Consider the following 522,940-nt stretch of genomic DNA (forward strand, 5'->3'; position numbering starts at 1 on the left):
GAGAGCTCAGTATTGCTCATTCGGTAATTTTACCGATTTGACATGTCATCATCATTGCTCTCTCTTTTTTTTTTTTTTTTTTTATTTTGTATGTGGGTGAGTATGTGTATGTGCGTGCACCTAAACCTATTAAAAAATCCCATACCGTTCACCTAAACCGAACACTTCCAGCCAGAGTCGTGAGGCCGTCAGGAGACCCGAGGAAGGACCAAAGAAAAGAAAACAGAACAATTTTCTGTTTTGGAACACAAAATGCATGTTCCTGTGCCGGAGTTGTTACGTAATCAGTGACAGCAAGCTTATACACAGTCATTTTCACGATGTTGCAATTCCTCTTTATCTATTGACTGAAGATATTGTAAGATTCTGAGGCATCCCCCGTGACATTGTGTCTGACCGAAGCCCGCCATTTGTGTTCGGCAATTCTGGGGTTGAGGACTGTCTGATCCAACCAACAATTGGCATAACACCACTAGGAAAATCCATTCCCTGGTGCTCATTGGTGTGATTTGCACAGGTGACTCAGATTCCTATCACATATAGCGTAATTCATTTTTTTTTTTATCTCTTATCACCCTCATTCTGTTTGGTAACCATTATGAAGTCCTCACCTTCCTCGTCATAATTGCTTCTAAAGACCCATTAGACCTCGGATACCCTTGGCTCAATAAGCATTAGTCACACATGAACTGGACACAAAGCAAAACGATTGCAGACCATCGTTTCTGTCATGCTCTTTCTTTGAAATCTGCTTTGCCACCAGCACGAGCCAGTTGAACGAGACATGTCCAGTTTCCCCCCAGAATACCATGACCTGAAAAAACGGTTTTAGTACGGAAAAAACACTGCCATTACCAACTCACTGTCTGTGTGATTGCGCTATTGAGCTGTTGCTCTGCTATCGTCTTTAAAATCTGTCTCGACCAGAGCAAAAAGCCATGCAAAGATACAAATCAGTTGCTGTGGGCATTATACAACCCCATACTGTCTTATATTACACGTAAGAGTTTTCTTTGTTGCCAATAAAGATTGGATCATCAGACCCATCATTGATTTCCAGGAACTCAACAGTACTACCATTAAAAACAAACAAACAAAGCCTTCAAAATTCTGACAAGTGCAGATTTTTATCTCAGATCAACCTCCGAACTCTTACAGTCTAGTCCGGATTAGAGAATGTGATGGAATGTGACTTCCTGAAAAATTCATTCCATTGATTGAAAAATTGCCTTAGGCCTCTGAAACTGCCAATCTTTCTTTTTTTTCTGGAGAGCTCAGTATTGTTCATTCGGTACTTTTACCGATTTGACATGTCAACATCATTGCTCTCCCTCTTTTTTTTTTTTTTTGTATGTGGGTGAGTATGTGAATGTGCGTGTGTGCGTGCGAGTGTGTGTGTGTATTCATTAGTTCACCTAAAACCTATTAAAAAATCCTATACCGTTCACCTAAACCAAACACTTCCAGCCAGAGTCGTGAGGCCGTCAGGAGACCCGAGGAAGGACCAAAGAAAAGAAAGGAAAGTGAAATCCAGCACCGACCAGGCCACCAACCAGAGTCCTTCACCAACCCCAGAGACATCTAAATTCCAACAAATCAGGGAGACCTCAAGAGACCAAAGGAGAGACTGAGGAAAGGAAGGAAGGACAGACGAAGCAGAGTGAGATCCACAGACACCAGCCTCCAACGATTCAATGAACTCTTAACGTCTAGTCCGGATTAGAGAATGTGATGGAATGTGACTTCCCGAAAAATTCATTCCATTGATTGAAAAACTGCAAATCTTTCAACAAGTCCAGACCTCTATCAGCCATCTTAAATAGTGAAAAAATACAAAACTGAGACTCCAACCTGGATCGTCTGGTCAAAAGACTAACGTCTATCTTACTGAACTAACAGTCCAGTAATGATCTTAGTGTTCATGTATGTCAATTCGCCGTCACGGTCTAATGGTTTGGGTTAGGATGAGGCTTTCAGGGAGGTTGTACAGTACACGTTACGTCTTTATATGGGACGCTAATGGTTGAGATTAGGAAAAGGCACAGTGAGGTTGTAGACCGAAAACATGTAGTCAACACTAAAATAATCACTGGCCAAATAGCTCAGTCAGCTAAACACTTGTCTTCCGACCCGTCTGGTCGGAAGACAGTTTAGTTTAGTTTCAGTTTAGTATTTTTGTGCTATTTAACATGGCCAGTAGAGGTCACTAAGCTAAAATAGGTAAGACTTGGTCGTAAATTGGCACCTTTTCAAAACGACCTTTGTGGACAGTCTCCAATCTTCTGTCTGAATATATTGTGAGATTATGTGGCATCCCCTGTGACACTATATGTCTGACCAAGTCCCCTAATCTCTGTCAATTTTGCAGAGCTTTTTGCAAGACTTTGGGTCCACAGTTCACCTGTCTTCAGGTCTCGACTTTTGACTGGAAAGAGCCAATCAATCTTGGAAACTGCACTTTGCTGCGTGGCCGAGAAGAACCCTACTACCTGGAGTTCCCACTTCCCTTAGGTTGAGTACTTCAGTCTTGCTAGCTCTGGAACAGGGATTTCACCTTTCCTGGTTCCCAACCTCCTCTGTTTGCCTCCTTTGAAGCCTACATTGCAGTTCCATGTGTTAAAGATCAAATAAAACTCAAAAAGATCTGGTCTGAGAGCTCCCAGGCATTGCTTTAAGACTGGAAAGGGGGGCAATGGTACATATTTATACTGCACCATTTTATGAACCAGGTTAGTCAGTTTGGCTGTCTACCAAAACCAACCCTCTCCCTCGAGAATTGTTGACTTGGTTTTTTGGGGGGTCCTTTCCCTATTGAGAAGGTCTTATGTGCCAGCAGGGACACGGTTTTCAGTATCACGTTGACCGGGAGGATAATAGGAAGGAGGACTGCTCTTGCGTGTCTCGTTCCTTTTTTCTTACTCCCTTGTTTATTGAGGTCTTCCAGCTTGACCACCCTGAAGTCCCTGGAAGGTCGCTGGGAAATTTCCTTTGAGACACTGCTGGGATGTTTGCTGTTCTTCCTGTTTGTTTTGGATTTGTTTGTCTTCCCTGTCTGTTGCTGCATCTCCTAGTCCTTGTTCTCCCTGGACGCTTTCCTCGAGTTTCCCCCCTTCATCTCACCCCGGACTTTTTTGTCTATAAAGACTGGTTTGTTTCAATTTGTGCCGTGGTTCCAGTTTTGCTTCCTGAGCTTCAGCCGAACAGACCGAGACGACACCTAAGAAATTATCAACAGTATATCACCATTGCGGGACTCCAAACCGGATGTTCTCAAAGTGAACATAGAGTGTCACCGGCAGGTTATGCAGAGACTGGAAGTGTCACAGAAAGCCAAAAAGTGGACATCCTTTGGAATGTACTACACCTTTTTTTTTCTGGAGAGCTCAGTATTGTTCATTCGGTAATTTTACCAATTTGACATGTCATCATCATTGCTCTCTTTTTTTTTTTTTTTTTTTGTGTATGTGGGTGAGTATGTGTATGCGTGTGTGTGCGAGTGTGTGTGTGTGTATTCATTAGTTCACCTAAAACCTATTAAAAAATCCCATACCGTTCACCTAAACCGAACACTTCCAGCCAGAGTCGTGAGGCCGTCAGGAGACCCGAGGAAGGACCAAAGAAAAGAAAAGAAAGTGAAATCCAGCACCGACCAGACACCACCCACCAGGCCACCATAGATCGAACACCTGTCGCGATTGCCATTTCACAAGTGTTAAAAATCATAACATCTCTAATTTCTTGTGAGTTGTGCATGAACAAATTCTCATTGGCATATCGTGTGGTCCATTTCCAACCATTTATCAGGGATTGGCTCCTGAGTGTGTCATTCACAAAAATCACAGTCTCACACACACAATGTAAACATGGATGCAAAAACGTGTCAAAGATAACAAGATTATGCTAAATCTCGCCCGCTGGTTGTCCCCACTCTGGCTGTAATAACATCGGGCACCGCCTCAGAAAAAGGAGTGGATTTACCTCATTTCTAGTAGCCATTGCCCTCCCTTCTCAGATAAGCTAATATCCACACAATGCTCCCGTGGTTTTATTGAAACCACCCCCAGGGAGCTTATCTCCGCTCTCCAAACCCCTGTCGTGACACCTTTCCACAGACCATAGGCGGGAGCAGGCAGGAATCCGGTGCAGAAACATAAAATTGAGCCCCTTCACAGTTTTCCTCGGACACAAGCTCACCCCTCTCTCTCTCTCTCGTGGAATGTCTGGAGGTTATACCCCACGCCGCTACACCTCAATGGAATGCGCTATCTGTTTTAAAACTTCCATTTGTTGCCAACGCAAGGACGCCAAGGACAATCACAGCGTATCGCGGCGACGCATCGTTGCGGTGCATTGCAGCTCTGATTGCTCAATGACCTTTCCTTTGTTATTGTTGTGGACAAGGCTGCAGACCAAATTAATGAGGACGGCTGAAGCTACGCGCAATTACCAAAAACATACAATAGAAGCTTTCGAGAGACTAGTTTGTGTGTGTGTTTTTTTTATGGCATCAAAACAAACAAAAATCAGCTATTTAATATTTATAGTGAATTATTTTTGCATGACATTCCACCAAAAGCTAAATGAATAGAAATTATAAATAGTGTTGCAGTCAAGACCACACCAACCAAGAGTAAGACAAGATCAAGAGTTTTGGAGGTCGAGACTGAGCCAAGACCAAAACTTTTGTAAGTTGGTACCGAGACAATACTAAGACTTTTGGAGCTCGAGACCGAGACAAACCCAAAACTGTTTGATGTTGAGAGCAAGACAAGCTCAAGCCTTTTGAAGGTCGAGACCAAGACAAGACCAAGACAGAGAGGCAAGAGAGTAAGACAAGATCAAGAGTTTTGGAGGTTGGGACTGAGCCAAGACCAAAACTTTTGGAGGTTGATACCGAGACAATACTAAGGCTTTTGGAGCTCGAGACCGAGACAAACCCAAGACTGTTTGAGGTTGAGAGCAAGACAAGTTCAAGACTTTTGTAGGTCGAGACCAAGACCAAGACTTTTGGAGCTTGAGACCGAGACAAGACCAAGACTTTTGGAGGTGGAGTGAGAGACAAGACCAAGACTAAGAACCCCCAAAGAAACAAAAAACAAAAAAAGGGACCAAAATGACCAGTATCTTTTTTTTTTCCCCCGTTACGTTTACAAATAAACAATTCTGTTTTTTTAAGAAATAGTACAATGAAACAGGCTACACTGGGAAGCTTTCTCACTGATCACAGTAATACAGGCCTGGTCTCTAATGGTCTTGATCAAAAATCCCAAATCCCCCCTGTCCAAACCAACACACGAGTAAAAATGCCTTTGATCCAGAGTTCAAGACCGAAATCCCTAAAAAGACCGATCCCCGAGAACTACAACACTACTTAAAAATTAAAAAAAATAAAAGTATGAATAATTGAAATGGGAGAATTATCATTTTGTTGACCATTTTCCATCCGAAATCAATGATGACTTTGTTGTAACATATTTTCTTTTCCCCTGAATGCATGTTGATGATCCAGACACACTTGAACTATTCATAGCTGATGGCTCATCTGAGATGTCTGCTGCTGTTTCAATTATTAGCCGACTATGATTCTTTATGCCATGATGATGATGATCACTCCCTCCTCGTATAACTCTGTCTTGAGATGTTTCTAATTAAGTAATTTTAATTCCTCAACAGCAGAAAGTGTGGAATCTGTTTCCTATCAGGGGCCATTTTGCTTTTTAGAAAGTCCTCTGAGTGTAATACTACATTTATGAAAAAATATGATGCAACGATTAAACACATCTTTATTATTATTATTATATATCATGAGCATTTGTGGGTTAAATGTTTTCTGCGATTTTCTTTTTAATATAACAGCTCCTCTGAGGGTTGTTTTCTTTTAAACATATTTTATGCGTTACTATACTGCTTGTGTTCAAATATCGGTTGCTTAAAGTGCTATAATGCTGCCACACAGTAAACAAATAAAAAAATACAATAAAATTGGGGGTAATCCAACACACAAACAAATCAAACATATAAATAAATAAAATGATGCACTTGGCTGAAGTAGCATAACTGACAAAATATTGCAAATGCGTGAGTAGGAATACAATTTTGCGAGCGAGCCAATAAGGTCTGACACAAGTCCACGGGGCATCATGACACTGGCTCTGTCTTATTGTGCTTTCTTTTATTTATAGAACCTCTCCTCCTTGGCTGCCCGCCGGGAAACACAACAGGGGGAGCGGCTGAGTGCGCTGGAAATTTTAGATCCTCAAAAAACATGTTATGACATCGATACGCAAGCTGCTCGCCTCACTCCTAAGAAAACACGGAAGTGTGCTCTGACATAATCTATCATGCTTACGTTAATAAATACAGATGCACACCTTGCTTCAATGAGTTGCAGGTACATAATTCAATGTGTCCCTTTTACATTAAAAATAAAAGGGGGGCATGTACCCGAGAGCTAGCGACTACAAGCTAATGTAGCATACAGTATATTCTCCTTCTCATTAAGCATCAGCAGCAGGTTGGTAGATAAAAAACAAATCTTTAAAAAAAAAAAAGGCTACAATCTGTTTAATGTCACTCCCAAGTTGAAGTTTCCTGACAAAATAAACATTAAACAAAGGTAATTAAATGTGAATTTAAAGCAGCCGCACAACTTTGCTTATGGTAGCTTAATGCTAACACACACACCATTGACGGGCTAATGAATAGCATCGATATTTGCGGTGTTTTCTCCTATGTGAAAAATGACCAAAATGACTGCAGACTGATTCACTTAAAGTAGTTGTGAAACTCTTCTTTGTTTGTGTTTTCATGACTGCATTATACTGCCCCCGGTGGCCAAGTTACACACACCAGAAGGAGTCACAAAAAATTAATCATGACGCAAAAAGTGTTTAATTCTTTATGCTCTATTCAATTTCGGTACTACTGTATGTTTTATAAACTTCAAAATTTTAGTGTTTTTTTTTTCTTTATTAAAAACAATGGAGCCGCGAACCCATTAATGACATTTTCCATCCATTTCAGTGGGTACATTAAACTGTAATAAATAAATGATTGAGATGAATTAATTGTCTTTTGTGGTCTTAATATTCCCCAAAAGTGACCAGTTTTGCAAGTGTTTGTATACCCTCCAAAACTCACTCAGTCGCATCTACTAGAGAAATGAAAACAGGGCTGCTCGCAACACTAATGTCCCAAAATCGCTTTCAATTCTTTATAAAAAATAGTTATTGAATAGAATTTCTACTCTTCACAGATGAAACAAGAGCCATCTTTTTTTGTACAGTCATCACTTTCACAGTTATTGAGGCGCTTATTTATTTTCCGAAAGCGAGCTGCTGTCGGAGTAAACCATCGCGCACCCTCGCGTGGCTTATTTGTTCATGAATAGGTAATTTCAATTCCAGCCAGCATTAAAAGATACCGGAAGGAAGGCGGGGAATAAAGGTTTGCCTACCTCATCATAAGTGTAGCGATAGTCGGCCTTCTTTGATTTGAGATCCCACAGGACCACGATCCCGGACTCGAATCCAATTATCAGCTGAGAGAGGAAACAGCAGTCCAGGAGACGGGTGGAGATGACAGACGGGGAGAATGAAGATATTAAAGGGGGGGGAAGGCTGATGCATTTGACATTCATGTGCCACGTAATAGAGGGACGGGTACGAATGCAGCCACAACATCATCTCTATGAGAAGAAAATGACTTGCCAATAAGGAGTTTCCACCTGAGAAACAATTTTGCCATTATTTGCGATTTATTAAATACACTCATTACTACTTACAAAAGGTTTGTGAAATGTCAGGATGAACCTGAAATGTCCAAATATGGCAACATTCACAATTGCTGTGTGATTCATTTTACAAATAAATGAATCTGTGTGACAATCAACAATATCAGATGTATTATACATACATAATATCACATCAACAATCAATTCCACGCAAATGACCAAGTTGTTAACACTCAATAATTATGCCTATCCCGAGTCAGCTGCATCAAGATAAGCGATGCAGAAAAAAAGATGACTTTGAAGACTAAGCCACAATTGGTGTTGAGTTTAAACTGCAGTCTCGGCTGATTCAACGTCCACGAGTGGAATAATGGGATGCGTTTTTATTTAATTGATGCGCATCCAAGTCGTGTTGATGCAATCGGTGAATCAGCCCAGAAGCTCGGCGTCTGGGATACGTTTAAAAGCTTCATCTTTATCCTTCAGAATGATGCAAAACGTTTAACTTCAGTCAACCTTTTAATTGACGCGAGGAATATGCAGTGGAATCTCAAATCCTGAGGCACCGAAGTGAATATCAAAATGCAACATTTGATCTCTAATCATCGCAAATTTTCACATGAACACTTCAATGACATTCTTAGGAAATGACAATATCCCATGAATGGTGAGGCTACTCATGTGGTCCTGCAGGCACCCTATTTGGGGACCTTTGGTCTAGACTAGTGGTTCTCAACCGCGGTCCTCAAGTACCCTTATCCAGCCTGTTTTCCATGTCTCCCACAGCCAATACAGGTGTTTCCTTTTTTTTTTTCCCCCTCCAGAAAAAAAAAACAATACAGGTGTTTCAAACGATCGGCTAATCAGCAAGCTCTGCATGAAGCCTGATAACGATCCTCAGCTGTGTCGGCTGAGGGAGACAAGTAAATCAGGCTGGATGGATGGGCGTACTCGAGGACCGGGTTTGAGAAACAGTGGTCTAGACTAGTGCTTCTTAACCTGGGTTCAATCGAACCACAGGGGTTCAATCGAACCACAGGGGTTCGGCGGCGGTCATGACACACACCTGACTCAAAGGATTCATAATGATACACCCCTGCTTGGCCATCATTGGCTAAAGGTGATCACTCTACATTGCTTGGCCTATTTGTGGGAAATTCGGTGCGCTCAATAGTCGACCTGCAAATGCTGTGATGGTACGTCGTGGGACTTACTAGATATGTCGAGCAAGTAGTCAGACGAATATGTGCCATATGAATGTATAATGGAACATATTGTGTTCCACAGGGTACAGTTCTGGGGCCTCTGCCGTAAAATGGACCCACACAGCAAAAGTTGACATTTTACTCGTGGTTACCTTCTTTTCAAATTTCAATGACCTCTAAAAAGTTGTTAAAATGTTATTTTAAGCAGTGCCTATACAGTTAGATGTATGGCAAAATCTTACATTTCCACTATTTCCCATGGAGGGGAAAATCATTCAAATGTATTATCGCCACCATTTCAATCTCCATTTGGATCTCTGGGGTGCTAAGTGGTATTTAATAGTGTCCTTTACCTTTCCCTCATCCATGGGGTTGTCACTGATGTGGACGACTGGTCCAGGGTGAGCCTTGGAGGACCTTAGGGGAGACACAAGAGGGAAAGAAGAAGTGAGCGACAAACGTCTCCATCTGGGTAATTGACTCGGGTCCCTTAACGTTAGGAGGGTCCAGGTCAACGCAAGCGAATCGGTGTTAGAAACACGCTGGTGAGGACGGAGCTGTCAATCAGCCTCTCAGGCTGTTCAAAGACATGGTAGCTTGTGACGGATAGTTCTGTGAAGAGCTGCAGTCCTCGAGTGTTTGCCGTTACAATTGGAATATCAGGAAAAAAGAAAAGAAAAAAAAGACTCCTTTACTGTTTGTACTTTACCCTCCAGCCCAGAGCCTTTTTGTCCAAGCTTACCAAAGCTTGCCCCCCCCTTCGGAATGCACATTGACGGATGAGGGGCACGAGGAAGGTCAGTGACTACTAAAAGTCTGACAGGACGGGCCTAATGCCGCCCGGCCAGGGCAAGAATATCCTTGAAAATGAACTGTCGGGACACTTTGTACGAGAGGATAAAGAGAGAATATCGTCATTCACAGCCATATAAATCTGACATTCATGAGGTCAATGGATTAACATTGTTTTGAAAAACGGATGCAGAGAAAATACTGAAGTGGAAGTATCTTTTTGTTATGCTATTTTTTCATGTAAGAACCTAAGAGAGTGTAGTTCACAACCTTCAAGTTTGAATAATTTACACAAAAAAACATTGCCAAGTATTTAAAAAGAGGCTTCACAATGCATCATTGGATACACTGAAATAATACTACGCACAAATGAAAAATGGATGCTAGTTTGTCTAACATGTTTCTTAAGCCCAAACATACATTTTCAAACCGAATAAACCCGCTTAAATCCATTTAAACCCTCCAAGGCGGAAATATATCCCACCAGGTAATCGCGGGGCTTTTTAGCATGGCAACAAGGAGGCACTCTTAAGTGACCTACAAAATCCGAGTCCATATGCTGGATCGAGAGACTTTTTAGCCCCTTCAGACCCGCATTTTTTTCTGCTGTGCAATTTTTTAAAAACTCATTTAGACTCTTTTCCCACATAAGAACAACATGGAAACAATTTTTTTTTTTTTTCAGGAGAGCTCAGTATTGTTCATTCGATTTGACATCATCATTGCTCTCCTTTTTTTTTTAAAAACAAATAAATTAAAAAAATTTAATAAATGTTTTTATTTTATTTATTTATTTTTTTAATATATATACATATACACACATATATATATATATATATATATATATATATATATATTTTTTTTTTTTGTATGTGGGTGAGTATGTGTATGTGCGTGTGTGTGTGTGTGCGTGCGTGCGTGCGAGCGTGTGTGTATTCATCAGTTCACCTAAAGCCCATTAAAAAAAAAATCCCATACTAATAATATAATATAATAATAAATTGCCAAATGCAGAAACATCAATGTATGTGTATCACGATGTAGTGGCTCTCGCTAACAGACAGAATTAAGTAACCAGAATTAGGTTAAAAAATTCTATATACGTAGACCATGTTTCTATAAATTTTGATATTTGTTTTTTATTTGAGGCAGATATTTTTCCCATTAAAATGTGATTTATGAGGAGGTTAGACCATTGGTCGATATTCAGAGTTTGTTTATTTTTCCAGTTAACAAGAATTGTTTTTTTAGCGATAGTAAGGGCTACAAGTGTAGATTGAAATTGTTTATGTGGTAAGTCAGTTGTTGTTAGGTCACCTAGCAAACACAAGTTTGGGGATAAAGGTATCCTACAGTCCAAAATAGCGGAAAGTTTTTCTAAGACTTTAGTCCAGAAATACATAACCGGAGTACATAACCATAAAGCATGAACATAAGTGTCTGTAGTGTTTTGTAAGCATTGGAGACAAATGTCGGAGTCTGAGAGTCCCATTTTCTTCATCATATATTGAGTAATGTATGTTCTGTGAATAATTTTATATTGGATAAGTTGTAAATTTGTGTGTTTTGTAATTTTAAATGCGTTTTCACAAACTTGAATCCAAAAGTCAGGTTCCGGTGCTATAGACAAGTCTGTCTCCCATTTCGAGATGGGTAAAGACATTTTATCAGTATATGAAAGTAACTTATATATTTTTGAAAGTTTTTTTGTTGTTGTCGGAGAAAGCTTGTTAATATCTTTAGCTAAAACAGGCGGTTGGAGCATACCCCGAAGTGTTGGATTTTTTTTCTTTATCATATCATGGAAACAATTTTTTAATCTCATGTTTTTATTTGTTATCGTGGATGCCAGGATAGTATGGCTGTAAACTTACCAAGCTTATATGTAACATTTTTAACATGAACATCATGCAAATCAACTTGTAAATGTGATTGGTTAGCTAAGATCCAATCATGAACCAGAATTGTTGACATCATCCAAATTATGCGGTTTTTATTGGTTTAGACTTGCAAACATGTCATGTCCACTGCAAACATCTATGGGTCCGGAAAAACGATATTCCCCCCTCTTAGCGCTTCTAACCATTCTCACCATGACTTCCGCACACTCACATCTGACAACGAGGCGTTCTAAATCGGACACGCGAGTGAAAGATTTATTTTCGGAGTGTAGGCTAGCTAGTTAACTGCATGTCGTATGTCAGGTAACCGCTGATGAACTCATGAGTCATGCTTACTGGACCGGATTAGCCACGGCCACAAAATTTGTTACTACCTAAATTTAAATTGTGTTCTAAATTTAGTACTACCATAGTCTTTTAAAGGGTTTTTAAAGTACATTTATTGCACCAAAAATAACTACTAATAACTCTTTTTTTTTTTTTTACTTTTAGGACACAAGTATTAACATTCAGACGAAGCACATTGGAATCTTTGAAACGAAGACGGTGGAACACATGTACAGTCAAGCATCATTCAGTGGCATCTATATTTAGGCTGATGGTACCGGATGATTGGAGGCTTATTATTACTGAAGCTGTGCTGCTGCAGCTTTTGTTTTTTTCTTTCCTTCAGCTTGTCTCACTTCACCGCCTTCACACATGTGCAGCACACACACACACAGAAACATGCAGCACAGCAATTAAGGCACATCTTAACACCCACTTTGAGAAACATACACCCATAACAATCAATTAGCCTCTCGCTGAATTACAAATGCAACTCGTCCGCCTGTGCCATATGCGTTCTTGTGTTTTAAGACTTTCGACTCGATTTTCTCGGTTTTATACTCATGAGGCTTCAAAGATGAAATATTTGATGGAAAAGGCAATAAAAAATGCAAACATACTGTAAATGAAAACCTTTTGTGTCTGTGTGAAGGGACAGGCAGATATTTGCAAAGTGTTAACATTAATGGATGGACAGATGTTTGTATTACCTGCAAACGTGACTAGACAAGCAGCTGTTTTCATTATACAGTACCTAACCTATTATAAAGGAGTTTTTATTTCATGTGTGTGAATAAAAAGACAGCTGTTTAAACAAAATGTAGGAATGGACAAGAGACTTTGAACTGCGGGGTTCCCCAGGGGTCAATCCTAGAACCCCTATTTTTCATCTAACAATTCAAAAGTATTTTATAAAGTTTGTTAACATTAATTTAAATCATTATTATTCTCATGTATTATGGAATGAATGTATTTACCTTCCTGTAACTGTTCTAAAAGCTCTTTGAATTAACCTGCATACAAATAGTTTGCATGACTAGCCTAGCAGCCAAACACAGCATTAGCCAATCTTTTTACCGAATAACAATAACGAACTAGACTAAGTGCAATTTCTGGAGAAATTGCGCGGGAATGCTGAAAGCTGAATGCTAAAAAAAAAAAAAGAAGAAGAAGAAGCTGAATGCATGTGGTATGCTGGTGAAATCTTATAAAGTAAATCGAAAGATAAATTATGTGAAAGTTACTAATTATGATAAATGTAAAAAAAAAAAAAAAAAAAAAGAGAGAGAAGTTGAACTGCAACCAGCCTAAGGTGGGAATAAAAAGTGCCTAAAATAATAATAATAATAAAGGTTAGAAATGCTGTTTGGCATTCCCACAACTATCTCCAGATATAAGCTTGACATAATATTAGATCCAACACTTTTTCTACAGAGGTGACATAAGGCCACACACTGCACATGTAACGACCATGCCGCATACACGCTGTTGTCGTGGGGGCTTTTGATGTAATCGGCCCGGCAGCAACACCAGATGTTTGCCACGTCACCGTGTCCATGGTGGGCTTTTCTTGTTCTCCTAAAATTGAATAAATGTGCTTTTGAAACATAAGCTCTCATATCTGGAGTCAACAGCCATTGAGGCCGAGAAATACTCATTTGTGGGTACAAAATATGGCCGTACTATGACTGTCTATATGACTCCAAAGGGAAAGATGAGTGCTTTGGGTTACAGGCATGGTCTCTGACAAATTAAACTTGTATCTCAAGGCATCACTGTGCATAGTAGGGCTGCTCAATTGTGGGAAAAATAATAATCATGATTATTTTGGCAATAATTGAAATCACGATAATTGTTTTTTTGGTACAAACAAGAAAATGTTTAAGCATTTAAAAATATTAAGACCAATTAAAAAAATAGAAACATTAAAGTGATGCAACTTTATTTTAGACCAAACAGAATTAACAATAATATATATTTATAATAATATATATTTAGTTATTTATAATGGCAAAAACTTGGGAGTTGAGGAAGTTGGAGTAGTTTTTGGTACAACACAAGAAAATGTTTCAATGTAAAAAACAAAACAAATATTAAACAAATACAATTCTTTGAAACACTATAATTAAGTAAGTTCCTTTCGGAGCAAACAAAATGTATTACATTAATTTAGATATTTTTAAAATTCTAAAATAATTCAAGTATAAATTCAAACAACTCCAAAAAAATATTAATAATCTTTTTTTTTTACAATTATGCAGATTTTGTAATTGTGGAGTATAATAATTGAAACTATAATTGAATATTGATGAATTGCACCACCCTCGTGCATAGTAATGTTAATAGCATTTTTTACATTACATGTATGAATGAACGAAACAGATGTTAGCATTTTGTGTGTAAATTGATAAACATCTCAACATTACATCACCTGTCCATGTGATTGAAAAGCACAACATCGCGCGAGGAATGTCATTAATTTGCACGCGCTTCAGCGTCGAGAGTGAGAGAGCGGTCGAAAAAGAAAGTGGAAAGGAGCAGAGGCCTAAAGCCAACGCGTTCATGTGCAATATGTGTCATGCTACGCTCGGAATGTTTTCGCCACTCCTGCCCCACTTGTGTGCCCGCTGACCATCGACTTGAATCAAGTTCACGAGCACACACAGGCAAACACTTTAAGAGCGCAGCAATGCGAGCGCACACGAGAGTCAAGAGTCAAATTGCCTCAAGCCAAAGCTGAACAATGCTACCATGAGCCCTTCTGGATGGCTTTGTGCTGCTCCAACTAATTAATAATGGAAGTGAATGGAGAACGATGTGACAGTCATCAAAAGAGACAAATAAGAGCGGTCGCTGCTGGCATGCACTGTTTAGGCAAAGAGAGGAAGACCAGCTATCCTTTCAAAACAACTCTTTCCATTTTTATAGAATAGACAAACACATCGTCGTGTATGAAAATAAATGGAAATGTCAATTTGTTCCAGCCTGCCTCACAAAAAAACTAAAAGGAGAAAATAGCACTCTAATTTTGTACTTTAAAAAAAATATCATAAGAACATAATGAAATAGAATGTAAAAAATTAAACAGCTTTTGCATCATGATAAATAAAAATATTATGGCTAATTGTGGTGAGCACAAGTAGGCCACCGGGGTGGCAGTATAAAACGGTTGTGCAAACAAACAATGAAGAGTTTCACTCTAGGATAAAGAATATGTGCATGTGAGTGTTATGTTATGTTGTCTGTCTATATGTGCTGCAGTAACGTTTATGTTCAAATATCCAAGTGTTATAATAGGGATGTTCAATAAAAAAAAAAATAATAATTCCCGCATCAATACCAGCACACATTTTCACTTTGAGCATTCACCGAGTTCTTTTTGAAATTTAAAATTTAATTTTACACAATGCAAAAAAAAAAAAGTGAATCTTTCTGAAGCAGATGATGATTTGCCAATGTGCCAAACTCCCACAGTTTACCGCCAATGACTTACGCAATGTTCGATTTATTTATTTTTTTGCCTGAAGTATCAGTCACTGTTATCGGCAGCCACAATGAGTACCTTAAAGACCTTAAAATTAGTCCGTATCGGCCAATTAAGGATGCCTGGTCTCGGCAACTTAGCATTGTTTCAGTGTTTTGTGGTGTGTCTGTATTTTGTGTCACGAATTTGATGTTTATTTTTTTATATATTTATTTATTCATTAATTCATTTTCTTACTTACTTCTTGTTATTAATGTGTTGATGTAAATTTTATTTACTTACTTACTATGTATACTATACTTACTTACAATGTTTGCTTTGTTCTGCCTGTTTTCCTTATCTTTACTGCATGACTGATTTCTGTTCCATGTACAGCATTTTGTATACAGCAATGCTTGTTTTAAAGTGCTTTATTATTTTTTTTCTTTGAGAGAGCTCAGTATTGTTCATTTAAAGTGCTTTATAAATAAAGTTGAGTTGAGGTACTTGCCTGACAGCCACAAAGATGCTAATTCATTAGCCCGTCTAAGGTGTTTTCTATTTGGTGTTAGCATGAAGCTAGCAGACATTAAGGCAAAAAAGATATGTGGTTGTTTTAAATGCACATGTAATTCTCCTTGACAATATTTTTGTCGGCACCATGCTGGGCTCGTACTGAATCTCCAGACTTTCAAACCCCTGACAAATTTAGATCAGGTCACCCGTAAAAAACTTTTAATCTCTTCTTTTGTCGGTGAACTTCCAACAAGTGTTGGCCCGACAAAAGCCCGGAGTACATTCTAATGTAATCGTAATGGCGTATGCATATTGAACACCATCGCTGCCATTAAAAAGCAATTCGTCAAAGAGAAGTCAAAGTTACCGCGTGTCCTTAAAGCCAGCGGCCCTTATCGCCCCTTTCGATCTCATCATCCGCATCTATCCTCTACCACTCCTCGTGTAACGGGAAAAGCTCTCTTATCACCGCATGCGCTCACCTGCTCTATCACTCCACATGTCCTAACTCTCCCAAAAGCACAAGCCCCCATCCCCACCAACCTGCCCCCCCTCGCCTCGTCTCATCTCCCCCCGCAGCTCAGCGTACAGCGATCTTGGCGGACACCTGTTCCAACCCTCCTCTGCCGGTCCCTCGCGGTGCACACGCACACGCTCTCACACACGCAGACGCGCGCGCAGGAGGGGGGAATGTGTGAAGCAAAACGCTCCGGTGAATAATTTAAGTCTCTACAGCAGGGAAATAAAATGGAGCCTGTCAAGCTGACAGATCCATTGAAAGCGCTATAGGAAACATTTGGCTGCCTACCTGGGGAGAGTCTTTATATGTTTTTTTTTTTTTTGCTTATCTAAAATTCCATTTAAACAATAATAACATCTTGAAAATGTAAAATAGTGATTACGCAGCATCCCTGGCAGCACTTAGTTGAGTCGATAGGCTGCGGGTTGCCACGGTGGCAATATGACTTCGGTTCCTATTGAGTTCAAGTATTGATCCGTACTCACTCTGAATACTTTGCCGGTGTTTTTGCACTGCTAAGTCATGCACCATTTTAGGTCAGCCTAATGTTGACATTCAGTTTATATGTGAGTGGACAGATAGCAGCCCCCATCCATCCATCCATCCATCATCATAATTATCAGGGCTGGGTATCGATTCTAATTTCCTCAATCGATTCGATTTCGATTCAAGAGAGTTCAGTTCGATTTGATTTGGATTTTTTTCTGATTCGATTCACTTCTATTCAATCTGATATTGATTAATTATGGAACATCAAGTCTTCTTAAATATCAAGTCTATGATAAAAACTTCACAAACATTAAATTTCAAATTACACAAACATTGAATTGCTGCTATTTGAAAAAAACTTTTTCTGTTTCCATTTTTTAGATTTTTACATTTTTGGGACGTTTGTATTCAGTTTCATCCCCGAAACATTAAAATGTATTAAAAAAAATTAAACAAAATATAAAGTAAGTAAAGTAAAAATGACAAAAATGGACATAAGTGTCATCAGCAAGGATAAAATAAAAAATATTTTCATAATTCTAATTGAATAATTGTAAATATAAATAAAAAAAAATTCTGAATAGTCTTAAAGTCAGGTCTTTTATAAATGTAAGAGAATACTTTTAAATTTATGTGAACAGTAAATGTGAAGAAAACAGTAAAATAAAAAACCTCAGCCTTTGAAATTCTATTTTCTTATAAATTCATGGGAAAAATATATTGAATCGATATCATTAAATAAAAAAGGAAAATCAATTCGATATCGATTATTCGATTTTTTAAAACCCAGCCCTAATAATTAAATAAAATTTAAAGAATTATACTGTTGATTAATTGATTGGTCATAGCGGTGTGCACAACTTGGCCAACAGGGTGGTAGTATAGCCTGAAGCATTATAACACTGCCCCATAGATGTGATTCGTTAGCCCATTCATGGCGTTCCTAAATATACAGTATGTAAGTGAATGGACAAATGATATCTGTTTACATGAATGAGTATGTTTGTAAATGGGCAAAAACAAGTTATAATAATAACGTAATAAAGTCAGCCAGATGTTTACTGGTTATATGTGTACGTATAGACAAAAGTATGCATTGCATGTGCGTGCGACTGTACAGACAGCTTAGCAGACGCGGCTAACACTCACAGTTCAATGGCTTTGTTCCACATGATGACGTAGCCTGAGAGCATGAAGGACTCCACGTTGACGATGTGGATGTTTCCCCGTTCTGTGCCGATGTACAGCCATTTACTCTGGAAAGGCAGGTGGCAGAAGGTTATCCTGCGAAAGGAAAAACACACGAAAAGAGTTACGGGACAGAAAGCGCGAAGACGGACATCCCTGACAAATCGCGCTGAACACCGAGAAGATTATTGAGCCCTCATTCGGTTTCCAGTCTCCTCCCAGATTGGAGTTTAATGAGAGGCTACAAACCCTTCCGTCCTCCTCAACTGTGGCGATCCGTTCATCTTCTCATCCCTTTTTCATCATTTTGCTCTTTCATCCATCTTCCCGTTCCACCTTCAGACCATCCCAGGAATAATAATGTGCGACCTTGCTCATCTGGCGCCCTTAATATTTCAAGGTTGATGCTTTGATGCTTCTTGTATCTCCGGCTCTATTTTCAGACCATTGTAAAGACAAAACCAGGCATTGGCAACGTTTATTTGTAAATGATTTGAAAAAGGAAGGTACCTGGAAGCTTTTACCCAAGTCCAACGAGCTAATAATTAACAACAACAAAAACACACAACCATTGTATATATTAAACAAGCTTCTAAGCCAATTAGAGATAAGTGGGAGCATGTTATAACTGTTTTTAAACCACATTAATAATATAAATTTAAATAAGTGAATAAAAGCAAAGGCAATCAAATAACACATTTAAGCTACTGGACTCGCCATTCAAATAGCTCACTTTTAGTCAACTGGTTGTTCTAACGGGGGGTTAAATTTTTTTAATTTAACCGCTAAATTAGCCAGATATTAGCATATGTTGACATATTTACTAAAACACTAGTCATCTGGTTGTTCTAATGGGGGTTAAAAGTTGTAAACGTAGCCGCTAAATTAGCCAGATATTAGCATATGTTGACATATTTACTAAAGCACTAGTCATCTGGTTGTTCTAATGGGGGTTAAATGTTGTAAATTTAGCCGCTAAATTAGCCAGATATTAGCACATGACATGTTTACTAAAACACAATTTATGGAATAAGTGACAAAGACACGTTGTGTCAAATCTTTCATATAAGCTATCAGACCACGCTAGGCATACTTGCTTACTTTGGGGTGGTTAAAAAAAAAAATTGATAGAATTAGCAGCTAAACTAATCAGATGCTAGCATATGTTGAAATTCAACGTCTTAAAAGCGGCACAACAGCCCAAGCCGTGTGTTTATTATTGTCCACTTCAACAAAAGATGTATGCTAATGGTCGCTAGCTAGGCTTTTATAGACGAGGCTGATTTGCGTGAGCTCGACTACACGAAATGTGTTATTAAATTAATCAAAGCTACTAATTTCCTCTGTGTTGCACTAATTGTGGGTTTAAAAAAAAACGTGATGTCCTCTGGAGTTCTCCTAGTTGAAAGGCAGTTATAATTACTTTGCCTTGGGTGATCGTAAGTGTCGAATAATTGATGCCTACCGTACGTGAATCCGAAAAATATCACTAATCATTTGACTATAGTTCCTTCCTTCTAAAGGGGAACTTCAGCTGTTAGCTCTTATTTATTACATTCATGGGGATGAGAGCATCTACGATTGTTCTCGTCTCCCGGTTTCACGCGAGTGCTGTCAATCCATCCGATGTTTGGAGTGGCCACGACACACACAGACAACCACACAAACGGCCAGTTGGCAGCTAGCAGGCTCACGGCCAAAATGTGCTCGCTTGGAGCTGGCAGGCGCCTGCCACAAACAGTCACGTGACAACGGCAGGGAGGGAGGGGGCGCCGGCTCATTGCGCGTTAATTGTCATCGTTTCTAACGGCACAAGTTTGTTTGATGGATGATCCACTGAGGACCACTGCAACACATGCCAAGTTAGAGAGTGTGTCAGCAGTTTGGAAGCTTGACCTTAATTGCCGTGAGTTAGAACGGACCTACTGAAAGGCCAACTAGACAATAATGTTTTATAATGAGGACAGATGCAAAGGCCCTTTTGCAATGATTTACTTTCTTCCTATTTGTGGTTGCTCGGCATAAAAGCTTGAAACTCAGCCCCGCAATGTCAGGCAGTTTCACTTAGTAACACATTTGCTCGGCATGTCTATCATGACTCGACCTACAAAAAAAATGGTAGACTTCCTGTTTCTTTGGAGGCATGATACCAGTATCGGCAACATTAAGTGTAAAGTAGCAGCATAGTAGCTCGTGCAGCAAATCTCTAGCCCAGAGGAGTGCCTTAATCCGAGATGCCGCTGAGCCCAAATCTCCTCGCAGGGTTTCAGTTCAGAAGAATCTAATGAGATGGCAGATTGTGTCCTCCCCGTGCAAAACCTCCCAAGAACAAGAGCAAGAGCGGAAATGACATTCTGTACAAATAAATCAAATATCTAACTAAGCACAGCTCGGAAACGTCTTGTTTAAACAGTAAACATGTTGCTTCAAGGGATGACTCCTTCGTTTTGATGATTTCTTATTTTTGCAGTTTTTTTCCCGCAATTTCAAGCATAGTTTTGGGGGGATTCATTTAAATATTTAAATGAGCTACGCATCAGAAATTGTTTCAGGAAATAGTATTGATAATTGGTACCTCTGTACCCCTTCTATTCAGTTTTTTGGTTTGTTTATTTTTTAATTTGGGATGAGGCATTCAAATATTTAAGTGAACAATGTACAGTGATTACTTACATAAATGCAGAAGTAGTAGTTGATTTGTGTTAACAAAAAAAAAGAGAGAGAGAGAGATCTCTATTTGTGGTTTAACTTGACAATGTCAAATATTTTGGCTGCATTAAACTTGTAGATCTGAGACTAGTCAATCAATCTCAGGATACTTTTTTTTTTTTAAAGACCAAACTATACAATTTCAAAACATCTTCCAATAATTAATGTGGAATACTAGAAGATCTCATAATTTGTGGTTAATCAGAAGCTTTTTACATCGTGGCCGGTGTGTGGTAACTGCCAATTAACACTAGTTTGAATGGGATTTGTTCATTCTGAACACAGCCACATTCTCAGGTACAAGAGGGTGTGCGCACTTGTGCAAACATCTCTCAGTGGATTATATTTATTTCCTCTCTCTATAATGTTTGACTGTTTCAATTGAATAGGTTATAGGTTCACATTTATGGTGGAAAAAGGTTTGTAAAAAAACAGTATTTGAACAGGGGTGTGCAGACTTTTTATATCCACTTCACAGCCATTAATACTCTCATTCACTCCTATGGACTATCCAAAGTCTTCATTAACCTATATCATGTAAGTTTTTTGAAGATTCTGAGAGGAAGATAGCAATACCATGTTCTACTGTGAGAGAGATTTTGTGACATGCAAAAATGTCTTTCCAAATGAGAAAGTGCCGGACTTCTTCGTGTGCGCTGGACCCTATAACTTCTCTCCCTTATTATCTCCCATCATATCAGCCCGCGTCCACGCCGACGTCTGCATCTGCAGCGGCTTCCTGCGAGGCCACGAGGTGACTGGAGCGTCCTACGCCACAGTGACTCGGCAGGATTTCTTCCTTCCTCTCGCTCGCATCCCCGACAGTGCGGCCCACAGACTGACTCACCGCTGTCTGGCGGAGGCCCAGTCTGTCTCAGCTCCGCCCCCCCTTCCCCTTCTCGCCTCGTTTCGGTCATCCCAAATGAATGGTTGCCCGCGCTGGAGGGCTTTCTGCAACGATGCGCTCGCCCGTCCGACTCAAATGTGGATCGCTAGGCGGACAAAAGGAAGCTTCTGTCTGCGGTAAGCGGGTATGCGAGTATATGTGATGTCACAGTGTGGTCAAGCGGACTAACTCACGAGAGTGGCTGCGTTCACATTCGATGCTACTAAAACTCCTAAACATTTGACAAATACAAACTGCTCGAATAGTTACCAATTCATCCCCGGAATTACTGCCTACTTAAGTATTTAAACACCTTACCCTCTATAAAGACCTCTTTTTATTTTTTAAAGACAGGGATGGCGGTGAAATCTTCTAATACACCATGTTTCCTTAAACAATTGCTATGCCCCAATCAATTTCTGGAACCCTTGTCCACTTAAATATTTAAATGCCTTAACCCAAGTATAATTTTTTTTTAACCCCTAGCCGTTATTGTGACCATTTTTGGGCTTTTTGTTGGTTCTGACCAAGCCATTTCAAAATAAAATACTGCCCACGGGTTAAACATGACATGAGAACTACCGAAATACCACTTAAATATCTGAACACCTCACCACAAATAAAAAAAATCAAATATGGAAGGAATGGTGACAACTACTGATGTGTTCCTCAAATAGTTACCAGGCCCCAATTAATCACTGGAACCACTGGTCCATTTCAGTATTTAAAATGCCTTACTTAAACATTTTTTTTAAAACAGGATAGGGAAGGAGGTGATGCTCAACTGCCGTATTTACTTTAATAATTGCCATGCCCCAATTCATTTCTGGGTGCAGAAAAAATATTTAAATGCTTCACAACAAATAGATCCCTTTTTTTTTAAAATGTGAAATGAAGTAGCAGAACTCTGGATGGATTGTCCATCTACATATTTAAATGCCTCGCCTCAAATAGATACCTCAGTTGGAGATGGAATCAACTACATCTATATGATATTTCCTGAAATAGATGTCATATCCTCTTAATAAATTGGATATAACCTCCAATTAACATTTTGAAAGCCTTACTCCCAATAGATGCCTTTTTTTTTATCCTTAGAATAAATAGGCATCTGTAAAGCTGTTTTCGGCTTATAATATTTTGTTGCTGTGAGGCGTGCTCGGCCATGTTCTTTAATGCTATCTGCCGCCTCCCTGTCGTCTTCCAAACGTGGATGTCTCAAGCGACTCTGCAGACTCCCTCCAAGCAAGACATCTCTCGCCAAGCGGCAACACGAACGTGTCTCGGGGTGGTGGCGAAGCTTACTAAATGTCAGGGGCAGTCAAGCGCCTCCGTAAGGACGCGAGCCGCCCCGTAAAAGTTGCTGGCGGCCACCTGTCCGTCATGTCGGCGCTGCGTCAGATCACCGCTTCTGACACTTAACCCGTCCCGCGACTTTTCAGAGGAACGGATACTACCGCGTGATCTGATTGGTTCCGATGGGTGACCACGTCGTCAGTGATTGTGGGAGACATTTTGTCGGACTTGCTTGAGGTCTGTACTTGTATTGCCGCGCTGATGATTACAGATATGCGTGGTTTCGTACTTTTATAAATGTTAGGTCATCATATAGAATCAGCACATATTTAGATTGTAGAAATGACAGTTGTATCGTCTGACAGATGAGGTGGAATGGAAAAATAAGAAGCCTGGTCTGCATGCTACAAACCACCTTATCGTATCAGATGAACTCAGTAACCCTAAAGATAAGCCCTGGGCATTAACGCCATCGATTCTGCGCCTGTCACTGCTTAGTGATGAGCCACTGGGGCTGTAGATTACCTAAAACCCTCAATTGCACTGTGGTCCAAATAATACACTTTCAGGATGAAATGACAGTAACATCAATAATGGCTCAGCGGTAGAGTGGCCGTCGTCTCCTATCCGTGAGGTTGTGGGTTCGATCAAGACAAGACACTTAACCCTGATTTGCTCACAGTGGACCAGGCAGCCCCCTGAGTGGCAGCAGCTGACCACTGGTGTGTCAATGTGTGTGTGCAGATTTGAACCCTTTACAAATAAATCTTACTTACTTACTTATTAACTCTTTTATCGCCAAAAAACGTCAATTGAAGTTAAGGACACGCCCACTGTATAACGCCAATAACATCATTTGACGTCAACTATGTTTTTTTTTCTCAATGGGCAGTGCAACGTCTTGTGCAGCGCCGTTTTGAGAATGGGCTGGAAAAATCCAAAGACACCCACTTACTATGGCCAGCAGATGGCAGCAATGGGCTCCCGTGTATCAAATTACATTAAACATGGCGGATCTAAGGAAATAGAACGTTTTCAAGGATGACGTGAATAACCAAAGCGTTTGTCACATTAAATCTAATTCAGTGAGCGTCACTAAACAAAAAAATATTAGTGTCAAAGTGACTGTTGTGCAGAAAATGTATCTTTTTACTTGTTTTCTCCTTTTGTCCATTTTCGCTTGATGTCACTCAAGTTACCTTTTTTTCAAATGGTAATTACTAAAGAACGGATTAAGGTAGAAACATACTTTTTTGCTAATGAAAGAATGCAATCCAATCTTTCGCATGGTATCCACCATGTTTATGTAGTCATAGCACACAATATTCTGTTTCCTTGAAAGATGAGTGAAAATGCTCGAAATCTGCTGGTACTGTAAGTGTTGTTTTTTGTTTGACAGTAAAAGAGTTAATAACTGCTTACGCTTTGCTCACCTCTCTTTACTAAACTTAAGCGAGTGCAGGATAGCCGGTCTCTTCTGCCTCAGGTTCCACAGGTGCACTGTGTCGTCAGCCAGGGCGCTCACCAGCGCCCCCTGTCAAAAAAAAAAAAGGAAAAAAAAAAACGTATTTAGTTTTGTGATTACATGCACGGACGCACACACAAAAAGTCTGAAAACGTCTTCTGCAGAGCCATGAGTCAGCTGGCGCTCTCCCGGTTAGCCGTGATGTATATAAAAGTATGTGTGTAGGAGGCAGTCAAATCTTTTCCATCTCCCGGAGGGATTCGGTTGGGCTGCTGAGTCACAGTCACACAGACACAAACACACACACACACAGTGTGTATGCAGGGGAAAGAAATACAAAAACACTAATGACGGTCACAAGGGCTGCACTGAAATCTTTGTCATGCCTAATTAGTGCACATGGAAAAGAGTATACCATTAATAAATAACAATCATGGTTAATTTCCCAAAGTGCAGGTCAGCATCCTTTAAAACGACATGAAAACAGTGCATGACATTGTGTGAATAAAACTATGAATTCCAATACAAGTGCAGTCCCCGAATGCAACACTCACTTTTGATTGACACTTTCTGACAGGTATTCATTTTTTTTATCATTATGTGATTGATAGTAGGGACGAGCTAAAATTGTGGCTATTACACTACCAATGCGACATAAAAAAAAAGCACCTTTCGTAGTACTTGTAATACGTTTTCAAAGGGAGGAAATGCGATTACCAGGGATGAACATTCATGATGCAGCCCCCGAGTCTTTTTAAATGACACTCAGTATTGGGGACAACTTTTAGCATAAGCTTCATAGCAGGATTTTCAGTGCATAGAAAAAGTATCAACTTGGATGTATTAAAGAATAACAACTAATGAGAATGAGATTAGAGGTAAATGAAATCAATCACAATAAACCTTTGTTGAAATCACATTGCGGATAAAACAGCCTCAAGAAAAATGTGTGCATGCTAATGTTAGCTCTGATGTCTCTATGGACTGCAATATGTTTTGCATTCAGGTAATGGTGAAAAACTTAAAATGCTTTAGTGATAAGCTAAAGTTTGTCGCTTAGAAAAGTTCCGTGTCGCCTGGAGCACCGAAATGGAAAGTGTGATCAAATTAAGTCTCGGCTCGAATTATTACATTCTGGACAAGTCTGCTTAAACATTTTCAAATGTACAGCGCACAGTGATGGCTGCAGAAATACAGATTTATTTTCTGGTGATAAATCTGTCTAATAACACTTAGGATGTGTTGATGAAATACTGCTTCTTGTTTTTATGGCTCTCAAACTGTCATAAATAAAATTAAATACTTTTTCCACTCATGGAAATGTTCCTTTTGTCAACAGGTATACTAGATTATACGATTGAGGCAATGGCAGATTACAGACTTAAACCCTATAGCGAATCTTTACAGTTAGTCAATGTAAGATCTTTGCATTTGTTGCAATGAAGGTCAGTGGAACTTTATTTTTGTTGCCATTAAACTTTCCCCATTGAAAACCTTACCAGCCTCGCACCAAAAAAGTATTTTTTGTTTTTTAATACGGAAAAATAGTACTGTGTAATTTTGTTGAATGCTAACAATTAAATGGAATCTCCTTCCGCTGTGCATATATCATAGCATGTGGCATATATCATATCATATCCCAGAAGTCTTTGCGGCAGAGCTGTTCTAATCAAGTGGGCGGGGCTTACTTTGATTAACGCTCTGCAGAGTTGGTTTAACACTAAATTAATAAATTCTGTCAAATCACTGCAACACTGACCTCCGTTTATATCAGACAGTGTTAAAAATACACTTTGGGGGTTGAAATCAACTCTGACAACATTTAATAGCAAAATGATGACACTCCAACTTTTGTTGTTAATGTACAGAACAGTCATAGATTCACAAAACACAAAATGTAGAACTCTGGATGTTACCGTATCTGTCAAGTTTGACATGATCAGTTTAGAGAGAGAAAAAGACTTACCTAAAAATGAATTTTATTGCAAAATAAGTCAGGATTTTAAAATTATTACATTATTGGGTTTTATTGCATAATTTCAGGCATTATTACTTTGTCATGAAATAACATTAAAGAGTACCACAAACAAAGACTACTTGTCTACTTGTGCTGTTCCACCATTTGTGATTAAATATCCGCTGCTTAAAGGGGTATAACGCCATCCACCAATGCTAATTGTTAGCATGTCAATGGCATTTTCCATTGTATGCTAGCATTGAGCAAATGGATCTTAAATCGGGTCACTCATGCCTCAAGGCATCGCGACATTGTAAATTTACACCGATCCTGGGACCGCTTAAAGCAGGGGTGTCAAACTCATATTAGCTCAGAGGCCGCATGGAAGAAAATATATTAACAAGTGGGCCGGATCGGTAAAATAATGGTATATAATTTAAAAACAATTGCCGTCAATTATACGCAGATTTTTGCTATTTGTGGGCCAGCCCTAAATTACAGAGCTCAACTGTAATCATACATTTATATGTTTGGATAGTGGCCGCTTGATTAATTGGTCCGACATTACAATTCTTTTTTTACTTTACAAAATCGTCTCGCGGGCCGGATCGTATGTTTGACACCCCTGGCTTAAAGCATGTTGCTAGCCAGAGGCTGAGCAGCACTGCATTTGTTTACATCCGGCAAAAGGCAGTTACACTTCCTGTCACTCTATACGTTTCCAAATCCGAATACTTGTACCTTTACAACCCTAAGTACTCACTGGTGAAATAAAGCAGTATGTTTCCTACCTCGTTGATGAGAAACTGCAGCTGGATGACGGCCGCCCCACTCTCGTGTTGACAATAACACTCCACACCGGGACGGCCGAACCTGGAGGATTTACGGTCAAGGAAATTGTGGCAGCACATTAGGGAAAAGGTGTCTTTTATTCTGTGTGTGTGTGTGTGTGTTTAGGCAGCTTAGTATGCACTGCAGCGGTGCACCCCCCCCCCCCCCCCCCGCCAAAAAAAATGGCAGCTGTAGGACAGAAGTCTCAGCATTAGAAGGTCATCTGCAGCGTGTTACTGAAAAGCTGTCACTTGAAAATCGACGTGACTATAAAAAAGAAAAAAAAGAAAAAAGCACATTCGCTACCGGCGCACACACTTTCCTAAAATGCTATAATGAACACGCTTGTTGGACTAAAGACAGAGCTCACGGGGGGGAGCTTTAAGGTAATGAAATAAACACAATCAACCGAGTGGAAGTGAACATTTCAGCTGAGGGAAAAGTCATGGCGGCAAAAAAGAAGAGCGCACGGAGGATAATTAGAAGTTCTTTGTAGGTGCACGGGTGAGCTGGTTGATTATATTCATTCATTCACTCCCTGGACTCGGTAAAGGGAGGCCATTTGTCATATCTGGGGGGGGGGGGGGTATACCCAGTGGATGACAGCGTTGCTCATCATAATGTGTATGCGTAAGTGTAGAGGCATCCGCGTGTGCTTTAACTACACACACAAAATATTGGCTCGCATATGGATTGTAATGCGCTACATTAACTATATAGACCACCACTGCAGCCGCTTATTAATATTTAAAGCATGGCCAACACTGCTGCTCTTTGCTCTCAATGGACATAATATTAGGTACACCTACACCATGGAATGCAAGACATCCATCAGACTTTGGGGTACATCTTGGAACTGGCCACCAAAACTGTAGCCACTACTCAAGTTAAATTTTATTTTTCTATGTTATGTTAAGAGGCTGCATCAAAGCCTTCTGTTTGCTCTAGCATGATTTTTTTTTTTTTTTTTTTTTTTTTTTAAACATGTAAATATGTTTTTTGACACTTAAAACATTTAAAATAGAACATATTCATACGTTTTGGGGAGCAAATGAGTTGACTATAATGAAAAATTCAAACCTATTATAACACTGCTCAAGACACTTGGAAATACATTCTATTCTACATCAGCTGGTGTTAAAGAACACGGAAGATTAATTAACATGAACTTAAAAGGCTCTTTGACAAGAAATTATGCATCTCTCTCGCTCTTTTTAAATCATCAATAAGATTACTAATAGAATTTTACTAATTACAAGAATGTAGGTTTAGCCTAATGTTGGACACACAAAAATGACTTTGTAGATGCAATACATGCTTGTCATTGGACAACATTCAGGGAAAAGGGGACAAGAGCTGCCGCTTTAATTAACATTTTAAAAAGGGCCAAAGGAGCACCCAAAAGTCTAATCAGGTTTTCGTCTCACGTCGAGCCAGACTTTGCTTTCAGGCTACAGACAGACACTCATGTCACTTATTAAGTAGTCTTGTCCATAATGATTCCTGGTGGAGTTGTATTCTAACCAATTCAATTGGAGTGGGGAGTGTGGGGTGGTTGAGAGGAAAGACTACTGTTCAATTCTGTGATAACATATTGACTTTACACACAAACAGAAACCAATAACGGCCAAAATAACAAGTAACAGAAAGTTACTCAGTAACTGGGCGCTATTGTTCACGTAGCCCATTTTGCTAACCAAAAAAGCAGCACCAACGGAAGCATGCAAACAGACTCTCTTTCTAGTGTTAAATCGTGGAAATGGTGTTTCCAGCGACAACTAGAGTTCCAGTGGAGTCTTAACAAAGGGTCGCTCAACAATGTTATTTGTCTTTTCTCAAGTCTTAACATCCATTGTAGTACACCGCTAATAATGTACACAAAAAAAAAGCAGTAAAAAAAAAAATGTTATCAACCCAACCAGTTTTTGTCTCAAGCAATTCATCTCTGAGATTAAGAAATACTTTTTTTGCTGACAAATGACTGACCCCAAAGATGTAATTAGCACTGTAAATCACTTGGCAAATGCCAAACGCTTTAGGTTAATCACTGATACCAGGGACAGAATAGTGAAGACAATTGGTTTGGCTCCACGACTGGATTAAGCCGAGACCTTTTCAAATAGGACAACCAATTTGAGAATACACACTCACTGCCAGCTCCAAATAAGACCACCAAATACTGCAACAACATCTTTTTAAGTATGTAGGATGTAACTACTTTCTCCTGTTAGATAACAGAGCTCAAAACTTACTTCATTATATACAAAAAAACTAAACAATGTTGGGCTAACTGTTAAGCCGACCTAAAATCTCTGCCTGTCATGTTTTGGTTCTGTGGGGGTTGGGTTTTTGTTTTCTTCCATTGTCTCGTTATGTCTAACCACGTTCACCTGTGTGTGTCTTCCCGTCCCCAGGTTTTGTCTCATTAGTGTTGGTGTATTCAGGCCCCGTCCAGACGGAAGCAAACAAATCGTTCCTCAAACAAATCTCGTACACTGAGAAGCATTTCAAGACTTGCGTGTGTCCAAAAGAAGACGCTGAAAACGTTTAATGGCTGTAATGTATTTGCCAAGTCTGGAGTGGTTCTGTAGCGCAACCACAGGGAGTTAACGAAAAGCGTAGAAAAAGAATCAGCGAAGAAGACGAAAACTTTTTTTTCTCTCTAACTTTATTGCAATCTACAGAACAAACATGGCTTTGCATTAATCGAAACAACATGAAAATGTCGAACACAGAAGAAGTGACAATGGCGGGTGATTTAAGTACAACACCGCTTGTTCAACGTGGGAATAAAAAAGCTAAATATTTTGCTGCATAAGCAAGTTAAGGAGGCTGCGCAAAACGACTATGACACGGCTATCCGCCATTGTTGTTGACAGACTGACGGTCCGCGAGCAGTCACGCGAGAATTGGCGCATACGTCATTACTGGAGGAGTATCCTGCATATGGTGTCCAGACGGACGCGTTTTGAAATCTTTCCACTCTCAAGCCCGGTTTCAAAAGTGATCGGGTTCAAGCTTCCAAACCGCTCTATCGTGTGGACGAATGGCTTAAACGGTAAGAAACTTGGGAGGATACATTGAAACTGGCTTTCGTATGGACGGGGCCTCAGTCTGTTGTGTTTGTCCAGTCTGTGTGGGTGCATTACCTATTTTATGTGTGGACGTTCGTGCGTCAAGTCTTCATCACAGCAAAGTCGTCTTCGTCACAGCAAAGTCGTCTTCGTCACAGCAAAGTAGCCATTGTCACTCCAGTCACTCCACAGCAAGTCAAGTTAAGGCAAATCAGGTCCTGTCACGTCACGCTCGTTCCATTAATGGCGACCAGTCTACTCACGTCCTGCCCAGTCATGGCGACCAGTCTACTCACGTAACGTCCAGTCATGACGACCAGTCTACTCACGTTACGTCCAGTCATGACGACCAGTCTACTCACGTTACGTCCAGTCATGACGACCAGTCTACTCACGGTACGTCCAGTCATGGCGACCAGTCTACTCACGTCACGTTTAGGCATGGCGACCAGTCTACTCACGTCACATTTAGGCATGGCGACCATTCTACTCACGTCCCGTCCAGTCATGGCGACCAGTCTACTCACGTCACGTTTAGTCATGGTGACCAGTCTGCTCACATCCCGTCCAGTCATGGCGACCAGTCTACTCACGTTACGTCCAGTCATGATGACCAGTCTACTCATGTTACGTCCAGTCATGACGACCAGTCTACTCACGTCATGTCCAGTCATGGCGACCAGTCTACTCACGTTACGTCCAGTCATGATGACCAGTCTACTCACGTTACGTCCAGTCATGACGACCAGTCTACTCACGTCATGTCCAGTCATGGCGACCAGTCTACTCACGTCACGTTTAGTCATGGCGACCAGTCTACTCACGTCACATCCACTCATGGTTGTCTGCTCACCTTTCTCACTATGATTAATAAAAGTGCCACGCATTGCACTTGATTGTGGCAGCTGGAACCAACTTCTCACCACTTTCATGTTTCTGTGTGCAGTCAAGTAAAAAGTTGGTAGACATGAGACCTCAGTTCATGCTTTTTAAAAAAATCTTTTTTCTCTTTTTTACATTTTCGGCTACTCTAATTGCAAAAGAAGGCGTAATCCCAACAAGGGTTCCCAAAATCCATTCTCCTTTTAGGAATACATTTCACCCCCCAGAGTTTTACAAGCCTTCATGAATGCTCTGTTGTTTTAGGTTCAGGGTTTTGCATTCAATCACAATTTAACGTACACTTACGTCATTCCCAATGATTCATCCTTTGTTTTACACACTTTCTGTCGCAGGTGAAGATGATAACGTTTCACGCTCAAGAGTTTGGCTCTGAATAAAAATAGCAAAAAGGGGATTAAAAATAGAAAGCAGCCCCGGCGTGCCCCGATGGATATCAAAGTGAAACAACGGCAGATAAAGAATGCATGTCAGCTGCGGGCTAAAAATAAAACCTGAGCAAGATTACACGCAAGGCAATTCTTAAAGTGTTAGCAAGTGTCTCTCGTTGCTTCCGCATGGGACGAGGCCGGCTGCATGTGTCACACTTGCTGACAGGAGCATTTTCTCATCTCTCTCTATCCTGTCGCTCCGGGAAGCCTCGTCGCGCCGCTTAACAGTGGACAGGCTGGACCGCGAGTGGACGGAGAAAAAACAAAAGAAAAAAAAAAAGTGGGTCATCTTCACATCTCATCACGTGTCATAAAATCCTCCCAAGCTGTTGCGGGAGGAAGAGTTGCTGTCTTTTTGTCAAAACCATTGAAGGATTTAAATTCATTGCCATTTGTTTAAAAAAAAAAAAGCCTTTATTTGATGCTTGTTCGTGGTCTCGTTTCCCTCTTTTTTTCCTTTACTGGTTGAAAAGCATGCTCTATTGGGTTTAAGACTTTTTCTTTCTTCGTTTTTTTTGCCTTCGGAAAGTCTTCATAATGCTACTTTTATGTGAGTCTGTGATTACATCATGCAACATTGGCTTGCGATCAGGCTACAGATTAATTTGCCTTCAAAAAACCTTCATCTGATGGTTGTTGGTGGTCTCGTTACCTTCACTTTTTTTACTAGCTAAAAAGCATGCTCTGTGGGTTTCATTCCTTTGCCTTCGGAAAGTCTTCATCAACAGCTTTTGAGTGGGTCTTTTTGCCTTCAGAAAGTGACACCATGCAACAATGGCTTGATGTCAGGCTACTGACTTTACCTTTGAAGGATAGTTCAATCATTTGGCTTCAAAAAGTCTTTCTATGATTGTTGTTTGTGCTCTCATGATCGGAACGTTTTAAATCACATAGTGAAATTATGGGTTAGTTGGTTAGGAAATATGCTCCAGTGGGTTTCACTCTGGCCATTAAAGACCATTCACTTACTGTCCCTTCAGAAAGTCTTCAGACAGCTATCACAATAACAATACTAATTACAAGCAAATATTATGATATTACTTTAGTATTTGCTTATCTTTACAACAAATCGATGATTTTTTTGGGCAATTTTTTGGGTGGGGGTATTTGAATGGAATTACATTTGTCTTATGTTGTAATAGGTTAATGTATAGAAACAAACACAATCAGCAAAAGGCAAAAACAAAAAAACACCCAATTGTTGTCCATTTTTAAAGAGTTAATATTGGCCGGTTAAAATGCCCGGGCCCAAATAAGCATCGTTTATGCAATTGGAATTCTTCACAATTCCCATCTCTAGGGAAATATGGCAAAGAAGGTAGCAAGAAGTAGCAAAAGGGAAACGTGTGGAAGAGGTTGGGGGAATGAGAAAGAGAATCCGAGCAATAAGTGAGAGACGGTGGGAGAAAGCGGGAGAAAAAGAGCAAGCCTGGAAGCTGCTATGACGTTGGCACTGAAGTGACGTCAAAGCGAGCCACTCATGCATCAGCCTGCCAGCGTGGGGGTGGGTAAGGGGGGATGCTGAGCCTGGGGGCACAGACTGCTCTGGACTGGACTCAAAGACTGTAGCGAGGCAAAAGAAATGGACAAAAGAAAGACAAAAAGAAAGACAAAAAGGGGCTTTAATGCCGTAATGAGTGTCTTAAGTGCACAAGATCACCACCTTGACCTCAACCCACCGTCACCCTCACCACACATAATGATGGCCTGCAGATGTTTACATCCAATTTGAAGGCTGCTGAGGGAGTCTCATCCACCCCTCCAGGCAGCCTTAAGATCCAACGCAGCACTCTCAAAAGCAAGAAGGTGTTTCGCTCCGTCCCTACAAGTCAGCTTTTCCTCTGTTGCACCCTCACTGGGAAAATGACATCAACTGAGGCGATGTGTTTAAATGCCTTCACGAAGGTTGACGACAGCAGCAGGAATATTATTGACAGGAAATTTGGACAGTCTTGGCACTGCGATCAGTCAATAGGCCCTAAGAGAGAAAAAAGAAAGGAAAAAAAAAAGAAGGAAAAAAAAAAAAGAAAAAAAAATAGGCCCTAAGGGTAACCTTTCACCTACGCTAAAAACCCAACTCATGAGTGTAATAGGAAAAAAAAAAACGATCTTACGGTACACTATAATATACATTCAATAAGGTTTTATTTGGCACTCAAGGAACATTTTCAGGAAAAATATATAAAATATATACACCTAACCATATATATATATAAAATTTCATCCACAAAAAACAACTAATAATATCGCAGATTACTTACATGAATGTATTATACTACCGATCCGCTAGCTTAATGCTAACACTTTACGGGAAGCACCATAGATGGGCTAATTAAAAGCATCAGCAAGGTGGTGTTTTAACAGAAATATAAACACAAATGGTCCCTTGTCACATGTAGACAGACAATAAACCAATACTCACAGGCATATATTCTTTATCCTCCATAAAAAAGGACAAGTAATAGCGCAGATTACTTACATGACTGCATTATACTGCCACCCAGTGGTCAAACCGCACACACCAGAAGGAGCCGCTATTAATTTTCATAACACACAAACTGTTTTTTTTAGATTGTATTTAATTTTGCTTTGCTATTTCGCTGGCATCGGACTGACAGTCACATTTTTGGATTTTTATTTTCTCATTCACTCCCAGCCATTTTCACTGAAGCAACCCCCTTCGTTCCCGGCTGTTTCACTGGATTTGGACTGATTTTTGCAAGGCCCACAGAATATTGTGTTCTAGTGCTAAATCAGTCAGAAGCCAGTAAAACAGCCAGGAGCGTTGAGGGTTGCTTCAGAGAAAATGGCTGGGAGTGAATGAGTTAAACTATTTTGTTTGCACAGAATTTTTTATTTTTTTGCCTCTGTTGACAATTTAGTGCAGGTACATTTGTCACCTGTCACGCTCAGCCACGAATGGATATATTGGCATGCGAGGATCTAGCATTTGGCGCTGATGTCAATGAAAGTTGAAAATGCTGCAAGTTGAGCCAAGCTTGCAGCTGTCGCTTAGCAACAGCGGGAACAATGACTACTAGCCGGCAAGCTAACAATGCTCTGCGGGGACAATCTGACTGCGAGTCGTACAGACTGACATGTTCTTAAAGGGCCACGCCGCTTGTTCGTGTGACTGCGTCCCCCCCCCCCCCCCCCCCCCCCCCGCGAGCCGCTAGATTGCTTTGCAAAGCCATCAATAAATGGCGCAGGAAAGGAGCAGCGACGTCTGCGCCGCCCTCATGAATATCCGCGTCGCACGTGCAGAAGAAGACGCGGGGGTTGTTGTCATGCGACGGTGGCGGGGCGCATGCAAATGAGGCGGAAGGCAGCCACATACAAAATTCTGATTTATTTGTACGGCGCGGGCCTCGTATAAATAATTTCCCTAGACACGTTTGATTCATCATGCAGACAAACAATTTAAGCGGTATGCAGCCGCCGAGCATTTCGTCGGCTTCTGTACTCATTTTGGAAAACACTGGCACACACATTCTTGTTTCTGATTTAATGTGGGGCGGCTGTAAAACACGTCATATCTTAACACATATCAACTTATCATGAGGCTTTGATTATGTCGGTTACACAAGTAGGGGCTTAATTTTATGAGTGCCCTAAGTTTTTCTAATTAAAAGTGTTAGGTCGATTTTTTTTTTTGCATTGCTAATATCAGTGGAATAATTTTCAACTCAAGGCACGGAGAAGAGACGGCAAAACGCCCCAGTTTGCACGTTGCACCATGAACAAGACTTGGCGTTCTGTCCTCGTGACCCAGCGACACTTATACAATGAGTGGTGTCGATAACACTGCTAAGTACAGTGTGAAAAGGCTCTTTAATATGAAAAGTCAACTCACTACTGTAACTCTTCCCTCAACTTAGTGGCCAGTTATGAGCGACAAAAAACTGGCTATTATGACAGGACACAAAAAGGCTCAAGGGCCTATGCTTGAAACTGAACAGGAAGTCGGCCATTTTGATTTCAAGGACAGTGAATTCACAGGCTCGGAATCAGTCACTAATACGAGGGAATGTTACCTGATGAGGTCCAATCGGAAGCAGGTATCATACATTGATGAGCAACGCTAAATCATAGTGCTGCAATTACCAATTATTTAATAATTGCTTAACTCATTTGCGCCCAAAAACGTATAAATATGTTCTATTTTAAAGATTACCAGCAAATTGAATCAAAGCTTTGATGCAGCTTCTGAACTGAATAGAATGCTTGAAGCAATGGTAGTTATTACAAAAAAACGGCCATCAGGTGGCAGCAGAGTATAAGAGATCAACCAGGGCCATGTTGCAAAAAGCTCTTTACCCAGTGTTTTAAACAGATTTGTGAATAATGATGAAACTTAGCTATATTTTAATGCTAATTGCTGCAAAACGGAAACTGATAGAAACAAACTTTTATTTTCCTGATGAAAGAAGAGACTCTAATCTTTGTTTTGGTAAGTTCCATGTTTTTAAAGCAATAGAACACAATATTCTGTGGGCCTTGCAAAATCTGTCAAAATCCAGTAAAACAGCCGGGAGCGAAGGGGGTTGCTTCAGTGAAAATAGCTGGGAGTGATTTAAGTTAATTAACTACAATAGATGAGCAACGCTAAATTATAGTGCTCTAATTACCAATTATTTAATTACTGCTTAATTTGTCAACTATTTTGTCGATTATTCGATGAAACATATATTTTTTAAACAGTTTAATTTCCATTATTTCATTCAAAACAAGGCCATTGTTTCAAATTGACAGTGCAGAACATGCACAATCATAAAGTGATGATGATTCAGTCACTAGTTTGCGCCTACCATCAGAAAATGCCAATTATTGTTTGCAAACGAAAAGCTGATATTTTTTATTGTCTCCTTAGTCCGCTTTCATGGAGGACTACAAAAGTCGGAGAATATTTAGTATTGAGAGAATTCGGACAATTTTAAACTAACATGGTCACAAAATGATAAGTCGATTATCAAAAATATATTTACTAATTAATCCGATAATAGATTAGTTGTTAAATAATTGTTGCACCTCTATTTTTTTTATTTTTTTGCCTGCACCATTTAATGTGGGCTGAGCATAGCTTCAAAATTTGTTGTGTATTTCAAGGATTTGCCAAGAAAAAAAAGGTGAGAGGGCAATTCATCGACGCTTGCGGCTTTAATATATTATTAAACATTGCATATAAATGAGTTTCCCACAGTATACTCACATTTCCCCTTAACGATAATGTGAATCACTGGCTGTTCTTTCTCATGAATAGTAATCAAATGGTACACAAGACTATATTTAAAATCGCTCCCACTGACCTGTAAAGATCAACAGGAAAACATTTAGTTGTACTTGACCTACAGCTTTATAATGAAATACGTTGATGGGCGGGAGCCAGCGATGGCGATGGGGGCCAATGTTAATTCAATTTCAAATACCATTACCGGGCCCCTACCATGCCGTAGGGTGATGTCGATTGTTGCTTCCTGGAGCACTGCCTGCTCCGCCTATAGAAGTAGTAGAACGGCAGAAGAAGAAAACGACGAGGGAAGATGTTGAGTCAGCAAAAAAGAAGAAGCTTGTAGCCGCACCAAAACGATGACGTATGAAAATGTGACAGGAGAGGTGAAACAACGAGACGAGAGGACGGAAGAGCAGGAAAGCATAAATTAAAGCTGTGAGCAGAGATGAATCTTCTTAGGGTAAGATTTTCATAACACGCAAGATGCTCGGTCAAGCTCTGACCTTGGAGAGCTGAGTTTTTAAGAGCCGGTGGTGTTTTATGGCAAGTCGAATTTCACTGCCATTCTCTGCCCACACATAATGGCAAAAACTCAAATTCGTTACATTTCAGCATTCGGCATACGAGGCTCAAATTTGGTAGCAATTAGGGCGGAATTATTCACTGCAATCAAAATAACTTTCGGATTTAGTAGAATGCAATTTTGAAATTGCAAAGGCTGTGATTTAGGAAAGTATAAAGCACAAAAAAAGACCACTAACCTCAAGCACCGAAAAAAATGTACAACAATCATTATAATGTAATGAATACAGTATATATTAAAAAAAAAAAAATCGCCAGAATTTTAAAAAATAAATAAATAAAATAAAAAAATTATAATAAATAAATAAATAAATACAATTGTATATAACTGTCATGACAATCTTATGAGTAAAAAATACAGAACAAAACAAAGCTCATGGGTGAAGTTCTATAATAATAATTTCCCCAAAGCAATGCAAAGATGTATTATTTCAAATACATGAAAAGAGGACCTTAATAAATGAATCGCAATTGCAATATTGAGGAAGAAAATCATCATCTCAAGGCACCATTTTACAGTATATTGTGTCTCTGGAATTTGTACAAATGAAGGACATACAGTATACAGTATTAGGATTACATGTTCTTTCTCTGGATAAATAAGTCCTTTTTTTTCCTTTTTTTTTTTTTTTTTAAAGAATTCATGGACACGTTCTAACCAATTAACAAACCAAGAAAAACAGGTGTATATCTGAATAAGAAAAAAAGAATGGGAGCATAACTTGACTATAAACGAGAGTGAGAGAGAAAGAGAGTGAAGTCGGGAATAAGTTTGCCACTGGATTTCCTTGTGTCGATGAATAATTAAAGTGGGGACAGGGAGCCAACACGTGCATTTAGACGGCTTTATGTATTACCCTCTCAAAATGCCAGGCTGGGAAATATTTTATGGAGAACGGATCATCGTGCCAAATTAACCTTTAACATAGTCGCACAGTGAGAGCATGCATCGCTCCACGGGATATGACAGGAATCTATTGACAAACGCGGCGCTGTGTTCAAAATTACACAGCCGCTTTGACAGTGGAAAACAAAGAACAAAAAGTCACTGGGTTAGCACTAACGCCCACTCGATATCGCTTGTTTTTAAACAATCGTTTTTTTTCCCCTTGCGTTAAAGTTGCAGTTGTTTGAAGGTTTAGGAATACCGCAACATCTATGCTAATTCACATTAGCCTGTCAATGGCATTTAACATTCTATGTTAGCATTAAGCTAGCGTACTTTTGATAGGGAACATTATTTGATTTGGTTGAACATTTTGGTGATTAAATATACAATGTTATGCTCTCTTTAGTTTTACGTCTCAGGTGTAAATTAAAATTTAATTAGAAGTGACAAACAGCTTGAAGCAAGCAAACTTTGAAGAGATACCGCAACATCTATGCTAATTTACATTTAACATTCTATGTTAGCATTAAGCTAGCAGACTTTTGATAGGGAACATTATATGATTTAGTTGGAACATAGTTAGTGAATAAATAAACATATGATGTATTTTATTTTACTTTTCGGTTTTAGAGTAAAAATCCGTTATAAGTGACGAACAGCTTGAAGCTTATTTGGAGGACTATGCCAGCAAAATAATATTTTAAAAGCATGTCTGAATAGCTTTAAGTGTGTTTTAATAAGTTTAAATGTGTTCAAAGCTTGTAGAGAAGTAAAGCCCGAAAAAATATGTTAAACAAGGATTTAGGGGGCTGATGTTTCTGTAAACAAACAAAGCCATAACACATCTATTCCTCATCATATTTAATCAGCACTCAGTATTCAGTGTGTGTGTGTGTGTGTGTGCGTGCGTGCGTGTGTATAGCCTCTGGCGCCGCTATCAAACAAATCTTTGCATCTTAGCCACGCTTGGCCGCCAACAGAAAGATTGTCAGTGAGCCGACCAGTAAAAGTGCTCGTGATACTCTTTCAAGGACATGTACCTGTAAGGTGCCAATCAGCTGTAACACTTGACTGACAGTAGACGCGTGGCTTAAGAACAGGTTCTGCATCGCCTTTGTCACAGACACTGCCGGAAGTGTTGCGGAGGCACTTTGGTTGCAATGGAAGATCATTAAAGTGCCTGTTAAGTGGAAATACATGTCTTTTAAATTTGACACCAGATTTGAATGATTAAAGAAAGAAAAAAAAATCACCAAGCTGTTCTGTATGTTCTTAAGTGTTGTGGGTATGTCTGCTTAGTGCGCCGAAACCACACCCGGATCAAATGTCAATCAAATAAAATAAATGGACTCATGAATAATCTGGCAACATTCTCAATAAAACTTCAGATTTCATTGTATTATCTTGATGATGATATAGCTAACATAGGTTAAATATTCAAATTCAAGTTAACCTCGCCGGTTTAGGATCACAACTCCATCATAAACCGAAGACGCCGTACTTTGATTAGTTGCATTAGCCTGACTTATGGCCTGTGAAACGTTATGTTTTTATGGTCGGGAATGATGGCGCGTAGCCATTTGGGCATTGATGCAGAAGTCAGTCAGGGCTTAGGGTAACGTCAAAATGACAGCGACGCCCATCCATCTGTGCTTGAGCGTGCGTCGGTGAGGATTATAACAGTTTGGTTAAGACTAGAGAAGAGAGAGGATGCGGAAGAGAGACACATAATCGCTGAAACCCAACACGCAGACTGTAATGGGGGAGGGGTCGGCAGTGGTGGTGCTACAAAGGCGGTTACATAAGTCAAGAGGATTGACCCCCTGCTTGTGTCTTTACGGACCATGCGGAGAGCGTACGGGAGATGCCCTGGCCTTAAAATGTTTTATGCTAATCTACTCTGTTTTAGGTTGATACTTTCGTAAGTATTTTCAATCTGCCTGATTCATTGTTGCTCTTGTTTTGTAAGCCCTAAACAACAACGTCATCCCAGTTCGTGGGCTAGTTACCTAGCCAGATAGCTAGCCAGAGAGATAGGTAGCTAGCCAGATAGCCAGCCAGCCAGCTAGCCAGCTAGATAGCCAGCCAGCCAGATAGGTAGATAGCCAGGCATGTCAAATCGGTAAAATTACCGAATGAAGAATACTGAGCTCTCCAGAAAAAAGGAAAAAAAAAGATAGATAGATAGCCAGATAGCTAGAGACAGATAGCCAGATAGCTAGACAGACAGATAGCCAGGCAGAGCGAGAGAGAGAGAGAGATACCTAGCCAGATCAGACAGACAGATATTTTTTTATACATCTTAACAACTTCTTCCCAGTTCCTAAAACAATAGCATCAAAAATTAGCAACACAGGATGAGAATAATTTCCACTAGGCAAATTGATCAATCCAAATCTGAGACCTGGCACCTGAAAAAACATACAGTGTTGGTGACAACCTGAATAAAGGCTAGGAAAATGTAAACAATTTCCACGTGTCAATGATACAGTGAACCAGATTAGTGCCGTTATATAACTTTTGAGTTACGGCTGTATTTTCTATTATCTCTCATCGCTCAGCTTGTTCAATCTCTAGTCTTATTTTACGTGTCCTTCTCCCCAGTGAATGCGCTGCTAGCATTAAACATTAGCGACATGTGGATGACAACGTGATGTGTCGGTGCTCCTCAGCTAACTTCATCAGTCAATACACTTGCGGTATCTCACAAATAAAACACATCCACGCATTAGACAGTGAAAAGGACGATTAAAGTCCTTCGTCGACTTTTAGCTCACAAGCTGAGATGCGCCCGTTTTGCTGAGTTATCAGCAAATAAAATGAGATAGAGATGCAAATGTGAGGCGCTCACTGATGCATTCAATTTATTTGCAATTTTCCGCTATGTTTGACTTCCAATTCTTTTGCCGAGTTCCATCACACAGATAATGTGTCATCAGATAAGAGTTTCAATGATTAACGCTTCTTGCGGGAACGTAACGTCCCCGCACAGAGTCTGGTCATGATGTGAACTGTAATTGGACAATAGCTTATTAGCTAAAAGAACAAAGAATGAGGGGAATTTAAAGTAAAAAGTAAAAAAAATTTAAAAAAAAGTCAAAGTTGAGGGGTAATTCATATATAATGCGAAAAAATGTTCACATCGTCATAATTGATTGATAATTGACAGTTGAGCTGGGTGCGATTTCAACAGTCAGTGGACAGCTTGAATTTTCAGGATTTTGATTCATATTGGGGTTGTTGCTTTCTGTGGTGTATCAAATTTAGCAGACATTTATTTTCATTTCATACACACACGATTAGCTCAACATTCTTCAGCGCCGGTGAACAAGCATCAAATTCATTTTGAAGAAACGCCACGGAAGCATTAACACACAGACCTCTGGGAATGGCAGCCCCACAGGTCTTATTCAAAAATGATTTCGGGGAGTTGCGTCGGAGGCAAAAAAGCTGTCGCGTCGCATCAGCGTCCAATCACGGCGAGCAAACAAAAACGCCACGTCCAAACGCAAATGGAAACAGACACTCGCTCGCGCACAATATGCTGACGCAATGCAAACGGTTCTCTGCATACCGGCAATTGCTCTACCTGAACACTCTCAAAGGCACCTACTGTAAACGCACACACACTCAACAACACAGCTTGCTACAATGGCTTTAGCCATTAAAAATTCATGCCACTGCAGCAACAGTTTCTAAGAATGAGCATTGGGACCAGCTGCTGATGAGCGTGCCGAGCGCTGGGGACACGGCGTGATACGGAGGCTGCAAGTGTCTTCGCCATGTCAATTTATGAGTGAGACCGCAGAAAATCATTTTGCCGCGCCGTGTAAGAGCATCGCATTACAGCACGTCTCAGCCAGTTGAGAGGCCGGCTAACACAAAGGGGCAGCCTTCTGGATGCTAACGGTGTCGCCAAGCTAGGGTTTAATGTGCTCGCCGTTGTCCGCGCGCATTGTTTTATCGTCAATCAACGCAACCCGCAATTTAAAGTGAAAGCGAGCGCATCGCCAGGCGGCGGACGGCAAGAGAAATCAGGCCAATGGAAGCCAATCAAGGCTTAATGGGGGGCCCCCGGTGGCGCGGCTAGCCGAGACCTCTCGCGTGGCCGTGCTCATCATTCACATCCACTGGTGTCTGCGAGATAGTGAGGGCTTGTGGCTTATCAAACAAATTAGCTGCTTCACAGGCGAAATCAAAGTGGCCGCGAGCAAAGCTGCAAGGTTAGCCCTTGTTATGAATCACACCAGAAAGAGGACCGTTTGGTTCCAGTTGGGTCAGGAGCAAATGGCCTCACTTCCAAATTCTGCAAACCCCGCCCCCACACAACACTGAGTCACACGGCGGAATGGACGCGATCACTGTTGGCTGCTCTCCATATGCAGACGCTTTTTCTTTGCCGTGTAATTTATTTTCCTCCTCTTCATTTTTCTCAACTTACAGCCCTCCTGTTGCTCGCCGTCAGACCAAGAATGCACCAAAAGGTAACTAACACTACTTCCTATGCTAACCTGCGCTAAATATTCTTATCAAGAAACATCGTGAGGTGGTTTGAACTACAAACAACATGGCGCGATTTTCAAGAATGAAGAGGGTTGCCCTAGCCACTTTAGCTATAGATAGTGTACAGTAACATCTGTTTGTATCTGGAAATGTATTTTTTGTGAGAATTGGTGAGCAGATTGGAGGCAGAGACTCCACAGGTACATATGAAATTTACTCCATATACTGTTCTAATGATTGTGTTTTGGTTTTGGTTCTTATCACTTTGGGGTATAATGCGTATGCAGTTATTATGCTTATGCAGCTCAGGGGTTGTGTTATGTTATGGATGTATTATGCTTATGCATGTCCCTTATGAGTTATTACGATTATGCAGGTTAGGGGGTAACCGTGTTATGAATGTACCATTATGGGTACTGTAATATAATTATGCAGTTACTATGTTCCTAATTATGATAATATGGGCAGTTGCTATGTGCTTATATTAGTCACTCTTATTTTGTAGTTACAATGCAGTTGCCAGGGTCAATAAATAACAAACAAAGGACACATACCTGGTAATTAGCATTTTGGAAACGACATAACCCTAACTGCTAACCAGAAATCAAACGTAACTAACCCAATCAGTTCCTGGTAACATGAACTCTGAGGTCACTAAACCTGCATGTTGCCTCTGAATGACAAACCAAGGGCACATCTTTGGTAACAGAGTAACTAATGTCTATTATATTTGTGTCCGCACAAACCTGCATATCAGTCGGTGTTATTCAAAAGGTGCAGACGACTGCAGAACTCACCCCCCCCCTCCCCTCCAAAAAAACCCACACACACACCGCTGAGCAAGGCAAAGCCAACATTAACACAAAAAAAAGCGTCAATTTACTGCAACACTTTGTCTGGGAACAAACATAAATATAAACTCCTTTGTCACAAACACTCCTACCCCCATATGTCTCTCCGACTCAGGAATTGTCTGCCTCGAACCTTTAGCCCCTCGTCCCCGCGGCCCCTCCCGACCTCCTTCATATCACAGCCACGCTGTGCTTGGATCGGACAGAAAGGCACAACCCCCCCCCCCGGCCGGTCTTGTGCTGGACATAAACGCACTCATATGCATATATCACACAAACACACATAAATACCAACAGGCTGCGGTGGGGGAGGGGCTGTGTGTATGTCAGCCATGTGGCAAGGCATTAAAGGCTGAGTCATGCCGTCATGGGACACATGAGTGTCTTGCCTACGGGGGTCTTGGCATGATGGCATATTTGAGGGCAGCCAGCAGCGCAGCAATGCGTTTGTGTGTGTGTGTGTGAAGGGGTTTAACCAGCAGGGACGAGGCCGAGCATCAAGACTAGCGTCGCTCTATTTGACAGGCGGCGCTAAGTGCCAAATCAGGTGTAGAATCACAGACTCGACCACAGCCAAGCCAGCAAAAGGCCACTTGGACGCACTCAAGTAAAGTTCATAACAAAATGCCATCAATGCAAGCTGGCAGCCGCCGGGCTTAAGGGCAGGCCAGGGGTATTATTTATGCCCCCACTCCACCATCACCCCTCTTTTGCACTGGAGGAAGAAGAAAAAAAAAAGTCGAGTTTGTAACGCTGTGCTCGGCAAGTGGAATGACTGTCGGGCTCTCCGGTTAAGAAGGTAAACTGAATTGGAAAAGATGTCAGATGTCAGAGAACGCTTGAACAAAAACGGAGATTGGATTGAGAATTTTCAAGAAACAGAGGTCTCGGAAGTCATGCAAAAGTTTTTCAGGGAGTCTACAGTAGCATCATACACATTATTGGTAGGAATGATTAACTTTTTTTTTTTTTTTTTAACAATGCCAACGTTCAAGCCATTATTTATATATTTTATTAGAATTATAATATATTCCCAGGTATTTTACAGGGCATGTGCGGTTTACTCATCTTAGCTACTAACCATAACCATAAACCCGAGCTAGCTAGCACAAGCCTATTTGCTAACCCGAGCACAACCCTAACTAAAACATCCGATTTGGGCTCTGGCTTTCTCACACTGAATGACAAACCAGGTCCAGGTTTGGTCACATGACCTAATCGTACCTACTAACCTTATCCTTACATAAAAACCTCGAACCTTGAGGTAATCCCAACCGTATTTGGGTTCGGTCATTTATCCGGTGTTTTGCTCAAGAATCAAAGAACACGGGGCCGTCCATACAAAATAACACATTTTAAATGTGCTGTAGCTTAATGTTATCAACAGCTATGTGCTTAATATTGAATTGTTACAAGCACAGTAGAGTGTATGTGTATAAATGTTTACTTTAGGTTAGAACCCCTAACAAAATCAATAGCATAAAAAAAAACATTAAGCAGGTTTTAAGCTAGTAACAAATTTGATTGCTAATTTTAACTAGCTAGCATAACATTCTTCAACACTAGCTAGCATAACATTGGTGTTGCACTCTAATCTTTTTGATATGGGAAATATTAGATTATTTTGGGCAAAATGTAAGTATCAATAAGGTTTACATGCTTCTACGCTGTCTACAGATGAAATTTTTTAATAATTTGTTGAGGTAGCGCACACACATGATGATACGAGTAGAATCCTTGTTGGCACTAGAGGCTATTTGGTGAAGTTAAAAGAGTAAAAAAAAAAAAGAGGGGGGAAAAAGTAAAATATCAAGCGATAGTGTGTGCTCCATGGAATGCCTGAGAGCAACATTATCCACATGGCCAGGCCGGCTGTCCAGACTTGTTAGCGACTGCAGACGCAGACGCTAATATTCTCCAGCTGGAGTTGTTTGGGGAAGCACGAGGAAAAGTAATAGCTAGCCCTGAGCAAAAGAAGGTAAGTGCATGGCGTCGCGAGGTTGGAGCGAATATTCCGGAAGAAATTAAAGCACGGATGCGGAACAGTCCAGTCGAAAGCAAACCTTTGTCCAAGGCCGAGTTTTTCCACCACGTCCACCAAGTGTGACAAACAGCATAACAACACCACAAATGTAAAGAATACTTTGGTTTAAAAAACAAACAAAAAAAAAAAACACTGATGAGCAAAGAATGGCTCATTTCTATCTTAATGACGCAGGCTAACGAGGCCTGTCGCTAATTAGCTGTGTCGTTTTAATGAATGCCGAAACAATTAGTGGATGGATTGACAAGTCAATTGCAGAATGAGAAGACGTTTGATTAATTGTGAAAGATGACTCCTGTGTCGTGCGTTATGTTTCAGTTTAATTGGCGACGAGACTTTTTCTTGTGTTTTTGTACAGCCAGAAGTGGTCGTCGGATGGGTTGAGTTTACCCTTGTAACACATAATGAGGGTTTTCATCACATTCTTATGTGAAACCATGGCACGCTGGTCGGCTAATTGAATATTTTGCATGCATTTTTTTCCAATTAAAGTTAACTTTGAATCAGGCGACACTTCCAAGGAATTGGCACTGAAACAACTAATTTGCTCCCAAAAGCGTATAAATACGTTCTATTTTTGATGTTTTAAGTGTCCCAAAGACGTATTTATGTGTTTTTTATCCTCTTTTTTTTTTTTTCATACTAGAGCAGAGGTGGTCATCCTGCAGGTTTTGCATGTTGCCCTTCTCCAACACAGCTAATATATGATCAGCTCATCAGCAAGCTCTGCATAAGCCTGATAACGTTCCTGTTGATTGGAATCAGCTTGTGTTGGAAGTGAGAAACCTCCAAAACCTGCAGGACTCCGGCCCTCGAGGACCGAGATTGCCCACCTCTGTGCTAGAGCATGCAGAAGGCTTTGATGCAGCCTCTCAACTGCAAAGAACAGTTGAAGAAATGGTAGTTATGACACAAACGGTGGCAGTAGAGCAAAGAGGTGAACCAGGGCCATTTTGAAAAAAAGCTCATTTACTAACAATTCTAAATAGATTTGTGAATAATGATGAAATGGATAGAAATATATTTTTTTCCTGATGAAAGAAGAGACTCGAAACTTTCTTTTGGTAGGTTCCATGGTTTTATAGCAATAGAACAGAATATTCTGTGGGCCTTGCAAAATCAGTCAAAATCCAGTAAAACAGCCGGGAGCGAAGGGGGTTGCTTCAGTGAAAATGGTTGGGAGTGAATGAGTTAATTTGTCAATAGACAAGTCTGGAAACATAAAGATCAGACAACTCATTGTTATTTCTCTTAAAATGTAGTATCATAGAAACAGGAGCAATAACTGAAACAAGGAAAAATTGTCATGTTTTTATGAAAAAAAGCAAAATGGTCCAAGAAACCTGACATTTGGATTCAGGTCAGGTAACCATTTTATTATATTCCACTTCTATACCTTATTATTATTATTATTTTTTTAACTTTTCAGTTGCAATTGAACTATGCTTGGTGTCATTGTCCATCTGCGCTGTGAAGCGCTATCTAATAAATTCTGAAGCATTTGGCTGATTATGAGCTCACAATTCATCCTCTGCTGTGTCTGTCAGCAGTCATATCAATAAATCCACAATCTCTTACATTTACTCAACCTCACCCCCCCCCCCCTCCCATGTCATATTTGGTAAGCACACCCATAGTCTCCGTGGGAATGATCTTTCCAAACGTGAGGCTCAGATGTCACCACTGTCTGTGTGCATAGCCGAGGTAATTAAAGGTTGCATTTTTATCGATTCAGTGCACTGAAGTTCTGTGTCGCTGTCGTGTATGATTAGCCTGACGCTGAATTAAAGAGCTGGCGTAATGGGAAGCCTTTATCACTGGCGAGACAAGAAGGCTATCGATGTACTCCTCAGTGGCCGGTGAGGCTTTCTCTGCAAGGCCTATAAACTTATCAGAAGCATTGATCTACAGTCCAATTATAATATTTGCCACATTACATCGTATTACTAAGTCACAATTTGTTGTGTATGTAATTTTTTTGGGGGGCGTCCAATCAGATTCCAGACTTTACATATGTGTTGCCAAGTCAATATTTATAATCTGCTTTCACAAATAGTAGTGCCGGTGGATGTAGCTAAAAGAGGTTTGCACTTTTCACAATAAGGAAAAAATATTTTTGTCATATTAGTAAAACTGTCAGTGTTATAGGGAAAATGGAAAAACGGAGATATTAGTTTTTATTTGAATTCAAATCAGATTGTCTTGTGGTTTTGTTTTGTTTTCCATATTGGAACTCTCAGTATGGGACAACAGTAAATGGTAAAATGAGCTGATTAAAAAAAAAAGAAAAAAAAAAACTTCTCCAACAAACCACCACACCTGAAGAAAAACAAACAGCGACAGAAGGAGTGACCGACAAGGACAAATACACACCTGTAGTGTCACTCTCACCTCCAGAAAATAAATTCACATTCCTAGTTTGCCAACAACTAAGCACATAGTAGCACAACAAATACACAGCCCGCAAACAAAAGTGTGGATCCAACAACAGTGGAAAAGAAAGGACCAGAGTTCTCAGTTGTTCCTACCCCACGGGGGATTTCAAATCTCGCTGATTTTAAATCAATATATAAGGCTTTGAGTTACCACATACTGCCATACGTGGCGCCAAAGACGCACGGAGGCTGTCGACAAACTGAAAGCAACCTTTTTGTCCTTTAGTTTCAACATGGAGGAGGACGGACAAAGCCGATGAAGGACGATGGTCGCCATGGTCGGTATCCTCAACTTGGCCACCAGGGTGCAGTATAACAGTCAGTAGTCAGGTTTCCATTCAATTGTTTCAAATTTTTTAAGCGAATTTACTGAAAACGGGCATGTCCATCTTTTTTTTTTTTTTTTTTTGCGAATATTGAAAGGGGACTCCGCCGCTGTAGGTGGCGGTATACACCATAGAGATGTGATCTACCAGTAATTAAAAAAAAAAAGAAAAACAGGAAGTTGTATGAGTTTTCTTTTGTAATTCTTGATAAACCGTATTTACATCCAAAATTGCATTAAATTTCGCTTATTTAATTAATTCCAAAAACATTTCAGTTTCGTCGTCCCCCCAAACATACCTTACTTTATCATCCGCCATTGCTTTGTGACGACGTACGTGTGACCCGGTCAAAACGTGCAACGTGTATCCGGTCTTGCCAGCGTTTATTCTGCAAAACCTGTTTTCATAGCCAAAACTTGCATTTTCCTTTTTTCGATACGCGTCAAAATCCACCCCCTCCAAGCGTAAAAACTTTTTTTGCGAATTTTGGGCCCTTTTTTTGATTTTCTAGCGTTTCCATTCAGTTTTATTTTCGCATTTCTTGAAAATTCTAATAAAAATAGGTGGATGGAAACCCCACTATTAAGACGAAGAAGATTTTCTTAGTAAAGTGCATTATTAGTTGTTTTTGGCAGAGAACAAGGAATCGATTGTTTACATGCATTGATGCACTTTATATTCAAGTATCTGTTGCTTAAATGGTTATATTCATTAGCTTGTATATGGTGTTTCGCATTGTGTGTTAGCATTAAGCTAGCAGAAAACAAAGTTTTGGGTTTGACCCACGTGTAAATCTTTTTCTTATTTTCAATTTGACAACTGGATTAGGAAAAGTGCAAATGTGTGTGTGTGCGCACATGAAGGCGTGTATTTACAAGGAGCCACTCGAGCGTTAGCTGCCGTCTGTTGGGAACAATTAGCGCGCAGGTTGCTGACCTCACAGGCATTGCCTCTGTCATCGCACAAAAAAACATGCCTCAAAAAGTCAAAAATTCATAATACTGCTGATTTAACAAAATTACAATTGAAACATTAATTGTCAAATAAAGTCTTTAAAAAAATGTAAAAAATCCAGAACAATCCTTGTTAAGTATTCTCCCAAAGCGACAACCTTGCATGGGGTCATCAAGATTTGTATCCTCGGAAGAACTTTCATTCGTGAGCAGAGGTGACGCGTGGCATCCCGAATTACGATGACTCGCGTGAAGACCTACGGCCGAGCGAGCGCGTGCGCAACGTTCCCTCAGATTAAGGCTAATACTCTCTCCTCAATCTTTCCATTAAGTACCTGGTAAGTACATTTCAAAAGTCATACGTCTGGCTTAAGCGTGCGCACGGCCCCTCGTGGACGTGAAGCAAGGAGGCAAGTACAGCCGTCCCGCCGAGCGCCATCCTATTTGGCTCGCTTGTCCGAGTTAAAGGACTTTAGCGGACGAGCCTGTCAGCAGACGGCGCCGCTGCGAAAGGAGCGGCGGCTAAATTGTTGCAGCACTGATGCAGCACAATTTGTTTTCCTCTTCTGAGAAGCGGCGGAACAGAGGTTGCGCTTGGCAAAAGCATGAAAGATGCTTTGATGAAGTCGCTGCTAAAACACACGCACACACATCCTGCTCAGTAGTGAGCGTTTATGGCCAGCAAGGCTTTCTCTGCTTGTTTTTCAGTCCACTCGATTAATGCAAAGTAGCATCTATGCTGCTGTGCTAGAACCGCTGCAGCACATGACGTTCTTTATCCTCCGCGAAGAACAACTAATATCAGTGCCGTACTGACAAACTGGAAGGAGCTGAGACGACTGAATGAATAGTATATCCGTCTCCTTGTCTTAGAGTGCCCCGCCAGGTGGTCAAAGTGGGCATACCAGAAAGAGAAGCACACCTTTTGTTTTTATAAAGTTTCATGGAGTCCTACATTTCCTAATTTATAGGGATGGTCATGCCATGGTCCCAAAAACAGATTTATACGTTTGTTTGTTTTTAATGCCAGAGCATACATAAGGCTTTGATGCAGTCTCTGACCCAAAGAGGTGGCTTAAAGCAATGGTAGTTATTACAAAAATATGGCCAGCAGGTGGCAGCAGAGTATAAGAGATCAACCAGGGCCATGTTGCAACAAGCTCTTTTTCCCAGTATTTTCAACAGGTTCGTGAATAATGATTAAACTTAGCTATATTTTAATACTAATTGCTGCAAAACGGAAACAGATAGAAAAATACTCTAATCTTTCTTTTGGTAGGTTCCATATTTTTATAGCAATAGAACAGAAAATTCTTTGGGCCTTGGAAAATCTGTCAAAATCCAGTAAAACAGCCGGGAGCGAAGGGGGTTGCTTCAGTTAAGTGAGTTAAAGATCGATACCAGTATGAGTACTCAAATCTTGAGTACTCACCGATTCCACGAGTACTTTTGTTACAGAAAACCCCACCGCAAAAAACAATGACAATTTTAAATACATTTTACATTTATTCTTTAAACTGCATGAAATTAATGGCAATTTTTTACTCTTCTAATTTCTAATTCCTGATTGTAAAATGGCCATAAGAGGGCGGCCAATAGTATCGTTACCCTGAAATAAGGCCAGGTATCAGCACAATCGCAATATCAGTAGTCGCACTTTTGTTTTTCTTTCAGCGAAAGTCAAACCTATAAAAACTAATTATTTATTGATAATAATCTGCAATACAGATTAATTTATTGCTTGTGTTTGTTCAAAAATCCATTGGAAGATGACCTTGAAAAAATACTAAATTGCAATCGCAATACTGAGGGAGGAAAAAAATGGCAGATTGTTTTTGTTTTTTTTCAAAGTGTCTGTCCATTTACATTCACACATAAAATGCGTTCGTCCATTTTCATACATACAACAAACAATGTATAAAAAAAGTTCAATCATTTTTTTGCACTGAACACAAACCTCAATTTATTTAAAAAATAAAATAAAATCTGTCTATCCAGTCACATACACGAAACGTAAACATCTGTCTTTCCGTTCGTAAGGTTTGAGTAACCCCCCCCATTAAGTTTCAATCTTCACTTTACCGGATGGATAGATGCGCAATGTAGCACAAACTTTATAGCCGTTATAGAAAAGCAATCTTTCAAGGGCATCAGTGACAAATTGAACGAGTCAATCCCAATATAAATATTTCAGCCGCACGACAGCACTTCCGAATGAAAACTCAACACGTTATGAAAACAATTGTGAATCGCTCGCAGCCGGTTGCCGCACGCAGATCAATAGCAATTCTATTCGTCAAGCCGGGGAGGGATCGCCGACCTCTCCCTCCTTCACACGACACCTACGGGACAATGTCCCCTCTTTCAGGAGCACCGGCCATCACACGCGGGACGCTTCTGGGACGGGATCACACGAGAAGTGACGGGCTTTACGGCTCCGGAGGGGATCAGCCCCGTCTCCTCCGAGAATACGCCGACGCTGACACACGTACACACCTCCCGTTCCTGCTGTAATTCTCGGTGCTGTACCGCGGTGCCAGCCCGAGGCCCTTGATCTGCCACTTCCTGTAATTCTCTGAAGGGGGGGGGTGGAGAGGGGTGCCGCCAAATATCCTGGCAGTCCGTACAACTACACACGGGCGCATACACAATTATAGCACAACACAAAATAGCACCCCTTGGAGAAATGTGTGCACCAGCCAGTTTGTCATCGGCTAAACTGTGCCAAACTTCAAGTAGAACATCCAAATGAGATGAGGTCCAACCCAGTGCAATTGGTACCTGGACCTTCATGTGGGGATGTAATCCGATTAGTCCGCCTCTTATTATCACCAAATCATCTATGTGAAAAATAAATAGAAAACGCAATACAAGAGAATTCCACATTGGGCATTTAAAGCAACATTAAAAAAACTTTTAATGTTATGTCTGAAGGAAGACCACATTTCCCATGAGGACAATCGCATAGCGTTGTTTTTTAGCTCACGCCAAACGAGTGACATCCGGGCCAATATTGATCCTTGACTGTCCTTTTATTCGAGTAGGTTACTTTTTTTTTTTTTTTGTGTCTCCTCATACAAAACTTTTCAGTTGTTATGCAGCTTCTGCCAGGAAAGCAGTAATAGTGCGTCGACATTCAAATTGATTTCAAATTGACTTCCGTCTTTGCAACGAATGGGGAAAAGGGGAAGTGACGTATGCCATAAAGCAGTCAGCACATTTGTAGTTTTTTTGTGTGGCAGTGTTCCTACCACCCTCCTCAAAGTTGTCAGTAAAAATGATACAGACCACTTCAGGCCATGGCAAAAGGTAACATTCAATTAGTTTTAAGCCGATGTTTCATCAAAAGAAATATGAAAATATTTTATTAAAAGGTTGAAAAGTTCCTTAGTGCTACTTTAAAACAACCACGTGTGATGAACAGCCCCAGTGCTCATATAATAGACACTGTAGGCGGTGGGCAGATTACAGTGGGATGGCAACACACAGAGGCTAAAATCTGATTGCCCCCCCCAAAAAAAATGCTCCAACCACATCATGAAGTCTCCATTACGGCTTCATTTGTGCGCACTGCGCTGCTATCGCTGCCATCGAATGAGCAGACAAAGAAGAGACGCACGACTCCCAATTGACCTTGACTCCGATAAGACTTTTGTCTGAGACAGCGATCAGTCAAACTCCAGATACGTCCCATGGTTCCATTTCAAAGCGACCACTTTTCAGCCAGGCGGGAAGAGACTGAGGAGCATCCCGCTCACTTCTTGTTTAGTTTTTCCCGGTCAGCCTGTCGCGCAGTAATCCCCATTAAGCTTCGTTAAGATGATCTAAACCTAAAGTAATCATGATGTACACTTTGGTGTTTACATTCACGTGCACACAAAGCATCTATCCTGTCACTTAGAGGATATAAAAAGTCTACACACCCTTGTTGCTACATCAGGTTTTTGTGACCAAGATGAATCATTTCAAAACCTTTTTCACTATTAATGTGACCTATAACCAACTCAATTGCACAAGTGTGCACACCCTTATAACTGGGGATGTGGCTGAACACAATGAACTGATCACATTACTAAAAAAATATTAAATGCCAACGAAGCATCCTCACCATAAGGGAAATTCATTCCGCCAATGTTTAAATAAGAGAAGCTACTCCGATAGACTTTAAAGCAACACTAAGGAACTTTCAGTTTGCGTTGATTATGGCGGCGCCATATGGACAAAAGCGGTATTGTTATGCCTGAAGGAAGACCAGATTTCCCATAAGGACAAACGCATTGCGTCGTTTTTTAGCTCATGCCAGCGGGTGGAAGCTGGGTAGCACCCTTTTTCGTTTTTCTTTTTTGTCTCCTCAGACAAAACTCTTCAGTTGTTTTGCTGCTTCTGCCAGGAAAGCAGTAGTTGTGTGTCGACATTCTAATTGACTTCGTAACGAATGGTGAAAGGGGGAAATGACGTATGCCATAAAGCAGTCAGCACATTTGTAGTTTTTGTGTGGCAGTGTTCCTACCATCCTCCTCAAAGTTGCTTAGTGCCAGTAAAAATGATACAAACCCCCTCACGCCATGGCAAAGGTACAATTCAACTAGATTTAAGTCTTTGTGTCATCAGAAAAATTATGAAAATATTTGATAAAGGTTAAAAAGGTCCTTGTTATTGAAGAGGAATAAAAAATATTTGTCCTCTTTGCGTGTTCCAAAACTTGAAGACAGATTTAATGTAAGAAAAAACACCTTTGTAAAAATGATTTTAATCTAACAGAGATCTCTGGACATTGTGACAATCTCCAATTCATCACTTAACAGGTGGAATTCAGAGCGCCGAATGTGCCTCTTCCGCGTGTAAAATGGCTTCTTATAGTTAAAACCGACCGCCTCTCTTTCATTTGTAGACAAAACATACTCTCTGGGTACTTTTCCATGAGCGATGGCGAAAACAGAGTCAGGGGTGCGTGTTCGAAACAGATTCTGTTCTCAAGGACCAAATGTGTTTTCCCACAGAGAAGGAACTTCTAGACCAAATAATATGTCCCAGCTTAAGGTCAAATTATACTGAGTTCAACACTACTTGTTTTACACGTCTATAAAACCTTTCAACATGGTTAATATAAAGAATTAAGATGTTAATAATGTATAACAATGGTTAATATATGAAAATAAAGAATTTAAATGTTAATAATATCTAACACTATGCAATTAGATACGAGCTGGATTTTTGCCTGTTTTACTGCCCCTTCTCTTTTTTTCTGAACCACTGAAGCCCTTTGAGATACTTTTGTGATTAAGGGCACCGTAAATAAACTTAACTTGACCGAACTGTCTTTTCAGCAGTTCGAGCATCGCTCTTATTCCTGCCCGTGGCTTTTTTTCCCTAACCTTCGCATCGCAGGTGAGCGAAACCAGAGTCGAGTCGAAGCGGCGGCTGCCAGCGAGCGGCTGCGAGGGAACGGCCAAGCCTTCAGCTCTCGGTCACGCTAATGAGCTGGCGCGGGTTGTTGGACAGGCAAGGGAACACACGGAGGACCTGTAAAAGCAGCCTGACAGCGGCGAGCTCGCCGGCGTCCTCTGAAGCCGTACGACTCCCCGCGGTGGCGTTTGTTTGCAAGCTGTCGTCGCCGTTTGCCACTGCGTTCTGCTCACACGTGACTTTCGATAACTTGCGCGTACTCGAGTATAAACACAGATACTTTTCAACACAAAAGGCCCGAACCAGCCAATCATCTCTTTCGCACCCCATGTTTCGACATACGTATCAATCAGCAAAAACTGCACTGCGGATGTTCACTTACCCGTCGCCAGTTTCCAGGAGGATGCCGGAAACGCAGATATTAAGCTTCGACAACCGCCCCTTAGAAAGGATACAATCTGAGCGCTCCGCTCTGAGTGCCGATGGCCAGGATCTTCTGCACGGGGTCGAACGCCATGGATGACGGCTGGTACGGGAAGCCATGACGGACGGTCTGCATGGAGACGGGAGAGTTTCAATTAGCATTCGACAGCTGCGGTGTTACTTTGGGAAATGATTTTGCGCACCTGGTCGGGGTAAACAAACACAGCAGATGGATGTGGAAGTGGAAAAGTCAAAGGCTGTGTTCGGAATCATTCCCTTTCCACTATATAGTGCCCGATCTTGTGAGTTCGAGTTTTGTTGGGGTGTTCAAGCGTGTAGTGAAAATAGGGATGAAAGAATATATGCCTGTGAGTACTGTTGTTGTTGCTGAAATGTTTATAATTACCATAAAATCTATGCTAATTCCCATGTATGAAGGTTCGCATAACGTGTTAGCATTAAGCTAGTGGACTTTCTTGAGATGAAACAATTGGTTTGGTTGAATATTTTGAAGTTGAAATAAATAATATTCCATTCTCTTTTTGTTTTGTGTGTTAGTTTTAACCCTGGAGAACCCAAGAACCCTTTTCTTCTTTGGAAAATTATAAGTATACATTAAATGACTGCTATAAGTTCACTGAACACCAAAATATGTTTTTTCAATTTTAACCCTTTTTTTTTAACTAGCTCAGAGTTGCTAATTTATCCCCCCAAAAATATATATAACATACTCCTAGGCATTCTGCAACATGATTTGAAATAGATTAACAAAAAAAAATAATAATAATTTTACCATCTGATGGTTTGCTGAGAAGATGGTTTTGTTTAGATTTATTTCCAGCTCAATAAAACAGCATGTTGCCAGCCATCTTGTCACAACCACTCTGGCTCATGTAAGTGCAATATTCATCCACTAGATGGCCCCATGCAGGGGTCAGAAGTGGCACTCTGGACTTTTGAAGTTAGATTTGTAAAAAAAAAAAAAAAAGGTCTTTGTTATTTGAGTAGCAGAATTTATAGGGGCCAAATTTGACTCCGTGGGTTCTCCAGGGTTAAACTTCACCTGGCAGTTACAAAGAAATATCTTGAAACAAGCATGCTTGTCCTCTTATTTAAATAACTATGTGAGCCAGAGTCTTATTTTCATCAAAGTGATTCTATTTCATAGCCTCCCAGAGAGTGAATGCAGGCGCTGAGGAATACTTTCTAAGAGTGTTTTAATAAATTTAAAAATGGGCCTTCAAATCCTTAATTAGTGATTAGGGAGTACGGAATGAGTGAATGATTCCAAAGACAGCCAATGTACTTTTTTTGTCACACTGATATTTGGCTTCGCTATTTAGGATGCTTTCATAATCACGGTCCTATTTTGAGAATCCTCCACTATCGCTCCTCTCATTTTTTTTTTTTATCTTGTTTTTCTCTCAGTCACCGCCTCCCACATGAAGTCGTGATTAAGACTGAAGATACAGGAAATCTGCAACAAATGCAGAGATTTTACCGGTTTGTTTTGTTTTACCCAACTCGGTTCCTCCGTAGGTGTGCAACTGGGGCTTTATGACATCAGTCATCTGGCAGAGGGCTGTGTTTGTTTGCTCAGTGGCAGACGGTAAAGGACGTTATGTAAGAGAAGCCCAGTGCAGCACAGACACCTGCCGTCCTCGCAAACGAGGCATGGTGTGAATTGTGCACCCCGGCCAGCACATTAGGTACACCTACCTGCACAAGTGAATGAAAAGCGTTGCGATTCAACACTGGTGGAGAAGAATTCATTGAACAATATTTGTAGTGTTGTGGCATGAATATACAGAGCCAGAAAAACTGAATCCGTCCATTCACATACATATAATGTAAGGAACCAGCTATCCATTCATGTGTGCACATTGTAAACATCCATTTGCCCATTCACATACATGTGAACATCTGTCTGCTTCATTCATAAACACACAATGTAATGTCCGGCCTTCCATTTACTGTATATACGCGCATAATGCAGCCTGATGGCAAAAAAGTGCCTACCATATCAAAATAGTAGTGCAGGAAACTGCAATTACAACGTATCTGTCGGTCCGAGGCACACTAGCAAACAAGGATGGGGGGAAATGAGGATCGCGTCACGTTTATTTTATGGGCGTGTGGATGAACTTTGCTGAAAAGGAGAATCAGGGCCGTGAGAAAACGGGCCCGTGTCACACAGTGACCAACTAACACAACAATGGAGGAAAACGAGGGTCTCTTGCATTTACCTATAGAAATATCCAAGAGAAAATGATCTCGTTCACTGTCAGGCATTTTTAAAGCCGAGTTGCTAACCATTATAGAGCATTTTGGCTGATCTTTCAAGACCCACAGAATATCATGTTCTGTGACAGTGTAAGCACCAAACCTACCAAAAGAATGAGCAGACTCTTAATTTGCCAGAGGAAAAAAAAAACAGCTTGGTTCTGTTTTTTTCTGTTCTTTAGTAAGGAACTGTGGAACATGGGTTAGTTTCACCAAAAACATCCATTTCGGACCAAAAAGATGAAGAACTCATGCTATTTCTGGAAAGAAGCATGTTATGCAGAAGAGGGACTTTGACACTATTATGTGTTGCTTTTATGACACCTAAAACTATAAAAAAAAAAAAAAAAAAACAACACTAACTAAGGGCTTTTGATGGCAAAATATAATTTTTTTACATTAATTATAAAATGCTCCGTGAGCAAAGCTGAATCAGAGCTTGGCCCGAGTTAAACATCAGTGGCTTTTTTTTTTTTACATGCTGTCCGTCATTGACCCGTGTCATCATTTTCTCAAGATTGAAACATTTTGCACCATACATATTTGTACTATGTTCAAAAGTAACGCTCGCTATACAGTAACTAGTAACTACCAGAAGACATATGTACTGCATATTCTCAGCGGAACTATTTAAAAGATGCCAAAAATATTGACTACATGGGTGTGGACTGTGGAGCCATTGTTGTCAGATGCGGAAGAAGGTCTAATCTATCCAAAATGGGTGAAAAACATAACGTGACCGCTATGTGCGTCGGTGGTTAGTTAACGGTTAAAATCCAGTTGATGAATGTAAACGTCCACACGGCAATGAATGAGTTAAAGGGGCAGAAAAGAAAGAGGCCTCTGCAGCGAAGTGGAGACTGTGGAGTCTAACACTGACTCCACGTTAGTCCGTCACCACTTAAGACACATAAAGCATAGTGTAAACATTAAACAAGCGCACCTCCTGACTTCGCACCACATGACACAGAGACGAAGCAACCACAGAGCGTGCGGGGCGCATGCTGCATTATTAACCCCATCCACATGCTGTTATTGTGGTTGCTGGAGCTGGGGGGGGGGCAAACCTTTCATTCTGCTAATTCCGCTAACACAACTCACTTCAGGGCACCATCAGTCCCCCCTCCCAGCCCCAAAACAGATCAATGACGTTGGGGTAAAGTGCGGAGGGGAGAGAATGGAGAAAGACGGGACAACGTGCACATGTACACACTCTGTTCCAGTGATATCCCATTCCCGACCATTCTTGCTAATCCAAAGCAAGCTGATTATGCAAGAGGGGATCAGCGGGGCCCATCCCCTCTGATATGACAGTTCACGCCGAGAACGTGTGCACGCCGGACGTAAAAAAAACAACATAGGAGAGCCCTGGTGTAGTGTTTTTATGTAAATGAGCAGCAGCCAAGGGGGGCGGAACCTCAGCGGGAACTTAAATCGCATTTAATTTCCTGTGACATGGGTGGGAAACCTAAGGCACATAGGCCAAGAGGTTTTGATGGCCAAACCCCCCTTTCCCTTGTGAAATCCTTTTTTTTTAACACAAAACCTCAAAGCAACTGTTGTTAAAAACATAATTCTTATAAACTGAGATGGACGGCAACAACCCCCCCCCCCCCCCCAAAAAAAAAGGAATACCTCCAGCAGGTAATCATTGCATGGTGTTGACATTCAAACTATCAATTCTCCGTTTACCTTACAGAGCTGGAAATGCTCGGACTGGAGGTGCTCCTGGACCAGATGGTTCTCCTGCGGACCCACTTGGACCACCGGGTTGGATGAGGAGGGGGCGGAGGAGGACGAGGACACCTCTTTCAAGCCGTCCAACACCTTCCTGATGTTGAACTTCTTCATTTTTTGTCACTGCGGAAGGAAGGGATCACACGTTGGGCATGAGTGGAAGTGGAAGGAGGTGGGAGGGGGTGGGAGGGGGCGTGTGGATGGAGAATGGCCACTTACATGCACACGTAGTCGCTCTCTCTCTCCACCCGGTAAATCTCACGTTTTAGTGTGTGTTTTCCTGCGAGCTCTCCATGCTGCAAGGCTCGAGCCACACAGTCTTCTTCTCAGCCGATTCAGTGAGGGGGGTGAGGGGGGAAGAGGAATTAAAGAGAGAAAAGGACGGGGAGGAGGGAAAAGGGAAGAAGCTGCAGAGATGCTGATGCGTCGGTCGCTCGGTGCGGCGATGTGCTCGGACCGTGGCCCCACTGCGTCTCTCCGTGGCTCGGCGCGTCCTCCTCCGCTTGCCCCCTCCCCTTCTCTCTCTCTCTCTCTCTCTCTATCTCTCCCGCTCACTCGTCACTGCGCATGCGCGTCACTTGGACGCAGAATCCCGCCACCTTGCCTCTGCCCCCATCCCACCCCACCCACTCTCCCTCTCTCGTTTTCTTCCAACGACCCTCCCTCTGTCAATCCATACACACATCCACTCTCACACTCTGCACCCAGGTTGTGCTCTATTGCACCTGCTGGTTCTTGCTATGGTGCGGTGAAGTGGACCGGGACCACACGCCACAGCCCTTAACCCAACACCACACGTGTGTCAGTGGTAACACTAGTAGTACAAAGACTTTATTTACTGTACTTAAAAACACTCAAATAAATTCAGAGATGTTTGAAGATAATTGCTTGAAACACATGCAAAAACTAAGAACTACAATATGTAAGCACAGGAACAAATAAATAAATAAATAAATAATAGTAATTCTGAGCTTGAAATCTGATTGGACACAAAAAACGACCAGATTATTTCTGATGGTTGGTCAGGCCTTGTTGGTACTGACCACTCACAACGGCCCATAATGCATTTCAGCTTTGTTGATGACATCACTCATTTCCAATGCAACTAGTTTGTGTGTAGCTCTTGTTTTTTTGGTGGGCACTTGTATTTGGTCAGAATCAGGACTACATAAACTGAGACCAAGTCAAGATTAACATTTAGGAGACCGAGGCAGGCTGAAATTTTGATTGGTTAAGACCAGTACTTTTTCAAATCAGAGAATTCTGAAGAGTTGAGACTAACTCAAGACTAAGGTCATGGCAGGTTGAAACCATGTCAAGACCAAGACAAAGACAAAGTAAAGACAAAGCTCAAGGGATTATGACTTTGAGAGTTTCAGACCAACCCAAGAGCAGACCGAGTAAAAAAACAACAACTTAATTGTCTAAAAAGTCATGGTTGCGCTGAGGAGAAGTTGAGTACAGCTGTGTACAGTTTGTTATAAAGGTCAGAGATTAACGCACCTGAGGCGTCTCACACCTGAGTGCCACCGCCACCGGTCAGGTCACCCACAATGGGCAGGTGTCCCCCTTGCACCTGGGACAAAGGGGGTGGGGAGTGCACCCTGGTGGAAGTAATAGGATTGTGCTCTTTCTAACAACACCTGATCTCATGCATCAACGCCATATATAGCATATATGCTGCATGTTATTTTTTGTGAAGCCCTTCACATGAATGGAAATATAAAAAGAAACAAAGCTATTTATTTATTCAGTTATGTCATGGACAGCGCTCATTTGCATAATGAACTGACATTCGTATTGCCTCGATTTCCGACGTGCTATGGAGAATTATATTGCGCACGGCAGAACAAAAAGGTCCTTGCGTGTGCGAGAGGACGATGTGAGAAAGGGGAGGACCGTTGGCGGGTGAGTGTTACATCAGTGATTTAATTTAGCGCCATTGTGTTGCGGCCGGGCCATTCATCTTGCCGCATGATGTGCACGGGTCGGACTGCCGTGTTTGGATGCTTTGATAAGAGTCCCTGCGGAGGAGGCTTTTCGTTGCTGCCGCTTTGGTAAAGAGCCAAAGTAAAAAGCTTATGTCACTGGTTCGGGTTATCATGTTTGTTTGATTTATGACTGGTTCTGACCGGTCGCTCATTTCTTCTGCATCAAACAATGGCGGCACAACCCTGTGTTCTTTAAGCATTGGCTTATAGTCAGGTCGCCCTTCAAAAATCCTTCTCATGACTTTGAATCACCTAACAATCAGGAATAAATCTACCCGCCGAATTAGAACACTCCCCCAATGATGACATGTCAAATTGAATGAACAATACTGAGCTCTCCCAAAAAAAAAAAAAAAAGAGAACACTCCCCCATCCAAAATCAACAAACAGTGATTATCTTTCGATGTGGGGTGTGTTAAGAGTGTTTATTCCTTCCTGATCGGCTCTGAAAATGGTTGGGCCAACAATCATAAACCTCAACCCAAAACCACTCCACAAGTCGAGACTTTTAAGCCCAAAGCAGGTTAAAACCATGTCTACCAAAACTATCAAGCATTGTGATGCAGTTAAAATGAAAACCAAGGCAAGTAGAGACCGAGTCAAGACTGATACCAAAGAAGACAAAGATTTGGAAGAGTTTAGATCAAGTCAAGACAAAATCAAGTGCAAGATTTTTAAGAAGCAAGACTAAGTCTAAGACTAAGACAGTATGTTTGACCTGATATGCCAGGCTGATTTACAAGCCCAACTACATTTATAAGGTGATCTGACTAGCCTGTCCGTCACATATATTATGGTCCCATTAAAAAAAAAAAATAGTAATAAAATTAATTACACATTAGGCCCGCCACACATCGACTGTACCAACGTGCTGCAACTGAAGAACTGTAATCCTGTATCAGGTTTTGAGGCCCCCCACAGAGGATACTGTGCTGCATTATTTTTGAATTGAACCACAAAAACATGGTGCGGTTGTCAAGGGTTCAGTTTCATCGCTCAGACAAATGTTTTCTCCTGTCTTCATGTAAATCAGTTGTTTTTTTTTGTAATTAGTTGACAACGTTTCAATCCATTTCAAGGTGTCGGTGTGAATGACCTCTAAAGACGACTTCATTTATGACTAAACTGGAGCTGCAGAATTTCCTGAATCTAGTCATTTATTCATGCGAATGCAGCTGCCGCCGCCTCCTCCTCCTCACGGAACTCACTCCCACTTCCCACCTACATAATGCGTGATTGATATGATGCTTGTAGCTGCCAGCATGCTGCGAATTTCACTGTCCACTCGCTGTCAGTGTCGTCAATGTCACCGCCGGGTTTGATGTAACCGTGTTTTCCGAGCGCACGTTATGCCTATAAACATTCAATCTGGCAGGTTGAATTCTATCTTAACAGCCCGGTAATCATTCGGGGGCATCTGCATGCGTTATCAGTGGCGAGCATCCTTCCCCTCGGTGGATTACAATTCCGCACAATAACTCTGGGAAAATATGCAAATAGGGAACATGCAGTTCCATTATGCACATGAGCAGCGGGCTAATCCAGTGCTAATTCCGGGGGCAGAGGTTAGGCATGATGAATGCGGACATGACAACGCTCGCTTTGCTAAAAAACACTTGAGACGCGAGCGGTGACGAAAGCCGGGTTTAGGTGGTCACAAGCTACCCAATTAACACAGAATCCAAACATACTGATTTAAAGTGGACCTTAAGCATTTCTTGACAATATTAATCTGTCATATGTGACCTGACATTCTGATTATTATTTACATTTTTGGAATATGAGTTATGAAGCAAAATCCAGCCATTTTTGTCCATCCATCTATTTTGCCACCTGCTGTCGACTGAAGATGACATCACAGTTGCTCAGGGCTCAGGCAACGACCAATCACAGCTCACCTGTTTTTTGAAGCGGAGCTGTGATTGGTTGTTACCTGAGACCTGAGCAGCATTGATGTCATCTTCAGTCGACAGCAGGTGGCAAAATGGCCACCCCTTGAGATGGATTAAACCGGCTGGATTTTGTTGCTTGACTCATGTTCCACAAATGCAATATTAATCAGAATATCATGTAGTGTTAATTTCATCAACGAAAACTAGACAAAAATAATTTCGTCAACATACATTTTTCACCGAAACAGACTAAAACCCTCATTAATAAACAAAAAGTGTGACTAAATCAGTATGCATTTTTGTCGACTTCTGAAGACGAGACGAAAATGTACTTCACACAAAAAAAACTGGATTAAAATTGATGGATATTTTAGTTCATGAACAAAAACGAGACTAAAATGATATGATTTTGTATACACAGTGACGCACCCCCTTTTCAAATCTGCAGCTAGCTAGTGCAACATGCACAAACACATGGGACAGACAGGAGGTTAAAAAGGTTAACCAAAAAAGTAAATTACAGTTATGACGTAACATCAATGCAACGGCTATGACGTTCCAACAATAATGCTAATCCGACCGCTAACCAACGTCGGCTCATTTACTTGCTCATAGCATTAAGCCACCACTTGTTGATGTACTGTAATTGTGAGTCAAGTTGTTTTTCATCAAAAAGATGAAAGTTTTATGTGAAATTGTTTTAGATCTGAAATTTTCCACGTAATCAGTTGGGGGAGGGGGGGGTGGGGTAATACAGGGGTCAAATGTCCTGACTAAAACGTTGACAGTTTTTGTTGGACTAAAATAAAAACTAAAGTGCTAGATTTATAGTCAACTAAAAATGGACTAAAAAACGGGATGAGGTTCACTAAATATGGTAAAAACTAACAAGTGTGATTGAAACTGGACTAAAACTGAGACAAAATTTAAAAATGGTGAATACAATCAACACTAATGTCATGCTTAGACTAGTGAGGTCACATACATATTGTCAAGACAAGAATATTTTCAGGGGTTGACTTCCCCTTTCAATTTTATGGTTGACGTGGAGAAGTGAAAAAAATTCACACAATGGAACCGTTTCTATTTACTACTTCTAGCCTTTGCCTCACGCACCACTGCCACGTCGTGTCCTTATTCAGCCACTGAAAACTATCATCAAATGAAGCTGAACACTCCTGACTTGACGCGTCCCCAGCACCACCGCGTCCAGTCCTCAAAGCTCCACATCATAGTCGCAAACACGTTTGACCCCCTTAGCAACAGAGTGCTGTCTGGGAGAAAGTGGGAAAGAAACACCAGGAGGTCACAGCGGGTGAGGTCACACGGAGTTGAACAGAAGGCCCGGCGGTTTTCTATCGTCACTGACAGCTGTAGTTAAATCAAGCCAATTGCAGCGCACCTGAGTCTGCGGCACCTACTGTACACGCCCGCGAGGTTGTGGCAAGCGACCAAGTGGTTGATTTGAAGCACTAACAAGCGAGAGAGGACCAGCGCGCCGGCCATAAACAAGACGCTTGCGGACAGACCGCCAGGAGATGACGGTCGTGCGAGAGCCGCAGCGATAACACGAGCGTTAAAAACATAAAAGACAAGACACACAACTCAACAACGGTCCCTGCGGGATTGCGAGTTAATGAGCCATTGCTGAGGAGACGGCGCTCGACGTGCGCTTGTCGTCATGTCAAACATGCGAGCAAAATGAGTCCGATGCAGAATCTCGGTGACATGTCTGTTCACGTCCCGGGCCCACCTATTGCCAATAACCCAACGAGCTTTCATGAATATTGATGGCAGGGATAAAAGGGATGATAACTTGTTGCTGGAGAAATAAAAAACTAAGATAAATCCTTCTTCAGACTCTTAATGCAACAATCATTATTCAGGAATCGACGTGTTCTACAGTGCAATGAAAACAGCCTAACCACAGGAGACCTACAAAGGATATAGAAAGTCTACACCCCCCTAGAAAATGCTTGACTTTTGTGATATTAAAAAAATTAGACCAAGATAAATCATTTCAAAACTTTGTCCACCGTTAAAAAGGTGGAGTTGAAAATAATAGTCACCGTTACCACAAAACCTTCACACACACAACAGTCAGGAAAAGCCTACTCGAACATTTGAACTTTCTTTGGGGTTAACAACATGATCTCAGTTATTTTACGTCGCGTTTGCAAAGATGTCATTTCTCATTTTTAATTGAGTTGCACAGGTTAGAAGAGTTCATGGTGGAAACTGTTTTGAAATGATTTTACTTTTTTTCTATCACAAACACATTTTGTACCACTTTTTAAATTCACTGTCGCCTAACAGGACCACCAAAACTCGGCTGCATGGTCATCACATCTGGTGTGTCAAATGCAGGAATTGATGACTTGGTGGTCCAGGCAGCCAGTTTCAGGTCAAATAAGAAGAAACCTTGGCAGATGATGGTAATACAATCATGGCACAATTCATCCACCCGTCTATTTTGTACCACTTTTTTCCGAACCTGTACAGTTTGGCTGTGTAGTTATGCAAAAATGGGGGAGCTATGAGTCTTAACACGTCGAACAGTTTTTGCAACTAGACGTCCAGTCAGAAAAGAAAGAACAGAGCACAAATATATAAATAGAGCAGAAGCAGTGAGGCAGGCAGCGCTACCGGTGTGAGGTGGGAGCAGCTAAGCAGTGCCAGTCACCCCGTGAAGAATTTGAGTGCAAATGAGGACAGTCCAGGAAGACGGATTGTTCACAAGGGCTTTGGAAAACAATTGAAGATTGGCCCTACACCAAGCAACTAAATGCGTCAAGGGAGTCGTGCTAATGAATTCACATTGCCTCCAACGCATGAGTTATCACCGTTTTCGAGAGTTTTCATGCAGGTACAATGAGGACGGAGAGAGTCCAAAAGCGATATGCATGCTCACGGCGCCTATCCAGGTGTTTTTCTACATCGTAAATTCTGTAGAATACATTTTTATCTATTTAGCGTAGGACCAATTAGACTCAGTTTTAAAGTAATATTTACACTCAAAAGAGAGTAAAAAAAATATTTTGGGGGGAAAAATAAAAGTCACTCAAGGGTGAAGGAACAAACTTGTTTCTGAAGTTTTCATGCAGGTACAATGAGGACGGAGAGAGTTCAAAAGCGATATGCAGGCTCACGGCGCCTATCCAGGTATTTTTCTACATCGTAAATTCTGTAGAATAAATTTTTATCTATATAGCATGGGACAAATTAGACTCAGTTTTAAAGTAATATTTACACTCAAAAGAGAGTAAAAAAAAGAATTTGGGAAAAAAAATAAAAGTCACTCAAGGGTGAAGGAACAAACTTTTTTCTGAAGTTTTCATGCAGGTACAATGAGGACGGAGAGAGTCCAAAAGCGATATGCAGGCTCACGGCGCCTATCCAGGTGTTTTTCTACATCGTAAATTCTTTAGAATATATTTTTATCTATTTAGCGTGGGACCAATTAGACTCAGTTTTAAAGTAATATTTACACTCAAAAGAGAGTAAAAAAAATATTTTGGGGGGGAAAATAAAAGTCACTCAAGGGTGAAGGAACAAACTTGTTTCTGAAGTTTTCATGCAGGTACAATGAGGACGGAGAGAGTTCAAAAGCGATATGCAGGCTCACGGCGCCTATCCAGGTATTTTTCTACATCGTAAATTCTGTAGAATAAATTTTTATCTATATAGCGTGGGACAAATTAGACTCAGTTTTAAAGTAATATTTACACTCAAAAGAGAGTAAAAAAAAGAATTTGGGAAAAAAAATAAAAGTCACTCAAGGGTGAAGGAACAAACTTTTTTCTGAAGTTTTCATGCAGGTACAATGAGGACGGAGAGAGTCCAAAAGCGATATGCAGGCTCACGGCGCCTATCCAGGTGTTTTTCTACATCGTAAATTCTTTAGAATATATTTTTATCTATTTAGCGTGGGACCAATTAGACTCAGTTTTAAAGTAATATTTACACTCAAAAGAGAGTAAAAAAAATATTTTGGGGGGGAAAATAAAAGTCACTCAAGGGTGAAGGAACAAACTTGTTTCTGAAGTTTTCATGCAGGTACAATGAGGACGGAGAGAGTTCAAAAGCGATATGCAGGCTCACGGCGCCTATCCAGGTATTTTTCTACATCGTAAATTCTGTAGAATAAATTTTTATCTATATAGCGTGGGACAAATTAGACTCAGTTTTAAAGTAATATTTACACTCAAAAGAGAGTAAAAAAAAGAATTTGGGAAAAAAAATAAAAGTCACTCAAGGGTGAAGGAACAAACTTTTTTCTGAAGTTTTCATGCAGGTACAATGAGGACGGAGAGAGTCCAAAAGCGATATGCAGGCTCACGGCGCCTATCCAGGTGTTTTTCTACATCGTAAATTCTTTAGAATATATTTTTATCTATTTAGCGTGGGACCAATTAGACTCAGTTTTAAAGTAATATTTACACTCAAAAGAGAGTAAAAAAAAAAAATAATTGGGAAAAAAAAAAGTCACTCAAGGGTGAAGGATCAAAATCCCAACCATCCGTTTGAGAGACAGCTGATCTACTCCCTGAACCACGCAGCTCCTGCTGTGTTAGTATATCACTCATGATAGGTGGAATCGTCCTAACTCCAAGGGACCAAAAACGATGTCTTTGATCTCTTGGAGATAAGCAAAGAGTAGGAGGGGCATAGCTCAGGTGGTAGTGTGGCAAGTATGGTCTCCCAAGCTGAAGGTTGTGAGAGTTTGTTCCTCAACCCTTGAATGACCCCCCCACCCCGAGCGTAATTTTTCTATCTTACTCTCTTCCTAGTGTAAATCTTAGCCTACGCTAAAACCGAGTCTATTTGGTCCCTATATAAATAGAGTCAAATTTACGCGACATCATTTACTGTGTACTGCATATCCTGTTCGGGGTCACGGAGAAGCTGCAGTCGACTTTTGAGTCGCCACTTGCCAATCAATCAAGAACCCACAGATCATCATACAAGTGAGACCTGGGTGACAGAAGCAGGTGGGGAAGAAGAAAAAAAAAAAAACTATATTTGAAAGTAACCTGAGCCAAAAATTTCACTGATACGACCTCAAAAGGCTGAAAATATCCAGATGGGCCATGCTGTAAAAATGCCAGATTTCACAGCTTGTCCTTGATTTCAGGGTCTAAAATCTCAAGGCCGTAATTTCTAATGGTATGCCAGTGACTGTCATAATCATGTATCTGTAGACAGATTATGTTGTAATGAGGGAAGAAACTCAATAAACAAGATCCCGTGGGCAGCCTGGTAAAATTCTAAGATAAATACTTACACGAGACTAAATGCCACGCATACACTTGGGAATGTGGCATTTGAATCGTATGTGTGCGAGAATACAGGCAGGAAATCAGTCAAGCACACAAATACTTTCAAAGTAAAACAGGAAATAACAGCACAAAGTCCGGGGGGAACATCTAGTGGTGACACGTAGAACAACAGCGAGCAGAAAGCAAGGCACGAGAACGACCATAAGCTCCAAAGACCCCAATTCCAAACGAGGTAGAAATGACTTGCAGCGCGTGTGGATTCATTTCTGCAAATAGCTCAGGGCAAGACTGCGACGTGTCTGCTCGACTGCACTCGGGGCGCCGCAGCTGGTGCCCGTTCCGATAAGGCGATAATCTGACCCACTCGTATCGCGCGGCAGATGGACGCCGCTGTTCAAGGAAAGGCCAGTGCCAGTGTTGCCATGGCTATGACTCAGAGGCTTCTGGATGGACCGAGTCTTTAAGGCGAGGTTGTGTCGGGTTGGTTTTCTTCAGGGGCGAGTCGCAAGGATTAAGTCATAAAAATCCAACAAAAGGTGATGATGCTCTTACTGCCATCTGTTGTTCATGGCATCGTATAAACACAAGCGGAATGATGCAAAGCAGATGTGGAGGAAGAGCTTGGCTGTCCTGTTATCCAAGATGGCAATAATCAATAGTGAGCACAGGAAAGGTTATCAATGAGTGGGCAGTTACGGCTTCTATCCCCCTTCTGCCCTTCTTTGAGGTTTCAACTCGCATCGATTCAGAGTTGATCGAATCAGCACTTCCCCATGACCGTGCCTCTGAGTCTATGACCTGTGCTTTGACAATTCCCTGTCTTTTGTCGTCATTGTAAAGGTCATGGCCCCTTGAAGGCTAGCTTTATATTTACTCTTTATGTTTTTATGGTGGTGGAAACCACCAATGGGAAACACGGAGTCTGTTATGAAGAGAAGAAAAAAAAACGTGATAAACAGAAGCTTGTCATCTGAGGAAACACGGGGTACCAAAACGCAATGCCGTGAAATTCAGTACACAAATCCAAAAGTCATGAAGGAAAGCTCAAATTCCTTTCTCTACCTCCACAAAGGTGTGCAGAAAAAGCACAAACTATTTCAGCCCCCCCCCAGGCCTCGGATGGCAAATTAAGCGGCGTAATAATCCTCCCAGAGTTGCTATTGCGCAAACCAATCCAGCGGGAGGCACCGGCGAGCTGACATTCCCTGGGCTCTGGTGTGTAAACCACAATCGCTGAATTAATTTAGTCGTCTCCCAACGCAAAAGCAATTAAAGCGTGATTTGAACAAACGCAACGGTAGGAAGTTGCTTCATCACATCCACCCTTTATCTCTGCACGACCACATGTGAAGAAACCAAAACTGGAATGTAAATCAGCTGCAGCAAAGTCACTCCTCTGTTATTGCCACGGACGATTTGTGGCCGCTGTGACATCATGCACTGGGCTGATTTGGATTGCTGCCATCTTGCTTGATTTAAACGAGACGGACAGGTCTTCGTGCACAGAGGACACTTGTCATTTAAGACAAAATCACTTAAGCCTCCCCCCCTTACATCTTGAAAGTACATGAAGGACAGCTGTCAACATTTGACACTGTCAAATGCCGAGTGTACACAAAGCCAGACTCGCGTTTAACCACATTCCCCACATACATAGAAAAGCTCTGCGCCAATATTGACACCGTTTGACCTTCACTTAAGAGTAGGCTTATCTTTACAATTAATAGGTAGTCGGGGGGTGCACTTGGGAGACATTGATAAGTGAAGAAGACCCTGGGGAAATAAGCAAGATTTTATACAGGGAAGCTAATCTGTAAGCGACAGGGAAAAAAAATAAGAACCCACAAGATTTGGGATGTTGTACTTGATTAGAGCTACTAATGGCAATCCTGTCCTTGCTGGTCTACTTCCCAATACGAATTCTTTCAGATCATCTCTCAGAAATTCTGTGTCTACGCCGTCTGACCATGGCGCCGCTGGAGGTCGGCCGACCAACAGCGTAGAGACAGTGAAGTCAATGAGAGGCGATTAAAGGGAGAGGAATAGCCCAGTTTACAAGAATCAAGTTAGGGACGTCTGCCATTGTGTCCAGCCTCCATTGCTGGCCGGAGCTTGTGAAATGTGTGCGCCGCAGAGGGTGATACACAGGGTAATGGGGGGTTGGGATTAGAAGAGTAAAAGGCTTGCTTGTCAGTCTGTTAGCCTCAGCTTTTCCTCTCGAGTGATTGTCTTCTATCACCATGAAGGTTAGGTCTTTCGCTACCTATCACAGTCTTAAGCACAGATAGCGCGGGTTTTTCTCTTTGAAAGGTCTTGCTCCTCTATCTTCTATCAGCAGAGCCGGCCTCTGAGGCCTGACCTCTCGGTATGTTCACTCGCAGCAGGGTGTTCGACCTTGAGTATTTTGCCCAGGGAGATGGAGAACCCATTTGCCAGAATATCCTCAACAGTTGGGCAGGCTCAAATAGTAAACTGCTGAAATAAGCCCGGGGACAAGTTCAGCACAAGCTTGCAGACTTGGAAGAAAAGTTTGGTGATCCACCATCCATTTCTTTCTACTTATCTAGGGTCGGATCACGGGTGTAGCAACTTTAATCGGAAAAGCCCAGGCTTCCCTATCCCTAGCCACTTCATCCATCTGCTCCGGGGACATCCTGACACATTCCCAGGCTAGCCCAGACACTCTCACCGGGGTCTCTCTTCTCAATGTGGATATTGAGTCTAATTACTATCCCTAGCCACTTCATCTCCTCTGGGGGGGTATCCTGAGACATTCCCAAGCTAGCCAAGACTAGCGTGTCCTGGGTCTTTCTCCTCTCGGTGGGTCATGCCCAGAACACCCTTGCCTGGCAGGCATCAAAGAGGGCATCCTAATCAGATGCCCGAGCCACCTCACCTAGCTCCTCTCGATGTGGCGCAGTGGGTGTAATCCGTATCCCTAGACACTTCAACTCCATCGGGGGATCCTGAGACATTCCCAGGCTAGCCCAGACAGTTTCACAGGCGTGTCCTGGGTCTTTCTCCTCTCGGTGGGTCGTGCCCAGAACACCTCACCATACAGGCGTCCTGGAGGCATCCTAAACAGATGCCCGAGCCACCTCCCCTAGCTACTCTCGATGTGACGCAGTGGGTCTAATCCGTATCCCAAGACACTTCAACTCCATCGGGGGATCCTGAGACCTTCCCAGACAGTTTCACAAGCGTGTTCTGGGTCTTTCTCCTCTCGGTGGGTCGTGTCAAGAACACCTCACCATACAGGCGTCCTGGAGGCATCCTAAACAGATGCCCGAGCCACCTCCCCTAGCTACTCTCAATGCGGAGGAGCAGTGGGTCTAATCTGAACCCCTCCAAATGGCTGAGCTTTTCCTCCTAAAAAGGTGAGTTTGTGCTAAATTAAACAAATCTGGAAAAAGCTTCAGTCCATATAAAAGTGAACTATTGCAGACATTAAGGCATGATTAAAGATTGCCTGAAGATAATGGCAGGCTCCATAGAAAGCCAGCAAATTCTTGAAAGGTAGACCGTCCTTTGCCGTGCATGTGGAAATGAATCGATTAAACCAGTCTTGAATTATTATCTCGCAAATGAAAAGTGAATTAAAAAGCCACCACCGTCCCCGCACCATTCAGGGAATGTGTATCCAGTTCCCCTTAATTGCATCATCCTACATTGCGGCTCCATTGAAGAATCCAATATTTTCTTATTACTTGTGGGGAGTCAACTCACATGTAGCTTTCCTTTCAAGGTCGCATGATCCTTTTGTCTCTCATCTTTGCGTCGAGCCAACAGCCGCCAATTACGAAACAGCCTCTCCATTAATACAGCCAATTACAGCGCAAGGGTAATCTCTCGGCCAACAACGCGAGACACACGGTCCAGTCGATGGTCCTCGTGTACCCTGCGGGAAGGAAACGCACACGTTTAGATGAAAAAATCAAATATTTTAGAGTAAAATATGGCTGGGGAACGAAGCATCAGTGCAGAGACAAGGTAATGCTCAGTGGCAGGATGGGGAAGAAACGGCAGCAGAATCAATGAGGCCTGGCGGAGTGGAGTGGAATACACATCAAGCAGGAAAGGGGCAGAAAAAGGCCCGGCGAACACATTTGGCCATTTTTGTACAGTATATCACAGCAGCAGATTAACATCTTTGTATTGTACTTGAATGTGAACGACCCGCTTATATTGCCTAAATGTTTTTTTTTTTCAACGAGTGCAATTACTGAGGACGACTACACTGAGCACACACACATTTCACATAGACAATTTCATTATACCCTCCCTACAGATGCTCCGAATGGAAACATCTGTTCTATGGAAGGAAGCACAGTACCAGGCATCAGGGTGAGATTATTATTATTTTTTTTTAATATTCACAACCACTAGATGGCAGCATTATCTCATTCATTCTCAACCAGCACTTTTTCCCAACATTTGAATTGTGCAACTAACTAAAGATTACATCAACTAATCAACACTTAAAATCAATATTAAAACCTTAAACTAGCAATATAAGATATAGTTTCATAAGGCTTACTTTCTTTCTTTAGTCTTGTGTAAGGACGGCGCACAAATATATGAATCGAGCAATCAATCACCCAGCAGCTGGGGAGATGTTGTGTGTATCCGGCATGCCGTTAGTCAATACAGTGTCCTTCAAGAAAGCAAATAATTTGCAGAATATTACCATGCATATTGTGTAGATATATATTTTTTTTGGGGGGGGTGCAAGGCTGAGTATATCCCTACGTGGATGCAGCTTGCATTTAACCTGAGGTTTGATTGGGGACAAGTTATGTGTCAATATGATAATATGATAATTATTGGAAAAGGTCGATATTGACAAGAACAACCTTTGAGCCCAATGACCTCGGGAATCATCAGTAGTGCTCTAGAGTAGACTAAGTTGGAGATTGGCTGACTATTGCCTGATACAGATGATCTTCTGAACTGACTTCATTTGGGCTTTTTTGAAATCATTTGGGTTGTTATTAGTAAGGTCCTGATCGGATTTACGGTATCGGCTCCCGGTCGCACTATTTTATGAGTATCAGAGATCGCGTGATCGGACCGATCCAGTTTCACGGGTTTTTACGGCATCGACGTACTTTACGTGAATACTTTTCACTACAATGTATATGAATCCTTTCACTTATCAGTATCAGATTGGTATCGGAAAGAGCTTGCCTTAAAAAAATCGTATCAAATCAGAAGCCAACAAATCTTGATTGTGACATCTCTAGTTATGTACTCTTGAGGGGCTACATTTCACTTGAACTAGCGGTGGTAGGCTATATCAAAAATAGTTAGCAATGGTTAGGGTGACCAAACGTCCTATGTTAGGAGGACCTTTTCTTCATTTTCTTACGTCCTGTTCGGGGGTTTATAAATTCATGAAAATGACCGGTTGGCATCGCGTGACTAATAGGAGATGAAGTACACTGCGACTCGTACCACCATTTCAAGGCAGGGGCAAGTGTCCTCTTATTTTTTGGAAATGGGAATATGGTCACCCTAAGCAATGTGCACTTTACTATAGATTGTGTAAGGAACACATTGCACTTTTCTTATTTATTTTTTTTTAAGAGTGAAACAATCGTAGCGAAAAATTCACAATATAAAATTAGAAACGATTTAAAAATCTAGAATACGGCAAGAGCCCAAAAAGTGAACCGTGATATGACGAGAGACAACTGTACACTACAATAAATTTATTTTAGTTCAACTTGTTTTGTATTTGTGCAAGCGAAAACACTGGTTCGAACTGTCACTTCACAGTCAAAATGATTCAGTGCTCCCTGCGCAACCCGTTTCCACTAACCGTCTAAAATGCATCGACTCTACTCTGTGGCTCATTTCCTCTGTCAAGTTATTCATGAAGATGCAACTTTTGCTGAGGTCCATAAGTCGTATCACTTTGGCGCAGTGAGGCTGCGCCTCGCTTGAATATTGCTCCAGTCACTTATGTTCTTTTCCTGCGTCCTTGAATTGTCAATAGATATGAGGCTGTCAATAGCCAAGTGATGGATTTGCATATTAGCAACTGAGCGCGGCTAACATCAAGCCCTGAGCTGTGCTGTCCGGGGTCAAACAGACTCGCGTTAGGCCAAGTGAGATTTTGTTGAGCGTGGATGGAGCGTCCTTGCTAGGCTTCATCCGCCGTGTGTTTATCCTCTCTCCTTTTTATGCGGTTATTAAGCCATTTGCGAGTGTCGTTGGATTTCTGATTCTGCTGCGTGCACATGTCGTGGAATTTCTGTTGCTCCTGCACCATCGCCGTCTGGAAAGGATGCAGACACACAGGAGGGAGGGAGAGAAGTTTTGAGACGAGCCGAAAGGACAGATATTTTCGGCGGATTCAAACGATGGCTGCCAGTTTATCCATCAGATGGCGACGGTGAGGTGACCTGCTGGTCCTCGTACTGTGTGAGAAGGCCTTGCATTCGTTCCCTCCTGGTGGTGGCTTTGCGTTCGCGCTCCTCCACCAGCAGGTCCCGCTCCAACTGGTAGGCCTGGATCCTTTCTAAGCGCTCTTTCCGCTGGCTCTCCTCCATCTCGGGGTCCAGCAGGATTGGGCTGTCATTTTGACTTCTGCGTCAATTACACATGGACCTTATTAACATGTCGGCTAGTTGGATGCAGACATTTTGCAGACTCAAACTTTTTTTTTTTTATATATAGTACTGTTTATAATTTTAACACTCACTAACATCATAAAGCTTGTGCTTGCATGTAATGTACTTCTTGCTTTCCACACTAGATGGTGCTATTCTTCATTTTTTATTTTTATTTTGTTTAAATCAAAGGATTCCACATTGTTCGCTTACTGAATTTGACTCCATACATAAATAACAGCGTTAGTACATTCAGCCCACATCATTTAAGAGTGGAGGAAATAGCTTGACTTTCATCATTTTAAGTTGAGTTTTTTTTAATAATTCAAATTTGGCAACTCAAACAACTCTCTTCTGCGGTGTGTCAAGACATGGATTTTCACTTTCACATATGTAAAACTAAAATAGTAACAAAATCCAGATTCAAACAGTGCAAAATGTGTTCACTCAGATTCTTTAGACATAGAAAAACTAATTAATCCATCCATTTTCTCTAGCGCTTGCCCTCTTTAAAGCAACACTAAGGAACTTTTCAGTTTACATTGATTATTGCAGCGCCATATGGACAAAAGCGGTATTGTTATGTCTGAAGGAAGACCACATTTCCCATGAGGACTAGCGCATTGCGTTGTTTTTTAGCTCACGCCAGCAAGTGAAATGTTGATCCTTGACTGTCTATTTATCCGGGTAGCTTCCCTTTTCTTTTTTTGTCTTCTCAGTCAAAACTTTTCAGTTGTTTTGCACCCAATGTCAGGAAAGTAGTAATCATGTGTCGACAATCAAATTGACTTCCATCTTTGTAACGAATGGGGAAGGGTGGAAGTGGCGTATGCCATAAAGCAGTCAGCACATTTGTAGTTTTTTTTGTTTTTTTTTTCCTCCTCAAAGTTGCTTAGTGCCAGTAAAATGATACAGACCCCTCAGGCCACGGCAAAAGTATCATTCAACTAGTTTGAAGTCAATGTTTTATCAGAAGAGTTATGAAAACATTTTATTAAGGTTGAAAAGTTCCTTAGTGCTACTTTAAAGTCTTCATTTAACCTCACATGAACATTTTTGGAATGCGGGAAATCGCTAGAGTAACTGATAAAACCCACGCAGGCACCGGGTAAACGGTCAAACTCCACACAGGAAGGCCAGAGCCGAGATTCAAACCCTTTGCCTAGTTTAATGTATTTCATAAGGATATTGTAGTTGCCAGTGGCCACCACATCCTTTTATTGACCTCATCTTTGGTGATAACATTTTGGACAGTGTGGTCCTATCACAAAGTGCTGCAGATAGTCGGTATTTTAAAACTTCTATTCTAAACCATACAATGTTCTACAGTTGCCGGATAAACAGGCAGCAATGTGTATCCCGTGTGAATGGAAATGTGGCAGGCAGATGCAGAAATGCGCAGAGGAAATTGTGGACTCACAATCCAGGCTTTATCTCACACGCCTGGCCATAAATCCGAAATGGCATCGGTGTGAGTATTTCTGCTTTAAAAGGCTTCGTTGTAATGTCACTGTGAAATGGCACAAAAGTGTGTTGTCTGTCTGTGTGTGATAAGAAGACGAGAACAAGAGGAAGGCAGAGCCAAAAATGGAGGCAGTTAGCAAAAGTTTTTAGTTGGAGGAAGAGAAAAGTACAAGTGGCCATCTGAGGTGCAAACATAGATGGAGAAAAAAAACAAAAAAAAGTGTTTGCCTTTTTCTGGAGTTAATGATGAGGGGAAGCCAGTAGCTACAGAAGTAAGAGTTAATGAGCATTGGCCAGTACAACCTTTTTCAGCAGAGTGTGTGCACGTGTGTGTGTGCGTGGTTATGCCTTTAGACTTTGCAGGCCACATCGTCTGCAGCCATTAACAGCTGCACACACACACATGGCGAGGGCGAGTGACAGGAGAGGGCACATCTCACTGAGGCGTTGCGCTCAGCGGGGGGTCCTGAAATAGCTTTTTGATTAAGAGACCCAAATACCGGCTCATTTGTCACGGCCGGGGGATGGCCTGTGCCAGCGAAGGCGAGGTGGCGAAAAGGCAGAGCTGATGACATGGGAGACAAAAGCGCATGCCCGATGGGGATGGAGACACTTCCTCTGTGCTGCGGCCGACTTGACACTTTGTGAAACTGACGAGCAGAAAGCGCAGCAGTAAAGATGAACAACTTTATACAAGCGTGTTTAGGAATTCTAGGTGTGCATTACAGATGGACGTTTTTTTTTCTCAGAGCCAACACCGATACCGATTATTAGGAGTCAAGGAGCCCGATAAGCGATATTTGGAGCAGATAGATATTCACTTTCACTAAAAAGGAAAAATATTGGTATCAAAATGTAGTAAATAAATAAATAAATACAAAGTCAAATGTTTTACTGTCTTTAAGCGTATTTATATTGACAAACTTTTCAGATTTGCAAAATGTTTACTTTTTTTTTTATTTTAAATCTTAGACAAGAGACTCTGAAACTGTAAATAAATAGTTCCCTTAAGTCAACAGTACATAGTTTTCAATTGATTGATGATTGACTGATTATCAGCCGCCAGATTTTTCATTTACGCCGATATTCATCAAAATGTTGGATATCGGCACCAGCTGTCTATTAACATACTAAGGGGGAAAAAATGAATTGCTTGTATCTTTCGCCTTTTTCTGCATGACGTCTGCGCACTCACTGCTGACAACGAAGCACTCTAAACTGGCAGTAAAGCTAAGTCGAAGTGTGTCACACTGTGCTGTTTTTGTCCATGCCCAGCAAAGAAAAAATAAAATAAAATGAAAAACAAACAAAAATGTGATAGCTCCACAGTAGTTCACAATCTTTGCACGTGCAACTATCTTCAAATATGTATAATTAAGCACATCTTTTTTGTTTTTCCTCCAGAAAAAAATTAATACAAATAAATAATAATAATAATAATTAAGCACATCTTTTTTGTTTTTCCTCCAGAAAAAAATTTATACAAATAAATAATAATAATAATAATTAAGCACATCTAAATTCACTTGATAGGGTTTTTAACGTTAAATCCATTTCAGTCCCAAGAAAAAGAAGGTCTCAATCATGTTCCATCAAGCCTTGCGGCTAAAGCTAATTTCCAGGTATCAATGAGAGACATGTTTAGCATAGAGACCCACCTGATGAACGGTCTGTAATCCAAAGCTGGAACAACGATGCCTAACATTTGATCAATTGGTATACTGGGAGCGTTGGGAGGAATGGGGCTGCATCCGTCATCTTGTGGAGTACAAACATCAAATTTTCAAGTAGTTCAAGTATGCGGACGGCATGTTTTTGTTCGACCTACCCGAGTCGGTGTAGGCTGGCTCTGGAACTGGAATGTTGCCATCTTTGTTGGGGTAAAATTGACTGAGCCAGTTGAGACGTAGCTGCCACGCCTTTAAAAAGGCAAGATGAAAAATCATGACCACAAAACAAGACAGTAACACAAGCTCAAGGACAAAAGTATTGTGCTAGAGAGCCATAGCATATGCGTATATTTCTTAACTCCTAAGGATGTATTGTAGCCTTATTTGACGGTATCAGTTACTCATGAAGGCAGCCGATACCAGCCACTGAAACTTGATAAGGTCTGAAATTTTTCGATCAGCCGTTGTTCCAGATATGCTCCACCCCTTTGACACCCCTAACCACTATCCTACTGTACTGCTCAAATTTTCCAAAAAATGTCTGCAAAAACAAAAACGGAGGCGGGGGTGAATTAAGGCAGAGTGTCCCAATACTTTTGTCTGCCTTCCAGACACGCAGCCACTCGGTTACCTTGGCAGCACGGCCCGGTTCAGCCGCCTCCCAGGCTCTTTTAATAGCTTTGATTTGCTCAGTTCGCTCAACATCCTTCTTCACTACGATGCTCTCAGCTTGGCTCGTATCGACAGCCACACGCAGCGTGTAGTTGGCCTTAGTCAGGTCAAGGCCCTGCACACAAAAACAAACAAAAAAAACACCAGCATAAACACATATCTGAAGGTCACGGCACTGCAAGCGCATGAAGAGTCTGTCTCTTTCAATGAGAAAATCAGAGTGGATTTAGATTTTTTTTTCTTGATGCAGAGCTCGCTGAATATAATATGTCATTGTTCAGTTAATTTATTCGCAGATCATGACATCGGCGGCTTCCAACAACGCTGTACTGCTAATGAACAAAAACATATTCAAATGGAAATGCGCTGCAGACAGCTGGAGAAAAAAAAAATCTGCCTTTCAAATTTGATTGCATTTAGGATTAGATGTTTAGCAAACAAGAATCACGTCTTAACATTCTGGGTTTATCATGAGGGAAATGTTCTGTTCCGCTGTTTTTGGAACGATATGAATACAGTTGAGGTCCGTAATTTAGGGCTGGCCCACAAAATAGCAGAAATCTGCGTATAATTGACGGCAATTGTTTTTAAGTTATATACCATTATTTCACCGATCCGGCTTAGTAATATATTTTCCTCCATGCGGCCCCTGAGCTAATATGAGTTTGGCACCCCTGCTCTACCCACTGAGTGCAGACACTTGTGATTCATAACCGGTCAGGGTTTTAAAGGAAAGTTTGTCTTCAATGCAAGGTCATGATTTTTTTTACAGTTGTTACAAAATTGAGTTGAAAATTTAAGATGTCAAAATGGGTTTTAAAGGAATCAGGGTTTCAAAATAAGATTTCAAAGGAGGGTTTGCCTTCCATGCACCGTCCTCTTTTTATTTTATTTACAGTTATCACAAAATCGGGGTTGAAAAATTCAGCTGTCAGAATGTGTGATTTTGGTTTTGAAAGGAATCAGGGTTTCAAAATAGGGTTTCAAAGGAGGGTTGGGCTTCCATGCACATTCACCATTTTTTACAGTCGTCATAAAAATGGATAGAAATGCAGCTGTCAGAATGTGTAATTTGGGGTTTTAAAGGAGTCAGGGTTTCAAAATAAGGTTTCAAAGGAGGGTTGGGCTTTCACGCACGTCACTTTTTATTTTTATTTTTTACAGCTGTCACAAAATTGGGTTGAAAAATTCAGCTGTCGGAATGTGTGACTTTGGGTTTTAAAAGAATCTGGATTTCGAAATAAGGTTTCAAAGGAGGGTTATGCTTCCATGCACACTCACCATTTTTTACAGTTGTCATAAAAATGGGTAGAAAATGCAGCTGTCAGAATGTGTAATTTGGGGTTTTAAAGGAGTCCAGGGTATCAAAATAATGTTTCAAAGGAGGGTTGGGCTTCCATGCACGTCACAATTTTTTTTTTTTACAGGTGTCATAAAATTAGGTTGAAAAATTCAGCTGTAAGAATGTGTGACTTTGGGTGCTATTATGTAATTGTTAAACATTTGCTGTATAATGTAAGATGGTGACAGCTTTGTAAATAATTGTTTGTAAATTAGAACTTGTAAGTCAACCACTGTCATCTTGTTGTGAATGTTCTACTGTATATAGCCATGCATCATTTCATTTCAAGTAAATATCGTTTCAATAATACGCTATTGCTCAAGCGCATGTAAAATGATGTAAGCTTATAATATCATGGCTGCTGTGACATTACCATTTCTTCCGGGGAACTCCCAGTCCTCCCTTTGTCTTCTTCAATTGGCTTGTCTTGACCTTTTCGGTTGACTTTGGCCGTGTCAGTGATCTGTTCATCGCTGACCGACGTGACAGAAACGGATTCCATCAATTCCTCCGGAAAGAACACTGCATGTTTGCAAAGATGGAGGTTCAGGATGAGGTTTTAGACTGTCATAAATGCAAGTGTGAATTGTTGTTTGTCGATATGTGCCCTGTGGTTGGCAGGGGGAAAAGTTAGTCCAGTCAGTAGCTGGCAACTAATCCTAGCCACCAGCTCACAGGCAACCCTAATAAGGACACACACTACAAAAAAATGGATGGATGAACAAATGAATTCAGTGTTTTTCAATTAGAACAACCAGCATGCTGCAACAAAATGAATTCAACTTTGAAGTGAGTGTTAAAATGTAAAATATTTCCTCTTAAAAAAATAATCCCTTATTTGGGTGCGTTAAGGATGTTGGACTGACAAGTACCGTCGTGTAGACCAGAGTAATACTGAATGTTTCAACGTGAGCAGCAGCATGTGTTGTGTAGGCCCTCGTGTGCTAGGTGGCACTGTTGCACTTCCCAACTCAAACGGACCAAAACAGAAAAAAAGGCTCCTTCCGCCTTCCCCACCACAATCCATCATTTAGCCTGGCCACCAACTTACTCTCATTGAAGCCATTTGGAAATTCAGCACAATGCCATTCTGTGATAATAAAAGCTGAATACAATAAAGGCTGATATACTGTACAGGTGCACAAGCCCTTGAATGAAAACAAAGCGGTGTTGTTTATGTGCTGAGGGCTTCAGCGGTATATACTGAGGGTTTGCAGGCAGCTGCGCATTAAACATGCACGCGCCACTATTTGGCTTGTTAAATAGCTTGTTAAAGGGGGGGGGGGGTTCAAAGTGCGGCGTGGCACGAGCTATCCATGTAGCATATAGGGAGCATGATCAAGGGCACAGCCTCGCCGTTGAGACGAGGCTTAACTGGGCGAAATTAATTCACTTTCCTGCTGAGATATTTCCCAGGGCACCGGGAAAGGGTGTGGGGGGGGGGGGGGGCAAGAAGAGCAAACTTCATTTGACTTCCCATTGACCCACTTCCTCAAGCCTGTTGGAGAACCATAGGAGGCTTGTGTGGTCACTGGACTACAAGATTCACGTATACACAGCAGATAACACATAAAGACAAGGAAACCAGCAGAGGAAAAAGATCAGCAAAGCAGCAGATTATTACGGTCACGCACACTTTATGCAAATTGTGAAGGATGCAAGCACGCCGGTGCATCGATGTTCACCTGGCCTGCTTGAATTAATTCACCATTTAAGAATTTTTATAGTTTTGTTATGTAAAACTTTAATTATGTCAACCAATGCAGGGGTGGTTTAAAGTAGAGATGCAGACTTTGGTAGGGAGCGGGCAGGATTTTTTTTTACTTCAAAAAGGATTAAAGCAAAAGTGTGGCGCTGGTTAAATGAATTAATGCTATTGCTCATATCGTACTGAATGCGCAACATAGTGTGCTCAGTTCCTCCGTGGCTCTGACTGCACTGCACAAAATGGATGGACGCGCCGACTAATATCGTATTCACCAGCCAGATTACATTTTTGATTCTATGGATATGATCACACGTGGCGTTACCATGACAAAATAAAGACAACCAGACCAAAAATAAAGAAAAAATAATCACGTTTCAGTTAATCATTTTCTCACTGAGCTGACGTGGGCATAATTTACGTTTGAACTACAAGTCTGTAAAATATATGATACACATGAATAAATATTAGCAATGGGCGACTACCGATACCAGGTATCGGTATCGGGCCGGCAGATACCAGGCCTTATTTCAAGGTCTCGTCTTCATGACAGCCGTTTAACGATCAGGAACTAGAACTTAGAAGAATAGAAACTTGCTATTAATTTTATGCAATTCTAAGTAAAAATGCTACATTTGGATATATAGGTCTTGCTTTAAAATAATATCCTTTTTTTTGTGTGGAAATGTTATGTATTAAAAGTAATAGTCGGTACTTGGTATTGGTATCGGTGACTACTTAAGAGCTGAGTACTTGTACTGGAGTCAGTCTGGAAAAAAAGTAGTATCAAACATCCCTAGCAAATAGGAAAAGCTTTGTTAAATCAGATAGTCATGTTGTGGTGCATGTGTAAAACAGTATTTTCCACGTGTGATAAAGGCTATAGAATGGGGCTCGGGTACCTTGGGTTTCTTTGAAATTGAGCAGATGGGCGAAAGCCAACTGGGACTCATCCAAATCCCAGCTCTGATACAACACCTCTGCCCTCAGCAAATACCTGTGATCCTGTCATACATACAAAAAGATGGGCACAGTGTAAAACACTGAGAAAAAAAAATGCATATCACACAAAGGATATTTTATAATGTTAAATTACTGAAAACCACAGTAAAGAAATGGTACTTAAATGAGCATCAGCTGTAAATAAACTTTTTTTTTTTGGGGCCAATACCAAGCATCAAAATGCCTCCCGTAACATCGCCTTAATCACAGACGTCTGCTCTAATTGATCAGTGGTCTTAAGGACTAATCAATATGCGTTTACTCCCGCCTGCTGATGCATTACTGGATTCGACATGATCCGTCTCATTACCGTCCAGGCTGCCGCTCATTCTTCATTAATGCCTCTGCGTGATTGGTCGGTGGTGTTTAATAAAAAAGAAATTGAAAAAAATCACCTCCCGTGTATGATAGTTAATCGACAAGTGAAGCGATTACTGCTCCTTGGCGAGTGCTGCCAAGTCAGACAGGAGCAACAAAAGTGTCCCTCTGCTTTCTGCTGCTCTCCTCTTGTATGAGAATGTGAGTGGGTGGGTAAGTTCATGTGTGTGTGTCTGTAAGTAAGGTGCTATGAGTATCTGGCAGTGAAAAATGGATATGAATACAAGCAGGAGGAGGAACGTGTCGGGAGCAACCACCGAATCCACGCGGTCTGCGTTACCGGCGGCTTGATGGGCGGCGGCAAGTGGACAACTTCGCAGTCTGATTTCCCCGACGAACTGCTCTCCTCGTCTTCGTCCGTGCTGTCGTCTAATAACGCCTTCATCTCATCCTCCAGGGCTGGGGGCGTGTGCTGGTTCTCCTCTACTGCGCCGCTGGGAGCTGTAACGAAGCAGAGCAAAGGCCTGAGTCGGAGGAAAATAAAAAGACAAACGGCGCGTCCTGTTATCGCAGCAGGAAGTGGAAAGCAAATTAAAGGAGTTGCAAAAGTTTGTCTCTGACAGGGAGGGGAGAAAAAAAAAGCTATCTAAGTGTAGTTCATTCTGAGGACAATATAGCAGAACCTCCAAAATGAAACTAAGTCCTATCCAGGATGCTGTTTGAGTTACAAGTTACTGTCTCAGAATTTTTTTAAATAGGGGGAGATCAAAATGAGTGCGTTCATTTTGAGTAGCCTGTACTGGGGAAATTGAAGTCGCAACGCAGCAGACACATCCACGTAAAAAATTTGCAGTAATACATTTAATAATAATGCATATATTTATGGAAACTGGGGTCAAGTTGTATTTTACCATTTTAAAGTGCAGAATTTCACAAGTTACTTAATATTAAAGATTAGCATGAAAAGAAAAATGCACTGAGCTGTCACCAACGTCTTGCAAATGCAATTATGCCATCTAGTGGCAGAAAAATTTACCTCAACACAAATTAATATCACACTCTACAGTGCATCTTTTTTATTTTAGCTCAATTTTATTAATTATTATGAAATTACTGTATCGATGACTAAAAGATGCAGCCATATTTCTATTTCACATATTTTCCCCCCACTTTAATGTTAACAAGAGTATGAAATGCGATTAATCGTGAGTTAACTATCGAAGTCATGAGATTAATTAAGATTAAATATTTTAATTACCTGACACCCCTAGTCAAGACATTTGTCAGTGGCGTGGCTTTTATTGTACATTTTATTTTATTTTATACATTAAGAAGAGATACCAAATTTGCGTTTAATCGTGAGTTAACTAATGAAGTCATGAGATTAATTACGATTAAATATTTTAATTGCCTGACACCCCTTGTTAAGACATTTGTCAGTAGCGTGGCTTTTATTGTACATTTTATTTTATACATTAAGAAGAGATACAAAATTTGCATTTAATCGTGAGTTAACTAATGAAGTCATGAGATTAATTTACGATTAAAAATTGTAATCGCCTGACACCTCTAGTTTTAAATAACATTTGAATAATGTAATAACCAGTTCAGAGTGTACCCCGCCTACTGCCCGAAGCCAGCTGGGATAGGATCCTGCACCCTCGCGACCCTTGTGAGGAATAAGCGGTTAAGAAAATGGATGGATGGATAATGTAATAATCATTCTGACTAAAACTCGAGTTCAGTAATCATAGATGAACAAAAACCAAAAAATTAAAACACACTTGGAGTCCCAAATAGTCCCAAACCCCCCAAAAAACCTGTTCCAAACCTAATGGCTCCTCCTCTTCCTCCTCCTCCTCTTCTTCCTCCTTCTCTTCATTGGGCAGGAAGTTGGCGACGGGAATGACGACGTGGCCTTGGCCGATGGCGCTGGCCACTACCGTCTCTTGTTCCAGGATTGATAGACGTATCTTGACATAACGGCTGGATGCCTGAAACTGAACAGTGCCGAGGAGAGGCACGGTCACCTTCACGGTATAGCTGCAGGGGGGGGAAAAAAAACTGATAAAAAATAATTCACAATTGCCATTTATGTATAAGGAGTAACACATTGGTCACACCTCGTTTCTGTTTAATGTCAATCGTCTAGTAAAGAGGATAGCAGTCAAATTTATCACAATGCATGACTTGCAAGGAGGAAAACTGTCGGTGTTTCTTGGTCTTACCCACATATAATATTGTTACTGTTGGGAATGTAATAATCCTGGAATTCCTGCACGGCAAACGTGTTGAGCGGAGGCTCGTGAGACAATTTGGGGAGAGGCTCTCGGGTGGCAATCAAGCGCAACGTCCACTTGGCGTTAGCGGGTGGAGCTTCAGGCGTGAGAACCTCGGCCACAAACGTGTAACCCAGCTGCAGTAGGAGAAACAGTCAGAAAAGATTTGTACGTTTTATTTGTGATTCGAGGAAAAGGAGAATTTATTTTAGCGTTCAGTTCCCATGACTGCGACATCACTCCAATTTGGAAGTCAGAATGAATGGTATGAACCTACGTTAGTGCCGTAGTAAAGGTGACATTATTATTCCTGAAAATAAAATGTTAAGGATATTTGGCTGAAATTTCAGGATGAACCAAAAATGCACTATAACCTTTAACCCCTTCAAATGCCAGGTATTTTCAGAAAAGACAACCCCCTTGACTGCCAGCCAGTTTACAGCATTTTCACTTTTTTTTTTTTTTTAAACCTACAGAATCTTGTATTCCTCAATTATTTAGACATCAAATACATACACCAAATGAAAGACTACACTTTCCTCTTTCACCAGGAAAAAAAAAAGTTTGATTCTACCTTTTTCCGTTCTTTATTTATCAGCAGTAGTGCAAATCCTCACTTTTAATAATAATAATAATAATAATAATAATAATCAATAAATAGATACATAAATAAATAATACCAAAATGTGTGGATTGACAAGGTAAATGTTATGAAATTCAGTTGCAGGTATCAAAGCTGAGTTAAAAAAAAAAGGGGAAAAGTCTTATAGTCCGCTAAACACTTTTACGGTGCACCCCATAAATCTAAAACAACGAAATGAAAAACTGTCATGACATAATCTGATGTCAATGCACAAATGACAGTACTTCATTGCATGTCATCATATATATGTCAGTACCGCCGTAAACTGAGAGCCCTCTGTTCGAGATATACAGTAGGTAGTGATGAGCAAACCTCATTGGGTTGATAAACAAGGGGCGGGACTCTTGTGATGAGCTTGCTCAGCTCTTCTCCCGTGTCGTTATTAATGACGTGCAGCCGAGAATATGGGACAGGACTGTAGACATTTGGCAACAGCAGCGTCTCCTTTGTGAAAAAGAACACCTCTCTTCACATGCATACAAAATGGAGAAAATAAGCAATTACATTCAAAAGATGTAGACTCAGAGATGGAAAATGAACTGTCAAGATGACAAATTGGTCCAACCTAAAGATCAAGATCCAGGAGTTGGCTTTGTCCGGGAGGTTGACGAAATAGTCCGTGAAGACGACTTTGGTCCATTCATCCAGCTGACATGGGTAGATTGTGGTTTCCCTGTCGCTGAGCTCAAACATGTACCTGTACAGCAGGGAAACACATTTTCTGCAAGAGCTTGGAGCCTATCCCGACTGACTTTGGAAGTGAGGTGCGGTACACCATGGACGGAAATGGAATTTATAAAAAGCCGGCCTGGCAATTCAATCCCTTTTACACTTGGTATGAGGCACACATACATCGTATCTAAATTACGCATTACACCTTTAACATTTAAAGTTAAGGCAGGGTTTACAGTAATGTTGTTCCGATACCGTTTTTTGGCCCCCAATACTACCGATTCCAGTTTTTCAGTATCGGCTAATGCCAATACCATACCGATACCTAGTTTTTTACTTTTTCTAACATGAAAAAGCTGTCCTGCCATTGGTTCAGAGCATTCAAGGGCCAATAGGATGTCTTGGCTCGGCATGCAGTGAACACGTCGCACATCAGTGAATGTCGCGCACAAGCAAGACACAAGATGCTGCATCCTATATTAGCGTAGGAAATAATGGTATCAACATGTTAATTGTTTATACCGATGCCATTGTTTTAATGCAGTATCGGAGCCTTTCACGATATGGAACATCACTAGCTTACAGTAATAATTTAAGTGATCATAACTTATTAATATATCACCACTGTGAAGTGGACACCTCCAAATATGGTCAATGTCATATTACTACTGGTCAGTCTATATTTGGCTGTGTTATTTGCACAAAATATTTATGTGTTGAAAATAGCTTGTTCCCTATGACGATGCAATGTTAATAGCGCTACAAAAAATGAAAAGTAGCTCAATACCATTTGTAGTCACCGATACCAAAAACTGATACCACTAGCATTAATAAAATTTATTTAAAAAAATATATATATCCCAATACAGCATTTTTCCTTAAAATTGCATGAAATAAATAGGCAATTTTCTATTTTTCTTTCTAATTCCTGATCTTAAAACAGCCTCAAAATAAGACTAGTATCGACACTGATACCGCCCATCCCTACTCAAAAGTGAAAGTTTGTCGATGCGTCAATTCCGTTCGACTCCAGCAATGTTATTGTTAAAATATGATATTACTGAGACAGGAGGGTAGGCTAGTAAATGGCAAGTCTGCCTTACAATCTACATTGAAAATGTGTGAATGTGATAGGAAATATTTGTTAAACGGGCGACCTGTCCATGTCGAGTCCCGCCTCAGCTGAGTCAGCTCCACCTTAAAATACCACCAAAATGAATGAATGATTATTGCCCGTCTAAGTTGATGGGAGACAGCATGACTCAGAAAAACATTAATACAATTTCTAGTCCCTATGGGTGGGAAAAATGAACAAATCAACAGAATGGATTATGTTCCGTCTTGGAGATTCCACTAAAATCCTAAAAGTTGAAACGCACAATGTCCACATCCACCCGCCCAAGGATGAAGCAGGCCCTTAACTCTCATGCACAAACATACTTCCCCAGGCGGTGGGTCATACGGCAGACGCTGCGAGCTCGTTGGAACGACGCAAGGATAAACAGCAGATGGTACCGCTGGGAAAAAAGATGGAACACAATGTGGAAAATGCTCCCCGCCTGGCCGCCGCAACCAGGAGAGGGAGCCAATTCCGGGCGCGTGGCAGAGCAGAGAAGCTCAAAAGGATATCAAATATATAGCACATATTGGACAGAGCAGGGCTGCGCCATTCTAAACGTCTCACTGCTGGTGTGATGGCATAAAGTCTGTGACTTAAGATGTAAAAGGGTGGGAAGGAGGGGGAAAAAAAAAAGGTGTAAGCTTCATTTACCGGAGCAGGGAGGCAGCGTGTTTGTCAAAGTCACATTCCACCTTTGACCACATGTCCGAAAGCACTGCAGACGTACGGATGCTCTCCTTGGTGCCTGCATGACATGAGTAGCGCGTCAACACAGGCAAAGTACGATTAAAGATGAAAGACAATGCACATTGCCAATACATGAAACATTTATTGGGGGTGACCTACTTTCAAGCGGAAAGCCTATTTTGCCTCGCCGAGAGAGGGGAATAGCAGCGTATATTCCTACTGTACCTCCATGTAACGCGGTTGGAATTGTGTCGACGAGTGTTGCACATGCACAGGTGTCATATTGTTTTGCCTCACTAATTAACACGCGGTCGGTCTGCCTTTTTCAAATGGCCTCCTCTCTGAAAGTGATACATTGGGGCCAAAGCAGGCCACTGAGAGATGAAGACCTACTATATTTATCACCTGAGGGAGGCAAGAGAAGGACGGGAAGAGCGAGTGCAGTGAAAAAAATAACATGTGGGGGGGGGGGGGGGGGGGGTTCAATGGATGTCAACAGAGAAAGAGTTGTTTTGCTGAAAAGGCTGATTGCTTCTCTTAATACATTTTCAATTTAAGCTACAGTCTTACAGCTGCATGTTTTACTAATTAATACACTGTAAAAAAAAAAATAATAATAATGGAAAGAAGCACATTGCACCCTGAAAAATACACCAAAAATTCTGCTCAGTGAGCATCTAAAGCAGGTGTGAGCAAAAGCATGGCATGCGGGCTGCATATGGGCCGCTCCATTTCGTAATCCGGCCCAACAAGTTTTTCACTGAAATTGATGAATTAAAATGTAATGTAAAGGTAATCGAATTAAATGATGTGTTAATAAAATGATTGCATTTTCAGTCACTCAAATTTTTTCCCCACCAAATATTAAAAACTAAAACCAATTAACTAAAAAAAAAATACTTGTCTCTTGAAGTATGTACCACCATCATGACTCAGTAGCATAGTAGGCCCAAGTCTTAATCAAAAAACTAAAAATATATATTTTTTACTATTATAACATTATGAACAGTGCTTAAATATTTATTTTATGAAAAATGCATTGCACATAGAATAATAATAAGAATTGTAGCAGATGCTTAAGACAAACATTTTTAAATAAATACGACTGACTCAGCCAACAATAAAATTCTTTACAATTGTTCTGTGTCTAAACACAGTATTCTGTTTGATATTGCATATCGTCGCTGCTATGTGAAAAACACTTGTCCATTTTTTTCTTAATGTTTACGTTTTTGGGATGCCTGCTTTCAGTTTCATCCCTAAAACAGAAAAATGTTTAAAAAAAAAGACAAAAATGTACATAAGTAATATGAAAGTAAATATGTAAAAATATATATTTTTATGTTTTTTGGGATGTCTGCATTCAGTTTCATCCTAAAAACATATAAAATGTAAAAAAAAAAAAAAAAGACAAAAATGGACATGTGTTTTTTCACATAGCAGCGACGATATGTGGAATATGACTTAAGCAGCAAAATCCACCAGTTTTTATCCATCTCAGGCCACAGCCATTTTGTCATCATAGTTGCTCAGGCATCAGGTAACGACCAATCACGGCTCACCCGTTTTTTTTTGAAGCTAAGTCATGATTGGTTATCTTAGCTCTAAGCATCTGTGATGTCATTTTCAGTCGAAATCAAGTGGCAAAGTGGCCTCCATATGAGATGGGTAACATTATCGTCAACAAAATTTAGGGGTTGACTTCTGTGTACTTAACTGGATTCGAATAAGTTAAGAAATTACAGTTAAGAATGTTAAAATGTTATTTAAAAATGATGCTATTTAAACTTGAACCAAAAAAGGATTCACTTAACATTTTTAATTTGTTCTGTTGGGATAGGCTGGGAAAAATCCAACGGAACCTCAATAGTATGATCCTGATTCATGCATACAATCCTTGAATGTGGTTTAGTGTCCAACTCTGATGTGCATTTTTTTCCAGCGAGTGACATTACCATGTGTTGTGCCTTTAAAAGACACAGTTTAAGATCTTGGGCTATAAACAAGAAAAGTGACACCTTCAGCATTTCCTCTGATTCCTGCACACCTTGACAGTAATATGGTACACTATATGGGAATATCAAAAGAAAATAATGCCACATCCTTCAGCCCAGCCAGAACGACTGCAGGGATGTGTGGTGTGCGTGTCTATGTCTTCTTATGCGTATGTATTAACACAGTGGCGACTCGTGGTCTGTCAGAATGTATTATAAAGAGTGGCGGTCTCGGCCTCTGCTCAGAGGCTCGATACGTGCCACCAGGCTAAATCAAACTGTGACCAGAGGAAGCAGACGGTGGCTAGTGCATGCTTTTATGTGTTTGGACAGTGCATTGGACTGTCTTCATGAAGACAGATGTGCTGCTGCCTGTTCAGCATTCCCAATGAGAAACTGCACAGCTTAAAACACATCAGTGTAACTGCGAATTTGTGTGAATTTACCAGCTTTGGAGCATTTGCGGACCACTCGCACCAAGAGTCCCTTGAACGCAGCCTGCAGGACAGTCGCTGCCTTGACCTCGTCCTCTGTTGGCTGCCTGTCAATCCATGTTTCTGGAAGCTTTGACTCCTGACGCACTTTTAGGGAAGAGCAATGCAAGGATAAAGAGGACAAATTTGAGTACACTGAAACAGTATTTTCCGAATCATATTGAATAATATATATTATCACAAATATTTACTATAATACTGTGATATAAATTATATTAATCATTAATCATTAATGCTGTCAGATTTGTTTCCATCTGAAATTCGAAGTGAAAAAAGATCAAATAAAACTCACAAGATTTTGAGTATTTTTTTCTAAACAGTGATGATAAAATATTGTATGACAGTGCATTTTTTTTTAACCATTTTCCTCAACAACAAAAAATACACTATTTGTAGTTACATCTTTTTCATTTGGCAGTGATGATATAGCATTAAATATTAATGAATTCCAGCAGTAAAATTAAAAGTCTAACCTCTAATAAATGACTGGATGATGGTTTTGGTCTTAACCCTGGCGAACCCAAGAACCCTTTTCTTCTTTGGAAAATTACGAATTATACATTAAATGACTGTTATAAATTCACTGAACACCAAAATACATGGTTTTTCAATTTTAACCCTTTTTTTGAACTAGCTCAGAGTTGCTAATTTATCAAAAAATATATATAAAACATACTCCTAGGCATTCTGCAACATGATATGAAATAGATTAACAAAAAAACCCACAATTTTACCATCTGATGGTTTGCTGAGAAGATGGTTTTGTTTGGATTGATTTCCAGCTCAACAAAACAGCATGTTGCCAGCCATCTTGTCACAACCACTCTGGCTCATGTAAATGCAATATTCATCGACTAGATGGCCCCATGCAGGGGTCAGAAGTGGCACTCTGGACTTTTAAAGTTAAATTTGTAAAAAAAAAGAAAAAGAAAAAAAAAAGGTCTTTGTTATTTAAGTAGCAGAATTTATAGGGGCCAAATTTGACCCTGTGGGCTCTCCAGGGTTAAAAAGCAAAGAAAAAAAAACTGACAAAAATTGGCCTTACATGCTTTTCATTTGATTATATTGTTAATAAACAAAATGGATGGCAGTCAAGACCTCCCCTCTAATAAATCCGTACTTGAATAGATAAATGTTTGACCCATAAATTGAGGAAATTGTGCTTTTGTAGCATCACTTGTTTTGTTGTTTCGCAATTGAAAATGCACCATATAGCAGCACACTGTATTATTATACAACGACGTAACGCAATTGTTTTGTTCTGATTACATAATTTTGTAAAATGAACACACAACCACACAGAAATGACATGTTACATGCAGGGTAGTGCGGTCTGCGTGCCCTAGCCAGCAGTGAAGGGTCAGCAGTGAGGGCCAGTACAGCAAAGCGCTCCTGCGGGGTCATTTCCCTGCCCAGGGCATCGCACAGCATATGATAGACGGCCAAGCTGAACACCTGAGGGCCCAAGCACACACACATTCACATATGACCGGAGAGTATTTATATTAGCAGTAGTATAAAATTTAAAGAAAAAGTAGACGCATGCTCACCTTTCGGACGTGCCAATTTTCAAGCGGGGTTTGTTTGGGACTGCAAGCTTCCTCTAGGTTGTGTCTTATTTGAGGCTTTTGGCCATGCCGGTCATGAAAGGAAGCTACCACTTTGGACAGAGCGCGCATGATAGTCTTTGCTTTCTCACTGAAACGAAGACTTTCCTACGAAAAGAAAAACAGAGTCTTTATTCTGTACACACAAAGTGCAACATATAATCCCATAGAGCGAGACTGTGGACAAAACTCATTCAATGAACACATATCATGGAAATGTGACTTTTTAATAGCTTGTATACAAACAGTTGGGTCTCTGGGATGCCTACTCTCTCAAAAAGTGTGAAATTAACTCATTCACTTGCAGCCATTTTCACTGAAGCAACCCCCTTCACTCCACTTATTTTTAGTATAGGCTTTGGGCCACTTAAAAATGGATGGTGGCCACAATGGCCACAAATGGCCCCCCAAGCCATAGTTTGGGCACCCCTGCTTAAATTAACTCATTCACTCCCAGCCATTTTCACCGAAGCAACCCGCTTCGCTACCGGCTGTTTTACTGGATTTGGCTGATTTTGCAAGGTTCACTGTATATTGTGTTCTATTGCTATAAAAACATGGAACCTACCCAAAAAAAAGATTAGTCTCTTCATTCATCAGGGGAAAAAAAGTAAATTTGTTTGTGTATCTTTTATAACAATTAGCATTAGAATATAGCTACGTTTCATCATTACTCACAAATCTGTTTAAAACACTGGGGAAAATAGCTTTTTTGCTACATGGCCCTGGTTGATCTCTTATACTCTGCTGCCACCTTCTGGCCGTTTTTTTTACCAATGCATTAAGCGGCCTCTTCCGGTCAGAGGCTGCATCAAAGCCTTCTGTATGCTATTGCATTAAAAAAAAAACGTAAAAATACGTCTTCTGGATGCATGGTAATATTTAAAATAGAACGTATTTATATGTTTATGGGAGCAAATGAGTATATCTTATCTATTTCTTAAATGTGTCTTTAGCTGGGTGATGATCCAGAGCCACTTTCAAGCAGCAAACAGTCTCAAATAGGGTAAGACAAAAATAAAAAATTTTTTTTTTTTTAATTTATTCTCTAAATTCCTCACATTAAATAAATGAATTGGTTGAGGTTATGTATTCAACATCATTTCAATCTGACGTCAAAAGTATTCATAGTCTGAGTGTATTTCATTTAACTGTGGGTTGTTTTTATCATGCAGTTTTGTGAATGGTTCAAGGGCAAATCATTGAGTAAGAAGAGATAAAGATAAGACAGCAAACAAATATACATAATGCTTATTCAATTTGTGATGTAATGGAATATAAATACTGTAAATTGTTACGCGAGTAGATTTCACATACTTTTATTCGTTATTCATTTTTGCAATGTTTACTTTAACCCTGATACATTTACCCTAAACTTCTTTGCTACTACAAAATATCCAAAGAAATTGTTCATTGATATAATGCCTGAACTTCCCAGCACAAAATGACGGAGTAGTCCTGCCCGTTGTTTTAGTGATGCAAGTAGAGGGAAGGGAAAGAAAATGAGCTTGCGTGATTCACCTTGGTACAGAGCGACATAATGGCATCCTCCTCCCCGAAGGAGAACGGTGTTTTGCTGCACAGGTGCACATGGTAGCCCAGCTCTGCGTATGTGTGGAAGGACAAAACATGGCGCCTAAAGGTGGGAAAGGAAACATGCAATCGTGATTCGTTAAAAAAAAAGAAAAAAAATTGTGTGAACCCCGCGGCAGCTTTCGCTGTCTTTCCAAACACTGACACTAACTAATGAAGCAGAACATTATGCACCACGTCGAAAGACTGTGGCTGATGAGTACAATGCTAATTGCATTCACAAATGTAGCTTACCAAGGGGATCCTAATGTACACAGCATGAAGCTGAAATTAGAAATTTCCATGCTAGTCATTAGCCATTACCAGAGAAGCTTGCCTACAAACTTGTTCTTAATTCTCGCTGAACAAATGTTTTATCATTGTGATTATTTTCTCTTGGGGGGGAAATCATGTGGAAATTAAAACTTGGAAGCTTCACAAAACGAACCATGTTCCACTTTGAAGGTTGCACTGTGATTTGAAACATGCTTGTAGTGACACGGAGCGTGTTCCAGTAAAAGAAGCAGCAGCCTGACATGTTCTCCGAAGCACTAAGCCGAGTTCACAGTCTGGTCAGACCTGAGGAAAAGTGGAACTCCATTTCCACGGCTCCATTAGCTTTACATAATTCAGCGATCGCATACTAACTCGGCGGATGAGCACCAGCAGGCGCAGTATAGAGCAGACGGCGCACAAAATTGAGATTATGACAGATAAAGGGAAAGACTACGGATGGTTGAGAAGATAGGAAAAAGGCTAAATTGAAAGAGACGGGGTGGTGACAAAGGAGAGCATTGTTTTCCCCCGTAAATGATCAAGGCAGGACAGCATGTCTGAATGACAAATGACAAACTAATTGGAACATAGTGAGGCACATACAAATGAGCTGGTTTGAACGGACAAAATAAGCACGCAGTGTGATATGGGCAGATGGACCCAATAAAAGAGAGCCTTATACTATATGTAAATGTAAACTAACTTAAACACACACGACTAATGCCTTTTTCTACTGCTTACATCATTGACAGTAGGCAGCCATTCATCTATGTTTGAACGAATAAAGGCTCCAAAATTTTCTCTTTTTTTTTCCTATGAAAAGCCCTCCATCGTAATCTGTCAAGAAATGGCATACATTCAAGTAACACCATTTGAAATGAAAGACCTAAATTTAGCAGCCTAGTGTCATAATGCTAAGCTAATTTGTGATTTTTAACGCGCAAGCGTGAAGCTTAGAGGAGGATTGTGGTTTGTGTGGATACTCTGCATGCATGTTAGGTTCATTGAAGACTGTATTGTCCACAAGTATGAATGGTTATTTGTTTGTGATTGACTGACTCCAGTTAACCCTGATGAAAACACAAGTATGAAAATGCTTGAGTTTTGAGGTTGTAAGAGTGCTCTTGACCTCATTACTTGAGTTTTTTTTTTTTTGGGGGGGGGGGGGGGGGTCACAAGGTGGTCCCAGGTGGAGAGTGAGAACACAGAATATGTCCTTACCCTGCGGGTAGGTTAAGCACTGTGGCTTTGGAGCAGTTGGTCTCGATGGTTACGATGGGCGGCTGACACTGTCTGCTCTTCCAGTGGAACGGGGCGGCCTGGAGAAGGGCGGGGCAGCGAGTTGCTGAAATTTTATTGGCTGAGGGGGGGCGGAAAAGAATGAAATCGACACACACAAAGATGCAGTGATCACTTAAATCCACATATTGACAGATACAGTGGTGCTTTGAGATATGACTATTATCTCATACTAATCTTTTTTTATTGAAATGAATGAAAATGTCATTACTGTAATCAATTACAGCCCAGAGGCAAACAGATGTCTAAACTCCTCCTGCTCATCAGTACGGCACTAATGTTAATGGTTCTTCGCAGAGGATAAAGAATGCTTGACTGTGAGTACTCTTATTTTGTCTATCTACATGTGTTTTGACAGTTTGTGTTGTTATATGCAAGTGATATAGCGCCGCAGCATAGATGCTAATTAGCTAGCAAATTGAAAATTCTAAGCTATATGTAGTGGTTTTAAATACACAAGGCATTATGCTCTTTGTTTTTAGCTCGACAGTAAAATTCAGCTGAGAGTGTCAGTAAACAGTAAGTTTAATTTACTGTCACCATACAGCGCTTATCAAAAGTTCCAAATAACTGGAGTCGTGTTACTCTTATCTCAAGGCATCACTGCATATACAAATGAAGGTTATGGCCTTTAAAGCACAATTATATGTGGGTTAAATGCACATGTGACTTCTTACTACTGTCGAGTTCTCCCCAGCGAAGCAGGCCAGAGAAACTGATGAGGATCTGGGAAGGGTGCAGGCTGTCCACGCACAAGTAGTAAGTCCCTCGCGCATATGAGCACTGAGAGATACACGCACACACATACGGGGAACTTATCAGTAGGGAGGCAGACGAAGAGGAGAAAAGAAGCACCGTAAGCCACAAGGAGGGGATGATAGATCAACTGATAGAGGCTTGGCTTAGTGGAGGAGAGGCTTGAAGAAGGGTAGGAGTGTGGAGCAAGTCAGGCGAGATAGACAAGACAAAGCAAAAACACAAGGAGAGGGCCAGCAACAACGGTGATAAAGGAGACGACAAGGGAGGGGGGAGGGGTTGATGCGGACGTGTTTGGAATGACAAGCAGAATCGTCCCTATCCAAGCAGATATGCAAACACTCCACAGACAAACACCTTGAGAGTCTATTTAGGACACCAAAAGATTTGGCCTTGCTCAGGGGTAGGCAATCAGGGACTGGTGCTGTTTACTTGCATGGCAGCAGGAATCGGAACGTTTGGAAGGCAGTTTGCCATGAAGTCTTAATCAAAGTATATTCCAAATTGTCCATAGATGTGAATGTTAATGGGATGTCCCCCCAACTTATTTACTGAGACCCAAATGGGGACAAGCACTATACAAAATGGCTGAATGCAAATCTTTTGGAGAAACTCATCTTCCTGAATAGGAAGAGGTGCCCTAGAGCAAGGCACTGCATTCCCCCTACGCTCCACTCGTACGCAATCATCCCAGCCATCATCATCATCATTCATCCATTCATAACTCAAAATGGCGTGTACCTTAAGAAGAGACTTCTGGGCATGGTGTTGGTAAGTTTCGGGGTTATGAAACACCAACAAGCGACTAGGGAGAAAACAAAAAAAATTTCAAAGGTGCCATTAACATGTTTGTTTATTTATGGATTTGCATGTGTGTGTTACCAAAAACATTTAGGAAAGTCCTCCAATTCCACCCAAGCCTCTGGTAGTACAGGTTTGACTATGGGTTCCTTTTTTACACTCCTAGGCGCATCTGAAAGGATGGACAGAATTCAAGCGATTAAATTCATTTTGATTTATATAGCATTATTTATTATTGGCAGCATTTATGAAGCAAACCAAATAACCCTTTACATATGGCTTACAGATACAATAGAAACCTCACAGCAGTCGCTGCTTAGGCCCTAAGTAGAGTATGGCTGACCAAAACTGCCAAAATCAAAACATAAATAAATGACTAAAAGTGAAAATAAAAACTGATGTAAAAAATATAATTCAAAAATTAAATAAAAAAAATTATATATAAATGGAAATGAAAAAAAAAAAAAAAAAAACGAGATTTTTTTTTTAAATAAATATATAAATATAATTAAATATCAATCAATAAATAAAAACCCTCTGCTCTCACATGTATTTATTTATTGTCGTAGACGCTCTTCCAGGACAAAATGTTATTCAAATGAGGGGGCGGTCCTAAACGCGTCTTGGGTTGGAAACAGCCTTTCATTGGTCAAGTGAGCGGCTCGGCGAAGAAGGAAGTCTAGCATTGGAGAGCTCCAACCAATGGACGAACTGCGAGCAGCTCTGAAGGACCCTTCAGTTGAATGTGATTTAAATGTCACAACAAAATGCCTTCCCCTTTAGAGACTCAAAGTGAATTATCGTCAAATCATTATCTAAAACAGTGACCGGAATTGGCCCAACTCCTACCTAATGGCTTACTTACTCCCACTCACCAACTCCCACTTTAACTCAAGGCATCTGGAGTCCGAGTCATAGAGACATATGCATACAAGACACACACCCGATCCAATGAGACACACGCGCACACACCACACGGGCAACAGAGTCTCTGATGCTGAGGAATGGTTGTCCGTTCACTAAAGCTGCAGGTGTTACTAAGCAACTGAACGAGGGCAGAGAAAACTGGCCGGCTGTCTAAGCATCATTTCAGCGCAGTCTCGTTGCAAGTGTCTTGGCCAACTAAAGGAGGCGTGCAGAGGAAGATGGACGCAGTGAAAAGTGGGCGATTGTAGTCGTAGGGGGGAAAAAATGTGGAACCCAAAAATTCAAAATGCATATTTGTTGGACAGGAAGAATTGCTTACAGTACAATAGGGTGAGAGGAGTGTTGGCTGTTGACATGATTTAATCGACCTAGTACGGCGTCCATTTTGACTCCTAAAGAGAGGACAGTTTATGAGTGCGTACTGCTGGGAAGACAAACACACAATTGGGGATAGACTGGGGGGGGGGGGGCGATTAGCCGCGCCACTATTTAGCATTTCGACAAATATAAGCATCAGCCTTTTTAAAAAAAACAAAAACTGAAGGCCGATAAGAGATCAATTTAAAACTGTATTAACTTCAGGTAAGAGATGCTACTGACCATAGGAACTTTTTGTTATCTTTTGAAATTAAATACAAATCAAAGTTAGGTTATTTACTGTGGAAAACTATAGAGAGCTATTTAGTTATTATCTAACTTTTTTACTTAGACATGCTGAAGAAGAAATACCTGAACATTTTTTTTTGTATATCAAAACAAATATGTCTATTGTCGAACATTTATATATTAAAAAACATTTTGCAAATCACAGCCGTTCAAAGTTATTCAATTAACATATGCTTAAACTTTAACGACATTGAAACAAAGAGTTGGAGGTTTTTTGGGTTTTTTTACACCACCATTTGTTTCCCCTTTTACTGAAAATTAATTTAAGTTCCAAATATCAGTTATCAGCCTCCTTTTACTACTAAGAATCGGTATCAATATCGGCCCTGAAAAAACAACAACATATCATTCTACCTCTAGTCAGCTTTGAGCAAGTGTAAAATGCTGGGCTGGGATTAAAAAGGAGTAGAACCTGAAGTTTTAGAATCGTTTAACTCATGACATCAATGGCCCACTGCTGTAATTGTAAGGTGAGAGTCATTAAATGAATCTTTTAAAAAAAAAATTCATGGTGAGTTTATGCAAGTAGAGTTCAAACAAAGTCAATTGGAAGTTCGTGAGAAATTAAATTGGTGATTTTGTAACTAATTAATTATGTAATCGTGAAAATGTAGTAGTTTGTGTTTGAACATCAAATATATTGTTACAACTCTGATACGACCTCGGAAAATTTCCAGGTTGACTTTGTACCCGCATTATAAATGTAAAAAGATGCTCTTGAATTCTAGGCAATGAGTTGACAAATGTCGTCACTTACTATCAAAAGTGTTGTTCTTTTACTTCTTACTTCCTAGAGTGAAGAATGCTACAATGGTTTGTAAAACTTTGCCTGTACAGGTAATAAATGAGTTCTGATGGCCAGAGTCTGACTTTGGGAAAAAAAAAATAATAATTTGTATCCAAAAACAAATGGTGTTGAATGTGAGAGGCTCTACCAGTCCATAAAAAGTAAAGTTTCCTTCCAATAATTGCCAAATTTGACATCAGGAAAGGAATTCTTATATTTACATCGTGTCAATCATTCACTTTTAATTGCAAAGCGGCAACGTTTACCAATGGAGACGGCGTCATCGTCCTTCTTCTTGTCCTCTGCGGGAACCTGAAGGGACAGAAAGAGAGAGAGAGAGAGAGAGAGAGAGAGAGAGAGAAAAGGATTGAGCAGTTGAGTTGTAAAAGCATCCAGAAGCGCACCCCAGAGAGCCGCCTCAGACTCCTCTGGTGACTCGGTGACAGCTGTGGTGGTACGCCGTCCCCACTGATCACCACAGGACAGCAGACAGGGTTTAATGTGACAAGGGCTGCTCCTCCCCTGCTGCTGCTGCTCGACAACACCACCCGGGAATAGTGCTGCTAATTTACTCTGACTGTCACTAACAAATGAGGAGTTATTATGTTGTTGTTTGGCATGTTAATTCTGTTCGTTACTCAACTGCTCCGATTTCATGTTCATTTGCCCGACAAATAATTCCATTTTCCTAATTAGTCATTAGGAAATTCCATCATATTGTGTCTGAGCAAGCTGAGAAATTGTCGAGTAATTGGTGCCGAGGGATACAAGGGAACCGAACATAAGAGTTTATGAAGATACAAGTTGTCATTCATTTTGTTTTGGCTTGTTTCGAATTGAACCTGTGCGCTGTATGTTGGCAGTGAACTCAACTCTACTCACTCCACAATGAGCAGCAGTTTGTAAAATAATAAACAATTCATCCATCAAAAAGTATCTTCCAAGTTGTTTAATGGCGCTCCCAGTTTGTTTACTGTCAAACCAAACATAAAAACTAAGAGAATTACAAGTTAAAAACAAGCTAACAATGCCGCCTTTAAAATGGCACACTAGCTTAAGGGTAACATATAATGGAAAACGCCATGGACATGCTAGTTGCGGTTTTAGAACTCTTTGAACCACGCTTCCCCAATCCTGGTCTTTATATATATATATATAAATATATATATATATAAATTCACAATTAAATCAAATTACAAAAGACTATATTCAATACAGATCTTATATATTTTCCTTTTAGGAAAGTGTCTTCTTTTTTGGAAAATGGGATCTTGATCCCGGGGAAGAAAAGGAAAAGATTAAAATTTAATATAAAATTTAAAGGAATTTATATAAATTATTTATTTTAATATTTAGGTATTCATTTATTCAATAAAAAAAGTTTAATTAATTAAAAATATTGAAATATATTTTTTTTATATTTAACATCTTAAATATATATATATATATAAAACCTGCATCACTCCGGCCCTCAAAGACCAGGATTGGGGAGAAATATATATATATATATGATTTTTATAATCAGCTCATCAGCGAGCTCTGCAGAAGCTTGCTAACGATCTTGATCTTTAGAATCGTGTGTGTTTTTTATAAAGCACAAAATAGGGTGATATATAACCTAATTAAAAACAATTTTCTTCTCGTTGGGGGAGGCTGGAACGGATTAATGGCATTTCAATTCATTCCAATGAGGAAAGATGATTTGAGATCCAAGTGTTTGGAGTTTCCGGCATGTCACGGAATGAAATAAAATCTAATCTCAAAGCACTTCAGCACGGGAAAGAGCAACACGGTGATGTTGTGTCAAAAAAGCCACATTCAAGTGCAGGAGGTGGTGTGCATCCACAACACTTCATCTGACATGTTCCTCTTCAAAAGTACTGAGTGGCAATCCTAGTGGAAGTCAAACAGTTTATTCAGCTCTCGACGACAACTCCAGCTTCCTGGGCAAGACTGATGACTCATAACGTGTGTGTGTGCTTGTGTGTTTGTGTGAATCACTCATTTGAATAAGCAGGGGGAGACTTAGACAGAAACGAAGCCTCATGATTAGGAGGCACACTTAACTTCCTCTCCAGCACATGCTTCTATGTAAAATTCAGTATCACAAGTATGAAATGAAAGCAGCCGCTAATGTAATATAAATCATAACGCACAAAGCAAGCATATGACTAGCATAGCAGTCTATATCTTTACCCAGCGTTCCTTTCTAAAATACAAAATAGATGCAAAAAGGATCCAAATCAAATTCACAAAATGTCGTCAATACCAGGTCTGGTTCAGGTCATGCCAAAGTGACAAAAACAATCGGGAACAACCCACTAAATCGGATCCTAACGGCGTTACTGGACATGACAAGTGGCCATCGTCTTCAACACAAACATGAGGGCTACTTAAAGTTTTTCGGGTTTAAAATGACTGCCAACTTCCAGGGCATATATTATTCTCTCCTCACGTTCTTTTTCTAAAGCCTTATGAGGTATGCTGATGTCAGTCGTAGTGTTTATTTCATCAATGAAAACTAAACAAAAATAATTTGGTCAACGCACATTTTTCACAGGACTAAAACACTCATTAAAAAACAATAACTGGGACTAAATCAGTACGCATTTTCGTCGACTAATGAAGACAAGACGAAAATGTACTTCACTTAATAAAAACTGGACTCAAATCTATGGACATTTTAGTTCATAAACAAAAACAAGACGAAAATTGTATGATTTTGTAAAATCTCGTCTCTGCTAATTTGTCACTGTGATACCGTCATGTGACACACCACCTTTCAAATCTACAGCTAGCAAGTGTAACATGCACAAACATGGGCCAGACAGGAGGTGGATTCATGGTGAAAGGTTAAAAAAAAAAAAAGAGTCAATTATAGTTATAACACAGGGGTTAAGGTTCCAACAATAATGGAAATCTGACCGCTAACTAATACTGGCTCATTTACTAGCTCATAGCATGGAGCCAGCCACTTGTTGATATACTGTAATTGTGTGTCAAGTTGGGTTTTTTTTATCAAAAAGATGAGAGAAAATTTTATGTGAAATAGTTTTAGATCCGAAATGCTCAACATGATTTGCTGGGGGGGGGGGGGGGGGATACAGGGGTTAAATGATTGTCCTGACTAAAACTAGACTAAAACATTGACAGTTTTTGTTGACTACAACTAGACAAATACAATCATGTTTTACTTGGACTAAAATAAAGACTAAAATGCTAGATTTATAATAGGCTATAAATGGGCTAAATGAAAACAGGACGAGGTTGACTAACTACGATAAAAACTAACAAGCGTGAGTGAAACTGGACTAAAATAGACAAAATTTTAAAATGACACTATGTCAGACAAAATAAAAATTTAGATGACATTTGAGACATTTTACGGAACATTTCAGTCAAACTCCAAATGCTAAAGGAGTTTTTATCGCTTGTATACAGACAGGCGTGTCTGTGGAAAGCCTGCCCACTTATCACGTGTGACAATACACAACCAAGTCACTTTCCTCTAGCGATTTTGCCTCCAAATCGAGTTGCTCCACTCATGACTCGATCACCTAAGCTGGTTGAACTTGAGGAGACACTTTCAAGCATTTGGTGATGTGTCCATGCACTACATACTCACATTGTGCTGTATGCATTGCTGTCTCCATGACAATTTTTTTTTATTTTATTTTTTTTTGTCACTGCGGTCGTAGCAAGGGTTAGGCAATGCCACGGTAATTAAAGCAGGTGCAGCTATTGTGCTAGCGCTCACTCGCATGTTCCCTAAACTCTGAATCATTTCAGCAAGACAATAGATAGGGTCTAAAAGTGCTAGATATGTTGAACTTTAGAGTATGTTGACAGGGACATGATATTCAAACTTAAAATAAACCGTTTGAAATGGTGGCATTAGACCTTCCAGGTACCACCGCATCAATGAAAACAAATAGTTTGTCCTGTCTGGTCTTCCGTGACAGATCTCCCATGCAAGACTCCTGCGTTTTTATTCTGCTGCCTCCTGATTAGAAAGCTCTTTTTTTTTTTTTTTTTTTTTTACCAAATCACAGTCCTGGACTGAAAACTGGAAGAGAGACTATTTCTTTAATCCCAGACTTCCTGGAGCTTTATATGACAAAGCCAGCAGAGTTAAGTCTCTTCTCCCTGAGTGACTTTCTCTCTATGTTATACTTTCTTCCACTCCACTGATGTTTTCCATTTCTTGAATGAAAGAAATCAAGCAAAATCAAATCTTTGCCAATTTGGATTGGACCTCGAAGGCCCGTCTAGTAAATGGAACAACACAGAAGACCTTCGGTGATTAACCACATTCCAAGAATAGTCGAGGTTAAGGCGACGTGCTTGCATAAGGGGCCTAATTCTTTAAAGCACATTAAACAGGGAGGAAAAGAACCATTGGGGGTATTAGGAGCGTCATGTGACACCACCATCTTTTCTTTTTTAATCCTGGCGGGGGGTGGGGTGGGGGGGGACTCAGCGCAGATGTTGATTCTTTTGGCAAGAGTTGACAGAAACAGAGGGAGGGGTCAACGCAGCAAAAACGCCTTCTCACATCAACGACAGTGGATTCACGATCTGCCATGCGCATTGGTGGCACACACTAAACGACAGCTTGTGCCCGTGCTGCCCTGGTGTAACCTCGCTAGAACTGGTCCCAGTTACACAAGAGGGCGATTCATCTCATCTATTCTCTGTATGCTGAGAGTGATGTGTAATAATAGCCCCCCCCTCCACACCCTCAGGAGAAGTAGACACTGATGGCTCACCCTCTAATTGCACTGTTTCTTTTTTTCCTCTCCATCTGCACGATACGCCACCTCTCACCAAGCACGAATGGCCGCGACCGCCGCATGCCAGAGATTCTATTTCCACATCTCAGTTTCTAGCTCGGCTGCTTCTCCCTATTTTTTATTCGCTCTCTTTTTCATTAGCCAAAAGCGCTGCCCTCCTTATTTCGCGCTATCTTCGTCTGTTTCGCTCCGCTGCCGCCACCGCTGCTGTTGTTGTTGTTGTTGTGAACCCACCGCTCTCATCTGCCATCTATTGCTGGCTCTCTCTTTGGTGCGGATATGCCCCTGGTCACTAGTGGCCTGGCTGGGGGACAGCAGAAGTGACTTTGAGACTGGGTGATGGCTGCCTTGTTGTCACTGACATAGAAAGCCTACGTGATGAGCTGTGCATGGATGCGAGGGGAAGAGCTGAGTTCTGAGGCCTCAAAACTTAATAGGGCCAGACTGTTACGGATTTTTTAGGCCAAGGCCGGTAGTTATTTTGGGCAGAAAAAAAACACTGATCTATCTCCCCCAAAAAAGAAAATAAATGCTGATTGCCGATTAATTGTTCGATAATAAAAAAAAAAACTACAAAATAAAATTAGACATGGATTTTCACTTTTCGCGGGCCGGCCTGATTCCTATTCACTGCCAATAGCGGGGATCAACTGTAAATATATATAAATATATATATATAAATTCGGTTCTGAGAAACGTATAAATACATTTTATTTTAAATGCTTTAAGTGACCCAAAGAGGTAGTTATACTTTTTGTGTGTGTTTTTATGCTAGAGCTAGTAGAGCATGCAGAAGGCTTTGATGCAACCTCTCAACTACAGAAGAAATCGTATTTATTACACAAACGGCCAGCAGGTGGCAGCAGAGCAAAAGAGATCAACCAGGGCCATGTTGAAAAAAAGCTAATTTACCTAGAGTTATAAATAGATTTGTGAATAATGATGAAACTTAGCAATATTCTAATGCTAATAGCTAACGGAAACAAAAACAAAAATTGAATTTGCTTTGTTTTGAATCAACAAATGTAATTATTGATTCAGTATAAGGACACAACGTTGTGGTATAGATTTATGCGTAATAACAACACATATTGAGGCCAGTGTCACTTGTGTATAAATGTCGCAAATGGATAGTGTATATAAAAGGTATGGCTGATGATTTTGGTCGACATTTGAAAGGCCATAATCGGCTGAAAAATTTCTCCGCCCCTATAGAAAAAAAAAAGTATGACATCACTTGTGGCTGGTCTGAAAAAAAAGTGGTATCAATCACCCCTAATAAAAACGGTTTAAAATGCGCATGTCAGATGACATAAATGATGCCACCCGTGCCCTTGCAGAGAGTATGTTAATTAGAAGTACCTCGACCTCCTCAACAATGGCTTCAGAGTTAGCTTCGCTTTCAGCAGCATCCGGATCGATGGGCTCGCGGCCTTCGTTCTCCGCTCCCTCGGGGATGGACTCCAGCGGGGGCGTGTAGCTCTGCTTCTTCGGAACGCTCCACTTGTCAACGCTGACATAAAAATGCATATCATGTGTGTATACATCATGCGGCATCATGACACAAGCACATCATATGCCGAGACGTTAGCAGCAATCGACTGTGTCGTCTCGAGATGAGTCATGAGTCACATTTGTGTCTACAACGCAGCTAAATGAATAAGATGGCAGATATGATTCATCCTTAGAAAATATTTCAGAGCGCGCACACACACCGCTCTGTCGAGGGGCTCGGCGGGCTTTTGACACGCTGGTCGATGAAGGGGCTGGCGATGGCGATGAACTCCTCAGGTTCCGGCAAAGGAATAACTGTGGTAAGGGGAAACGGAAAACACACATCACACCCACTCTTGATCTCATTTCTTGCATGAATGATGTCAGACATAAGCTCGTCACTACAGAATTCTCACTATCTTCCAATGCTGTATAACCTCTCATGCACAGCTCCTCCCGATTTAGAATTTGCTACGCGCTCTACTCATATTTATCCATGACATTCACCTACACCGTATCACAGAATTTCACAAAATGGTTTGATATACGCCTCTGTAGCAACCGACCGTCCCCCCCCCCACCCCCCTGCTTACTCTGTGGTTCAGAACTGATCACAGCCTTCTTGCGTTTCTTGCGGATCAGTTTCCATGGCGGCTCAGGCGGGGGCTGGTATGGTAACTCCAAGGGGCACTTTCGGGTCTGGGTCAACAGGACGACATGGCTGTGGCGCAGACAGAGGTTGTAGCGACGTAGAGCCTCCGAGGAATCAGCCTGCAAAAAATTGTCATTAAACGTTACAACAAGATAAAAACATTTTATAAGATTTACAGGGAAAACTAACACTAACATTTTCTTTATGTTTTATGCGCACCCACTAGTCTAAACACAGCATTCTGATTACGGTTGTGTTCGTAGAATATGAATTGAACTGTTTTTAGCCATCTCAGCGGCTTTGCCACTTGCTCGACTCAAAATGGCATCACAGTTGCTTAAGGCAACTGTTTTCTGAGTTTGGACATGTGAAATTCACAAACTGAGCAATGATTGGTCGTTACTTGAGCAATTGTGATTATCAGACGACAATTGGCAAAATGGCCGGGTGGATTTTATTATGCTTAATAATAAAAATAATAATCAGAATACCATGTTAAGACTAGTGGGTCTGCATACAACATTTTATCGTAAATACATTTTTGGGGTTTACTTTCTCTTTAAGGTGGAAAAAAATGACAAAACATTCAAATAAGGTTCAAGAATAAGGTGGTAATACTATAAAAATAAAGTCAGGAAAATTATGAAAACATTGCATTCGATGAGTTTAAATTCAAGAGAAAGTGAAAGTCTAAATATTGAGAAAAAAAAATCAACCTTAAGTCATGATATCAGAAAAAAAAATTATGAGAGGAAAGTTGAAATTTACAGTACTTGAAAATTTAATTTTATGTCAACGAAGTAGCACTACAAGAAAAGTTTTAAATTTACAAGAATAAAAGATAGAAAGCTTAAAATTTGTCAATGAAATAATACTGAAAAAAAAGAAGGGAAATTCCTGTGTACTTACAAGAAAATAGGTGACCCTTTGTTTTATCATCTAATAGGAGGTGGGGGTTACAAATATATTGTAAAGTACTTCATTTTCCTACTCCTATAAAACTTAATAGATTTACTATTTATGTTTCATGTTAACCCAAAAATAAAAATAAAACACCAGTTGTGAATGTACCTTTCACTGACGATTGCAGTAAAATCGGCTCGAGTCGACACAACAGCACTCATTCAAAGAGATTATCCAAATACGGCAAAATACATACCAGTTTTGTGTATACAAAAGGATCATCACGTAGCTGATTGGGATAGAAGCTGGCGCACACCACTAATTTTTTGTTACCTGGGAATTCAACATGCATAAACAATAATGAATAAAGATGTCATTTATCAAAACATAAGAATTTCAGAAGATAAGAAATGTCATCTTTCATTAGTTAAATCAAGAGAGTCTTGTGAGTCCATTCGTCTCTGTGCCGAGGTCAAACACGCGGTGTGTAGGTTATCTACAATTGGACCTAATGCATCTCAAACTGTTTTATGAGATAAAAACCAGCTCAGGGACATTGGAAGTCAATTTAACAGGGCCATGATGGGAGTGCTGCTGAATTAATATGCTTTAGGAAAAGGCAGTGCTTTAAGAATGTAACACAGAAGCTGCTCACTGTGTTGCACTTTATGGCAATTTAACGTGGGTTCAATAGAATATGAAAAGAGCAGCCGCCCTTTAACAACCTAACAGGTAGTCGGGATGGAATAACGCCAAACTGGCAGATTTGCATCCCACATGCTTTCAAGTAATTACGAGACAATTATCTTGTTATCATAATGTTGCCGTCATGAGACCAGCACACTTAACTGGGGCGGCTCTTCTGCCCTGCACGGGATTCAACCTGCCGCTGCTCCCTCTGCTGGTTTATTTATAGTCCGCCGTACAAGGATGGACCCACCCCTGCGCTCAATAATACATGAGTTGAGGAAAACAGGAAGTGGCGCTTCAAACGACTTAAAAAAAATAATCATTTTAAAATGGAGTTCCGGAGTCCCGTAGCTAATGAGCAAAGTGACACCGGGAAAGCAATCAGGGTGAGCCCTTAAAAAATTCAAGTCCCAGATTCTGCCGTAAAATGAAATATTCATTGTCATGCTCCATACTTGTTTAATTATGGATGCAGAAGGATGAAAATAGAGGTATAGACAACACTCGGCATAGACAAATTATACTTATATCTGTAAAAGACAGAGATGGTGTTGCACTGTGTTTGTGACCTAACCTTTGTCCATGTCGCGATGGCTCCTGTGTTCACTGAGGGAAGAACTCCTCCTCGAGTGATGCTTCTTCTGCTGCATTTTCAAGGTTTTGTGCTTAAATTGCGGGATGTTGCCTTGTAAGAAATCCCACGTTTTTCTCCGGCATACGTAGCTGGGAGGAGTTTAAAGAAGCAATAGGGTGGTTTTTTGGGATGTTTTTTCTGTGATATATTACGTAAGTATATTGCCGAAACAGTGGAACCTCGGAGTTTGAACGTCTCGGAACTCGTACAAATCGGACTTCAACCAAAAAATCGGAGTAAAAAGTGCCTCGGGGTTTGAACTCATTCTCGCATTTCGAACACCCAAGCAAAGCAAGCTAAGCCGAACGCACCTTGAAAACGGGTAGCCGAGCGAAGCCGAGCGAAGCTGAATGCTCACGTCGCGGTAGTTGAGACGGTGCACTGCTCATTTCCAGTCAGATCGTGAATACTCCCGGAGGTGCTCCATACATTTGCAACTCTATTTTGATTTTTCCACAACAATTTTCTTCGCCATGGGCTCAAAGAACAGTGCCAGTGGCAGCAAAGAAAAACGTACAGTGCTACGAACCACAGTGGAATTAGGAAAGAGATAATCGCGCCGTTGTAACTACCGTGACGACTTCCGTAAATAGTGGTACGAGCTGTTCAACAACACACGCAAGGACTCCTTAGTAGTCCAAAAATATGCCCAATGTAAAATACACAAACTCAGCACTGAACAAAAGCAAGCATTAACTTAGCATTTTTCATCCACTGATGCCATCACACCACAACAAAAAAGTTGAGGCATGTTTTATTGTTTAAATACTGCATAGTAAATGTAAATGTAAAAAAACAAATAGAAATTAAAATAGGATTTTTCTGTTTTTGAGCTTGGGAACGGATCAATTGCATTTACATTATTTCCTATGGGAAAACATGTTTTGGATGTTGAACAATTCAGACTTTGAACACTTCGCAGGAACGAATTATGTTCAAACTCCGAGGTATCAATAGGGAGAAACTCTAAAAATCAGGCTTTTCCTCTCTAGATGTTTTCCCCTTCATCACCTCCAAAGTAGGCAAATGATCATGGCAATTTAGTGCCGCCTTTATTTGTTTAAAATTGCTCTATGCTGTAATTTTTTTTTTTAAATAAATAAACAAAAACAGTATCCCGTAAGTAAGTAGAAGCAGACAAACAACAATACACAATTTGAAAGGTCACAAAATAAATAAACAAATACAATAGAAATTGCAGATGCATGCATTAATACCTGCAGAATACCTGCTGCGGAATGGGGCTCATTTGGGCAAATTCCCTAGGACTGTAGGTGTTTGGCAAAGTACGAGCTCTGGAATTCACCCACAATGGCTGCTCCAAACCAAAATAGCTAACTTCCTGTTCGATTTCTTACATTGGCCCTTGAGACTTTTTTTTTTTTTTTTTTTGCATCCACTTATGATAGAAATGGCCACCCAATTTCTATCAAACTACACACGCTAATTTACATGTAATTAATCAGATTGCTCACACTGTACTGTGTAACCAGATCCTTGTAAGAAAGGTAAGATTTCTTGGATCACTAAACGATTATTCAAATGAGGGACAGAATCTTACAATACCTGTATACACAATGCTGAGAAAGACTTACATAATAGTTATGTGGAGCAGTACACCGGATATGTGAGGCTCTTACTTTATGGGGCTGATTTCTGGGATCCATCCGGTAAGGTGGTGGATGAAGTTGAACTCTCCTATTTCGTCGGACAGCTGTGACATTTTACTGAAAGGGGAAAACGTACAGGTGAAAAAATACGAAATGAATACAAATAATAATATATGAATAAATATGATGCTTACCATTCAGGAACAATATCATTTAAAAAAAAATGTGTTTGTGCTAACGAGAAGTTAGGAATATTGAAAAGAGTAGAGTGGTGCCCTGAGATACAAGTTTAATTTGTTTCTAGATCATGCTCAAATCATCTGTCCCCATTAAAATGAATGGAGATGTCATTAATCTGTTCCACACACCCCAAAAATGTCATGTGTTTTTAATGAGAAAAAAGGCACGCTTTAATATTACACTTTATAAACACAAAGTGATGACATTTAAATACAATTTATTGAAAATAATTAAAAAGTTTTTGTTGCACTTTCTCCGCCAATAGTGCTGATCATTCTGGTGTGTGCGTCTTGGCCACCTGGGGGCAGTATAAGACAGACTTACAGATATACCATACTGTCCTGCCGTGGCTTCTTAGTACAGCAGTAATGCTCGTCATTCTTTGCAGAAGACAAAGAATATGTGCCTGTTACATGGTCTACCTACATTTGCTGTAGCACCGTTTGTGTAAAGATATTCATTCGCTGTTTAAACAGCAACGACCGCATAGATGCTAATTGTTAGCCCATGAATAGATAGCATTTGCTGTTGTATGTTAGCATTAAGGTAGCGGAGGCTAAATGGTTGTATTGATACACTGCGTGTAATGCCCTTTGTTGTATGCTTAGTTTGACAAAAACTTTTAGTTGAGAAAAGTTTAGTTGGCAAAAACAGTGTGAAGACTTTTTATTTAAAATAAATAAAAATAAACATTTACTGATTATATCTGCCAAACTGACGCTTGCTGTGAAGCGAGTTGAGTCAGCTGCCACCATGCAATGTTTGTATCTCAAGTTTGTGCTCAAGTCAAAATAAAACAATTGTGCCAATCGGCGGCTTGTATCTTGAAAACAATACCAAGTTGGCCACCTTGTGTTCTGTAAATGATAATTGCTTGAGGTCTGACAATGTGTGGCTCAGCACAAAAGTATTGGACACACCTTTTGCTGCATCAAGGACAAAACAGAAGACAGAGAATATATTTATCTCAGCAAAGAGTAAAATATTAGCACATGAGTGACATAAAATAAGTAGTCTAACAATAAATTACTTAAGCCACACACACACCAAAAAATAAAAATCACTATTCATTACTCACTTTATGTATCTTGTTAAATACAGAAATGTGTTTTAGCAAACCTGGAAGAAGCAACATGAACATCCTAGCCTTTTGAGAGCTTTCAAGCACTCGTGTGGACGTCAGTGTATGACAGTGAATATGTTTCAGTAGAAACAGATGGCTCCAATGAGCTCTAATTGGCCCTCTTGGGAATTGTTGTGTCTGGTCCACAGTCATAGCACTCAAGGAAATGAATCCACTACAGAAGTTCACCAACTCAGCTCAAAAATAAAACTTTGCCCAGGAGACCAAAAAATAAAAAATAAAATAAATAACACAATGACTTATGAATGCTTCAACGGGAGAGAAAAAAAAAGTGTCCTTTGTTTCCTGCCTCAGATGAAAGATTAATTTGTCGGTCAACCTTCAGTGGACAGCGGAACACGCTCCTTCTACACACGCCACCGTGCTCCATCACTGACATGCCACCAAGTTTGACTCAAGCCAGGACAGGAATGAGGTCAGACCAAGATCTTGTCGAGTCAGCAAAACACGGTTGTTACATAAGTTTACAACACTTTTAGAAGTGCATTTAAATGACTACTAAGGAATATTCACTTTTCAAGTGAGTGGTCCTGCCCACCCATCAAGCTTGAAATTAAACAACCAAGTAAATTGAAATCTACACACTGTCAACGCCAAAAGCCGAGCTGTGCTTTGGATGTGCTCACCGCGTGCTCCACGAATAACTAAATGACAAAGTCTAATACAGCAAATTGCTAATGAAGTCCTCCATCTGAGAAGGACGCCATGTTAACTTTGTGGGTGATGCCATACGATTCAGAGCTTAACGATTTAAATGCAATGGTAAGTAACAGGAGCCGTACCCGCGTTTGAAACAGGACCGCCCCCTTCAATCCTCTAGTCTCTACGGAGGGGTAAAGTGACATGGGAGAAACATTTTTTAAATATGTTTCTTGTCCAGGCAAGAAACATATTTAAAAAAATAAATAAATAAATCTCCCATGTCATTTTAGGGGCTCCGTAGGTTTTTTAGCATCCATCTTACTCTTTTTATAATTATTTTTTTTAATTAAATTTTATTTTTTAGCTACTGTATGTTAACAAGAGTATGAAAACTTATTGTACATTTAGGACAGATCTAAAATGTGTGATTAATTGTGAGTTAACTCTTGAAGTCACGTGATTAATTGCGATAAAAAAAAATTTAATCACCTGACACCCAGAGTTAATACTCATTTTAACCAAATTGTATGGTTCAGTCCAGTAAATTGCAAGAAAGAAAAATCTGGGGGTGGTCAAAAGTGGCCACAATGGAGCCGAAAGGTACAATTTGATGCAAACAGTATTTTATTGATTCTTAAAGAGTTGGATTAGGAAATTCAAAATATCCTCTATAAGATTAATTACATTTGCTTTAACATAAAAGTGGAAAATGATAAATAGAAATATGACTTTAGTCAGTGATACAGTAACTCCATTATAAACCATAAAATTGAGTTAATATTAAAACGATGTATCGTACTGTAAAAAAAAACGAGTGTGATATTGATTTGCTTTGAGGTCATTTTTCTGCCACTAGATGGCATAATTGCACTTGTAAGACGTTGGTGACAGCTCAGTGCATTTTGCTTTTCATATCAAGCGCTAATCTTTAACATGAAGCAACTTGTGAAATTTTGCACATTTTTAAAATTGTAAAATACAACTTGAGCCCAGTCTCCACAAATATATGCATTATTAAATGTAAATTAGTAGTAAACACATGACTTCAAATGCTTATGCAAAATTCTGAAACAATGACACTCACTTTCTATTGACATCTTCACTGAGAGGCCTTGTATTATTAACTTTGAGGAGCGCCTTGGCCAACAGCATGGGCCACAACTCTGCCCGGCAGCTGGTGGCGGGCAGCAGCAGATTGTGGTCTTTGTCGAACGGCATGGAATCATCCACTATTATCTTCCTCCAGCATCCCTGAATGCACAGAGGAAAGACAGTTTTTTTCCCCCCCACACTCATCTGTTGGAAACAAACAAACAGTGAGTTTGTGTTTTAGCACACTGTGTGGTGTCAGGACCTGTCTGGGGCGGTGTTCTCTGCGAACAACAACACTGCATAGAGGAGAGCGCTGCACAGACGGCCGTTAATAACCTGTTCACAGCTGCGCCTGTCTCCGACCCGAGCGGTACGTGATGTAAGTTTTCGTTTTTTGTCAAGCTACTGCCCCATGGAGGTTGGTAGAATCCAGCGCCCAAAAGGGCAGAACATTAAATATAGCCAGTCTGAACCAGGCCGCGGCTATCCGGAGGAGGGTTAAATGGAGGGCAACTGGATTTGGAGTAGTGTATACTTGACTTCCAAATAGCTTCTCCTTACTCCAGTTGCCTTTAATCCAAAGCTCCCTTAATGTGAAGAACAGTGTGAGAAAAAGAGAATGATAGTGATAGTGTGGATTAAAAAAAAAAAAAAAAAAAAAAAGACCATGAAAGAATGAGATGCTTGAGGCAGCGAAAGGAGCGGTTGACGAGCAAATAATCAAGCCAGGGAGGAGCTGGGAACTTGCCATCACAACAACCATGTTTGCGACCACTGTTTCATGTTTTATTAGGCCAATGGAGATGATGATGTAACACCATATTTTAACGACCATTCTTTTGCTGACAATCAGGAAGAATTCTGCATCATAGTGACGCATTCTGGGTCCATTTTCCGCATGACAGATACTCACCATCCAGAAGAGTCGGACAAAGTATTTCCCGTAGATATTGAAGAGTGGCACGTGGCCTTTTCCCGTCTTGCACAGAGAGTAGATGTGCTCCCAAGGTTTCCAGCCATGTTGGTCTGAAGCTTCCGGGTGGTGAAAGACTTTCCAAACGATGTAGATCTCACTGATTATCCACCTCATTAGCTTGGACAAAGAAAGCGAGAACAATATGCAAAATGTTTCATTGATCACTGGATTCGGAGAATAAAGATACTACCTGCTTCAAATTTGCTCCAAAAACGTACAAATATGTTGTTTTTTTGTAAATATTTCAAGTGTCCCAAACACGTATTTATAAGATTTTATGTTGTTGTTTTTAATGCTAGAGCACACAGAAGGCTTTGATGCAGCCTCTCAACTACAGAAAACGGTTGAAGAAATGGTAGTTATTACAAAAACGGCCAGCAGGTGGCAGCAGAGCAAACAAGATCAACCAGGGCCATGTTGGAAAAAAGGTAATTTACCCACAGTTCTAAACAGATTTGTGAACAATGATTAAACTTAGTTATATTCCAATGCTAATTGCTGTAAAACGGAAACAAATACAAATATAATTTTTTCCTGATGAAAGAACTCTAATCTTTCTTTTGGTAGGTTCCATGTTTTTATAGCAATAGTACACAATATTCTGTGGGCCTTGCAAAATCAGTCAAAATCCAGTCAGACAGCCGGGAGCGAAGGGGGTTGCTTCAGTGAAAATGGCTGGGAGCCTGTTATTGAAATCAAAAATGTTTTTAAATTAACTCATTCACTCCCAGTCTCTTCTTCCATCAGAAAAAAAGGTATATTTCTATCTGTTTCCGTTTAGCAGCAATTAGAATTAGAATATAGCTAAGTTTCATCATTATTCAGATATCTGTTTAAAACAATGGGCAAAAAGCTTTTTGGCCCTGGTTGATCTCTTATACTTGGCTGCCACCTGCTGGCTGTTTTTTGTAGTAAATACCATTCTCTTCAGTTCAGAGGCTGCATCAAAACCTTCAGTATGCTCTAGCATAAAAAAACATAGAAATACGTCTTTGGGACATCGGTAAGAATTAAAATAGAACATATTTATACGTTTTTGGGAGCAAATGAGTTAAATGAATTATTGCTTTGACACACACTGTCACTATAAAAAAAAGGTCAGTTAGGATAGATGGCTCTGGGATTTTTCTGCCGTTAAGTGCAGGGGCTGTACCGATTTTGGCTTGAAAAATTCAAGGGGGGAAAAAGGCGCATCCTTCGATTTTTCTGCCACTCGGAGGAAAAACTCTGGAGGCCTCTGATCTACCATCTAAATTTCCCTGGAATTAAAAAATAGTGTATACTTACCTCGCTGCTAAGCAGATGTTGGTTGGCGGACACCAGGTCGAAGCTCTGTGTATTCTCAACAACTGTTGGCACCTAAAATAACACATGGGTGGAAATGAGTGCACTCCTACAACACAGTGCCATGCAGCAACTCACAGGTAACCTTTTTAAAGTCGACACCAATGTGTGTCCTACTTAAAACTTCCCCGGGGGGCCTTTGCTGGTCTTAGCCTCACCGTGATACTCCCCTGACTGCCATGTCCGCCATGAACATTCTACAAGCGCCTTAATAGACTCCAAAGAACGACTAATTAAATATTAACAATTGTGTTCGCTGATGGTGACAAGAGATCAACAGAGGGGGCAAGGGAGGCCGTGTTTTGCGCGTAGGAGATGACCTCAATGAGTCGGCGCTTCAGTCGATAAAAAAGGCTTTAGAAATGAGAGATGAAGAGAGACGACATCTCACGCAAACTGGAGACGGCGGGAAGCGATTGCGATTGGCCTTGGCTCCCCGTCGCAGGGATTTAATTAAACTCTATTGACGGCAGGAGTGAAAAGGCAGATTGCAATCTGCCAATGGCTCATTCAAAGAAAAAGAAAAAAGGAAGGCCTTCAAGAATCGCACAAACTGAGGGATGTGGAAGTGAAAAGTGCTGCAATTAAAACATCATTGAGGGACCATAAAGACCATGTTTCCTCATGTGGAGGCTGAGGGTGTTTGTTTTCCCAAGTAAAGAGAGTGCCAGGCCTATTTGGGGAATGGGGAGTAATTTCCATTCATCCATTTTGTAAAGCACTTTCCGAGGCTAGCCACACACCGAGCGGCATGACCAAACACAACTGGAGAATCGCAACAAAAATACAGTCGGAAACACAACCACACAAGCAATTAACTGTTAATTAACCTTCGTGCTATGGAAAATCTGGGACCCCTGGCGTTTTTAATGAAGAAACAATGTCTTGACACATATACCGCTATATTTAAAGGGGAAGTCAACCTTAAACATTTCTTGACAATAAGATCTTATATGTGACCTCACGAGTCTAAACATGACATTCTGATCAATATTACATTTGTGGAATGCGAGTTATGCAGCGAAATCCAGTCGTTTTTATCCATCTCAGGGGGCTTCCATTTTGCCACTTGCTGTCGACTGAAGATGACATCACACTTGCTCAGGCACCTGTTTACTGAAGCTGAGCTGTGATTGGTTGTTACCTGAGCCCTGAACAACTGTGATGTCATTTTCACTCGACAGCAAATGGAAAAATGGCCGCCTTCTGATAATGACAAAAACTGCTGGATTTTGCTGCTTAACTCATATTCCACGGTAGAATACCGTATTGGGGTTGTACAGAACGTATTATTGGCAATACATTTTTGGGGGTTGACTTACACTTTAAAAGGTGGCGTTTAGAGTGATGAAAAAACAGTAAAGGAGCAAATGAGACTCGTAAAATTCTTGACCAGGTAGTTAACAAAAGTTAAAATAACGGCATCGACGTTAACATTTCCATCGGGTCATCAGGAAACTTGATCGGCTTTCTTATTCTGCATTTAATTGATTATATACTCCATAAAAATACAACATCAAACCGGTAACATTTCGTTTTTGGCGATACTTTATCATGAATGTGCTGCTGGCAATGTAGCAACCTTGGCGTCCTGCCAACCAGTCCGGTGTGTAACAAAGTCTACTGGGATAGGCTCCAACTCTGTGACGCGACTGTGGACAAGTGCTATATATAGACAGTAATGGATGATGGTAAAAGGATCATAATGAACTTTATCTTTACAGGTGCCAGGGTTGTAAGAATGGCTTCTGCATTTGTTTTTAAATCAGGTCTGGAATACATCCTAGCAATAAATGGAGAGAAAATAAATGGGCTGTATTTTAGTTGTAAGGTTTACCATGTTGACAAGAAACTCCATAGGGCGCCTCCAGTACTGCACATTCAAGGAAGCCGGAAGGCATATTTTCCCCTCTGGATCCTCAAAGAACATCTGGAGCTGTAACAGAAAAATATCAAATGCAGCTAAGGTCATTATTTGATTTGTCTTCCGTTTAAGTTTCAAAAGGGTTTCCTTTACATTAGGAGGAGGAGGCTTCTTTGGATCTTCTGCTTTGCCCGAGTCCCATTTCTCCCTGTAGACGTCGCCATCATTCCACTCGGGCCACACGTCGTCCAGGCTATCAGTGGAAGTGACTGGTACTGAACATACTCTGAAATTGGAACAGGAAGTTAAACGACTCCCTGCTACAGAGTCTGTCAGCTGTTTTAGTTTGGTCTGAAGCTATACTCGTTGGGTTAACAAACTTGGCGGGGGAGTGAAATATTTCACACACAGTTGCTACTTAAACAGCTCAGGAACCCCATCCGTCCATTTTCTGTTGTGCTAGTGTTCATCAGAGTCTCGGGTAAGCAGGAGCCCAACTTGACTTTGGGCGAAAGGTACACACTGGACTGGTCGCTACCCAAATCGCAGAGCACATCTAACAGCCATTCACAATCACAGCTATGAACAATTTAGAATCTTCAATGAGCTTAATGTGCCTGTTTTTGCCATGTGTGAGGAAGCTGTAGTATGTGCACATTCCACACGAGTCAAACTCAGAACCTCAGAACTGGCCACTATTTCCAATGAATTTAGAGTATTCAAGTATTCAAACATAACACACATGTTTGTAAAAGAGCTCAGGGAAACTCATTTGTGATCTATACAAAACACATTTTACAGCCATCCATATTGCAACTCCAAACTTTTTAGTCCTTTTCCCAACAAAGTACACCTCCGTTTGACAGTTTCAAACGCAGTTCTACCCAGACTGTAATGAATTATAATAAATGTATGAATTTACACATATATAACCCTACAACCAAACAAAAGAGTTTAGGTACCAATGTGGAACTGCTACATTAAAAAAAAAAATGTTGCAGGAAGCTTATGAATAAATTGGGTTTGTGCTAAATCTACATAATAAGACGAAAACACAAACTCACTCTGTCGGCACGTCAGATATTTTGCTGGAAGTGGACTCCTTCTTCTTGACCTGGCCTTTTGACATTGTGTGTCAAGCAAATCCCCCGTCGTGATACGTCCTTCAATATCACCCTTCCACCCTGCAAAGTGGGTCAGACTAAAAACAAATTAGCCAACGCCATTTTCTCACTAAGCAATTAATGGCGAATTGGCCGTACGGGAAAGAAAGTGAACCGAATGGAATTTTGAGACGTAACTTGTGACAGGTAGTTAACTAAACGCAACGTGAAAACAAACTCACTTAGTGCGCTGGTCGGATAAAGACACTTTACTGGATATGGACGGGTTATTTTGTATTTGTGTCGCTGACATGAAGTAGTATTCGTAGTGTTAATTTTCTAAAAAGCTAGCACCCCACAGGTGCGTAGTGTACCCTTTTCCGGTCTAGCACTGAAATGTTTTGTGCGTTTCCAAGGTAACGTAGGCGGAGTCTTGAGTTGTACGTCTTTTGTTGCTATGAGGAAGTCTGTCTGCTTTTTCCTCGTTATAAGGACAACAAAAACAAAATATCGAGTAAATAAATTTAAATAAATAACTTGTTACAGAGAGCTGGGTTTTAAGAAGGTTTTTCCTTAATAACCCATGAACAAATAAATACAACATTAGTACTACTACTTTATCTGTGTGTATTCTTGTATTATTATTATTATATTTTATTTGGCTATGTTTATTATAATTTGAAATACTTTCACGATTAATATTATTGTTCATTTATTTTTATTTTCCAGTTTGTTTTAAAAACATTTAAATATTATTGCTATACAACAAATTCCATAAAACAAATCTTTTTCACAATGAATACATATAATAAAATATATATATATATATATTTGTAATAATAATAGCCTAATAATAATAGTAGTGATTACAGTACATGCAATAAATGCTCTTAATTTAAAAAAATCTTTCAAACCAAACTTTTAAGTCTGAGCAAAAGATCACAATTTATGTGTTTGAACTGTTCATAATTAACCAAGTTTCATAAAAGCAATCACTATAATGCTAATGGCACGAAAACATCAGCAATGCTGTTGTATTGTAAATGAATCCACACCAAGGCAAAACACACAATTTAAATACAATTTAATCTAGACAGCATGAGAGCATTTTCCAAAACCAGCAATCAATATACATTAGTAAAAATGTTTATTCTTCTCATCATATTTTCCACACATAAACCTAACAATTCTTCATGCACAATGTACAAGAGAACATTTTCATCTTCATCTCAGATATTAAATAATGGATGACCACCAAGGCACCAAGACAGAGTGTTTGTCTTTAAGTGTTCAAAACAATGTGTATTATTGCAGTATGAAAAAAAAACAAAGCTGCATTTCCTCAAATAGCAGTTTATGTATTTAATTGCAGAGGCATTCGAGGAAATACAGCAACATGTCAGAACTGCTGTACAAATCACTTTTACAGCTGTACAAACAGGACAATAACACTGTTCATGCTTAACTGTGGCGCAGTAGTCAAATCGAATGCAAAGCGACATAAACAAGCGTGCAATTTAAAAGACTTAAAAAAAAAAAGGCTTTATAGCCCTTCTGTGTACACAGTGGCAAACACTCCAAAGTTAAGTGTCTTACACAAGTAAAAAGCAGCAAGGGACTGCAGGTTCTCTAACGTAATCATAATAATAATTCATCAAAAAATATTCCCAGCCCTTGCCGTCAGGTAAAGTCCAGGTCCAACAAACCAACTTGAAGTATTTAGGGGCTGGGATTAATTGTTAGTGGTGGAATAAACTGTCAACTAAACAAACACATAGTGGTTTGAAGGTGGATGATACAGCAGTTATTTTGGAGGACATCAAGATAACATTTTACTGTAGGGAAAGCTACTATTCAAAAACAAAAACCAAGCCTCAGTCTTCCTGGAGTTGTCCCAAAACATTCCCGCCCTGGGTGTGTTTTTGGACCTGTGTTTGCTTGTTAGTGTGGATGTATTGAGTGTTAGCAGCAGCCCGGCTTGCTCTCTGCCGCCACAGTTTCTTGGTCCAGTTTGATGCGGTCTCCGTTGCTCTCCTCGTACGGCAAGCCCTTGTCATTGGCCAAGATGTTCTCCACCAGGAATTTGGCTGCCTCGTCCACGTTGATATTGTCCTGTGAGAGGAGCAGAGTGGGACTGATCATTCGATGTTTTGATTGTAAATAGGGCAGCTAATATATATATATATATATATATATATATATATATATATATATAGAACAGACTAGCCACGACACTAACGTGTATTTGAGAGATCATTTGAAAATAGTAATATTTGCAAAGATTTATAGAAATAAAGTGTTGCGTATTGTTACTCGGGTTAGGGTAAACGTTTCCATTGTTGATAATTATTGTGAGAAATCATGAACATGATCAATGTCTTAACTAGGGGTGTCATGCAAAAACAAAAAAAAAGTAATCTGTAATCGTAGTTAATCTCATGAATTCATTAGTTAATTAGATTCATCACAAACTTTACATCTATTCTAAATGTGCAATAAAATAAATATACAATAAAATATTGTTATAAGTTTTCATACTCTTGTTAACATAGAAGTGGAAAAATATATTAAATAGAAATAGGGCTGCATCTTTTAGTCATTGATACAGTAATTTCATAATAATTTGTAAAATTGAGTTGTACTGTAAAAAATGAGTGTGATATTGATTTGTGTTGGTCATTTTTCTGCCACTAGATGGATAATTGCATTTGTTAGACAGTGACAGCTCAGTGCATTTTTCTTTTCATATTAAGAGCTAACTAATCTTTAAAATGAAGTATTTTCTAAAATTGTAAAATACAACTTGACCCCAATCTCCACAAATATATGCATTATTATTAAATTTATTATTAAATTGTCATGTGGACATGTCTGCTGCGTTGCAACTGGAATTCCCACGGTACAGGCTTTCCAGGTAAGGGGTGGTCATTAATCACAAGTTAAAAAAAATTGTAGCATAACATAAAGGAACTTTAAATTAACTCAAAATTAATGCAATAATTTTAATAATAATAATAATAGTAATAATACATTTTATTTGTAATGCACTTTATATTTCAATCAAGTGCTACAGAGTAAAAAAAAAAAAAGTCTAGCAAAAAGCTTTTGCAAAAAGAAAGGTTTTAAAAGCCTGTTTAAAAATGTCAATAGGCTGTGGAGCCCTCAGCCGGTCACCCCTAGTCTTAACATACATAATTAACATTAATTATCATCAATCATTAATAACGTAATCCAAGGTAATTTTCGCATATTTGTTATTTCAGAGGTCTGTAAGAAATGAATGAATATGAGCTGTCATTCACCGGATTAAAAAATATATTATTAGTATGGTTCAGCCATGAATGACGCCTCAAATCTTGACACGTTGTCCAGCCCTAGTCCCAGTTTTAGATAATTCCTTTTTACACTCAGAAAATGAATGGGTCATCTTCAGTGGTTCATCTTCATCCCCCAGTATTAGGATCCTTTACACAGAACAGTGACAGAAAAAAATGTGGGAAAATGCCACCTTTTCCAGACAGTGTGACATTCGTCTGAATCGCAGCAAGATTGTGCAATTGTGCCCTGTCGGGTTACTAACTCATTTGGTCCCAAAAACGTACAAATATGTTCTATTTTAAATGTTTAGTGTCCCAAAGACGTATTTATACGTTTTTTTTTTAAAAAAAATGTTGTTTGTTTGTTTAATGCTAGGGCATACAGAAGGCTTTGATGCAGCCTCTCAACTGCAAAAAAAATAGTTGAAGAAATGGTAGTTATTACACAAACGGCCAGCAGGTGGCAGCAGAGCTTAGTAAATGAACCAGAACCATGTTGAAAAAACCCTCAATTACTCACAATTCTAAATACATTTGTGAATAATGATTAAACTGAGCTATATTCTAATTGCTGCAAAACGGAAACAGATAAAAATATACTTTTTTTTCCTGATGAAAGAAGAGACTTTAATCTTAGAACAAAATATTCTGTGGGCCTTGCAAAACCAGTCAAAATTCAGTAAAACGAAGGGGGTTGCTTCAGTGAAAATGGCTGGAAGTGAATGAGTTAATGACCATATCCCATTGACAAATGTGAACAATTTATTATGTGTAAAGGAAGCCCCCCCCAATCCATGGGCTAGACAAGCAGTGTTGCTCTGTTCGTCCAGTGCACACATCTTTCTATGAAGTGTTGTGTTTGGGCAACAGCTGGCAAATGATTTTCGCAGGCAGCCTGATGTCAACTGAGACAAAGTGAAAACATTCTTCTTTTTTTTTCGTCCTTCACACTGCAGCCAGAAGCTGTCACTGTAGGTTGAAGAGGTAATGAATATTAACGGCCTTTTCCCTGCCCCTTTACAGCACCGTGCATCTTTTCCAAAACTAAAGCTATAGTTCACAAAGACAAGTCAATCATTGTTTATGAATGAAAACTTGTGACTCGAGTCCAATCTGCTGTTCAAAGCTCACAGTCGTGATCAATGCGAGGCATGTGACTCCAGTCATATGATCGACAATTTTTTATTTTTTTTTCGTATGGGAGAAGCAGAACAACCTCCTGACTTAAGTGGTTCGCTCACTTCCCCCCATGACAAGCAGCGGATGAACGTAGCGTCATTCCAATTGGTCGCCGCGTCACACAAAAATCTAACGGGCGCGCCACGCTCACGTCTCCCGTATTCACATGACGCCGAGTTAAGGCTGCTTGTGTGGGTTTATATACAAGATGAGGAAGTGGCGGGATATTGTGCCAAGCAATAAGACATTGACTGTCAAACTTTGGAAAAGCTACAGTGCTACTGTGGCTTTTATTAACATATATATACACACACACATACATACATACATATATATATATATATATGCATACATATATGCATACATATACATATATATATACACATATATATACACATATACATACATATACATACACATATACATACATATACACACATATATATACACATATACATATATATATATACATACACATATATATACATACACACATATATACATACACACATATATATATATATATATATATATATATACACATATATACATATATACATACACATATATACATATATACACATATATATACATATATACACATATATATACATATACACACATATATACATATACACACATATATACATATACACACACATATATACATATACACACACATATATATATATATATATATATATATATATATATATATATATATACATATACATATATATATACATATACATATACTGTATATATATATATACATATACATATATATATACATATACATATACTGTATATATATATATATATATATAAGATGCGTGCTGCTATATTACATTTTTGTATAGTATTGAATTGCAACATGATGATGGCGCTATTAAAACACTCATTCAATGCCATTGACGGCTATAAACGTCAAAAATTAATTTGAACTATTTCTATTAGTTAAATTTTTTCCCTACTTTTGTTAACAAGAGTATAATAAATAAATAAGTAACTAACTAATAAATAAGTAAAATTTGTGATTTATCGGGAGTTAACTAGTGAAGTCATGCGATTAATTTCAATTTAAAAAAATAATCGCCTGACGAGATGATTATTAAAAATTAGGGGCGTCAGGTGATTATTGTTATTAGTATTTTTACTTCAATAGTTAACTCAGGATTAATCACACATTTGACATCTGTTCTAAATGTACAATAAAAAAAAATCTAGGTTTTCATACTCTTGTTAACAAAAGTAGAAAACAAATGTTAAACTAATAGAAATAGTTAAAATAATTTTTGGACGTTTATAACCGTCAATGGCAGTGAATGAGTTAACAGGTGGACTAATTTGCAAATGCACTGCCTGCCATTCATTTTTAAAATACTGTAGTTAACTAGTATTGTACATCTCTCTGCATGCAATACAGCTGCCATCACAACAACAATGCCATCTGTGCGAAAGACCTCCATTAGTTGTGTGGGTTTAGCAATGCTATAAAGAATATCTGCAGTATAATGGGACACTCAATTGAGAGCAGACCACCACTGAGGCAAAAAAAGTGAAGAAAAAAAACATTACGTAGCATCATAGTTGTGAAAAAAAGAAACAATGTGAAAAAGGCTTCCAAAAACTAATTCTGTCCACATGTGAGAAGAAAAACATTCAAAGAGACAATACAAGCCCAAGCCTTTTTTTATGCGGAAAAAAAAAAAAAAAGAGCACAGCAACAAAAACTTGGTAACCTGTGACATCACTAACGAAACACAGCAATACAATTATCTCTCAGATGACCTATAACCCTGTTAGCTATCTGGACTGCAGCATCCCTCAATCACTGTCATGTGATATCTCCACAGCCACGGCAGGCTCAAGACATCTTGAACTAGTTTGCAAACGCCTTCGTTGAACAAAAGGCAGAGAGGCTTTCGTAACTGGCATGATGATTGCACCACACGGAAAGAAGAAGCGCGCTCGGCTTCCCCTGCGGGACGACTTGTGTTTCCCATGAGGGGAAGTGCGCTCGCCATTTTAACGACCACATAGCGTTGGCTGAAAACATTTCTACCGCACCACAAGATACACTGATGAGACAAAAGTATTGGGACACATACTTGTGGCATCTGTAGGTAGTGTTAGTGGGGAAAACTCATCCAAGCATACCTTTTGAAAGTGTAAAGCTGTCCAAAATGGTGTGTGCGTACAATAAATTAAAAAATTATAATAAAAGGAGAAGGTAAAGAAATAAACAGATTTTATATTTGAAATAACTGTACAAACGTGTAAAGAATTTAACCACAAATGTAATGTTAACATGAAAACAAAACACACTACCTTTGATAACAAGTGACAGTGTGTTTAAGTGTTGCACTTTGCTAGCTAGCACTAACCGCTTTTGGCTAAGCTAAGGCTCAGATTTGAATCCTTTTCACAGAGGCTGTTTCCTACGCACAACGGCCAAAGGGCTCTACTTCCTCAACCAGCATAGAAAAAAAAAATCCGGTTTGGGAGTGCACAACGCTAGCAGAGTTCTGGGACACAGCTCAGCACAAAATTTGAACTTCTATGACGTCAACAACGGTGGTGAAATGCAGACGAATGAACGGGCTGTCATCTTGCTTGCATTATTGTATATTATATTCATATTCTAACCAGTGTTTCCCACACCATGTTAATACTTGGGTGGGCCACCCCAGTAAATTGGCCACCACCCAAGAAGTTTTCAAGAAATTTATAAAAAATATATTTAAAAAGAAAAAAAAAGTATCGCGACAGAATATACCGCATGTAACGTTAGTTCGCCGTCACTCACTTCGTGAGGCTAGAGGAGACGTAGTAACAGGACTGAGACCCACCTCCCGTCCAACACGCCGGAGTCCACCCACCCAAGTAGATTTCAAATCTGTAGGAAACACTGCTATCCCATTTCATCAACATTTGTCACACAAGGCGTCAGACAGCATTATGCTAATTGGGCCCATGAAAAACAATTAAACCCGGACATTTTCATGAATTTATAAACAACCCCCCCCCCCCCCCCCAACCTAGATGAGGCATCTAAGTTAGCGGACATGTCTATGCAAAAGAGGACATTTTGTCACCCACATTATGCTATTTGCTATTTAGGGAAGTCTCCAATTCAATTAGCATTCGGATTTGGATTTGTTCCAAATTTGATTTTCAGGTTCCACTGTATGTTATCTAGGCTCAGACTTAATGAATAACAAAAACTTTATACTAGGGTACGGAAGAGGATTAGCGCCAGCGAAGAGTGAAAAAAAAGTTTGGCAGGATTCACACTTTATTTAGGAATTCTGACTTTAAAGTCAGAATTCTGACTTTAATCTCAGAATTCTGACTTTAAAGTCAGAATTCTGACTTTATCCTCAGAATTCTCACTTTAATCACAGAATTCTGACTCTAAAGTGAGAATTCTGTCTTTATTCTCCTCAGAAAGTCAGAATTCTGACTTTATTCTTAGAATTCTGACTTTAAACTGAGAATAATAGTAGCACTAATAAAATCAGAATTCTGACATTAAACTGAGAATTCTGACTTTATTCTCAGAATTCTCACTTTATTCACATAATTCTCACTTTATTCTAAGAATTTTGACTTTGAAGTCAGCATTCTCACTTTAATGTCAGAAGATTTTGGCAAGATTTTGACTTTATTCTCAGAATTCTGACTTTAATCTCAGAATTCAGATTTTAAAGTGAGAATTCTGAGAATAAAGAACAGAAATTCTGACTTTATTCACATAATTCTGACTTTATTCTCAGATGTCAGCATTCTCACTTTAATGTCAGAATTCTGAGATTAAAGTCAGAATTATGATTTAAAAGTCAGAATTCTGAGAATAAAGTCAAAATCTTGCCAACCTTTTTTTTCTCTTCACTGGCCCCAATCCTCTTCCATACTAGGGTGACCAGTTTGTCCATATTAAAAATTTCGCAGAAAATCAAATACACAATAAATTATCACCAATAGCTATTTATACCAAATTTAATCGCTAGTCAATCTGGTGACCAGTGGTTGTATTATTGTTTAAGCCTAATGATAAATGCTATCTTGGTTGACAGTTCAACAGTGCCAATCTTTCTTGCTCGCTCCCGGCAGCTATTGGAAGCTGGCTGTACCGTTTACTTCGCGCCGGTCCCGCACTGTAACATTGGAAATATGCCGCCAGGAAAGCTCACCTTGGCAGACGTCTCGAACCAGCCCAAGAAGCCCGTCTCCTTGCAGAAATTTTCCATGAGCGTGGAGTTGTTGTAGCCCTCCTTCTTCTGGTCACACTTGTTGGCTAGCAGTACCGAGGGGATGGGGCTGCCGTTGGCCAGCTTCACCTTGCTGTCCAGGTCCTGCTTCCACTTGGACACGGCCTCGAACGTGGAGCCTCTGGTCACGTCGAAAACCACAAAGGCCCCCACCGCCTCCTTGTAGTACACCCGCGTCATGTTCCCGAACCGCTCCTGACCTGCGTGAAAATCAGAGGGATGTTGTTGAGGAACTCCAGTAATAGTCTTCAAACGCGCTACAATTTCACTCCCTCAGCCAAAAAAACCATGACCCACTTTCCTTCACATGCCAGGGGCCTAATCCACGCAGAGAAGTAATCTGCCGTCATAATAACCCTTTTCTCTACATATAGGCTGTCTGTGAGAACATCTGAGGCGATGCATCACAATAGAATTAGCACAAGCATATGAGGTGGCTCAAAGGGCCGAAAAGAAAAACTTTGTAATGGAAATACATGATCGTGGACAACCTTTCAAGGTCCAACTCATTTTGCCCATTCTTGAAAAGCAGTTTACTGTACAACGTATCAACTTCCACTTGGGTGCAGCAGGTACTTAGCGGCCATGCCGGCGAGTGGATGAAGTGGTGTGACGCCGAGCGGGGTGTTAGGGAGTGAATCCACTGTGGGGCCTAAAGGCCCGATGCTAATTGCTCATAATTGGCAGTCTAATTTTAGCTCATGTAACCCCAGGTGAATGCACAAGAGACACGAACGACACAGTGGCATAAAGAGCTGATAGATTCCATTTACAGATTCCAGACAGTTAAAATAACATCTTACACCATTATATTGATGGTTGTGAAAGTGATAGTAGAATTTCTATTGTTGCCATTTTGACCTCAAAGCACCAACTAGCCAAGACATTTTGTTTGTTGTGATAGCACTAGCATCAGTGTATTAGCATCCAGAGCTATGTACATCTATATAAACATTTGTAAATCATTTCAAAAACTTCACTAAATAAATCAAATTTGATCAGACATTTTCAGAAGGTTATTTTTACTGATTACATTATAAAATTGCCATTGGAAATGTTATTATTTTTTACCAATCAGTCTATTTTCTAGTATAGTCAGTGTTTCTCTTGGCCGGGCAGCTTTCAGTAGTACTAGTTTATGTCAATCCTTTTCGTCCAATCAGATGACAGCCTCTGTGTTGCCAAATTAATCTAAACCATCCAGGGACCTTCAGAGTCAGTGGTCCTGGCCGATTTTAGCAGTGGGACTGTTTTTTATATTTTTAAATCAATCAGATTTCAAATTTGACCTGGTTGATTTGACCATTTGGTCTTGGTCAGGGCAACATATTTTGCATCCAACACATCTGCACAAATTAACGTGTTTAATTGATCCTGAACTATTAATTTATGTAGCAGTTACATGTTGTCATATTGTGTTTTTGCATAGAATTGATTGTTTTTAAAATAAAAACATGATAGTGGTGTAATCAAGCGGCAGCTTTAGTCAGGTTAAGTCCTGACTGTGTAACCAGGTACTAAACAATGAGAAAAATACTTAAATTAATGCATCAAATCAGTAAGTTTTGTTGAAGAAAGCATTACAAAACCAGCAGTAACTAAATTCGCGTGGATGGAATGGATTCCCGCTTTGATTTTGTGACACATTCAGTCGTTAACGCTCGGTCAATATGAGAGCGAGGCTGTCAGCCAGTCCGAGTGTCCTCCTCCAGGGAACATCTCCGAAGACTCGCATCGAGCGATTATATCGACACGGTGGCGTGCACGCACGAGTGCCAGCCGTACGGGCTAATGACTTACGTGAGGTATTGACACAGCACAAGTCACAAATGTTTCATCACAGCAAAGTACATGAAGCATGACCTCTTGTAACGTGCTCGCATGATGGATTTATATAAATAAAAGAAAATGTGTGGATGACATGTACAGTACCTTGACTTTTAAGTTGTATTTACACCATAATCAAGTTCTCAACTCAATTTGAAATGTCGTTCCATTCCCCCCAAGACGTTGTTAGTTAGATGTTTATTTAGTTACACAACAATCTAGCTAGCTATCGACAGTATTTTGTAAGCTACACATAGACATTGTCACATAGCTCTCTCAAAAGCTATCTACTTATTTCGTTACCTTGCTTGTTATTTAGTTATTTAGTGAGTGAATGAGTTAGCTAGTTCCAAAGCTATCCACCTAGCTAAAGCCAAACCACTGTATCGTAAGCTATCACGTCAGTCAGTTAGCTATCTATCTATCTATCTATTGAGCTAGTTAGCTAGCAAGCAAACACGCAGGCTATCTATCTATCTATCTATCTGGCTAGCTAGCTGGCTAGCTATCCATCCATCCATCCATCCATCCATCCATCCATCCATCCATCCATCCATCCATCGAGCTAGTTAGCTAGCAAGCAAACAAGCAGGCTATCTATCTATCTATCTATCTATCTATCTATCTATCTATCTATCTATCTATCTATCTATCCTAATTAGTTTATCAGTTGGTCAGTCAGTTCGTTAGTTCGATAGTCAATAAGGAAGTAGCCTGTTTGCCACCATTTGGACAGTCACACACACATTTCATTTGAAAAAAAAAAAAAAAGTTTTGTTAACAGTTGAACCACCCGGAGGTCAGCGCTGTGCCAAAAGCCATTCTATTTTTTAAACAGCCGGTGAATTGTTCTACTCAATAAATAAAGTTACATCAGCTAAAAGCGCTAACGAGTGTCATATGCCACTAACCTAATTAGCATAGGAATGGACAGTGTGGGCATGTAAGCACTGCCCACACACGCTACATTAGATGACAAATGACACATATACAGCTGGTCACATGTCGCCAACATCATTAATACTAACGGGAGTGTGGTGTTATTTTTTGTGCGTGGGCGAAAGCGAGACGATGTCATCATTATCCATAGTTGCTCTACGCTGGTACGCGTTGCCATTGCGTGGGTGTGCACGTTGCCATGGAAACTGTCCAAGCCAGACGCGGCTGTATAGCAAAAGCAGCGGCGGCGGCACTAGTAGCAGTGGTGTACATCCCTCGGATCCCTCCAAACAAAAGTCCAGTCATGAGTGTTGCATTTGGTAGCTGGACCTTCAGTTAGGACTTGCCTAACTTAATTCACTTCTTAATATCATAATTATAGATAACATCAATACTGTGCAAAAAACACAATACAAACACAGCTATGCCACACATAGTACATCATCTGGGGCAGCTAATTAAACAAAATAAAAGTCAACATTTCTTTGGAAAAAGGTGCAAGATCTGTTTTGTTGGCGGTACATTACAGACATGAAGGAAAGTGATATTAGAGTTTCCCTCCTAGTGTGGAATTAAAAAGATGCATGGCATTTTTACAGATGTTAAAAGACTAATTGCCCCCCAAAAAGCATAAAATTATTTTTCCAAAACATTTCAAACTCATCTGACAACATAAGCTTTAAAAATAAAAGGCTTGCCGGTGGTTTCATTTAGAAAAGAATGTAGCCGTGAGCACCTACTGCAATTGTCACGTAATAAAAGTTGCGGTCATGGAGGCAGTTGTGAGCACATGACCACGATGTGATCTTACTGCAGATTAGCAGAGCCTCGAGCAGCGGCCCACTGACGTGCTCTTGTTTTACGTTTACCTTCAGCTGACCTGACGTAATGTGAGGAATTCCAGTGATAACGCTCAGTGTTGCACGTCGCACTTGAGACCAGATGAAGGGCAAACTGGCGACTAGGGATGGGATTTGATGCTACAATAAGTACGGATTTAGTCTTAAAATAACACAGCTTCTAAATAATTGATGCTTGTCATCTGTCATTTCCATGGCAACCCTGGATCGACTACTTCAGCGCTCAGTCTAGGATCCGGGCGGACCAGCTAGGATGCTTCTCAAGTTGTGTTAGCCCTAGCGTCTGTGCTAACGTTACAACTCAGAGATGGGTTAGCGCCATCGTCCATACTAGCATCAGTGTTCATATATTTGCTAGCCTACGGTCCATACTAACATTGTGATATAAAGTTGTATTGGCACATGTGTCAATACTTATGTTATTCTTCAAAGTGGCATTAGCACAAGTGTCAATGCTAACGTTATTAGAGTTGCGTCATGAAATATCACAATGCTAACATTATTGTTCAGAGTTGTGTTAGTGCCAGTATATGAGCTGTGTTAGTGCTAATGTCTTTACTAACGTGATTTTTAATCAAAGTTGCAGTTATGCAAGTGTCTACTGTAATGTTATTATTGAGAGGCACACCATTTCTAGTGTCATGCATTAGGCTACAGTATTTTTCAGTTAGATTATTGCAAAAGTCCTTGGTTACATTATGGTTTAGCGTTGTATTGTGCGTTAGTATATATTATCTGTTGTTTGTTATTGTTCAGAATTGTTACGGTGCCCATGCTAATGTTATTACAAAGAGTTATGTAATTCCGACTAGCTTTATTTACTTTATGGTTTAGAGTTCTGTTAAAGCTAATATCCATGCTAACATGGTTGATGATGAAAAAACAACAACTTTTGGCTAATTCTGTTTTGTGAAATTGTACTGTCCCCTTTCAAATAAACAAATCAAATTAAATCGAATCTAATTAACAATATTGTTTATAGGGTTATGTTAGCGCTAGTGTCCATGCTAATTTTCTTATTCGCGGTCGTTATAGCGCTAGTTTCTAAGATAAGATTAACTCTCAGAGTTGAGCGAGCTGTAGCATCAGTGCTAAGTTAGCATCAGTGCTAACAACACTTTTCAGATATGTCAAGCGTGTGCTCTCGACACGCTTTGTCACAACTGCATTACAAGGAGAGCACGAACATAAACATTTCCCTGTTGTATTTTGTGATGGAGACAATAAGGTATGACATTTCTTTGAAAAGGCTCAAACAGGTGGCACCATTTTGTTTCCTTTGACCTCGCAAATAGCAATTCTATCCAAGCGAGAGTATCAATTTGAGGGTGAAAGCGGGCTTGACATTTCGAGGCTTCAGGCTGATTCCTATCATTCCTTCTAATGTGATGAGCATTAACACTGATGATGAACGTGGATGTTTAAACCTCCTCTCCTTTAATAGCCTGATGGGCGGTTCTTAATGACTTGGTGAGTAAACCGACGTTCTATACTCTTTTACACCACCTTCTTACTTATTTTAGCAGCAAGTCCAGAAACAGAACGACAAAAGCAACATAACCAATTTTAGAACAAAAATTCGAAGAAAACAACAGTTCTTGAGTGCTTGTCTATCTGTTTGTTAACAGGCTACTTCCTGGTTCACAGACCATAACGTATGGACTTGACCGTACAATTTGGCATTCTGAAGAGTTGGGAGAATGAAGAAAAATACTTCCTGGCTCGCAAATTGATAGCATAAGACATAATAATGGTCATAAGGTTATAGTTATGATTGATTGCCTCACTCATTTTCTGGTTAGGAGGCTACTTCCTGGTTCATGCCGAACGAAGAATGACATAAGATTTTAAGATTCTACTGAATGACCGCTACAATTCCAGACTATTTTTTCTTTTAATCAAATGGTTTCTACACTCATGTATGTAGCACCTCTTATACACTTAGAAGTTTTGTAGAAATGAGTTGCACAATTTTGGTGTGATCTTGCTAGCTAAACATCAAAACAACATTTTACACTCTCCACTCGCCACCCTTCTGCTATGCATTCCTACAAATCAGTTGTCTTTATTATGGTCTGTCCCACTCAATTCAATCAAGACATTGAAAACTTCAAAGGCGTTACAGAACATCCAACTGATAACCCCTGTAATGCTAGTGTATTAATTTGTGTTAGTGCATCAATTTAGCATTCTCACAGAATAATCAACTTGTCTCATACCTTTTAAACTGGCATTGAAGAATGTTACCATATTAGTTGCCATGGTGATGGAGTCCAGTGCAGATCAAATAAAAATAGCAGAATAGCTTACAAAATCAATCCCGCGCTGTATTTAAAATGATTTTGTTAGGTATTTAGCGGGTCACAAACAGAAACGCATGACTCATAATCATGTCAATTAAATCAAATTGATTGGTTAGCTAGTTAATTCAAGCAAGGCCTATCAACATGGAGCACCTCCTGAAAGGGCAGCCATTTTTAGGAACAGAAGCGGGGGCTCATATGCTTGACTATGTAATAATAGAATCAGATGATTTCAGATGCTAACCACGATGGCAGAAATAGTAGAAAATGTTTGAAAAAATGTATAAGAGCATTATTATGATCAGTCACATAATCCGTGTGCTTATTAATATGTATCCTAAATTGACACTTACATTACAGCTACCAGCTTGTGTGCTTCCTGAGTGTCACCATCCTGTGTTTACATTGTGTGCGTGTGTGTGTGTGTGTGTGTGTGACAAACAGACGCTATTTGGGCAGGGTGTTTTTGTGTGTGTGTGTCTGTTTCCGACTAGTGAGCGTGAAGATTGATAGAATAACTGGAGTCATGCAACTTGTAATTTGGTAGTAAAGGTCTTTGCAAAAGACACATAATGGTGAAAATAGCTAAATTTCTGACAAGCAGACATCATGGCTTGCCAAATTATTTATTATTATTATTATTTACTAGCATGGTATCCACATTTTTGTTAGATTGTACGCCATGTGATTTATATCTAATCTAGAATATGTGCCTTAGCTCAATAAAGGTTAGCAAATATTGCTTCCGGTAGTGTTTGTGGATGTTGGATTTTTTTTTTGTCCAATCACATTTCGGTCCCATTGTGTTGCCATGTCAATCTAATCTAACGAGGGCCTTCATAACCACTGCTGGCCGACGTAACTTGAATGACTCAAAAAAATCCCCAATTTTTTTGTGCTCTTTCTAAAATGCCCCATGATGCCAAAAAAGAAAGCAGTCTAAATGGGAAAGTAGTACATTGGTTATCGGTGTCAAGGAAATAAGATCTTACTATGGGACTGTGTTGTTACCCAATTCGATTTCAAATTCATCCTCACGGAGCCAGCCTGATGACATCAGCTTTTGCCTGTTCTCTGATTGGTCGCAAATTTATGTATTTATTTCAGGCAACTTTGACTGACAAAACATGTCACTATCAATCGACACATATTCATTACTATTTAGCGTTTTTTTTTGGGGTATGATTTTGTTATTTTCATCATGTTCTTAGATAAATATTGATCTTTTACTGTAGTACATTGCATTGTTTTACAGAATTGGTGGTTTCTATGTGATAGTTATGGTATTATTCGTTTTATTCATCACCTTACACTCCAGTGACTCCACTGTATATTAAATCAGGTAAGAACGATGTATGAATGACAAATAATCAACATTTTTGGCAGAAATAGAGGGTAATAAAATGATCAGAAATGTGCTTCGGGCCCCATGAAGGTGGGCCGGCTCTTATGGTTGAGTGGATAATAATAACGTGACCTACATTCCACTGACAATTATGAACTACAACGAACATAGAGTGGCAAATGTCTACATTTTTAGATGATTAATTTATTTTTTGCTTTTTTTTTTTTTTTAGGGTGGATGTCCATGCGTGTTTACCTGCGATGTCCCAGAGCTGCAGTCGGACCAGCGTCTTGCTGTCCCAATTGAGGACCTTGAGGGCGAAGTCGACGCCGATGGTGGCTCGGTAGTGCTGGGAGAAGAGCTGGTGCACATACCGCTTGATGATGCTCGTCTTCCCCACGCCCAGCTCCCCGATTACCAACACCTTGAACAAGTACTCCTTGCACTCCGACACCGAACCGCCGGCCATGCTCGCCACGAAACTACAGTACTAAAACTTCGACTCGACTTTTATTTAAGTGGGTGCGCGCGCGTGGGTTTGCGTGGGAGTGTGTCATGAGTTGTTCCTCGCGCACGCAGAGGGGGAAAAGAAAAGAGGGCTGTAACGGACCGGGCTGGTCCACAAAGCAGAAGTTACATTTGTTTCTCCTCCTCTTTCTCCTCCCGCGAAAGTGTCACATGACCCGGAAGCGTCGGGAAACCTTTTTTTCTTTTTTTCCTAGCACAAACGTTTTCTTTACACAACCATATGAAAGACACAGTTCATTAGGTACACACAATACAACAAAAATGCCTCACTTTTGAAGTTTTCAAGGCAAGTAGTAAATACTGAGAGCTGTTTCAAATATTGCATGAAGTCACCAAAATAGAGTGGCGCCTTGAGATGCTGTAGTGTTGTTTTCCAAGTTTCATATTTTGTTACAGCTCTCAATGCACAAATGCAGCAAATATTAAATAAAATGCCCACTGACTTTTCCATAGAAACCATTTTTATTGTACAGCCTTATTCAACGTGTCCAAAACATAAAGGCCTATAGCTCATCCTAGAGTTGTTCAACAAGGTGCTCTACCCTGTTTATACTTTTTAGACATAAAAACCATCACTATCATAGACTGGAAAACATTTGGAAATACAATAAACCGGCACCATGTACTGTATAGTCTTATACTTAATGCGCATTCTTATTGATAAAAGTAGAAGAAACTTAAGGTGGAATTAAATAAGTCATTACAAGAAGCAACTAGTCATTGCAAGTACTTTTACTGAAAGGATACAAGTTAGCTTAAAAGTTCAAAAGCACTCGTATAAATTCAGGTCTTTCTCTCTCTCTCTCTTTTTGAAAAGACTGTGGACATTCTAAATATAGAAACATGTATCTGTATTACAAACATACCACCTGTGTGAAAAAACAAGAGATGGCATAACAGTATTACAAATACGAGTACTGTGTTTTTTGTTTTTTTTTTGTATATATATTTTTTGCCTTCTTAGGACGACAGCAGAAAAGAGAAACAAAAAAGCCACGTGTCGAAAGCAAAATTACGTCCCGTAACTGCTATAACAACCCTTGTTGGCACATTTTATGTCCACCTACAGCGCACAGAAAGAGGCTAGTAGTTGTGTTGATGCCAATCACACTTTGAAAGATGCAGAAAAACAAGCAGCTTTCTGTACTTCTTTATGGGGAAAAAAACTGTTCTTTGTATATTTAAATGAGGTTCGATGTGATAGCTAAGGTGAATTAAAAAGGCAAAAAAAAAAAAGTGCACATTTAGACTGTCTTGTGCTGTTTAAGCTTTTTTGTAGTGTTTTTTATTTTTTTTTGCAATGATTTGCTTTATTTACAGTACGGTGCAAAAGCCTGAGGCCACCACTAGATTGGGATAATGTTTCAGCAATGTTAGCATCATCATACAATATATACCCCATTTCAACAATGAGTGATCCCCACTCTGGTAGACGCCATGCTTGATTGCAAAGAAGAATAAACAAATGGCACACTTCAAATAAATGCTACCATAGGACTGAGGGATAGACTCCAACAAATATGTATACAATATTTCCTCAAATAGTGACCTCTGCTTCAATAGATGGGAGCCTCGGTTAATCCTGTACATTTCAAATAAATTCCTCCACTCTCGAAGACACAGTGCCTCAGTTAATTGTTGTCCATTTGAATGAACACCACACCTCAAATATGCCATTTGTGAATTTAAAAAAATAAATAAAAATAGAACAGGGGATGTCACAAGGATGACTTAATAACATGCACTGCCTCTACGACATATGTGGGTGGCATCTGTAAAGCTGAAATTTAGGAATTAGGAGGTGGCCCAATACTTTTGCACAGTACCTTATGGGAATTTGGCATGACAAGCTAAAGAGTTTTGGCACTGTTGTTGTTGTTTGCTGACAGCCCTTCAGACATGGGCTGTGTTTGGAATCATGCAGCCATTCGTTACGCCCTAATCACTTCGGTATACAGAGCAGTCATTCTCAAAGTGGGATGTGGGCGCCCTCTTGTGGTACACCAAAGAATACCCCCCTAAGTTCAGTTCAGTTGTATTTAACTTTTAATCACAATACATATGCATTTAATCATTAAGAAATGTGTGATTCCGAACACAGCCATGTTCTTCTGCGTGTGTCTTTAATGTACGCCTAACGACAACACAAGCAAGCAAAATGGCGGCATCAATAAACAAAGAAGTATAATCAAAGCTTGTCAAATGTTGTGCACCATTTAGGTTTTTTGTTTTGTTTTGTTGCTCTCACAGTGTCGAGGAGCTGTGTGCAAAGTCTCGGAGGGCTTGGGCGGTGTAGTGTGGACCCCCCAGAATGGACTCCATGGAGGGGGACCCTGGGACGGAATCCTCCGAACACACCGAGTCTCTGAAGGGGGACGGCGGGGACAGAGCCAGGGTGTCGTCCAGGGCGAGCTTGTGCCCCTCCGTCCCCTCCTCCTTGGCATCATACATGTAATCGTGCAAAAGATCCAGCTGCGCATCTGGGGACACCCCCTCCTCGAGGGGTCCCGCCAAAGGGAGCTCGGTGAAAATCAACGGCTCGTCGGCAGGGGGGGGCGGGATGTGCGAGCGGTGCGTTTCCACTAAGGGGCCCGCGTGCGGAGCGGGACCGGGCGGGGCGGACGGCGGCTCTTGCGGGGGCGGGCGGGGGTCTGTGCCAAGGTCGCGGGCGGCGGTGGCGGCGGCGGAGGGGTGGCAACTGTGGGGGTCGGGGGTGTTAGTTAGGGGCCTGATGACCGCCGTCTGATTCAGGCCGGCTTCCTGTTTCCTCACATGCACAGACAGTCTGTGCCACACATTGCCCCCGCTCGGAGGGTGTCTTGCACCTGATTCAGACCATGACACAGACTTGCCGTTAGAACTACGAACGAGACAAAGACTCAAGTTACCATCTCGGGGGAGGGAAACAAGGCGGCCGCTACAGAAAGCAACAAGACAACATGGCTGACATTTAGGAGCTTCGATGATTCATAATGTGCCGCGCACAGCATTATGATCTCCCCACTGCTTCTGTAAACGTCTGCGCTAATGATATCAGTTTATTTTTTTTGTTCTTTCCGTTTTTAATTGGCAAAATCAAAATTACTTTTTGTTGTTGTTTGTGTTTACATCTGATGTTTTTTTTTCTGGATGAGTTCATTATGCACCATAACCTTTTCAGCTAAATTAATTTGACCTTCTCTAAACTTTTTAACATTCACTTTTTAATAAATATCCAACTGCTCAATGTTTCAGTGCTTTTAGCACAGCTTGCTGTTCTCTAACAAGGAGCTGAAGGGCAGAATTCACAACAGGTGTTGGATCCATGAATGGACATTTGCTAGTTCAACAACAGGTTAGCTTAGCTAGCACTACCTAGCTAGTACGAAACAATACAAATGGATTTACTGGACCACGGGGTGTCAAAATGAGTGTGTTCATTTTGAGTTAATTTAAAGTTCCTTTAACGTCATACATTTTTTTAAATGCACGATTAATGACCCTGACTTGGAAAGCCAGTACTGAAGGAATTCCAGTCGCAAAACAGCAGACACGTCCATGTCAAAATTTTGCAATAATAAATTTAATAATAACGTATATATTTGTGGAGACTGGAGTCAAGTTGTATTTTACAGTTTTAAAAATGTACAGAATTTCACAAGTTACTTAATATCATTTAAAGATTCAGGCTCAGTGCATTTTCTTTTCATGATTCATGTCACCAATAATTAACGCAATTATGCCATCAAGTGGCAGAAAAATGACCTTAACACAAATCAATATCATACTCGTTTTTTACAGTACAGTACATCTTTTTAATTGTAACTCAATTTTATGAATTATTATGAAGTTACTGTATCAATGACAAACAGATGCAGCCATATTTCTATTAGTTTAATTTCCCCCCCACTTTTATGTTAACAAGAGTATGAAAACTTAGAAGAAAACATTTTTTTGTACATTTTTTGTACATTTAGATATACTGTAAAATTTGCGATTAATCATGAGTTAACCATTGAAGTCACGCAATTAATTGTGATAAAGAATTTTTTAATTGCCTGACACCCCTAACTGGACCAAAGCAAAACGCTGTGAATTCTATTTCTAACGATGAGAAGAGATCCTGGAAGCTAAAGTAAGCTACTGTATTTTAAACTAAAAAGGCACCTGTTTCTTCAAATAAGTGAATGTAAAGTGCTTTGGACACCGTATGGTGTAGAAAAAGCACTACATAAGGGCACTCCATTTACGAGTTTGAGCAAATTGGACTATGAAGCATTTTTTCCGGATACAATAGTATTTGCTCGTTCACCAATTGAAAATGGAAAGAACAATGATACAAAGACTTAATGAGTGGGCTAAAATGAATGCACTTGGTTGGCTAGCGTTGCCGAGGAGGGGGTTAGTGCACAAATGTTGGGGGTCTGGTGCGCTCAGTGTGATTAGTCAGAGGCGTTCATGCTGCGGTATGTCAAATATGAGGTTCATTGTGGTCAGTCGGAGGCAGTAGGGGGCGCTGCCTCCTTCTTGTAGGACTGCATCACAATATACGGCAACATCTCGCCTGACGTGAAAGTGCCGCTAGCAACTAGCTAACTGTTTTTTGTTTGGCTTTTAGTAGCCTTTTCGCAACATGGGTGGTCGTTTTTTTTTTTTAATTATTGTGAAAAAGGCCACCAAAACCCAACAAAAAAAGCAAAATGTGTAGCGTTAATTCTTTGTCGGACGTCGAACTGGGTTTTCGCGAGGCGCGCGTCGATGCCTTCCGCTAGCTAACATAGCTGATAGCCATTAGCGATGAGTCAGTCGCCAGCGCAGCCGTCAGAGAGGTGAGACACATGGACGTTTGCCAACAGGCTTATTTAAGGGGGTTAGAAGGAGGCCGACATACTGTAGCAGGGGTGAGAGACAACATGGAAACATTAACTCCGCCCATCGCCTTACTTCGCAACAGTATCCTCGTGTCACTGCTGTGAATCTCAAAAGTGAGGGTGAGTTTTAAGACTTCTAGATCTTAAAACTAGCTGACGTGTGCAATTTGTGTTACTGTAAATCCTGTAAGCACGTCAGACAGGGAGTTCAAATCCAACTTAACTGACGCAGCATCAATGTGTTATTGATTAGCTTGTTTTTCTAAAGCTTGTAAGGATTTCGATTAGCATAGAACACAGTACAAGTGCACAATTGAAATCATGCATGAACACTCAAATGATGCATTTTGGGACATAAAAATGCAACTTATACAGTATTTCCTCACCCCAAAAAATCTTCTGCTTTAAAACACACCGCGCCTCAAATAATTAGCCACCTAGTACAACACGTCTTCACTTATGACTAATTGGTCATCAAAAATCTATATTGTATTTTTTAAATTGTGGCCGCTGCTCTAATAGACGCCAGACCACAATTAAACAAAAAGTGCATAATAATGCTAATAAAAAATATACAAGTAGCGGCCTCCACTCTTAAAAATGCCATGCCTCCAAATAAACGTTGCAGCTCATTTCAGTTACGTTTTTTTATTTTTTATTAATCTAAATCAAAAGTAGGCTATAATAACCTTTTTGATTTGAAGGTTGTTAATAAGGAAAATATATGATCACTTTGGAAAATGTGCCTTTGGGGAGCCTCCTGTAGCATTTGAGTGTTCATCGTTACAGCGGCACCTTGAGATATGAGTTTAATTAATTCTATGATCACGCTCCTAACTTAAAACACGAGTATCCCAAATCATATTTTCCCAGTGAAATGATTGCTATTAATCTGTTCCAGGCTCCTCTTGAAAAACTAACTTTACGTTGTTTTTTTAAAAAAAATAACACTCGTCTAACACACACGTCAGGATTTAATGATGCATATCAAATCATTGTGCTGCTCCTTCTGGTGTGCCCTGCTTAGCCACCAGGGGGAAGTATAATACAGCAAGGCAGACACAAATGAAGAAGAACAGTTTCACAGCTAATGTCAATGATTTATTAAGATCTTTTTTGTAGATAATAAATAATATATGCCTGTGAGTATTAGTTTATCTGTGTCTACATCTACATTATATCCTCCGTTTGTGTTCAAACATCCCTTGCTTAAAGGGTTCTAAAACCAGGATAACAATGCTAATAGTTAGCATGTCAATAGCGTTTTCCATTCTATGCTATGGTTACACGAGTAGGCCCTTTTTAGGCAGTTCTTTGGATGTTTTAAATACACAACATTAGTTTGACAGTAAACTTCGCCGGGGAGTGGCATTAAACATCTTCAGGCCTCTTTTTTGATGAATTGTATCACTGTAGCGCTTGTATCTCAAGGTACCACTGTACTTGGAATAACAGTACGATTAGCAACACAAGAGTGGACTCACTTGGCGTTGCCAGAAGTGGGCTTCTTCTTGCGGAACATGTTGAAGAAGCTGTTGGTCCCGCACGCCGCTGCCGACTTGCCGTCCCCGACGTGCATTCGCACCACGTCGGACGTGGTGAAGGCGCTTCGGACGTTCCTCTCGGGCTTGGCGATGATAATGTACATCTTGGGCGTGAACATGCAGCCCAGCGCCACGGTGACGCTCAGGCTGACGGAGAAGGAAGTGGTGATGATTTTGTAGTTGGAACCGAAGTAGATGGGCACGAAAGCCAGCCAGATGATGCAAGTGGTGTACATGGTGAAGGCGATGTATTTCGCCTCGTTGAAATTGGCCGGCACGTTGCGCGTCTTGAAGGCGTAGTAGGTGCAGCTCATGATGAGCAGGCCGTTGTAGCCCAGCGGCGCCACCATGCCAAGGTTGCTGGTGTTGCAGATGAGGTAGACCTCGCGGATGCTGGGGTACGACTTAACCGGTTCGGGCGGCTCCAGGATGATGAGGGTGACCTCCAGAGTGAGCTGGACGCTGATCAGCATAAAGGCGATGATGACCTGCGCCCAGGCACTCATGAAGCGCGGCTTACGGGTGCAGATCTTCTTCTTGCTGCCCGCCAGGATGCGAGCGATGCGGTTGGTCTTGGTCACCAGCGCCGAGTAGCACATGGCCGACGACAGGCCCACCAGGAGGCGCTGCAGGTAACAGGAGGGCACGGTGGGCCGGGCGATCAGGGTGAACGGGCAGATGTAGCCCAGGAAGATGCCCGCCAGGATGATGTAGCACAACTCTCGACTGGAGGATTTGACGACGGGGGTGTCGCGGTACTGGATGAAGATGAAGGTGACGAAGGAGGTGATGAGGATGCCCACGCAGGAGAACGCCACCGCCACCATGGACTCCACGTCTGCCCAGTCCAGATACTTCAGGGGCAGCGGCTGGCAGTCTGGAAAGCAAAAGGGATAATATGATGAGATGCCGGACAGGATAAAAAAAACTCTCTCTCACACCCATCAATAAGCGCTCACTTACTCCCAAAAATTGCTGTCACATCCACACACAAAAAAACATGGAAAAAGATCTCAATCGCCCCAAAAAAACTGTCATGAAAACAAAAAAAACCTCTCACACTCACCCAAAAAAATCAAATACTCATTGAAATACCACCCACCCACATGTAAAACTCACTTGCACCAAAAAAGAAAAAAATCATCTCACAAAAAGAACCTCCAACTCTCTCAGGTGTTAAAAAAACACTTTCCACACTTACCAAAAAACTCTCACACATAAAAAAATTTATGTTATTTTCAATTTTTTTTTAAAACACCCAAAAATCAGTCAAACCAAAAAAAAAAATCATTGACCCAAAAAACTCTCACATAAAAAACTCTCACTTTCCAGTCTCAAGCACATAGGAAAAACTCACTAGCACCATAAAAACCTCTCACATTCATCCAAAAAAAACCTCCTCTCACATTCATCCAAAAAAAACCTCCTCTCACACTCACTAAAAACAAACAGAAAATCTTCACCCTCACCAAAAGAACTCTCATTAGCATTGAAAAAAATCTTACACTCTCACTAAAAAAACTCTCACACTCAATAAAGAAAAAAAAACTCTCACACTCAAGAAAGAAAAAAAAACTCTCTAAAAAAAATCCTATTTGCCCAAAAAACTCTCCTGAAAAAAAAACCCTCTCATTTAGAAGACAAAACCTTTTACGTTTACCCCAAAAAATCCTGGTCATACGAACAAAAAACTCTCATGGCACAAAAAAAATCTCCCTGAACATTTCTAACAAGCATCAAAAAACCTTCACCGTCACCCAAAACAACTCTCATGCTAACCAAAAAACTCTCACTCACGTGAAAACACTGACTTTAAAAAAGTGACAAAAAAAAAGTCACATGAAGCAAAAAACTTCCACATACACCTCACACCGCTCAATCTCACCAAAAACCTCTGACACGCAAAAAATAATCTCACACACACCCAAAAAATGGTAGAAACTAAAAAACTATCTCACATTAAAAAATGTGACATCTCAAAATTATTAGAATTGTCTTAATGAAAATGCAAAAAAAACATTTTTGATGTTTTTTCCTTTTCAGTATATTTAACTACTTAGCACATGTTGACCTCCAGTATACTGATTGATTGATTTGAGCAATACACATGAGACGCTTTGGCCCTCCTCTTCCTTCCATTTTCTTGTATTTGGCCCTCACTGGAAAAGTCTGAAATGCCTGATTTAGACATTTACTGCAAAACGTTGTAAAATGGATGCCACAACTGGTAACAGCAAAAATGTCATGTGAGTAATAGACGGTAAACAAAAAAAAAAAAGATTTCACACCTGGGAATAGAGAGCTCAACTCAATAGCTTGCTGTCAAAACAAGTGATTGTCACATTTGGCAAAAGGCACAGTGGAGGGAATCGAATGACCAACACACGACTGACAGGATCTCATGGTTTAGTGTCTCTCACCTGCCAAGTCGTCGGCGGGCCACCATCCCAAATCGCAAGCCTTGCAGGTGAACTCATCCAGGACAATCTCATTTTCCTTACACGTGGTGCAGATCCAGCAGCAGCTCACTTCGCCCTTCCTGATCACCTGCGAACACAAACGGGCCACTCACGTCACGCCGTCCTAATTCATCAAGTTGACGATTGTTGCTACGCTGTTTATAGGACAAGGACGTCGGCTTTTCTGAATTCTGCGCCCGCGCCAGCTGTTAGCGGCGCTGTGATATGTAAAGCAGGGTGATAAGTGGGTCAGGATACAAAGTGAGGAGAGGATGCATCCTCCCTCAGGGCAACTTAGTGTAAAGCTTGACTCAAAACAATCAGCTCCGGATGAGGAAAATCAGGACATGTCCCAAAACAGGGGAGAACGCAAGTGTTTAAATAAATATGATTCTTACCATATTACAGATAAATCTGATGCTGCTTGCATAGCTGTCTATTGGAGGTGTGGCGTTTATTAATTCAAGTGGATGGCACACCTTGTGTATATCGGGGAAAATATATAATTGTACAAATGCATTTTTAACACATTCACTGCCATTGACGACTACAGACGTCAAAGATCCATCAGAACAGCTGGCAGTGAATTTGTTTTTACAATAATATATTTATACTGTTACCATTACATTTGTATTTATTTTCAAACAACTATATATTTATAAAAAAAATTCTCTAAAAAGACATATTTCACATACTTTATATATTCATTCAGGTCCAGAAAGTAAAAACCCTGCAGTCTGGCTTTAGCCATTGATGCTAGCTAGCTAGCTAACTGCCTAACAGTCTCCCATGGTGCTCGTTTTCCTTATAGTGAGCTAGCTAGGTAGCGTCAGGGGCTAAAGCCAAACTGTAGCAGGGTTTTTACTTTCTGGACCTGGATTTGCCACCTCTGTATTCATTGTAGGACTAACACCACTGTCTTGTTTTTTTGATGAACAGGCCAACTATGCTACTGTATTTTAACATTGGTGGCATTATGGTGGCACTTGAAAAGTTAGGTATTTATTTAAGAGTTACTTTAAAAAAAAGAGTTTGAGTTGAGAACCACAGGCATAGATCATTACAATGTAGAAACACCTGTTAGTCCCCCCCCCCCCCCCCCCCCCCGATATTGAGGAAACAGAAAGCAGACTAGCGAGAAACCAAATACCCAACAAATGTGCATGCTTGTACACGATGTGTCCTTGGACAAAGAGTAACAAGCAGAGTCCCTTTAGCAGCCAAGGATGCTTTGGATGATTACCAAAGAGAACAAAAGCGGTGACTCACTGCCAAAAAAAAAAGGCCCATCACGTTCAAGCAGTGACAAAGGTGCCAATGGAAACACAGGCGTAGGATTATGTATGCGGGAAACTATGGAAGGGGAGCCACTTCAACCATGTCTTTGAACTTAAGAACATCTTGAGTGGATTCACTGTTACACTTTGATTAATATTGAATCGGCGATGGTGGTCCTAAGCAGTGCACTCTCAACAGTAAGTTATCACCAATGGATGACACTTTCATATCCTCAAGCTCAGTTCAAAACGCTTTGATGATGCCCACATCCTCCTTCAAATGAGGATTTGCATCAAGTCAACCTGGCAATTTTCCTTCTTTGTTCCGTACAGTTCACGGTGGCTCATCTCATCTTAATGATAAATGATAGACTGTATCTTTCTGGTATATTCTGTCTTTAAAATGTTTAGTATGAATGTTTATGGATTTTTTTTTAACCTACCAACATGACTAAGTGTGTGTTATAACGATTGAAAATGGGAGGAAATAATACTACAAATTAAGCCTGTGAACTAAACAGCTCTACCTTAAGCCAACACACACTCACTTAGCGGGCTAGCCAGCTTGCTGCTAACTCTTTTTTTCTTTCTTTCATTTTTATTTTGTATTTATTTATTTATTTATTTTTCACTCACGCACACATACAAACATGGTCTCCCAGGCGGGGAAGCGAACCCCCACCAACAACCGCCACCTGGAGAGCTAGCTGCTAACTACCCTGTAGCAGTCAGGACGACTTGGCTCTCACTTTGCAAAGATATTTAAAACGAATAATGTAAAGTAAATGAAGAGTCACATCCCCGAAAAGCAACTTTATATCGTTGTTCTGTTCTCATCAACATAACGGCCCAAATGGCAGAAATATCACCTGTTTATCATGCTGGCTAGCCAGCTAGCTTGCGTGCTTTCTGCTAGCTTGCCTGTAGCAGACTTGGCTCACACTTTTCTTTTGTACACAACATTGTAAAAGGAATAAATCCTGTAGTGAAAAGAGTTCCACCCCAAAGAGCAACTTTATCTCATTTGTCTTTTCTCATCAGCATAACTGTAAAGCTAATGCGAATTTCACATGGCAGCCACAACAATTGGTGATGCAACACTTTCAGATGGAATGGTGGTCATTTTCCACCTTTGGCAGGACCATTTTCTGCATTAAAAGGTCGCATCAGGGTCAAAATAGCGGTGGGATGACCCCTGAGTATAAGAAATAAATTGAAATATACCTGCCACTCACATCAAACCAGGTAATATATCACGTTTCATTGGTTTCTGTGTAAAGGTCAAAATGTCTCTGATGCAGCCATTTTTCAGAATCAGTGTGAAAGAAACTCTATGCACCTGCTTGATCACAAGTCACAGCAGAATGAGTAACTAACCCCTGGCATGTTGGTGCAATAACACTCTCATATAGTTAAAGACAATTTACTAGCACTAATGGCTATTGATTTCCCCCCCCTAGACATTTTGGTTTATTCAAGCTAGTGGCAAAGTTAATCGAGAACAAACGAGGCTGCATACCTTGATCTGTCCTTTAGAGCAGGGGTCACTGCAGACGGAGCGCACCATGTCGCTGCTGTTCATCCACAACTTGTTGTCGTCAATGCTCAGGATGCCCTCGTGCCAGGAGCCCACGTTGATGTAGTCGTAGTGGCCGTCCTCCACGTTTTGCAGATTCATAATGTCGTACCTGAAATGTGGACAACACCACGTTGGCTGGAGTGTCTTGACAGCTCATTTATTGATAACAATTCCATCCCGCTTTTCTCATCTGAATTCACTTAAAATGCGGGCGGCCGAGTGTCACGGCAACAAGTCATGCCAGCGCATGACTTGCTCTCATTTTGACGGTAACGCTTAACCTCAAGATGACAAAAGAATGATACGCCGGAGCTTTTTGACTGTCAAACGCTGCCTGTTCAACTGAAGTCAGATGAAAGCGGCCCTTTTTCTGAATTTGTTCCGGTCTAAATGAATTACATCCTAGGGCTTCATTTGCTAAGATCCCTAGCGACGGGTGCTAAATTGCATGTTTATGCCCAAAGATTTGCAGTAGCTGTTGAAGACCGCCTGATTTAAAATACACTTTACAGTCTTATCACATGTAGCCGTGTGCTCTGACTCGTTACCGTCCAGGGGTGTCTCCATTTTGGTCAAAGTAGATGTCCTCCCCGGAGACCCCCCTGAAGGACGTCTTGAGCAGGTAGTCGAGAAGCTTGCTGCCGTCGATGGGGTCCATGGCCTCGCACAGCCCCGTCTGTCCCGGGCACAGCTCCCGGTGCATGTCGTGGAGGCCGTGCGCCATGGCGTAGATGGCGTTTATGACGAAGCCCATTTTGCTGTCCTGGACGTAGTTTTCCTGCAGGCTCTCGTTTCCTGTTCGGGGACAAAAGACAAGTTGATGCAGTCTGTTGGTTTTGTTCAGTAACATCACAAATTGTGGGATTGGAGGCAAACTAGTACGGAAGCATATTACATTCACTTGGGAGGGAAAAAACTCTGGTTTTTCTGACAATTTTTTTTTGTGGAGCTTAGTTTTTCTGAATATTTTTGTTCTGTTATAAAAAAAAAATGAAAATAAACATAAGCTCGTGCTCTGTTTTTCGTTTTTTTCTGTTTAATTAAAAAAAAAATTATTTGCGTTTTCTAAATACTTTTTTCTGTTTTACTGCATTTTTTTCTGGCATAAAAAAAATCTGAAAAACGGGGAAAAATATTCACAAAAACAGGAATATTTTTTATTTTTTTATTTTTATTTTTTAAAGCACCAGCTTCTGTTTTTTCGGAATATTTTTTTTTAAATATATATATATATTTTTACCTCTGAACTCAATGTGACTTGTTGCAGACTCGCTAATGGCTGACACTTTCCCGCATGCAATACGCTTCCGTAGAAACGTAACTGTTAGCAGTTACTAAAATCATGCCGATCAATTGATATGTCCGTATACGGAGCCAGTAAGTGATATTGTTAGGTTTGTTGGAGGTATGCGTGAATGTGTCCGCCATTAGCGAGTCTGCAACAAATCACTTGGAGTTCAGAGGAAAAAAAAATAATAATAATAATAATAGAAAATTACTCCGAAACAGAGCACCGAGTTTCTGTTTTTCTGAGTAAGTATTTTTCAGTTTTTTTTGAATAATTCCCCTCCACCAATTTTTCTGAATATTTTTTCTGTTTTTCTGAGTACTTTTTCCTCCTGTTTTTCTGAATATCCCCCCACCCTCGTTTTTCAGAATATTTTTTATGACAGAAAAAAAATTCAGTAAAACAGAAAAAAAAAATCTGAAAAACTGAAAATTAAAGAACAATACACACAAAAAATAAAGCTCCCTGAAAAAAATTGTAAGAAAAACAGGAGGGTTTTTTTTTTCCAATTGAATGCAATATGCTTCCGTACATACAGTGGCACATGCCTCGGAAGTGGTTCAAATTTGGTATTTATGAAAAATATGCCTAAAAAAATATACAAAAAAAATATAATTTTTTTTGGGCAACATGCATATTCAGTAGAAAACAAAAGGTGTGATCTCAGTGGTTAGTGCGATCAAACAGTGTCTTAAGGTGTCCGCTTTCAAGTTTAACTGATTACTGACTACGTTACAGGTTTTTATCAACGCATCAGTCAAACTTGAGGTATTAAGTGCTCACGGAGTGCATGGTGTGATTCTGATGACCACAGATGTATAGAATAACGTACTTACCACCTTGAAGGTCTAAAAAAAAATTAACAAGAGAAAGTAGAGTAGCATGTATGAAGGTATTGCTCCATAAATAGGTGTGGTTTGATTATTTGTGACTATGTGAATAATAAAATTTACCGTGGTCACCTTTTGAGAGCAAACAGAAAGAATAATAAGGGAGGAAAGAAAAAAGAAGAGAAAACATAATTGATCTATTTTTGCTCTTCAACTACTTCCACATTCATCAACAAAGTCAAATCATTCTAATGGCAAAATGTGAAATTCAATTAGGACATCTCAGCTTGTTACGTCCACACTCCAAGAAAGAAAAATAAGCTTCCCCTCACCGGAGCAGACTTTCTTGTAGTTCTTGTTCTCCTGTGAATGGCCGGGCAGACGGCACTGGAAGCGGTACTGCCAGAACTCGGCGAACCAGGGGTTCCTGGTGTTGGTGTCCAGTTGCAGTTTCAGGTAGTAGTCGTCAAAGGTCTTGACCATGGCGGACTGCAGCTTCATGGTGATGCCTCCCTTGGCTTCCTGCTCGAATCCCTCCACCACTTCGTCGCGGTCGGCCCACCCGTCACTGTACGGAGACAGAGAATGACACTGAGCTCGTCTTTTGTTAACGTGCTTACATTACGTTAAGTAGTCCCATAAAAAATTATTACTTTGTGAAATAGTGTGGCCGCAATCAATGAACCCTGACATAGCGGAGGAACTGTACCTCACTTGTGGCCCAATGTCCACTAGGATGGACACCAGCTGCAGCTTGTGGGACGGACATATGGATGGATGGATGATGGATGGATGATCTTAAATCAAAGACACTTTGTTAAGTAAAAAGCAACATAGTGCAATCCCTTAAAGTCCCTGGGCTTTTCCAGACTGCGACAACGAGGCGCTCTAAAACGCCAGTGAAAAGCCGCTTTACACGCACTGGCTGTCGAGTTTTTAAAACAAATTTCACTCCTTCCCTGGTCTTCCGTCTTTGTCTCTGTGACGTGTGTGCACTCATGGCCAACAACGAGGCGCTCTAAAGCAGCCACGCCAGCAAACTATCTGAAAAGAAGATGTTTTTTTTCCGGGTATAAGAATGAACTGATTAATTATATATTTGCACAAATGAGTACTACATACTTCTCAGTCTTTACACATACAGTATGTTCAGCAATTACCTTCAAACATGTATAAATTAGGGGTGTCAGGCAATTACATTTTTTAATCGTAATTAATCACATGACTTTAATAGTTAACTCACAATTAATCGCAAATGTTATATCTGTTCTAAATGTACAAAAAAATAGTTTTTCCTATGTTTTGATACTCTTATCATTAAGTGGGGAAAACTACTAGAAATATTTTTGTCATTGATACAGTAATTTCATAATTCATAAAATTAAGTTGAAATTAAAAAGATGTACTGTACGTAAAAAAAGAGTGTGATATTGATTTCTATTGAGGTCATTTTTCTGCCACTAGATGGCATAGTTGCATTTGTAAGACAATAGTGACAGCTCAGTGCATTTTTCTTTTCATATTAAGAGCTATCTAATCTTTAACATGAAGTAACTTTCTGCACATTTTTTAAATTGTAAAATACAACTCAACCCCAGTCTCCACAAATATATGCAATATTACTAAATTTTGACGTGGAGGCGTCTGCTGTGTTTTGACTGGCATTCCCCAAGTAAGGGCCGGTCATTAATCGTGCATTTAAAAAATTAAGTGGCATTAAAGGAACTTAAAATGAAAACACAAATGTTGACACCCCTAGTATAATTGTATTGAGAAACAAACCTCTGAAGTTTCTGTGACTTTGGAATGAACACGTTACATGATATTAAATTATCCTCTCGGTGGCTTATCTCGAGTGGAAGTGTGGCAACTGTCAATTTTAATAAACCACCACCGTGACTGTTGGCTTTCCAGTCCTCCGCCAGCTTGTACCTGACCTAACAAGCTCATTTGGACATGCAGTCTGCCGGCGGGCATAAAAAAATATTTAAAAAAAACACACCAGCCAACAGGACACGGGCGAATAAAAGACAAACAAGCGCTCTGCTCGTTCTCCCTGAGCCGTGGTGGGACGCAGCCTTAATACCTGCGCCGCTGACATCTACACGCCAATTAGGTACGACTCACTGTGGAAGCAATTATATCAAACGCACGCGCCGGATGCTCAGGGTGACATATAAGGACACGTCTGTGTGTGTGCGTTTATGGAGGTTAGACCTTTCCAGCCATAATTAGTGTCCATCAAAGGAGAGGAGACGCAATCAAATGTGAGACAATATAAGCCGAGTGATGGAGTGTGATTAGGCCTGGAATGGAGCCCATATCTGGTGACAGAAGGCACTTACAGGTGCTTCTGGCTGATCGTCTTCATGTCTTGTTATCTCCTTAAAAGGCAGTGGAGGATGGTCAGTGCCAACAAGGTCTTCTCTAATTTATTCCCAAGTGTCCATTCTATTCATTTCATAGTGTTTCTCTTGGCTGCACTGCTTCCAATACATGTATGTCAGATTTTTTTATATATTTTTTTTTATTGTCCAATCAGATTTCAGCTGCATGGGTCGCAATGTCAAGCTCATCTAAACGGCGCCTTCAGAATCCAGAGTTCTGGCCCATGTAATGCAGTGATGCCTTGAGATACAAGTAAAAAAAATTCTGTCATTTAAAACACTCACAAAAAGTATTTTCCTATATAATTGACTGGAAATGCCATTCATTTGTAAAAGTCGCTCCACAAAACAACCTAATTGTTTTAACGTGTTTGCTGATTAGGAAAAATAGCACTATAGTATTAATCTATAATTAAAATAATCATTAATGAGCAGCTCTACAATTGAGAAATGTGCAGCTAATCCATCTGATCGTATCGGAATTGGTATCAGCCAATCTCACTTGTGAATCATCAGTATCACATAGCACCAGAAATATTTGTCGTTTTTTTTTTTTTTACAGAAGATAAAGAATATACATGCCAGTGAGTATTGTTGTGTTGCTGCATTTGAATATCCTACACTCTAAAAACAGTTGGGTCAAAAATAACCCAACTATGGGTCAAAAATGGACCGATCCTCTACCTGGGTCAATTTGACCAAACTTTGAGTCAGGAAATGTTTTTTTTAGTGTAAAACAACTTATAAATATTGGTCTGATCCTTTACATGGGTCAAAAAGTGGAGTCAAATTGACTACTTGGGTAAAAAAATTGGGTCATTTTGTTTAAAACAACCCAGAAAGTTGGGTCAAATTGACCCATAAAGTGGTTCGGTCCATTTGTGATCTATAATTGGGTTACTTTTGACCCAACTGTTTTTAGAGTGTAGCAAAAACGATGACGTCAGCATCATCAATTTTGAAACAATCCCAACAATACTGTATTATACTGTAGTATTGGTCATTTTGTTTGATGTCACACAAATTTAGTAGGTTTTTGTAAAGATTTTATAATTCATTTTAATCAAAAAGACACTGAAAAATATGTTGAAATATATAAAAGATATACCAGCTAATAATTTTTTTTTTGGGTGATTTTTAAATATTTTAATAAAATATATTGATGTGCATTTTGTACGGTAAAAGGTAAAAAAAAAAAAATGTTAGAATTTTTACAAAATGTGTCCTAGCCCCATATAATCAACATTGCTTGTAGAATCAAAGGTAATGCCGTTATTAAGCTAGTTTCCCAAATTTCTTATTGGGCCGATTCAGTCCAAAATGGAGACAGATCTTTTTTTTTTAGGCTGCATAGGAAAAACAGTGGCGAAAAAAAAGCTACTCGGCACTGCACAAATAATTCACGAGGCACTGGAGACATGAATGTGTTCCCAGGCAAAAATGACATCTTCTCACTTTGCTCTCTCAGGATGATGCTGAACTCAACATGGCGGGGGCCGAAACTCATCACTTCTTTTCGGACCACCGGGGGGACATCTATTGTGGGACAAAATCTAATTTCACCACACTTCGGCGTCACACCGCATTATCGAGGGGCCCATTACTGTACAAAATGCGTGGAAAAATACCCGAGGAGCACCTTTATAACTCGATTGCAGCAAAACTAATTGCTTTTGAGACTTGCATCAACCAAAGACGTGAACGCCGCAGTCCTAAAGAGTCACTTTGGAATCTTTTTTTTGCCCACGTGAAGGTCAGGTTGGACTTTGAGGACATAAAACAAACTTTCCATGAAAACAAAGCCGTGGTGAAAAACACAATCGAGTTCTATAGTTCAAACATCTACTGTTACCAAAATCTGTACTTGTGACTACTTTTTGTCAACCCCAAGCATGATCCAGTACGTTTACCGTCCTCACTTATCAGTCCGATCGATGGGCTGGACTACCGTGATAAATAAGCGTGGTCTCCGCCGAGGCATGGCGAGCACATATTGTGAAGCGATTAAGTGCGCTTGGAGACATTTACAATGACACCGTAATGGCCTCTATCACTCTTTGCAAAGAGGCGCTGGAGTAGGCAGAGCTCAGTGGGCTGCGGCGAAACGTTCCGTGTGCGGCGCAATTGGCGTTAGCTCAGCTTCAACGCCCCCTTGGATTTGGGGGTTACGCCAAACTGGACACAACATGACAGCATCGTTGTTGACATTGGAACCCTTCAAACCCAATGGCGGAGGCACGTGGTTTACCTGTTTTTGTTATTTATTTATTTGTATGTTTAATGTAAAAAATATATATAAATAAATGTGTGTAAAATCAACATAGTTATATTTTTTTAATACTTAGTCATGAATTTCGGTTTCCTTTTCTACCTATTGTGTAACAGGTCAGTAACTGACATTTGCCTTATTGCCGCCAAGTGGCAGAAAGCTCTATTCTATTCTATTGTAGTCTATTTATGTGTCACAAGTACTAGTGGTATCAAAATGATTACTGCTGCTGAGCCACCAAAAGATGTAATGCCAGTATTAACCATGGGAGGGCAGGCATCGCTCACCAGCGCATCCACCCCGAGGCTGTAATTGTGAAGAAGAGCGTGTCATAGTATGTGGGTGTTTATTTGTAGTTGAACAGTGGGTCTTTTCATTAGAAAATCTAAATATATGAACTCTTCTAGACAAAATAAAAACTTTTTTTTTAAACATATGCAAATATTTTGGCATTTTTGTTATATATATTCTAGCGCTGATAAAAAAATAAAATAAATTGTGGGCCCCTCCATGATTTCAGTTACCCGTGCCTGTTAGAGATGGCTTTGAATTAATATAAATTGTCCACTGGTGTTGTCTATCTCTACCCAAGGCACTAATTAGGAAACTGAATGAAGGTTCTAATCTACTTCCTCACTTTTACTTCACTTAGCAATGCAGCAAAAAGTGTTTGGTTCACAGTAGGATGAGATAAATAACAAGCCCAAGGCTCGGACGAATCTTGGCAGTAGGATCTGAATCCAGGTTATTTATCTCTTTCCAAAGACTTTATGTAAATTATTAAAGTCAGGTTTATCTCTGTAAGTAAATTTGCTACTGAAGGCAATAGCATCCTTCAAATTCAAATTGACCCGTGATTATTAGCATTTAAAGAGGAGCGTCTGATAATTCCATTCGTGACACAACTTCCCAGCTCTCCCCCAATGGTCTACTTTCAGTTGGCTTGCACATTTGTATATTTATGAAGCCATGAATTAATTGGCAGGGCAGAGATTTAATCACATGCACTCTTTCCCCCTGGAGGAGCAACAGGAAGAGTTAGTTTAAAAAGAGGAAAGGGAAAGGATTTGGTGAAGGGTGGAGGGGGGGGGCATTGAGGGTGGCTCTCCTAATTGCTGTACGTGAGAGTTAAGATAAAAGTTCAGGTAGTTAATGGAAAAACTTTTTCTTTTTTTTTTTAAAATGTCAACTGAGGATAGCATTACCATGGGAAGAAAACTTTTTGCCTTGCAAAAGGAACTGCTGTAACTCTGCTGGAGGCAATAATTTATTAGGGGCAAGGCCTTTAATTTTATAAATGCTAATGCTATGCAAGCTGCGTATAGTCAGCACTCGCCAGACTTGAATTGATCTGAAAGACTGTTTATAGGCCTCTAAAGGTGCTGCAGTTTTTATTAGCAAAGGAGTGGAAAATTATATTTGAGTGAGGCATTTATTTTTGGATGCGGGAGGTTTGACAGAATAGCGCAGTTGCTCTGCACTGCATTGTTTTAAAAACGAGGGTGCTGGTAATATCCTTACTATTGTTGTCAATTACCATCAGAAGCGTGCCATAAATATTCAGATATTGTATTTGTAGTGGGGGATCATGTAAATACCGTACTTCCGAGCAGCTGCCATTGTGTCCCCATATTTAATTACAGTCTCTGTTGTTTTTGTTTCCCACACATCAGCCATATTCTTGCAGCGCTGCTGACAGACTGAGTGACAGATCCGCCGCCAGACAAACCCACCAACCCTCTGTCATGAGCCTAAACAACATCTCCATGGCGATGGCAGCGCAAACACAGCCCATGAAGCAGATTTTATTCCAGTGTACACGAAACACAGAAATTGGGACATGCAGAAAAAAATGATGTTTATGGAACGGGCAACAGGGTACAAACATACATAAGATTTCCCTGATTTTGATTTTAGTCTTGACTTTTTACTCAAATTTGTATTGACTTTTTTTTTTTACTGTGTGCTTTTATTGTTTTTTTAAATTATTATTTATTATTATTATTATTAGTATACCACCACCGAGAATGTTTTAAGGATGCCTGTCAATGACCGCTTTGATTTTATTGGGAATAAGGGGAGCCGCTTGAATTGGCCAGAATCGGCTGCGTTCCATCCATCCCACAATATTAATATTGTGTATATATTAGGTGTGTCAAAATGAGTGCGGTAATTTTGAGTTAAAGTTCCTTTAACGCCACAAAAAAATCTAACGCGCGATTAATGACTGCCCCTTATTTGGAAGGACTGTGCTGGGGGAATTCCAGTCGCAACGCAGCAGACATGTCCAAGTCAAAATTTTGCAGTAATACATTTAATAACAATGCATATATTTGTGGAGACTGGGGTCAAGTTGTATTTTACCATTTTAAAGTGCAGAATTTCACAAGTTACTTAATATTAAAGGTTAGTATGAAAAGAAAAATGCACTGAGCTGTCACCAATGTCTTACAAATACAATTATGCCATCTAGTGGCAGAAAAATAACCTCAATATCATACTAGTTTTTTACATTACAGTACACCTTTTAAATTTTGATTCAATGTTATGAATTATTATGAAATTACTGTAACAATGACTAAAAGATGAAGTCATATTTCTGCTAGTTTAACATTTTTTCCACTTTTATGTTTACAAGTGTATATAAAAACGGTATTGTATTAGTCGTGAGTTAATCGGATTAGCAGTAGAAGATGGATGGATCGAGAGTTAACTATTGAAGTCATGGGATTAATTACGATTACAAATTTTAATGGCCTGACACCCCACCACTATACATACTGTTAGACTGCGCTTTGCGCTAGACTTGGGCTACGCATGAAAACAGGGCTTATCGTGTCATGGTAGGTAGCTGAAAATATGCGTCACGATCATAGGAAAAAATTGAGTGAATGCATATCTTTAAGTTATTATTTTGCCATCAAAAGTCCTTTCGCAGTCTTGTTTATGCCGTTTTTTAGTCTAGCTTAGTCTTAGCAAATGAGGACCATTTTGCACTTGTAAAAGCCAAGACTCCAATTGATTTTATGTTATCTAAACAGGTAGGTTTGTCCTATTTTGGCATGATTGCAGGACATAAGAGTCTCCATCCGCCAAAACCGCTCGGCACAATTCCACATCCTCCGCTTGCTTCTCCCCGAGATGGTGAGGAGATGAAAGCTTGGGAGATGGCAGGGAACGAGGCAGCTAAATGTGTCATGCTACCACTCCCGCGCTCTCTCACTTTGGAATATTTCATGTATTCAAGCTCAGAGCGAAAACCCGGCTGTGTCCTGACAAACACACAATACGTGTCGGCAGCTTTCATTGCACCAACGAAACGACACTTAAGTTACGCCATTTCCAATGTTGTGTGGTAGTGTCAGTGTCCACAAAGAGGTACAACAAGAACATGCCTTTGTCGGTGCCAGAAGAAGAATGTCGGCAAGGAGATCCCGCGTGTGCTGAAATTAGTGTTACATGTGGAAAAGCAGCTTATGCAAATGATGTTGAGTAATAAGAGCCTCCGAGCGGGCGTGAGAAGGGAGGCCGGCGGCGGGGTTTGACACCACGCCGCCACTCATGGGGGATGATAACAAAAAGACGGCAGATGCTGATCGACTTATTCGGAGGTGCGTCGACCGAGGCCGAGCGGGGAGAGAAGAAGCTCTGGTATCGCTTGCCAACGTGCTGAGATAATTGAGTAGGTGGCAAATGAATATTTAAGAATAGTACACGGGGAGGAAGGACTCATCGCGCATTAGCGAGCGGCACACTACGTGGGATAGTTGGTGTTAATCGTGCGGTTGGGAAAAAAAGGAACATAAAAAAGGACCAAAATGATACAAGATAAAATAGAAATAAAGGGAAGAAAAGAAAAAAAGAGGGAAATTAAAGTAAAATTCATCAGGATTCGTTACAGGTGATTACTATATGTATGTATAAATAGAGTAAAACAATGAAAAAAAGAAAATGAAGCTAAAAATATATATATTTTTTAAATGCTACAGTACAGTACAAACTCTAATTTCTGCAACAGCGTATTAGGGAGACGTATAAATATGTTGTTGTTTTTTTGAGGGTGGAGACATTATCCCGAGAAAAAACTCGCAACTTCGCAACTTTATAAAGTCGCAAATTTGCGACTCTATAAAGAGAAAAAACTCAAATTAGTTTTAAGTGGCACATTTTTGAGAGAAAAAAGTCGGATGTTTGTGTCAATACTTTTCGGTCAGGTTTTCAAATAAGGAGATAGTAATTTGCCACTTTAAAGTGGCAAATATGCGAGTTTTTGTCAGAATATTAGCCCCCCCCCCACACCACTGAAAAAAATATATACATGGCCCTAATACGCTGTCATAAATGTCTAATCTCAAAAACAAGGAAATAAACAGGGAGTTAGGTTGTGTGAGGGTGTGTACTTAGTTAATTTGGTATAAGTAAATAGAGTGCAAATGCAAAAAATTCAGGCAATAAAAGGAAAAAAAAGACATTAAAAAAAGGCAGAAAATGAAACAAAAATTTACCAGGGTTCGCTATAGATGACTTTCTATGTAATAAATAGTTAAAAACTCTGGAAAATAAACAAGATAAAACTGAAAGAAGGCAAACAAAGCAAAAAGAACACAAAAAGCCCAAGCTGGATGCGTGTGGTATTGCAAAAGGTTCTTTTTTTTGTCAGTCTGGTGTTGTTGTTCGGTTATGTAATAGGGTCGATGGTCATGTGTGCTCTGCCAATTAGAGTGTCGGGATATGGAAAGCATGTTATCACCAATGGCCCAAAAGATTTTAATAAGCTGTGGGGAAAAAAACTACTATTATAACTATAATGAGCCAACCAGGTGTTCATTCGCTATCATGTGTCACATCTGCTACAAGCGCGTCTTTTACAATAGCACAGGTGTCATGTTATTGTTGTGAACCTAAATGAACCCTCGCTATACAGTAGAACCTCGTTTTCGCGATTAATCCGTCCCAGAAAACCGAATTGTACAAAAAAAGGAAATGTTTCCCATGAATCCAATCCAATTAATCTGTTCCTGATATTGCCCAACAAAATCACTTTAACTAAAACAATAAAAAAAAAGAAAGGTTTTATTCAAATTCATCTGTATTTTTTTTTTACAATATCAAAGGAAGCCAGAGAAACATTCTAACACCACACAGTAAAGCAGCAGATGAGATTCTAACCTTGAACCGCAGAAGTGCTTTATGTTTGATGGATTGAAATTAAATCATTTGCTCCCAAAAACGACTAAATACGTTCTATTTTAAATATTGCCATGGTCCCAAAAACGTAAAAATGGGATTTTACATTGACTTAAGCATTAGCACTGGCGATGTTTTAAAAACGAAGCATATCTTGTATTTAAATATACAATGCGTGTATATGTTTTTGTAATTGGGTTTAGTTTTACAGTAAACTCCAACAAGGGTGTCATTAAACAATTAAAATCATGCACAGGGAGGGCAGAATCTCAAGTAACATGGTGCGCAAGTAACATTCAGGGTACTTTTACAACGCTGGGAACTTCAACATTATTCGGTTTTCTTTGATTATAATGTTTTTAAGATAAAGAGAAGCCAAAATCGAAAACACGATTACAAACAGAAGATACTCTATCACAAAGCCAAAATGTTTGAGTGACATCCCACAGAGGGATGACAAGAGACACTCCGGAGCAGAGTGGATGCCAAGTGCTGTGCTGAGAGCAGTCTGCGGATCGGCCGGTGAATGCGTGTGGGTCGAGCACCTGGCACACCTGGCTCTCGTCTGAAGAGCAGCCTGCCGCCCGCCGGCCAAAACAAAAGCTCTCCAAAAACGCTTTTCACGCAGCTTATTCGGGCAGCCTGCTTCTTTTTTTTTTTTCGGACACCAAGCCAAAATTTGAATGTCTCCCACCAGCAATACAAGAGTGCATTTTTTTCTCTCTCATCTACTAAGGTCGTTACTACATTTGCCACCACAAGCTCCTGAGATATGATCACGGCTGCCAACTAGGCAGATACAGCTTCCATTTTGTTTATGAGCAGAAGGGAAATTGTAAAACCAGAAAAGCGCTCATTAGAGCAAAAAAACTCTGCCAAGGCTACCACCACGGACGACCACCCTGTACTGTATGTGCCTTCAACTTTGTTCACACTGTGTGTGTAAAAACAATACATTGTCCGTCTTCTTCTTTTTAAATACCTGACCAGTTGCTTTTCTTGCGGAAACAATTTAGCAAATGAAGATTACAGTACACTGGGGTGCCTTGAGAAAACAGCCACTTCTTCCTTCTTAATCCATACAGCTTTCATCTTAACTTGGAGCGATGGAATCAGTGACGTTCAAAACAGATAGTACTGCTCCACTCGTTTGTTCATGAAATACACACACAGCTTATCATGCGAATTGGCTCAGACCTCCTCTGTTATTCTCTCTTTTTCTGTGACCCAGAAGTGAGCATGTCGCCCATCCGTGGAGACCGTCCGCAAAAAGCTAAACTATAGACCTACTTCCCATCCACTCCCAAGCCCATCTCCGATGGACGCGGGAGAAAAAAAAGATGAATCCAGGAAAAGGAACTCATAACCCGAGAGTGTCGTCTCGTCACTATGGATAATTTAAAAGCCGCATTGGAAAAGAATGAGTGCCTTCCCCATGCCGGCAACTTAAACATGCGGGAATGAATTAAATATAAGTCGTACTACATAAACGGAGAGACAGAATAGCAGCACTCATCTTCCGCTTTTTTTAATCCTCCTCCTTGTGGATATGTTCTAGAAAAGAGGTAGGCAGATAATAGGCCATTTACAATATTTACCCCAAATATACAGTATCTAAAAGTTCATATACAGATGATGGAAGCATATATTGGGGCTGGAATGTTTTAATTATTTAATTTTGAAATCTATCTTTCCTAAAGAAAAGCCAAGCTATTCTAACATTTCTGTAGAGTGGGCCTAGTATCGCGACCTGTAGAACACCACTATGCCAGGCAATTGTGACAATTATGAAGTGGATATTATAAATATCAGCGGACAAAGCCTGCAAGTATCCCTCTACAGGTGTGCCTCGGTTTTACGATGGCGTTCTGTTCATTAGTCATAGTTGCAGTAAATCTTCATAGAAAAACACTTCTAGGTCGTGAATACAGACCAACGAAATGAAAACAGTAAACTTTCTTAATATTAAATCAATATGTTCTTGCTTTTTGAACATTCCACATTTTTTGTTTTATCCATGTAAGTTGATAAATTATTGAACACGATGTACAGGAAATGTTAAATATTCATATAGATTTTAAACTGCCAAAAACAAGTATTTACAAAAAACTAATATTTTCTTAGTGACTTAAATAGTTCAGTATGAAGATGCAAATATAAAATAATCATTCAAACGTATCGTATTATCTAATAAATTTACAGGACAAGCCTTCGTTCTGGCAGGGCCACCACAAGCCACATAATTATGTAAAATGGACCAAGCATCGAGCCTTGTGGAACACCAAAAATTGTCTATGGTGACGTAACGTTAGACAATTTTGACATGTAGCGTAAAAATCTGTGCAAGCTTTATAGGACAACTCTCGTTCTCTAAATCCGAGGACCTAGTACAGAGCCTTGAGGAACGCGGTTAATATCCATCTACAGGGATTTCCCGGCTTATGACAAAGTTCACCAACCTGGGCTAACGCAGTGGGAAATTTTAAACTAAAACACTTCTAGGCCATAAATACAAAATAATCCAACAAAAAAATGGTATGAATCATTTCATCATGGTAATATTAAGAGAGATGGCAGGAACAAGGCAAAAATGGACTCCTGGTATCGTTTCCCTTTAGATGCACCAATATCTTTCCAGTGCTATTTCTGTTGCCGTGGCAACGCAAGCATCAGCGTCACGCCGTTATCCCTTCGTCATCCGCAGCGAATAGCATCGACTTACCTGCCGATCAGGAGGAACTCGTCGTAGACGCCCAAGCGCCGCATGGCCATGAGGAGGCCGCGTACGGTCATGCCCTCGCAGAAGCACACCACCACGCGCGCTTTGGGCAGCCGCTCGCGCAGCTTCCTCAGGAGGCGGTCGAACTGCTTCTCGCCAGCGTTGCTGTAGATTTTGTCCGAGTGGGCGATGCACAAGCCCTCCTGGGAGGCCAGCTCCTTGAAGGCCTCCATGCCGCTCTCACCGTAGTTCCCTGTGGAAACCAAGAACACATTAGGCGTGTATTGACTTTGAGAAACATTGGGGGTAACGTGAACACTTATTTATTGCGGGATACATTCAAGAAAGTGACAATTTGGGATATAGGGAGATCATATAAATTTCTTTGATAGTTTTCACACATGCTTTAAACATATTTAAACTTATTAAAACATGCATAAACTTATTTAAAAAAAAAGCCATTGACATGTTTCAACAAAAATGAAGTGTTAAAAAAAATGTGTATAAAATACACATATTATGTTGTACTTTTACGAGAATAAAGCCATCAGAATTTAACAACAAATTTTACAAGCATTTACAAGCAACAAACATTTTAAAAGTAAAGTTGTTTAATGCTAAAAATAAATAAATAAATAAAAATAAACCAGAAAACAGTTGTAGTTTTAAAAGTGGTCATAAAAAAATTGATAAATCATCATTTTGTGGGCCGATGTTATGATAACATTAAAGATTTTAACAACAAAAATCATTGTACAAAAATAAAATCATAATTTTACAAGTGAAGAGCATTTATAAATGAATAATTCATTATTTTTGCATTATTTTGCATTTTGTAGAAATAAAGTATTAGCATCATCAAAAAAATTAGGGGGATTAGGGCCAGTGAAGAGAAAAAAAAAGGTTGGCAGGATTCTGACTTTATTCTCAGAATTCTCACTTTAAAGTCAGAATTCTGACTTCAATCTCAGAATTCTGAGATTAAAGTCAGAATTCTGATATTAAAGTCAGAATAGAATAAAGTGAGAATCATGAGAATAAAGTCAGAATTTCCACTTCAATGTTAGAATTCTGAATTTAAGTGAGAATTCTGAGAATAAAGTCAGAATTCTCACTTGAAAGTCCGAATTGTGAGAATACAGTCAGAATCCTGTCAAACATTTTTTTCCCTCTTCACTGGCCCTAATCCTCTTCCGTAGAAGATAGTATTAATTCTAGCAGTTATTTTATGTGAACAAGTCATTTTGAGTGAGTTAAATTGTCTCAAGAAAAAAAAAGATCTTTATAGGAGAACATTTTCTAATGAAATACTACAAGAAATGTCATGCTGTTAAATTTTCTCCCCACCTCAATTCCATTAATTATTAATCTTTCTGATAGTTCATGAAGGAAATTTAATGAAATGCCCATCTCTAATTATCAGGTATGAATACATGCCCGCCCCCATATAAAAAGGCCTCTGGCTCAGTTTTGTTAGCCGCGACTTGATCCTGTGATAATGAGTGTCGGGGATTTTAGCCACTGCAATCAAAGGCAAGGCGGGCCTTGCCTGCTCCGTGGCACAGCATCCCAATCAAGAAATCCAGCAAAGCTGTTTTTTTTTTTCTCCCCTCGCTTAAATCTTCTACATCCACGTGGAGCGCCGTGTCACGGTCTGGATTGACCACAAAGCCAGCGCGCTGGATTATGAGCACACACGTATCCAATCAACCGCGCATGTCGTCGCATGAAGAAATGCTGCTGATGAAAAACAATGGAGTAACGTTAAGATTTTGCTTTTCTAATGTTTTTAATGGCTTCGTGTTACTCTCCAACTGCTACATGCAAATATTTACATGCAATTATTTGAGTCAGATGGTGGCTGGCGGGCACATTAGTGGACAGCTCAGTCCAGTACATCAGCATCCGCACAGGTACTTCACTTGCATTTTTCACAGCCAGCCCCCGACTGTTGCCACGGCAACCAAACTGCATTTATAATTTCCCAGAGCAAGCCTTCATTATTGTCGACAGTCATAAAACTGAACTGTGATTATTTCTCATAAACGCATTAAATAAAGATCAGTTTTTACGATTATGTGGCTCGTATCTGTAAATGATGTTTAATCTGCTAGTTGTGCTGTGCCACTTACAATTAAATCGGGGCAAAAGTCACGTTTCGTGAATTGGTATTAGACTTCTACAATTTCCGACTGTTCACGAAGGAATGAAGCTGTCTGAACGTGATTGGATGAGGGAGTCTGGTGGGTGTGGCAACGTGTCTCCAACTGAGTGCGCTTATGTTAGGAGGCCGAAAGCAAACAGTTGCGGCACATCAAATTGACGATAAAAATATAAATGATGTCATCGACTGGATTAACACCAAGTCAGCGTTAAATATAAAACATTGGAAGTTGTTCAAACCCGACTGTGTGTATGTCTGATGCCGTGTGGACACAATTCACCTCCTCACAGTAATTACGTTGTGGAATGTTAGGCTGAGCAAATGAGCAGTTTGCCAAAGGAGAGTGAGCCAGCGCAGCGTGGTATGACGTGCAAAAGGATTACTAGGTGGTAGTATTTAGGGCCACACTGGGGGAAAAAAAAAAACGAGATGTGATTTAAACGTCACCAGAAAAGTAATCATGAGAAAATTGTCAAAAATACTGAAAAAGTTGAAATGTTATTAGGAAAAATATCACGATTTCATGAGAAAATTTTAATTACCTACATCTATCTTTAAAAAGTCACAATTTATATTATTATTATTTATATAAAGTACTAAATATAACTACTTTAGAAGAACATTACATAAAAGTAGAAATTGTATGAGAGAAATAAATAAAATGCTACCATTTTAAGAGCAATTTACGTCAATTTTACCACAAAAATCAGCAATTTATGAGCATGAAGTTGTCATTTTATGAGAACAATTAAATAACATTCTGCAGATTTAATGTCCATGTAGAAATTTTACAAGAATAATGTCATCCATTTTTATCATTACGATTTCTTCATGCTGTGATAAAATAAAATAAAATAGTACCAGTACTACAGTGAAGACTGTGCAGTTGTGTGATTTTCCACTTTTGTTAACAAGAGTATGAAAATGTACATTTAGAACAGATATAAAATTTGTGATTAATCATGAGTTAACTAGTGAAGTCATGCGATTAATTACAATAAAAAAATGTTATCGCTTGACGACATGATTATTAAAAATTAGGAGCGTCAGGCGATTACATTTTTTACTTGTAATTAATCGCATGACTTCAATTGTTAACTCACGATTAAATCACAAATTTTATATCTGTTCTAAATGTACAATAAAAAAGTAGAAAAAAATGTTAAACTAATAGAAATAGTTCAAATCATTTTTTGACGTCCATAACCGTCAATGGCAGTGAATGAGTTAACAAATTCACTCTAGACAAAATATTAACTTTCTACTCCGGAAAATTGCTAAATGAGTCAAGTATTCTTTTGTTATGTACTAGTGGATGAATTTTGAATGACTGTAGTAAAAATGGCAAAAATGTTTGGCAACTTTGTATTCATATAATTTCTCATTTCTAGTCCCTAATTGTAAAATGGCTGCAGGAGGGCGGCTAATAATAATAATAATATAATAATAATAAGAATAAATAATAAGTATAAGAAATAAGAAAGAAATATAATATGTTGCATATTTCATCACATAAAATATATATATATTATAAGAAATTTAAGAAATAATAAGAATAATCGATAATGGTATAGGTCACCACCAGCTTAAAATTAGACTGGTATTGGCACCGATACTGATACCTGGTATCAGTAGCCACCCATCATAGTCAGGATGATACCACCTTAGCCTTCTCAACCCTGAATTCACACCTCTTTCCCAAGAACCCATTTTGACCACCTTGATGACAGAACCTACTGACACACCTCGTACGTGCTCCGAGAAGCCTTCTAGAAGCCGGATGGACGTTCTTACCTTCAGTGTGCACGGCAGACACGTAGGTCCAATTGTAGCGCTGGACAATGTCCAGCATGGCTCGGGCCTGGAGGGTGTCGGACGGCACCACCCTCAGGAAGTACTTGAACAGCGTCTTGTCGCTTAGGTCGATGCTGGTGGCCGAGTAGGCGATCTGCGGGATGTTGAAGAGCTGCAGCAGGTTCTGCACCTGGATGGCCACCGAGCTGGAACCCGGGCCGATCACGCCGGCGATGGGTTTCTTGGTGGGCGGCGGCTGGCTGGAGTGCGACTGGCCGTCCACGCACCACTTGGACCCGTCCTTGTCGTCCCGGATGGAGATGAGCGAGTCTCGGATGAACTCGATGCTCTGCTCCAGAGCCACGGAGGAGTGCCAGCACGAGTCGCGGATCTCGCAGCCCAGGCTGATGTTGGGCAGCAGGTGACGGTCGGCGTTGATGCGGTCCAGGGTGTGGAACATGGCCTCCACGCGTTGGATGCCGTACTGCTCGCGGACGTCGCCGCACTTGCGCTCCGCCACCTTCTCCGCCGACGGCTGGTGGTGCACGGAGAAGAGGGCGCCGATGATGACGTCGCCGTCCATGCGAGCCACCGAGCGGGCGGCGGCGCGGGGCACAGCGGCCCGCTCGTGGATGCCGGCGGCGTGGCAGGAGAGCAAGGCGGGGAGCAGGAGCAGCGCGAGGGAAGCCATCTTTAGCGGGGGTGCGTCCAGGATGCGTGCATAGCAGCTGCGGTCACGTCGGCGTTTATCCCAGCCACCTGTGGACGCCGCACTTGCGCCACGTGTACGCGCAGCTACACAGGAAGTACAATCACAGCAAACATGTCAAACCTTGAACAAGGATTTTAAGTGTAGTCAACACAAAGATGACATCACAAAAAACAAGGATCCTTCTTTCCACTTAATTAGAGAGAAAAAATACATTTTGGAAAAAGTTTTACCGTTTCCACATTATATTTCAACTTTCTTTGCATCATGACTTATTTCTCAGTATTAGAACTTTATGCGCATTTTTCCTCGCAACTTACGTAATTTTTTGTCTTCTTTAATCGGATCACTAGGACTCTTTTCAGCACAATATTACTTTATTTGCATAACAATATGACAACTTTTTGCGTAGTATTATGACTTTATTCACCTGGCATGAGTTTTTCTGCATTATATTGTAGGGATAGACTGATTATCGGCCTGGACGATTATCGGCGCATTTTGATGAATGTCGGTAAAAAACAGGCAAAGAAATAAAAATACAGAAAATAATATTACAATAATACAGAAAATACAGAAATATGTAAAAAAAAAATCCTACATTTTGTAAGTCTGAAAAAATGTTCAATAAGCATAAATGCTTTACGATATTGTACAACAAAGTCAAGATTGAAATTTGTATTTAAAAATGTTTTTGACGCCAATACTAAGCACCCCCGCCCCCACCCCTTTTTTATTGAAAATGAATATCACCTTCAAATATCGGTTATCGGCCTCCTTGACTACTAATAATAGCCATCTGTATCAACCCTGAAAATCCCATATCGGTGTATCTCAATTATATTGCAACTTTACTAGCTAGTAGCTAGCATTATGACTTTTCCCACTTAATTAAAGTAGCACTAAGGAACTTTTCAACCTTAATAAAATATTGTCATAACTCTTCTGATAAAACATCGACTTAAAACGTGTTGAATGTTACCTTTGCCATGGCCTGAGGGGGTCTGTATCATTTTTACTGGCACTAAGCAACTTTGAGGAGGATGGTAGGAGCACTGTCACACAAATAAAAAAATACAAATGTGCTGCTGACTGCTTTATGGCAGACGTCGCTTCCCCCTTAACCCATTCGTTACAAAGACGGAAGTCAATTTAAATGTCGCGAAAAATGACACAATGCGCTTGTCCTCATGAGAAACGTGGTCTTCCTTCAGGCATAACGTTACCGACTTTGTCCATATGGCGGCACCCTAATCAATGTAAACTGAAAGTTCCTTAGTGTTGGTTTAAATATCACGAGATTTTCACATCACATTACACCTGACTCACTAAACACTAACATTCACTGCCAATGACGAGTATATGCGTCAATGAAATTTTTTCAGCGGGAGTGGGTGGGGGAGGATCTGATTCTGTGCCACTATAAATTTCAAACTTGGAAACAACTTCACTGATGCACAACCACCAGTAGATGACAACATTGCCCCACTACTGTTGATTATAAAAGAACAGAAAGGGCAGAAAGGAGAAGTCTATCTGTCATATGGTATATTCAGTATATATATAATTATTTAAAAAAAAAAGTGTGGGTATTGAAGAAAATTTGCAAATGAGTTAATTATGAAATATTGTATGACCCTTCACACAGTATAACTATAAATGTATACAACATTTCGACTTTATTCTAAAGTATTAGTATTTTCTCACGTCATATCACTTAATACATGTAACGCTACAACTTTTCTCATTTCTTGCAATACCACCCCCCCCCCCCCCACACACACACACAAAATTATGACAAATTGATTTTTGTAATCACGAGACACAAATTTTTCTTCTATTTTTTTGGGTCAACCTAATAGCACACTGCAGGACGTAAGGCGTCTCAACACGGACAAAGAAACTGAATACAGGGAATGGTTTGATTAACTACTGTAATGAAAATAATGCAAGATTACTATAACCCTTCAATTAAAGTTGCACTGGTTGAATAATTCTACCTTTAAAAACAAAGGCGATAATAGGTCCAGATTCGAACCCGATTCCTGTTTTCACCTATATCAGTCCTCTGGTTGTTTTGAATGAAGCCTTAAACAAGTCGCACTCGGAGCTGTAGATTCGCAAAGGAAGGCGCGGACTGTTCCATTGAGACTCAAGCCGGATTCCAGCACCGTGGACAGCGCGAGCAGGAAAAGAACGTCCGTGGAATTGACACGCCGCATCCCGCATCTTTTTCCCGCCTGTCATGAGTCGGCCCTCAAACACGAGAAAGCCGCTACGGCGGTGCCGTGCGCCTTTCCACGCGCGTGCACGCGCGCTGAATGTAGCTGGTGTTGAAATGTGACGAAAGGGCGTTTGAAGCGTCAAAACTTACCTGAATCCTCGAGACATGCCGCGTGCCTCCTTCGCTCGTCTTCTTGAGCGCGTGTTGCTCTCTCGCTCGTCTTCTCACTCTCCCCCCTCCCTCCTGTTCTCTCCCTCTCTCATCATTATAGAGCGTTCTCTGCCGGTCTCTCCCTCTCCTCTCTCTCTCTCTCTCCTGGGGCTAAAGGGGGGCGTGACCGATACATAGGGGGGCTGACAAAATAATGTAAATATATTTTACAGTATCAAATAAAATGCTGGAGGGGATTAACTGGAGCTACACAGCTGTCTGACGTGGCTATAGCCCCCCTAAGCCCCAGAGTAGCGCTACCCCTGCATATCTCTTTCTCAACCCATCTTTCTTTCTTACACCATAGCTTTCTTTCCTGTCTTTCTCTCCCAATCCCTCTTCCTGTCTCCCGCTCTCTCACAATCTGTCTCTCTCCATCCCTGTCTTCTTTCACACATCTCATTCTTCACAGTGGTCTCTCATCCAACTCATTAGCATATCTGAAAAAAAAAATACATTTTTGATGAAGATCCTGACAGTTTCATCAATATCATTACACACACGCGCAAGTGCGCGATGTGAATGACGTCAGCAACAAACCGCATGGTTGACGTAGAGCGTCCCAAGTTTGACTTGAGGGGTGTGAATGGTGACAGCTTTGGGTGTATGTGTGGCGTGAACTGAGTTTCAGCACCAAGGTCAGCAGATCGCAGTCCTATTGCGCCACCCAGCTTTCATTCATAGGAGCAACAGCTTTCCTAAATCCATCCAGGTGGCTTCTCTTTGTGTTCAGGAATTCAACCCTGCGCATATGGCATAACACTGACCTCGTGTGTGTACTGCAGAGCATTGCAGTTTTATAATACCAGCACCTCGCAAGAATATTAGTTTAATTTTTTTTTTTTAATCACAGCGATTCTATGTTTTTGTAGTAGTGTCTTATCTTTTTTGTTATGGTATACAATTTCTAACAAAATGACATCGTCCTTATAATACTCAATCTTTTCCCATTTCATGTGACAAGTTTATCCCTTAAACTAGCTATATCTATTGCTGGACTGTAAAATTATTACAAGTCAAGTAGACCATCCTCTTATCTTTTCTAATGCCACACGCGCACACTCAAAATAAGCCACTAGATGAACGTCATTATGTTCAAATTGCATAGCTCTTTCAAAGACATGGCCTTTTTGCCCTGACAAATATGGCGCCTCGGTTGACGTGTAAGTACAGCGGACCGAAGCAATCAATGTGGCGACTACATCAACCGTACAACGCAAGTATACTGTAATGGGGGTCTGTCACGGTTGTGGGCTATCACGAACGCGCGGACTTGCGTTTGTAGTCGAACAGGTGTCAAGAAAACGCAATAGTATCGAGTGTACTTGCGATTTTGCTGGCTATCAGCTGCTAGGCTGAAAGATATAAATGGGTCACGTGAGCCGCCTCGACAGAGAGGAGGAAGTGAAAGTCGGTACGGAAGGATGAAGGTGAGAAAGAGAAAGGAGAAGCTCCCTAGCCCCACTTTGTTGGTACGTGTTGTGTTGCTTGTACTTTTTTTTTTTTTTTTTTAAATCGCTAAGTTAGCATGTAGGAGGGGACAGGAACATTTCCGACAATGCTACTGTTTTTAGCCTAGGTTAGCTAGAGCAGTCATGTTCAAAGGAGCCCGGGCTAAAGTACAGTACTTTAATCTTAACGAGTTCGTTGTTGAGACAGGGAGACTGCACTAAACAAACGGTACGCTTCATACACGCAGGTAGCAAACGTTGGATGCTATCGCTGATGTAAACTTAACATAATGTATCTATTAATGTGGCTGAATTCAAGTGATGAAAGTTTGTTTTTATTAATTCATTTCCCCCCAAAGTATTGGTATCCTGATGCTGCACCCTAGACAGCCTTGGCAAAAGTAATCACGCTCTTTTTACTGATGTTAAGAATTATGAAAAATAATAATTACAATAAAAGTTAAATAGACATAAAGATACGACTCACTTAAGTATAATGTAAACAAAGCAACAAAAAAAGTATAGAATATATAAGACATTTATTATGCAATACTTATTTTGACAGTTTGGCACAATGAAATAACATTTGTGCACATTAATATGTGCAAATTATAATGTCGAAGGTTGGGGAATCCAGGTCCAGAAAGTAAAAACACCTGCCACAGATTGGCTTTAGCCACAGGTGCTTCTACTCAACTGGCAGGTTTAGCGAACTCGTCTTTACCTGGTTGAGTCGAAGCACCTGTGGTTAAAGCTAAACTATTTCAGTGGTTTTACTTTGGATTTGGATTCTAGTGACGGTAGATGAAACTTTTTGAACACTCGTATTGCCGTATTAGTTGTTTAACATGCTGAAGTTGATTAACTTAACAATTGTTAAAAAATAAATAAAAAAAGAGTAACACTTATTAGCAGCCTCCATGACAAAAGTGTGTTGGGGGTAAATTTGCAACTTTTGCGGAGAAGCATTGCCTTTATATGCTGTGCGAAACTGCAAAAGTCGAAGTACTCCCTAAACCCGTGAAGTGTCACACGTCATTCGTCGTGATTGAGTCACGACTCGATAAGCGATTCAGAAATTTCTTCCTGGCTTACTCTGCACATTACGTCCCATCACTACTGGATTCCCCAACCTTGCTAATAATGACTGACAGAGACTAAGTCAAACAACAATAAAGGGTTCGGCAGCGCATAGTTTTTGTTACGGATCTATGATCTTTGAAAAAGTGTGTGAAGATGATGATTTTGAGTTTGATTTTGTGGAGCATAAAGTGTTTTTGCAGTGCGGGGTTTGGCATGAGTGCAACCTTTGAATGTGGACAGCTGGTGCTGATGACATACTGATAGTAAGGCTGGGTGATATGGCCCAAAAAATAAAATCTCGATTTTTGCAGTCATTCAGGACGATTACGATTTTAATCTAATAAACCCAACAACCATTTATTAAAGTTTTCATTTATTCAAAAATGAATCCTGTGCAAAATGTTCAGAGAACAATAATGTATCCTGATTCTACATCAAACATTTTTACTTTTAACATAAACTTAACATTAATAGTTTGTGCTTAAATGCCAGAATTAAGTAGTTGTAGCTATTGTAAACATGAGTTGTACCACCCCCCCATCCAGCATTCTGCCACTTGTGCAAAATTAAAACTTGCAAAAACATTTGGATGCAACATAAGAACAACGGCTTTTAATAAGCCAGAAGATAAAACTCAATTTCACGATTTAGCACATTTTCAATGATGCGATTTTTAAAATGACGATGTATCAAATTCATTCAATTTATTGCCCAGCCCTAACTGATAACATTTTAATCAATGAAAGGTCTAATACCAACTTGAACTAGTGGTGCTTGGGACATCAAAGCAAGGTGGCGTCTTTTTTGTTTGTTTTTAATTTCCTGAAAAGTAGTCATTTTAGAAGTGTGAAGATTGCGCCGAACGGCGATGATTTGAACTTTTATTACTCCTCTTATCCTGAGTGATGAAAATTTCTGCTCATGAACGTCTGCTCTCGTTTTCCCGGAGCTTGCCTTAGAAAATGGATAAACGATTGGTGTAACGTTTGCTTTGTGCCCTTATTCGTCAGGTCTTCCAAATGGCTGAGGAGCATGCTCACTGTATGTCCTGTGTCAACCGAAGATGCATGATCAGACCTCAGCCAGGCGTTTCCTGCCAACTTACCGGCTGCCCTCTATTGTGCGGCGCAGTGTTCCACTCATGCAAAGCCGAGGAGCACCACCACCTGTGTCCGCTGCTGAGGGTGCCGTGCCTGAACAGCACCTATGGCTGCCCTGTTGCCATGGCGCGCAACCAGATGTCAGCACACTTGGAGGTATGTCCGGCCGGGGTGGTCTTCTGCAGCATGGAGTGGAACCACCCGGCAGACATAGACAGAGACTACTCCTCGTACGAGCCATTGAGTCGTGTGGAGGAGGTGGAGCACCTAAAAATAGCCGTCGCCCTCCAGGACCAGCGCACCCTGCTGGAGTCGCTCAGGATGATTGCCGTCGCACCAACCATCAAGAGGGTCTTGCCCAATCTTACGATTCAAATTGGCAGGGCGTCGGAGCCGGGATCGTCTGCCTCGTCGGAGACACGAGCGGAAACGGCAAGAGAGCGAATCGCAAGCGGTATTAACGGACTGAACGAGCAGCACGACGCAAAACTAAACAAGGTCACTCTGGAGACACTGAGGAACTTAGTCATTGCTTTGGAGCTAGTTGGCGGCGCAAGCTCATCTGATTGTCGCGCTGAGGGCGTGAGAGCAGAAGCCGCGATGCAGGCAAGCAGACTGGACAAACTGTTGCAGCTTCAAAACGGGCGAACCGCTGACGAGGCGATGGAAGAAAGTTCATTAACAATTGGCTGCCTGGAGATGCTTGTACAAGAGGACTTGGTTGCTTCTCAGGATGTGGCGATGTCTTCGTTACACGACGCTGAGGCAGCGGCGCAGACGAAAATATTGGACAGTGTATTGGACCTGGTTAGCGGTGCTAATTTAGCCAGTAGCCCCGCTGACGGCGTGAGATTAGAAGCCACTCAGCATGCTAGGCGAATGGACGGACTCGTGCAGTTTCAGATCGGACGAACCGCAGACGAGTCTATGGAGGAAACGAGATTAATGAATGGCTGCCTGGAGATAGCTGCTCCTCGGGATGTGATTATGTCCCCTATGAGGGCTCATGCAGTGCTGGAAGATGGGGAGCCAGAAGAGTGGATGCTCCCCACAGGCCACAGTCCTTCCACCAGTCAGAGTCAATCGGAAACCAAGGCAGTGGACACCTCAGATCTGGAGGGGTCTTCTAAAGAGTGCACAGTGTGCAGAAGGATCTGGGATACGATCCGTGTGGTCGGCGGCTGCATCCACTCTGGCACGGCCTTGCTGGTCACAGACATGAGGGCTCATGCAGTGCTGGAAGATCGGGAGCCAGAAAAGCGGATGCTCCCAACGGGCCAGAGTCCTTCCACCAGTCAGAGTCAATCGGAAACTAAGACTGAGGACAAGGCAGTGGACACTTCAGATCTGGAACAGGATGACGACGACACTGTGATGTTCTGCCTGGATGAGTCTTCTAGCGAGTGCACAGTGCACATAAGGAGCCCTGTGGATGGCGGCCGCATCCACTCGGGCGCGGAGACATTCTCGTTCCAGCTGGCCTTGGTGGTCACGGACATGAGGGTTGGCGACGCGGCCTCTGCGTCTGCCTGCGACCACGCCTCCCCACAGAATGCCTGCCCCTTCGCCATCCATACCGTCCGCCACAAGCTTGGTCCAGATCCCCTGCTGGAAAACGGTTACAGCATCCCCTTCATGTGCGCTCAGTCCTTCCGCCGGGACGAGTTCCCCTCGCATTACACCAACGTCCACAGGGACATTTACGACGGGCTCAACGGCTGGATTGAGCACCGCTGCCCGCTCGCTTTTTACGGCTGCACCTTCTCCCAGCGAAGGTTTTACCCCACATCCTCTGGGGCCAAGGTGGTCCACGACAGGCTCCTGAGGTCCTTCGGGGTGCAGCCTCAACCCGGGGCCAAACTCTCTGGTGATTCCCACTCGGACCAGTTCAGTGGGCTACCCACTGAGATACTGTGTCACATAGCTGGCTTCCTGGACGGCTTCAGCCTGTGCCAATTGTCGTTGGTGTCGCATACCATGAGGGGGGTATGCTCCAGTCTCGTCCAGGCCAGAGGTATCGTGGAGCTGCAGTGGGAGAAGAGGCGATGCTCCAGTGGTCACAGGAGGGTCTCGTGGCAGGTTAAACAGAAAGTGAGTTGAACTGGACGCAAACATTGCCGATGGAAAGCGCTTGTGGAACTCATTTTGAGCCCAGCAGTGATGTCATCGGGTGTTAGTGCTGTTCCAAAAGTGGGATTTTGTAGTCCTGGTTGTGGGCTTTGGTCTACCTTACCTACCTACTCTCCAACTAGAGCTGTCAAAATTAATCGACGAGTAATCAATTATCAAATTAATCGAGTAATCGTTTGGAGCTATTTTTAACTTCAAAATCGTCCAAATCCTCTGATTTCAGTAGATCAACAGTAATTGTTCACTGATTTCTGTAGTCCTTCGTGAAAGAGGATTAGTTATCTTGTGTGTTAAATCAAATTAAGACATTTGCAAATATTTTTTTTTACTTTGGAAAACAATGACCCAAATCGGTTACATAGTACATCAGCCCCCCCCCCCACCCCACCCTTTTTTTTTCAATCACTGGTTAATCAGGGGGAAATGTTTTTTTAATACCCTTTAAAGCAAAATTAAAATTAATCAGATCAGTCGATTGAATAGGTCAATTGATTCTAAAAATATCCGATAGTGACAGCACTACCTCCAACCCTTACCCACAACATGGCAAAGTCAAGTATAGACAATTTTCTTTAACGAGTCTAACAAGCGCATGAAATGAAAACTAATCACGTTTTTGTTTGTCTGCAGGTGTGGCGGTTCAGCACCGTGTTCAGCCCGGTGTTGAGGTGGGGCTCCACAGACGTCCCCAGCATGTCAAACCACCTGAAGGTGTGTCGGTACAACACGGCGGTGCATCGGACCGAGCCGGTGCCCCTCACCGCTATGGGACTGGGGCAGGAGCACTTGACCAAGCTCCCAAAATTTCAACGTCCAATAGATTTACAATAGGGTTATAATATATATAAGCACTGTACCCTAAATGCACTCCAAATGCAATGGTAATGCACTAAATGTATGAAACAATGATTGTAGTGTACTACGCCTCCTGACTGCACTACTCTCAGAATATTCGAGGTTCAGGTTAAATTACTCTAAATAACCTGAAAAGGTTTTAGTGCAATTTATTGTGGAATTTCTCCCAAAAGCACGATATCCCTAATCTTGGGAGGGATAAGTGTTGGTACATTTGCCTTAATGTAATAACGCCTCACTGCCAACATGAGTGACTATTGATTTGCAAATGTGACATTTCACCAAATTGTATAACTGTGCTGCTAAAGGTACACAATAATCGATGTTTTTGTGATGCACAAGTATATATCATAGATCTTGACAGTACAATGTGCGACTATGAATGTTGGTCTGAGTATCGTCGATTGAATGTTAACCCATAGGCCATGTTGTGATTTGGTTTTAATAATTACTGTAGGGACTGCGTTTGTTTACATTCATAGTAAGTTGAATAAAGGAAATAATCTTTTTGTTAAAAAAACATCCACGTGTTTGTCCTCTTATGAGTCTTTCTCAGTCTACCCATCATGACATAAAGTATCTATCTATACATGACATGTACAGGCGGTCTTTTGAGAAATATTTTCATCTGCCATAAAATATATATACCGCATCTTATGTTCAAAATCAGTCATTTGTTTGCATGCTGTTTTAAACTTTTGATTACGGGAATGGCAGCTGACTCCCACCATGCTAATCACTAGCCTAATACTATCCTGGGTCATTAAGTGAATCAGTCTTGGATTTATCTACAAATAAAAATGGCTAAATTAACCGATTATGGATGAAAAAAGAAGGACTGAAGTTGGCCTAATTCAGCTTCTCATAATTCATCATCTCGATCTCGCCCTCCAACATGGCAGACTAAAATACTGGCTTCGAGGAGTAGAGTTTTTTTTTTTTTTTTTTCTGACCCTGGGAATACCAGGAGTTGTAAGCTTCTTGCACTATAGACTTGCTACACTGACATTGCTGTTACTGTACCTGCAATGTGGAAAATGTAACAAATAAATGTTACATTAAGATACTTTAACTCATTGAGCCATTTTCAGCAGTAAAAAGGTAACATTTTGTCCAGAATGAATTCGATAACTTCATTATTTTTCGTGTCCAATGAATAACTTTAAAATTTTTCCACTTGCTGTCGACTGAAGATGACATCACCTGTGCTGAGGAAGTCAGTAACGACCAATCATGACTCACCTGTTTTCTGTGTTTGGTCAGCAAACTGAGCCATGATTGGCTGTTACCTACTTCCTCAGCACAGGTAATGTCATCTTCAGTCGACAAGTTGAAAAGTTTGTATTTAAAGTTATTAATCGTACAAGAAAAATATTGAAGTTATTAAATTCATTCTGGACAAAATATTACATTTTTACTGCTGAAAATTGCTCAATGAGTCAAGTTTCCCTATTATGTTGTGTAAACCGAGGTGGCAAATCCAGGTCGAGAAAGTAAAAAACCTGCCACAGTTTGGCTTTAGCCCCTGGTGCTAGCTAGCTGCCTAGCAGGTAAACAAGCACCATATGAGCTAGCTAGCTAGGAACTAGCTAGCTAGGAACTAGCTAGCTAGCACCTGAAGCTAAAGCTAAACTGTGGCAACGTTTTTACTTTCTGGACCTGGATTTGCCACCTCTAAGTATAAATGCATTTTTAATGAAGTTAACGATTCTCTAAATTGTGAAAAAGGGCAAAAGTAAAAGTGCTGAAAAAGCGTACAGCACCTAGTACTCCCGGGTGGTCTCCCGTTCAGGTACTAACTAGGCCCAACCCTGCTTATTTTCCAAAATTGGGCATTAATTATCAGGGTAAAATGGCCAAAAGACTGATCAAAACTTAATTCTTTATCAATGCAACAGCACATTTTACTATAGTACTTTTTAAGGTTTGAGGTTGACATGTCACAACCAAACTACCTTTTTGTTAAGCCAATCAAAAGTCCATAACCAAGAAGTCCCGCCCACCGCCAACCCGCTGTTTCCATGACGTCAGATGAAAAACAAGTAGAATCAAATTATTAGTTCTCCATATTTTTGCAGTAGTGGTGTTAAAAAAATAAAAAAAATAAAACGTTTCTGAGTGACCTTCAAAGCATCCCCCCCACACACACACAAATTCATACAACTTTGGAGTTTCCACTCCATCAATAAACTACATAAACAACATCAGGTCACTTTTAACTTGTGTAGACTTCACTCACTAAGTCGTCAATGACACACACCTGTGTCTGCTCAATGGGGATTGGACCAGGCATTTCACTTAAAAGACAAGCTTCTATCCTCTTCTGTTTACTTGTGCAGATCTGATGGCAGTCGTGTGAAGGGCAGAGCTTTGCGGTGGACGAATAAATCGGCGATTTGAAGTACTCGCAGAGTGTACTAACTATTGCAAAATGGCGGAGTACACGCTGACTGTAACAACGGGAAACATGCTGCATGCCGGCACCTTTGATAATGTCTTTGTCACTCTACTGGGTGAAGAAGGCCGATCCAACCGCACGCAGCTGACCAATGGTGTGAGTCTGGTTAATGAGAAGGTATGTTGAGTAATACTAATCTCAAAAAGTTTGTGATTTTTGGCTTTAGGGTGAAATTTCAGGATGACCCTAAAATGCCCTTTACAGGTGAACCTATTTTAACTTTCTTAGCTTTGAAGACGGAAGTTGCTAAACTATCAGTTGTTCAGAAAGTAATGAAGCATTAAACATTGTCATATTAATTCAATTAAAGTGACAATACTTCTCACGGGTAGGTTCACTATAAAATGTGGCCTAAAAGTTTATACTGTACTTTCAGTGCCAAATTTAGCCACAAGATGGTAGCAAAGGACACATTTTGTCTAAATGAAGCTCAAGCCTCAACTCATTTAAACAGTCAAGCTGCCACCAGATTCTGCCAAATTTGTGAATTATTGCATGAGCATTAAAAAAGCCAAACTGAGGATGGTTTCCAGAAAATCTGCAAATATGCAGTCACTCATGCCATTTAAAACGTTTTCTCACCTGCAGGTGGGAATCTTCTCTGTGACGTCTGCGTTCACGTTAGGATTCCTCCTGCTCCTCCAAGTGGAGAAAGATCCTTTCCATGAATTTGATGATAAGGCGTGGTTTTGCTCCACTATCTCGGTGAGGACGCCGGAGGATGATGACGTTTTCTTCCCCTGCTACAAGTGGCTGTCCAGGGGTGATCTTGTGCTTTTGAGAGGAGGCAGAGGTTAGTGCTCTGCACCAATTGTCATCCTTTCATTTTCTGCATCCATTCATTTTCTATGCTGTAGAAAATGAAAGGATATTTGAGCAAAAGGAGGAACTGCCACAGTATACCACCAAACAAATGCCACAAAAAGGTGACTTGCGAGTTATTGGCATAAAATGTCCAGCTCATTTTTAATCCTCCAATTTTTAGGTTGGCACAGGTTGTAAACTAAAAAGAAATAAATCACCTGTTTTATTTTTTTCCAGACCCATTTTCCCCAATGTATTACTAATGGTAGTCTTCCTACTGCCAGCAGATGGAGCTACCGGACCTTAAACTAAAATGATGTTGGTTTTTTTTTTCTCTATTTTTAGCAAAGCATACCTCCACTTCAAATAATGAAAATGGGGTAGATGCCACGGACTTCCGGGTTTCACATATCAGCGCCGTTTCCGGCCACTGCTGGCCGCGTTCCAACACTGGTACCCCAACCCCTGCGCCCCCAAAAGCGCGCTCCCGCCAAGCGTCTCGGCTCGCTGAAACGCTTCAGAAATCTGAGACAGACACACTCTCACCAGTCGACGGGGACGCGCAACCGAGGGGCAGAAGCGCAAGCACTGGGACACGGCCTACACGTCGCAAACGGCAACTGGAAACTGCGCTAATGTGTGAAAGTCGGAAGTCCTGCTTCCTCCGTGGCATATACCCCATTGCACCTTTATTGGAAAATAAGGCCATTAGATAAAATTGCTCCTTTGTCCAAGATGTAATCTAGTATGAACTAATTTTTGAGTGTTGAGTCACAAGGAATCACTCATTTTAGTTTTCATGATTTTAGTTGGCCAGAAAGTCTCCAAAAGTAACAGTATGTGTTTACGAGTTAGGGTGGGGGAAAAAAAAGAAAAGGTGAGGGCTGCAAAATAGCGCTAGCATTAGCACTACGACCAAGACTAGGGTTAGCCACGGCTGCTCAGTTTGTACAGTATCTTATTTGTAATGGAGTGATACTATAACACTAAATTTGATCAGTTTTATCTTCTTTTTTTTTTGTAGCGTCAAAAAGAGGTTATGTACAAACCTGCCAAGCAGAAATGTTTCTTCTGAATCCCCTCGGGCCTGAGGTCCTCATTCTGTTTGCAAGTGTTGTGCCCAATTTTTATGTCCCAACTGAGCCTCAAGTTATTGTACTAGGCAAAGCTCATTTTACCAATGTAAAAGTTGACACTGGACTCATTTTTAACTACCGGTAAGTAACAGTCTTTAGTTGTGGAGACCTGCCTTACTGCATTTCTTGATATAGTTTAAACTCAATCTATAGAATATATAAATAGCTGTGGCATTTAAAATTTCAGGAAAAAATGCCTCACCAATACAATATATTTTTTTTCCCCCTCTCTCAAAATGTCTCCTCATATCAGCCACAAAAGCATTTGAAGACTTCTATCCACGACTTGAAGACCAACGCAAAAAGGAATTGGTCCAACAGAAGTTAACATACAAGTTAGTAAGCCACAGTTTAATCCAATTTACTGCTCATTAAACAGTGTTGTGACTTTTTCTGTCTTCATCAGATGGGACGAGTACGCTGAAGGACTGGCTTATGTCTTAAGCATCAAAGATGTAAATTCCCTCCCACCGGAAGCACACTTCTCATTCTTAAAAGCCAGGGAGCTTGAATACAGGATACAGTTTGCGTGAGTATCAATAACCTTTTAATGTCTCAAATTCTTGAAAACGACATGCTAATAGTTTTCACATACTTTACCCAGAACGGATGAACTTGCAGAGACGGGCATACTGTATACTACAGCACGATGGGAGAACTTTGAGGACATGAAGAATGTTTCCTGGTTCGCAAAATCAACCCTTGCAGGTATTGTCTTTTAAAAAAAAAAAAAAAAAAGAGAGAGACTGGGGGGGAAAAATACACCAAAAACATGAACTCTGTCCAGAAACTGTGTCGCAGCTGTGGAAGAACGATGACTTTTTTGCATACCAGTTCCTCAACGGCGTCAACTCGTACGTGATCCGACGCTGCTCCAAGCTGCCGTCCAAATTCCCCGTCACAGATGAAATGGTGAAGCCATTTATGGCCAAATGGACCAATCTGGCTGAAGAGATGGAGGTAGCAAACAGCCATTCAAGCCCAATCAGCCCTTGCCAAATGAAAAAATTTCTGATTAGCAACGATGCATCCCATGCAGCTTAACATTCAGTACTCATTCCAAGATGAACCTAAAATGCACTCGCACCTTCAGTTGTTGAACCTAATTTGGCCTTCTCTAAACTTTTGAATGCCTCGCTAACTGTTAAATGTTTGAGTACTTTTTTTTGCGCATTTTGTTCAAACGAGGAGTTTGAATGTAAAATTCACAAGTGTACCCAATTACATATGCAGTGTTTATCTTTCTGGCTTTTACAGAATGGCAACATATTCATAGTTGATTACAAAATCATGGAGGACCTGCCACCAACTGTTACGGATGGCATGCAGGTTCCTCTGTCGGCTCCCATCTGCCTACTTTACATGACTCCTGAGAAGAAATTACTCCCACTTGCCATTCAGGTCTCTTATTTTTCCTCTATTGCCTGCATAAATGATCAGCTTTGCTTTTAAAATAATCCTCTCCCTTCCGCAGCTTGGCCAGCAGCCCTCGAAGGACAATCCAATTTTTCTGCCCAGTGATTCCGAGGTGGACTGGTTGCTGGCTAAACTGCACGTGAGGCACGTTGACACCTTGTATAGCATGTTAGTCACCCATTTGCAAACTACTCACTTGGTAGCAGAGGTTTTTGCAATGGTGACACTTCGCAACCTGCCGACGATTCATCCACTGTACAAGGTATAAAGTCGGCAGGATATTTCTCGAGAGGGGTGACGGTACCGCTGTTAATGCCTCGTTGTTTTGCAGCTCCTTACCCCGCACCATCAAAGTACTCTCTTCATCAACACAGTAGCTCGTGCTGTTCTCTATGGCCCAGGGAGATTTCTTGATAATGTATGAACATGTTTTTGATCACATCTCCTTTTTCATCTCCAATCCGTCCTCTCATCACTGTCGATTTTGTTGAAGTCTTCGATTTCTGCAGAAGGACAACTGCCGCTCCTGAGAAGGGCACTCGCCCAGTTGACCTACGTGTCGCTCTGTCCTCCAGATGACATTGTTGCCAGAGGTCTGGAGTCCATCCCTAACTTTTATTACAGAGATGATGCTTTGAGGTTGTGGAATGTCATTAACAGGTGAGTTCCTGGCAAAAAGAGGACAACTAAGTTTTTTGTTGTTGCCACTTTTGGTTGAAGTTTAAACAAAGAATTACACATTGTATTTAATCCCACTACAAATGATTAGCCTGCTATCTTAATGCTATCACATTTGACAACAAATAATTACACATTGTATTTAATCCCACTACAAATGATTAGCCTGCTATCTTAATGCTATCACATTTGACAACAAAGAATTACACATTGTATTTAATCCCACTACAAATGATTAGCCTGCTATCTTAATGCTATCACATTTGACAACAAAGAATTACACATTGTATTTAATCCCACTACAAATGATTAGCCTGCTAGCTTAATGCTATCACATTTGACAACAAAGAATTACACATTGTATTTAATCCCACTACAAATGATTAGCCTGCTATCTTAATGCTATCACATTTGACAACAAAGAATTACACATTGTATTTAATCCTACAAATATTTTTAAATATTGCATTTGTTGGTACTTTAGTCTCATCTGTACATTCTAATTTATCACTCAGCTTTGTCGAAGCAGTGGTGGCTTACTATTATCCATTGGACATTGAAGTGTCTGCAGATTCTGAGCTTCAGCAATGGGTCAATGAGATTTTCAACTATGGGTTTCTGGGTAATCCTGCTTCAGGTATTGACAATCTCACTTGTTGGTTTTTGATGATGTGAAAGGCAGTATAGAGGTGAAAAGTGGCCTACTTCTGTATTATTGCAGGGTTTCCTTCGAGCATTCAAAATGTGGAAGAGCTTATCAAGTTTGTCACGATGTTGATCTTCACTACGTCAGCACGACATAGTTCAGTGAACAGGGCACAGGTGAATACTTTTGAAGACCATATATGGAGTTCAGATCGTCTCAAATTTGACAGTTGCTTGCTCCCTTATAGTTGGATTTTCTAAGTTGGATCCCAAATGGTCCTATGTTGCTTCATCTGGCTCCACCAACTGTAAAGGGAACTGCTACCATGGATGACCTGCTCATGACTCTGCCCAACAAATCATTCGCATCAATCACCTTGGCTCTTAATTGGTTCCTTAGCGAGAAATATGAAGACTTTGTAAGTTAAATGTTTTTGAAGTAAGACTGCTACATTGTGTTTTTTTGTCAATCCTTAAAGGTGTTTTTGTTCGTCTTGATCAGGTCCCTCTGGGTCAATATCCTCAACGTTTTAGTGAGCCTGCAGTCTTGAGGATGATTGAGGATTTCCAAGCAGAGTTGTCCACAATCAGCCGTGCCATTGAAAAGAGGAACGAGGAGCTTCAACTCCCCTATCTGTACTTGAACCCCAAAGAAATTGAAAACAGTGCAACTATTTAACTGTTAAAGGACTCGACCATTCAAGTGTACAATGCCTTTGCTGGTCAATAAAAGTCTCCATGTTTGTTGATCTTGAATGCTGGCCTCTATTTTTGTATTCACAAACTCTGGGAAGGAGGATGTTCCCCACCTTGGAGATTTCAAGCTCCAGCATCAGAATTCCTGGGAAGAAAAAAAAACAAACAAGTTGTTGACATTAATTAGCAATGTTCCTTCTACTTTTCCATGTCTAAGCATTCCTTGGACCAGGGTGAGCAACTTTAGGCATGGCCACCTTGTAAGAATTGGTGTTCCCGTCCACCTAACATCAATTGTGCTTCAGCACACATTGCGGCTCGTTTGGAATTTGAATCCTGGAATAATGATTTTATACCACTTTGTTGAAAATTGGCCCAAATTCACTTGTCCAGAAATCAAAGTAAATGGAGAATTTTGTAAAAATATTTTATAATAAAAATGCATGCAGTAAAAAGTGATGTGACACTATATCACTGTGGGTATAATGGATGGAAAAATAAAAATATTAAATATGTTATTGGTTAGTGTAAAAGTTTTGAGTGTTTCACTTATCAAGGATTTTAAGAACTACAGTACACCTAAATTATTAAAACGAATTTTCTCAAATGTACACTTTTATATGATGCTGAACTGTTCAGGCTTTGGTAAATATAAGGCTAGAGATTTCAAAAGCATGACAAAGTAGCCTAGATTACGCAATTCATATTTTGTCAAACTTGAGCAAAAGTTCAGGTGTCAAGGGGGGCTTGACTGTTTGCCTTCAGCCCCCAAATAACTAGCATTGCCTATGGACCAAACCGGTTTAAGTGCGTACGCTTGTACAGCGATGACGCCAGGCAGCTTGGAGCTGCGGGAACTCATGCAAATTGCATCATCGACACTTGAATATCAACATCGCGGTAACAATGTGCTTCAGTGTGCAGAGATATTTTCACTCAGCATGGTTGCAAGTTTCCCCGGTTGGTTATGAGGGGGATTGATGAGGTGAACCGCACGAATGATGCATCTCCAATTGACGTGTGAAACGGAACGCAAATCAACTGTTTTTCTTCGTTTATACCTTTAGCCAACAAACTGCAAATGTAGTACAAATGTTGTGGACCAATGACTATTAATGCAATGTCAAATACCATCTGGCTTTTGTCATTGGGATACAAATATACTATCAAGTGAGTATGAGAGTCTAATCTAGTGTTCAGTCTGCACCTTACCTAAAATCAACCCACAGATGGATGGATCCACCGTGTTTAACAAGTTTTTCATGTACGAACGCAACTATGCCCCTGAGGGTTGATTGCATGTTTTGGTGGTGGGCCCGTTTTGGTGTGTGGCAACTTGAAATTGCTGACATGCAAACACATTTTATTACATGTTTGTCTTGGCTTGTTGAGGGCACATACTCACATAATCCTCACATAAGTATTAAGTTTACTACCTCTTGTCACTCTAGTCTTTGCAGCTGAAGGAGGCAGACACTAAAAGACACACACAAAAAAAGCCGCAAGGTTTAGAAGAAAACTGGAAACTCTGGAAAGATCACTTGAACAAATTTTAGAAGTCAGGTTTGAAGACACCCTGCAACTGTCATTACTGAGAAACCATGGCGGAGTACAAGCTGGAAGTAACGACTGGCGGAAGGGACTATGCGGGTACATTTGACCACATACTTGTCACCTTGTTTGGAAGTGAAGGGCAGAGCGAGAAAACAGACTTGGACAACTGGGGCATCGACTTTAAGACCGGGACGGTGAGTCAGACAATGTGAAATTTTCTGCATGTACTGTACACTTGTAGACAAAAATTGCGAGTTCCCGGGTGGCCACTAAAATAACTTCAGACTGGGATTTGCTGAAATGCGTCGAGCCGCAAAACTTCTGGGAGAATATCCTTTTGGACAGATGAGACAAAACTGGAGCTTTTTGGAAAGTCTTATCAGATAGATGTTGCATTTCCAAGAATGAAGCACACGCTGACTGTGGAAAATCGCAAAAGGTTCAGTTATACGTACAGTACATCAGGGTGTCTCGAATATATCAATGACAATGAACAATGACATTTGAAGACTACAGTACAGCATATGGAATCCTGGAGCAAAATGTGCTACGCTTTGTCAGGAATTCATGGCCCCACCCTACCCTATGGTTTACCATGGATGGTGAAACTTTCCCCTCCTGGCCCGTCACGTTCTGATGGGTTCCCTCATGTTCTATTGTGGCTTTCTACAGATGAAACACTATGAGCATGTTTGTGGGCCCTTCAGACTTGAATGAAAGTAAGCTCCACCAGAGTCCGTGTCGGCGTGGCGGGCTACATGTAGACTGCTTCAATAAATATTCGTTTTCTGTCAACTGATTCACTAATCATTGTCATGTAGAGAACACGCTAGTACATTTTGTCAGGTGGAGTTGCGTGCATGGCTTTACTAGTACAACCAATACGGTTTTTCATCCGGTTAGGCATCACCGGTGTATATATATATATAATTGTTGCTCTCATGTCTTCAATTCTAGAGTGACACGTACAAAATCAAAACCGGTGCATCTCTGGGGAAACTTCTGCTGCTGAAGGTAGAGAAAAACCCACGTTTTTTCCTCAATGACGACGAGTGGTTCTGCTCTAAAATAGCAGTGACCACCCCAGAGGGAGAGACACTTCTTTTCCCGTGCTACCAATGGCTGTCCAATAACGAGGTAGTGGAGCTGCGAGGAGGAAAAGGTCTGGGTTCTTATTCGCATTAAAAATATATGATCGGCTTCCTTAAGTTTTTGTTATACATTAAACATGTTTTGTTTTGCGTCTTTAGCCACGAAGGCTGTTGAAGACGACCACCCATTGTTGATTGAGCACCGCAAAAAAGAGTTGGCCTCTAAAAAGAGCAACTTTCCGTAAGTTCTTCCAAAAGATGCAAGCATGAAGTCATTTCAGTGCGGTCTAAAACCTGTTGCTATCCTTGCTAGATGGGCCTCGATCAATGAAAGACTTCCTAACCACAGCAAATTTACGACATCAAGTGTCCCTGCTGAAATCCGCATGTCGAAGTCCAGACTTAAAGAAGCTCAGTCGGCCTTCTCTTCGGGGTAAGCTTGTGAAGAGTTAACATCGTGCCCCGACTTTGTGACATTAAGTTGTGACTTCTCCGTGAAAGCATTTCAATCATGTTGCACTTTAGGGGTTGGGAACTCAAGTTGAAGGGGATGCTCGGATCTGAAGAAAGCTGGAAAAGCATTGAAGACATGAAAACAATCTTCAGCAAAAGAAAGACAGAAATATCAGGTAGGTTAGTTCTTTCTTTCTTAACCCTTCAAAGAACCCCCAAAACTTTGGAGCTCTTAATAAATTTCGGACTTCAAATGGGTTTGTTAAATTCACTTCCTTTACCATTCTTTCAGAGTACCTCGGTGAGCATTGGAAAGAAGATGACTTTTATGGGTCCCAGTTCTTGAATGGCATTAACCCCTGTATGATAAGACGTTGTTCCAAACTTCCTCCAAATTTCCCAGTCACCGAGGAGATGGTGAAGCCATACCTAGAGATAGGTATGCCTCTGCACAACGAATTCAAGGTATCTACCGTATAAAGCGTCGCTTATTTTGATTTATGCCCAGCAGATATTTCATTCCAAAACATTCAATAGGATTTAACAACTTACTTTCACACAGAGAGGGAATATGTTCCTCTATGACCAGAAGATTTTGAGTGGAATACCAGGAAAGCTATATCATGGTGAACATCTGACATTGCCTGCTCCTCTCTGTCTATTATACCTGAATCCTGAGAAAAAACTGATACCGATTGCAATACAGGTATTAGACAGCGTAATAGCACCACTGGTCAATTGACAAGAAAGTAAGTTTTTCACCATGTTCTCTAATGTTTTGGCAGGTGCACCAACAACCCTCAAAGGAGAACCCCATTTTCCTCCCTAGTGACTCGGAGACGGATTGGCTGCTCGCCAAGATCATCGTCAAAAATGCGGATACGATGTTTCACCAGGCAATCTCCCACCTTAAGAACACTCACTTTCACGCTGAGACCTGGGCGATGAGCCTTCTTCGCAACTTCCCTCTAATTCATCCCATTTACAAGGTAGGGTTTGCATACACGGAACATGAGCAGACTCCAGCTCTTGCCAGGGAAGTCTCCAGTAGCTACTGTTGACATTGTTAACATTTTTACTGTTTTATTTTACATTTTACCTGTTTTGCATTTCATTTTAGATGTGTTGATGTAGGTGTAATTATGTTAACCTAATATAACCTGATGAGTAATGTTTTTGACATTTTTACTTTCTTTTCTACTGTTTTCCCAGACATGAGAAAGTTAATATGTTTTGTTTTTTTATCTAAGAAGTCTAGTTCCTGTTCGTCAGAAATCCGGTTTTCAAAAGTTCAAGGACGATCTAGTATACTAGGAAAATGCAATCTCATTCTGTACCTCACGGGAGGACAGAGGCGTTTCCTGTTGTTTTGAATAAAAAGGTTGTGTGGGCAAAAGAGCACACACACATGTTGGATGACACTGCTTGGGTGATATGCAATTGTGTGACCAGAGAGCTCTGTAATAAATCAACCTGGCAAGGACCCTCTTCACAAGAATCTCATCTTTGATTTATTTGAACATGCACAAGATTACAAAGATAAAGGAAATCTTTAACTACCTTAGGTGGCTCCTCTCAATGGGTAGGATCAGCAACTCTATTTAGTCTCTCCGAGGGGTCGAATCAGGAACTCAAGGGTCTCTGTGACGAACGAGTTTTTCATTCTAAGAATGAGACCAGGCATCCTATAAAGGAAACTCATTTAATCCATCCCGTCTGTCCATCCATCCATTTGGTCTTACATCCACATCGCCTGCACTGAAGTCAGGCGGATATACCACGACATCATCAATGACAGCAACTCGTTTCCGTTATGTAAAAATGTGAGCCTGTCCGTTGTAACCCTACCCAAACCTTGTGACCGTAAGGGAGTGTCTGGGCCTAAAATGCGACTTTTATGTGTTCAAATGAACATGCGTTTTAAACATTAACTGGGTCATTCTTCCCTTTCTGTTTAGTTGCTGATCCCTCACTTCCGGTGGATTCTCCATGTCAATGCTCAGGCCCGTGAAATTCTTTTGGGACCTTCTGGGTCGTTTTCAATGGTACGACTGCTGACTAATCGTTGTACCCCAGTTATTTTCTCTCAACTGACTCCAGCCATCTGTCTTATACCGTGCGTGACTAGAGCTCACTTGGAATTGATGGCACTCACGAGCTAATGATGCAGGAACATGCTGAGCTCACATACAGCTCACTCTGTTTACCGGACAACATTCGCGCCCGAGGACTCGAGTCCATCCCCAACTTCTACTACAGAGATGATGGCCTTAAACTTTGGGATGTCATCCACAGGTTTTTGTTTAATACCATAATAAGTAATTGACAGAAGTGGATTGAAGCCATCCAAGAGAAATATTGTGAATTGTTTATACTTGCCAGATTTGTGAAGGCTGTAGTTGAATACTACTATCGTTCAAACAACGATGTCATCAAAGACTCTGAGCTACAAGGATGGATCAATGAGATATTCACTCACTGCTTTTCAGGGAGTAAATCTTCAGGTATGAAACCATATTTAATTTGTCAACACAAAGTCTGCATCGCGACTACACTATTTTTTCTCTCTCTAAAATGTTTGTCACAGGATGTCCAGAGGCCTTCCAAAGTGTTGAGCAGGTGGTCAAGTTTATCACCATGGTGATCTTCACTGTTTCAGCTCAGCATGCTGCTGTCAATAACGGACAGGTGAAACAACATTAGACTCAAAAAGTCTTTTTGTATATACATAGTAACCTCTTCCATGTACGAGACCTAGAGTCGGCACACAATGAAAATTCTGAAGCAAAATTCTTTTGATGCTTTAGTTTGACTACCAGATGTTCATCCCCAACGGCTCCTTAATGTTGCGCAAGCCCTCCCCAACCGCTAAAGGGCAGTCCAGCACGGAGACCATTTTGGAGACGCTCCCAAACATTGGCGAGACAGTCGTGACGGCGAGCATTCTGTATGTGCTCACGCTGGACTACTCTGATTCCGTAAGTTGAGCATTGGTGACGTCTAGGATCTCATCTTGAGGTTTTTGAAAACAAGTTGATGCGATTTTTCTGATTTGTGACACTTGCAGGTGCCCCTCGGTTCATATCCTTACGAACGATTCCAAGAGCCGGAAGTCAAGCAGATGATGAAGGAGTTTCAAGCGCAGTTATGCAGACTTAGCGAAGACATCAAGGCCAGAAACGGAAAGCTTGTCGTTCCGTACACATATTTGGACCCAAGTCAAATGGACAGCAGTATTATTAAGTAAATAAGAGCTTTCTAATGGATGACAAACACCTGCTTTGCATGGTTGTGGGTGTTTTTAATTTTCAAGGCAACAGATTGTAAGTTGCTGTTGGTGTTGGTATGGTTATCAGTAAATATTAAATAATGACTTCGCCAGTAACTTGGCAATGTTGACATTCATACAGCAGAATAAGTAAATGTAGATTGAGTAAGGGCTATATAAATAAACTTGACTTGACACGTGCGAGTCAAGATCATTATTTTACTATATACTGTAAACTTTTGGTGACATTTTTGTTGGTTGGTGTGCCGTGAGTTTTTTCTATTGTAAAATATGTGTCTTGGTTCAATAAAAGTTGGGGAAACAATAATCTACTGTTTGATATGAACACAGTTGTAAAACCAGATGCTAGGACGGTTCACCTAAAAGTGTCCGCTCCAATACTGTTCCCGCGTATATGAAATAGACGAGCATACCAGTGATTACTTCACCACAGCCTTCATTGATAGTTTGTCTTGGGGGTTATTCTCATACCAGCCCACTCTTTAGTAGGTGAAATGCATGCTCTATTGGATTTAAGTCTGGAGATTGACCTGGTGATCTTATTTGTGGTTTGGGGTATTTTGAGTTACATGATTAAAGCTGTCCCAGACACTTGGGTTATAATGTGTTTTAATTTGTCAGACAACAGGTTTGTAAAAGTGACGTGACGTTCACGAAAAATCGAGTCTTTTGAACGGCTTTTCAATGTGAACGATGGGAACCTTGTCTTTATAGAGAGCCGTTCAATTAACTCCAATACACTTAAAGTATACAGTTCACTAACTATGACATGAATTGCGGTTGTATCATTAACCTCAGTAATGATTTTATGAGTAAAAACATTGATGATTCAAAATAATGCTAAAACGTATAAAAGACCCAGTCTTTTGAACAGCTATTTTAAGTGAACGGCTCCCATCAAAGGAGTCATAAAGATTTCTTCTCTAAAGACGTGTCACATTGTCATTGAAGGTTATTGAACCTGTTCCAGAAGAAGACATACAAGTTACAAGTTTGAGTTTGTCCACGGTTTCAAAACTTTTTAACGGGAATGGAAGTCCTCGGCTTACGATTGCTGCCCGTTGGGGGCTTTGCTAAATTGCGACCTGACTCTGTTTTTCATACATACCATCTGCATGCTTTTTGACTATTGATAATGGCGGTTTCTTTGTCTATCTCGCCTATATTTGGTATTAAAATTTTAATATGCAGTAGACTTTACACTGCATCTCATCACTCAAGGCGAGGGCGGTAAAAATTAAAAAGAGAACATTGCCATCAGATTTAAGCAGACAACTGGAACCACGGCTCAAACTACCTAGAGACTTTAAGTCGGGTTTTTAGAATTACATTATTCCGACTACTGAGTGACGATGGCAGAGTACACGCTGAAAGTAACGACAGGAGGAAGGACCTTTGCCGCAACCTTTGACCGCATTTTCATCACTTTGCTTTTATGGATAACAGTTCCTGAACGGGGTCAACCCCTGTTTAATTGAGCGTTGTTCAGAACTTCCACCAAATTTCCTAGTCACGAAGGAAATGGTGAAGCCATTCCTAGAGAATGGAAGCACTTTGGACAATGAAATCAAGGTATCGGCGAATTAAATTCATGATGCCTGGCAATCATTCGATTCCATCCCAAAATATTGACTGAGATGTATTGAAACACCTCTGTGGAAATATATTCTTCTATGACCAGAAGACTTTGAGTGGAATACCCGGGAAGGTTTTTTACATGGGGAAAAACTGCAAGTGCCTGCTCCTCTCTGTTTGTTGTACCTTAACCGTGAGAAAAAACTGCTGCCGGTTGCGATACAGTTATTTCACAGTGTAATAGTGCCACTAGTCAATGGTTGCTGAATCAGTGTTTCAACATTTTTCACTAATGTTGTGGCAGGTGCATCAACATCCTTCGAACGAGAACCCAATTTTCCTCCCTAGTGACTCGGAGACGGATTGGCTGCTCGCCAAGATATTCGTCAAAAATGCGAATATGATGACTCACCAGGCAATTTCCCACCTTAAGAACACTCACTTTCTCTCTAAGGCCTGGGCGATGAGCCTTCTCCGCAACTTCTCTGTGATTCATCCAATTAACAAGGTATAGCTGACATTGAGTTGAATGTTTTATATGTATTACTTCCTCCAAGCACGAGCAGACAAAGTGGTTTCCTTTACAGTTGATTTATTTAAGGCTTGACTTTTCCTTAAACGCCATCACCACTAGGGTTGGGTATCGATTCTAATTTCCTCAATCGATTCAATTTCGATTCACAAAAGTTCAGTTTGATTTGATTTTGATTTCCCCCCGATTCAATTCACTTCACTTTAATCCTATATTGATAGATATAAAAATTCCAAAGTATATTTTGCGGAGGCAGTTAACTGGGTAAATTATTTATTTATCAATAAAATTAACAAGTGTTATAATCACTTAGGTGTTACACAAACATTAACATCAGCAAGGATGAGAAGAAAATATTTGCATAAATCTAATTCAATAATTTTAAATATAAATTTTAAAAAAAATTCTGATTTTTTTTATTTTAATTGGCCTCTAAAAGTCTATTTTCTTATGAATTTATGGGGAAAAGATATATTAAAATAATTGATTCATGGTTTTATGAATCAATATCAGGCTCGAAAAGGAAAATCGATTCGATATTGATTATTCGATTTTTTAAACCCAGCCCTAATCACCACCGTGAAAACTAAACAATATACACACAGAATTTAGCTACTTTAACATTAAGTATAAAGTCATGCGCAGCATGAATTTCAAGAAAAGAAATACAGTAAGTACACAAGTAAACAAATAATAATTACCCCATTGGCTGCGTGCTATATAATAGGGAATAAATGATCTTCTTCAATCTTGTTGCTTTACAAAAGGTAGTGACAAAATAGCGGGCATCGTACGTGCGTTACTTAAAAAAAAGAAAAGATAATTGTATTAACAAAATTCAACAGAACATAAAACATAAAAACATGGACTCGAATCCATCCCCAACTTCTATTACAGAGATGCCGGCCTTAAAATATGGGACTTCATCCACAGTTTGTTTTTTTTGTTTTTCACCATCATTATGTAGTTGACAATAGGTGATTAAAGTACACAGACTGAATTGTTTTTACTTGCCAGATTGGTGAAGGCGGTAGCGGGACACTTTTCTCCTTCCGACAGCGAGATGGTCAAAGAATAAGTTACAAGGATGGATCCAGGAGATATTCACTCACTGCTTTTTAGGTCCTCAGGTATTAAGCCACATTAAATTTGTGAAGACATTGTGAGTTTTTTTTCTCCAAAATGTTAAGGAAGTGGTCAAGTTTATCACCAAGGTGATTTCACTGTTTCGGATCAACATGCTGCCATCAATAATGGACAGGTGAAAGAAACAACAGTTAGCATTACGGTATATTCAAAGTTTGTATATACATTTGTAGAGTTAAAGATCTTCCGGCTTGGCATAGCTGAGCTCTCCTAAAATCAACAGTCTGGGCTCCAAAATCAGTTCTTAAGAGGGGTTGTTCTGCCTATTAACTAAACCGCAACAATGTTCTTTTTTTTTCTAGTTTGACTACAAGATTTCATCCCCAACGGTTCCTTACTATTGCGCAAGGCATCTCCAACCGCCAAAGGGCAGTCGAACATGAAAACCGCCGTTTTAGAGCCGCTCCGGTCACGAAGGCAAGCCTTCTTTCTATATGTGCTCACACTGAACTACTCTCATTCCGTAGGTTGAGCGTTGTTAAAGACCCTGTCTGGTGAATTCAGAGATCCTTTGTCCTAAGTCTATTATACATGTTTGCACTTAAATAAAATGTTAAGTGTTACTTGGCGTAAAAAGTTTTGAGAAGCACTGCACGTTGAAAATAAATAAATAATGTATTGCGGACTGGTGTGTTTCCAAATGACACCAGTAGAGAGCGCTACTGTTTGGTGCCTCTTGCTCTATTTAGCTCCTTTTTACTTCCGTCAACACGCTCCGTGTTCTAAATATATGTTGTTTATTTTACGAGGTGCAGGCGTAACCACGACTACGTTTTAAATGAGAGCATTACCATGTCGAGCATGTTGTTCCGATTCGGCGTCATTGTCACTGCGGACTCGCCGCACGTCGAGCTGTTTATTTTGGGCTCGCGCGAGGAAATGGGCCAGTGGGATCCGAGCAAAGCGGTTGGGATGACAGCGTGTCGGAGCTCGGTGTCGACCCAGGAACCGTGTCTGTGGCTCGGCGACGTGCGGCTGCGGGAGCCCTTTAAGGACACCCTGTGGTTCAAGTTCATCCGGAGAACGGATGGCGATGATGTTTGGGAAGGTACACGACATGCAAATAAACTTAAGTGCACACCGCAGTTGTATAATATGCACAACGTTTTAAATATTATTTTTTAAACAACAACAAAACGGCCCTATAAACTCTTTTTATTTTTTTTGCACTTGACATGTAAACCCACTTTCGACCACACGATGGCAGCATAGTTTTGAGACTGAATTGACTCTTGCTGTCATTGTGTTCCCTACTTTTATGTCAATGAATGGAACAGCCTAGTGCAGTGTTTCCCAAACGGATTGAGCATTGTGATGAAGAGGAATGTTAAAATACAATTCTGATGGAACCTGGAGATGTAGTGAAACATTGAACAGTTGGAAAATGTTTTTTAAAAAATGAACAAGGTCAAAGTTCACCTGTGACATGTATTGGTATTTTGATTATTTTTTTTTTAGTGGCTAGCAATATGTTTAGGCCAGTACACATAGAAAAATATAATATTCTAGGTTATTTTTAGGCAAAAATAAATCCATATGATTCTTAACGTCTATAGAAGTGTCACAGACTTTATAAAAAAAAAATTTAAAAATTAAAAAAAAAGTCCTACAATAATATTTCATTGTCCGTAGGCAACGGGCCCCACCACGACAGAACATGCACCTATGACGAGCAGAACCTGGTGGACGGCATCTACTGCCACCCGATTGGCCACTGGATCGAAGAGACGGGCCACACAGACGAGATGAAACACACCACCAACTTCTACTTTAGTGTGGCTGCTCAGAATGCCATGCACTTCTCCAGGTAATACAATAAATGCCACCGTAGCATCCATCAAGCAAATTCAACTTGACAGCTTTTTGCTGTGACACTACGGCAAGATAGACACAGCAGGTCCAAGTGCTAAATCCTGATTTCATGTCTATAGTGAATCTCAGCTCCCCTCAATTCACAGTAGTTGCTCGGCGCCAAGTGAAAACTCGGTTATTGTTTGGAGACTTCCAACACATTAACAAACAAACCAGAGCAAGTTCTACAGTTTTACTCCTCTTAGCCGCTCACTGGAGAAATCCTCACGAGTCTATTAAAACCGTTTTGACATTTCGGCAAAAGCTTTTGGTTACTAGGCAACCTGAGCACCCGTCTAATAATTTATCCGGTGAATATCCCCAGTAAAGCCACGAAATGTTGTCCTGTATTGATGAATATATAACATAAATGGGTAGGGTTTCATGGCCCTTGAATGATGTCAGGCAAGAAAGTAACTCCATGATTTTTATGTTTTTAATGTTAAGCTAATTGCTTCTGGCTTTATCTGCAGCATACTAATGTGAGACCAGTTGCAATCAAGTCAACCAGCTGCACTGAGGAAAGTCATCTTGGACATTTAATCTTTTTTTCTTTTTTTTTTTAAACAGCTGGTTGAACAGGACAATTTTCTCGTAGTACAAATCTGTCATCGCAAACACTTCATCTGTAGTACTTTTATGGCAGCGAGGAAGTTTTTTTTTTAAACTCCTAACAAAAAGCCTCAGTTGCACTCTTTAGCCTCTTATGACCTTTCAATTTGAACCTTGATCTTTTCAATTTTCTTGTAATAGTTTGCTGTCAGAAATGTAACGCAAGATTGTCCACTGGTGATTCTAACCTCTTCGTCCTCAAACGACCCAAAATGTGTCACAACAAACCTCGCTCTTGTCTCTATGGGTCACAAATAAAGTCAACCGAAATAAAGTTTGGTGTATGGCTGTAACAAGTTTTGCGGTAAAAATGCTGATGTCGTCTCGGGTCAGCTCAGCGCTGTGGCCCCTGTGAAGATGAATTTGAAATCTGATTGGTTAAAGAATAGTCCCATTTGCTAATTAAGTTACAAGGGCCAGCTTTGTTGATTCTAAAGGCCCAATGGCAGATTAAACTCACATGGCAACAGAGGCTGAAATCTGATTGGACACAAAAATCCATAGAGAAATTGGATGCAATCCACCCAACAGAAAAACTAAATTAATACAATTTAATCGGACAAATATGAACATTTAAGTTGACCACTACAGGAAATGTTCAGTGCTGGTCACAACGAACGTAATGAAATTGTTGTTGCTGGTTCAGCCCGCAGGCCGCGTGCATCTTAGCACATTAACTTGGAAGAAAACGCATACCAGGCTGATGCTAGTCGCTGTTAATTTGCACCCGAGGGCCTTGCAAGGCTTATGTCAAGGACCTGTGTGTTCTGGGTCAAGAGGGAAGCTTCGCACCCTTGTAGCTCGACCAATAATAGCTTTTTAAATGACTTGCTCGGACCTCGCGTTCGGCTAAGCCCCATGGATCATACACACTCACCCCTGCAGTAGCTCAACAGTTCGCGTTCCAGCTGGAATTTCATTCTTTATGATAATATTCACGGAACAGGTGGCAGCGGGGTTGTGCAGTCATTATTAATTTTAAATTAGGATTTATTACAGTTTAAATGAATGAAAGGGATTCTGACTTTCTGTCATGTCTACTCTATCTTCAATTACTGTTGATTACCCAATCAAATTTACATACTAGACATTTGCAATTTCTGGGGAAATTGCGTGTGAATGCAGAATGAAGAAATATGGAGGCATGTTGAATGATATTAAATGATGTGGAATGTTTGTTTTTTTGGGTGGGTGTTAGAAATTTGGGGTTACCAAGGTGAATTAAATGTACTGAATATTTTTAATTTCAAATTGGAACGGTGATGCGAGTCTGTTCTGTCGAATGTGTTATTGTGAATGAAAAGCTCCCCAGGGGGGCATTTTAGTGGTGAAAATGTAAAATTTTGGGTCAATTGGGAGTTGAAAATTGTTGTCAAGGTAAATTAAATGCTGAATGTTTTGAATTTAAAATGACATGAATCGATGATGCTAACTGTCCCATTGGGAATGAATGGGGAATTTTTGAAAATGTTGAATGTTGGGAAAACTGGGAATTTTTGAAATGAGAAAAATAATAGCCTGCAAGGCTTTTATTTTTGGAATGTGTTGAAACTGGAATGATCTAAATTGGATGAATTATGTGGAAGTAGATGCATGTCAAAATAATAGGCAGAAGAAAAAAAGGAATGCCTGCAGCATTCACACAATTATTTTCCACAATACACTGTATACTTCGGGAATGCCTTCCAGACCCACACGTGGTGAAAACATGTAATATACAGAGAACATACAAAAACACGTTTTATATAGTTTAACCCCTCCCACACACTGTAAATACATTTAAACTTGTCATACTTTTTAGGGTATTATACAGGTTGTATACAATGCAGCCTTCAGAATCACTAAAGCTGGTGGTTCACTTTGGTCACATTGCTAGGTGTGTGGCAGGACTAGGTCATCAGTTCTTCGCTTCTTCTTCTTGTTAATTACAGTGGACCTCTTCCAGTGGACCTCTTCCCGTAGCCTTCTGTGCTTCCTGGCTTGTTACAGCTGGACAGTAACGTAGTACGGCACTGAAAATGCTGAAATCTAAATTTGGACTTGCCTGTATAGTGTATACTGGAAAACCGCATAAAAAAATGATCACTTCAAAATCTGCAATATATAATGTGGCATGAACGATAAATCTCGATATAGCGGGAGTTCTCTGTATTCTTGGAGAGTCAAGTTTCAAACTCATTCACTGCATCCCTGCTTGTCGCTCCCAGGGTGCTTCCAAGGCTTTGGCTGGGCAGCTGTCCTCGACTGCTGGAACATGTGACTATCAAGATGAAGCACGACCTTGGCATCAGCGCAGTAATGAACTTCCAGACAGAGGGGGATGTGATGAACAACTCCCACGGCTGCAGACAGAACCTTGGCGAAGCGATGACGCCAGACACCATGATGCATTTGTACAACCGCTGTGGCCTCGTGTACGTGTGGATCCCCACGCCCGATATGAGCACTGAGGGTAAGCGGAGCGCTTGAGGCACATTAATCTGCCCTCCATGGCGGGGGCGGTCTGGAACATAACCATCAGGATATGTAGAAATACCCTATTTAAATGCGTTCTAGCAGGACTGCTCCCCCTCCCTATTTTCAATATGGTCCCATCAATAAGCATGCTGAAAGATAAACATTATGAAATGAACATAACATAACGAAATTAACAGCTGTCTCTTTCTGTAGGCGTAAAAAGCAGAATTATAGCAGATCCATCTATTTTCCGAAACCGCTTATTGCTCACAAGGGTCGTGGGGGTGCTGGAGCCCATCCCAGCTGGCTTCGGACAGTTCAACAAAAACTGTGCTGAAATTCTGAACTTCCTGTTTTGTTCTTTCAAATTTACAGTTTCAAATAAAATGTGGGACCTCCAACCTGGAGCCAGTGATTGAGGGGGTGGGTACTATACTCGCAGATATGGACACAAGTTGGAACCTTGTGAGAACTGTTTGTGGAAGACCTTTGGGATGATTTGGTCAATTTGCCCTAACTTTATAGGTATAAAACAATCACCCCAAATTGGGTTGTTTTGTACAAAACAGCCCAAAATAACCCAATTTTATGGGTTTTAGTGCAAAACAACACAGACAGTTGGGTCAAATTGACCCAAATAGTGGATCGGTCAATTTTTTACCCAAATTGGGTTATTTAACAACTCAGAAGATGGGTCAAATTAAACTGAGCAGTGGATTGCCCCCCCCAAAATGGTTATTTTTAACCTAACTCTGAAAACAGTTGGGTCAAAAATTATGGTCAATAAATGAACCAAATCCGTTACTTGGGTCAATTTCTCCAAAGTTTTGTTTGTTTGATTTTTCTTTTTCTACAAAATGGCCCAATTCTATTTATTAGTTGTTTTTTGTTTGAACAAAACAACCCAATTTTTGGGGTTAATACAAAATATGTCATTTTGTATTAACCCAAAACCCATTATATGACTATTTTTGTGAGGTTGTCTTGTGCAAACCAACTTGGAAAATAGATCAAATTGACCCAAGTAGTGCATCGGTCCATTTTTGACCCCAATTGGGCTATTTTTAGAGTGCAGGATAAAAAAAAACTATCGCCCTTTCGACCCACCGCATAACAAACTGCACCTTGACTTAGAAACCAATTCAAAAGTATGTCACAATTTAGAAGAGCAATAATGTCATTACTTTACAAGGACTTAAAGAATCTTCCTGTTCTCTGGTGTAGGTCGCATCCGGATGCTTCCCCAGGCTGTGTTCCTGCTTCACGGTCTCCTGGAGAACGGTCACACCGTGTACGTCCACTGTAACGCCGGCGTTGGCCGTTCGACGGCTGCCGTGTGCGGTCTGCTCATGTACGTTCTGGGCTGGAGCCTGAGGAAGGTGCAGTACGTGGTGACTGCCAGGAGGCCTGTTGTGTACATCGACGAAGAGGCTTTAGTGCGGGCCCAGGGAGACTTCATTCGCAAGTTTGGCCGACTGCGATCATCCATATCTGAAACATGAAGATGGAAATCTTCAATTACATGTTCGAACATCACATCATACGCCATCCCTACATTGTTAGAGTGCCTCATTGTCAGCCGCGAGTGCGCGCACGTCATATAGAGAAGGCGGAAGAGCAAGGAGAAAAAAAAGGCACGTGACAGTGTGTACACGTGGGCTTCGTGCTAGCATGGCCAATTTAGAGTGCCTCATTGTTGCGGTGTGGAAAAGCCCTGTCAACCAGGGGAGATATATAATAAATCATATATTTTCATGAGTTACGTGTCAGCATCAGAAATCTTCTGGATTCAGGAACTCCCTGGAGGACCCATTTGACTTGACATTTTGAGAAAGCCAGTCCTCCGTTGACAGCTATGGTAAGAAAAGCTCCACTGTTGCAAATGCACCATTTTCAATTATCCCTGTTTTCTGTTTATCTCCACCCCGTCCCAAAAAAAAATCACCCTTTGCCAAGCACAACAAAGTATCCAAGAAGTACTTCCCTAAGAGATTGAGAAAAGAGTTTTGGCCCAGATTGCTCACTGAGCTTGATAACATTTCATTGTTACGCTATTCGGTCCCGTCTCCTCCAAAAGCAACATCCCTGCCAAAGAATTTGAATGCACACAGCCCTTACTGGAATATTCTTTGTGTTACATTCTGAACTTCTTCTCGTCGCTCATATTGAGGCTTCCTTTAAGATGCTTCTCATGACTTTTTCATGCGTGCATACAGAAGGCGGCAAATGGGTGAGCGGTTTGAGTCATGCATGTGAGCAGGATGGAACAGGCTAAAAATACTGACATACATGAACTGCATGTAAATAAATGAGTAACTGCTATTGTGTGCCGATGAGTCACCGCGTGTGTGGCTGCTTCAAGGGAGATTGTGTTTAAATGTAACAGCACGTTTCCAAGTTATGGATCGGAGCTTTTTGTCTTCCTGTTTTATTTTTTAACTAATTAGATAGATTAATGGCAGCGTAGATTTACTATAACAAGAGATAGATAGAAATTTAAGAAATGTAAAGAATAGAGTGACCTAGTTCGGGCATTTAAAGACATACCAAATGATGAATTTGATTCAACAAGTCTTCCAAAGTCATAATGCAATTATTTAATTGAGGTATTCATCAAAACGATGGGTCCGATCCTTGCAAGGCTGTAGGGCACCAACCGCGGATATATTAAAAAATAATTGAAGACATTAGAAGACACATTTCACTTTAACCAGGGTTCTGAGACAATACCTGTGAGCCCCCCCACACACTACCATACTCCTCTCAAATTGAAATCAGGTAAAAGGGTAATTTCATAGTTATGATTAAGCTGGTTCATCATTTAAAGAAAATTAAAAAATCAAATGCGGCTCTGCCTCGAGCGGCAACATTTGTACAACAAAGGGTGTACTAGAACAAGGACCTTAAACTGGATAGCCAGGATAGCTAATAAACCATCGCTACTGCTAATGCTAATACCTTTACATTGTGCACTCTGAACAGTATTTATTTAAGGATCATTAAAGGTTTCTCTGACACTGTGCCGTGAACTTTAGAAGCCATACATCTTTCATGCGTTTAAGTCTTAAGTCTTGGCGCACTCATTCATCACCGAGGAGAACTTTTTTTTTCTTTACCAGCTCAGTTGTTCGTCAAGTCACACAATATGCACGTGCACGCATGATTTATATTCATCACAGCTGCTTGAAGCGGCCCCGCTTTCTTTCGTCTCTCAGTGCAAGTCATATCATTTGCTGGGTTCAGGCAAGTCTGTCAAGCGTGCTTAAGAAAGAATCCTGCATTGAGATAGTGAACAATTTCTCCCAAAAACAGGCTTCAATCTGTTTAATGCCACCCCCACAGGAGGTTTACTGTCAAACTTAGCACAAAACAAAGTTACATGTTGTGTTTCTAAAACAACCAAACAGCTTTGCCTTAAGAATGTCCCTATTAGCTTAATGCTAACATATAATGGTAGTCGCTGTATTATAACTCTTAACTTTTTTTTTTTCTGGTGAAAGGAGAGTCTATTCTTATATTTTAGTAGATCTGGTGTACTGTATAATCATTGTTGAACACAATATTCCGTGAGTCCTGAAAATGTCAAAATGCTCCAAAATGGCTGTCAGTGAATAGTAACTCTTAAAAATGAAAAAAATAATAATTTAAAAAAAATGTAAAAAAAATAGGCCAAAGAGAGTAAGTACATTGTCCGTCAGCAGACATCTGTTAACCGACTTCGCCGACCAGTTGCACCTGAATGCATCATTTTGCGTTTGCAGTCATTGTAAAGGCAATTTGCGGCAGTGCCTGGATGTCATTCAATTACATGCAGCCTTTGTCTCAGGGCACTGTAATAATGACCACACTAATCTATGCAGCCGCTCTGTGTCTTCTGCAGACTGTGCAGAATATGAAAAGTGTTTACTGCTGCGCATTAACGCATCCTAATCATTCCCTTATCATTGGCTTTTGACTTTACTCTGAGTGGTCCTTTTTATGTGTGTTATTTATTTTTTTTTTATCATGAACACACGCTTGCCTTTCCTTTATGCATTTCATTTTCACGGATGCATTATGCCAGTGCCACAAACTTAACTTTAATATATATTATTTTGAAATTCAAACCGCAGTCTTACGAGGCAATTTATTACACAGTAAAAAGGAAGAAAAAAATTCTGGGTTGTTTTCCTAACTCACTCACTTGGGAACTGTTATTTAGCAGACTGGGTCACTTCCACTTTGGCAGATTGAAGAGCTGAAATTAGTATTATTTTTAACCACAGCTATACTGATACCCTGGTAGCTCAGTTCTTAGTAGCTTTTACTCATCAGAATGAGTAGTTTTCACCCCTTGTTGGATCAAAATCTTGATCCTCAACCCATGCACTGGGTATAAATAATAATGGGTTTAACTTTTAACCCAACAGTTTTAAGAGTGTATGGTGTATTTTAGATTTAGTGGGGGAAAAAAGTCATGCAAATGCCATATATTTGTGAACGCTTTTAAATTGAAGCTCAGACTCAACATTGTCATCACATCTTCATCATTTCAAAACTATTGTGCTCCCTGTTGCAATACTGTACTTCAGCACCTTACTACTTTTTGACACGTTCTCACTGGTTTCACTCATCTCAGATCACATAGATAAAACATTTTACAGATTGAGCTAATGGCCAAAAATAGACCTAAAAAACTCTTGCCGGATGACAAGAACATTTGTACTTAAAATTCACGTTTGAGGGATTGGGTGGTGGGTTGCGTGGCTGGTTGGAAGGACAAAAAAAAAAAACTTTGTCTGGTGACTGCCGCTGAAGGGCGGTGCCTTTGAATGTTATGAATGTGACAAAGATTGTCACATAAAGAGTGTGAGTTGTTTTAGTTGTGTGTGAGAGGTACTGTATGAGATGTTTTTTTGTTTTTTTTTATGTGTGATGGATATTTTGAGTTTTTTTGTGATTGTGAGGTATATGCTACTTTGGCCTGCAGCATCTATGTGGCGACGTAAGCAACAAATATTTGAACACAAACAGCAGAGCAACACATGGAAACAGAATATATAACAATACTCACAAGCATATATTATTTATCCTCTGCGGAGAAAAAAACTCCCCTTAATATTCAATATAACTTTTTCTCCAGCAGCGCCTTCCTTTTTTTAAATTTTTTTTTATAAGAGCCCCCTGAACACTTCCACTTTTTCACCGGCATCCCGGTGGCCGTGCTAAATACTTTAGCTAATGCTAGCACTATTGCTATCAACAGTTTTAAACAATATGTAGTTTATAATAATATTATAATTTTAATTATTATAATAAACGCAATGATAGTAAAAATTGGCATACATTTTTTTCCCGCTGTTTCGGTTTTCGGCCAAGCATTTTTTATTTTCGGTTTTTGGTTTCGGCCAAACATTTTAATTTCGGTGCATCCCTCCCGTGTATATATATTATATATATAGATTTTTTTTCATAAAATACATGATCATTATAGTGCAATATTATTTCTTTAAAAAACACAAGATAAACTTTTTTTTTTGGGTGACTGGAATGGAATATGGCATTTGAATGGGATAAAATTTCAATAAATAAATAATAAATAAATTTTATAATAATACGCTATCTAAAAAAATGAATTAATTTATAAATCCAGGTTTGATATATGCACGGATGTCAGATTTCTGAGACGATACCTCACAATCATTAAGTTTTGAAGACTTACACTGCAGCTATGGACCAGACTTTGTGAACCACTGCCGTAGAGAGCTAAACAAGACTGGACAGTTGAATTTGACTGAAAAGAGCTCATTTGTGTATTTGTTTTAGTGTATAATCAAGTTGACGAGGCACCAGAGAATAGAGAAAGATGTCCATGCATGAAAAGTAGCTACCCAGTCCCCCCACTTGCGTAACTCATCAATCATGCCAGATGCCAACACAGACAGCGCACTTAACGTGATAATGATCGGATCAATGGATGCTAAATGATCCAAAGAGACGCCGGTCCAGTACCGGAAGACAAGTCTGACAAAACAAAACAAGTGTAAATATAGATTTGGGCAATTATTTAAAAATCTTTAAAAATTCTTAAAAAGTACTTATTGCTGTCCTTTTAATGTATTATTATTTTACTTGTTATTCATTTATGTTCACTTTATTATTTCAATTTACTGCACATTTAAAGTTGAGTTTTGGCAGTTGAATAAATACAGTTTGAAATCAATCTAGTCTAGTCTCAGTCTAGATAAGTTCAGTGCTTAAGAAGTGCAGTCCACGTGTTTACATATTGTTTCATGGAAGATGAAAAATTCTAAATATAAAATGAAGTAAGCTATTGAATAATAATTCATGGTTAATTTCCCTTTATTTTAGCATAAACCTAACCTATAAGACCAACACATTTATGTATAATACAAACTATATTGCTTGTGTTTGTTTAAAAAATACAAGAGGAGGACCTTATTTTTCAAAGTTATTCAGCCCTACTTTTTTATACAGTATAATTTTGTTGAGCGTAATTAAAAAATAATTTAAAAAAAAAAAGAACGATTTTAGTGTTGTTTAGGGTTTTGACATACACGCATAAACACAGAATCAAACTCGCATCTCAAGGCACCACTGCAATATTTTGGGGGTGTCAAATAACAAACGTGTGACAGAATTACAACAACTTGGTTTGTCCTCCAATCCGAGCCAGCAATAACACTTTAAAATCGCTTTTTTTTTTTTTGGCAGGGGGAACCACACACGCTTAATTGGAACACAGGCCCTTTCAGCAGTTTGTTTTCTTTCCCAATGTAAAGTCGCCTGCTCACTGGAGTGTCAAGGCGTGAAGGGTTCTGGCCTGTCGATATCATTAAGAAGCTTGCTTTCTTTCATTCTTTCTTTGCGTCTCCTAATGCCGAATCCATTGATAGGGTGGCTGTGTTTTCGCAGGGACGAGCAGACGTGCGGCTGCCATTAGCCCGAACGAGGCGGCACATTCATAAATCTTTAGTTTACGACATGTAAATGAATCACAGAGGACTTGCTCGCCACGTTTTTTTAACAGCTCTGCCACAGAATTTACATTTACAATAAAATGTTTGGACAAGAGTGGCTAATGGCAATGTGTGTGATTAAATTAGGATTAGGAGAAAAATTATCTAACTCCATAGACGGGCCTAGCAATTACAATGACTCAGATTTTCAATATTCACGCGCTCCCATTTTAAGATGCAGTATCTTTCAGGTTTCCAAAATGCTAAATTGACATTTTGCCTTTACGACCGTTGCCTTACTGGGTTGGTCCTGCAGGGAGCCAGACGGAGAGCAGATGAGGTCGCTCGTCAAGTGTGGGTACACAGTTTGTCACGTAGGTAGCATGCGGGCTTAGGGGCAGGTGGGCAGAAAACATACGGTGATAGATAATAGACAACACTGGTCAACACACATTCAGGTGCCAAGAAAGTTTAAATGGTTTTTAGGGTCTTTTAACGTTGCTGAATCCAAAAAATAACATTGATTTTTCAGAATTGGCTCTAGTTTTTGAGATATTCCATATTTTTGTTTTGAGCAACAACAACAATAGAAGTGGTAATCATACACAAATGATGATTTTGGCATTGTCTTTATGCTACAACTTTGATGAGGCTAGATCGGCCCCTTCAAGCATGTCCATACTTTATTCTTTCATTTTTGATGACGGCAATCATTACTGCAGGACAGCCTTTTTTGATGAAAGTACATTTTGTAAACTGTCAAAAAAATTGCTCAAGGGATACTTGACTCATTGAGCCATTTTTAGCAATATTTTGTACAGAATTAATTCGATAACTTCATTATTTTTCATGTACAATTAATACCTTTAAAAACAAATGTTTCTACTTCACAAAATGGGACACGATTCTAACAACCCTTATCTTTAAGTTGTTTTATTTATTAGGATTTCTACATGTTATGAATGAATGAATGAATCAATCAATCAATGAAATGTCTCGATCTTATTAAAGGGATACAAATTCATTGAGCCATTTTCAGCAATGAAAAATTAATATTTTGTCCAGAATTTAATTGATAACTTAATTATTGTTAATGTATAAATAATACCTTTAAAAACTATTTTATCCACTTGCTGTCGACTGATGATGACATCACCTGTGCTGAGGAAGTAGGTAACGACCAATCATGGCTCACCTGTTTTCTGGGTTTGGTCAGCAAACTAAGCCATGATTGGTTGTTACTTACTTCCTCAGCACAGGTGATGTCATCATCAGTCTACAGCAAGTGGAGAATTTTTTTTTTTTTTAAAAGAACTAAGAGTTGACAGACATTCATTTATTCATTCATAAAATGTAGAAATCCTAATAAATAAAGCAACTATAAGATAAGGGCGTTTGAAACCCTGTACCATTCCCAACATTAGCAGCTAGCAACTACAAGCTATAGCTAGCTCTCGCTTGCTAACACAAACAATTGATCTGACTCAGCACTTCTTTCTTGGTTTCACTCCTATATCATCTATGGCAGAAAAAGAGTTGACAGGCATATCAGTCGCTATAACGCAGAAACAGTAAAAAAATAAAAAATAAAAAAAATAAAAGATTTCTTATGTGTGTGATAGTGTTCCGAAATAGCACATTTTGTGCATTATGACGAGATCAAGCAACACACTTTTTTTTTTTTAGAACTTAGGTTGTTAATGTTAATGTACGTCAGTGCTTCTGATAGCATTTAAGCTATCAGAGAAAGGCTGTCTGACCTGATTAATACACTTTAGTTGGCTCTTCGTGTGATAAGAGAACCTTGAGGCAACAATCACAAGCAAATCTGTCCTACTAAGATGTGAAACGTAACTGTCATATTCAGTTAAGTAATCCGCCATATTAAGTGGGGCGGGGGTGTTGGTGACACCTAAATATTTCATCGACGCTGTCAAAAGCGCTCAATCCAAGACTTGTTTGTCCATAGTTCCATTTATCTTCAGAACGAACGTTCCATTCCCTTTAATGTCAATCTTTTCCACCTGAGAAGATGACTTATCTCTTTTCGAATGCACGCGCACATGCGCTACTTCTGTGGTTGAGTTGATGAGAGGGCAGAAGGGAATTGCGAGTCATTTCATGTCACACTTTGAGTGGCACAATGCGGCAAATAACAGCCTGGAGCACGTAATGACGATGGGGGCAAGTCGGAAAATCGGAGCATCAGTTCAGAAAAGGTCATCTTGAACTATGTCATCCAAGATGCAATTTCTTGCAAAAAAAAGAGTAGTGGAGGTTATTTGCGGAATACAGTAAATGACTGCATATTTGGTCATACATTATTTTGGGAAATGTATCCTGTATTTGCTGTTTTGGTTATATAAATAATATCATATAAAAATTAGTGGTGTCAAAATGAGTGTGTTAATTTTGAGTTAAAGTTCAAAGTTCACTTTTTTTTTTTTAACGTTCCTTACTTGGAAAGCCTGTACTGGCGGAATTCCGGTTGCAACGCGGCATACATGTCCACATCAAAATTTAGCGGTAATAAATTTAATAACAACATATATTTGTGATGACTGGGCTCAAGTTGTATTTTACAATTTAAAAAATGTGCAAAATAAAGATTAGATAGCTCTTAATATGAAAAGAAAAATGCACTGAGCTGTCACCATCGTATTACAAATGCAATTATGCCATCTAGTGGCAGAAAAAATACCTCAACACAAATCAATATCACACTCGTTTTTTACAGTACATCTTTTTAACTTTAACTCAATTTTATGTATTATTATGAAATAATTGTATCAATAACTAAAAGATGCTGCCATATTTCTATTGAACATTTTTTTCCACTTTTATGTTAACAAGAGTATGCAAATACATAAATATATATAAAATTTGCGATTAATCGCGAGTTAACTATTGAAGTCATGCGATTAATTACGATAAAAAAATAACCGCCTGACACCACTAATGAAAATAGTTCTTTGGTGCCACAGTGGGACCTCAACCTTTGAGAATTTGTATTCATATTTTATTTTGTACAAAAAAAAAAAAACTGACTCGGCCATTCACAGATTCAATTGATGCATATCACCCGAAGTGTTTTGTAAATTGTGTATAAAATGTTCAACAGCCGGCAATGCGTATTCCACAATGCAAGCTATTATTAACGACCGACTCAACACAATAACCATCCTGGTCTGTTCGTCAGAAGTCAGGCAACGTAAGCGCAACCTATCCTGTTAAAAATGAGACCTTCAAAATAAAAGCAAGCCCTATAATAACATTAACAAAACTTTCTTTGGCCCCATGGTGGATTATTTTGCAGTCACAGTCAATAAAGAAGCACAAAATATGTTGCCCGAGTGTAGGCGAGCAGACAGGGATGGTTTATTGCTTCGAGTTGCTAATAAAAACATGAATTGTGGAATACGGCTTGCTGACAGAAAGTTCAAATCTGTTTTTCATCTTGACATGCTGCACGGATACAGTATTTTAGTATTTTATCAAAGAAGCACGACAAACAGTGTAACATGTAAAAATCCCAATTTCGAGGTTCTACTTTCCACTGTTGTTGCGTCGTTGGCTTTGCATCAGCTTTAATTACACAGTTACTCTTATTGTCATGCTTCTTTCCAAATTGTGCAGCTCATTTTGGTCCTTGGCTGCCTGACAATGGGCCCGATTCTGCCATCCCGTCTCAGTTTGCTTCCAACTTCCTCTCTCACCTATGCATGAGCACGTTATCTTCTCCCGTTGGTTGGATAGCGCCCGATAGACAGCTCGGCGCTTCATTGACCGAACGGCCTCGCACGCCTCATTATTTCGTGTCTGCTGTGGATTCAATTTGCCGTCTTTGCGGGGAGAGGATTGGAAAATGTGCGGCGTTCTGCGCTTCGCCGGTCACGGTAAATTGTGTATTTTCCACGTAAGCAGTCGCAGTGAGCGTCGCTTCATTCAAATCTTGTGCGCACTTGCATGACTATGCATTCCTTTGTCCCACGTTCAACCTAAACGACTTCTGATATTTGGCAGAGTAACTTATCAACTTACCAATTAATCGACCAATTACTTACATAACGAATCATATAACTTCTTTGTTGGTCCCTTTGCACTCACAACACTAAAGCTATGAAAAGAGGCACAACATTTGACTGTTTTAGAATACTTTGTGGGATGATCTGTGTTTCTGGGTCTGTGTTTTGATCGGATTTACTTTAGAGCTGTCAAATGATTAAATATTTTAATCAGATCATAGAATTTTTGATTAATCATGATTAATCGCTTAATTGAAAAGGCGTTTTTAATCAAATTTTTTCCCACCAAATTTGAAACATTTTAGAATATCGATTAATCACGATAAATCGCTTAATTAAAAAGGCATTTTTTAATCAACCTTTTTTCCCGCCAAATTTGATGAGCACCTGTTATGCGTTAATTCTTTCAACATTTAATGTTATGAGGAGGTCTTCCACATTTTTGACCCACTGCTCATCCTCCTCTTTTTCTAATCTAATCCAACATTTATTAAATGTTTTACTTAAATGCATGTAGTTATATGTTTATTGCTCAAACACAACCTGTGCTACCTTTAACGCAGCCATCCGCTGTCAAGCTAAAGGATCATCTGCGGTCAAAAATTAATAACTACGTTAATACATGATTAATGTGCTAATTTTTTGTGGTTAGTTAATTAGTTCACTTTGACAGCACTAATTTACTTTTTGTGCCTTTTTGCATATTTTGTCTTACTCGTTCTCGTCAGTCTGGTCCCTTGCGTCTACCAATCCGCTCCCTCAACCACTTCTTGTACAGGTGTTCCTCGTTGTCTAGCTAACACAGTCGAAATCATGTTGGGTTACGTAAAGTTACTTTTTTTGAGTAATTAAATGAATGGTCTAATAAATGAATAGATGAATATGTATATTATGTTTTGCCATTCACAGTCTTTGTCTCTACGGGATTCGCCATTGTAAGAACACATATATATATATATATATATTATTTTTTTTTTATTACAACAGAGAGAAAAATCAGACACTTCTTTGCTGATTTTGTGGGTTGATGGTTAATCATCTTTGCCTTATAGAAATCTTTTAATATGTAAAAGAAAAAAAATTGCCTTCTTTTTTTTTGCCTATTTTCGTACCCATTTTGGATTATCGTGCTCATTTGGAAAGAATAATCGACTTTAACTCAAACTTGACTCCAGCCTGTCCACAATCACCATCAAGAATGATGATGGTTAGCCATGCTCATGTTCCATGAAAACAGTCACTTAATGTTGATCTTAACGTTCTCAACGGCAACTTTTGTCCTATCACTTTTGAGAATTGCTTGTCGAGAGAAAGCATATCCTTGAAAACTAGCACACCAAAGCATAGGACTTTAAAGACGCATAAAACGAAAACAAGTCCAACAATCGACCCTCACTGCTCAGCCTTGACTTTACACAATAAAAACATGAAAGTTTATTTTCACCATAAATCTCTCTTTGGCAAAGACGGTAAGGTGTAATGTTTACCCTCTGGATGCACTCATACGGAGAGTGAACACGCACGTCAGACAAATTTGGTGTGGACGCAGAAAAGCTTTTTTTGTGGTATCCATTTTGTGCCATGTTTTCATAAACAATTGACACATTATTACATCTGTCCCATCATTCATTAGTGAATCCATCATTCCCTGGATGCTGCTATGTAACGCCAAATCGTTCCTCTCATATTTAGGATTGTGCAACACACCCCGCCTCCTCTCCTAATCTCTACCTTTTCGAGATGATCCTCTGCCATTTTCCACCTACGGACTCAATAGGAATTTCACCCACCTCTTTCAGGATTTTAGCTCAACCAAAAAAAACTAAACAATGTCAGTGGCTTAAACCATGGGAATGTAAAGTCACCTAAAAAAAACACTGTGGAATGTTGTTGTCTTTCTCGTAATTACCATTTGAACAACAACAGGAGCATCAGCGTTAAAAGTTGTAATGCATAATAATAACGAGACCCCGTGCTTCTTTTAATAAAGAATCTTATGAAAATACCCCGCGGGCAACGTCGTGAGTTGAATGTAAATCCCAATGTATTTAAAAACGCTTATACCAAAGAATAATAGGGAGCCGCTTTAGGTAGTGGCTCTGCTTATTAATTAGAAGATAAGAGTTTGGATTAAAAACAAGTTTGAATAGTACACACTTAAAGAATGGATTTGAGTAGAAAAGAAACAATATTGTTTGGTGCGTGCCGTTACAATGCAACATAACTACAAAGTGAGTTTTGCTTTTTTAGAGTTTTTTTTTTCCATACCGCCAAAAGCGGTTTGCTTCATTTAAAACTTGTAAAGAGATCATTTCTACCCAAAATATTGTAGCTGTAGGATCACATGGATTTTATTCCTATTTAAAGAACAATGATCATTTCATGGCAATTTTCGGAGTCCCCTGTGCTCTAATGTTACATTCAATCTGTAGATTAACAAATAGGACCTCATTTAAATTGTGCTGCAATTAATGACTTTAATCAAAATTCATCATTCTAGATGATCGGATAACAAGATTGAATGGAAGGAGCCCGCGGAGGAAATGAGAAAAACGTGGACCTGATTGACTCTGAAACAATGAATCGTTATTACATTACAGCTTTGGATATTGCTGATATTAGATACTGCAATTATCCGCCGCAGCAGGTAGATTTCATCCTCATTCCCGCGATGTGAAAAGCAAATGATTACTCAGTTGCCAAAACGACGTGTCATGTTGATGCATGTCTGATTAGTTTGATCAATTTGCCATGCTTGTGACGAGAGATCAACCAGCGTGGTCAAAAAGTGCCTCTTGATTGAATTTTATTTTGGGGGCAGAGACAATGTGGCTTTCTGATTGCAGGGAGGAAATGGAAAGGAGGGAGGTTTGATTTTTTTTTTGTACTGCTGATTGTGGTCATTTTCAGTGAATAGTCACGCTACTGATGAGCAAGATGGAAATAAATGCGAGATGTGATTACTTGGTGTGTCTGTTTTCCTAATCATAAAAAGATAAAAATAAAACACACACACAACTAAACTGTAATGTTTTTTAAATAAGGAAATAGCTAATCTACAATAACAACAACAATAATAAAAAATAATAATCTACTAAACATATAATAAAAGAATGAATAGTTTAACATTACTCAAAATAAACATTAAAATATTCAACCAAACAATGTAATTTGGTCTAAGTAAAGTTCGCTAGCTTAACGTTAGCATAGCTCATGAATTTAGCATCCATACACACACACAAAATGCTGGGTTGTTTTCCTAACCGACTCATTGGGTAGCTGTGGATTTTGAACAGGATTACTTTTACCCAAGCTTGTTTAATTTGAAGATTGGATTTAGGCAGGTGAAGAGCTCAACCTGGTCACTATTTTGGAGGTGTGGTCATTTGTATCATTTTTCAAAAGTCTCAGTGGTTCGATGGTTGGTTCACTGTAGCCTATATTCAGTTTTTAATTCAACCTTGTCTGGGTAGTTTTGCTGTTTGTTTGTTTTTTGGCCCACACAACATAACAAAAACATCACATTTGTCGGGACTTACATCGTTTCAGTTCACAGAACTGGCAAATTGACAGAGAGGAGAAGGCTGCTGACTATTTTTTGCTCCCTTTGTAGCATTGGGATTTAAGACCCTTGAGGGTGTGATGGCCGGACTGTCTCGCACATTTTATGAGATTTTATTATTTGTCTGGCTCGTGCTGACACGATGAGGAGAGTGAAGGTTGGGGTTCACATTCAATATCACAAATGCAAGACCTTGTAAAATCAATTTATGTCTTTAACTGATTCATTGCCATTGACGGGTATAGACGTCAAAAATTTATTTTAACTTTCACCTTTTTCCCACTTCTGTTAACAATAGTATAAAAACGTAGAATTTTTTTTTTTATTGTACATTTAGAACAGATAAAAATATTTGTGATTAATTGTGAGTTAACTATTGAAGTCAATTTTCAATTGTAATTAATCGCATGACTTCAATAGTTAACTCACAATTAATCACAAATTTTATATCTGTTCTAAATGCACAATAAAAAAAAATTCTAGGTTTTCATACTCTTGTTAACAAAAGTGGAAAAAAATGTTAAACTAATAGAAATAGTTCAAATGAATTTTTGACGTCTATAGCCGTCAATGGCAGTGAATGAGTTAATAAGCTTAACCAAAATGATGCTAACCAACCAGTGAAAATACATTTTATCTATGGAGGACAAAAACTGCCAAAAATAAAAATAAATAAATGACTGAATAATTAAATAAATGACAAATGACGTTTTAGCTAAAGATATTAACAAGCTTTCTCCGACAACAACAAAAAAACTTTCAAAAATATATAAGTTACTTTTATATACTGATAAAATGTCTTTACCCATCTCGAAATGGGAGACAGACTTGTCTATAGCACCGGAATCTGACTTTTGGATTCAAGTTTGTGAAAACGGATTTAAAATCACAAAACACACAAATTTACAACTTATCCAATATAAAATTATTCATAGAACATACATTACTCAACATATGATGAAGAAAATGGGACTCTCAGACTCCGACATTTGTCTCCAATGTTTACAAAACACTACAGACACTTATGTTCATGCTTTATGGTTATGTACTCCGGTTATGTATTTCTGGACTAAAGTCTTAGAAAAACTTTCCGCTATTTTGGACTGTAGGATACCTTTATCTCCAAACTTGTGTTTGCTAGGTGACCTAACAACAACTGACTTACCACATAAACAATTTCAATCTACACTTGTAGCCCTTACTATCGCTAAAAAAAACAATTCTTGTTAACTGGAAAAATAAACAAACTCTGAATATCGACCAATGGTCTAACTTCCTCATAAATCACATTTTAATGGAAAAAATATCTGCCTCAAATAAAAACCAAATATCAAAATTTATAGAAACATGGTCTACGTATATAGAATTTTTTAACCTAATTCTGGTTACTTAATTCTGTCTGTTAGCGAGAGCCACTACATCGTGATAACTTACGTACATTGATGTTTCTGCATTTGGCAATTTATTATTATATTATATTATTAGTATGGGATTTTTTTTTAATGGGCTTTAGGTGAACTGATGAATACACACACGCACACACGCACGCACGCACATGCTCACCCACATACAAAAAATATATATATATGTGTGTGTATATGTATATATATGTATATATATTTAAAAAAAAAAAAACATTTTTTATTTTTTTTATTATTATTTTTTTTTAAATAGGAGAGCAATGATGATGTCAAATCGAATGAACAATACTGAGCTCTCCTTAGAAAAAAAATAAAAATAAAATAAATGACAAATCCATATTTATCAACTACTAAGATCGACCTTTCAATCATATTCTTCCAACAACACCTGATTTGGAGCCCAAATTAATGATAAGTGATAAGAGTGTTTCAGTTATTGGCAGTTGTCATCATTCAAAAGGTGATAATTGTGGCTAAGGAAAAAATTATATAGCGTAATATTTTCCAACCTTTTACAGTCAAAATGTCTTTACCATTATTTGTCCCGAATGAAGTTTCATGATTTAGTTTTCTGAAGATGCTAATTCCATTTTTGCAAAAGCATCTTAGTGTCTTCAAAATTCCTATTTTTTTTTTTTTGTTCCTGAACGTGTTGGAAGTTCTGAACCGTTATTCAGATTGTGTGAGGACAAAAGTGTAAGATGTTTGCAGGGCAACACTTTGAAATTGTGCAACTCACAAAATTCACATTATATAAAGCTGTTTTTGTCTTCACTGCTAAGTTGTCTACCGTTATTGACCAAATGATATGAAAATACATCTTATACGTCCAATAACAGACATTGATGGTGTTTTTCTTGATTATTTGCCAATATCATGACATACACCGTGACATTGGGGATTGAATGAAACGTGTTGGCGAGAGTGGGCGCAGAGGGGATATTTTCGGGGATTTATTTTAAAGCCGATCAGCAGCAGGTCTAATGTGATACATGTGGAAAATGTTGTAGCGTATTACAGCATATTGGTAGGATTACTATACTATCAGCAGGTTGATTTTTTTTTTTATAGAATGCTCTCAATGCTGTATGATGTGTTGGAAATACCATTATGATTGCCTGCCTAGTGTGAAAACCATTGAATTCAAAATGTCAAATATTTCTCCTTTTCACCAAGATAACTAAGCTCATTATTCGGTTACAACTGGCATCGGCTTTCATTAACACAGGAATATTTCATACGTGTAATTGCTAGCTTGCCTAATAACCTTTCATTTACTACCCAAAAATGTTGGCCAAAACAAAAGCGGAATATTGTGAATTCCATCATCACAGCTATGGCAACATGTTGTTTCTGGCATATGTCAGTAACAGCCAATCATGTTCACATAGCCATGGGTAGACGTTGATAAGGGAAATCACATTATATGCCTTCGGGCAAGCAAATTATTCCCAACTGTGATTATTTTCCAAGAACTGATGTGGTGTGCTGGTGTTGAATATTAAGAATAAGCCTCACTGGCACAAACTCCTCAAGACAGAAAATGAGGCCACAAGCTTGTGCATTATGGACTGATAAATTATTATTGCAGTAGGAATGTTGTGACAGGGAATCATTGACTGGTCACCTCTTAAAAGTGCAGATGATAATTTAAGAAGTGCGGAAAAGTAAGGCTTTTTGAAAAGTGTGTATATACCGTATATCATATTGATTTAAAATATATGGGATAAACAGTAGGGGTGTCCCCCCCCCCCCCAAAAAAAAATTCTCATAGGCATCGCGATTTTCATTTAGTACGATTCAGAATCGATTTTAAATGTCCCAAAATTGATTTTATTTAAATTATTTTATAATGTCTTGCCTTTGTTTATCCCTTTATTGGGAGCACTGTTCATGTTGTGCACGATTTGGCCACTTAGGGGCAGTGTGGTTCCGCACGTTCTGATAAACTTAAATTGTAGCCACATTAGAGAGTAGAAGGAAAAAGTCACGATCAAGTTATGCCAATAAAAGTTGTTTTTTGGCAGCGTAGGTAGAGCATACGCTGGTGAGTAATGTTAAGATGCTTCTCAGTAAACATTCCTGAAGCGTTTTGTATGAATAGCCGTTCTTTTGAGTGATAAAAGTGTCGTGAGTAGCACGCTAATTAGCATTAGCGAGTCAGACTGTAGTAGCTCATGACGATTCTTTGTACATCTAGAAATTGAAGCAGAAATTATTGTCAATCAAATCATTTTGAATCGAAAATCGATTCTGAATTGAATCGCAGACCCAAAAATTGGAATCTAATCGAATTGTGAGACGGCCAAAGATTCCCACCCCTAATATACAGTATCCCATTAAATCAAACATAATGGAACGGTTCCACTTTGAAATGAACCGTCCTTGAATCGTATTCCACACCATGTATCACCATATACATATTGCATCGTCTTATTTGTTTGTTTGTTTCGTTAACATATATGTGTATATACGATAATAAATATATCAATACAATCCAAATCCAAGCGTTTACGATTTGAAAACTGTGTTCTCCTACATATCGACATCAAATTGTATTCGATTAATTGTTCAGCGACGGAACTGCCTTAAAAGACGTAAGATTTTCTTGACTGGTAAAAAAGTAATGTGATCATTCGCTTCATTCGCCGTCATCCTGCTCCATTTTGAGGGCCAGCTGTTGTAGAGAAAGACATTTTACACTCAATTTCCCTTCGAATAGCACCATTTGGAAAGAAGCTGTTCAAAACCAGTGAGTCGTTACGGTGAAGTCCATCCAGCTCCGCTTCTGCAACTCCTGAACCCTTTTGAAGATGTCCTTCACCGTATGCACCTCCACTATTTAGGGAAAAAGAGTCTATGGGGGCTTTTGTCGATGGTTTCCACTCTCAGCTTTTCCTTATCTTTGAGTTCGTTTGAAAGGAGCTGGCTCATGTCCGCTGGGCTGTGCGCTTCAGGAAACTGCTCCTTCAGGCAGATATCGAACCCCCACCCTCACCCCACTTTAATGAACTGCGCTCATTCACAGTGCCAAGAGTCACTGCACCTCAGTGGCGAGAGCTGTTGAGCCTTTTGTACGGTTTCTATACTGCTGCCCTGAGCAGATTTAAGATACAGATGGCAGCCAACCTGGATGAAGTGGTACCTTGAAATCGGGGGTTTTCACGAGAGTTAGTTTCTATTTTGTTTTAGCTTGGGATTTTCAAAATTCAGTTTGGTTGAATTACTATTTTAGAGCAGGTTTGTTGGTTTTTACTAGTTTCTATTTTTTGTTTTTATTAGTTTTAATAGACAGATCCATGTACTGTATAGCTAATAAGGCATGTAGCACCCTATCATGGAATAATTTCCTGAAAATGTAATAAATATTGGCACTTACACAATCTTGTCACGACCAAAAATTTAATAAAACACAATAATATAAAAAAATATATATTAAAAAATAAATAAATAAAATCCTGACTGATATTATAATAAAATGTTTATATATTTATTTTATTATATCATATCAAGGAAAGCAGTTCTAATGAAGTGGGCGGAGCTTACTTTGATAAACTCTCTGCAGAGTTGGTTTAACACTATATAATTCAACTCTGTCAAATAATTACTACAACACTGACCTCCATTTAGTGTTAGAAATACACTTTGGGGGTTGAAATAAACTCTGAAATATTTAACACCAAAATTTTAACACTCCAATTTTTGCTGTGAATGTGTATAACGGTCTTAGATTCTTACAACACAAAATGTAGAACTTTGGACTGAAAACAAACATATCTGTCAAGTTTGACATGATCAGTTTTGAGGGAAAAAAAGACAATGTAATACATATATATATATATATATATATATATATATATATATATAACTTTTTTTTATCTTATTTTATTTTATTTTTTTAAAAAAGGAGAGCAATGAAGATGTCAAATCGAATGAACAATACTGAGCTCTCCTGGAGAAAAAAAAAAAAAAAGGTACTATTTGCATGTATGTCTTTATCCTCTGCCAAAAACCTGCACCCAACCCCCTAAACCACAGACATCTTGCTTTGTCTCCCAGCAGCGTGATAACACAATTTCAGAAGAGAAAGCCACAGTCTGCTTTTCTTTTTCTATCCTCACACTAAAACAAAATACTATATGAGGTTATAAAAAGCAGTTATGAGGGAATAAAGGAAGAAGGTCAGGAAGGGGAAAAAAATTTGCAATAAAATGAAGAAGAAGAAAAAAAGAGAACCACTGCACTGAATTCACTAAGAGACAAAAAGTACAAAAATATCAAACTGGAGCTGAATTTACGTCAGCAACTAATTGATACATCAAGCTGGGTTGTATTTAAAGGTCCTAAAAAATGCTATCAAATGGTCTACAAATGGCATTTATAAGCCACTTTCGTTTGGCTAATAGCTAGAACGGTTTGAGAAATGCTCTTGCATTGTCACAGTCATTATTTCTTCTCAGGTCAGACGTTGGTTCGAGTAAAGCGACCTATCGTGTCATATTATCTGCTGACCTGCCATGGCCTCTGTGGCACTGACAGAAAAAGACACATAATTGATCATTAAAAAGTAGCACCGACTGTGTGTGCTGGTCTGAATTTAATTTTGCAAAGTCCAATTACCACTTTATTGATATTTACTTTGAAGTCGTTGCTGTTCATTTTAGACTACCGATACTTTAAAATTCTTGTTTGAGTTTTTTTTTTTTTTTACTCCAAACTTAATTTCCAGTTTTAGGAGATAAAAACCTTTAGACTGGAATTAAATGTGCACAGTCAAATTGAGCCGTGCCCTTGAATACAATTTTGTTCATTTATTCCATTTTCAGCATTATTCAGCAAATCTCTAGATAAACTTTTCACAAGAAGCCAACATATTAATTATACCAAGTAATTAAAAAGTATTGCAGTGACTTTGAGGACATTGGAGTCAAATTCTCAGAGCAAATGACGTATGCTTCTGTGCTTGGTTAAAACTAATTCTTTGACATTCTCTAAACTTGTAGATCCGAAGCAATTCCACTGTCCCACATCTGCGGCGGCATGATAGCATTGTTAAAAATCCTCAAACATTTTTTGTGAATACTTGAGAAGAATTCTCCAAAAGCCACCATATTGTTCACTGGGCAGACCAGCCAATGGGAGTTTCAACTAAGATGCACGCAGGCAGTAAGTAATGATGGATTTTGGCTCTCTTCCATGCAAGTAAGTTGGACTGGGAAGGCGACCAGCGCTTGAGGCTTTTGAGGCGGGATCTCAAATCGGCACTTGCTCTGAAAACTCACTTCCGGCTTCCCTCTTATTACCCGTAATATCCTTCCTTTACGAGGAACTTTGCAATTGCTCTCTCAGGGAAAAGGTGTACATTGACATTGTCGGGTCGTCGGCCGATCTCAACTGCCGTGCGACGGTATCAGCTTCTGACTTATGGAGGGATGTACTCGTGGCGTGTAAGCAAAAGTTCAGACGTCTCACGTCTGCGGATGTGGACCGTCTGAAGAGCTCGCTCACATTCAACTGATCAAAAGGATTCATCCTCACTAGCCAAGAATGACAAGCCAGACAGGTAATCTTGGGAGAGTCAAAGAAAAGGGCATTCAATATGTCTCGGTGGAGGACTTGTGAGAATATGTACTAAAATGAGAAAGAGAAAGAACCAAAGACTCCTATTGAACTGAAGTTCACAACAAAAAGCATGGAAAAGAGATAGATATGTGACAGAAAGGAATAGTAATACATTTGATTTACACCACACAAAAAGTTAAGGTTACTGGCTAAAATTGAAGGATTAAAAATTAAAAGTCGGCAAGTATATAATGCCAGGCTTCAAACTCGAAAAAAAATCAAGCCAATCTCTCCTTGCCCACATTGCCTGTTAAGTCAGACTTAACTTAAAAAATAAAAAATGTTTTTTATCCTGGCACGTCCTGCCTTTATTTACATAACATTAGCATGTTCAACAGCCAACAACGAGTCGCTCTAAAGCAGCCACGCCAGTGGTTTTTACGAAGGGATGATGCATTTATTGGGTGTGCATGCAGTGTTGTGCCCTTTACTAAAAAATAGTAACTAGTTACAGTTATCATTCGTATATAAATATCGTTCATTTTAAAAGCAACTCAATTACTCTGATGATTACTTACACAAAAAAGTAATATGTTACTATTAAAAGTAACTCTTTAGTTGCTTATTTATTTTTAAAAGAACATACACTGTTCCTTTATGCTCAACTAAAGTAAAGTAATGAGTGTATTTCCACGTCGGAAAACTCGTCTTGCACTCGCCTTGATTTTCCATGACTGCCGAATCCGATACCCGCCCACAATGCGTCTTCTTCGTTAACACGGCAGTGGCAATCCATTGTAAACAGGAAGTAGTACAGTACACAGCAGCCATCCATTCATTATTTGATTCAGAATCGCTTATCCTCACCAGTCTCGCACAATTACATTATTAAATTAAATAATTTATCAAGTAATTGACTAACACACCATATTGTAACTGTAACTGAGTTAATGTATAAAAATGTATTAGTTATTGTAAAAAGTAACTAAGTTACATTAATGTGTTACTAGTAACTAATTACTGCCCAACACTGGGTGTAGGCATGCATAGCTAGCTTGCTAACTGAATATCGCTATTGTGCCAGCTAACTACTGATGCTAACAAATGCACTGATGCTCTTAAAAGTTCGGACTGATCCAATACAATCCACTTTATTTCTACAGCACATTTCATAAACAAGCTGCACATTGAGATCCGCACACTATCATACACATAAAACCAACTCTAAAAATAAAACAGTCTATAAAATAGTAAAATACAATAGGTAAAATAAAAAAATAATTTCAAAAATAAAACATAAAAAGACCCCAAGGACCACACAATTCACGCTAAACTAAAAGCCAAGGAATAAAGTGGGTCTTAAGACGAGACCCATTAGTGACCCTCAATTAAGTACTAGTTATCTAACATGTAAAATGTATTGTGAAAAGAAGAAAAAAAGAATTCCCCTTACAGGCTCTTCATAAATCCAAAAGGCTGATGTCAGTTTTCTCCTGATTTAAGCACATGAAATCTAAAAAGGAGCTTGACGGCATTTTCATTTCGCAGTCCCTACAAACGCGCACGCACAAAGAAGCGCACAAACACCTGGATACAGACAGCGCACTTCCCTGAGAGACCAACAGACCAGAATAACAACAACAATGTGTAATGCCGCTGATGCCAGGCGAGAGATAAATTGGCGAGCTCCTACATAGATTGAAAATGTGTACTTTGTGTCACCTTTGTGTGTTTTACTTATCAGTCACAGTGGGGGCCCGGCCGGCTGAGGAAGGCGCCGTGATATTTGGCATACTTATTTGTTTAGGGGTGCCCGGTGGATTTATTCTTATTGACTTTAAGAAGATATTGAGTTGATACTGTAAGCCTGCATCGATTCCTGCACCTGCTTCCTGTGTCCTTTTCTGTTATTTGTTCTGTATTCCTTTTGAATAAAGCCGTCGCTTTCAACTCAGGATGCAAGGGGGGATCGTGGCAAGCTGGTCTGAGATTGTCATTGTCCCAATTAGTACGGATCAATGTGAACCTGCCGACATGTTTCAATTCACATAAGCTGGCACATTTTTGTTGTCTTTGGTAAACAGTGGCTTGTGCGGTGTCAGACAGATAATCCCTCACATACGGGAGGAATTAGCCCAAATCAATGAGGACATCTCACTGTGAGCATGCTAGGCTATACCTTCTCGCTCACAAGCTGCGTGGTTGCGTTTATGTGGGATTTTTCAAAGTCAGGGGAATGATGATGGACAAAGCGGCTTAAACGATCCTTGTGGTAGAAAAAACAAGCAGTTAAGTAGAACCGGTGTTTGAAAGGAATTAAGTGGCAGCTTTACGCTAGCTAGCGTTATGCTAGCTATTTTATTTTCCTCAGTAAACTTTACGCTAGATAGCAGTAGGCTAGCTAGCTTTATGCTAGCTTGTTGTCCTCAGTACCTAGCACTATAGATACGTTTTATTTAGTTTTTTTTCTATTGTGACAAGAGTATTTTATTTTTTTACATTTGTACATAAGTACATTTCAGAGTCTTTTTTTTGTACCCAATTATCTGTTCTTCTACTTAAGTAAGACGTGTGAGTAGTCCTATAAGGAAAATACAACTTGAATGAAAATCTCAGCACTGCGCAATACACTATATCTTAATTTACTGGTCCGTGTTTATAAAACACTAATCGATAACACCCCACCCTTCCGTCTTCCATCCCTACTCACCATGCATACCACTACCCGCACTCTGTTCCAACAGTTTGATCAACCTTTACAGTCCCAAGTCGGTACTACTTTTGGTTGATCTTTTTGATTCTCATCTGCCTTACATGGATTAATTAAGTTTAAATAAATTGAAATGCTTTGTCAAGTTTTGCGAGACGACTTCTTAGTGTATATTTTTTTGGTGTGTTTTCCCCTGCACTGCCCTCACAGTGATGGCAAAGATGAATATGTGAATTGAATCCGAAATAGAACCTACGGCAATGCAGTAATAGGTAGCAAGAAAAGTAGCACCTTTCTTACAAGACAATAAACTGGCATCAAAGCGAAAGGAGTTTGACCCCCAAAAACAACTGCATTCACATTTATATGCGAGTGAAAGGAGGAAGACGATAGGCTTAAAGCGTGCAAAGTAAAAGGATAAATACAGCTTTGAAAGAAGGTTCAGCCAAGAGAAAAGCAAGTCTTGAACTCTAAACTGGAGGTCGCATGCCGGCCTCTCTCTGCCTCGAGCTGCAGTAACGAGCAATTAACCTCCAATCAACGACGCCGATGTCCATTCGTTTGTGTCATTCGAAAAATACACAAAGGCTGACCTTCCAACTAGTGAACGGATGACTAACCTTTATCGTCACTGATTGAATTACGTTGAAAAACTTTTTCCCAAAAGCTCTCCTTGTAATTTCTATTAAAAGTTTCTGTTGAAGACTAGCACTGGATTTTAAATTATGCGTTCGACCCCCTCACTTGTGCATCGAAGCAATGTATTAAATTGAAATAATAACACAGTAGAGGTCTTCAGTAGAGTGCTGACCTCCATAAGGCCAAACACATCTGAGCATTGAATTATCCACCTCACACTTCTGAAAGTTGTTTTGTGTATGCTGCATCTGGCTGAAATGATGCAATGCTCACCTTGCGATTGTAAACCCGAAGAACAACATTCGCTAAAGAAACACAAAGGCATTAAGTATAAACGGAGAAAACAGAGATGTCTTCCGCCGTACAATATTGATCTGTTAAGGTCATTGACGGCTGCGATGTTCATCTGAATAAAATCTGTTTGTGTAAAAGGAGCCTGAACTACGCTACTAAGCAACACTCTGCCTATGCTCGGTAATGGATTTGACGTGATGGGCAGACAATGGGGTAGGTAGTGTGCTAGTATACATTGATTAGATGGAAAATATACGACTCCAATGAGGTTCTTGAATATTTGGGCAGAAACAGAAATCTGTTTTTATGTCTTGATGCTGATTGTGTGTTGAAGTAGCAATCGTTGCCATAACTTCAATGCTAATTCCCATTAGCCCATCTATTGTGTTTGCATTTTATGTTAGCATTAAGCTAGCATATTTTCATTTGAAAAAATGATATGGTTTAGGCAAACATTTTGGTCGTTAATATATTTTTTTAAAAGTGTATGATTTTTTGAGATATGGCCTCTCTATAAGTGTTTTTTAAACTTTGTACACCAAATACCACCTAAATATTTATTTAGCTCTTCAAGTAACGCCATAACTGAACATTATAAATCATAAATAAAGAAATAAAATACAAATGGGGTACATACATACATATATATATATATATATATATATATATATATATATATATATATATATATATATATATATATATATATACACACACAATGTGTGTGTATATATATATATACATACATACACACACACACACACATACATACACACATATATATATATATATATATATATATATATATATATATATATTTAAGCATTTTGACAGATCTTTCAAGGTCCACAGAAAATTATGTGTTTGGACTATGGAAACACACATACTACCAAATGAAAGATTGGACTCTCATCTTTCATCAGACAAAAAAAAGTTTGTTTCTACCTTATTCCCTTTTTCAGTAATCAACAATAGAAAATGGTTAGTTTCACCTCTGTTTTGAAACAAACGTCTTTTAACGTCTTTTAACGTCTTTGGCACTCCTCCATAGGATTTTACTAAACGTTATTTAACGTTTTTGGCAGTCAAAGAGATAAACAGTAATCAGGTAAAAAAGGAAAAAAAGCTTTTGTAATACACTTTAATGCAAAATTTAAAATCAATCCGATTAGTCGATTGTAAAAAATATTCCATAATGACAGCACTACTTGCATTTGATGTACATTAATGATCAGTAAGTAGCTTCACACAGAGTCCTTTGAGAAATCACGGAACTTTGTGCAAAAGCGTGTTCCCCTAACCAAAGACGTCTGTGTGTGTGCGTGTGTATGATCTTGCAAAGCCAAGGGTGTGCTATGACATGAACAATAGGCAGCCACAAAGCACCGGCTTGGCTCTGTGACGCGTTGCTCTTTTGGGATATTTCCCGCAGCGTTTGTCTGTGCCGAGGCCTTGGAATCGTCGCTTTTAGTGTCAATAAATGTCACAATATATCTCGGCTATGCCTTTATAAGTCCACTTGAATGTGTTGACATTGTGGCATTCCAAGGCTCGTTTCTTCTGTCGTGAGCGTTTGTCACTGAGGACAAAAAAAGACGGCGTCATTGAGAATTGAAGCCAATTTAAAAACAGTACATTATCTGCATACCAGTTCACTAGTTTAAATTGACAATTAATTACAATTGGATAATTGCTGTCCCTGCTGAAAGATTTTAATTTTTTTTTATTCCGTTTTCTCATTTATGCTTCACGAACTTCATCTGAAACACAATAAACGTCAGGGAAGTAATTAAAACAAATAATGGCATTGTGAGGTTTGTCAGTTATTGGTGTGAGCCTCATGCTGCTTCACCACGTGGAAAGAGAAAAAAGACATTCCCTGATCACGTGTAGCAAGCAAGGTTATTTTAGTTAACTAAAACTAACGAAAAAACAAAAACTAAAATTCCCAAAACAATTTCGTTGACAAAATAAAATAAAAACGAAAATGCTTTATAAACAATGAAAACTAACTGAAACTAACTATTAGGGGCGTGAATTGCCAAGTACCTAGCGTATCACGATTCATAAATCATGATTCGATTCAATACCGATTAATCCCGATACGAATCTATAAATTGATTATTAAGATTTTTTTTTTATATATATAAAAATTTGGAAAATACTAATCAGTAAACTTGTACATGTACACTGTAAGATTTGTATGAAAATGTATCTATCTGAAAATTCAGTGAGGGGCCAGGAGAAATAAAATGTAAAAAACTTTATTGAACATTGAAAATGACTAACACTTGTAGAAGATAATATAAATATATAAACTGAAATAGATATATAGATATGTAAAATAAACAAAAAGGGGATTCATACATAAAAATTTGGCATTTGCATTCAAATGGAGTTTAAATGAAAACAATAACTATGTTAACACTTATTTTGGTTTGTTGTTTTTTTTAACTTTTCGTAAGCTAGCGTTAGCGTGTTTGTTGTCTTGGCGTAGTTACGGTCAACAATATTATTTCTGCAACACTAAAGTATAGATACCAAAACTTTCTACTTAACTCATTTGCTATTTATTTTAAATATTACTATGGTCCCAAAAACGTCATTATATGTTTTTTTTTATGCTCTGCATAAGGCTTTGATGCAGCCTCTGAACTGAAGAGAATGCATGGAGCAATGGTAGTTATTACAAAAACGGCCAGCAGGTGGCAGCAGAGTATAAGAGATTAGCCAGGGCCATGTTGCAAAAAGCTCTTTTTCATAGTGTTTTCAACAGGAATGTGAATAATGATGAAACTTTAGCTATATTCTAATGCTAATTGCTGCAAATCGGTGAAAGAGAGAAATGTACTTTTTTTCCCTGATGAAAGAAGAGACTCATCTTTCTTTTGGTAGGTTCTATGATTTTAACAGCAATAGAAAACAATATTGTGTGGGCGTTGCGAAATCAGTCAAAATCCAGTAAAACAGCCGGCAGCGAAGGGGGTTGCATCAGTGAAACTGGCTGGGAGTGAATGAGTTAAGTAAGGTAAGAAAGTATTTTTCCTTAGTTACTTGACACCTCTGGGAGGCATGAATGATGAATGGCAATATAGCAGGGGAACATTATGTAGAAAATGAATAGATGGATGAATGGATTGTTTTGGTGTATCAACGAGCACGATCGGGACGTAAGAGCAACATTGTTGTGCCTCTGGCTGAGGGTTTCTCATGAATAGCAAATATCTATTGTTATGGAGTAACACATGCAGGCGAAGGGCTTGCATACATCAGCAAGTAAATAGAATCCAATCACTCTCAGCTCGGCATTGCGCGGTCAATATCAATTTCATCCGGGCCGCAGCTCAACAAAGGTGTGCTTCATATTTCCCCACAAATATTTCTGCGAGCCCCCCTCAGGTCAACGTGAAATTGACGTGTTTAATTAAAGCCCGCTCTTTTGTGTTTACAAGCGCTTTGGATGGTGATATTCGGCGCGCCGGGGCCGGCCGGGCACGATTCCGATAAGCTGCTCCGAGCGAAAGGTCCGCGCAGTAATGAAAGTGCTGGATGCCGAATGATTCCCCGAACACTTGCAGTCGCTCCCAGCTCACACACAACAATTTGACTTTGTCTGCTTTCATTAGCAGTTGGCTCTAACCCGGCATCATTCGCCAAGAGGAATAATACACTATCCATGTTTTTTAACAATAAAAATGATACATGCGGTTTATGAAGGCCTTTTATGGTGCCGCAGGCTATGATAAAAAACGGACAATAGTGAGCTTGTGAAAATGGGAGTGCAAAAGTGCAGTGGAACCTTCTGACATCCAACACAATGCGGGTTTTATATGGCAACAATTTGAGCCCGGTACAAATGAATCCCTTTTCGGACCGAGGAGGTGTCAGCGGCTTGAAATGAATGGCCGGCAAGAGACTAGCGCTAGCTTGACGCGGGCACTCAGCACATTGCGGGCTGCGATGAGGGAGCACTTAAGATGAGATAGAAACTGTGTCACTGTGATGAGAAGTAATCAAGTACAAATACTTTGTTACTGTAACTAAAAACAGGTCTTTTTTTTTTTTTACTGACATCTTATGGCAGTGAATGAGCTAACTCTTTGAGCGCCATTGACATGAATTATCGTTGATGGGAAACCTACAGGGAGTGAGGCGGAGAAAAGTTGATCATGTTAGGAAAGTTAAAAAAAAAATAATAATAAAAAGACTACGGCCAGCAGATGACTTTACAGAGTACTTTTGCCACCTCATGGCTAACATGTTAGCATTAACTGCACTGTTCTTTGTGACCTCCCTCCCTCCTCAACATCCGCTCCCGTCCTTCACCTTGTGCCAGGTTAACTTTTACACCACCAACAGGCCCACCGTGCCAAAAACCTTGGGCTCCAAAGAGGACAGCTGTCAGACGGATGGTGCGAGCCAACCCTGCCGCATGAATGGCAGCAAATAAATGACGCCACCCCCAACGTTTCCAGCCAAGACCTTCAGGTTGGACCTGACAAATGGCCAGCCATGGCCCTTTTGGGGACCAACAGAAGCCATACAAGCCAAAACCTGCATCCATTCTTGCCAATGACAAAAGACATAACAGACACTTCTTCTCACAGTGGAGTGCAACGGGCCAAAACAATTAAATTAATTAAATTAAAAACAGTGGTTATTGTATTCAAATGTATCTACAGTAATCAAAGGAAGAACAATTAATTAAATGGTCATCCACTAAATTGTACAAGTCACAACTAACCCGTTTATGTTGTTAATTATACTGTACTGTATATAGCAGTCCAGTATATGTATTTTTTGTTTTTGTCACGTGGTACAGTAAAGGAGGGTCTGAACGTGGCTGACGTCACAAAAAGTACACCGTATTTTCAAGACCAAAAGGCGTCGTCACAGTTACATATGCTATTTGTGTATTTAACACACACATAAGTATTATGGGCGCAGGCATGGTTAAACATTCGCTAGCTTAAAACATACAGTAGCATGCTCTCATGCTAACACATACGCTAGCATGCTTTTTAAAAAGACAGCGGGAGCAAAACTGAGTTCGGTTGCACTTTTAAGTATTTAACAATGTAGTCACGTTACTTTGGAGCAATCCTCATCCACAAATCCCTCAGAGTTCTCATCTTTTTTTTTTATCCGAAATGAACAGCTGGGCAAGTTCTCCATCACACACGCAATAAACCCATGAAGAACACACGTGTTTTTATTTATCGCGTAGAAAAAAGAAAAAAAAAACATGCACTTGCTCGCGTTCTGCAGTGGACTCAAGGTGCGTTCAATGACGCCGCACGCAGTAGGAAATATCAGATATATGTAGAAAGACCTGTTTATGACGGGGAGAGATTTGTCTCAATTATTCACACAAATAAATTTGGGATCATCTCCACGTGTTTTTCGGATCCACAAATTCATCTACGATTTTCATGTATTTTTTTTCTTTTTCTTTGTGTGTGCATTTTCCATGACTTATGCTTGCAATTTTTGAGACGAACATCAACATCACGCTGTTTAGAAATATTCACAGAATTTCACACACACACGCACGCACACTCACGTGTCTTTTTCACGTGTTCTATTCACAAACTATTTCCGAAAAATGTCATCTTCTTTGTAATAGTCTTTTATCTATTTATTTTATTTTCTGAAAATATTTTTATCCTCTTTGCTTTTGCTACCTGGAATTTTAATATGATTATATCTTATTTCTAATTAAATTTCTCTCAAACTATTCCTTAAGACTTTTTGGGTTGAATTTTAAAATTACATTTTTAATCAGAAACAATGCCAATATGGGAACTAAAAGATTCTTGTCACTTCAAAAAGCACAGGCAGGTTGTTATAAAATTTTTATTTGGAAATAATAAAACAATGTCGCCATTTTACACATAATGTGGTCCATCTATTTTACATTACCAGGAAATGGGGTGGGGAGGGGAACCACGGTTCTGCCATTGTAACGTGTTCAGTAAAATAATCACCCATATGAATCTACAGTCTGCAAAGGCGAGGGAGGAGATTATAGTAGTGTTGTTAAGTCTCACAAGTTGTACATGATACACCATAGCATTAATAGCCTGACAAAACAAAAGGAAGAACTCACTCGCACGCTTCAGCAGGACCAAATTGTAACAGTGACTCGAACGTCTCCGGACAAACAAAAACAAGAACTTGATAGCTCCTCCATGCAGTGTACGTGGATACACTGAGTTGAAACAAGTGTGTCCAAATGAGGCTGAGGTAGCAAGGCAATCATGGCTTTTCTCTTGATTAATCATTTCTAACACAAAAGACACCCCCCCCCCCAAAAAAAAACAACAACATTGTCTTACGAGTGTAACTGTCCAAAACGTGTCTTTCTACACACTCACCTGCCATCCACATGTGGAATGGCAAACTGTATATAGGCACAAACACAGTTGCAATGACGTCTCAGTGTAGTGATGCTAGAGTGTTAGGGACACACTGAAAAAAGAAGGAAAAAAAAACTTTAAAAAAAAAATTATATTCGCGAAAACACCGTCATAAAAGCCAGAACGTTACCTTAACAAAAGTTTTGGTTGATTTGGTGGGAGGCTGGAACGGATTAACATCAATGCCATTCATTTCAATGGGGAAAGATAATTGTGAGTGTTTGAGTTACGGGAGTGGTCACGGAATAAATTAAACTCATATCTCAAGGCACCGCTGTATTAGTATTTTTGGACACACAAAAAAAAGACACCAGAATAAGGTAGTCATATTGTAAGAAAATGTGTCTTAGAATCAAAACAAAACAGTTGGAATATTAGGGGCAGTGCTGGACTGGCCGTCTGGCATTGGGGCACATGCCCGGTGGGCCGGCCGATCCAGTGGTTCTTAATGATTATTTTCCTACTTTTTAGGAAAATAGATTGGTCCACATTGGTTTTAAGTTTGAATATAGATAGTGAATCGGAAAATCATCAATAAACATCAGTGGCGAAACTACATGTTAGGCAGGAGTCAAGCCGGGCCGGGCTGGTGGGCCCAAGTCAAAATGCAAGGGCAGATTTTGTTGTGCCAGTCCAGCCCTGATTAGGGGAAAAAAATAAGATTATTTCTGTATTTCTTTATAAAACGTTACGTGCAAATATGTCAATGTTACATGAATACATTTGAAATGAGATTTGAAAATGATGTCATGTTACCATTCTAAAAAAACCCGTTTTTCTTCATCAAATTCTGCTTTTTTTTTTTTGGTAGCGCTGTAGACTTTCTTCAGATTTTTTCTTATATTCAATTAATTTGGTATTTTTCATTAAAAAAAATATTTTACTTGTTACATTAGGACTTTTACTTTTTATGATATTTCAACTTAGTTTAGTTTTCTTTTTTTTTCTGTTTCAGTATGGCCCTAATACTCATTTGAACTTGAAAGGTAACTCTGCAAAACAAAACAAAATAATTGTGAAGGTCCCCACACTCATAAGGGAGTTGAAGAAGATGGAAGCGGTGGAATGACAAAGGAAAAGTAATAGATTGTTTCCCAGTGAACCTCTTCAATTCAAGCACTTCTGGAGAACAAAACCCAAAACAAAAAACAAAAAACACCAAAAAAAAAAGGCATGGGGGATGATGGTGGGGAGGGTATCTCATACAAAGTTTTGGGGGTTCCATATTGAGGGCGAAAAGCGGATATGATGTCCAGTTAGTGAAATTGTACACTTTGCATAGTAGACGAGGACGACAAGATTGGATGAAGTGGTTGAGTTGTCGGATTGGGGGGGGGGGGGGGCTTCTTTGGGGTCGTTGGTCATGTCATGGGGTCACATCACCTGCAACACAACGATGGCGTCAAGTATTAGGACGCTGCGATTTGAAAATACTTTATAATAATAATAATAAAGGGATTTGTATTTAATTACTGTTAGTGGCGAGCAATTTGACTGACAAGTGAGAGGGCGAAAAAAGCAGGATGGCTGAATGTTTATGACATACGTAAACAAACGCGCATTTAAATGACGAATTTATTGAATCAGTAAAAAAAATGTATTGTGTCCATTTGATTGATTGAATAGTAAGTCGTTATAGTAATTATGGTGGTAGGCCCATGTAGTGAAAAAGCTCGTACCTGTGGCCTGGACGAGAGGCTTGAGGCTGTGGGAAACAAAACAGAAACAATCAAGTCCAGTTTCTTTAACACCATTTATAGAAAACAAAAAATAAAACTTCAGAAATTCTGCGAAATGCCATTTTAGTGGCTATAACTCAAACTATATTTTTAACTCAGCTTTTTTATGCGAGCGATGTGTTTTTAGTGGTTGCAATCATCCATTAAGAGAGTTTAGAGGCTGATCATAAAGTTGCAGCGGCTTTTCCGACAGTTTAATTTAACTGAAGACGTATTATACGCTTAAACAGTGCAGCAAACGCATTTTCTTTTTTTGGCTAGCTACGCTCAAACCTTCTTTAACTTACGAGTTTAGAACTGCATTTATCTCAAAATATGTGACGCATTAGGGGTGAGCAAAATGTCACTCTAAATCTGTGTTGTCATAGATCAGGATTTATTATTATAGTTGCTTTTTCTTTCATTTGGACTTTTGTTATTTCAATTCAGTGAGTTTTTATTAGTTTTTGGAGCTGGTCTGTTATTTTGTCGAAAATGCTTAGTTTTAGTTTCCTTTTTTATTATTAGTTTTTGTTTTAATATATGAAGTGCAAGATATTTTTCAATTTGTTGAAAATGCTTTGCTTTACTTGCCTTAAAAAATAAAAAAAATTAAAAAAAGTATTAATTTTAATTTTAAATTAATATATGGAGTGCAAAATATTTTTCACTTTGTTGAAAATGCTTCGTTTTAGTTGCCTTTTTGTTAGTTTTAGTTTTGTAAATTAACATTTAGAGTGCAAGATATTTTTATTTTGTCGAAAATGCTTCGTTTTAGTTCCCTTTTTATTAGTTTTAGTATTAGTTTTAATATATGGAGTGCAATGTATTTTTTTATTTCGTTGAAAATGCTTCGTTTTAGTTGCCTTTTTATTAGTTTTAGTATTAGTTTTAATATATGGAGTACAATGTATTTTTTATTTAGTTGAAAATGCTTCGTTTTAGTTGCCTTTTTATTAGATTTAGTATTAGTTTTAATATATGGAGTGCAATGTATTTTTTATTTCGTTGAAAATGCTTCGTTTTCGTTTCATTTTTATTTGTTTTATTATTAGTTTTCGTTTTAATATATGGAGTGCAAGATATTTTTAATTTTGTCGAAAATGCTTTGTTTTAGTTGCCTTTTTATTAGTTTTGGTTTTAATATATGGAATGCAAGACATTTGTAATTTTGTCTAAAATGCTTCGTTTTAGTTGTCCTTATTACTAATTTTAGTATTAGTTTTAGTTTTAATATATGAGCGAGCACGATTTCTAAAAAGTGTAACAAAATGTAATTTTTCTGCCGTTTAAAAGCGAAAACGTGACTTCCACTTGCCAACTTTGGACAAGCCCGCCTAGTCGTTTGTCTCCTGCCCGTGAATCTCCAGTGTGAACTGTTAAACACGGACGGCAGGTGCTGACCAGCAGTCTTGCCGAGGATGATGGATCGACGCTACCACACATTAAGGGGAGGAAGAAGAGGAGGAGGAAAAGGAAGATTTTGGAGGAAACTTACGACTGCATGCAGGGAAGGAGTTGTTAATCTGCTCCATGACATCAGCCAGATCGGAGCTGCTGTTGTGAGGGTCCAGCAGCTCATCTAAACACACGCATTGAGTTAAGGTTCCATTTCAACTGGAGAGAAGAAAAGCGCTGCCTTTAGTGCTCTTAAATGTGTTGCTGCTGAGTGTTTCACCTGAGTTCTCTGTAAGTGGTTCTCCATCTTGCGCGGCAGGAGAAGAGAGTCCATTTACCCTCAAGTCCACCGCTGGCTGCGAGTGGAACACAACACAAAATGAAGACAAATTTAACTCTTGAGAGGCAATCAAACGGACCCTTGCGCCAGATCGCTAGGCCAAGTTCACTTTTGAAGGACCACTGAAAAGGGTCAAATTTGATCCTTAAATGGCAGACATCCATTGTTTTTGTGTGTGGGGGATTTGGAAACTTTGTTTGGTGGTTCTGCTAATGACAAACATGCTAACGAATATCAGGGTGGAAGGAAAAGTGGCTTTGGGTCATGTCTCAACTATTATTTATTTATTTTTTTTACAAAACATATGGAGTATTGTGAAGTGCAACTTAAAAGAAAATGGTCACTAAATACAAATGACTGACCTTCCTTCTTCTGTATGGATGCACAGAAATACCAAATTTAAACATAAAAACAAATAATAAAAAACATACAAAGACAAAAACTAAGGACATATTTGCTGCAATTATTTCTACTTTAAGTTGGATTTATAAGCCTATGATGTAGTTTCACTAAGTTTCTTCTTTTTTTTTTTGCATTTGTATGTTATTTTGTTAGCGAAAATGTTTCTTTCATTTTTAGTTTTAGTTATTTTGCTAGTTTTCGTTAACTATAATAACCCTGTTGTGGCACTAATATTTGTTTTTCCACGTAGAGGATAAACAGTATATGACAGAATACTGTCACAGTTGTCAACATGTTGCTAAACCATTTGCGTTGGAGAGATGCTAGTTAGCATTAGCATTAAGCTAGCAGGGGGTTCCGTGAGTCAGCAGTTTGTTTTGGATACATAGTGTCTTTCTTTTTGTCTTATGTTCAGTTTGACAGTAAACTTGAAGGAGTGACATTCACGCTTAGCCTTAACACTTTTTTTCTTTTTCTTTTTTACAAGTCACATCACACTGTCATTTAAATTTGTTAGCAATCAGACAAAATCTTTAGAACTAGTAGAAATGGTCAAAATGACCCTAAATTGGCTTCCTGATACCAAAATGGCAGATCTCCAGCTTTTAGCGGCTCCACTCATGAAAGATAGGACCTCTGAATTTTGTTTCCTGCGGGAAGCTATCCTTCGAATAAAAATGGTGCCATTTGAACACATACAGTACATAAGCAACGGTAATATTCACTTTTTATGTGTCGCACTGTGCAAGTGTGTCTTCGGAATGACTGTGGACAGTTTTCTAGATAGCGCAATTTATAGCCGGTGACATTTAGAGAAGCATCCCAGACTCCCTTTAGCACTCAAAGCCAAATCAATGTTGCCAATATCCTCCCTTCTTCTTTTTTTTTTCATCCGCCGTTGCCCGCGGCGCTAACATGCTGAAAAAGTCCAACAACTGCTTGCTCGTCTCACATTAGCAACGGTCAAAGCTCACTCGGATTAGACCGCAGGATCGTAAAGCTAATAAATTACTCGCTGGAGAGGGTACTTTTGTATGAGCACAGGATAAAATTGGCCACATCATTAGGGATACTTTTGATTGACACTCACTCTGTTCCAGGAGGCTGTTCAGCCTTGAAATTGTTAGGATACAGTATTTAAATTAATTTTCCCCATAGGAAATCAAGGGACATACCAATAAACCCCTCAAGTAAATAAACATATTGTTCAATTAATACACTGACAGTGTCAATCGTGTGGGAGGGGAAAAACTAAGCCCCCCCCCCCCCAATGTGTTTCTCCCCCTCACCGATTACAGATCTGGATCTGTGGAACATTTCCCCCACCATAAACGTACCGTTTAATGATTATAATTATTCTCATAAAAATCTGACTTTATGGTAATAAAATTATGAATTTTATATATTGAAAATTATCACAAATTATGTAAGATTGTGAGTATTTTATTCTTGTAAAATTGTGACTAAAAGTCAGTCAACGGTTTTATTGTATTACGACAATTTTTGTGAAATTGGGATTTTCTTGGAGTAGAAATATGATTTTTCCATCATAAAATACAGAATGCCTTTGATATTTTATTAAAATTACAACCACCACTCAGAAAATGCCGACTTTATTGTCGCACGATTGCGATTTTTCTATTGAAGAAATACGACATTATGAAAGATAACAATTTGCCTCAAAAACTGGGATTTTTTTCTTGTAAATTTTCAATTCTCGTAAAATTACAACCTTTCTTGAAAATAATATGACACTATACTCGGAAAAATTTGACTTCTTGTTCCTGAAGACAAAACTTTGCTCAAAAAATTCAACTTATCTTGGTTCGCTGACTACTGGTATTGTAAAATGTGAACTTTCTTCTAGTAGGATTAGTTTTGAATTTATTTATTTTTTGACATTTTCATATTTCATATTCATATTATTTTCGTAAAATTCGACATTTTCGTACAATTTTGACTTTTCTAAACAACAACAAAAAAACTTTATTCTCTGAAAATTGTGATTTATGACGTTTTTGAAATACATACAAAAAATATATAAAAATGTTTTTCCAATATGTCAGATTTTTACCTATGGCGGGCAGCTCTGACACGTGGCTCCCGTGATAAACAGAGCCCCCCGTTTATATTTATTATATTCTTGTAAAATTATTTTCCATAAAAAAAATATGACATACATTTTCTTCTTGAAAATTATGACTTTGTTCCCGTAAATTGAAAAAAAATAAAAATATTCTCTTAAAAGTGACACTTTTCTTACATATGGTGTCTAAATATTGCAGAATTTCCCCATTTGCGGACAGATGCTTCTGGAATCTGTCCCCCACGATAAATGGGGGTTCGCTGTACAGAGAATTGTGCGCGCTGACCTGGTGCAGAAGTTGCCTGAGGCGATGGAGCTGCGACTCCAGCTGCTTGTTGTGGTCCTCCAGGATGTGCATGCGGGCTTCCAGGCGGCCCTTGTGCTGCCGCAGCAGCTTCGCCTCGGCCAAGAGGTCGGCCTCGTCGGGGTGAGCTGCCGACGACGGGCCCTCCGTCTCCCACGGGCTTCCGGCGGGGGCCCCTCGCTGCCGCTGCTCCTTCAGCTGTTCGTACTCCCTCTGGAGGCTCCTGGAATTCACGTCTTCCCGTGTCACGGCTGCGAGCGGAGCCTCGAAAAGGCGGAGGATGGCGATCGTTACCTTTGCTCTTCCTCCAGGCGATTGATGACCCGCTCTAGCTCGCCTCGCTCCTCCCTCTCCACGGCCTGGAGGATCTGCGCGGGGCTTTGAGGCTGACTGCGGGGCGAGCCCTCGCCTCCCAGCGTCTGGCAGTACTGAAGGATCAGCGTGTGTTCGTCATCCCTGAGCAAAAACACACGCGGAAATTCAATTTTGTATCACCTGTCGGCTCAGGTAAGTTTTATAGCAATTCTAACAAAGTTTGCTGTTGAATGACCCCTGGAAAAGGTCACATTGACCCGAAAATGGCCACTTCAAAACAAAATGGATACTATTTTTTTTTTCTACATTGGGTTCTTGAAATCTTTTGGGGCTCTACTAATGCATAACTACATTTTTAATGGATGAAGGAAACTGAATTTTCCAAATATTCCACAAAGGGCTACCTGTGCACTCTAAAAAGAGAATTGTTGAACCAATTAAAATTACAAATTGAATTGTTGACCACTTTAAAAACAAACAAAAAAACGCTTTATTGGTAACACACAAGGAATTCAGTTAATCTAAAGTCAATAATTAGATCATTAAACTTAATATATTCCCTTGAATTAAATTAATCCAAAATTAATCCAAAGTGAACATATTAAGTTTATTGAACTCATAATTAATTAAACTTAATATATTCACTTTGAATTAACTTCAATTAATTCAATCGTGTTTTACCAATTGAAGCAACTTTTTTTTTAAAAGTTAGTCAACAATTCAATTTGTATTCTTAAAATGGTTCAACAATTCTCTTTTTAGAGTGTGGAAAAACATGGAATTTCATATTTTGGGAAAAATCATGAAACACATGGCTATGCCAAAAGCTAAAATCCTAAAATGGCCGCTTCAGATTCTAGTCATGATAAAAGAGCCTACATAATTTCATCTCATAAAAAAAAAAAATCCCAAAATTCTTAGGGATGCTACTTTGTGGAAGAGAAACTTTAGAATCAGGTTTTTTTTTTACATCTTTACTGAGTTTCCAAATGTAGCCGGTGATAACATAAATGGACTTTTTGGGGGTTGAGGAAATTCCATCCAAGTGTGTAACCCTACAAATGTATTAATAAAATAAATAGCACTTTCACCATGTTACATGAAGCTATTTTGGCACAGCTTTGCTTTAAGCTCCGCAAACCCTGCATAAACAGCAGCACATTTATCTAGTTGATAAAGTGGAATGAAGGGGATTTAGAGCAGGTGCAACAGGGCAGATGTGAGGATTAAAATGGAGCTGGAAAGAAATACATGCCGTTTTTTTTGTGTATATGTGATTTGGGGCCATATCTGATCTGACTGGAGTGTTGCCATGTTTTTTTCTTCTTCCCAGATTGACAATCAAACCATGAGCATTAAAATATATCAGGTTTTAACGGCACATCACACAAAAGGTTAATACCAATGTATTCAAAGCATTGAAGTTCATCCTGCCACAAGCCTGGCTAGGATCGTGTATTAGGATAGATAATCCAATTGACCAAACTTCTCTTCTCACTACAGAGTCAAACTGCATTTGCATTGCATTAAGTGTGCAATAGAGAAGAGAGATAGTATATCTCTGCCGGGGGGGGGGGTAATGCTGCTGTTGCACCATCTTCATCGATGATCTCCGGCGGGTAGTTAAGTGTTGACTTGTGCAGTAAATGTAGCGCATATGCTTATCAGGACCGTGCAGGATTCAAAACCATCGTATAAAATAATCTCATGTACTAAAGAGCAATAAAAGACAAAATGCAGTCGAGATCACTGTTTGTTGTTTGTGCACTTTTGGTGTGTCATCCGCCCACATATAGCTCATTCTCGTCATCGTTGCAGTTAAACTATGCAAGGGTTGAGGCTATTGCCTCCTCTTTTGCTGGCTGATGCGTCTGTTCAGACTCCACAGGGATGTAACAACATAAAAAGAATAAGCTTCTTTTGTTTTGTTTTGTTTTGTTTTAATCGCTCTTTGCATTAAGAGACCAATTTAAAGCACCGTTTCCTTTTAGGGAGGAGATTTGTGGTAACCTTTTCATGCCTTTTCCAAAGTAAAAGCAAACTTCAACTAGTTTGCTGTGTGAAATAGACCAGAATTACATCAGCTCAAGTCAATAACAGGAATGGTGCTAATGCAAAGCTAAGTTAGCTAACAACAATACAATGAACCTCCGCTATCATGCGGTTCATCATTCAGTGTCGTACTGTACCATGTTTAGCTGTTTTATATATATTACTTACAGAGCAGAGAGAATATATGTGCCTGTGAATATTATTGTGTGCGTTGCTGTTGTTGCTCTTTGTGTGTTAAAGTAGCTACCGTAGCATCTGCGCTAATTTTGGCTAGCAAAATTTGGCTTGTTCCTGATGACAACACTTGGCTCATAAAAATTTAATTTTTCTTGAAAATGCCAGTAATAAACGAGGTTCGCTATATGACTATTGGAACTTACTAGAAGAAACTTACTAGAAGAAACTTTCTTCTAGTAAGATTACAATTGTACTATTGAAAAAAAAATCTTTGATATTTTCATATTTAACAAATATGATTATTTTTGGTAAAATATGACATTCTGGTATGATTTTCACTTAAAAAAAACTCTCTAAAAATTGTGACGTATGACCTTTTTGAAATGTACAAAAATGTCAGATTTTTACCTTTTGCCGTTAGGTCTGGTACGTGGCTTCCATGATAAACAGAGCCCCCTGTTTTTTTTTTTTTTATAACATTCTTGTATTCTTGTAAAATACCACATTTTGCTGTTTTATATACATTACTTACAGAGCAGAGAGAATATATGTGCCTGTGAATATTATTGTATACTCTGTGTGCGTGTGTTGGTGCTCTTTGTGTGTTAAAGTAGCTACCTTAGCATCTATGCTAATTTTGGCTAGCAGACCTTTGTTGGACAAAATATAACGGTTTGGTTGAACATTTTGATGTTTAAATGTACAATGTGTAATTTTCTTTTTGCTTCATGTCAGTTTTACAGTAAACCTCAACCTGGAGTGATAAATAAACATCTTAAAACAAGCACTTTTCATATTTACAGTAAACGCAACTCGGAAAAATAAATACTTTAAAGCAAGCACTGTTTAGAGAAAACTGCATGCGCGAGAGCAGGAGAACATTTGTATTTAAAAGTGTGTTTTAATAACGTTGAAAGTGGGTGAAAAGTTTACAATTATTTTATAAAATGCTTATGCATTTTTATATTTTGCAGACCTATCACGGGTGAATCTGGAACATACCCATCACTGAAGACAGACATCCCCATTTTGGTTTTTGACTGTTCCATTTTACCCAACAAACCCAAAGACCTTTACACACAAAAACAGAAGAAAAAAATTCAGCACGGCATGAAGGTTGAACTCTCATTTCGTGGGGGGGAACACTGTAGATGTCTTTCATCTAACTTTCCCCACAATGCATTGGGTGAAAGAAAATGTGGGGGTGGGTGAGCATAGGATATGGGCACGGGGACTTTTTATGCAGTATTCTAGGCATGAAGGCGGGTTTAAATGACGACAAAGCGAGCAGCTGAGAAAGAAATAATGAGACGTGAAGAGGGAGGATACAAGAAAAGCAGAAAAAAAGGAAAATATTTGAGCTCTAGCTGAGAAAGAAATAATGAGACGTGAAGAGGGAGGATACAAGAAAAGCAGAAAAAAAGGAAAATATTTGAGCTCTAGCATAAAAAGAACAATTCAACAAAATAACAAAATAGGTCTTTTGAAGGCTACGATTTCAAAGTCGCCTTGCGATCAATGTTGCTGTCACTGTGTTTGTGCTGTCAGATCTACTCAGGGGTATTAAGTGGGACACCTTCAGTCCTTCAGGCTACTACAGACACGGAATACTCATTTAAAAGAGAATTACATGTCATAATAAAAGCAAATTACTGTCGAGCATTTGGACAAGTATTGAAGAATTGCTGAAATACAATATAAATAAATTTAGTATACAGTGGACTCAGATGTGCTCAGATTTAGACTATATTCTTATAAAAAAAAATCTTTGCTACCATAAAACATGTTTTTTTCATGTTTAATAATTTATAATAAGTATCTCTAAATGTGCCAACTAAATTAATATTGAATACTAATATAATTTTATTTTTTTTAAAAAGCAAACTTCACACACAACTGCTCGAGCCAAATGAAAAATGAACATTCATATTACTGGACTTTCAATGGGGATGAGTGAAGGCGGTATTCTCTGCATTGACAGGTATTGCTTCCCTTTTGCACGACAAGCATGGAAGGGAATTCAAAGTGGGATGATATTAAAAAAGCAATAAAAAAACAACAACACAGTGATGGATATTAAAAAGCAGGGGTAAAAAAATAAAATTTAAATAAAAATAAAAATAAAAACAGCGGCGGGGACTCATGGCCGACTTCCTAAGTAAGGATTCTCTTTTGGACATCTGTAACGCGCATACACATTATTAGGGTGCGTGGCTGGCAGCCAGTTCGGATCAGCGGGTTGCGAGCGAGCCACAAGCCACAACCCAACATGCACGTAATTAAGGCCTGCACTGTGTTCATTCATGTTATCCCGATTATTGTGATTTTTTTTGCGGGGAAAACAATCAAGAGTGACGGACTTTGGAGTTCATTCAGCATGAGTCGCCAAACTCCACTATAAGAACTTATGGACTTTTGTTAACATTTGGCAAAATTTTGACATTTATTTAGCTACATACGCCTACTTTTCAAAAATAAAGCTTCCTTTGGGATAGTCTGCTGGCATGGCCGTTTTAGAGTGCCTCATTGTTGGCTGTGAGTGTGCGCAAGGCACAAATAAGACAGAAAAGGCAGGAGTGGGAATTTAAAATTAAAAAAGACAGTCTGCTGGCATGGCCGTTTTAGAGTGCCTCATTGTTGGCTGTGAGTGTGCGCAAGGCACAAATAAGACAGAAAAGGCAGGAGTGGGAATTTAAAATTAAAAAAGACAGTCTGCTGGCATGGCCGTTTTAGAGTGCCTCATTGTTGGCTGTGAGTGTGCGCAAGGCACAAATAAGACAGAAAAGGCAGGAGTGGGAATTAAAAACAAAAAAAGACAGTCTGATGGCATGGCCGTTTTAGAGTGCCTCATTGTTGGCTGTGAGTGTGCGCAAGGCACAAATAAGACAGAAAAGCCAGGAGTGGGAATAAAAAAAAAAAAAAAGGACAACAGTCTGCATATGGAAAGGGACGTGTGGCTGGCTTGGCTGCTTTAGAGCGCCTCGTTGTCTACCATGAGTGCATGCATGTCACAGAGAGAAGGAGGAAGAGTAACGTGGGAAAAACTAACGTCCAATGTGACAGCCAGAGCGTGGACAGGGGCTTTTGCACTACTTTAGAGCGCCTCGTTGTCATGGCGTGGAAAAGCCAACAGCTTGATTTTTTTACAATTTTGAAGCCTTATTAGAAGACATTTATTTCAACTTTACAGGGACTTTAAGCACACACACAAACACCAAAGGTCAAAATCCAATTCTTCTACGGAGCAACTTTGCACTTGAACTTTTTAAATGAACAATTAACAGAAACATCGTTAAGCAACACAATAAAGTGTGCTGATGTACACACACAAACACGCACTCACAGACATAAAAGCCAATTATCCTCACATAAAACCACTCGCACAAAGCCAGCAAAATCAGAGAGGAAGGGCGAATTAGAAGGCGTTAATTAGTTGTACTTTCCAGATGCAACGCACAAAATATGATGCACGCTGCCGTTTTGTTCACTACTTTTCAAAATGCGATATGGGATACATTAATTGAGGGCTCTACTGTATATAGGGGAGAACATATGCTCACTACAGCACTACAAAATGGCCCAGTGACTATATAGGGCCCCATATAGTGAATAGGGAGTGATTCCGTTCAAATTGCAGTCCAGTGGGTGTTTTTTGTTCAGCCTTCGTCGTCATCATCTTCCTCACCTCCTTCCCGCGCATTTGTGTATGGGCGTCAGGTTTGTATGAAGAAGACACAAAGACAAAAAGGAGCTGAGTGGGAGTGGGCATAATGTGTTTGTCACACATTTTAATCCATCTTCCTCGGCAACTCTTTTGTTTTTATCCCACTCTATTATTTCATTTTTCAGCTGTGGGGGACTTTGACGCTCGCGCTGATCAAAGCGTTTAAGGTCACGCGAAGTGGCATCAAGGGTGCGCTCGCCACAGCATGGAAGCCATGCAACATGGATGGTGATGATGATGATGATGAAGATGACGTCCTACTTAGCTCCTCGAAGGGCTTGGCTGGCTGACTTCACGCTGTGCAACTCTTCTACTGCTTCAACATTTTTTTATTATTTCTATCCTAATGCAATTCCCTTAACCATTTGCACAAGCATTTTTTGTTCTTTGAATCATATTTTAAAAATATTAATAAAATACAACATATTTGAAACTATAAAAAAAGTCAAATAAAATGGAAATTTAGGAATAGAAGAAAGGAAAAAGATAAATAGGCAACAAAAATAAAGTAAAATAAACAATTAAAATAAGATAAATACAAAATCTAAATCGAACTAAAAAAATGGATGATTGTAAAAAATGAAATGAAATACAAAATATCCAAAACAAAATGTTTGCAAATAAAAAACTTATTAAAAAGTGATAAAAATTTAAATAAACTAAAAATGACCCCCAAAAAATGATTCGACAAAATAAAATAAAATGACTAAAAAAAATCCATAAAATATATTCAAAAGTTAAAAATGATCATGTAAAAAATGATTAGAAAAAATAAAACAGACTACAAATGAAATAAACTATAAACAATAAAATATAATACTAAATGTATACAATTAAACACCACCTTTTTTTTTTACTAAAAATAATAAATTACCAACTACTAAAAATCAAAGAATCTCAAAAATATGCAGTCAAATGAAATAAAATAAATTATAAAATGAACAAAAATGACGAAAAACAAGGAGATAAAATTAATCAAAATTCTGCAAAATACATTTACTCAAAATCATATAAAAAGACACAATAAAAAATAAAAATCAATTTACATATATTTTTAAAAAATGACAAAGTAAAAAAAAAAAAAAATACTAAAAACTAATCACGTTTAACAATCATAAAACCTAAAATGAAAAATGAAACATGAGAGGTTTAATTAGCTAAAAAAATACCCCGCAGACCCTCAAATTCTAAAATCTGATGTCAGACAAAAATTCACAAGAATCTTTAACAATCACTCTCAAGTACACTTCTACAATAGCAACATCACATTTCATGAGATCAAATACATGAACTGTATGTAAATCGTTCCATTATTAAGATATGTTGCCTTGATTGACACTCGAATCGGGTTTCATGTCTTCATTATAAAATGAATGAATATACAGCTGTAAGGGCAGCCGCATGGCTCAGACGGGAACGCCGCTGACTTTTCACCCAACACTGAGAGGTGTTAATCATTGTAATCACGTGCACGTTCACTCGTGTCCCTGGGTTCAAGCGTCTTTAATTTCCTCCAGTTTGGTGATAGGACTAATACACACTGGGCTGGCTGACGGGCGCACATATACGCACACAAAATGGAGTTCAGCACTTTTCAGCACAGTTTTACATCTCTCTCCCGCTCTCTCTCACTACGTCTGATCAAGATAAAGCGCTGTTATCAGCGACGCTGAAACCAATCACTTGCTCGGCACCCCAATCTCTCCCAGCTGTCGCAAAGTCTCCAACAATTCCTGGAGAAACACTTTGATGGCTTTTCAGCTACAGTGCTACCTTGACTTACAAGTTTAATTTCTTCTGTGACTATGATCGTAACTTAAATTAATCACATTATCAAATCTTCTGTGTAGGGCTGGATTGGTTAATTGGCCGGCCAATTCAACTATAAATGTTTTTTTTTTTTTTTTTTTTGGGGGGGGAAATATGTTTTTTAATACTTTGTCCTTCAGTCCCAAAAACATATTTATACGTTTAAAAATATATATATATATATTTTATGCTAGAGCATACAGAAGGTTCTGATGCAGCTTCTGACCTGAAGCAATGGCAGTTATTACAAAAGATGATGAAAGAAGAGGCTCTTGTCTTTTGGTCTAAAACGGCCAGCAGGTGGCAGCAGAGTATAAGAGATCGACCAGGGCCATGTTGCAATAAGCCATTGTTTTCACCAGGAATGTGAAAAATGATGAAACTTGGCTATATTATAATGCTAATTGCTGCAAAACGGAAAAAGATAGAAATATACTTTTTATTCCTAATGAAAGAAGAGACTCTAATCTTTTTTTTGGTAGGTTGCATATTTTTATAGCAATATAACAATATTCTGTGGGCCTTGCAAAATCAATCAAAATCCAGTAATACCACCAGGAGTGAAGGGGGTTGCTTCAGTGAAAATGGCTGGGAGTGAATTAAATAAGCCGATATTATCTATTTTAAAATCAGCAAAAATCTGCCAATTTTAACAGATTTCAGATGGGCCAAATGTGAAAACATTAATATTCATAAAAAATGGGACTTACATGCTTCCCGTGGCCGAGCTGCTGTCTGTCGGCAACGATCCGTTGGACCTCTCCATCTGAGCCAACCTGAGACACAAACATCATCACTCAACATTTGCGCTGGGAAATGTCACACATTCATCAGAAGAAATAATGGAACCAGAACAGTGTGGTACTGAAGTAGATTTTTCCCGTATCCTCTACATTAGTCGACCATTTATTTTTCTGTATTTTCTATTCTTAGTCAAAATAGGCTGACTACTTTTTTCAACCTCCATGGATGACGGGACTCCATAAAAAAAAACAGAAAGGTAAAATAATGGGGAAAATCCTCCAGTGGCTAAAATATATCCAATCGGGTGGTCTTTTTGACACTGTGACAACGAGGCGCTCTAATGCAGCCACACTAGCTCAAACATTGATCAACATGGTTGCTGTCAAGTTAGACATTTAAGGGGGGGGAAAAAAACGAGTCTCACCACTCTACACTTCTGCATTTCTCCTTGTGATGTGCGCACACTCACAGCCAACAATGAGGCGCTCTAAAGTGGCCAGTACTACATAGTTCTGTCTTTGCACATTTTTAGCAAACATGTCTTTAGAAACAAATCTCTGAATGGACATTAAAGGTTATTAAAGTACAAAGAGTGAGAGTTTTTCCCCACCAATGATAGACGACCACATCCTTCAGCTGTTTATGATTCAGAAATTCCAACTTTTGGCATGAATTCCGAAGTTGTTTGATGCAGAACTCTTCCGATTCTGAGGGTTGTTTCCTTACAAATATCTACTAGCGCAATCTAATAGGAGCATGTGGCTCCGGAGGCGAGGCACTAATGAGCCTGTTTTTCCCGATCTAAGCGTGTAATTACTGAAACTCGGTCACAGACACAAACTCTTCATGATGAAATGTAACATTTGGCAGAAAATGAGGAGAACGAGAGTGTTGCGGTTTTATTTCCTTTATTATCGTCATAACACTGGTAAACACCAAAAGTTGCCTATTTTATTCTAGAGACAGCTTGTGTCCCACTTGTGAAGCAAAAACATTTTCATTTGCTATGTGGCAAAAACTGTTATGGTAAATGTCGCCTCTGTAGTTAAGTAAATCGACACCCTCAGATCACTATTTGGAGGCTCAAGGTGTAATTTGTCCCACGTGTGATGGCTCCAAATACCAACGTGGAAGAACATGTGCTAGCTGATGATGAAGCGAAAGCCATCACCCGCTGCGTAGTTGGCCCATGGTTCGATACGGCACACAGCGGTGGCATTACATTATTAGTCCAAAGCCAGCAATGGAGGTCATGTGATCTGAGCATTCCATGTCAGGCAAAGACTTCAGATTCCTCCGAATGCACTTGAAATGGTCTAAAGTGAGTCTTGTCTCACCGAATGGTGAAAATGACACTAGTTATGTTATCATGTGTCATTTCACTCGCTGTACTCAGTATTGTGTAAAAAAAAGTTTATTTGATCACATTTAGTGAATCTCTATGGTGCATTTGTAAGAACATCTCCCCGGCAATGATTTATACTGATGATGATGTTCATATCAGTGTAGCGAGTTTGTCTCCGTCATTCTCCAAATCCATAATTTTCTGAATAATGATTTATTTTACATTTTAGGCAAGTCAATCTATAATTTCCTGACTCTTTAGCTCTAAAAATCTCTTTATACCCACAGGAACGAGTGTTCTGTTTTGTGTAACAGCCTGCACAACAAACTGTCCTGTTACATTTGTTTGTTTGGTACATCAAAAATGGTCAGAAGTCAGTGTGATGCAGTTTCTAATCATAAATAATGTAATAACTCAAAACGATGAGAAGAACGGAAATATTGGCATAAAAAGAAGATTTTGTCAATTTGACCTGTGACACAACAGGAAGGTTCATAAACTGAGGACCTCCTGCAGAGAGTTACTCGTGGCGTTCCACAAGGCTCACTACTAAATCCTGCAAATATTTACTGCATTTATGAGCTTACTAGCGGGTTAGCACATTTTCATGTAAGTTAACAGTGTGCTCTGACTTGTGTACAAATATGGCACCACTTGAGGTGCAACAGGCCACAAAAGTCACGGTTCGGATCGGATCACTGATTTGAGTCACGGATCGGATTAGAAAGAAAAAAAAAAAAAAGGATAAATAGTACTTTGTCTTTATTTTGTAAAGCGCTTTTTCCATTAAATAAAAAAAATAATCTATTCAAAATGTCTGATATAGTCGTGTAGGATTTAGTGTCTTCATTTATTTTGTAAAACGGGTTTTCCCATTAAATAATAATAATATATATATATATATATATATATATATATATATATATATATATACAAAATGTCTAATATAGCCATTTAGGATTTAGGAACACAACTTTTAAGTGCAATATGAGGCAGAAACATTCTTATTTGTACATGGTTCATGTGTAAAATAACAAGATATTAATAATGGCTTAAAGCTGTGTTCCTATAATCAAAACAGCTAAGTTTGAGTTGAAAGTTTTTCTTTTTTAATGGGCAAAACTTTTTTATAATATAAATGAAGACAAAGCTCTATTTATCTTTTTTTTTATATATATATAATGAAAAGACCCCAACGTGCAATTTAAGGCACTTCTCTTCCTTTAAAAATGGAGAGTGAATTAAAAAGTAGCCTAGGTCCAGAATATTGAAAAATTTAAGTAAGCTGTCAAACTTACCAGCCAGCAGCCACACACTCGTTGGTCATGCTAACAGCTAGCCGCTAGCCACTTACGTCGGAGACTTCTGCCATATCATACAATGACGGCATAATTAATTAGCGGTTTCTTAGTGTCCTAAATTAACGATTGAACATGTGCTCGGGATAGCGTTGTGTTGATGTTGGTCGCAACTACAATGTCAATCAACTACGATAAAGTAACGTCTTTTGCTTTGCTGACAATGTATTACTGTATATCAGAGGTGGGCATCGAGGGCCGCAGTCCTGCAGGTTTTGCGTGTTGCCCTTCTCCAACACAGCTGATATATGATCAGCTCATCAGCAAGCTCTGCATAAGCCTGATAACGATCCTGTTGATTGGAATCAGCTTGTGTTGGAAGTGAGAAACCTACAAAACCTGCAGGGCTCCGGCCCTCGAGGACTGAGATTGCCCACCTCTGCTGTATATGGTAAACTTTCTTGTGAAGTTAGGCTCAGCCTGTTACGTTGAGTATGTTTCAGCTTCCTTGACATGTCAGAATGGCATCGACTGTGAACGCGCACTTTGTTTTTGCCCCCCCGTCCCCCCAACCAACCCCCACCAACCAATCCGCGGATCGGACGTGATCCAAACCGTGGGGCCTGATCCGGACCGACCATGGATCAATGATGATCAGTTGCACCACTAGTGACCACCATCGCAATGGAACTCCTGCGTAAACTGGAGACCACCTGTGGATAGATACTGCCGGTGTTCCACAGGGCTCTTTACTAGGTCCACCGATTTTTGCATTCTACTCTACATGGTATACTACAAACTCTACATAGGAACGGAACTCTATTATAAACCAAGGACCCATTGATGAAATAAGAGCTCATATAATAATGCTCAAACATTGGTTGGGATACCTGCTGGCGTACTGCTCTATCCTGGAATGGGTGTCATCATGGGACAAGTGAGGTGACTGGGACAGCCTGGAAACGAATGGTGTAATGGAGATGAATGAGTTTGGGCGAGCGACCAAAACCTCATTAAAAGGATTCACAGGCACACACACATACACGCGCACGCATACACAACCAAGCGGAGCATCCACAACGTCATCCTGCAAAGAGGAATGAGGGAACCGGATGATGTACGAGCAGACCGGAGGGCTTTCGACAGCCGCTGCTTTGGAATGCTTTAAGGAAAGGAAGTGAGCACGTGCGCAGCCGGTGTGGATGAGTCAGGCAGGCAAGCGACATGCAATGCAGGCGTGGCTTTAGTTGAGGTGAGGCGGGGTGGGGGAAAGGCCGGACGACGTGTGGTTTGTTATCAAATGAATAAGTATTCAAAATAAATAAAAGGGCATTCCGGTGCTCGGTCGTGGATACTCACTCGTACTGCTCCGGACACATGCTGATGAGGGTGACGGGACTGTAAGAGGAGAGGGGGGGTTGGGTTGGGTTGAGGGGGTACCAAAAAACAAGTCCGGGTCAAATCCACTCAGTGTGGGTCACAAAAACACAGCAGGTGAGGGAAAGGAGAGAGGAAGGAAGATAACTGGCCGAAAAAGTAACATTGAAGGAAGTCATCCAGCCGATTCTTTAACGAACCTATTTAACTTCAGTTATGTTGATTTTTCTTGTTTGAAATGTTCTTTTCTTTTCTAATGAGTTACTGCTGTTGTAGGATTTTTACTTTGTGTAATTTGTTTGTTTATTGTCTCCATTTAATAATTCATTTAGTAACTTACTAAAACATATTTTTTTAATTAGCATAAAAATAAAATGTATACAAGAGACAATGATCAATAAAGTTCTAAAAATGTGTACAAAGAAAAAAACGAAATGCACAAAATATAACAGACAATAATCCCTGACAATTGTACTTACTCAGTAGTGAATATATACAGTATTCGATATAATCAATTGATTTTATGCTAAATAATATGTTGTATTGAAAGCTTTGAAACGGAATAAGTTTCTTGGGTGTATGCAACTCAATAATCCAATTTTACCCAAAATAACAATAATAGATTAATTAAAATAATATGCATTATTATAATACAGCGTATTAGGGCCATGTATAATTAATTAATTTATTTTTAATGGGGGAGGGGGGGTAATATTCTGAGGAAAAAACTCGCAAAAAATGTTTTTTTTTTCTCTCTGAATTTTACCCCCCCCCCCCCCCCTCCAAAAAATAAAAAATATTTATACGTAGCCCCAACACGCCGTAGTAAGAATACAACAAATATACTACTAAATAAGTAAATAAATAAATAAATACATTCATACATACAGTTAAACCATAACAATAATTGAAAGGGTCATCTCGTACCAGCTATCTCCTTTTTAAAAAAAATATTATTTTTGTAAACAATGCCTCTTTTTGCCTTGCGGGAGGCATGTATTGGCCGGGCAGCCCTGCAGGAGTCATTCTTCAGAATGTGAGCAGAGGATGAGGAGGAGGGAGAGTGAGGGTGAGAGAGACTCAACCTCCATCCATCTGCAAGGCGCAAGTGGATGGTAGAAATTGAAAATTGAACTTGAAGACAAAGGAGATTTTGGATAAAGGCACAGAAAATGAAAACTTAAAAAAAGTAATTTAAAAAAAAAACGGTTAAAATTGCTACTGTGAGACAATTTAGTCTCAAAAAGGCACAATAATTATTATGTATGTTAATTATTAATTACATGAGAAAAATGACCTTAGAGAAATCTTTTATTATTATTATTTAGGGGTGTCAAAATTAGTGTGTTAATTTTGAGTTAATTCAAAGTTCCTTTAATGCCACTATTTTTTTTTTACGCACAATTAATGACCGCCCCTGACTTGGAAAGCCTGTACTGGGGGAATTCCAGTCGCAACGCAGCAGACACGTCCAAATCAAGGTTTAGCAGTAATGAATTTAATAATAATGCATATATTTGTAGAGACTGGGGTCAAAAAGTATTTTACAATTTTAAAACTGTTCAGAATTTTACAAGCTACTTAATGTTAAAGGTTAAATAGCTCTTCATATGAAAAGGAAAATGCACTTAGCTGTCACCAATGTCTTACAAATGCAATATTGCCATCTAGTGGCAGAAAAATGATCTCAACACAAATCAATATGACACTTTTTTTTATCGTAGAGTACATCTTTTTAATTTTAACTCAATTTTATGAATTATTATTAAATGACTGGATCAATGACTAAAAGATGCAACCATATTTCTATTAGTTTTATGTTAACAAGGGTATGAAAACGTAGGAAAAAAATTATTGTACATTTTATTGTACATTTAGAACTATGAAACTTGCGATTAATAGTGAGTTAACTATTGAAGTGCGAATAATTACGATTATAAATTAAATCGCCTGACATCCCAATTATTATTATTATCCAACAATTTTATTTTTAACATTAAAAATAATAATTTAATCAACTATTATATTCAAATGCAAAAAATTACTGTCATTATTTTCTCATTTTTAAAAATAATTTCTCTTACTGCCATGTGAAGCAAGAAAAAAAAAACAGGCATTGGGGTGATAGAGTGATGATAATATGGGGGGTCGGTATCACGCGGTTTTAAAGTTAAAGGGCTCTCTGTGGGATTTCTTATTTTTTCCACACATTGCTGCGCGAGGATGTTAATCAGCCTTGGCGCCGCTTCTACATTAAGGAGATCTACGGTGCAGCTGCAACAAATACTGTGCCAAAGCATAATTAAGCAAAAACACAGGAGAGGAAAGAGGGGGGTAAAGAACACTCCTCATCCGCTTGTGCGCAGGTGTGTGAGATTTGTTATGAAAATGCCAGATGTTCATTTTTTTAAAACAGTTTCATCAACCATAGGTCACAGTGGGAGCTAAAGAGTGGAAAGCTGGTTGGTTTCCAAATTCAAATTTCAGTCGGACTTTTCTCACGTTAAATGAATTGAGCTGTAAATTTCCACTTTGTCGTTTCCACTGTATCGGTTGTGTTTTTTGGTTGGATTGGTAGAAGAACTCTTTAGTGACACTTACGTTTCCATGTTGTCGCCCTCGAGGACCGTTTGGACCGGTAAATATCCCAGTCGAGGGTGCTTGGCGAAGTACTTCTTGGAGCGGAATTTGTTCTTCAGCACTTTGGTAAAATCTCGCATGTCCTCACCTGACGTCGTCTAGTGGAGAGAAAATGACATTGAACGTGTATTCTTAATATTATTGTAAGTATGTCAACTATTCCTGTTATCAGAGGTGACAAATCCAGGTCCAGAAAGTAAAAACCCTGCCACAGTTTGGCTTTAGCGTCTGGTGCTAGCTAGCTAGCTAGCTCCGTAGCAGGTAAACCAGCACTATGGGAGCTAGCTAGGGAGCCAAATGAAGGAACAAATGCAAACCATTGCAAGGTAAGAGGTGGCAAAATCCAGGTCAAGAAAATAAAAACCCTGCCACAGTTTGGCTTTAGCCCCGGGTCCTAGCTAGCTAGCTCCCTAGCAGGTGAGCGAGCACCCTAGGAGCTAGCTAGCTAGCTCCCTAGCAGGTGAGCGAGCACCCTAGGAGCTAGCTAGCTAGCACCAGGGGCTAAACCCTGTGGCAGGAATTTTACTTTCTGGACCTGGATTTGCGGCCACTGCCTGTTAAGTTTCCCTCAAAGTTGACAGAATGGAAGTTTTGAGCTGTCTTGTGTGGGAGAACAACATCCCTAACCCTACCTCAAGTAGCGTGTGTCAAAAATCATCCTAAACCAATAGCGTCCTCGTTTCGACATCCCTGAAAGCATTTCTGACGTTCTACATCTGCTATCTATTGCCTTGACTTATGAGCGCTGTATGTGAGCTCAATTTGCATCCGGTAGTTCGGCAGATAAACAGAAAGCGCTTCAAGCTGTTAATTGCCACTCTCAGTTGAAATTTACTGCCAAACTAAACCAAAGCCAAAAACAAAGATAATTACATGTAGTGTATTTAAAACAACCACATTTTAGCCATGAGTCTGCTAGCTTAAAGGCAACGCTAACGCATACGTGCAAACACCACAGGCACAATTAGCATCAATGTGATATTTGAATACAAACAGTGCAGCAACACCTGCAGACAGAAAATATAATTTTAACAGTCATATTCATTACCCTTAGCAAAAAAAAAAAAGAAATAAACTGCTTAAAAACTGTTTAACTATTTAATTATGTCATTACTGTATGTTGTAATAAAGTCTAATATTACAGACAGCACTTTTTCCTCATTAAAAAAACACATTATATTACATTTTTTGTTGTTGCCAATGCACCACTGTTTTCGAATTTATGCTGCGAGCATCCCATCACTGGCTTTGACTTGTACAGGGGCACAAGCAAATTGTTTTCAAAAGAATTTCTTCTCAGGGGTGGGCGAGTACTGATACCATTGGGCCGATATTAGGTCTCATTTCAATGTATCAGTACTCGTGACTTGTGGGAAGTAGAAATTAGTAAAATAGAATATTAATTTCAAGCCATTTTAAATAAAAATGCTAAATCGGGATATACGTCTTTCTTTAAAATGATGTCATTGCTTTTTTGGGGAAATTTTATGAATTAAAAGTAATAGCGGTATCCGTACTTGGTATCGGTGACTACTCAAGACTGGGATCGGTCACAAAAAAAAAGAAAAGTATATCGATCTTCGCTGTACTTGAGGTCAACGCGGCGCCGGCCCACTCTGTAAAACAAGTCTTCCTCCTCCATTAATCTCATCGCACACTTTTCCCTCCGTGACGGTGACGAGTTGCGACCGCTCAGGGGCCCTCGCGGAGCTCCACGCCTCCGCAGATAAGGTCGCCCCCCCCCCCCCCCTTCCATCAGCGGAAAGCGTCTTTTGTCTCACGCTCCTTCGTCAGGCTTGCCAGACTGATGTCACCAGCCGAATATTCTCCAAACGTCGTCGCACTGATTGCTAGCCTTCATGTGCCGAGAAGCTCATCAGCGCAGCAAGAGTGAAGACGAAGCAAATGTGCTTTAAAGTCACTCGGTGCAGATTGACAGACGCGCGTCAATATTCATCCCATTTGCAAAATTGGAAAAGCAGCAAAAAAAAAGTAGTTTGATATTGGAATGGGTTTGCCTAATTCGGAGCTAAATTACAAAGAGGCCACTGCTTTTTTTCACAGATGTACCTTTGATTACATTCTTCTCGCTGCATAGAAATTGCTTTCCCGAGAAATGTAGTAGTATTACTTCATCATTTCTAAATGGAAACATGAATTTGACTAGATGCTGTCACAAGTGTTAATGGAGCGGTAAGCAAAATATTACTGAAAGCTTCATGACAGCTCTATTATGAATTTTAGTACAACTACGGTAAATAATCACAATATTTTACCAATATATTATATAATATATAATATTTCACCACAATAATGACAACTTCTTCAAATTTCAGCCCTTCATGTTAAAATATTTCCCCCCAAAAATCATGAAAATGGTGTTCAATGAAATGTTGTTATGTGTCTCACCGGAAAGATTATTTTAGTTAATGAAAACTAACGAAAAAACTAAAACAAAAATTCAAAAAACATTTTCATTAACAAAATTTTTAAAAAAAAATGAAAATGCTTTTAAAAAAACGAAAACTAACTTAAACTACATTTTATGTTTACAAAACTAACTCAAACTAACTATAATTATAGCGAAAATGTCCTTCATTTTAGTCTTTGGTAATTCATTTAATACATGAGCCTTTGGGGATGATTTTAAATGTGATTTTAAGTATATTCATTTCAATATTAACTGGAATAAAGACGTTTGAAAGTGTGTCACGCAGAAGTGATGTCATCAAGCAGCAGCCAATAGAAAACCTAGGCGACAATTTTGCGTGCTTGACTTTTGGCTCCAATGGCTCCGCCCGCCTGCTTTTTAATTCAACCGAAATGCAACACGGGGTAAAAAATGTGTTACTTTTTTCATTTTACCATGTGTTTATTAACTCATTCACTGCCATTGACGGCTATAGATGTCAAAAATTCATTTGAACAATTTTTATTAGTTTAGCATTTTTTTCCCCACTTTTGTTAACAATAGTATGAAAACCTAGAAAAAAATATTCTACATTTAGAACAAAAATATAAAATTTGTGATTAATTGTGGGTTAATAGTGAACTCATGCGATTAATTACGGAAAAAAAATTATGCCCCTGATTTTTAATATTTTCTTTAAAAAAAAGAAAAGAAAAACATAACCAAATTTTTTATAATCTTTTCTTTAAAAAATAAAATAAAATAAAGCAAAACAGAAAAGATTATTAAAAATTAGGGGCGTCAGGCAATTAATTTTTTAAATCATAATTAATCGCTTGATTTCACTAATTAACTCATGATTAATCACAAATTTTATATCTGTTCTAAATGTACAATAATTTTTTTCCCCTAGGGTTTCATACTCTTGTTAACAAAAGTGGGAAAAAATGTTAAACTAATAGAAATAGTTCAAATGAATTTTTGACGTCTATAGCCGTCAATGGCAGTGAATGAGTTAAATATCGCACACAAGTAATACACATAAAAAAAGAAGGAAAACTAATACTGAAACAAACTAAAACAAAGCATTTTTTTAAACAAAAACTAATAAAAACTAACAACCACCCTGAAAATTAATTAAAACTAAATTTAAAAAAACAAAAACGAAATAAAAAACAACGAAAATGAAAACTCCAAAACTATAATAACCCTGCTCACCGGCGTGCAATACTCCACCATGGGATAGTTGAGCTTGTGGCCCTTGGCAGTGCGCCCGGAGAAGAAGCAGCTCTGACACACGTCGTAGTTGAAATGCTTCAGGCTGCGATACCTGCGCATAAATAAGGAGAGCGTGAGGACAAACGTCAGGTCATTTGCATAATAGTTGCAGATGCTTTCAGTTTGTCACATGCATGTCGTGTACGTTTTGACAGATGACCTTTTAAGTGTACAGACAAAAATGATAACACGATTGTTTTTAAAAACATCTGTTCAGAGCATGTATCGTGCACGTACTCGCACGCGCACCATGAACGAGCCTGACACAGATGTTGCACTTACGCTTTGGGCCAGAGGTGGCAGTCATGAGTAAAAAAGTGACAAACTGCACACAGATCCTTTAAGTCATACAATTGTTAAATGTAAAAAATAATAACCTTTTGCACACAAAAAAAGGAGAGAAAAGTAAAAGAAAAAAGAGAATTACTTATTACTTTCAAGGAAAACAAGTCAATATCTCCCAAAAGTTTCAAAAGTAAGGTTGAAATTTTATGAAAATAAAATCACATATTTTCAAGTTTAAAGTTTAATAAAAGTCGTATATATATATTTTTTTTTAGAAAGATGTAATCTTAAAGAATTAAGTCATAATTTACAACAATCTCGTTTGAAATTTACCACAATTTTTTTTACCTTTTTCAATTCATATATTTTCAAGTGGTCGTATTTTTCAAAAAGCTATAATTTGAACATAGTCATTTTTTGTTGTTTTAAAGTAGGCATTAAAAAAAAAAAGTCATAAAAATATTGGACGACATTATTTAGTAGTATTTATATTTGACGATTTTTATGACAAAGTCATACTTTTGAAAAGGTCATCATTTTCTGAGAAAAAAAGAGAAATTGAAACTTAATAAGAATAGTCACTTTTTCCCCCAAGAAATAAAACATCTTGCGTGAATTAAGTCATAACTTAAGGGAAAAAAGTCAGCGGTGGGCTTTCTAGAGAAAAATCGTAATCTTATGAAACAGAGTCAGAAATTTTCTGAGAATAGCGTTTTTTTATTATTTATTTTAAAAGTTCCGAATAATTAAACTAGTTGGGGACTTTTAAGAATGTTGCCAAAAGTTTTTTTTTTTTTTTTAAGAAGTTGAAAATCACTTCTCAAAAAAGTTTAGCTTTACACGGGAATTTTGACTAATCTCTCCTAACATCACTTTATTCCCTTAAGTGCTCAAAAGAATTTGACATTTTGATTCATTTTCAATTCGCTCCCATGTTGCGTTAACGTCCTCTTAAAAAGTCAAGGCTCATGCAGCAGCTCCCCTGGTGGTCGAATGCCTGCCGGCCAGCCAACCTCTACACGCCCACACACTATAACAGCCTCCTCTGAGTGCTGACAGAGTGACAGACAATTGCATTTCCGCTCAAAACACTTCTCAATAGGACAACACCTCCATCCTGGTCAGGCGCAGCCAGAAAGCCATTTAGCGGCTTAGGGAGGAAAAAAAAAAGTGAAAAGACAGACATAATAGCTGGAGTCCTTTATCTCTTTCCTCGATGGGAGCTTGGCTGATGGATGAGCCCTCACAAGTCGTATATCACGGCGCTCAACTGCTCGCATGAGTCAAAGACACCATTATGCGCCGCGTATAGTCATGAGGGGGAGGCGTTCAGTCACCTTCAGAGCGGGATGGGCCCACATGCCCCCTCAAAAGTCTTCAGCTCACAGACAATAAAATAGCGAATCCCCGCTGTGGTCCATCGTTTTCAGTTACTCAGCACGCAGATTGGCTGAAGGGTTTGCCATTTAACAGCTCAACAGCTCAGAATTTTTTAACCTAATTCTGGTTACTTAATTCTGTCTGTTAGCGAGAGCCACTACATCGTGATAACTTACATTGATGTTTCTGCATTTGGCAATTTATTATTATATTATATTATTAGTATGGGATTTTTTTTTTAATGGGCTTTAGGTGAACTGATGAATACACACACGCACGCACGCACACGCACGCACGCACATGCACATGCTCACCCACATACAAAATATATATATATATATATATATATATATATATATATATATATGTGTGTATATGTATATATATGTATATATATGTATATATATTTAAAAAAAAAAAGAGAAAGAAAAAAAAAACTTTTTTTTTTTAATTTATTTTTTATTTTTTTAAAAAGGAGAGCAATGATGATGTCAAATCGAATGAACAATACTGAGCTCTCCTGGGAAAGAAAAAGAAGAAAAAAAATAAATAAAAAAATAACAGCTCAACCCTAGGCTCGTGTTCGCCGACACCCACGTCACTCACCTTCCATGTCACATGCTCATATTCCAAGACAAAATGTTTACTCAGCACTTTCCTTCCTCCTCCTGACATCAATCAGTGACAACCGCCAAGACACTTGACTCATCAAACTATTTGTCTTGTTTCGCTTGAAAGACGACTACAAGACTTGGCGCGAAGTTACATTCGTTACTAGAAAATGAAAAAAAAAAAAAGAATCAGGACAAAAGGTGTGTGTGTGTAATGTGTTGTTTGCCAACATCTTTTGTGAAGGTTTGAAGCTGTGGAGGCTTAAATGCTATTTAGTCAGTGGTCTGGCCTCTGCTGACATTTCGATAAATGCCCAGCAGAGCAGAGCTGCCCTTTATGATTAACAGCAAACACCAGCGTGTGTGCTTGTCTGCCTTTCAACTGCGCACGCACACACACACACACACACACACACACACACACACACACACTTACCCGCAAGCGCCATTTAACACAAAGCGCTGGGTCAGTCGGTGCGAAGACGCGTACCTGAAGCCCACAATGGGACACTCCTTGCAGATGTTGCACTTGGCCTGGTGCTTGGCCGTCTCGGCAGCGGCCACTCGGTGCAGGACGGGGAGCCAAACCATGGACTGAGGTTCCAGACGCATCCAGTCCACAAACTGCCTGGGCTCCAGCTCCACCTTGCTGGTCGCCTACGAGACAAAAGAGGACAAGAAAATCGTATTTTGTGACTCAAGCGAACATTTGATAAAAAAATTTTAATCTTTAAATTGCTTGACTAAATACCTATGGCATGCCTTGAAGAGTTTAATTGTTCTGCAATCATGATGTCAACTTATTTCAAATCAAATCATTTTTTTTCCCCATTAAAATAAATTTAAATGACATTTTTATTCCTAATAAATATCACTCTTTAAAAAAAAAATTTTAACAAAAAAGTTGATAAAATTAATTTAATAAAAAAAATTATATAACAAAATTTATAATTAATTTAATTAATTCATTTGAATAAAAGACAAAAAAAGTTATTTAAAAAAAGTATTTGGCTTAGCTCATTCACTGTCATAAATTCATTAAAAAAAAATTATTAAAAATTAGAGGCAAGAGGCGATTACATTTTTTAATTGTAATTGATCGCATGACTTACCTAGTCAACTCGATCAATCACAAATTTTATATCGGTTCTAAATGTACAATAACAAAATCTAGGTTTTCATACTCTTGTTAACAATAGTGGGGGGGGAAATGTTAAACTAATAGAAATATTTCAAATGATTTTTTTACGTTTATAGCCGTCAATGTCAGTGACTGAATTAGCTGAGTGCTAACTTGCTAACTCATAATGGGGTGTGGTAAACTTTGAAGAATTGCGATTGACCACCTGTCCAGTATTTGAAGATGAACATGAGCCAATCTGAGAAGGCCGTCATAATAACGTCCAAAATCAACAACAAAAAATCAAACATAACCTTTCCGACATTGTTAAACAACAAAAGGCCAACAAAAGGTTGCGGTACTTCTCAATTGACTGAACAGTGAATCGTCTATTTACTCTCAATACTGCTTAATAGCTTGGCATACAATAATAGTAAAATTTGCAAACTTTCAGCATAGTTTTGATCACCAACGTATATATTTTGCCATTGCAAAGTGAATTCGGTAGGATTTATAAGACAACTAAGATTGAACACTTTTATAAAAATAAAAAAAAGAGAAAAAAATATAGCATTGTATCATCCGTAGGGTAAAAAATAATAATAATAAAAATAATAATACAATTAGTTTTTGGGGGTTTGCTACATTCAAACTCATCTATTTATAAAATTTTCACTATTTGCACCCCCCCAAAAAAAACAAAAAACAAAAAAACAAACAGGGTTCAATCGTAACTGTTTCAAAGGCCAATGAAAAAATGGCAGTCACTCCCACTTGTTGCCAGGCAGAATTCAATTATAAAGAGATGAATAAATGTTTTTATCCAGACCAGTAACTCACTTGTTGCTAGGCAGAATTCACAGGGCATGATTTGTATTTTGGTTTAAGCATCACCGCTCTACCAAGTTTGGTGTTTTAAACCTTTTTTAATCAAATATTTACTTCAAATGAGTGCTGTGGAAAAAAAAATAACAAAAAAATAGCTAGACTTTTGTAAAGTACTATCAAAATCTTTTGAACGGCCTTGATGTCTTTCCTTGCCAAAGTCAGAATGGTAGAATTACGGTGTTTACAGATGAGCTACCGCAGCGTGAAGGGGGTGACCCCGATAAGACAGATGGACGGTTAAATGGAAGCCAGTGACAAAAGTACAGTCAAGGAGGCCAAAATTTATAGCGGCGCCATTCATTCATCATGAGCTCGTTAAAGCAAATGGACTGGACGTCATTGAAGGGACGGACACAGGTGTCACATAGGATTACGCGCGCGCGTGTGCGTGTGTGTGTAAAACCAAGTTTCAAGCAGCCAACTTGGTTTGATGATTAAATGATTTATGCAACCGCTGCAGCACATCTGGCGCGCCAATTCGGGATGGAGCCAGCGTGCGATTTATTTGTGCGTGTGAATCCACAGGAAAAAGATTGAATTTATAGCCTCACCCCAATTTAAATGCTCACTTCCCGGAAATGAAGCAGCGAGAGAGAGAGGGAGAAATGAAAGCGCCATCCCCGAGGGGATAAAGACATCGTTAAATGCCGGGAACATCCAGCGATAAAGCTACAAAATTGATTCGCTGGCCGCCGTAAAGCAGCGGGGAGGACAGGCGGCAGCTGACCGCGGGACACGGGAGGCGTTGTGGTTGGTCAGCACAGTTTAAATATTCAAGTCCTTCTTTGGCTTTGAGGTGGTTACGCATAGAAATGAGCTGTGATGAAGATGTTAGATTAGACTACTGTATGCCACTTCCGTTTGATTTGAATTGGATGAAGTTAAATGAGTCACGATCTATCATCCCAATACGGAAGAAGATTAGGGCCAGTGGAGAGAGAAAAAAAAAAGGTTGGCAGGATTCTGACTTTATTCTCAGAATTCTGACTTCCCCTGAAAATTCATAGCTCTACGTCACAAAGTCAGAATTCCCACAAATCCTGAGAATAAAGTCAGAATTCTCACTTTACAGTCACAGTTCTGTGAATAAAGTGAGAATTCGGACTTTAATCTCAGAATTCTGAGAATATATTGAGGATTCTCAATTTAGAGTCAGAATTCTGACTTTCTGACCACCCACCCCCCAACCCCCACAAAATTCATAGCTCTATATAACAAAGTCAGAATTCCCACAAAATCTGAGAATAAAGTCAGAATTTTCACTTTATAGTCATAATTCTGTGACTGACTTTAAAGTGAGAATTCTGATTTTAATCTCAGAATTCTGAGAATAAATTTACTTTCTGACTTCCCCCCACAATTCATAGCTCTACGTAACAAAGTCAGAATTCTGACAAATTGTGAGAATGAAGTCAGAATTATCAATTTAAAGTCAGAATTCTGAGATTAAAGTGAGAATTCTGAGACTTTAATCACAAAATTCGGTAATATGTGTGTTTCCATAGTCCAAACACATAATTTTCTGTGGACATTGAAAGATTAGTCAAAATGCTTAAATCGGCTGGCACCCACGGCATCCCTTTTCTGAAAACGTCTGGCAGTCAAAGCGTTAAAGGGTTAGTGAGAATTTTGACTTTAATCTCAGAATTCTGAGAATAAATTGAGAATTCTCAATTTAAAGTCAGAATTCAGACTTTCTGACTCCCCTTTAAAGTCATAATTCTGCGAATAAAGTGAGAATTCTGACTTTAAAGTCAGAATTCAGACTTTCTGACTCCCCCTTTAGAGTCAGAATTCTGAGAATAAAGTGCGGATTCTGAGATTAAAGTCAGAATTTTCACTTTAAAGTCAGAAAGTGAGAATTCTGTCTTTAATCACAGGATTCTCACTTTAAATTGTTTTATTCTGAGAATAAAGTGAGAATCCTGCCCCTAATCCTCTTCCGTACACCAGGCTTCCTCCAGTTGTGTGTGAAACTGTCTATGCAGTATCGTATACGTTACTCAAAATAAGAATCTAGGTCCTTGAAAACTGCCACCAGTATAATGTGTACTTACGTGCTGGAAGCAACTACGCACGCTGGGCTCAATGTTGGAGCCTCCGAATGCGGCCACCTCTCCGAGCTGCTTGGGGATCTGGATGGCTTCGTGAAGCAAGAGCCCGAGCTGCCGCTGGTCACATGTGTCTCCCGCCGACGCCGCCTGACTGAAGAGGTCTGCGGAGGGATGGACGGAGGAATCATTGAACAAGAGGATCTACTTCATCCAGCCATTTCTTTTGTTGCGCTGGTTCTCGTTAGTCTTTTTGATTAACAAATGAAAATGGAAAAGAAAAGCCAGGCCTATAAAGCACTGGGGGAAACTCTGGATTCCCAACCATGGTATATAAACCATGCATGGTTGTGCCTAGGCAGGATCAATGAACCCTAAAAATATAGGCCCATAGGTCATTATATACTAGCCACGCCCACTTGTTGCTAGGTAGAATTCACAAGGTCCAACCATAAATTCCCCAAAGGACAATAAAAAATTGTCACGTGTTATTTTTTTTTACCAGCCATGTTTACTTGCCTGGCAGATTTCACAGAGTTAATTATACCAGCTCCATCCATCTGCTCTGTATTAAATATAAATTTGCGTTTTAAATTTTACGATACAAACTACAGTACATGTACTAAATCTAAATCTTTCTTCTTGAAGAGAATCCCTGTGATGTATTTTAGTGGAGTGGATTTCTACATCACACACACACACACACACACACACACACACACACACACACACACACACACACACACACACACACACACACACACACAAAGAGCAGAAACAAAGGGCATGCCAGCTCTTTGTGCTTTGATTAAACCTGACTTCAACCCCGATTCCTCGTTCCCGTTTGGCGTGTGTGTGACCTCCTTTCCCCACACACCTCTTTATGACATCTAACCTATCAATGCCCACCGCTCGCAGATATCGTTTTTGACATGGCTGTGTGTGCGCGCGCGCGCGCGTGTGTGCGTGTAGTAGCTATTTGTGAGCCAATGAGAATGTGGGAGCAAAGGAGGAAGGACGCGATCAGGCGTGGATGATACCCTTCGCGGTCTAATAGAATGAGCCGAGGGAATGTATAAGCTCGCTGAGGGGACATTTTATGGAAAGGCGTGAGAAAAAGGGGACAAAAAGGACGCAAGGGAGACTAAGCAAGCAGTGACAGAGTGCGTAAGACTTTCTCTGTCCGTGTGTTTTGTGCACGTGCGAGAACACAACTTACATTTATATTTCTCCTCCAGGTGCCCCTTGCAGAGAGACAGCAAGCCGATCTTCATTGACATGACGCGAATCTTCCCACTGCGACCACTTGAAATTGAACACAACAAAAAAATATTTTTTTTACTCTGAGTCTATGTGGTCACACGCTAAATTTACACTTGGAAGAGTAAAATATATATATTAAAAAAAAACATCACTCACATACTTTTTTTTAATAAACTAGTAAAATTCAGTTTGTGTGTGTGTGTGTATGTATTTATTAGTGCTGTCAAAGTTAAAGCGTTAATCGATTAATTAATCACAAAAAATGATCACATTAATCATGGATTAACGCAGACTTATCGCACTATTAATTTTGACCATACATTATCCTTTAGCGTGATAGCGGATGGCTACGTTTAAGGTAGCACAGGTTGTGTTTGAGCAATAAACATAATTTCATGTAATAAAGTAAAGCATTGAATAAATGTTTGCGTATCACGTCAAAATATCGGGGTCATTTTTTTTTCCCATTTTAAATGATGCAAGTCATTAACTGATTAGAAAAAAAAGGAGGATGAGCGTTGTGCAGTGGATCAAAAAATGTGGAAGACTACCTCATAACATTAAATGTCAAAAGAATTAACACATAACCGGTGCTCTTCAAATTTGGTGGGAACATTTTTTTGATAAAAAAAAGCCTCTTTTTTTTTTATTAAGCGATTAATCAAAATTTTAAAATGTGATTAATCTGATTACAAAATGTAATCGTTTGACAGCTCTAGTATATATATATATATATATATATATATATATATATATATAGATAGATAGATAGATAGATATTCATATAGAGAATATATATATATATATTTATTAATTTTTTCATGGGATAGGCAAATTCTCTTGTACACACAAAAAATACTTTGAGTAAAATTTATTCTGAATATTTTCCTCTCTTCCAATCCAAACAAATTTACTCAGATTTTACATTTACATTTTGACCATCACTATCCATTTTTTTTTTACCATGTTGTCTGCGGTTTTTATAACCGTTCTTTTAGGCTACGTTCACACTGTGGGCAATTTGTGCCGATTTTTTTGCCCAAATGCAACTTGTATCCGCCTTTTTTATGTCAGCCCGAACAGCTCAAAATCCAATTTTTTTTCATATCCAACCTGCTGGGTCACTACTCTGGAGACTACGTGAATCGGCAAAGTAACAGTTGTGACTCTATTTTTGACTTAAATTTCACCCCACAGACTGAGGTCGCAATTAATATGTAGTGTGAACGCTTCAACGCTTACTCAAGAAAATCGGATTCCACAACAAAAAAAAAATTGGAATTGAGCATTAGCTCTGATTGCGAATGCAAACATACGTGTCGTAGACATTAAGCAGCCAGTTGAGACACATGTCGACGCAGAGCGGCACGTTGACCAGGTCTTTGTGTTCCTGCTCCAGGCCGTCGTAGATGGTCGTCAGGCAGTTGATGACGTCCGGGACGGACATCAGCTGGTTGTTGTTGGTCAGCTTGTGTTGCGCAAAAGTGTTCTGGGCCACGCTCAGGTCCAGGAGGTCCACTGCGGAGGGAGGACATGAAATGACAGTCGGATGAATCCGTCATCAACTTTCTAGCGCTGGTGTTGAATGTCTTTTGAGAAACAGGACAAGCGGCTCAAAATTGGCACACCATGTTCAGAGAACAGATGGATCATTGTGATTAATTATTGATATGATGGAAATAAGCCAGTCAGTTTCCACAAATCTAATTTGCTGGTGACATCTTCATCTTTTATGCACATTTTTATACAGCATTGTAAAAAGAAAAAAAAGTTGATGAAAAGGCAGAGTTGGAAAGATTTTTTTTTTTTGGGCATCTCATTAAAGTTTATATGCTCATTTTTAGGCTTCACCTCTGCTCATCAACTGTGATGCGGTCTGGCTTTCTGTTTTAGTGACCCGAACTTGAGAATCAATCAAAGAGAAGTTGAGTTAGAAAGAGAACAAAATGAAAATTCCATTACACTGGATTTGGATTTTTAAAGGTAGTATTTGTGGAAAAAAAGTGTCTTCTAATTTCACTGCATCACATTTTGCACAAAAAACTGTAGCTGGGACCACAACAAATGTCTGCCTAGATACATCGCGGACTTGACTGCAACAGGTGCTTAATGAATACGTTTTAGTCTAAAGCATTAGCAGTGAAATGAAAACAAACCAAAAAAAAAAAAACTAATTATATTAAGCCGTCAGTCAACATTCGTTATCGCCGCCATCAACGTGGAGCTCCCTGCCTTATGTTACCTCTCGTTCACCAGGCCGCACTAATTACGGGACACACTTCACATTTCAGGCAACATGCACACACACACACACGTGGGCACGTTAGCCGGCTGCCACGCGAGCTCCTTTGTGCCACTTCGAGGCCCCCCTGGCACAGACTTAACCCAATTAGACATTTTATAGTACGCCTGTCATGCGCGTTTGTGAGAAAATGTGTCACTCACACGCATTACATGAGCCGACATTGGCAGAAAAGAAGAAACACAAAAGAAAACCGGAGGTGCGCATGACATCACTGTTGGAATTGGATCGGCTACATTTGGAAACAATCAGGCTAATGAATGCGCAATCCCCGCAACAAATAGCTCCGCGAATTGAAAAACAATACAGCAAAAATGATGGGCTTGAATTAATGCAGCTCATTAGCGGTCCAGCGCAAACACTCAGGCAAGCTTGAAAGCGCACCTGCACTCAGGAGTTGTTTTATCTTTTTTTAGGGAGACAACTGGGTGGGCAGCTACTATAACATTGTCTCTCGGGTGCGTGATTGTTTCGTCATTGTGCTTTTGTACTCTACCACCTACATTGTTACAAGGAGGGATGTTCGATACAACTTTTTGTCAGACCGACACCAGTACGAGTACTCAACTCTTGAGTACTCACTGATAGGGCTGCTCGATTATGAAGAAAATATTCATCACGATTATATTGGTATTTTTTTTTATAGGTTTTAGGTGAACTAATGAATGCACGCACGCACGCACACATATTCACCCACATACAAAAAAATTAATAAAAATACAAAAAAAAATACAATATATATATATATATATATATATATATATATATAGAAAAAAAAAGGAGCGCAATGATGATGACATGTCAAATCGGTAAAATTACCGAATGAACAATACTGAGCTCTCCAGAAAAAAAAAAAAAATATATATATATATATACAGTATATTGGTAATAATTGGCATCACGATAAGGACGATCATTTTTTGGGGGGGCGAAACAAGAAAATGTTTTAAGTAACTTAAAAAAAATTAAGACAAATAAAATTTGTAACAATAATTATGCAAGTTCCTTTTGAATGAAACAAAATGCATTCAATGTGTTATTTTAAAATAAAATGAAAAGTTTGCAAATGTATAAATTTAACTCATTCACTCCCAGACATTTTCACTGAAGAAACCCCCTTTGCTCTCGGCTGTTTTACTGGATTTTGACTGATTTTGCAAAACCCACAGAATATTGTGTTCTAATGCTATAAAAACATGGAAAACAAAAGAAAGATTAGTCTGTTTCCATTTTGCAGCAATTAGCATTAGAATATAGCTACATTTCATCATTATTCACAAATCTATTTAGAATTACTAAAGATTCTTATTACTAAGAATAACTTAGGGTTTTTTTTTTCAACATGGCCTAATCCATTTCTTATGCACTGCTGCCACCTGCTGGACGTTTGTGTAATAACTACAATTTCTTCAATCGTTCTTTGCAGTTGAGAGGCTGCATCAAAGCCGTCTGTATGCGCTAGCATAAATTTTTATTTTTTTTTTTTTAAACGTATAAATACGTCTTTGGGACATAAAAACATATTTATACGTTTTGGGGAGCAAATTAGTTAAACAACTCAGCTCAAAATTAGTATTAATAATCTTTTTTTTTTTTGACGATTATGCTGATTTTGAAATTGTAATTGAATTTCAATTAATTCCACAGCCCTACTCACTGATACCGATCCCAAGTACCAATACCACTAGTACTTTTGATACGAAAAAATAAAATAAAATAAATAACAGTTCTGGTCTCGGATAGTTTTGAAGCTTTAACTCTGCATTAACTCAAGAGTTTTTGTCTTTCAAGCACAATTACTTCCCTATGTATACTTGCACAAATCTGTCTTTAGTCCATCCATAATGTGCTGTTCACAAGAGTTAAAAAAACAAAACAAATCAACATCGTATCTCTTTGTTGCACTCACTTAGTAGCATTTTTGTGTGTGTGTTTGGATGACTTACAGCACAGAGCCTTTTGCAGCCGTCGGATCTTCATGGCGGTGCGGTACGCAGAGAATCTCACGTTGTTTAAGTCTGCTACAAACAAATTGCCAAAAGAAAAAAAATTCAACTAACACTTATTGACAAAAGCTGAATTTTATTGTGTGAATCATTGTGAAATAAGGTGGACAGTATAATTACTGTCTCAGTGGAGGCCGCTACTATTTGTTGAGGCCACGTGAAAAGTGGGTGCTAATTAACAGTGTGAATGGTAATAGCATGGATTAGCATGTTAGCACGAAGAACTATAATGCCCTTGGATGTGGGCAAGAGGAGCCACAGACGCTCACGTGACGGAGCTTGCAATCTGATTATCAATCTGAAGAAAGAGGCATCAAATGAGCATTTGTGTTTCCTACCTAGCGACTGGTACAACTCCGTCATCTTGGGATGATCCCAGCAGGTCGTTTGTGTCTGATGGCTGAAAACAACAGAAAGAGGAAGACGCCATCATGAAACGGAACATGAATCCCGGTCCCCACGTCAGACAAAATTCCGTCATCCTTCACTGCCTGATGTTGCGTGCACTCATGGCCAACAACGAGGCACGCTAAAGCAGCCGCGCTTAGTCGGATTATCTGAAGGTAAGATGTGTTTTCGTAGCGTGGGCATAGCTAGCAAGAATTCACTTTGCAAAGTCACAGCTGACATAGCAAAAAAAAAAAGAAATGCAAACATCATATCCGAAGTAAGCAAGAAAAAGTGCAGGTGTGGAAATAAGTTAACACCAACAGAAATCGGCCGCAGTGCTCCATTTCCTACTTATTTATGACCCTATTACGAATAAAATAGAGCCTAATAAATAAGCATACCGCAGCGTGCAAGCTGCTTCTATTGCCGCTCATAATGACGGAGGCGCGCGGTCGCCCCGCGCTACACAACAGAGCAGGGCGGCGTTTCGATCAACGATGAGGGTAGCGGCGCTTTTGGGTAAATCAGCAGCTCATGAATGCCGTAATGAGAATGGCGGCGGCGCCGTCGGTGCGCGCTCACAAACGTTGACGCATATGCTACTAAGATGGTCGAGTTAAGATAAAAAAAAAAAACAGGAAGTGTGCGAGCCCGGGAACGGGACAAATAGCTTTGAAGGTTATCAGTTCAGTTGGGAGGCAATTTTTTTTCATATGAACAACTAGAGAGTTGACTATAAAGTAAAAGTTTTTAGTGTGTTTAAAGTGTGCGGAAGCCACCTACCGCATATCCTCTGTAATAAATAGGGGTTCAGTATGCAATTTTATAAATTAGACAAAGTGCAATTTCTGGAGAAACTGCTACTGAAAATGCTGAACTGCGCAATGATGATGCGTTGTATGCATGCATGAAAGTGGGCGGGGTCTGTCCCATTGAAAATGAATGGGGAAAAATTTATATTTAACTTTTGAAGCAAGTTGAAATTTGAACAATGTAAATAGGAAGTATTATGTGGGAGTTGTTACACGGGCAAAAAAAGCGTGGAGAATAAAAAGTGCCTGACATACTAATAGACTAAGTGCAATTTCTGGAGAAATTGCGTGGGAATGCTGAAAGCTGAATGCTATGCCTAATTCTTATGAAGGAAATTGGAAGATAAATATTCAATATTGCATATGTGTTAACGATTGGTTGAAGCTGGATTCGAACCCAAGAACACTGATCACCAGCCTTTCTCTTAACCACTAAGCCACTTTAGCCATGTGACATTGTATGTAATTGCAGTGAATGTCAGTATATACTGAAAGCTTGCATTCAGTTTAAATTTTGAATATGAAAGAGATGATATAGAAACAAAACTTAATAATGACGAAGGACATCAAAAGAAATGGATGTGAAGTCATTTGACAATGATTAGCATTCAATATTGCGTTTCTACAAAACAGTTGTTTCAAGTAGCCGTATTTCAGCATTCCCACTAATAATAATAGTAAAGGTTAGAAACAACATGAACACAAAGAAACGATGAGTGTTTCTTTTTTTATCTCCACCAAGTTAAAATCAAAACGTCTTGCCAGCGAGTGGTCCCGAAAGGGTCCCTTTTGTTGCTGCATCAGGACTCGTGAGTCCACGCCACGGGACAGAGAGCGCCACTCGGGATGTTGACATTTTTGTCTCCAGAGCCATTATTAAATGCCATCTCTCGGTAAGCATCAACAAATCAAATGAGGTCACTGGAGGGGAATGCACAGAGAGCAGCAGGTAGATAAAAATGTACGTGTCATGGGATTTTCTTTTTATTTAAGCACCAGGAATATGATAAAAACTTACTTTTTTCCCTTTTGACATTTTAGATAGATAAAGGGTCAACTTTGCACTTTAATTACTTTGTATGCCGATTTGCAGACTGCAATGACAGAATCTGCCTCCACACCAATTACTACTTTCCTATTACAGCAGTTGTGGCACGTTGGGGTGACATACGAGTCACAAAAACAGATTTTTTTCAGCTAAGAGCGAAAGATAGGTTCCTTAGAAATAAAAAATAATATATGTGACATGTTTTCACTGATAAACTAGTTTTGATTGGCTAAAATATATTTTAATATTCTGCAACTGGTCTATAAATCACTGACTGGTTTGGGTCCTGAATACATGAAATAAATGCTAATTGAATATAAACCCAGTCCGGCTCTGAGGTCAATTAGTGGAGCCCAGGATTCAAACCAAACCTGGTGAAGCGCCATTAAGCTGTTATGCTGCACGCAAATGGAATAAATTGTCAATGAAAGTGAAGTCAACGATAGTGGAAAAACGTTGCTAGTAAGACAGTAATTCTACTAGTTTAAAGAGTGTACTAGTACATTGACTTTGTGCTGGAGATGAAGGATAAAAAATTAATTATCAGCTTTTAGAAATTCAGCGGTATTGAATTGAAACTGCTAAGGTCCATGAATTTGATGGCGGCTCAAATGGGATGCCCACTGACACAACATCCTCTGTCTCTCTGTGGCCAAACTGGTTTAAATGGGGACACTGCGCGAGGCTGCCAGCCCCCGACAGCAGGCGCCAAATGATTTCGTATGGACGACTTTAATCCCCCTCCTCCTTCAATATGGTGCTTAGATCAACCTCGCGGCAGGAGGTGGGCAAGTCGCCGTTTTTAATCAGCCGCCCTTTTGTCAGCGCAGAGAAGAAAGTGGCAAAATATGAAAGCAGAAGGGGGAAAAGGGACAGCAAGTGTCCCAAAAGATGTCACCGCCATTCAGAACGTGTGCGAGGAGATTCTCAATCAGCCTTTTATACGCTACTATTCGATCGCCGTGAATGCAATAATGGAGTTCTTTGGTGAAATAGAGGATGTGGATTAAAAAAAAAAATGCTGTTATAAAGAAGATCTGGGTGATAATTTCGGCTACTAAAAAGAAATCATTTGGAGTTAGCTAGAGCAGTACTACTCAAACTTTTTATTCCAAGTACCACCATTATGACCAACTTATAACAATAACAATAATACAGTAGCATAGTAGTGCTACTAGAAGGAGTAAGTTTTGAGAAATTTTATTTATAGAGAGCATATTGAATATGATTGGAAAAGTATACACAGTTTGAACTTTAAAATTGTGTCACAAGAAGGAGTCATGCCATCAGAGGCGGTAAATCCAGGTCCACAAAGTAAAAACCCTGCCACAGTTTGGCTTTAGCTGGCTAGCTAGCTACCCGGGTGCTTGTTTACCTGCTAGGGAGCTAGCTAGCTAGCACGATTGGTTAAAGCCAAAGTGTGGCAGGGTTTTTAACTCATTCACTGCCATTGACTGCTATAGACGTCCAAAATTCATTTGAACTATTTCTATTAGTTTAACTTTTTTTTCCCACTTTTGTTATCAAGAGTATGAAAACCTAGAAAAAAAATTAATGTACATTTAGAGCAGATATAAAATGTGTGATTAATCATGAGTTAACTATTGAAGTCATGTGATTAATTACAATTAAACATTTTAATCGCCTGACGCGACTTAAAGATTATTAAAAATTGGAGGCGTCAGGCGGTAACATTTTTTTATCGTAATTAATCACAAATGTTATATCTGTTCTAAATGTACAATAAAAAAATCTAGGTTTTCATACCCTTGTTAACAAAAGTAGAAAAAAAAGTTCAACTAATAGAAAGAGTTCAAATGAATTTTTGACGTCTATAGCCGTCAATGGCAGTGAATGAGTTGAGGACCTGGATTTGTCATCTCTGCATATCACCCATGACAAAACTCCTGGGCCATTTCAGTACACTGGGCTAATTTTTGACAGTTTTGCGATGCGATGTCTCAACCTTCACACACAATTTTACGCAGGATGGGCACGCACGTATGTCCGACTGTGTCACACACCCAGGACGAATTCACTCAAACAAACGGATAAATGCGTGGGGGCACCCCTCATAATAAAAATATGTTTGCATGCTGCTCAAGTTGAATTTACATCCCACTTGAGTTCATGTGCATTCCTATTCGTGTGATGTATATATGTGCGCTTTGTACCCGTGTTCCATTGATTTGTTTACAAGAGTGGGCGGCTGCAGGTTCAGTGATCGGCCACATCTGTGATCACATGCTGTTGGCTTTTATCTCCAAACACATTCCAATAATAACAAACCCACCAGGCCATCAACCCTCGCGGGTCCAAACATAGTGCAGGTGTCTCGGGTTCAAACGGTTATTATTGATCTTTCCGTTTTGAACCTCATAAAACTAAAGATATAAAAGTCTGTGACGCATCGAATTTAAAATACCCTTTTGTAACACTTTAAGCAATTTGGGTACAAATTTTAAATCAACACCAAACTGTCAATGTAGTCAATTTAGGCTAATTTGTACGAAAATCATCAATTTACAAATTTATGGTGAGAGGCAGAAAAATGAAATGCCCTTCACTTGATTAAGATGAGATTTACTATTCACTCAGGCTGACTATAAAAATCACACACGTCATATTAAAGCTCTTGATGAGGTATTTGCAAATCACTGGCTATAAACACTCGAATGATAAACATTAGCAAAAGACAATTTCACATGGGAGCAAATTCTGGAATGAAACAAATAAATCAGTCTGACTTGGGCAGTAAGCATCTTACGCAAACAACGCCGCGTTGGATGATTTATGGCTAATGAGGCCACCTGAAAAAAAAAGCTGCTCATGTTTCACCTGATTTGGCAAAAAAAAAAAAGAAAAAAAGATTGTGAAGCAAGCTAAAATTGTCACCAACCAGGTGTTATCTATTCACCAGGTAGACACGTTGGCATTTTAATGCGCGCGCGGCGTCAAATCAGCAGAAAGACAATTGTTTTGTGGGACCGAACTGATGACGGTAGCGGAATATGACAGGTCGCTGGAGGTCTTTGTTATAATGAGAAAAAATTTCAATGATAATGAGCTATTTTTGGAGTCACTTTTGTTTTCTAGCCGCTTTGCAATGCAAATGATGCACACCAAAGTACAAATCTGCAGCTTGAAAACAGCAAGCTGAAATAAACACCAGGATTAAATGAAGATGCAGGAATGTGAAAAAAAATACTTGACATACAGTATAATGGATAATGACAATATGTACGTGATGGAAATGAAAATAAAATCTGAAAAGAGAATTGTCTAATCCAAATGGCTCAACTTGCCCCAGTCTGCCCTACTGTAAATTAATAAAATTTCTCGAAACAAAAAAAATTGGATATAGGTTGTAAATGTAGGTCAGTGGCGCCTTGATGGGCTTTGCTGGATCTGACCACCAACCACTAAGCAGAGCAACTATTTTAGGAACGACGTCACACATTTTTCTGGACACTTACTTGATGTAATATGGAACTTTATTTTGAGAAACCGCCCGTTGCCAGGGGAGCTGCACAGAAGCTACGGACAGAAAAGAAAGATCACATTGAGAGACCGGAATCCAAAATACAGGATAATAAGTATAAGTTTGACCTGAAAAACTTGTGTGAGGAACAACGCTGCCATGCATGAAATAGAGAGGAAGCAGGGAGGAAATGAAAAAAGGAGTGTATGAAATACGGGTGGCCGCGACTAATGCACGCAGAAACGTCTCAAATATCCGAAGCTGCATTAGGACCATTAGCAGTGAAACGTGCGCTTGGTTGATTCCCACGATCCCTCCTCTGTCAAAAGCGTCGGCGAGCGCACGGAAGGATGGAAAGACATAAAAAAAAAGAGATTGGAGATAAGAGCGGGGCTTTATTGATCCCGGAGGGAAAATCATGCTATTAGTGTAATGAGTGCCAGTGTGAGATGATAAGACGCGATAGTGTCATCTCGCCGAGGAGATGCCGGACAAAAACGCTAGGAAATAAAAATATGCATTGGAGAATGGTTTGTTGTTGGATTTCTCTTTTTGGCCTGTCCTTGAAATAGTGTCGCAAATGTGGGCCAATACCGCATAAAAAAAACATATGCAATCTAATTTTGTGACATTCTGTTCATTTTTTTTCTTTTTCTCTACTTAAATATTAAAACATGCACCTTTACTTTGATAGATTTGTGTGTTTTTCTAGAGGAAATAAATAAATAATTCGGTTATCTTTGTTTTTGAGAGGAAAAATTCACTAATTTAAAATGTTATGTTCACTTTTTCCTCCATCCTTGCTATTGTTGGATAAAAAAATAATAATAATAAAAGATCAAACAAATACAGGATATGCTTTTTCTTGGACAATTGTGTTTTTTATTTTTTTTAATCCCTAAAAGATTTTAATTTGCTTTGTTTGGAGATAAGGAGACAAATGATTTTCCTTGGACAGATTTGTTAGTTTTACCTGGAAACCAACAAAATGTTCTTCAGTTCTCTCTCTCCCAAAAAAAAAAAAGGTTTCTAAAAGTAAAAAAAAAAATTAAATAATTCATCCCGAAATTAAAAACTTTTCTATGTATTTTATACTTCTTTTTTTATATATAAATGGTGCTTTACCTCTGATTATCGAGATTTTTTGGGGTAATTTTAAAATGAAAATCAACGAAGGGAGAATGTATACAATACTATATTGTACTGTGTATCCAAAATGTATAATTTATTTATTATTTATCCAAAGTTTCCCCCCAAAAACAAACACTTTTGTGGGTTTCCAGAAAAAATACTTTTTTGTCATTCATGCTTTGGATGACAGTTTTTTTATTTTATTATCCAATATAAAAAGTAGAGATGCATGCTGTTTTCTTGACACAAAAAGGACATTTAAGATGTGTCGCAAAACGTTAGCCAATGGCTAAAATGGCGTTACATTACCAACCTGAGTGTACTTATAGACTACACTATTAGTGTTTAAATTAACTTTTACATGATGGCGGTGTTAACGGGACATGCTCCCAAAAGGGTAAGAGTTAGTGGAAATAAAAATGCAAAACATGATAGGTGAACTCAAAGTTAGCAATCGTGCTCTAATTTAAACACAAAGCAAACGTTTGCTACTCACTGGATAAGAAATGTTGAGAGGAGGGGCCGAAGTCTCGGTGGGCTTCCTGGAGGAGCTTCAATCTGTCCTCAACTGCCACCTGCAACAAGAGTTTTGCTGTTGAAGCAATATTTTTCACAGAAATGGGAATTTCACTTTGTTGAGTCGTGTACAGTCGACCCCCCACCACTATTCATAGGCCAAAGGGACCGGAGCTCCCCGCAAATAGTTTAGATCTGTGGTTAATTGACGACTATTCAAAGGAAATGGGGAGTGGGGCGGAAAAAAAGTCAAACCCCCCCAAAAAATTCTACAAAAAACACTCATAAAACTTAATTTAATGGGAAAAAAACCCTATATATATTAATATATTTAAAAAAAATCCCTTGCTAACATAATGGAATACGCCATAGACGTGCTAATAATTAGCATAGCTGCTGGGTTATGACAGATATTTGACCACAAACGGTGAAGCAACACATGTAGACAGACACTTTAATGATTTTTAATCATACTGATGCAAAATGGCCACAGTAGCCAAGGTCAAATAGGTACATGCTCAAATGTGCCCTTGTTATCGTATGATTCGGTTTTCAGCTATTTTTTTCTCGATGTGTGTGATTGGTATGTGTGACAAGCAGACCCTGTGCTTGGAATAAAGGTGAGTAAAAATTTTTTTTTTTTTAAGAAGACTAGACAAGTATAAATAAAACGCTGCAGAAGGAACAAAAAGCGTCCATATGACTCGTCCACAGAGTCTGCGCTGTACCTGCAGTAGCTTCCACCTCATGTTGAGCTGATCCAGCTGCCTGGAGGCGGTGGAAGACAGCTGGATGTCCAGTGGAGTCAGCTCTGCAGAAAGCTCATTTACTATCTGGACATCCTGACGCAGCGGGCTTATGTCTTCTCGGAACCCCTAAAAAATTAAAAATAAAGATTGGACATCTGGATGGATACTTACGCTTAGCAAGCATGTGTGCTAAAAGAATGGCGCATCTCGAGGCCACGCTTACCACGGTCTTGTCGATGTGGTCCTGCAAAGAGTCGATCAGCAGGTCGCCGACAGGCTGCCAGCCGGATTTGGTGTCCTCGGCCCGAGTCAGCCGCAGGTCCAGCTGGTCCATGGAGCTCTGGAGCTCCTGCAATCGCTCGAGGGCTTGCTCAACCTGATTCTGCCAGCCTCCCACGTGGTCCCTCAGACGCTCCCATCGCTCCCTCACATCGCCCGTCTGCTTGCGGATGGCCCGAGCCAGGCCGCGGGCCTTCTGCTCCGGGCTGAGCTCTGGAAGAAATCAGAGAAACGTAAGAAAAGGTTGGGTTTTTTTGCTCCTATACCTTTGAAATGACATGCAGCAATTCTGGTAAACATGAGCTTGGGGTAAAAGTTGGACAAAAGTTTTCCATAATTTCTTCCGTTCTCATCACAAGAGTGCAGTAGAACATCTGACAGCTCCAAAAATCAATCATCCCAACACTAATCATCCAAAAACCCACTGACAAAATCAACCACCAGCCAACCACTGATTTGTTTGTCCATTGATCCATTTTTCTTTCCGATCATACATTCATAGGTCCAACCCAAAACCGATCGACCCAATGGCAACCCACCTCAGGGTATCCATCAATCATTCCATCTATCCATCCAAGGATCCATTCATCTGTCGATCCAAAATAAAAATAAAAAACAAAGACCCAGTCGCCAACCGATCCTGTTTAAAGTTGAATATTCATTGAATATTCATTGAAACTCTGAGGGTATGGATAGTTTGACTCCTTATTGTTGCTAAACAAAAAATTAACTCATTCACTGCCATAAGTTCATAAAAAAAAAGATTATTAAAAAATTAGGGGTGACAGGCAATTAAAAAATTTTAATCATAATTAATCGCATGACTTCACTAGTTAACTCACGATTAATCACAAATTTTTATATTTGTTCTAAATGTACAATAAAAAAAATCTAGGTTTTCATACTCTTGTTAACAAAAGTGGGAAAAAAATGTTAAACTAATACAAATAGTTCAAATGAATTTTTGATGTTTATAGCCGTCAATGGCGGTGAATGAGTTAAAACACATCTCTGAAGCTTTTGTTTGAAAGAACATGTAAGACAAATTACATTAAATGAAAAATCTTGTTAAGTCCATATGATCCACAAGATCAATTTCAAGGTTAACAAAAACAAAAGAATGACTAAAATATGCACCAATCTTCTAAATGATTGTTGAATTCCCTTTCCAACAATGTCTATTTCGTGAAGATTGACCAAGTAGTTCATGAGATTAAGGGTTGAAAGGAAGTCGGTCACGCCCCTTTTTGCCCAAAATGTCCAAATTCGGAGGGCCGTATCTCCCAAACCAACCCCTGCTCCGATTGACCTCAAATTTGAGATTTTATGTTGTGCCATCACTATCAACGAGTACACCAAGTTTCATTAAAATCAAAATCTGCTTGGTTAAAATTTTGAGGTATTTGGTTTAGGCTGTTTGGTGTCATTTCTTTGCAGTAAAGTTCCAGGAAAGTTGAAAAAAAATGAAAATACTAATTTTTTTTTTTTTTTTTCTGGAGAACATACTAATTCCTTCATATGATGTGGTTACATAGATCAGACATTATCTATTATTGAGGTTGTGGTACTGAATAAAAATGTCATTTTTGCGGGCTGGGACGCGAAATTAGAATATGCGAGAGCTAGACATGGCAAAAGGATGAAAAAGGTGACAGAGCCGTTCTCAAGTGGAACCCGTTGAACTACAGTAATTGTATTCAAATATGGAAATAGAAGATATTTGTCATTATCTGAACACAGGTGTCATTTAGATCAAATTATGTACAGCACTTGTCAACATGGGCCAAAAGTTGCATCTCTTAACTGTCTTAGGGTGAAGATATGCCTATTTATTTTCTCATAAATCCAATGTTATGATTTTATTTTGATTTTATTCTCTTATACACATCAACACAAACAATTAGAGGATGCTTAATGGCTGAACAATGTGATCGTCTCCAACCGTTTTCCCGAGCTTGAATCCGCTCTCCAGGGTGCTGATTGAATTAACATCTTTTGTACGCGCGTCTTTAGTCATGCAGACAACAATCAAAAGTTAATCAATGTCACAGACAAAGCCTAATAAGAGTTGAGGGAACGTACACAATTTACCACGGTGTCACTCTGCCACATCCCAAATACTTTTATTAAACACTATGCATACTTTAATCTTAACGTATCTTTTTATCTATTTATAAAACCAGCCTAACTTTGATAGCGGTGTCAGAGATCACAGCGATGTCTGCCGACGCTCTGAAGTCGTGCCACACCCCCATCGCGCACTCTTGGCACTTTAATTATTAACGCAAAATGCAAATGTGATGACTCGACAAAAACTGGGTAATTTAAGAGTGGTATCTTAACGAGTTGATGCATTTTTAATTTAAGCGGTGGGGGCGGGGGTGTCAGGATCAGTGGATCGTGTTTCCCAGGAAACCTTAACTACAACATGGCCAGCAACTAAAGTGGATTTTTCCACCGGTGCCCTACACTGCAAAAAACGAAATCTTAAGTGAGATATAATTTCTTAAATTTAACCTAAATTTGCTTTATTATAAGTTATCTTTACTTAAAATAAAATTGTCAGACAAGATCATTCTGCTTATTTTAAGATACTTATTACTTAACTCATTTGCTCCCAAAAATGTATAAATATGTTCTATTTTAAATGTCCCAAAGACGTATTTATATGTTTTTGTTTTTTGTTTTGTTTTTATGCTAGAGCACACAGAAGGCAGTTCTTAACCAAATGGCCAGAAGGTGGCAGCAGAGCAAAAGAGATCAACCAGGGGCCAGGTTGAAAAAATGCTAATTACTCACAATTCTAAATAGATTTGTGAATAATGATTAAACTTAGCTATATTCTAATGCTAATTGCTGCAAAACGGAAACCGATAGAAATATACTTTTTTTTCCTGATTAAAGAAGAGACTTTAATCTTTCTCTTGGTAGGTTCCATGTTTTTATAGCAATAGAACACAATATTCTGTGGGCCTTGCAAAATCGGTCAAAGTCCAGTAAAACAGCCGGGAGTGAAGAGGATTGCTTCTGTGAAAATGACTGGAAGTGAATGGATTAATTATCTTTTTGGATTTTTTTTCTTGATCAAGCAGTCTTGGCATTGAGTGTTAACAGCCAGTTTTAGGTACTGTGAGGCTTAAAACAAACATTTTCCACATTCTAAGATGACTGATCTACATCAAAGGCCCTGAACTGGGGTTTCATTAGTTGAATTTTCTTGTTTTAAAATTTTGCAGAATCTATTAATAAGATCAAAAGTGTAATGTAGCTCTTTATTGGAAGCATTTTTTCTTGTAAAAATCAGTTTGTGGTTAATTTCGTTATAGTTACTAAGCTCATTTTCCCCCTTGCCAGTCAATGCACTACCTGCTCAGTGGTCCAGTGGTAGAGTGTCTGCCCACAGACTGGGAGGTTGTAGGTTCAATGCCTTGCTGGGTCATATCAAAGACAACTAAAAATGGGACCTCTTATCTCCCTGCTTGACACTCAGGCTAAGATGGCCAACTGTAAATTAATATGCATGTATTTTAAGAACATATTTCTCTATATTACAGCTTGAAAAAAGTCAATATTACTTGTTTTTAGTCTAAAAATACTATTTTCAAGACTGCTGTGGTTGATATGGGCCTAATATTATTTTCTTATTTTTAAAAATCTTACAGGTAAATTTAAGTAAAATTTTCTTGTTTTGTTGGCAGATAATTTTGCTTATTTGGAGTAATAATTTTCTTATTTTACTCCGTATATTTTTTTTCTTAAATTTTCTACTGTATAAATGGTATACCAACCTGTCTTAGGCTTCAGGTTCTTGCGTGGTTCTCCCGGACCTTCAATGGGCTGCTCAGCCAGAAACATGCGAGCTTGTTCCAAGGTGCTGACCACCAGCTGCTCGCGTTCTTTCAGTTCCGACTGCAGCATCTACAAGAGAGGAACACATTTAAAGGTGTTAAAGGATTTCCATCAAAAACAACTAATCACTGTTGTTTTTATGAGTCTAATGAAAGAAGGTGAGTGGAGGAGTTTAATGAGGAGTTATAAAAGACGATGTTCTCCTGCTATATTGTGGTTAATTATTCACGCCACTGCTTTATCACAGATTTTTAAGCAATCATAGTTTTATGGGCTTTTACAGTATAAACACGCAACTCCGAATCTTTAGTAGCTTGCCTTTGGTGTAGTACCACGCTGTGCCACTACATGCCAGGCAGCCCTGTGGTCTACTGAGAAAAATTTGCAACAGCAAGAAAATGCGAAAAAGATCCCCAAAAGACAAACTAAACAGCCAACTCTACACCAGGCTAAGCCTTTTAAAGCCACACACATGCAAAGTCACAGATCATGCTGTGTAGAGAGTGAGGATGGCGACCACAAGTCGACAAAAATAACATCAAGACCTGCTAATTTGATCAGATTATGCAAATAATCAATGGGATAATCACTATTATAATCCCTTCTAAAAAAAAAAAAACAATTGATAGCCCCAGACCTAGTGCTGACATTATGAGCGCCGACCGCTAACTCATATTAGCCAATCTTAGCTGATCCGAATTCAGGCAATCAAAATGTTATGTTTGTGTGTGTGTATGTATATATATATATATATTTTTATTATTATTATTATTATTTATTTATTGTTATTATTATTATTTTTTAATAATTATTATTATTTTTCGGTTTTGCAATGGTAAGCAGTAAAAAACTGTCCTAGTACCCTGACAAAACAAAGCCATCCAACTCCCACAGTTTCGTCACCAGTTGTAAAGTTTTGTTGGGAACTTTGACCAGTTCTTTTATCTTTAATACTCGCTATAATAATTATAACAACCAGGAGACTGCATATTCCCAGTTGAACCATTTCCTGGATGCCAGAAAGGTCGAGTACACAGCTGTGGAACCTTTTCTGCTGAATGCGCAAGAAGGTCTGATCTATTCAAAATGGTCTCTACTGTTATACTGTCCCGAGTGGGTGGGCGGCTCAGCCTAGCTCATGTGAAAATGTGTGACCTGATGGTATTGAGGCCTTTATTTCAAAAGATAGTCACTAGCGGGGGTCAGAAAAGTTGCTAAAATTAGCGACAGTGTTGCAAAGTCAGCAAAACTGACGACAAGCTCTTGCTAGCTTGTACCGCCCGTAAGTGCACAATATAAATACTGACTTAAAAAATAAGAGTGCTACAAATGTAAGTTTATTTTATTTAGATTTCATAAGGAAACTGAGTGTAAGCAATGCAGATTTCTCAATATCGCAGATTGCCACCTGTTGCAGAATCGGTCTAAAACACAGAGGAGAAAGTTTGCCAAGGCAAGTTGAAACTCGCAAACTTTTCTTTAGCAATGAGAAAGAGGCTGAATTTGTGAGCAGGACGGCTGATTAATGAGCTCCTTAATGCCTTCCCCCTGCATATGTGACTGCTGTCTGCCGATCTGGCCGCCGCGCACGAACTCGGCGTGAACCGCGGCCAGATTTCATCACATCACGGAAGAGGTGCTCGCAATGAACTCGCGGTGGCTCGGCCAAGCGCGGCAGATGTTTACTTTACTTGCGCTTTATAGTGATGACCAACAAACGCTTTCGACGGCTAATTAAGCTCCTGCCGCGCTGCAATAGCTTTGCCTGCGCCTAGCCTTTGCTTGTTAAAAGGTACTGAGGGTCGAAGCGGATATTTCCACGGGGGGTGGTGGTGTTAAATTAGCCAAGTGATCTAGAGAAGAAAGTGAGTCGTTTTCTGGCCGGGCAGTAGAAGCCCAACAGGAGCGATCATTAGCGAGTCGGCCAACACATCACATATCAAACTCTTCCCTTAGACCGGGAAAAGTACAGACAGCCTGCTCCGGCCTTTAATTTAGCTTTTACACGATCAAGAGTCCTGTAATTTTTGTCGTAGACAATTATCAATTTTTCCCCAAAATTGGTTAATTAATAGGGGCGTCAAAATTAGTGCGTTAATTTTTTTATTGCGCGATTAATGACCGCCCCCCTTACTTGGAAAGCATGTACTGGGGGGGATTCACGTCAAAACTTAGCAGTAATTAATTTAATTATAATGCATATATTTGTGGAGACTGGGGTCAAGTTGTATTTTACAATCTTAAAAATGTGCAGAATTTCACAAGTTACTTCATGGTAAAGATTAAATAGCGCTCAAAATCAAAAGAAAAATGCACTGAGCTGTCACCAGCATCTTACAAATGCAATTATGCCATCTAGTGGCAGAATAATGACCTCAAACAAAACAATATCACACACATTTTTTACAGTACATTACATCATTTTAACTCTGACTAAAAGATGCAGCCATATTTTTGTTCCACTTTTATGTTAAGAGTATGGAAAAAAAATTGTACATTTAGAACAGATAACATTTGTGATTTATCGTGAGTTAAATATTGAAGTCATGCGATTAATTCTGATTAAAAAATTTAACCACCCCTATTAATTAATATGTATTTATTTTTCTACTCATTCATCTCATTAAATATTTGGTTTAGTCATTACAAGTGACCTGATCTGTCTACTGACAGGCTACTTTTCAGGAAATGTAAAAAATAATAATAATAATTAAAGTGCGAGAGCAAGAGCGCTTAGAGCGTTAAAGAGTTAAATTAGTTTTCAAGTTCATTTAAACAATTTAACTTGGTTGATCATGATTCAAAATAACAGCTCACATGGGACAGACCATTAGAATCCATTATGAAAAATAGGAAGTTATTTTGACCATATTAGGACATATTTCCACCCGACAGGCCAGCCCCACATTAATCACAAACCCCTGCTTTATACACACAAGCATATGGCCTTCACGAGAACAATGCTTGGACCAAATGAGGGTCACTCGCTTAACCTTTGCCGACTTGTGATGGTCACAGCCGGAGTGGAGCAGGGGGGAAAGAAAGTGGAAATGGGGGAGGAGGGGGTGTATTACAGTGTAATTATTTTCGTTTTAATACACGCACGGCCCTGGGGGACTTCATTGCCTATCGGAGTGTGTGATTGCTTTACGAGGAGGCCGTGTAAGTGCGAGACGCTGCCAGGCAGCTTGATTAAATGGGACGAACTTTATTTGGTTACACCACTTTCAGAGTTTTAAAAAACAAGCACACAAAAAATAGTGGATTCTTTTTAACTGTAAAATTCTAATTAGAGTTCAGGACAATAATAAATCACACTCAAAAACATTTGTGACAAATACTGGATTATTTTTTAGGTGAATCAGGCTACACGACTGCAGATTTTCTGTGTACATGTCTTTATGCTAAATATCTTCTTCTGTGAAAATACGATGTGAAGACAAAAGGAAAGAATAGCTCAGCAGGAGTGCGGGAATTTAAATCTCCTCCACCGGTGTTGAAACGTGTCCTCTTTTGTTGTCTATTTCCTGCGCAACGTGTTCACTAAAGGCAGCCCAAGTTCACGGAGACTGCGAGCAAAGTGAACAAATGTGGGCCTCGTGCTGAAACGAACAAACGAAATGGCCTAGGCCTGCTAATAAATGATTTTTGCTCAGTGGCCCTGATCCTCTGGCTCCTGGGCAGGATGCGAAGTGGGCAGATAGCAAGGTAGATAAATAGAGGGCAACTTCCTAGACAGGCAGGAAAAGTGTGAAGAGGCCAAAGAGGTTTTGGGGGAGGATAGGAAAAGAAATGAGGAGGAGATAAGGTGTTAAGGATGGCTCACTCAAAGATTCATTGGATTATTCGCTCCATTTCAGAGCGGCCACATTGGCTGCACCGATTTCAGTGGTGTTATGTGGATATTCGATTGTTTTGTCCAATAAGATTTCAGCCTCTAAGTGTTGCCATGTCATTCCAATCTGCACCGGACCTTCATAATTAGTAGTGCTGGCCCATGTAATTTAAGAAGTATTAGCAATGAGACTGTCAATCAGATTTCAAATTCATCCTCGGAGCCAGAACGCTTGCCCTGGATGACATCAGCATTGGTACATCCTCTGATTGGTTGGTCACAGCAAACCGGTTCAACTATGTGTGGCAGTAATGCACCACATGTATTTGCTGACTGGCAAAAGAAAATAGAAGAATAAATGGAAGAACTATCATGTCATGGCAACTAATGTGTGACTTGTGTCTCCATAGCTAGATCACTAGCTTAGCATGCGGCATCTGCCATAAGAATTTTAAAGTTTTATGTTGACATTTTCTCGTGTGTTCAGATGTGTTTGGAGTATGTTTGAGTTCATTTTAATAGATTTAAGTCAATGGTGGCAAATCCAGGTCCAGGAAGTAAAAACCCTGCCACAGTTTGGCTTTAGCCCCTGATGCTAGCTAGCTAGCTAGCTCCCTAGCAGGTAAACGAGCACCATGGGAGCTAGCTAGGGAGCTAGCTGGGCTAAAGCTAAACTGTGGTAGGGTTTTTACTTTCTGGACCTGGATTTGTGTGTGGAAGTGTGTTTAAAGCTTGCGTAGAGTGGTTACTGTTTTTATATGGTCTCTCTGGATTTATTTTCAATAACACAAATGTAAATTTCACTAATGTTAAAAAAAAAAAAGTTAAATACATTTGAAGCCAACATGCTTTTCATTTCGCTGACAAATCCCATCTGGCCAGGAAAAGATAAGGCACGGCTGGCTATGTTTAAGATAAAAGGCTGCTCTCCTTTTGAGCACTTATCACAATTGGACTCAGCATGTGTGCTTTAAGTTAAAAAATAAATGAATGTCTGACTGACTTTTAGTGGTGATGACCTTGGTCGACATTGTGCATTGTGGCCACTGAGTGATTGAGGCTGGGTGATGTTTGCTTGTGTGGCTAAAAGGTGCACAGCAAAGCCTTATCACCAAACGCCGACGGCCATTTCTATCTCGTCCCTGCTATGACAATAAGCACAGCTGAACCCCTCATTTCCCTTCAGGAGGCTGAGAGGGCGCATCAAAATCGGAGGGAAAAATAGCTGACATGCATCGAGCCAAATATGTATGTTACAGAAGTGTGGTACTAGTGCCACTGGTGGTACGAGGGCTCCTTCTAGTGGTATGGGAAAGTATCACTGACTAGGTTCAGTTGTATTGAGCTTTTTTGTAGGGGTGCACCGACCACAATTTTCTGGCCGATTTTCATAACAAGCAACATACTTTCAGTGTTCCAGTCTTGTTTTTATTTTTGTCGTAATATTAGAACTATTTGTGTGTGTGTTTTGTGTGTAATATTGTGACTTTGTTCTCGTAAATGGTCTTTTGTGTTATAATGCAACTTTAGGTTTTTAATTATTTTTTTTTTTTTTTTTAAGAAAAAAGAGTTACGGACCCAAATAAAAATCCGTAGTAGCGAGGGACCACCGTATAGGGAAGTCATACACGTAAAATAAATAATTTAATTAATTAATTAATTAATTGAATACTTTTACAGTTGGAGTGGTCTGGCTGTGTTGAGTTAATTTGTGTGTGTGTCTGTTCACTTCTTGATTTTCCATCTATTAAGGATGCAAATGGCGGTAATTAATCAGTGTGGCATCATGATTATAATATATTCTAGTTGCTAATTATCAAACTTTCGAAAGTCGCACTCACGGAGCAACTTTCAACCAACGTAATTATGATTTTTGGTGATGCTTGGGCGTGAAAGCAGCGGTCAAGAGGTTTTCAAATGACCGGCGAAAAGCCAACTGTTAGCGAGCGATAAGAGGCATTAAAAAAAATTGGGACCGCACAAAGCGCCGTTTTTGATTAGCCTGGTAATGACGACAGCCTTTTAAGCGGCTAATTGAAAGGATGATGATGAATAATTGGTGTTATGGACGATTTGAAAAGGAGAAACACTTGAAAAGTTTTTCACTTTTGCTCAACTCTCACATGTTTAATAAGACCAACTTTTTTTTCTTTGTCTTTGCTGCCTGCTCTTTGTCATTCTCGCACCAGTGACTTCCTGTTCTTTTAATGACTGCCACAGCCATTGCTCGCCACCGGGTTAAGTGGCGTAGCGCTTTTATCACAAAAGATCCCAGGAAAATAGAGGGAAAAAAATGAAGATTTTTTTTTCATTGTTTTTTTTTTTTTTACTCATGTTCCCATCTAGAACTACATAATATGGGTTTTTACAGTATACGGGCAAATGAAAAATTCAACATAGTAAGAAGTGATGGCGCAAAATGCTGACTGAAGTCTATTGGAAGACATCCATCATTATTAAGTCATTCACTACCATTGACGGCTATAGACGTGAAAATTTCATTTTAACCTTTTTTTCCCCACTTTTGTTTTGAACACCTATAATTTTTTTCATTGTATATTTAGAACGTATACAAAATTTGTGATCAATCGTGAGTTAAGTAGTAAGGTCATGCGATTAATTACGGAAAAAAATTTAATCGCTTGACTGATCGCCTGATTTTTAAGAAATTTTTTTATCATGTCAGGTGATACAAAATTTAGAGTTTTTTTTTTTGAGAATTTCATATTCTTGTTAACAAAAGTGGGAAAAATGTTAAACTAATAAAAATTGTTTAAATACATTTTTCAAGTCTATAGGCGTCAATGGCAGTGAATGAGTTAAGAGTAAGAAAGTTAAGTTAGAGAAGATCCCCAACTTGATTCCAGTAATGTTGCTAATGATACTGCAGCTTACCGAAACTCTTCTTTGTTTATTATGAATGACTGCATTTTGCTGCCCCCCGGTGGCCAAGGTACACACAACAGAAGCAACATCATGTCCGCGGGAATTGAAGCATAAAAATCATCATAATGCACAAACTGTTTAATTATTTACATTATATTTAATTGTGGTATTTATTTATTGTATGTTTTTATGGCCCCAAAAGGCAATTCTTTCATCAGAAAAAAACAGAAACAGCAATTTCATGAGGGTCCTCACACCGCCTTCACCACATTAAGAATGCAGCTATATAAAACAGAGTCAATATTGATAGTGAAAAGCGTGAAAAAGGACATTAAAGAGAGGGAAGATTGTGTTTTCTTGTCAGTGCAGTGATCCGATTCAAGTGCTGAATGAAAAGACGGCCTTTAGAAAATAATCATGCTTCGTTCTGATTGACACTTGTTGCGTTTGTTATTGGGGGTTGTCAGTGGTGTACAATTGTAAGTGCATCAAACTGAGAGCTGTGGGGGGGGAAATAATCAATGAAACTCCCAAAGTCTGTATTTTTGCCTATTACAAACCCTTTCCTGACATGTACTAAATAATAGTTTAATTGCATATTGTTGAATAAGTTTAAGTTAAGTTTGTTCTGTGAGGTTTTTTGCACAAGGATGGAAATCAAATTAAACTTTGAAGGCACACGTTTTTAGAACTTTAAAGTGTAAAAATCAATATGGCACTTAACATTTAACACCAGGCGACATCACATGTAGCCAGTGGTGGCTAACGCTAATGGCTAACATTGTAAAGCGGTCAAATCCCCATTTTACATCATAATTTTAGACCATTATATAAACATAAACAATACTAACAACATAATTTTTTGGGGGCACAAGCCAGCAATATTTCTGAAAGGGGTCACCTATTGTGTCTCATAATGTGCTCTTGAAAGTGACTGATGATTCTCTCATGAAGTTAAGGTTAAGCAGGTACAAGAGCCAAGACATTTATTGTTCTCTTCTGGAAGGTGACCTGCACTATACGACTTACATTGTACGCCTTACAGTAGCTGACAAAATTAAGTACACCCCACACATCTTTGTAAATGTTTTGTTAAATGTAGTGCGTGTAAAGCTTGTAGAATCTTGTAGCTTTCCCCTCAAACCAAAATAATAATAATAATAATTTCAATATACTGGTCTATGCTGCTGGCAACAAAAGTGAGTCCCACATTCCTCACAGTGGAAATTATGTGTACATTTCCTTGTTTTATTTTACACCATTATTATTTACTCATTTCTAATTTAATTATTTCAGGCAGAGTGCTTTATCTACAGAATTTGATAGGAAGCAGTGTGTTAAAGGTGAGGTCATGTAATCCTTCTCAATCAACACCTCTGGGCTTCTGTCAATGTGTGGTGGTGATTTTGTCATCATCCACCACCACCCCAGACTGTATTTTGCTATTTTGTTGTGTTTTGCCATGAGAGGGACGATTGTGGGCGGAAAGTCTATATTTACCCCTCCAGCCAATCACAGAGCGGTGGGGGCGTGTCGCTGAAGGCAGGCGCAATGTTGAGAAGAGAGGGGGTTGAGCCGTGGGAGGAGTCAGTTTTGAATTGGTTGTTTACAAACACAAACGGACAAAATTAAATACCCCACATTTAACTAAATGATCTTTAAATTTTGACTTTCTGTTCCAGCCAACATCGAACTGCGGAGTCAGGAAAAATGTTAATTGTGGATTTGTTCGTCCCCAACCCCACATTTATTAACTCTAGCAAAAAAACAAAAAACAAAAGATTTTTATATTAAATAAACACATATTATTCTCTGTCTTGATCTTTATTTATTAGAAAAAAAAATTATATTTTTTATCAAAAGACTTGTTTGGAAAATTGAACATACTAAAAATGTCTTCTTTTTTTTTTACTCATTTGCACCCCAAATCATATAAATATGTTCTATTTTAAAGATTACCATGCTCCCAAAGACGTATTTATACGTAAAAAAAAAGAAAAAAAAATGCTATAGCATACAGAAAGCTTTGATGCAGCCTCTGAACTGAATGAAGCAATGGTAGTTATTACAAAAACGGCCAGCAGGTGGCAGCAGAGTATAAGAGCTCAACCAGGGCCATGTTGCAACAAGCTGTTTCCCCCACTGTTTGAAACAGAATTGTGAATAATAATTAAACCTAAAGCTATAATCTAATGCTAATTGCTGCAAAATGGAAATATAAATCTTTTCTTTTTTTTTGATGATGAAAGAAGAGACTAATCGTTCTTTTGGTAGGTTCCATGTCTTTATAGCAACAACACAATCTGCTGGGGGCCTTGCAAAATCAGTCAAAATCCAGTAAAACATCCGGGAGTGAAGGGGGTTGCTTCAGTGAAAGCGGCTGCGAGTGAATGAGTTAATGTCATCATCTTCATCTATTCTTAAATATGTATTATTTGTGAGTGGCATACTAGTCAAAGAGCATGAAGCATCACACCTGGACACTAATTGAACATACATACAATCCGTGTGCATGAGATGTGACGTGTGTTCTCGTTGGCGAGCGTATAACAACGTCAAGACGAGCGCGAGCTCAGCGAGAGTAGCGGCCAGTGTAGTAAAAAGTCTCCCCAGGCTGCCTCATCCATCTTAATGCAATTACACGTCAACAATATCCAGCGCTTGTAATAAATAATTGCAACGGCTGACAGACACCAATGAAGACAAACTTACAAACAGGTCAATATTGATTACTAAAGACACAAGAAATGATACCGTGTGGGACGAGGGGTTGAACTGAACAATGATTCGGAAGATAAACTGGCCTAGTTGATTATCTAACTGCACTGAAATAAGTTTTATATGCCCGCCGGCGTCTGATTGCCTGCAATAAAACTGCCGATTAATAACCAAGGACGCACAAAACATTTGTATTTATTTTCGTAGGGACTTCCGCAAACCGCAATTCATCTTAACGGGACGTGCCTGACGACTGGCCTGATGATGAATAATAACACTGGCGATTACCGGCAGACAGTGATTTACAAGCATGGGACGTTCTTGCGGTTTCAGCAAACCGCTAAGCTACCTGCTTTTTATTGATGAAAACGACAGTGGCGTATTCATACAGTGAGCCTAAACTATAGCACCGATTTTTCAGAAATCGTTTAATTTTTTTATTATACCGCTTTTTCTACCAGATTTAAAAAAAATAATAATTATATCAGATTTGTTGCTATCTTATGTAGCAATAAGCCATGTCCAATGTCCAAAAATTTAAGGTCATTTCACTTTTTAAAAAAGTGGTGTCTACTTCAAAGAACAACTGTTTTGCAGAACTACACATCTACGCTGAAGTAAACATTGCTAGCTAATTTAACAATTTAGCTAATCTAATATAGCCCACCACTGCTATTTGAAAGGAATCGTAACTCCTCCACAGGTGGTCAAGGAGACACTCCAGACAACTCTTCACTCTCATTCACTGACTCCCACGTCACTCACCACTCAAAGTCATAGACACTTCAGTGTAGAATGTGAGGATGGTAACCCCAAGCGGACAAAAATAATACCTTAACCTCACATAAATATTCAGTTTTGTTATTATGCATAAAGCTTTAACATATATTTAAGATAGTAATACATGGTAACTACTTAACAGATTCTCCTCTAAACACTTAAATTGGCGCCAGCTTGTGGGATTTTGTTGCTAAGGAACTACATTGAAGTGATTTGAAGAGCTCTAAGCAATTGCGTCAATTAAGTGCACATTTTCGCTATTGGGAGCATGGATCTGTGCACGTCACATGATCCACTTTGACTTTGACATTCAGCCATGTAAAACGCCATCATGCCAACAATGTGTTTGTTACATGAGTTGATAAACAAAAGGAAGGAACGGAAAAGTGCAAAATATCTGTTAACGGCTTAAGATACAGAAGGAAATGATTTTCGACGGGAACATACCGTGCAGTGGTTCTGCTGCTGCAGCAGGGTGGGCACGTCTCCGCCGACAGGCATCTGCTTGGCCAGCTCCTCGTCCTGCATGCAGATCCACCTCCACAGCTCCTCCAGGAGGCCCAGCAGACGGGACCAGCGCTCGGCGCTGGCTTCCAGATGGGCTCTGCCAAGGGGAAGCATCCGTTTAGAAATATTAGTGTCAAGTTTGCAGCACGTTTTACAACATCCATTGTTGTAGTCAGTTTGAGTCAAATTTCGCCTGAATTACTACACAATGCAAGAGAATGTGACTTTTTAGTGGTGCAGTCGGTGTACATACAGTACATCTTTTTTTATGTATTTTGTTTATGGGATGGAATGGAATTTACTGTCATCAAGTACAGAGCAAAAAAACTCATTTTGCAAGGCCCACAGAATAATGTGTACATTAACTCATTCACTCCCAGCCATATTCACTGAAGCAACCCAACCCTCTTGGCTCCTGGCAGTTTTACTGGACTTTGACAGATTTGGCAAGGCCCACAGAATATTGTGTTTTATTGCTATAAAAACATGGAACCTACCAAAAGAAAAATTAAGTCTCTTTTTCAGGAAAAAAAAGAAGTATATTTCTATCTGTTTCCGTTTTGCAGCAATTAGCATTAGAATATAGCTAAGTTTCATCAATATTCAAATTCCTGGTAAAAACAATGGCAAAAAGAGCTTGTTGCAACACGGCCCTGGCTGATCTCTTATACTCTGCTGCCACCTGCTGTCCGTTTTTTTTGCAATAACTACCATTGCTTTAAGCCACCTCTTCAAGTCAGAAGCTGCATCAAAGCCTTCAGTATGCTTTTGCATTAAAAAAAAAACATGTAAATACGTTTTTGGGAGTGAAAGACACATTATTAAAAAAAACGTGTTTACACGTTTTTTGGGTTTGAATGAGTTAACAGTTACAACAGAGCTGGAAGCCTGACGGGTCACCAAGCAGCGCCCCATTTGTTCTGTCTTGTGTAAATTTTAAATAATGTAGTCTCTGCATTAATTCTCAATGAACTAATCAGGAATACATCTAAATAAGGAGAGGGAATGTTAACATTAACTGGGTGTGGGAAATAAACATTTTCAACCAAAAGTGACAGGTGCTAAGGAATTACTTTCAAGTGTGTTTTAATTCATTTAAAATGCATTTAAATTGTGTGTATGGGGTATAACTTGAAAAAAATCAAATAAAAAAATTATAGGGTTTTCGAGTATTTTCACTTATCACAGGTCGGACTGCTAAGCTGTGAGGACATTCATTTCTAGTAACAATGTCAAAGACCCAGCCAGTCAGCCAGTGTACAGGGTTTGCGATTGAGGGTATGCCTCCTTAGAGTTCCATAGTAAATGGTAGCAGAAATGTGACATTTAGCCTTGGGGCTGTAAACGCCCAGCTGGAAGTTAAAAATGGCAAACACACAACAAGGCTTTTGTGCTTTGGTCAGTGTACACCTTTTTCAATGCAGCACATCACACTTCCTCCAATTTGAGTGATAAAAGGTGTCAGAAGTAGGATGATTGCCTTTATAGTTTGACTTGAACCTTGTGCCAGTCAGTCTTCCTTCCTGTCTTTGTTCCGCTGCTTCTCCCTACACTCCACCCTGGTCTCGGAAGCATCTCCATCTGTTTCTTGTCAACTCTAATTCCACCTACACTTTCTTCACAGCCCCTCACCAAGAAATATAGTGCGTCTTTTTCCCGGCGAGGTCGCGGCTGACCGGGACCTATCAGAGTCATCAGAAGTTTATGTGCCTCTAGGCTGCCTCTGGAGGTAATATATATTTCACCCCCGGTGTCGCGAGGCAGACATGCTGAAACACAGGGTGTGCGCTATCTGATGGACAACGCCCCCCCCAGACCGCATAAATATTTCACGGCCATGCGAGTCACGCTCGATAAAGAAAAAGGCCATCTGTGTCATCTTTTATGGACTGAGCTCAGTGTGATGTCTTTGGGGTCATATATTATGAATAACATGTTAAGTGTTGGGGTAATGGAGGATAGTGGTCTTTGACTGGGACTAACGTCGGGGTTCAAATTTCTTAAATAACATAGAGGAGACCTGGACAGGGTTTCCCCCAGTGCTTTATAGGCTTGGCGGGGCGCCAGGGTTTAAGAGTCAGGCAATCTATACCCCGTCCCGCAACCCTAGTGAGCTAATAATACTATTCAAGATGGACGAATGTTAGTTTTGACCGACCGAATGTTGGCCGATTTGGTCTTAAGGTCGCTCCAACGTTGGTTCATGTCATCCAGCCTGTGTTGGAGGAACACGGCCTCCTCGGAGCTTCCCAGAGCCTTGACCATTTTGGACTTGTTGCCGTCCACGGTCTTGTAAATGTCATTGTGGGCGTCGATCTCAGCTTGGATGTCCTGCACGGGCACAGACAGACAAGAATTGAATGTAACACGATAGTAAAGTGACAAACTTAATGGTGGATTCACGTTGAGAGTGTTGTGTTGTTGCACAGCAGGGGGGGGGGGGGGATTTTATTTTTATTATAGAATGCCCTGGAGACCCTCTTTGACTGTAAAGACCTTAACGTCTCTCCTTTGACATCGAATGTCAACCCAGGAGCAATTCCCTGAGCAACATCAGCCTCCACACTGCTTTTGCTCTTATCACTGCTGCAGAAAATATTCCATTGCGCGGTGTGTGTGTGCTGAAAACAGCTTGACAACTTGTCTAACTATAACACATCCACAGTGGGCCATCATTTATTGTGGGGGATGTATTCTAGAACCATCCTCTATCGGTGAAAATTAGGGATAGAGTGACGAGACATTTTTTTATTTGATAGTTTTACCCCTCCCACGTTATAAACACATTTAAACTTATTAAAACACACTGAAATGTGCTAAAGGACGCTTATTCGAGGAGAGTGAGGTTGACTGTAAGACTGACATGAAAACAAGACAAATAAACAAACACCAAAATGCTAAACCAAACAATTTTGTTTGCTAGGTTAATGCTAACATTTACGAGCTAAGGGAAATTAGCATAGATGTTCAAACTCATAATCACGTCTCAGTTTTTTAAGAAAAACACAAATTAAAACCACAAAATGTGATAATGTTTGACACTGACTCTTCTTCTTGCTGTTAACTATGTGTCAACTCAATCATCATTTCTAGAGCTCAGTGCTGCCCGGCATATTGTGACAGAACGTGGTACTACACTGGAGACGTATAACTATAAATTTTAGGCTTGCCTATTTACTGTACAGTATATAAAAAAATATACAAAAAACATAAAAAATGATCACTGAAGAATCTGCAATATACTCGGGGCCGTGAAGTGACTTGTGTAATAGCTGGGGTTTACTGTCTTACATAAGCGCACCACCGGGGTTTTCACGTGTGCGTCTGTGCATTAGCGTGTAGCCGCGGCGCTACTCAGGCTCCTGTCAAACGTTTTATTTTGGGATGTGTAAAAATCGCTCCACTTTTCCTGCCGCCCGCTCTCTGGTGGGACTCTCCCTTCCGTTCGAGCCATTTGAATACTAAATAAAGAAGCCCCAGTAGCATATGGATGGGCTGTGTGAGTATTACTGCCTGCAGCGGCGAGCGCGGAGATGCAACTGACAGACTTGATGAGATGAGAGGAAAAATAGGAGCTACAGCATATAGAGTTATATATTGAGAGACAAGTTCTCGGCACACAAAAAAATCCAACAAAAATGTTTGTTTTATATATTTAAATCTAGCGCATTTTTTAAATTCCCTTTGATTACCTACAACATCAAACCACTTAGGAGATAACTAAAAGCTTGACGTTAAAAGCAGATAAACAGTGTGTTTATGACACACGCTAAATATTTGGCATGTCCACACAATGACGGGTTTGCCGCTGAGCCAGCTGGATGTAACAAGTCATTACCCGAGTGCTTCCCCTTCCCTTTTTTAACTTCGACTACTTACATACACTTACTATAAAGAATACACGTACACACTCTGGGAGAGAAAAACAGACTGTGTGGACATTGGTTGAGCATACATACATTCATTGACAAAAGCTCCTTTTAGAATTCAATTTTGCAGTTGAAAGACAGTCAGTGTGCGTACGCCAAACAAAATATTAGTGCGGTCCAAGGCCCATAACTCAGTATGCAACAAAAGCCTGTCTGTGTGCTCGTATTTCACGTTCTATTCGTGGGTGATGGATGCTAATTAATTATATTTGGTGGTTTGGGAGGCCCAGAGGCACCATTATTAATTATGGAAAAATACTGGTGTCATCCAATGCATGCTTGGAATGACAAACAAAAAGTGCATCACTAGACTATCTAAAACGCACGAGTGTGTAGGTGGGGAAAAAGCTAGAGTAGAAAGGTTAATGGTTTTGTTCATCGCATAGAGACAATAATGAGCCATGTTTGGCTGCGGGCTACTTGCAGTGAACAGTTTTGAGCTCACATTTATCTTAGCATGTGACTAATGTAATCCTTACGTTATTTCACTGGTTTGCGGTACAGAATCTTTATTTTTCAATTCAAGCGTGCAGCAAGAATATTCATATTTTTGTTTGAGTGTCAGGTGCTTAAACTAGTCAGACTTAGCCAATATTCGCTCCTTAACTTTTATCTTCTAGTCCATAACATACGTATACAATATACCTATATACAGTATAATGTATATATTATGTTATAGATTATAACGTATATATTCGTCACGTCCGTTTTTCAACGGGTAGGCGTGGAAGAGGGTCCCGCCCAGCTTCTCTGCGATAAACCACTTTAAAATCCGCCAGAGTATAATAAATATTCAAAGTAGTTTACCAATGGAGGATATTTAAAGGACTTATTTTTCAAATGGGAACAAACATTTGTCTTTAGTCTTTAATTATGCGCCAACTATGCAGTAAATGGTGTCTAAGTATGGTTAATTCCATGCAAAGGTCTCTCGGCACGCAAGCACTTTCTTCCTTTTTTAATGGCCGCAATTACGATTGGAAGTGCACCCACGGTGAACAGGCAAAGTGAAAAACATTTTTCACAGGTGGTGGCTTTAGGCTGAGGAAGTCGGTTATATAAATACCTGTTCAAACTTTCTGAGTAGCTCGTGCAAACTGAAGTTTAAACCAATCATTGTGGCGCGTACACATTGGCTCCTCCCACTCCTTTCAAGCCCGTCTACATCCTCTCTTCCTTGTAAGGGGTTAGGTCAAAGGTCAGATCCCTCATGGATCTGTGCCCGGGAGCCAAGATGGTGAGTCTACCAGTGCAAACATGCTTCCGAGGGTATCCGGAATTGGGATTAACGGGACGACCGGTGCTGTCGGAGCCGGGAACGAACGGGACGCTGTGAGCGGCGTGGGGGAGAATCCAACAAATCTTGAATTGGAAGTCTGCAAATTGGAGATAAGACGTTGGGTGTCTTGAGGGTTGAATAAACTTCGCCTCCTTGCCTCCACACTTGTTTTTTTTTTTTTGTTTTTTTTGCATGAAGCCTTCGAGGGACGTCCGGCCTTGTTCTGGATTACAACTCCAACTCCAAAGGCACATGGAAGTTATCAAGCGCCAAGAGTCACCTCTGTGTCTGCCTCCTAATCACGGCCCCCACTTAGTCAAAGAATGCTTTCTACTGGTCTTGCAGCCAAAGGCCACGTGTCTATCCGACGGCCCGGCGTCTCCATCTTTCGAGTCCGAGCCTCGCCAGATATTATCTCCTCGGAGAAAACGCCTTGCTCATCGTTGTCCCGATTTTCGCCAAAAGCTTCCTCGTTCGGATGGTCGCCCCTCGAGGGGTTCTTGGGGGGGGGTCTTGCCGCGCCGCTGGCTGCCTCGACGGCTCTCCGGCCCACTAGGAGCCCCCTCTCCCGTTTTCACAGCTGTTTATTATTGTAATTTCCCCTTCTCCTCCTCTTCCTCACTCGCTCGCTCTCTCTCTCCCGCCCTGTCTGTTCCCTAAACTAACTTGGACACGCCACACACACACACACACACACACACTTCCTGAGGCCGACCCCTGCTGCCCGCCCGTGCTTTCGAGACCTAAAGTTTGAGGGGCCAAATAAATAAAGTGATGAGTGGGCCACTAGGAATGAAGGGTCTACTCACAGTGTTGAACCTTGCCAGACTTTTTGGATTATTTTCTAGTTATTGTGTTTATTTCTAATGTACAAGGTGCAGCAGCAGGGCATGCATTTGGTGTTTTGGCCTCCGGTTGGGACTAACCTGACTCAACGTGACTGTTAAAAACACTTTTTAAACAATAACTATAATAACTAGATGAAGTGCAATTTCTGGAGAAATTGCGTGGGAATGCTGAAAGCTAATAGCTGAATGCTTATGAAGGAAATTGAACGATAATTCATTCCCATAACTATTAAAGTAACTTGTAATCTTACTTAGTTACCTTTTAAAGTAGGTAATCAGTAAAGTAACTAAGTAACTTTTTAAAGCAAAGTAATCAGTAAAGTAACTAAGTAACTTTTTAAAGCAAAGTAATCAGTAAAGTAACTAAGTAACTTTTTAAAGCAAAGTAATCAGTAAAGTAACTAAGTAACTTTTTAAAGCAAAGTAATCAGTTACTTTTTGAATGTAACTGTGGAAAAATTGAGTGGCATTGCCATTTATTTCAGTGACTGACTTAAACAGGTTTCATCCTTGTCCAATTGTGCCAGAAAAGGTTAAGCGTACCAAACTGAAGTCTGACAGCTGAATGTTACGAGTTGTATGAACGGAAGGTTATTGTATGCTTGCTGGCCCTCGGGCCGTCGTCTTTGGGGCTGCCACGAAGCATACATTAAAGATGCGCTCGCGACAATGTATGTTGGCACTGGGAACTGAAGAAGTGGAGACATGTGGCGCACATCAAAGACAAGCAGACAGATGGCTGTCAGGCCAAGGGAGTCGGAGTGAGAAAGGGGAAAAAGACAAATACAAGGTTGAATATTCATAAGGAGAAGACTTTGAAGTGCGCTTAGCTCATTAAAAAGATCTACATACTTCGGGCCTTTTAAACAGCATTTTTGATTCATGATTCCCTATATTGCCCGAGGAATTTCTACTTAAGAATGTAATGTTTTTTTTGTGTGCAGAGGGTTTAAATTAATAGAAAAATACTTGATGACTTGTTTTACATGACAAATTATAGGGTGCATTTTGAAATGGTCCCCTCTTGAGTCAATAAGATTTTAGCCATTATTTATTGCCATATCACTCATCAGTAGTGCTGACCCATGCAACTTAAGCTATATCAGCAATGGGACCTTCTTTAACCAATCAGATTTCAAATCAATGATGTCAGAAATTTCCGCTTTCTGATTGGTTGGTCAGATAAAAGATTGTTAAAGCCAAATTCAAGAAGCAAAATAGTGATTTGCTTTTAATAACCAGCATCTCTTGTGACTGATGTATTTTCTTCCTTTTTTTTTTTTTTTTTTGTTATATCGTATATTATTGATTCTGAATGTACCGTACTGCTGGTTTCTATAATTGCAACGTGATAGCGGTGCTAAATCCAGAAATAGGAGTGACAAAAGAGCAGTTTGCCATGCGAAATGATGTCGAGAGGGAGCAGAAGTGATGCCTCCCACGCGGAGTTAAACAAGCATGTAACAGGATCACAAACGAGGCACCGGCACACAAACACACCCGGGGCTCACCTCCACTAAACGGGCGACCTGGCGTGATGGTATACAAGTCAAAAAGCTTCCGACCTCACATGATCCTGCCTTTAAAATGGATAGCTTGTTTAATTCATCCCTTAGGATGCTTCAGAGGTTGTCTCTGGTGCAAGTAAATGAGTGCGGCATAAAAAGAACAGTAGATCGTAGAAAACCTCAGTTTAACCATAAATTTACCCATGATGTGACACGGCTCCCATTAGAGAAGACAAGTGAGGGTCGAAGGTATCTTCTAACTGGGATCCAATAACGGAGGCGCAGGTCATACCCGTGGAATGGCACTCAAGATGCTACAATTCATAGCAAAACCCCTTGGAAGCGAGAATGAAATTGATCCAACGTGCTGCTGTTGCTGCTGATAATCAGCTATCGATTCACGTGGCGCTTTTGTGCGTGCACTAACAAGGGACTTGAGAGATAAAGATCGAGGTTGAAAAAGAAAACATGATCTTTATTCTGTGTTGGGTAACAATGAAGCACAATGATGTCAATAATGCCATTAATGTTTTCTAGCCCTTCCAAAAGAAACAACAAAAAGTTTTTACAACCCTTATTTTAATGAGGGAAAATAGCATTCTATTGGACTGTACTGTATAAAAACATACAGCAATGACATAATGACATAGAATGTAAAGAATTCAACTGTTTTTGCCCAACTTTTTGCTTCATTTCAGTAGACATTAAGCTGCTCCTTTCGGTGTATGCAAATTAGCAGTCGCTAATATTAGTCATCTGTGAGTATTAATCCATTTACATTTTGCTCAGTCATTTGTGTTAAAAAAAAAATCCGTCGCTTAAGCGTTATAACAATGTCGCCTAAATGCTAATTGTTAGCCTATCTATGGTAAACTGCTATGCTAAACTAAAGTTGTTTTAAGTACATAACGTGTAATTCTCTTTCTTTTATCTTCAGATTGACAGTGGGGTACCTCATAGCTCAAGGCACCACTTTGTGTTAGCATATAGCTAGCGGACTTTCTTAAATGCTAATTGTTAGCCTATCTATGGTAAACTGCTTTGCTAAACTAAAATTGTTTTAAGTACATAACGTGTAATTCTCTTTCTTTTATCTTCAGATTGACAGTGGGGTAACTCATACCTCAAGGCACCCCTTTTGTGTTAGCATATAGCTAGCGGACTTTCTCAAATGCTAATTGTTAGCCTATCTATGGTAAACTGCTATGCTAAACTAAAATTGTTTTAAGTACATAACGTGTAATTCTCTTTCTTTTATCTTCAGATTGACAGTGGGGTAACTCGTACCTCAAGGCACCACTTTGTGTTAGCATTTAGCTAGCGGACTTTCTTGTAGGGTTGAATACTTCAGCAATGTTAAACATTTTAAAGCCATGGTAAAAGTATTCAAAAATATTTACACGGTCTCTTTATAGCACAGATTTCCATTATCTCGGGTACGTCGGGAGCCCTCAAGATAAACGGGGATTCACTGCCCCCGTAAAGTGAACAACTTATACAACATAATTATGTCACCCAAATTCTCCAGGCAACAGTGGGATTATGAATACAGCCGCACACAGGGACCTGGTATGATATAATAATCCAGGAGCTGGAAAAGAAGTTAATGCGAGTCAAATAAGAATCAAAATGGCTTTGGCGATCTTGTTGGTGTGACGTTTAAAGATACCCAAGCGTCTTTAATGTGAATGAAAGGAGACCTTTAAAGAAGGAGGCTTTAAGATGAGCAGGGCCGACAGATGGCGGGAGATGAATCCCTGGCAAAAGGCTGAAGAGAAAGAAATGGAATCAAAGCTCCAAGTAGCAATGAAAGGCTCCGTCGAACTTTTCTCTGTCCGCAGAAGGACGAAACTGAAAAGCTTCACATTGCCCATTTGTCGAGCGTAGGTAGTTAAAATTTGGTGACAGACTGACAAGTCTCTAGGAAAAGGGTCATCTGAAAATGACCAGAAAATTGCCATTGGGTTCTTAAGACTTTTTTTGTGGATCTACTCGTAGACATACCTGCCAAATTTGCTAACGGATACTGCCAACGTAGGCCGAAGATCAGGGGGGGGCGAGGGTTAAAAATGGCTAAGATGATCTAAAAATGGCTGATTTTCAGTGTCTTTTTGTGCATACGTTAATTGAACGTTTTTATGGGTCGACTTATGATGGCAATGACTACCAAAATTCATGTGTCTATGGGATACTCTTTTCACGGGATGGGATTTAAAAAAAATTAAAAACATCTACGGGGCCCTGAAAACAGTTAATATAAAGCTAAAATGGCTGCTTTTAACCACAATGGCAGGCTTCCCTTGCAGGCTCCTGAGACTTTTTTGCGGGTCTGCTTATGACTACCAAATTTTTATTGTATTTTTGGGGGTATGGGAAAGTTCTGTAATAGCTATTTAAAAATCTCAAGAATAAAAATGAAAAACAAAGTGAGTAAATTCTAAGACCAACACAAACAGCCAGCTTAGCACTATGACGTATATTTTTCCAATATTTATGTTATTTGCAATGATTTGTTTGGGGCGAGAGAATGATGGAGGCCAGATAAGACGGTAGCTTTAGTGGCAGGTAGCGTGAGAAAGGTCCCAATTCCAAAACTTTCGCCTCCACCAAAGCAAAACATTCCATTGGGCTGTATGATAACAAGCCCGCCTTTAAAGCATATATTTTCCAATTCACACATCTATAAACATCGCTTCATGTCATCGCCTCCATACAGGTATCCCTCTCATATATTATATTTTTGCTTCATAAATATTCATTATATTCAGCGTTTCCAACATCCTTGCCTTCAGCATAGAAAAGAAGAGATGCTAACAGGCCTTAGAAGGGCACTAGTGATAAAAAAAAATCCATAGATCTTGGAAAGAGCCTTGCTGGGAATGGGGAGCTGACACATGAAGGAGATCTAGAGCTTAAATTTAGATACAAATCAATAGATAATGTGCTCCGTGTTGACCGGACATCACGCAGATCAATGTCCAAAAAACGCTGCGCGAAGTAAAGAGAACAAGCGGCAGAGACTGTGAAGTAAAAAAGTTCCGATCAGGGTGTGTCGCGCAAACAACACTTCCTGCGCGGACCCCGCGAGGGGTCGGCCTCTGGGCGGGACCTGCAATTTTGGTGAAGGTCCGCGGGGAGGATGATAAGATCCACGCCCTCCCATCCACTTTTATCAGCCATTTTGTTTGTAGTGCACCATGAGGACACTTCCTTTGAGCTCAACAAGCTACTTTTACTATTGAGTTGGGCTGAAAGGTTTGGAAAAATATATATATATTTTTTTTAATAATGCGATTGTGATTTAATATGTAATCATTTTTTTCAAAGTCTTCTAATTTTTTATTTTATTTTATTTTTTATATTTTTTACTAAACACTGATTCGCAGTCTTTTATGCATTGTCTGTGACAACAAAGTGGAACGTAAACATAACTCAGATTACAACAATAGCGCAAACAATTATGTGGCTTTATCGCTTCAGATTTTCATGTTGGATGAAACAATATGTTACTAAACTTATCGACACAGATAAATAAATGAATAAATAAATAAATACATTTAATTAAATAAATAAATAAATATTTTTTATTGTAGACTTTGCGATTTAAAAACTGCATTACACTACATTGTGATGTCAACAACAAGATCACAGGTTGGAGTTTACCGTCGCCGTTGTTTATTCATGCGTCTTCGACGTCCATAAATCTAAGATGCGTGTCCCAACATCAAAATGCAAATTGCGACATACATCACGTCAAGATTAATTGCTGGAACACCAGAAGAGACACCCTTTGCTAATGATGCAACGAGCAGAGAAGGAGGAGGAAGAAAGAAAAAACAAGTGACAGAACCATAAAACTTTGTTGCTAAATCAAGCATGTCCTCGACTGTAGATCAAGTCAAACGGCAGGTACAGTCAAACGCACTATAAATCTGCCAGGCGCACAATGCAATCTTTCCAAAACTTTGCACCGCCTGTAAAATACTGAAATCCTTGGCGCCCCCCCCCCCCAGCACACGGCCTAAAAGACAACAAATAAAATCAAAACAAACACTGCAGACTGGCACGACACCCATGTCACTCACCAGGCTAAAGTCACAGATACTACAGTGTGGAAAATAAGGATAGAGAGCTCAAGTGGACAAAATGAATAACTGTTTACATGAATGTTTTGCATTGGAATTGTTTTGTTTAATGATGCAAAATCTATTTTTATCCTATTATTCAAATATTCTATAAGCCTACACAGCCTAGTGCAAAATGGGATTCAACATTCCGACAGAGAGTCAGTGCACCCCTCTTCGCCCACAATAAACACCCCCAGGAGTGCATGCATCACAGTTCAGGCATCTCTGTATAGTATCCACACTGAGGGTGGCTGGCGATACTAATAATAAGACCGGCACAGGCAATAGAGATGATGCTGACATTGTGGGTGCGCAGCATATTTGTGTTGTAGAGCATAATGTACATTGCTTACTCATATACATTCTCCACTGTTCTGGCAACCTCCTCATCTCTTGCAACACCAGCTCTGGAAGGAAGGTGAGATGTTATATCACTATCCTATATGTATTCTGTCACATTTCCATTGTCTATTATACTTAGTTACAACAGTGGAACTAGGTTATATACGTATACTGGTTATAGCTAACAACCTAAGTTCAAATTTTTGTGTTATATTTTTGTCATGTTATTAGTAGGGGTGTCAGGTGATAATTTTTTTTTTTGCGTAATTAATTGCATGACGTCAATAGTTAACTCACGATTAATCGCAAATTTTATCTCTATTCGAAATGTACAATAAAATATTTTTATCTAAATTTTCATACTCTTGTTGATATAAATATATGAAATAGAAATATGGCTGCATCTTTTAGTCATTGATGCAGTAATTTCATAATAATTCATAAAATTGAGTTAAAATTAAAAAGTTGTAAGGTACTGTAAAAAAAACGAGTGATATTTATTTGTGTTGAGGCTATTTTTCTGCCACTAGATGGCATAATTGCATTTGTAAGATGTTGGTGACAGCTCAGTGCATTTTGAGCGACAGTATCTAGTCTTTAACATGAAGTAATGTGTGTAATTCTGCACATTTTTTAAATGGTAAAATACAACTTGAACCCAGTCTCCACAAATATATGCTTTATTATTAAATTTATTACTGCTAAATTTAGCTGTGAGCCATTCAAGGTTTTATCCCTGTTACAACTTTAAGAATGTTTAGCACTCCATTTTCTTCCCTTTGACACACTTTTTTCTTTCGAAACCAAGAGGGCACCTGCTTTGCGGCATCGAAAACAATATTCTCCGCGTGTTCAATTCGACGATCACACAGATTGAACACAGGATGAGCTCACAGATGTCGGACCTTGACCAGTTTCTCACCCCCGGGTCAGACCCACATTTCTCTTCGTGGTCGTCAGACACGTCAACACCTGTGCTAAAAGATAAATCCTCCCATTTTTTAAATCTATTGTAGTTTTTTTTTTTTTTATGTTTTAGTTCATCTTTTCTCAAACATTTGTAATTCTCAACTTGTGAAAAAAATAAAAATAATAATAATTGATGTCCATTTTACTACAAAATCTTCTCAAGAGTGCAACCAGCAATTAACATAATTTCCTGCAAATGCCAAATCAAGCTTTTTAGGAAGTCGACAGGAAGTTGGCGTCTCTCGAAAATCAACTTGACAAACTTAGTGACAAAAAAAAAAAACTCAAGTTGCGTAATAGGATAAATGTGGTTAAACATTAAGGAAAATGAGATAAAAAAACACAACATTTGGGGTTGGTAGTAATGTTCTCTCTGATGTTTTTGTGATGACTAATCATAGCTGCGCACACGCATATATTCCCGTGTCGGTTTAATCAGCGTCTCCTTTGATCGCCTTGCCGAGGAAAGCCATATTGAAAAGTAGCATGCGTTAATAGATGAAAGGACTGTCCACGAATATGAAAGCTGGAATACGTATTCGTTCATAAATACTCGTACACATTAGCTGAACAAAAAAAAAAAAACTCCTTACGCCGACGCATTTTCTTTAAAAAAGAGGTTGGATATAATTTCAAAAAAATAATATCTGTTCGGGTTTCATTATGCGAGGTTTGCTGACACTTTAAAACAGAATACAAAGAAATGGAGCTGGGGGGAAAAATCTGCTAATTCAAATGTCAATATAAAGACGTCGAGCACTTGAGTGGTTGAAATATATATATATATAATACATATATATACATACATCAATCTCATGAGATCGCAGATCGCTACGTGTTTTGCTAGTCAAAGATGGCTGCTTTAACAAAACTCATGGTTATTTATTGTTGATGTGACTGCTGACAAAACAGCAGGATCGTTTACGATGTGTTATCTGCTCATATGTGTCAGATCTGAGTGAGCGTTGCTTCACAGTGCAGATAGACAATGACCCAAAACATACTGCAAAAAAAAAAAAAGAGTCCATTTTGCATAATATATCTCTTTAGTAGATTTATTTATCCAATTTCAGTGCGCCAAGTGCATAAAAACATTTTCTCGCCATGTCAAGTGGCAAAAAGCTGCTTGTTTTACACAAAATAAAGCCGTCTGTCTCCTCTGCCAAAGAGAGAAACCATCAACGAAATAACTTTTTTTTTTTTATGGCTCGCCATCATCATCATCATCATCGGCTTTCATATCGTTCATCAACTCCAGAGAGGCACTTGGGCGTAGCGCGCTTAGCAAGAGATGCATCAGAATGTTTCATTGCTTTAAATCCTTTTAAGTGGCCCCTCGCAACCCTCCTGGATAAGTGGGAGATGATGGGAGAGATCCATTTCCTTGGCTGTGATTTGCATCTATTTAGTGCTCAGGGGCATCAAAGGTGTCAGAAGTTGGGAGCCAATTAACCCGCCTTTAACCTGCCGACGCCTTACAAAGCCAGACTAAGACGGCGGATTAAAATCAGACTGCAGAGTGCTTGGAAACCAACCAGCCGACTCGGTTTGTGATAAGAAATAAAATGTGATTAATATGGAACCAGACACATTGTCCCGTTAAAACAAATATTTCATATGCTGCATTTATTTAGGATGAGGTCCATTTGTGGTGATTAGTGATTGCTGTGTTTTTTTTAATTGATGCATTTTCACCAAAAGACACTCAGTAGCGCCCCCCCTGGTATTGTAACCATGAACGCAACTCAAGTTTACTCTCAGTTTACTAAACATAAAACTAAGAATTACACATGGTGTACTTATCAACCACGTAGCTAAGTGTGCTGGCTTAAAGCTAATGCTAAGACATGAGAAATGTCAGTCTAGCTAACAAATGGTATCTATGTGGTGGTGATAACCATTTAAGCAACAGATAATGAACACAAACGTGGAGCAACTTAGCTTAGCTTTTACATTTTCTGGCTAACGAATAGCATGTGGTGTGATAACCATTTAAGCAAGAGATAATGAACACAAACATTAACAAACAGTATCTATGTGGTGATATGACCATTTAAGCAACAGATAATGAACACAAACGCGAGGCAACATAGCTTATCTTTTAAGTGTGCTAGCTTAAAATTATTGCTAACATATGAGAAACGTCAGTCTGACTAACGAATAGCATCTGCGTGGTGGTGTTAAACCCCTTGATGCAACAGATAATGAACACAAAAGGACAACACACCTTAGCCTTTAAATGCGCTAGCTTAAAGCTAATACTAACCTGTGAAAAACATCAGTCTGGCTAACGAATAACAGCTTTTATGCGGTGGTGATAATCTTTAAGCAACAGATAAACACAAATGTGGTGCAACATAGCTTAGCCTTTAAGTGTGCTAGCTTATAACTAATGCTAACCTATATGAGAAACGTCTGGCTAACGAATAGCATCTATGTGGTGGTGTATTTATAAAATATGAATAATATAAAAAATACATAATATACTTGATATAATAAAATGATATAATACAAAGCCATCTATCTAATGCTGGTGAGCCATGGCGTCAAAGTTTAATGATCATATTGAAGATTCGCTGTGAAAAAGTGAGTGCGATGGCCCTAAGTGCTTTTATTCTTTGACACGATGACTGATAAAACTTCTATCACATTGTGACGGATTTAATTCATTACGACTGTAGATTGCTACAATACCTCTGCACACAGTGACGATCAATCCGCCGCGTCGTTGCTGGAAAGTGTGCACTTCTTATTAATAGCACGTCGCCGTGTATCATATTTTTGCTCTTTAATGAAGCCTGATCGACCGAGCCGTCCTCCCTGGTGGCAATAGCAGCCTCTGTAACTCAACCCGGAATGAGGCTACAAAAATAATGAAATATAATAACCTGCTTTGAAGAATTTAGGACATGCTGCAGGTTGGAGATGTTTACCTTCCCCAACCTTCCTAATTTCTGTGTGAGAGTGCAGTAGCTGAGTAAGATAAGTCAACATGTCAATATTATAGACTCCTAAAGTAGGTGATGCGGCTTTTGCCATAACAATGACGGATGCTATTCTCCTTTTTTATAACGTGTCGTGGCAGTTATGTCTGTATTAGTATAATAAACACTGAGGAACACCGAGGGCTAGATTTACTAAGATCCGGAAAAGCAGGCGATAAATTGCGTAGTCATGCGAACGGATTCACTAGGCATACAACACAAATACTACAGGAATAACACTTTTATAAAAATAATGATTATATTTACCTAAATTATGTACACCCATGTTCAATAGTGTGTATTGTTTTAAGTTTTTTTTTCATTTTAACAACAGTATCCTAATTAATATAAAAATATTGTTTTTAACCCTGGAGAACCCAAGAACCCTTTTCTTATTTGGAAAATTATGAATTATACATTAAATGACTGCTATAAGTTCACTGAACACCAAAATATATGTTTTTTCAATGTATTCCCTAATTTAGGATTAGGGCGAAATTTGACCCTTTGGGATTTAGGGGTATCATTTCGAAAAATCAGAATAACAAAAACTGTCAGTAAACTATTTAGAATTTAAGAAAATAATCAATCAAATACACAGCTACATTGAACAATATCATTTTTTTGTTTCATTTGTGTCATTTTAGCCATCTTGTCATCACCACTCCGGCTCATGTAAGTGCAATATTCATCCACTAGATGACCCCATGCAGGGGTCAGAAGTGGCACTCTGGACTTTTGAAGTTAAATTTGTTAAAAAAAAGAAAAAAAAAAAAGGTCTTTGTTATTTGAGTAGCAGAATTTATAGGGGCTAAATTTGACCCCGTGGGTTCTCCAGGGTTAATTAATACAAAATTTCAAAAAAAAAAATGTGCGGGTAAAGTATCAAAAGTCACAATTGGCAATACTACTCCTACATATCAATTACCGGTATGCAGATGCACTTAATGTTGCGGTAAAAGGAAAAAATATATATTTTATGGATGTTGCAGGAAGCTTTAAAGTCCGAAGAATCAAATGCATACCTTTGCCAAACATCCATCACGGTGGGTAATGAAACCCCTTAAAAAGCAGCTATTGGCCTCCATTTAAAACGGCGTGCGTTTTCAGTCTAAGAAGAGAACGTTGAGACTTTACAGTTAAACTGAAACAAAGTCATTCTAGTGATTAACGTCCGCCGTGTGGTGGCCATAATCGTTAGGAAAGAAGCGTCCGTTGATAAATGTCCCTCGCGCCGAAAGGACTTAAAGCAAAGAGAGTGTGATGTCTTAACTGGGCGGCCCATCAGGTGTTGAACTTCTTGAGACCAGTCAGCATCTCCGCACATCAAGCAGTTCATCACATTTGGCAAGCAAGGCTGAAATCAAGGCCAAATGGGCCGCACGGTGGCCGAAAAACAATGGAGCAAAGACCTCCGCCAAGGAAAATTTGATCCAGTACAAAATTGGACACAAATTAGGATTCATGCCAAAGGAGACCATGGAAAATCCTGATTTATCCAATATTCAGTATGCTCATGCCGCCACCTTTCCAAATACTCCAGAGATGTTCTGATTCCTGCTATACTTAAAATTTAGCTGCCTTAGGGGTGGAGGAAATAATAATAGTGTCCAAGATTGCTATGTATTGGCCGTGCAAAAGCAAAATGAGTCAACGCCTAAATAACCCTCAAGCAAGTGAGCTATAGCGCGGCCCGTCTTCCATCACAGCCGCTATTTGTCGCTTCCGATTCGCGTCCTCTAAAGAGCCGCTTCCCAAGATGTAATTTTACCACACAAGAGGGCCAAAAACACCACTTTAGGATTTCTCTCCAACGGAGAAAAAGGGAAGTGTGGCAGGAACGAAGGCGACCGAGAGGCAGGAGGTGACTTATATGGAGCGCATACGTTTTTTTCCATATCGTCAGCAGTTCTGTGTCATTTATTCCAATCAGAAAGGTGACTGTGGGCAAATTCTGGGCACCAATCTGGGATTTTGGTCTAAGGAGACCAAGTCCTTAAGTCCTAAAGGCAGATATAATTACGCTAATGCAACGGCCGTTGCACCTGAGCCAGCTTCGTCATAACTGAAGCCGTTCGCATATCATCAAATGACTGAGCAGTCGTTTCAAAAGATGCAGCGGATAAAGTGGCAGGAAGAACCTTCGGGTCCACTCCACTTTTGGCAGCCACCTCTGATTTAAAGGTTGACTGACATTTGCCATAAAGAAGGACACATTTCTGATAATTTCCACTTAACTCATTCACTCCCAGCCATTTTCACTGAAGCAACCCCCTTCGCTCCCAGCGGTTTTACTGGGTTTTGACTGATTTTGCAAGGCCCACAGAATAGTGTGTAGAAAACAAAGATTACGGTCTCTTCTTTCATCAGAAAAAAAGTATATTTGTATCTATTTACATTTCGCAGCAATTAGCATGAGAATATAGCTAAGTTTCATCATTAGTCACAAACCGGTTGAAAACAATGGCAAAAAGAGCTTGTTGCAACATGGCCCTGGCTGATCTCTTATACTCTGCTGCCACCTGCTGGCCGTTTTTTTTTTTGTTGCAATAACTAACATTGGTTCAAGCCACCAAAGAAGCAACAAATAGAGACTAAGGGCAGCAAGGTGGAGACTATGGAGTATACTACTGTTTCTTGTACGTTTATAACATTGTCATTTGGACTTTATTCCTGAAAAATGTCAATGTTATTCTCGCTACCTTATATAGACTATATTCTTGTAACATAGGAGATGATAAATCCAAGAGGAGACTAAGGGCAGCAAAGAAAAGTAGCTGTGGCAGCTCTTTATCTGTGACCAAATTACCAGAATATATCTGTGTGTGTGTGTGTGTGTGTGTGTGTGTGTGTGTGTGTGTGTGTGTTGTGTGTTGTGTGTTGTGTGTTGTGTGTTGTGTGTGTGCAAGTGTTTCTCATTCCATCGTCATTCTTTTCATTTTCATTTCCTCTTGCCAGCGGGCTGGCAGTGACACCGTCATGGCAACCGGCATCAGCGACGCGTGTTTGTAAGCCAGATAACAGTAATACACGCACACGCACACTCATTCACACACACGCACTTGCACGCATAAACACAGGACCTCTGCTTGGCACACAGTGTTCCACATATGACATGACAAAATCTTTAATACATAGGCAGCATAAGCAACAAAAACGTGTGTGTGTGTGTGTGTGTGTGTGTGTGCGTACGTCTCACTGTAACTAAGTAGTCAGACAGAGGTGATGCCAGAGGAAGAAGGTTAACAGGAAGAAGGGCGGCCGCTTGCATTGACCTGTCAATCATTTAGTCGATGTGCTACTGTCTGAAGGGGGCGGGGCCCGACACAAGCTATAAATAGAGCAAGACAGAATGGAAAAAGAGGACACATGATATGTCAGCCAAGAGTGTGCGTGTTCATCTGGATTTCTGCTAGACGTCGCAACATACGGTGATCTTTAATATGAGATTGTTGTTGGTGCTGCTGTTTTGGTTTGCAACAGAGTTTATTATGACAAGGAAATACGGTATATAGTATGTGCGTGTTGGCCAAGCGTGCCTCCGTGTTACCCTGAGTGATTAGCAGTAATTAATGGCTTCTCTCCGGGAACGGGAAAACATCAATCCAAAATTAGAGCTTGATGAACTACCGCAAAAATCGACCAACCTCAGGGCAAACACAGAAAACATGACCACACACACACACACACACACACAAACTCATCCAGAGTCCAATTTGACATCGATGATGTCAACACCCATAATAACCTCTAATGTGTCAACGTGACTTACAAGTCTCCATTTAGACATTTTGACCCGCCAAATGCAATTCTCGGCGAGTCGGGGAGACAGCTCGCGTTTAATTAGCGCCATTAGCGACATCAAATTAGAGCATTCAAATGAACACAAGTTGCCTTAGCGATGCTAACCTATTTTAGGCATTCAAGCATAAAAAAATAAAAACAGGACCAAAAAGTAGAGCAATTTAAGGGAGGAGGATGAAAGTGTCCATCTAAGTATATTATATTTAAAACACAACAATGATTAACTCATTCACTGCTGTTTTCGAACCACAGTTAGCCATATTGCGTTTTAGAGCAGTCTGAAAGAAATGAATAAGGTGACACACAGTAACTAAAAATGAATTAAATCAAATACTCAAGTTAAGTACACATACAGTAAACCCCATTCCCTAACAGGTTAAGAAAGAAGAGTGAAACAGGAAGTGTTTCAATCTCAGCCCAGTTTTTGCTGATGATTTCTGAATGCAAAATTCTCTTTACTCCTGCTTTTTACGCCTACACATGACTGCTGTAGGCTTATTTTATAATATACATCTTTGCTCTCTCAATAAAATTGTGTTTCTTAAATGTATTATTTTAAAAATGTGTTTAAAGATCTTGAAGTGCTAACGATTATTTTTGATAAGCGATTGTTCTGCTAATTATTATTATTTTTTCAATTAATTAATGAATCAGATTTTTTTTTAAATCCATTCATGCGAAACCCACACATTTCTAATTGACAGAGAAGAAAATTCTCTAACAAATTGAATATGATTTGCTTACTGGTTTGGTCTGCAACGTCAATATCACAAATATAGGTAATAATCCTTGTTTTCCAAAGTACATTTTTTGCAAAGGTTTTATTTTGATTAAACACACATGCCTTCATGGAGGACTACAAAAATCTGTTTTACAGTAGTTGATTAATTTGATTTTTGATTAGATGTTGATCAACCTTTGCTGTCAAACTGAAAATAAAACAAAAATGAATGACATTGCTTTAAAATAAATTAGTTTAGCTTATTGCTAACAAACAAAGCAAAACGCCATCAAAGCTAACAAATAGCCTCCGTGTTGCGCTGTATTAATCCAAAGCCATGTTTATTATAACATAAACAATACAGCATATCATGTAGACGATACTCACATGCTTGTATTCTTTATCTTCTGTGCAGAATGACTAATTGTACAGGTGCTAACTTAAGAGCTGAGATAGGCTCAATGTACAGTATATCAGTATGGCTGCATTGTACTGCTGCCCCAGGTGGCTAAGAGGCACACACAAGAAAGAGCAGCCCAATGTTAAAAAGATAAAAAATAAATAAGAAAAAAATGTAAAAATTATAATTTGAAATTTAATTTCATTATGTAATTGCAGTAAGTTTTTTTTATAAAGTCTAATGTCTTAAAGTGCTTTTTCTTTTAATAGAAATATTCATTTTGTTGGCCGGAACTGATTAATGGCATTTCCATTCATTTTACTGAGGAAAGATGATTTGAGATTTGAGCGGGCGCTACAGTATTAGTATTCCCACCGCAGTCAGCAACTCTTACGTGCGGCGTGTATGTGTGAGGTGATATTACATCATCATCCATCTCGCCACTCTTCCCTCCGGTCACATGACGCAACCCTACGCGATGGCATCAAGCGGCCGGCCGCACTTTGAACGCGTGCACTCCAACGCACCTTTTCATCTTTACTTATGGCTCGTCTTCATGTCTCACTTCTAATCTTTAAACATGTTTTGCAAATTTCACTTCTCCAATCCGTCCTGTCCCTCCCGCTGCTGCTGCTGCTGCTACAGTGAAACCCAACTGGCCAGCTGTTCCCCGCCGGGGATTACAGACTATATTTAACCCGCTTTATCTTTAATCTGCTGTCATTGAGCGGCAGAAAACATTTGCACAATCTCCAGCAGACTTTCCTCTAAAAGGCACGTGGACGCTAGTACAATGATGACTTGTGTATGTTGAATTTATTCCACCCTCGTAACTGCGCGTATTTTTTTAAAATGGACATGTTTTAAATAAGAAACTAGCCTAAGTGCAATTTCTGGAGAAATTGCGTGGGAATGCTGAAAGCTGAATGCTAAGATTTGAAAGCATGTGGAATGCTTATGAAGTAAATTGAGGGGTAAATTATGACCTCCTGGTTACTGGACAATGCACTTTCTGTGCCACCGAGCAGTATCAGACACCTGGTAATGATGAAAAGTTATATGTGGGCGTAGAAAGTGAGACTTCGAAAAAGTTAAATGTCGGTCCCATTGACAATGAATGGGGAAAAGTTGATATTTAACAATAAATTCTGCGAATACTGTAAGTAATGTGCAATCAGACGATATATACCCCGGCAGGCGTAAACTTTTGAAGCAAGTTGAAATTTGAACAGTTGTAAATTATGTAAAGTATTATGTGGGAGTTGTTACACGGCAAAAAAAGTGTGGAGAATAAAAATCACAGTAATATGTGTTGAAGCATTCCCACAATGATAGCTTTGCATTGATGGCAAAATAATCAAATTTTCATTGGTGAATGCACATTTTTTCTGTCTTTTTTCTTTTCTTCTCCTTTTTATTTTTTTCCCCTCTTTTTTTCTGAACACACATTTTTATGACAAGAAAGTAACAATTTTTTTGATATTTTGATGTTGCTGAATCTGAAAATGACCCCCCCCAAAAAAAAAAAAAAAATAAATAAAATCAAAAAAATAAAAATAAAAATAGCTCTAGTTTTTGAGATATTCAACACGTAGTCTTTTCAAGTGTGAGGTTCCTAAACTTCGATTTTCGGCATTTCTCTCCCTTATGACGGACATGAAAATCCAAGATTCAACAATTGTTATCTTCTACTCAAAAGCTGCGCTGATTTCAAATAAACTAAATGAACTCAAGGTACTGCTGTATTTACACTGCATCCATCCTTCCCCCAACACGCCACAATGACTTCTTTCATGAGGTGCTTTAAGCCAATTTGTCTTCATTTGTGCTACGTCAAGGAGACGCACATCACTCCAGGTGAGCTTGGAACTGCCATGGAAGGGTTTTAACAAGCAACGGGTGATGTTCCCTCATTTAAGCGTTTCATGAGAATGCTGTTGTCCCTATTAGATGGAGAAAAATATCATATCCAATATATTTTTTTTTAGTCACTGATTTATGCATGATTGCCAACACTGAGTTAGGTGTGGTAATTTGTATTATTTTTTTTATGTTGGTCTCTAAAGCTCTACCTTAATTAAGTATGTCAATAATAATATTATAATAATATAATAATGTAAAAATGAGAATTACATAATTTAATTTAATAGTTCTTATACTTACATCATACTTTATTTGTTGTAATTATTATTTTATTTCCTATACATTTTTTTACTCTTTATTTTAACTCATTAACTGCCATTGACGGCTATAAACGTCAAAAATGAATTTTACTATTTGTATTAGTTTAACTTTTTTTTCCACTTTTGTTAAATATCTAAATTTTTTTTATTGTACATAAAATTTGTGATTAATTGCGAGTTAACTAGTGAAGTCATGCGACTTTAATCGCCTGACGCCCCAAATTTTTTATAATATTTTCTTTCAATTTTTTTTAAAAAAAATTTTATTCATTCAATGCCGTTGACGGCTATAAACGTCAAAAATTAATTTGAACTATTTCTATTAGTTTAACTCTTTTCTCCACCTTTGTTAACAAGAGTAAGAAAACCTAGATTTTTTTTATTGTACATTTAGAACATTTAGAATTTGTGATTAATCGTGAGTTAACGAGTGAAGTCATGTGATTAATTACAATTAAAAACATTTAATCGCCTATTGCACCTAATTTTTAATAAATCTTTTTGTTAATGCATTTATGGCAGCGAATGAGTTAAGTATTGTATGTAAATTCACTTGACCGTTTACTCTATTTGATATTATTTTGCACATATGTGATTATTCTTTTTAAATGCCATATAAATCTAACGGCAGAATCATGACGCTAATGTGGGTTTACAATCTCAAAGTGGAGTCAGACTGCTCTGTGTATTCAAAGAGCTATACACTACTTTGAAAGTCTTAAAAGCGCCTCATCCAAAATGCAAGCACTTTTTAAACATTCAGAGGAAAGGATTTCGCAAGCTGTTTTTCCACACACACACACACACACACACACAAGCAGCAATATGATTGTGACTCAGCATTATGTACGTGTGCAGTCATTGGCAGGGTGTCTTGATCAATAGATATTGTTCTATGTGGCGTACTCATGTCCATCGCGACATGACATCTTTTGGCAAACGAGCAAGGTGACCACAGAGAAGGGGAGGGCGCGCAGGAACAGACTGAAGGTCAAAAAGGCTTCACGCTGACAAGGTAAATTAGACACTGGAGCGCTTCACTCCAGGTCAGTGTGACTTTCTCGCTGTGCCCAGAGTGTGACTTGCTAGAAATCTTTAGATGGCAAATTGCTGTGATTTGGTGTTTGGCAGCATACAGCCTATAAAAAATAAACTGGTGAAAGTAGGAATTACTATTATTTTACTTAATGGCAATGTTTTCTATATTAGTGAAACGAAGACTATGGTATCATATATTTTGAGTTTAGGAGAAAGCGCACACAGATTGCACTGACTAACATCACATTTTTAAGTGGTTATTTTTGTGCAGTATAAAGTTGTGTCACATTATGATTGGCAGCACTGAGCTCTACAATTGCATAATTTACAAAAAAAAGAAAAAAGAAGAAGAGGCAGAGCAGATCTAACTAGTTGCTTCTAAAATGCAAAAAAAAAGAAGTTTGAATTACTTTTTACATTTATAAATAGCCCCTATATATATATATATATATATATATATATATATATATATATATATATATATATATATATATATATATATATATATATATATAAATTTACACAGTCACTTTTTATTTAAAATCTAGTCTAATTTTGACTCATTTTTTTAAAGTTAAAAAACCGTTTTTTTTCATTAGATACTAAAAATTGCATTTCTTTAGGTACATCTACTATACAAATATTGCAATATTCAATACCCATATCTTTTCAATATTGTGAAGCCCTAATATATCCCTATATATATATATATATATATATATATATATATATATATATATATATATATATATATATATATATATATATATATTTATTTATTTATTTTATTTTTTTTACACAGTCACTTTTTATTAAAAAAAAACTTTTACTTACTACTATACTAAATATAACAAGTAATGTCTTATGTCGCGGAGACAATCAATGTCATCATTGATCGATCGGGCAAATTAAGACGTTACAACCGATCACTGAATTTGCATAAAATGCAAAGAATCGTCCAAACCCGATCAAGCTGATCAGATCGATGTAAAGTCTCATTTTGATGCATTCATTTTTTTTTTTAAGTTAAAAAAAAGTAGTTTTTTTTCATTAGATACTAAAAATTGCATTTCTTTAGGTACATCTTAAATATCACAACTATGCCAATATTGCAATATTCAATACCCATATTGCATATCTTTTCAATATTGTGAAGCCCTAATATATCCCTCTATATATATATACACACACATATACAACTACATACATTAACATAATTATAGATTTATTCAGAGAATTCTTATTAGTATGTTTAATTACAATGACCCTCCCACCCCACATTTTCGTTTGCAATACTTGACTAAAAACCTTTGAAAAAACCCTCCATTGTCAAAATGGAAGTTGCCGTCAAGTTGTTTTACAGTGGGCCTCCGTGAGTTATGTACCCTGTCAAAATTGTTGTTCCGAGCAACAAAGTGCTGCCTCATTCTGGCCAGAGCCTTGTCTGTGTGCTTGCTTGCTTTGCGGCATCATAAAGTGCATGGGGCGATAAAGCACATGGGCATTAGCAGCTCTGGCTCGCCGTTGCATCCGGCCTGAGAGCGCCTAATGGAACGCGGAGTGCGCAACACAAATCCATGGCAGAACGCACATTAGTGGCTCAATAAGTGTGGGAGGAGAAAAATACACACAGACACACCGAGCTTTATGGACTTGCTACTTCTTGCGTCTAATGACATTAAGCTTAATGCATGACTTATTGGTTTATCTGATCACAGCAGTTGTAGTCATGGGTGGAAAGACCAATCACAACATTGAGTGGAAGTTAAGCAACAGCAGAGACGAATTCTGGGAAGCATTGTTGATCATTTTAAGTGTTTAACTCTAAGAAGGAGTAAGGGAAAGGCTGTGGAATGTGAAGCTAGTCCCAAGTTACTTCGGTAACGAATTGTCCGATCAAATGTTATGAAATGTTTTTTATGGCATCCTGTTTAGGCAGCAAACTAGTGACTTACGTGAGCGGATTCAAATAAATAAATAAAAAAGTCGAGTGACCGGTTTTGATTCATACAACAGCCCGTTTAGGTTTTGAACTAGTCGGGTATGACCTACTGGACTCCTCTATTGATTAATTAAGTAGCTTGGAAAGTCAACCAATAAGACACCACCGACACTTTGCATTACAAGCTGGAAATGCTCTTATGATTTGTACTACAGCCCGTTTAGGCAGAAAACGAGTCAGGTCTGCGGGTTTGAAATTTTTATTTTTTTTTAAAGAGAAAGAAATTAATAACCAGGACGCCAAACAATAAGAAGGCATTGATATACCTTAGTGAAAACATCCTGTTTTGATTTATACTGCAGCCTGTTTAGGTTGTGAACTAGTCGGGTATGACCTACTGGCCTCATCTACTGATTAATTAAGTAGCTTAGGAAAGTCAACCAATAAGAAACCACCGACACTTTGCATTACAAGCTGAAAATGCTCTAATGATTTGCACTACAGCCCGTTTAGGCAGCAAACGAGTCATGTCTGCGGGTTTAAATAATAATAATAAAAAAAAAGAAAATAAATGAATAACCAGGAAGCCAAACAATAAGAAGGCAGCCATTGATATTCAGCGGTGAAAACATCCTGTTTAGATTTATACTGCAGCCCGTTTAGGTTGTGAACTAGTCGGGTCTGACCTACTGGCCTCCTCTACTGATTAATTAGGTAGCTTGGAAAGTCAACCAATAAGATTCAAATAAAATAAATAACCAAAAAAGGCAAAGAAACCACAAGTTCGCCACAATTGGAGACGTATGACGTCGATTAATGCAGTAGCAGGCGGAAACTGATGACATGTTTTAGGACAGTTACAAAACATAGTTCTAGTGTTGAGTTTTAAGGCAGTATTGATGCTAACAGCCTGGGGAACATTGCTCACTCCATTTATTTTCCACTTATATATATACAACAATAACTAAAAAATACTTTTTTTAAATAGTCGGGCCTGAATTATTTCCAAGTTGTGAAACCCACAAATGCCTCCTTTGCTACAAGGCTGCACAACCAAACTGCACTGATGTGAATGCTGGATCCATCACTTTTCAAAGATTGAAAATAAACAAACATGGATTTATTGGTCCTGCCCATCCCACCTAATCTTAAATGTGAGGCTAACTTCATCACGCAGAGACTTTGTTGTTTTTCACTTGCTGCCAGTGGCCTTGTCTCCGTGTTTATGTCAGCAGGAGTTTATTGGTAAAGACTTGAAGAGCGGCACGCTCATGGCGAGGCCCTGGTGGCTGGTTTTATCTCCGTGTGTGTTTGATCAGCGCCATGTTGCTGAAAATTGGCTGCAGGGTCCACCTCCGTCACCCCCACCCCCACCCCCACCCCCCACCATCATCCCATGAGGTGTGCCCTGCTACTCTCATTACTCTGCCAGCTCCGACTGCGGATACTCTCATTCCCCTGTCGAAGCACAACTTTAGAAGGGCGACCTCGAGCCACTTTTGCCTATTGGACTGTTTGTGCCACGAATGCGTCAGCCTTTAGGTATCACGCGCCATTTTGGTTTGACCCTTTCTACAAGTTTTGAACAATTTTTTTTTTTTAATATTCCTTCGCACCTGCTATTACTTTTTTTGCACAATCTTCAAATTAAAAATCCAACCATGTCACTGCCACTTGAATTTAACTGTAAAACTGACACAGAAAACAAAAGACAATTCATCGTATAATTAAACACCGAGTCTGCTAGTCTGCTAACACATGATGTAAGCCTGATGAAGCATAAATTTGAGATACAAGTGCTGTATGGTTGCAGGTAACTCGCTTCACAACGACCAGATGTTTGGCAGTTAGTGAACAAATCTTAATTCCTCGAGTTGAAATTTACTTGGCAAATTAAACATAAAACAGAGAATTACTCAGCTTTTGCTTGAGTTAAGCCTAATTAGCTTAATGCTAGCAAACAATGCAAAACGCCATAGAAAAGCTAAAAATTAACATCAGTACCGAAAGTGTTGTAACCTTTTAAGCAATGGATATTTGAACAACGGAGAAGATAATATACACTACAGAAAGGTAATATAACTATACTCACAGGCATATATTCTTTATCCTCTGCAAAGAAGGACAAATACTACTTTGGCTTACATATGCATATCGTGTCTGGATTATACTGCCCCCTGGTGGCCAAGGCAGGCACAGCATAAGGAGCGACACAACGTCCATTGAACTGAAGCAAAAAATGTGTCAAAAACTTTGACATTTTCTATATTTACATACATTATATGTTTTTAGAAAATGCATGATTATAAAATAAAATATGTCTGCGCATTCAAAAAAATATATATTATTTGGGGGGAGGCTGGAAACAGGTAACATACATTTCAATGGGGAATGATGATTTGCAATATGAACGTTTTAAGATATGAATGTGGTTGAAGAACAAATTCAACTCATCTCAAGGTACCATTGCATACTGTTAAACCCCACACTTTTTTTTTTTTTTTTACATAGCGTTGGCACAAACGATGAACCGCAATATAGCGGAGGAACTCCATATGTAGTTTCACCAATATAACGGGCCCCCAGAGGGAAACCATAACGACAACACGGCCCACGACGAAATCAACTTTGGCACCCCACATCGAGCTCTATCTAGTTCCATGCCACGGATGCCGCAAGGCAGGTGAGTCAGGAACCGTCTGACCTTGAGCTCCAAAAGAGGTCCTCTGGGTTATTAGCGTCTAATAGAGCTCAGGTGCAGCCAGACAGGCTCCCTTGTAACATGGCTCCTGCTCAAATGAGACAAATCCGCCTCTCGTCCCGCTACCCACAATGCATTTCTGTCCTCACTTGAACGCCAAAACACTCACGCCCGGATGCGCAAATGGACCACCGCGCTGTTAATAATACAAGCTGAGAGATGGCTAGGAATTATTTGCTTGGAGGTTCATGAATGCACTTCATTTAAAAGCGTCAAGGTGGTATTGGGAGGCAATAAACGGTAATGAGGACGTGTTTCTGCTCACAATCTACATCTAGTGTAAATCACAAAGGATGTGAGGTTCCTGCATGCACTAGCGGTCATGAGTATGCTGCCTAAACGGGCTGAGGTAATGACACCAAAAATGGGATATTTCCAATGAAGTGTCAGTTTTTTGTTTCTCTGTGACCTGCTTTGTTTGTTTGTTTTTAAAGCAGGAGAGGGCACAAATAAGTCAGCCCCCTGCCTAAACGGTCTGCTGTATAAATTAACACAAGATGTTTCCAACGTGCAATGCAAAGTAGCAGTGGTTTGTTATTCTTTTGACTTTCCATAATTCTGTATTCAAATCAGCAGAGGATGCAAATATGCAGACCCGACTAGGTTTCTGCCTAAACAGTCTGCAGTAGAAATAAAAACTGGATGTTTCTCATGTGCAAATAAGTCTGACCCGACTGCTTTGCTGCTGAAACGGGTTGCTGAACAAATCAAAACAGTACATTCCTAATATGTAATGCAAAGGATTCTTCTTTGGTTTTACTGGTTATCTGATATTTTTGTTCAAATCAGGTCACAAGTGAGTCACACCCAACTAGTCTGATGCCTAAACGGGCTCTCATTTCAATACAAACCAGATGCTCCCATGTTGGAATGCAAATAATCAGTGTTTCTTATACTTTGACTGACCTGGTTGCTTGATTTTTTTTTATTGACAATGGGTGCTGTAAATCATGCTCAACTAGTTTACTGCATTAACGAGCTGCTGTAGAAATCAAAACAAGGTTTCCAAAGTTAAGTGTAACTACTTTTCGAATTTTCACTTGTTCGATTACTTTTGTTATAGTTGGAAGTGCGAGTGAGTCAGGCCCATTTAGTCTACCACCTAGACAGGATGACTTACAAGTCGAAAAGCAGAACATTTCCAACTTGAGTAAAGTGGCTATTTCCTTCCTATTCTTTGACTTTCGACAGAGGGTACAAACAAGTCAGGCCCGACTCGTTTGCACCTCATTCCCTAATTCACTCCCAGCCATTTTCACTGAAGCAACCCCCTTCGCTCCCGGCTGTTTTACTGGATTTTGACTGATTTTGCAATGCCGACAGAATATTGTGTTTTATTGTTATAAAAACATGGAACATACCAAAAGAAAGATTAGTCTCATCTTTCATCAGGAAAAAAAAGTATATTTGTATCTTTTCCCATTTTGCAGCAATTAGCATTAGAATATAGCTAGGTTTCATCATTATTCACACCCGTTTAAAATATCTTCTTGCAATATGGCCCTGGTTGATCTCTTATACTCTGCTGCCACCTGCTGGCCAGTTTTTGTAATAATTACCATTGCTTCAACCGTTCTCTTCAGTTCAGATACTGCATCAAAGCCTTCTGTATGCTCTAGCATTAAAAAAAAAACTTTGAAAATAAACGTATAAATACATTTTTGGGACCATGGTAATATTTAAAATAGAACGTTTTTGGGAGCAAATGAGTTAAACACAGTACAATTTATAAACCTTCAAAAGATCTGCTACTTTAACAGCAACATATACAACAATACTCACACTCTCTTATATCTGTTCTACACTGCGATACACAACTCTTTAGCTAAGCAATTGGAACAGCTAAATTACAAACTGTTACAGAAAAAGTACAGACACTGATGAAACAGTTTTGCTTAAACTGAGACATCAGCGCAAACATTCACACGGCCCAGGAGGCTCAGCCTCGATCAAATCCATCAAGCAGAAGGCAGCGGTCCAACCCTGAGGCTAGCGAGCTAGCGCCCCCCTGGGAAGACAGCGACATGTCCGGCATGACTGACTCAGTCCGTCCAAGGGAGGCCGGAGCAACTGATGCAACTCACGGGCTGCTAATTGAGCGCCGCATGACCGATGTCTCTCCATGGTCGGCAAACAGTCACTTCAGGTGTCTGGCTCAAAAATAATGCGGTGTACACACTGGTACATAATAATACGACAAAATGGTAAACACACAACAGGCACCAAAAAGGTCAACGTGAAAGCAAACTGTCCATGTTGGAGTGCTGAGGAATGATGGATTTATGGATTAAGACTGGCTTAGGCTGGACTGTCACATGTTGCTTTGATTGAAGTTGGCAAGCCATCACAAACCGTTGTGATGCATTTGTCTCCCCCATCCGTATTGGCCAAATCCCTCCGTGATGAAAAGTACCCAGCTGACAACCAGCTGTGGCCCGTTACGTCACCGTACACTCGCCTTTTGCTCACAAGAAAGCTCCTGATGTGCCATTTTCACTCACTCGCCTTACAGCAGAGCTGGTAAAAGTACTCACACCCTGTACTTAAGTAGTACAGTAAAGATACCGGTTCTGGTGGAAAAAAACGGTTCTGCTCAAAGTAGAAGTACTGATTGACGCACTGCAAAGCACCTAAGTAAACAAAAAAAAAATGTTTTGTTTTTTTACTGTCAATTATATACAATATCCATTTTGAATACTTAAGCAAAAAATATTTAAAAAAAAAAATTCAAATAAAATTAATGATAAAAAAATACACTTGATAAAACACTCATAATATAAAAAATGTGTAATGGAATTAGAATAATCTCCTAAAATACAAAAAAAAATAAAAATATTCCGAATAAAAATGTATAATATTCTCCAAAAATATGTAATAACAGAATAAAGTAATAAATTTGAAAAAAAAAGTCACAATTAAAGCATGTGATCAGCCTCATATATACAAAGAAAACGTGCAATATGATAAGAATAAAGGTGTATAGTAAGTCATTTGAATTTTCATATAAATTTACATTTTATATATTACAAAAAATGTGCGATATACGAATCAAGTTACAAGGAAAATTTGAAATATTATGGGAATACCATCATACATTACCAAGAAAATCTGATAATATTCTGAATATTAATTGGGAATATTATGAACATGTCATAAATTACAATAAAAAGTTGCAATATTATGAGAATTTCACTATCATATATCATGTGGAAAAGCTTGAAAAACATGGGGAATATTGTAATAATAAAGTTGTCATTACAAGAAAAAAGTCACAATATTAACAAATGTGGACTACAAGGAGTCCTCAAGTTATGGTTGAGTTCCGTTCCTACGCTGGCGTTGTAACCCGAATTTCGATTTGTCGGATTTCCCCGTTAAAGTCGATATTTACATCAAAATACTTTGTACGGGCGCCGGAACATCGAAGCTCGAGGACTCCCTGTATTATGAAAATCCAGTCATCTGTGTGCCTGTTTGCTGAGTTTTTTTTTTTCCCAAATCCATACTGTGCTCCCCTTACTGAACTTATTCCGGTTTGAGGGCACTCCCCCTTTCCCGTATGTTTTTTACTTTTCATCTGCAGAAACAGGGCGACCCAGCGATCTCTGTTTTGTATCCTCTGTTGGTCACTGCTTTTCTGTATCATTAGTATGAGAATTCATCATACATTAAACGCGTAAAATCTTATTTCAAAGAAATATGAAATTTTCCAATAATAATATTGTGAATTACAAGAAAGAAAAGCCCAGCATTAAAAAAAATGTGGACTATTATTAAAATCCAATCATAAATGTGCCCTGTTTGCTGAGGTTTTTTTTAATCAAATCCATAATGTGCTCCCTTTACAGGAGGAGCTTACTCTGTTTTCAGTTTTGTTTTTTTTGGTGCTATTTTTCCCTCCCGTTCCCTTACAATTTTCTTTTCATCTGCGGAAATGGGGTCCTGTAAAAGGCATCCCCCTGTTGGTCAATGTTTTTCTAGGTCTACTGGACGGGGTTGTGTCTGTTCCACTTTGTTACACCTTGTGGTAAAATGAGAATAAAGCTATTCTTTTTTTTCCCTCTCTCTCTCTCTCTCTCTCTCTTACACACACACTCACACAAAATAAAAATAAAAATAAAAAAAATTAAAAATAAAAAATAAATAAAAGAGAGAGAGAGAGAGCAATGATGTCAAATTGGTAAAATTACCGATTGAACAATACTGAGCTCTCCAGGAAAAAAGAAGAAAAAAAAAGAAAAACAATAAAGCTATTCTGATTCTAAGAGGAATAATAAGAGAATAAAGTTGTAAATTACAAGAAAAACTCACTCAAGCTTATTCAGAGAATATGTGGCATAAACTACTGTTAAAAAAAAAAAAGTAGCAATATTACAAGAAAATAACTTGTAGTTCAAGTCAAGAGGATGAAGTTAAAACATTATGATGAGAGAAGACCTCGACTGGGTTTACACACAAAAACACAATATGCGATCATCCTAAATGGATTCAAATCAACAGATTCAGACAAAACAGCACGCCGGCTGAAGAAAACGCAGATGAAGGATGAATAATGAAGCAGAAAGCAAAACTGTCCAAGTGGTCGACTTGCTGATCTCCAAACCAGGTCGCGAATCCCACACATCAAAACGCCGGAAAGTTCAAATGACTTGACCCACAATCGACTCTCCGTCTCTCCCGCCGCTCAGCTCGGGCGCACGTACCTTGCAGAGTTTCTGGTAGCGCGGCGAGGAGATCGCCATCCTCTGGAGCCTGTGCAGGAAGACCACCACTTTCTGGAGGGAGGTCCGGACCATGGCCATCATTTTAGGACTGCTACAAGTCTGCAGCAGCCTGGCGCCGGTCCGCATGCTATCACTGCCCTAGCCCGCTCATGGCGCTGCGTCCGCCGTCTCCCTGCTGGACCTGAGCCGAGCCGACGTGATGCGCACGCACGCACGCGCTCGCTCGCTCGTTTACTCGCTCACGCGCACGCCGAGCTCAGCATGGCTCTTACTTTCCCATCCGCGCCGACGATCGCGCAAACTGACCGCGGGAAAGAAATGCTGAAAAAAGTGCAGAGCAGGACAAGAAGACGAGAGACGAGGACAGCTGTGAGGAGAGCGCAGATGGAGCGAGGAGGGGCGGCAGGTAACGCCTCCTTTGTGCACTCGCTACATCAATGGGAGAGAGCGGCGGAGTAATAACGCGCATTATTGTCAACACGCGCGCAAAGAAGGAGGAGGAGGAGGAGTTAGAGGGAGCTTCTTGGAAGCCAAAGTCCTCGTTGGATTTCTGCCTCGCGCTGTCAGAGCGCTCCGACGTGAAACGCAAAACTCCCCCATGGAACAATGGCCAACGCTGTCCTAGATTACAAGGGAACTAAATTAGGAGAATTAAGTCACAAATTGCTAGCAAATGTCATAATACTACCCCAAAAAAGTCATTTATATTCTGAAAAATAAGCTGAAATGTTACATTGTAAATTCGAAAAAACCTTGGGGGATAAAAAGTCAAATTATGATCATAAAAATCACAATTTTGAAGACGTAATTTACAAGAAAAAGTATAATATGAGAATGCTGTCAAATATTGAGGAAATAGTCGGAATATTCAAAGAGAAAATGCGGACTAATGAGAATAAAGTCAAGTCACGATACACAGCGATATATGTTCTTTTTTACACATTAACACATTACAACATACAAGATTTTGAAGACGTAATTTACAAGAAAAAGTATAATATGAGAATGCTGTCAAATATTGAGGAAATAGTCGGAATATTCAAAGAGAAAATGCGGAATAATGAGAATAAAGTTAAGTCACGATACACAGCGATATATGTTCTTCATTAAGGACCAAACTTCTTTTCTTTTCTTTTTTTACACATTAACACATTACAACATACAAGATTTTGAAGACGTAATTTACAAGAAAAATTATAATATGAGAATACTGTCAGCGATATGTTCCTCATTAGGGACCAAACAATTAATTGGCCGTCTGATTTATTATTACAGCCAATATTAGCTCATCTAAAATTAGCCCCAAAAAACAAAAACACAGATTTTTGCCTTCTTCTTCTTTTCTTTTTTTCCGGCTATTTTTTCTCTTTCCCCCTCCCCTCTTTTTAATTGATTAACTAATTGGAATTTTATTCAGCCAGATATGTGAATGGGCACCAAATAAAACCATCGTTCAGGCACCTACTCCCCATATCGGAGAAATCAGAAAATAATGCAACCATGAAGTTACAAGACTAAAATGGAATGCTTACAAAGAGTGAAGTTACAATAAAGTCAAAATGTGATGATAATCGAGTTATTTTTACAAGATTGATGTCGTTAAGTGACAAAAATGATCAAAGTTATGTTTAAAAGTTTGTGAAAAGATTAAAATTACAAGAGACATCATAATTTATCAACAAAAATCGATACAAAAATTAAAAGTCTCAATGTTACGAGAATGACAGTGTAGTTTTACCACCAAAAGTGGCACTGTTACAAGAATGAGGTCGTAAATTTTGGGGAAAAAAATGTTTGAAATGCTCAAGAATAACATTGTAATATTATTTACAAATGTTGTAGATTACAAGAAAAATGTCACATGAGTGAATCTGGAGTAGAGGTGGGAATCTTTGAATGTCTCACGATTCAATTCAATTCCGATTTTTGGCTGTGCGATTCCATTTGGAATCGTTTTTCGATTAAGAATGATTTTTTATACAAAATGATTTGGTTGACAATGATTTTTGCTTTAATCTTTAGATGTGCAAGGAATTGTAATGATCTACTCCAGTATGACTCGCTAATGCTAATTAGCGCGCTACTCGCGGCACTTTTATCACTCAAAAGAATGGCTCTACGCTGAAAAAAAAAAACAACTTTTATTGGAATAACTTGATCGTGACTTTTTCCTTCTACTCTCTAACTGGCTACAACTTAACAGTGTATTAGACCGCGTGGAACCACACTGCCCCTCAGTGGCCAAACCGGTACAACATGAACAGCGCTCCAAATAAAGGCACACACAGACAAAGGCAAGACCGTATAAAATAATTTAAATCAAATCGATTTTAGGGCATTTGAAATTGATTCTGAATTGAACTAAATGAGAATCGTGATTCTTATGAGAATCTATTTTTTGGCACACTCCTAGTTGTAATGTTGTGAAAACTAAGCCAGACATTCCGAAAAAAAATTTGCAATGTTGCAAAAATATGGGGGAAAAAGTCATGAACTTGAATATTCAAAAGTCGTAAATTACCAAGTCGAAATACTACCAGAAAAAAAAGATGAATAATACTATGAAAAAAAGTCGCAAATTACACAAAAAGAAGTAATATTTCAAGACAATAGAAAAGTAAATGAGAATAAAGCCACAATGTTATAAGACAAATAAAGTTGAAATACTGATCAAAAGCATCATCGGTCCATCAGCGACACTGAGACGTTCCACGTGATCTCAAATTGAGGCCATTTCCACACATCTTATTAACAGGGGCTCGTAAAAGAACAGCAAAGGGGCTGAGCGAGCTGCTCCTGCTGTCCTATTTCATCAGCGCGCGCGTCAATGCCACCTCCACGGCGGGATAATTGCCGTAACATTCCGTTCTACGAGCGGCTCAGGCGGCGCCGTGACGCTCCTGACCCCGAGAGAGGTTGCGTAAGAGTGGCTCAGCGCTTTGAAGTGCAGCTGAAAATTGTGACGGTGAGAGAAAACTGAAAAATAAATAAATACTGTAACTAAAAAGTATTTGAAATGAGGCTGAATATAAGAAAAACATAGAAAACAGCAAAGCAGTGATTCAGTTTGCAGATTACCGATGAATTTAGTATGCTTCTGATTTACAGGTGAAACTATTAATTGATCAAAGTAATCTGTAATTATTTTTTGATAAGCGATTATTCCTTTAGAAACCATGTTAAAGATAAAATTGTCCAAATCTTCGAAATTTCAACCTCCCAGATCTCTGTAGTCCTCCATGAAATAATTTTTCAAAATAAGACATTTGCAACCCTTTACAAACATCTGCTTTTACTTTGGAAAACATTTTTTTTTTCTGACTAATCTTATTCTTAGGGACCAAACCTGTAACTTCATCATAATTAATTTACAGTAATTTCTGGACTATAAAGCGCACCTGACTGTAAGCCGCGCTAGGTAAATTTATCATAATTAATTTACAGTCATTTCTGGACTACAAAGCGCACCTGACTATAAGCCGCGCTAGGTAAATTTGGAGAATAATCTGGTTTGCTACACATATAAGATGCAGGTGTTTGAATGTTCCCGCTACTTTCTTTTCCATAATGAAATTGTCGCGCTCTCGTTCTGTCGATCCAACTGTATTTGGGCTCACTAGGTTTGTTTAGCTCTGCCTGACGCTCTTGCGCTTCCTGTATAGTGCGCCCCCTTGTGATCTGATGGATAAGCCGCACCTTTGTATTAGCCGCAGGGTCGAATGCAAGAGAAAAAATGAGCGGCTTATAGTCCAGAAATTATTGTAAATATGTACATTTTCTGCTCTCTACACCTGTTTTTGTTTGAAATTCAAACTCTGCTTGAGTAAAAAAAAAAAGTACATATTTTGACATTTTGGAAAACTTTATTTACAGTACAAAACAATAAGGAACTGTTTATTCAAGTTGTTATTGAACTTTTTAATTTATGCTTATGACCCTGGGTTCCTAAACTATTTGTTTGAATTTTAAAACAGACATCAATTGACTAAGATGAACTCATTTGCTCCCAAAAACGTATAAATACGTTCTATTTAAAATATTACCAGTGTCCCAAAAACATGTTTATATATTTTTATGTTTTTTTATGCTAGAGCATACAGAAGGCTTAGATGCAGCCTCTGAACTGAAGAGAACGGTAGTTATTACAAACATGGCCAGCAGGTGGCAGTAGAGTATAAGAGATCAACCAGGGCCATGTTGCAAAAAGGCTGATTTTACCACAGTTTTAATCAGATTTGTGAATAATAATGAAACTTAGCTATGCTCTGATGCTAATTGTTGCAAAACGGAAACAGAAAAAATATACATTTTTTTCCTGATGAAAGAAGACACTCTAATCTATCAGTCATGTTTTTATAGCAATAAAACACAATATTCTGTGGGCCTTGCAAAATCTGTCAAAATGCAGTAAAACAGTCGGCGGCGAAGGGGGTTGCTTCAGAAAATGGCTGGGAGTGAATGAGTAAAAAAAAAAGAAAAAAAGACATATGTTGAAAAAAATAATCCACAAAGTTAAGAGACTTTGTAGTTAATTTTAACGCTAATATTTTTTCCCTTTTAGTGAAAATGAATATAGCTCCAAATTTCGGTTAATTAATCGACAAAATAACTGATTATTAAATTAATTGTCAGTACAGGTCTAAAAAAAAAAAAAAGCATTTTAAATCGCAATCGCAATATCGGATAACTGCAAACTGAATATCAAAGCTTCCAAATTAAATATACACATTTCCATTGTAACCATCCATATTCAGTGAGGGCAAGGCAAATATTTGACACCAACAACAAAGGCTGCTTTTGTAATTATTACACACACATACACATGTATGGACAGCGGCAGAGGGATTATGTTAAGCTTTGCGGAAGAAGAGTGTTTAGAGAAGGTTTAATGTGCCACACAAGCCATTTCAGTCAAAGCACAGTATTGACTTGCAGGGAATTACAACAGACTGTTTTGTTGTCACTTATTGTTAATACCATTGATGGTATCAGGTGAGTAAAAGCTGTGGTCAAAAATGAAAAAAGGTGGGTCGTAAATGTGCTCACAAAAAAAAACAAAAAAACATTTTCCTCAGCTCAGAGTACTTTCCGATTTCCCCAAATGACTTTTAACACTTGAACGCCATCCATCAATCTCAAGTGCGGCAGAGATAGAAACAGAGACGGCGTGGCTTTAATTAAGGCAATATGTCAGAGGGGGGCCTCAGGGGGGGGCGGAGCAAGTCCTGCTTTTGCTCGAGACGATCGTGTCGAGACGTCGACACACACACACCCGTGATAGGCATGGATGTCATACTAATTTGGGAGCTTTGAATGATTTAGTAGAACTCTTCTTTTTCCGGGGAGGAATGATTGAGAAGAATTTGACTTTCCTAGCTCATCAGTTCAGCACTAGTGTTAATCGTTCTTTGCAGAGAATAAAGAACATATGACTGACGTATTGTTATTTGTCTGTGTCCATATGCTTTGCACTGCTAATGGAGGACGACTGAGATCATCGCTCCCACCTGTGCAACCCCCCCCCCCCCTTCCACACACACACAGCTCCTACCTCCAGCTGTCGTCTGAGCTCCTTGACGCGGACAGAGTCCTGTGACAAGTCCTCCCTGTGGGAGGCATCGGCCAGCACGTTGACGGTGGTCTCGGCCTCCTGGAGCCACTTGAGGAAGGCTTCCAGCTCCCTGAGGGACACCTGCAGGCCCTTGAGCTCGCCGTCCAGCTGCCCGTGGCGGTCGTTCGCCCTGCGCGGACCAAAAGGATTCAAATGTCTTTGTCCATTCTTAATACAGTGGTGCTTTGAGATACAAGTTTTATTTGTTCCCAAAATACTATACCATTTCAAATTTCAAACAGGGGTGGACCAGCCAAAAGGAATTTTGAGTTTGCCTCCTGGGCCGATTTCCACCCCCCCCCCAGTCCGTTCATGATATCAAATCATCTTTTCCCATTGAAATGGATGGAAATTTCGTTAATCTGTTCTACTACTCTCCCAAATAAACACAGCAAAAAAAAAAAATACATGTTTTTAATAGGAAAAAGAGCACTTTATAATGTATAACCACCCCCCCCCCCCCACACCAATCTGTTCATTAATTCAAATCATCTTTTCCCATTGAAATTAATGGAAATAACGTCAATCTGTTCTACTACTCTCCCATATAAACACAGCAAAAAAATTTATTTGCTTTTAACACGGAAAAAAAGCACTCTCCAATATTCCACTCTATAAAAATCACACACACTAATGAAATAATTAAATTAATGTAAATAATTGAACAGTATGTTGTCACTTTTTTAACTTCGATGGGCTTTGTACTTTGTACTGTATTTACACTTAAAATCACATTTAAAATCAACTCCAAAGGCTGAGGTATTAAATTCATTACCAAAACAAAAGGACATTTTCATCTGGACCACTGAGTCTGTAATAAAGTTTATTATAATAATTATAGTTTGTTTCAGTTCGTTTTGTAAGTGTAAAATGTCATCTCAGTATTTTTTTTTTAAGTATTTCATTTTTTTTTTAAAATAAACGGAAAAAAATAATTCTTCAGCTTTAGCTTATTTCGTTAGTTTTCGTATATAAAAATAACCTTGTTCTGTCCACGTGCTGCTGGCTAACAACACCACAACAACGATGCTATTCGTTAGCCGGTCGTAGTGTGCTGCTTTGTTAGCAGTAAGCTAAAAACAAAGTTATCTAAAGCAAAGGTATCTAATTCTCTTTGTTTAATGTTTAGTTTGACATTAAACTTTAACTGCGAGTGAAAAAAAAAGAAAAAAGCTAGAAGCCTCTTTTTTTGAGAAAAAAAATGCTCACAATCTAGCGCTGTCACTTTCAGATATTTTTAAAATCGATTAATCTATCCATTATTCAATTGATTATTCGACTAATCAGATTCATTTTAATTTTGGTTTAAAGTCATTACAAAAGCATTTTTGATTACTGTTTATTAACCAGTGATTGGTTTTTATTTTGTAAAAAAACGGGCAATGTTGTACTATGTTACAGGTTTGGTCATTGTTTTGAAAAGTAAAAATAGATGTTTGAAAATGTCTTATTTTGACTAAACACGGTCTTCTTTCTTGAGGGACTACAAAAATCAGTGAACAATCACTGATGATATGTTGGCGGATTTGGACAATTTTAAATAAAAAAAATGGCTCCAAACGATTACTCGATTTAAAAGAGCTGTCGATTAATTTGATCATAGATTACTTGATTAATTTTGGCAGCTCTATTCAAATGCTGTTTGTTAAGAAGAGAGTTGAGAGTTCCCTGCCAGCATTTTTTTTTGCTTGCCAAAAATTTGCACTGCATATTTCAAGGAACCTCAATATTCTTTTTATTACATTCTAATGAATAGATTTACAGTTGATTAATACATCGCAGTCACAGTATGGATTGTAGTTAAAAACAAACAGTGATGCATGATGCCCAATTTAGTCGTGATTAATCACAATCCGCCCATCACAAAATCAATTCTTGGAAATGTCAACAATTAAATAACGCCTTAGTTGTTGCTTGATGTCTCCATCTATATTCTTTGGCCAATCATAAATAATGTAGTTCGAAACCGATTGAATTCACTTTACAGGATCTTCAATTAATTAGTAGCTGTCCGCTACAGTGACTAGCGTGTGGCCTCGGATGAGATGACACATTTGTGTCCACTGTAGATGATATCATTCACGGAAACTAAAAAAAAAAGAAAAAAAAAAGGATTTGAATTGAGGCCCACTAGAGATGTCCTGCAATGCATTTAACAGCCTATTAAAATATGTGATGCTTGAAAAGTAATACAACCGCGTGGTTGTCATTATTCATGCCTGAAAGGATTTTATTAATTTTTTTAAACATGCGAGGCACCTGTTGTTGAGGTTGTTCCAGGCGGCGTTATGCGCATCGGTGACTTCCTTCACCCGCCGGGTGTCGTCGGTGGCGTACTCGCGCAGAAGATGACCGGACAGCTCGTTGAAGGCCGCCACCGCAGCTTGGCCTCGACTCAGCTCTTGCAAAAAAGCCTGCGTGGACGTAAACATCAGGAAAAATGACACCGCGCTGAAGGAGGTGGCGCACTTGTGCATTCTTTGCTAAAAATAATCATAGTCTAGTGGTTTAAATAACATTCGCCTCGTCTTAACTGTGATTAGTCACCATTATGACCAAACACAAAGCGACACATTGACTTCGCTGCTCTCAGATGCCCCCTAGTGTTCGTCCCACGCAGTGCGTCAGAGCCTCTCGCGAGGCACGATTTGTCATCATCCTGCATGAAGATGATGGTTGATGTGGGTTCACTGATGCTAGTAAGCCTCAGAATGATACTGCACGGAGGTGATTCATTCCCCCATCTTGCACTTTTAATCACGCTTTGAAATGCACTGGTAATTAAAGCTGCGAGCGGCAAATGAGCGGGCCCTTGCACCCCCCACGGCTGTCTGGAAACTCAAATGTTTCAAAACGTTGGCGTCATCTATCAGTCTAGTAGGGGTGTGAATTGCCTAGTACCTGGTGATTCGATTCGTATCACGATTCGATTCGATTCCGATTAATCCCGATACAAATCTATAAATTGATTATTGCGATTTTTTTAAACTGAAATTTAGAAAATACTAGTTAGTAAACTTGTACATGCACACTGTAAGATTTGGATGAAAATGTATTTATCTGAAAATTCAGGCTTATAACTGAGCTACTGCATTTAACAAACAAAATATTAAGGCTTAATGTTCCATTAATATAACATTCTTCTATGCTTAATGTGTAAATCCTAACCCTAAGTAAGACGTTTTGTTGAATATTCCCATAAAAAATGTATGTTTAAAAATCGATCCGGCCGCATATTGAATCGATTCGAGAATTGCGCGCTGTAATATCGCGATATATTGCCGAATCGATTATTTTATTTTTTTTAAACACCCCTACTGTCTAGTATGCGAGGTTCAAATTTGGGAGCAGTTTGAGATTAAAGTAAACATGACAATCGACAAAATTACCCTAACATGGCAGCTTTGTATGGAGGACCAAAATTGCCAAAATTAAATAATAATATTTATTTTTGCATGTATTTTTATATTTATATTTTTTTCATATATATATATTTTTATTTTTTTATTATTTTTTTTAATTCTATTTATTTATTTTCACATTTTGTCATGTATTTATTTTTTTGTTTTGGTCCTCCATAGCTTTGAGCCAATGTGGTAAATTAAATGTGTTTTTTTTGGGCATGGGTTCTTGAGACGTTGGTTGGTAAGGAAAACTGGCTCCGGGAGATCCATTTTCAAAGAAATTCTACTGTTGGTCTGTTACCTTGCTGTCAGCTAGCTGAATAGTCAGAGGGTCTCTGGACTCTCTTGACTGCTGCAGCATGTTGTGGAACCATCCTTCCTTATGTCCAATCAGGGCCTGCACCTCCCGCCGCTGACCCTCCCACTGGTCGCTGTGGCCGATCATGTTGTCCAGCTGCTGGAGTCGCGCCGCCACGCCGTGCTGCGTGTTGTCCCACTGGTTTCGCACCCTCTCCACTGGCGACATGATGGGAAGGAAAATGTTTTGGAAAATGTAGACTAAATAGCACGGGTGATGCTAGTCGAACCGCACGCACGTTTCTCCGTGATGGACGTGCGCACATCCAGGTTGGACGTCTTGTTTTTGATGTTTTGCGCAAGGGTGAAAATGTCCTCCAGCTGAGGATGACGTTGCTCCAGGTCGCTTTTGGTCACCTGGGAGGATGAAACAAACATACGCAGGTTGAATGAATAAACTTGTTGCTCCGAAAATTAAATAAGAATAAAGATAAAGTAAAAAGTAAAAACTGAAAAATAAATTATAATTAAACGAATAAAAATATACTAAATTTAAAAAATTAACAAACTAAGGAATAAAATAAAATAAAGAAAAAAAATATATAAATATTTTTTTAATTGCATTTAAAAAAAAAAAAACCATCAATAACAAATGAAATAATAAAAACATGTACATAAAATATTAAAAGAAAAATAATTGTAAAAATGCAATTAAAAAATAAATACTTTACCAAAGCTGACATGAGAGCAATTATAAAGAAAAAAATTACTAACCCCCAACCACCAAAAAAAAAAACTCAAAATAGAAAAAAATGTAACAGGTAAACGATGTCAAAAACTGGAGAAAAAAATGAAAATAAGCAAACAATTTATCAAAGTTTGAATAAAAAATTATATAAGTAAAAACTTAAAAGAAAATGGTTAAAAAACAATAAATAAATAAGTTACCAAAGCAGACATGAGAGCATTTATAAAGAAAAAAATTACTAACCCCTCACCACCACCCCAAAAAAAATCTAAATGGGAAAAAAAAGGTATTATGAAAACAATGTCAAAAACTGGAGAGAAAAAAAATAAAATCTCAAAACAGAATTAATAAAAAACAAATGGGTAAAATTAGATAAATAAACACCCAATGATTAAAAAATAAAAGGAACAAAAATTAAAATAGTAAACATGCATTTTAAAAAATATTCCAAAAGTCAGTAAAAATATGACTATATGACAAAATCATGAAGAAAATATAAACAAGCAAACAAGATTAAAGAAGATGAAACAAGCGCTTCTGTCACCTGAAGGCGCGCCATGACGGTCCTGATCTCCTCTATATCGCCCACCGTCACGATGTTGGACTTGAGCATCTGCGTGATGAGGACCAGCCAGTCGGCCAGCTCGGTGGCCGTCTCGTTGAGGTCGGTGGGCGCCACCGAGTCGGGCGTGTGCGGGGTCTGGTGACGGGGGTCCTCGCTCGCCAGGCTGGCCATCTGGACAGCTGAGGGCACTGAAGACATTGCGACTGAAACGGAGGACACGATCAACAATAACGTTAGAAGGTTGATGATTACTGCGAGCGCTATGCTAATTTACGTTAGCCCACGAATGGAGTTTCGCTTAATGTTAGCATGAAAAGTTTTAATTGTGTTTTAATAAGTTTAACCCTGGAGAGCCCACGGGGTCAAATTTGGCCCCTATAAATTCTGCTACTCAAATAACAAAGACCTGTTTTTTTTTTTTTTCAGCAGTGATTTTGTCCATGTGTTCTTGTTTCCATTGGCCAAAGTGTGTTTGTACATTCGAAATCCAGTTCTAAAATGCAACAAATAAAACAAAAAATATATATTGTTCAATGTAGCTGTGTGTTTGATTGATTATTTTCTTAAATTCTAAATAGTTTACTGACAGTTTTTGTTATTCTGATTTTTCGAAATGATACCCCTAAATCCCAAAAGAGTCAAATTTCGCCCTAATCCTAAATTAGGGAATAAAGGGTTAAAATTGAAAAAACATATATTTTGGTGTTCAGTGAATTTATAGCAGTCATTTAATGTATAATTCATAATTATAAAAAATAATAAAAATATTTATAAAAATATTTTTTTAAAAAAAAGAAGAAAAGGGTTCTTGGGTTCTCCAGGGTTAAATGTGCTGTCCCAGTGCGTGGGAGCAAAACAAATAATTTTTTATATTTTCACCTAAAACGGGGATAGGACTGGAATATTTCCCCCCAAGATAAACAAGGGTTCACTGTAAAGTGTACACGTGTTTAAGGAAAAATGATAGCACGAATATTAAAGTTGTTCTTGAACGTAAGCGCCAAATGGTGATGAATGATGCTCTGCGACGACAGCATCTGATTTGTAATTTCAGCACGTGCTTTTCATGCTGGGAAATTAAAGCGCGCCTTCTCCCCATTACTTGTTACCACTAAATGGTTGTGTTTCTCATATGCTGCTGATGATTCATGGGAAAGGGGACGCAAATGCGTTGAATAATGCAGCGTGTAATAATGAAACCGTGGAATCTCTAAAGCGGATGGCTTGAAATCGAACAAATTATTATAAATAGAAATAAAACCAAAATTTAAGTATACTTGGTTGAATGCAAAAAATTAATAAATAAATAATGTAAACATTAAAAATAGTCTTTATTTACGACAAACAGCACTGTATTGTCTAAAACCTTAATAAAACTAATAAAAGAAAATGTAATGAAACAAACTTGTTGCACAAAGTGTAATTATTGTATGTACTGTAGTATTAGTGTGCTATCAAGGGGTGTGGCTTAGGAACTGGAGTCTGATTGGCCGTTTCCTCTGCGTGCGAGTGTGAGCTGTGGCCTACAGCAGCTCCTTGTGAATGTTCTCATTTTGCATTTTTGGCTCACAAAAAAAAGAGAAAAAAAATGGATTAAGCGACGTCTGGAAAAAAAAAATCATTAAAGCACTCGTGACCATTAATAATGTTAAAAAATTCTAATTTCACACATTATTTCCCACTGCAAGTTGTGTAAAAACAAGAGTGCCGTTCACCAAGTTGCTGATGCTCCACAACACGAGTGTGGTGCAGCGTCCACGGGGAGACGTGCGCCTGCAGAGACTCCCTCAGTCGACCATCCAGAACTTTCCAATCGGCCGCCAGCTGCTCCACCTTGCTCTGCGTGTGCGCGCCATGAAACATTCAAAGGGTGAGATGAGGAACAGCGCTTTAATAAAACAGCCAATTAAGTCGCATTCAGTTCCAGGAGGGAAAATGACCTGCTGCAATACGATGTAATTACACAGTATTGTGGATTTAGGAGGGATTCTTGAATAAATCACAGTACTAGGCGGCGGGAACCTTTTCATGAGGGGACAGCTGCTGGCGTCTCTGCAGCTCAATGGAGTGGGCCAGAAGGTCCTCTAGGTCCTTCTTCCGGTCTTTCATGGAGACGTCCAAAGCCTGAGATCAATCAAAGAGGGTTCAAGGGATGGCTCATCGTTTACTAATATCAAACAATAATGCCAGTGAGTATTGTTATATGTTGTGTTTATATGTGTTGCTGCTGCAGAAGTTTGAATGTGTACATTTACCATAACATCTAAACTAATACTGTTCTGTTCGCCTTGTCTATAACATTTCACATTATATGCTAGCATTAAGCTAGCACGGTTTGGTGGACCATATTGGGTGTCAGTTTTTAAAGTTTCTTTTTTCCGTTTACTCAAAGTGATGTTATATGGCAGTCTTTCATTTCTTGCTTTTGATTGACTGCCAGAGTCTTAAAAAAACCTGACTTTTTAAAAATGTTACTTAAAAAAAAAAAGGTTAAATTAAAAAAAAATAATGAATAGATATAACATATATATATATATATATATATATATATATATATATATATATATATATATATATATATATAGTACCTGGCAATTTGATTCATATCACTATTCATAGTTCACGATTCAATTCGATAACTATTAATCCCGATACGAATCTATTAATTGATTAATGCGATTTTTTATTTATTTTTACAAAAATTTAGAAAATACCAATCAGTAAACTTGTACATGTACATTGTAAGATTTGTATGAAAATGTATTTATTTATCTGAAAATTCTGGCTTATAAGTGAGCCACTGCATTTAACAAACAGGTTGCAGTCTGTTTCATGTTTGAACAGCACTGAAATTAAAATATTAAGGCTTAATATAACATTCTTTCATGGCTAATGTGTAAATCCTAACCCTAAGTAAGACGTTTTGTTGAATATTCACGTAAAAAATTGATGTTTAAAAATCGATTCGACATGCGGCCGAGAATTGCACGCTGTAATATCGCGATATATTGCCAAATCGATTTTTTCTAACACCCCTAATATATATACATACATACATATACACACATACACATATACATATACATATATACACCTACACACGCAGACCACCGTATATGGTACCTGCGCTTGGCCTGGACTCAAGCCTCGGTTTGTGATGGTCTGGTGCGTGATGACAACCCAGTCGGTGAGCCGGTTCATTTTGTCGCGGAAGTGGGCGTGACTCTGCAGGTTGGCTTCCACCTGACCCACCTTGTCCAACAACTCGTGGGTTACCTGCAGTTTGAGATTGAAAAGAGGAATAATTGATGACTTGAGAGAAGAAGAATATAGATTAACATTTCATCATTGTGGTTACATCATATTCCTAAAGTGTTTCTCCAAAGTCTTCGAGCCGTGAGTGATTTAATAAAAGCGGAAATGCATCGGCATGCACTTAACTTAGTGGCTGACCAGTTCCTTCTGCATTGAAGCATTACAATTTTGAAAGGCGTATTTAGAATGTATCAAACCTAACTGTTTTACTTGTATTGTCTAAAAAAAAATTTTTTTTTAAAGCCAGACAAAGTCTTGAGATCATATGATAATGCACGGATCCCGTAGAGTGAGTTATGAGGTGGAGTTTTACAACAGACAATTGAGTGTTCAAGAGAGTTAATAGATTTGCTTTCAAGCTATTTTCATCACTTTAAATTGATTAATAATGCACAAAAAGAACAAGTAACGTTGGGAGTGACCACTAATTTTGTGGAAAAAATATTAAAATAGTCATATTTGGGCATACAAGGTTTCCATCCGACAGAGAGTTCAAAATAGCTATTTGGCACAAAGATACCGCAAGATGGCGTCAAAGCACTATTTTTATTTTAGACAAAGCTTTGGGCGCCATCTTCTGGCATCTTCGGGTGCCTCTGAAAGAACAAAAAAAAAAAAAAGAATAGGCAAGATTTTCAGCAGATAACGGAGAATATTAGGTTTTGGCCTTAAAATAAAATTTAAAAAGAATTTTCCCATTTGCTCATAGAAAAAAACTGCTAATTAGTTGCACTAATATATTTGACGTGCTGCACCTAATGCATCGTAACATTACAGTTCATCCCACCTTGCTCCAGTTGAGGTTGATGGCCCGCAGTTTGCCCACGTGGTGGTCTCTGCTCTGCGGACTCACGGCGGGACTGGCCAGGATCTGCGGGGCGTGTTTGTTGAGCCAGCCGAGGTGTTCATTCTGCGCGTCCATCTCCATTGCCAAGGCCTGTGAGGGAACACACTCGGGTCGTTTATCTCATCAAGCGCTATTGATCTCAAGGAAGGTAATCACGTTGGCCTCAGTAGAACAAATGGTGAAGAAAAAAACCTAGGCTGAAACGCTTGTCAGTTAGAGAAAAAAAAAAAGGATAGTGGCTTTTGCTCCAATAGACACCCTGCTTCAATTAGTCGACCATCTCCGGAATTGAAAAACATATATAGCAGTTATATATATAAATAATCGTGTGCCTACTTTGAGTTCTCTAAGGTTCTGGTCAGTGGAGGAGACAGGAAGCGTGACAAAGGCATTTTCCGCCTGCTGCAGCCATGAAGCCAAATCCTCGCTTCGCCTCATCAGGTCCGCCAGGGCTGGATCCCCTGCAGCTGGCAGCCTGCACGTGCACAAGCATAGACACATTATTTACCCAGATTAGGATCTCTATTTCCCCCCAGGTTGCCGACTTAATCCTGAAATTTACATTTAAATTACCATTGGCAACTAATTGACCGCACCGATAAGGAAACAAAGAGGATGGGCAGGAAGTGCTGACCTCGATTGCTGTACTACACTGGAAATTTGAAACTTTGAATCGTAATCCAGTTACGGAAATGACGGCGTTACAAGTATATAATCGCCATCGTGTCTCTTCATCTACATCAAATCCACGACGACTCCATGAATACCTGCGCTGTCGGTCCGCGGCCTGGCGGTTCACAGCCTTCCAGCGCTGACTCAGGGCATGGAGCTTCTCTTCCAGCAGAGGGCCGTCTGGAGACGACAACTGGCTGGTGATGCGCTCTCCTGTGCGGGTAAGATCGGCCAGGATGGCCTTGTGGCTTGCAAGGCCTTCCTCTAAATCCTGAGGGAAGAAAAAGATACATTCTAAACCGATTCCTACAAATAGATGTCCCTGTAAAGTGAAAATTAAAGCCTGAAGCGCGTGCACTCACAGCTGACAATGAGGCGCTCTAAAGCATTTCATATTAATAAAAAAAAAAAAACACAAAAAAAAAACCTTTTCTTTCAAACTACATTTCAGTTCAAGTCTAACCAACATTTCATAAATACCAAGTCAAAGTCAAGTCGTTTATAAACGTTGGCCAAGATCAAAAATCCCGTGCCTCTGCTAATTGGTGTCACTTAATCCCCTCGCTCCATCTTAAAACCTGTGAAAATGCGTGTAAACAACTTGTGTAGCTCAAGCTTTACAAACCACACAAAGACGCCGTCTCATCTTCTCGTGTGCATAATGAATTTGAATCGATTGTAGTTGTTTGTTTAATAGACGCAGTATAGAAACAACACGGCTCCGCAGGGAATGGAGTTGAATTATCAAAGAGCGGCAAATAATTCAAACAGTAATGCCATATCTTGGGGATAACGATCATGCTTTGAACTCCTATTAATTGAGAATTCATCACACCGGATGTACCGTATGTAATTTAGGATTTGTCTAGGTCATCCAAAAATAGGCAAACAAATGATATAATTAAAAGAAAATAACAGAACAACAGACAACCGGCAGGGGATTTTCCCACAAAATTTAATTGTTTCTTAAACTCTCAGGAAGACTCCAAGTAGTCTATTTGTTCAATTTTTACACCAATTTAAAGATGACTGTTTGTGAAATGTACTGTAACACTGAGCCGAAATACACAATAATTCCGCCTATTCAAAAATGTGGAACACATTTAGGGAGAATTTTTTATTTTTTTTTTAATTTAACTTCATGAATGATGCTGTCTTCATGTTACTGTGTTCACAAGAATGGAAAACAAGCATCAACGCCTTCCACTGACCTCCTGGTGGCGCCGTGCTGAGTCCAAGTCCAACTGTCCCTCAGGACCAACGCCGTCCGACAGCAGCCTCTCGGTGTCGGTCAGCCGCTGGCTCATGTCATTCATGTCGCAGTGGAACTGCCTCCACTCCTCAACGGCGCAGTCAAAGTTCCTGCACAACCAAATACTTGACTTTACTTGGCGTGACGGTTTAACAGAGAGCCAGACAAGTATGAGTGAATTTAAGGGGAAGCCAACCCCCCAAAAAATTCTTGACAAAAATATGGTCGAAATACGATATTTTGTTTTTTGTGTTAGTGGAAAATAAGTTAAGCAGCAAAATCCGGTGCCATTTTGTCACTTGCTGTCGAGTGAAAATGACATCATAGTTGCTAAGGTCTCAGGTAACAACCAATCACAGCTTAGCTTCGGAAAACAGGTGCACTGTGATTGGTCGTTGCCTGAGCCCTGAGCAATAGTGATATCATCTTAAGTCGACAGCAAGTGGCAAAATGGCCGCCACCTGAGACGGATAAAAATGGCTGGATTTTGCTGCATAATTCATATTCCACAAATGCAATATTCATCAAAATGTCATGTTTAGACTAGTGAGGTCACATATATTATTGTAAAGAAATGTTTAAGGTTGACTGCCCCTTTAAAGGTCAAACAGCTTTACTCATCATTAACTATACTATTTATGTAGCTAAATTTAAATAAATATGAATATACTTCAAAATATTTGTACTTTATTATAAATCATATATGTCTGGAGAACATTTTAAATCCACTTACAAATAAGGAAATGTCACTAAACTCTCGCTAAATTCCTGTTGAAGAGCCGAAGAAAAATTTGCATGTTGAATAAATCAACAGGAGGCTTGAACTGCCCCCGACAGAAAAAACATTTTTCTAAGGTGCTGATGGACCATATGAGTTTTATTTCCTGTAGTGCAGCAAATGTAATCTGTTAAAGGGAGCACTGAGGAAATGAGTTTTGGATGAGTAACCTGATACAATGAACTCCATTTGTTTGGCTTTTAATGATGCCCCCAAGTTGGTGTGATTACTGTGAGATCACCTTCTTGGTTTATCTAATAGTATTCCAGAAAATAGTTTGCATTGCAATAGATTTCTTATGTTAGCGAGGTGGCAAATGCAAAAAAAAAAAACCTAGTAACATTTTACAACATTTACTCTATCTACCTACCTTGCTACCTAGCTAGCTAGCAAGCTACCTTGCTACCTAGCTAGCTAGCAAGCTACCTTGCTACCTATCTAGCTAGCAAGCTACCTTGTTATCTATCTAGCTAGCCGCTAGCAAGCGAGCGATCTATCTACGTGTCTGCCTGTCTGCCCACCCGTCCGTCCAATTCCAATTTATTTATTTAGCACAATTTAAAAACAGTGCAAGGAGGGAAGTAAGCTGAAATGGCTTATACAAGATTCTACTCCATACTCAGAGGGTCATATTAAATTTAAACAAAAAAAAAAATCGAGACCTATCGATCTATCCATCCTTTCATCTAAAATTGAATATTTCAATGTTGCTCACCCTTTACGCTGGTTGTACATGCGGTTGAGGCGGTCCCACTCGGCGTTGAGTTGCGTGAGAGCGTCTTCAGTCTGGGAGACCTCAGCGGGCGACGCGTGCTGGATGACGTCCGGCTGGCGCTCGTGGATTTCGGCCACCCGCTCGCCCAGCCGCTCCAGGTTTTCGCTGATGGTCTGAAGGAAAGGAAATGAATGACAAGCGCACTGGGGGTTAAAGTGATGTTATAGAATCAACACATAACAAATTAAATTGAAATTCATAGTTAGTGTGACGGACCCTGAGCGTGTCCTCCTGGCTGGAGAAGTCTTCGTAGAGCCCCCCGCTGAGCTCGGAGGAGTTGAGCAGCAGCTCGTTGTCGGCCATGGCCAGCAGCAGTTTGTTGACATCCAGGAGGTAGCCCGACGGGCTGTGTGAAGAAATGCGGCCGCGGTCCACCACGGACTGCACATCCTGCATCACACGCACATAAACAAATCAAACAATTACAGTGGCATATAGCCAGCATCAAAAATGTCATTTTCTTTTGCTGTAAAAACTATAAAGAAAAAAACACAGCAAGCTATCATGAAATAAGTGGAATGATTTAAAGCAAAATATGACTGAGGATGTGTTTGAATCAATCCTTAAGAGCAGTTAAGACATCTCAAACTCTCAGTGAACAGTATAGCCATATGTCCGTCTTATACTGCCCCAAGTGGCCAAGGAAGATATAACAGAAAGAGCAGCACAATGACTATTCAATAGATGAAGTGTGACAAAACCTGTTTTAATTCTTTTTCATTCGATTTAATTATGTCATTACTCATTTCAAGGCGCTACTTTTTTTTTTCTTGGGGTAGTTAATATTTTATTAAAAGAAACACCGTAACAGCAAGTGGGTCACGCTGAACTGAAACAAAAGCGATCAAACTGAGCTCACCTGAGGCGGAATGTCTCTTATCTGCTGCGTGATCATATGGGAAGATGATTCTACGTCGAGCTGCCTGCTTCTCAGCACCCTCAACTCCTAAAAAACCCAAACACACCAATTAACAGCAGTACAAAGGGTGAGATCTAAAAAATAAAATAAAATTAAAAATTAAAAAAAAAACAGTGTGTGTCTAACCCTGTGTGAAGAGTACTGGTTCTGGAGCCGGACCAGCAGGATCTTCAGTTCCTCCCTCTGGACCTCGTCAGACGTTTGCTGGAGCAGATCTTCTCCTCGTCTCAGCAGGTTTTCTACGCTGGCTTTCTCCTCATCCATCTGGACACCAGGCAAGCCAGGAGAAGGAAAAAAAAATTGCATAAGCAGCCGAGAGAACAAAGAGAAGAGACTTATCATTCCAAGCCACTAACAGGCTTCCTGACTGGGACATTGACCTCGCTTCCGATTGGCCGGCTTTGCGCCACTAACGTGATTGGCGCCATAAACCTTGATAAGGAACAATTTGTTTCCGCGTCGGCTTTCTCGAAAAGAAAAACATCAAAGTTCTCGAACCCAATGCAACGCTACCTTGTCGTCGTCGGGGATGGTTGCAGGTTCCTGCTGCAGAGTCCTGAGCGTGTCCTGGAGCTCGGCCTGGAATTCCTGCACCTCGTCGGGGAGCGCAGCTTCAGTCTGAGTCTCCACTGACGTCTCCAGGTTATGAAGAACAGGCTAAAGAAAAAGAAAAATCTGTTATTATTAAATTATGTTTATTACATGTAGCACAGACACTGTCAAAAATTCCCCAAATTAGGGACATCTACCGGCAAGGATCCGGGGTGTACCTAATGTTTTGGCCAACAAGGCCAGGCCATTTGGGAAGCCGACAGACAAGAATCCAGAATGTACCTAATGTTTTGGCCAATATGACCGTCTCATTTGACAAGAACCGGGGGTGTGCCTAATGTTTTGGCCAATAAGGCCGTCTCATTTGATAAGCCTACAGACAAGAATCCAGAATGTACCTAAGGTTTTTGCCCAAAATAAAAACGGTACTTATGTAGTACATTCCATATATGTGGTTGGTGAATTTTCTGTCCAATCAGATTGAGGCCTTCATGCGTTGCCATGTTACACTAATATGCCAAAAGGCCTTTCGATTCAGTTGTGTTGTGTTACCCAATTTGAGGAATATCGCTTGTCATTTAGTTTATTTCTACTATGCAAGGTGGTGGTTAGCAAGAAGATAATGTAGTGCGTGTGGTCACTGCACCTGCTGAGGTACTTGCTGGTTCACGTCCACACCTACTGACTCCAAGCTGGTCATCATCTGCATGAAAACAGTTAACAATTAATTTCCTGAAAGCTTCCAGTAAAAGGCTAACTGTAAAACTACTACTGTAATGATAATACTTGTTCTTATTTTGTACCTGTGCAGTTTTGATGTGCTGCGAGACTTTGTCGAAGTTGCAGTTGAGCTCGGCCAGTTTGGGCTCCACCACGTCTCGGCAGGCGGGCCCCCGGCTCGTCATCAGGATGACGGCCTGGTCCCTCACATTGTCCACGCGCATCCCGACGTCCTCCAACTCCTCCAGCATGTTCTGATGACAAAGCGCCACGTGGTTATACACAACTGTCGTGTGATTCATTGTTTTGCGCACCGTCATTTTGAAGATTTTTTATTTATATATATTTTTTTTTATTACCCGCAGTAAATTCACTGTATTGTTATCATCATAATATTTGTCTACACGGTTAGTTTATCTCCTTACAGCTCGTGACTCAAAACCTGTCAGCCACGTTGTCAGCTAAAGCCAGCAGCTAATTGGCATACTGTCTTCTTGTCTCAAATTAACCAAAGCTCCTACATTGTTACTAACAACATTTATTTTCATTGGCTGTTTAACAACAGTTTGGCAATGACACAATGTACTCTAGGGAGCGGTAGTGTTCTTGTAGTAATTAACAGCTGTTCATTTGTGATTAAAAAAAAATATCAAGAAAAAAAACATGCACGCCTCAGGAGAACATAGAAAGGCTACACAGAAACGTCAAAGCAGAGATTCGAACCCAGGGCCCATGCATTTTCTTACCTTGACCACCTTTTCCCGCTCGGCCGGCTCCAGGCGCTCCGCCTCGTCCAGATGGATCTGAGTCTGGTAGAGCCATGTGCTGATATGGGCCAAGTTCTCATCAAAGATTTCCACCTCGTTCTGGTGGCTCTGCATCAGCATATTAGATTGGTGAAGCAGCATTGGGCTCACCATCTATTAGTTGATTTATTTAATATTGTTGCACTTACCAGCACAGCACTGAGCCAGTCCTCAATCCACGTGCGGACTTGGCCCCAGGACTCATTGAGGCCGCAGAGTTTGTCCTCCAGTTGCGTCTCGCTGCCCTCCACCAGGGCCTGTAGCCCACCGCTGGTCTCCGTCAGACTGGAAAGCTCCGGCTGACGGCGCTCAGACTCCTTTAGAAGGCCCTGGTGTCGCCACAAAACAGCGGATTAGTGTTTTATTATGATTATAAAAGCTGTATCCGTATTTGCATAGATAATAATGATAGTAAAGGGTGTAGAACATTCTCCTGAGCGTCCAACTGGTTTATGGGGCACCCTACTGGCCAAAAGTAGAAAGAACAGGTTGCAGGGAGCCATTAAATTAAATTAAATTAATTGACCTTGTTTTACTTGACTTTATATTGTCTATAATGTCTCTTAAAAGCTTCACAATGCAATAAAAACGAATGGCAAATAATAACAATAATTATTTATCAACAATATGTTGTAATTTAATATAATTTCTAAACACATGGAAGATTTCTAGATATATGACAAGTGTAAATAATAATTTCTGAATAAAAATCGATTGCTAATACATAAGTGAGGTTTTAATGAATATTTTAATAAGTGATGATGAACAACATTTAACTGTATATCTATATTTCTAAAGGTATTACAATAGTAATTTCTAAATGTATAATGATGATAATGGCGATAGTAATAATTATCATTATTATTATGATAATAATGTCAAACCGCACTATAACAAAATAAACTGAATAATAATGATCACTAAAATAAAATAAATTATGATTAGATAAAGTGACTTTTGATCCACTACAATTAATGTTCTTTAAAATAAAAAAAATACACCTGTATTCTTATAAGTTAATGTCCTCTGAAAAATATTGTTAGTTTTTTATAGTAGAGCTGTTAGCCCAGGAAAGAAATTCCCTTGAAAAAGTATGACCATTTTTCTTGAAAATATTAAATGTTAATCTTGTAATATTATAATTTTTCTCTCCAAAAAATAACAAGTTTTTTTTTTTTTTTTTTTTACTATTATTAGTATTATCTAAGGCTGTAGTTGAGGGCCAAAACTGCCAAAATAAAAATCAATCAATCACTAATGTGAAAATAAAAGCAGATACCTCAATTGAATAACATTTCCTTGTGTATTTTATGCCGACATGTCTGCAGCGCATATACCTGTATATATATTTAATTTTCGAATTATATTTTTCATATTCAATTTGATTGTAACTTTATTTTTTTATTTGAGGAGTTGTTGTCCTCCATAGCAAAAACAGCATCCGATACAACGACGACAACATTAATGAAAATAAATAATAATAATGATCTGTATAAGTATGTGCTCACATTAGCCCAGCCAATCTCAGCATCGATGTCTGCCGGCATGTCTCCGCTGTTGTTTTTCTGCTGGAGCGCAGCCTCACTGGTTGTCAGCCACTCCTGCAGGGCGGCGCTTTCATTGTGGAACTTCTGCGACAGAGACAAGGCTTTTTCCAAGTCCTGCTTTCCTTCCGTTACCTAAAGAAGAAATAAAACAACACACATTAGAGCATTCCTACCTTCGATGTAGTGGCAGTTTGAAGGTTTACAGTAATATCTATGGTAATTTATGTTACACTATTACATGTTAGCATTAATCAATTTCTTTTTTTTCAATTTCATGTAAATGGTCAGCTATTAAGGTTTGGCTTCACTGTACCTGTGCCCCCAGGTCATTGTAAAGTAGTTTGAGAGCAGTCAGCTGCTCATCCATGGCCTTGGGGTTCTCCGTCTGCTGTTTCTGTACAATCTGTCGACCCGTTTTGATCACCGTCTCCACCTCCAGTTTCACCTCACTCAGCAACTTGTACAGTTTCTGCACAATCACGAAAAAGGGAAATGAGCACGGGGAGACAATCAGCGCAATACGCAGTGATACCTTGACTTCCCAAATGTACTGTACAAATCATAAGAAATCTTGTCTCACCATGCAGCCATTCAGGTGGGACTGGATCTTCTCTGGCTCCAAATCCCTGACATCCAGAATGTGCAGCTCGGCCTTGGCGCCGTCTAGAACCCTCTTGCAGTCCAACATGCGCTGCTCAAAGTTAGCGGGCTTTTGGAACAGCTGGTACTTTGTGGAAATCTCTCGCAGTTTCCTCTACAAGAAAATAATAAAAGAAGAAGAAAAAATGTAAGACATTCTTTAACTCATTCACTGCCATTGACGGCTATAGACGTCAAAAAATTAATTTAAACTATTTCTATTAGTTTAACATTTTTTCCACTTTTGCTAACAAGAGTATGAAAACCTAGAAAAAAATGTATTGTAAATTTAGAACATATATAACATTTGTGATTAATCGTTAGTTAACTAGTGAAGTCATGTGATTAATTACAATTAAAAAAAATATATAAAAAAAAATCGCCTGACCGGCCTAATTTAAAAACAAATATTAAAAATAAGGGGCGTTTAATAGTAATTAAACGCATGATAATTTTATATCGGTTATAAATGTACCCCCAAAAATTCTATGTTTTCATAAAAAATGAAATGAAATGAAAAAAATGTTAAACTAATAGAAATAGTTCACATGAATTTTTGACGTCTATAGTCGTCAATGGCAGTGAATGAGTTAATTGCTAAGTGCATTAAAAACTACAGACATGAGTTTTACACAGGTGATGAATTAGAGCCTGATTTAAAAGAATAAAATGAAGTGTGCTGTGACAGAAGACGTGCAGTGCCGAGTAAATACCAGGAGGGGGCAGCGTTACCTGAAGCTGATCCAGCATGGTGCCACCTTTGGCAGCTTTGCCATCAGCAACCGGCGGTGGCAAGTTGGCCACGTTCCTCCTCCGCATCTCCTCCACCGTCACTTCGTGTGTTGCAATCTCTGCCCCGATATTCTGGGGAGGGAAAAAAATGTCAGATTCAAATTCAGACCATTTTCAACTTCAAGTCTTCATTACATTACAACAATCAATTCAGTTCAGGTTCAGCATTCACACGCAGTTAATTCAAATATTGCAAGTCGTCTCCCACTTGTGCGGCGGCGTACCTGCGCCTCCTGCGGAAGCTGGAAGGCGTCGATGCGGTCGGTCAGATAGGAAGTGAGCGTGTGGTCCAGCTGAGAAAGAGACTCCTGGAGGGCCTGCAGTGCCTCTTCGTTCTCCTTCAGTGCCACCAGCTGCTGCTCCAGACCCGACTGCCTGTTGGTAGCCTGGAAACAGGAGGTCAACATTTCATTGAAATGTGGTTCATTAGGGTCAAAACAACATATATCCATCCACTTTCTATTCCGCTTGTCCCAATTATGTTCCATATTAGCATTAGGGTAGCATTGAGATATTATACGTTGATTTTATGGTTTGGTTGAACATTTGGGTGTTTAAATATATAATTTTGGATTCTCCCTTCGTTTATGAAGCAATTTCACAGTCACCTTCAACTAAAATACTCAAAACACCCACACTTTACCTCTTATTTGGAGAACTGCGGGAGCTACTTGGGGCAGTATAATAAGACATATACAGATAGAAATTCGTGAATGAGACGAGACTAGGAATTAGAAGAATAAAAAATTGCCATTAATTTCAACTAAATTTAAGGGGAAATTATATATTGGGAGATATAGGACTTTCTTTAAAGTTATCCGTCACTTTTATGTATCAAAATACTAGTGATATAGGTACTTGGTATCGGTGACTACTCAAGAGTTGAGTACTCGTACTGGTAACGCTCTGGAAAAAAAAGTGGTGGCAAACATCACTATTCCTTGCCGTGTGTTTGTTAATGTTGACTTTTTACTTTGCGTTATGAGCCAAACAATCGGCCAATTATTTTCCCCTTAAATCGTTAACGAAGAAAACTGAGTTTGAAAAGTTTCAGACGCTGTGAAAGTACCCTGAATGCACCATTTTGCTTACGTAGCATTAGCAACTAGCAAGTGTGAAGCGTATGTTATTCTGGTGTCCCATAGTCCTTTAAGCTGTTTAATGACACCGCAATTGGAGTTAACTGTAAAACTAAACACATGACGTTAAGAATTACACCCACTGTATATTTAAATACAAAACATGCTTTGTTTTTAAAACACTGCTAGCCTAGCGCTAACACTAAAAGTGAAGGGAGGATCCCATTCAAATGCTAACAGGAAGTTAGCATTGACTTCGGGAGTGTTTTTCCTTCACATAACAAATATCCACAAACAAATCTTGTGGGAACACATACCCACAGATTAGATAACAATACGTAAAGGCACAAATTCTTCCCAATGTGTGAAAAATTTGTTATTTTAATAGAATAGTGAAAATAACACAAGATAAAAATATATAAATGAAAAGGTTAATGTTTTACAGTAGTTGTAAACAAGTAAGAATGGTTTTATTATTGACACATAAATCTATACAATAACCTTGTATATTTCATGACATTTTTTGTTAGGGTCATACTATGAACTTGTCATTCAAAGCAGATCATTTTAATAGCGAGTTTGTGCGTAAGTGACACACATTGAAAGGGAATTGGGCATAGGGGTAATTTTATGCATTATATATATTTTTAAATAATTGGCAGATTAATCGGTAATCAGTAAAAAAAAATTCTCCCAAAAACCTGTATCGGCCTCAAAAAATGCATATCGGTTGGGCCCTAATATTTCATTGTTAGTAAGAGCTCACCTGGTTGTTGAGTTGCGCATAGCGAGAATTGAAGGCCTCGAGTTTCTCGCCGATGAGCTCATCCAAGATGCCGCCGTCGATCAGCGTCTGACCAAGCTCTCGGATTTGTGTGCGGTTGTCCGCCGGATGACGGAGCACGCTCTCCAAGCTCTGGCATGTGATTGGACGAGAAAGTCGAGAGTGAGAACGCGAACAAATACATCAAGCAACATTGAGGAAAATGGTGAAAGCTGAACAAGGGGTTGGGAAAGAAGTGAGAGAGAATGGACGCTCATCGTTTAGTGGACTTTTTCTTGAGGGGTGATTTGTCTTGAAGGGTCTTCATTATTTTTTTGAACAATGGGGCAGCATAGGGTGAAGCACAGTGTGAAGCTAAGTGACTTTGACAGTGATGCTGCGGGCAGGCTACAGATATAGCAACCAGCCAGACATCGGCTCCGAGCTAGACTTTCTGCAAGAGTGTACACCATGAAGACAAAAGTCTTGGGACACACTTACCAGGACATTTGAAACAATTGTCTGCTATTCTAATCATTAAGGCATGTTTGCATGGTGCACTGGGGAAGAACTCGATCAAGCAATGGATATTTAAACACAAAATTGTAGCAACAAATGTTGACATATACTCACAAAAACATATTGCTGGCATCGGGCAAAACCTCATAAATGTCAATTTTGTGAATTGATTGTGTTATACTGCCCCCTTAGGTGGTCAAGAAGTTCACACCAAAAGGAGTGACAATGAATTAATCATGATCTAAGCCAGCTGGGATAGGCTCCAGCTCCATAAAAAAATTTAATCGCCTGACGGGCCTAATTAAAAAAATATATTAAAAATAAGGGGCGTTTAATAGTAAAAAAAAAATTTTTATTGTAATTAATCGCATTATTTCAATAGCTAACTAATCACAAATTGTATATCTGTTCTAAATGTACAATAAAAAAAATCTAGGTTTTCATACTCTTGTTAATAAAAATGGGGAAAAAATGGGAAACTAATAGAAAAAGTTCAAATTAATATTTGACGTCTATAGCCGTGATTGGCAGTGAATGAGTTGATTCTTTATAAACTGGTATTTAGGTTGTTTAAACTACATCAACTGTACTCCAAACTAGTGATATGACCACTGGATCTCCAGCTGAGTCACAAGTAGGTGCCAATGCAAGTGTGTCCATGGGATGTTTGTACCTCGAGTGCTTCATGGACCACTTCGGTGCTTTCTGGTAGACTTTCCGTGGCTTGGACCTTCTCCTCCAAGGCGTTGAGCCAGCCTTGCTCAATGTCCAAGTACTGCAGCAGCTCCATCCAACATGACCACACCTCCTGCATTACATGCAAAGTTATATGCACGATTTGAGTGATTCCCAACCAGAGTTGCAGGTTGGCGTACCTCCAGGGTGTGGCACTTGCTCTTGAGACGATCGCAGAGCTTGTGGTAGTTGCCCAGAACGTCCTCTAGTTGTGCCGTCAGTCCCTGCCCGCCGCTTCCTCCTCCACCACCACCAGGGGGTGCCGTCCTGGACACCAACAGGTTGATGCTGTCCTTCAGGATCTTCACTTTCACTTCTTTCTGTAGCACGTCCTCTTTAGCCCTCTATTAACACATACATTGAGAGTCAAAGCTTGTTTATTATTATTATTTTATTTTATATTGTATTTTTTGTTGTTCCGTGTATGCAATAGTTGTTTAAGGGTTTACCTACACTAACATGCTAAGTTTGTCAGCCTGTCTATGGCATTTCACATTATATGTTAGCATTAGGCTATGTGACTTTCATAAAACAAAATGATATAGTTTAGTGGAACATTTGAGTGTTTTGATTTTCCCTGGAGTGTCTGGAATGTATCTCCCCGTGATAAACGGGGGTTCATTGTGTTTATGAAAAAAATGCATTCACGCTTCTGTGTCACCACCCTCTCACCTTCATTTCATCCAGCGCCGTCTCAAGCTCCTCCGGACTCTTATACTCAAAGTCTCTCATTAGGAACTCCTCGTCCACTTGAGCTATCCACTCCTGCATCTCTGCCAAGTCTTTCTTCAGATTCACCTGCTTCTCTTGACTCTCTAATAAACGAACCTGCTGGCTCAGCAACTGCAAAACAGGTGTAAATTGTTATTGGAAAAAAAAATAGATCAAAAGCTCACAAATTATGGCCCACGAACGAGTAAAAAGTTTCTACCTGTTTCGAAAGCGATTCCAATCGACTTCGGAATGCTTCCGCCGTATCCTGCCCCCACTTGGCCAGCCCCGGTATCGCAGCCGCCTGCACGGCATTCACATTCTCGTCCATCTGCTTCAACGCACCCTGCACGGACTCCATCTCGTTCACATACTCCTGCATCAAAGTTGACTTTTTATTGACACTGTCTAAATGATGCACTACATATTCTTAAATTGCCTTAACTTGTAAATTGGATACAACTGTTCCTAATATTGTGTCCGGTGAGAGTAAGAGTAATTTTTCTGACCTTGCAGTGACTCAATTCTTCCTGCATGCTGTGCGCGTCGCTCGACCTCGACGCATCTCGGGACAAAAGCTCCTGAACGGCCTCCAACCAGCGTTCCACCTTCGCCATCCGCACCTGAACGCAACGTCACTATATGATTGTACATTACCACCACTACAGTAAACACCTATATTATGAAGTGATCCGTTGTTTTTTTTGTTTTTTATAGCCTCTTCCAGTCAGGGCCGTTTCTAGCTTCATGGGGGCCCTAGGCAAGATGCTGTTTGGGGGCCCCTAGTTCGCCAAACTACAATGAAGACATTCCTAACCCTTTAGATGGTCTCCTAAGAAACCACATTCTATTAGACTTTATGAATAAAACAGACTACAGTTAAATTTAAACATCTTAAGTTAACAGTCATTTTTACATCAATAAATAAAACAGCTTTTGAGTTTTTAGACAAATGTTTAATTTAAATAAAATGCAGCAAAACAAATCTATTTTAAAGTGCAATAAGAAAAACAAACAAACTTAAAAAAGCTCCGTAGGTTATCAAGCAAATAGACCATGAGTGAATATTCCTATTTTTTTAATTACAGTAATATTGCAGTAATACAGAATATTAAAAGTAATCTGTTTTTATATTTAAAAAAAAAAAAAAGTGATGTACAGTCTTTTTCAAGCTTGTACCCAATTACAAATTTGTCACTTTTAAGCATTTTCTACAACAATTTACATATTTTACTAGTTAAACTAGGTGCTGGCCAAAGGAAGGTTAACGTCTATAAATAAATGCCAGAGGCTAGCGAGCTGGCTAGCAAAACAAATAAACTTGCTAAAAATAAAATAAAATGGAGTTTCGCCTCCAACTATCCATCACCATCAAGTGCCAACCTTTCTCCTTTGACCGTTTTTTCTTCAGTTTTCTTTTTGTTCCGTTTTTTCGCGTCCCTGAGATAAATTATTTTTAATGCCATTACGGTTTTGTTTAGTACTCTCGCTAACGGGAAAGGAAGATCAGATGTCAATCATTCTCACACAGTTAGAGACGTAGAGGCTCTATGTCACTAATTGTGTGACACAAAAAAACACCAGCCACTGCTTATCATCACAGTTTATTTTATTTATAACCTATGTTTATTTTTTTAAGTATAAAATGCATGTAATAAACAAATATTAGAGACAGATAAAGACAGGACATTTTTATCGTCCTCAGATAAGACTACACATAGAGCTTGGGGGGCCCCTGGTGGCTTGGGGGCCCTAGGCAGCCGGCTACTTAGCCTATAGCAAGAAACGGCTATGCTTACAGAACAGAAGCAAGTTTGAATTTTGAGTAACATGCCTGCATTGAAGTATCACTAAGCTCTAACGCAATCAAGAGCAAGAAGAAGGGGCAAAGAAGGACCCCAACTAAGTTCCAGTAATAGTTATGTTTGAAGGTTTAGAAACACTGAAATATCAATGCCAATTTCCGCTTCGCTTTATAGGTTAGCATGGAGCTATCTGACTTTTGTAGAACAAAATTTCATGGTGTGGTTAAACATGTTGATGTTTGGATATACAATGTTTAATTTTCTCCGTTTTACACTAAGCTTCAACAAAACAGCTTGAAGCATGCACGCTTAGCCTCTTATTTGGAGAAGTATGAGCGAGACAATGAAACAGGCGCTTTGAGATACAAGTTAAATTCATTCCGTGACCACCCTCATAACCTAAAACAATTGTATCTCAAATTATCTTTCCCCATTTAAACGAATAGAAAAGCAATCAATCCATTCCAACTAACCCCCCCCTAAAAAAAAAAGAATTTGTGCAGCATTCGCTCATCAATAATACTCAGCAATACTTTAATAAAACCTACAGTAATGACAATTAAATAGAAAGTAAAAAACTGAAATTTCTTTTTTGATTTTTTTTCCCTCCAGGGGTTCAAAAGATGAGCTCTTTTACCTGATTGTCCTTCATGCTTCCCAGGATGCACTTGAGCGTTCCCAACTCCTCACGGGCCTTGGTGGACAGCTGAGTCCACCTTTGCTGTTCCGCGGGATGCGACGCTTGTTGCGTTTGTTCAATGTCCAGACACAAACCCTGGAAAGGAAAAAAAGTCGTTTAAATTATTACTATAAGAGCAAATTGTCTTGCTGCAATTATTAGAGAGATACTGAAGAGAAGATATCAATTTTACATTGTTCTTGAATTTCAGGTACACCCAGCGACAAAATTAAAAGGTCTTTTTTTTTTCATGATGAGTCCCTTTTAATCATTTAATCTGGCATTGTAAACCTCTGAAACTTATCATTCGGCCTTGAGCCACAATGTGTTGTGTCATGTGACTTTATATTGTCATGTTTCCTTGACACTGAAATGTGTGTTGCATGTCAGGGCACGGTGCCCAGAATGTGCCAACTACCCACCGGCCCCCACCTCGCCGGCAATGCCGCCATAACAAGAGCTCAGACTGAGCCGCATTCCAATGCAGGATAAAAAAGAAAAAGAAAAAAAAAGAGGGAGACATGAGTAGTAAGCAAAAATGGAAAAAGTACTTCTGTACTTAAGTAGATGTACAGGTAAAAGTATATAAAGACTGCTAATATAAGTATAAGAAAAAAGTACAGATAGAAATTTGTGTACAAATACAATATCTGTTTTCATAACTTCAAACGGAAACAAAAATCTGTTTTCAAATGTAGAGAGTAAAAGCAAAAAGGAGACCAACAGATAAATGCAGAATGATACCTGTAACTTAAATACAGTAAAAGCATTTGTACTTGGTTATTTTCCCCACCACTGACAATGACACACACACACACAGAATACAATGCACTTGTACAAACGTGTCTCTTTTGATCCAGGGGTCCGATACAGTGCAGAAAGAAGCGAGGGGCTGACAAAAGGCAGCTGATGGCTGTTGGAAATGATGATGTCATGGATGGATAAACATACTGTACACACAGGAAGACCACTGAACAAAAAAAAAACTAAACATCTGCTGAACGAGACTTTTGTTTTCTCAGCTGCGGATAAAACCTAAGAATCAAATATACAATGGAAGAACTACTGATATTTCTACCATAAATATGGAGAAGGGTCAGTTAGTCATTAGTAAGCGCAAATATTACTTATAACAGTGTATGTTTTGTTAGCAAGCTAGTTAGCTAACGACTTAGCTAGTTAATTAGCTAGCTAACGTATGGTGACTGTTGTATTTATAGCTATACTGGTTATTGCCAAAATGTGTATAAGTCAGTCAGCCGGTCAGTAAGTGAAAATACTATTTCGAAAAGTGTATGTTTTTGTTTGTTAGTTAGTCAGAGAGTAGATACTTGCTTAGTTTACAGTATAATTGTTATATATTGTTATATAATTATAGCTATTTGATTTAATAATGCTCAAAATTATATGTCAGTCTTTCAGTCAAGTGTAAAAACTATTCACCAGTTAGTTAGTTAGTATGAAGCACCAATAAGAACAAAAAGATGTTTTGATTCTATTTAGTTAGCCAGTTGGGTGGTCAGTTTTTGTTAAAAAAAAAAAAAAACTACAAAACCCTTGTTTTCATCATAATTTAAAATAATTAACAAAGTTAGTCAGTCTGTCAGTATGTTTTTTTGTAAGTGCAAATCAAATCATTTATTTCAAATTTTTGGCCCGAGAGGCCATTCAAATTTGGACCAATTTAAGGAAGTAACCCTCCATATTCAGCAAATGGTGGGACTGAAAAAAACAGCAGTGCATATACAATATATACAATATGAAGTGGTATTTTTGTTTGTGAAAAAAGAGCATATGTTAATCTGCTCAATGATTTAAAGAAACTCACCTGTGCTCGCTGCACCGCCGCCTCAGTGGTGGCAACGTCGCTGATTCCTCGTCTCAGTGCGGCCAGCCTGGCCTCCAGCCCCTCCACCAGAAGAGATCGAGTCTTGATGGCCTCCAGAGCTAGAAATTGGATGACGGCACGGAGATGACATTGTCACGCATGCTTTTCCACCACACGGGGGCAGCGAGATGTTTTGAGTAGTGCGCATGTGTGGGGTTTCCCATCCCGTTTTAGGTTTGACAGCTTGTATAGTTAACACAGCCAATCATTACGCTGCTAAGGGGACAACAAAAAAAAATAAATACATGAGATGATGACATCTTGTTCGTCTTCATAACTTGTCTTTCTTCCTACCTAGTCATTAGTTGGTGATTTCATGGATGTTTACATAAAGCGTATCCAGAAAGTATTCATGCTGGAATTGAGGCGGCTTAACGGCTGATGCGAACAAAGGTGCTTAAATTCTTATACAGTGGGGAATTGAATCTATTTTGAATTATGGCTGTAACATTGCAAACGTTTAAAACATTTTCCAGATGCACGCTATACAGAGTTGTGATGGAGCCAAGGAGGGACATAAAGACGAGAGAAAAGCCAGAGCAGAAACAGAATAGATTTTCCGTGGCTCTTATCCAACTTTCTTTGCTGGAGTCCAGAAAGCAAAAGAATGCAAAGCAAGCACACACCTGGGCCTGAGGTCTGGAGGTATCACCTTACAAAAGTCATTGTAGCGGAGCCCATCATTTACTAGAAGTTTTCTCTTTTTTTTCTGTCAAATGAGAGGAATAAAATCCCTGCCAAGATGTTTGAAAAGACAAAGGACGTCCCTCTTAATCAATGAGGGATTAGCCTAAAGTCCTTGGTTCGCTCCTGAATCTTAATTAATTTTTTGCTGCTTTTATTTTGGTAACTTTCGATTTGAGCTGTCAGGCAAATGCTGATGTTGGTCTGACACGTTTGTCCACATGTAGACTGCTCCTCTGGTGAGCTTTTGTTACACTTTCATGTTTATGAGTCCATGTTGTACACGTGTGACTTATGAAGAAGGGTTACCTTGACTGGCCTTTTGCTGTTTGTTCTGTAGTCGCTGCGAGGTGGAGGCGTGATGTGACGACACGAGCACAGTGCTGTCTTTCAAAGAAGGCAGCGACTCCACATCTGCGCAAATCTGTTTCAATTGTGTACTCAGCGCACTGAGAGGGACGAGTCGGGACTAAAGGGACAAACACACATACCAGGGGATCATGAAACTTTTTTTTGTTTAGTTGTTTTTTTTCCCCACTTATGATAAATAGATGTTTATCGTACCTGACATTCTTCACTCAGGCTCCTGAGTTGCCCGCTGTCGCACTTTTCTACAGCACAAGTGGAGTCCAGCCATCCATCCAGTTCATCCAAGACCCGATCCAGTCCTGCGAGTTCGGCCGACAGGGCCTTAAACCGAGTCTGGGCGTCTACTCGGTCGCGGGCCGCCTGCAACTCCCTTGCGCATGCATCCATTTCGGTCTGGATCAGATCCACGTCCGCCCGCACGGAGTCCATATGCACGCCCTCTGAAGGCGCACAAGAAAAACAATCAAATGAGATGCTTAACACATTCAAACCCAAAAACGTATAAATATGTTTTTAATACTTTGTCCTTCACTCCCAAAAACGTATTTATACGTTTTTGTGTGTTTTAAATGCTATAGCATACAGGCTTTGGTACAGCTTTTGACATGAAAAGTCGCTTAAAGCAATGGTAGTTATTACAAAAAACAGCCAACAGGTGGCAACAGAGTATAAAAGATCAACCAGGGCCAAGTTGCAACAAACTCTGTTTCCCATTGTTTTCAACAGGTTTGTGAATAACGATTAAACGTAGCTATATTCTAATGCTAATTGCGGCAAAACAGAAACAGACACAAACGTGCTTTTTTTTTCCTGATGAAAGAAGAGACTCTAATCTTTCTTTTGAGAGGTTCCATGTTTTTACAGAAATAGAACAGAATATTCTGTGGACCTTGCAAAATCCAGTAAAATAGCAGCGAAGCAGCGAAGGGGGTTGCTTCAGTAAAAATGGCTGGGAGTGAAAGAGTTAAGGATCTTTTTATTTTTTTCATCCAAATGTAGGATTTTTTTTTAAAGTTCACCCATACATGGTCTTAGCCAATCAGAAGCAGTAAGAAAGCAATCTACGGAAAAGGCACAGTTGGTAAATTGTGCAAACTAGTGATAATTAAATTAAATATGATTGAAAATAGTGTAAAAACATATGTACAGTATTGACAAATTAAATAAAACAAGTCTGCTCATTATGAAGTATGGTGTAAAACCCTAAAAATATACATCAACAATTGAAAATGTGTACATTTAAATACAAACCCAATTCCAAAAAAGTTGAGACACTATACAAATTGTGAATAAAAACTGAATGCAATTATTATTGTCACCATGAAATTTACAAACAACATATTTTTCCCTTAAAATTATAAATGTTCTCAGTTTAAACTTTTGACCTGTCACCTACCTATGTTCTATTCTGAACAAAATATTGAAATTTGGCACTTCCACATAATTGCATTCAGTTTTTATTCACAATTTGTATATTGTCCCAACTTTTTTGGAATTGGGTTTGTAAATAAAATAATAATAATAATAATAAAATTGTCATAAATTTGGAGCTCAAATACCAGCAGAATGACATTAAAGAGAAACGTCACAGGCATGAGCACAAAAGACCAGCAGCAGCACGGAGACACGTTGCAGAGGGCAAATCAGTTCAATTGATTTTTGAATAGATTCCACTCTGGACCCTGTGCACGCTCTAAAGATGTCAGCCAAACATGTTGACGGGTACAAACTCCACACTGATATGTTGAACATGACAGCTTCATCACGTACCTCTCTCCAATTGCTCCATCAAGCCTCGACCTTCCTGGATCACTTGACCGACGGCGGGCTCCTTTGCTTTGAGTTCCACCTCGTGAGCCTAAAAGCCCAAAGCGCATGTTGAACTGCCACGTTCCAACTTGTCATTTTCTAATCTTGCGCCATCTCCCTCCTCCAACCTTGAGCTTTTTCTGCGGCTCCTGACTATCAGTTGTGGGGTCCGGTTGTGTGGAGGCTATAGTCTGAGTGGACGCCTTCCATTTTTTGATCCAACTCAGATGGTCGGAAAGTTTATTTTCAAACCTGCGGTGTTTGTCCCGTTAAATAAACAGTTGAAAGTGCATTGATGATTGTGGATGTATTGATTCACTATTTCAACAGCAGGCTTTTCGAGCACTACTTACACCCTCCTGACTTCTATATCTGTCTCCACCAGTCGTTTCTTGGGAGGGGCGGGAGGGGCCAGCTCCTGGTCGGCGGCCGAATGACCGGCAGCCACGGCGACTGTTGTCATGACGACTTGTTCATCCACCTGAGTCATCCCGGCATCGGTGACAGCTTCCACCACCTCGGTAGAGAGCGAGTCCAACGTGTTAATTTTTTGGAGAGTTGCCATTTTTGCTCGCAAGTCAAAGCAAACAAATTGGCCAAATGGCAGCTCTTATCTCAAAGAACTTGTAGGTTTGATCACTGGTATCTCAAGGCACCACTGTACTCTTATGCTGCTTTTATTCTCAAATGTGTTTTTTGTCCGAACCATTGTAATTCAAGAGCACCCCTGAAGTCATGAAAACAGGGTCAAAAAAATAAATTGTAATATTTTTCCCTCTCATTATTGAGATTGCTATTTAACTCATTCACTGCTATAAATTCATTTTAAAAAAAGATTATTAAAAATTAGGGGCAAGAGGTCGATTCCATTTTTTTTTATTGTAATTAATCGCATGACTTTACTAGTTAACTCACGATTAATCACAAATTTTATATCTGTTCTAAATTTACAAGACAAAAATTCTAGGTTTTCATACTCTTGTTAACAAAAGTGGAAAAAATGTTAAACTAATAGAAATAGTTTAAATGAATTTTTGACGTTTATAGCCGTCAACGGCAGTGAATGAATAAAAAAGAAAGAAAATATCAAAAATTCGGGGCGTCAGGCGATTAAAGTTTTTAATTGTAATTAATCGCATGACTTCACTAGTTAACTCACCATTGATCACAAATTTCATATCTGTTCTAAATGTACAATAAAAAATTAAAGGTTTTCATACTCTTATTAACAAAAATGGGAAAAAATGTTAAACTAATGGAAATAGTTCAAATGAATTTTTGACGTTTATAGCCGTCAATGGCAGTGAATGAATAAAAAAAAGAAAATATCAAAAATTCGGGGCGTCAGGCGATTAAAGGTTTTAATTGTAATTAATCGCATGACTTCACTAGTTAACTCACCATTGATCACAAATTTAATATCTGTTCTAAATGTACAATAAAAAATTAAAGGTTTTCATACTCTTATTAACAAAAATGGGAAAAATGTTAAACTAATGGAAATAGTTCAAATGAATTTTTGACGTTTATAGCCGTCAATGGCAGTGAATGAGTTAATATGTGATTATGTCTTCAAGGTCCTTTTCTAATGTATTTTTCAACACAAACACAAGCAATTAAATATTTTTTTTTACTACAACACACAATATCAGATCCATTATACATTAAAGTGCCCCGGAGTAAGGTAAAGAAAAATGACAACAAAAGTGCCATACACTAAGCCCACCTGGAAGGAGCAGTCCTCCAGCCTCTGCACAAGGTTGTCCCACCGATGGGCCAAATCTTCGGTGTCAGCCTCAATGATGGCTCCAGCCTCGCCGCTCCGTATCAACGACATCACATCCCGGCCCGCGTCGGAAAGTTGGTCTAGGGTCCTCCTCTTCTTTTCCATATCCTCCTTGAGAATCTACACATTTTCATAACATGGCAATCAGAAGGGAATGCTGGGTAATCCGCAGGTGGCCTCCAACAAGAGCTCCCTCTTTACTTACAGCTAATTGCCGCACTTTTGCGTTGATTTCACTTGGATCCTTAAAACTGCTGGTCTGCGCTTGACTCAAGGCCTCTTCTCTTTCGTCTAACCATGCTCTGAATAAACTCTGCAAGCGGGAAAGCGGAAATGACGCTCGAGTCTTAAAGTGTGTCATGCAAAAGATTGTTTTTCTCATATAAATACTGTATGTCATTTGGCTCAATAAATATTGAGAAACAATTAAAGAGATAGTAATAAGGATGTTCTACCTGATCCGACACGAGCTGCTGCCACATCAGGAAGACTTCCTGTAGTTTCTGCCACCTCTCCTCTGTCCAGCGACAAACGGCCGCCCAGCGTTCACCCAAAGACTGAATGAAAGAGTTTGTCAATCACCCCGTTAGGTATCTTAAATGTCTACACATCACCTTATGTCAGTGGTGGGAAGTAGCAATGTACAAATATTCTAATAAGGGTAGTTTCCAAATGTCACCTCCCAAAATAGTTTTTCCGGAGTTAAAAACAGTACATTAGTAAAATTATCTGAAAAAAGGGCCACATGATGCCCAGATTAAATTTTTAAGAAAAATAACCAATCAAAAGGAAGGTGTGACTGACAAGGTATCAATCATTCTCTTGCACTTCATTGTAAGTGTCCTATGCGCGCCCCAATAGTGTAAACACGGCCTTCTGATTAATATTGCGTTTGTTTATTTTTTTTCCCATCTCAGGGGGCGGCCATTTTGCCACCTGCTGTCGAGTGTCGACTGAAAATGACATCAGAGTTGCTCAGGGCTCAGGTAACAACTAATCACGGCTCAGTTTGAAAACCTCACATGGCCAAACTCAGAAAACAGGTGAGACTTGATTGGTCGTCAACTGAGCTCTGAGCAACTGTGATGTCGTTTTCAGTCGACGACAAGTGTGAAAATGGCCGCCAAAACCAGGTGTTTTTTGTTGCTTAATTCATATTCCACAAATGCAATATTAAACAGAATGCTGTGTTTAAACAAACGAGGGCGCATATAACATTTTTTTGTCGACAAAATGTTTTGGTTGACTTCCACTTTAAGTAACTCCTACTTTTACCCCAAAAAATAAACAAATGTACTTGACATCAAAAAAATCTTCCTTTGATAACTGATAGCAGAGATCACAGGTTCACTTACTTGGAGCTGCTCCTCCAGGGCGACAGTAGCGCTCTCGCCGCTGTTCTCGTCCACCACAACTACCATGTGCGTTAGAGAGTTTACCTTCACCTGCTCTGCCTCCAGGTCAATCTGAAGCTCCTGAAAGGGACAAAAAAAAAACATGTGATATTAGCGTGACTTCAACCAAGTTTACTTATGGAAAGTAGTCGGTGTTGTTGATTTCATTTTACAGGGTTTTTAACTCTTTGACTGCCAAAAACGTTAAATGATGTTTAGTAAAATCCTATGGAGGAGTGCCAAAGACGTTAAAAGACGTTTTTTTTTTCAAAACAGAGGTGAAACTAACCATTTTGTATTGTTGATTACTGAAAAACGGAATAAGGTAGAAACAAACTTTTTTTTCTGATGAAAGATGAGAGTCCAATCTTTCATTTGGTAGTATGTGTGTTTCCATAGTCCAAACACATAATTTTCTGTGGACCTTGAAAGATCAGTCAAAAATGCTTAAATCGGCTGGCACCCACGGCATTCCTTTTCTGAAAACGTCTGGCAGTCAAAGAGTTAACTCTCATAAAGTAGAACAATCAAGCTAATTGGTATAGAAAGTGTCTTTACCTTATGCTGTTCGACACGTTCCTTATAGCCCTCTAGATCTTTTGCCGGCGACTCAGTCTCGATCTTTCTGATGCGGTCTTCTGTTCGAGTCAGCCAATCAGAAAGCTGTTGGAGCTGCTGCTGCTGGAGCTCCATTAGAACTTCGTGAAGCCTAAAGATAAAGAAAAAGGTGTATGTTTGTCTTTGAAACATTTGACACGATGATAACAGACCGACTGCCGCAAAGCCTTGAGGGAAAAGCTCAGCGCTTATCAGTTGTCACCTTCACATTGCTCGCAGCCTTGCACATTCCTCAAAGTTGAAAGCCATAAACATCAGAGGTCAGCGCTAAGACCGATGACCTCTATCCCGCGGCGTATGTACGCTAATCGTTAAAACAGCTTCAAATGGTAAATTCTTTTACCTGGCTTGGCGGTCCATGCTGGCCACGCGTAGGCTCTCCCAGCGGGAATTTAGCAGGCTCATCTGCTCCCGTATTTCATCCTCCACCTCTCCTGACAGGCTGCCCTGGGCGATCAGTTGATTGCCGGCTTGCAGAACGTTGCCCACACTACTCTGGTGAGCCGTCAGCTCCATCATGAAGTCCTTCCAAAGTCGACAAGAGGCACGCGGTCACAATTTGCGAGGGAAATGGACCCGCTCATGACAGGCCCGAGAGCTACGACTTAACGAGTTTAATGACAAGTTTGAATACTCAAATAACCATGAAAATGACAACCTTTTCACAGTTCGAGTTTGGTTCAGAACAAGATGTAATTTGGTTAGGGGTGCTAAAATTACAGACACGTGGCGCTGCATTATTTGATACTTTTCTGTTGAGAAATAAAATCCTATGCCTAGCCCAAGCAGACTACACCCTAGACTGGTGACAGCCAATCTCAAGGCACAGATAGAGACAGAAATGTTTTCCCTTCCCCTCCATTGTCATTCGCACACTTAGGGACAACAATGAAGCGCTCTAAAGCAGCTACACCAGCGCAAAATCCAGCTCTTTTTTTTATATTTAAATCTCATTCTTCCACCATCTCTCCATGACATATGCGCACTAATTTTTAGCTAGCAAAGCTAGCTAAGTTAGTTAGCTAGCTAGCTAACTGTACGACAAAGTACAGCTTTTTTATTAGATCTCATTCTACTGCCGTCTTTCCATGACATATGTGCATTAATTTTTAGCTAGTTAAGCTAGCTAAATTAGTTAGCTAGCTAGCTAACTGTACGACAGCGCAAAGTCCAGCTATTTTTTAAAATCTCATTCTACTGCCATCTTTCCATGACATGTGCACAAATTTTTGGCTAGCTAAGTTAGTTAGCTAGATAACTGTACGACAGCGCAAAGTCCAGCTTTTTTTTAATGATCTCATGCTACTGACATATTTCAGATAGATAAGCTAGTTAAGTCAGTTAGCTCCCTAACTGTGCATAAAAATTGCGGTGGATAATCACTGATGCAAACAAAGGCACTCAAGTTCTTATGTAGTGAGGGAGGGGCAACTCTTGTTTAAGCCACACCCCAAAATAGGAAGAAAAAATGTTACAAACTAATTTAAATTAAAACTAACTAAACCTTTGAGCTTTCTACTTATCTCGGTCATGTTTTTGTTTCAATATTCAGATTCATGCTTTGTCATGGATTCCACTAATTAGTCACAGATATCGGCAGCTGTTTAATAAATAAAATAATGCAATGTGAATGCAAAACAGAACTAACTGAGCCCAGTTTCGGTTGACATAACAACAACCGCAACTAGCTGATGGCCCTTTCACCTCTCCTCTCACCTCGTGTGTGTGAAACTGCTCTTTGACACCCTCCACGTCCTCCGACACCTCATCCTGGACCTGCAGGGCGTCCTCAGCCGACAGCAGCCAGGTCAGTACCTCCTCCAGGGTGGTCTGGTAGGTGTCCAAGTCGGCTTCCAGTATGCTGCCCTCCATCTCCCCTTCTAGCTCCATCAGGGCGTCGGGGGTCTCTGGTCGGGGACTGTTGCTCAGCTGCGTTTTCTGAGAAAAGGGGCCCGTTCATAAGAATCACCTTTGAACTGATTGTTGTTTCTTCATGGAGCGGACACTGTATTCTGTTCAATTGCAGAGAGGTGGCTAGTGGAAGTGAGGAGGTGATTTATTTTTAAGCGATGATTTTTTGAAACACCGGATTTGTTCAAATCACCATTTAATTTCAGTTTCACCATTGAATAAAACAAGGGAATGAAAACTGCTGGCAGGGTTTTGTCCCGTCTCCCAATATTGTCCAACAAAAGCTCAAATGTAGTTTGACTTGTGTTTCTCATATGGCAATGATGTCTAATCAGCTGCTGCTGAGTTTTAAAATAGAAGCATCGGTTAAAGGAGGGAGAGGCTGGACGTGACTGCTCTGAGGCATGTGGAGCGACCTGCCCTGCAGTTAGGAATAAGAAGTATGCGGGCTTATTATGGGATGCTGGGAGGTGGCTTCTGACTTGCAGGGCAGGTCAAGCCGCAATCAGTACTTATGAATCGCAATGGCACAAAACTCGAGATGCAACAGTGTTGGTCACTCAACAACAAAATGGCAGAAATTATTATGGTTGTTGAAGTGTGAATTTGACATTTTGGACATGAAGAGGGAAACGCTTGTTCACACTGTATGACTGCGTTTCCAAAATGTCACAAATCTGGAAAACTCTTTTTGCTTGAAGTCACAAGGCAATACTCTGCATCAAATACTGAAGAGGGGGAGGGCACCAATCCAAACAAAGAACCTTTATTCTGTCCCCCCGCATGGTCACAAAAGCAGCGGCATTACGCATCACTTCCTGTGGCGGGAGAAAGCGTGCCAGGAAAGAACCCCCCCACCCCCCTGCCCCCCTCCCCATCCACAACACCGGACCAATCAGATGCAATCAAGTTTTCCAGCGCTCCTTCCAGGATGTGAAGTGTGAGGGTGTGAGGCCAGGAGCAATAAATAAAACTTAAAAGGTGCTTTTGGTGGTTTCTGACAACACCACAGATGTGACGATGTGATTGAAAGCGCAGTACAGCGAACCGCAGTTTATGGTGAGAATACGCTTCAGACTCACTCAAAACTGTTATTTATAGTTTTAACTCTGCGCCACGATGTAACATGCTTTGCTCAAAAGAGTCACCTGTGCACCAAGGCCTGGCCCCGAATCCTCTGCCTCCACTTTGAATCTACGCGGCAGCGTCTCCACTTCTCGGATGGACTCCATGCTGACGTCTTTGGGCAAAACCGCGAACAGCGATGTCACATATAAAAGTATGGACTTCTTATCTGGTAACTGCACTGCCACATCTGGGAAACAAAGGAAGACACAATGTGAAGATGGTGAAGACCTCAGGAGGGAATTATTGAGTTAACACTTCTTAAATATGGCTAAACAAAAGAATACAAGGTGGAAGTACACCACTAGAAAAAAAGATAAGAGAACAAAATACGTGGAGGTATTGTGACAATGTCTTCATGTTCTTCAAATAATGTAAATTATGTAAATGGCAAAATTAAAATTTGGAATTTGGGGGTTAAGTAAGTCTTGTAAATTTGCAGGCTTGTACAGTGCTTAACACGTTTACCCTCATAAGGAAAGTGTCCAATTTTTGGCTTTTGGCTTTTTATTAATATCAAATATAAAGCATATGAAAAAAATGAGTGAGCTGAAATTGCACCCAATTGTCCAAACCATGTTGAAGTTCAAAATGGCACCGTCTAAAATTTCAAAATTATTATTGTCATTATTATATGTGGGAAACAAATGTTTATCGTAAACATGAGTAAAAATGTCCAGATTTTGGCCCATTGACTCCCATTATAAATTTTAATTTTTCATGCTCTATACACATGACGTGTTATAGTGCATTTCCCGCGATTACCCAATTTATCCCTCCACTGGGGCATCAACCAAACTTAGAAAAAAAAAAGTTTGACAATAGAGTCAGAAAAGCCATAATATACCAGATGATGAATTGGTAGTAAGATTAGTTAGTATAGGTTAGGGTACTAGCTAAACATGTTGCTCTTCATTGATTGGTCGAAACAGACTTGCTTGTTTGTCAACATGGAAGTGTTTAAAACTAGTCAGCGGGGTGCCTCACCTTCAGGGTCCAGTAGCCTCTCGATAGCCAGCTGGTCTTTGGCTTCAGTGAAGGCATGCTCCAGACGCTCAACAGGCCTCATTTGGACCACATCGTCCCAACTGAATGCATTTGGCCTACAAATGAAAGGAAAACATCACATTTAGGATAAAAGTCGTCCTTTATAGATACACAATATAAGAATATGAATGGGATGTACAGTATGTAAATGCTGCACTAAGAGAAAAGACTGTATTGGGGCGAGTTGGATTGTGGAATGTAAGGGATCAGTGATCCATCTAAGCCCTGGGCCGAGTCTAAACCAACACTGGCCTTTCTCACAACTCAAAATCCCAAGAGTGAGTGTACAACAGCTAAGGACGGTTACAGAAGAGGGGGGGAAAGGGGTGCGGGGTCCTCGGCTCACTGGCTTTTTCTTCCACACACAACGCAGCAAGCATGTGCAAATACCAAAAGGGCAGGTGTAAACAGGGTAAGTCAACACACACATACACAGGAGACCCAACCCCCACCTACTGTAAATACACACACACATGCTTTGCATTCTGCCTAAAAGCAGGCATTTTTGCATCTGATGGAAATAATATCCAATCATAGATTTCTATACATAACCATAAGTCTCAAGTAATGCGACTTGCTTAATGCTGACTAATGACTGATTCGACTTGTGAGTACACTTGTGGTTCCGGTTTGATGAAATCAAAGGATGACGAAGTCAGACGAGACCTTCTTGGGATAAGAAAATACAATGGTAGTCAGATAAAACACAGCCAAGGCTTTTTGAAGATAGTTGGGAGTGACTTACGCAAGTATAAAAGAGAAGTTTAGATGAAAGTACTGTATTCTTTAAACAACCCCAGCGTGCGCTGATTTTCCTGCAGAATATTAAATAATCTTAAATTATATCGAGGACACCTGGATAAGCAAGCAGCAGTTAAGCATAGTGAGAGAAAAAAAAAATAGGGATGGATATGTGAACAAGCAAACAACTTTATCAGATTAACAGTACTGCAAATTATTGAGTCACTTAAATAGTTGAGTAAAAACTCTTCTTTGTTTGTCTGTATGACTATTACACCGCCGCTCAGTGGACAAGGAAAGCACAGCAGAAAGATAAACAACAAATTAATAATGATGCACTTTTTTTTTTATTCTTTACATTTTGTTTAATTATTTTCTTAATGTATGTTTTTATTTGGTGCAATATTGTATAATTTTCCTCATGAAATTTCGTTTGTTTATTTGTTTTTTTGCGGAGAGACTGGAACAAATTAATGGCATTTCCATTCATTTAAATGGGGAAAGTTGATTTGAGAGTGTTTTGAGTTTTCCCAATTGTGAATGTTTATTAGGGCCCAACTCAATCGGCCGCTATTAGCCATTTTAAGAAAAAAAATCAAAAATCAAAAGCAAAAATCTGCAGGTTGTATTTTTTAACAAATTAAGACCTTACAATATAAGACAAAGATAAATGACATTTAAATCTCCCTCCCCCGCAAAAATAAATCCAAATCTGCCAAGTTTTAATGATATTTAATTCTGTTGTAATGTTAAATATTAAAGGACAAAATATTGTAAAATGTTATTTTATTCATTATATATATATATTTTATTAACCGGTTATGAGAATTTTATTTGGCTGAATATCAGCCCAAAAATTCCATATCGGTCAGGCCCTAATGTTTACATCTTTACTTTTTCTTTTCTCTTTTCTGTATGGACAGCACTGTTGCCATGACGGTACTTAGGGCATGCTCCTCACCTGAAGTGGTGCAGGATAGCGCTGAAAGCCAGGCCGTCGGCCCAGCTGGTGGTGAAGTTCAGCACGTTGACCTCCGGGTAAGCGCGCGTGGACTGACGCACCCAGCTGAGCAAGATCTTCTCACTGTTGGTCTGCTGCAGGCTGGACATGACGTCCTTCATGATGTCTTTCACCTGTAGAAAAGATGACGCACGAGAAAGGAGCATGTCAGAATTGTATATTTGTCACTGGAACCATTTAGCTATAATATATAGTATTAGGGCGGTGGTGGGGGGTACGAATGCGCTCACCTGCCAGTGAAGAATAATGCTCCAGATGAGTCCCAAAGTAAGCTTGTGGTTACCATCAACAATGTCAGTCCCACCAATGTTTACTAGATCCACCTGACGATTTTAGTAAAAGAAAAGAAACAACCCAAGATTAGTAATGTAAAAAAAAAAAAAAGTTTAAAATAACATTAAAAAGAAAATCCTTCATCCTATGACAGCAGAATATAATTTCTTCATTCCTTCTATCATTTCAAGATTTTTACTGCCACTCCCAGTTGGAGTTTACCAGAAATGTCTTAACACAAAACTACAAACTGTAATTTTATCTGCATCTGTTAGCTTAATACTAACACACAATGCAAAACGCCACTGACAAGCTAACAAAACTAGCATTGCCGTTGCGGTAGCACTTATAACCATTTAGGCAACAGATACGAGACCTAGTATACATTTCTTCGAAAAAAGAGGCCATGTTGCTTTCTTTACGATTTTTATTTCTATTCCCAATTGGAGTTTCTCAGAAATTACTTAACATAAAACCAAACCCTACATACTGTAACTTTATCTGAGTCTGCTATCTTAATGCTAACACACAATGCAAAACGCCACTGACAAGCTAACAAAACTAGCATTGTCGTTGCAGTAGTACTTATAACCATTTAGGCAACAGATACGAGACCTATTATACTTCGAAAAAAGAGGCCATGTTGCTTTCTTTACGATTTTCATTTCTACTCTTAATTGGAGTTTCTCAGAAACGACTTACATAAAACCAAACACTACATACTGTAACTTTATCTGGGGCTGCTATCTTAATGCTAACACACAATGCAAAACGCCACTGACAAGCTAACAAAACTAGCATTGTCGTTGCAGTAGTACTTCTAACCATTTCGGCAACAGATATTATAACACAAACTGTGCCGCAGCACATGTAGAGAGGCAACATAATAGTCACAGGTGTATATTCTTTATCCTCTGCAAAAAACAACTAATGTAACTTTATCTGAGTCTACTACCTTAATGCTAACACACAATGCAAAACGCCACTGACAAGCTAACAAAACTAGCATTGCCGTTGCGGTAGTACTTCTAACCATTTCGGCAACAGATATTATAACACAAACTGTGCCGCAGCACATGTAGAGAGGCAACATAATAGTCACAGGTGTATATTCTTTATCCGCTGCAAAAAAAACAACTAATGTAACTTTATCTGAGTCTACTACCTTAATGCTAACACACAATGCAAAACGCCACTGACAAGCTAAAAAAAACTAGCATTGCCATTGCAGTAGTACTTATAACCATTTCGGCAACAGATATTATAACACAAACTGTGCCGCAGCACATGTAGAGAGGCAAAATAATAGTCACAGGGTGTACATTCTTTATCCGCTACAAAAAAACAACTAATGTAACTTTATCTGAGTCTACTACCTTAATGCTAACACACAATGCAAAACGCCACTGACAAGCTAAAAAAAACTAGCATTGCCATTGCAGTAGTACTTATAACCATTTCGGCAACAGATATTATAACACAAACTGTGCCGCAGCACATGTAGAGAGGCAAAATAATAGTCACAGGGTGTACATTCTTTATCCGCTACAAAAAAACAACTAATGTAACTTTATCTGAGTCTACTACCTTAATGCTAACACACAATGCAAAACGCCACTGACAAGCTAAAAAAAACTAGCATTGCCGTTGCAGTAGTACTTATAACCATTTCGGCAACAGATATTATAACACAAACTGTGCCGCAGCACATGTAGAGAGGCAAAATAATAGTCACAGGTGTACATTCTTTATCCTCCGCAAAAAAACAACTAATATTACCGCATCTTTCTGAGCAGTTGTGTCTTCTTTGTGTGTATCTATATGCCTGTATTATTCTGCTCCCACAAGGAACGGATTCATGACATTTACATTTATTGGGTAAAGATGATTTACGATGCGGAAGTGTGAACATGGTCCCGGAAAAATCCAACTCAAGGCACCACCACAGAAGCTATAGCAAGACCATGTTTGACTTATTTGGACAGGATCAAGCCAAAGCACGGGCCGCGTGAGGTCATGTGTTTAGCTTGGTGACACCTCGCTCTACCGCAGAGTCCACCTTTCACCCCATTTCTGCTTCCAATTAGCCTCATTCTTCCGCTTGGCTTGCATCTCTCGCTCCGTGTCCTTATATGTCTCAAACAAACTGCAACGGGGAAACTTGCAAGGTCACACACAGACAGGAAAGGAAGACATTTCATATCAATTTGGGTCTTTTCCTGCTTTGAATGAGACCAGCGTGTCCTGTCTAATGTCATGTTTACCAAAACAGAGGCGATCCGTGCGATTAAAACCCCGCAAACACTTTCCGACCTTCACCCACCTGGTGACAAAAACAAAAAAGCAGCACACTCACTCACATTGTTCTGATGCAGAACTTGAAGCACTTTGTTGACGTTGTTGAGCGCGTGTACTCTGGTGGAGCCTCGCTCTTTGGTCTGAAGAATAAGAATCACAGCACAATTAAGGATTATTGATTTGAGCACAATAGCGCAAGAATCTTGGAAGAATCGCGTATAAATTCAGAGGAAATGACGGCAAATGGGATATTCAGTTAATAGGCATTGTGAAGTGCAACCACTCACGGCAAAGTAGTTGAATGTACAATGTGAGCGACTTACTTGATAGGAGAATCAATGCTTTCCTTTGAGAATTTATGGAAAGAATGCCAGGCTAAATTGCAAGCAGCTGTAAATCTTTTATAAGGCGCTACACTGACTGACAGAATTGCAGATTTATTGTTATTCTAGCACGAAGGGATTAAGCATATTAAGCGCGGATTGAATGGCAATTTCTGCAGCTGTAGGGACCAAAGCAGGATATATAATGGAAGGATAAAAAGCGGAAAATAATAGACAATGCGTATATCATAATGCTACATGAAAAAAAAAAAATTGATCGAGTTTGTTAAACACTCGTGTAATGTAACTGACCAGGACGTGGCCAGTGAGGCCCTCCAGCAGGTCCAGCAGCTTCCTCCCATCCCTCAAGTCAGCGAACATGTCCTTGATGGCCGTTTTAGCCTCCTGTTTGGATGACACGCAGCAAAACATCCACTTCTTTACTCTGATTGATTGATTGATAGAAAACACATTACAAGTCTAAAATATAAATTGAAGTAAAAAAGGAAACAAGAATAGGAAGAAAGAAAAGATCTAAATAAATACAATTTAAAATTTAAATGAAATCGATTTGGGGGCATTTAAAATCGATTCTGAATCGTACTAAATGAGAATCGATTTTTTGGCACACCCCTAGCGTTTATTATTTTTGTTTTATAGACACTGGTAAAAACTGAATACACACATGCAACAGCCCCTGTTAAAACACTTTGTAGCACTCATACAAAATAATGCTATTTATAATATTTTCATTTTTTGTAGATTTGAGGGTCATTTTAGGAAAAGCCATCAAATTTCCATGTCAAACAATGACATTTAGGTTATTTTAATGGCTTTCTAATGTCAAAATTAACGCAGTACTTATTTCAATGTATTTAAACTAGGGCGATTACATTTTTGAATCGTAATTAATTGCATGACTTCAAGAGTTGACTCACGATTAATCTCAAATTTTCTATCTGTTCTAAATGCACAATAAATAAAAAATTCTAAGTTTTCATACTCTTGTTAACATAAAAGTGGAAAAAAATGTTAAACTAATAGAAATATGGCTGCATATTTTAAGTCATTGATGCAGTAATTTCATAATAATTAAAAACTAAAATTTAGTTGAAATTAAAAAGATGTAGTGCCCTGTAAAAAACAAATGTGTGGTATTGATTTGTGTTGGTTATTTTTCTGCCACTAGATGGCATTATTGCATTTCTAAGACATTGACGACTGCTCAGTGCATTTTCCTTTTTATATTAAGAGCTATCTAATCTTTAACATGAAGTGATTTGTGAAATTCTGCACATTTTTATAATAGTAAAATACAATTTAACCCCAGCGTCCACAAATATTTGCATTATTATTAAATGTATTACTGCTAAATTTTGACATGGTCGTGTCTGCGACTGGAATTCCCACAGTAGGCTTTTCAAGTACGGGGCTGTCATTAATCGTGTTAAAAAAATTTGTGCCGTTAAAGGAACTTTAAATTAACTCACACTTAACACACTTATTTTGACACCCCTGATTTAAACTTATTATTAAAGTATTGTTATTCATTGAGTTTGTGTTTTGTATACTTACACAATGTAACATGTCCAATAGGCAAAGATTATTGTAAACAGCTCTCTATGTGAAACATAATTATACAGTTGATGCTGGGTAGAGACTAATGAGCATGAAAATGAAATCACATTGTATATAAAATAACCCAAATTACAGCAGCTAACTTGTTTTTTTGTTGAGTAAACAAGAAATAAAATAAAAGTATCACGGTCAAATTGTTACCTTTGAGAACTGTGCATTTATCCACTTGGTGAACGTTTTCTTCTGCACCAAGTCATGTTCATCTGTGGGCAAGAAAAGAAAAAAAAACTGGCTTTTTTAGTTCACTTCACATTAGTCTTAATTATGATGATAACCACATCTGCTGGTTGCTAATTAATTTCAAGCCATAAAAGCTCCAGCCTGGAATTAAAGGGCACATTAAGCTGTCCAAGAAGTCCAAATTGCTATTAGTGGCTAATAACTACTAAATTCTCCATTGGAAAATCATCGAAAGTACCTTTTTTATGCTTTTACTTCAGTTTAAGTGAATCCTTCCCATGCACAATTCATGTCGTGTTTCCAGAATTTAAAAAAAGTTAATTAAGTTGTATATGTGAAAAAAAAGCCTTTCAAAGAGGAGGCGGAGACGAAGCAACAAAAAAGTCTGTGTTATGTGTGTGGTTAAGTGCCACTGTAAGGACACAGGCCGCTGCGTAAAAACACCCTGAACCGAACAAAAGGTCAGAGGTTATGATCACCGGACCCCGCAGTTGTCTGCTTCTTTGTGTCCATGTGGCCGCTTGCTGGCTGGCTATAAAAATAATAACATACCATGTAGAGGCTGGATGGATATCAGGGAAATGTATGTTGGCTTCAACTTAACATCCTAACTTTTACTTTTACTTTAATATGAGTGCTTTTTTTTTTCTTTTACTATCAAAGACAACATAATTAGAGAGGAGTATTAGGGGCACACTGATAAAGAAAAAAAAACAAAAGTCATAATGTTACGGAAATGTTCATTCTTGTACCATATCAAGTTTATTCTCATACAATTTTGATTTTATTCTCATCGAACTGTGGTTATATTATTATAACATTACAATTATTTTTGTATTGTAGTTTATTCACGTGCAATTATGACTTAATTCTCTTAACGTTACGACTTAAGTCTAATAACTGATTTATTCACATATTACAGCATTACAAAAATCATCTTAAAGGTTACCATTAACTCATTCAAACCCAAAAACGTATAACTACGTTTTTTAATACCCTGTCCTGCACTCCCCAAAACGTATGTAAACGTTTTTTTTTAATGCTAGAGAATACAGAAGGCTTTGATACAGCTGACATGAAGAAGTCACTTAAAGCAATGATGGTTATTACAAAAAAACGGCCAGGAGATGGCAACAGAGTATAAGAGATCAGCCAAGGCCATGTTGTAACAACCTCTTTTCTCCAGTGTTTTGAACAGGTCTTTGAATAATTATGAAACTTAGCTATATTCTAATGCTAATTGCTGCAAAACGTAAACAGATACAAATATACTTTTTTTTCCTGATGAAATAGAGACTCTAATCTCTCTTTTGGTAGGATCAATGTGTTTATAGCAATAGAACAGAATATTATGTGGACCTTGCAAAATCAGCCAAAATCCAGTAAAACAGCCGGGGGGGAAGGGGGTTGCTTCAGTGAAAATGGCTGCGTGAATGAGTTAATTGCCTTTTAGTGTTTTTTTTTGTTGTTGTTGAATCAGTGCTTTTCTATCTTCTAATTCCTACTTAAGTACAGCTACTTTTGCCATCTCTGGAAATAAAACAGGAAACGAGCAGCGTGACAACAATGGAGTCTGACTCACAGGCTGCCTAATTAACTGATAGATGCCATCAATAATGTCAATGCAGGTATCGCAGTCCGGTGCAGCTGTGCTCTCAACACATTATCGGCATTTCCCTTGACTTGAAAGCCTTATCAGCTCCCTGTGGCAGGCCTCTGAGGCCCCTGGGGGGGGGGGGGGGGATGGGTTGGCACAAGTCTCCTGGGGCCTTTACCTTGCCGCCCTCACAGCACAATAACACCAATTCATATGTGCCCGAGTCTAGACCGCCGTAGCACAGGAATGTCAAACAGCTGGAAAGATCAAGGTAGTGGAAACCTTCCCATGGGCAATGTATATAAACAACATTCAAGTGTGTCCTCTTAAGTCACTTTACTTATGACTGCTTACATACTGTGTGTATGGTCAAACAAGTGCTTAAGACAACCCTGTAAATAACATACAACACCACTTAGCCAGACACTTATACAACTCAGAAAATATAAACAGGCAGAGCTAAAATAGCCGAGGGGCAATTCTCTTCAGTGGGCAGTGGTAGGTGTTCACTGCTCAACATGATTTAGTACAAAAAGGTCAAAAAATTAAATAAAATAATTATGTTGCTTGATTTTTCTATGTGACGTCAGCAGATTGACCTTGTCGAAGTGTTTTCATTTTGTATTTGATTGTTTGTCCAATTCAATAAAAGGTGGAAAGTGGAAATGTGACTGTGGCGACCTTAAATGCTCTATTTTTTTCCCCCATTCACTTAAGTAATAGCCTATCCAAAAAGGTTAAAATTTCGGATCCTAAAACACAGCGACAAATAGCAGGGAAAAAAATAAACGACCAAGTGACATCTTGTAATACCAAATCCTCATAAAACTATATTAAATATGCACATTCCCAGAAAAATTAAAACAAAATACGCCTCATAAGTCACAGAACATTAGAGAGTTTGAACCATCAAGACTCGCCAGTTAACTCACAATTCCACAAATTACCCAGACCCCTAACTAAATAGCCACTTTGAATATTTAGCTACCTTAACTCATTAACTCCCAGGCATTTTCACTGAAGCAACCCCCTTCGCTCCCAGCTGTTTTATTGGATTCTGACTGCTTTTGCAAGGCCAACAGAATATTGTGTTCTATTGCTATAAAAACATGGAACCTACCAAAAGACAGATTAGAGTCTCTAATTTCATCAGAAAAAAAGTATATTTCTATCCATAGAATAAAGCTAAGTCATCATTATTCACAAACCTGTTGAAAACACTGACAAAAAGAGCTTGTTGCAACATGGCCCTGGCTGATCTCTTATACTCTCCTGCCACCTGCTGGCCATTTTTGTAATTACTACCATTGCTTCACCCATTCTCTGTACTCCAGAGGCTGCACCAAAGCCTTCTGTATGAGGATACAGGATCGAGATAATGAATGGACATGAATGAGATGCACAAGAAAACACAGGACAGCAAACTCCTGCTATTTTGTGGTTCATCGTTCCCGCTGTGATCATTTTTTTCAAGGATTTTTACAGCAGACAGGCAAGTAGCACAACCACGTTTTGGCATGTTGTCTGTATGTGTTGCTGCACGTGTGCAGTTATCAAGGTTTATAATGACCGCAAAATGCTAATTCCCATCTACTGTATAGCATTTCACATTTACATGTTAGCATTAAGATTTTTCTTGTGTTTTACTTAGTTTAAAAGTGCATGTGGAAGGGTAAAACTATTTTAAAAATGTGTTTCATATGGTGGCAGGTGGGTCTGTAACGTATTTTCCCACGATAAATGTGGGTTCAACAAAAGGTGTGAACGTGATCTAATACGACTTAAGAAAGATATAGGCATATGTTAATTTGTTGAAAAAAGCCCAGTTGTGATTGACATGATCATCACTACGTGCTGCCAATGCACATTTTCGAGTCTCTGCGATCCTCTGAAGGCTAAACAGGAAGTAGAGATTGCATCGAGGCGGTGTAATCCCACGGCTCACTGGGCACACACGTGTCCTCGGTTTACTGTATGTACACACAGAATGCTGCGTTTACGCTTAGAAGTGAACTTTTTAGTTGTGCATGTGACACGAGCAGAAAGTTTTTACGTCAATAACACCATCAGGATTTATGGCGGTTTTGTGATAGCATAAGTGCCACTGGGAAAATAAGCAGCCAATAAGATTCAGCCTTTATTTATTTATTTATTATTATTATTTATTTATTATATTATTTATTTATATTTATTTATTATTATGGTCTTTATTTAAATAAATAAAAAATAATGGGTCTGTCAATAAATCAGGAAGGTGGTCAGTTGGTTTAAACCAATAACATGGCTTGATTTAAAAAACAAGTAACCACAATGACAATAAAGATAAATTAGTTATGACTTTACTGCTGTGCTAGTGTAGGTTCCGATCTAGGGACGAATTTTCGCAATGTCACCAACGTAGGAACAGAACTCAGTAATAATAGCTATTATATTGGTCCCACTGCTGCTAGTCAGTTCTCATTTTGTTTCCAAGCTAGGACGTTACATAATCCATCCCGGAGAGGATTGCGAGTGTGGGGGACTCAACCTTGAGCAAAACTGACCAAGAAACATCATACAGGAACCCTAAAACAGTCAACTAGAAACACACACACGATTAACTATTTCACAGGTGGACAAATCTCATGAGCTCAGGGCAGGGAGAGCTGAGGTGGAAATTAAACAAACCCCGCTGGTTTCCATGGCAACATTACATTGTAAACATGGGCGAACAAACACAGCAATTTAACAAGGCAGGCCACGCTTCCTAGGTTCACATGGTTCCACCCCAGTGATTGTCCTAATCGAGGGTTTAACAAAATCCTGCCGTCCAATGATCTCAGTTAACCCATTAACCATAATATCTGATCACGGGCCAACAAGCTGCGATGATCTCCAAGACATGCAGATTTTAGTAGGTATCATTGTTTTTAAGGTAGGATTTGAGTCTGATTATGATCCAGCAACTTACTAGGATGAACTTCACCTTCACAGTCAACAGTCAACACAACGGCAGGCTTTCAAGTCATCTGCTCATTGTGCGTCACTAAACTAACTCCTCCTGGAAACAAAAGCGCTCTCACAAAACAACCACGGCAGAGATGAACTCTCCCTTTGCCTGTGTGTAGGATGGGAAGAATGCACAGAATTCTCATCATTCCCAAAAGCATTCCTCCCTCCTCCCCACCAGTGATGACTTGCCTCAGCTTGTCCCAGCCGAAGCCGAGCCTTGTTGACACGGCTTTTGCTCTCCAAGAGTTGAGAATTTCTAGGGTCGGAACAATTCTTCGTCATCATCTATGACGGACTGTGAAAAACAGTTGAATGTTTCCAGTACTGTTTCTGTCATCGAACTGCGTTTGAAAAAAGCATAAAAATCTAATCAGGAGATTGAAAAATTACAAACTCAGCAACATAAAATTCATAAATCCGAACGCACCGTGGTCTATCACTAAACTACACTAACACAGGACGTAAGTCATAATTACAGAAAACATTTGTATAAAAAAAAATTTAAAAAATCTGTGGGCAGAGTACCGAACCTTGTGATACACCACATAATCCAAATTTGCAGTTGGAACGTGCTATGCTAACGCAATAGTTAGGTCATAAGTCGCCTCCACTGACAAACCATTTAACAAAATGGAACTCTCGTGTGCTCGTGCACAAAATGTGAAAAGCATGTCGCTAAAAACCAACAATAACATATTTCAAAATATTACGTCATCTCCATTGGCCAACAAAATCATCATTCAAATAAGCCTAATACTGTACGTCCTCTTGATAGCTTACTTCCTCATTCACTTTTGTTTGAAGAATCAGACATGCAACACGAGACATTGTCAAGACAGTCAATGAAGCAATTGTTTACAACCTTAGATATGAATGGAATGTTTTGAGCAGATGATTGACTTAAACTTGTAGATTAAAAAAAAAAAATGCTGCCTGGGGTACACCTTGGACAGTTCAACCTTGTGGACAAATGTGAGTCTCCAATGAACCTAGCGTAAATTTTGGGAATGTGGGAGGAAGCCAGCCCATTCAACACATTGAAACACAGCGAGAGCATGCAAATGTGTCACACTGATGTTCCAAAGGCGATTCGAACCCAGATGGTTCGATAGTTCAAAATCAAGTGGATAAAGATTTTCCAAACAAAAATGACGGCCTGTGAAAGACAGTTGAAAGTTTCCAGTACTGTTTCTGTCACCGAACTGCGTTTGAAAAAGCATAAAAATCTAATTTGAGTATAGAATTGCTACTCAAAGAAATGTCAACATTCCGGTGCTCCTCCTCTGCCTGCTGCTCTTTCTTAACCAGGCAGTGAGTGAAGGACTAGAAGAATGCAGCAGCAACAGTGAGAGAGAGCGGAGGCACGACAGGACAGAGCAGACAGGGAGTGGGGGAATCATAATGCATGGTGGAACGGCGGGTTGAGGTTTGGGGGGGGGGGGGTTGAAGACAGATAAAGTCAGTGTTCAGAGCCACCCCGGCATGCAATGACAGATTTAAACATTCAGAGAGACAACACAGGCGCTAACCTTGAAAAATGCTACCTTGGCTGTGGAGTGGCCAAACTTCACAAGTCACAAGCTGTCCAAATCATATGATTTTTTTTTTTTTTTACATCGCATGCAAAAAATAAGCCATTATGGTACAGTCAGTTAGCCCTAGTTTATCAAAGGGGTACGTTCCTGTCCACCCTGGTGATGAACAAAATCAGCAAAGTAGCATTTTAGCATTTTAAAACGTCATGCATATAATAAATATCAAACTATTTGCATGTGATGTCATTTTTCTCACTTGAGGTCGCCACCCTCACATTTGATAGTACTGTAGTATCTGTGACTACAAAAAGGCAGGGCTTGGCTTGTTGAGGGATGTCTGACTAAAGGAAATGAGAAGTGGGCTTGGTTGGCTATTACCTGGCTAAATCATTATCTACTCCGAGTTGAGTGACTCAGCAACGGTTGCAGCAGGCTGCAGGACGCGTGTGAATATGTGACAATAAAGCGATTGAAAGAGGCCTGGCGGCGTCGGTGGAGGTGTTAACAATTTGTTTGAACTAGCATTGATATGCTATATTAGTTAGCAATGTCAACTTTACTATAGACTTGCAGTTGTGCAACTTAACCCGTTATAAATATGCACATTTCACTTTTGATTTGTTTATTACGTGCGAAATAATCCCGAACTTTGGACAATCTGTCTATTTCACGCGCTTTCCTTATTGCTACACCAGTCTAATGTAACAATCCATGTGGAAAAATAATCACTGCAAAATTCAACGATTTAGCGAATAAGATGTTTATTATTCAAGCTTGTAGCATAAAATGCTATTTTTTTTTTTGTGTTCTTCGCCATCTGTTTAAGCACAGCAGACTGTTTTGTAATGTTTTTTTGCATGTGCATTGGGTGGGGGAGCATCCAATTTTTTTATTTGTGTCTTGAGTTAAAGCATTTTGGAAAACTTGATTAAGTTAGCCGTGTCAAGCAGACTAATTTTTACTTCAAACGCTCATCAGTACATCAGATTAAAGTGGGTAAAGAGCTCCCTTTTAGCCTTGCACTTACCAACAACAAGCGTTATTTCAGACTTTCGTTTCCTCTTGAAAAAGTTGCGCTTTCTCCATGACGTCCACTTACTTAAATTCATCTCGGGACGGTGAAGAAAGAAACAAACAAATGCACAAAATGAAGACAACGGGGCAAGAGACGGAACGACAATACAAAGCAAAAGAGGAAGTAGGAGGTGTGTGAGGTTTTTTGTTTTTTTTTCACTAAAAGGTCCTTTGAGTTCAGGTGCTAGGTCGCCTCAGCTGCTGTGACATCGCACACATCCGCCGGCCCACACACCCGGGGTGGGTGAGAAAAGTAAGTCGTGTAAAGATCGGTAAAGAAACCATGACCCCCCAAGAGACCTGGTCCCAACATGCTCTGCGCATCCGGGACACCACATCAATCATAAACACTATATTAACAGGAACAATGCAAAATGAAGACGTTTCTGAAGTTGAGAACCCTTGTGGTGCAAAATCATTTGTCCAGAGAGGCAACTGAACAAACAATCCCCACAGTGAGAGTGAAAAAGAAGGCAAGGGAAGTTAATTTTTCCTATGTTTTGTTTTCTCTCTTCCTTTCCTCGAGAGGGAGGAAGTAGATGAGGAAAACCAGTGCGCTGAAGTGAGTCGACATCTTTCTAAAGAAAGAAACAAGTATGCGCTGTGATCCCAGCTAAGGAGGACTGAAAGTGGGGAAGGACAGTGGACGAAGAAGCCTAGAGACAAAAGAGGGAATTTCCTCTGGACTGAATTAGTCATGCTGGCAGGAAGAGGCTTCCAAAATCTCCATCATTCTATCCTACTATGATCACTTAACTCATTCACTGCCATTGACGGCTATAGATGTCAAACATTCACTTTATTTCTACAAGTTTAACATTTTTTTTCCACTTTTGTTAACATAAGTATGAAAACCTAGAGAATTTTTTTTTTATTGTACATTTAGAACAGATATAAAATTTGTGATTAATCGTGAGTTAACTAGAGAAGTCATCCACGATGATGTCATGATTAAAAAAATGTTATAGCCGGACACCCCTAATTTAAATATTTTTTAAAGAAAAGATTATTAAAAATTAAAAAATAATAATTAATATATTTTTTTAAATAGAAAAGATTATTAAAAAATTTAAAAATAATTACTTTTTTATAGAAAAGATTATTAAGAATTAGGGGCGTCAGGCAATTAAAATTTGTAATCGTAATTAATTGCATGATTTCACTAGTTAACTCACAATTAATCATATTTTTTTATCTGTTCTAAATGTACAATAAAAAAAATCAAGGTTTTCATCCTGTTGTTAACAAAAGTGTGTGTGTGTGGGGGGGGGGGGGTTAAACTAATGGAAATAGTTCAAATGAATTTTGATGTCTATAACCGTCAATGGCAGTGAATGAGTTAAAGGGGAAGTCAAACCCCCCCCCATAAAATGGTTACAATATGTTCTATGCAGCCCCACTAGTCTAAATATGGTATTCTGGTTGATATTGCGTTAGTGGAATATGAGTTAAGCAACAAAATCCAGCCGTTTATATCCATCTTAGGCGGCGGCCATTTTGCCACTTGCTGTCGAACTGAAGATGACATCAATGTTGCTCAGGTTTCAAGTAACAACCAATCACAGCTCATCTTCAGAAAACAGGTGAACTGTGATTGGTCATCGCCTGAGACGTGAGCAACGTTGATGTCATCTTCAGTCGACAGCAAGTGGCAAAATGGCCGCCCCCTGCGATGCATAAAAACGGCTGGATTTTGCTGCTTAACTCATATTCCACAAAAGGAATATTAATCAGAATGTCATGTTTAGACTAGTGAGGTCACATATATTGACTTCCACTTTAAACAGAGTGGGGTTACACACATACTGATAAAAATGCAGACTTTAACAGCTGTTAATTAAATACCAATGATACAATCTGGATGCTATTTCGTCTAGAATCTTTCCAGTGCCTTCACACAACCACATCATATGAGCTTCAAAAATACAATATATCCGCTTAAAAACTCTGAATGGCTGGAATATCCCACCAAGTTATCACTAGTTTTTTTCACACCGTGACTATGAGGCACTCTAAAGCATTCATGCTAAAGTGACGCCCCTGACCACACGCTGGACACATTCTGTGTTCAATGGGAAGCAAACCATGACCTTAAAACCAAGGTACATACCAAATTTTGACTTTTGGCCTAGGGTTACATTTCTAGCAATTATATAATTATGTGGTTTTACAGTTATTAGCCCCCTCGGGCCAACGGTGATGTGGCCCATAATAAAAATAAATACGAATCAATTAAGTAAATTGTGCGAGACAGCCTATCTCATAATATCCATACATTATTTCTGTCAAGTAATTCTTGACACTCAAATGATTAAAGTGTCAACACACTGAAAATGAAAACTTACAAGCCGTAACAAAAACAAGTCTGTGGCTGCCATGAACACAATGTTGTTTTGTTCGCTCGCACGCACCCATCAACAACTGTACAACCCTGACGATCAGGTGGCAAGTGTCACTGCAGAAGGTTTCAATATTTCATCCAGTTATTAACAAACAAGCAAGTCAAACTGTCGCGGCGAAAGGGCATACCACACACACACACACACACACACACACACACACATCAGAAAACTTGACGCCACACCCTCCATTTGGCGACAATCCCGTTTTTCAGCGTCCTCGTTGTTTCACGTCACACCCAAAAGTGCAAGCAGATGGCCAAAGACGTACGTTCGCAAGAGATCATCATGAACAGAGGCCAAGCTGTGCGGGAACAACACACAAGTCACCAGCAACGACAGGAGAGAGAAAGTCCAATTCTGAGTGCGAGGGCGATATTTGACCTCTCACATTTGTCTTCCCTCTGGAATGAGCCGAGTGGGTCAATCAGACAGGGGCGGGGTTCAAATGCTGTGCCATGTGGCAAACTGTATGTACCCTGTTCAAGCCCAAAGAGTCAGTTCAGGGCAGGAATGTGTCTGTCAAATACTTTTCGCAGACATTTTTGTCAGCTTTTTATTCTTCCAAAACAAATCCATGCGTCTTTAGATAGACAAAAAGAAAATACTTCAATAATGTCCAAGGGTTTGAGAACCAATAAAACAATTGGTAATAATGTGGTTTCCATTCCCTGAACATTTGACAAAGACCACACCTGAACTGTAAAATGTAGAGTTCAGACAATCATCCACAATGGACAGAATTAACTTGTCTGAACTGATTCAACCATTTCGGTTTCTGACTTGCTGCACTGCCAGTTGCTGTGCAATATTTCAATGTATGGGTATATCGTATTGGGATATAAAAATAGCTGTGGTAAGGTTTGATACAAAAACGTTGACCGTATGGTGCATTATTTTAATTAATGTCATATGTGGACTGTGGAGTATTGGGAATTGGTGAGCTCTGTTGCTACACTAATGTAGCATCTGACACGCCTTTCAATTATGTCATCCTTCAGCCTGACTCGCCAAGAATTATTCATCCATAAATGCTCAATCCAACCATTGCGTAATTATTTAGCACCGCACCAGCCATCAATCGTCGAAATATTCAAGGTAGAGTTGACATAACTGTCTTGAATATTTCCAACGAGTTATGAGAGTTAGCATGTCTTGCTAACGAGCTACTAGCATGGCTAACATCAGTTAAGTTCCACACTGATGTTATTTAAAAAAGTGGGAAATAAGCTCGTCAGTTTAGTGCTATACTATAGCCTACTATAATTAGATTTGTTTGAATTCAATTGTATTATAGACTTGCTACCGAGCTAACTAGCATGACTAACATCAGTTAATTTCCACACTGATGCTATTTAAAAAAGTGGGAAAGAAGCTAGTCAGTTTAGTGCTATACTGTAGCCTTCTACAATTAGATTTGTTTTAATTCAATTAGACTTGCTACCAAGCTAACTAGCATGGCTGACATCAGCTCATTTCCACACTGGCGTTATTTCAAAAAGTGGGAAAGAAGCCAGTCAGTTTATTGTTTTACTGTACTACAATTAGATTATTTTTCTATTCTATTGTTTATTTTCTTTTGACTTTTAATAATGTGAGCATCCCCCGCAATAGTGTATAGTTAGCTGGATGACAATCAACCTCCACGTGGAAGTAGTGGAACAGGGCCAAAAGCTCTGAAGGGGACCCACCCTCCTCCTTCGTCTGCGCCAACCCAACATTTAGCTCTCAACGCCTGATGCATTGTGGGACTGAATAACAAGTTGACATGCTGGAAATATATAGAGTCCCCCCACCACCACACCCCTCTTCCGTGACACCCGACAGACATTTGTTTACATAAGTATGTATAGCCGGAATGTAGCCTGCTGACCTCCACTATACACACACGGCATGTTAAAAACTGTCCATCAAAATTAAAGAAAGGGCTGGTCTGAAGAAGAGCACGACCAAAGACGACATTCTGTCAATCAGTAATGGTGGTGTGACTCTCGAAGCGTGTGATTACATATAGTGGGGCTACACGGTGAGCGGCAGTAACAAGTGGGTTAATGTTTTCTTAAAGGGGCTCGTCTCAGCTGCGAAAACATCCGTCCCACCTGCCCTCCACACACGCGCCTTTCTCAGCATCAACCTCAAAGTTTGTGTGAGTAAGTTTAAAAAGCTTTTACATGGTACACGAGGCCCGCATGCACTGTGCTTTAAAGCCGTTTCCTATGACTGACTTCATGTAATCCCCTCTCACACTCACACACACACACACACACACACACACACATTATGAGACCTGCAGGATAGTAAAACCTTTCCTGTATTTGCTCCATGTGTTTTTGGGTCAGTAACTAAGCTACATGCCAAATTCCCCCCCACTATGCCATTAAAGAAAACATTACTTTGGGAGGGGGGCGGTGTTGCTAGGAAACCTGAGTCTTTGCGAGCGAGGAGCCATTGTGGTCTGGACACAAACGTAAATTACAAACTGCGACGGCACAGCGGAATTCCTGGCGTGGAATCAGCGAGGCAGGGTGATCGGATAGGAAAGTAAAACTAGCACAGAGCTAGCTGGGGCGAGAAAGTTGCGAAAATATACTTCTTTTTTGTTGAAATGGTGACTTTACAAAGAACAGTAAAACTACATACTGCCGCTGTATCTCCAAATATGGTCAATTTCATATTAATGCTCCCAAAAACGTACAAATATGTCCTTTTTTTTTTAAAGTGTCTCAAAGACATATTTATAAGTGTTTGTTTTTAAGCTAGAGCATACAGAAGGCTTTGATGCAGCCTCTCAGCTGCAAAGAACGGTAGTGATTACAAAAACGGCCAGCAGGTGGCAGAAGAGCAAAAGAGATGAACCAGGGCCATGTTGAAAAAAAAGCTAATTTACTTACAGCTCTAAATAGATTTGTGAATAATGATGACACTCAGCTATATTCTAATGCTAATTGCTGCAAAACGGAAAAAGATAGAAATGTTTTTTCCTTTTTTGGCATGTTTTTATAGCAATAGATCACAATATTATGTGGGTCAAAATCCAGTAAACCAGCCGGGAATGAAGGGGATAGCTTCAGTGAAAATGGCTGTGAATGAATGAGTCCATCAATACTATTGGTCTGTCCCACGTCCCATTTAGAAATTAGCCTACTCTGCAGAAGCCGTGCATAATTATGTTGCCTCAAGATTGAAATTCTGGATATTTTTTTTACAGACAATAACTATTGAAAACAGGTTTGATACATTGGCATAAGCCTGTTTTGTCACTGCATAAAGAAGTGATTCGCCGTGGAAGTAAGTTTGTGTGTTGATTTATTCTGCCTATGCTTAGTCAGCTCATTATTTCATTCACTGCATGGCTCAAAGATATTTGAAAAAGATTTGGGCGGAGGATGCAATCACATTGCAATCACTGATTTTTGGGCAGTATTTTGTTGACGTTAGTGATTATAATACCAACTTGAATTTAAGCAAATTGACGGGTTTTTTTTTAGATTTACTAAAAAGTTGTGATTTTGCAGATGGCAGAATTCCGCCATACATGACAGATGAGTCGCAGCGTTGGAACCATCGACATTCATGGCAATGCTGAGATCATGCAAGATTTCTCAGCCCACTCTTTTTACTTGAAACTTTTTCTCCCATTACAGTCATCCAAAAAAGGGATATTAGAGGAAAAATAACATTAAAAGAGAAGTGTGTCGTAAACATATGCACATTCAAAAAAGCGTTACATTTGACTAATAAGAGTGATTACGTTTTTTGAAATTGTGCGGCATGACGGCGACATTTGATGAATTCCTTCACTCTAGTTTGAAATAACCCAAGAAGGAAGTGATCAAATGGAAGTGCCTTTTTTAATGGAATCTCACCAATCTCGTTTGATCACATTTAGGTGACTTTTCCAACAAGTATCTCCAGTTATGCCTCCAAAACCGAACTTTACTAACTCTTTAAAGACCCCGAAAAGGGAATGTTTCAAAATACATTACACGTGTTAGAAGATAATTACTGAAAACCTGCCAACACTGAGAATTGTGTATTACTCATTTGCAAAACTGATTTTCCCCAAAAATGAACCTACCCGATCGCGACTTGATGATGTCACTGAACTCCTCGTTGGCTCCGCCCTCTGCAACGTCGCCGAGCGACGCCATGGTTGCAATTAAACCCCAGCGAGCGAGGCTTTGATTGCTCAAGGCGACGCTGCACCTGCAAGAGTCAGTCAATAGTCAACGTTTGCACAAATGCACACGCTCAAATCACATACATCAGTTGAGGAAATCTTTTTGATAGACGTGTATAAAATGCAACAAAATGCGCGCCTGCTTGAGGGTCAGTACTGTACAGCATTTATCACTTGCAACCCCCCCCGTCCCACTCAAAAACGGGAAACACCAGTGTGACTTCCTGTTCTGTCATCGTCGCTGATAAGGAGACAAATAATCGGCACTCTGCGGCGTCTGGCCGACACCCTCGGAATGCTCATGAAGGGAAACAATTGACGTTGCAACAACCATCTCAAAGTTCCCATTGTTTGGAAACTACTGCTTGATTACATCATGAATCCAATTAGAAAAAGTTATGTTTTTGAGACCTTTTAAGGAAACCAAGGGGGTTCTAATATGGAATAATAATTTAAAATAGCTGGTTTACCATGAAAGGAGCTTTTTGTCACTCAGCTGGGTGATGCAAAAACCCAAAATAGCAGCAAAGGCAGGCCCATCCATGATAAAGTGAATACATGTGTGGAGAAACCCAAACACGGAGGTGCATATGGCATGTACAAAAAACGCGGGTTGAACGACGATTCTGAAAAAAATTAATACTCGTAATCCCCTCAATATTGCAACTGCGACTTCATATGCAAGTGTTTTTTTTTAAGGTACTCTTTTGATGTCTTTTTTTTTTTTTACAAACACAAGAAATAACTTAATCTGTATTACAATAAACATCAGATTTATTAGAAATTGATTAGTCCGGACCGGGGTCCCGGTGGGAGGTTGGTGGGCGGGTTCACCTCCTGCCCCCGCCCGGTTGGGAAGGGCGCCGCTGATCGCTCCTCTTAACTCACTGCACTAGTTTTGCACAATAATACATTGTTAATAGACACATAGGGCACATAACACACCTCGGGGGGGGGGGGGGGTAGACACCGTCTTCGCCCTACAACTCCCTTCCAATTTTAATGCACCCCACAACTTGGGTGCCATCGGTTGCAGTGCTGCGGTCCCCCATCCGTATCCCCGCCGCGCCACCACGCCCCCCACCCCACTATTTTTTTTTATGCAAAAAAAATACAAAAATGTAGAAAAAATAATACATAAATAAATTGATTAGTCTTCTGTTAAAAAATAAAAATAAAATAAAGTTGTTCAGCCCTACTAAATATGTCCCACTACGCATTTAATGTATGGTAGTTGCAAATGCAAACATTGGTGCCTTGAGATAGAAGTTTAACTTGTGCCGTGACCATGCTCTTAACTCGAATCACTTATCTCAAATGATATTTCCCTCTTGAAAGGAATGAAAACATTATTCAATTGGGAGAGGCAATAAATTGCTTGGATTGATTTAAGCGTGTGTAATATAGTGAGAGAATTTCACCATGTCCAAAAGTGTCATTAAACGGAAGAAGGGTGTTGTACGTTGAGCAGTCATACCAGCGTGTCTATCTCCCATGATTTTAAAAGGGCATGTCTTCCGTAGAAGCCAAGAGGGTGTTACCTGTTACCCGTGAACACCTTCACTTCAAGGCTTTTTTTTTTTTTTTTTTTTACGTGTACTGTCTCTTTAAATTAGTCACGATTCCAGTTCCTCTTCCATCAGGTTTGGCCAAAAGAAATGACAACATAAAGTCGAGAGACGTTTGAAATTTACATTCTAAAAGTTTGATTGCCTTTTTCTGATTCATGTTTAAGCATACAGAGCCAAAATGAGACAACTCACCTCCGCTGTCACCGGGAGGGATTAAGGAGACGTGCGCCGCCTCAAAACACTTCCAAACCGTCCGAATGGGGCCACAAAGTGACAAGCCGAGTCATGGAAAGCTTAAAAGTAAATCACGCTTGAGACATTTTCGAGGTGCAAACCACTCTCTCCTGAAGAAATTCATGAGAAAACTTCCAAAGTACATCCACTGCGAGTATCCACAGAATGCAGGGAAAAGCCGAAGTTGGACGGCTTTGTATTATGTGTGTGTGTGTGTCGAGGTAAAATCCAGATCTTCGGAGTCTTGAACGCTCGCGACGAGTTGTCCTGTTTGAAAATGTAAACGATTGTTGAAATGGGTGAAAAACGGGAATGTGTGGGGAGAGAGACAGCCGCGACTCTCAAGTTTGTTCCTGTTAGTCTGTTTTTTAACCCCTTCTGCCGACACTTTTTGTCATTTTCCGAAGATGAATGGGAGAAAAGCGGAAATGCTAATGTCTTATTTTCAAATTAAAAGCAACTAGAGTGGTGGTGAGCGGGGTAAATATACTATTTACGCTACCGTTTCTTATTTTTATTTCAGTTAAAAAAAACTATTGCCTTGTTTTGCAATCCATATTTTCACTCCGAAATCATCTTTACTTACAATGTGGAGTCGAGTGCAGTTGAAATCACAGCGGTGCTTTAATGTTGAAATAAAACCAGGAAGTATAATGCTCAAAAAGTGGTATTTTGATGCTGGAACTGCAGCTTTCCCCCACTTGGCTCAAGAAGTTTCCCTACGCCACGATGGAAACATGGCGCGGTGGGCATCACGTGACCTAACGCCACCCAACCTGCGATACCATTAATTCTTCCTCTTTTTTAAACACATTCATTAATGTTAAGTACAATGCATATAATACGGAACACACATTCAATTTGGAATAAACTTTATTACTATAGCACTTGGGTAATCAAAGCAATTCAAACATTACCGGTAATTTATCCTGCATATGAAACAGTAAGAATTACAAAACGTCATGACCCAGTTACAAATTATTAGTAGTAGTAGTCGTATTAATTTGCTCTCCACTTAGCGCGCTTTATCAATTAGAATGAGAATGAATTATAAATCCATGGAGAAAGTAACTGCAGGTCTGTAAGGCTTCCACCTTCTCGGTTGTCAAGGCATCTTTGTGGATGCTTCCTCAACGCAGCTCAGTTACACAAACCACACGTATCAAATAGCTCGCCTTTGGAATGCTGTTTGAGCTTTTATTCGATATCCTTGATACCCAGGTTGAGGTCCGTGTACTAGTGTGCTGTTTTGTTAGTTTTCCACAATTGTCAAAAGTTGCCTGAAATGAAGGCAGCGTGGCCTATGAATGATATTTCACTCGTCTCACTAACAGAAGCATATTACAATCTATACATGTATATGTGGGAGCCTCCCCTATAATAAGTGCACCATATGCATGTCATTGGGAACTGTTATCGTAATGATTTCCTGAGTTTGTTCCATGTATTAATGTCAATATTTCCTTTAAATAATTTCAAACTTCCTTCCCTATACAACACACGTGTTTAGTGTGCTTTCTTATTGCAAATGGTGAGGCGTGATTGTTAGTTGTGTGTCTTCGTTTGTATATATTGAGGTTGGAAAAACACGGAATGGGAAATGTTTCTACAGAACACTGAAACTCATTTCATGAACTACACTAATTCTGCCTCTCAAATGTATTTACGTCATTGCTGACATCTAGTGGTGACTATTGCGCACAACAAACTAAAACAGCGCCCAACCATCCGCCCGTCAGTCCGTCGAGCATCAGCTAACCTTTATTTGTAGACAACCATCATGAAAACAACAATGGTCTCTTCTGTAAGGAGTGTATCTAAAAAAACAACAAAGTATATAAAAGATGACATATTTTTTCACGTCAGCTTAAAATATTTCTGTTGTAGGAAAATGTCAAACAATTCAAGAAACAAAATGTCTCCTGCGCACTCGGTGTAAGTGGTTTTATTTTTTAGACGGCTTTATGAAGAATACATTTTCTAGTTACCAGACAAAATGGCACCAATTGGAAATGTTCTGCGTGTGAAATCTAAAGAATGAAGTTAACATTCACTGAACAAAAGTTAGCCAGCTAAGGTATAACGTTAGCCACTTTACTACAGTTAGCCAGCTACGTATCGTTAGCTACTTAACTGCAGCTAGCCGCTAACATTAAGAGAAGCCCAATGTCGGTTTTAAGTGAGTTTAATTGTGTGTGTCGCGATGTTAGAGCTAGGAATTCCTCTAAAGTGCCACCCTGTCATCAAACTCGCACATGTAGTTTATGGCCCTGTCGCAGTAGTGGTCCCACCAGTCGCCGTCATCTGACGACATGGCCACGCAGTTCTCGCGCTTGCCACCGTCCGGCTGGCTGGACAGGAAGTGCCTGCGCCACTGGAAGTAGGAGACGGGTGTGCCGTCGTCAAAGATGTACACGCCCTCAGCCGCCAGGTCGTTGACGCCAAGCCACACGGGCCAGTTGCTTGGCCGGAAGAAAGTTTTCACGTAGTCGGCCAGCGCCTCCTGCTCGCGGCGGTCTCGCGGCATGGCCATGCGGCCCCCGCGCTCCATGCACTTCCTGGAAGCGCCCGCGTAGTCCTCGTGGGTGTTGTACGCAAGGTAGCATTTGTAGCCCAGCCGCAGGCCCTTCTGGCAACCTGGTTGGCCAAGAAAAAACATGTCATGTTGGTATAATTATCATTGACGTGTCAACCATTTTGTTTTTGTTTGTCTCATTAGCAATAGTTAGCAGGCCAGGTCATTAGTTCCTGGAGCTAAAAGGTTCTTGGACCTCTTAAAAGTACTACCACACCTCACTAGGAGGATCTTCTTTCTGCCCTGATAACTAAATTAGGAAAGTACGGTCCTCAAAATGTTCATACAGCCAAAATAAAAGCAACTGAAATGGTGTAAAAACAAGCTCACCTTCTAGTCTTCCTGTCTCTTTGCGATTGTCTTTGCTGTGTTGGTACACTTCTCGAATTTTGTCCTCAAGCTCTGCCACCTTAGCTGCCATGTTGGGGATGAAGAAGGAATATTAGCGGAACCAGGAAGTGACGTCGGTCAGGGGTTAGCATTAGCATGAATTGGTACCGTCCATCCTGGACAGACGCTCAATTAGCTGATCCATGCTAACATCCAGAGTGTAGTGGCCCACATTGAGTTTGTGGATGGCCTGGTCCATCCCGGCCAGTCTGGACACTGTGGAAGTAGAAAATGCAATGTTCTCGGTTTAGAAATGAAAATGTAGCACTATGGGGTTAATTGCTATATACTGTACAATTTTAAACAATAAAAAAAAAAATGGTGTGAGGACGCACAAACATAGTTGTAGGAGGTTTCAAAGTCCGACGCTTGGTTGGTGGGCTCCAGTTCAGATGTTGGAAGAATGTCGGGAACATCTCCTCGTGACTTTTTCAAATCTGTAAGAGACAACTAACAAAACAAAAACAACAACCAAAAACAATATTGATATTACATTGCGTTAAAACAAGTATTATGGCAGTTAGCTTCAGTTATCCATTTGTTAGCTAGCATGAGTTTCTGCGCTAATCTCTTCCCGACAATTTGTTAAATTAGCTGGTTAGCTTTAACAAAATAGTTACACTGTTGTATAACCAGTTAGGTCAAGTTCAAGTGAGTAACCATTAGCATCATTAGGACAGTTAGCTTTGAGTTTACCTGCCAGGTACAATTAATTAACCAGTTAACTCCAACAAGACACCTAGCACTAGTTTTACAGTTGCTTTCATTGGCAAGCAGTTGTCTTCTGCTAACTGTAATTTAGCAGATGGTTTCGATTAGCCAGATCAGCTAAACAGCTAGCTTTAGTTTTCTAGCGAGGAAGTTAGGTAGCCTCAACTCGCTAGCGTGCTTTTTGGTGAAATTAGCCACTTAGCTTAGCTATTTTATCCTGAGTGCTGTAATGTTTATTGCAAACTGTTTTTTCCCCCTGAAATTGCTTGATAAAAATGTTTATTTAGTTAATTATTTATTTTTTATTTTTACAAATTAGACAGAATTAGTCTTCTATTATTAAATTTAAAAATTCTGCATATTTCACATACAAAATGTACTTATTTTTTGTGCAACTCTTTATTAATGAATCGTGTCCATCTGCTTTTGTTTAAAAAAAAAAAAAAGTGAAACTTCCATCCATCTCTGGTTTAAAAACCAAAATTATCCATCAATGATGACATCGCTCCTGGGAATGGGTAGATCATTTTGCAAATAATCTTCTCATGACGTCCTCCTTGAGTGCAGTGATTTATTTATTTATTTTTTACTTTTCAACACAATTTTAACAACAAATAATGCTCCAAACATAATTACATTTCGTTTACAGGATACATTCAAAAGCTCAATACAATCCTGACCTGTGTTGGTTGCGGCTTGCCGGCGGGAACGTAGCAGCCCAGAGAACACAAACACAGCAGAGCGAGCGACCTGGCGACCGATCCCATTTTCGACCTCCAAACTTCTGGAAGAAACCAAATGAAAACCCCTCTCTCTAATCTCCCTCTCTCTCTCTTTCCGTCTTCACGCCTCCCACGGAGACATGACTCAGTAGGGATACTGGAAAACATGATCTTAAAAAATAAATGATGTCAATTTAAAAAAAAATATTGTGCATGTGAGTTCATTGTCACTGGCTGTCCGTATAGTCGGTTTGCTTCTGTTTTGTTTTAAGGGCGTCACTTGCCGGTTTTCAAACAGGAAAGCCTTTTGTGTTTTCCTGTTCATATCCCATTTCCATTCTTTGTGTACAAGATGAAGTTATTGTAACAAAACAAAACAAAAATCACTTTGAATTTGCGTCTTTGTATCTTACTTTATCTTAGCTTATTTCGTACCTATTTCAAATCTTTGCATGTGCACCTTTCCAAAGGAAAGTGCGAAATAAAACAGTACAAAGACAAGGACTTGGATTTTTAGGGTTCTGCGATCCACTGTTCTATATAAATGTGTATTCTTAGCTTAAACTTTTCCTAATTCACACTGTGTTGCATTCACTTGCAGCGGACAATTGTGACTTGAAAACTCACAGAAGTGATTATGTTTGTATGTGCTAATTAAAAATGCCGCGACACTCTTGTCAGTGTTCCAGAAGGGAATTTTGGTCTTTGTTCTGCACTTCGACTTAATAACAAATCGCGTAAATGAGGGATTATTTATCAACAACAACAAGCTCTTTTTATTGCACATAAAAAAATAAACGTATTAGTTTTTACATTTTATTGTTAAGTATGGTTACTTTAACACTGTGCCCTCTAAAATGTGAATTTGCTCATTTGCTGTTGACGTTAAAAAGAATATTTGCACACTGTCAACTCAGAATGATGCTTTAAAAAAAACAAAAAAAAAAACATGTTGCAATTTGCGAATTAACGTCTGGTGGAAGAAGGTAACCATTCAGCTTCTGGAGGTGTTGACCGCAGGCAGCTCTTTCGGACAGAGGCGCCTCAGTTCTGCGCGCGCACGCGCACAGCACCACAAAAACTTAAACTATCTGAATGAGTGATTTACAAGATGCCACAAGATGGCGGTAAAGCGCCACTTTTATAACACCAAGCGACCACCTTCGGAGCTAACCAGTAACCATATTCCAAAATGTAGCCAAGAGTAGTTTGCTTTTAGTTATTCGAGCATCCAACGTCACATTTAACCTCTTTTTGAGTCTGATACTATATTTAAAACACATAATTGATGCTTACCTCCTGCATATGCTAAACTAAAAGTAGTGTGTGTATCTTAGCTTAATAAAGGTCTATTTTTGTGCGTATTAGCTGCCTTCAACTTCTGACGTCATTCAATAGGCCACGCCCACCCCAACCAACATACATTACAGTACATACAGTAGTCACACTTTATAAAAAAGTTTATTTCTTTACAATTCGTTTTGTTTTTATACTATGTATATTATTTGTCCTTATTAAAAACGTTCTTTTTTTTAAGCGCTATGTCTATGTGTGCTGCTCCATTTGTGAATGTCCGTTGTTTAGCTGGTGCACAAGATGCTGATCATTAGCATTAAGCTAGCAGGGGCTACTGTAATTTGAATGGGGGGAAAGGATTTGATATATTGTGTCATTTTCATGAATGAAAACAAAAAACAACAACACACATTTTATTTCCCCCAACCCTCTCAACTTTATTGAATGAAATATAGACAAGTTTGTGTATCCATACTATTAACAGCTTGTAAAATATAAAAGACAGTTAAAACCATGCTTATGTGAATATTACGGAGAATGAAGCATATTAGTTGTTATAACGAGAGGCTTTATCAGTACATACAAGCGTATACACATCATCTGTACAAATGTTAGCAGGCTCACAGTGAAGTCAAAGCTGACTGAGAAGGCTAAAGGAGATTTGGGGGAATATTTATGTACAAAAAAAGAGAGAAAGGCTTTATAAATGTTTTTTTTTTCTCATTTGGTGCTGGTGTCAGCCTCTGATTCATCTTAAGCAAATGTATTAAATTAGAATTAATGTGTTAAGCAACCTCAACTATGATTGGTAGCTAGCATAAATTAATGCACTACCTTAAACCTCCAAATGATTATTTTTTCTACCACATGATGAAGCGAGGCTGATATAATAGTATTTTATTGTGTTATGACAAAAAAAGATAAGTGAAAAGGTTATTTCACAGTAATTTAGGCAGCATATGTTTTATGTATGTACATGAAACATGAGGGGGATTTGACCTTTTACCTTTTTATCTTACTGACAATATAAATCACAGTTTGTACCATGGCTGCTACAAAATATATGAATACTACTAATAAAACGCCCCCTATGCCTTATGCAACAATTAGCTTTGGTAATGTTTTGTTGCTTGTGGAATTTTAAAAAATAATCTTTACTTATGACAAAGTAAACAAAAAAAAAAAAAATAGGGCTCAACATGAAAAAATAAAGGGTGATTGGAAGAATACTCGTTATAAATACAATATACAATCTGTTTACCTTCTGATATTCTCTCACGCCTATACACCATTAGACACACACGCACACACGTAGGTAAACATTCGACGGACTGGGCACGGGGTGAGGGGTGGGGGGGGGTTCATGGCTGGATGCAGGGGGGTGGGGGGTGGGGTTATGGTGAACAGGAAGCTCGGTGACTCAGTCTCTCTACTGGGCAGGAAGTGGGCAGAGAACTCGTTTCCGGCGTGTCAGTAGGTAGTCATAACCAGGCATCCTCAGCTTCTTCCTCGTCATCACCCACGTCCCGGTCTCCCATGCAACAATGCTGAATCTTCATCTGCGGGGAAGCAAGCAGAGATGTTAGGAACATGCAACGATTAACATTAAAACAGTATACAAGCAAGTTGTTGTAACAAAGACCGGCCTCCACATCCGTGATTTCTATGTAACACCCTCGTGCAGCTATCTACTTTCTGTCTCTCCCTAAATAAACAACAAATAACTCCAGCCCCACAGCTCTTTATGTTGAAAGGAATTATCGCCGACGTCGTAATAATGACAAATTAACGCCTGTGACTCTTTGAAGCACTTACGCGGTTTATACTGTACTGTAATCGCCCGTGATATGCCAGAAGATGGCGGCAAAGCATAACGTTAAATGACGTTTCTCAACATAGTTCCTTGCCACAAGATGGCGCCAAAGTGAAGTTTTTATTGCTTTAGTCTGAGCACAAAAACAAAAACTGGATCTGCGTTCCAGATAATAGACATAATTACACACGATATGCGGACCAACTGGCCGGATAATGTGTCAAGGTGTCCGCCATTTTGCTGCAGGCTTTACTAATGACGCTACATCACTGTCCTTATCAAACTCAAACAGTTGATAATGAATTGAATTGCCATTGAATTACCTTTCACTGGTAAAAGAAAGTTATTTTTTTAAAAATGTGTTTAGCCCATGTAACATTGGTATAACATCGTGCTACTTCCTTGCTCAAGCTAGCCCCAAACATTAGCACAAATAAAAAGTCTATTTGTTCTTGTCATTGAGTTTAAGTGTGGTGATTTATGAAGGTTATTCATCCTCAGGACAGGACTAAAGGAGGGCTGATTGTCTTTTGACAAAACATGAGCATGTCCTCTCTCTATTGGTTTGTCGACGCAGACATTGGATGAAAGGGCCTTTTTTCCCCCGTCAGGGGCCGCATCAAGGACACACAGTATGGCATTATACGAACCCCCATTTTTGGGGTTAGTAGTAGTGTCAGTTTTCCACACACAAATTGGTAATTCACTGAAGATTATTTTTGGTTATTTATTAGCTATATTTAATTATATGTTTATAAAAAATAGCTTTTTGAACCATATATGTTACTGTTGCACTATACTGCACGCATTAGTGTCTCTTTGAAAATAATTTTTCATAATTTTGTCATGGACATAATCATCTACCTGCCCCAAAGTGAGACGGACCGCTGTGGTGTCACCGTTCATTTTGCACATTTTTCCATACGCTCTACATGATTGTTACTATGAATACGCTACGTCGATAACGAAGTATTGTTGAATACAAACATTCATGACAGCCAATTAATAACTATTGGTGAAAGGGTGATTTTGCAAATGCTTATAGGTTGACTACCTCTGATGCACCAATTTTCCATAAAGACAGAATGAACAGAGCTTTAGACTCCATGTTTAACTAACATTTTCACTTTGTTTGGTCATCTTTGCCTCCACCATCCCTGATTTCTGCACTTCTCCACCTCTTTTTAAACAAACTGCAGTGCATTCAATAAAACAAGACATCGAAAACCATTAAAAAAAAAATGCTGCTCATAAAAGGACGTCCCAGTGTTTGGTACATCAAAGCTAGACAAGACGTTGACTTTAATGGGAGAAAGTGCAGATTCAGTGTGTCTGAGATAGATTGGAAGGAAAACTGATGGAAGAGGGGTGGTGGGAGGGAGGGATCATAATCAGTCTTTCAGCACAAGTTCATCTCCCCCTCACACACCACTTCCTTTTAAGACCCCGACCGACAAAGATGGGGTCAACAACAGCATTCCTACTTTGATATCAAAGGTTCCCTGGTAACGCAGCGCCTGAACAAAAGCTTCTTCATCTGGCCACAGGGCACCCCCCCAACCCCGCTAATAAAAGTAGAGCCCATTGATGTTTATATAAAAAAAAAAACACACACACATGAGAAACCCGTTTGATCGGTTAATGAAGGAATTCTGTAGTCCGCCTCACCTGCTCACGAGGCCGGTGTGATCTCTGTGGACGCGGGCTGGATCTCCTTCACCGCCTCTTCGATGACCTCCATCACCTGCGCCATGACCTCGGCGCACTTTGACGGTGTCCTCTCCTCCTCCGCCGGGAGACTTTCCGACTGGTCGCCCGCCGGCCGGTCTCCTTTGCCGTCCACGGGGCCGTTGCTGCCGAACTCCTCCGCCGCCTCCTCTTTGATTGAGTCCTCCTCGAGCACCTGTGCGGTCTGCAGGACCACCTGGACGGGCATGTGGATCTCCTTCTCCGATTGTGGTTTCTCTTCTTCCATTTCCTCCTTCACGGCCTCCAGTTTGTTATTCATCTGACTCTCGCCAACGATCTCCACGACTTCTTCTTCTATGGCAAATTCTTCGCTTGCGTTTACCTCCACGGCCTTCTTTAAACCCTCTTCGGAGGTCTCGTCTTCCAGTGCAGACCCGTTGAGGATCTCTGCCACCTCAATCGGAACGGTTTCGCATTCCATGGCAACGAAAAGTGTTTTTTCTCTGGTGACAGGGGTGGGAGTGTCGGTGACCACAAGGGTCTCCGCTGAGATCTCAATCTCCTTTTCTGTGGTCATCACTGCCTGGACCGGTTTTGCGGAAGCCTCTGGTGTTTTTGGCAGTTCTGAAACTTTATCCACAGCACCCTGAATGACGGACTCGGCAATGACCACGCTCTGGGCCTCAATTTGACCGGACTCACCACTGGTTTCTATGGCCTCCTTTGCCTCAGATATGTTGGAGCTTCCCAACTGGTCCACACAGGGTGAGCTGACGAGGACGACGGATTCTGTGACGACGCAAACCTGCTCACCTGGTTCTGTGGTTTCGCAGGCAAGTTCTTCTTCCCTGTTGGTTTTCACACTTGGCTCAGTGACTTCTCCGTTCTGTAAAAGCACGGGTATTTCCACCGTTGGCGTAATGGGATCGATCGGCGTATTGTTTGCCACATAGGTGTCGGTCTCGACAAGTTGCGACCCCAGGGAAGTGTTGACGATTCCGACGACTGGGTGCTCGGGTTCAACGCTCACGTCAGCGGTTTGGATGTCCAACACTTGGCACTGGGAGCTTTGGGCGGGTTCTATCTCAACGTTTCTAACTTGTTGAACTTGGGCGCTCAATAGTGCGTCTTCTGTAATGACAGCCTCCTCCAGTTTTAGCGACTCTTCTTCTACTATGACCTCCGTGCTGAGAGCGTCAGTGATCACAGAAACGCACTCTGTGATCTGAGTTGCAGGTTTCTCTAGAGCCAGTTTAGCAATCTCTTTGGTTCCCAGGCCGGTGCAGATGGCCATGGCCTCGTCGTGGGCGTGTGGCTCCAGCAGGTGGGGAGACTTGGAATCGGCGTGCTCCAAAGGTGGTTCCGTTTCTTCTGAGGCAATCTCAACTGGTGCGTCTTCGCAGATCACAGATGTCGCAGGTGGAACTACACTTATTTCGGCCTGAATGGCAGCCACGAGCTCCTGTGCATTTTCATCCTTGGGTCCCTTGGGCTCGTTGGTGGTGGTTTCCGAGGGAGGAGTTTGAGCAACTTCAGCTACAGATAATCTCCGTCCGACGGGTTTTGGGGACACGCCGCCGTGCTCGTCGGTGTCGGTGTCGACAGACTTGGGCGTGGCGATGTTCTCTGCTTCTTCTGTGATGTCGCTCAGCTGATCGTGCTTGTCGTCGCCTTGCTCCACCATGGCTGCGATCCATGAAGGGGATCTCTCATCGGAGGACACTTGGGCTGTGATCGCAGCTTCCTGGACAATCTCGTGCTGTGCATCATACTCTGAAAGGGGGACAACAGCCGGGGTATCAGAGTCCTCCTCGCTCTCGGTGGAGGCTTGTTTTTCAGCCTTTTTCTTCCTGAGACCAGGGAAGAACTTCCTCAGAGAGAATGACGACTCATCTTTTGGTGCTTCGCTTTCTGGCTGGACCTGTTCGGCACTTTCCTCGGTCTTCTCTTCAGATTTGGCCTTACTCTTTGGCATGACCATGCGTTTCAGAGTGTCCCAGGCAGACTCCCTTTCTGGTGGGCTACTCAGAGGTTCTGGGGAGGAGGCAGCTTCTTCTTCGCCTTCAACACTTTGAGGGTCAGCCGCAGCTGCCTCCGTCTTGTCCTCCTGCTCGCCCTCTTCTGCAGCTGGCGCAGGACTCTCCTCTTCGATCTTGGTTTCCTCATCGTCGGAATCTGAAGTCTTCCTGGTCCTCTTTTTGGGTCCTCCCATACACATCAGAGCTTCCCAGGAGACAGAAGTGTCCATTTTCTTTTTGGGTTCCTCTGTGCTGCTGACCAGTTTCTCTTCAGTATTTTCAGTCTTATCCTCATCCTCGCAGGGTTTGTCGTCCTTCGCTTCCTCCTTTACACTCTTATCTGCGAATGGAGCACTTTCAGAAGAAGACAAGGTTGCCGACTTTGCTGCTTTCTCATTTGTGACCTCCTCATCGCTCTCAGAAGGCCTTTTCACACGCTTCTTGGGTGTCACTAGTTTCTTGAAAGAAGACCAGGCGACGATGCCTTCCTTTTTCTTCTCTCCATCAGAGACAACTTCACCTTCGGCATCCTGTGTGGAGTCCGACTGAGCCATCCCTGCTTCAGCGGCATGCTCTCCTGATTGCTCTGGGGATGAGGGTCCACTGTCAGCTTTTGCCGCTTCTGTGGACTCCGTGGAGGACTGAAGTTCTGCTGCTGCTTGCTCGCCAGACTCTGTCACTTTCACCTCAGCATCTTTCTTGCTCTTTTTGTTCTTAGTTGAGAGTTTCTTCAAGCCGGCGCCAGTGAAAAGCTTTTTTAGTGGGCTTCCTTGGGGCTTTGTCTTCTCTTGTGAAGTTGTGAGTTCAGAGTCAGAGGTGACCTCTGCTGGAACCGTCTCTTCTTCTGCTTTTTCTTCTTCTGGCTTTGTTTCATCAGAAATGACCTCGGACTCTGAGCTTGGCTCGGGTTTAGCTTCCTCAGGTGATGCTGGGACCTCCTCTTCGGCTTTTTCTTTCTCCTGAGTTGTCAGTTTTTCTTCCTTTGGTTCTTGCTCCGCATCTGGCTTATCTTCCCCCTCCCCAGTTTTAACAGCTTCGTCCTCGCCAGCTGCCTCCTTTTCTTCCTCCTCTTTTGTCCTCTTAATGCTGGATTTCTTTCGCAGATTAGAGAAGAGGCCTGTACTAAACAGCTTCTTGAAGGGGGACAACGCAACTTCCTGGGCTGGTGGACTGGCCTCGCCCTCTTTCTCAGCTACTTCCTCTTTGACAGCTTCATCTGAGATTTCAGCAGCATCAGCAGGACCATCCGGGGTTTCAGATTTGTCGGTATCTTTTGTGACTTCAGCCTCAGTGTGGGGCGCTTCTACTTTGCCCTCTTTCTCTTCGGCAGTGCCATTCTCGTCCGCAGCAGCGGCCTCGTCTTTTGCATGTTCGTCAATTCCATTGACCAGGTCTCCATCCTTATCTTTCACCGTCAACAGCTTCACGGGCTCTTTCTCCTCACTCTTGTCCTTCTTCAGGGTGAACTTAAAGCCCACAAAGCGGAAGATCTTCTTGAAGCCCACTTCGCCCGTCTCGTCGGGCTTTTCCTCCGCCGCCTTCTCCTCAACGGGAGCGATGTCGTTGCCGTCGGGAGACTCCTTCTCCACTTTCTCGCCGTTCACGTGAGGAGCCTGCTCGTCCGTGTTGGTGTCCATGGTCTCTGAGGTGTCCTCCTTCTGAGCCACAGACACACCATCTGGCTGGCCAACTGAAATGATGAGGAAAGTTAAACAAATCAATATCATGTTTCAGCCAAATCAGTCGTTTATTTAGTAAAATGGTACAGTCCATTTTCTACTTTCTCACACCAGTCACCTGATACTCTGGGACTCACAAATGTCTAATTTGTAGATATCACGTTACCCGATTACACGTATTCACACCTCCTTTAAAGGAAAACTGTGGGAACTACCGTGTTCTTTTCCTTCCCCTGTCTTTAACAAGCAAAGCAGCCATAATTTGAACTCAAATTGCAATTCCAAACAAACCAAACGTGGGAAAGCATGGTAATTCCAAGCTACTGTTCTGTAGCGGTTTTGTCTCACACAAAAAAAATGTTGAAATGTTCCCACAATCCAAATCATAGCCGCACTGCATTCTTTGTATATTTTAGTGTTAGACGAGACAATACATTTTAAGGTTTTGAGGAAATTATGTAAAAACTGCAACATATTGTTAAAAAAAACGTGTTTTATTTTTAGGGAGGACGCGGCTAAATGGATGTACGGATTTGACCCAGCAAGGAATGTGTGCTATGTTATTCCAGGTCTCACTTAGCTCAGATAAACTGTGTTTTACATTTCTAAAAACCAAACAATGTGAGGCCTACAACCACCCTCTTTGAATTAAGTCCCCTTGACCCACATTCCAACACAGATGGGGAACCGCCTTCTTCAAGGCACAATACAATAGCCCTCTAACCCTTGCTGTGGCCTGTGAAAACAAGGGGAAAGGAGCGGTGGGGGCAGCAGTGGCGATGGTCACAAACTTGACAAGATTCAGCATATTTACAAAATAAAGTCGCGCCCGGGCGGCGGCGTGCCTTCGACGTGGACACGGGGTCCCTCGCGAGCGGGCGTCGTTTCAAAATGTGTTCATCAGCAAACAGACAAACTCAACTTGCCGCCTCCCCTTAACTCAAGTTGTAAAGTTCGGGTCAGACTTGCCGGATGAGGCCATGTGTATCTACACGGATCATAAAACTGGGAACCATGTGGATTTAACACACTGCTGGCATCTCTCCTGTCTTTTTGATCTCACTTTTTTGTTTTGTTTTACAGGCACACACAACACCCTTGGATTGGTTTGATTTAGGGTGAGGGTGGGAGTGGGGGGTGTCTGTGTATGCTTTAAATAACGACTTTACCACAAAGAATGTTTCTGGGATGAGACTGCAGGGGTTTGAGAAGGTGGATGGACGGGTTCTTTTTCTTTTGGAGGAGGCAGGTGGGGGTGGGGGGATGCTAAAAAACCTAACTTCCAACTTATTTCACATTTTGGGATAAAACAATTGGAATATTGTGTACAAATTGGGTAAAAACAGTATTATTGGATCACATGTCCCAAATAAAGCAATTTTAACTACTCCACTACTGCTGAGATATCAACGGAAAACTGACACTTGTTTACCAACTTTGTCTAAATGTATGCAAATCCCTATTAGGCTGACTTGTCTGGAGCAGCAGCAGCTATGCAAACAAAAGAAGTCAGTTAAGCAGAAAAAAAGAGGCCAACTCGGCTCTCTCACATCCCCCAGAACCGACAAAGACCCCCCCCACCTTCCACCCCCAATCTAAGGTGTGGTCAGAGTGTCTCCGAGGCGCCACTTTGGGAGGAGGGGTACTCATCTCATCCACAGTAATAAATCAGAAACTGCATTTGTGACATCCAAGGACAGCATCTGTCACTAACAATTGAGACAGACCCTAATTAATTTCAGGTGACCCTCTCTCACACCAGCCCCCACCTGCTCTTTGTGGTTTAAGACAAACAACCCCGCTGGGAATTATGATCCCGCTCATCTAATGATATGCTTCACATGACAAGAAAATAGGAGTTGAGAAATGGAAGCTTGGAGCGGAAAACCTCTGCTCATCTCGGCATATGATGAAAAGCAACTGTTGCTCTTCATTAATGCTATAAAGAGCCAAAATAATCCTTTGGGACCGCAGCCCACTGGGTCACTTAGAGTAACAAGTCTACACTGGGATGGATGCTGTTGTATAAGGAGAAACACCAACAATTAACAAAAAAATTACATGCATAGCAATGTCATTTGTTTTTTTTTTTAGATTATAATGACAGGTCTCTACAGTATAGTACTAAAACTAGAAGAAAGAGAGATGCACCGCTATGCAACCACACCCTCAGGACAACAATACGCTCAGCCATACTAATTCATGTAAGCAAAATCCATCACAATTTAGCACAAATTGAACTTACCTAAAAACAACAAAATACAAATCTTTATAAAGACACATTTTACAATATAAAACCAATGGAGCTTACCTGTTAAAATAATTGTTCCAAGCATTTGTGAAAGTACCCCCTAAAAATCCTGTTTTTTTTAAAATTAAGTGAAAAAAAAAAGACCCACAAAACTCAACAGAAATTGAAAAAAGTCTCGAGAGAAATCAATTCTCTGTGTCCCTTCACTTTTTCCGCGCTCAGCGCTTGAAGTTGCCGTTCTGCTGCTCCGTAGCCCGTGTGTGTCGAGAGGGCCGCCTCACACACATTTCAACAGACTGACACACATGTCACGTTGGGACCACCCCCGCCTCCCTCTCCCCACCACCCCCTCCTTTCTTCAGCTGTTCTGAATGAACCCCCCCTTCCACCTTTACTAGCACACACCCTCCCTCTAGTGCACTTCCGCCCCGGCCTGACTGCAGCTCATCATCATGCACTCTTTCAAGGAAGTGACCCCTTTTTATGGTAAGAACAAAACTATTGTATGTGATCAAACCGCATGGAAAACACCCCACCCCCAAAACCAAATCCTTCTGACACGCAACGTCTCCTTTTCTGACCTTAATACCCATGGCTGTCTCCCCAAAAGACATACTGGCACAGACTGGCTGAAAAAGTGGCCGACCGTAACGTTTCTCTTTCACGACATAACCTTCCTGCTTTTGTCTGAATGGTGACATTTTCAATGGTTTTAATGAATACACACAATAAAGTTTTCAGTTGAAGTGTTTCAAATTTTAGCCGATTTAAAATTGGCCGAAAAAAACAAAACAAAATGACAGATCTCAAAGCTATTGAGTTCAAGTCGAGCCTTTTATAAGTTTTAGCCAGGGAAGTCACAAGTCTAAAATTGCAGACTTAAATCAGACTCCAGTTGGCCAACATCGAGTCGGGCTAGTAGTTAGCATAGTGTACATACATGAGTCTTCAAAATTTTACAACGCTCATCTTACAATGTTCCACAGGCCAAAACCAAGGTACGAATGGTGTTGGTGGGTTTTTTTTTCAAGATGGCAGCCGCCCCATGTAAATGCTAACGAGCCCCGCTCAATGACTTCAATGCAAACACATTAAATTCGGCATTTGTGTGAGGTGGGGACAGACGGGACGGAATGCAGATAAACGCTGATGGTAAACAGCGTCGTAGTCGTGATCTGTAATCTTCCGCATTGTCCCCAAAGGAATGTGCGAATTTGCGAGTGCGGGTGACAACAGTAATTTGAATCAAGTGCCGTCTTGCGAGCCCAAGTCATCCGGATACGCGTCGACCTTATCTCGCATTTTTCAACACCTTTCCAATATCGACTTAATTTCGCTGACGCAATTTCCTGTGAGTGAAACTGGTTGGAACGCTGTAGTTTGCAAGGCTTATTATCAACAGAGCGTGAGTCATGTGACTTGACTCAAGTAAAGTTGGCAATTTTAGAAACTGAAACTTCTAAAGATTCAACTTCACAGTTGAGATAACTAATATCTGATCAAACAAACTACATCCCATTTTGGTTATGCTTTTGAGTATTGTTATGTTGTTTGTCTATTTAAGTGTTCAAATATCCATCCCTTAAAAGTTAACAAAAGCACCACATGCTAGATGCTAATTGTTAGCACTGCAGTCTATGGTGTCTCCCATTGTGTTAGCATTAACCTAGCCGATTATAATTGAAAGTTATGTGGTTGTTATAAATACACAACATGCAATTTTCTTTGTTTTAGGTTTGGATTGAAAGTAAAATTTAAATTAGCGTGGCATTATAAAGCTTAAAACCTCTTTTTGTAAGAATTGTTCTCCAATATATACTGTTTGTAATGACTAAAAGTGGAAGTCAACCCCAAACATTATTATTTATTTATTTTTTTACAATAATATGTTCTTTCCAGTCCAATTGGTCTAAATATGGTATTCAGGTTAATATTGTGCTAGCGGAATATGAGTTAAGCAGCAAAATCCATCCGTTTTTATCCATATCAGGGAGGCGGCCATTTTGCCACTTGCTGTCAACTGAAGATGACATCAATGTTGCACAGGTCTCAGGCAACAACCAATCACAACGCGGATTCAGTAAACAGGTGCACTGTGATTGGTCGTTGCCTGAGTCCTGAGCAAGTGTGATGTCATCTTCAGCCGACAGCAAGTGGCAAAATGGCCGCCCCCCTGGGATGGATAAAAACAGCTGGATTTTGCTTTATAACTCATATTACAAAAATGTAATATTAATCAGAATGTCATGTTTAGACGAGCGAGGTCACATATAACATATTATTGTCAAGAAATGTTTGAGGTTGACATCCAGTTAAAGAACAAGATTGAATGACTTAACTCAACTTAGTTGGGATTCAACTTGATTTTTGCCAAAATAACATGGGAGTGTCAATATGTTACATTCTATTAAATTCAAACGGCAATAGACTGACAGCATTTTACCACGTGTTGAATCCCATTGAAGCGACTTATTCAACATGACACACCACTGAGGCTTCCAATCCATGCGGTGACACATGAAGTAAATATGCCACTCTGCACAAGCACTGTACAGTTTGTAAGTGAGTCACACAGCAAAGAATGTATCAAAGTTGATGGTGGGAGTACATGGCTTGAACCCCGCAACCTATCCGCTCAATCTTCCTTTCACGCCCCAACTTCCTCCATTTGACTCATGCGTGCCTACACTTCTATACATGCTCTGTCCATTTCATTCACACACACGCATGCATGCACACACACACCACAGCGTCAGCTACATTTTTCTGTCTTTGTTTGAGTGTAGCAATATATAAAAAAAGGGATGGGCGAGTACCGATACCAGTTATCATGTTGGTCCAATATTTGTCTCTATTTTGATAAATCTAATCCAATGTTTACAAAACACTACAGACACTTATGTTCATGCTTTATGGTTATGTACTCCGGTTATGTATTTCTGGACTAAAGTCTTAGAAAAACTTTCCGCTATTTTGGACTGTAGGATACCTTTATCTCCAAACTTGTGTTTGCTAGGTGACCTAACAACAATTGACTTACCACATAAACAATTTCAATCTACACTTGTAGCCCTTACTATCGCTAAAAAAACAATTCTTGTTAACTGGAAAAATAAACAAACTCTGAATATCGACCAATGGTCTAACCTCCTCATAAATCACATTTTAATGGAAAAAATATCTGCCTCAAATAAAAACCAAATATCAAAATTTATAGAAACATGGTCTACGTATATAGAATTTTTTTAACCTAATTCTGGTTACTTAATTCTGTCTGTTAGCGAGAGACACCACATCGTGTTAACTTACATTGATGTTTCTGCATTTGGCAATTTATTATTATATTATATTATTAGTATGGGATTTTTTTTAATAGGTTTTAGGTGAACTGATGAATACACACGCACATACACATACTCACCCACATACAAAAAAAAAAATATATATATATATTTTAAAAAAATTATAAAAAAAAAAATATATATATTTTTTTTTTTAAAAAGGAGAGCAATGATGATGTCAATACTGAGCTCTCCTTAAAAAAGAAAAGAAAAAGAAATCTAATCCGCGTAATCCTTCCAAAGTTTAGGGGGTGAATTATTTAGACAAGTGGGCTATTTTTTCCTTGAAGCTGCAGTAAAGTAATATAAAAACAAAATATTGGGTCCAGTGGAGGAATGTTTGAGGAGGGATCTTGAATGGTTGCGTGGGTGGGGGTGCAAGGAGGAATCGCGAGAGTGGGGTCGGGGTGAGGGGACATTCAGGGCAGTTTGGGTGGAGGCGCTTTTTGTTGCCTGCAAAGACGGGCCATGACATCATCTCAGACTCGGGACACACACACACAAAAACGGGCTCCCACTCCTGCTCTTTTCCAAGAAGTGTCTCGACGACATAAACGGCGGAAAAGGGAAATGAAGTCGACGAGTGTGCGAAAGCGCTCAAGATCACAGAGAGTTTTCGTCTCTCGTCCTTTCACACGCTCCTGAAGCCACTGTCCGGCACTCTCTTAAGCATTCTATCACTCCACTAAACAAGCCCCCCCCCCCCCCTCTGCAGAATTTTAAATGGTTTTTTTTTACGGGTTTTTACAGTATACAGGTCAAGGTTATCCCATTCAAGCCTTCACTCAGACCGCTCCTCTCATTTGTGTGTGTCCAACAATGTCAGGCAGGAAGTACAATCATCTTTTGACATCACAGATTCCTCTTCCTGTCGCATGCTTCCTTGGTTGTACTTAATTCTGGACACATCCATGCACGTTTCCTCAACAGTACGTGACATTGTTTAGTCAGATAAAAATCTATACTTAAATTCTTACGTCACAATTTGTCCTCTGTCGACGAACGCTGTGAACTAAAGTGAACCTCCGTTTATCGCATAGGATACATCCAGAAAGCATGTTTGCTTCAAGATCTCCCAGTTGAAGTTTAATGTAAAACTTGCGTATAAAATAACATTGTACATTTAAGCACACTCAAACAGATTTAACTCACTCACTCCCAGCCATTTTCACTGAAGCAACCCCCTTCGCTCCCGGCTGTTTGACTGGATTTTGACTGATTTCGCAAGGCCCACAAAATATTGTGTTCTAATGTTATAAAAACATGGAACCTACCAAAACAAACATTAGAGTCCCTTTTATTCATCAGATTTTTTAAAAATCCATTTCCATTTTGCGGCAATTAGCATTAGAATATAGCTAAGTTTCATCATTATTCATAAATCTGTTTAAAACCCTGGGGGGAAAGAGTTTTTTGCAACATGACCCTGGTTGATCTCTTATACTCTGCTGCCATCTGCTGGCCGTTTTTGTAATAAAAATGGCTGCATCAAAACCTTCTCTATGCTCTAGCATAAAAAAAACATAAAATTGTTTTGGGACTATGGTAGTAATATTTAAAATAGTACATATTTATACGTTTTTGGGAGCAAATTAGTTAAAACCCCCTTCTTTTTTTTCTTTTTTTACCGAATGAGAATGCAGAATGGTGATTCTGGCAATTATGCCTAATGCTGTGGTAATAAGAGTTGAGTTCCAGAAAGGAGTATATATTTAGCCACAGGGTTGCCATCTGTCGTCAGTTGCCTCAACTTTTTTTTTTTTTACCACATTCCAGAAATGTTTGCCTCTGCAATTTGGACAGTTGTTACTTAGCAGGAAAAATTCTGATCATATTTCCGGGCAAAATTGTCAACAATTTAGACTTGAGACTTTGTAGTTGACCTCATTGACATTCAAACAGGGTTGACCCTATTTTGTGCTATCAGACTATCCCCCCCCCCCCCTTTATAAAACAAGCCGTTTAACCCCAAGCATATGCTGGGGAACGGGTTAATATGGCTTAATGTGAGCTGCTACACCAGCTCTATTTCATGACTTAAATTAATTCTACTACTTCGACGTGCCTGATCCTAACGAGTTATTCAATGTCTCACGAGGGTATCAAATATGAATAGGAATGCCAACAAATTTCCCCGATTCAAGATTCATAGAGAAGCCCCCTAAATGTGATGAGATGACGGTATTGTTGAGGGTGGGAGAGTGGGGGTCTACTATAGAAGGAGAAGGAGGGGTGGGCCACATTCCTCTTCCATTCTCTCGAGCCTCCTTGTGCCTGGGGGAGGTTAGGGGTTGAAGCGGAGGAGATTAGGTTCCCTGATGCCGGGAAAGATGAGAGAGCAGCGCCCGCAGATACGAGAGCGCCCTGGGGAGGTTCCAGACTTTTGACGACTTTTAATACCCAAATTTTAATATTTGTTCCATAAAATGGTATTCATTTTTCCCTGCATTCTATTTTTTTCATTTGGTTGCCATTCTTTTCCAGTGCGTGAATGTTTGTTTTTGCCCAATCAGATTTCTGCCTCTATTTGTTGCCATGTAAATCTAAGCTTGGTTGATTTTTTTTTGCTGCTAGGAAAAATTTGAAGTACAACTCGACTGATTTAGACGTCAGAGGTTGATGAGCTAATATAAACGTTGCTACTGTAAAAACTGGCAAGAAGACAAAAAGGCCAATCAGTTGGGACAGCCGATGATAAATGCCGGCTTCCTAATAGAGGTTCCACTATCTCGTCTTCTCCTGATGGGCATCCCTCGAGCACCCTCTTCATAACGAACAACTAAATAAAACATGTTGCTGAGACGGACGGACACGACGATGATGGATCTCGTGGGGGGCTGGCTTGGTGGGTGGGACCGAGTACTCCGCTGAAATGAACTCGCCAACACTCTCCTCAGTGATGTATCCTGGCTCAAGAGGGAAGTAAAAGCACTCTTGATGTCTGATCATCATAAAAGCGTTCAGACCGAGCGTTGCTTGAGCAAAAGACGTGATGCGGGGGGTGAAATGAGCGCCGTCAGCTGGAATGTGAAAGCAATACGGGCAGAACCGCGACTGCTTTGCGTTACGGTGACGTTTTCAGCATTGGCGGACGCCGCACATGGCTTCATTGAAGGGAGAGGCCGCATATTTTAGGACGATGAACATAACACTCTTGTGCTCCTCAGCCAAGTCTGAAGAAGTCCATCTTGGAAGAGATCCACGGCCGTACAGTTTGAATGATGTCTTTACCCTATTTTCAACAAGACAAAGTGCAATTTCTGCAGGAATTGCGTGGGAATGCTGAAAAGCTGAATGCATGTGCTCAAATCATTTCAGTGAAATTAAAATCCATTTCCTGATATGATAGTCAGTTAGCATAATGGCAATGGATATATTTGCAGGAGGGATTCGAACTTGCGACCTCCTGGTTACTGGACAATGCATTTAATCAACTGTGCCACTGAGCAGTATCAGACAGCTGGTAATGATCATAAGTTGTATGCATAGAAGTGGGCGTGGAAAGTGTCAGTCCCATTAAAAATAAAAGGGCAAAAGTTGATTTTTAATTTGAAATTGTGCAATTATGGAATCAGGCGATACAATCCCAGAAAGGCATGAATTTATGAAGCAAATTTGAACGGTGTAAATCGTATGTATTCGGTGGGAGTTATTGCACGGCAAAAAAGTGTGGAGAATAAAAAAATCACAATAACATTTAAGCATTCCCACAATAATGTGATAAAAAGATCTGGAGGGGTACTAGGGTTAGGGGTTACAGATTAGGGTACATTTATGCTTTGGAGTTTGTTGTAGGGTCTTCGGGTTGGGAGCTAGGAGTTTAAGGTACAATTATGGTTGACTTTTTAGGATTTCAGGTTTTGAGTTAATGGTAGGGTCAGGATTCGGGGACTGGGGTAAGGGTTTAGGGTTGAAAGTTAGGGTTTAGTTTACAGTTACTGTTTTGAATTGAGTTTTTGTGAGTTTGGGTTAGGAATCATATTGACACCTTGAAAAAGACGAGCCTGTTATGTATGCAAACTTCTCTATCAAGTAGGATTATTTTTTATTTTTTTGCCTCAAACTAAGCATGGAACACATGTGGGCGATGGCTCACATTTAAACATTTACAGACCATTTTAATGATAAATGATGTCCAGCAGACCTGCGAATGGACTCAACTGTCGGCACATCTTCCCAAAAATCACAGAGTCAGCACTCGCTTTGCCTCCCCCCACCCAATAATCAACATCTGTCCACTTGTGCAGCCTGCAAGTCATCAGGGAGGGACGCGCAAGACTGGAGCCAATACATTACATCGACGACGTCATTCTTTGGACTCGCTCGGCACACATGAACTCATCAGGCTGCAGTCGCTCTCCTCGCCGCCAAGAAGCATCCCCGTCGTAGCCCTCCGTCAAAAATGTGTCCTCTTTTATTATTCATGATGTTTCCTTTTGTCTATAAACTTGTAAAACTATAAAACCATCAGCTACGTATTTAATGTTGCATTCCACAAAACCGGGAAGTTGGATATTTCAGACCCTCGACTCGGTAAAAGCACATTAGAATGCAAATCATGAGTTGGTGTTCGTGGAGTTCGAAATCGGGGTAAATGCTGGAATTGACTGAAATACATGACGAGTCTAAAAATATTGGATCCAATGAGAACATTTCTCATTCAAACAAGAAAAAATTCTAGTTAGAACAAAAAAGGTTTTTTTTCTTTAGGGGCTCCGTAGATGTATAATAAAATAGCAAGAAAAACAAAAAAGTTTCAATATAAGTTAAACGTCACACAACTATGATTTTACGCTACATACGTAGCTGAAAAAGATATCAACCATGACCAAAAGCAGCTGCATACAATTTTCACATTTATCCATAAAAATGTAAACAAAGGCTCCTATTTGCTTTGTTTTGATCGTCTACATAGCAGAGCAGAGGCATCGTGACCTAGTTTAGGTCGACGACACACATACTTTGATAACATTTGACATAACTTTTTAATTAAATTCCACCTATAATGACTAATAAGTTTCCCATTACATACGTTAATCTGCTGTTTGCTTTCGGACGAAGGATTTGATACGAGTAGAGAGCGTTTGAAGAAAATCTGAGTTTTTAAGACATTTGGTCAAGCTTTGACCTTGTAGAGCAGCGTTGACAAGGTATCGAGTTATACATGCTCTGCCGATACTCATAACCAAAGGTAAAATATTTTCACAATTTAGCAACACTCATATGGCTAGTAAATGAAATTTTGTTTGGGTTTGAAAGACTCCTAGAATTGGTTAAATTAGCCCTAAATTGGAATTGGCCCTACTGGTGTCTTTTCAAGTTCATTCTAAGCACCCATGGAAAAGACCAAATTGGCCCTAAAATAACCGCTTTTAACAAAATGGCGTACTTCCTGTATCTTTTCAGCCATGTTTTTTTTTTTTACCAAAGTTTTGAGTACTGGGGAGTCTTCAAAAGGCGGGTTTTGTTAGCCTAAGAATAATAATGACGAGGAAAAGTGATCAGCGTGTACCGATGTGTGTTGTTTTCTTTTGCCCTTTTGATGTGAAGCCTTGCCTTTTTGTTGTTTTTGGCTGTTATCAGGTAGATTGTACTTCCTGTCTCCCACAGTGACAGTTTATCAGCTTCTACACTGGAAGTACTGGGATACCTTTCACTCTATCTCTCTTTGTGTCAATCACTCCCTTCCCTTTCATTGCCCTTGATCCTTCTTGCAGCCTTGAGGTTTCTTTTTTTAACAAGCTCATTGGTTTTGTATGTATGGAGAACTTTTTTTTTTAGCTTTTAGTGAGGCAAAACTGTGCACTAGTTGACAACTGTGCGATACTAGAATTACTAGTGAAGCGCTACATGCTAACTAGTAGAACTTCATAACAATACTAGGATAGGTTGAACATCTGCACATTTTTTGTAGTGGACGCTAAGGGGATTAAAGTCGAATCTATATGATGTAGATTTTTTCCCCAATTCATTATTGTTGCAGCGCTAGCAGTAGTTTATGTATTACTCCTGAATGGTGTTTCAATGAGAAATCATGCCACCATTGTGTGTGTGTGTAACATTGTACAATTCTTCTATTCCAATCGGAACTGCCTGTTTTGTGCTAAATTAGCATGGTATGCTATGTTTGATGCTACGTTAGCTTAGCGAATGTTAGCCTACAATTTATGTTTGTGAGTAGGGCTTGTACTGTTTTCTTGTGTCCGCCTTTGTGTCCGAATGCATTGTGAATGTATTTATCTTGGTTAATGTGCCTGATTAGTTTTCCGAAATACATTTCAGTCTGTTTTTGTTTTGTTTTAATTATTTAATATTTTTCACACAAGTGTCGACCATACTTATCTATTTAACTACAGACCGCAAGTATTTGTGCTCCCTCTATTCTTTACTGTCATGATGACATTTCATGCGTGGATTACAGCCGGCCACGCGTTAGGGTCCTGCCAAAAGTGTCGCATTATGTCTGGGCCCGAGCACTCGGATTGATTAAAGTTATGATTATGAACACGTGTCAGGAAATGAAAGGGAGTAACAGAAGGTCTCTGGTGTAATATTGACATTTCTAACTGTCGTCTTAACGTTTCATAAGATTGAACATGTTGGACTTGGAAAAATGTAATTCCCACTTGAGACAGTTCTCGGGGTAAATAACAACAGAGCAACATGGGAGGTGTCCATACTACAGTATGTGATCTGAAGTTACTTAAAGCTCTTCCATTTGAAGTCTATACTAAAACTTACACATACACTGTACATATAAACAACAAAAAAATGTTTCACCAAAATATATAATTTCATCTCGCGAAAGTCTGCTAGCATCATGCTAGCATCATGCTAACATATATAACGAACCCCACCGTAGACGGGGAAAAATAGAAATTAGCATATGCTATGGAAATTAGCATATTGTAAATGTAACGTAATTAAAAACTTTTAAACAAACAGTTCAATAACTCGCTTCCATTGACAAGCGGCGTCATCACCTCATCCAATGTGAAGCTGCGCATGAAAAAGAGGGTGTCGTGTTACTCTAACAACGGACAGCGCCGCTTAATGAAATAGCTTATTAAAGTGCTTATTTGAAAGAGCGGTATGAGACATTTCTCTGCGTTTTAAGTCGTGTTGGGTTACCGCTTTCCCTTGGGCCACGGCGTATTATGAAGCACGCAGGCTTGCTTTGCGCCGGGGCCCGGGTCACGGCCTGCTAAATATTTAGGGAGGGTGTATACACGCCCCTGCGGCCCTCCCAGACAGAGCTTGACACAATAGCAACGGCAAAAGATAATAAACATGTGCAGCTGCGGGGACGGAGCACCGCAGGTTGAGGATGGCGCCTCGCAATCATAATATATTGGACGCATTAATCACCGGCTCACATGTCTCATATCCAATCTTTGTTTTTATCTTTGTACAACCTTTATTTGAAGCCATTTTTTGTGCAGTGACATGTTGGCTGTTTCATACAAGGAAAATGCAGGTTGAGCTCAGTTCACTCTGTTAGATCTATCTTTCAATAATTTTGCAAAGAAACACCCCATTCATTGTCCCCGCAAATTTTGCGCACCCACCCCCAATGATATTATAGTGATATGATTTTTTTTTCAATACTTTTTTTATGAGGTGAGCTAAAGCTTTTTTGGTTTGTTTAAAAAATGTTGTTGGTGCGGAAAATGTTGAACCTTGAGCACTACCGAGTAATTTTTTTAGGCAGATATCGATTCTGATATTGAGCAGAAAAAAATTACAAAAACGGATTAATCGACCGATTAACTAAAAAAAAAAATCATAGGCCGATATTCTACTGTGTAGATGTTTTCCAAAAATTCAACATAATTTCTTTATTTTAACAAAATTGTTCATTTTGAAAGATAAAAAGTGTAGAGCGTCCCCAGTATCAGCACAATCATTTATAGAATAAAGTGGAAATTTAAATAATTTGGGGGTTTTGTCAGGGTTCGTAGAAGGTTTCAAAAAATCTTCGCAGAGAGTGAAAAATTGTCTGAACATGTTCAAAATTTCTTTGCAACAAGTAAAAACTGCTTTCGGTAGCCTTTTACTTGCTTAGTTTTTAATTTAGTTTAACACATGGTGATGACCTGGGGAGCTCCCTTCAATTTTTTTAATATAAATTTTAAACAAAGCTATCTATTCCTTATCTATTTAAAATTAAAAAGAAAAAAACCCTGAAGATTTGAAAAGTTGTTTTAAAAAACATGCTTGACTGTAATATTTTTCTCTTTTAAACTGCAAATGAATGTCGGTTTGAAATATCGGTTATCGGCCTCCTTGACTCCTAATACTTGGTATCGGTATTGATCCTGAAAAAAACAAGTCTATCACTAATATACAATGAATAAGACATGAATTAGAGGCAGTATATTTTGCTGTTTCACATTTGTCCTTTAGCATTTAATTTTACAACACAGACAAAAATCCGCAAAATTTTGACTTTTTTATTTTTATTTTTGCTGATTTATTTTTGGGTGGGGAGGGGGTCTTTGAATTTCATTATCTTCATCTTATGTTGTAATGTGTTTTTGAAAAAACAAGTGGCGACAATCTGCAATTACGGAAAAATACGAGTGATTATCAGCCGATTAAACCGGCTGGCCGATTAATCAGCGTTCGGGTCATAGTTGAACCTTTCACGGGGAAAAGTGTGCATGTTGAAACTTTTCACTATTTTGTCTGGTTCATGCGAGGGGGAAAAAAATGCTCCTTTCACTCTTTTACAGTAGAATGATGTGTATACATTTTATGAATAAATGCTTGAAAAGTGTGAAGGAAGATTAGCGAGCACATCTTGCACTACATTTGCACAAGACTGGGAACACGCACACAAAGACACGCACACACCTTTTGCCAGTGTGTTGTCTTCAGAGTGTCCACTCAGACTGGTCAGGCTGGAGATTTGTCCATTCTTCTGCAGGGGCTGAAAGAACAGGAAGAGATATTTCACTATAAAGGCTGCACCATTTCCATTTCTAAGCTGTCCTGGAGCTTGTCAGTTTAGCTTGGCATGAGACTAAAGGGTACAAACCCGAAAGATAAATGACTTCCTTGGTAAAAGTGCATTTTTTTGGTAACGTGTGTAAAAGATCGCTACGGAATGCAATGGTTTCATCCCAACCGCTTTTGGGAAGCTCCAAAACAAACAGTGATATATACGTATGCGCATATGTTCAGCTGCTCAGTCCAAAACCAGAATCGTTAAAACTGTTGTTTTTTTTTGACAGGTGCAAATATTCTGGAAGTACATTCCATCAGTTGTGACTCCACCTCTAATAGTTCATTCCAGATGCCTGGGAATTTGGAATATTTACGACATCCGACTGTAGATTAAAAAAAAAAATCTTTGGAATGCTGCTCGATGTTGAGGACAAGTACACGTTCCACAACCTCAGTGAGAAATCGCAGGAATTTAATGTGACGAAAACATGTGTAAAATGTTCCTGATAAAGACAAAGCTATAGCCACGTAGGAACCCGAGCACCGTGTAGATAGATGCAGGTGGCACCACGAGTATTTATGCTCGCTCCACATACAGTACTTTGACATTCGACTTTATATAAAATGTCAAACTAGCTAGGTTCCACAAGTCCAATGACTTTGCGGACAAATACTAATTCCAGTTACTTCCACTGATCTTTACATTTTACTCTATGTGGAATACTATTGGTGTTCCACAAGGCTCAATACAAGGTCCACTATAATAAATAAATTTATTAAATACAATCAATAAATAAATACAATAAATAAATAAATAATAATAATAATAATAATAAATAAAAAGTTCCTGTCGGAAAGCTAGACACAAGGTTAATAAAGGTCAATGAACTAATTTGCAGAGCGTAGCAAGAACATGTCATTAAAAAGTACACACTTACTGTTTAACCATTTGACTTTTATATTTATGAACTCCCTACCTGTACTTTATTCACGTAGGTTGCGACTCACAAATTCAGTTTACATTTTTACTGTAAGGAACAGAATCGTGCCATTGGAAACCGAGGACCTCCTGTTGCTATATGACAAGCGGAGGCTGGAATAAACACATCAGTGCATTCCACAAGCATAAAGTATTTTGGCTCCTGTGGCAAAAAGACAAAAAAACTAAAAACAAGGCTGAAAAAGGAATCTCTGTTGGATTGCGCTGAGAGATGCAGCAACAGGCTCTTTTCATTATGAACACATACGCACAAGTACAGTATGTTAACAAGTTAACAAGACACAGCCCCAACTCCGAACAGCCTTATCAAGTGAGTCAGAGAGTGTTTCCTCCTGGCAGCGAGCATCTGCAAAGTGACGGTTGCACAATAGTCATCCAGGAGGGGAGAGGCAACCGGAGCCTCCCCGCAGGGCCGCGAATCCAGCTAATGGAGCACTCGGGCACAAAGTCTGCCAGGAAACACGTGGAAAATGACACCTTGCAGGAGACACCCTGCTTGGGAAAAATGGTAAGGGGGGATGCTAAATGATGGGACAATGGGGGAGAAGCCTACATTTGACATTTGTGTAATATTGCGGCTATGGGTAGTCAGTGATGGGAAATAAAGTTAAAATAATCGTTACTATAACCTGGTGCCATTTTTTTTTCATTGTACAAGAGTAAAGTTACAATTTTAGAAGTTATAAAGAAAAAAATGTGCTCTATGTGAATAAAGTTTTTAAAAATTTTCAAGAATAAAATTGCAATTTTAGAAGTTATAAAGAAAAAAAAGTGCTCTATGTGAATAAAGTTTTTAAAAATTTTCAAGAATAAAATTACAATTTTAGAAGTTATAAAGAAAAAAAAGTGCTCTATGTGAATAAAGTTTTTAAAAATTTTCAAGAATAAAATTATTTTGCTAGTGAAAAGTAAAATTTGCCTCGCAACACAAAACAAAGCAAAGGAAAAATATACAAAATAAAAATAACAACATTTACAAAAATGAAAATCAGCCAAGTGACAGTGTGCAACTCCAAAATATTAATATGTTAGGGCAAATTCTTGGTTTATCCTCATAAGTTTCCATCTTCGAAAATTCACGGAATTTTGCAACCCCCCCCCCAAAATTTTGGTCCTTTTCCAGCCATCAGCATGTTGGATCAGATCTACTACGCAATCTATCTGGTGGACCTCTGACCTTGCAGCGACCCCATCCTTATAGTCCATCCCATGACTTTCATTCCCAGGATTCCTCACCTCCCCCACCCCCATTCTTTGACATTCCAAAGATTCCCCCCCCAACACCTGACTCAGCTCACTTTGTCAGCACATATCATCCAAATGGTCCCTCCTTGGACACCAACTGCCCCAAAGGCGTGTCTTTAAGGGAACGATATGGCCAACAATGTGACATGAAAAATATCTACAACTAAAAAATTTTACAATTTGTAAAAAAAAAAAAAGTGATCTTACAAGAATAAAAGTCATATATCTTCAGGAAAAAAATATTACGATGAATGTTGTCGTTTAATTTAAAAAACAATAATATGATAGAAACCAATCGCAATATTATGACTTTTTTTGTGTTAAGTTTATTTATTTATTTTTCTTTGTTTTGGTGTGTTACAAATGTGATGTGTCGTCTGCATCAGACAGCTAAATCTTGACAATTGTTTAAATTGTTTTGACTTAATCTTCAAGAAAATCCTGCTTGCTTTGATCACGTTTCTGAACCGTGCGAAAACCTGACGTTGAATTATTTTGTCAGGCAGAAAATGTGGAGGTTTGGCGGTCAGCTGAGCATTTTTTTCTCCTGTCTCCGTGGCCAATGTGGTGCACCACAAAGACCAAAAGACAGACTTAGACCGTTAACATCTGCTCTGGGAAAACTTCCACAAAGAAACCAGGATGGGTCTATTCTTCTTTTTGCGCACTCATCTTCTTGATTTTGAAAAACATACTTTTGTCTTGTAATAATACAAATATTTTTGTAAAACTATGACTTTCCCCCCCCACTCAAATATACAACTAGAAGTGCACCATGTAAGAAAATAGCCACGGCACACTCCCATTGTTTCCGCTGGACTGAGCACCACGAGACAATGATCTCCTCTCTCATCGCACTCTTCTCTCACTGCTTCCATTTGTTTGTCTTTGATTGTGCCGGGCCTCATTTACTTCTTGGCTACAGCAACGCTGACGACCGTCTGTCTCCGAAATCAATCCGCAACGGCCGGCAGAGGAGATTTATGTCCCCGAAAGCAAACAAAGAAGTGGGGAACGCTAATGGAAACCAAGAGGGCAGCTGTTAAATGCTCCTGTCTATCAATCGGAGACGAGCTGGGTTGTCTACTGCGAATGGGTGGCGACCAGTCCAGGTAAAGTCAGGTGATAAGTAGGAGTAAACAGGTTCTGTGTGGAGTCAGATGTTGTACACAGTGGCTGGCAATTTGGACTACAAAACAAATTGAAAAGTGCTACTATCATTAGCATGGTTGTTAGCATGGTGATCGGCTAAAAACGCATAACAGCTAACACCATGCTAATCTTTCAAGAGTCTTATCAAAAGTTTATAAATCACTTTTGCTTTCTTGTTTAAAACAGTAGACCATGGAGAAACATTTTAAAGAAGAAAATTGTTTTATTTAGTAATAACTTGGCACAAAAGTATGAGCTATTGTTGCTAAGCTATACACTAGCTTTCTTGGTATTTTTATTTTCACTGCGTATAAGAAAGTTGTCAAATACACACAAGTACCAGTACTGGTATTAGAGTACTAAATAAATAAGAATGGTTTTTTCTCACCTTTAGCATGGTTGTTTTTATGGCTGAGAACCTTTCAATACTTGAACCTGTTAAGGTATGTGCTCTCAAATACAATGCGTAGCTAACTGTATGCATGTTTGTTACATAACAGTGTTCCTTTGATTCTTTGTTGCTTTATAATAAATGTCTTACTTCTTCCACACTGTCAGAGAGGCAGCTTTGTTAGTAGTTATTCATCCATCTAATAGCAAAATTATCGGTTTGTTAATCCTGGAAATAGTCGTACGTGATACAACAGCTGCATAGTACCACTCAACCAAAACAGCCACAACGTTTTTTTTATATTGAGGAGATAACCCCACACCTGTAGCTTAAGTGGAAAATGGAAGTTGAACCTCACTCCCCCGCGTCCTCCCTATCAGCCACCAATCTATTATCTCTGACCCGTGTACATCGTGAAGATGAAAGCCTGACAAGATCCCTTCAGGGCACGCTCACTCTTTCCACAAGCCATTAACTCACAAATGTTGTACAAAAAGTTCGGAAAGAAACTCGCACTTATGGACATTTTAGAGAATGTCAAAATAAGTTCATCTGTAAAAGTGATTGCACATTGGCCAATACGAAAATGTCCCCTGAAAGCTGAATATCACGAACCTTTTATTAGTGGCTGAGTTTCAAAAGGTTTTGTTTAAATTAGTAGTATTAATTTGCTTGATCGTGATTACATTTCACGAGTGTGAAATTGGGCTTTGAAAAAGGCTTTCAAACAAAAAAAAAAATTAATCGAGTTAGCATGATTTGCTATGTGGATTTGCGCAAATATTTTCAGATAAAACAACAAAAAGTCTCTTTGTCATTTGGGGTCTATCACGAGGGCACTTGCATGGCACAATGAGAAAAACAACAACTGACCCTCAATTGGTCACTCAGTTCACAAACTATCATGTTAACGTTTGATTTTGACGTTGGACGCAGCGGTTTTCAAGCTAGCATCCGATTCAAATGTACAGGAGAGGTTTCAGAAAAACTTTCCCATCCTAACTTGGTCATTTTCATGTACTGTAATCATATTATTCATTTAGCAACATGCTAACGATAATGGTGAACATAGCATCCCATTTGGTTAACTATTCCTATTTCACACTTTATAAGATTACATTAACTATATCGTTTGATTGGGTTTGGGAGGGTTAGAGCGGAAAGAGTGTGTTTAGTGTGGTCATCGTGCGTGAGTTGAGAACGAGGAAACTCAATGGAATAAAACAAAAGGAATGGCTAGCTGCTGCTAGCCTAGGCCTGCATTTACGATCTCAATTCACACGAAAGATTTGTTCCATGAAATTGTCTATATTTATTTCCAAGAGCTTCCAGTATGAGTATGTGCATGTTAGATTCTTCTGTCCAACCAGATATCAGCATCTATATGTTGCCATGTTAAACTAATCTGCCCAGGGCCTTCAGAGTCTCTAGTGCTGGTACATATGACGTAAATTTCTTTAACCAATCAGATTTAAAAGTCATGTGCCACTCCTTATGATGTCACAATTTTTCCATCCTCTGATTGGTCAGAGCAAAAGTCTGAAATCTGCGCACATGAATACATTTAACAATCAAAATCTCTGGTGAAATTTATTTGATTTGTTTTTGTCATGTTCCTAGATAACTACTGATTGTCAACTGCTAATGATAAACGTGGCACAGCTGCGTGCTGTTATATTGTGTTTTGGAGAGAAGCAAACGGGGCAAACACCTGCCATAGTCGTGCTCTACCTACATCAGTGCTGCTAACCCTTGAACCCAAAGCCGCCATACCACCCACTGCTTGCTTGTCTGCTTTTCATCACCGGCTTGCCTTCATGTGGGCCGCACTTGAACGGTAAACAACAACAGCCGGGTCGAAGGAAAGACCCCCTCTCAGGACACGGTGCTAATCGGGACCGCTGGCCAGTGTTTGACCCCAGGGGGGCTGCTTCTCTAACTGGGCTGAAATAACAAATACGCACCCATTTGTTGACCTCCAAAAATCTATGAACACATGATAGGCATCACATGACTGCGGAAAGGAATAGACGCTGATTTAAAGCATGCTTTTAATTAGCCAGACAACCTTGTTTTGGATGCCTTGAGGCCACAAAGGACTCCCTGATTATTGTTCTACTAAAACTAAAGTTTTACAAGAGAAATGTTGATGTGAAAATATGTCACCAATTGGTTTCATTTAAAGAATGGAAATTGTTACAGTTTAAATGCATTAAAATGCATTCGGATTATAAATTTTATATTAGATTATTACTATCATTGTTATTACTGGCATTAGGAAAAAAAGTGCTATCAAACATTTAGTTTTTAGTTAGCATTTAATTTGATTAATTAAATTAGTTTGAATAAAGACAATAATTTAAATAGATGTGATAATAAAATAAAGCAATATAAAAGTAGTAGGATAGACCGATTATCAGCATTTTATGAATATCGGAAAAAAAAAAAAAATGTTTTGATGGCCGATATATTAATAACAGTTATTTTTGCTCCGACGGGCACTTCTCCGCCGTCTGCTCTGAGTCAGCGGCTGTTGACTCCCTGCAGCATTGGCTTGCCCACAGCACCATCTGATTGGTTGCTCGTGCAGTGCTAACAGCTAATAAGCAGCAATTAGCGGTTATTAGCCTAACTGTTAGCTCACGGGCTAACCTAATAGCCATTTTTTAGCGGCTATTTGGGAGTTATCCCGGGGTTAGCGTGTGGGTGAACGGTTAGCCCGCGAGCTAACAGCTCGCAAATTAGCAACTATTTGGGAGTTAGTGTGAGGGTGAATGGTTAGCCTGCGAGCTAACTGTTAGCTCGCGAATTAGCAGCTATAAGCCCACGAGCTAACCGGCTAGCTCGCAAATTAACGGCTATTAGGTTAGCTCGCGGGCTAACCTAAAAGCCATTTTTAGCGGCTATTTGGGAGTTATCACAGGGTTAGCGTGTGGGTGAATGGATAGCCCGCGAGCTAACAGTTAGCCCATGAATTAGCAACTATTTGGGAGTTAGTGTGCAGAAACCACATTATAGTTGGCGCAAAAGCTGATGGCAAAAAAAAAAAACTTTAACATGTTGTAAATCACAAAAGTTGTTTAATAAACATGTCCTTGAAGGCATTCAAGCAGACAAGTGCTGGAGTTTTTATTATTATTAAAAATTTTGACACCAACTTTTTTTTTCTGCAAATGTATATCGGCTTCAAACATTGGTTATCGGCCTCCCTGACTACTGATAATCGGTATCGGCCCTGAAAAAAAGCATATCAGTCTATTTATAAAAAGGAGTATGCTGTCTATATCTCAAGAAAACAACAGAATCCCCATTCAAGAAAAAATGTTTTGAGCTGAATAAATATGTAATACAGTTTATACAACCCTACGATTTAGAGGATGAAAAAATTACTGTACATATTGAATCAATACTGTATGTACATTTTCTGACCATCTGGACAGTCATTCAATGCATTCCTGGTGGACATTTCATGCTTTTTCCATCAACTAGCGCTAAGTTATGAGTGGAATAGCGTCATAAGAATATACAGATGGACATATTTGGACATGATTTGTGAACAGACATCTGGCGACTTAGTGTATTTGATTAACTTTTCGCTTGATCGAAAACCTTCTGCGCTGGCTGATGTTCAAAATGCACGAACCCGGTTTGAGTCTTTCCCACATGCTGCAAGGTTCTAGTGTAGTCGGAGCAGTCGTAACACGGTTCAAGGCGTGTGAAAGAAAAAAATACACCTCTGCAGCGGTGCGACTTTTTAGGATGACGGGTTAGAGAGGCCACGCCCACCTGAATATTGTCCGCTCAGCTACGAAGCAGCTGCACCAAAGCAATGACTCACCCTCTTGTCCTTGAAATGGCTCGACTCCCGTTGGCACGCACACACACACACACACACACACACACACACACACACAGATGAAGACACACCCCACGCATCACCATCCACCGTGCTCAGTGGAGCTCTTAACTGCTGCATCAGGACCGTAAGTGATGAAATATAGATGTGCATAAAAAGAGAAGCAGGCTGAAGAGGAATGAAGTGCATTGTGTAAGTCTTTCGGTGGCCTACCAGATTTATTTATTTAAAAAAAAAACACCTCGGTTGAATTGCCTCTGCCTAAATGTACAACCTAAATTTGAATATTTGTTCACGACATTTTATTCATTTATTGTCAAAAGTCTACTCTGTTCATTTCATTGTGTTTCTCTTGGTTGTCCAATCAGATTTCAGCCTCTCTGTTACCATGCAAATTTCATCTGCCCATGGCCTTAAGAATCAGTCGTGCTGCCCCATGAGCTTCATTTAGAAATAGTGCTATGCCGACCTTCTTGTTGCACTTTGGTGCCAAGAACTATGTTGACATTAGTTGAGGAGCTTCATTCAGACAAAGCCAATGTAGAGCTTTGCCACCATTTTGTGGCATATTGTTTCCAAAAAACTGTGTTTAAGTGTGTTGAGGAGTTTTATTTAAACAAAGGTAAAGATTTGCCACCATTTTGTGGCATCTTGTTGCCAAAGAAATATGTAGAAATGAGTCAACATTGGTTCTCAACCGCGGTCCTCGAGTACGCCTATTCAGCCTGTTTTCCATGTCTCCCACAGCCAACACAGGTGCTCTGCATGAAGCCTGATAACGATCCTCAGCGGTGTTGGCTAAGGGAGACATGGAAAACAAGGTGGATAACGGGGTTGAGAACCAGTGAATTAGACAAAGGTAGTGGTTTGCCACCATATTGTGGCATCTTGGTGGCAAGGAAGTATGTTGAAGTGAGTCGAGGAGCTTCTTTTAAACAAAGCTAAAGCATCTTTGGCATCTTTTTTTCAAGAAATGTAGAAATGAATTGATGAGATTCGATTAGACCAAGAGTGTCCAACCTTTTTCATTTGAGGGCCACATAGAGAAAAACAGAAGGATGCCACGTAATGTTCTGAAGAGAAATTGCTTTTAGTCCCCAAAAAATGTACAAATAATTTACTTGTGTTTTTGCATATCAAGAAAAATGCTACAGTATATAAACCAATTTATTTGTAATAATGGCACCTACTTTTTTCGACACTAACCTTCTCATTTGACCCATCTCCAAACATTGTTTTTAAACTGTCAAATGCTATTTTTAGTATATGTCGCAGGCCACTGAAAAAAGGATGGCGGGCCCCAAATGGCCCCTGCGCCATAGTTTGGACACCACTGTATTAGACAAAGGTAGTGATTTTCCACCATTTTGTGGCATGTGTTTTTTCAAAAAACTGTAGAAATGAGTTGAGGAGCTTCATTCAGACAAAGCTAGTGCTTTGCCGCCATCTTGAGCTTGAGGCGCTTCAATTAAACAACGGTAGTGCTTTGCCGCCATTTTGTGGCATTGTGGTGCCAAATAAACTTCTTGCTGCTTTATCAAGGAAGCCGTCATGTAAAGCAGCCGCTCCAAGCTCCAGGCCGTGGAAACCGACCGAAATGCTGACGTATACATGACAGCCAGCATCAAATCAAACTGCCGACGCGACAAAATCTCGCCGCCACAGTGATTGAACGTTTCTCTCAACATCACTGATGCTGCCTTGTCTGCAATTTATTTATTTTTTTTAAAGGAACAAGGGTAAAGAAAGCCATCAAATAATCATTTTTGGGCCAATGATGTGAAATTGGATAATTTTCAATGACAATTTCCAAAGGAATGTCCACTAGTTGAATAATTAAAACCCTTCTTGGGTTTATTAGCAACAGTGTGGTAAGAATCCAAGTGTAGGCGATCATCAGTTTTGTATTTATTGTAACACACGCACACATCACATGAGTTATATCCACTTTGCGACTCCTTGTAACAATTTGCGCACACGTGTTTATTGCATCTAGGTGACAACTTTAATGCCAGGCAAGCGCAGGGAGTAGCGCTTCTTTTGGCTGCACTGCCTCCAGTGTTGTGTGTGGATGTTTTATCGTCCAATCAGATTTCAGCTTGTGTGTTACCGTGTCAATCTAATAGGTTGAGCTGGGCTATGTCATTTAAGTAGCAATGCGGATGCTTCTTGAACCAATCAGATTTCAAAATCATCCACATAAGGCCAGAGTACTGGCCATTGATGACATCAGCATTTTCCTATCCTCTGATTGGCTGGTCAGAGAAAAACCTGTGACAGCCAGTTTTGACTAACAAAGCACACCTAATTTTGATACTTAATTAGAGACTTAATTGGATTGCCAGTTCAATGTAGTGACTAATGATCTGGGAAACGAGTTCAGTCCAGACAGCTTAATGGAAGGAAATCAAACCACGGCCTATTTTTTGATGATGCCGTTTTCATGCCAATTTGGTGGACATGCCTGCTCATTAAAGTGGAACGCTTGGATACAAGATGAACTCTAGTTTGTCAGGGGATCAAGGGGTGGTAGAGGACAATAATGGAGATGCAGATATTTTCTGTACAGCAACTCCACAGAGAGTATGCTCATTGTTTTACTGTGAAAAGTAAATTGGGCTTTCCTTTCCCATATACGAGGGCATTAGTTAGAAAACATAGTGTAAGAAGCATGATTCAGCGCTTTAATTCATCAACTGTTTACGTGCTGCTGTTTTGGCTACCAACAGTCTGTCATCTAAACCAAACCATTTTCGTCAATTCTGCTTCCGGCGATGGGCAAGGCTGTTTCCTGTTCCACACGGCACAAAAGAAAGCACCTTAAAGGCATGCTTGGGTGAGTTTGATTGGCCACCCTCCATCCAGAAAACTTTGTGAGCCAGAAACCTTTCCGGGAGAGTGAAAGCCACTCCATGTTTTCTTCCTGCAGGTGTGATGGCCATATGTCTAAATACTTTTGCTCATATGTTTGACTTTTTATGGGGGGGTCCGATTTTGCTTCCCACGCATTAAATGGGAGACACCACCATGTGCTGCTTATATGAAGCCGTAGTCATTTCAGTACAGATACTTGAGTACAAAACATGATTAAAAAAAAAAACTACAGGATGTGGATTGTAAATGTTATAGTACATAATAAAACCTTACTAGAAAAATACTGTGGTGGCAAGTGTAACATACTAGTAGTTTCCTTGCCCTACTAGTGGCACAAAAATGCCCACTAGTAGTTTTGCCTCACTAGTAACATTTAATGTGGGTGTACTATTACAAGTAGTAGGCTAAAGTTGTCCTACTAGTGGGCACAAAAGTCAGGGAAGACAGTGGTGAAAAAAATGGTACTAGTAGTATGACACAGTCATTCTACTAGTGTATTGAATGATCAAGGATATTGAATAATTGATAGTCTCTTCAGCATTTCCATAAAGCTCTTTGAGTATGTATTTGATATCATTAACTCATTTGCTCCCAAAAACGTATAAATACGTTTGATTTAAAATATTACAATGCCCCCAAAGACGTATTTATACGTTTTTTATTTTATGCTAGAGCATAAAGCTTTGATGCCTCAGAAGTGAAGAAAATGTTTGAAGCAATGGCAGTTATTACAAAAATGGCCAGCAAATAGCAGCGGAGTATAAGAGATCAACGAGGGCCATGTTGCAACAAGCTTTTTCCCCCACAGCGTTTTCAACAGGAATGTAAATAATGATAAAACTTTAGCTATATTCTAATGCTAATTGCTCTAAAACGGAAAAAGATTGAAAGAAAGGGGGGGGGGCTGATACTTAACTAACCCGCTCTAAAAAAAAAATCTATTAAAACGTACTGATTTTGAAATTCAAAAGTCAAAACCAAAACTACATTGAAAAATCCAAAATTAGTACAACCCTTGTTACTAGTGCAGCAAAACTGTTTAGTAGTTGACAACTACGTTGTACTAGTTCTTCTAGTGATATTATAAAGTTCGACGAGTTCTCGCACTTCATTCAGATGTCAACTAGACCACTGACTTGCCTCGCTAATAACATGCGGTTGCCCTTCTAGTATGTCAAAGTTGTCCTACTAGTGAACAAAAATGTTTCTAGTAAGACAAGTGAGAAGCTTTGCTGTGTTCCTTCACTTTCACCCCCCCCCTTTTTTTTCATTGGCACAGGAGAACAACGGTGTGATTCATGTCCCTGTCCTACGTGACGCCCTCTTTATTCTATCTCTGCCCCCTCACCCACCCAAAACACACCCCCCCCCCCACCCCCAATCCTCCTCCTCACGCTGGTTCCTTCCTCTTGTTTTGGGCCGGTGCACACAGGGGGGCCCCGGGTGGGCTTGTCCCCTGTCCCAGCCCATCCTCAATGGTTCCTCTGTTTGAACCCCCCTCCACTACCCCATTCCCTGCTAAAGAGGATAATAAGAGCCACGGTAGTGTCTGATCAGCCGCCGCTCATTATACAGGAACGTAGCGGGGCTTTATCGCCGTACATTACGTTACATAAGCACCTGACATTCCGCTCGTATGGCCGATTTCTGCTGCACGGGGCGGCCAGAGCAGCAGCGTAATGTGGTTTCGGGATGTTACCGTGTAATTAGAAGAAGGCAGGAAGTGATAAGGAAGAGAAGATAACGCGATGAAATTAAGTCTGTTGACGTCTTAAGCTGCACTTGTCTTGTTAAACTTAAGGATTGTGAATCAGACTCTAAGAGAATTAAATTACATCTACATTAAAAAAACTTTTTTTTTTTTCCATTTTGTTTTTACATTGGAGGTGTAAAACTTTTTTGGGGCGGTTTATCACCAGCAAATAATGGAGGTCTGCTGTAATTTCATTTAATAAAAAAAATCAAAAAAATCACATAGCTTAATGCTAAAGTATAATGTGAAATGCCATAGACTTGCTAACAAAAATTAGCATGGACGTTATGGTATTAAGAAACCTTCAAACAACTGCTCCCTTAGCACACCTGGAGCATCAACACGGACAAGCAACGCATAGGAAAATACTCGCAGGCATAACAATAGCAACGGAAATATTTCGCCAACCAGTCAAATACGCACGGGGCCAAAGAACTTCCGATGATGTCATCATTTGTATGTCACAACTTCGACTAGCAAAACACGTGTATACGTTGCGATATGTACACGCAAGAACACCCAACGTCATTTTCAAAATTGTTGCGATTGTGTGCAGATGTGCGCCTCTTTCGCAGCAAACACCTACGCCCGAGATGAAGTGACAAGTAAATGTCTTCACGTTGATGTAATCAGCCAACGTTGATCGTTGCCAAAAAAGATTTGCGTTCGCTCAGCACTTTTGTTAACAGGCTACTTTCTCAGGAGGACCAAGAAGTAAATTAAATAAGATAACACTTACAATTAGTGTTTTTTTTTATTTTTTAAACTAACTACTGTACATATATCATAAGATGTTGACTTTTATTTGCCCCTTGCTTGGTTGTGGTTATATTTTGCGTTCCCCACCCTCAGCAGCTGATTTCCTCTAAATGACAACTTCCTGTAACACAAGTAAGTGTACAGCTGCATGCTATCTTGTCATATATCGTACACTAACACGCAAACTGCAACACAACATAGCAATGTATGAATGTGCCTTTATCCCTTAAAACATCATATATACAGTATCTGATGATGTTATATTTTTTGGTACAGTACTACCAAAATTCTCCATGCAGGACCCTGGGCCGGTTAATCTAAGGTCATCTGAGGTGGTAAATTGTGAGAAGGCCGAGCATTGCTTAGATTCCTCCATGCAAGTGCGGAGGATATTTATTAACTGGATGTCAGATGCATATTTATCTTTCTCAAACTTTGGCCATGTGATGCAACCTTCATCCAGTCACCATAAATCAATTGGATTATTATTTGTTTTTAAATCATTTTTGGGTGGTTTCATTTGAACTGAGCTGAGTTTGCAGCATTCAGTCCATCTGTAAGCACTTTCATCACAGTTAAAAGTCCGGCCTTGGCACAGGTCTGTATGCGCTCTATTGACTAAATATGAAGTATTGTTTGGCTTTAAACTTGTACAGCAAGGAGGCATGTGACATTGTTCTCTATTAAGCCAATTAAACTAGTATGAGTCTAGAATTGAGTTAAAAAAATAAAAAAATAAAAAAGAACAATGACAACCTCATGATGGCCATGATGATTCAAATCAACGACTTTAACATGTGCGCCAGGGGGGAATTTAATTTTAATTTAACAACAAAAACATGGCGGCGACCATTCAAGACAATGTCGAGAACACACAAGTAGAAATGTGGCTCCAAGCTCCACATCCATCATTGTGTCGTCGTATCATTTGACCTTTTAAGAAGACAGACGCAAGTGTGACTTTTTGACCCGCCGCCCATAAAAAAGTCAATAGAAGACAATATGAGGTGTGAAAAGAGCAGGTGGCAGTGGTGGGAAGTAACAATGCACAAATACACTCTTGACTGTACTTAGACACCCCTGTAAAGTGAATTTGGATATTTGATTTTGAAAGCATGCAATGACTGAGAACAATGCAGTTTGTAATTGTGCGGTAAGAGTGCCTCGTTGTCAGCTGTGAAGGTGCGCGCGTCACACAGCGAAAGCAAATGAAAGAGATGGGGGCGATTTTTTCAGACTACATGCTGGCATGGTCGCTTTAGAGTGCCTCGTTGTCACGTGGTGGAAAAGCCAAGCCACACAACGACCCCGTGCCGACATAATTTCATTTGTCAAACATATAGTATTGTGTAGACATAAGAACAATCTATAGTTGTTCTTAAGTACAGCTTATGAGTACTTTTTGCCACCTCCAGAGACAAAAGTATGACTTTTTGACCCGGCACCCATAAAAAAATGTCAATATAGATTAAAAAAATGAGGCGTGACAAGAGCAGGTGTCAAAAACAAGTCAATACGTCGAGGAGAATACGTAGAGTATAGGAGACGAGGAGCAAACAGAGCAGGTGGTACAAACACAGGGTTATTAGCATCCACTTCCCAAATATTCCTTCGCATAACGCTGAGCAATTTACACTCGGGTTAGAGTGCTGAGTCAGACACTAGATCACATGCACTGGAATACATCTTGGAACGGTGAGGGTTATAGGTCATAACAGAGGCAAATGAGAAACGCGTGAGCTAAAAACAAATATTCACATGGTGCTTTTGAGCAGAGAGGCTGAAGGTTAATTATTCATGAGGTTTAAAAAAATAAATAATCAAATTTTAAAGTCATAAGGTAAAAAAAACCCTGCTTGATTACACTTGAAAGCTTCACACAACACTTAAGGCTGAAGATAAAAAGTATTTGTTTACATGGATATACAATATCTGCTAATTTAGGTTTGATTTTCTGTGCACTGTACAAAAGCAGAATAAATAAAATATTTGACATTTTTTAATTGTGTACTCTTACTCTATCTTAAATCTACATTGGCTGCAGATATGAATCAATTTCTATACTAACACTATTTTAATATAAAACATTTGACAGTGTTATCTTGTATAGCCCATCTTTTGTATATCATATTTTAATTTGAGGTTCTTACGAATATATATTTTTTTAATAACACAAGACAAGGACAAAAAAACAATAAGCAAAAAAATAACTATATATATAAATATATGAATATAAATTAATAAAAAATTATTTTTATTTTTTCAAATTTCAGTTTAGGCTTTTCACTAGTGCAAAAGGTTTTCTTTACACAAGCAAAAATAATAATAATTACAACTTTAAACTATGAATAAGAAAACTAGCTTTTAATAATTACTAGGTTTTATTTTAGGTTTCAGTTGGGGCAGTACACATGCACCATTTTCTATACACAAAAGCACAGACAATGAAATACAAATCTGATCAAAATAAATAGTTATTTTAGTTTTAGCTTGGTTAGTCAGTCACGATGCATTTTTGTAAACTATTTAAGACTTTTGTTCATATTTCATGAACTACTGACCATTCAGAAGCTCACATTAATGACAATTAGACGTTAACATTATTGCATTACAATCAAGCTCCAGAACGTTTTTTTTTTCTTCTTTTTTGAAAGCATATTTATTTCACAAACTGCACCCAATGTGAAGATTGGTGCTGCGTCACAGACTTCTGTTCTAAATCAGTTTTATGACTGCGGGACGTGGTCACTTGCAAGCATGACTCAGCAAAAAAATAATAATAATAAAAATTAAAACTGCGTCAAAAATTCGAGCACACATGTGCCAAACGATGGGTATGCGAAAAAAAAAGTGTTAGAAGATTTACAATATTATTAAAATATATATATATATAAAGAAAAGAAAGGAAAATATCCAGGGGAATGGCGTACCTTGCTGTCGAGGACGCCGCCTCCCTGCACCCCCACCTCTGCGGCCGAGGCTGAAGCATCTTTCTCCTCCCCGCTCCGGGCGACGTCCCGCTGCGCTGAGCTCTCTGCTCCCATGGCCAAGCGACGGTGCTTGTGTTCCGCTTCCCTGGGGTATCGAGTCGGTATCCTACCCCGGCGTCCAGAAAAACAACAACAACAACAACAACTGATTGCAAAAGTGCGAGCTGTGTGCTGAGCAACCGCACCAGAGAGTGACCTGGGGGGGATGAAGTGGGAGAGATAGAGCGAGAGACAACTCTTTTACAGCACCCTCCTCCTCTTTCCTCCTGCCAGAATCACATGAGGCTACACTCCTTGCAGCATCACTGAGGTGCTGATGGGAGGATACACACATGGACGCTCTGGCATATTGTAAACATGCAATACTTGTGAAACATTTCCTCTACACAGAGGACAAAAACATTTGGGTTGTCATTCAAAATTAATAGATGGCTTGCTTAAACCACAACAAGAATATGTGCATGGGTCCGTTACCTTTTAAAAAGTCACTGTTGCAGAAAAAAAAAAAACGTGTTCTTATCGAGAATAACTTGAAACCAATACGAATGTGAAGGTGTCACTTCCTGTGTATTCAAATTAAACCAACTGTTGTGATTCACTATTAAAAGGTATAAAAACACACTAAAACCAGTTAATCAATGTCAAACACGAAATATGAAAATACTTTCTTTCACGCTACCGTTTCAAAACCACAAAAATTTACATCTATGGAATATGGAATATGGAATAGGGAACCCCCCCCCCCCCCATTCATATGCATTAACAAGTTAACGCTAATATATTAGCATTACTAAAATAAATGTTTCCAAGCAGTTGCGAGAGCCGGCACGTCGAGCAGAAAACTAGCTAGTTAGCATGGCAACTAGCTAGCCAGCATGGCTAACATCCATTCCATTTCCACTCTGTTACGTCAAAAATTCAAATTGTTTACATTCTTTTTGTGTTTACTTATGGAGCGTGTTCAATGGGGGTGTGGGGGGGAAGCTACTAACCCAAACATTTCAAAATAATACATTTTAAAGTTGCTGTACTATGAAACAACAATGTTTTCTGCTCATGGTTATCATAGTCATAACCAGATTTTTATTGGCTGCTGCCTTCATCATATCTTGTCTGGATTACTGTAACACACTTTGGAGTGAACCAGCCCTACCTCAAACGACTCCAGTTGGTTCATGCTGCTGCTTTCTTCTTAATTGGAACACAATTGGAAGCAAATAACTCCAATTATGACCTCCCTGCACAGTTCACAGATAAAAGGGGACCAAACACATGCCACAATCTGAAATTTGACGGCCGTTACCTCCCACCCATTTAGGTTGGGTTGTCATTATAAATGAATAGGACTCTTGCTTTGACGAAAAATGCTTAGGTTTTTTCCTCTTCTAAAAACAACAGGTGGATTGTCATCCTATTAAAAAAATTGCACACAAAGCGAAAAAAAAGAAGTAATTGTAGATATAAATATACGGACAGCAGCAGAGCTTATAACACTAGTGACTAGCTAATCAAATATTTGGTGGTTCATAATTAGCAATTGAGTAGTGTCAAAAAGGGTTCCCACACGCTTAGAAATTTATCTCTTAAATTATTTTTATCAAAACGAATTAGCGCCAGCCTCACATATTGTGTCATTTCATTTAGCCATCTGGAATAATATGATCCTGCACAAAATGCCTCATTTGGAGGTCGAGGGAAAAAATGTGAATGGGGAAGATGGTATCTTTCTTGAAGTTCTTGAAGAAAAAAAAAAACATTTATTGTTGCAATAGACATCACTTATACTATTAAGTCCTCTCGCTCTCTCCAATCCTCAAAAACATGCTTGGAAAAATGTAAGCATGGAAAAATGTTTACAGTTGATTGGTTTAAAAATTAAATAAATTCCCAGCAGTCTGGTCTTCATTTCTCAACATCCGCTGCACTGCTTACAGGATGTCGATGTTAGAATTTTGGTCCAATCAGATGTCAACCTTTGTGTGTTGCCATGTCAACCTAATCTGCCGAAAGCCTTCAGAAACAGCAGTGTTTACCAATGTGTGAAGGCTGTACAATATGTTAGTCCTATACCATAAACTAAATATTCCGCCCATCTTTTGGCATCTATTTACTTGCACATAATTCATCCGATTCTTGTCATTTAAATTTTAACATATTCATGCTAAATTCCATTTTTTGTATTCCAAGTATTCTTGCCTTACCCACAATTCCTGATTTTGTACCTTAACTCTTTTACTGCCAAAGACGTTAAATGACATTCTGCAAAAACCTACGGAGGAGCACCAAAGACGTTAAAAGACGTCCACCCATTTTTTTTTTGAAACTGGTGGAGTAAAGCCTTGCCCAGCAGCGGTGAAAGTTTCAAGCAGGTCTAGTGAGCCTAATGACTATTTTTGGCCCCTAGAGGGCAGCGATGACTCTCTTTTGACAAGATTGGGTAGGCGTCAGTAGAAGACGTGAGGCGGAGCTAGAGGGGACAATGGCTGGGGAAGGGAAGAACATGGCGACCGGTTTGCAAGCAGCTCACGCTCGAGCATTTTTTTTCAAAGACGAAAAGCATTAACCAACGCTAAAGAGCACAATGATGACGACGATGATCTTCATCGATGATGATGATGGTGACTCCGAGGTTGGAAGCATTGACGCGGCAGTAGAAGACGTGAGGCGGGGCTAGATGGCTGAAGAAGCGAACAATGGCGACCGGTTGCAAGGAGCTCACACTTGGGAATTTTTTTCAAAGACGAAAGGCATCGACCAACGCTAAAGAGCACATTGATGACGCCGATAATCATCATCGATGATGATGATGGTGACTCCGAGGTTGACGCCGAAGTTGGAAGCGCTGACGCGGCGGCTATGACGACGTCATAAAGGTTCACGGGCGAGCGATGCTAACACCGGAAAACGCGGAGCACAACCGCACGCTCAGGCGGACGTTCAATCGGACGACGAAGAGTGCCCCGAGTCCAATGCATATTCATCGGAGGAGTGGGTACAGTCTGCTACTTGCTATTCCCCGGAAAAAAAGGCCGTCAAGAAAGTGTAACGTCTGCACGCGAAAGGGACAATCGAAAGTGAAAGTAATCTGTTGTGCAAATCCTGGTCCCTCTCCTTGCACGCAGGAGAGCGTTACAAAAAAAAAAACTGTATTTGAAACATCCACATAATTGTAAATAGTACCACAGTTGCACACATTTGTAAATAGTTTGCGAAATTGTTTTGTCAAATTGTTACACTGTTGAATGGAAATAAACGTATTTTGCAATCTAAAAACACTTTTTCATTGTTGGTGGTAAGTGTTTTACAGAAGTAAAGCACTGTTTAGGTGTTTGTGGCATCATTCATGGACAAAAAGAAGTGTATAATTCACTAGAGTGCATGAAATAACATCGTTTCACAAAAAGCTCTTTTTCTCCGCTTTTTGTTTCAAAACAGAGCATTTCGGTGAAACTAACCATTTTCTATTGTTGATTACTGAAGAACGGAATAAGGTAGAAACAAACTTTTTTCTGATGAAAGATGAGAGTTCAATCTTTCATTTGGTAGTATGTGTGTTTCCATAGTCCAAACACAACATTTTCTGTGGACCTTGAAAGATCAGTCAAAATGCTTAAATCGGCTGGCACTGGCGACATCCCGTTTCTGAAAACGTCTGGCATTCAAAGAGTTAATTTCCCCCATTCATTCCTAATGGCAGATTCAACCTTTCACATTTATATTATTTCAAAGTGCCATTCAAAACACTCAACTGTTTCATGTCACTTCTTTAGGGATGATTATTAGTCTATTCCCTACTTGATTCTTCACACCCTTGTTTTTCTGCTATAATTTCTTCATTTATTCACCGATTTAAACCATTCTAACTTTCAACTCTTTCCAGGTCATTCTGCAGCATTCCATGCCATTTAATAACATTCCAAATCATTCCGCAGTTTTCATCCAGCCTCACGGGCTTCACACGCAATTTCTACAGAAATGGCATTTTCTAGTTTAAAAAAAATTAGCAATGGGCCTGTTTCTTTAACAAATCAGATTTCAACTTTATCCTCACAGGGACTTTGAAAATCTAACAATCTGCACAGATGACTATATTAAATAATCAACACTTCGGATTAATGTGATTTTTTTACTTTTTTACTACTGATTGCGAACTGTTCCAAATAATATTAGCATAACACTTGCATGCTGTTATACTTCTTTCTTTTTTTTAATAAAGTATTTCTTTGTATGATTATGTGACAGTAGTGTTAAGAGGTGGAATAGATTGTGTAAACACACTTGACATACAGTAAGTCCATTTTGTTATAAGCAAGTAGCATTATGCACCAAGTAATGAATCCGCATATGTTTCTATTTGTGTCGAGCACTGAACAGTATTTAAAAGACAAATGTGTAAACAAGTCAGGAACTTTTGGCCTGTTGAGTAATTTAAAGCCGATATTTCCCATCGCATTGCAAAGCCATGATGGCCGCTCCTCATCAACATGTCTGTCATCCACTCAAGAGGGTTCAACACATACAGAGAAAAAAAAAAAAAGCATTGTCTCACTACTGTATCCACGAGCACATTCCTCGAAGTCAGTCACGACTGTATTCGAAGTGTCAGATCCTGCCCGGTGCGCACAAACCCACAATAACAGGGTGTACAGATGTGGAATGCTGCCCCGTGACAGACACGCGTGTGCGCACACGACTTCCACGTTGCGCACCCAAAACACCGCATCATGACTGACGCCGCTGGGGAGGCCCCCATGCTTACAACACAAGAACCTCATCCTGGAGGACAAAGAAAAGGATGTTATTGACAAGTGTAAACTCAATTCAGTGAACCTCCATTTATCAGACTCAGAAAATCTGTACAATTTCATCTGATTAAAAAAAAAAAAAAAAACGACATCCTAATGCAAAACAATTAATGTGAGTTAATGAACTGATAAACTGCTGCTGCTCTGTGGGAACAACAAATACAGTATTAGTGGAGATTAGTTGGGGACCTTTTCTGTCTCTTCTTCTTGCTCTTGATTACAGAGAATAGTTTTCTGGTAGACCTCAGGACTGCCTGATATGTTGCGGCAGAATGAAGGCACACAACTAAATTCGGATTTGCTTCTATACTGAAAAAATACACACAAAAACAATTATTGAATCAGCAACATAGCTGAGTTTCACTTCATGTTTACAAAGAACATTGTCAAGTAAAAACACAAAAACACAGTTTAGGGAGTAAATAATTATATTTGAGAAAACTAGTAAATAACCTCAGGCACAATTGATGTCGTCACTGAATGATTGAAAATGAAATGAAACAATGAAACGGTGATTTTAACATGCAGCCGCTCCAGCAGGAGACAAAAGGTCGCTTGTGCGTCAAACAGCTATTTGGCCGTGTGCCCGAGTCGTGTAAAAAGTTCACAGCCAGGATAAAAAGCAGCGTTACAATAGGAACCTGCAGTTTAAACATGATTAAAATAAAAGATTAAAACACCTGAAAGGAGAGTTTTGCGAAGACAGGTGAAAAGCATCTGCAACGCGTCATCTTTGGCAAATAACACACATGTGCAAATACAGCATATGGAACACAATGGCGATATGAGCTGCTGGGAATAAATGCAGAGTGTTTCCCATCAGTGATGAGTCTTGATGGTACACGCAGTGCGCATCCTGAGGCCTGGGAATAGAAACGAGATGACGCATTTAAAAGCAGCTTGCGTGTGTGTGTGTGATGTTGCATCTCTAAAAGTGTATTGTCTCATCTTTTGGGTGTGTGTGTGTGGTTGATTCAAGCGATTGGAACTGGTCCAGAATGGAGCAGAGAATGATGTAGCGTAAGTGAAACATTCTGGAAAAGATCAATAATGTTCTCAGGGTCCAAAACCAAACCCTTCAAGCTGATGCGTTTTGACAAGGACAAACGCCTCAGTTGACTCGCTTACAGCATTCTTGGTCATCGTGGACAATTCCAGTAAGAAAAATGAATACATTTAAGACCTGCTTCCACCAAGTAAACAAAAAGTCAGAGATAATAGAGTATTGCAGCAGTACTTAGACAGTTTTAGCACATTTCTTTGTTTAATGAAGTTATTGCCAACTCAGGTTTTCTTACCTAATGGTGAAAACACTAGCTCGGGGTGGACACGCATGCTTTTAAGGGCGATATTTGAGATGAAACATGGATGAGGTTAATAAAAATAAAAAAAAAATTTTTTTTTAAAAAGTTAAATGTGCAAAAAAACCACTGTTTATGCAAAATGTTTTTTCTAATATTAAAATAATTACCATAATATCTACAAAATAAATAAATTCTATGTATCAATTACTTAGAAAATACTTTATTTTACTAATATGTATTTTATTTACATAAAATAAATTAAGAAATTATTTTATTTAAAAAACCTGAATGTATAAATTGCTGGTGCACGAAACAAATTTGGACAGAGGTTTGAGGTTTATTTGTTGATTTCATGGTAAACAAAAATTAAAATAAATAGATTACTTTTTACAATGCATTCTTTCCAACTTAATTATTTATTATTACTATTTTATTTACAGGTAGTCCTCAACTTACGAACAATTTAGTTTAAATTTAAAGTTAAATTTTATGAAATTATTATTATTATTATTACTAAAAATAAAATACCTTGAAACAATATATATATATATATATATATAGTGCATAAATTAAATAAAAAAAAAATACATTTGATTATATTTTAATAATCTTATTTTATCATTATTATTATTTTATTTATAATATTTGGTGTATGAAGAGCGTGTCCGTCATGGCTCCCGTGCCGTGCATCACAGGACAGTGAGGTAGATGAATTTGCGCAAACTACAGACTACATTTTTAACCAACCAATTTTTTTTTTGGGGGGGGGGGCATCTAAAAATGTAGCAAATATTCCAGGACTGTTGATAACCTAAATGCTCAGTGGGCTGAATTAAAGAACGTCAAGGTTTACCATTCTTAACCGCACTGTAGCAACCGAACAATACCGCTTGGTAGAACCTGTACCATTTGGTGGCAAATGACAAAAAAAAGAAAAGGATTTCAAAGTACCAAACATTTTCCTGTGAGGATCGAGATTTGCTCAAAAGAGTCCGGTGATCTCCTCAGTGAAAGGGTCCAGGTCAATGTCGTAGAAACAGGGTCGGGTTGGCAGGCCAGGCATGGTGCTCATCTGAACGGAAGACAAGAAACATAAAGACGTGTCAAAACAGTAAGGGCTTACTAGGACTGACCTGCCAGCAGTCCAGACCCGTCCGTCTCCAATTGAAAATGTGTGACACATTATGAAACGCAAAATAAGACAACATTAGTGCCATCAGTCGTCAAACTTTTGTTGAGTGTTGTTAAAAGTTAAGTGTGATGTAACACAATAGTAAACTGTGCCATCTTTTTTTGGAACGTGACGCAGGATTTATGAATCAGAACAAGATCAACGCTTCATAAAAGATCAGAAAAGCACAACTGAATTCAGGATCCAATAAAAAAAAAGTCGGATTACAATTTAGATAATGGCCGTCGCTTTAAATTAACGCTGTCGCCATAACATGCTGTATGAGCAGCTGAGCAGCTCCCAAGACTTTCTATCAAAACTGTCAGGTTCAATGACTATAATTTCGAGTTGACTCAAGACAGACTATAGAGTGGCGTGGGGACCACATTCACTTAAAGCATGATGAACTCAAGCCAGTCAATGGTGTCTTTGTCCATCTGCTAAAAACATATTTAAAAAAAATAAAAAGACTCATCATTACTGCTGCATTTGCATGGGAATGTCAAGAGATTGTATCAACAATAAAGCCATTTATTGTGAACATGTGAGTACATTATATGTTGTAACTCACCATGAGGAGCTGGACATACCAAGGTCACGTTGATTTATTTAATAAGAGGGAAACACATCATTAAATTAAGGACATGAGAGGAGACACATTTGGACTTTTATTAACAGCATTACATTTAGTGTAATGCCTTCTGATGAAGCCTGTGTGAAAGGTTAATAACCAAGACATGACACACTTGGCAGACAAGTTGCCAACGTAGCAGTGAAACTATTTTAATTTTGTGAAATCATTTTTAATTTTCAATTGGCAGAATGTCTCAACCAACCCTTTTTATTTGAATTCCAAAAAGGTGGACAAAACAAACAAACAAACAAAAAAAAAAACGACAGTTTTACACAGAGGTCTGTCTCCTAAAATTCCTGCCCTAAAAACTATCCGACCAAGGGGACAAGAAAATAATCTGGCAGCATTCTTTGCATGCCTCCTCGCTTGTGACCCAGGGCCAGCTTTACGAGGCCATTAGTGGAATTGAGGCGGGAGGAAGTGACTGGGCAATTTCCTGCTCGGGGAGAGGAAAGGCGGCACTTCAAGTAAACAAAACTGGGTGGGGGGGGGGGTGGGGGTGGTACTTGCGGCATACTCCGACTGCTGATGACTGGTACTGAGGTCATCGTGACTCTTCAGACCACACGTGACTCAACGCGTGAGCAGGCTTGAAATAATTCAATAGTGTCGCATTACACTTTTATCTCATGGACGGCATTAAGTCATGCAACAATGGGGAAACCAATTAATCCTTAGGGCCTCTTTTGACGTCATAGAGGTAGCTGAGTAGACATGATGTCGGAAGAAAGTACAGTCGACCCCCACTATTCACGGGTGGGGGGGGACCGGGTCGGCCAGCGGATAGCGAAAATCTGCGAATATTTGACAGCCATTAAAGTGTATTGAGATTAAGGGTGCCAGGCGATAGTTAATCACGACTTCAATAGTTAACTAGTTAAATTTTATATCTGCTCTGTTCTAAATGCACAGAATTTTTTTCATTCTCTTGTTAACATAAAAGAGGGGAAAAAAATGTTAAGCTAATAGAAATATGGCTGCATATTTTAGTCATTGATAGAGTCATTTCGATTGTACCTGCTGTCCAGAGTTTGGCTGAATTTATACTGCTTGGTACACAGTTTAGACAAGGGCAGGCCATATGTTTGGTACCTGGGCCTTCAGTGGGGACTTACACTATTTAATCCACCTCTTTATCCCGCCAATATCATGTATTACAGAAACCATCAACAACACTATACAAAAACCTAAGTGACAAAATTAGCTAAATCCAATGGTGATTGAATTAACCTGGTAACGTGAGGCTGAAACTAATTGGACCAACAACAACAAAAATCCACCTCTCGTACTATAGGCAATGCAGCCAAAAGAAACGCTAGGAAATGAAGGGAATCGACTGTTGATAATAAATTAATACGATTACGTGGAAACTTTTAATATGAAAAATGACAACAAGATGGTAATTGGAGACAAGTGTAGCACTCTCTTGTCTGAGAAACGTTTTGCAAAAAAAAAAAAAAAAAACAGCACAAAGCCGAAGTTGGAAGCTCCACTTGAGCACATAAGCCCCGCTATTATGCTAAGAAACATAGCATGTCTTTGTCTGGGAATACCCCCAAGGTTTTCGGACTCACGCTAATTGTGAAGAGGAGTCTCGTTCTACAAATAACAGTAACTCGCTATAGGAGCGAGGGATCTGGGGATTATAGAGTTTAATTCCAAAGCAAACAATTTAGAAAATCATCAGACAATTACTGTTAGCATCAGACCAATTTAAAGAAAAAAAAAATGTGTCCTTGGATTTGAGATTGGCGAGCCAGTTGCGTTGAAGGAACGGTGGGAAATCTCTTTAAACAGACATATTTGGCCGGATATCGGGAATTGCTCGGGTTTGACCCACATATGGATTGTACAGCATCCAGGTAAGAAATACCGGCTGGCAGTAAAATGTGCACTTAAAATCCAGGTCAGCGTTAAAATGTATCTCCTGCTCGTGGAGAAGGTTTCCGATAAATCTGAGCTCTTTCGGGTTGAATGGGTGCAGTGGAGGCCACGGGATATGAACTCTTCAGGGTTCCATTGTTCTTCTTTTCACCCCTCCCTCACATTTCAGAGGAATGACATCAGTCCCCTTCCTGATTCTTAACCCTGAAAAGACCCCTTACCCCCTTTTCCCAGGACCAAATGTCCCCCTGGTCTCACACTCACACACCCACAACCAGACCCCGTATTGGTCGGATATTCCCCTGTCCTGGAATCAGTGGGGACTTAACGGTTGCGTTCCCACCACTCCAGCAACAAAACAGTCTGCGGCCATATTTGTGGGCACGGAGACACTGCAGCATAAAACAAGGGTATTTCACTTATTGAGTTATCTTCAAGATTGACACATATATGGGTGAATATACAAATGTTAACTTATGCTAACAAATACTATTGGTGAGTCTCATGTGAGGTTGGTTTGTTTTCAATGAATAATTAAACTAATGAATAAAGTTAGTAAGATGGGTTTGTGATAGTGTACATGCTAGATGCACGGCCTCGATGATTTATGACTCGCTGCGTTGTAAGTGATTTGCCACCATTAAGTGGCATCCATATTGAATTACAAACTTGGGTCACAATTATAGACTTTCTCTATTCGTAACAGGGCTCAGAACCCATTCACAATAAATGATGGCAGTGCTGCAAGAATGTCATCACGCGGCACAAGAAGGCTCGCCTGTTGACCACCGTGGCGTCCAGTGAACCCAGAGTTTCTACAGGGGTTATGTTCCAGACCCCCTGCAATATGTGAAAATCCATTAGTGACAGAATGAGAGAAAAATATATATAATTCCACTCATTTTCTAAACCAAGGTTATTTATCATAGTTAACGAAAACTAGCAAAATAACTCAAATCAAAAATGAAAAGAACATTTCCGTTGACGACAAAATAATGAAAAGCTTTAAAAAAACAAAAAACAATTGAAACTACATCTCATATTAAGAAAGCTAACTACTGTATAAAAATTACCTTACAGTGAAAATATCCTTCGTTTTCATCTTTGTCAATATTAGGGATGTTCAATACCGCTTTTTTCAGACCGATGCCAGTACGAGTGCTAAACTCTTATCCATGAGCTTTCTGGGTTGATATTAAAATTTATTTAAGTATTACTCTACATCTGTACAGGAGAGGGAAGTTAAAAAAATCAAGACTAAACAAAAATGACACATTTTTCGGACCTCCCCGCCAACAAAAAAACCCCAACAACAAATAACAAGCCAGCTTTAAAAACTATGTAAAACTAACTGAAATTAAACAACAAAAGTAAAAAAACAAAACAAAAAAAACTATAATGCAAATCCAAAATTATTATTACCGCTTGATTAAATTTGAAAACTGCGGCTCTCCTTTCCCACATGCAAGGACACTAGAATTTCCATTAAAAATATATAAACACTCTAGGGTACAAACGAAGAGAGGCCTACAAGAAATATTTACTTTAATTATGAGCGGGTACTACTATTTTGCCGGACCTCTGCGATAAAGAGACTTATTGATCAAATAAATAGTTCAAAGCATTACTATTACTATGAGACTGTTTTGGTTAGGAGTCACAGTTCAGGGGTCGTCAATGTACCAGTGACTCCACGGGCCGCAGCAGATCAAAGGCAGAGTTGATAGACCGGGGCAGACGCCACATCGAGACACCTCCACCCCTTCCCAGCATGCCCGGTGTCTGACACCTCTTCATCGGCCAATCAAAGCTCCGCCCTCGGGGGCATCGCGGTGAAACAGCAGGACATGCAATGTTTAAGGAACCTACTGCCTTCATGCTTGAGCCCATTACCAACCAAGAAGCTCCATCTTGGTCCAACCAGCTGGCGAGAAACGCAAATGGCACAAATACCAGGAACTTAAAGATGTCAAGTAACAAAAGTCATGGTGATTAAGTTTGTGCTATGTCAAGCACCACAAGACTTGCTCAATTTAGACATAAACCACATGACATGAGCCGCATCATGTTGTGGCTTTAAAGATTGGGCTGTTTGGGGGAAGCGCAATATCTTAAGCGAAGTGATAATACAGCCTGTCTTTGTCAATCACTGCACTACAAAGTTTCAGGAAATTCTGGAATTTGGGGATTATTCTGAATTGATAGAAACGTTTTTGGATAAAAGGGAAAGAATTTGAAATGGATCTGAATGTTAATTTTTGAAAGGTTTGAACTGAGGCACAATGCAAAGCATCTTACACTGGCTACAGTTTCCAAAGCTCTCAATTTCAATATAAACTTGATCATTTGCAATGATCTAAATTGGATTAAATTCAATCTGCGCTATGAGAGATTACGCCAAATCTCCTACATACCGTTCCCACGAGGGGATAGATGAAGCCAGCTCCAATGCTGGCGCGAACATCTCGGATCGGCAAAATGAAGCCAGTGGGCGTGCCTTTCTTTGCCGGCATGTGGGACAAGGACAGGTGGGTCTTGGCCATGCAGATTGGTAAAGATCCATAGCCCTGTTTTAAACAGAAAAATAGACAACAATGGTTCAATTCGGTTTCAGGCCAACAAGCGTTTCATTACGCAACGGTAACAATCTCACCTGTTGATCATAGTATTTTATTTTGTCCATAGCCTCAGAGGACAGCTCGATGTCATCAGCTCCATACACTTTTTGGGCTATGGTTCTAATCTTCTCCACTATTGGCAACTATGACACCCAGGAAAAACAGGAGAGGACACAGGGGGGGAGCAATTCGATTTAGTGAATATGCATTCATGTGACAAGAACGTTGGAAAACAATGTACAGAATAGAGACAATTCAATTTGCAGATGTTTACAGTACTGCACTTTCCTTCCAAGTTCTTGGTAAGGATTTACCAACAGGAAGGCTATGCTTCACTTCAAATTGCTAAAATCCTTGCAATTTCAGACAGTAAATATTCACAGACTTCTGCAGTCTCCATGAAAGCGGATGGATTATCTTTGCATTTAATTAAAATGAGACACTTGCAAAAAACAATCAATATTTTTTTTTACCGCTTTCTGACACTAGCGTTACAGACCAAACCGGTTATTGAATCATAATCAATTTAGGTGTGTATTTTCTGCACTGTCAATTTGTAATAATGTCCTGTTTTTGAATAAAATGATGGAAATTAAGATTTGTTGTTTTGAATCTCATTTGTTTAGTTAAAAAAAACCTGACAGATGTATCGAACATTAATATTTTCGTTAGTTGCAGCCCTATTCTGTTATTAGATTATGGGAGTTTTTTTTTTTTTTTTTTTAAATCAATTCAATCAGTCTTGAATGACAGTACAGTATTGTACTTCCCTTGTGTTTTTGGCGAGCATAAAGATGCATACTGTAGAATAGGAGGACAGGGGGTAATAACAGGATAATTAAATGGAGTCACAATTTCCCAGGCACACTAACTCAAAACAGCTGATGTTTTTTGTTGTTGTCTTTTTTTCCACATCAGCATTCTCCAACTCGGACACCCCTCCTCAAAATAAAAATTCACAATCCAATCCAAATATGCAGAAATGATAAGTAATGTTAAGGCATCTACTGAATGCCAAGTGGAAGCTGCGCTCACCTAGGCTTCCTAACTTCCAGGAACTTTTAAAGTTGAAACTTTCCATGGGAATTAACGGAAATTTATGAGAATAAAGCCACCCCTTTAACTCATTTGCTCCCAAAAACGTATAAATACGTTCTAATTTAAATGTTTTAAGTGTCCCAAAAATGTATTTATATGTTTTTTTATGCTAGAGCATACAGAAAGCTTTGATGCAGCCTCTGAACTAAGAGAATGGTAATAGCGATGGTAGTTATTTAAAAAACGGCCAGCAGGTGGCAGCAGAGTAGAAGAGATCAACCAGGGCCATGTTGAAAACAAGCTGATTTACTCACAGTTCTAAGCAAATTTGTGAATAATGATGAAACTTAGCTATATTCTAATGCCAATTGCTGCAAAACGGAAACAGATAGAAATATACTTTATTTTCCAGATGAAAGAAGAGACTAATCTTTTGGTAGGTTCTATGTTTTTATAGCAATAGAACACAATATTCTGTGTCCCTTGCAAAAGCAGTCAAAATCTAGTAAAACAGCCGGGAGCGAAGGGGATTGCTTCAGTGAAAATGGCTGGGAGTGAATGAAATAAAATAAAAAACTTCTCACCTCAATGTCATAGAGGAACTGGAATTTACTGGGTTTGCTGGTGGCGGCTTTCACAGCGTGGGCAAGCTCCACAGAACCTCGCCCACCCTGCGCCCAGTGGTGGCACGGCACTGCGTCGGACGCCCCGCACTCTTTGGCGATCTGACACACGAGGTCTATCTCTGGCTGGGTGTCTGTCCTGAAAAGGTTCATGGCAGCAGCGTTCAGTAGCCATGACATCAAATCGTTAAATCGACAAAAGGTAGAGAAGAAATAATTCTTACTTGAAGACATTAAGCGCTACCACGACCGGAACCCCAAACAGATGGGCAATCTCGATCTGCTTTCTAAGATTGCTGAGGCAGCCATCTTTGACAAGGGAGAGATTCTTCAAGAAAATAAAAGAGAAATGATCAATGTATTTAAAGTTGCATATGCATTCTAACACAGATGGCTGGCCAGAGTACTGTTTAGTTGTATGTACAATATTTGGACAAGGAACTAAAACTCCAAATCAAACATTGCAAAACTAAAAAAATAAAATAAAACAAAACATCTATAGAATTCATTTACTTAGCTGAAATGGACTTTGTTGCAGTCAGAAATTATTTCTATAGTGAGAAAGAATTATAGCCAGTAGCTACAATGAAAAAAATAATCATCCATTCAACCAACCATTTTCTACAGTGGCTGCACTTATTGTCCTTTTGATATGGAGCAAATAAAGTTGCTATATAAAGCAAAAAAAAATAAAAAATCTGAAGTTTGCAAGAAAAGTTGTAAATTCACAAGATCCTTTTTTTTTTTGCAATTTAAGTCTCGTAAAAAAAATGCAGGAGTATGTCAAAAGAAAAAAGTTGTAGTCAATATATTAGATACATACAATCATATACTACTATGTAGTTTGTTGTCAGTGGGACCCTAAATCATCCTTTGTGTTCCTATTGCAATATCCTACAAACAACATATTTTAGAAGTGTGTATGACATGTGGCTGTCTGGATTAGAATGCCAAGCACATGAACAGCACATCGTTACGCCCACGTTTGACCATGCAAATCCAATCTGAGTGTGTCTCCGTGTGTGTGTGTGTGTGTGTGTGTGTGTAGCCTTGCAAGCAGAGCCACACAGGTCTCATAAATTCATTTCATTCAGCTCTGTTTTGCCCCAACTACTTCTGGTTCTCATTACAGGCTTGACGATTAAGCGACACTGCTACATTATTTAGTCAGCTGAATCTGCCCTCAGTGCGCTTGATCCCAGCCAGATAAGGAGGTGCGCACGCACACACCTAAAGGATAACACCAGCTCATTACCGGAAAAGCACGGTCAAAGTTGGTTTCAGCTGTCAATCAAGTAACTACTGTTTATCGCATTAGCGGGCAAAATGAATTGATTAGATGTTAGCGTGATAGTATGTGAGAGCCTGTGGAAGGATGGAAATACATTTAAACGTATTGGCTAATACTTTTAAACATATTTATATGCCCAAATGTAAATACGCTCAAACGTACGTGCAAATACATTCGAAAGTATTTGCAAATACTATATATCTATCCATTTTCTTAACCAATTTTAAATACATTTAAACGTATTTGCGAATATGTTTGAACATCTTTGCCGGTCAAAAATATTTACTCCACATTGGCAGGTCCACGCTTCCATAAAGAGCCAGAAACAAAAAAGTGGATGCAATGAAACGTCAAAAATTGCAGCCCACAAAAAAATGGCCAAATTCAGTCTAATTTTAGTTTTGGTCTATGTACTAAAGTCACAATGCAATTATACCTCTGTCCACACGAGTGAAAAGCTGTTTTGCTAACTGTGCATGTGTGAAAATGTCACGGGTTCACCCAAAAAACCCCATCTCGCAGCTGGTCTGCCCAACTACGTTACATAAATGGACAAATGACTGATTCGTAATTGGAGTCTTGCTTCGCCTAATTAATTTAAGGGGCTACAATTAGGGCATCCTGAAAGTCACGCCTAAATGCAAGGAGCAATTTCAGACAAAAAGTAGTTAATTTTTTTTTATTTTTTTTTATAAATACCTCGTTGATGTATTCTCTTGGAAGTGGCACGCCGGCTGATACCTAAAAACAGAAATAGTCGAAAATGTAATGAATTTGAGATACATTTTTATTATGATGACTTCAAAGATCTGTCAAACCACAACAATAGCCCAAGCAAATGTCTCAGAAACACAATGCTAGATGTAAGTAGCTTGCTTCAAACTAATGCAAGCGAGAGGTTTGTGTGCAATGCGCTAATCTTTACAGGGGATGACAAGTTGCAACTTGCAAGCCTGTGTGAAATAGACATACTGCACGTGAGAAGTGAATCAAATAATAGCAAAGTTTCTACATTTTAAACCCGCTCTAATCGGTTCATCTCTTAGTCTGACCGGACATCTGTGGCGCATTTGGATAGTTTCCCGCCGCGGGCCCATAATTCAATCTCTCCGTGCTTGCGTGCATTTAATCTGTTGTTATTGCAGTGGGATCTACATGAAGAAATGTTCAGTCCTCTCCCAAACTTGATTAGGCAAAAGTTATTCAACAGCATGCCATGGCGTTTTGGTAACTTCAAATACTGCCACATTACATGACTAAAGGCTGTTGACAAGATGCCAGTGAGCAAAATTGACAGAGTCAGCGTGCTGTTGGAACTTACATTGGGACCGCCGCCGTGCATCTTCAGAGCCCGAACGGTCGCAACCAGCACCACCACACTGGGCCTCAAGCCTGAAGTCCGACATTTAATGTTGAAGAACTTCTCCATCCCGATGTCCGCCCCAAAGCCGGCTTCGGTCACTGCAAAGTGCACAATATTACTTTCCTGACCTCCATTAAATTGTATATCCCTGCCCTGTCACAACTCTCGCATCTTCTCACGCACTGAAGGATGCAAAGAATGGAGAATCTTTTTGGAGACGTGCTGGTTGATGGTCTGGCCCACACTGACGGGGAAAACTCGTAGCTTGAGTTTGAAATAGACACGTTCAATAACACTTCGTTTTTTGACGAATACCAGCATGTGTATTGACATCGAGTACTCACTGATACCGCTAATATTTTTTAGTTAACAATTTTATTTAACAAATGACAAAATATGAGCAAAGAACTTTCTTTCTGACGCAGATGATAATTCACCGGTGAGTCAAATTTACACGATGTCAGATTTATTTATTTTTACTTAAGTATCAGTGGCTAGTATACTTCTCCATCTATATTAGCTCATTTACTCCCAGCCATTTTCACAGAAGCAACCCCCTTCGCTCCCGACTGTTTAATTGGATTTTGACTGATTTTGCAAGGCCTACAGAATATTGTGTTTGATCGCTATCAAAACACGGAACCTTCAAAACAAAGATTAGTCTCTTCTTTCATCAGAATTTTTTTTTTTTTTATCTGTTTCCGTTTTGCAGCAATATTAGATTATAGCATTAGAATATAGCTAAGTTTCATCATTATTCACAAATCTGTTTAAAACACTGGGGAAAAGAGGTTGTTGCAACATGGCCCTTGTTGATCTCTTATACTCTGCTACCACCTGCCTGCCGTTTTTGTAATTACTACCATTGCTTTAAGCGTTCTCTTGAGTACAGAGGCTGCATACTCTAGCATACCCCCCCCATTAAAAAACATATAAATAAAATAGAATGCATTTATACATTTTTGGGAGCAAATGAGAATGTAGCAGTTATTGCACTTCCCATGAGAAGTTAGCATTAAGCTAGCAGGCTTAGTTAGATTAAATTATTATGGTTTAGTATAAAATGTATGAATTATTCTTTTGTTTTATAAGTCAATTTCACAGTAAACTGACAACTACAATGTTAGCATATGTTTAGAGTGAGTGGGAGGGGTAAAAATATCCATAAAAAGTTTTGTGTGTGTGTCTCACTATATATATATATATTTATTTGGAGGATAAGAGAAGTATTTCTGTGTGGTGAATGATGTTTCACAGTGGCCTCAAAGAGTCTCCGATAAGGACGTCCTTACCACCCAGCTCTTGAACTGAGCCAGGGAAAGCAAATATGTAGTCCACCTGGCACAGCGGCCTTGTTAAGATAAGCTTTCCTGTTGTGTGTTGGATGGCTCGACATGCATGCGTGTGATACTAGAACAACATTTGCTTGTCTGACCAAATCTTGAACTAGTACAGAGGGTGTATTTAAAAGCTAAAAGTTTTAACAGACCTTGAGTTTGCCATTTATGGAACATTTTCTCATGAGAAGAAAAGTGGTATTGGAAGTGGTACCTTAACTTACGAGCTCCCCAACTTTTGCGTTGTTGTCTATGCTGCTAGCTAGCAGATAGACAAAAAATATATATATATATACACAAAGTACAATGCTTACTATATTTAAGTCTTAGTGAAGGCCTTTGATAAACTTTTATTGATTTGAATCAGAAAATCAGTATTAGTTTAACCTATCCAAATCAAATCAAATCAAATCAAATCATTAGAATGTGCCATCCTTAAAGCTACTGGATGCAGAAAATTTAATTTCGAATCGCTACTGCCACCTGTGGCCGAAAAACAAATCTGCATTTTCCCATCTTTACATACACAATGCGCACATGACGTCACATCCACAGACAGAGGTCGGGAAATTCAGAAAAATCTGAAAACTATTGACCAGAGATTTTCAGGAGTACCCATTGTGAACAGCTAAGGTGTTAATCTACTAATTAGAAAAACAAAGTTTGATATTCACAGTACAACATGAAACAGCCGCAGGGCTTGACATCAATTTTAAAGAAACATTAGCTGAAACGGTAAATACAATATTTTAATCGTTGCATACTGTTTCCTTCCTCTCCTTTAGTCTACCAATTACCATTTATTGACTTTATCGACTCTTTGTGACCACCAGGCAAGACGGAAAAACCCCCTTGCAAATTCATCATGACTTCCCTCCTGCTAGTCACAGGGATAGCGGGTTGATCTTCCCACGTACAAGATAAGTGAATTATGCATTGGAATATGTCATGTTTTTGATAGAACTATTAAATAATAAACTTTTTGAGACTTGTTTTAAGGACAAGGCATCAAAACCTGCTGACTTCCAAAAGTCATCATGTACAGTTTTAAGCATGTGGGTAGCCCCTATGTAAGTAATGAGGAAACAACTAATGCACTTAACATTTCAAATTGAATGAATGTGATCATGATGATGTGCATAGGAAGCATGTTAGGAAACAAAGCAAATTAATGGGTGTGATTTGGTTACATGGCAGCACGGTGACCTAGTGGCTAGTAGGTTAGAGTCCCTTCACTTGAGTGAGTTAGCTTCCTCCCACCTTCCAAAAACATTGGGACGGCATGGATCAAAACCTGGTTGTGGTTCGAACCCATGCCATTGTGACCACGTCGAAGTATCCTTGAGCAAGATACTGAACCCTCAGTTGCTCCTGATGCTGCGTCAGAATGAGTAGTCGAATGTAAAGCGCTTTGAGGGCCTTGTAAGGTGTAAAAGTGCTATATAAATGAAATTTAATAATATAATAAATATAAAATACAAATTTACCATGGTTCTGAGATCAACTGAAGGCTGAATTATATGGAGGATCAAAACTGCCAAAATACAAAATAAATAAATAAATGGCTAAAAATGAAAATAAAAACGGATATAAAAAATATAATTTTAAAATGAAATCCCAAAAAAGAAATGGAAATAAAAACAACAATATAATTTTTTTATTTATATATATATATATATATATATATATATATATACACAGTATATACACCGCGCTGCTCAAAAGTTTGTGTGTATATGTTTTGTTCTTTTTATTTCCATTTATATTTATTTTTGGGGATTTAATTTTCAAATTATATATATTTTTTTACATCCGCTTTTATTTTCACTTTTAGTCATTTATTTATTTATTTTGAAATTTGGCAGTTTTGGTCCTCCATAGAATTGTCCATTTGTGTGAATGTGAGCGAATGGTGGTCTGTGCCCTGCAATTGGCCGGCAACCAGTCCAGAATGCATCCCCGCCTCTCGGCTAAAGTTAACTAAGATAATGCTAAAGAAAACGGATGGACGGATTGGATACAAGACATTTGCATGAATATGTGAGTGCATACTGAAAAATGTAACCAACTAGACTTAAATAGAGCCCACACGATAAGAGCGATAAAATTGCGTGGGTGGGTCAACAAATTAAAATCACATTCTTGTTAACATGATTACAAGTTATTAAAAGGGTCAGGGATCAGATTTTTCCATGAAAATTAAGATTGCTGCACAGTGCGATCCAGCCTCCCACTCGCGAGGAGGCAACCCAAGAGGATGTCATGCGGAAACACTTGCAAGCTTCCGTCTCTGTGCGATGACCTTGAGCCATCCCCAGAGACAGGATGGTCATGACAGCGGATGGTACGAGGGGGAAAATACAGGCACAGTGTTGGTTTTACACAATTACCCACATCTACTTCCTGTTAGGCCAGCTTTCCATAATACAGTGTTACCCCACTATACTGCAGTTCATCATTTGCACCCACCGCTATCCGATCGTTGATCAGATCGACGAATTACAACATTATGTCCGATCATAAAATTAACAAAATGCTTTGGCCAAGCTGATTTAGTCCATCTGGTCGGTGGAAAGACTACACGTAAGTCAAAGTATGTATTCATGATCCTGTGCGATCAACAGGATCAGATTTTAACAAAAACAATTTCTCTAAGCCCACATGATTTGTCTTTTGATATAGTAGAGGGAAGATCCACATTTATACTAGAGATATCTAACAAACAGCTGTAATAGAGGAATCAGCCTACAGAACTACTCCTTTTTAGGTCAAGATGACTTGAAAACAATAATACAGAGCCTGATGAAGCACGGCCATGAATTTTGGCACCCCCCCCCCCCCCCCACCATTCACATATCCTTCAGTGAGTTCATCAAGAGTTCATTTTTCAGAGGGGAACTCAGTTTTACAGAGGGTTTACACTACAACAAATATCATCTTTACGTTGGTTTCAATTGTTGTTTTTGAGCATGTTTACTACATGTTTTTGTGGAAGGTGTCGATTTGGGCCAATTAAAGACCTTTTAAATACTGTGGGAAAATCTGGATAAACACTGTAGATCAACTAACTATATTTTTGGTGTGAAGCAGCAGTTTTACCCAGTAAGTCACTAACGTTATTGTTTATTACATTTTAAAATATATTGTATACTTTTATATTACACATTTTTATTGAGATTTATACTGCATTAGTACTGTCATGAGAACAATGCAATTCCCCACCTACTCGCTTGTAACACATTTAAATTGATTCAAAACACAATGTAAATGTATTTGAACATTACAAAAAAGCGAATGTAATGGAACTACTTATTACTGTCTTGCGGAAAATGTTACAATATTCAAATCCACGCTGAAAACAGTTCTATTGTGCTATGTATTGGACATCTGAAATGATTTCATCCGCACTCGTCAAATATAATTGAATAATTTTTATGAACGTAGGAATGATCTTATCTGCCTTTTATAAATTTGATGTAATTTTTCATTTAAATTTGATCAAAGGCACTTTGAATTGACTTGTGTACAAACTGGTCCTCTACATCAGAGGGATGACCAACTGGTGGCGGCCCAGGACCACACACTGAGTGGCCCCTTGATTAACTTAACTTTTCAACAACAAACTTTTTTTTTTAACAAACTTACCCAAAATATTCTTCAAAAACGCTGATAAACATTCAATATACGCTTCCCACAAAAAAAATGGGTTAGATAGAGAAATAAATCCCAGAAAAAAAGGGGATTTTTTTTTTTTTTTAATTTATGTTAAAAATAAATAATGAGAATGTGCATCGACTGTAGTTTTAAGTTGTAATATCACCATTCATCACTAGATGGCAGACTGTACTGCCCTGTGAAAAATTGAGGCCCCTCCAGCATTTAAGTTGCTCATCCCTGCTGTACATATACATTTGCTTTGCCTTTAAACATGGTGGGTGACGGTGAGTGTGCGTGAGAGTCTCACCATGTGACAATGCTCATTTTGTTTTACTGTTCTCCTGTCATTCAGTAAATAGATGAAAAACGTATCCACAAATATGATTGGTACGACTAATTTTGCATAAAAGAGAACAATAATTCTTCCAAGTATGAGTGAAGTGAAGTGAACTTCTTTATATTTTATTTTCTTCTTCTGATGTGTACAAGTCAGTACTGTATAACAATGTGAAATAAAAGATTGTCTCAACAGTATATAACCTAATGATTCATAAAGATATACTTTGTCGATAATTATAGAAAAAAAATACGTACACAACTAAGAAGTTATTTTTTTTTGTGGTTTAGAAGAACAACTCTTCCCTTTTTTTCTGACAATTGAATGAAATGAAATTGAAAATACCAACTTATTTATACAATGTCACTCTACTTCTCTTTTAAAGAAGCGCCTTCATCTAGTTTATGAACCGTTTAATGACCTGTTTATTGCCTTTGTCACAGGTGTCTTTCACGGTTGGGCTGTTTTTGTCGCAGTGTCACAATAATCCACACCTCAGGAATTATTTTAAAGGATTAAAAAAGGGGGGTTGCGGATTTTTGGGAAGGAACATATGGTATGCTCAATGTAGAAAATTATTTATTTTAAATGACCCCATTTGCCCCTGTTTTTAATGTCACACCCACTTGACAAATATGGTTCAAGATCTGTCAACTTGTTTTTGTCATAGACAAGAAACATTCCCATGTCACGCGATATAATTAACTGATTTCGAGCGCTGCCTTGTTTTGGTACATGAAATCATATTTCATCCTCCTTTTGAATGTCGTGGATATTAAGGTTGAGAGCGGCAAACTGATGGGAGAAGGGTGGGAGTGGAAGGAAGAGGGTCATCGTGCATCCCAGCTGCTGTGGGGGGGAGACGGGCGGGAGGTCGAGTTCCTTGCATACCCGAGTGTCGAATAACAAAACACGCAGACAGGTAGGGCTCGATGACATCCTGCTTAATTTAGTCCAGACACAAATATTTTCTTGATCCAATTAAAATGAGTGAATGCAAGGGCAAATGGAGCATGACCTTAAATGACACCCAAAAGCATATTTTGTCTATCTGGGGCTGATTGAAAAAACAAATAAATTCACTATCGTGGACGTTTATATTGGTCAACTCGAATCCAACCATTTATGTGCCGACGGATATATTCAACAAGTGTGTTTTTAATGAGTAGGAATGGAAGAGGGTCTCGCCCAGCTTGTCTGTAAAATTCAGGCTTAATGACTAACAGATCTCTTTAGATGGCGGCGCATCGCTTTAGATTCGAGATTGGTGCATCAATTGTATAGAAAATAACAATTAGGCGGTGAATCTTTGCTTATCATCAATCATGATGGCGAGAAATGCCAACACGATGGAAGCCAGACAAGTTTAGGAACCTTACGCTTAGAGTTCGTATACGTATAGCAAATGCCATGTAAAAAAAAAAAAAAACACTAACATTTAATTTGAGCCATTTGGTGAGTCAGCATCTCTTACTTTATTAAATTATTTTGCCATCAAAAGCATTTTCTCAGTCCAGTTTTTGTTGATTTGAGGTGTCACAACAACACAAAAATATTAGCGTCAAAAGACAATGCTCTGCTCAACAGGTTTTGTTTCCAGAAACAAAAAAATGTTTTCTCTGCTTTTTGGTCCGAAACCAGTGTTGAGACCAATCCATGTTCTACTTCTGATTACTTAAGAACAGAAAACGCTACTAACAAAGTTTTTTTTTTGGGGGTGAAAGAAGAGCATCTCCTCTGTTGTGGTTTGTTCAATGCTTATATATTGTATTGTATTCTTTAGTCTAAAGATCAGTCAAAAAGCTCTGAGACGGCTGGCAATATAGGGTACCACTTTGAAAATTACTGGAATCGAATGCTTTGTTAAGTATTTTTGTAAATATTGAATTCAATTCATGTAAATTTAATAAATCATCGGTGCTATGTGAAAAACACTAATGTCCTTTTTTTCCCCTTTGTTTGACATTTTTGGGATGTCTGCATTCAGTTTCATCCCAAAAACATAAAAAAATAAAATAAAATGGACAGTAGTGTTTTTCACATAGCAGCGACGGAATGTTTCATTTTATGCTAAATCACATTAAGTTTACTCTAACCTTGCCATATGTTTCACCACATTACCACAGGGCCTCAGAAGGGAGGGTTGGAAGGAGGTTGACTGATGGAAAACAAGTGTGGAAGGTTTTTTTCTTTCATTTTTAATGTGAATTCCAGTGTTTTGAAACCCGACTCTTTGCCCACACTGCCTACTTCGCACAGCTGACAGCCTGTGGCAAACGTGTTAAAGTATTGTTTACCTGTTATTGCTCACACAAGGAAGCTTAAAGCATACATATAAAAAGTTAGACAGTGGTTGTGAAGGCCTGCCAACACACATAAACACATTCCAAGCATGTTTCTGCTGCCAAAGTAAACGTAGACAACAAGAACAGATGGATAGATGGGTAGATAAAAATGGGAATATACGCATGTATGCCTTGGCGTTGAAGGGATTAGTGTGGCTTACTCCAGAATTCCTGAGGCTCTTAAAATGATCAATTTACTTCCTTCCTCTCTCCGTTCTGTTTTTATGCAATCTTTCCACTTATTTCCTAGAAAGCTCCACCAGATATGGATGCCAGACTAGCAGAAATGAATGTGGGCCAAAGGTTGCATGAGTAGGGAAGTCATTCCAAGTTTAATCGCTAGAGTGCATTTTAAATGTGATTCCTTGTCTCCGTCATTACGCAGGCTACGGATAATACTTGATCTGTATGCGCGCAGTGTGCGCTTACCCACAAAGCCGTCCCGTCCGACCAACTTCAAAGCCAGCTTGTCTGCAAGGACCGAGGAGTTGCCATGGGCGATGTTGGCGAAGGGCCCGGCGTGGACAAACACTGGCGAACCCTGCGACAATGGAGAGGGGCACAAGCGTTTAGTCGGACAGCGTAACCAACAGCAACTCGCCCTGCTCGGTTTAAATTGGAAAAGACCTTTTCTTTCATGTGACACCTCTCAAGGACAACATTGGTGACAAGTGCCTCAGTGTGGGCTGGCAGCACATACGGTGCATAAACAGTGGCTTAAAAAAATATGTTAAAAGGGGCCTGACTAACAAACTGTGCCGGCCTTTTTTCTCGTGCTGATTAATGAAACAGATGGGTGGGAAACCCGCGGCGTGCAGGTCATAAAAAGGCCCACAATAACATTTGATGAAGGCTGCCATGCAATTCAAACATGTTTTTAACATTTACTGCCATTGACAATGAAGTTTTTTCAACAGTGATGGGTGGGCGAGTGAAAATAACTATCCGCTCCAAGTGCTCTTCTATTTCCAGTTCCTGTTCATAAAATGGCCACAAGAGGGCAGCCAATACTGGTATCGGCCACCATTGCGAGTACCCAAACCTTGAAATAGGGCCTGGTATCGGCCCAGTACCGATACCTGCTATCAATACTCACCCATCCCTAGTTCGGTATTTACAATTTCACATTCTCACAAATCCCCCCCGTTATTCAGTTAAACACTAACCTATTCAATGTTTCTGTGCTTATGCCGAAGCAGTAAAAATGAGTATTGAGAACTTTGAAATCATCTTGATGATAAGGAGCTGTGTTGAAATGACCTAAGGAGTTTCATTTAGACAAAAGTAGTGCTTTGTCACAATCCTGTGGAATCTTGATGCCACTGAATTAATGTTGAAGTTAGCCGAGGAGCTTCTTTTAGAAAAAAAAGTTGTGCTTTTTGGGGGGCATTAGCATACAGTACTTACTTAAATGCCCTCACACTTAACAGCTCCATTCCAAATTTGTTTTAATTAACTGATGAGTGAACTATAAAAACTCACTGTACTGTATAAACAAAACAAAAAATGGTATTGTGACTTGGGAGTACAAAAAAAGCGAATGATTCCAAAAAACAGCCTGCGTTTTGAAAAACAAAAAAACTAAACAAAATGTATGCCACGCTTGTCAATGCAAAATTAAATTGAATCAGATTCAACCAGTGATGTAATCTAATGATGAGGATAATGCTTTGGTGCCAAACGATTTCATACTATAGTGCGCACAAGGCATCAAATAAGAAGGAATTAAATCAGTCTGCTGCACATGAGGAAATTGAAAATACAAATGGGGCTAAGCGATTCATTGTTAGAGTGCGAGAGGAAAAAGGAAGGATGAGAAGGCCACACATGATCTTCTAAGCTTTTGTTTGCATTCCCCGGGCCCTCACACTGTTTACATCAACACTCTCACCTCAGGAGGAGACCATCCCCTTCTTAACAAGTTTCTGACAAATGCTAACAATTTTGCAGACAGTTCAGACACTTCAGTAACCTCATCGCTGAACATCACAGCGGTCCAATGCGCGCAGACCCTGAACTTTGAATGGCTCCACTTGACTGTTTCCACATCCACACATTAATGAAAAGTGCGGTGATGGGAAATGATGAAAGAAAAGTACAAGTGTGTCATTCACCGGATGGATGTGAGGATTTGAGGGGGAAACAAACTGAGGTCGTGAACAAAGCAGGAAGTTAAAAGACCGTGCCGCAGTTTCCTCCTATCCACAACATTAGTATACAGCAGTACTAAGGAGAGTAGAAAATACGTCATCCGATACTGGGCTGGGCCTATTGAGAATAACGCACAGTATGCAGTCAAATATGAAAGCGGCAGCACATGTGGACAGGATGTGTAGACCTACAATGGATATGGTAAGGAAACACACTTTCTACATTCATTCTATATTAAAACGTAACAGGAAAATATAGGATGCTACTTCTTTACAGAAACTACAGTGAACACACAACTTCCATTGGCCCAATTACCTCATTAAAACCCAAAACCGTGTAATTACATTTTTAATACTTTGTTCTTCACTCCCAAAAATGTATACTTTTTTTTTTTTATGTAAGAGCATACCGAAGGCTTTGATGCAGCTTCTGACATGAAGAGGTGGCTTAAAGCAATGGTAGTTATTAGAAAAACGGCCAGCAGGTGACGGCAGAGTATAAGAGATCCCCCAGGGCCAGTGTTTTCAATAGGAATGTGAATAATGATTAAACTTAGCTATATTCTAATGCTAATTGCTGCAAAACGGAAAGAGATACAAATATACTTTTTTTGAATGCCAAGTGGAAGCTGCGCTCACCTAGGCTTCCTAACTTCCGGGAACTTTTTAAGTCGAAACTTTCCATGGGAATTAACGGAAATTTATGAGAATAAATCCACCCTTTTAACTCATTTTCTCCCAAAAACGCATAAATATGTTTACTTTAAGTGTTTTAAGTGTCCCAAAAATGTATTTACTGTATATGTTTTTTATGCTAGAGCATACAGAAAGCTTTGATGCAGCCTCTGAACTAAGAGAATGGTAATAGCGATGGTAGTTATTTAAAAAACGGCCAGCAGGTGGCAGCAGAGTAGAAGAGATCAACCAGGGCCATGTTGAAAACAAGCTGATTTACTCACAGTTCTAAGCAAATTTGTGAATAAAGATGAAACTCAGCTATATTCTAATGCCAATTGCTGCAAAACGGAAACAGATAGAAATATTTTTCTGATGAAAGAAGATACTCTAATCTTTCTTTTGCTAGGTTCCATGTTTTTATAGCAATCGAACACAATATTCTGTGGAACTTGCAAAATCAGTCAAAATCCAGTAAAACAGCCGGGGAGCGAAGGGGGTTGCTTCAGTGAAAATGACTGGGAGTGAATAAGTTAACATATCGCGCGTGTGTGTGTGTGTCTTTATTTAAAATAAAACTTAAATAATTAATTAATCACTTTAGGCTATACTGTGGATGGAAAATTCACACGGCGCATGGAGGCCCCACTGACCACGAAACCAGCTCCCTGACCAGAATGACAGGAAACGGCTCGCACAACAGGACCGCAACGCTTCCTCCGAAAAAACAAGGGAAAAGGGGGGGGGGGAAAGAAAAAAAGTTATCGCATCTCTGCTGCGTGCACGTTCCACTCCCACAGCACCACCAAAAACAGACAATCTGGGACATTCCGAACAAACAAAAAGGATCCCCTAAAACAGCAGCCTCACTGCAAACATTGTGTGCACTGTATGGTGAACAATATGCTGCGGTTTGAGCAGTAAATGCTTTCTAAGGATTTCAGGGAATACTGAAAAATTTCAAAGCTAAATAAATATTAGCCAGGAACTATTTACTTGTGATGGAGTGTTATGATCAAACAATCTAAAAAAATGATCATGAGTAGCAATCTTATAACAATATATATATATTTTATTTTATAATCTAATAAGATTACGAGATAATGTTTCCTTTAAGGCCAACACCAGCAAGAATTTTTGGTTTCTCATTAAAAACCTGAATTTAGGAGTGGCCCAACTTGCTAGTTAGTTTAAGCTGTTGTTTGGCCGTTTTTTTTTTTTTTTTGCTTAATTAGCCAAAATTTATTCATTTATTTTACCAATTATGGTACTGTAATGTCCTTGCAAGTCAATAGGGCCAAATGATTTAGAAAAATAATGTAATTGCGCCAGCCCCCCCCCCCCCCCCCCCTCAATATAGTGATTGCGATTTAATACAAGATTATTTTTTTCACGGTTATAAAGACAAACCAAAAATGTATATGAAAGACAGTCTATCTACCTCAACTAGTTGTTAACTAAGCAAAAACTTTGACTTGCAGTCTTAAGCGTTCACTTTGACAACTTCACCAAATTATACCAAACAAGTGTGGCGTAAAAAGACCAAAACGAAGCAGAGTTTGTTTGTTTTTTCTACCCCAAAATTGCATTGTACTTCATTAAGTCAATTTGAATTGGATTAATTGTTCAACCCTCCAAGTCATGTCAACAACTTTCCACATTCAGAAGTAGCATCAAAGACACTAGAGAGGCTCGAGGGCAAATGTCTATCAGGGAATGACAGAAATAAGTGAGACTTTTCCCACGTTTTAAAAGTCACACCAGATGCTGCCATGATGGACGTTGTCATGCATCCAATTATTCGATTGCAGGATGCCGTGCCGGGGGTAAGTTTCAGATAAATTAAAATGTCTTCTTTTGTGACTTTGGATGCGGCAATTTTACAGGATCATGTAAGAATTTTCTGGCCATTCATCTTACAGTCAAACAGTCCATAAAATAAAAAGCAGACATTACAAGAAGATGTGGTTTTAACGGCCCACTAAAATGAAATTGTGTCTTTTAAGACATCTGTTGTAACGTGAGCAAGACGGCTCAACTTGTAGCGGTCTTCTGCATGCTGCTTAACTGCTCTTTAGATTGAGAGCCAGGGGAGGAAAGAGTCAATATATCATCTATTGAGAGCTCTCCGTGGAACACTTGTCATTTGTCTTGACAACAGAGGCGGGGCCTGTACCACTGCCCTGTTTATCCTGCTGAGATATTCATCAGAGGAAGCTCAGCTGAGGAGGGCACAGCCCACTTAGGACAAGTGGTGACGACTGGATTTCACTTTCCTTTCTTTGGTCCTTCCTCGGGTCTCCTGACGACCTCACGACTCTGGCTGGAAGTGTTCGGTTTAGGTGAACGGTATGGGATTTTTTAAATAGGTTTTAGGTGAACTAATGAATACACACTCACACGCACGCACACACATACAAAATTTTAAAAATAATAATAATAAAATAAAAAATTAATAAAAAAATTAATTAATAAAAAAGAGAGAGCAATTATGATGACATGTCAAATCGGTTAAAATTACCGAATGAACAATACTGAGCTCTCCAGAAAAAAAAAAAAAAAGACAAGTGGTGACGCACGGCGGTCTCACCTCCAGGGTTTGCATCAGCGTGGGCTTGATGGCGTCCTTCATAAGCACGGCCAGCGCTCCACTCACACCCTGGCGGGAGATAGAAACACGAGGTGGGTGGTTCGATATGGCGTATTTGTGTACAAATATTTGTAGTTCAATGGGTTAGCGAACTTAATCAGACCTTCTCTTAACTTTCGAATGCGCATATCCAACTGTGGTTTCAGTACTTTGCTTTGCTGTTCCCTAACAAGGAGCTGAATGGCAAAATTTACACTAGGAGTTTGATCCACGAATTGACCAATACATTTCCAAAGACGTCCACTTCGGTGCCTTTCTGTGACTCTTCTGTCTCTTGGGTGAAACCTGTCAATAATGCACCGTGACACTCTAAGCTCCGTGGCCACTTTCCTCACAGAGCGTTCTATTAGTGATGAGAAAATTAAGCTTCATGAAGCACTTTTAAATGGCACTCTGGGTTTAAAGATGCGGTGGAAATTTGATCAGTTTATATTGCATTAGCCTTAATTTTTGCACCAAGGGCACCATCTAGAGGAGTAAAAATATATTGCAAGTGCTTTGTGAAGCTTCATTTTCACATCACTACGTTCTATTGGTCTCATGTAGTCAAAATATGAACATGATTTCGAGGGCTGTTTAAATACCAATGCTAATTGAATCAGAACATTTATTGGGCCACTCGTGGATTTAACAGAGGTTGCGAGTTTCTCCGTTGAACTCTTCTTTAGTCAACAGCACATCTGAAACGTTGAACAATTGGACAGGTGTGGTCAAAGGTTTAGAGCAACGGAAATGATATAGTGCATTTCAGGTTCATCCTGAGTTTTCACCTAAAAGCCCAATATCTCTAACTTTGTGTCAGTAGGGTAGGTTTACCGAATACAACCAATTTCGTGGGATGGGAGAAGGCGTTGTTTGTATTTGAAAAAAATAAATAAAAATTAAGCAATGTTGTCGATATACACAAGAAAAAAAAGGGAAAACTAGTAATTTTATTTTTGCTTTAAAGCCTATCTGAGAAAAATCCATAGGGACCGAAAAAGTCGGGTAGCTTAGTGAACATGGGTGGGTTGTGGAGTGAACACCAGGGCTGTACGAAATTTAGAACTGAATTGAGAATGACCACTGAATTCCAATTTAGTTCTTGAATTTAAATTGTAACAGGGATGTGATTTGACCAAAGTGAAATTATCTGAAAATTTAGCCGGGGGTCTGGGGGCCACCGGCCCCCCGGAGCTCATGGGTTTTCCGTGTTTTTAAGTACTTTCAATGCACTCACATGACAAAGAAATAGACAAAACAACAGCATAAATTTTCAATGTATATTAAACTATCCCATATAAAATGGCAGTTTTAGTCAACTCAAAATCAGTCACATTCAAAAACATTGGACTGCCTTTGCTTTTAAAAACTATCACTGAGAATATCATCATATCTAACTAATGTGATTACTAAGTTAACACATAAATAATGTTGAAGAGTTGAAATTTCATGAACAAATAATTGTATCATGACCAAATAAAAAAGTAATTCATATTAGAACATACCACAAATGTCTTTGTTATAGCAGAAGATGTTATCTGTCAGAGTCATGTGCATACACAATGAACTACTAAAAAAAAAACAAAAAAAAAAAACGGAAATTTAAAATTTTTATTTTTGGAGATAAAAAAAAGCGGAATTCCGCGAATTAGCGGAAAAATCACATCCCTGTTGTAATTAAAGTGACAAAGAGGAAGCAGAATTGCAATTCCATGAAATTCAAATTCATGAATCATAATGCAAAATTCAAATGTATTTAACAATGAAACTTTACAGTAACTTTAGGCCTATTAAACAAATGAATTGTAATATAAATATTGTAAGGACTTTATGCAATGCAATACTTATAATAATAGTAAAGTGTAGTAATTGTTTTTTATTACCATTAAAAACCTAATGAGATGAAACAGATCATTAAAATTGTAAAAACTTTGAAATTGTTTGCTATGATGGTAGAACAGCACTTTCTTTCCCAGAATACCTTGCTTTATCTAAGTCTTTAAAATGGCTGCGCTAACATTTTGGACATTTTATTTTTTTGAAGCACACTATTGAAATACTCATTCCCATTGATATGTGATGTGAATGAGTTTCTCCGAATTGTATTCAAACTCAAATTAAATTGACCATCCTGTGGGGCGGAGTCAATTCAAATTGAAATTCATTGATTGAATTGAATTCTGGGTTTTGCACAGCCCAGGTGAACGCACATTGGAAGTCTATTAAAACACTAATAATAGTTAAAGGTGCAAAAATAAAAATCACCTAAAAATTGAATTAGGAATTAGTTACGAAAATAGCTATTTATTTGTCTTGAGTGGACAGTCTTTGAAGACCAGTTCTAGAAAAAGGGTCTGTTTCCACAAAGTCAGTATAACCTTAGACGGATTAATGACTTGATTAAGATGTGTTACTAGGTAATTATGTCATACACCGTATTTCCACAGGTCCTTAAGGCTGAAGGTGGTAAAAGACTAATGTAATTGTATAGGGGCGCCTCCTCTGCCCCTGGAGCAACACATGCCGTAGTCCTCCCTGGGAAACCAGAGCCAGTTGACCTTGTCGGCTGGACCTGCTGAGAGGTGCTTAAATGAGATGTTTTCTTTCTTTCTGTTTATCTTTTCTTTCTTTTTTTTTAAGGTACAGGAGCGGCTTTACTATGTTGCTTTGGAAAGTTGAACTGCAAATCAGGGACATCTGCATTCATTGTGAGGCAGACTGTCACAAATAAAGACTTCAAATCAAAATTATAAACACACATGAATGAAATTCACATTTTGCTTGAGGAATGCAGAGACACAGTCATGATTGGAGTGTGTGAGGGAGGGGAAGGATAGTCTGTTCTCACACTGCGGGGATGCAAGATCAAACACCCACCAGGTCCTCTGCGGTGACAGGCTGTCCAGAGCGGCTGGTCCCCACCACCATGTGCGCCAGTCTTTGTTTCATGTCCTCCAGGCTGTCTGCCAGAGCCAAGATGGCCATGATCTCGCTGGCCACCGCAATGTCGAAGCCTGTCTGGAAGTGTGTGAGAACAATGTGGACAACGTAAACCACAAAAAAGGCAACGAGGGGATGGATGCCTAGAAGTTGAATGATGCGCTTTCATGGCGGCTTTGGTGTAAAAATTTGCAGATGAGATGTTATTAAAGAACACAAATCTCAGAGAGACAGAGTTTAAATAAATTATGTGTAACCCTATACTGACTTTGATGAATGCATGTTGTAGCGACATAACTGTGGGAATAAAACGAGCAGTCCTTGGTGTTGATGGCTTTGAACAAACTCATTTTGTGTCACTTTTCTTGACTGATTGGAATCAACAGAAATACAAGGCAAAGAAGAATGTGCCTAGTGGGGAAGTGCAGAAAACCCAAGTTCAAAATGTATAACACAACTTTAACCACATCAATCCACCAACTGACATAATGTTTCTATTCCCTGTCCCCGTTGGAATACCCTCAGGGGCTATAGTGTATCTAGTGGAGGATGAGCCAACTGACAGCGATAAATGTAAGCATATGCTGAACCAGTTTGGAGGCTACGTTAGGTGTGTGTGTGTGTGTGTGTGTCCATGTATCATTTTTCACCTTCTTCAAATATTTGCTTTCGCTTAGGTCTCGCTGGCTTCCTATTGGAGGAAAAATGTTTACGTGCAAGATTTCATTAGCTGTCCTCGCTGCAGAAATATGAGTGAAATACATCTGGGCTTTTTCACAGTGAAGAGAGTGGGTACTTTGGCAGTCATTTGGCAACATAAGAGCCCGACCCATTAAATCCACTACCAACAAAAAATGGCCAATTTTTCTCTCTGTTGTTAAGTTAAGCAAATACTAAAGGGCAAAGTATTGTAAAACAATCAAATGTTCTGCCTGTAATTCATATTTATAGTGGACCAAAAAATTAAGTTATTTTATTCATTATTTTCTTTAATTAATTGGCCAATTAATCGTTTAACGGAATATTATTCTGCCAAATAAAGTAATTGACCCAAAAAAAAAAACTTTCTGGGACCAAGTCAACATATAGGTGATCATCTTTTTTGGAGATCCGCAAAATACCTGTATCAACGTTCACTGACCATGTAGTAAAAAGACAAACCTCTCTGATTTGTCCTTTTTCTGTGCTGGCCTGCCCGACGGTGATCTTCCTCAAAAAGCGGTCGTTTGTATCAACCACTGGAAACAAAACAAAAAAGAGGAGAAACAAATAAACTTTTTTTTTTTTTTTAAATACACATACACAATCACAGAATCAGACAATGGGGAGTCTGCTTCTATCTAAAAATGTAAATGTTGTTACAGTGTATTAGTAGTTATAGAACACGGTTTAATTTAGATATGAATTTTTTTTTTTTTTTACCTCTCTGCCAGGTGATCTTGGAAGGATCGAGGTCAAGACGTACAAAAGAACTGACTTCCTGGGGCGTGAGAGAGGCAGGGTCGCTTTTGTTGATGCCAAGTCGCTGGAATGAGAAGATAGGAGGCATTAGAAGAAGCTGTGGCGCTCCTATGCATTGATAAAACTACTCGACTTGGTGTTCAATAGTTTTATTTGGACACTTGTCTCCTATTGCAATGTTTAAATGAAAGAAATAGTACCATTCCAAAAGTGGGTGGTGTCATAAAATGACCATCACCTGATAAATGTTTCACAAGTACTCCCATCTCTATCTCTGTTTATCTCTTAACTCTTTCACTGCTATGGACGTTAAAAGACGTCAAGTAAAAACCTACGGAGGGCCGCCAATGACGTTACAAGACGTCATCCAATTTATTTTTTTTGAAACCGGTGGAGGAAAGCCTTGGCCAGCTGTGGTGAAAGTTTCAAACAGATCTAGTTAGCCTAATGACTATTTTTGGCCCCTAGATGGCAGCAATGACTCTCTTTTGACAAGATTGGGTAGGCGTCAGTAGAAGACGTGAGGCGGAGCTAGAGGGGACAATGGCTGGGGAAGGGAAGAGAACATGGCGACCGGTTGCAAGCAGCTCACGCTGGAGCAGTTTTTTTCAAAGACGAAAAGCATCGACCAACGCTAAAGAGCACATTGATGACGACGATGATCATCATCGATGATGATGATGGTGACTCCGAGGTTGGAAGCATTGACGCGGCAGTAGAAGACGTGAGGCGGAGCTAGATGGCTGAAGAAGCGAACAATGGCGACCGGTTGCAAGCAGCTCACACTTGGGAATTTTTTTCAAAGACGAAAGGCATCGACCAACGCTAAAGAGCACATTGATGACGACGATGATCATCATCGATGATGATGATGGTGACTCCGAGGTTGACGCCGAAGTTGGAAGCGCTGACGCGGCGGCTATGACGACGTCATAAAGGTTCACGGGGTAGCGATGCTAACACCGGAAAACGCGGAGCACAACCGAGCACGCTCAGGCGGACGTTCAATCGGACGACGAAGAGTGCCCCGAGACCAATGCATATTCATCGGAGTAGTGGGTACAGTCTGCTACTTGCTATTCCCCGGAAAAAAAGGCCGTCAAGTGTAACGTCTGCACGCGAAACGGACAATCGAAGTGAAACGTATCTGTTGTGCAAATCCTGCTCCGTCTGCTTGCACGCAGGAGAGCGTTACAAAAAGAAAAACTGTATTTGAAACATCCACATAATTGTAAATAGTACCACAGTTGCACACATTTGTAAATAGTTTGCGAAATTGTTTTGTCAAATTGTTACACTGTTGAATGGAAATAAACGTATTTTGCAATCTAAAAACACTTTTTCATTGTTGGTGGTAAGTGTTTTACAGAAGTAAAGCACTGTTTAGGTGTTTGTGGCATCATTCATGGACAAAAAGAAGTGTACAATTCACTAGAGTGCATGAAATAACATCATTTCACAAAAAGCTCGTTTTCTCCGCTTTTTGTTTCAAAACAGAGCATTTCAGTGAAACTAACCATTTTCTATTGTTGATTACTGAAGAACGGAATAAGGTAGCTTTTCTGATGAAAGATGAGAGTTCAATCTTTCATTTGGTAGTATGTGTGTTTCCATAGTCCAAACACAACATTTTCTGTGGACCTTGAAAGATCAGTCAAAATGCTTAAATCGGCTGGCACTGGCGACATCCCGTTTCTGAAAACGTCTGGCAGTGAAAGAGTTAAAAATAATTCATATTTATAGTCCTTATTGAGTAACTTTCCACGAATTAGAATACTTTTTTTTTTTTCTAGGAGTTAATTAGAATACCAATGGTATCACAATAAAGTTAAGACATTCTTCAACATAAAACTCTGGGCTCATATGAACTTTTGTGCTCTTGTTGGAAGGACGGGAACAGCTGGACAATTAAAGACAGGATAACTGAGGACCCCTAGTGGGAGCAAAACAGATGATCCCACTTACGCGTAGCCTTGCAACCTGGATGGGTGAAAATCTTCTCACTCCATTGACAGAAGGGACCAGTCTACTGTACAGAGCCTTGGATCAGACAAACAAGACAATGAGCTTGAGGCTACTCACAAAAAGTTAAAGATATTGAGCTTTCGTGTTAACTGAACTTGACCTCTTTAAGTTTTGAATGCAAGATTATGTTGCGAAATGATCATTATACCTTGTCCGATTGGGTCGCCTCATGAAGCATCCTGGCATCAATGGCCGCTGCCACCAGGTTGTTGGCAGCAGTGATGGCGTGAATGTCACCCGTGAGATGGAGGTTGAACTAAAACACAGGGATTTAGACAGTGGCCTTGCCAGCAGGCCTCGATACCATCAAAAGCAACAACCTACCTAAATTCTTATATTTGTTTCATGAAAGTATATTACTGTATCCCCAACAGTCCATTCTCTTTCTTTCATAGGGTTTCTATTATTAGATTTTGTGTAAGATAGAAGCTTGCTTGTCTCATGTGGATGCTTAAACCTGTCAACCTTCTAGACAATGTCACTTTGAAGATTTTTTTTCTTTCTTTTCCAAAGCAAACACTAATCCTACTTTCCTACCTCCTCCATTGGGATGACCTGAGCATATCCCCCTCCTGCAGCTCCCCCTAGACACAAAAAAAAGGAATAGCACAGTGAGAGGCAGACAACAGGACAGGGACACACAAAGACGGAGTGCTGAGCACTGGACTCCGAATGAACTTCTGCCCACATGACGCACAAGAATTAGGGTATGAAATGCTAGCTTCATGCTGACAATAGACACAAAAATTTGATACGCTCTCAACTGGCAAATGTCTATGATGGCTTTGTCAAAAGCACAACTGTGTAGTCATGTGGATGCAAAATTAATGTTCTAACTAAAACGTAAAAATTTTATTTTCTGATTTTACACAAAATAAGGCCCTTTACCGACAATAATGTAATTGGTTTACTTTATATATAAAAAAAAAATAATTTAAAAAACGTTTTTAAATTAAACCATATAAAGTGCCATAACATTATGTACACAAATCACAGTAAAATAAGATTCAGTAAAAGAGCTGTATTTTTTTTAAATCTGCCTTTGTGCAAAGCCAAAAATGTTCAAGTTTGATTTAATAATAATCATATTAATAATAATGATTAGAGCCCAATCAGTCAGTTTGGCCATCTTGAAATTGCTCCATTACAGTTGTTAGTAATCTAGACTTAATAAATAATAATGTGTGGCCCCCAAAAATGTCTTCAAAATTCAAACCCCGAAGCCAGTTTCACTTTAAGACATGACATTTTGTAGACATTTAGTAAGCATGCTTTTTATGATGAGCAGACATATAATAAAGCCGAATGATGGGCGAGTAAAGTGATATCGGCCATTATCTTTTGGCCGTTTCAGGATCGGGAACATAAGGCACACATGTCTGACGGATGCCCTTAAAGAATGTATTTATTTATTTAAATTACATTTATTGCAGGTTCCTTACAAAATATGTATTCTATGAACAAATGGGAAAAATAGATAACAGAAAATCGCTATTATTTCTATGCAATTTTAAGGAAAAATGCTACATTGTGATATATAAAGTAGGTCTTTCTTTAAAATTATCTGTCATTGTTTTTAGGTTTTTTTTGGGGGGGGGGGGGGGGTTATGAATCAAAGGTACTTGTGGTATTGGTATTTGGTATCAGTGACTACTCAAAAATTGTGTACTCGAACTGGTATCAATCAGCCTGAAAAAAAGTGGTATCGAACATCCCTAATAAAGTCTCAAAAAGTTAGGCCTGAAAAGACCATTTTGGTTTTGAAGCTGCCATTTTAGCCAATTTTAGGGATGAACTGAACTACACTAATTAAAGTCATCTTGACTTTGACACCTTTGGCTTAAGCCATGTACTGCTTACCTTTAACCCCAAAAGTGGGTCCCTGAGAGGGTTGTCTTAGACAGGCGAAAGAGTTGAGCTTCAGGTGAGCGGACAGTGCCTGGACTAAGCCGATGGTCACGGTGCTCTTCCCTTCACCAAGTGGAGTCGGAGTTATACTAACGGAAACACACACAAAAAAAAGACAGTTTAGCTTCACATGTCTCAATGAGTGATGGTAACACAAATCAAAGCATGATGAGATGAACTCACCCTGCCACCAGGACGTATTTGCCATCAGGTTGTGCTTGGAGGCGCTCCAACAAGGAGAGGCGGACTTTTGCTTTGCTCCTGCCGTAAGCTTCGAGCTCTTCTGGCAACAGACCGATCTCCTCTGCCAGCTGCTCCACTGCCTTGGGAGTCTGAGCTCTGGAAATCTCAATGTCACTGGCAAACAAAAAAGTTCACAAAAAGAACCTTACCATTCGATTAATTTTATTCAGGGGTTGTGCTGAATTGGGCACATTCCTCAGTAATGGGAGCTTCATGTACCTTGGTACGGGCGTCAAGGGCTGTAGTTTGAGGCTGCGCAGTCGCCAGGTTCGATACTGCTGCTCCTGGAGCCTGCGACTGCTGCTGTGCACCACATTCTTGTACAAAAAATAAATAAAACAACAGTAAGAACACAACAAAAAGGTAAGAGAACTCTGGGTGACCAAAAAAAGGCATACCTGTATTCTGTACGCTGCCGTGAGATACGCCAGCCCGGATTTTGAAGACATCCCTTTGCTGACTAAAAGTGGAGAAAGTGCACTTTTGTTTCTTTCTCATATAACTTGCTGCTTAAAGAACTAGGTGGTTACAAGTAAACATAGTTTTCATCAGGGGACTATCACTCACAACAAAAATAACTTTCTGTGGGAGACTCATCACTCATACCATACCACACAGACTGGTTTGTTTTGGATACATTATGCATTGGGTTAATTGTATTTGCAGTCCAGTGGTTGAGGCCCACTGTTTTACAGTACCTGTGTTTATGGTGGGCTCCCAGCGGATGACCGCAGCCCCTGGCCTAATCCAGGTAGGTGGAATGTTAAGATCCTCTGGGCCAAGTAGGACCACAGCATCAGCCTCCATCACCTGGGAAAATGATTAACATGACGAGTAATAAAACAACAACAGTCAAGATAAGCCACAAGAAAATAAAAGGGACCTGTCTCTGTAGGTTCTTGAAATTGGAATGGCTTTTAAAAGCTGCCATTCCACTTCTCTCCAGCAGGCACTGCAGGGCCACTCCAAGAGGTCCTTCAGCGCCGATCATGAGCACTGTTCTTCCTTCTACGGGAGAGTCTATCGCAAAATATTTTCATTTAACAATATGTGCAGCCTTCATTAACATTTACTCATTCCCCACTTAAAAAAATTTTTTTTTTAATCTGCAGTTTTTGCCCCGCCCACACACACACACATTAAAATATCAGTCAAAGATCTGTGGTAAGTCACCCCCCCCCCCCCCCCAAAAAAAAGATAGGTTAATTTAAACACATTTTAATAAAAAGTATTTATATTAATCATGTTTTTGTAAATTAATCATTCGATTAATAGGTTATCTGAATTTTATTCCGCCAAATATTTTGAATCGGCCTAAAAAATCCACATCAGTCAAGCCCTAGATTTTATAAAAGCGGACTACAGTGGTTTCTGAAAGTATGATTGACCAAACTTCAGACTTTTTCAAATATGAGCCGTCCTTCGTCCATTTTTTTTTTTTACTTGCAAGTTAGTGTTAATTTTATCAGTCATTTTAAAATTTGGTCTCAGTTTTAATCCAGTTTCAATCACGCTTGTTAGTTTTTATCATTTCGTATCGTATCATTTTACCGTTTTTATTCAGCACATTTTTAGTCGACTACTTTATTCGTCTAGTTTGAGTCAACAAAAATTGTCAACATTTTAGTCAGGACAATCATTTCACCCGTCAGCAGATAATGTTGAACATTTCGGATCTAAAACTATTTCACATAAAATGTCTTCTCATCTTTTTGATGAAAAATAACTTTACACACAATTACAGTATATAAACAAGTGGCTACAATGGCCCCATGCTATGTGCTAATAAGTTAGCCAGCATTAGTTAGTGGTCAGATTAACATTATTGTTGGAACGTTATAGTTATTGGATCGATGTTATGTTACAATTATAATTTACTTCTTTTTTTTTTTTTTTACCTTTCACCATGAATCCACCTCCTGTCTGTCTCATGTGTTTGTGCATGTTGCACTCACGAGTTGCAGATTTGAAAAGGGGTGTGTCACATGACAGTGTCACAATGACAGATTAGGAGTGCCAAGATTTTACAAAAAATCATATCATTTTCGGCTCGTTTCTGTTGATGAACTAAGAAGTCAATAGATTTTAGTCCAGTTTTTATTAAGTTAAAAACATTTTCATCTCGTCTTCATAAGTCGACGAAAATAAGTACTAATTTAGTCCCCATTATTGTATATTAATGGAGGGTTTTATTCTAGTCTAGTTTCGTTTTAGTCCGGTAAAAATGTGTGTTGACGAAATCATTTTTGTTTAGTTTTCATTGATGAAATTAACACTTGCAAGCAAAAAATGAGGTGAAAGAGATTGATCGTGGCAGTGGATTTGAGCCATTTCACAATAAGCAGCAGTATAGCCTAGTGAAGAAATTATATATTAAAAAAATAAAAAATAAATAAAAAAAGATGCTTCACGCTGTTTAATCCCACTCACAGTTAGTTTACTGTCAAACTAAACATAAAACAAAGAATCACATATTTTATTAAAAAAAAAAAAAAAACACATAACCTTGCCTTATAGTTAGCTATCTTAATGGTAATAGATTAAAAAATTTTTTTTTTTTTAAAAGACAACCACACATAAACCTAAATCTGTAAAAGTGCATGTTAAGAATTGATTTAAAAACATGTCACAAGGCATCGTGCGTGATTAACTCACCGTGTTTTTGCAACAGATCCATCACAGCGCTGGCAACAGGCGGCACAAAGCCTTTGCTCCGGTCCCCTTGCACCAAGCGACCCATGTTCAAATATGTTATCCTAAGATGGGGGAAAGCACAAGTACTGAATTAGTCTTAGTAACAAGCAGAAAAGTTATCCTCCTACTTGCTGCTTTTATGATCTTGCTAAAAATGCCATAATGATGGCACCAAAGTCTTGTCAAACAGAACAGTAGTCCTACTTTTCTAGTTAGCTAGTGCTTTGGCGCCAACTTGTGGCATTGTGATGCCAAGAAACTGTATGGAAGTGTCACATCTCAACTGGGACTCCAGGCAGGAACCCAAAAAAAAAAGTTACTTAATTGACTGTTTTTTTTTTTGTTTAATTAAGTGGCAGATAAATCCATTACAAGAATTTTATTCTGCCAAATATCGGAATCCACCTAAAAATAATAATAATAATAAAAAAATCGACCGAGCCATATTTTTAATTATATAATTATAATATAGGAAATTATAGCAATAATAATAATATAATATAATATAATGTAGGCAATTATTTCAAACATTTAGGAGGGCCGTCAATTGCTCGATAAATCCGTTACAAGAATTTTTATCCTGCCAAATATTGGAATCCACCTAAAAAAAATAAATAAAATAAAAAAATCGATCGAGACATATTTATATAATTATAATATAGGCAATTATAGAAATAATAATATAATATAATATAAAATAATATAATATAATATAATGTAGGCAATTATTTCAAACATTTAGGAGGGGCGTCAATTGCTTGATTACGGTAATGATTCGCAGCAATCATTATTTTATTATTATTATTTTATTTATTTTATTTTAAAGCAGTCATTTTAATGACATACACATTAAATAATTAAACCTCCGTATATGTGAGCTGTGCCTCTCTGAAGTTTTTTTACCCATCTATATCCTTCTCAGGTTTGAGGGTGTCAAGCACTCGGCTGGTGAGGGAAGCAGGGGGGAGGTGGAGGTAGACGCCGTGCACCTTGGGGTCCTCGTTCAGCTTTAACACCTCCTCGACAACCTATTCATGTGGACAGAGCAAACGCGTGATGCAACTTGGGCTGGCAGCCCAAAACGTTTACAAATGGAACACGCGACAAGTAACATAAGGAAATGAGTGATTGGATTATGTAAAAAAAAAAAGAGAAGCAAAACAACAGGGTCATGCAGAGGGATTGTAATGTAATGTTAGTTTTATCTTTGCGCGCACCAGAAGACACAAAAGTGGTTTTACACCTAAATGTATACTTTACTGACACGGGTGTGGGGAATTTTGATACCACAAAGTGAACCAGTTGCTGTGTGCTCAGTATACATGCAGTAGTTTATACGTCTATGCTGAAAATTTGACTGACAAATACAGACAAATGAGGAAACATCAATAATAATCCTCCACTTGCACTATTGATACAGCTGCGCACTAACACTTAAACTGATAAAGGCCAAGATCCAACGTGAAGTCAATTTCTTCTCATGTGAGATGTTAATGAGTCACAGTTGAGCAATCACCTAATTGCATTTTGCAATTCAGATGTTGCTGATCACATGCCCTGCAAACAAACAGCCGACGGAATGCTAAAGGCATGCACGGGCTCGCTAAAAAAAAAAAAATGAAGGGCCTGAAGAGTTTTGATTTTTGCGTCACTTACTTCGTCCTCGCTGCGATCCTTGGCTAGACAGATTTGCGTGACGTTTAAACCGACCTGCGGGAGAATGTGATTGAAAAGAGATCAGCGGCAAACTTGGTATACATCGGTGAGGAAGAATGAAAGGGAGTATAGGAATTACCTTTCCTGCTATTTTCTTATTGATCTCCAACAGGCTGTCATCTTCACCCACCTTTGAAATAAAGTTAATCTGAAGACTAAAAAAAAGCATGTGACATTTTAACTGAGCTTTAGTATAAAAGCCATACACTACCTGTATGATGGCAAGCAGCGGCTGGACAGCAGGATTTCTTCTTTGCAGGGCCACTATTGCCTCTTTGGTGCTTTGAACAACATCCCTGTGGCAGAAAACAGGACATAAACAGATTTGTATAGTGCTTTTTTGGACACTCAAAGGACACTTCACAATTCCCTCTAAGGCCCAACCGATATAGAATCATTTGTTCCATAGTATTTGTTTCATTTTATAACAAGAGAATAATTTTAAGTACAAAAACATGCAAAAAAAACTAGGGATACACGATAATGCTATTTTCAACCGATACACCCGAAATTTAGAAAGTGCAGATGTCGATAACCGATAAGTAAGCCGATAATTATTTGCAAAATTAACTTGAATACAAATATACTTTATAGTCTTTCAATAATTATGTTAAGCACTAGGGGTGTGCCCCTAAAATCGATTCTCATTTAGTACGATTCAGAATCGATTTTAAATGTCCCAAAATCCATTTTATTTAAATTATTTTATACTGTCTTGCCTTTGTCTGTGTATGCCTTTATTTGGAGCGCTGTTCATGTTGTACCCGGTTTGGCCACTGAGGGGCAGTGTGGTTCCATGCAGTCTAATACACTGTTAAATTGCAGCCACATTAGAGAGTAGAAGGAAAAAGTCACGATCAAGTTATTTCAATAAAAGTTTGTTTGTTTTTCAACGTGGAGCCGTTCTTTTGAGTGATTAAAGTGATAAAAGCGCGCTAATTAGCATTAGCGAGTCAGACTGGAGTAGAGCATTACAATGCCTTGCACATCTATAGATTGAAGCAAAAATCATTGTCAATCAAATAATTTTGAATCAAAAATCGTTATTAATCCAAAATCAATTCTGAATCGAATCACAGACCCAAAAATCGGAATCGAATCATGAGACAATCAAATATTCCCACCCCTATTAAGCACCATGAAGCTGAATTGTATTGATATCTCTGCTTCAAAGACAACTAGTAACTCATTTTGAGTTTGCCATGTTTAAAAAATGTAACAAAAAACTGCGATGGTAACATTTTGGGGAGACACAGAGAAAGACCATACTGGCGACTACCATGTCACCATGATACGTCTTCTGTGAACATGAGGTCGCGCACATTATGACATCACAAATATCCGACAACCATAGCAGAGGGGAAGGGTTGAGGAGTTGCGCACAACTTGAGCCACAAACACAAAAGGTGGACCAACGTGGCATGTCTATTATTATTGGCGGATTTCTTTATTATCTGGTTTATCTGTATGATGTAGAATTGGTCGATAATTGACGATAATTATCGGTCATCGATATTATTGTGCATCCCTAAAAACATGACTATAAAGCTTATCTACACAGACATTGCGTCTTAATGGGCACATGAGAGGTTGGAGAAGGCTGTAACTCTCACAGAATAACATTCTGTCAGCCATGCATAGCCTTTACTTACTGAGCAGCATTTGGGCCATTCTTCCATCACATGTGTGACATTCTCAAATCAATTATGTTGTTCTTCCGGGCTTCAAACTTAGGCAATAATTGAGACCTTATAAATTGCTCACAAGCATACGTGAAGTCACTCACGTGACGCAGCACATTTGCCTTTGTATTTCTGAGAAGGGAAGAGAAAAAGCTAAAACAACTTATGTATGCTGACAGAGCTAACCTAAGACACAATAAATATCATATAATTTATAAGGTCTCAGTTATTGCCGAAGTTTGAAACCCTGAAGAACAACAGAATTGTTGTGAGAATGTCACACACGTGACGGGAGAATGGCCCATTGCAGTTTCATGAGAAAGTAAATAAGATCACTTTTTAATCGTCAAAAGCCCGGTGATTATTGTATTTGCAAAGGCTTACTAAAATCGGACAATATAACTAACTGGCTAGACAATTAATCGGCCGGGCTCTGGTTCTTTCAACTTAACAATAACAAATGAGTCCGCAATAGCCACATATTAAGAGTTAAATACCTTAACTTCTGAACTTTAAATAAAGTGTAGCTGCTGTGCGGACTTGTATTTGTGTTTTGGAAGTTTGCCTTTAAGGGGTGTGGCCTCAGGAGCTGGAGTCAGTTTGGCCAGTGTTTTCTGTTTGTGAGCGTCTGTGAGGTCTACAACAGCTCCTTGCAGTAGCAACTTGCAAATGTTCTCATTTTGGATTTGAGCATTTGACCGATTGTCCTGTTCAATAATCAGCTGAAAGTGGAGACGTAGATCTCCTTGCCCACATGTGAGGGTATACCATAATCACTCAATTGAATGATTGGCTAAACTAAAGAAGCATTAGTGAGATATTTTGGGGGTTGAACAAATACAATTTCATTAATAATTCAAATAATACATTTAAATTCAAACAATTTCATTCAAATAATGTCCTTTTCATTTTATTTTTTATTAAAGTGATGCAAACACTTAAGGAAAAGTGATGAAACACACATTTTTATCACCATCTAAGTAAAGGAAACGAGGCTGAAGTATTGTAGTTGAAGAACACTTTATTGAACATTTATACTTGACTCAATAATAAATGTTCGGTTGCCCAAGATATGCGCGACATGACGACACATGTATGCCTTAAATCAATGAATGGATGAAGTCAATTCTGTGACGAAATGTGTGACTGTGTTAACCTGCCATCCTCCTGTCTGGTTATTAACGACCATGTGGAAGGCAACCAAGAAGTGAGGTTACATCAGCTAGCGGCTGAGGGAAGCCCCTAATCATACCCGGGAAACGTGCGTGTTTGGCGGCTAGCCAAAACGCAACAAACACCGGAAGTTTTGGCCAGCCGGGAGATTAAATACGACTCGACGTTTTAACAACAAGTCAAACAAACACGAATACAACAATAGATGTTGTTTACCTAAGAGAGCGGTCGAAGTCACCGCCGTCTCGTTTCCGCGACTGCTTCCCGAAGTAGTAGTCGGCCAGTTTGGCGTTGGTGCCGCTGTTAGCCGGAGCGCTCGCCGCCCGCACCACAAGCCGGCTGTGAGCCACGCCGATCGGCTGGCATCTCCGCGGTAACACGCTGACACTGCTTCCGTGTCGGGCATGGTGCATCCGAAAAGCGGCGTTGCAACAAGTGCTACGAATTAAGTATAATTTCATCTTCGCTATTTGGCGTCTTCGTTCTTTTAAAAAATCTAAAATTTGGTTTACAACTTGGTTACTTCTGCCCGGTGTGAGGGGAGAGCCAACGAAGTCGCCAAACTAGCAAGAGAAGATAACAGGGTCCTGATGGAGACTTGGCGCCTTCAGAGACCGTACGACATGTGTAGTTTATTCTAGTCGCAATAAGAAACAAAACAACATATGACTCTTGGACATGTCACACATAAAAGCAATAAATTATTACAATAGAATGTGTTTAGTTTTTTTGGTCGGAAGAGGCACATTTTAACAGAAAAATATTTGTAATGTCGTGTGTAAACAACAGTACTTCATATTTACGAGTTACTCCTGAACGCAGCAGCGTGTCAAACGTTGAACGCTAGCATGTCGCTTTGAAACAGTTCAAATAAGGCCAAATAGATCATGAGATACCACTTAACTAGTGATAAACAGGTAAAAGTTTGTCCTTCTCTTTCTTTCTTTCTTTATATCTATCTATCTATTGAAAAAGGAATAAAATATTATTTGTCCTCTTTGCGTGTTCCAAAACTTGAAGACAGATTTAATGTAAGAAAAAACTCCTTTGCAAAACTGATTTTAATCTAACAGAGATCTCTGGACATCGTAACAGACTCCAATTCATCACTTAACAGGTGGAATTCAGAGCGCCGAATGTGACTCTTCCGCGTGTAAAATGGCTTCTTATAGTTAAAACCGACCGTCTCTCTTTCATTTGTAGACACAACATACTCTCTGGGTACTTTTCCGTGAGCAATGGCGAAAACAGAGTCTGTTCTCAAGGACCAAATGTGTTTTCCCACAGAGAAGGAACTTCTAGACCAAATATACACGTCTATAAAACCTTTCAACATGGTTAATATAACAAATTAAGATGTTAATAATGTATAACAATGGTTAATATATGAAAATAAAGAATTTAAATGTTAATAATATCTAACACTATCTGAACCTCAAGGCAAAGGTTGTGAATGCTTATGTACATGTGACAGTTGCAAATTGTAAACACACAAATTCCACATTGTCTTTATTATGTGTCCAATTTAACATTGTCATTTTTATCTTCATTTGCTTCAGCTCTTGTGATGCAACTAAATTAGCTAGATTAGCTAAATTTTCACATTTTAACTTTTTTTTCTGCGAATGATCAGGCCAATATTATGGCAAATGTGGAGTTGTTGTACACAAAATAGTACTAGTATAGTAGTAGTATTAGTAGGACTAGTATAATAGTACTCAAATCCCCCCCCCCCCCCCCCCCCCCGTCAGCGCGTCCAACATATTGAATGTGTCAACGGACTGGACGTCACGTCATTTTTATTGCTGGACTGCTTGAATTAGGATGACCACCAACATTCCTAAACAACTTCAAACCAGCCATTATAAGCAAAATAACCTGAACACACCCGGTGCGTAATTTAGGCTAATTTAGTGCAGAAACGCGCATCAACTTCATTTTGTTGCTCCAGCAGCTGTTCACACACCTTCTTTTTTTTCTACTTCCCGTCACAAACCCACCGGTCTTCATTCCTCCCTCATGACTTCTGACATTCGCACAAAAGCCAACCGACGTAGGCAGCCGGAGATATCTGCTCTCTGCATGCACATGTAGGGGCCCTCCTTTGCTGCTCCCCGGACTGTGGGATGGTGCTGAGACAACAGGCACCTCAACTTTAAGACAAACCTTGAGACACACAGCAAAGGTAAGATCTTTCTACATAATCTTTGGATTGGAGGTCTAAATTTGTGTGGTGTGTTCACCCTAACATCCTTTTTCTTGAGCTCCAAATTTTGGATAAAAATGGCTCAAACACAACTAAGCTTAGTTTAGTGGGGGGAAGTTACCATTACATACGTAAAATATTCATACAAGAGTGGTCAAACAAAAACAATGTAACATCAAATGACAATGTAAACATAGAAAGGTTTTTCTTCCATACATTGAATATATCTTAGTAATTCCTGTCGTGTGTTGCCTTGAAACCCACGAGAATGAGCCAGGAAAATTGCAGATGTATCTCAGTAGAATCAAATACAGAAAGTAAAAAAACAGACTCGCAATCAGCAAATTGCTTTTAAAAACTCAATCATGACATCCAACACTGGATTCAAATATGCAGTGAATCCAAATACATACAGTAACATTTGAAATTTATTTTTTGAATTAAGATACTGAAATAGATTAACCTTTCTATGATATTTGAACTATTTGTGGTATTAAGAATATTATAGTCGGCCTTATTTATTCCTGACTTCCTTTCCAAGTATTTGCATAATAAATCTCATTAAATAATACAAGTTAACTGATGACTGTTGTCTGAATGCTTCTTTGAATTGATGGGGTTGTCCAAAACATAGCTTACTGAATTGTCCTAAAACGCACGGTATCTGCTGAATGTGATGATAAGAAATCAAAACGAATACTCGGACAAAGATGTCACTCACATGACAAGTTAAAAGAACCCGTTTGGTGAGCAGCAACACCTTAAAAAGTATTCTATTGAGAACCTGTCGGGCCAGTGTTGGGGCCTGGGTGGGTTCATTCAAGGAAGCTTGAATTCTTGTGAAGACATTATGCCAAATATAACCTTTTATATAGCTAAATCTTTACATTTGATCAGGTTATATCAACAAGACCACATAATATTTCTCGTATCAGAGGTGGCAAAAGTACTCATATTCTGTTCTTTAGCGTAGTTAGCATTGGATTGACTTTATACTAGCAAAATAGTTTTACTAAAGTGAACAGACTAAAAAAAAAATGCTAACGTAGCTATTGCCGTCGTAATTAATGCTACCTGGTTGAAGTTCCTCCATGTCGCTGGTGTGCCTGACTAGTCTCTTTTTCCATCTTTTTATTTTTTATTTTTTACATCATCTCGGACTCCCCATCTTAACTTGCCATGGTAATTTATCAGAACTTTTCACCCCTTTGCGACACTAAATCGACCGAAACCACAGTTTGTAACTCAAATTCATAAGATGGGGCACACACAAATTTAATCAAGGTATTGTACCGGTGTAGTTTTCTGGCTCAAGAAGTAGCCTGCAAGATATTGTTATTGTATTGTTTAGCTAGCTAAAGAAGTGAACTGCAGGATATTGCCCATATCAACTAGATTGACGCAGAGGTGGCAAATTCAGGTCCAGAAAGTAAAAACACTGCCATAGTTTGGCTTTAGCCTCAGGTGTTAGCTAGCATGACGCTCGTTTACCTGTTAGGGAGCTAGCTAGCACCAGGGGCTAAAGCCTAACTGTGGCAGGGTATTTACTTTCTGGAACTGGATTTTCCAACTCTGCTTGACAGCTCAAGATGGAAACTTTCATCAATTATTTATGTGTTTTTCTACACAAACTCAAAACTTTTAAACTCTCATTTTTACAGCACAACCATGAGGGACCTACTGAGTAACATGCAGGACTTGTCTAGTAGTAGCCATGCGGAGTCGATGGAGTGCGCCGAGTCGGCCTTATCGGACTCCCTTAGTAACGTGGACCTGGAGGATGAGCTACCCCACGAGGCGGTGGTGTTCGACAACAGCCCCGCTGTTGCAAAGATCTTTGAGCAGGCACAGGCCATCCACAAAGACGTCCAGCTCATTCGTCTAGAAGTGAAAAGGCTCCGGGAGCAGAACTCTCGCATGCTCCAGGGCGTAAGCACCATGAGCACCATCAAAAGAGACGCAAACGCCATCGGCGGCGATATAAAGACGCGGGCTGAGCACGTGCTGTCGAACCTGCGGGACATGGATAACACGGCCCACAAGCTGGAAGAAGTGCACGGTCCCAATTCAGCCGTCACGCGCATCGCCCGAACCCAGTACGCCTCCCTAAGCACCGGCTTCCGAGACGCTATGTTTGACTATAACGAGGCCGAAATGAGTCACCGAGACAACTGTAAAGCCCAGATCCAGAGGCAGATGGAAATTGTGGGGCGCGAGGTGACCGGCGACGAGGTGGAGGAGATGATCGAGAAGGGGCACTGGAACGTCTTCACCGACAACATCATGGCGGAGGGCAAGACGGCTCGTGCGGCTCTGTCCCAGATCGAGAAGCGCCACCAGGAGCTGGTGGACCTGGAGAACCGCATCAAGGGAGTCCACGAGATCTTCCTGGATGTCGCCCTGCTGGTGGAGGAGCAGGGCCCCATGCTCAACTCCATTGAGACCAACGTTCAGAAAACGGACGAGGTCTTGCAGGATGCGCTTTTCAAACTCGGCAAGGCCAAGCGTCACGACAGAAACAATCCGTTTAAAAAGATGTTTTGTAGTTGCTTCCCATGCTTTGACTAAAGCGAAGAGTGAAAGCCTATTTAAACACCATTTCCATCCTTCTAAACACTTGTTACACTTAATAAATTGAACTTTTAAAATGCAAAATGACAGACACTGTAAATCCTTGTACTTCCAGCGGAAGTTGTTCTTCGTCTTCCATTTAAGGTAGTCAATGGGAACTTCGGTTTCCCCAAGGATTTACTGCGTCAAAAGGCGCAGCAAATGGCTACAGCATTCTGGTCAAGGTAACCCATTTTAAACAGGAACACTTTAATGTAGTTGCTTCATCACCCTCATGTCTTGCGGGAGGCTAAGCGCCCTCCGTTCACATTCATTTATGAACGCAGCCTATAATCATCATCTTGTGCTTTGTTTACTTTCCTTGTACTGCCTGACGCACTAGGAATACTGTACTCCGTTTTTGGGAGGGCATTCTGAATAACCACACGGCACATTTGACAAAGTTCTTAGTTTTCGAGCGGTCTGAGTGAAGCAGTGTGCTTAGAGCATATTTCCGAACGCGCCCAGAGAGAATGGGCATTTTGGGGGCGATTTTAATGTTCATGATTTTGTTTTGTTTTTTAACAAATTTCCCCTAAAAAAAAAAAATACATTTTTGGACTGGTCCGACTTAGAGGGAAGAAAATTAGCAAGAACCCTCACGAAATAGCAAGATTATGGTCATAAATGAAAACCCCACTATAGAGTGAAGCTGCAATAATTGAACCGCAAAGTAGTGAGGGAACACTGTATATATATATATATATAACAATAGTCACAGGCACATATTTATGATCATCTGGGAATTTACTAATCTTGCTCTGTAAGATGAATTCTTACGATATTTGTGAGTTCACAAACTCCCGAGAATACATCTTGTACCGAGCCCGTTGATTTCCACCGATCCGAACCACCAATCACAGAGTGACATTGTGTTTGGGGGCGTGATATGCAGCTCAGCTACGATCAAACCAGGAAACCAGCGCCCACGCCGCGGCAAATAAACAAACCTAACATGGATGAATGGACCCTGCAATTAATTCTGTTCTCGCAAAATTACTCACCATTTCCTTGTTGAACGTTGAACAGCGAGAGGAGCACAATGCCGCATCGTCCAATCAGCTCAAAGTATTGTACAGGAAGTCCCGCCTTTCGTGAGCAAATTGATATTATGGGGAAATCCCTTGAGTGAATCACAATATCAATCTGGCTATTGCCAGGAAAAACATTTACAGCATCTGAGTCACTTATATGCAGAAGTACTATTCTTCTTTGTTTGTTTCTGCATGACTGTGTACTGCCTCCTGGTGGGCAAGGCAGGTACACCAGAAGGAACAGCACAGTGAGTTGGATTGCAGCATTAAACCACGATGCACATCCGTGGTAGTACCAAGACTAACTTATTAGAGGCAGCAAGGTTCCACATTCCATTAAGAAGTCTTTAGAAGAATACGAAAAATTGATGTAGAAGAAGAAACAGAAGAAGTATGCCTAACTTTTAGCTTGTATGGTAACTACTCATACTTTGCAGTTGCAAACTCTTCTATTTGATTTCCATTGTGGTGAATGACACATTAGACAAACATTCAACACAACCAGTTGCTCCGCTATTTGAGCACGGCAACGAGCTTCCTCATTGGCTAGTGTTCACTTTCAACTCACAATCACCATTTTGGTGGCTCCACCCAACTCTGTTGATAGACATTGCGATCGTTAATATTGACCAGGTTTAATATTCACCAATGGTCGGCCTGACTGGTTTGTAAACATGTCTGGGAGGTGGAGGGGTAAAAGCTCAAATTTGGTCCAGATGTCGGTACTGTGTTTCCCATTTGAGTGGAGCAGAGGGAGGGGTTTTAATGAGGATGGCCCGCAGGGTTATTTTTGTGTTTCCAGGAAGCAAAATGTGCAGGTAGGGAGAAACACTGGGCTAAAAATAAAAATAATTTAGTGTTTATTTTCATTTATTTATTTGGAAGATTTGTAACCTGAAACCAGGAAATGAGAAGGAGATATACAGTAGAATGACAATGACGACAATGCAACGAGAAATTTCCCTAGGCTTCCTAAAAAACACCCTTGCAATGTAAAAAAACAAAATTGTCTATAGTTAGCACAAACTTGAAGAAGACTGTTCATAATGTTTATTAGAATATCTTTTATGTCTATGATTTATTAAATTATTGCTGCCTGGCGACCAATAACCTTTTTCTACACTAATTTGCACAACACAATTGTAAAAATCCCTCTGTATTTCTCTTTAACAGTCAATTATGATTTTGAAGGGTATCATGTTATGTGTCATTGCAATGAATTTATGCATACAACTTAGGTATTTAATGTATCTGTTTGGAAAATGGATGGATGGATATTGTACTGCCTTAAAATTCTGTTCTGCATTCAAACATAAAAACCTACATTAAAACCATGTTCATGTGTCTTGACTCAAGCCCTTGTCATGAAGCTCAATTATTTAAAAAAAGAACGCTGTGATGTAATAAATATTTCAAATTTCATACACCTACACATCACTTGAGGAAGAAAATAGCTCAGTTTTATTAGTGTCAATACACCACGTTCTTCTTCCGTGCAAGAGAAACCTCCCGTTGGTCGCTGCATTTTTTTCAAAAGTAGAAACATAGATTTTGTTAAGATGCACTGAGGGCCATTAGCAATGATTATCTAAAAAAAAAAAAATATATATATATATATATATATATATATATATATATATATATATATGTATAAAATTCGGATACAATTTTCATTTGCATAATTGTGGAGTCCTAAAATAATCTTTCCAAAACATTCCTTTCAATACACCACGTTCTTCTTCCGTACAAGAGAAACCTCCCGTTGGTCGCTGCATTTTTTCAAAAGTAGAAACATAGATTTTGTTAAGATGCACTGAGGGCCATTAGCAATGATTATCTAAAAAAAAAAAAATAAATAAATATATATATATATATATATATATATATATATATATGTATATGTATAAAATTCGGATACAATTTTCGTTTGCATAATTGTGGAGTCCTAAAATAATCTTTCCAAAACATTCCTTTCAATACACCACGTTCTTCTTCCGTACAAGAGAAACCTCCCGTTGGTCGCTGAATTTTTTCAAAAGTAGAAACATAGATTTTGTTAAGATGCACTAAGGACCATTAGCAATGATTATCTAAAATATATATATATATATATATATATATATATATATATATATATATATATATATATATATATGTATAAAATTCGGATACAATTTTCGTTTGCATAATTGTGGAGTCCTAAAATAATCTTTCCAAAACATTCCTTTTGATGTGACGTTGATGGATTTGATGAACAGGTTGTCCCAGTCTTTAACTTCCTTACACGTGAATAACTATGCGTAGAAGCAAAGAAACCTTCCAGGAAGAATAAGTACTAGAAAGGGAGGGCCTAAAAAGGAATGTGGCTTCTGAATGTACTGTACATCAGATAGACACCTTTCCTTGAACAGAGATGTAATCATGTTCTCTCAAGTTGTTCGGATTTAATACATCAGAAGCGGTCGTGCTGTCGGAATCACCTGATTTTCGACCTTTTGTGAGGACATCAGAAAAGGGTAAGCTAAATTGCAGGTAGATAAAACTAGTTGACCTAACTGGTGTAGTGCAGCTGTTAATCTTGATTAAATGATCAATTTGGGCCCATGCAGAACTTTTTAGTTGCATTACTTTGTTCTAGTTCTTACGAAAAGCTTCCTTGAACATTCCAGTGAATCTCTTATGCTATTTCATATATTATTTTTGATAATAACTTGGACTGGTGTTTGGGTTGTTACGGTGATCTTATTATAAAATATGTCCGCATATCTAAAATTGTTTCCAATGTTTGTTTTTATGGATACAATTGCTTAGAATTGTGGTATGTCATTGAAAAGCATGTTGAGTAGGCTACCGGTACATCGTGTTCAACATCAGGCTATCAACCCAATGTCGACCAAGATATGAATTGGCTACTATCAAAATAAAAGTGAAAATGTTTTTGAAAAACACACACACACAACACTCACACACACACACACACGTAAAAATACAGTTTAATTTGTAAAAACACAGTTTCAGCAACATCGGCCAGCATTACTGATTCTGGGCAGATTAGATTGACATGGCAACACAGGACTGAAATCTGATTGGACAAAAAAAATCCACCACACAAACAGTACTGCAGCCAAGTGAAACTATAAAATGAACAGAAACGAATGGAATAGTCAATGAGGGGGAAGATTGATAAAATTTCATGGAACAAATATTGGTATTTAACTGTAAATGGTCAGCGGCAAAGAAGGATTTCCTGACCCTGAACACCGCTTGTCACCGTTTTTCTCACGGTTGTATTTTCTTTATAGTTATATGTTCAATGTATTCCAATTGTGTTTCTGGAATATGAATAAAGCAACAATATCCACCCTGTTTTTATCTATCTCTGATTTCTGAGTTTGGTCATGTGACATTCGCAAGCTGCGCAGTGATTGGTTGTTACCTGAGCCTGAGCAACTGTGATGTCATTTTCATTCGACAGCATGTGGCAAAATGGCCGCCCCCTGAGATAGCTAAAACGGGTGGATTTTGCCGCTTTATTCATATTTTACAAACACAATACCATGTTTAGACAAGTGGGGCTACATAGAACATATTATTGTCGAGGAAATTTTAAGGCTGAGTGGGGATCGTAGGTCTAGTAATTATAGATAGAACTTTGCAAACGTAGTTAGCCTCTGGTGGGAGGTGCAGCTTGTGTCAGACACAGTGGGTCGACCATCGCTTACCTTCCACAGCTGCAGGTGGTCGTCGCTTAGTGCCTTGATTCGGGCTCCCACAGCTTGTCTCCCTCTGTTTTGCTCTCATTAGCTTTTGCTAGTTTCTCCCGCTAGCCCCTTCTTGTTAGTCGCTGCAGGTAGTTCTTGCTAGCCGCTCTTGTTAGCTACTCCAGGGAGTTCTTGCTAGCCACTCTTGCTCGCTCACTCACTACAAGTAGTAACTGGTAGCAATTTGGTACGTATTCTATTTGTTCACTGCTCAATGGCACTAAATTCTACGCAGTGTAACTTCAAACAAAGATGGTACTGAACAAGCACCTAAGAACACTAACACATCTGCTCTATTCCAGAAACAGAATGCGGGACATGCTGGAGAGGCTGCGCAATGTCAGCGAGGCCCTGGAGGATGAGGACGACATGGAATATGACGAGAGCAAGCTGCCAACAGCTCAAGAGTCGGTCGTCTTTAAGAACTCCTTGGACATTGAGAGCATCCTAAAGGAAGCCGGGTCCATTCGCAAGGAGATTTCCTTGGTTCTCTTAGAGGTGGAGCGTCTGAAGAAGAACAACGAGCGCTTTCGCACCACCGTCCGCCACCTCTCCTCAGTCAAGCGGGACTCGGACGATATCGCCAAGGGGATCCAGAAGCAAGGGCAAATGCTGCATACTCGCATTTTGGCACTGGGTAAGGAGAGCAAAAAGACAGCGAACAGGGAGGGGCCCAACTCAGCTTCGAGCCGCATTGCTTGCACGCAGTATGACTCGCTCATCCTTGCCTTCCAAGCCGCTATGGGGAGCTACAACCTGGCGGAGGAACTGCAGCGGTCCCTTTGTAGGACGCGAATCCAGCGGCAGGCCTCCCTATTAGGGACTAAAATCACTGACAAGAAACTGGATGAAATTGTAGACAAAGGGTGTGAGGGCTGGAGCGAGTTGTCCCAGAGCCTACCGACGACGCAAGAGGGCCATTCCTCTCGCTGGGCATTGAGCGAAATCAAAGACCGACACAAGGATCTGGTGGCCCTGGAGGCCCGGCTCAGGGAAGTCCACGAAATCTACCAACAAGTGGCGGCGCTGACGGAAGAGCAGTGCTCCATGCTCAATAACATTGAAGCCAATGTGTCGAAAACTCAGAACCACATTCAGAGAGTCAATGTGGAGATCAACAAGGCGAAACAGTACAAGAAAAGAAATCCCTTTTTGCAGTGTTGCCCATGTCTACCCTGTTGGAATCAATAAACAAATACATGTTTTGTGGATTCATATACAGCGGTGCCTTATGTCAGCAGTTATGTTGATTTTTTCCCTTGCATTGTAAATATGTAAGGTATGTATTAGGGGTGTTAGAAAAAATCGATTCGGCGTTATATCGCAATATTACAGCGCGCAATTCTCGAATCGATTCGATATGCGGCCGATTAATTTTTTATGGGAATATTCAACAAAACGTCTTACTTAGGGTTAGGATTCACACATTAAGCATAGAAGAATGTTATATTAATGGAACATTAAGCCTTAATATCTTATTTCAGTGCTGTTCAAACATGAAACAGACTGCAACCTGTTTGTTAAATGCAGTGGCTCAGTTATAAGCCAGAATTTTCAGGTAAATACATTTTCATACAAATCTTACAGTGTACATGTACAAGTTTACTGATTAGTATTTTCAAAATTTTAGTTTAAAAAAAATCGCAATAATCAATTTATAGATTCTTATCGGGATTAACCGGTATCGAATCGTGACCTATGAATCGTGATACGAATCGAATCGCCAGGTACTTGGCAATTCACACCCCTAGTATGTATTGTATATGTGTAACGTTTTTATGTGTGAGTTGTAAATATGTCTGGCTAGCTCAGTCGGTACAGCATCAGACTAGAAATTTGAGGGTCATGGGTTGGGTCCTGACTCGTATTTTTACCTGTCTATATACATTGTCCATATTATTGTACTATCATGTCTCTTTATTAATGCCATATTTGCACTACCATGCTACCTACTGCAAAAACTAATATTGCTGCTCATGTTCACAGTCTGTGTAATTGCTAAACTGCATTTTGGTGTCTTAGTTCTTGTACTTTGGGCAATGAAGATAGAATTCAATCTCGTCTAGTGAAGCATTGCCTGTCATATTGTCATTTGAACACTAGAAGGCAGTATTGTGTGTTTCAGGCCTCAAGAAGTGAACGTTTGGTGAAGCAACGTGATTCACTGGGCTTCACCTGCTGCCTGCCCGTCCCTAACTCACACCTTTGTACAATGAAGTTTAAGTGACATTACCCTAACATATATCTTTTAGTGATGTGGAAAGCTGGAATACCTAGAGAGGCTTGCAAATTTGACACAGGAGCCTGAGCAGAGATTCAAACTCAGCACCTCTAGACAGTGAAGCAGTTGCTCTAACCACTCTATCATGCTGCCTAACACAAAACCTTAATACTTACCTTCCGTTGAGTACTTGTTAAGTTTTCCCATTCATGTAGGGTCATTGGCTGGGAAACGAACAATTACAAATAAATAAATAAAGCCCTGAACAATAAATGGGCTCCGTCTTTTTTTCTTAATGTAAGATGAAAGAACACAATTCCTATGAGCAACGCTTTATGAAACCTGAACATATGATTTTCTCCTCCACTCTCATCTGCATGAATCAGCACTGCCCGAACCCCGACACAGTACACACTAGTGTGACGGGAAAAAAAAGACTAAAATCCGGTGCTGCAAATACAGGGACTGTAGCTGAGAGCGCGGGTGCAAAATTGATGTGTGTCCTGGATACCAAATGGTCTGCAGCAACAGACCATTTTCATAACAAGTGGTTTTGAGGCACTTTGCCAGCCAAATCATTTTTCAAAGAAATGTGATCCCATTCCCATTTTTACATTCCAGTGTTGTACCAGTTCAACCATTGTGCTTGAGTGCCCCTCACAGGTTAATGGAGATAAAACACTGAAAAACCGCACTCGAAACGTCTCGTCAAGAAATGTTCTTCGTGGTGTTTTTGTCCGGTCCGGATCAGCAATACTTTGATTTGATTAGCACGATAACAATTTAGAACGATTTAGAACATGTTACCGCACTATGTTTTCCTTCGGTTGGCTCGTTTTAAAGAGTTTGCGTTACTTTATCGACGAAGAAACGTAATATTTTCGAAGTGGTTGTTTGGCTACTTCCTCGACAAATGTTGCTATTAGCTGACCACTGCTAATACTGTGTACTTCATTTGATGCATTATCACACGCCCTTGTATTACATACCAGGATGGCCGAGTGGTTAAGGCGTTGGACTTAAGATCCAATGGACATATGTCCGCGTGGGTTCGAACCCCACTCCTGGTATCTTCATTTTGATTAGAATTTCACCATTGGATGAGTACAATTATTGTAAAATGATGAAATGCAAATATTGCAACTAATATTAACGAATATTGCTGAATGTAATCGCTATTAGAACTTGCCGGTACACAATTCTCGCCCGTGATTTGCCAATTGTGTGAACAAGCCTTCTTCATAGAGGCGTCAGGATGCTGACGTCATCGCCAGTTTCCGACGATTATTCAGACTACTAAGCAAAATTGTCTTTTGTAGTGTTAGGATAAATACAATGCAGATTTATTAAAGTGTAACTTGCTCCCCGCCCCCACCCTCTACTTCCGCTTTCCCAGCGCGAGGTCGACCGTTTCTCATCTGCAATGGGTCAGATAAAGACAAGAATGCTCTGACATTATGAAATGCCTTCTCGAGAGAGAAAAAAAACACTTAAATAAGAGAATCATTATTTTCTATTTTACGAATATTTTTCCCCCAATCAATTTTAACATGTGATGTTTTTGAGGGGGGTACCTACAACATTGAGACACTAGAGGGCAGTGCAAATCCCATACTAAACATCTAGTAGGAAGTCGGATATATCAGAGTTGCTTTTTCCCAGTTCCGACTTTTAATAGCATTAGGGGCGAAAGTAAACAACCAAAACGGCGGATATTGATAAATTTTTTAAATTTTGGGGCTCAAAACTGATTTTGAGCCCCAGCAAACTTGCCTTCTTGCAATTTTGCTTCATTTATTGTTTTTATCATATTTCATAAGCATTCCATACAGTTCAGTAGTTCACCGTATAATTTCATGCAGAGAGATAGCGGCATACTGTCACGTACGCTGTGTTACGTTAAGTCATTTCGAGTATTTATGAATGAAGAAAGCTATCTAGTTTTATAGTCGAGTAAATTGTGTTTTACCATTGGCGGTCTGTGTTTCCAAAGGGGTCGCCATTGTAGCGTGACGTCACACTGTAGTCCGTCGGTGAAGTTGGGGTACTTTTTTTCCCGACTTTTCGAGATTCAATGGTTACAATACAGGCAAGTGGCTCTTTTGCCGTCCAAAGTACCGTAAGGGGGTTCCCATGAGGGCTGTGACGTCACGTGCAATAGGTCAATAGTTGTACAGACAGTAGTAAAGAGTAAAGGGAAATTTAGTAGCCAAGTTTTGTTGCATATTATCTTATCTTAGCCAATGGGAATTAGCCTCATTTTCAGTCATTGTTATTTATATCTGTGGTTTATAAAATCAGTGGCCTTTCTGGCATGTGCATTATTATGTGGCCACATAGGGCAGCAATCTGGCGTCAGCACGTGGAATTTGTGCCCCCTTGTGGAGGAGTCGCTTTCTGTAGGAGAGATAGATGCCTTTTCAATGCTTTTGCGGTCAACCAATGTCCCGGGAACGTTTAAATAACTTCGCATCAGCCACACACTTTCATTTGTAAAAATGTGTGCCTTGGCTCAAGAAAAGTTGGTGAAACGCTGGCAATAGGCTACTTGATGCAATTACCAAGTGAAACTTTTTTTTTTTGGGGGGGGGGGGAGCGTGATATCGAGAAAAAAAAAATAAAAAATTAACTTAAGTTGTAGGTCAGTGCTGTGTGACTTTGCTGGCCCTGATTTCAGTTTTTTTTCCCCCTTTTTAATAATGTGATGAAACACCTCCCTCCCTACGCCCACACAACCACCACGTCACTAACGTACGCAATCTCTTTGAATGGAGAAAAAAAAAAGGTAAAGTTCAAAACCGAAATAAAGAAGAGAAAGCGCACATAAGCCCTGGAGGGAATGTTTCCAGTCGTTAAGATCTACTTCAATGACTCAACGTGTGACTAAATATGTGAAATTCGTGTCGTAAACGTGACATTTTAGGACACTGTGAGATACAAGTTGAATGCTCAAATGGCGCCTACGTAGCCAATCAGGCGGGCTGGAGCGCGCATGCGAAATGGTGCTCGGTGAGTTTGGAAACAGTTGTAAATCAGGAAATTTGAGTATTACCGTTGGTCATGCTGTTTTTTAAACACCAGGGTTAAAACAAATTGAGGTGTGTAATTTATTCAGTGTTAAGTGATCATTTGTGGAGATAACTATCAATTATTGGTGCAAAGAAAACAGCTTTGAAAAAAAATTGCGTTATAGAAATGTTGCTACAAACGTGAAGACTGAAAAAGCGAGACCACATTAACTACACAATAAATATCATTACATACTCAAGGGCTGGCACTAAAATCATTAAAAAATAATAATAATAGTAACATAAGATTGATTTATAAGGATGTGGCACGCCCTTTTGCACGGCTTTTGTGCTTAAAGTATTCAGATATCCGAGCTTTGAAATAACGTTTGAAGGCGGCACAGTAGTGAGCTGTTGTAGAGGAAGTGTCGCCTGATGTTGGTCCGCACCTTTTCCGGTAACACAGCACCGCGGGGCCGAAGGGAGGGAGCGAGCGAGAGGGCGAAAAGAGGCCAGAGAGCGGGCGAGAAACGACTCGGGGACCGCCGGAAGAACATTAGCCCGATAGGTGAGTCGTTTTCACCTCACTTTGATGCGTCGAAAGCGGGGGCTCTTCTTTCCGCTTCAAAGTTGTCGTCCTCCGTCCTGACACCCCTCCCTGCTCTCGTGTCACATACAGGAGGGAAAAAGAGAGGAGAAAGTCGGATGAATTAGTCAAATTTTCGGCCCCACTGCAGCAGAACGAGGGGGATTTTGAAGCCGTTTGTCGTGGAATTAACAGCAGCAGCTACGCTACCGAGGCGTAGAATTTCGTCGCCAGGCCCGGGGCAAGTGGAGACAGCCGGCGGCCGAGGAGGAAGTGAGAAGCCCGGGCTTGTGACGGGGCCTGCCTCCGTGGAAGAAAGCGTCGAGACGTCCGTGGAAATGTTGATTCTGAAGGGCACAGGTTAAGACTCAAGCATCCTCAAGGGCTTTACACACCCACTCAGGTCACATCACCACACTGTTGCGCCCAAGAAGCTTTTAATTACAATTCTAGAAGTATTTATGCACAGTAAACACAATGGGGAAAATGCTGTCAAAGATCTTTGGCAACAAAGAGATGAGAATACTGATGCTTGGACTTGACGCGGCGGGCAAGACCACCATCCTGTACAAGCTGAAGCTGGGACAGTCTGTCACCACCATCCCCACGGTGGGCTTCAACGTGGAGACGGTCACTTACAAGAACGTCAAGTTCAACGTGTGGGATGTGGGCGGCCAGGATAAGATCCGTCCGCTTTGGCGACACTACTATACGGGCACGCAGGGCTTGATCTTCGTGGTGGACTGCGCCGACCGGGACCGGATCGACGAGGCCCGCCAGGAGCTCCACCGCATCATCAACGACCGGGAGATGCGCGACGCCATCATCCTGATCTTCGCCAACAAGCAGGACCTGCCCGACGCCATGAAGCCCCACGAGATCCAGGAGAAGCTGGGCCTGACGCGCATCCGCGACCGCAACTGGTACGTGCAGCCTTCGTGTGCCACATCCGGGGACGGACTCTACGAGGGCCTCACCTGGCTTACCTCAAACTACAAATCTTAACCCTGCTCAGAGATGACGTCGCCTCTCTAGCAATTGTATCCTTGTTTTAATTCCTATTTTTGATCACTCACTATAGGGGTTCAAAGGGGTGAATTTCCATGAGAAGTTTTGTTCGGAAATTTTGGAAATGCAGTGAATCAGGCCAAAGCCACGTTTAATATAAATATTGCCTTGATGCCATCTTGGTGCCAAGCAGTTATGTTGAACTAAGGGGGAGGATTTTCTTTGAGTCAAGCCATAGCCTTGTCTAACAAAAAAGTTTGTTGCCACCATCTTGTGGCAACTTTAGGCAATTACAAACTTCTTTGGGTGGATTTCAGTTACTATTAGCGGATTTTTGCGGGGGTTCACTGTATTCCAGATGGGAAATGTCATGTACATTGCTGTGAGTTTACTAGGAATTGAAGGTTTCACATTAAATTATTTTGGCATATTTGGACATCTATGGAAAATAGATTAGCTGGTACCTCAAATTTTGATTTGAAACTAAAGGGCAAAAAAAAAAAAAAGACCAAGCGAGAACTTGAAAAACTAAGTTAGGGCGCTTGTAAAGACACTGCACTTGAATGAAATCTGGTCAGAATTATGCTACAAATATTACCACCAATTAAATTTAAATTCCGGGTTTACAGTGGCCCCCCGCATGGTCACATATTCGCCGATTTGTTTTGGGGGGAACCTATCCATCCAGATTCTCGGAAACTAACTTGTTGCCCCTTGAGAATTTTATTTAAACAATTTTTTTTTGTTTCATGGCACTTATAATGAGCATTACAGATTTTTGTCCACTGTATTCCCAATAATTTCCATGGAAAGTTTCCACCTCACGACCCTCCTCACTATAACCCCAAATTTATTTCCCTTTTACTTTGCTTTGCTCTTATTTGCAAATTTAGCACAGGGACATTCAGGAATCTCGTCACGAGCATTCCGGCTACATATCCAAAGGTTGGGAGAGTCTTTTGAGGACAGAACATTTGCCTTTACTAGCAACATTTTTCAAAGAATGTCTTCTTTCTTTCTTTTTTCTGGACCTCAACAACAACAAGAAGTGATTGTACACATTTTTGGATGTTGGATATTCACACACTGTGATATGGATCTCTATTTTTTTTCTCATTGTCTCACTCAGATTTTCCATGTTTCTAGTTTCAGCTGCCTTAACACAGAAAAAGTTGTTTTGTTCAGGGGAGGTCTGTTATTTGCTGCACTTGTTTAGTTTGACTGACCTGTTCGGACCCTGCCAAGTGTTTACCACCTCCGTTTTGGTGCTCAAATGACCCATGTTCCTCTTAATCGTCATTACATACTTTTGTTTTACAGTCTTCCTTTATTTTCGTTTTTTTTTGCTATGCTGATTTGCAGTAATAAAAAAAAAAAGTGATTATATCCACACCAGTGCAGAAGTGCTGCCTTTTTCCACTGAGGAAGCGACATCGCCGATTGTCCTCTGAACCCGTGAGTCACAACAAATGATGACAAGTCCGCTTAAACACGGTCATGTTGGAAGAGGCCCACGCGTCGGATGTGGAAGTGAGCTCAGAGGTGGGTCGTTTCGAGGCGACAAAGGTTGAATGGCAGACCCACTTCCAGCAAGGGTAGTCGAGGAGGGTTATAGGTAAATGAAAGCAGTCATAAGCAGGAAGTGACACATTTCTTCCCCCCAAAAAATGAGTTTCAGCAACGACAAAGTCGGTGAATACTCGCAGGTTGCAACATTAAGAACACCCACGCATGCTAAGTGCACTTTTACAAAAATAGTAACTAGGGTTGAGTGATTTAGAAAAATTGTTTAATGTTCTATTCCAATTCTCTTGTAATGTACTGATTTTTTTTACATTTTAAAAATAGTCGCTGACAATGTTTTATTTTTGTCATTATCAATGTCATATCAACATAACAGTATTAGCAATTATATTTGTAAAAATTACAGAATGTTACAAACCGCTATAGCTTCCGCTCTTTTGGTGAAAAAAAAAGACAGGTGTGAATTGTGGCCGCAAACACTTGCTAAACTTGATGAGTATCGGGTTCAAACCTAAACCTCAGGTGGGAGAAAAAATGTCTCCGCGTCTGTGTATAAAGATCATCGGGTCAGGAATTCCTCTGCTCTGGGAATGCTGGCTCGCTATCTGCCATGCGTTTGGAAAGGTCGTCCATGTTTGCTCTCTGCCATGTTTGTTCTCTTGAAGTTTGACCTGCTGCTGACTCGCACAAATTCCACTTTCCAGCACTCGCTGGGAATACATTGTTTTGTCCCTGCTGTTTTTTGAGAGGATGTCAGCTGCACAGCTCTTTTGAATGGCACAAACCATGACTCAGTTGAGTTAAGCGCTGACCTCCTCCAAGAAAGCCAACATTAAATTACAAAGACTTTTTACATTTCGTGGGCAGCACGGTGTCCTTGTGGTAATAAGCGTGCAATAAACGTTTGAATTTCAGCTTCCACCTTCCTGTGGGCAGTTAGCATGTTTTCCCTGGCTTCCTCCCACGGCCCAAAAACATGATTGTTAGCTTGAGTCAAAATTGTCCAAAGGTGTGAGCGTGAATGCATGTTTGTTGTGTGATTGGTCACCACCTCTTGCCTAATGGGTAGACTAGACACAGCTTGCTAGTTTTGGGCTAGCTTGTGTTTTTGTTCTGTGTCCCTCCACTCCCCCACAGTATTTGTATATTTTTCGGCTTTTTTTGTTTTTGTCTAATTGAGCATTTCTCAGCTCATTTCCCCCCTTATTTTTTAGCTTGGATTCTTCAGTTATTTTTTTATTTTGTTTTCCACAGCTAACAAATTATTATTAGTGTTAACTATTTTCGTATTATTTCAGGTAATATTTTGAATTTCTATTTTTTTTGCCAATAGTTTTTTTCATTTTTTTCCCAAACTCGTGCGTATTTTTAAACATGTTTTTGTGGCTAATTTCGTATATATTTTGTCTAACATGATTTTTTTTGTCTCATATTTTTACATTTTTCAGATATTTTTGTATTTTCTACCTAAGTTTTGTTGTTTAGCCCCCCAAAAAATTCTGTTATATTGTAATTATTTTTTTGTCTTTACAGTTTCCTGCTAATTGTTTTGTATACTTTTTAAAGTTTTCATCTATTTCTTTATCTTTCAATTATTTTTGTAGTTTATTGTCCTTTAAATATGTTGCTATTATTTTTGTATTTTCAACTAATAATTTTTATTTTTAATCTAATACTTTTGTTTTTTGGGGCGGTGTTTTATATATATATTTATAAATATATATATATATATATATATATATATTTATAAATATATATATATATATATATATATATATATATATATATTTATAAATATATATATATATATATATTTATAAATATATATATATAAATATATATATATATATATATATATATATATATATATATATATATATATATATATATATATATATATATATATATATATATATATATTTATAAATATATATATATATATATATTTATAAATATATATATATATATATATATATATATATATATATATATATATATATATATATATATGGGCTAAAAATGCAAAAACTATTACACCGCCCCAAAAAACAATAGTATTAGCTATATGCTTAAAAATTATTAGCTGAAAATACAAAACTAGTAGCAACATATTTCAAAGACAATAAACTACAAATATATATATATTTTTTAATTAATATTATTTTTTGTCTAAATTTTTTTTTTTGTGTAATATTTTTAAGATAACGCTTTACTCTTTTTTTCAGCTATCTTTTTGTATTTTTAATATTTAATACTTTTCAAATAATTTTGTATTTTTAGCTCGTATTCATCTCTTTCAACTCTCAGCTGTTTCAGCAGCTGATGTGCGTCAGCTTCTCAGCTTGACCTGTGACGCTATTAAAACGTTCCAAGCCCTTCAATGACACATTCTTTCACTTCCTCCCAAGTCAGAACTTGCTGAAAGAAGCACTGCGGAAGTACGTTGTTAAAGCTTAAATAAATGTGCGTGGGCACTATTTTATACACGCTTTTGCACATGATCTGTTAATAAGCGTTGAAATCTATAAAAAATAAAAATAAAGCTACACTTACATGCTCTAATGTTCATTAATAATAAATTATGCCGTGGGATGATTTTAAAAAGAGCTGCGGGCCCAAAAATGGTCACCGGGCCGCACTTTGGACCTGATATCAGACAAAAACTCTTAATTTGCCACTTCCTCAGTTTTGATTGTAATCTGGCGTCAGTTCTTCATTCAAACCGCCAGACAGGAAACCATCGGGCAAGTGCAGGCAGTTCGCTCATTAAATAGTACGGCTTTTAGGGTGACCCCCTTGTTGTTAGTCTGGAATGTGAGAATTTCCTGTAGAACCATATTTGGTGAGAGAAATTGGGGTCTCAAAATATGCCACATGTTGTTGACACATTTTTGAGGGAATTTTTGTGGAGTAAATGGAAAAATAGATGTATCGAGTGGGGTTGAATGATTTTGAAAAATAATCTAATTATGTTTCTCCCCCCTTCAATATTGCGATTACGATTTAATATGTGTTTTTTTTTTTTTTACGGTCTTTTTTTCCCCATGTACTTTTTGAGTTTGATTAATTGTTCAGCACTACTACTGGGTTTCCACATGGAAAGTATTAGAATTGTAATTCTAACTATACACATTGCAGATCAGCATAATGGCTAATGTGCGTTTGTAAATAGCAGCAATTTAAAAACAATCAAGTAGCACTGTGGTGCAACACACTGCTTTTAAAGTGTTAAACTATGTTTGTTTAAACATTGTGTGTGGCCTTCACCACTTACGTTCCCTGCCTAAATTAGACACGGTGAGCCAAATATAAACTGCTAATCATGAGCCATCTGTTGTGTTGTAGTGCACGTACGTGGCTTTTGTGTTGTTGTCTGTGTAACAGGTCGCTGGCAGTTGGATCAGAAAGGAGTTCGTCAACGAGCAACCTGACAAATTTCCCGACTCAAGTGAGTCCACTTTCCTTTTCCATCCTGCTCGGGGGGTTTCCTGTTCCTGTTCCTCTGGATTGTGCATTCACGCCCTGAAGGGGACCTTTACCTTCCTCGGCTCAGCACATACTTCTTCTTTTTCACTCGCTGTTCTCACACAATTGTATTTAGTGTGTAAAGCAGTTAATTGATTCATTTATGACTCCTGTGGGTGAAATTAGTAGGCTACTAGTACAGCAGACATTCAAATCTGGAAATAGTAAATAAGTCCAGATAATACAAAAATTCAACTAACCTTGTTTACTACTACTAGTACTACTAATATTTAAAGGGAAAGTACATTTTTGGGTTGACTTCCCCTTTAAGGTTGAAACAAGGTAAAATACAGTAACAGTACTGAAGAAGTGAGGAAACTAAGTGTACAATAATATAATTAATGTGTGGGAAACAGTGAAAAGTAAAAAATAAATAAACTAAGATTAAAAATAATGAATGGTAAGGTTGAAAGTAATGAAAGGTAAAATGTCAAATAAAAATGTTTAAAAAATATATAATATAAATAATTAGTGAAATTAAATATAAATACTCATAAGCTAAGAAGAAAAAACAAAATAGGATAAAAGAGAGGAAAATGTCAAATTTAATGAAAACAAAATAAAATTTCATGAATATTATATTAATTGAATAATTAAAAACAATTGGGTAACATAATGTAACCTTAACTGAAAAACAAGATGTAAAACATAAGGTGAATATACTTGTACTATTTTTTTGGTGTATATTGTCATTTTCTAAAATTGATTTTTGTTTAACTCAACTTTACTGATATAGCACTCTCACAAAAGCCGCCTATTTTTTATTTGGGAAAAAATAACAGGACTGTTATTTCTAGCATGCATATTGTATATCTTAGTTAAGAGTTACCCTGATCTGACCACGTAACTTTCAGCTGATCGGAATTGAAAAGGATAATTTCAAAACATTTTGTAACACACCCAGTTTCTCGCTGTAAAATATCTATTTGTAGACACAAATAACGACGGTTGAATGAGTGCATTGAAGTTTGCTGAGGTATCGGACTCGGTATCGACTGATACTCAAACTCGACTTTGGGGTACCAAAAAACATGATAGGAACTTCCCTAATTGTTGCATTGTTCTGTATGCGACGTGTGAAATTTTAAGAATGTAATTAATAATCATTCATGATGTTATACTACAATCACTACTAACAAGGAGGTTCATTTGAGCCGCATAGCATGCAGAACGGCGAACAAATGAATCGGCACAAAGTCCAGTCATGTGACCCAAACTGCACTTTATGCGTCTTATTTCGAAATCAAACGACTTCTTTATCTTCTCCCGCTCACATGATCTCATCGTAATCTTCGGTTTTAAGTGTAACAAGGCCACACAAACACACACACACACGCACTCAAAAATAAATATACACGAGTGCGAGTGAGTAGCTAGCTACTACAAAACCATTTTCTCCACTTAATTGTGTCATTCATGTTGTGCGTGTGTATGCAATTAGTTTTCCCCTGTTGGGAGCCAATAATTACCACAGAGGCTGTTTTGTTGTGCCACTGGAGGAATATGCTGAGACAGCATTGGCACTGCCACTGCCACACACACACAGCTACAAACCTGATGACATTTGATTATTTTCTGTGCAACAAAAAAAAATCCCTTTTGCAGTGCAATAAGAGAAATTCCTTTTCTTTGTAATCATCTCCATGGCAACCACGAGAAAAAGACTCGGCAGCAGATGGCTGTGTCATGTTAAAGCCTACCTTCAAAAAGATCATCTCCCGTCTTCTGGTTCTTGAAAATGTCCTCACTGTGTCCATTGTGTTTCATTTCTGTAGTCACTAACCAAAGGTTCGCAAAATTTGGGATATGTGTGTTTGTAAGGTGAGTCTCTACACAGAAACAGAGACCAGATGTCAGATTTTTGATCAGTGACTGATCAGTCAGGACAGACACGCATATTGCTAGTGATACTACTAAATAGAAAAACAAAGTTAATGGACAATATGCACGCTATTGGTTGTGGGGCTTTTACGAGATTTTAGTGATTTATTTTTCCCCAAAAAATCCAAATTGTAAGACTGAAGTGTGGTGTTCAGTATGACATTAGTCCCCGCAGTGTTTTTTATGCCTTAAAGATATTTTGTGAATTTTTATTATTATATTTAATTATATTATTATTTAATTATTATATTTATTTTTTTCCCCTACTTTTTAACATTTGTGTGGTTTTAATGTTTTTACTACAAAAAATATTTTTCCCAGTTTTTAGTTATTGATCTACTTTTAAAAAAGGGTGTAGTTTGTACATATTTAGATTTTTTTTTTTTTACTTTTTAAAAACTGGTGCAGTTTTTATTTTTACTTTAGTTTTTATTTTTACTGTGCTCTTTTGAAATTTGTCATTTGAATTTTATATGATTAAAAAAAAACTAACTGTAAAAATTTGATTGCAAATATTCCTGGCTATATATATAATTTAAAAAAAAAACATTTTCAATTCTTGAATATTCCCAAAAAAATAAAGTTTATAATTTAAGTAGAAACATCTTTTGGGATGATGGCACATCTTTAGTCATAAATTAGAATACAATATAAAGGTCAACACACTAATTTGACGGCTGGTCATGTGTCTGGTATCGGTTTCACTGTGTGTGTGGTGATAAGTGTCCTTTAGCAACACTGTGACCTCAGCGAAGAGAAAAATTCTCCTTTGATGACATAGTTGAAGTCAGAAAAGTTGAGTCACTTGCTCGGCGACACAAAGCGGCTCTTATTGTGAGCATAAATAATGCAGTTCAGCTGGTGGAGTTTGGACACGGCCTTCTTTGCTTTCACTCGGCTTGCGAAACGGTCTGGTAAAGCCGCCAAGGGAAAGAGGAGTACTAGCGGAGGAGGGTGTGACCTTAATCCCACAGCGAGAATGTGAAGGCGCATCTGGTCCTGCTAGTTTCTACCAGCCGGATTTCACAATTTAAAAGCAAACAATTGAGCACTCAAACCCCAGTGAGTTAACTGACTGCAGCGGTGGGTTGTCATTCGCTTTGAATTCCTGGGTGTGTTTGTTGGTGGGTGGGTTTGCGCTGTGGATTAGTCAGCGTGTGGCGTCAACCCATTAAACGTCATCAAAAAGTCTCTGGAGTCGCTCTTTATTAGGCCTGCGTGTCAGTGGTTAAGCATGCATTCTTGTGGCTATTTGCATAGTCAAATGTATGTCACTAAATGAACCTCCAGCAATGTTTAACTTGAAATGTTCACACGGTACATCATGTCTTGTCAATATCTAAACCACATAGACTTTAACAAATGTATTATTTGCCCATTTCTCTTGGGTATGTACATAGTGATAGCGGTTAGCATGCCTCACACACAGTTAAGCGGTCCCAGGATAGAATCCAGGACCTCCTGTGTGGAATTTGCGTCTTATGTTGCTTTTCCTCCCACATTCCAAAAAAATGAATGAAGACTTCATTCATAGCTTGAAATGTGGATGGTGGTTAGCCAGAGTACCTGCAGAACATGCTAACTTCCCAAATGAGGGCCTGAGATACGATCCAAGCCTCAAACCTTAGAACTGTTTTGAGGCAGTTGTGCTAACCAGTATTTCATCATCTATCCTTGTATTATAAAAAAAAAAAAAAAAAACACTTTACTTTTGGTATATAGCAGTAAGCTAGCGCATATAGCAGCTAGCTTGCTACCAGCTAGCATTAGCATCTTGATTGAAGTCGAGCATAATTGCAGTTATTAAAAAAACAAAACTATAAGAATGCTTGCCACAAAAAAAAAACATAGTTAACCTTGTTTGTTTTTATGGAATTCCCAAATTGGGACCCATTTAGTCCTTAAAAACAAATAATTTAAAAAATAATGTTTAAAAAAAAAAGTGCACTAGACTATTTTAGGAGCATTTGTACTTCACACTTACTGCAATTTAATTTCACATTTCATAATGATATTCATGGGCTGTGTTCCTTCTCAATGCCTATCTACTTTTACAATATGCCTATCTACTTTTACAATATAGCGATATGGACCTTGCATCACATTGTGGTGCACTGTTCAAGTCAGCACACGTTAAACCACACCAACAATACTTAAGGCTAGCTAGAGATGTGAGGCATGTCACGCCTCCATATAATAGGTTGAATTACAGACATCTAAATTATTTGTAGTGTTTACATTTTTGAAGACACCAAGGATCTGTTTTCAGTTCTGTACAACAGGAACATTCGGGGAAGACTATTAACTCATTCACTGCCATTGACGGCTATAGACGTCAAAAATTCATTTGAACTATTTCTATTAGTTAAATTTTTTTCCACTTTTGTTAACAAGAGTATGAAAACTAGAATTTTTTTTAAATTTCATAATCAAAACAGATATAAAATCGTGAGTTAACTAGTGAAGTCATGCAATTAATTACGATGACAAATTTTAATCGCCTGACGCCCTTAATTTTTTAATATATTTTTTTAAAGAAAAGATTATTAAAAATTAGGGCCGTCAGGTGATATTTTTTTTAAATTGTAATTAATCGCATGACTTCACTAGTTAACTCACGATTAATAACAAATTGTACATCTGTTCTAAATGTGCAATAAAAAAAAAATCTAGGTTTTCATACCTTTAACAAAAGTGGAAAAAAATGTTAAACTAAACTAAATTGTTAAAATGAATTTTTGACAGTTAATGAGTTAAAGTTAAAGGGCAAGCATAATTAGGGAAAGGATGGGAAGTAGTCTGGCAGCCAGATTCCAGCTTTTGCTTGAAGTGGCTCTGAATATTAACCCAGCGTCCTGGTCAAGTCAGAGATGGAGAAACTGGGGGTTGTTAATGTAAATTTGAATCACTTTTACATTTCATGACAGTGGAGCGAAAATGCATCATGACTTGCTAACATACACATTTTCAGAATTACAAGAGATAGTTGGTTATTTAATTCCACGCTTGACTCGATGGTTTGGTATGCATCCCGGTGACCCAACAATGTGTACACAAACAAAAAGTCAATTTTCTACAATATGTCCTCTTGAAATATTCAAATTGAAACGTGTGAGTCAGTGAATGAACAGTACAGTAGTCTGATTAACTGAGGTGTACTGTCCCCTTGTGGTGAGACAGTTAACTAGTATGTATAAGTATGTGCCTGAGACCTTACAATTAAACAACCACTTTGATGCATTTAAGGGAGCATAACCTAGAAAATAAAAATAGCACCAAAAGAAGACTGCTGCCGTTAACAGTTTTGCAGAAGAATGAGCTCCAAACTCCCTCCTGACTTCCAGACTGGAAGAGAAGGTGTCTTGTCTGGGGCATGTTGGTGACCCACATCCTCGCTACCCAACACACACAACCCACTAACATTCACACGCTATAAGAAAAAGTTTTTATGATATTCATAAGACTAATTAAAGTCACGTCTTTGTCTTTTCCAGCGAAGAAAAAAAAGGTGTAAAAATGCTTCATTTTAATCTAACCGAGGAGCTTCTCTTTACGTCACCCATTTCTTATTTTAAAAGGGGGCTCGTGTTTTATCTACGACTTTTATATGACAAGGAACCGAATTATGAGGAGATAAAAATTAAACTAGTTTTAAAAACTACAGCAGATATGGGTGTAAGCAGTGTATTTTCGTTTACTGTCATTTTAATCGATAACCTAGCGATGTGTCTCTTTCCAGCCACCCCCACCGCTAGATGGTATGCCCCACTCCCCACTGTTAGCCGTTGTTGTCTCCCCCCTTTGCTTTGCTAGTGAGCAGATTTCGACACAAGCTAGCGGCACACTTCGCTATTTTAATGCCTCGAAAAGATGCTCCTCCGGCGGACCAAAACTGTCCAACACACGGCAACAAGTCCGGGGAAACTTTGTCCGACTGTGTCCCAACTTGACTAAAGAGGCGCCCCCCCCCCAACGGTTTTCTCCGCGACACTTTCGAGGGGGTGTTAGCATTGTTTAATCGTTCCGTAGTATTCACACTGTGGACGACTCGTCTTTCTTTTCTCTCGTTTTTTTCTTTTAAAAATATATTTATTGCATTCCTGGAGCAAGTCCTCGCTGATGAATTCACCAAAAAAGGACGGAGATGATGATGTGCCCGTTAAAGACTCGATAAAATACGGCGAACTGGTCATTTTGGGGTAAGTAGTAGATGGATAGTAAAAAAAAAAAAAAAAAAAAGTGGGATGGAGAACCGCTCCATCATCGTGACGCCCACTGTTATATTATTACGTATAAATGTTTATTTTACGCATCTAATGTGTGATACATGTCATTTTTATTGCCCAGCGAATGACGTTCCCACAACCCGACCGTCGACGTGAATGTTAAAAAGTAACTTCAAAACCCACGGATTGTCTTGTATGTGCGTGGTGCGTTTGGGTGTCGTCGTGGAAAAAAAAAGCTTCATGACTATTTGACAGAACTGCAACGGGACACACTTTTTCATCAATGGTTGTAGGTGTACAGAGGGAGAACAGGGATGGAGGGGGCTGAATCCGGATGATGTCATCCTATGCTGGATCTTTTATGGCTCCATGTAGGGACCGTCTGAAAAATACATGACCGTGTGCATGCTTTTAATAGTGTAGTCGTCTTTTATTTATGTTTTTGCTGTGTGTAGTTTCATCCTGACCGGGGCAATGGTGGAGTAGTAGGAGGAGAAAAGCCCCTCTTCGTCACTGGCGGGATGCGCCGGCTTCCACGGAATCTGCTGGGAGCTTGAATGCCACACGCTTCCGTCCCAGCCAGTTTCTCACAAACGTCCTTCTTGGGCCGCACGGTTTCCTGTCTGTGCCAAAGATAACTGACCTAATGGCCTATCGTTTCCCCCCATCCCCTTCCTGCCCAGAGGGTGAATAGCTGAATGCAGATGAATCGTCTTCCGTGATGCCTTTTCCCTCACTTTACAACGAGGTGGCACTGTACCATGGAATTTGTGGCATAAACCGGTTGAACAGATTTGGCGTAACATTTCAGCGTACACACAGACAAAAATTCAAATTTGTTGATATTTTCAGCACATACGGTATGTTACAGAGGCAAATACAGTACAGCTCAGCCTCTAGCTGACAATATGCCCCTTTCTCGCATGTGCGGTACTCCACTGTCAAAAAGTATTTATACACAAGGGAAATCCATAGTGCTTTACACAAGCAAAAGAATAATGGTTAAAAAGAACAACCCCCAATATAAAAGCCGGATAAATTAAAATATGGGGGGAAAAGTCAGTAAACAAATAAGCATCTGGCTAATGCATCTGCTTGGTGGGGGGGAAACAATTAGTCAACTGAATGCGATACTAACTTTGCTCAGTACGATTCTACTTGCAGTCGATGCTTTTATCTGGCTAAATCCAACACTAGTTCAGCAAAATCTATTTACAGTATATTAAAAATGTTTAGTCCCGGAACACAGGCATACAGAGTTCCTATATGGTACACATTTTCCCACTGAAAATCACAATCTGTAAGCCATTTATTGTGAGCGGATTGTTGTAAAATGAGTTTTTGAGAATTTAGTTTTTTGGGGATCACAGTTTGTGCTATGTTTACAGTTTCGACTATTGATATAGGCAATTATTTTGTAAGGGCGAGGTGGGGTGTCAATTATTCACTATTTTCCCAGCAGGGCTCGGTTCCCTACTGTACTGCGCAGCTGAGCCTCTGGCATGCGAACGTCATAGTTAGCGATATGCTTTTGGCGGTACTTCAAACTCATGAATGTATTTGAAACGGTATCAGGCGAACTTGAATAGCATGACAGAAACGTATGATTCAGTTACTGGTTTGGTCCGTAATATGTCAGAAATTAGGCAAAAATATTAATCATTGTTTTCCAAATCCAAAGCAGATGTTTGTGAATGTTTAATTTTGATTCAACACGTCTGCTGTCATGGAGGACTATAGACATCGGAGAGTATTTACTGTTGAGGCTCCAATTTAAAAAAAAAAAAAAAAACTTGACAAGGTGTCCAAATGATGAATAGATTATCAAAAAAAATGTATTTGATAATCAGTTAGTTGTCAATTTTTGCTCCTTTTGACTTGAACCATGCCAGAGTTTGCAGACCAAGACACACCAAGCTAATGTTAGCTTGTGGTCATCTTTAATCGTTAAATCATTAAACAATTTGTATAATGTATTTTATTGTTTAACCAGCCATCAATCCACATACTCTGCATTCAAGTGAAATAGCACAACAATGTTAGAAACTGACCAGTGGGGATTGATGTGGGCCGCTGTTCAGCCTTACTTAGTCAAACCTCATTCATTATTTAAAGGACATTTAAGACACACAGCTTTGAAAAATTACAAGTGCGGGAGAGTTAATATAATGGCTAAAATGGGGGGGGGTCCTAATTTCCAGTTTACTGCGATTAACTATGACGCCTTGTTGCTAATTAATTCAAGAGACGATAGGTCAAGTTTGGCTCGTCGCTCGTTAGATGGATATGTAGAAAATCCAGGCACTCCCCCAATTAGTTATACAGTATATGCTGTTTTAAAATAGGAGCTCATACTTCTGTTGCATATTCCAAACCGGTTCTCACAGGAACTGTACATAACTTGGCTAAGACTGGATCAGGAAATTGGCTGGATTAACCCTCCAGAAATCCGTTGCAATTGTCAAACAGTGTTAAGATCGAAAACTTAAAACTACAAAAGTTACAGGAAAATATAAACCCCAAGACTATAATACTGCCTACTTCCAAATCATGGCTTGTTTTCACGTGACTTGTGCCTCGTCTCTTTCCCTTTCTGTCGCATCTCTCGTGCGTTTTGACCTTGCATCTGTCAGCACTGATGATGTCACGCAGGCCGGCGCCGCGTGGTCGATGCCAGTCTCCACGCAGGCCAACATGAGCCGCCTGCCAGCGCTCGTTAACCGTAGTTAGCCTGGACACCACGCAGTCCATCACGGCCTTTATGAGTGTGCTTTGTCTCTCTTACACCTTCTTATCTCACTGTTACCACGGCCTTCAAGCTTTGGAAAGTGTCCGTGGTAAAAAGCTGACGCGGGGTCTAGAGGGAGTGAATATTTCATGCTGCGCTTTATGATGTTTGCGCGTGCAGTACACAAACGGCCGCTCGCGTCATACGTCACATAGCCCTGCTTCATCTCTGGGCGCTTTATTTATCTTCCCCTTCCATCGTCTCCTTCCTGCCCTTTGCTTATTACATTTTATGTGCCAGCCAGTCTCTCCCTGTTTTTGTTCTTGATGGGAGGCCCAAGAAGTCTGTTTTGAGTGTTTGTGGGGATGTGAGAGCTTGTTTGTCACCACTTGTGTGGTTCCCTTATTTTCACATTAGTATGACAGCGCTTACAATTTACTTGTAGACTTAATAAAAATGTTATAATGTAGCCTACGCGTATTTCCATTATTTCCAATGGGAATAATTGCTTTCAAAGAAGGTTTGTAGTAGAGTTGTTAATGCACTTCTGATTATTAATGTCTTAAAAGCGGCGCGCTGCCTTCTGCCTGAACTAAAAGCGTGGAAATTATTTTAATCGGCTTCATAAAGAAAATGAGTGAATCATTTATTACCGCATGAAACTTGCAATCATCTTTCCACGGTGAAGTTTATATAAAATTTGAGTGAAGAGGAATGTTGAATCGCCATCTGTTAACGCACAACTTAAATCACTTCTCACTTCCCGCAATTATCCCATAAATGTCAGGCCTCGTGCAAAAGCTATTAAAACCAGATTTTCTGTGTGTTTTGGCTGGCATATGCGAACTCCCTTTTTGGTTAGTGGATCAAATCTGACCTTTCGAAAAGTCCCGTTCAGGGCGAAGGTGCTGAACTTTCTGGCAACCATGACGCTGGTTTCCAGAGCGCCTCATATCAGCGAAATGCTCACTTCCTGCGGCGTTTGTGTCACGAGAACAACAACCAGCGGCGTCAGCTGGTGTATGAACGAACATAGATGGCGACGAGCAAGCCTTGCTGACATGTTTCCTTTGCTGTGAACGCTGCCCGTGACGTCCGCCTCGTGTTTGTCGTCTTTGTGCCGCTTTGACTGAAGAGATGAATTCTCATCGAGGGTTGAGCTCTACTGGATGTTTTGATTGTGTTCAAAAGAACTCGCGGCCCGTGCTTTTTTTAGCCACTGCGTTTGATATCTCTTTATCTTTGCAGCACCACTTTCTAGCTAGACGACATAACTGAGACAATGATGGAATAATAAGAAATGGTTAAAGCAGCAATTTGTGTATGCATGTATATTAGGAATGTAAAGCACTGTGGGAAACCATGTTTATAAGTAAACTGCGAGACTGTCCGTTGGTTTTAACGAGGGGTGTCGGGCGATTCCATTTTTTTAATCGTAATTAATTGCATGACTTCAAGAGCTAACTCACGATTAATCTGTTCTAAATGTACAATAACCCCCCCCCCCCATTTCTCATACTCTTGTTAACATTAAAGCTACTGAATGTAGAATATTAAATTTTGAATCGTTACTGCCACCTGCTGATGAAAAATGAAACTGCACATAACCTTCTTTACATACACACGCATGACGTTACATCCGCAGACAGGGCGCGGGAAAGTCAAACCCGAATCCAGTCTGAAAACTATTGACTAGAGGCTTGCGGGAGTATCCATTGTGAACAGTTAAGGTGTTAATCTACTAATTAGAAGACATTTCAGTCATAAATGAAAAAGGATACTGTAAAGATATGTTTGAGGAAAAAAGTTAGATATTGCAGATTTAAAGTGGGGAAAAATGTTAAACTAATAGAAATATGTATGCATCTTTTATTCATTTCAATCATTTCATAATAATTCATACAATTGAGTTAAAATTAAAAAGATGTATTGTACTGTAAAAAAAAACATGTGATATTGATTTGTATTGAGGTAATTTCCCTGCCACTAGATGGCATAATTGCATTTGTAAGATGTTGATGAAAGCGCAGTGCATTTTGCATTTTTCTTTTCTTATCTAATCTTTAACATAAGGTAATTTGTGAAGTTCTGCACATTTTAAAAATTGTAAAATACAACTTGACCCCAGTCTCCACAAATAAATGCATTATTATTAAATTTATTACTGCAAAATTTTGTTGTGGACTTGTGAACAGGCTTTCCAAGAAAGGGGCGGTCAATAATCGCCTGTTAAAAAATTAGTGGCGTTAAAGGAACTTTAAATTAACTCAAATTGAACGCACTACTTTTGATAGCCCTAGTTTTAACTAATCCAAACCATCTTCGTCTTTTGTTGTCATCAGGTACAATGGCTCTCTTCCCAGCGGCGACCGCGGGCGCCGAAAGAGCCGCTTCGCTCTGTACCGACGCGCCAAGGCCAACGGCGTCAAGCCCAGCGCCGTGCACATCCTCAACACGCCGCAGGATAGCAAGGTGTGTGTGTGTGTCTGTGTCTGTGTGTGTAAGCATCCTTCTTGTCACCACTGCAACAAAAAGGACTAATGCTAATGATGCTAATGATCTCCTCGGTGGAGTTAATGAGCCAAACGAGGGCTAACGCCGGCCACTCGCGTCGTTGCAGGCTGTGCACAGCAGGGGGCAGCACAGCATCTCCTTCACGCTGTCCCGCAATCAGACAGTGGTGGTGGAGTATTGCCATGACAACAACACTGACATGTTCCAGGTAATGTGTCTGTTCACATAAGCAAAAATTATATTTCTTTTGGGGGATAAATGAGTGTTATCTGTTCATTCTGCAGATTGGCCGCTCCACAGAGAGTCCCATTGACTTTGTGGTGACGGACACCTCCGGGGGTGCGAAAGAGGGCGAGGACCCCTCCATAGCACCCAGCACCATCTCTCGCTTTGCCTGCCGTGTGGTGTGTGAGCGCCACCCGCCGTACACAGCACGCATCTACGCCGCCGGCTTCGACTCCTCCAAAAATATCTTCTTAGGGGTGCGGCAAGTGTTTTTGCACCGTTTTTTTGTTCACGTTCTCAAGGAGCCGTAGTGGAAATAATTGCGCATGTGCCTCCGCAGGAGAAGGCGACCAAGTGGAAGAACCCAGACGGCCACATGGACGGCCTGACCACCAACGGCGTGCTGGTAATGCACCCCGAGGGCTTCCCCGAGGACCCCAAGCAGGGTCTGTGGCGGGAGATCTCGGTGTGCGGCGACGTTTACGCCCTGCGAGAAACTCGGTCGGGGCCCAGTCGGGGCAAACTGGTGAGTCGTCAATTTCTGGATTTATTTGTTTTTATGAGGGGTGTAACAGTACGTGTATTCGGAGTATGGGTTTGTGGTACGGAAGAGAGACGTAGAATTCCCATGACCACTTTCACTTACAAGTTTAATTAGTTTTAAAGTATATGTATTTTAGAGGTCCCCAGCACTACTTCCCTAAGCTCACTCAATAACCACCTCCCTCAAAAGTAAAAAAATATATAAATAAAGCCTCAACACCAGATTACCTGTCAACATGGAATTCATCATCAAGCAAGGCTGAAAAGGTTCCGGCAACGTGCCGGATCTCCGGCGTTTGACTACACTTCAGGAGGAAAAACAAACAAACTGCGCAGAGTCTACCTGTAGCATACATGTTATTTCTGAGTGGTCTTAAATGCAGCATCCAAGCCGACTGTTGTTGTACCGAAATTAGATGAGAAAAAAGGGGAGCAAATTCATGAGGCCTGGAGAAGGCGTCATAATTAACAATGGTGTAAAAAAAATGATGCTGGGCGTAGATAGAAGAAATGGGTGGAGACGGAAAGCCTTTAGGGAGCTGGTGCCAGAAACGAGAGCCAGGTACTTCTTTCTGTGTATTGTGCTCAAAGAAGCTGATGTATGCAACTGGCAGCGGCGGGGTGGGGGGGTCTACGATGCCCTGAAGCAGAGCCCGACCATAAAGCAGCAGTTCACACTTTGCCACATAACACATCGTTTGGCAGGAGAATTACATTTTTTTATTTACTTTAAGCCCTGATCATGACAGGATGTACTGTACTCTTAAAGCAGCCATTTTGGTTGAATCCATTTTGGAGTGACGCCATTTTGGGTGAATCGTAGGTCTACTGTCTACTCAGGCCACCCAAAGTTTTCAAATTTAATAAATAATCGTGATGAAATGAACTTGTTCTTGTTTTTATAATATTCAATGATCAATGTTTTGAGTTTTATCCACTTAAGTTGATCAATTATCATTTGTTTTTGCATATCCTTCGTATAGAATACCTTGAACAAGACAAAGTCCAGAAATTTAATTTTAAGTAAAATTTTAGACTGCTTGAGTGTTAGAATTTGGACTGTAAAAAATTCCTATAATATAAAAAAAGGTAACTTTACAAAAGTAGTATTTTCATAAAGACCTAAATAATACAGAAAACTATGCTAAATATGAGATAATGTATTATATTATGAATATACATTATATCATTAGTATCATTTATCTATGAAATTGTTGTAAATACACCTCTGCAGAGGAGCTAATACTCCTTGCGCACTCTCTTACAGTCAGAGCGCCACTGCCACCTACTCTAGTGGATGTGCAATTGCACTTTATTCTAGTAGCACAAAAAAAAAAAGTTCCCTGAGGTCACACGAGTCCCCCGGATGTACTGTATTAAGTGCACGTCTACTGTGTGTCGCCCCCTACAGGCGGAAGGCGAGAGCAGCGCGTTACGTGATGGCTCACTGGTGGACCTATGCGGCGCCACCCTGCTGTGGCGCACGGGCGAAGGCCTCATGCGCGCTCCCACCCTGCGCCACCTGGAGGCGCTTCGACAGGAGCTGAACGCGTCGCGGCCGCAGTGTCCCGTGGGCCTCAGCACGCTTGCCTTTCCCAGCCTGCCACGCAGCCACAGGTACAGCCCAGAGATTATATAACGACTGAATCGAGGTATTATGAAAAACGTGTATAACACAAGCTGTCATTTCAGCCTTGAAGAACGTCAGCCCTGGGTCTACCTCACCTGCGGCCACGTCCACGGACGCCACGACTGGGGCCAGAGATCGGAGGCCGGCATGCAGGAGCCCTTGGAGGGCGAAGGCTCCACGACACGACGGGAATGCCCGCTATGCCGCAGCGTAGGCCCCTACGTGCCCCTGTGGCTGGGGTGCGAGCCGGCCGTGTACGTGGACGCCGGCGCCCCCACGTATGCCTTTGTGCCGTGCGGCCACGTATGCTCGGAGAGGACAACCAGGTACTGGGCGGACACCCCCCTGCCCCACGGGACGCACGCCTTCAGACCCGTGTGCCCGTTCTGCTCCGCCGCCCTCAGCACGCCCGGGTGGATGCGGCTCATCTTCCAGGGTCCCATCGACTAGCCGCAACGCAAAGCCCCATTCCTACCCTTCTCGATTTGTTTTTTCTTTTCTTTTAACTGTATGCAGCTCCTTCCCTTATTTCTCCTTCAGGGCTTGGTGATGGATTGAGGATCTGGACTTTAGGCAACTAAATGAAACGTGACAGAATGATCGATACGCTTCATTGATTACCTCGGAAATCTCCGTCGTTAGTCTGCCGGTTTTCATCCCGCATAAGCTTGACCTTCTTGCAAAGAATAAATGTTTAAGTCAAATTTTATGTTTTATGTAGCACTCTAGCAGGGCAACTGACTAACCTCCATGCTCACATGATGCTTTTCAATGTGTCATCTTTTGCGGCATGAAACCCAGCAGACATTGTTTAGGATCATACTGGGCTTACGACGAGATTGGTTTCCTACGAAGGTGACGTAAACTCAAATTTGTACTTTAGTCACGCCATTGTCAAGTCATACTATTCTGAACCAACGTTTTCAAAGCAAACTATTTAAATTAGTTGAGAGATAACAAATTCTCATTCGGATTCAAATAATTCTATTTCTAACTTACAAATGTTCACCTCCGATAGAAGACAAGACAGTCGTAAAACAATCACCCTCTGTATACACCTGGACTAGATCTCAAACCCATCATCAAGCAAATGGAGTATAAACGAGGGCTTGGACTCCCAACAAACTAGGTAAGATCCGCTTTACACACACGCACACACCAAACTCCCTGAAGCAATAACACCACTCACTCTTGTATAAGCTAAGACCTCACGCTAGCTTTTAGCTAAGCACTAGACTAGCGGTGGTCGCCTCCAACATGGCTGTAGCGCCCCCCCCTCTCCACAGATTCGGATGTCAACCAGAAGTGTGTTTCACCAAAACATTTGACATTAATTTTTAATAGGCTGGTTTTACGTGCTTGTGGATAATGTTCGATCGCCAGAGGCTGAGCTGCACTGTAGTTGTTTACAATATGTTCTGTGAGGGCACTCACACGTCATTCATGTCCCTTACCTAAAAATCTGAATCCAATACAAATATAATATTAACGCACTTCTGGTTCCTCCGCTAATGCTAACAGGGTTCCTTTTTGAAGTGCGTGAGTGTGTCCGTGTATCCAAAGGTTTGACCTAGCTTGACCTAAAACAAACAAACAACTAAACCTTTTTGTTGTAGTTTTTCCCTAAAGTGTGTGCTTGTGCGTGTGTCAAAGAAAAGTTATTTTGTTAGGAAATGTGGTTCTGTGTATGGAGAAAATAAATTATATATATATATATATATATATATATATATATATATATATATATATATATATATATATATATATTAATATTAATTACTATTTTTGTATCTAATTTAGTTGTTCAACTCGGTGAAAGTTCAGCATATGGTCCGGGATGTGACGTAGAAGTGAGTGTGAAAATGTTGCCAACACTGTGTCTCTCATTTACACACACACACACACACACACACATACACACACATACACACACATACACACACATACATACACTCACACACAGACAAACAATACACAGTTGATACAGTGCTACCATTGCCCGGACATTGAATGTAGCCGACCATACAGGCTATGTGTTTATTAGCCTTCCTGGTGCTCTTATTGAATGGTCTATATTGTGATACTATTTTTGTAAGTGAATATGACAGTGCCCCCCCCCCCCCCCCCCACCAGCTTGAATATAATAACCTCATGTATGGAAGAGTGGATACACTTGTGTGTGTCTCACATGCATGTGCACACACAGTATGTACACTGCACCCCCCCACCCCTAGAATTCCCACTGAGTGTTTGACAATTAAGATGTCTTCCGAGTCTTCGGCTGTTAAATGTGCAAAAATAGAAGAAAAAAAATCCTCATACTTGACTAATGTTTGGAAGTGAGAGTCACACTTTGTACTGTAATGCTACTAATATTTGCCGCCAACTCTGCTGCAGCATAAGAAAAATTGAGCCCACATTTGTTTATTTTGATTGTCGTTCATCTCTTTCCAGCTTGCTGCTCCCTCACAAAGCCAGCACAGCACCGTTGTCGACGTATTTAACACAAAACTACAGTAAATTTTTAGTTGCAATTCCATTTAACATTTTTAAAATGCTTTATGTAACCAAAACAGTGGTACCTTGATTTGGTTGACAAAATTTACTAATGAAATCGATTTGTGTTTGGAAATTTAAGGCACGAGTCCATAGACTTTTTTTTGTGCGACCTGTTATGATAGAAAAGTCCACCAAATTTCATGTAGTTGAGTTAAACTGGTGACGGGCTAAATTTTTGTTTTGGGGGGGCCACCTGAAAGTACAATAGGCAAACGTAAAAAAGAAATGTCACATATACAGTGAGGTCCTAAAACAAAAACACACTCTCTACCTTCTGATCACTAACGCTAACAGCTAAGGTAGCAGGCCACATTTACTCACTGCTCCTCAAATGCCAAACACCAGTCGCAGAACATCCAAAAGAATTTGTCCAGGCTAAGACAATGGGATTGAAAACAAAGTACAAAACAACCAGGACAGTTTTTGCAGAGATTTGGATCTAACTCCAAATTTTAGAAGAAATTAAACATCAAGGTACCATTGCACGTTCCGCAGCTTGAGCACGGTTGATAATTGATTTTGCTTTTTGCTTAACTGTTATTGTCGCTCAGGATTTAGTGTGGCACACAGTGATTTTACTACACAACACTTAAACATGAGAGCATTTATCTGCTACTATAGACAGTATACAAGGTCACACGTGATCAGTTATTTACGGGTTTTAATAACAAAAGAATGAAACTGCGCAAACCTGCCAAAAGATAGATTTTAATAAAACATCGTATACAGTGTTGGCATGTGGATGGAAGAACTGTTGCAGCACCTGTTATTCATTTTTAGATTCCTATTTTTATATACTTTTAGATGTCATTATTGATTTAAGTTACTTAGTTTTAACATGTAGCCTCTACTAGATGCAGAAACAGTATTTACTTTTTTTATATTCAAATTGTTTAGCACTTCTAACAACTTAATGTATTATTTGACCTTTATTTCAAAACTCCCACATGTATTACTAAACCGTGAAACCACCTCACCTTTTTATTATGCTTTTTTTTTTTTTTAAAGAACTACAATCCATGTACAGCTCTTTGTTTCTTATTTTCCAATCGTATTCCTCTGTAACCGAATGGTGCACAGACAATCGCTATACACATGTCAATAAACCTGTTGAAAAGTGCCACATTTGGGTGTGAGTTTTGTGTGTACCCATCGATATTCGTGCATAGGAATAAAAAGTGTATTCCGTATTATCCCAAATTGTTATAGTGTGTATCTTTTTATAAGATGAAGCTACGTGCCAGCAGATGGCGCTTTTTCACCAATCTCTGATCGTTATGGAAAGGACTGCATTGCTGTAAGTTGCATCACCAGCTATTTAGTGTATGTGCATATATATATATATGTGTGTATATACATATATATATATATATATATATATATATATACACACACACACACACACACACACACACATATTGTGTACTGTATATACATATATAGTATGTATCTATTTGTTTATATGCATGTATTGCACATATTTTTTTAATCAAACAAAATTACGCAGTACATGTTAATTACGCTTTAATTTATTTGACTTGACTGTATTATTACAGTTAGTGATTTCTTGTTATTTATATTATATCCCTTTTAACCACTTTGTTGCTTGTACTTTACCATCATGCTGAAAGATGCAACCACAAGGGGGTGTCCTTGCTTTACTATACACAGTGCCGCGACTACACAGTATTGCAAAAGCCTTGGGTCTTGGTGAGCAGACAGTAGAGAAGAATAACAAACTAAATAATAATAATATTTTTAGTTGTAGTTTGCAGCCATTACAATTTTACTAAAGGTACTGTACTAAAAAAATAACGCTGCCCTAGTAGGGTTTTACAAAAAAAACTTTTTAAACTAAACGTACGTGTCACGTGACGCTGACAGAAACTACTACTAGTCCATTCCAGGTTGCATTCACATAGCTGCACACGCTTATTTACATAATTCATCCTGAATTCGTACTGAACGGACTTAAACATCGACACTGTGCCTCCGTCACTTCTTTATTGAAGTCAAACATAATTGCTACATTTCGTGTCTGATTAAATCGTATCAGACAGTGCTCGTCGAAATCTCTCGGCCCTGTTTATGTTAGCCTAGCTTAGCTTAGCTTGCTAGCCGCCAAAAAGGATACGGCCGTCAAATGTGTGCGTAAAGTGTCGTGACTACGCGTGAAAATGTGGGCAAGAACGAAAGTCAAGTACGAAGAGGAGCTTTGTGGAGCACAAGAGGAGAACGAGCGACGTCAACTACTAGACGCCGTTTACAAGCAGCATCGAGTTGTGTTAAACAGAGCGGGTTTGTCACTTGTTTAATTCATACTTTTCAACAATATGTCCGTATTTATTTTTGAAAGGAATCTTCATCCGGGCACTTTTTTTACGTACAATTACAGTTTTTCCTCAGTCGCCATGGACTATATGCACAAATCAGTTCCGCATTCGACGTACGAGTGCACCCAACCTTCCGGTGCGGGGAGACTTTAGCGGAGCGCACTGTTGATGTGATGTAAAACTCTAAGCCTAAATCTTTAATCCACTGAAAAAGAACAGGAGTCGCTCCTTGCTTTAATACTATGTTATCAGAATTTTAAAACGACTAATTAGATCGCCCAGAGCCGTAATTTTAACGGCTTGAGCTCTTGTAATGATGTAATTGCTTAAAATTATTATTACACGTAAATACAAGCCGTTTGAGTAGCTACTGTTAACATTGTTAACATTTTTAATTCTTTATTTTATATTATAACCATTTTGAATTTAGTTACAGATGTGTAGAGCAGGTGTAATAATGTCAAACTGAATATAACTCGACCTTAACCTATCTGTTATCTTGTTTTGTCTAAATTCCCTTTCTTTGTCCTGTTTGAGAAAGTTCAATCTAGCATACTGAGAACCTGTTTTGTCTAAATGTGAAAGTCCAAGTTCAATCTAGCATACTGAGAACCTGTTTTGTCTAAAGGTGAAAGTTCAAGGACGATCTAGTTTACTGGCAAAATGCAAACTCATTCTGTACCTCACGGGATGCCAGAGGCGTTTCCTGATGTTTTGAATAAAAAGGCTGTGTGGGCAAAAGAGGACACACATTCTTTGATGACACTGCTTTGGTGATATGCAATTGTGTGACCAGAGATCACAGATGATCAGAGATGTAATAAATCAACCTTGCAAGGACCCTCTTCACAAGAATCTCATCTTTGATTTATTTGAACACGCAAAAGATTACAAAATATATTATAATCCTTCACTACTAAAGCTATTTTGTTTATTAGATTTTTTTAAATGTAAATTATGTATTGTAGCTCCTCTCCCGGGACTACTGGAGTCCACACAGTGGTTGGTGTTTTCATCCCCAATATTCAATGTTTGTATATAAAAATTGTTTTATTATATCCGGAACAATCAGGGTTACAAAGTTATGCTAAGTGATTTCTGGAACAAAATGAAGACTGAGACAATACGTAACATTCGCCAGATTTGTTATTCTTTCACGGATTTGGCCCATGTGATAATCTTAAATATAAAATACATAACATCACAATAAATTGACTTTACGAAACCATGTGTATCTTGTGTCCCACAGACGTCAGTGAAAAATATCTATGCCCTGAGCGGAGGGAGCCAGAGTTCCCTGGTGTGAAAGAGGAGGAGGACATGCAGCCTCTTCAAGTTAAAGAAGAGGAGCAGCCACAGCCTCCCAACATAAAAAAAGAGGAGCGGCTGCCGCCATACATTAAAATGGAGGAGCATTTCACAGAGTTGCCCGTGACTGCTGTCCATTTGAAGACTGAAGATGAATGTCAATATGAAGAGAGCAAAGGGGCGGAGCTTCCAAGCAGCAGCTCAAGACAACAAACAACAACAGAAGATGATGAGGACCAAGCAGACAATCGGTTACCTCCAATGTCAGACGGTGAAGACGCGTCACACTCTCCTCACACTAGTGACTATGAACAGTTTGACGGTGATGTGACATGTCACACTGACAGCAAACGTTGGAAATGTTCTCAGTGTGGGAAAACTTTTGGCTACAAGTGTCGTTTGAGAACCCATTTGATTGGCCACACTGGTGAGAAACCTTTTGCCTGTTCAGTTTGTGGTCAAACTTTTGCTCAAAAGGGATGTTTAAAAATGCACACGAGAACCCACACTGGAGATAAGCCTTTTGCTTGCTCAGTTTGTGGTCAAAATTTTGCTGAGAAGGGAACCTTAAAAACACATAAAAGAACCCACACTGGCGAGAAGCCTTTTGCCTGCTCAGTTTGTGGTCAAACTTTTGCTCACAAGGGAAGCTTAAAAATACACACAAGAGCCCACATTGGAGAGAAGCCTTTTGCCTGCTCAGTTTGTGGTCAAATTTTTGCTCAGAGGGGAAGCTTAAAAAGACACAGACTAACCCACACTGGCGAGAAGCCTTTTGCTTGCTCAGTTTGTGGTCAAAATTTTGCTGAGAAGGGAACCTTAAAAAGACACAGACTAACCCACACTGGCGAGAAGCCTTTTCCTTGCTCAGTTTGTGGTCAAAATTTTGCTGAGAAGGGAACCTTAAAAAGACACACAAGAACCCACACTGGAGAGAAGCCTTTTGCCTGCTCAGTTTGTGGTCAAACTTTTGCTCACAAGGGAAGCTTAAAAATACACACAAGAGCCCACATTGGAGAGAAGCCTTTTGCCTGCTCAGTTTGTGGTCAAATTTTTGCTCAGAGGGGAAGCTTAAAAAGACACAGACTAACCCACACTGGCGAGAAGCCTTTTGCTTGCTCAGTTTGTGGTCAAAATTTTGCTGAGAAGGGAACCTTAAAAAGACACACAAGAACCCACACTGGAGAGAAGCCTTTTGCCTGCTCAGTTTGTGGTAAAAAATTTGCTGAGAAGGGAACCTTAAAAATACATAAAATAAGCCACTCTGGCGAGAAGCCTTTTGCCTGCTCAATTTGTGGTCAAACTTTTGCTCACAAGGGAAGCTTAAAAATACATACAAGAACCCACACTGGAGAGAAGCCTTTTGCCTGCTCAGTTTGTGGTCAAATTTTTGCTCAGAGGGGAAGCTTAAAAAGACACAGACTAACCCACACTGACGAGAAGCCTTTTGCTTGCTCAGTTTGTGGTCAAAATTTTGCTCAGAGGGGAAGCTTAAAAAGACACAGACTAACCCACACTGACGAGAAGCCTTTTGCTTGCTCAGTTTGTGGTCAAAATTTTGCTGAGAAGGGAACCTTAAAAAGACACACAAGAACCCACACTGGAGAGAAGCCTTTTGCTTGCTCAGTTTGTGGTCAAAATTTTGCTGAGAAGGGAACCTTAAAAAGACACACAAGAACCCACACTGGAGAGAAGCCTTTTGCTTGCTCAGTTTGTGGTCAAAATTTTGCTGAGAAGGGAACCTTAAAAAGACACACAAGAACCCACACTGGAGAGAAGCCTTTTGCCTGCTCAGTTTGTGGTCAAAATTTTGCTCAGAAGGGAAACTTAGCAATGCACATGAGAACCCACACTGGAGAGAAGCCTTTTACCTGCTCACTTTGTTGTCAAAGATTCCCAAGTAAGGCTGAAGCTAAGAGGCACACACACACGTGTGCTGGTGAGAATAGCAGCGATGAATGAAGCTTGATATGATCTCATTTATGAATTTACATTAAAAATGATGCAGAAATTTCCAATGATCCGTGTACTTGTGTTGTGTGTCTTACTCTTGACTTACCCTATTTTGTCATTTAAATTCGTATTCAAAATGTTACATCAACTTGACAAGGGGCTGCAGATGAAAACTATCTGACGGCTATAATCTGACATGTTTACTTGTAAATGTCCGTTCATTAGCGCTGTGCTGTGCTGTCACTATCAAATAGTTTTAGAATCGATTAATCGGATTCATTGGAATTTTGCATAACACTGTATTACAAAAGGATTTTCCCCCTTATTATTGTTTATTATTGGTGTTTATTTCATACTTCATATTCGTATAGTGATTTAAAAAGAAAAAAAAAGGTGGGGTTGAAGAAAAAAATTGCTCCAAACAATTAGTCGATTATTACAGTAGTTGTTGATTAATTGATTCATTCTGACAGCTCTACACTGTGCCTTATATATTTTTTTATAATACATTTTCCATGTTTAATATGCATGAAAGGTAATTACAATGACAGTGATTTTAAATGATCTCCATTTTTGTGCTCTATTTGTATTGCGTGGACAAGTGTTGACAATTCGGGAGAAACTTTGATTCATTGTGAGATGAAAAAGTGTACCTGATTATGATCCTGAATAAAGTACTGCTCTTCGCATGCCTTTATCGCAACGACGGGCTCACACTCACGACTTTCAAATTTTCAATTCTATTTCAATTCCATTTTCTTACAATAAATCAAAAACAAAAGTCTGCATTTAATAAATCTACATCTATCAATAAACTGTTTTGCCATCATTAGCAAAGCTTCATTTGCCCCTTTCTGTCTTGTTTTACAATCCCAAATTTAATATTCTTGAAATCTAGTGTCAGTGAATGTGCTTGCTCCACTTACTTATGAAGGGATTTTATTATTATTATTTGCAGGAAAATAGCTAAATTTGTTTTCAAAGCTTGATATTGATGAGATTGGGAGTGGGACTTAATAGGTTTTTCTTCCTCCAACTCCTTTTCAGGCTAGGTTTGGTTGAGTATTGTCTGGAAAAATTGATATATTGTTGATGTGAATTGCGGCCTTAAATAAATGAACAAATGAAATGAAATGAATGGGGAAAAAAGGTTTTTATTTTGGATATGTGCAAAATCACGGAATTGTCAATCGAATGCAAGATTGTCTCCTTCCTGAAAACGTTTGCTTTTAAAAAAATGTTTAAAAAATATTACTTTTCGATAAGTGAATGGTGGTCTGGATTTTTTTTTTTTAATGGACTCAATGCAAAAGAGCTGTGACGTATTTCGGGAAAATCTCGTAATGCACCGCATTTCCGGTAATGGCCATCGCCGTTTGTTTTCCTTCAGAGAACCTCGACCAGTTGTCGGCAATTTGGAGTATATTTTCATCATAGTTTTTTTATGAGTGTGGTTGCGTGCATTTGCATCGAAGAAGTGGAGAGACGACAGTACATCGAGTAATCACTGCTGTTTTTTTTTCTTCCTGCTGATGTTATCCTTCTGTTGACCACACGAGGGCGCCATTTGTTAACTAGTTTTTTGTACTATAGATGTTT

The 522,940-nt window shown here is 39.5% G+C and overlaps 17 protein-coding genes, 2 long non-coding RNA genes and 1 other non-coding gene across 42 annotated transcripts in view; 11 read left to right on the forward strand and 9 right to left on the reverse strand.

Moving 5' to 3' along the window:
- The window catches only part of stxbp5a (syntaxin binding protein 5a (tomosyn)), a 91,903-nt gene extending 32,192 nt beyond the window's left edge, over positions 1-59,711 (reverse strand). For all 8 annotated transcript variants that reach the window (XR_013289353.1, XR_013289354.1, XM_077552074.1 and 5 more), the window contains exons 1-8: positions 59,564-59,711; positions 59,300-59,467; positions 55,357-55,454; positions 27,238-27,319; positions 24,458-24,558; positions 18,095-18,229; positions 9,291-9,354; positions 7,457-7,540 (exon numbers count right to left, since the gene is read on the reverse strand). Coding sequence is in view for 6 of the 8 variants with exons in the window: in XM_077552074.1 (XP_077408200.1) it covers positions 7,457-7,540; positions 9,291-9,354; positions 18,095-18,229; positions 24,458-24,558; positions 27,238-27,319; positions 55,357-55,454; positions 59,300-59,458 (723 nt within the window). In the remaining 2 variants the exon portion in view is untranslated. The remainder of the gene's footprint in view (positions 1-7,456; positions 7,541-9,290; positions 9,355-18,094; positions 18,230-24,457; positions 24,559-27,237; positions 27,320-55,356; positions 55,455-59,299; positions 59,468-59,563) is intronic.
- On the forward strand, positions 40,088-59,619 carry LOC144039110 (uncharacterized). Its single transcript, XR_013289356.1, has 3 exons — positions 40,088-40,304; positions 42,827-42,867; positions 59,307-59,619. It is a non-coding gene; the product is annotated as an uncharacterized LOC144039110 (long non-coding RNA).
- A 14,475-nt stretch (positions 59,712-74,186) lies between the features above and the next one.
- adgb (androglobin) lies at positions 74,187-119,436 on the reverse strand. Of its 5 annotated transcripts, none has more exons than XM_077551912.1 (35): positions 119,297-119,436; positions 119,016-119,152; positions 118,105-118,237; positions 117,925-118,023; positions 116,031-116,102; positions 114,681-114,860; positions 113,760-113,926; positions 110,680-110,766; positions 108,980-109,128; positions 107,972-108,048; positions 106,754-106,931; positions 106,382-106,475; positions 106,029-106,179; positions 100,140-100,185; positions 97,575-97,665; positions 97,434-97,497; positions 96,614-96,719; positions 95,859-95,997; positions 94,311-94,425; positions 92,733-92,897; positions 92,499-92,637; positions 91,135-91,269; positions 88,659-88,752; positions 86,781-86,912; positions 86,528-86,681; positions 85,522-85,709; positions 85,125-85,336; positions 83,634-83,794; positions 82,876-82,978; positions 80,642-80,790; positions 78,886-79,041; positions 78,413-78,503; positions 78,243-78,342; positions 74,930-75,097; positions 74,187-74,786 (listed from the first exon to the last, which is right to left on the reverse strand). In XM_077551912.1, the coding sequence occupies exons 2-35, from the start codon at positions 119,078-119,080 to the stop codon at positions 74,690-74,692; spliced, it is 4,257 nt and encodes a 1,418-aa protein (XP_077408038.1). In that variant the 5' UTR covers positions 119,081-119,152; positions 119,297-119,436; the 3' UTR covers positions 74,187-74,689. The 5 variants fall into 5 exon arrangements, with proteins under 5 accessions (XP_077408038.1, XP_077408035.1, XP_077408037.1 ...); XM_077551909.1 differs by having other exon boundaries at positions 74,914-75,097; XM_077551911.1 differs by having other exon boundaries at positions 74,914-75,097; positions 119,016-119,135; positions 119,297-119,412.
- Positions 119,437-120,121: 685 nt separating this feature from the next.
- On the reverse strand, positions 120,122-135,744 carry rab32a (RAB32a, member RAS oncogene family). Its single transcript, XM_077551920.1, has 3 exons — positions 135,354-135,744; positions 127,747-128,024; positions 120,122-121,166 (listed from the first exon to the last, which is right to left on the reverse strand). Exons 1-3 carry the CDS (start codon positions 135,565-135,567, stop codon positions 121,017-121,019), a joined length of 642 nt encoding a protein of 213 aa, XP_077408046.1. The 5' UTR covers positions 135,568-135,744; the 3' UTR covers positions 120,122-121,016.
- Positions 135,745-136,065: 321 nt separating this feature from the next.
- Positions 136,066-170,315, reverse strand: grm1a (glutamate receptor, metabotropic 1a). 2 transcript variants are annotated; one of them, XM_077551915.1, is made up of 10 exons: positions 169,657-170,315; positions 169,057-169,556; positions 165,974-166,768; positions 162,019-162,268; positions 149,786-150,021; positions 147,884-148,130; positions 147,276-147,444; positions 144,441-144,567; positions 141,961-142,897; positions 136,066-138,486 (listed from the first exon to the last, which is right to left on the reverse strand). In XM_077551915.1, exons 3-10 carry the CDS (start codon positions 166,662-166,664, stop codon positions 137,871-137,873), a joined length of 3,273 nt encoding a protein of 1,090 aa, XP_077408041.1. In that variant the 5' UTR covers positions 166,665-166,768; positions 169,057-169,556; positions 169,657-170,315; the 3' UTR covers positions 136,066-137,870. The 2 variants fall into 2 exon arrangements, with proteins under 2 accessions (XP_077408041.1, XP_077408042.1); XM_077551916.1 differs by having other exon boundaries at positions 138,191-138,451; positions 169,057-170,315.
- Positions 170,316-170,372: 57 nt separating this feature from the next.
- fbxo30b (F-box protein 30b) lies at positions 170,373-176,257 on the forward strand. Of its 3 annotated transcripts, none has more exons than XM_077551917.1 (3): positions 170,373-170,588; positions 172,661-174,841; positions 175,511-176,257. In XM_077551917.1, the coding sequence occupies exons 1-3, from the start codon at positions 170,541-170,543 to the stop codon at positions 175,709-175,711; spliced, it is 2,430 nt and encodes an 809-aa protein (XP_077408043.1). In that variant the 5' UTR covers positions 170,373-170,540; the 3' UTR covers positions 175,712-176,257. The 3 variants fall into 3 exon arrangements, with proteins under 3 accessions (XP_077408043.1, XP_077408044.1, XP_077408045.1); XM_077551918.1 differs by having other exon boundaries at positions 170,385-170,546; XM_077551919.1 differs by lacking the exon at positions 170,373-170,588 and adding an exon at positions 171,275-171,367.
- Positions 176,258-178,040: 1,783 nt separating this feature from the next.
- Positions 178,041-183,628, forward strand: LOC144039107 (hydroperoxide isomerase ALOXE3-like). The gene is made up of 14 exons (XM_077552075.1): positions 178,041-178,310; positions 178,782-178,986; positions 180,387-180,468; positions 180,540-180,662; positions 180,738-180,841; positions 180,921-181,093; positions 181,391-181,534; positions 181,608-181,811; positions 181,881-181,967; positions 182,043-182,209; positions 182,743-182,864; positions 182,949-183,049; positions 183,121-183,291; positions 183,375-183,628. The coding sequence occupies exons 1-14, from the start codon at positions 178,167-178,169 to the stop codon at positions 183,549-183,551; spliced, it is 2,004 nt and encodes a 667-aa protein (XP_077408201.1). The 5' UTR covers positions 178,041-178,166; the 3' UTR covers positions 183,552-183,628.
- Positions 183,629-185,169: 1,541 nt separating this feature from the next.
- On the forward strand, positions 185,170-190,514 carry LOC144039426 (hydroperoxide isomerase ALOXE3-like). Its single transcript, XM_077552755.1, has 14 exons — positions 185,170-185,316; positions 186,080-186,284; positions 186,373-186,454; positions 186,527-186,646; positions 186,739-186,842; positions 186,959-187,131; positions 187,229-187,372; positions 187,452-187,655; positions 188,625-188,711; positions 188,795-188,961; positions 189,049-189,170; positions 189,254-189,354; positions 189,474-189,644; positions 189,734-190,514. The coding sequence occupies exons 1-14, from the start codon at positions 185,170-185,172 to the stop codon at positions 189,911-189,913; spliced, it is 2,007 nt and encodes a 668-aa protein (XP_077408881.1). The 3' UTR covers positions 189,914-190,514.
- Positions 190,515-193,878: 3,364 nt separating this feature from the next.
- Positions 193,879-200,450, forward strand: epm2a (EPM2A glucan phosphatase, laforin). Its single transcript, XM_077552076.1, has 4 exons — positions 193,879-194,256; positions 194,841-195,015; positions 197,879-198,123; positions 199,353-200,450. Exons 1-4 carry the CDS (start codon positions 194,001-194,003, stop codon positions 199,628-199,630), a joined length of 954 nt encoding a protein of 317 aa, XP_077408202.1. The 5' UTR covers positions 193,879-194,000; the 3' UTR covers positions 199,631-200,450.
- On the reverse strand, positions 197,388-228,506 carry LOC144039109 (uncharacterized). Its single transcript, XR_013289355.1, has 2 exons — positions 228,387-228,506; positions 197,388-199,619 (listed from the first exon to the last, which is right to left on the reverse strand). It is a non-coding gene; the product is annotated as an uncharacterized LOC144039109 (long non-coding RNA).
- Positions 228,507-229,142: 636 nt separating this feature from the next.
- Positions 229,143-389,175, reverse strand: utrn (utrophin). 6 transcript variants are annotated; one of them, XM_077551971.1, is made up of 79 exons: positions 388,757-389,175; positions 386,892-387,019; positions 373,179-373,240; positions 371,712-371,804; positions 371,139-371,216; positions 368,736-368,828; positions 368,446-368,618; positions 366,684-366,799; positions 365,720-365,886; positions 364,377-364,598; positions 363,004-363,185; positions 362,601-362,751; positions 362,004-362,123; positions 361,104-361,205; positions 360,854-360,961; positions 360,589-360,768; positions 359,216-359,379; positions 358,991-359,114; positions 358,824-358,911; positions 357,249-357,493; positions 356,994-357,153; positions 355,941-356,059; positions 354,071-354,208; positions 352,138-352,251; positions 351,849-352,004; positions 351,590-351,760; positions 351,058-351,261; positions 350,856-350,990; positions 349,667-349,816; positions 348,046-348,207; positions 347,762-347,893; positions 346,971-347,144; positions 346,704-346,859; positions 346,352-346,522; positions 344,993-345,172; positions 344,784-344,912; positions 344,121-344,291; positions 343,964-344,020; positions 343,279-343,422; positions 342,892-343,029; positions 342,706-342,792; positions 342,063-342,236; positions 341,787-341,959; positions 340,253-340,403; positions 339,137-339,312; positions 338,706-338,844; positions 338,310-338,459; positions 337,331-337,483; positions 336,230-336,331; positions 335,923-336,046; positions 334,187-334,410; positions 333,194-333,311; positions 332,899-333,113; positions 331,453-331,607; positions 329,134-329,323; positions 292,182-292,354; positions 289,964-290,120; positions 279,237-279,366; positions 275,393-275,661; positions 275,149-275,295; positions 274,401-274,479; positions 272,769-272,829; positions 267,381-267,442; positions 266,983-267,057; positions 264,051-264,252; positions 262,691-262,776; positions 261,478-261,635; positions 257,903-258,069; positions 255,077-255,188; positions 251,410-251,546; positions 248,791-248,829; positions 248,322-248,387; positions 244,755-244,820; positions 236,262-236,423; positions 235,950-236,190; positions 233,116-233,191; positions 232,936-233,019; positions 231,399-231,424; positions 229,143-231,102 (listed from the first exon to the last, which is right to left on the reverse strand). In XM_077551971.1, exons 2-79 carry the CDS (start codon positions 386,962-386,964, stop codon positions 231,094-231,096), a joined length of 10,617 nt encoding a protein of 3,538 aa, XP_077408097.1. In that variant the 5' UTR covers positions 386,965-387,019; positions 388,757-389,175; the 3' UTR covers positions 229,143-231,093. The 6 variants fall into 6 exon arrangements, with proteins under 6 accessions (XP_077408097.1, XP_077408096.1, XP_077408095.1 ...); XM_077551970.1 differs by lacking the exons at positions 386,892-387,019; positions 388,757-389,175 and adding an exon at positions 380,368-380,468 and having other exon boundaries at positions 266,983-267,054; XM_077551969.1 differs by lacking the exons at positions 386,892-387,019; positions 388,757-389,175 and adding an exon at positions 380,368-380,468.
- Positions 389,176-390,359: 1,184 nt separating this feature from the next.
- clec11a (C-type lectin domain containing 11A) lies at positions 390,360-394,507 on the reverse strand. 2 transcript variants are annotated; one of them, XM_077552960.1, is made up of 6 exons: positions 394,493-394,507; positions 393,155-393,258; positions 392,099-392,213; positions 391,872-391,979; positions 391,704-391,787; positions 390,360-391,435 (listed from the first exon to the last, which is right to left on the reverse strand). In XM_077552960.1, the coding sequence occupies exons 2-6, from the start codon at positions 393,239-393,241 to the stop codon at positions 391,023-391,025; spliced, it is 807 nt and encodes a 268-aa protein (XP_077409086.1). In that variant the 5' UTR covers positions 393,242-393,258; positions 394,493-394,507; the 3' UTR covers positions 390,360-391,022. The 2 variants fall into 2 exon arrangements, with proteins under 2 accessions (XP_077409086.1, XP_077409085.1); XM_077552959.1 differs by lacking the exon at positions 394,493-394,507 and having other exon boundaries at positions 393,155-393,426.
- A 395-nt stretch (positions 394,508-394,902) lies between these two features.
- akap12b (A kinase (PRKA) anchor protein 12b) lies at positions 394,903-432,527 on the reverse strand. Of its 3 annotated transcripts, none has more exons than XM_077552715.1 (4): positions 432,193-432,527; positions 416,140-416,215; positions 397,974-401,702; positions 394,903-396,051 (listed from the first exon to the last, which is right to left on the reverse strand). In XM_077552715.1, exons 1-3 carry the CDS (start codon positions 432,304-432,306, stop codon positions 397,978-397,980), a joined length of 3,915 nt encoding a protein of 1,304 aa, XP_077408841.1. In that variant the 5' UTR covers positions 432,307-432,527; the 3' UTR covers positions 394,903-396,051; positions 397,974-397,977. The 3 variants fall into 3 exon arrangements, with proteins under 3 accessions (XP_077408841.1, XP_077408842.1, XP_077408843.1); XM_077552716.1 differs by lacking the exon at positions 432,193-432,527 and adding an exon at positions 420,018-420,092; XM_077552717.1 differs by lacking the exons at positions 416,140-416,215; positions 432,193-432,527 and adding an exon at positions 404,003-404,218.
- A 4,940-nt stretch (positions 432,528-437,467) lies between these two features.
- mthfd1l (methylenetetrahydrofolate dehydrogenase (NADP+ dependent) 1 like) lies at positions 437,468-478,550 on the reverse strand. Its single transcript, XM_077553418.1, has 28 exons — positions 478,175-478,550; positions 475,315-475,399; positions 475,183-475,233; positions 475,044-475,097; positions 474,291-474,415; positions 473,349-473,449; positions 471,577-471,713; positions 471,392-471,503; positions 471,092-471,153; positions 470,913-471,010; positions 470,634-470,807; positions 470,403-470,539; positions 469,080-469,126; positions 468,691-468,798; positions 468,483-468,557; positions 466,479-466,581; positions 466,218-466,294; positions 464,994-465,134; positions 462,075-462,143; positions 457,089-457,200; positions 448,942-449,081; positions 448,320-448,361; positions 446,554-446,657; positions 446,291-446,468; positions 444,704-444,811; positions 444,465-444,617; positions 439,313-439,433; positions 437,468-437,920 (listed from the first exon to the last, which is right to left on the reverse strand). The coding sequence occupies exons 1-27, from the start codon at positions 478,417-478,419 to the stop codon at positions 439,344-439,346; spliced, it is 2,928 nt and encodes a 975-aa protein (XP_077409544.1). The 5' UTR covers positions 478,420-478,550; the 3' UTR covers positions 437,468-437,920; positions 439,313-439,343.
- A 1,437-nt stretch (positions 478,551-479,987) lies between these two features.
- On the forward strand, positions 479,988-485,163 carry stx11b.1 (syntaxin 11b, tandem duplicate 1). Its single transcript, XM_077553527.1, has 2 exons — positions 479,988-480,143; positions 481,826-485,163. Exon 2 carries the CDS (start codon positions 481,833-481,835, stop codon positions 482,730-482,732), a length of 900 nt encoding a protein of 299 aa, XP_077409653.1. The 5' UTR covers positions 479,988-480,143; positions 481,826-481,832; the 3' UTR covers positions 482,733-485,163.
- Positions 485,164-486,187: 1,024 nt separating this feature from the next.
- On the forward strand, positions 486,188-490,063 carry LOC144039175 (syntaxin-11-like). The gene is made up of 2 exons (XM_077552203.1): positions 486,188-486,324; positions 487,872-490,063. Exon 2 carries the CDS (start codon positions 487,879-487,881, stop codon positions 488,758-488,760), a length of 882 nt encoding a protein of 293 aa, XP_077408329.1. The 5' UTR covers positions 486,188-486,324; positions 487,872-487,878; the 3' UTR covers positions 488,761-490,063.
- Positions 490,064-490,777: 714 nt separating this feature from the next.
- trnal-uaa (transfer RNA leucine (anticodon UAA)) lies at positions 490,778-490,860 on the forward strand. The gene has a single exon. It is a non-coding gene; the product is annotated as a tRNA-Leu (tRNA).
- A 2,339-nt stretch (positions 490,861-493,199) lies between these two features.
- LOC144039176 (ADP-ribosylation factor 6) lies at positions 493,200-495,782 on the forward strand. The gene is made up of 2 exons (XM_077552205.1): positions 493,200-493,366; positions 493,478-495,782. Exon 2 carries the CDS (start codon positions 493,862-493,864, stop codon positions 494,387-494,389), a length of 528 nt encoding a protein of 175 aa, XP_077408331.1. The 5' UTR covers positions 493,200-493,366; positions 493,478-493,861; the 3' UTR covers positions 494,390-495,782.
- Positions 495,783-505,128: 9,346 nt separating this feature from the next.
- Positions 505,129-516,867, forward strand: LOC144039174 (E3 ubiquitin-protein ligase pellino homolog 2). The gene is made up of 7 exons (XM_077552202.1): positions 505,129-505,521; positions 510,619-510,748; positions 510,897-510,998; positions 511,075-511,272; positions 511,356-511,541; positions 512,970-513,175; positions 513,251-516,867. Exons 1-7 carry the CDS (start codon positions 505,442-505,444, stop codon positions 513,636-513,638), a joined length of 1,290 nt encoding a protein of 429 aa, XP_077408328.1. The 5' UTR covers positions 505,129-505,441; the 3' UTR covers positions 513,639-516,867.
- A 773-nt stretch (positions 516,868-517,640) lies between these two features.
- LOC144039749 (uncharacterized) lies at positions 517,641-522,064 on the forward strand. Its single transcript, XM_077553403.1, has 2 exons — positions 517,641-518,045; positions 519,330-522,064. Exons 1-2 carry the CDS (start codon positions 517,925-517,927, stop codon positions 521,348-521,350), a joined length of 2,142 nt encoding a protein of 713 aa, XP_077409529.1. The 5' UTR covers positions 517,641-517,924; the 3' UTR covers positions 521,351-522,064.
- The last annotated feature ends 876 nt before the right edge of the window (positions 522,065-522,940 follow it).

The sequence above is a fragment of the Vanacampus margaritifer genome, chromosome 19 (genome assembly GCF_051991255.1).
Source record: "Vanacampus margaritifer isolate UIUO_Vmar chromosome 19, RoL_Vmar_1.0, whole genome shotgun sequence".
NCBI lineage: Eukaryota > Metazoa > Chordata > Actinopteri > Syngnathiformes > Syngnathidae > Vanacampus > Vanacampus margaritifer.

Bases quoted from the DNA above. Each gene is read 5' to 3' on its own strand.
- grm1a (XM_077551915.1), bottom strand. From the start codon at position 166,664: ATGGCTTCCCTCGCGCTGCTCCTGCTCCCCGCCTTGCTCTCCTGCCAC. The intron at 162,269-165,973 runs GTAAGAACGTCC...TGGTTTCCACAG, and splicing joins GTCTGCCGTGCACACTGAAG to GGAACTACGGTGAGAGCGGC. The intron at 142,898-144,440 runs GTGAGAGACACT...TTTGCTTTCCAG, and splicing joins GCCCGCCGACGACTTGGCAG to ACTGCCAGCCGCTGCCCCTG.
- LOC144039749 (XM_077553403.1), top strand. From the start codon at position 517,925: ATGTGGGCAAGAACGAAAGTCAAGTACGAAGAGGAGCTTTGTGGAGCA. The intron at 518,046-519,329 runs GTTTGTCACTTG...TGTGTCCCACAG, and splicing joins AGTTGTGTTAAACAGAGCGG to ACGTCAGTGAAAAATATCTA.
- LOC144039176 (XM_077552205.1), top strand. From the start codon at position 493,862: ATGGGGAAAATGCTGTCAAAGATCTTTGGCAACAAAGAGATGAGAATA.
- akap12b (XM_077552715.1), bottom strand. From the start codon at position 432,306: ATGGGAGCAGAGAGCTCAGCGCAGCGGGACGTCGCCCGGAGCGGGGAG. The intron at 416,216-432,192 runs GTACGCCATTCC...CTGTTCTTTCAG, and splicing joins GCGGCGTCCTCGACAGCAAG to CCCCTGCAGAAGAATGGACA. The intron at 401,703-416,139 runs GTGTGTGCGTGT...TCATCATTTCAG, and splicing joins AGACAACACACTGGCAAAAG to TTGGCCAGCCAGATGGTGTG.
- rab32a (XM_077551920.1), bottom strand. From the start codon at position 135,567: ATGGCCGGCGGTTCGGTGTCGGAGTGCAAGGAGTACTTGTTCAAGGTG. The intron at 128,025-135,353 runs GTAAACACGCAT...ATTTTCACGCAG, and splicing joins GCAGCTCTGGGACATCGCAG to GTCAGGAGCGGTTCGGGAAC. The intron at 121,167-127,746 runs GTGAGCTTTCCT...CTCCTCTCACAG, and splicing joins GGTTCGAGACGTCTGCCAAG to GACAATATCAACGTGGACGA.
- fbxo30b (XM_077551917.1), top strand. From the start codon at position 170,541: ATGAAGGTGAGAAAGAGAAAGGAGAAGCTCCCTAGCCCCACTTTGTTG. The intron at 170,589-172,660 runs GTACGTGTTGTG...CTTATTCGTCAG, and splicing joins TCCCTAGCCCCACTTTGTTG to GTCTTCCAAATGGCTGAGGA. The intron at 174,842-175,510 runs GTGAGTTGAACT...GTTTGTCTGCAG, and splicing joins CGTGGCAGGTTAAACAGAAA to GTGTGGCGGTTCAGCACCGT.
- stx11b.1 (XM_077553527.1), top strand. From the start codon at position 481,833: ATGAGGGACCTACTGAGTAACATGCAGGACTTGTCTAGTAGTAGCCAT.
- epm2a (XM_077552076.1), top strand. From the start codon at position 194,001: ATGTCGAGCATGTTGTTCCGATTCGGCGTCATTGTCACTGCGGACTCG. The intron at 194,257-194,840 runs GTACACGACATG...CATTGTCCGTAG, and splicing joins TGGCGATGATGTTTGGGAAG to GCAACGGGCCCCACCACGAC. The intron at 198,124-199,352 runs GTAAGCGGAGCG...TCTCTGGTGTAG, and splicing joins GCCCGATATGAGCACTGAGG to GTCGCATCCGGATGCTTCCC.
- LOC144039107 (XM_077552075.1), top strand. From the start codon at position 178,167: ATGGCGGAGTACACGCTGACTGTAACAACGGGAAACATGCTGCATGCC. The intron at 178,987-180,386 runs GTTAGTGCTCTG...TCCTCATATCAG, and splicing joins GCTTTTGAGAGGAGGCAGAG to CCACAAAAGCATTTGAAGAC. The intron at 182,865-182,948 runs GTATTGACAATC...GTATTATTGCAG, and splicing joins TCTGGGTAATCCTGCTTCAG to GGTTTCCTTCGAGCATTCAA.
- mthfd1l (XM_077553418.1), bottom strand. From the start codon at position 478,419: ATGAAATTATACTTAATTCGTAGCACTTGTTGCAACGCCGCTTTTCGG. The intron at 471,714-473,348 runs GTGAGTTAATCA...ATTTTGCGATAG, and splicing joins GGATCTGTTGCAAAAACACG to ACTCTCCCGTAGAAGGAAGA. The intron at 446,469-446,553 runs GTAAGAATTATT...GAACCTTTTCAG, and splicing joins GTAGCGCTTAATGTCTTCAA to GACAGACACCCAGCCAGAGA.
- LOC144039426 (XM_077552755.1), top strand. From the start codon at position 185,170: ATGGCGGAGTACAAGCTGGAAGTAACGACTGGCGGAAGGGACTATGCG. The intron at 189,171-189,253 runs GTATGAAACCAT...TGTTTGTCACAG, and splicing joins TTCAGGGAGTAAATCTTCAG to GATGTCCAGAGGCCTTCCAA. The intron at 189,355-189,473 runs GTGAAACAACAT...TTGATGCTTTAG, and splicing joins CTGCTGTCAATAACGGACAG to TTTGACTACCAGATGTTCAT.
- clec11a (XM_077552959.1), bottom strand. From the start codon at position 393,364: ATGTTTTCCAGTATCCCTACTGAGTCATGTCTCCGTGGGAGGCGTGAA. The intron at 391,980-392,098 runs GTGCGTCCTCAC...CTACTTCCACAG, and splicing joins AACCTCCTACAACTATGTTT to TGTCCAGACTGGCCGGGATG. The intron at 391,436-391,703 runs GTGAGCTTGTTT...TTGGCCAACCAG, and splicing joins AGAGACAGGAAGACTAGAAG to GTTGCCAGAAGGGCCTGCGG.
- LOC144039174 (XM_077552202.1), top strand. From the start codon at position 505,442: ATGAATTCACCAAAAAAGGACGGAGATGATGATGTGCCCGTTAAAGAC. The intron at 505,522-510,618 runs GTAAGTAGTAGA...TGTTGTCATCAG, and splicing joins GGCGAACTGGTCATTTTGGG to GTACAATGGCTCTCTTCCCA. The intron at 511,273-511,355 runs GTGCGGCAAGTG...GTGCCTCCGCAG, and splicing joins CCAAAAATATCTTCTTAGGG to GAGAAGGCGACCAAGTGGAA.
- LOC144039175 (XM_077552203.1), top strand. From the start codon at position 487,879: ATGCGGGACATGCTGGAGAGGCTGCGCAATGTCAGCGAGGCCCTGGAG.
- adgb (XM_077551909.1), bottom strand. From the start codon at position 119,080: ATGTCAAAAGGCCAGGTCAAGAAGAAGGAGTCCACTTCCAGCAAAATA. The intron at 106,932-107,971 runs GTATGTATTTTG...AATTTTTTGCAG, and splicing joins CTTTTGTATACACAAAACTG to GCTGATTCCTCGGAGGCTCT. The intron at 88,753-91,134 runs GTAAATTCACAC...CATGTCATGCAG, and splicing joins CCGCAAATGCTCCAAAGCTG to GCACCAAGGAGAGCATCCGT.
- utrn (XM_077551969.1), bottom strand. From the start codon at position 380,449: ATGAATTTAAGTAAGTGGACGTCATGGAGAAAGCGCAACTTTTTCAAG. The intron at 344,913-344,992 runs GTAAGTGCAACA...ATGCTGATGCAG, and splicing joins ACTGGCTCAGTGCTGTGCTG to AGCCACCAGAACGAGGTGGA. The intron at 336,047-336,229 runs GTTCCCGCCGCC...GCGCACACGCAG, and splicing joins AGCTGTCCCCTCATGAAAAG to AGCAAGGTGGAGCAGCTGGC.